Source organism: Natator depressus, chromosome 6 (assembly GCF_965152275.1).
Source record: "Natator depressus isolate rNatDep1 chromosome 6, rNatDep2.hap1, whole genome shotgun sequence".
NCBI lineage: Eukaryota > Metazoa > Chordata > Testudines > Cheloniidae > Natator > Natator depressus.
The window spans coordinates 39,786,005-40,257,229 of NC_134239.1; the positions used below are offsets into that span (position 1 = coordinate 39,786,005).

Below are 471,225 nucleotides of genomic sequence, written 5' to 3' on the forward strand. Positions count from 1 at the left end.
TCCATACTAACATTGAGATACTGGCTTGGCTTATACAAAGTTTCTCCATGAGCTGGTGCACAATTAGAGAATACTGTACATCTCTTCCTGATCCTCAAAATAGAGACTTATTTAAAGTGAAAAAACCCACAGTCTCAGATCTTATATAGCTAGAGCTTTTATTTTACTCATTTAGTCCTAATTTCCACTTGTATCTCAGACTCTTTAGCTACTTTTACACTTCAATTAAAGGTTCATCTTTTTAAACTGCTTTTAATTAGCTTTGCTTTTAACTAGTATAATTTTTAATTAGTTCCTTGCTGTTGATTTTAAGTTCACTGGCACTGTGCTTTGAGAATCCAAACAGCTACATGCACACTGGTTTGCATTGTTAGCACGCGTATATGCACACACACCCTTTGTGGGGGAAGGACTAGGCCCGTTTTTAAAAATCGGTTTCAGGTACAAATCCATGTGTCCATAAACCCAAGTCAGTATTTACTCAAAAGAGATGCAAAGTATGATTTATGCCACAGTCATATGTATATTGGTAGTATAGGAGGCAGAAACAATACATTGTTATTCCTACTAAGCATTCATATTATGGTAATGCCCAAAGGCCCCAGTGAGGATTGAGTCCCACTGTGCTAGATGCTGTACATACACAGAACCTGAGAATCCCTGCCTGCAAGGGCTTACAATCTTCAAGACACAAACAAACGGAGGATTGGAGATGAGGATATAAACACAAAGGTGACGACTGGCATAGTTTAGTTAGTTACATTTATGGCTAGGTTTTATTTTTAATTGGAAGTAGAGACAGGATGGGAATGGCAGGAACATGGGAGTTAGTAAAATTGAGGAGTAGGAAAAGGAAGGGAGGAAAAGTCACAGCTCTTTACCTGCCCACCCTTGGTCAGCAGGCAGTGTTTTGTAGGCACCAGCGCAGAGGTAAGTCTTACAGTGGGATTTGAGAGAGAGTAAGGCAGCGGCGGTATAGATTTTTTTGAGGAGCTTTTCCTATGCATAAGGGGGTGCATAGGAGGCAGCACAGGAACACTTGAAGGAGACGCGGACTGACGGGCAGCGAGCACTAGGAACTTTGGCACAGCAAAGGCAGAGGTTGACATAAGTGTAAGTTACTAGATCAGCTGGAAGCGTTCGTGATAAGTTGCTAAATGAGATAGGTAAGGCAAGGTTAAGTTCTGAATGGCCTGAATGGAAAAAGAGAAGTTTGTATTGGATGCAGAAGTGAAGGGGGAGCTGGTAGTGGGTTGATGTGGTAATCGCAGTGAGACAGAAAGATGACCTTAGCAGGAGCATTTTGAATTGATTGGAGGAAGGGCGAGGGTGCAGTAATCAAGAGGTAAAATTAAGCCTTGGGTGAGATTTTTGTTGGTGTAGACGGAGAAAAGGCTAGACAACTGGAGGAGATGCCAGAATGTCTATAAGGAGATTGATGAAAGACCAGACAGAGATATAGGGTTGAACAGAAGGAAACAGGTCTTGAGCAGAGAGAGATTTTTTTTGAGTCATCAGTATATGTTTTAAATGATATGTTCCATAAAACCATTGCCTGAATTTTATTTACACATGGGTTTTCAGGTTCACATATAATTAAGAGAAAAGTGTGGAATTTCTGTTACAATCCTTTACACCGCCACACTAGATTTTAGTGTGACTATCTATCACGGGTTCTAGCCCATTAAAGCTTATGCCCAAATAAATTTGTTAGTCTCTAAGGTGCCACAAGGATTCTTTATTGTTTTTGCTGATACAGACTAACATGGCTACCACTCTGAAACCTATCTATGCGCGCACACACACACACACACACGTTGCTTTTTTGATTACTGATTATTTTAATTGGGTATACTGTTGGGGACTGTAATTTTCAAACTATAAAATCAGTTAAAATATCAGTGTCGGTGCTACTCTCTGGGAGATGCTTCTCTTGTAATCTGCAATTAGCTTTATAAAGTGGGTCCTTATATAACGGACATAATAAAAAGTCATCGTAGATTAGATCCTGAGGCCGACAGTGACAGCACAATTGTGTTTACCACAAGCAATTGCTTATTTGAAATATCAGCAGTCCTACTGAGGCTGTGGGCCAGATTCTTAGCCACATCTAAAGTGCACACCGCACAACTGAGAAGTAGGCAGGGATGTATGCATGCTTGTGCAATGATGCCTTATAGTTCACCTACACCCTCATCTGCTACTGATATAGTTGGTCCTTCTGTGCGGTAATAGGGTTCTCAGAAGCTGCTCTCACATTGGAGTTCTAGAGCACTTTTTCTGCCAGTGATTGTGATGCTTGGTCACAATGTAATTTTTTTTTTGTTCTGTGGGGATATATCCTATAGCAATGATTCTCAAACTGTGGGTCAGTATCCCATTTTAATGGGGTTCCCAGGGCTGGTGTTAGACTTGCTGGGGCCCGGGGCTGAAACCAAAGCCCAAACCCCACCGTCCAGGGCCAAAACATGAGATTGTCTTAACTACACGAGTCAGCTTCACACCTTGCAGATAATGGACTTGTTCCCTTTGAAATTGATGACAGTTTTGCCACGGAGCAGAATTGGGTCCAATCCAATCCATTTATTGTGTCAATATAGTAGAACTGAGTAAAAAAATTTGTCTGAAACTTTTCAGTGAAAAACATGTAAATTTGGCAACAAAACATTTCACAAATTCGTGTCAATTTCAACAAATTGTTCATGTAAAAAAAAATATGAAAGTCAGAACATTTTGATTTTCAGTTTGAAATGACTTGTTTGAAAATTTCTCATTTTAGAAAATTTAAAAAGTTAAAAATTAACACTCAAAATCCAAGTGAAACATTTTACTTAGAGATGAACAAAGAAAGTTGTTCAACCTGAGACAATTTTTAAAAATTTTCATTCGCTAAAAATTTCAAACAACAACAAAAGTGGTTTTGGTTCAAGCCAATAAAATTTTTTGTGTTTCAGTTTTTTGGAATTGCCAGTGAAGCAAAACAAGTCAGTTACTCTCATAGCTCTATATGAAACACCCGCTGATTAAGGGGATAGGCCAACAAAAAACTGAAATACAGGTGGATGCTAAGAAGTGAAGAGTTCTGTATGGGTTTAAAATAACATAGCTAAGTGTTAAAAATGATACTAGGTAATGGGATAACTACAGAATCAGAGAGTCAAAGAAGAAACAGAAGGAAAAAGGTCTGTTAGGTCATGCTGCCCATCACCCTGCCTGTAAGATTGTCCTTTGAAGCATATTTTCTAATGATTTGTCCAGTCAGCATTTTAGCTCCCAAGAAGCCACTGGTTTGAGTCAAACAATTTGATTGATCAATAAACCAAGCCACATTCTTTCCCCAGAAATGTCCACAATTTATAATGTTAAGATACTTTCTTTATTGAATTATTTCCCTTGTATTATTTAAAAATATTTGTCACCTTTAGACATAAGTTTGAATCCAGATTGTGGCAGGTTTCTAATGTCGGATGTTGGAAATCAAGTCTCCAAAGGGAAAGGCAACTATACTAAGTCACTGCATCACCCTCACCAATAGAAAATTCAATTTAATGAGGAAACTGACAATAGTCAAATGGCTGAATTTCTTGGTCATCAACTGCTGTGTTGCCATTTATTTGGACAATTAGAGAAGCTACATACCAAATAGAGGAAACATTCCATATGATCACACAACATACAGATTGTGTAAGCAGGCACTGTTTTGTTTCATAATGGCAATATATCTAACCACCTTCCTTCTAACTGCATTGATTTGGCCTTTCCACTTCCAGTTGGCAGAAATTGCCACTCCAAGGAGTGTGATTAAAGTAACATGCTAAATGTCTGTTAAAAACAAAGGCAGATGACCAGAAAAGCCATCATAAAGTCTTGATATACAATTATTACATTTATCTTGACAGCATTAAAAAAGTATGCCTAACCACTTTATACCAAGTAAAATTTATGAGTTCATAAGTAAAGTCCATTTAATGGAGATATTTCATCATTAATTTCTGATTAACTGAAAAGCTTTGCAGAAATCACAAGATATTTTATAGACATTGATATTGGATATAGTCCTAGAATAATGCAAGCAGCCATAAATGATTTATAGGAAGAGAAAAGTGCTGGTATCCAACACTTTGACAAGTGCCTTTTAAAAAGGAGCAATGTAGAAGAAAAAAAAACACAACAGGGGAACTCCAAATTAAGAAACAGGATATTTTATAGGTCCACAAAAAAGTGGGCAACAAATCATCATATATGCTCCAATAGCAACAAATACTTAACTTCATCAAGGAAAACATTTTAAAGAGATTAAAGTAAAAAAAAAAAAAAGACGTATAAATCACATTCTATAAGGAGAAAAATTGCATACATATGAATGTCCAAGTGTCATAATAATATTTGTTCACTGAACAAGTTATGTATTTAAGGACAGATCCTCAGCTGGTGAAATCAATACAACTCTCTTTATGCTGTTTTATACCTGCTGAGGAACTGGCTACAAATATATACAAAATATGAAAAAATAGAGGACCCTGAGGACATATATTGGGATATGGCATGTCTGAGAAAATATGAGGGTTCTCTTTAATAGTTAAGACTGTACCTTGGCCTGCCACTGGCTATAGTGTTTTCTGTACCATAGAAAGGACTGGATATTTCACTTAGGGTTTGTCTACACCATGCAGCTTTTAGCGACAAGGCTGTGTCGACATAGCCTTGTCGCTAAAAGTCAGTATGTGTAAATGCTCTTTTTCTGTAGTTTGTTGGCACTTTTGCCGACAAAATACTTCCAGCCCCGCGAGCAGCGTGAGCTTTGTTGGCAGGAGAGTGCTTCTGCCGACAAAACTGCGTTCACACTTCCACTTGTGTCAGCAAAACTTGTGTCTTTCCTGAAGGGGGCTTTTTTAAGTACCTGTGAAAGACAAAAGTTTTGTCGACAACTTCCCAGTATAGACAAGCCCTTAGGAAAACAGGAGCTGGCAGGAGAGTGCTCCTGCCAACAACACACTGTTCACACTGGTGCTTGTCGCGGCAAAACTTTTGTCCTTTGGCAGGAGGGGGAAGTTAACATCTCTGAAAGACAAAAGTTTTGTCATTCAATTGCCAGTGTAGACATAGCCTAACAGTAGCTTAACAGTTTACACTTAAGGGTCGTTAAGACAATGCAAGAGCAAATAGACTTAACTGCTGTTGCGTCCTCTTGTGGGGAGCCCAAAACCACTTTAAATGGCATCAGGTCAGACGGAGGCTTTGTCTACACTGGCAAGTGAAAGACAAAACTTTTATCCTTCAGAGGTGTTAAAAAGCACGCCCCGAAAGACACATGTTTTGTCAATGACAACCATTATTGAGAACAGCACTTTATCGGCAGGAAAGCTCTCTCTGCTGGCAAACAGCAGCTGCACTGTGTGCCTGTTAGAGACGCAGCTGTAACGGCACAGCCGTGTCACTAAAAGGTGTGTCCGGTAGACATAGCCTGAGCCTGTCTTCAATGGTTGGGGTTTTGTTTATTTGTTTTTTAAAGCAAGGAAACAAAAAGCAATAATTATCTCACTGTGAAATCCCAAGCCACTTGTACAGTCTAGCAGGAGGTAGATAGCAGAGGTCAGCACTATACCACCCACTAGTAGTTAACCTTGTAGTTTGCACTGTTGTCGCTGTGTTGGTCCCATGGTATGAGTCTCAAGGTGAGTGAGGTAATATTTTTTATTGGACCAACTTCTATTGCTGAAAGACAAACTTTCCAGCTATATAGACCTGAAGAAGTGCTCAGAAGTTGGTCCAATAAAAAATATTACCTCATTCACCTTGTCTCTCTAGTTTACCTTGTAGCAAAACTGAAGTGCCTTGTCTCTATTGTGTTTTTACAAGAATACCCCACACACATTAGTTATCCCACAGTTAAAACACATTTTGTCAGTGAAGACAGCCTGAGAGAACCAGATTAAGAATCACAGACATAGAAGGAGCTGGGGTGGCTAGGAGAATATGTAGTTCTCTTCTGTTCCTGAAATTTAAGAGGAAAGCCTGTCTAACTTAGCTTGTAGTGAAGCATAAGATTGGATCTGACTAAATATGCATATAGACTGTTTATTGTTTTAAAATCCTTTTTCTCTAGTGGTTTGTTCCACCTGCTAAATATAAAGACTATTTTAAGAAGACTGTTGATCAAGATCATTGGTCCTGAAAGGAGGAAAGGCAGATTCCTGAAACCTCCTCATGCCTGCAGGTCAATAAGCAATTGGTTTTGAAAGGTTAGCACACCTGGCTCCTGCTCTAAGAGTGGAAGAATTGCAAGAATCCACCTAAGCCAGGTAAGAATAAGAGGCCCAAGACTAGAGGTGGGTGCACTCTGAGGGTATGTCTACACTGCAACTAGACACCTGACCGTCTGCTCCTGGGGGGATTCTGAGCCACTGTGCATATGCAGAATTCATGTCCCCCCGCAGATTTCTTTGCTTCCCTGCAGAAAATGAGAGGAAGCAAAGGAAAGCTGCAAGAACGGTCACGTGCCCCTCCCCAGCAGCATGGGTGCATTGCTTCAGGTGCCTGGAACAGCCAGCAGAGAGGTAAATCACCATGGGGGAGCATGGGACTAGGAATGCCCCAGCTGGTGGCTCCTACCCTGTGCTGGGCTCAGCTGCTAGTCCCAGCTGGCCTGGGGAGGACAGAACTTCCTCTTCCCCTGCAAGAAGCAGACAGGGATGGGTCAGACCCACCCCCAGAGACTCCCCTGGCTGCAGGAAGCGCTGCACCCCCTGCTACTTCCTGCCCCCATCACTCCACAGTGGGAGGGGACACCATACAGGAAGTTGCTCCCTCATCCACCCAGCCTCCACGTATCCAGACCCTCCTGTACCCAAACCCCCACCCCAACAAGCCCCAGCCCCCCCTACACCTGGGGGAATTCTGCACCACTGCACACATGCAGAATTAATGTCCCCCACAGATTTCTTTGCTTCCTTGTCAGAAAGTCATTTTTCTACAGGGAAGCAAAGGGAAGCTGCAAGAACAGTCACGCACCACTCCATAGCTGTGCAGGTACATTGTCTCAAGAACCCAGAGTAGGCAGCAGAGAGTAAATCACCGCAGGGCTGGGAATATCCCAGCCAGTGGCTCCTACCCTGAGCTGTAATCAGCTGCTAGTCTTGGCAGGGCTGGAGGCAGAAGAAGATAGGACTTCCTCTTACCCTGAAAGGAGTGGCTGGGGGCTGTGTCAGACCCACCTCCAGTAACATTCCCCAGCTGCAGGAAGCTCAGCATCCTCTCCTGCTTCCTGCCCTCATCACTCCTCAGCTGTGTGGGGAGGGGTCACTGTACACCCCACCCCACGCGTCTGAACCTCCCATACCCATACACCCCCAACAAGCCTCACCCCATGCATGTATCCAACAAAGTGGGTATTCACCCACGAAAGCTTATGCGCCAATATGTCTGTTAGTCTATAAGGTGCCACAGGACTCTGCTGCTTTTACAGATCCAGACTAACACAGTCTGGGTGTGGGCAGCCCAGTGGGGGATTCAGAAGTGTGTGTGTGTGTGTGGGGGGGGGGAATCTGGATACACAGGTGCTTGTTGGGGGTTCTGGGTGCAATGGTAATGGGACTCTACAAGGGGGTCGAGGTGAAGGTGGTTGGGGCTCAACGGGGGAGTCTGGGGGGGAAGAAAATAGAGCTCGGCAGGGGGGTCAGGGTATGTGGGAGTCTAGATGTTGGAGGAGCAGGGCTTGATGGGGTCGGGATCCAGGTGGCTAATCAGGGTGGTCCAGTTGCAGGGGGAGCGGGGCTCGGCAGGAGGGCCTGGATTCCCCACAGAAAAAACCAGATGCCTCCCCTTCCTGCTCTCTCTTCATATAAAATGTCACCTTCCCACCTTCAGGGTAGGGCTTCCCGTCTCAATCCCACTAGTGGGATTCTCTTTTTGTGAGTCCCTTCTGCTCACAGGCATGGCACTCTCATCTTCTGGCCTCCTGGTACCAGAACAATTTTTTCATTTCCCACCTCTGTGACTCCTGCTCACTTCCCAGAGGAGCATAAGTAAATATTACTGTTCAGCTAACTTTGCCAAATAACTGTGTAGGTATACCCCCATTGTCTCTGCTGGTCTCCCAGGATCTGCATAAATAGGGCCTGGATCTCTCTTTGTCATCTGTCAGCACCCTTCAGTGGAAGTGGCAACTCTGGGCCCAGCTCAGGAAGCTAAATCTGCCTTCTGCAAAGAAGGAGTCTATACACGGCAGATCTATAGTCCACTTTCCCTACAATGGGCCTTCACCTTCCCTTTGTATCGGGGTGACTGTCATGCCCACATTCTCCACCAAATTGTCACAGGGTTTCACTCACCACTGGGACACCTCCTTGAGGCTGTATCTGGGGAATGGTTCAGATTCCCTCTTCCATCACTCACTCAGACCACAGCCTTTCTTGTCTGTCAGTGTCACAGTGCTTCTTCTTTATGGCTTAGCTCTTTGCCCAGGTCACTATACAGTTTTCCCCATTCCAGGGCACCAAAGTCTCACCAGACCGGCTATCTGTGTGTCATTCCAGGCAGTCTTCTGATTCAAGCCTCTGCCATTTCCCCAGTGGCTGATAGAGGGACCAAAGGCCTGGGACCTGAAAATCAGCAGCCAAAGTCTGCACCATCTCAATCCTTGGTGTCATTTCCCTAGGCTTCTTATTACCTATCCTGTGCAGGTTTTTTTCTCCACTCTCCCCACCCCATTTTGGGTAAACCATTTCCCTCAGGGAAAGACTCTCAAGGCTTCTGCTTTCCCCATGGGCTTGCTCCTTTCCTTTCTAGGCCCAGAGCGTGATGGCAAATCTCCACACTACAGCCCTCTACTCCTTTTCAGATGGGTTCCATCTTCAATTAGTGCTGGTCAGTCAAGCCTAAGTCTCCCCCCAGGTGCATCTTACTAGGTTAATTAACCCCTTCTGAGCCACCTTAGCCCCTTCAGGGGTGGTGTGGGGTAAACACTCCATCATAGTCCCTCCATAGATACTTCACAAGACACTGCATATCCTCCCATCATGTTCAGCCAGCTTGGCTGGGAGGCATGCACGAGAGGTGCCTATTCCCCACCTACTGCACTTACTCACAGGAGGGAGGGTCCAAAACACATCCCTGCTCAACCCATACACCAAGCCTCAATCTACATACGGTGCCACATGTGAAAGGCTTACTCCCCTGTGCAGCTGCGTAGGACAAGAACATCACACAGACCTTAGTGAACTTCTAGAAAGCTTACTTTTGTTCCTGTTAGTTATACCAAACAGCAGCGCTTTTTCTCTGATACCAATGTCTTTTATCTTATTTTGTAGAAGAAGGGCCATACTGGGTCAGACCAAAGGTCCATCTCGCCCAGTATCCTGTCTTCCAACAGTGGCCAATGCCAGGTGCCCCAGAGGGAATGAACAGAACAGGTAATCATCAAGTGATCCATTCCTTGTTGCCCATTCCCAGCTTCTGGCAAACAGAGGCTAGAGACACCATCTCTGCCCATCCTGGCCAACAGCCATTGATGGACCTATCCTCCATGTATATTTGGTTTTCTGAATGCTCTGCTCTAAAAGACATCAAAACAACAACGTATCCAACTTAATAACCTCCTATAAAAGTAATCTCAGTATTTTTGCCATTTAGCTTGACCCCAGACATGACTATTAACATACATTAATAGTCACACATGTAACTGACTACAGAAATACCAAATTACACCAAAAGCATCTTGACTAATAGCCACAGTCCCAAGAAATGACTAGATAGCAATTTGAAAGCTGTTATCCTCATTTCAGAATATCAGGAGTAGGAGCTTTTACTTGCCATCCAGGCAAGCTTGCTGTCAGTGATTACACATGAAATCAAGCAGAGAATCACGCAAGTTATGAGTATCAGGAGAGCTTTAAAATCCATGGTATGCCATAGTGAATTATATCTGACAGCCTTTCCTTGTTACAGCTGTCCCATGCTCAGTGTCACTCTTCTGCCCTGTATCTGATCCCTAATTCTTTTTATAGGTTTCAAAACTTTTTTGTGCTAAAGACGTTACCAGCATATTGACTGTCACATGGAAATTAAGCACCCTTTAATACAATGCCAGAAATAAACACTAGATGGCACTAAAGACAGCAAAATCCATTTTATTAGCACTAGTAGCATATGCTCCCCATTTATTTTTTGTCAAGATAAGAAAATTCTTGTGGTACAAGATTCTTTTTAACTATGTAGAACCCATTTATTTTGGGGAAATGCAACTAATCACTTTTATATTGCCTATCTTTGTAGTATCTAATCATGGGAAAGGAGACTAGCAAAGGAAAAACTGCGTGCTATAACTACCTGTATTACGTTATCTTCTCTCAAACTTCCCTCTTGAATGGTTCCTCATACCTTCCTCCTACTCTTGCCTTCACATCTTCTTCCATGTTGTCCTTTACAGTTGAAATTCCCTCCTCTTGCTACAAGAGTTTCCTCTTCACTATTCTCTCTCCCAGGAGCACAGGATTTGCAAAACTGCATCAGTGCCAACGTCCATCTCATCCAGTGTCCTGCCCTCTGATAGTGGCCAGTACCAGATGCTTTAGAGAAATGTGTAAGAACCACACATTATGCAGATGTCAGATATCTGCCCCCACATTATTTCTCATCCTGATCCCTAATACTTGGAGATTGGCTTAAGCCCTGAAGCACAAGGTTAATATCCCTTACAAAAATTTTATCAGTAATTATGATAGCTCTGGATGGTCTTGATATCCATATAATTAATCATATTAAAACATATTTCCTCCATGAGGGCTTTCGATAATACATCAGAGACAGAGGGATTTAATAAAAAAAAATCTGTGTATCATATTGACAGGTTTCAGAGAAGCAGCTGTGTTAGTCTGTATTTGCAAAAAGAAAAAGGAGTACTTGTGGCACCTTAGAGACTAAAATTTATTTGAGCATAAGCTTTCGTGAGCTACAGCTCACTTCATCGGATGCTCACGAAAGCTTATGCTCAAATAAATTTGTTAGTCTCTAAGGTGCCACAAGTACTCCTTTTCTTTGTGTGTATCATATGTACATGTATCCTCTGTGTCAGATTTACAGTAAATTCCTTAGAATACTTTTATGACGTACAGAGCCAAACACACAAATAGTGATAAAAGGGACTCTCTTATTTAATTTCATCATCCGGAAACACAGTAAGTGTATTGAGGACCACTGCACCAGCCAGAGTGGCCACAGTTGATGGCTTCACCCCAGGCATTGTGGAGTTCCCAAATCCGGCACAGTCCTGCAAATCCACATATCTCTGGGGCTGCCTCATGGATGGCATCAGGTTGGCTCAACATGCACCTTTTTATGCACTGACGGAGAGACTGAGAGCACGGTGTCCTGGGGTGTTTTTGTCCAACCTAGCAATGTGGATGAAATGCATACAATGCCACTTTTGAATATGAGTGAATGAAGGAAGGCCAGATGTCTAACAGACTGACATTTTGTTTAAAATCAAACCATTTTATGGTCAGGATTTGTCGCTGTGTATATGAAATGCCTCTAACCACTCCAAGTCTGCCTGTAAGAGGTTTCATGTTTCTGACCCATTTAGCAAAAGAGGTAGTATACAGATTTGATAGATTCTGAACTTTGTCTCAGAGCAAAGATGTTTTTACATCCATAAGTGAAGAGGAGCCAGCGAGATCTATTTGTCCAAGAACGACAATTTGGTGCAACCATTTGAGCTTCTGCATGCCACCAATCCAATGTTCCTCCAATCTAACTGGGAATAACCATCTCTAGAGAAAAGGGTAGTTTTTACTCTATGTCCATTCAATGCTCAGCATCTCTACTGACATTGCCAATCAGTGACAAGTGATGTGGTGGTTCCCAAGATGCTGATACCTGCCCAGTAGGAAATGGGCTAAAACTGACGACTCATTTCACATAAGCCACTCAAGAACGAACATACAGAAATTATTTTTGGTCACTACTAACATGAACTGGACTGAAATCTGTAAAGATTATCTCGTTACCGAGACTTCTGAACCATCCAGTACTCCTCTAAAATCGAGTTATAAAGATGGGTTCAGTTCCTCAAGAACATGAGTGGTGTTAATATTTTAGTGTCACACTTGCGGAAGAATAAAGAGTTTTACTAGCTGAAGCACCTTTCATATACCACCATAATACATCTGTTCTTACTATCCATTTAAATTAAATATATTCCATAAATAATACAAAGGGAAATAAAGTTATGGCATAAACCCAGCCTTTTATCTTTCAGCTTCTAATCGTATTCAAAGGCACCGTCAGTTGCTTTTATATTTAGTGTCTGTATCTGCAAAATTTAAAGCAGTACCCACTCATATATTAGCCAGCAACACAGAATATTACAACTAGAAGAAAGCTGCCTGTTTCTAGCAAGATAATACCAAAATATTCATTTTTAGTGCCCTGCAAATCCAGATATCTGCTTTATATCTGCAGATAGTGGACACAAATTTTGTATCTATTCAGGGCTCTGACGGTAAGAGGGGGGCGGGCAGCTGGAGGATCCGTTCCGCGGTTCCTCACACCTGCCCTGGAGGGGGGGGGGCAGGGTGCTGCTTGGGCCCCACGCCCAAGGCAGGTGGAGGGTACACCGCGGCTCCCCACAGCTGCCTGCCCAGCTTTTACTGTGACTAGGCTGCAACTCTGAGCCACCCCCCTCCCCAGCCAGAGGCGGGTCGGGGACAGCTGCGCTGGCAGCTGTGGGGAGCCTGGGTCTCTCCACCTGCCCTGGGCGGAGGGGCTGGGGGGCAGGGACACTGGGCTGGGGGCTACTCGTGTCCCTGCCCCCCAGGGCAGGTGGAGGGTCTGTTGCAACTCCACCCAGCTGCCCGCCTGGCTCTTACCATGGTTGGGCTGCGGCTCCGAGCCACTCCCCTCCCTGGCCACAGATGGGTCCAAGAGAGCTGCGCTGGCAGCTGTGGAGAGCCTGGGTCTCTACACCTGCCCTGGGCGGGGGGCTGGGACACTGCGGGGGCTACTTGGGCCCCCGCCCAGGGCAGGTGGAGGGTCCGCCATGGCTCCCCACAGCTGCCAGTGCAACTTTCCCTGACCCTGCTCCGGCCGGGGAGGGGGCGTCTTGGAGCCACAGCCCAGCGATGATAAGAGCCGGACGGGCAACTGTGGGGAGCTGCAGTGGACCCGCCACCTGCCCTGGGCAGGGGGCCCCGAGTAGCATCCCGGGTAGCTCCACAGGTCTCCCCTCCCCACTGGCCCGTTGTGCGTGGGGAGAGGAGGGGCTGAGAGCAGCCCCCCCCCCAGCCATGTCCCTGCCCCCAAGGTTCCCTGGCCGGCCGAGGGCAGGTGGAGAGTCCGCAACTCCGTGCGGGCTCCCCACAGCTGCCTGCAGCTCTCCCCGACTGAGCTCTGGTGGGGGCGATGCCTCAGAGCCTCAGTGTCGCCCCCAGTGCAGAGCCCTTCAAATCCGCAGATATCTGCATCCACAGATGAGGATATCTGCAGATAATTTCTGCGGATAGCGGATCGGATGCGGATATACATTTGTGAATCCGCACAGGGCTCTATTCATTTTATTCAAGAAAAGAATGAAAAAATATGATGGGTTGAATTCACCTCAATGCAACACTTAAGCTTACATCAGCAGTTCAGTGGGGCTTGTGCCAGCTCAGTGCACTGTGGTTAGCTTCACCCATGTGAATTTACTAACCGTGATATGGCCACAAGCCCTAAAGACCTTTCACCCACAGAACAGATACAACACTAAAATTTTCAGGCTCCCTATCCCATGGAAAAGGTTCGCCTCTCAGTATAGATTATCACCAAGACTGCCAATTACTGCCACATGATATGTGGAGTTTTGTTATGGGAACACCTGTTTACTGAGTTCAGGACTGAGATCACCAGACTGATTTCACACAGACCACCAACTAGCCATCTCATGTTAATGACATAATGACTCCAGATCTTGGAGTCCTTGAACTCCCAAAATTCCCACTGAAATCAATGGGAGATTTATTTGCAGAAGAAATGCAATCTTGGGCCCACAGACACGTTCAACCTGGGCTCAATTTGAACAAGCAATCTAAAAGCAAATGCCACTATAATGTCATTACTAACTCCCTCCTGGTCCTCCCCCACCCCCAAAAATCCATTTCCCCCTATTCATGGGTGGGCCTTGGGATAGACAGCTAAAAGACTATTCTTTTAAGGCACTATACTGTTCAATAAGTAATTGCAAAAACGCTGCTTTCTGAGTCTATCATGCATCCTTGACAGGCAACATCACATTTTCAATAAAGGAAGTGTGCAGAAGATTCCTTTGTCTCACTACATGCACAGTTCTCAGGAGGCATGGAAGTTGTAGCAGGATTTCCTCCATATGCATTTGAGCGATTTTTAGTAAAGTTAGGTGCTACTGGTAACAATAAAGGATAAAAAGTAATTTTTAAGTTAACAGTGTCCTTTAAAGTACACTTTTACTAGGCATCCAGATGTTCTTGGGGCACTTGGTTGGCTGCTCAAAGACAGAAATAGGTCTCTTCTACTGACTAATTTCTTTAACTTATTTCTGACACAAAGTGATCTGTAACAGTAGTGACTATCTATGGCCATTCCCTTCCAGAATTTAAATCAATATACACCAGAATCGTTTCTGTGAGCATTATCCCTTTCAAGTTACTCTCCTCAGCATCAGGCTGTGGCCTTGGAGGGACACACACAACGTCTCTGTGAGGAAGTGATATTGGATGAAACACAGAATCTCATACCCATCAAATTTCTGTCAATATTGTTGATACTGATAGCGATAAATGGCCTACAACAAAACAACAACAAATGAGTAACTAAGTTCCATGGATATAGGGGCACCGTGGTTCCCAGCCAATGGGAGCTGTGGACCTGGCATTCGGGGTGGGGGCAGTACGCTTGATCCCTGTGGCTGCCCCCGAGCCAGAGGGGCATGCCAGCCACTTCCAGGAGCTGCACAGGGCAGGGAGCCTGCCAGCCCCACTACGCTGCCAATCAGACTTTTAACAGCCCGGCCAGTGAGCCGCCAGGGTCCCTTTTCAAACGGGCATTCTGGTCAAAAAACGGACACCTGGCAACCCTACCAGCAGGTCACTGAGAAAGCAGCGCTCTTGGCACCTGCTCCTTGACCCAGAGTTAGACTTCGCTAAACAGAGGAGCCCTGTGCCAGACTGAGCTTCGCGGTTTCGGCCAGGGCAGGGGCAGGGAACAGCTTCAATGTCCCCCCTGGAACGAAGCCTCCCCTCTCACAGCACAGTCAGAACGGGGCTCCACCCCCACGCAGGTGCCGCTGGCACCTCTGTGTCCAGTGCCTTTCTCCCCACAGTTGCCCCCACCCCGGAATCCCTCTTCCCGGCTGGTGCCCTCACCCCATGCCCCACCACCTGGTGCCCCTTCCCCCTAGGCCTCCCACCCAGGGTTGCCAATTTTGGTTGGACGCATTCCTGGAGATTTCATCACGAGGTAATTCCAGGAGTGGCCGGGAGTCTCCAGGAGAGTTGGCAACCCGACTCCCATCCCATCGCCCTCAGCTACTCTGCCCCTCCCCCTTGCCCCCCATCACCCTCCCCCGCACCACTCTCCCCTCGCCCCCCCGGCTCCACCGCCGTTCCACCGTCGCCAGGGCAGCGGCGGTTGGCCGGGATCGGCGGCGCCATGAACCAGCAGCCGCAGCAGCGGGCGCCGCGGCCCCTGTACTTCCCGTCCCTCTACGACCGCGCCGCGCCCAGCGCCGCCCCGCTGGCGGACTGCGGCCTCTGGCGGAAGCTCTTCGTGCCCCTGCGGGGGGGCGCGGCCGGGCCCCAGCGGCCCCCTCCCGGCCTGGGCCCCCCTCCTGCCGCCGCCCGCAGCTGCCCGCGCCCCTGGCCGGCCGGGCTGGCCCCCATCCCCTACGAGCCGCTGCGCTTCTTCTGCCCCGCCGCCGACAGCGGCGCCGCCCCGCGGGGCCCCGGGCAGCAGCCGCCGCCGCCGCCGCCGGACGGGGAGATCTGCGAGCTGGGCATCCGCCTCAAGGAGCTGGAGCTGCTGGCACTGACCGGGGACGGCTCCGACCCGCAGCAGTGTGCGTGTGCGGGCAGGGCCGGCCCGGAGCGGGGCTGCTACCCCCGGCCCGGCCCGGCCCCGCTAAGCCACCCACAAGCTACCCTCGCCTCCTGCCCAGAGCACGAGCACACGCCCCCGCCCCCGCCGGGCCTGGCCCCCAGTGCCCCGCCCAAATCCTCTGGATCAGGGCGGGTCCTGGGCTGCAGCGGTCCCTACCCACTAGCTGAGGCATGGGCACCGTCCCCAGCCCTAAGCAGCCCTCATTCACTCCCTTAGTCCCCACATGAGGACCCCCCGGCGCAGGGGCCTGGACCTTCCGCCCTTTCCCCTCACCCCCCATCCTTTGGGCAGGAGCATTCGCATCTCTGCATCCGTGCCCTTAAAGGAGCTGTCTCCTGGGGGCTACCCCTATGTCCTTAGTCAGGCCAGCATCTTGTGAACAGACTGCCTGCAACTTCCCAGCCTCACAGCATTAGATGGTTTGAGAGGTGCTCAGGATTGCTCCCACCTCTGAAAATGCTCATGCTGGCCAGAAAAACGGAGTAGAGGCAGAAACAAAACGGTGACTTTTTTCCCTCCTGTGAAAAATGGCATTTCCCTTTATTGAATGTAGAGGGACAGATGGAAGGAAAGTTACCTTGCTCTTACAGGTTTCAGAGGGGTAGTAGTGTTAGTGTGGATCAGCAAACAACAACAAGTCGTCCTTGTGGCACCTTAGAGACTAACAAATGTATTTGGGCATGAAGAACTGAACAGGCCCTAGCATTGGTACTGGGATATAGAAGCACTCAGCAGATCACTACTGAAACCAGCATAGGTCAGTAGTGACCTGATGTTGAAGGCTAGTGGTGAAATGCCTTTGGCGTTTTCATTTCAGTTCCAAGTGAGCAAAATGTCCACAGGAAAGGAATAAAACAGAAACATTGCCGATATCCATTTTTGGCAGTCTCAGCAGAGAAGCCAATCATTGATTGGACATGAAGATTCTCATCTCTTCCCCCAAGCAGAATCACATTGGCAGGAAAATCTGAAATCTTTCAGGAGAGCTAAAGTCACACAAAAATTAAAAAGAAAATTTAAATCTATAAGATACAAAACCTCTAATATATCTAAAAGAAATTGAATTAAAGTTACATGTTACAATTACTTTACCTAAGAACAAATTAATGGATTGTGTGTGTCAAAATAGTGGATACCTTTTTCCACTTTAGTATCTGATTATCTTCAGTGAGTTGCAGTGGTTTACTGAGTTTCACATGAAAGTGAGAGTTCTTTTATGAAAATATTTTGTATTTACATTTTTAAATAGTAGAGACAAATTAATGTTCTGTTCCATTCCTTTCTAGATAAGCTTTTGAAGGCACTAAAAGATGAAAAAGTTCAAGGCATAAAGACAAGACAGAATCTGAAAAAACAGACACCTACATCATCATAAGGATTATTTCAGTTAGCTGTTCTATCATTATGTTATCTTACAGCTTTGTAATGGACTCCGTGTGATATATTATTTTACTGATTATATGCTATTCAGTTATATTGCCAAGTTAGAAATTTACAGTATATATTCTCTACTTGGCTTTTTGTACTTTATTTGTCCAATACTGAATGTGTCAAATACACAATACTCCTTTTTGGGTATTAGTCTTTATAAAATAACTTGAATATTAATATATGTTTGGTTTACCCTAATAGCAGTGAGGAAAAAAAAAAAAGAGAAAGTGACATCTTGCTTATGTTTCAGGATGAGAGCTGATCTTGATCACCTGGTTACAGCTTTACAAAATTAACAAGGTATATTACTGAAGACAAAGGGGATGGATATTGCCTTCCTCAGAAATATCAGGAATTTAACACTGCTGGAGGCAGGATACTAGTCCAGTGACCCAGCATGGTAAAATTGTATGTTCTTATGACAGAGAAAGCACAATAATTCTAAGATACCATGCAGTTCCCCAAAATATATTAAAATACATACTAAGAACAAGAACTTTTCCCCAGTGTCTCTCTGATGTACAATATGATGCAATAGCTGAGCTTATCTAACTCCCCACAAAAATATCACCACCTCCTTCCATCCTAGCCTGTTTTGTTCCCCAGCATGACCCATTTCTCACTAACTGGTTCATGGGCCTATGAACAACAGACAGCAATGTAAGGATTTCAGGGTGCAGGTAGATGGGGGTTCGCATTAGAAGGAAGACAGCACCCCATTTTCCACACAGTGATTACCCTAAAGCAGTGGTTCCCAAATTAGGGGCACCACTTGTTCAGGGAAATCCCCTGGTGGGCCAGGCTGGTTTGTTTACCTGCCGCATCCGCAGGTTTGGCCAATCGCAGCTCCCAGTGGCTGCGGTTCACTGTTCTCGACCAATGGGAGCTGCAGGAAGTGGCGCGGGCCGAGGGACATGCTGGCCGCCACTTCCCACAGCCCCCATTGGCCTGGAGTGGCAAACCACAGCCACCAGGAGCTGCGATTGGCCGAACCTGCGGATGTGGCCAGTAAACAAACTGGCCTGGCCCGCTAGGGGCTTTCCCTGAACAAGCGGCACCCCTGGTTTGGGAACCACTGTCCTAAAGCCTAGGAATTTGGTCAATTCCTAGATGGCTTATAATAGCAGGTTTTTCTTTTCCTGAAAAGCCAGTCCTCTTGGATCTAATATGGGACAGGGTTTTTTTTATACTAATTTCAGTATTGCGTTCCATCTGCACTCAAAATATATCTTTCATATAGTGTGGAGCATAATGTTATCCATAAGGGGAGGGAGAAGAAAATAAATCTATGACTAATTTGTTCTAGCTATTTTGAATCATTAGATTTGTAGTGGTAGAGCACAGAACAGATGTAATCTATAAACAATGGATCATATTTTCCAAAAATCATTTTAAAACAACATGATGTAGTGAATGGCACAATGGAAAAAGAGGATATTGTTGAACTAAATATATTACCCTGACTGCAGTTTAGATGAAAATGATTCATGGGTCTCTGGCTACAGAAGCCGCTATTGCCTCAGAAAAATATAAATGAGTTTTATCAAAAGGAAGAAATGAATTTACTATAGGCATTGTTGACCATGCAGCTGTATCGCAGACCACAGGTCTTAGGACTTGAGCTTGTTATGGCAAAACAAAAATATACTTTCAGAGCTGCACTTACACGGAGGACTTGTACTGCTTGACTAAAGAATGCACTTCTCTCTCATACTTTCATCATGCCACACACGACTGACTACAATGGTGGGAGACTTAAGAAAAAGCTCATTGTAGACCAGGCCAGTTTGATAATTACATTGCAGCAGAGGAAGGATGGTCTTGTAATTAAAGCATAAAACTGAGTCAGGAGATCTCAATTTTATTCCTAACTCTGCCACAGACTTCCTATTTGTTCTTGGTCAAGTCACAGCCACATTTTCAAAAGTTTCAGAGTAGCAGCCGTGTTAGTCTGTATTCACAAAAAGAAAAAAGGAGTACTTGTGGCACCTTAGAGACTAACAAATTTATTTGAGCATAAGCTTTCGTGAGCTACAGCTCACTTCATCGGATGCATTCAGTGGAAAAAAAATGCATCCGATGAAGTGAACTGTAGCTCACGAAAGCTTATGCTCAAATAAATTTGTTAGTCCCTAAGGTGCCACAAGTACTCCTTTTCTATTTTCAAAAGTGGATCTCGAACGTTGAGTGCCTTCCTTTTTGGCTGCCCAGCTTCAGTCTCCCAATATCTGCACACCTGCAGTTGCATTAGAAGTCAATGGGAGTTGTGACTGCTCAGCATCTGAAAGTCAGGCCATATTTGTCTAAAGCTGGGCACCCAAAATTAGAGGCCATTAACTGAAGATTTTGACCATGATCTCTGCCTGTGTCCCAATCTACCTCAGGTAACTGCAAGGCTCAGTTAATTAAATGTTAGTAAAACAGAGCTTCTCACATATAACTACAAAGGTAATTTTTTTCTTAATAAATTATTTGATTAAGTTCATGTTTTATGACTTTTTGTGTTTGATTGGGTTTTGTATTGCTGGGGCCATAATAGATTTTATTGTTGTTTAGAGGTATGTAGCATTTTCGGAGCGATAAATGTCCTGGTGCACCTGAGAGGACTAACTGTCAATTGAAAACGGTGTTCAAAAGGAATGTCATTTCACAAGCAAAAACAGAAGCAACAATGGTAGGGAGATTGAAGGCCAAGAGAATAGCTACAATAAGTGCATAGAGCTGCTTACTGTGAATCCAAGAAGAGCACAAGGAAGGAAGCAAGAAGGAAACATGATTATCTAGAATTATATGACTTCTTGTAGGAAATAACAGATTTTTTTTTAACCTTGGTGCATGTCCACTAGATGGCGGTATGAACCAATATTTACAGCAGCTCAAGGAGGGACTTTCGAGTGTAACAAGGTAATTAATATATCAAAACCAATCCCATCATCATTCCACCCTGGGACTAACAAAGTGAACAAACTATTCAGCCCAGCTTTGGGACAGGAGACTATCTGAACTCTGGGATGGACGCAAACAGCATATTAACACCACCTTGTTGCCAGTCTTCCCTTAGATTTAAGCTGCACCATATATCTGGTTAGCACCAACTGTGCCAAAACAAATTCTGTGATATTGTCTAGTCAGGTTTCAGTGATACATGCAATGGCAAGGGTCTCATCCTTCATACAAATACGGAGTTGAACTTTAGTAACCAAGACCTTGTATTAATCAGTATGAGCCAAAGGTTAGGATATTTATCCCCCAAGAAACGATTACAGGTGAAGCCAATGGAATCAAGATTAAACATAATTCAGGTTTATGCTTTACAGTCCTGTCACACCCATTACCACAGAATTCAAGGCACCTAAGTCTTAACAACCAAATCCTCCAGGTTTAATATATCCCTGGACATATGATCCAGTAGCTGGGACACTAGCCTGCAACTTGGAAGACAACTCCTGCTCCACCACAGTCTTCCTGGGTGACCTTGGACAATACAGTTAGGCCCACATTGTTAAAGATATTTAGGCATTGTTCTGCTCAGTGTTGCAAGGCCAAAGTGATCCCGATGGCTAACTCCCATTTTCAAAAGTGACTTAAGCCCTCAGGAGTCCCACGGTCTCAGTGAGGATTAGGCCACTTCTCCTTAGCATATGTGCAACTGGCCGCAGGTGACACGTGACCAGGATTCATCACCAAATTTGGTCTGCCGGTGGGATCATTAGCTTCCCTGGTTTGGGCCAAATACTGATGGGGAGTGCAATGTAAATTCGGATCCTTCCCCCCCATTAAGCTACTGAGTGCCTTACAATGATGAGCAGAGCAATACCTAAACACTTTTACAAATCTGGACCTTAGTTTCTCTGGGCCTTAGTTCTCTATTTGAAGAATAGGTATAAAAGTACCTTTCAGAGGGGTGCTGAGGATAAAGACAAAGACACATTATGAGCACAGGCACTCACTTTTCAAAGGATTAGGTTACTCTGTCAACCTTCCTTCCCTCAAATGAGTGCTCCTATGAGACTATGAAAGTTACAACTTTATTAAACATAGCAGGACACATTGCTGTAGTGCAATGACTTCTATGGAGTCTATGTTGTTCACTAAAAGGTGAACTTGGCCCAGTATGTATAAATTATCAATTACAAAGTCAAGCAACTACATAAGGGAAATGGCGGATATTTTATTAAATATCTGTCACCGGGTTACAGTTTGTATGGTAACACCCATTGTTTCATGTTCTCTATGTATATAAATCTCCCCACTGTATTTTCCACTGAATGCATCCGATAAAGTGAGCTGTAGCTCACAAAAGCTTATGCTCAAATAAATGTGTTAGTCTCTAAGGTGTCACAAGTCCTCGTTTTCTTTTTGCAAATACAGACTAACACGGCTGCTACTCTGAAAAGGGTTCAGGATGCAATCCAGCCCAGTGAGGGGTTGTGTCAACACTTGTCCTGCAACCCTGGGTGCCTTACAATGCTTTGCTACTGTAGCTCCCAGCCTGGGATGCTCACAACCAGCCTGCAAGTCACATGCTGAAATGTCTGTGTGCTAGATACAGCCCCTCAGGTTCAGCCACTCTGACCCCAGCAGCCTCTCTACACCTTCACAGCCCCACTCTGGCTTCCAACCAGCAAGGTGACCCCAACACATGTCCTGTTCCAAACTTCCCCAAAATGGTGTGCTCTATAGCGTCTAGCACTCTCCAGGACAGCTCAGAGAAATAATAGGGTTCATTTATTCCTCTGAAGACACAAAAGCATATCATAACTTATTAACTCAGCTGAGGTGAATACACCCTTACATTCAAACTCCAGCATTGAGAGTTGGTTTACAGTTAAAATAATACAAGTTTATTAAGAGGACATAATGAGGTAAATGATTATGCCCAGTAAAAGGAATAAAGTTAGAAAGGGTTACATGCAAATAAAAGTGAAAACATATCTAGAAGACGAGAACTTAATCTAGCAAAATACAGACTTTGTTCAAGATGGTTTCTTACCTATATTCAGTTTTCAGGGACTTCAAACACCCCCGCCTTGGTTGAAGGGCCCATCTTTCTCAGCTTACAAGAGCTGTTCCCTTGTGTCTGTGTAGCGAGGGACATCAAAGATGGTTTTTCTCTTTGCTTGTATCTTCCAAAGGTCAATAACTTTTGTTTCAAGAGGCAGGATGAAGGTGTCCTATCACCCTGTATGTAAATGAGACTTCCATTGTTTTGTTTCCACAATTCTTAATTTACATAGGAGATAGGTAAAGAGCTACCTTATCTCCTGTCTGGGAGTGTGCAGGAGTGAACTCCCCACACTATCCCAGCAAGCACTAGATTAGACTGCAAGCAAGGGAGCTTTAGGCTGGAGGCAACTAATTAGAAACAGGATCACCTGTGCAAAGCCAGGTAGCTGGCTGTAGTAGGGGCAGCTGGGGAAGGCTTCAGAAAAACAGGCAGCAGTCACTCCCTGAGAAAAGGGAGATGGGTTGTGGTGAGAGAGATGGAAGGAGGGAAGGGGAACCAAGCGTGTTAAGAAGCAGTCCAGGGAAGGAACAGTGAGCAAAGAGGAAAGCCCCCCAACTGCTGAGCTGAGGGTCCCGGACTGGAACCCAGAGTAGAGGGTGGGCCTGGGCTCCCCTACCAGCCACTGGAGAGTGGCAAGGGTGTTGTAGGTGCCAGCCAGCAGGTCTGGAAAGACTGAATTTCCCTGGAAGGGGAGGACTTTAGTGACCTGGCTGGAGCGCCAAGCCACAGAGAGGAAGCTGCAGACCCAGGAGTGAGCAGGGTAAGACAAAATGGGAGAAGACCTCCCCGGAGAGAATGCAAGCTGGCAGAGCTAATCCCCAGAACAGCCAGCAGGAGGTACTGCTCATGGTGAGTGGACCCTGTGACAGGGAGGAAACCTGTTTCTCCCTGTTTGGCCACAGACCTTAAAGCATACCAGCACTGTGTTATTTCCTTATAGTGTTAATCACTGGTGTATTATTGGCTTTCAAAAAAAGACCTCATTATATACACTTCTATAATGCAGTAATATTGCATACAATCAGTTGATTCAACTACCTATCACTTTAAGTTCAGGTCCCTCAGCTGCCCCCCGACTTTATAGTAAACCTTTGCAATGTATTCTTTGAAAAGTAAGTCGGACTAAGCTTCTCTCTCATGCTTTTGTCTCCTCTCCCACTTGGGTTGAATTGTTTACCTAATATGTAAAAATGGATTTTCATTGTTGTTGCCTGAAGACTGGTTGGTCAAAGACTCAAATACACATGAGACCTTGTCCAAGACAGACTGTGCCTTTGCCTGGCTTGTCAAATATATTTTAAAAATATAATTCTAGCATATTCATAAGTTTTTGTACACCCTGGGCATACATCATGCAAGAATATGAATGGTCAGCGAGTTATTGGTTTTCCAATGATACAGATTATAACCATAGTGAATTGAGGTACACTGAACCCGTCAGACCAGCTGAAACTTGTTACCTGATAACAGTGAGCCTCTGGCACTGGGATGCTCTTAGGGTCACACCTTTCTCCCCTATACAGCTGCAGGAAGGTTAGCCACTGGCTGACACGAAGGCAGCCAATCAGAGCCCCCTTTCCTGTATGGGCAGCTGCCACCATATTTTCTTTCCCCTTCATATGGAAGAAACCTGGTTTTTCACCTTTGTCTGTTTACAATCTTCAGGACATAATGTCAGAGTATCCATAATTTCACCTACCAAGCTGTTACAAACATTTCTTAGTGTCATTAATGACCAGTGTGGTGTTAGATTTTAAATGATATTACATATCACCTTTTAAATAAATATCATGACACCAATGTGTGAGGTGTAAAGAGCATGCAAGGCCTGACAAGAGTTGCTGGATATGGAGTAGTGAACCACAAATGGGCCTCTGCCACAATCTCCCACTGAAATGAAGCATAATTGTTAATCGAACTTGGAAATATAAGGATGTTTGCAGAACTGTAGGCATGCACTTGCCTGCAATGTGTGTGTGCACATAAACTGCATATGCTATTCCTACAGTTTGAATACAATTGCATTAATGACCCATGGAAACAAAACAACCAACATTAATGACATCAAAATGGTTATTTGTACATGCAAAATTTTTCTATTTTTCTTTCCTGTTTTCCTTGGATTTTGTTACAAATAATTTCTCAACTATGGCAGCATATAGCGCATTCTTTCTTTATACTAGTTAGTGCATCTGCAAACCTTATGTTTATTGATTTCCTTTATAGATATCATAAAAATATACAAACTGGGAAGAGAATACCAACTTACTATTCACAATGTTTAAATTGTTTTTGCCTGATGCAGACACTAGTTAGGAAAAGGTAACTAGACATTTAAAGGTTTGTGCCTCTCAGACCAATTTTGTAAAGCACTCTGGTGAATCAACCAATCCATCTGCACTGCACTCAGGAAAGCAACAATTTGATTTACGGGCAAAGTTTTCAAAATGTCAGCAAGGTGTCCCCTTTCATTCCCAGCTTTTTAACAAGGAAGGCTTCTCAAAGAGCAGCTTGTGACATCTCCACAGCCAACATCAGGGTTGATCAATGATACCCATTGCTCTGAAAGCAGTGTGTGTCCATAGTGATACCCATTGTTTCCTCCATGGAATGCAGTTAATTATTTCACTTCAGAAATCTGAAGCGGTTTTGGCTGCTTTGTGGTGGGAACAGTTAGATACTAAGACTTCAGAGACAAGAAAACATTTGAGCTGTATTTTAAAGTACTTTGCAACAAGCAACGATGTCCACCAGCTTTCAAATCTCTTCCTCCTCTGAGCTCACTATGACAAAATGTTCCAAACATCGGCTTGACCTCACCATAAGGGATCATTAGAGAGTAAAATAGTCTTAAACTAGAACTACTCTAATTTACCCTGGAACAGCTGATATACGAAATCCAAAAACAGTATGTTACGATACCAGTACCACTTCTATTTTCAAAGAGGTGTGCAGAGTTTTAGTCACCTGACTTTTGAAAATTTTGGGCTAAGGGCCTAGCATCCATACTTAAAAGCAAGGAAATTAAGAGCTATCCCTTAACTCTAGGAAAACTGGCCATTTTGAAGGTGGTTGATAACTGGAGACTGGGCTTGATAGCAAATAGGAGTCACTAATCAATAGATCAAGCATGATTTCTAGGAGCTGGTAGATAGGACCGGTTGAGATCTTGAAGCAAGTCATGAATAAGACTAGTCAGTTGTTTAGTACCACAGATTTACATAAGGAGATATATGCTACACCACTACATGGGCTGAAAAAATAACATAGCATAAAAATAGAGCAACCCCAGGGGTCATTTAATTTTTTACAGCAGCCTCCCAAAGTCTGACCTACAGTCCAGAAACATTGTAGTGGTGTCCACTACTGGGACTCCATTAATGGCCCTATTCTGTGTCTGTCCTGGAGGGAAATTCCCTCCTGGGTCTTTCTGGCACAGTTCCAGCCTCTATATGCCACCAAGGTGAATGGTCCCTTGAAATGTGTGTTAACTGCTTGTACTAAGCAGTGACACTTTGAGTTAGTTTCCCAAACCCGAAGAAGAGCTCTGTGTAAGCTCAAAAGCTTGTGTGTGTCTCTCTCTCTGATAGAAGTTGGTCCAATAAAAGCAATTATCAGTCCCCCCCTTGTCTCTCTAACATGCTGGGACAACATGGCTATAACAGCTGCATAGAACAACGTCAAGAGTCCCAGAAAACGAGTGGGAAGGGAATATTATCAGGCAACAGCCCCTCTTCATTGCATGCTCCCTTCAAGAAAAGAAATCCATGCAAGAGTAAATTACTTTCCCTTGCAGACTTCTGGCCCTGCCTGAAAGGGATAATGTGCACAGATATAAGGGAAGTAGCCAATTGCAACAAAGATCCCAAGTTGAGAGGGAAACTCCAAAAAGGAGACTCGGGGTCTACACGCCATCCCTATATTCTGTGATGCTTGGCCGTTCTGCTCCTGCCCCACTTCAAGGCTGCACACACCTCCTCCTTGGAGGGAAGAGCAAAACTCCAACATGTGGCTCTTTTAGCCTTATTTTCTCCCTCACTCAAGTTTTTACATGTGAGGGGAGCATCAGGGCCTAAGGAGGTCACTCCATGCCCTTGGAAGCTCTAGCGATTCCAAGAGAGCTGCATAATCACCATTAAACTTTAGGGCAGCATATTTCAAAAGATCATATAAAATGCTGCAAATAACTGTTTCGGTTACATGCTTTACTTTGGGGGTGAGACAGAAAGGGAAATAGTAATCAAAAGGAGAAAAATGAGGCATGCTCCATGATAATGATGATAATATACAATCTCCAGCAGGCAGCCAGAGCATCTCGTCTGTTGGAAAGGACACATCAGGAACAACCACCAGTTAGCAAAGCATGTTTTAAGATGTTTTATTTAATTTGCCAAAATTGCCAAGAAAGAACATGTACAACTTCAGCCTAGCGAAATCAACTAACATTAAAAACAAATTCTATGAAACCATATGCTTCTATTCTGTAATCACGCTACAATTCAGAATTAAAGCAAATCCATTTGTAATGACCCAAACATGTTAACTGGTTATTTGTCAATGATATGTATAATTGTAGCATTAGTATATGTCATGTTTTTAATCAAAAAGGATACAATTCCTGGATATTTCATTTTAATTGCATAGTATAGTATTAATATTCATTATTCTCTTTCAATTTAGTCTCTAGACTTTGTCTAACAAATTGCTACCCAAACTCTTAATTATGCAACTTTTCTTGATTTCAGAAATCTAAAATGGGCAAATTGGCTTGAGAAGTTATGAACAATTTTCATTTACACAACCTTTTACAGTGAAGAGCAATCATGCTGTGAACAAGATAAAATGACTATTTTCATCATATGCAGGACTAGTCCTTTTGATAACTCAAAGATGCAAAAAATACATTTTAATTGAAAAGTGGGCTGATTTGCATGGAACAGGAAGCAATTTATGTAGTTAATAATTTATCTTAGGAAAATCTTCTAAAATGTAGAAGCTAATACTGGAAAGCCTTCCTAGCATATATGAGTACAGCCTCAGGTGGAGTTTTTCCCTTTAAATAACTGCATTTTCCAATGTTTTTAAAACATCTGGTAATTTGGAGACTCCTGTACAGTTGAAAAAAATCCACAACAATAAACATTTTGTACTATTATAACAGCTTCCATCCAGGGATCTCAAAATATCTAACCAATATTAGTGAATTACGCCTCACAACCCACCTGAGAGGAAAGGCAATATTATCACACCCCTCCCCTCTCTTTACAGATTGAGAAGCTGATGCTTAGCAAGAAATGATTCATTGTCACACAGGAAGGCTGTAGAAAAGACAGGAACAGACCTCAGATCTCCCAGCTCCCAAACCTGTGTTTTAACCACAGGACCATCCAGCCTAAACAGATGGAAACAAGGGCTCACGCCTGCTCCCTTGAAAAATCGGGGGAATTTTGACAATGGCTTCAATGAAGGAAGAGAATTGTATTTGTCTTTTAATGCATTTTCTACCACAACATCAGCAAGCTTCAGCAAACAAGACACTGATCTATGGAATATCACAGCAGTTAATTAATATATACATTACCTTTGGGGCCTGATTCTCCTGTCACACCAGTTTTATACCAGTGTTTTAAATGAAGTTACTTTTGATTTACACTGGTGTGAAAGCAGAATCATAAAATATATGTCTACAGCAGGTAAAGTGTTATATCAAGCAAAAAGTTGAAGAACCTTTGATGCTGTATCCATTTTCTTTTTTTAGGAGATCAATACAACCATAGCGAAAATGTTACTTGAAGTTGGGCTAATGGTGCTGCGTTGTTGAATTCTGATCTATCATTCACATCCAAAGGCTAGCTCCATCTTGGTTTTGAGTTTTTGGACACTACTGTTATTCTCAATGATGCTACTGTGTTTCTGGTACTATACTAGCTAAGGGCTGAATGAACAAGTCAGAGGAAAAAAAACTAAATATTTGCAGACTCTGTGGCATGCAGAGTTCTATGGAAACTAACTTTGGGTGGTTTCTTGCACTTTTCACAGTTCAGAATGTAGACAAGGCCAAAGACAGCGTGTACACCCAGAATTTACCTATGCTCAGATTTTTCCTGTTTCTGAGGGGGGGGGGGTTAAACAAAAAGAAGAAAGGAACAAATGCTCCACTAAAAAAAAGTACATAAAACTGACTTTAAACAGCTCTATTCAAACCAATAGAGCTGCCACTTTCCAATGTATGTTAACCCACATTTCCTGTGAGCCCATGCACTACAAGAATCAAGAGATCCTGCCACTTGCTGTTTTACAGTGGTGACAGGCTTCTTAGGTCCTGGTCAATCAGCTGGCATAAGCTGCATTATTTTGCTGGTCCATGTGATCTATGCTAAAATATCCATTTTTTGAAAATTTAAGTCATTTAATTGAGCCTAAGAGCATATGTCAGAAGGAGCTGTTTAAAAGAAATCATGTACACAGCACTCTTCACGTTGTCCCATTGGAGTCTGCTAAATCCAGTGCTCCATGCCACAGGTGTGTGACTTTAAATGATGACATTGTATGCCATAGTGTTTTGAGAACAGTTTACAGGGCATAGAAATGCATTCAGCTACAGCAAACTAAGGCATATCCTTGAATTTGATCTCCTTTGTAAATGTGTCACTCAGTGGAGACAATTTTCTGTATCATTTACACTCCTTTGGAGCCTTTATTATCTACTATGTAAATGCATATTTATTAATTATTTACAGACTATAATAGATTGAAACTGTTTCTTGGGAACTGACAGTTGAGTGTTAAACTATATTCAGGCACTTTTAAAAACAAACATTATTTTGACCTAATGTAAGGTTTCTTACAATATCTCTGTATTGTATTTAAACCATAGTCAAACCACAGATTATTATATACTTGATAAACTAGCAGCTCAGGGCCTGATTCTTTCAGCAGCTTTACTCAAGTGTAACTGCTTGGGGCTAAATCCTTTGCCGTGCCTGCGGAGAGCTTGATGTAGCAAAGATGGCTTTAAGGATCAGATTTTTAAAGGTATTTAGGGGCCTAAAGCTGCAGATAGGCACCTAGTGGGATTTCAGAAACACCTAGGTGCTTCAGTGGGGATTAGGCACTTACTGACTTTTGAAAATCCCACTGGGCACCTATCTCCTTCTAAATACTAAATTTAGGTGCCTAAATACTTCTAAAAATCTGGTGCTAAACTACATTTCTGCCCCATGATTATGAGGCAGGCTGGCTGGCTGGTGGCCTAAGGGTTGCTTTAATTCACATCTGCTTATAATGGCTGTATAATGATAAGCAGCTGTAACAGAGCACACTCCAGTCCACCCAGTCTAGGCCCCGTCAGCACCTGTCCCACCACCACCAAGGCATCTATGCTACACTGGCTTTATACTGTACGAGGATTCCCTATACAAGGGACCTCACTAGCTGCGTCTTTAGGGTAGTTTTCTAACTACTTGGCACTGCCTCACCATTACAAAGCCACTATACTGGGGCGGGGGAGAAGGATCCGACCTATTAATTTCTGTGGAGTTACTCGTGCAAGTGAGAACAGCATTAAGCCCAGAATCAGTTTTGTGTCATTTCCCAGCAGAGCTATTGTAGTGATAGCTAGGGATGATTTTCAAAAACCAATTACTTGGTCATCTTTGTTAAAATTCATTTTTTAAAATAGCAAATGAGCACCCAGTACATATGCTAAGCTAAAAACTTATAAATGTCATTTCACAAGCAAGGCTTTGTATTGTTTGGTCAGATTAGATATGTAGTGTTCAAAAAAGCATTCAAATCAAGGAAATCTATTGTTCTGTTTTTGCACTCCTACAATTTAAAAAAAAAATGGAAAAACAACTTCGTACTTCTATAAATTGGCAAAACAAATATCTCACTCTTGGGCTCACAGTTCAAGAATCAAGCTTCAGCCGAGAGCAAAGGTTTATTTTGACCATGGGTTATACCCCTGAAAGAGAGAGTTTGGCAGATAAATTGTGATTGACCGTTAGCTATATTGGCAGTGTTTGGCACTGCTATGACATTTACACACAAAATACTACCTGTAAATAACATTATACTCCTAACACAAATGCTGATATACATTTCACCTTGAACTCTCACCCATTTGAGAAAATTGCTCAACACACCAATAATTTTCTTTGGAGCCATTGCAGAGGATTGGTTACAAACGATCTGGTTCCACACACATTTTGAATAGTGTGTATCATTTACTCCAAAAGCTGTACTTTGGCACAAACGTTAAAAAAAAGAAAAGGCATGCGGAGTAGTGGGAATAGTCTTTGATCTGACAGGTTGGAGCCAGGGTAGTATACTGGGTACAAATATATTGGAATGCTTAGAATACATGGTATTTCTGTGTGAGTGATTTTTTCCCCCATTGTATTTTGGACCCATTGCACTCTACTCCAACAGTTCTTCAGGCCCAGAAATGCAGTCCCTATCAAGGCAAAAATCCTGGTGCAGACAATGTGCCTGATTCCTCCTACAGTTTTGTCCATGCTGCCCTCGGGATTCTTTAGGGTTCCATGGTGTAAATAAAGGCTGTTACCCTGTGAACACTTAGACGAACACAACACTGAACACAATGAACCTACCCCGCCACTGCCTTGTGCATCTATACCAGTGCAGTGTGACTACAATGAGTGTGAAATGCCACCATCCCTATAATAAGGCTACAGTATATCAGTGTACGAGTGGGTTAAAATCCATTTGATTGCGACCATATTACAACAAGTGCATTGTATGATACTGCTTTTTAAATTTTACATTAGGATACATTCAAAATATATTAGAGTGACATGTAACATGCTGGTACACATTATACATGTCATGTCATGCACACTCTTGGTAACTAGAAGCCATTCTGCCAAACAGAAGCCTGATGTAATTCCATTGCCTTACATGGAGTTGCTCCAAGAATAAATATGGCTCATTGTGGCCATAGAGAATAGTGGTAGTTGGAGGTTTTAATTCACAGGCTATTTTGGGATAGTATGAGGTATAACGGATATCATTTCCCTACGTTAATTGGATGTTCAGTGATCCTCAGCAACAAAAAGCAGTGAAGCTGCTGTAACCCCAGAATTTTCTGATCTTCAGGAATCACCATGCCCAAAGGGACCTATAGATCCCGGAGTGCATAGATACTCTTATTTTTGATATTATATTGAACATGTTCTCTCCCTAACCATTCTGTGGCCACGGCTACTCTGAAGCTGTGTCATATGCACAAGGACACTCTGGTTCTTTAGGATCCATTCCCCATTTTTACAGAGTAGATAGGATTTCCATTCAATGCTACAGCGACATGCTGAGACACAAATACTGTTCACATTTCTGCTGTGTTCAGACTTCTTGCAAAACCCAGATAAATTAGTTCCTTCAGAAAAAACCCCACTATTTAACAAATCACACACACCCCCTTATCCACCTCAAGTTACTGTTCTACAGTTAATGACAAAGAACACATATTAGAGACAGATTATTGAGTGTTGTAGCACATATACTGAAATGTAGTTCAGTATTATTTTTCAATTTGAAGAGGTTGTTTTTTTTTTTAACTAATGATTTACACATCTGAAGACAAGACATTGATCAGGATATCACCATTTCTTATAAACAAAATCCTAAAATGTTAACATGGAAATGCTATTTAAAAGAATGTTAAAGATTTGTGGGCAGATCTGAGAAGTCACTTTCAGGCTAGGTCTCTTCCAGTAAAAATTGCATCAACATACTTCTGATGAGACTGCAGCTCTAACTGGTAGATGAAGTCTATTTCCTTCTTTTACATCACTGTTGGAAAAACTATATTGCAACTGCTGGCATACAAAATGTTTATTATATTACAAATTATTTGTACACTGTATTTTAACTGTGGCATTGCATTGTGCTCAGATAGCATAATTATAACATGATTTCTCTTTCCACAAATGTCCTTACTGTCTTCATAACCTTTTCCTGTAGTTCTTTTAAAAACTGCGAAATGTTATAAACAAGATAAAAAGCCATTATGAATGAAGAGATTAAAATGTATCTGTGAATAAAGTGCACCACATTGTTTTTTGAAGTAAATCATGGAATTTTTCAACAGATGGCACATCATCAATACAATCCCAAACAGAATTAACTTTGGATATCTAACCGTTCTTCCCCAGGTGGGTGGGGCTGGGGTGGGGGAGGGGGAGGAGTTGATTTAACTTTGCCATCATAGTTTTTTCTCTCTAGGAGGATGCTAAGCTAAAATTTAAATGAAAATTATACTGGTGAAACTTGCGTGTAGATAAGGCCTAACAGACAAATTCAGCCCTGGTGTGAGAGTGTGCAGTTCCTGCTGAAGCCAATGGGAAATAGTCCTGCTTACGGCAAACCCAATATCTATAAGCCTTCACTTTCAAATGCAATATTTTCAGGGAGACAGCAATTAACACAAGAAGACATTTGGATGCATTGTGTTATGCTCATGAGATTAGTATTAGTTGGTTGATAGGGAACTGAGACACCAGTCTGTCTTCATTAGACTCATATTTGTATGAAAGGCTGAGTTTCTTTGGTGCTTTGTTCACTCAAGTTATCCAACTGCCTATTTGTGTACCCTAGGCATCAGGTATCAATCTTCATCAATAAGTTGCTCAAGATTTTTCCCTTTTTTGCAATTGGTTTATGGTAATTTTCTGTCCATAATTGGTCAAGTGTATAAATATACAGCATATTTACATAGAGATTACAAAAATACATTTCATTTATATCTAATTAAGTAACAAAAATGAAATTTCACATTTGTTTAAAGATCAACTAGCATTCCAAAATCTTTGAATAGTTAAGGTCTTTAGAGCAAGAGACATCTGTTTTTTCCAGGGTAGCTATGCATCACTATCTGGAATGAGTTTTTTTAATTTTAATTTTTTGAAAAAATAGCTCTGTTTTAAAAGTTTGTGCTTCAACAATTTCAACGTCTCATTCCAATCTTTTCTTTTCCTGTCCAGTCAGGTTTTTTTCAAATGGCCATAAAGCTAAACCAAGCTCCCTTTCTCACCTCAGTAAAGACCAAAGAAACTCATTACAAAAATGGAATGACCAGATAAAATAGCATATGCATCTGAAGCTGAATAAATTAACAGGATGAACATTACCTTTAACTTCACTAGCCAAACATGCCCAGAACACAGCATCCCATAAGCAACTTCAGTTCCCAAAGCTAAATTATTACTGAAGGAACTGGAAGTATTTTGCATCATCTCCTAACTATTTTGTGAGACTGCAAAAGATGAATACTGTCAAATTCAGCTGTTTAGGTTTTTGTGGCGGTTGGACTCATATAACAGTTCAGTATAATCTTTATCTTGAGCAGTCTACAGTCATCATAGGTTCAGCAAATACCCCCCTTTTTCACAGAACAATAATATTTTGTTAAATCCACATACTTGTTTACTTATTTACACTTTAATGTAATCAACAGGTCCTCTACATTCAGAATTTCCTACAGAGACTGAGAATTCTAGAGTTCGTGTATTCATTGCTCCAGTGTAATCAAAGTCAGTCACAGCTTCAGGTAGCATTCTCTGGCATCACTTTACTAGATGTCATTGTTCAAGAAAGAGTACAAAACACTATGTTAAATAGAGGTTTTCTTGTCAAAGCAGGTGTATTCATTATTCCAGGCTGGATAGATTTGCTCAAGGTTCTCAAATTTACCAGCTTCACAATGCATTCAGAATGAATACCTCTTGAATGTAGGGCAAAACTCAAATAACTATTTTTCATTTGTGGGTTTCTGAAAGCTTTTAGCACCCACTTCCTTTGTTAATCTTTCTTACCATCATGTAGCATAAGCTCTCTTAATATTGCAAACACATTCTCTGTAACTCAACAGTGGCATTAATGAACACTGAAGCCACCAGTTACCCCAATACAATTAACTCTCTTCACAGTCTTCTCTTGTTTCTGGCCTTTGTACTCATAATAGCATGAGAGCTGGGACTATTTACAGGGTACATTGTTCATATTACTTATTCACATCAAATTCTTGTGGTTTGAATGTGATCTCTAGAAGGAAAAGACTGACGTTGCTTTGTTGCATTCAGCCCTGCTTATTCTGTAATGAACTATTAATATTATCTCTACCATAGAAGATTTATGGCCTTTAGTTTACTCAGTACTACCGTATTTTCTTCTTTAATCACAGAAATAAAATTGACATGCAGAAGTTATTTTAGACAGTTCTACTTTTGTGCCTCTTGTGATTCTTAATAGACTGTAGTATTACACAGACATATGTTTAATAGCATCCTAGTGAAAAAGGGCTCATAGGACAAGAGCTAAGTGACAAACAATTGCATATCATAAATAGAACTTATCAGTATTAAAGAGTTGCCTGGCAGCATATCCTTATCCAGCAAACAAACAGAGTGCGTATCTTCAAGTCCTCTTGTTCTATTTCATTCCATTTCACAATAACCTAGTGTTGACCTTTCAGGAGAAAACTTCCATCACTTTGGCACAAGTTGCAGCAAGTTTTTAACTGAAAATTAAGACTTACTTCCTTGGCTACAACAAGGTATGTGATACAAACACTGTGCACAAAGGTATTAGACCTGGAACTCAAACATGTCTGTCTGTTTCTTGGCCAGTTTAGCAACCTCCTCTCTTATTGCCTTCACTAGAGCAGCTGTAGAAATGTTGGTAAGAGGTGCGTCAGAAGGGTCGTTTTCTGAGAGGCTCTGCTGAGAAGCTGCAGTAGAAGGCAACGGAGCCTGTTCCAGACTAGGATGCATGTTTGTTGGCTGACTGTACTGGCGGGGAAGTCTTGAAGGAGAGTTATGTTGATAGCGTGATCGTGGATAAGCCTCTATGTAACCAGGGAGCGGAACCTATAGAAGAGAGCAATTACACAAAATAGCTGGCCTTCAGGTCACCTATTACTTAATCTAACACTCCAGAGAACTCCATGCAGTCGGATCCAAATGAACATACGCCTCTTGGGCCCAAGTTAACAGAAAGCAGACTTCATACTCATAGTGCCACTTCATTGTGTACATTTTTGTATGTGCTGTTTGTAAGCAACAATCAGTGTTAAGTTCCCAGCTATTCAAATTGTGTGAACAAATTCTCCTTGCAGAGGAAAAAAACCTGTACATGCTAAACTGATCACCACTACAAGGGGAGATGGATGCATTGTTGAAAGAGTGTCCCTTTATTATTTTGTATGATGCTTTGCTTTCCTATAGCTGATTTCAATACATAGATATTTTTCAGAATACTGTGATAAATCTAAGGCATAAATTATACTTAAAAAGCCAAGAAAAGAAGAAAGGAGCTTGCTGGCTTGAAGCACTACTGTCTAATGCACATCAAGCAAGCAGCCAGGTTCTGAGTCTTAATGCTCCCAATAAAAACTGACAGTGGACATAGCATTAGAGACAGGCTATCTGGGTTTTTTTCACCTTCCCCTGCAGCATAAAGCATGGGTCACTTGCAGGTTTAAACTAGTGTAAATGGTGGATTCTCTGTAACTTAAAGTCTTTAAATCATAATTTGAGGACTTCAGTGACTCAGCCAGAGGTTATGGGTCTATTACAGGAGTGGGTGGGTAAGGTTCTGTGGCCTGCAATGTGCAGGAGGTCAGACTAGATGATCATGATGGTCCCTTCTGACCTTAAAGACTATGAGTTTATGAGTTCAACGCTAAGGAGCTGCCTCACCATTTACTAAGGGGAAAACGAAGTGTTCAACCTGTCTGCTAAAATTGGGAAGAAAATCCTCTCTCTATATATCCCCGAAACCCATCATTACACAGCTGGCTATGTGCTTTATTGGACAAGGAGATTTGACTTCTCTGAAACCTCAGGTTTTATGGCCAAATTCAACGCCGGTGGAGCTCTTAACTCAAATGCAATTATACCAGAGATGAATATGGTCCATCGTGTCAATCATAAATAATGGTAATTGGAAGATTTTATTCCCACATTGGACCAGATATGCCACAGTTACATTTCAGTTTTACTTTGCCCTAACTCTGTAGATTTCAGTGGAGTTGCAGTGGCTTAAACTAGAGTAGCAGTGAGGAATCAGGCCCTTCGTCCCTACAGGATACTAAATGTTGCTGGTGCAACACAATGATCCACAATGGCAAGCTCTAAATTCTTATCAAAAACTGAATTTGAGGACGTTTTAGAACCCAGCTTCTAACTAATTTTATTTGTTTTGCAAACTGCCTAGCAAATTGGTAAAGAAACAACAGTGCTTAGTTTTAAGGGATGTTTTAAGCCACTGTATTTAAAGTTCTGGTTCATTTTCTTAATTAGACAAAGTAATTTTACCTAAGAGTTTACTGATACAGAGTAACCATTTTAAATCCAATTAGAAAAAATGAAAAAGAATCTCACTGATTTTTAGATTTGAAGAAGTGATTGGCACAGAATCCTATGGTCATCATAAATCAATAGAAAAGCCATTAAAATGCATAAGCATAGAAATTCTTTTACTTTTAAATAGATAATTCTTTTACTTTTAAATAGAAAAGGACACGGGGCCAGATATTCAAATGAATTTAGTTCCCATTTAGGCATCTAAACGAAGTTGCCAGATTTTCCAAAGTGTTCAGTACTGAGCAGCTTCCACTGAGAGCAATCATCGCTGTTGGGTAAACTGTTGATGGCCAAATTTCCAAAGGTGCTCAGCTATTTTATTTAGGTGATAAATGGGAGGTCTTGGGTACTGAACTTCTGAAAATCTGGTCACTAAGGGATGGATTTTCAAAGATATGAGGTGTCTAAAGTTCCAAATAGGCGCCCAGTGCAATTTTGAAAAGCACCTAAACAGGTGGGGAGGGGTGACAAACTTCTATTGAAACCAATAGGAGTTAGGCGCCTAACTGCTTAGGGCCGGAGGGGGGACAAACTTCTATTGAAACCAATAGGAGTTAGGCGCCTAACTGCTTAGGGCCTTTTGGAAATCCCATCAGATGCCTATTTGCATCTTTAGGCACCTATCTTTGAAAATCTGGTCCTTCATATTACATATGTGCTGCACGATTCAGGGTATTTCCATTCACTTGATGCACAAAATATAAAATCCACCAGGCATAGTATTTGCCTGAGTACTAGATGAAAGTTGTATTTAAATACAGCCAGGAGGCTGCACCCCTGTTTAGTACAGAATTGGACTGATCACATAGGAAGCATTCCTATTGAACAATATATAAAAACCACTAGAGGTCACTATTTTATGGCTTTTACTCAGCAACAACTGAAGATTTGCTTGGACGATCATAACCCCGCCAGATACATTTCCCTTCCTCCACCAAATATAAAGTTTCAAATCTTTGCTTTTCTTTGAGAAAGAAGTGCATTAAAGTAAATGAAGCTTAAAGTGAATTCTCACAATTTCACCATATTTGGTGTTTTTTAAAGCCCCAGCTCCAGGAGGCATGCGATTAGTGGAGAATCTCAGTTTTCATTTTTTTAAAAAGTAAGGTTCTAGCCCTCGTGGTTTCAAAAAGAAAGCATGAAACCAAGACTCAAGTGCATTCAAAAACTCACAAACCAGAAGACAGAGAAAAAACTCCAAATGTTTTATTTTTAATTTCATGATTTTGAGGACCAATTCATGAGGACCAATGTTTTTGAACATATTGAATTGGCAATACTGTGATTCTATTCCATAGTGACAATTTTCAGATTCAGGAGGTCCCTGGGCATGATATAAATCATTTGGGGGCAGAATCTTGGTTTAAAAAAAAGGGGGTGGATTTTTTTCCACATTGTTTCTTTTCTTTCTCTTGCCTACTAAGTAACCCCACTTTCTGGCTGTGGGCTCATAAGGATATGCCAGCCCCCTGTTTACGAGGAGGTAGGGGCTAAAAGCTCTGAAGGGTAAATGTAGCTGAAGGAAATCTGCTGCCTTCTCCTCTGGGAGAGGGATTCATACCCCCTCCTGCCACAATGATCTTTTGGGAGCCCTCCCTCCCCCAATGCTTCCTCTTTGCCTCCTCATATACAAAGTTGGGGACTACTGCCTGTAGCAGCTGCCCCAGTACCGCTCCTGTGACCCTCTCTCCACCCCCCAGGCTCTCTGGCCTTACCAGAGTGTATCCCCTTCCAAAGGAAGGAATAGCAGGCTGGAGTTTCCCTCCAGCTCCATTCACCTTCTTCAGAGCCGCCAGTTCCCACTTCTTGGCAAATAAGATCTGGCCATCACTTCCTTAGGCTATAGACAGAAAGTAGGACCATAGGAAGGAAAGAGGTAAAAATTAAATACTTCACCTATGTTTTTCAAAGTAGAAGTCTAAACTCATTGATATGGTTCCAAGGGGCCTCCTGAATTTGAAAGAATCAGTAGGGTTACAAACCAGGCTTACTACAATTTAATAACTGAAATTCTCCTCTGAAAAGGGACTTAAAAATGACACCATAGGGCACCATATCCCCAGGACTCTTCAAAAGATACTTTTTCTAATGGCCCGTGCTACAAATTCAACCTGGAATCAGAGTCCAGCTTGGTTCTTTCCTTCTCATGTGGCAGTAATAAAGGTCTGATAGGCCAAATGGGGTCCTCAGCAATACCTCATTGTTTCCAGTGGAGTTGCATGGGGTAACTTATTGGCCCTGTAATGGCAATTTACTAAACAGTTCTATTGATCTACATGGAGAAATTGAACCCATCTCCCTTTCTGTTTAGCTGAGTTGGTTCTGCAGTAACAGGAGTAAACTGAATCCACCAAGGGAGCAGATTTGTTGAGTAAGAAGTTACCATTTTTTAAAAGGTCACTTTACAGGAAAGTGGGAAAACAAAGTCTAATTGTGAGAAATGGTTTCAAATATGAAAAACGACTCAAGTTCACCTTAATATCTTTGTATTTCTACAAAGCTACTTAGATTATGGACTGTCACGCTAAATATTATGATAAATTTGTGCTCACATATCTAGAGCATGCGTTAACCCTGTAATGACCATAGCCTACAGTACAAACAGCTAATAATAAAACAATTTATTTTACTTTTACTGAACACTATCTATTCTGATTTTAAGTATCATTCAGCTACTTACTCTCAGGCTCAACTGGGCTTAACTGAGCAACAGAAAGCCTAGTCTTTTTTTAGTCTGTTTTATAAAAACGTTGTACTGTTTACCATTAAGGGAAATTAAAACTTCTCTCATGCTCCATTTTTGCATCCTCTTCCCAGTCTCATCTTCACACTCTCTCCCATGCTACTCCTTAGCTGTGGAACATTACCATCTTTTCATGAGCCAACCTCTTGCTCCTCTTCAAATCTCTCCCCAAAATACAATTCTTCCACGAAGCTTTTTAAAAAGTGCGAAATTCTTATACCACATCTGTCTCATGATAGTATAAATGCCTTCAATCCCAGGCAATGCCCTGGCTGTTTTGTGCCATTCCTCTTGCCCGGGGGGATACTAAGGAAGTAAGGATCATAGCAGCTCCTATGCCACATCCCGTGTCTATGACTGGAACAAAGGGCATGGGCATGGCCAAGGCTTCCCTTGAACCTTTGCAATACACATCTTTTGTAAAAAGCCCTTTGGGGCAGGTTGCCCCACATAAATGGAATGGTGGCTTTTTGCTGAATTGATCCCAATACAGTTTGATGTAAGACAGTCAGTTAGCTATTTGCATGTTGTCTGTAAAGTTAACAGTCGCAGTTCTCCACTGCCTCTGAGCTACAATCGGACATAGTGGGGAATGGTGGCTGTAGAGAGCCAGTTGTGGCTTCCCAATCCCTCAGATGCCCTATTCAAGCAGAAGTTAGAGCAGCCAGTGAGGGATCAGGTGCAGTGGAGCTTGGCTCCCCTTCCCACCCTGTCTCGGGCATTTCCCCAGCCTGTCCCCTCTTTCCCATTCCTATGGCATCTCTACTACGTCTTTACATTGCTGAAGATTCTCCGTACACTGGGAGAATTCTCCCGTCCAAATTTCTAGCCTCTTTAAGTTCACTTTGCACCGCTTATGCCCTCTATGTGTAAACCATATGACATATTATTATAATAGAGAAAAACAAGAACACTTACCGAGTCTGCCCATTGCCCTGGTAATTCATTATCTCCAGCATAGGGCATCCAGGCTTGGTTCCTGTATGCTGTGGGTGGTGTTGGGATGAAATAGCCTGTGAATCCAGGTCGGTTTGCTGCTGGTATGGCAAACACTGCTGGTACTGTATTTCCTATGAAGCAATGGGGTAGAGATGATTAATAGTTGATAATCTTAGCTATCAACCTAGAGGATCATTTCAAAGTGTACCTCAAGCAGCCTAGGGAGACACTGAGTGTTTGTGAGAATGTTGATAACAACAAACTAGAATATGATTGCTCCCATCAGCTGCACAGAGCCCCTTTCTAAAAAGGCAGAGCATATTAGAGAAGCTAAGGACTGTATGTTGCAGATCAGGAGTGAGGTGTAATTTGTAAAGTTGTCTCAAGAAGTATGTACAATAGTTGTGTCAGAAGGAGGAGAGCTCAGTGATATGTAGCAGATATGGCTGGCTTCTCCCTTCCTACATGGGCTGGTGGTCATGCCCCTCATACACTCATTATCTCATGACCAGCCTCCAATATCTATCTACAACATTCATAGAATCATAGCATTGTAGACTCGAAAGGTCATCTAGTCCAATCCCCTGCACTCATGGCAGGACTAAGTATTCATGAGAGAGCAGAGGTCTTTTTGTGCTGGATTTTCACTACTTTTGCCCCTTCTCCCAACTGACACACATATTTTGTCTTTGTAGGCTCAAAGAAGACCTCACTGGGATCAGACCCATTCTCAAATAACTGATTTCTATTCAAGCTGAAAGTCATTACAAAAGACTAGCGTAACAGGGCACACAAGCCTCCACACAAGACAGGAAATTAGCTAAAAATAACCCCAGCGAGGGGTTTAAGAAGAAGAACCCTGCTAAGCTGGAGAGGAGCAGGCAAAGGTAGCAGATGTAGAGTTCTTTCTGTGGGAGAGAAACTGGCCAAGGCCAAGACGGTGCTTAGCACATCTCCCAGAGGAAAATACACTTCACCTAGTGTATTGTTTTGTCTGAGAATAACTGGCAGCAGCTAGTTCCACCTATTTTGTTGGCATAAAAAAAACCCAGTCATCCAGAGGGTCGATCGCAACGATGGCATACAATCTCTTCTGATGTCCCACCTCAGCCTCTGTTTTTAAACAGACTTGTAAAGAATGTTAAGCTGCCAGGGCTGACAGATGCTTGGAGTACTGCAGATGTGGTATGCTTAGAAATGGGAAGACTAAGGCAGTGCACTTCAGCCTCTAGGGGAGTGCCCTAGGGCACACTCAACACAACTCTACAACCCAGTTAAGGAGAGGAGTAGATAAGCTCCCAGCGGAACTTAATGCAGCCCTAGGCCGGAAGGATTGTGAATGCAATTCAGGGCTCATAAAGAGGGGAAAGATACGTTTTACTGCTAACTTCCCTCTCTAGGACCATTATTGTTAGGAAAGATTTATAGGGAGCTGTACCTTTACATTGCTCTTTCTAGTCACAGGGCTAGATTGTGGCAGGTAGGCACAAGCCCCCAGCAAGGAGTGGTGTGGAACTGCACCACAGCAGGAAAAGCATTGGGGATACTGTCTTAGGCAAGTACAGTCATCTTGGTGCTGGTCCCTGGACAGGGAGGTGTGCAATTTATACCAGTCATTATGACTGGCACAGAATGCTACCTGCAGTTTGCCGGCCCCTTTCCAGGAGCAAATAGTGAAGTATTGGGCCATTAACCCACCTCTTCCCGGCTCCCTTTTCAGAGCACCTGCTCCAGGAGTTGCCAGGGTGGAGGGAGGAAGAGGGACAAGTGCCTCTGTGCATCCCAGAGCATAGAGCACATGATGACTGGTATTGTAAGACGATGTGCATGGCTGGGGGAGAAGCTTCCTGCTCAACCATGCACAGTCAAGGGGGTGGCCATCCTGCACTAAAACATGCCTTCTGCCCAAAAAGCTTACCATCTAATTAAGAAAAGGCAAACAAACATACATACTAAGTGTACAATGATAATCCTGTGTGATACCTTATTGTAATTCTTACTGCAATATAATCTGTAGTTTCAAATTAACGGGCAGGATTTTCACCTAAATTAGGGCAACTTTGTGCTGCTCCAGGCAGAATCAGGATCTGGGGCAAAATATAGATATATTTAAAGCTGGTGCTTATCTAATCAGAGCAGTAGAATCTCTTTGACCCTAAATCATCCCATTGACTACTCTCACACTGAAGGACAACTCAAGCATTCTCAGCTGTCCAAGTACTTATGATACTTTAATATTTCATCCAAGGAGCCCATTTTATACAAACTTAAACCAAATATACACAGATCATTTTATCCTCTACTGAAGTGCAGCATCTCTGAAGAAAAATATGTGATTTTCCTTTTAATATAGCACAGCAATAAATCTCCAGAGTACAGGAGAAGAAGTGAAGAATGTTATCCAGTTAAAACTGCAGGACACATATCCTACCGAAGGCACAGTATATAGAAGGGGCATTCTAAAATGTGGGATATTGTATACTTCAAAATGTTTTAAAATTATAGGGTTTAGCCTCAATGCTTCCTTTTAGATACTTATGTTCCACAGAAGTTACAGGCAACAGATTACAGTTTAGGGTATCCAAATTTTTATACTCAGTAGTACATGGTGAATATGATGCAGATAACTAATACTTCTTAGGAGGTTGCAAGACAAACTGTTCAGAAACATTAAAGAAGCGATGTCTAATAAGCCTGTCAATTTCAAGACCCAAAGTCTCAGTCTTTAGAATTTAGAAAGCCAAATTTTTGTAGCTTTTCATTAATAGTTATATTTTGTCATTGGAAAGCCATTTTCTCAGGCAGATGTTAGCCAGCTAAATAGTGTCAAAACAATATGGCCCCTTGGTCTCTGCACTATTGTGCCTCAGTCAGGCACTATGCCCCAAAACACACAGAAGGAGCAAAGCCATTGCATTACCCACTGACCGCATGCAATCTGGTGTGCTGGGAGTGGGATCACTTCTTCCTATCCCTTCTGGGAGGCTCTTGGCTCATGGGTTGAGATTTTGGAAGCCAACTAGGGGATTTAGCTCTCTCAATTAGAGTTGTGTGATTAAATCTCAGTCAACCTTGAAAATGTCAACCATGTGCTCCGGTGCGTGCAAGGACTGTCATTGTGCCCAGATCCTTGCACCCTTCTCTTCCCCTACCTTACACACCTGTTCAGGGCCAAGCACCGTAAAGCCTACAATGGAGATGTTTCTGTGGTGCTACCTATGGCCTTGATCCAGCAAAACACTTAAACACATGCTTATCTCTATGTACTTGGATAGCATCAATGGAACTATCCACATGCTTAAAGTCACAATGAGAGTATCCATGTGATTAAAGTTAAGTGTAGTTTAAATGTTTTGCTGAGTCAGGGCCTGGCCTACACTTGACTGGATTTGCTGGTTTTGCCAGATCACCAAACCCCATAGTGGAGATGCAAAATTATACCTGTAAATGATCTCTCTCTCTCTCTCTTTTTTTTTTTTTTTTTTTTTTGGTATAGCTTAGACAAGTTCCTTGAATGTAGTTAGCTATCCTGCCAAAAGGCCTTTTGTATTGGTATAACTATATCTACACTCGGGCTTTTGCAAGCACAGCCATGTCAAATGGGGTGGAAAAAAAATCACACGCGTGAGCAATAGAGCTATGTCAGCAAAACTTTTAAGGGTAGGCCTAGGGCCAAAGGCATTTAAGTGAAGTGTAAAGGAGCCCTTCCTGTTGGGCACAGTACAGCTATTTATTTGTTAGTTATTCTTTTGTGAGTAGTCTTGTTAATATCAACATATGATCCCATACCAGTATGTCATAAGGGTGGTTCGTGATTTATCAGAGAGCAGACCAACAAACTAACGCCCTGAAGATCGGTGATTCAAAACCTCTTTATTTCAGATCCTCATAGCTAGACTCAGGCTTAGTGCAAGCAGCAAACAAAATTAACTACGTAAGGTATTTTATTTCAAAGATTGGAAGTTTTTATAGTACCAAATTCAGAGAAATCCCCACCCTAACTAAAGTCTATCTTCTGATGAGGTCTTCACTCATGGTGTGGAGTGTAAGTGTGTGTGTGTAGATGGGGGGGATTAGTGAGGTCAATACACAAGTGGAGAAGGTGTTTAGATTTGTTTTATTAAACAGACAGCTAGGCTGGCTGACTGACTGGTGTTACAATATTATGGGGGGGGGGTGAATCTCAGACTTTGCTTGAAGGGCCTGAGGCTGCAAAGAGCCGCAACTCTCACTGTGAGGGGAGTGAGCAGAGCTAGTGAGTGGACCACAGGAATTGCATTAAACTAGTGAGAACATGGGAGTAAAATAAATGCAATGAGTGCTGGAGAAGAGAGAGGGAGAGAAAGTCTCTCTTTTGGGCCTGATTTCCTCAAACATATTTCACCCTTTTATTCATGGTTTTCTTTTCCTCTGTTTCCAAGTAGAACAATGAGAAACTTAGTGTTTTGTTTTGCAAGCAGCTCCTTTCTGGGGTCAAAGTGCAAAAGACTCAGCTCCCATTAACTCTTGTTTGTTTTGATCACTACAGACAAGGATGCTTGTACTCTGCTGCACTCTATACCTACATTAGGTGGCAAGGTCCCCCCAGTTTATGATGGAACAGGGCTAAATTATGCAGCAAGGTTAACTGACTACTGAGTCATTCAAGAATCTTCTCTCTTAGTGCATCACACAGTGAAACACTAATTAATCCAGGCTCTGACTTGCACTGTAGCAAAGGATACTAACAGTTTTGGTATTTCCACAATGGCAAAGCTTTGGAAACAAAAACAATCAATCAAAAAGACATTTTAAGTCACTTTTTCTTCCTGTCCTGCTGGGTGTGAAGTTAATCAGGAATAGGTGGTACAGACTCTGACACGAGAAGTCTGTGAGGAGGTGGGGAAATGTTATCACAGTAGAACCTATAAGCCCCAGCTGAGATTGGAGCCCCGTTGCAGTGGGCACTGTACAAACACATCATAAGAAACAGTCACTTCCCCAAGGAGTTTACAATCAAAATAAAAAAGCCAGATAAAGCATAGCAGAGGAAACAGAGGTAGAGAGGTGACATGACTCATTCAAGGTCACCCAGCAGGTTAGTAGTGGAACCAGGAACAGAACCCTGGTCTCCTAGTCCTGTGCTCTCTCTACCTGACCACACTACCTCCCTTGAATGGGACTCCAGCTGCTCTAGCCTCTACTGTCAGAAATTAATTCATCTGACTTCAGAAAGTCATAATTCATTCCAGTGAATAGGGGGAAGGGGCAGTTGATATTTGCTGCTGGGGATTTAAAACATATTGAAACAGGACAGTGAGCTCTCACTGCACAAGCCAGGGAGGAAGGGGAGCTCTTGCTATACTTTTAGCAGCACTGGACAAGGAGGCAGGAGAGCTCTGTGTTTAGGAGATGGGTAGAAGCTGCATTTTCCCCTGCTTTCCCCTTATTTTAACCCTGGGTTGCTGCTATTGTTTGTTCAGAGACGGTGTTCAATCATGCAAGGCTAGGAGAGTGGCAGGCGGATTGTCGTTCTAGCAAGGTTCAGAAGCTTTGCATGGCAACTGCCTCCTACAAAGCAGGACTCAACAAGTAGTGTGGCCATACTTGCTTCTGATGAACTCCCAGGCCCTTAACCAAGCCACACAATCTCCACTCCATAAATTCCACCGGTTTCCTGGTAAATATGAATTATTTGACGTGCATGTGACAAGTGGGGCAAGACAGAGTACCCCGTGTTGACCCTCAAGCCACCAAGAAAAGCATTTAATAAATCCTTCTCCATAACCACAAATAACAATGTGTACTTGCAATATCCCATACACTCATCTGTACACAACACAGATTGGGGAGGTGATTTCTGTTTGTACTACACTCGTTTTCACCTGAGTAGTTCAATGCTGACTGATCCAATGGACCCACAGATACTGGAGCTCTTGAACCTGGGGCAAAGGATGCAGGATCATGCTGTTGGCCCTGCTCTGCCCCACTGGATTCAGATATTCTTGTCTTGCTGCCAATATCTGATGTTGACCTGCGCATTATAAAAAACAGCAAGAAACTTTGATAATTCTGACTGATAGGCAATATCCTCAACAAGGGTGGCAGGAGTTCCAAGCAGAAAACAGTAGGGAACTATTTGCTTTTTCTGTGGCATCCCTGGTTGCAGGAATATCAATAGAAAGCAACTTTCTTTGTCCTTGGCCTCTATCTTCTACAGTATTTTTTTACAATTCTACAGCCCATTCACTCAAAACTCCAAAATGGATCCAATAATAAGATACAACAGACAATGCTGGATAATTACCACTTGGTGTGGTGTTATAAAGCAGAAATGATTTTAGCTATGTGTAGAGCACTGTTGTCCCTAAGAAATGCCATGTGTCAATTGTCTCCTATCATGAAATTTAACTGACAAAAATAAGCCAAGCAATGAGAACTAAGCATTTCCTGAGGTTATGATATCACTGGCAGCCAATCAGAAGAGCTCCATTAGTGTTTGGCATCCTGACGGAATTTCACAGTAACAGCCAGCAGGCACACATGTCCTTTAGGATCATAGTTTGCCCCAGGTGGTGTTATACAGCACATGGCTGAAGGCCAAGTGACTTCATCCACCTGAAAAGGGCAATAATTGCTCAGAAATGCCTTATTGCTATGGTGAAACAAAATGTATATATTAAAAGTAAAGAAAACAGACATGCATTTATTAGTCCTGAGGAACATGGGAAAGAAATATCCAGCAGTCAGTCAGCAATCCGTGACTGAGTCCAGAGTTCCAAAAGCCATTTTATTATTTATCCGTATCATTTTCTATTCTATAGGGCTGGACGACTTAGAAAAAAAAAGCAGAGAGGATGTGAGTGTGAAATATCCACTACTTTATGCAATATATGCCATTTTGTCTTTTTAAAGTCGAGTTAAACTATGGCTTGAGAGATATCAGAGCATAGATTTGCTAAATTTATTAGACAACTCACTAGCTAATAGTGGAATATGGGATCCTTTGGTGTTTATTTTCTTCTACCATGTTGAAATTTAAGCACCGGAAATGAAAAGAGAGAGTTCTTAACTTCATTAACATCTCTTCATTACGAGGAAGATGGCTACTAAATGCCACTACAAGTTATAGGTTTCAGAGTAGCAGCTGTGTTAGTCTGTATCCGCAAAAGAAAAGGAGTACTTGTGGTGCCTTAGAGACTAACAAAATAGCTCACCAAAGCTTATGCTCAAATAAATGTGTTAGTCTCTAAGGTGGCACAGGTCCTCCTTTTCTTTTTACTAAAAGTTATAGTTATGGAGTCATTCTCATTAGAGCAATAGAGATTTACAGTTCTTGGCTGTAACAAAATAACAATGAATTACCTCCTGAGAGATGCCACAGCCACAGGACCTGTTCTGGGAGGAACCGGGGGTGGGGGAGAGCCCATTACCATTTCAGGAAGCTGAGAAAACCTGTACGCCTGTGAAAGAGAAAAATGAATATTTTCTAAAACATCAATTAACCTTATTTTAAAAAACAACAACATGAGAACCTAAAAAGTGAAGGTATTTGTTTAAATTCATTCCAACAGCCCTTAAAATTGTATGAACAGTTCTATAATCGCTGGCTGCTAGGAAGTTAACTTTTGATGGTGCATATCGTAGTAGGTATTTTATTTCAGATTTTATAACAGGCCGAGTGGTTTTAGAATAATGCAGAAAGCATACACACGGATGGTATCACAGAGCTACAGCTGAGCAATTAAAAAAGAAGAAATAAGAAAATAATGCCTCAGACACTGTAATCCAACCTGAGAGGTAAATCCTTCACAATTTTGGAAGACTCATCCCTTCCTGAAAACCCCCAGAGAGTGAGATCACAGTACTTTTTGCCCCTCTGAAAGTTAAGTGTTTTTAAGTCAGTATATCTGGAAGCATCCTCAAAGCAACATATACTGAAATGAAACTGCCTGCAAGCAATTACTTGATATTTGAACTTCTTTTTTCTGGCCTTTCAGGGGATTTTTTTCCCCATTTTCTCCTAGGCAAGAAAACCAAGGTTCTTAAACCACAACACTCTAAAGCAATGAAAGTCCCAAATAAATCCACAAAACAAGGTAATTCAGAGAAACCCAGGATCAGACTGTTGAGTCATGAAATCGAGCATCCAGCCTCCAGCAAGGCTGGATTTCATCTCTAGTACATCTAGAGACTGTGCAATGCTTACTGTATGTCAACAGAAACATCTTCCTGACCCTCATGGCCATCAGCTCATGGTCCAAAGAATGACGTATCACCTTTATCCATACTGTTGCTACAAATATTATTTGTCAGAACTTCATCTAATCTGCTTGGAAATACAAGTGATCGTGTATAATTCTGCTTAGCAGTAGATTGAACCTCTTTTCAGACACTCCCTGATTTACTTTCCCAGACAAGTCTAGGTACTGAAGACATCTTAGAGCAATGCGTGGGATTACAGTTAATGCAACTGAACCACAACTAAGATGATGCAACATGACAAGGTATTAGGAGACTGTCTAATCTCCTCAAACCTATGAAATCAGAGGCTGAAGTCCAAATGTCTTCAACCAGCAGCATCCTACAGTGATTATCAATAAAAACTTAATCTTTTTGGTCCCACACAGTTATTTTCTGTTTTAAATATCTGCAAAAATGTGGTATCACAGATACCTTGTGAAAAACTGACTTCTGATGCAGACAACTGTAGATATAATAGCATTAAAAACTATTCTCCCTCTAATCTACTGTTCAGGTCCCTGAGTAGAAATGTCAATGGCACTCACTTTGGTATTCAATCTAAACTAATTCAGACTGGAAATAAGGTGGAACTTTTTAACAATGAGAATAGTTAACCACTGGAACAATTTAAAGGGTTGTGGGAGATTCTCCATCACTGGCAATTCATATATTAAGATTGGATGTCTGTCTAAGAGATATGCTAGTTCAAGCAGGAATTTATTCAGGGAAGTCCTGATTATGTGTTTGTTTCTTAATCTTACTTTTGTGTTTTAGCAGATTGCATGTATTTTCCTTTATCATACCAATTCCAAAAATGAGTTGCAAAGATAAAATAAGTTTCAGAGTAGCAGCCGTGTTAGTCTGTATCCGCAAAAAGAAAAGGAGTACTTGTGGCGCCTTAGAGACTAACCAATTTATTTGAGCATAAGCTTTCGTGAGCTACAGCTCACTTCATTGGATGCCGATGAAGTGAGCTGTAGCTCACGAAAGCTTATGCTCAAATAAATTTGTTAGTCTCTAAGATGCCATAAGTCCTTTTTTTTTTAAGATAAAATAGAGACTCTTGCCCTTGTGACAGATTTGTCTATATCTATATTGAACTATAAAGCCCATGGTGTTCACAAACAAAATTTTTATCAGAAACAGTAAGGTGCCTTCACTGTTGCTTTAACCTCCATATTGAACTGGGATTCCTGGATGTGTTACCAGAGACTATGTGCTCCCAGCAGAGGCTAACAGAGGGCAATCGAGTGTTGTTGACTGGAAGACCATTTAGATTAAACAGAAACACCCTAGAACAATGAACTGACTGCAGGCCAGAGGAACCAGTTCTCCCAGGTGGGCTCTTAACCAAGCAATGAATCACCTGATGAGGCACTTGAAGCCACTCAGAGGAGTCACTTGACAGAGGGTACTGAAACCTTATAAAAGGACTCTCCTCTCTCCACCAAATGTGGGGAGACCAGAATAAGAACACAGAGCTGGGCAGGTGGAAAAAGAGGAATCCTAACTGCCCTGGAAGGACATTAAAATCCTAAGGGCCCTCAGGTGAGGTGAAGAAACTGAGGCAGGGACTTATATGCAGGTTTTGTTATTTTTCTATAGCTATGTATATTTCTTGTGCTGTGTCTAGGAATAAAGCTGGTTCAGCAATTCCTTTGCAAAGTCTGTGTTACTGCTTTGACCCTCACAAAGCCCCCAAAGAGGGGAAACCAGTCATTCAGAGGATCCCCAGCTGTGGTGGGACCCTGGGGAGTGTGCGAGAATGAGTGGGGAGGCTGAGTACAGCTGGCACTAAAGAGGAAGGCTTGTAATTGGCTCTAATGTGGTTCAGACATTAGATAATTTGATTTCAGTATTAATATTTAATCAGCTTCAGGTTATCGATTCAATTGAGCTGGGTGCCATTTTTGAGTTGAGGGTTATAACCCAGTTAGTAGCTGAAAGCCTGTATTGTTGCATTGCTATAGTTCATAAGCCCATGTGCTTTAAAGAAGAAGGCCAAAAAATGGCTGAGAATTAAAAAATTGGCCAGTAACAAACTACGCATCTCAGTAATGATTGAACCTGTGATATTCCAAGCTCTCGACCATGCTTGTAGCTGTTTCTTTCACTTCACACTGACTCTGACATTCTAGGCTTCAGAGTGATGTTTGGAGTTATTCCCCATGTGGGGTGGGGTGGGCTGGGCTGTGAAAGCTGGGTGGATTTGTGAAGGTGGCAAATGAGAGGTATGTGCTGCAGAGAGGGCTTATGAGTTTGGGGTTATCATGTGTGCTGGTGATTGTGTTGATTTCTGTCTAAGGGGGTTTGTGCTGGGACATTTGTGTTGATTTGTGAGATGGCAGTAGGTATATGGGTGTGGACATTGGGTCAAGTAATGCAGTCTCACTCACACAACCAATGAAACTGTTGCATGCAGATAAGCTGCAGAGTAAGGGTAGTGATTGGCTGAGTTATCTCTGATATCGTCATGATCTAGGATTCTTGGCCTGGCATACGGAGATGCCTTATTACAGCATGGGTGTAATGCATAAAGTCAAAATAGCTGAAAACTTAAATTGGATGGTAACAGACCACAAAACCCAGTGATGATTCAACCTGGTGATATTCTGAACAAAGAGAAGGTCTCAACCATGCTTGTAGCTGCTTTCATCACTTTACACTGACTCGGATATCTTAGGCTTCAGAGTTACAATCCTAGAATCTTATATATATATATATATATATATATATATATATATGAACAGCCACCTCTTTATATCCCTTCTTAGGGTTTCCTATGTATTAATCTGACACTTTAACTAAATTGATTCCAATCCAATATTGATACTAACTTGTTGATTTGACCTTGATTTGATTTTGGTTTAATAGTTCAGTTTATTATTATTTTATTATTATTATTAATGGTAGCTTAGCTGTGGGGATATGTTTCCTTGATTTTAATTTTAATAGCTGTAAAAGTTTACAAAACTGATATTAATTCACATTTGCTTCAATAAGCAGCATGGGTCTAGAATCTTTGAGACGCTGGCTGAATATCAGCTAGTCAAAGCCGGACCAGTTCCCCCTGATTAGTCTTAGTTCTCACATCAGAATCAGGCCCCCTTTATCATTATCTTCCCTCTTTGCAGAGCACTCAAAAGAGGAGAGAGATGGTAGCTTGCCCAGAATCCAAACTAACAAGGCTCTGTTATTCTGTGGTTTTCAGTTCTGGTCTCCAGGAAAATAATTGCCATTTTTCAGACTACAGTTCTCAGAGTGGTTCAGGCAGCTGTCAGGATTTTTGAAGTGGCAACTACAATGTTAGTATCCTTAAATGAATGCTTGAAGGGGTCTTAAAAAAAACAAAAAACCACCAACCCAAACTACAGATGTTGGGCCCCATAGCTAAACACTTAAAGATAGGCTCCAGCTGACCCTTGCAGCTGCGTGAAGTGCCTGAAAAACCTTATAAAGCCCCTACCATGATTCTTATTGGAGTCACGCAGCTAAACACTACAACCTACTTAGAAAAACAAAAATGGCATTTTAATGTCATTTTCCCAGTTTTTATTTAGAGATACATTGGAGAAATTTCAACTTCAAATCTTAGTGAAAATCCTGTAGATCCCCTTTATAAAGCATTAACACTAAGATGCAGAGAACAGAATGACTAGTCTCTCTTCAAAACTACATAGCCATATAACTTTTATTTCACTTCAGAAAGACCTACTTTACTATAAAAGTAATTTGACTGGACACCTAATGACCAACACAACTGCTAATCTGATTCCGACCATAAAAAATGATCAAATGCAGTATGAACTGCAGTAGAGGAATTTCAAAGTGCCAGGAGTACTTTTATTGTGATTTAAATAGTATTTCCCTGAACGTGAGCATTTAATACCACTGGCTTCAAGTTATCCATGAAGGATTGTTCAGAAAAAGCATCCGTTATTGTACATTCTTCTGACCATTGAAGGTAAACGTATCAATGATGATTCTGAGTTGTAACAATTTCTCTCTAACAGTAATAGATTACTCAAATATAGACAGAGTCAAGAATCTTTATTTCTATTATAACTTTAGAAATGCCTTCTTTCAGAATAATATGTATTCCTGGCAAAAAAAACCCTGCATAACAACTTTACCTTTTGATTTTTCTCTTTCTGAAGCAAATTTCCAGGTGTTTTCAGTAATTTCACATTCTTACAGGGCCTATTTTTCAGTTTCATTGCCAGTAGTCTGACTGCTGTTCTGTTTACTTCACCAGACAAAACTAATCCCAGGTTTAGCTTTGCTTATGATACTTGTGAAAGAAAATGTTTTGTTTTGTAATGTTCATATACAGTACAGTAGAACCTCATAGTTACAAACACCAGAGTTACAAACTGACTGAACAACCACACACCTCATTTGGAACCAGAAGTACACAATCAGGCAGCAGCAGAGATAAACAAAAAAAGCAAATATAGTACAGTACGGTGTTAAACTACTAAACAATAAGGAGAAAGCAGCATTTTTCTTCCGCATAGTAAAGTTTCAAAGCTGTACTAAGTCAATATTCAATTGTAAACTCTTGAAAGAACATCCATAATGTTTTGTTTGGAGTTACAAATATTGCAGAGTTACAACCAACCTCCATTCCCGAGGTGCTCATAACTCTGAGGTTCTAATGTATCGGGGAGTTTAAAACAGTGATTTCCAACCAGGATCATGGACAGCTGTTCTGATACCACTATCTACATACTTTTCAAACTTCATCATTGCAGTGTCTGAGCACTCCAGTCATTCACCTATTTATCCTCTCAATACTTGAGATGCAGGAAATATCTACATTACAGATGAGAAAAATGAGGCACAGATTGACTTGCCCAAGGTTGCACAGGAAATCAATGGCAGAGACCGGAACTAAACCTAGCTCGAGTCCCAAACCAGTGGCTTAAGCACAAGACTATCCTTTCTAGACCACACTTTGCGGTCCTTGCAACTGGTACACTAGGCCCTCCTGCCAAGATAACCCTCCGTGTATCCTAAGTATAGCTGCTGTCAGCTCCCTGTCCAGCTGTGTATTCTCCAGCCATCTATGAACATGAGCTTCTCCAAATCTGACTTTCCTAGTCATTAACTGATGTGCTAGTGTGTGAACAATGAATAAGAAAAAGCAGGTAAATGAGGCCTTGGTCTGATAAACTGCTACAGTTGCCCCCATAACGTTGAGAACCACCATTTTAAAAAACAAGAAGCCACTTACTGTACTTGTGTTGAATGTGTGGGATGAAATTCAATGTTAATAAATGCAAAGTAATGTGCTTTGGAAAACATAATCCCAACTATACATACAAAATGATGGGGTCTAAATTAGCTGTTACCACACAAAGAGATGTAGAGTCATCATGGATAGTTCTCAGAAAACATGCACTCAGTGTGCAGCAGCAGTCAAAATAAAGCCAACAGAACATTAGGAACCATTAGGAAAGGATAGATAAGACAAAACATGTCGTAATGCCACTGTATATATTCATGGTACACCCACCCCTTGAATACTGTGTGCAGTTCTGGTCACCCCCCCATCTCAAAATAAATATTAGAATTGGAAAAGGTACAGAGAACAACAACAAAAATGATTAGGGGTATGGAATGGCTTTCATACAAGGAAAGATTAAAAAGACTGGACTGTTCAGTTTATAAAAGAGATGGAGGGGGGTACGATAAAGGTCTATAAAATCACGAATGCTGTGGAGAAAGTGACTAAGGAAGGGTTATTTTACCTCTTCACATAAACGCAAGAACCAGGGGTCACCCAATGAAATTATTAGGCAGCAGGTTTAAAACAAATGTAAGGAAGTATTACTTCACACTATTATGTAAACAGCCCAGGTGAGGGGCCCATTATTAAAACTGGAAATTAGGAGTCTTCTTTTAAGTGTGTGTGCACGCACACATCTACAAATGTGCATATAGTTACCAGAAGTGAAAGTGCCTGTGTGTTTCATGCACATGTACACAGGGCTCTAGCTTTTAAAAACATAGCCCAGTACACCAGTATCCCCATGATAGTACAGTGTAGTAAGTAATATTTGAACTTACTGGTCTTGGTAAGCTGTACTGATACATTTCTGGTCTATATGTTGGCACCCACTGTACTCCCCCTCTGGGTCGGGTCATGGTACCAGGAGCACTGGTCACAACTTCAGAGTATGGTAAGTGTTGTGCTGAACTGTGAGCATCTTGTCTGTTCTGCCCTCCATGGCCTGCAGATGCCAGACTAAATGCCTCTTCCAAGAGCATATGCATCTGTTGTCTAACTTCATCAATGGAAGGCTGAGAACTTAAAGTTGATGTCTCAGAATGGCCTTTAGCCTGACGGGATCTGGTATAACTTCGAGGTTCATTGACACGGTCAATATTTGTTTCTTCTATCACTTCAGGTTCGGTCTGTTGGATAAAATAAAAGCATTTGATATACACACATACTTATAAGAACAGTGGTCTTTGCTGCTTCTTTACATATTTTCTCCAATACAGGTACACCAGAAGTATCTCATGCCCAGGCACAAAATGGTATAAGTCATGAGACCATATAAACCATATAGTACAATTTTTATGTCAGTTGCAGCTGAGAGAGCCCAGAATTTCTGCATCTCAGATCCGGGGTCTCAAGTCAAGCAACTAAAAAAATGAGGAGCACACAATTAGCGACCACCTGTAAAAAGTTTGGTTTAAGTGATATTCCCAGCATGTTACAGGAACTCTGACAAAAGCAGGGATAGAATTCAGATCTCTAGGACAGCTTTCAACTGCCTTAACCATGAGACCATCCTTTCTCTTCCTGCAATTCTCTGCCTCATTCTCTACAGCCTTCCAGCTTCTGCAACAAATGAGGCCAGGGTCCAAGAGACAGTCTTCTTCACTACACAGTTCTGATTCATCCCTAGAGCATGTCCATTCTGTGCACTAAATAAGGCAGGGGGAGTCTTGTGGAAAAAATAGTATGACCATATAACTAAAGACTATCATAATGCACATGACAAAAGGCCCTATTTCTGGCACGTCCTAACTTTTGAGTGTTTGACTTTGCAACCATAAAAACTTTATTTTAAAATGTGTGTGTGTATGGGTAATTATTGGGAAAGCTTTAATTCTTCCTCTCTTTCACATTTAAAGGGACATCGTTAACTTTAAAAATCACACACCTATTAGAATGTTTTTTCCTTCCAATGTAAGAAGGAACATCTAAGAGATGAGAGAGAAATACTGCTATTTTCATCTTTCTCATTTCATTTACTTTGTGCATTCATGGGACATCATTTCCTCCCTTTAGGTTAGTCAGTTTCCTTTGTTTGTGTGGGTCTTCCACCTGCCACACATGAAGGAGAAAATCTTCTTAAAAAATAGGTAAATATAATTGTAAAGCCAAGAAAACTGCCAGGGAGACTCAGAGGCAGGTGAAATTATTTAACTAATTTTTAAAAATTAGAGTTCAAGTTGACAATGTTCCTTTAATTCTTAGTATTAATGAGTCCAGTGTGTACCAAAAGAGAGACTAGCCCCACAAATGTTACAAAAACCATACATGATCACTTGCGAAGGGCGTGTGTGTGTGTGTGAGAGAGAGAGAGAATAGCTGGCCAATTGTGTGCATTCCCTGGCTCTCCCAGTCTTTAAAACTCTCTGGTTTGTGATTTGGGATAAGATCTGGATTATTTGCAATGGGTGTCAGTGGTGAGTGGAAAAAAATGATCTTCTCTAGTTCTATTCCAAATCCATAGAGTAGCCTTTGCGAAAGGATGTGTATACATTTATAGAGGTGGGTTGTTGTTTTTTAAATCCATCCATGGTGTTATGGACCAGAATGTAATCGGTGGGGCTTATTAGAGCAGGAGTCAAGTCTAGTGGGTGGAACAGGTATCCAGTTTAGAGAACAACACCAAGGGTCAGCACCAGAGTCAACTGCCAACTACCAGAGCCAGGGGTCAAAACTGAGGGTCAGAGCCGAGGTCAGATACCAAATGCCAGAGCCAAGGGTCAAGCCAGACTCAGGGTCAGAAGTCTGAGGCCAGGGTTGGAGCCAGGACTGGTAACTGATGATTGGAGGCGAGGTGTAAGGGTAGGAACTGGAGGAGAGGCAAGGATCAAGCATGGAACAGGAGCACAGTATAGGGGTGAACAGGGGGGTGATGCAGTAATCAGGAAACAGGATTTGGTGCAGGAGACAGGCACAGAATGCAATGGTGAAAAACAGGAACCTACAGTTGTTTCTAAGAGGTTCCAAATTCCAGCCTTGCTTTGCCATAGCTTATTTTTGAGAAAAAAAAAGTCAATGCACTTTGGAATTAAACAAATCACTACATAGAATCAATTCTCACAAACACTAAATATCAAAAGTCTGATTTCTATTTAATTGCCTGCAGTTAATGTGACACTGCACCAGAAATCATTTGTACAAATATATTTCCTCCCTGATTGTTCTATTTATGTAGAGGATGAACAAACAGGGAAATTCCAGTATAGTAACTATAAAATATGGAGGGTTTTTGTGTATACACATAGCTAATAAAGCTTCAGAGGTCACAGTGCTCCCTCTTTCAAGATTAATAGGTATAATCCTGACCTATTTCCTCAAGCCCGTAAAAGTGTCAGTGACTAGAAACCCACAAGAGATCTATTAATACCTAATGCTGAAATAAATCAGGTGCCCAACTACAGCCCTGTAGTTAAGCCATTACACTTCTAGAGGCTTTGATCCGTTCTTGAAAATGAAGAAAATAGTGCTAAAATATACCATAAGAATAATGATTCCTTACTAGAACTTCATGCTACAACCTGACTCAACAGTAATATTAGATGACCAGGCAGATTTTGGAGGGGGTTGTTGTGAAGGATGAACATTTATTCAAGTTTTAAAATCTAGTTGCATTAATTCATCATATATGCTGGGCTTGTGTTATTTACTGTTTATTTTCATTTCACACGGAAAAACATTAGAATTATAAATATTCAGGAATAAGTGTGAATGTTAAATTGTGAAGAACCTGAAGAAGAGCTCTGTTTAAGCTCAGAAACTTATTTTTCACCAACAGAAGTTGGTCCAATAAGAGATATTACCTCACCAACCTTGTCTTTTTAATATCCTGGGAATAAGAACATAAGAATGGCCATACTGGGTCAGACCAAAGGTCCATCTAGCCCAGTATCCCATCTTCTGACAGTGGCCAATGCCAGGTCATGAATGAACAGAACAGGTAATCATCAAGTGATCCATAACATAGCTACAACACCATGGACAACTACTGAAGATATTACAATGCCATTATATAAATCAATGGTATGCCCTCACCTGAAAAACTGTATTCAGTTCCAGTCACCCAGTTTTAAGAAGAAGGAGATGGCAAACATAGCAGTCCAGAGAAATCCATGGAAAAGGGTTATAAGGAAAGAAAGACTTTCATACAGGCCAAACTCAAAAATTTTGGACTGTTCAGTTAAGAGAGCAAAAAGATAAGAGGGGACGTGATAGAGCAGTAGTTCCCAAACTTTAACGGCCCGCAAACCCCTTTCACTAAATTGTGAAATCTCGTGAACCCCCTCCTAAAAATGAATATTTCCAGGGATTTAAGTTTAAATTTCCTCTGCACTCCACGGGGCTCCTGCTGCTGGACCCCGTTGACTGCCCCAGTCAACTGAGCCCAGGCTGCAGGTCCCACTGACTGGGGCAGGGCTCAGGCTGCCAGCCCCACTGCCGTGCCCCGTTCTCCCTGGGGCTTGGGCTGCCAGCCCTGCGCAGAGCGCTGGGGTCCGGGCGGCTGGCTCCCCCGCTCACGGGGGCAGGGCTCGGGCTGCCAGCCCCAACTGCCCTGCCCCGCTCTCCCTGGGGCTTGGGCTGTCTGCCCTGCAACAGAGTGCCACCTGCTGCTTCCAATGCCTGGGGTCCTCTGGCCGCCATTAGTGAAATTTTTCTGGCGAACCCCCAGTAACGTTCTGCGAACCCCCAGGGGTTCATGAACCACAGTTTGGGACAAGTGATTATGTAAGTGATTGATTATGTAAGAATTCTCAGCTTACATTTAAAAAAAAAAGAGTAAGTTTCTAGCCCTCATGGTGGAGAGAATAGCAAGAAAGTGTGATCCGAGTGATCCTAATTGCTCAAAAAAACAGAAGGCAGTTAGAAAAAACCCTAATTAACAATCTCATGATTTTTAAGTCAATTTCATTATTTGGGGTAGCCTGATTCATTTTTTTGAATGGTTGGGGTTGGCAAGACTACATACATATACCTAATAATTAATCTGTGGAATTAATTCCCACAAGAAGTGGATTCTAAAAAAGAAGGATTAGACTTTTATTGGTCTGAAAACATTGGCAGTTACATCAGAGAGGATGCACTTGAGGTCTTCAGGCAGAACTAATTTTATGCAAATTACCACTATATAGCCATAGCCAACTGTAACGTGAGAGGAAGAGGAACAGCAAAGGCATGCTTGATGTACATAAAACATGGATTTTGAGATTAGGGCCTTTTGGAATATGAATGAATTAGTTATATTACTTATAGCTTTTTTAAAGACTCGCGCTACTCCCCCCCCCCCCCGCTGCCGCCGCCCAAAAATAGCTTAAATTCAGCACCATAAAATCCTTACTCTTGTATTTTTGAGTTAATGACAGGAATCCATGTATGCCTACAGAAAGTTTTCAACTATTGATATTCCAGAGCTGTGTTACCTACAACCCTACCCAAATCTATTATTCATTAGCACATAATACAGATCTGCTTTTCTTCAGTCATTCAATCTTTTGATTACCTGGGGAGGCTGGACTTGAAAATGTTTGCTACCTAAATGTTTCCTTTTAGAGAAGCTTGCATAAGTAAAAGATACTGAAAATACTTTATACAATCCAATAGGAAGTGTCAACATGCAAGAAACATTTAAGAAATCTGATGTGTATAACATGTTTAGATCGGGGTGGATAAAAATTGATGAATTTTAAATCAAATATTTTTGATTTTGTAAATTTAAATTAAATAAATGTTTATCTATAAAAATATTTAGAATTCAATTTGAAATAATGACAACCTATGTGGAGACCTAAACTGAGTATCATCTATTAAAATAAATTTAATTTAAATAAAAAATATTCAAGCAATATGTTTGCTGCCAAAGTTTTAAAGAAAGTTAGGCCACCAAACTGGTGGAACTCACTGGCTAAGCACCTGGAGCCTGAGTTTACTGATGTGCTAAACCAGCTTTTGGCTGTATTAGTCTCTGCTGCAGGTGCAGAAAGTGTATTTTCTTCATTTCAGTTTATTTATCTGCCTCAATTCAATGCGTAGTTCATTCAAAATTAAGAAACAGATTAGAGTTAAAAGCAGGAAAGGTTATTTTTCTCTTCCAATCTAACTAAAAACTAACTGTGAGAAGATAAAGTCTACTAGTTCTAAAACCATGAAGAACATGGTGACTAGAAACAATTTATTCAGTTCACTAACTATAGATAATGCTTTCTTTGTTTAATAAATCTCTTAGTTTTAAATGCAAAACATGTTTTGATATACTTACTTTGGCATTTATATTAGGTTTATTTAACTAACTGAAAACAATTTTAAAATGCTGTTTTTGTGCATTCTTAATTAATTCCAATATCCATCCAGCTTGACACAAATAATGAGTAAAACAATTGTATAGTAAGAAAGAAATACATCTGTCAGTTACTGGGCTAACTGTACCTTCTCCGGGTCTCTCTGAGTGCACCTCACACAGGTGTCAGGACTTGGACCTTTACATCTCCTGGGGTGGAATTCAACTCTTCATCTACTCTCACACCAGGACCTAGGTTACAGCCGCTTGGGTATCATGCATGACTAATTAAATAGGTCCAACTAGAGTTGGATCCTCTGATAGCATGTTTGTAGTGATAAACAGAAACACTTTTTCAGAACAAAGAATGACTTATTTTGCCCCAAAGATACACAGTGCTTGGAGAAATAGATTTAAAATAGACAAAGAGGCCTATATGCATATTCACTTATCTAAACTTAATCTCTCTATCTGCAGCTCAGACAGGTCTGGCTCATTCAGCATCTGATCTAGGAGGAACAGCCTACATTGCTTGAAGTGTCCTCCCTGTCTCTGTGACTCAGTCTGTCAGCCTTTCCACTGCCACATCCTGGCCAGCCTCTCAGCTCACCCCAAGCCAAACCCCTCTTTCTTTTATAACGTCATTGAGGAGTTAGGTCTCCTTTTAATCCCAGTCTTAGACTTGGGAAGAGTAAAAACATCCTAGGCCTGAATGGAGCCAGCTAGGTGAATTCTCTCACCAATTGTTGGCCCAGCCACTGTTACCTTAACGCCTTTGAAGCTGTGTACCTGACCTCTGTCATTTTTTTTGCCTTTCCTGCAAGGTTCCATAACGAGCCTTTTTCAGCCTCCTTTGATTTAACTTTTGGCATTCAGCTAATAGCACCAAACTGAACAGCAATAGGAGTCACACAATATCTATAAAAAATACAGACATGTTGCCAGTTCAGCAAGATGTCACTCACCATTTTCTAACATAATAAAAAAAGTAAAATTAAGAATCTGAATAAATATATGCTAAACTGTATAAATGCTTAAATAAATACATACACATATAATGTATCCTCCCGGGAAAAAAACAAGTACCAAATTGAGCGTAAAGGCTATATTGGGTTGCAAATCAAGATGTTTTAATGGCTACCAACCAATGAGCATTAACTTTTGTTTCGGAAAATAACTTAAAAGTACAAATATAAAACAAGATTAAAATGATTATTTAAATCAAGGTTTCTGGCTTGCTGATTTAAATTATTATTAAAATTGGTGATTTAAATTACTGATTTAAATCAATCCACCCTGGTTTAGATTTTGCTGAACATATTCCCTCACATTGCCAAATTCCTTCACTTATCTAAAAACCAGTGCTTGACAGTTGGAGTGAATTAAGTCACATGCAAAATGTCAGTCTCTCCAGAGGTTAAAGGATACCCCTTACCCAGAAGCACTCCCTTATTTTTCCAAAACTTCCTCTCCATCTTTTACTTCATCTCTAAGACCAGATCCTCTGGTATGGCTGAGCTGCAGGATTTGAGATGAGGTTGCAAATATTGAATTATGACACTGTTTTACTCTTTTGCTTCCTTGATTCAGGAGGCCTGCAGGGGCAGGACAGCACAGAGGCAATACTTAATGCAACTAATGGTGGCTAAAATAGCCTTTTGGGGCCATTTACCAGTCCAGGATTAATGGAGCACAACTTGCTCTGAATATGCAGCCTCTTGCCCCTGAAACAAGAGTGTAGTCAAGATCTGACTACACTGGCTTTGTGCCAGCTGGGAATTCCTCTACTCAGGTGGAATCCCTCAATGGCTATGTAACCCAGTTTTCCATCTCTTTTGCATCACCCAGGGTGTGGAGCAGGGTTGAGGATCTGGATCCTAATTTCAGGCAACAAAACAAGGGGTAAAAAATAAAATTGCCAGTCGGTTATAAATGGTTGTAGACTTAGTACAATTATTAAAATAAAATAAGATTTAGAAATCAATGGTTTAATTTAGTACTGATTTTCAAGGAGGAAGTTTTGTTAACTATTCTTACACTGCAAAACAAGCTGCAAGTAGAAAGTACATTAAATGTTTTGCATTTGATTTCAGTAATTTGGGGCATTGAGGAGATATAATGTACCTTAAGGTTAAATGCATAAATGCACTCTGGTTAGCTTACCCTATGCTTTTTCTCTTTTCTTTTTTTAAAGACTGAATTAAGGATTTACTGAGCAAACTTCATTGAATGCATCTGATAAACTTACATCATATCCACTGTTGCGGATCCCACGCCTTGGTCTCTCCCGGGTAACTAGAAGATCCATCTCAGTTTCTCCTGGGCTAGGGCTGTTCAGAGACTGTCTGCTTCTGTACACAGAGTTCTTTGTCTGCTGCCTGGAGAGAATCCAATGAGAAAATATTAAAATGAAGGCAAAGCACAAAAATAAATGACAGACAGTATTCTGCAATTATAACCTTTATTCTAACATTATCTTAGTTATTACAAAAGAGCCACTTTAATAGGATACCCTTTCTATACACACACAAGTGCTGGAAGAAGGCAAAATTACAGAAGAGATCATTATACATTTTGTTTTCCGTTATTAAAACACAAGAATAAAGGGCTAAAGGGCACAGGAACCATAAACTGGAGCTGCCCAGAGGAGCTAAGCTCCAAGTGACTACCAGGATCCTTTGTGGTTTATAGCTGATAGGATTTAAAATAATTAGTTATAACTAACATTAGTTTGTCAGTTCAATGGGTGCTGCAAGTGCTGAGAAACTTTGAAATTCAGGTCATTTTATTTAGATGCCCGAGTGGGTTTAAGTGCTTAGCTTTAAACACCTACATTTGAAAACTGTGATTTGGGGCAAGTAATTTAGGAACACCGAATATCACCAGCAAAACCAGGATTAGAACTCAGGAGAAGTGAAGCAAATTATCATTGGGCCTGATCCTCAGCCCTTCCTCCCTTTCCAAATGCTTGCTGCACTAGCAGGACATCTTGAGGATTTCCTGGAGTAGAGGAATCTACATGTGGAGGAAAGCCCATGCACAACTTCTGTGCCACCTGCTCCCAGCCCACCTGGTATAGTTATGTTCCAGGGAAGAGATGAAGTTTAAGCAGCTTTTTCTGCCACTTCTGTGGTCTAACTGGGTAGCTATGTCTGCTTTACACCACCCCATTTTCAACCCCTCAGGCTGGAGAGAGCAGGGGGCTCCGCACTCAAGCTGATCCCTGACTGGGTGAGTCCCTTAGGTGCCATTATGATATGAGGCTGCTCCAAGTTGCACTGGGGACCAAGCCAACACCATGATCAGTATAGTGCAAAGCTCCCCGCCCTCAGAGAATGGATAACTAAGTACACAAACTATTCTGTAGTCACAGAGTTTAAGGCCAGAAGTAACCTAGATCATCTAGTCTGACCTTCTGTATATCACAGGCCACCAACATCACCTACCTCCCACACACTGAACCCAACAACTGACACTAAACCAAAGTATCACAGTCCACAGAAGCCTAAACTATTACGTACCACAGAGAGCGAACAGGAGAGACCAAGTGTAACAATGCCTGAGGCCCTTGCAATGGTAGGGAACTGAGATATATTCAGATAATCCCAGCAAATGACCCACTCCCACACACTGTAGAGGAAGGGGAAAAACCTGCAAAGTCACTGCCAATCAGACCAGGGTGGGAAATTCTTTCTGACCCATATGGCAGTCGGTTACACTATGAGCACATGAGCAAGAACTAGCCAGCAATGCACCTGAGAAAGAGAGAGAATGCTTGGTCTAACCTCAGAACCCTGGCCCACCCCATCCAGTGAGAGAGAGACACACACAATTATAAATGTAATAATCAGCAGTCAAAGCACTTCAGCTGCCTAGCCATTGTCATGTGTTTCGAGGGCATCAGAGGAGATTTGAGTTTTGACAGATCTGAAGGAGGTTACTGGAATGAAGGGGATCTCCTCCCAATAAATAAGGGATGGCATGGTAGAAAGTGTAAAGGTTTTTGTGGTGAGATTTGACTAACGGGCAAAAAAGGCTGGCTTCATAGATGGAGCTGAGGGCTTTATGCCAGACAACAGATTTTAGTATGGTAAAGATAAACCATGAATGACCTTAAAAGTTTTGTCTTAAAAATAACTGCCTTGACTTGAAAATAGCTATATATGAAAAAATCATCAAAAATTAGAGGCATGGAAAGACTTCGATATTAGAGAGATTGAAAAGATCAGAACTACTTCAGATACAGCCACACAAGAGAGAGCTGTGAAATAGAGAGTGGCACAGAGTGCAAGCAAGTACTGCTATTTACCCTTTTAGATGATACAAGAACAAGGGGACAGTCAATGAAACTAAGAGACAACACATTTAAAAGACATACTTGATAGAAGGATACACTGATTTACACAATGAGGAATTAGTCCATGGAACTTACCACCACAAAGTATACTTGAATCAAATAGATTAGGAGAATTCAAAAAGCACTGGACATTTGCATGAGTAATAAGAATATCACACAGTTACACTAGCTAGGATAAAATATTTAAAGTATATTAACCATCAAGCCTAAGGGCCCTGAATCAACAAAGCGCTGAAACACCTATGACTTAGGGGAAGTTTCTTCCTAACCCACTGTTGAGTCCTGATTCCGCAAAGCTCTTGGAATTTTCAGAAGTGCCTGTGATATATAAAGGGGGCCGATAGCTCCCTTTGACGGACACCCAGCCAGCCAGTTAGCTGTAAAATCCCTCTTGGTAGCTGTTCTTTACTTGCTTTACCTATAAAGGGTTAAAAAGTCCCCCAGGTAAAGAAAAAAAGTGGGCACCTGACCAAAAGAGCTAATGGGAAGGTAGAACTTTTTAAAATTGGGAAAGAAACTTTCTCTTTGTCTGTTGTTCTCTGGGCTGGAGGGACAGAGCAGCCATGCTCTAAGCAACGTAAGCCAGGTATGATCATAAATCATCAGATCATGCCTAGAACTACTTATCTGAACTCCAATGTGTAAGTAGATCAGAATATTTAACTAGATGCAATTAAGGTTATTTCTTTTATTTCTTATTGGCTTGTGGATTCCTCTGTGCTAACCCCAGATGCTTTTGTTTGCTTGTAACCTGTAAGCCACAAGAAAACTATTTTGGGTGCTTGATTTTGGGAATTGCTCTTTTAAAATCTAACAAAAGCCTAAGTTCCAGATGTATTTTCTTTCTTTCTTTCTTTCTTTTTGTTTTTAATAAAATTTACCTTTTTTAAGAACAGGTGTGGATTTTTGGTGTTCTCAGAGGTTTGTGCATGTTGTTTGATTAGCTGGCAGCCATTCCCCGGGGGGCGGGGGTTAAAGGACTTCAGGGTACCCCAGAGAGAGGAATTCCCAAGTGCTCCTTCCTGGGTTCAAAGGGGTTTTTTTTTTGCATTTGGGTGGTGGCAGCGTTTACCAAGCCAAGGTCAGAGAAAAGCTGTAACCTTGGGAGTTTAATACAAGCCTGGAATGGCAAGTATTAATTTTTAAAATCCTTGCAGCCCCACTTCTGCACTCGGAGTGACAGAGCTGGGATTCAGTCCTGACAGTGCCCAAGGGATTCAGGAACACAAGTCCCACTGAAAGTGGATTAGGAAGAAACTTTTCCTCAAGAGTGGATTAGGTAGAAACTTTCCCGATAGAGATATTATTCGACCGTTGTTTATTATGGGGATTTATCCACCTTCTTCTGAAGGCTCTGGTGCTGGCCACAGCCAGAGACAGGATATGGGACCAGATGGACCATGGATCTGATCTAATATGGCAAATCTTATGCTCCTAAATTAAAGGCATTTAGAATTACATGCGTTTCTTTCAAAAGGACAACAAACATTTTCTCCTGCTTATATAGTTAGGGACACATTTCCTAAAAGGTTCACACATTTAGTGCTCTAATAAATGCACACCCTTGACCTGATTACATACCACGCAGGGAAAAACTGAGAACAGTGCATGCCATCAGCAAGGTTTTTAAAAATTGCCCTGAGATTGCCAATTAGCTGATTTAAGGAAGATTCACTAATGAGAAGGGAGGTATCAACATTAACAACTGGCAATCACGTGGTGTGTGTCTTCTGCAGCATTTTGAAGCATGAATTATATGCACGGAATGCTCAAAGCAACTGAAAGCACGGGGTGTTGGTTCTTGTACAAACCAAATTATTTCGTGATGGTGTTTTGTAAACAATTTTTAAAATGCTGTTTTCCACAAATCTGAATATATAAAGGTCAGCCTGAATAATGCATTTAATTTATTTTTTTTCCTCCCATAATGTTTTGGAAGTCACATACATACAATTAATATTAATGGTAGCTATACCAGTGAAACAAGAGGGTAACATGCCATTTTTTCCAGGAACTCTGAAATCTTTATTCTTTTACCTACTTCTACAGTATGTTATCTTTAAAAATGTGAACTATTTAAAATATAGGTTTTTAACTGCGTATCAATATCTGGACAATGACACAAAGCAAGCTGTATTAGTCTTATGCTAAACTAGACTGCTGTAAGAGTGATGGTTTTTATTATAGAAATTGGATTATATCAGTTCATCTCTCAGAGAGTTGCACTAGGCTGCAATATCATGTTACTGTATTCATCCAATAAACTTATATTCTGTAAAAAAAAAAGAAAAAAAGAAAAAAAAGAAAAGCTTGAAGCTGGGAAATGTCCTGCAGCATATCAAGTTAGGTATCTAAAGCAAATCTGTCATTCTAGATGTTGGTGTGGGGACCATAAAAGTGGTTGTTTTCAAGAAACGGTCAATTTTTCTGTGGCAAGAAACATTCCCAAATTTTGAAAATGCCTGACATCTTTACAGAAAGTGCATCAGGGAATGATACCTTTGTTTTTAGTTCCTGTAGCCCAGCTCTATTCAGCAAGCATCTCTAGTGTTTGTACAATTAACATTTAATGGCTCGGCCCCAGAAGGCAGAGAGATCATTCCTTGACAGTTCAGAGTACTTGCCTAGATGCAGTTTTTTGTAACAATGAACTTTGTCTAAAATAGCTTACCCATTGGTTTACACAATACATTAGGTTTCAGAGTAACAGTCGTGTTAGTCTGTATTCGCAAAAAGAAAAGGAGTACTTGTGGCACCTTAGAGACTAACCAATTTATTTGAGCATGAGCTTTCGTGAGCTACAGCTCACTTCGTCGGATGCGTACTGTGGAAATTGCAGAAGACATTATATACACAGACACCATGAAACAATACCTCCTCCCACCCCACTCTCCTGCTGGTAATAGCTTATCTAAAGTGATCATCAAGTTGGGCCATTTCCAGCACAAAGCCCACCTTGATTATCATACACATTGTGAAGAGAGTGGTCACTTTGGATGGGCTATTACCAGCAAGAGAGTGAGTCTGTCTGTGGGGGGGCGGAGGGTGAGAAAACCTGGATTTGTGCTGGAAATGGCCCAACTTGATGATCACTTTAGATAAGCTATTACCAGCAGGAGAGTGGGGTGGGAGGAGGTATTGTTTCATGGTGTCTGTGTATATAATGTCTTCTGCAATTTGCACAGTATGCATCCGATGAAGTGAGCTGTAGCTCACGAAAGCTCATGCTCAAATAAATTGGTTAGTCTATAAGGTGCCACAAGTCCTCCTTTTCTTTTTGACAATACATTAGAAAGCACTCTTAGAAAAACAAAAGTATTCCAGGATCTGTCAGCATACTGGTGCATAAACAAACAAATATTGGTATATCTAACAAAGAGCAGATGGTTAATATTAAAGCTTCATGTATAATGTTCTAAACGTTTCCCCACACCACTTAGGGTACATAATAAATATCCAAAATATGGCTTCAGTACTGCATTGTTTGTATTGTACACATTAATATTCATGTTTCTACAGGCCTCATTCATATTCTCAGGACAGATTGTGCTAATAAAAATAGGATTACTGTAAAATACTAATATTCACGTTTAATATCTTACCTTTTCTACGCATATGTAACAATGTATTCCTCCCTCACTGAATTCCTATTCAAGGAACTGATGCCCCAGACCCTTCAGCAAGGACACTAGATACAATTTAATCAGAATCTTTTTTCTTCATTAATCTACCGGTAAAACCCTGGGACAAGGCTTCTCAAACTCCACTTCCCACTCTCTCCAGGCCCTCACATAAACAAGCTCATTTGTCTGCAGCTATTGCTTATATTCCAAGACCAGCGCTTTTAGAATCCTGGCAACAATCTCTCTCACCTGTGAAATGAGGGAGCGTGCCGACTGTGCTGCCACTCCCAACAAGGCTGGCTCTACTAGTTGTTGAGGGGAGATCTTGGCGTGACCTCCTCGCTTTGTAAGGCAACTTGTGCTCGAGGTACACTACTGGGGGAACTTAGTGCAGATCAGAGCCTGCAAGGATGGCCAGCCCCGGTGCAATGCATATAGTTGGGGCTTCTGGCCCTCTCCTCCACTAGTACATCTCTGTATCTGAAAATGAATGCTCTCCATTTGTATATTGCCTCCAAGGGCTATAAAGTGCCACACAAACATTGATGATGTCTCACAATATCCTTACTCGTTTTAGAGATGAGTAAATTATGTCAGAGATTAAATGACCTATCCAAGATCCCAGAGCAATGAAGTGAAGAAAGCACCGTAGCAAGTGGTTACCATTAACTGCTGAAGGAGATACTGAAATCAACAGACATAATGGTGGCATGTTCTAATTTGCTGGGTCTAAGTTACCTATATCTTAGATCCAGCTCTGGAAATAATTACAGGTGTGCCTAGAACAAAATGATAGATTGGATCACTGTTGCACTTTGCAGAAGATCGGAGTCAAATGCAAATTCCTGGCTCAAATCCATTTCTAGAATAATCAGTCTTTTGAATAATAACCTGAGCACATTTTCAGCTTAGATCACTTTAAAAATGGCTCACAAAAGACCTGGAACCATGCAACCTTCAAGTAATTTTGTTCTCTTTCCACTTCTTCTTCTGTAACCATGTTATGGTTTTACTAAATGTGAAACATTCAGAAATAATCTTGGGCAATATCAATTTTCTTCATGAAATAGGAGGCACGGAACAGATTAAACATTAATATGTAATACACCTTTTCATCATCAGTGATGGATGTTTGCACTTCAGATGAGTCTTCTGCCCTACAGCCCTGAGGCAGTGCCTACTTTCTAGATGTATATGAAAAACAAAAATATCTCACCTGTTTTTAGGCTCTGCAAATGGAGAAGATACATCTGCCTCTGGTTCCAAAACATGGTCTATTTCCTTTTGTGCTTTCTCATATATCTTTTTTCTTTCTGTCAGCCCCTTGCTGTTGTCAATCTGGGGGAAATCATAGTATCCTTTCCTCTTGGCTTTCAAGCGCAGCTTGTTGCGATAGTGCTCTATATCGGACTTCTGCTTCAAGGCTTTGTTTACCTAATGGAAGGTGAACAAATTTCAGATGACTATGCCATGCTGATGATTTCTCAACTACATTTTAAAAGTGTATTTGATATGCAACGCTTTGCTTTGCAGAGTGCCTCTTGCACCACACCAGGCCATCTGTCAGCACTAGGGAAATGCAAGGGACAGAGTCGTATTTTGTACGACTTGCAGATGGTTAAATAAATTTTAATCTCCTGGAACTAAGTACATCATAACAGTGACTCAATCCACAGCCACAGAAGAAGAGAGCTGATGTCAGCCAACCATCTTCTTGACCCAAACAATGTTTATTTTTAGGGAGGCCTGGGGGCAGTATTCTGTATATTTGAACAAATTTCACTTTTGCCCAAAGTTGACTGTGTAAAAAAATGTCTGCTTTATTTAGGGTTTGTAACTAAAAAGTCAAATTCTACGATCTCCTTAAGAACTCCATCATATCTATGAGTATGTGAGGGAATATCATTTGTATGTTCCTAGGTCTTACTCTGATGATACACAGCCCACAATTCTTGGAAGAAAAATAGGCATTGAATATTGTGCATGCCATGACGCCGGATATAAAATGACAATTGTGACGTGTTAGAGCTTAAAATACAAGCACAAAAGTAGAACATGATATAATGCCCTAATCTGGTCTCACATGGGTAGCTTGACTACACTGTCTTTTATTGTATTTCTAACTGGCTAGCAGTTTGATTTTGTCCAATGAAGAGTTAGCCTTTACATAAGTGTGCAGCATGGAGGAGCAAATAAGAAGCCTTCCCTCCACATTAGGTATATAAATTCCCCCATTCCGCATAAAAGCAGTTTGTTCTAGAACAAAATCTAAATAAAAATATTTACAATATTATTTATAAAATAATACAAGTCTCAGAGCCAAGCTGTGGCATTTGGTCAATGGCCCCATTAGATCCCAGTGCAGACCCACAAGATTCTATGGGGACCTCAGGAGCAATTGTACCTAATATGCAAGCCAGCACACAAACAGAGTGAAGGCATGGCCCTGCTTTCTCCCCATCCCACTGTGAGCAGGAAGGATAGTCTAGTTAGCAACAGGGCACTAAAATGGGACTTATGAGATCTAGGTTCAATTCCCAGTTCAGGCACGGACTTCCTCTGTGAACCTGAAAAAGTATGTCTTAATCTACCCTTTGCCTCAGTTCCCTTTTTCCTAAAACGTGGTGCTGGGAAGATAAAATCCCTTAATGATTGTCAGATGTTCAAATACAACAGGGATGAGGGCTGTAAAAGTACCTAGATAGGCTTTCTCCTTCAGGGCACCATACATCTATAGGTGTGTAAGGAAAGAGTGGGTCCTGAGCACAGAGACTGCATTTGTGACAGGATTTTACATAGGCCACACAAAGGGTGAAAGGCTTCTAACATTTCTCCTCTCTCTCTGCAATGCACCAACCTAAGGTCCTATCACAATGTGTGCCTCCAGATATAATCAGGAAACCAGCAGGTGAAACCCTGTCAGATTACTCTTACCTCGCCATTAATGATAGCAGATTCCTGGCTCCTGTCTGATGCAGGGTGAGCGGGAGGCAATGCTACAGGTTTGATAGCAATCAGCTGTACAGATCCAGAAGATGTGTCGAAGGGATCAATGGCAGACTTGGCGATGTTCTCAAAGAGAATGCCTCCCTCCTCTTCATCACTTAGGGGCACTAAAGCATATTACGTTTACTGAGCATATGCTCTCAATAGGTTTAATACAGGTTCACGTGACAACTAAGTGAACACACGCAATAGACTAATACTGAGGTGCTCAATAAACTAGACCCTGAAGACTTCCACATTGGAAGAACTCCAGTTAGATTTTAGATGGATGAGAAACTTTCTTCTAGGGGATTGTTTCTTTACATGCTTTCCCAAAAGGGGAAGACTGATTTTCATCTATGGCATGGAAGGAAAATTAGAAAAAAGATTGATGTAGGAAAATGATAATGGAAGACAAAAAGCACATTCTTCCATATACTTTATACAAAAGAAGATTGCCTGTGAGTTTTCAAATGCCACGACACGTATAGAAGTATCCAGCAGAATCCCACATTAGCACTTTATGTCAATCTGAAAATAAAGCCACTGATTTTAGCAAGGACTGTAAAGACGATTACTACTGAAGCTGTTAAAATGAAGCTCAGTGTTGAGTGTGCAAGTATGCTCAAGTAACTGCTAGTTCCCCAGCTGATGTAATCTTTTGCTTTAGAAAAACAGCACCTCCAGTCATTTCATAAAGTTTGTCAGAATTTGTGACCAGAAAGGAAAAGACTACTAATGTAAAAAAAACTCTGAATGTTTACAATTAAAAGGCACAGTCAATCCTCTATTTGTAAATCTCTGCTTAAAAGGGGAGCCTTCAAAAAAATCAAATTAGCCATTTCCCCCAAATTTATGTTGGAAAGAGGGCATCATATTATCAGTTGTTGAAGCCTACTTTATCTTTGTTTTGAAAAAAGTTAACTGTAAGGCATAAGGGCAAATTCTGCAGAGATCCCTCCTTAAATAATTGTGCTATGAAAGAAAAAATGTATTCCATCTGTTTGAGACAGAAGTAGAAATCAGCTTCCATTAAAGAGCAGAGTGGTATGCTCTATATTACTTCCTCTGAAAATATATTCTGTTTTAATCTTTAATCACTGCAAGAATGATAATACACTGAAGGCAGCTCAGCAAGAGATAGATTAGCCCTGGTTAAACAACTAAGATAGATAGTTTGGTAAAAATGTTTGATAGAAGTTACATAAAATATGAACCCACTGTATAAGCTTATTCATCTTTCTCTGTGTATTCACAGTAGGCTGAGTTGACATCATTTGAACTGTTGAAAAATACAGGTTATATCATGCTGTCACTAAATAATGTCCCTCAGGATTTGTGAAATTGCTCAGATAAAATGGTCTTTATTTTAGTCTACTGGGAACTCCTCTCAGACTTTTACAGAGGGTAGTAAAGCACATGAATTCTGAAGACTCTTATTATTAAATGGGGTGAAAACCTGGCTCAGTGATGCCAACGGCAAAATTCCCACTGGTTTCAATAGGGACATAATTTTACAGTAGGAGTATTAGATGAACAATCTAAAGCTTACATACTATACTGTACTACTTAATAGGAGAACATTTAAAAATTATTATTAAGTCCAGACATTTTTTCCCCCCAGGTATTTTTAATTGCTTAATGCTTGTGAAAGGCATGCAATTAAACAGCTTTGGACCATGGGCTTTTTAGCTAAATAGCTATATAAACTGCTGTTTAGTCAAAGAACAGTTACAAATACAAGCAGTTGGACTGCAAGCTTCCTACATGCTGCCATAACAAGGTGCTTCAATTGTGGAGGGACTGCCTCTAAGGGAGAAAAATGAGTTTATTAGCTTTTTGATGGTGTTTTTTGTGAAATGGATAGCTGTACCAAATATTGTACCAAGACCAGAGTTTTATTTTACATACACAATTAAAAGGTTGTCAAGATGGTCATGACTGACCTGAACTTGGATAGTATCTAACCAGTAACCTAAATGCAAAAAGATACAAAATCTGGTACTAACTCCCTCACCCGCATCATATAGGCCTTGTCTGTACTGGGCCATGAACAGTGTGTGAAAACCAAGTTTGAACTTTATTTAAACACTATTCCTGCTAAACAAGTTTTAGACATGGATTGATGGCCAGCACTGACTGGACCAAACTGTTTTGAAACCATTTTCAAAAGTTAGTCCCAACCAGGCTCAAATATGATTTTTGTAATGGCTGCTTTTTAACAGTGTGGTCCAGTCTACACTGTTCAGGCCAATCACAGAGGAAAATGACTTAGCTGGAAGTGTTCAGTTTAGTTCAGATTCAAATTTCACACCTAGCTCAAAGCCCAGCAAAAACGTGACCCCAGGCCGCAATGTCTTTTTTTTCTAATCTTCAATTCCAGAACAAGAATGTTTTCAAACAATCCCTGCCCATCACATTGCTTGCAGAGAGCGCAGGGGAGCACAACTGTGTTACTGTCATCAAATATTTCAAGAGTATTGTACTTGTTAATTAAGGTCTCAATCCTGTAATGAAGTCCATGCAGACAAAGTCCCGCACCCACACAGACTACTACTGGCTTGAAAATGGCTCAGCATCGGCATTCATCTGGCTGCCCAGAACTAGGGTGACCAGATAGCAAGTGTGAAAAACTGGGACAGGCGGTGGGGGGTAATAGGCACATATATAAGAAAAAGCCCCCAAAATTGGGACTGTCCCTATAAAACCGGGACATCTGGTCACCCTACCCAGAACGCATTGCAGGATCTGGACTTAAGAGTGCTTATTTACCCACTATTTCTTTGCGTATTGGACACATACTTATTCAATTAAAAGAGAAAGGATGAGTACAGAGAATCAATGGTCAGCTACTTTTGTTGTTTTGCATTAGCACAAAGCAAAAATACCATCACCACCTCTAAGAGTAGGAAAGTACATCTTCAGCATCTAACATAGTGCTATTTGTATGAATAAATTAACTCTAGGGCTGTCAAGCAATAAAAAAATTAATCGTGATTAATCGTGCAATTAAAAAAATTAACTGTGAGATCAATTGCACTGTTAAACAATAAAAGAATATCATTTATTTAAATATTTTTTGATGTTTTCTACATTTTCAAATATATTTATTTCAATTACAACACAGAACACAAAGCGGACAGTGCTCACTTTATATTTATTCTTTATTACAAATATTTGCACTGTAAAACAACAAAAGAAATAGTGTTTATCAATTCACCTAATACAAGTACTGTGGTGCAATCTCTTCATCATGAAAGTTGAACTTACGAATGTAGAATTATGTACAAAAAAAAACCGCGTTCAAAAATAAAACAATGTAAAACTTTAGAGCCTACAAAGTCCAATCAGTCCTACTTCTTTTTCAGCCAATCGTTCACACAAACAAGTTTGTTTACATTTGTAGGAGATAATGCTGCCCAATTCTTGTACATAATGTCACCTGAAAGTGAGAAAAGACGGTTACCTTTTCCGTAACTGGTGTTCTTCGAGATGTGTTGCTCATGTCTATTCCACAATAGGTGTGCATGCTAGCCACATGCACGGGTGCTGGAAGTTTTTTCCCTAGCAGTACCTGTAGGTAAACTGGAGGGTGTAACCCTGGGTGATGGTGTTGAGGACCCATTGGTCCAAGGTTAGCTGCAACCATTCTGGGAGGAAAGCACACAACCAGTTGGAGAAGGGAAGCTCTATTGAGGGTGGATCCCTGATGAGGACTGGTGGGGTGCCCCCAAGCGTCCTGTCAAAAACGCCTTTTCCCCGCCTACTTGCCCTTGGAGGACTCAGGCTGGGGGGCAGGCCGAGGCTGCCTCTGAGGGCGTCTCTTATAGTCCTGCTGCTTCTTATGGGCGGCCTCGTACTTCGGGAGGGCAGCCTGGGTGGGAGTCTGCTGCAGCTTGAACTTAGGTTTTGCTGGAGCCGGGACATAGAGGCCCAGAGTCTGGAGGGTCATGCGGGAGTCTTTCATGCCATGCAGCCTTGTATCTGTTTCCTCCGCAAACAGAGCTTGCCCATCAAATGGGAGATCCTGCATGGAAGACTGCGCCTCGCTGGACAGCCCAGAGAGCAGGAGCCACGACGCCCATCTCATGGACACCGCGGAGGCCATTGATCGTGTGGTCGTGTCCGCAGCCCTTCCTCCTAGCAGCCGCTGGCCCTTCCTCCATTAGCGCCTTGAGCTCCTTCCTATCACGCTCCTGAAGGGACTCTTCAAACTTGGGCAGGGAGCCCCACAGATTGAATTCGTACTGGCCCAGGAGAGCCTGATGGTTTGCCACTTGTAACTGGAAGCTCGAAGATGAATAAACTTTCCTTCTGTCAAGGTTCCTTCCCCACTCTGAACTCTAGGGTACAGATGTGGGGACCTGCATGAAAGACCCCCTAAGCTTATTCTTACCAGCTTAAGTTAAAAGCTGCCACCACCAAAGTGTTACACAAAGAACAGGGGAAGTGCCCACTTGGAAACGTCTCCCCCCCAAAATATCCCCCAACCACTACACCCCCTTTCCTGGGAAGGCTTGATAAAAATCCTCACCAATTTGCACAGGTGAACACAGACCCAAACCCTTGGATCTTAAGAACAATGAAAAAAGCAATCAGGTTCTTAAAAGAAGAATTTTAATTAAAGAAAAAGTGAAAGAATCAACTCTGTAAAATCAGGATGGTAAATACCTTACAGGGTAATCAGATTCAACACATAGAGAATCCCTCTAGGCAAAACCTTAAGTTACAAAAAGACACAAAAACAGGAATATACATTCCATTCAGCACAACTTATTTTATCAGCCATTTAAACAAAACAGAATCTAATGCATATCTAACTAGATTGCTTACTAACTCTTTACAGGAGTTCTGACCTGCATTCCTGCTTTGGTCCTGGCAAAAGCATCCCACAGACAGAGAAGACCCTTTGTTTTTTCCCCCCTCCAGCTTTGAAGGTATCTTGTCTCCTCATTGATCATTTTGGTCAGGTGCCAGCGAGGTTATCCTAGCTTCTTAGCCCTTTACAGGTGAAAGGGTTTTTCCTCTGGCCAGGAGGGATTTAAGGGATTTCCCTTTACATTTATGACACCTTCCGAAAGAGTCCAGTCTCCAAGAGTCTTTCTTTGTTCTTTGGGGTCAGGGCTGGCTGACCCTGACGTTCCCTGTGGTTGACCAACTCGACCACCAGGGAGTTGGGCACCGGGTGGGTATACAAGTACTCATGCCCCTTAGTGTGTACAAAGTACTTGTGTCCCACCTTTTTAGAGCTGGGGGCCAATGAGCATTTGAAATCTTAGCCACCCCTTCATGGACAGGCAAGACCACCCTACCCAGTGCCGATGGGGACAACACGTTGAACAGAGAGTCTGAGGGCTCCTCCATCTCCTCTGCCTGGAGGTGGAGTCTTGCTGCCACCCTCTAAGAGTTCTTGGTGGGCCCTGAAGTCCTCCTGCGAGACGGAGTGGGGTGGGGCTGCAATCGTCTCCTCCAGGTGGTGCGAAGAAGCCAATGTGGTGCTCTGGGTGTCGGCCGGCACCGGAGGGTCCACCACCTGGTCAGACTCCGGGCATGGTGCCGAGGACGCATGTCCCACCGCCTTTCTCAGGAGTCTGGAGAGGGAGGCCGACGGTGCCTCCGAAGCTCCGGCCACAGAGCGAGCTCCCACCAAGGGCTGCACTGAAGGCCACAGTGCCCACTGGTACCATTGGGCCGGCCACGATGCTTGGTGCCACTGCACCTGCTGTGGCACCGGCTGTTCAGGTTGGCTGGCCTGGCCCATCAAAGAATGGCTATGAATGGAGACCAGGCTGACATAAGATCTGCTGCTGTCTCTGGACCAGGAGGAGCAGCGGTGCCGGGATCTACGACGGCCACAGGACCGCGATCTCGATGTGGAGGACCAGTACCGGCGGTGACAGCTGCTCTGCGAACGGCCTCGATGGGCAGACCCGCGACAGCGAAATGTCGGCGATTGACGCCCGGGGCTGCGATGTCTTGGTGGAGACTTGAAGTGGGAGTCTGAGTGGGAATGGCATCGGACAACTGTGCCGTGATCGACTGCGGTACCCTCTCCAAGACGAGGACCGATGGTGATGCCCGCCGCAGTCCTGCCGATATTCGCTCCTTGAGGATGAGCAGTGCTGCGAGTCCCGGCCGGCCGGAACCCAGCCGGACAGTCTGGTCCGTCTCAAGGGCGATCCACCTGGACTCTGCCCCGAGCGATCACTGGGCAGTGATTGGTGTCGGGAACATTCCCTCGACCGAGACCAGTACCGGGCCAGAGGCGACTGTGGAGATCCCAGCGGCGGCTTGCCTCTGGAGCACGGGGCCGACATCGGCGCTGCTCCAGGCACCGGCATGGACATAACGTCCTGAGCCGCCTGGAGAGCTTCAGGCGTGGATGGCTTCTGGACATCCGGAGAGTCCTGTTCTGAAGGGGCCGGGCTAATCTGTTCAACATGAGTGGGAGGCCTGGGGCCCAGTGGGGATCGAGGACTGCCAAACATGGGCCTAGCCTCTGTCCCAGACTTCCCTCAGTGCCACTGCAAAGAGGGAGTCTTCCTGGCCCCCTTGGCATGCCCCGTGGATAGGGAGCAGTGCTGACTGGTCAATGGCACCAGAGGGTCACCCCATACTGACGCCGCAGTGCCAGGTACCGGTTTGGAGTGGCATGCCAGGGTTGGGGTCAGCACTGACTCCATCAGGATGGCCTGGAGCCTAATGTCCCTTTCTCTTTTGGTCCGAGGCTTAAACGACTTGCAAATCTTGCACCTTTTGCTGATATGGGTTTCTCCCAAGCAGCGCAAACAGTCTACCTGCAGATCACTTCCTGGCATAGAACGCCTACAAGAGCTGCACGACTTAAACCCCAGGGCGCGGGGTATGCCCCGGCCTGGGCTCACTGACTAACTAAACAGCTAACTAACTACAGATACTAACGCTGAACGAACAAACAGTTCTGGGGACGAGCTACAGCAAAGCTGACACACCTTCACTGGTGGCAAGAAGGAACTGAGGGTGGGGGGAGCGCACAGTTCCCCTTATACCGCGCCAGGCGGGCACCACTCCAGGGGTCATGGGGGGCGCTCCCCCATGGGTACTGCTAGGGGAAAAACTTCCGGCACCGGTGCACATGGGGAGCATGCACACCTACTGTGGAATACACTTGAGCAATCACTCAAAGAAGAACAGGTGTTCTTATGGCACTGTTGTAACAAGTGTCGTGAGATATTTACTTGCCAGATGCGCTAAAGATTCATGCTTCAACCACCATTCCAGAAGACATGCGTCCATGCTGATGACAGGTTCTGCTCAATAACAATCCAAAGCAGTGCGGTCCGACACATGTTCATTTTCATCATCTGGGTCCAATGCCATCAGCAGAAGGTTAATTTTCTTTTTTGGTGGTTCGGGTTCTGCATCGGTTTCCACATCGGAGTGTTGCTCTTTTAAGACTTCTGAAAGCATGCTCCAGACCTCATCCCTCTCATATTTTGGAAGGCACTTCAGATTCTTAAACCTTGGGTCGAGTGCTGTAGCTACCTTTGGAAATCTCACATTGGTGCCTTCTTTATGTTTTGTCAAATCTGCAGCGAAAGTGTTCTTAAAATGAACATGTTCTGGGTCATCATCCGAGAGTATTATAACATGAAATACATGGCAGAATGCGGTAGAACAGAGGAGGGGACATACAATTCTCCCCCAAGGAGTTCAGTCACAAATTTAATTAACGCATTGTTTTTTTAATGAGCGTCATCAGCATGGAAGCATGTCGTCTGGAATGGTGGCCGAAGCATGAAGGGGCATATGAATATTTAGCGTACCTGGCATGTAAATACCTTGCAATGCCAGCTACAAAAGTGCCATGCAAATGCTTGTTCTTACTTTCTGGTGACATTGCAAATAAGTGGGCAGCATTATCTCCCGTAAATGTAAACAAACTTGTTTGTCTTAGCAGTTAGCTGAACGAGAAGTAGGACTGAGTGGATTGTAGGCTCTAAAGTTTTGCATTGTTTTGTTTTTGAGTGCAGTTATATAACCAAAAAAAAAAATCTACATTTGTAAGTTGCACTTTCACAATAAAGAGATTGCACTACAGTACTTGTATGGGGTGAACTGAAAAATACTGTTTCTTTTATCATTTTTACAGTGCAAATATTTGTAATCAAAAATAATACACAGTGAGCAGTGTTATAATTGAAATCAATATATTTGAAAACATAGATAAACATCCAAAAATATTTAATAAATGTCAATTGGTATTCTATTGTTTAACAATGCGATTAAAACTGCGATTAATCATGATTATTTTTGTTATCGCGATAATTTTTTTGAGTTAATCACGTGAGTTAAATGCAATAAATTGACCGCCCTAATTAACTCTAATCAAATGGGACCAGAAACTGAATGTTTATTCCACACTAACTTAACATTTGTCTGTTAAGTGTCATTTGAATCATGAATGTGGCTTTTTCTATTGCACTTCTTTTCATTGCCGGGTGAGTGATAAAATGGGGATGAGATCTATAGATTTGAGCAAGCTGGTGTAATTTAGATAGGCAGTGAACTGCCAGCAAGCACTTTCACATTTGCTCTCTTTTGTCTTTCCCTGTGAATTCAAGAAGAGTGCTCAGAATCTGATTAACCACAACTCACCAAGTCACTATCAGTAAACCAACCAATGGAAGATCATATAGAAAACTACAAGTCCTTGAGGGCTACTTCATCTGCATCTATACAACATGGTTCAGCGCATTCATTTTGTCTCTGAACATGTGGTTGAGGGGAGAGGATGTGAGATTACAGAACACTTAAAGAACATTTGGATTATATTTTAATCTTAATAGTCACTCAAAAGGGGGACTTTAATTATAATTAGTGCCTGAAAGGGAGGAAACTTGCAACAACCCACACCTAAAACAATACTTTTAGTTTGTTGTTTTTAACCAGTTGAACATGAATAAAAGAAAGTTATGGATAATTCCATCCCTCTTTCTGGATTAAAACAAATACTGACCAGTGCAAGTTTGTGGGGGCAGAAAGAAAGGTTACATATACTTACCTATCTGTAATTTTTCCTTCTCTGAAGTTGGCACCTGGTGCTTCATGACCCATTACAACTGGGTTCTTCCTTCTCATCTTCCAAGCACGGAAGCTCTCTTTTTTAAAAAACCCTTTCACTCTAGTTTCAAAGTGCAGCACCAGCAGATGGAGCTAACCCATCATCTCTGTAGTAGAACTGTGAGTCTGGCCCCACCCCATGAACAGCTGATTCCTCCTGCATTTTTGGTCAAACTGAACTGTTCGCAAATCTTGGTCAAATCTGGCAAATAGTTTCAGCTGAATAAAAATGAAGACAGACAAATTCCAAAAAGTCAAAACACTTGATTTTGATATTTTCAAAATGAAACATTTTGACTTTTCATTTCAAAATGAAATTGTTATATTTTTAAAAACCCAGCATGAATAAAAGGGTAAAAGCCACCACAAAATGAAACAACATGAGATTTTCATTTCACCAAGAAAAATAAAATCATTGTTGTCTTCAGGTCAACTCAAAGCTACAGGGTTTTTTTAGCATTTTTTTTTAGCTAGTTCAAGATGGCCTCAGCATATTGCCACTTGTGGACTTTCACTAGCAATACAACTCTCAGAAAAGTGGGCAAAGTTCTACGAAGGATGTCCCCACTTAGGCGCTGGTCAGAGAGCAGACAGGCTGTGTCCAGAGCTCTCAATGCTCCCCCTGCTGGAACCCAGGAAGTATAACTCAAACACGGAGGTAACTAGAGCTGAAATGGATGGGGGAGACAGCAGAGGGAGTAGGTTGGGGTCAGGAGCCTGGAGGCGTGCAGCAGGAGACTAACTGGGAGTCACGGAGACAGACTGGATGAGGAATTTGCGGGGAGGGAGTAGAAAACTGAACTGGCAGAGCATGGAATTTGGGACAAGGAGCCACTGGGAAAAGGGGGAAACAGACAAGGGACAGAGATCAGATGAGAAGCCTGGGGATGGGGCACAGTCGTGGCTGGGCAAATAGCCTGTGCGGGGGAAGAAAGAAGACTGGCATGAGAGGAAGAGAAGGAAGGCTGGTAAACAGCAGGGGAAAATTGGGACTGGCTAGGGAAGGAGACTGTAACTGGGATGAGAAGTTGGGAGGAGGAGAAGAGAGGACTGGGACAAGGCACAAAGGATCAGTTCTGAAGGATGAGGGGGTGGAAACAGGGGCAGAAGGGTCTGTGCCTAGTGTCTCATTCTGCTCTAATGCTGGTCCACATGATTAGCATTGATAGAATGATAACCTACTACTTCTATTTTTCTCCATTAGCTCAAGTGGCAGGTGATCTAAAGGTTCCAACCTGTTGGTGTTCTATGTTGGTGTAAATATTATTCCACATGATGGAATTTATATTTTTTCAATTTGCTTTTGTAAAAAACTAGGAAGGAAACACACAAGGAAACCTATATTATATGAGCACTACGACTGCAAAAATCAAGCACTCATACGTTAGGAAAATGCCAGAATTAAGGTTCTCCATGTCACCTTAATTGGCTGGTGTATGATGAGCCAGCGAACAGCTCAGCTGATCTGGATGTGAGTGTAGGGATTCGCTCCCCACCGTCCCAAGCCATAGCCGGTCTCTCTGGTAGAGAAGACAGGGGAGTACTTCCATTCCCATGTCTTCTCCTGCACTCCTGCCCCTCCCAACCTTGCTTGCTCACCTATGTGGATTCTCTTCTCAATTCTTATTCCTCCTATGAAAATATGTAGGCACTTTTTCTTAAGTCTCCTGATCTGTATGGAGTGTCATATTTACTAATTCAGCTGTGACAAATTAGAGCAAAGGCTATTAAACGTTATTTTCAGTCTCAATAGCTAGACTACGTCCAAGAGATTGTAAAGATGATTTGCTGGGTGAAGTCTGAAGCCTGTGCAACTTTTTTTTAAGTGAGAAGAACTCAAAGTAAATAGAATAAAGTTCAAAATTTCAAAAAGGGTCATTTTAAAAATAATTTTTCAGCAAAGAGTGACTGAAAAAATTCAGTTTTCCTACAAACAGTTGAGTTTGATCATTAAAGTCCAACATAGAGGGATTTTAGCCCAGTTTTCTATAGAAACTGCAACACAACCTCAGCTATAGAGTCTTTGCTGAAGCCTCCGTAATATCAGTTCCTTCAATCAAGACTTTTTATATATCCTGATTTCGTATTTGCTGTTTATTCACTTGGAGTGCTGAAATACTGTAGGCATGAATTACGGGTAGGTTTTGAAAGAAGACAAATAGAGTTTATCTATTAAATAAACAACCAGTGCTGTCATTTTCATGTACAACTGAGTTTCAGTGAGGAACAGAATCTAAAATTGGTTTGTTACTATGGAAACTAATGAGCCAATCAAACGTGGAGTTCCCAAATCAACCATGTGACTAGCAAGGGATTCATTCCAATTTTAAGATGCTGATTTTCAGGGGAGAAAATATGCTGCTCCTTTTCCTAACATGGACATTTGGAATGTCAGGCTACAATTGTGCTGAATAGCTTGAGCAGTCGAAGGCAAACATCTAAAAGAAAAACAGGCTCTTTGTTAACCTGGAAGGACAAATAGCTGACACATTATCCCTATGCTAATTATCTTGGATAAAGATAAAGTCCTGCAATAAAAACACCACTACAGATGACAGCAATGTCTGAAATCATAGCAAAGGGAAATACGACAAACATTACATGAAGAATATGATGGCTTATTGCTTTGCTTTTTTTAATTGAAAAAATAATATGCCTGTAATATCAATAACCCAAACCTGGCATTTTAAAGCATGATCTTCCCCTCCTGAGGGGCTAAGTTGGAAGGAATCTTAGATATCCATGAAGAAAATCTTTCTGTCTTCAACTGTTCTATCAGAAGGGGAAGATTTCCCCCCTAAAAAAAAAAAAGCACTGTAGGGCGGGCCCACAAACTCTGCAGGACTGCAAGTGATGAGTGGGAGGCCCTGTACCTCCCATGCCTGACCTATGACCCCCAACATCTTTCCTCTTTGGAACTGTGCTGTTGGGGTGGCATCAGGGAGCCCTATTAAAAGGGTATGTCCCCTACAGAGCTGGTGGGAGAATGATGTGTGTACCTCTGTCTGCCCACTCCCCACCTCCTCCTCCTGCAATGTGTGCATCCTGGAGACCCCTGGAGTACTCTCTGCAATGTCCAGGGAAGTGGGGGAGATCATCCTCTGAAGATTGCTGAAGCCCTCTTCCATTCCGGAAGGGTGTGATCTGAGCACTGGCAGAGCGGGGGATACAATCTGGCCCTTCATTAATAATTTATCATTTCTGACCAACAGAATTATTTTACATAGGGGGAAATCATGCCCCTGCTCCCCAAATACAGACTGCCCAAGACACAGTGGAAGTAGTTCAATACCAGCATGCAAGGGCCTGCATGCAATGTGGTTTCCCTGTGCCAAGAAAGTTGTTAGGGCAGTTACAGGCAGTAGATCCTCTGCTACATAGATCCACTAGCCAATGGCCTCTCAGCGGAGGGTGCAGGGGCATACAAGCAGCAATGGCTATTGCAACTTTAGCATGGCAGTAATAGTGGCTATAAATTAGTATATACTAGTTTATACTATAATTTTCACTAGTATAAATAGTATATATTAGTATAATATATACTAACATAAATAGTGGCTATAAATCCATTGCTACTCTGCACCCTAATGGAAAAAGATTCAGCCCTAGACAGTTCCCTTGCATCAACTTAGCTAGCTGAGCTTGGTGTTGGAAGGACAGGAGAAAGGAGTGTCAAATACACAAGAGAATACAGCAGCTATTAGTTTTCCAGTACAGTTTGAAAAGCACAAAGTCATTGTTTGCTAATAATGGTTAAACTAAAATTCACCTAAATGGAGATTTTAAATAAAAGGCATGTATTGTCTTATACAGTATGGTAGGTTTCTTTTAGACAGCTATTACGCCTATTCTGCAGATGCACTAGAATTCTGATCAGTAGAGATTATGTTAAGTATTAGTCAAATGTTTAAGAAAGAACTGAAAGTTCTTACCAATTTTCTTTGATGATTTAAAACCTAACATTCTAAAGAAAACCAAAATATAATACCCCCACTACAATATTTTTGACCAGATAAATGAACAATAAATGAAGTTGTGTTTGACTGAATGGTCTCTCATGTAGAAAAAAATCATAGCCTGGAAATACAATATTTACCTCTGGAAACCACTAACATTTTTGTACTATAAAACAAGCAATATTTGAAACATTAGGAAAATGATTAGGACATTAAGAAAAATTGATAGATTGTTGTCTAACACAGCTTGTTTTATATGGGCTGTAAAAGATTTTGGTTCTGCTCCTGCACATTACTCCTGGGGGAAATCCGTGCAACACTGCACATGCAGAATTCATGTCCCCTGTAGATTTTTTTTATTTCTCCTCAGAATATAGATTCTGCTGGAGAGGTTCTGCAATTACACCATTTGCCCACCAGAGGCTGCCTTGGCACCAGAAGAGAGGGAAGCCAGCCGGCAGAGAGAGAGAGGGGAAGAGACTGCGTTCCTCACAGCGGGGGAAGATGAGGAGCCATGGCACGGACAGAGTGGAGCACACGGGGCTGTGGGGGGGGGAGGGTGTCACAGACTGGAGTTCAGAAAGACTCGTGGGGGGACAGACTGTGGCACGGGCACAGGAGATAATGAGGTAACAGCATTGAGCCAGGGTCTCAATGGGAGGGGGGCTGCAGGGCCACAAGGGAACGGGGGAAGGAGAGTGCAGAGATACATGGGGACAAGGGGTAGGAGTCTGCAGGGACACATGGGGACAAGGGCAGATGTGCCTCACTGAATGGGAGAGGCTAAGGGTCCTCCAGGGTCTGCATGGGAGAGGCTCCCCAACTCTCAAACAATCTTTCCCCTGCCACCAAAAAAACCTGTTCCACACTTCTCCCACCCAACAACCATCCAGGTTCACTTCCAGGTTCCTTCCCTCTACCTCAGGCTCCTCCATTATCCCTGACTCCCCCAAGCCTTTTAACTGCTTCTGAGGGGTGCAGGAAATACATTTCTGTATTGTAGTTTAAATGAATTACTCAATGTTCTGTATTAATACGCCCAGAAGGGAATCTATTTGTCAAAAAAAGTCGTTTCCTGAATCTTTTTGTTTTGTCCGTATTGTTACAGACATACTTGTTGACAGGTATTTTGAAATAAATTACCCAAATTATTGAAACTGGCATGATTATATTGTGTTCTTTTGACAAATAAAATATGCAGAATTTTAAATTTTTTGGCTCAGAATTTCCCCAGGAGTATGCAAGTAGAGGACCTCATTGCCTTTAATGGAGCAACATACAGGTGCAGGAGTCCATTAGAATGGGTGTGTAACTGGGTTTACAAATCCCAGACTGAGCATGGGCAGAAGGGAGAGGAGAGTCTTCTCTGCTTGCAGGCTGACCACACCCCCACGCACCTGCCAGAACTGCCAATCATGAAGACACGCACCCACAGCTGTGACCAATAAAGAAAACAAGTCCAGTTATAAAAGAGGGATAACAGAGAGGGAAGGGGAGGCAGAAAGGCCTTGGATAGCAGTGGGGCAACAGACCCATTCCAGGCTGTCTCTGAGAAACTGACAGAGAGACAAAAGGAGACTGGAAGCCCTGGAGTTTAAGGCCTGATAGACTCAGTTTAAGTTAAGAGGTTATAGCGTGGTCTCATCTTGATGAACTGAAGGGGGACCAGTTAGGAGAAAGCTAGGACCCCTAGAGAGACTTCCCCAAGAGCAGTTGACAAGGTGTCATTGCTGGATTGGGGATCTTATTAGTAAAATCACAGCTTTGTCAGCAGAAAATAATACAAACAGTATGAGCATGCAACACAAAGAAAAGGAATGTGTTCTATACATTAATTTCTAACATGCATAATAAAGTCATTTTAAAAGAGAACATTTCAATTGTATCAATACTATATTCCCTATAGAATGCACTGCTACTAAATATACAGAAACTGCAGAAGGAATAAGAAAATGTAGTGCAGTTTTGCCAAACAGACCATTGAGTTTTCCTGTTATTCTGTGTATCTGTGTATATGGTATTATGTTTTTGTTAAACAGGTGGTATTTAAGCCACACCGCATTTTGTATCACATATAAGGATCACCACAGGGAGATGTTATGATTGTATGCCATTTGTATCATAAGCACCAAAGAAATTACACTACTGATGTACTGAAGTAGGAAGGGGTTAAAGATTTGTATTAAGATTTTCTGTTTGCTTCAGCTTCCCATTCCCTCCCTGAAATATCTTGAACAAAGCAGGAATTATCCTCTTGTGCCTGTGACAGAACCTTAGCAGGTCATGTGTATATTAATTCTCCCCCTCTAGAAGCAATCGTTATGTCTCACTCAGAGTCTGGCTTCACAAGGCTGTGAACACAGGGCTAAAACTGAAGAGGAAGAAGGAAACAAGCAAAAACAAAAGCAAAAAGAGAAGGGAATTAAAATCCAACACTTATTAGATACACCTTATACACTTTAAATCACAAGATCGGCATCATCACAAAGGACTGGTAAACAAAGTCTAGTGCAGTATCAGACTCTTAGTACCAGGAAGAGCTGTCACTGAGGCCATTAGCAAAGAGATGGCAAAAAGGAGGAGGGTAATAGAGAGCATCGAACCCTCATACCTTTTCACAAAAAACAGTTACCTGATGAATGTACTTTATCAGATCTGGGCCAGCTGAGAGGTAGCAGCAATTGAAATGAGTGTCCTAGGGCATACACAGAGACACACCAAACCCAGTCTATCCCACCAAAAAGGACTACATTTCATTTAATTGGTTTGCTGCTAAAATCAGTAAAGGCTTAAGAAGGCCCGGAAAACTGTGCAAACATCAACCGGTTCCATGTCAGATTTAGGGAAGGCACAGCATATTATGGCTCAGAAGAAAAAGAGAAGCTATAAACAAGAATAGATGCATGAAGGACTAGTAAATGTAGGACAAAGGTGGAGGAGAATTTCAACATGGCATATCTCTGTGTTGCTATCTCTATGGAAGTAACTGCAGGCATACAGTAGGTCTTTCATCAGGAAATACTTCTCACCATTTCTCTTTCTTCCTTCATCTTTTGTCATTTTCTGCTGGACCACTACTTTCTGTGAAGAGCTTCTGCCTGAACTGGGCTTTCCTGATTCGTTGCTGATGACAGAACCATTCTGACTAGGCGACCTGCTGTAAGTAACCATAGCAACAAGGAAGACTAAGTTTCATCTGTATAAACCTAATTTCAAGGTTATTTCATTTGCACAGTTTGCATCATTGGCTTTTCAAGTCTTTGATTTTGTACACAAAAGAGATAGGAAATAAGCCACACAACAGAAACACAATGAAAGCAGAAATGCACTTACAATATTAAAAAATTACTTTTATGTAGGCTCAGTCCTGAGGAGGATTTCAGTGAAATCAGAACTGATTATTTCTCCTGCACGAACCCAAAAAGACACAGGAAAATAATGCAAAAGGTAAAAGAAGACATCATTTGTTTGGTATCCATTAAGCAGTTCAAATAAAGCAGATGGTTTTTAATGCCAATTATTTCATGAACATGGCTAAACAGATTCATTGCAAGCACTTTCCCCCGATTTAGTCTGCATCTGGGTTCACAGGTTTTGTCAGATGAAGCTGAAATTGGTTCCTTATTCCCAGTTCCTTAATCGTGGTACCAGCACTTTAATCGTGGCTCCCTGTTCCTTATTCAAAGGGCAAAATTATTTAAAAATAAATCAGTGTAAGATTAGATGTTTAGAAAATTCATCATATTAAATTTTTTATCATATTCAATATTACTAATTATTTAATTCTTTATTAAAGAAATCATCAGATAAGGAGCCGGGGTTGGACTGGTTGCTGTCACATCTCCACTTCCATATAGTATACAGGGCTTGACTAAGAAGTTGGGTTCTGATTGGCTGTTTGTACCAAAGTGCATCTTGGGTCACCCGAAGTGATACAGCCCTGCGACTGTCAGCTTGCTCTGAATGATCTGAAATAAGTCTCTCCTCTAATGAAAGCTTTTGTTCCTGCATGTTGTGCTGCCAAATGCCACCCCTCTCTCCCATCTTCCATTTTGAATACGGAGTTTGAATAAGGAGCTGGAGTTTGGCAAGCTACATGTGATAAAGTAAGTCTCAGATCACCCCAAGTGACCTGTCCCAACAACCATGAAGCTGTGATGTACCGGAGGCGTGGAACTTCCTGACTTGAAACTTATTCTTTGAGAAAAATTGTGGCCCATGTCACCAGCCCTTCTCCCCTCCCCTCCCCATAGACCCCATCCCTGCCCCCGACACCCTTTAGCAGAGCAACAGGAGTGGCAAACGGGTGTTTTGGAGTGTGAAGGTATGGGTCTATGCTTGCAGATAGAAGGACTTGGCGGCAGGTGTTGTATTTGTACCATCTGTTGGTTGGTTGTTCTGCATGAGTGTTGTGTGGCTGAGCTTTGGACTCCTGAACTGGCCAGCTGAGAAAGGTCTGTTTGTCTCTCAGTGAGGGCCTTGTCAGTTGGACCCTTACGGCTTTGAATCAAACCAGTGTTTGAAGTCTGAGTGGTAATTCCCTCCCTGTGTGCTAGGGAAGAGGCTGAGCAGTGATATTAGTCAATTGTCAGGTGAACAAGAACAGCAGCAAACTGGATCAGTTTCAGTGAGACTTTGGAGAGGTAGTGAGATTCCTGTTTTAGGTACGGCTCAACACTACACCAGGTAGCAGATATGGATGGTAAAAGAACAATTGCTGTGACCTGCCTTGGATGTACTATGTTTTCCTTTCTGCAGGAAGACCAAATAGATTTCTAGAGTATGAAATGAAAGCTGGTGGTGGAGAAGATACATGGACTGGAAGCACAGGTTGTAACATTGTGCAGCATCTGAGAACTGAAAGACTTCTTGGACTACCAGATTTGGAAATCATTCTCACAGATGCCACAAGGGGACAGATCATCAATAAGGAAACTGGAGAGAGTAGAAACCAAAAAAGTGGACAGACAATTTGTAACCAAGAGGGGAAAGAGAGGCAAGATGCATTCAACTCAACTTCAAGTATGAAAACATTTTCAGATACTGAGTAAGTCAACTCCAGAACAGCTTGTCTCTGTAGGAATGAAACAGAAAGCTATATAGGACATACCTGAGGGGGATCCTTGCAGTATGAAATAAGCAGCAACTAAGAGGTTCTTCAAACCTTCTAAGAATGCAAACAATCAGCACTAGTGGCTCCATATTAAGAAGAGCCAACAGAGTTCAGCAAGGGACACAAAGACAATAGGATGATGTGCTGTCTCCCTGGAATGAGGATATGATTTTAACTGTGATACTAGACAGAATTATGAAGTTGTTTGGCAAGTCTCCACCGATGATGATGATGATGATATGGCATCACATGGAACTATGCAGATTATAGAAGATTAAAGCATCTTGGATGGGAAAGGAAGAAAAGGGAAGTGCAATCTTCTCAGAGACCCTACTGCTCCAATGAGCAGGCAAGAGAGAAGATATTGTTGGCTGCATGACATGTGTGAGGTGGAAGGTTTTGCTTTGTTGAACATTGGGCCACATTTCAATGGACGAAGAAGCTGTACAAATGGAATGGCCTACATCTCATAGTAGGGGCTAACCTTTTTGGCTGGAGACCAGCTGAAGCAGCTACGAGGACATTAAACTACCAACTCAAGAGGAGCGTGATAAGGAGGCAAATGTGGTATAAATCTCAAATTCAAGATGCCATGAACAAATTGAACTGATGTGGCAAAGAATGAGCAAAGAATAAATTTTTCAGCTGCTTATATACCAATGCGAGAAGTCTGGATAGCAAGTAAGAAGAATTAGAAATTTTCATCGATGAAGAAAAAATACTTACATAACTGACCTACTGAAACCTGGTGGCACAAATCACATAAGTTATGAAGTGTAGGAAATCGCTACGGGTAGCTAAAGACAAAGCATGGCTGGCAGGGCTAAGGACAATAACGAATTTTTAAAGAAAGAAATCCTAGCAATGGCACAAGGCTATAGGCATTTTACTAGATGGAGAGGGTAAATTTGTTAATGATGATGTAGAAATTGTTCAATAAATATTTCTGTTCTCTATTTGTATCACATGAGGCTGCCAAACTACTTTCCAGCCCATCAGCTAGCCCTAATAACATGCTCCCACGTGTACTCAGAGTTGGCTAAGGATGTCAGACATCAGGGCCTGCAGCAGAGGTAGTCTCCAGGCAACCTAACGAGCACAGCTGACCTGTAGTAGTCAACCTAATTGACTGTACCACCTTATTGGTTGGCATAGTCAACAATGGGCAAATGCTTTAAGTAGCAGTTCAGCGGCTGCTTAAAGCATTTGCCCATGGCTGCAATAGCTTCTGCACCTGCTTGATCCCAGCCTTGCGCCTGCATTGGACCCAGCCTTGCCTCACTCCTGGAAACCTGGTTTTGACCCTCAGCTCCAATTCCTGACTTCTCCTCTGACTCTTGGCTCTGGCATCTGGCCTCTGACTCCGCTTCTGATCCTGGACTCTGACTCTGGCCGATTGATGCCTACCCCAACCACTAGGCACAACTGCCCACACACCAGTCACTGACAAAGGAGAGCTGGGGCCCACCACTGTTAATTTTTAATAAATTTTTGAATCTCAGGAAATTCCAGAAGATTGGAAGAGTACTGATCTTGTGCCAATATTCAAAATGTGGAAGTGGTATGAGCTAGCTATCCAAAGTCCAGTTAGCCTGACATCAATCCCAGGCAAAATAATAGAAGAGCTGATATGGGATTCAGTTACTAATGAGTTAAAGACAGGAATATAATGAATTCCTGTCAAAATGGTTTTATGGAAAACAGGTCTTATCAAGCAAACTTGATTTCTTTCTTTGACACTGCAAGTTTGGTTGATAAAGATAAAGCATTCGCATCCACCGTGCAGTCTCCTGTGTTGATGGTACATATCTGCAATTGGCCAATTAGAGTCGTAGCCTAGGAGTGCTCTACAGAGTCCTCACTGGCACTAAGCTCTCACATAGCAGCAAGTGCAAATAATGCTTTCTGCCATCTTTGGTTGGCTAGAAGACTCCATCCCATCCTAGTGGAAAATGACATGGTCTTATTTATACGTGCTTCGTCACCTCTTGTCTGGACCATAACAATGCGATACACCTAGGCATGAAGCCTTCAGCAATTAGGAAACTCCAACTAGTATAGAATATCGCAGGACATCTCCTCAGCCATGCAGGCTTCCACTGACACGTCGCTCCTGTCTTCCACTCCCTACCCTGGCTTCCCATAGAATTTTGAATTGAGTTCAAGGTTTTGGTCCCTACCTGGAAGGAGCTCAGTGGCCTGGGCCCAGGATATCTAAAAGATTTTCTAAGCTCCAGAATGAAGACTGGGTGTAGTTAACAACTCTGCTCCCCAGGCACAATGGCATTATCTACAATAAGGGTAAAGCTTGTCTGTGCAGCAGAAAGAACTTTCTTTGGGGCCAGTCCCTGACTGTAGAATGAATTCCTCCATCACAAACCTCACCACCTTCTGCTCCAAGGCTCTTTTCTTTGACCTTGCCTTCTAACACATAGCACAGGGCTGGGCAAACTTTTTGGCCCCGGGCCACATATAGGAATAGAAATTGTATGGCGGGCCATGAATGCTCACAAAATTGGGGTTGGGGTCCTGGAGGGGGTGAGGGCTCTGGTTGGGGGTGCGGGCTCTGTGGTGGGGAATGAAATTAGGAATTCAGGGTGTGGGAATTTCAACATGGCATATCTCTGTGTTGGTATCTCTATGGAAGTAACTGCAGGCATACAGTAGGTCTTTCATCAGGAAATACTTCTCACCATTTCTCTTTCTGCTGGACCACTACTTTCTGTGAAGAGCTTCTGCCTGAACTGGGCTTTCCTAATTCGTTGCTGATGAATTCCAGGAATTCCAGGCTGGGGAGTGGGGTGTGGCTGGGCTGAGGGCTCTGGCTGGGGGTGCAGACTCTGGGGTGGGGCTGGGGATGAGGAATTTGGGGTGTAGGACGGTGCTCTGGGCTGGGACCGAGGGGTTCAGAGGGCGGATCAGGGCTGGGGAGGGGATTGGGATGTGGGAAGGGGTGCAGGCTCCAGCTGGGCGTGCGGGCTTTGGGGTGGGGCTGGGGTACAGGAGGGTGCTCCGGGCTGGGATTGAGGGGTTCAGAGGGAGGGAGGAGGATGAGGGCTGGGGCAGGGGGTTGGCTCAGGGGTGCAGGCTCCGGGCGGCGCTTACCTCAAGCGGCTCCCGGAAGCAGTGGCATATCTCTTCTCCGGCTCCTACATGGAGGCGCAGCCAAGCGGCTCTGCATGCTGCCCCATCCTCAGGCACCCCCCCTGCAGCTCCCATTGGAGCGCTGGACGGGGCCACTGGAGCACCTAGGAGCCGGAGGGGGCCATGCTACTGCTTCCGGGAACTGTGTGGAGAGGCCCCCGACCCTGCTCCCTGGCTGGAGCGCTGGAAGCCCCTGACCCCACTCCCCAGAGTGAGCTTGAGGGCCAGCTTAAAACAGCTGGCGGGCTGGATCCGGCCCACAGGCCATAGTTTGCCTACCCCTGACATAGCAACTTGTGGTTTTTATTATTTAAATATAAATGTTAAACCCTGCAAAAACAAGACACTAGACTGCATATGCTTCTATCCCTGGGGAGAGGATGAGAGAACAAACGACATATGACATGTATAGTCACGGTGTTTAATGCACTACTGGAAAGCGCTCAGATACTGTGGTGTGAGCATGATAAAAGAACCACTATAGAATAGATATAATATAGTTAGACTGAGTACCACATGACATTTAAAAATACATCAATGCAAGGTTAGTTTTAGAAATGTCATCACATTAATGACTGAATATGATAAAAAATTAAATTACTAATTTATCTATTAAATAATCAAATGGGGATGAATACTGATTTTTTGATGATTTTTACATGCATATTGTATGTTTACTTAAAAAAACACAAAATAAGAGTTGGCTAATATATTTGTAAGACCAGAAATAAATGGCATATCCTTATCTCTTCATAAATTATCAGTCACAGGCATATGTCACTTGGGATGACCCAATATATATTTTGCCACAAACAGCCAATCACAGCCCAACTCTTCATTCGGCCTCCATGTACAATATGGAAGTGGGGTGGGGGCGAGATGTTGCAGCATATTGGGCAAGAACAAAGCTTTGGGCTATTTCAGCTCCTTCAGAACAGTAGGACAGTCACAGGTATGTGTCACTGGGGGTAACTTATTTTGTCATGTACAGCAGTCAAAACCCAGCTCCTTATTTGATTATTTAATTAAAGAACTAAGTAATTAGTAATTTGTTAACACATTCAGTAACATTAATCTGATAAAGTTCAATCTTACATTAATGCATTTTTAAATAATTCTGGCCTTTGAATAAGGAACCGGGAATAAGGAACCCACTTCAGCCTTGCTTTTGACAGCCATAATTCACAAACACAAACAGACTCCTTTTCTCCCTCCGAACACCACCCTATCAAGTCAGTGCCACTTTTTCCTGACACTCCCAATGAAACATCATTTACATGACCATCTTCTTTGTCACTGTACGGATTGCTTAATGCGCTGAAGCTGCTACTGCAGCAACCATGGACATGGGTGCAAGGGTGCTGGAACAATTTGTATAGGGAGGTGCTGAGAGCCACTGAACCAAACTATAAACCCTGCATATGATGGAGACCACTTCAAGCCAGGGGGTGCTGCCGCACCCCCAGTACCCCTAATTCCAGCACCTATGCTGGGGTGGGGTCAGAAGTGTTGAGAAGGGGTATTCTCAGAAAGCAATCTCCCTACAGAGGGCACAAGAATGCAGAATAAATCTGGGGCATTCTGACAATTTGGGTATCTGCCCTCACACAGAGTTCATAAATTGTGCAATTATGAACTCTCTGTATCTCTAGGAAGCTGCAAACTTCATTTTGAAGGTGGGGGCTTGTTGCCTTCCCTATAGTCTCTGCCCCCAGGCTGGACCACGATTTCGAAGTGTAGTGATACAGCACTGACAACGGCTGATTGTTCAAGACCCACAGAGGCCTTACCTGTGGAGAACAAAAGTGTAACTGCATCCTAAGGAAAAAGTGTTCTTTTCAGCTTCCCTCAACAGCGAGCTGGTGGATTTAGAGAGTGGAAATTCCCCAAGAAGCACATAGCATGTCTACACTACAGACCTCACTGTGACACAGCTGGGCTGCTGTAAGGTCTCCTGTGTAGCCGCAATATGCCAGCGGAAGAGAGCTCTCCTGCTGGCATAATTAAACCACCCCCAACGAGCGGCGGTAGCTATGTTGGCAGGAGAGTGTCTCCCACTGACATAGCGCTGTGCACACCGGCACTTCTGCCAGTGAAACTTTTGTCGGTCAGAGGGGTGTTTTTTTCACACCCCTGAACAACAAAAGTTTTACCGACAAAACTGCTGGTGTAGACATAGCCTAAGTAGGAGCTTTTAAAGAGGACTCATAGGGGGAAGACAGGAAGGAAGCATACAGGAAGTTAGGACAGGAGAAGGTTTGAAGGAACCATGCTGCCAGTGGGAAGGGGGTAGGATCCAGAGAAACAAATAAAGGGCAGCTGTCCTTGCAGGATCACTGCCACCACAGAGCTTCTAAGTGTTCCCCTTTTAAAAAAGAAACTCATGTTTATTAAGCTGAAATTTCAAAGTTTCTTTCAAAGTTCAATTATAACAAAAAAGTGTCTGCTCTGATCAGATAACAGCCACTTCATGAAAATCTGATACAACATGACCTTTCCAGGTTGTGAACTGACCTGGAAGGAAATTGCAAGTATCTCAGATGGTCATGTATTATTTTTCATTTTCACAAGTCAATAGGCAAGGGACACCATCATAGGACCTAACCACATCAGCCACACCATCAGGGACTCATTCACCTGCACATCTACGAATGTGATACTTTCCATTTGCCCAGAAAGGCATCACAGCAGTACTGTACTATATGTTCAACCCACCTGACAGTGGGAACCGTTTTCCAGTGAATTCCTGAATCAGTAAAAACTTACTGATCAGAATTGGTTTAGGAATGCAGAGATTTATTACAAAAGGATTTTGGAGAGACAGGGTGGGTGAGTGAATACCTTCGATTGGACCAACATCTGTTGCTGATAGAGACAAGCTTTGAGCTTACACAGAGCTCTGCTTCAAGAGGATTTTGCATATACCCAAAGCAATTAATGGATTTTTTTTCTATTAATGGGGAGAGTTAAACTCTGTGTGTGTGTTTACACAAGCGTGAGAGTCAGGAATCAAAGAGGCTTGAAAAACATCTTTAAAGAACAGCTCCTGATGAGACTTATCTTTTAGGAGCATAGCACCAGCACCTACAGCTGTTACAGTGATAATTTCCTGTGTGGCATTGTGTCAGAGAATTGAAGACTTTAAAAAGGACAAGTACCATTGAGTTCATCTGAACTGGATAACCTGACTCCTGTGCTCCTCAACAAACATAATGATCTGTACATAGTGTACCTAATACATCACTGACTTTAAAAGCTGGAAGGATTTTAGATGAGAACAGCAAACTAATCCTAGGAACCAAGAAGGGCTTTTTAAACTAGTTTTTTCTGTTTCCTATGTATACTATCTCTGAGTAGCCTCCTCCTAGATAATCTATTATATAGGAGACAATTACCAAAGCGAACATGTTAACATACCTTTTTCTCTGTATGTAAAAGACAGAAACTTCTAAGTTTTCTAAGTCATGCTAAGTTTTCTAGGTGTTTCTGACAAAGCAAATCTGGTAGAGTGCATTGGCAAGTATAAAATAAGACGAATAAACTGAGATTTACTTTCCTACAAAGCTTCTCTGCACAGACCAAATAACCTCCCTTTAAGCAAACAGTCTAAAAAGCAAAGATTTTATAACTCCAGTGAAACTGACATTAACTCTAGCCTTCATTCTCACCACTAAAATAACAGATCTATATTTACTCTATTCCCTTCAGCAGAAAATTTCAACATCAAAAATTCTCATGTTCTTCACTTGTAAAATGAATTTAAGTGACCCCACTCATTCACTGTGAAGGAATACGAGAAATATCTAATTTTACATAGTTTTTCAAGCACCCCAATCCATTGGATTGGAGCACTGGATACTCATTGTGTTGTTGTTGCATGTGCTCTGGACTCTGACATTTAATATTATTTAAGCGTTGTTTGGGGTTCTGTTCAGCCTTTAATAAAGATATGGGAGCAGATCCTTAGGTGGTATAAATTGTCAGTGTAGCTATGCCAATTTACATGAACCGAGCATCTGTCCTATTGTCCATTTGCAAAATTCAGATCCAGGTTCAGATTGAGCCTTTCCAAACTTCAGATCCAGGGTTTTGGTTCTGACCCATCACTAGCTAATATGTTGTCCATTTTCCACTCATCTCTTTAACTAGTTACACATATGAAAATGTCTGCTAAAGCTTCACTTCATATTATCCTACTTTCTTTAGCAATCTCACACATATGGTGAAAAACATCATCATATGCCAGACACTTTTCCTGAGGATTCAGATGCTGCGGGCACTGCATGGGTGCCAACCTCACTGTTGTTTCATTAACAGCCAGCAGCATCCAGCCCATTCCTGCCTTCAGCTGAAGTTTGTTCAGTGCATACCTTTTTCTTGTTTCATTGGACTTGGCAGTTTTAGTGGTGCTCCCATCCTGAGCAATTTCTCTCTCCTGGGAGGCAGAAGCATCTCTAGCTGGCAGTGGTAGCACTACAGTCTCCTGAGTCACAGGTAAAACCTCATCTTCAGCTCCCTGCTGACCTAAATGCTGTTTGGCATAGTCAAAACCTTGTACTGGCTGCAGAGAAGGAAAAAACAAAACTGTGGGATTCCAACATGCATTATATGTTCAGACAATATCTTTTGCTGTTACCTATGAGCATGCTGCATCACTGCCAATTATCTATATTATGGTTACGGTTGCAACTTTTAACTGTAGCACATACCCTTAATTATATGCGCTACAGTTAAAAGTTGCAACCATAACCGTAATTTAGATAATTGGCAGTGAAGCAGCATGCTAATCAGACTTTTATTCAATGTGTTTTAAACCATTAATGGATATTAAATTGTCCTTGTTTTTAGTAAGATAATTGAGAAGTCAGAACTGAATGTAAAAAAGAAAGAGGAAAAGAGGGACAAAGATAACAGAGGTTTCATATCCATTATAGATTGAATTAAGTTACCAAAATAAAGATGTCATTTTTTCTTGGATACATGTAGTTGACACAATGCTATAAACATATATGAAAGCACATTGAATGAGGAGATGATGGTGGTGCTCTTTTTGTTCCCAGAGCAATTCAATTTTACCCTCACTGTACCCCTAAAACATGCCCAGTAACATTCCAGTAAATAACACGTCAAAATTATAAGCCTAGTGCTTGAAAAGGCTCCTTCAGGCTCTTCTGACATTACTGAACATTTGAGTTACTCTGGAAAAATAGCCATCCAGATTTGAACTTTACAGTTGGGCCAAAATAGTGAGTTATCCACAGTATCTTCTGCTTTGTATAAACATTTGTTCCACTTCTGTCCCTTCATGACAATAGTCAGAGACATATTTTATGGGTATCTGAGTCTGAAAATTTTGCCATCTCTAAGAAAAGATCACTTTCATTCTGTTGAAAGTGGCTTGTCACATTTTCAGTCTCCTACTTAACACTAATGCTGATTTTTAAAGATGCATTGACAGTGATATTCATCTGATAAGCAGCTCCAGCAGAAGTGCACTAAGCAGATACTAAATGGACTAGCATTGATTTGGACCAACAAAGCCTTAGCACATTATAGCAGTGAAGCTTACACCATATCAGAAATGCTGGCCCCATTAACAACCATTACTCGCAAAGGACAATGCTATCTGCCCCGTTGGGAGCTTTATATCTTCCCAATACTCTGAAGGGAAAACACCAAAAAAGATGCCATTAGATCAACTTCAAGGGGAAAGGGAATAAAAAAAGGACAAGAAAGTCATATGAAGGACAGCTAGGGAGAAATACCATAAGCCATCCTAGACGCTAATAAAATGAGTAAAATTAATGGTTTAAAGTATTCATTATATATGTTAATTGTGAGCAGAGAGCATCCTAGTTATTCTGTAAAAGGGGTATTAAAACAGAAAACCTGTTACCAGACTGCTTAACAGACATTACCATCCCCCCTCTAAAAATGGATCAATATGTTACAAAGTATACTTCAGTCTTTAAAAAAAAAAAAAAAAAGGCAAGAATCAGCAAACAAATATTTTGACTTAACTCAAGAGTGGTGTAACCATGATCTGATTCCAACAATGCTATATCTAATTATTTTGAGTTTTTACTTACTCCTCTCCCCCAATGACAAAACTGTGTTAAAGGAAGAGCTGGAGAAAACATTCTCATTAGCTGACATACTGTACTAAACAACAACATTTGATCTTGGAACTCTGCTCTGTAGAAGCCCCCATGAGCAGGGGGCTTTAGCATCCCAAACTAAATTGGCAAGACTAAGATCTGTTATCATGATTTACTCTGCACTGCAAGGAAAAAGATATCATCTGGCAAGATTTCTGAGAAAGATTTAATGAGTGGGATTTGAGTAAGGCTGTTGAAATGATATTTGAACACAACTGCTCAAGTAATTTCTTACATTGGCTGGATGAGACTAGAACAGATGGTATGGGTTGATGCTGACATTTGTTTCTTTGGAATTAGAGCTGTCTGGAAAATGGAAATCTCTTCCTGTGAAAAAATTTCACATTTTTGAATATTTTTATACTGAATCAGTACAAAAATAATTTAAAATTTGAAAATTTTTCCACAGGAAAGGATTTTCAGAAAGATTCTATTTGGGGAGAACCGAAACCAAATTTTTCAGCTTGCCCACTACCCACCTGAAGGCTCTTGTAAATTTCACTTTCTCCTGCTGGAGGCTGAGTGTCTAGGCTCTATGCCTTCCTCCTAGCCCAGCTGCAGCTCCCCAGATGCATGTACATAAGTCATCATTTCAATTTTCCCAGTGAAAAAAAATCAATGTTTATAGCACAACTGAAGTCTTCTCATAGAAAAATTTTATTTTGTAAAAAGGACACTTTTGGTCAGAAAATCATTGTTGGAAGATTCCTGGCCAGCTCTATTTGGAATGGTGATGTAAAAGCTGATAAATACCAGAATGACCATGTATACTCTCAAAAAGAAAAGGAGTACTTGTGGCACCTTAGAGACTAACCAATTTATTTGAGCATAAGCTTTCGTGAGCTACAGCTCACTTCATCGGATGCATACTGTGGAAAGCGTAGAAGATCTTTTTATATACACACAAAGCATGAAAAAAAAATTTTCATGCTTTGTGTGTATATAAAAAGATCTTCTACGCTTTCCACAGTATGCATCCGATGAAGTGAGCTGTAGCTCACGAAAGCTTATGCTCAAATAAATTGGTTAGTCTCTAAGGTGCCACAAGTACTCCTTTTCTTTTTGCGAATACAGACTAACACGGCTGTTACTCTGAAACATGTATACTCTGTGTCAGGCGATTTTTTTTCCCCTTGTATGCTCTCTACAAATAAACGGTGGCTCTCTCTCAGGGCCTGCAGTATTTACTTTTGCTTGAGGGACTTAAACTGTGGATGTTATCTATATTTATCTAATAGCTTATTCGTCCTTTAAAAAAATAAAGAGGGGGAAAAAAGGTGACAGACTATACAATAAGATTATGGCTTTTAAAGGCATGCTATGAATTAGAACTGAAGAGATGCAGAAAAAGAAGTTAATATCTGCCCAAAAAATCCCCCATATACAAACGTAACATTTAAAGACTATTAAAAAAATTCCCATCCATTCATTTACTCACTGCTCCAAAAGTTTCACATTCCTCAGTTTATACTCTTTATTTTGGAACTAATACTTTATCTGAAACAAATGGTAATGGTACCTTTTCCCTGAAGCTCAGCACACACATTGCCAGCTATTAAATCAATCCAGACTGGCAACAGGATTTAACACAACTCCAAAGAAGGCTGCTATAAACTATACTGTTTATGAGCAGCTAATCTTTTCTAACTTCATTTATTTATTCATCCTTCAATAAGTTACGATAAGGGTGGTTCCTATATTACCATGCTGAAGCAGGAATCCTGCTTTTACAGCAAATACCGGTGTAACAGGCTGTCTGTCTGATAAATGTCTCCTCATGGCGGGGGGGTGGGGGAAGACAACACTCTGCAGGCAAACTGCCACACTTTCCCTCTCATGGGACTCCTCAATCGCTCACACAATCATGTTGTTTTAAAGCATTCCCCTTACAAAGGGGATCCAGTTTATTCAGTCCATACACACATGAATATTCCATGCCAGCTTCGCTCACCTGGCCACTGGTTCCACAGTTCAAACAAACTGTTTTCTCCCCTTGCATCAGGAATCCCCAAGCCCTCCTTCCTGGAGCTGGGTTATAATCCCAATGGTCTTGCTCTCTGGGAACCAAGACTCCTCAGGCCTCCTTCCCACAGCTGGGTTCAGTTCAGTCTCCCTCATTCCCTGCAAGAACCAGTCTTGCTTCCATCAGCTGCTTCCTCAAACCAGTTACAGCTTCCCAGACTTCTGTCCTACCAGGGCCTCTCAGCACCCTAACCTGAGCGTTACCAGCTCTCACTTGAGCTCCCTCAGCCCTCTCCTTTATATAAGGCCTGACTAAAGATCATGTGACCAGTGAGTCAGATGACTCATTCTCGCCTCCTGAAGAGGTGAATTTAGCTTGTCATAGGTGGACAGACTACTATCTCCCCTTAAAGTGCCAACCACCCAGTGACACTTAGCCTATAAAATGATATCTAAATGCTAAAGGTTTTATTACCCTTCCACCCTTTGTTCACTAATTTAATTCCATTCACACAGGAAGGGTTCTGTGAAATGATGTAATAGGCAGCTCTATCTGAAGAACTGCAGGGCCCCGTTAACAGTAGGAATAGGACGGCAGCAATGAATAGGCAGCTCCACTCTGCTAGTTTTCTTTGACATAAGGCTTCTGAAATCAGATCACATAAAACTGCACCACTAAAAAACAAAATAAGATGAATACGAAGGAGGGTTCTCCTCACAGAATTTTAATTTCTTTTATTTTAACGCAGAACAGCCAAAAAGTACCAGAAACCCTGACTCTGATAAACAGATTTCAAACACAAAATATACAGAAGTGAGTTTTCAAAACTGTTTCTTAAACTGGAAATATCTACTGCAACTCCATTTTTTGAACTGATTTTGGCCTGGAAGGTTTGCAATAATCAAGTGGTTTCAAGCACTTTTGTAATGGATGAAATTGTACATGTTTACTTTAAAATATTCTATACATGTTACCATCAATCATTTATGATTCTGTAGTAATTATAGCACTGGTACTTATTGTTATGCCTAATAGGCTCAAACTCTAAGTAGGTTAAGATGAAAATATATTGTTCTTCTTGAGATATTCTTATTTCATTATCTTCCAAAAAATATATTTCTCAGACCACTTTAAGCAGAAACATCAACATCAGAGATGAGAAAGACCTATTTAACCATCCAGTCCATCTCCCTGCCAGTGCAGAATTGTTACCTCTATCATCTTTCAATCTACACCTTCCAACTGGAGCTGACGGAAATGTTTCTGACAAAAGAGTTTTCCATCAGAAAATTTTTTCAAGAACGTGTCATTTAGATAAAATATCCTTTGGAAAAAAATCAAAATGAAGCACTTTGATAAGGTTGAAACATTCTATTTTGACCTTATCAAAACGCTCAGAAAGCAAGCAGGTTTTTTATGATTCAGTCCCCTACCTGCGAAAAGAGGGAAGCCAACAGGGAGAGTGAAGGGACAGTGATGTGCACACATGCTCATTAGCCTAAAAACACCTCACCCAGTCCTGGCTTTGGTGGGTTGCCTAGCCTAGAAGCTGAGATTTTAGTAATGTTGGGTAGGTTGGCAGCTTTTTTCACTATGGGGAGATACAGTACTTTAAAACAGAATATGTGATTTTCTAGAGGGAGATTCAAATGGGGGACTTATCTGTCAGTGTCCCTATAATTTACATGGCTCATTAAGTAAAGGGGAAGTATAATTTCCTTAATTCACTATAATCTATATTTGCAAGTAAAAGAAAAGAGTGGTGGTGAGGGAAATGGTTGCCATTTCTGCATTACTAATTGGCTGGAACAGTTCTAATTTAGTACTAGATTCTCAGCTTCTGTCAAAGCAAAGAACTTTAACTATTGAACTCTTATTAGTGCTAAAGGGAACTGCTTAGCAGAAATTCTGTGCATAGAATTGAGAACATCTCTGTCACAGGGCAAGGCTTCTCCCCAACTTCTAAACTCACTGCCAGGCTCAGTCTCCTTTAAGAAGGTTTATTCTCTTAACAGAGGCAGGTGAACAAAGTGAAAACAGTCTTTTATGTCACTCCTTTCTCTGCACAGCAACTAGACACCCATGTCTGGCCCATGCCAGCCAACCCGGGCTCGTGTGACTTGGGCTGTGTCATTGTTACACAGACTTCCCAGCTCAGGCTGGGGCCTGGGCTCTAGAACCCTACAACATGGGAGGGTTCCAGGGCTCTGCACAGGAGTTCACTCTGCTCCACTCCACTCCACCATGGCTTGGCTTGGCTTCCCTAGGCACAGCCTCTCTAATCACTCTATCTCCCATTTTCTGCCCTATGGCAGTCCAAGGGTAGCCCAGCCCCCTTTCCCTTTATTGGCTAGATTGGGCTCACCTCTTCTTCCACAGGTAGGTGGCCTCAGTTCTACTGGCAGGGACCAGCTACACTGTGACAACCTACCTTAGAAACAGATCAAGGTTTGATTTTCCATTTTTATCTTTTGCTCCCCAATTGACAGAAGAGACAAATGCCATGGGTGAAGCATGCTTAGTCCTGTGGGAGGGAATAACCATCTTTTGTATGATTAGACAGAAGTTGTTATGGGGTCCAAGGAGAGTCCTATGGACTCTAGCCCTTCTAGGGTGGAAGGGTGATTGCTTTGGCAGAAGGTCTCAAGTGGGGGGCATAAACACAAAGCTAGGAGAAACTGAGGCATAGATCTTTCATCTCACTCCAGGAAAAAGCAAACAGGTTCTGTAACAGCTGAGAAAGTCCTAGCCTGAGTGTACTGACCAGTTAAACTCTCAAATGTCCTTTAAATGTGTTTAGGAAAGGATTTGAAGAATGAACACTCTGGAAAAATTAATGAATGTGCTGAGACTAGACATCTCCTGATTGAACAGACACTTACTTTAGCTCTCTGAGGCAGGTTCATCATGGGATCTGGTTTGAAATCATTCTTGTTCTTCCTGCACAGAACTGCTGTGATGATGATGATGATAACCGTAACCACAGCAATGGGAGCCAGTACTGCTGCAATGATCCACAGGTTGTTTGGTGGGTTTTTCACCACAGCTGCATAAAATCGCAAGCAAGAGAGAGTCAATGCTCCACCATCAGTTGTTATGTAAAAGCAACAGAAGAACTAGCTGGGCACTTCCTTAAATGGTCTTCACATAACAATTAGTACAAAAGATTTACTTATTCATTTATTTCAAGTTGGATGAGATCTCACTCAAATGGCTCTTTCACAATATAAGTAAAATAACATTGAATGAAACAAGCCATCGGTGTTTTCCTAAGATAAAACGCCAGCAGAGCTTGGACTCAGATAGTTTGTGTGTGAAAAATGTGCACACTGTGCCCAGTCCTGCTCCTACAGAAGACATTGGTGCAGACTCACAGCTGCTATAAATTTGCATAGCTCCTTTGAAGCCAATGAACTTAAGACAACTCACACCAGCTAAGGATCTGGTTCACTGAGCATTTTGCCATTGACATCAGCAAAATGGTCCCTTTGTAGGGCTGCTGTTGTGCTATAGCTTTTTTGGCAGTCACGGGATGGGTGTCGCAAGAGGACAAAATATGGCACTTGGGGTGGGGATAAATATAGAGGCTGGGAAAAATCATTTTCAGAAATATTGATAATTGCACCGGAATACAAATTATTTCCATGTATTACCATAGTGCCTAGGACAAACCCCACTATGCTTGATGCTGTACATCACAGCACTAATGCATATCTCACCTTGTATTACTTGTTAGAACATCTTTACCTAGAGGGCACTCTAAGATTTTAGATTCCATTTTATTTGAGTAAATTGCCCCTTACATCTCTCAGCATATACATCTAATTAGTGTATATATTAAATATCCTGCTGTGAAATAAATGCAAAGTTTTCTCATTTCATTTCTTTTTGCAAATGCTTATGCTAATCACCACATTTTGTTTCTTAATTTTGTTTGACTATTAAATGATTAGGCTTAACCTGTATTCTGTATTTATTTTCCTATCTTACTGGCTCCTAGCATGGAAAAGGCGATTATGAAAATACTAGTGTGACATTTCTAACAGTCTTACTCCACTTTCTATTTGACTTAACAGACTATACCAAGGACCAGATTCTGCGAAGTGACGCATGCCCTCAACTGCCACTGACTCCACTAGCTGTCAAAGGCACTTTGCACCTGGTAGCACAAAGCCCTAAATGCCATAGTACAACTACCTAAAAGCGTGTCCGGGGCTTGATCCTGTCATCCTTGGACACTCAGACCTCCTTGGAAATCAGTTGTAATTTTGATGTGCTGGGATAACACAATCGGGTGTTCATATTTTTGCACAGAATCTAAACTGGAATAATATGTTTCATTAGATCTCAAAAGAGGCAGTGTAGACTCTGAATTTTAATCAACAGTGTCCCTCTTAATAAGCAATGTTCACCACTTAATGACCTTAGGTCATTAAATTAATATCTTACTATGGGCTATTTTTTGGTTTGGGGTGTTTTAAACAAAGGCTTCAGTCCAAATTTTACCTAACATCCACTTTAATAACTAACTACCCCTGTAAGCAGCAAGCAATTGTAGAAGAGGTTTATATTATGAGCACTGGAAAATATGCTGTTCTTCCAGAAGAGTGTAGCGAGAAAGGGATGATCTTGTGCTTCATACAAAGGACTGAGACTCAAGAGATCTGGGTAAGTCACTTGCGACCTAATTCAATGCCCAATCAACAGGAGTCTTTCCACTGACTTCAGTGGGCTTTGGCTCAGTTCCCTAATCTCTCTGTCTCAGTCCCTTGGTCTGTCTTGTCTACTCAGATTGTAAACTCTTTAGGGCAGGGATTCTCTTTCGCCATGTATCAGTGCAGCACCTATCACACTGGGACTCATCCAGGCACTACTGTAAAACAAATAAAAATGCATCAGAACGAAAAATGTGTAAAATATCTTTCTTGTAATTACAAGGAAATACTTGTACTATGTCCAAAATGAGGCAATGGAATATTTTATTTTACGAGCAAGGTACTGGGATGCTTTGTCTCCTCCATTCAAATAATCAAATCTGAGAGTCTTAGCTATCCAAGTTCATAATTTCATTTAATGATGCTCTGTAAACTCTTGACTTCACCTTGTACGGAACCGGAATACGTACACCTACAGATGAGCAAGGCCTCCTTATAACACCATGCAAGTACAAGGTCAGGTCAGCTCAAATCTTGCAAATGCAATATAGTCACTCAAACATCCATTTCAAGAGCATAAAAGCATGTACAGAGGATAAGAGGACAGTATGTTCTTCTAATTTACATCCATTTTAGCAGGAAAGGCACTTTGAAGCATTTTTATGAGAAACAATGTAATTTAGAATTTGAGGGAACGTAATTTATGCAAACAGGTCAAAAATCTCTGTTGTCTGAAGAACAACAAAGAGTGAAAATCAATAATACAGTGTGATCAAATCTAGGACCAAACACTGGATGTACTGTACTCACTGGAATTGATATTGCACCTTTTGAGCCATTTTTCTGACTTCATCTCATGCTTATAGCCAATAGTTTAATCATTTGTCAAAATCATTTCTCCTTTTTCTATCACTGTTCTTTGTAGCTTCTCTAATGTCAGTTCTTCATCCAAACAGACGGAATTACTATGCTTTCGTACGCAGGAAGTGCCACCTGACTGAAGATTTTACTAAAACAAGTTCATTTGAAATTATAGAGTGTGGTTAATGAGCACGTCCCGTAATGAATGTTGCATTTTGAATATTCGTTCTGAGAAATGACAATAAATGTGATTAAAACTGGGGATTGAAAACTTAAGAAAAGAATTCTTACGATCAGCTTGTACTTGGATGACATAACCTAACGTCAAGGCCATCCTTTGAGAATCAACAGTACTCAACATTTTGGCAGCTGCAGTTCCCAGCAGAGGTCTCCCGTTGTATAATGTATAGTAAGTCAGTTCAGCAGGCTCCTTGGGTCCTGGAATACGCTGCATTTTTACCATCTTATAATAAAAGGAGAGAGAAAGAGACAGATGCTATGCTTATATTGTACATCACTTAGATCCTGATCCTGCACAGAGCCACCTCCAGGCAGACCTCTGCATCTGTCAAGAACCCCATTGAAGTTAATGGGATGCCACACAAGTAAAAGCTCAATGCAAAACTTCTCATAGAATTTCAGGGCCTTACATTGTTTCATAGTATTGCTTTGTTTACCCAGCATACAGCAGTCCTTCCTGACAACCTTTATAAGGATCTTTTAAAAATATTTATAACTTGAAATCCCTAGATGAGAAAACAGAGGCAATGAAAAAATATAAGTAAAATAGCAAACAAAATGTCAACTCTTTTTGGGGTCTCTACAGCGTAGCCCTGGTGTCAGCTTGCTTCTGCGCCACGAAAAAGCAATTAAACTGAGAGAAATTTAAATGTGCTTTTATTTAAAATTACATTTCGCTGGTATTCTATGGGTAACAAATCCTTGCACCCACTACCCACAAGCAAACAAAAAGACTCTTTTGGTTTTGTTCTGTCATATTGGTAGAGGTTTGAAAGTGCACCTCTTTATTTTTCCTGTGTTAAGTGGAGTTGTACTAATTATTTATAATCACATGAAAAAGAAAGGGATTTTTCTTTTTTGCATTTTGTTATGGACTCAATGTTTTCCTGTAACATTTTTCTAAGATTCATGATTATATCAAATAAAAATGCCCTCCCTTTTAATTGTTTCATGTTGAGAACACAGAGAATTGTGGGGAAGATGTTTGCAATGCAAATACTAGAAAATAGTCCTTTTTTAAAATATTTCACAGTAAATGAAGTTTGGAGAAAGGTGCAGAGAACTGACCACTTAGCTTGTGAAATTTTGCAGGCAGAAAATTTTGAATTACATGAAAGTAGGGCAGCTGGCTAACTCTGGTGTAGAAACAAAATAAGCTCTGGTGGAAAACACTGACTGGGAATTGAAAGCTCACCAAAAAAAAGACAAAGGTCATTTCACAATGCAGTATTCTGTCTGAATCAGTCGTAAAATGTTCAGGTTTCAGACCCTCATTTCAGAATGTGATCTGTGTCCCTGCACAGAACAAGGCCATATTAAAAAATAAATAAAATTTAATTTTAAAAAATCCCTGACTGCTTTGCACAGGATCTCATCACAATGCAGAAATCAGATACAACTTTTACTTATTGTGTCAGCCATATGAAAGAAGACCTATAGAAATTCTCTTCACTCTTGAGAATATAGCAAAGCTCTTACTGAAGTTAATTTCACTACTAGATTCTTTCTACTAAATTTTGCATGCTACATAAACATATATAGTAAGCAGAGAGCAAAATATTTCCTACTGCAGAGCAACCACTGTCTATTTCCAAAGAGAAAAGAAACATGAAAACGTGCCTGACTTTGGAAACAGAAACTCCTTTGAGATGACCTGCACAACTCTCACGCTGGTTTGGTATTCATGAATAAGAATGTCCAAACTCATTCCAATTAACTATTTTGCATAGCAATCCATGCAGTATCTATGCACCAAAAGCCTTTTAGAAATAGTATCTGGATACAACTTGTATCCTATTGATCACCTGCACAGTGTAGCTGCCCACTGTAGTAGCACGTTTAAATCGCCTTCCTTGTTGGTGGGACATCACGAACAGTGGGGCCAGCCGCTGCTCCATTAGTCTTGCAAAGCTTTGGTTGTTAAGTCCCAGTAACGTAATGTCGACCCCTTGTATAACTGTGGCAATGGAGAAAATCTCATATCAGCATGGATGGATTAAATAATACATGGCTGCAACTGTATGTGATAAAGATGCACAAGCTAGTTTAGAAGATAAACAACTGGATAACAAATTTACACACTCTAAATAATTTCCATTGTGGGTATAACATGACTTTCTGTTTCCAGCCACTATACAGTTTTTCCTCAGATAATCTATCAGCTACATTTCTACACACAGAGAATAAAATCCTCCAACAGTTGTTCTCAGCTTTTCGGTTTACCAATAGGTCTTTGAGTATCTCTACATCTACACCAAGCTTCAATGCAAAATAAAAGCAAACCCTTAAATGAAAAACATAAGAACAGACAAGCCTCAAGAAGGTTATCAAAGGACAATTATATGCATTTGTCAGGTAAGGGGACAGTTTTTCATCCAAGGGTCTGTAAATCTGAAATTGAAATTCTACAGGATTCAGTTTGACAAAACATTCTGTGTTCTAGGGCATTGAATGATTTGTGAATACACGTTTGATTTAATAAAGTCCAATAAACTGTAAAGCATATACAGTATACTTTACACAATTCATACATGTTCACTGTATTTTTGAAGTCATTTCAAAACTTTAAAGGGCTTACCCTTGCAGTTGGAGTTATATTTTAAAAAACTAGAATATCTGTAGTATCCCACTGAAGTCAATAGGAGTTTTGTGTCTGCAAGAACTGGAGCATCAGGCTCATTGAATCTGATCCAAAGCCCTCTAAGGTCAGTGGGAGTCTTTCCACTGATTTCAATGGGCTTTGGATCAGGGCCGTGATGAATTGCAATAATCTTTTACATAAGGGGAAGTCTTCATCTCAAAAACATCACAACATAACATAAATAAGCAGAACAAGGATACCAAATCACAGGGGGTATACAATAGAATTTGATCCATTTCATGTAAGGTTTCATTTTATTTTCGCTTTTGAATTAATAGTAAGGATTCCAAGTACTGACACAATGATATTGTGAAATTTAGTTTTCTATTGGATCAAAGATGCCAAAAAAACTTTACTGGCCCACCTATGACTTCTAAGCGTAAAAAAGATTCTCAGTAGGAGTGTGATATAGTGAATATGATTACACTGTAAATACAGTATTGTGAAGATCCATTAGCATTCTCTGCTGATGTACTAAAGTTATATAAAGTTCAGATTCAGAAACTCTTGGATCCAGAGACAGCAAGTGAGTCATCACAAACTTTGTTACATTCTACAATATTCATTTTTTTTCTGGGCTTGAGTCAAACCTCTTTGAATTTTAGATTTAAATCCAAGACCTACATAAAAACCAGAAATCCTGAGACAAGTACTAGACACAGGAGACTGCCACCACTGAAGCTAGAAAAAAATCACAGCTGTGCCTGCCCGGGAGTAGCTATAAATAGGTGAGTAGTCCTGCTATATGCAAGGGGACGTGTTCAGTGTGACTACTGTTCATTTTCGTGTGAAGTCACTCACTGGTATGCTTGAAGGACTGATTTCTAACAATAGAAAAAAGTACCTGTAATCACCCAGTAGTCTCTAGTAGTTTCTGAGACATCAAGGTTTGGATACTCCAAAGCTTAAAAAAAATTAAAAATTATTTCATCATATTCCAACATCCAACACATTATACAGCTCAAAAAATATAAAATTAACCAAGCACTAGGAAATAAGGCTAAAGTGTGGCTTTGCCACAAGCCCCACGTAGGGGGCAAAACATTAGTGTGCTGTCCCGGAGCAGACCTGGAGACACAACAAAACTCCAAGAGTCACCATCTGTTTCCCAGTTTGTCCCTTGCTTTGTGGGAGTGGGGCAGCGGTCAAAAGTACACTGTGCCAAGTCCATTCCTAGCACAACATACATGCCCTGGTGCAGCTATGCCAGCTGGCATATTGGGAGGGGATGGAGCCAAGGCACCTTCCATTCCAGAGACACCATCCTTGCTCAGACTTTTAGGCACATTTATGAAAAAAATTAGGGACGAATTAGGGAGGCTGCTTGGAGCAGCAGCAAATGCCAAAGGTGTGAAGCCAAATATACAAAGGTGGCCTGGGGTACTGCCTTGAACGCTTGTGGTGCATTTTAGATGCACTTCTGTGCATGGTAGAGTAATAACAGCGGTAAGCTGAAGTAACATTTAGTAACATCAACTTCTGTGACCAGGAGTGACCATGATATTGGCCATATACTCACTCCTTTGCAAGCACTTCTGACACCATTTTGCATGGTTTTTTGTTTGTTTGTTTTTTGGAGTTTTTGGCTGATTTTGTCCCTGGGTTGGGGCGCTGATAAGAGGCAAGCTGTGGCAAGTTTAAATGGGTTGGGGCACAGGATTCACTGCCCAAGCCATGGGCTGCATGTTGTGCTCTAACTACCTTTTGTGGACCTGCTGTCATGCTCTAGATACCTATAGCGTGTTAACGTTGTCCAGCAGGTCCATATGATTATGGAAAATTAGGGTGGGCTGGCACCTCTGCCATTCTCTACTTCCTCCTGCTCACAAATGCAGAGGCTCTACATAGGCTGCTCTTCCTACATGGGGAGCCTGTGTCAGGGCGTAAGGGGACATTTAGTGCCTCCTTATTCCCCTGTGCAGCTTTACAAGCCAGGGCATAATTTGGTGCTAAATAAATAATAAAATAAACCAGAGTCTGATTCTACTAGCCCTACTCAAATACACATTGAATAGAGCCCCACGCATCACGTAGTCCTATTGAAACCAATGATTTCAGTAGGACTGCTCATGGAGTAAGGTACTATTTAATGTAAGGCTAGCAGAAGCTTATCCTAAATAAACAATATATAAAAATAATGTATTTAATATAGGTATCAAATATATCTGTTTGTGTGTGAATTATAGATGAAACAAACAAAACTGACCCTATTTCACATTGCCAAACTATATGGCATCAAACATTCAGTGTATGAGGTTAATATGCCACCATTCATAGTATTATATATGCTGAAATTTACTAGATGGCTGTGAGAAACTCATGTTTTACATTTTGACCCACTTGCACTTTTACATCTCAAAAGTGCTTTATAATGTGGAATTCACGAGCAATTAATTCACAATCTAGATCTGCAGCTTTTTCATTAAAAAGGAAAATGTGGAAAGGATTTAATCTATGGCATACAGCAGCTTTAGTTACTGTAGAATTTTAGAAAACAAAATAAAGTGATTTGAAATATTAAACTTTGCAAAGCATCTGACTATACACAGTAATTACTTTTTATAAGGAATTGTATCACTGCTTACTTTAACTGTCGCCTTCTTCTTTGTACGGCTGATGTAAACGTAGAGCAACAACTATAATTTTACATTCAGACGGTTGAGCCAGATAATCGCGTCAGGAGTAGTGGAGTGTATAGCTCTAATGCCTCCTATTTATGAATCAGGCATTGAGTCGTTATATGTTCCATGGTCTGTTCTGGGTGACCACATTCGCACACTGGAGAGTTCTTAATTTGTCATTTGTGCAGCAAGTATCCACATCTGCCATGATTTGTACAGATGCTGTTCAGGGTTCCTTGACCTGTGCATGTGTATGATAACTCCTGAAGGCTCTGAAGGAACCACTACAGCCTTCTGGGAAATAATGAGTTCTCACAAAGATAGGAATAGTTACCTGGTAGACTGATACCATTACGGTGTCAAGTTAATAAGCACAACACAATTTCCTAAGTAAATATTTACAGAACAGTCAGTATCAGGCTGAGGCTATATATTTTGCACGCATAGCAGGTTCATCAGTCAGCTGCATACCTGCTGTGGGGTGAATTTAACCAAGACCTGCAACTACTCTTTGAAGCCACTACATGGCGTGCTACAGTAGCACTAGCTAAGGACTTTATCATGCCTACTAGGCACAGACCTGTGCTGGGGGCAGTGAGGAACTGCATTACCCCATGGGGAGCTCTGGCAGGGATTCTGCCTCAGTGAGAGAATGCTTTTCAGAAGTCCCTTGCACATGAGGAGCATGCCTGCTGCTATACTACCTTTGTGGAAGGCAGCATACTCCTCTCCCTTGCACACCAATCCTGCTGCGGAGGCTGGTTTGAAGAGAGGGCCAGGGCCTTCGTCCCAACCCCTCTGGGAGCTCTCTGTGCACCAGAAGTAGCCCTGAATCTGCAACAAGCATGTGGAGTTGTGTCAGCCATGCAAAGAAAAAAGACTCCTTGTGCATGACTCCCCTTTCACCTGCATAAATTTCATAATCTGGAACTGATAAACATGTGAGCAGGCCGATGCTGTGAAATTGTCCCAAGATAGAATTGTCTCAGGCAGTCAGAGATGCAGTATAGTTAGTGATGCAAAACTGTACAGTTTCAACCACAGTAATTCAGTTCCCTGCACTGCAATTGGTTGTGCTGGGCTAATTTGCACAATCACAATATGGTTATTTCTCAATGGTAATCCACTATGTGAATCCCTGTACTCTGATTTCAGAGTAGCAGCCGTGTTAGTCGGGTTAGGCTACTTCTCCTGGCCTACTCGCATTGGTGAGTGAGCAGTTACTCATGCAAATGACTTCAGGGGGATTATTTGGAAGAGTAACTCATCATCAGTGTGAGAAAGGGGGTCAAAATATGGCTCTTTTTGGTTATTTCTCAAGAAGGAAGAAAGGACCAAAAAGGTGATTTAACATTTCCCTGACTTCTCAAGTGTGACAACACTGTTTCATTAGGCCAGAAAATGTATTACAGTTTTAACGATTTTATTTTAAGATACAAACTCCAATAATTCAGAGGTAGGAGCAAAAAGCTGTGCTTAGCCCTACTCTATTAGGGCTAGTTATTGCAACACATACGGAATGGAAAATAACACTCTGAGAATCCCATGAAATAAATAGGTCTGATAGGCTGGGTCTAAGACAGTGTTTGAGCCTTATCATTGAATTTCTTGGCTACTGTAGGCTTAAGCCAGACCTTTATTGTTATTCCAACACAGTCTTTAATATTTGAGAAGTGTATCATGAAGACTTATGCATAATAAGATCAACTGGAACCTGCCCTCTTAACTCAAGACCATTATTACATATTAATGTCCCCCCATTGTGTCTTTGTCTCCATTTACACTGATCTTTTCCTGTGAATAGCAAACTTGTAATTATACTGAGCCTAATTTCACAGGCTGAATTTAAATGATCAAGCAAAAATCCCCATAGCCACCAATATTCTTCTGTCTTCACTCATTTTATGGAAATCAGAATATTACATGGGTCAAAGAAAATACATTCTGTGCGTACCGCCCTGAGGCATGATTTTCATCAATTCACAGCATCCTTGCCTCCTCATAATACAGGGAAATAAGAGGCTGCATAGTATGAAATGAATACTTCATCCTGAAATATTTAAACCTTGTTTGTGATTTAAAGAAATGTCTTGCAAAGTTAGCATAAGACACTCAGAAATTGCACCAAGAGTTGTTTCAAATAGGTTTTCAAACACAGTTCCTCTGCTCTTCACTTCAAGGCCTTCACCCATTCATCACTCTATTGGTTTCAAGAGCACCTGGATCTGTTGACATTCAGAGCACTACAAAGTCCATCTATTTCAACAGGCATTTGGGCTCTAATTCTGCTCCTGCTAAAGTTAATGTCGAAACTCCCATTGATATAATGGTGCAAAATCAGGCCATTGCTGAGGGCTGATGCTTGTGGGGTAGAGAGAGAGCGAGGGATGTCTTGTTATGTTTTCTTGATTCAGTGCTGGCTTTATACTTGTGTGAGATCTGCCGCTGTTTTGTCACTGGGAGACGGGTGTGGGGAGGAAGAAGTTTTATGCATTCTTAAATATTTACCAGGGTTCCTAGAGGCTGGGATAGGTGTCTATTTAATAGGTTAAACTGAAATAAATAAATAAATAAATAAATAAATAAATAAAATAAAATAAAATGCCTTTTAAATTTCCATTTGTTACATTTCAAAGCACTTCAAGCAGGATCAGCAAATCAGAACACTATAATGTAAGAGCTTACATTCTGCAATGGTCAGTGGCGGGTAGGTAAGGTAGAATCCCACCAGCTCAGCTGAAAGCTGATTAAGAAGGTAGCTGGAGATGGTGCCATTTAGGGCTGTACTTTGATTGCTCACCACATAAAACAGAGTGACCGCTTGGGAGACATTTGACGTGTTCAAAATCTGAAACAAAACAAAAGTAAAGAAATGGTGGGAGGCTACATTTCAACTCGTTAGTTCACACATTTTATATAATCAGTCCTAATAACAAATCAGAGAAATGTTGACTGTGATCATCATTTTCTGTAAAAAGGATGTGCTCTGTTTAGCACATGTAGCTTCATTGCCGAACAGAGGCAGGTGGAACAGGAGTGGCCCTGAGTGAGGACCAGAAATTCTATTCCTGATTTTCAATGGAAAAATGGCAAAAATACAAGGAGGGTGAGACTGATTATTTGACAGATAAAATATTAAAAAGGCTTTACTCAGGGAAAGTGTTGTCACGTCCCCATCCCCCCCACCCATGCGATCCTCAAGGTGCATCAGTCCCTTCTCTATCATCCTACTGAGGTGGCACAAATCTCCTCCTCTCTCTTCCACCTTCATGGGAAAAAGGTCCTCCCCTTTCTTTCTGATCTTACTGCTCTGTTGAATGGCTGTCTGCTCCCTTCCTCACCCCCATCTCTGAGCCTGCCTCTATCCATACTGTGACTGGCATCTACTAAGGAGTACAGGAAGGGAAAAGGGGTGCTGAGAGAAGCTCCGTTGTACCTCCCTTCTCCTCCTATATTGCCACACATACCAGCCACAAACTAGGAGCTTATTGAGGTATAAAAGAAAAAAATGTTAACTTCACTGTTTTTATGTAGGTTTTGCTTTATGCTTATTCATATAAATCATCATTTAATTTAACTGCCTCTTTTTAGGGTTACAGAGTAACAGCCGTGTTAGTCTGTATTCGCAAAAAGAAAAGGAGTACTTGTGGCACCTTAGAGACTAACCAATTTATTTGAGCATAAGCTTTTGTGAGCTACAGCTCACTTCATCGGATGCATACTGTGGGAAGTATAGAAGATCTTTTTATACACACAAAGCATGAAAAAATGGGTGTTTACCACTACAAAAGGTTTTCTCTCCCCCTACCCCACTCTCCTGCTGGTAATAGCTTATCTAAAGTGACCACTCTCCTTACAATGTGTATGATAATCAAAGTGGGCCATTTCCAGCACAAATCCAGGTTTTCTCACCCCCCCCCTTCCCACACACACACAAACTCACTCTCCTGCTGGTAATAGCTTATCCAAAGTGACCACTCTCCTTACATTGTGTATGATAATCAAGGTGGGCCATTTCCAGCACAAATCCAGGGTTTAACAAGAATGTCTGGGGGGGAGGGTAGGAAAAAACAAGGGGAAATAGGCTACCTTGCATAATGACTAAGCCACTCCCAGTCTCTATTCAAGCCTAAGTTAATTGTATCCAATTTGCAAATGAATTCCAATTCAGCAGTTTCTCGCTGGAGTCTGGATTTGAAGTTTTTTTGTTGTAAAATAGCGACTTTTATCTCTGTAATTGCGTGACCAGAGAGATTGAAGTGTTCTCCAACTGGTTTATGAATGTTATAATTCTTGACATCTGATTTGTGTCCATTTACTCTTTTACGTAGAGACTGTCCAGTTTGACCAATGTACATGGCAGAGGGGCATTGCTGGCACATGATGGCATATATCACATTGGTGGATGTCATAAATAGAAAGGGAAGGGTAAACCCCTTTAAAATCCCTCCTGGCCAGAGGAAATCTCCTCTCACCTGTAAAGGGTTAAGAAGCTAAAGGTAACCTCGCTGGCACCTGACCAAAATGACCAATGAGGAGACAAGATACTTTCAAAAGCTGGTAGGAGGGAGAGAAACAAAGGGTTTGTGTGTCTGTCTACATTTTGTCTTTGCCGGGGATAGACCAGGAATGAAGCCTTAGAACTTTTAGTAAGTAATCTAGCTAGGTATGTGTTAGATTATGATTTCTTTAAATGGCTGAGAAAAGAATTGTGCTGAATAGAATAACTATTTCTGTCTGTGTATCTTTTTTGTAACTTAAGGTTTTTGCCTAGAGGGGTTCTCTATGTTTTGAATCTAATTACCCTGTAAGGTATTTACCATCCTGATTTTATAGGGGGGATTTCTTATTTCTAATTCTATTTTTATTAAAAGTCTTCTTGTAAGAAAACTGAATGCTTTTTCATTGTTCTCAGATCCAGGGGTTTGGGTCTGTGGTCACCTATGCAAATTGGTGAGGCTTTTTATCCAACATTTCCCAGGAAAGGGAGGGTGCAAGTGTTGGGAGGATTGTTCATTGTTCTTAAGATCCAAGGGTCTGGGTCTGTAGTCACCTAGGCAAATTGGTGAGGCTTTTTACCAAACCTTGTCCAGGAAGTAGGGTGCAAGGTTTTTGGGAAGTATTTTGGGGGGAAAGACGTGTCCAAACAGCTCTTCCCCAGTAACCAGTATTTGTTTGGTGGTGGTAGCGGCCAATCCAAGGACAAAAGGGTGGAATATTTTGTACCTTGGGGAAGTTTTGACCTAAGCTGGTAAAGATAAGCTTAGGAGGTTTTTCATGCAGGTCCCCACATCTGTACCCTAGAGTTCAGAGTGGGGGAGGAACCTTGACAGTGGATGTGCAGGTGAACGAGCCTCTGATAGTGTGGCTGATGTTATTAGGCCCTGTGATGGTGTCCCCTGAATAGATATGTGGGCACAGTTGGCAACGGGCTTTGTTGCAAGGATAGGTTCCTGGGTTAGTGGTTCTGTTGGGTGGTAAGTGGTTGCTGATGAGTATTTGCTTCAGGTTGGGGGGCTGTCTGTAGGCAAGGACTGGCCTGTCTCCCAAGATTTGTGAGAGTGTTGGGTCATCCTTCAGGATAGGTTGTAGATCCTTAATAATGCATTGGAGGGGTTTTAGTTGGGGGCTGAAGGTGACGGCTAGTGGCGTTCTGTTATTTTCTTTGTTAGGCCTGTCCTATAGTAGGTGACTTCTGGGAACTCTTCTGGCTCTATCAATCTGTTTCTTCACTTCCGCAGGTGGGTATTGTAGTTGTAAGAATGCTTGATAGAGATCTTGTAGGTGTTAGTCTCTGTCTGAGGGGTTGGAGCAAGTGTGGCTGTATCGCAGAGCTTGGCTGTAGACAATGGATCGTGTGGTGTGGTCAGGTGAAAGCTGGAGGCATGTAGGTAGGAATAGCGGTCAGTAGGTTTCCGGTATAGGGTGGTGTTTATGTGACCATTGTTTATTAGCACTGTAGTGTCCAGGAAGTGGATCTCTTGTGTGGACTGGACCAGGCTGAGGTTGATGGTGGGATGGAAATTGTTGAAATCATGGTGGAATTCCTCAAGGGCTTCTTTTCCATGGGTCCAGATGATGAAGATGTCATCAATATACCTCAAGTAGAGTAGGGGCGTCAGGTGACGAGAGCTGAGGAAGCGTTGTTCTAAGTCAGCCATAAAAATATTGGCATACTGTGGGGCCATGCGGGTACCCATAGCAGTGCCGCTGATTTGAAGGTATACATTGTCCCCAAATGTAAAATAGTTATGGGTAAGGACAAAGTCACAAAGTTCAGCCACCAGGTTAGCCGTGACATTATCGGGGATAGTGTTCTTGATGGCTTGTAGTCCATCTTTGTGTGGAATGTTGGTGTAGAGGGCTTCTACATCCATAGTGGCCAGGATGGTGTTATCAGGAAGATCACCGATGGATTGTAGTTTCCTCAGGAAGTCAGTGGTGTCTCAAAGGTAGCTGGGAGTGCTGGTAGTGTAGGGCCTGAGGAGGGAGTCTACATAGCCAGACAATCCTGCTGTCAGGGTGCCAATGCCTGAGATGATGGGGCGCCCAGGATTTCCAGGTTTATGGATCTTGGGTAGTAGACAGAATATCCCAGGTCGGGGTTCCAGGGGTGTGTGTGTGCGGATTTGATCTTGTGCTTTTTCAGGGAGTTTCTTGAGCAAATGCTGTAGTTTCTTTTGTAACTCTCAGTGGGATCAGAGGGTAATGGCTTGTAGAAAGTGGTGTTGGAGAGCTACCGAGCAGCCTCTTGTTCATATTCCGACCTATTCATGATGACAACAGCACCTCCTTTGTCAGCCTTTTTGATTATGATGTCAGAGTTGTTTCTGAGGCTGTGGATGGCATTGTGTTCAGCACGGCTGAGGTTGTGGGGCAAGTGATGCTGCTTTTCCACAATTTCAGCCCGTGCACATCGGCGGAAGCACTCTATGTAGAAGTCCAGTCTGCTGTCTCGACCTTCAGGAGGAGTCCACCTAGAATCCTTCTTTTTGTAGTGTTGGTAGGGAGGTCTCTGTGGATTAGTATGTTGTTCAGAGGTGTGTTGGAAATATTCCTTGAGTCGGAGATGTCGAAAATAGGATTCTAGGTCACCACAGAACTGTATCATGTTCGTGGGGGTGGAGGGGCAGAAGGAGAAGCCCCGAGATAGGACAGCTGCTTCTGCTGGGCTAAGAGTATAGTTGGACAGGTTAACAATATTGCTGGGTGGGTTGAGGGAACCATTGCTGTGGCCCCTTGTGACATGTAGTAGTTTAGAAAGTTTAGTGTCCTTTTTCTTTTGTAGAGAAGCAAAGTCTGTGTTGTAAATGGCTTGTCTAGTTTTAGTAAAGTCCAGCCACGAGGAAGTTTGTGTGGAAGGTTGGTTTTTTATGAGAGTATCCACTTTTGAGAGCTCATTCTTTATCTTTCCCTGTTTGCTGTAGAGGATGTTGATCAGGTGGTTCCGCAGTTTCTTTGAGAGCGTGTGGCACAAGCTGTCAGCATAGTCTGTGTGGTATGTAGATTGTAATGGATATTTTACCTTCAGTCCTTTTGTTATGATGTCCATCTGTTTGCATTTGGAAAGGAAGATGATGTCTGTCTGTATCTGTACAAGTTTTTTCATGCAGTTGATAGTTCCACCATGATTTCAACAATTTCCATCCCACCATCAACCTCAGCCTGGTCCAGTCCACACAAGAGATCCACTTCCTGGACACTACAGTGCTAATAAACAATGGTCACATAAACACCACCCTATACCGGAAACCTACTGACCGCTATTCCTACCTACATGCCTCCAGCTTTCACCCTGACCACACCACACGATCCATTGTCTACAGCCAAGCTCTGCCATACAACCGCATTTGCTCCAACCCCTCAGACAGTGACTAACACCTACAAGATCTCTATCAAGCATTCTTACAACTACAATACCCACCTGCGGAAGTGAAGAAACAGATTGATAGAGCCAGAAGAGTTCCCAGAAGTCACCTACTACAGGACAGGCCTAACAAAGAAAATAACAGAACGCCACTAGCCGTCACCTTCAGCCCCCAACTAAAACCCCTCCAATGCATTATTAAGGATCTACAACCTATCCTGAAGGATGACCCAACACTCTCACAAATCTTGGGAGACAGGCCAGTCCTTGCCTACAGACAGCCCCCCAACCTGAAGCAAATACTCACCAGCAACCACTTACCACCCAACAGAACCACTAACCCAGGAACCTATCCTTGCAACAAAGCCCGTTGCCAACTGTGCCCACATATCTATTCAGGGGACACCATCACAGCGCCTAATAACATCAGCCACGCTATCAGAGGCTCGTTCACCTGCACATCCACCAATATGATATACGCCATCACATGCCAGCAATGCCCCTCTGCCATGTACATTGGTCAAACTGGACAGTCTCTACGTAAAAGAATAAATGGACACAAATCAGATGTCAAGAATTATAACATTCATAAACCAGTTGGAGAACACTTCAATCTCTCTGGTCACGCGATTACAGACATGAAAGTTGCGATATTACAACAAAAAAACTTCAAAACCAGATTCCAGCGAGAGACTGTTGAATTGGAATTCATTTGCAAATTGGATACAATTAACTTAGGCTTGAATAGAGACTGGGAGTGGCTAAGTCATTATGCAAGGTAACCTATTTCCCCTTGTTTTTTCCTACCCCCCCCCCCTTCAGACATTCTTGTTAAACCCTGGATTTGTGCTGGAAATGGCCCACTTTGATTATCATACACATTGAAAGGAGAGTGATCACTTTAGATAAGCTATTACCAACAGGAGAGTGGGTTTCTGTGTGTGGGGGGTGGGGTGGGGTGAGAAAACCTGGATTTGTGCTGGAAATGGCCCACTTTGATTATCATACACATTGTAAGGAGAGTGATCACTTTAGATAAGCTATTACCAGCAGGAGAGTGGGGGGGGGGAGAGAAAACCTTTTGTAGTGGTAAACACCCAATTTTTCATGCTTTGTATAAAAAGATCTTCTATACTTTCCACAGTATGCATCCGATGAAGTGAGCTGTAGCTCACGAAAGCTTATGCTCAAATAAATTGGTTAGTCCCTAAGGTGCCACAAGTACTCCTTTTCTTTTTAGGGCTATAGTCAACACACAAAATATGTCACAGTATAGTCACTCAATAGAATTCTCTGCTCTGATCATCACTGGTGATTCTACAGGATATCAAACACACACAGGACTGTAATCAATAAACCCAACATTTAATGTATTTGTCACTAACGCAGGCTTTATAAGGATATGAGTACACTGCAACATAAGCCTGAGCTTGAGCTCAGCTTAAGGCTAACTCCCCCTTGCATCTACATTGCAATTGCTCAGACCCGAAGGCTGGAGGGTCTGAGCTCGAGTTAAGCCAGGACCCAGGGTCCAAGCCCTATTGTTTGGCAGCATAGATGCAGCCCTGCTTGACTCAGGTCCCAGGAGTCAGTCAGAAGTATCCCACAGTTCCTTGGGACAATTTCCATAGTCCTTTCTATCCCAACAATCTGCAATCCACTCTATTGAAAACAGAAGCCAGCCCCCACCACCCACCTCATGCGAATGGCAGAGTTAACCCATTCTTCTCTGATCACCAATCTGCAAGCACACTATCAGAGAGCCTCCTGGGTTTGCAATGGAAAGTGAACCTATCAAGCCTTTTGTAAAGCGAACTGCTTCTGGGTCACAGGAGCACAGCCAGATTTTGGTGAATCTCTGGGGCAAGGCCAGTAAAATTGTGGAAAAGCAAAAGCACCAGGAATGACCACGCGTACCAGCAGACGGATAAAAAGCTGGCAGCTCTGCAGATTCTCCAGACAGGTTATCATTTCAGGGAGCATATTAAGAGGCTGAAGAGTGAATACCAGAAGACCAGGGACAAGAACTGCACTTTGGGCAACCTGCCAATTACATGCTCGTTTTATGATTACTTTGACTGGGTCCGGGGCTCTGCGCCCAGCATGGAGCCATCCATGTTTCATGAGGACCTGGTGAGCTGGGATGGTGCCCTGCTGGCCCCTGAAGTCAGCATGGGAACTGATGGGAGCCCAGCACCAGGCTCCCAGTCAGGAGCATGAAGTGACTCTTTTAATAGAACTAATCACAGAGGAGTAACTACATGAGTAACTTTAGGCATGTGAGGACTCTCCTCTCCCATAAATCTTTGTACAATCTTTGCAGGATCAAGCCCATGGTGCACAGGACAGATTTACAAACATGGAGCATATAGGACACAAAGAAAGGCGATTCATTCCCTTGGTTCTGATCCTGCAAACACTTGCACATCTTTAACATTACACACATGAATAGACCCACGGGGTCTTAGTAAGAGTGCTAGATATGACATGTTCTACACCTCAAAGTTCAGTAAACATATAGAGAAAAGTATCTTACACTTGATTATCAGAAGGAGTTTTGTTGGAGCTGACTTGTAATAAATATAAATAGTATTAGAATGATGACTCTGCTTAAACCTGAAACTCAGTAAATTTTCAGTTCAGAAAAGTGACATGAATAATGGTTATTCAAATAATAAAACAGCTTTTCGTGCAACTGTGCTTCATTATCTTTTTTCAAAAATGTTGCATCCATAAGATCTTAGCAAAATGTAAAACAGCATAACTTAATATGAAAATATAAAAACATTTCCAAAGGAACTATCAAGTTTATTATGATGACATTAACATAATGTCTACAAGCTCTCTTAACAGCAGGGAATAATCATATGTGATTTAAAGATTGGCTAAAGAGGTTGAATTTTACCTGAACTGTTAAGTTGTTGCTAGTGTGTAAGACCTTTCTTTCAGCATCCTCGAATGCTTTTTGTAACCGTTGCTCCATGGTCTGAATAAACTTGCATGACTGTATGTTGTCTGTTTGACCAACAAACTGCAGCTCTAGAACAGGAATAGTATGTGTGCGTTTTAGTGAAAATATATTCTAGTCTGCATAACTCCTATAATGAGTGACACCAAAATGATCGATTTAAGAAATTAAACAAGTGATAGTAATATCATGCGAGGGTTGCATATGTTTTTAAGTAGCATTATAAACAGTTCATCATTAAGATAGAATACAAGAATTAAAACCTGTGATTAAAAGCATAAATAAAAGTGATATGTATGATTGTATGTTCTCGTTCAAAGGCTAAGGGACAAACGAAAAGCATTTTAAAACATGAATGATATCTTTACAATCTTTAAGTCATGGATTCCTCATAGGAAAGAAAAAATCATCATACAGATTCTCATTCTTTTTTCTCTGGATAATAGCATGTGCAACAAGATATTTGTAATATTTTTTATATATTTATGAAATCTCTTCCCCTCCCCAAGCCCAGTCAGTGAAATTCAAAATGTATCCTTACAGGCTGACCTGCTAGTGCAACACTTCACCTAGTATATGGGGAATCAGTCTGGAGACACAAGGTAAGTATGGACCAATTCCCCCACATTCTCCTGTTACTCTGCACTGAGCACTGCAGTAGTATTACAGAGAGGGTAAAATGATAAAACCAGGTTTAGAATGTTTGGAATCCAAGACCCCAGTGGTCCAGCCAGACCTTATATGCATACATGGGGCTCTTGGCATCATAGGAAATACATAATATGCTTCAGAATACATTTCACACATTTAGTTCAAGGTCTGAGGATTTCAAAAATGTAAATGTATTGGGCCCAATTCATCCCAGGTGTAACTCCACTGTTTTCACTGTTCTCACATTTAAAGAGACAGCATGGACAATGGGTACTCCTGGAGGAATTCTGTGCCACTGCGCAATGCAGAATTTTGCAGAAATTAACGTTGTGCATGCAGAATTTCCTTTCCCCCATGGAAATGGGCTGCAGTGCTGCTAGCCGCCACTAGGGGCCACTGGACCCAGCACAGCCCAGCTTGCACATAGAAGACACTGCTGGGGGGAGGGAGAGGGAGATAGAGGGTTCCTGGCAGCTGCAGTTCCCAGCATGCCCTGAGGGAAGGAAAGGGCGGCTTGCAGGAAACTCTATGCAAGCCTGGGACCGAGCATCAGTCTGTTTCTCCCTCTGTATCGCTGGGCTCTGGGAGGGAGGGGGATGGGTGAATGGGCAAGGGGCCCTGCAGCTGGGCTCTGGGGAAGAGAGTGTTCGGGTGCATTGGCTGGGAGCGTGGCACAGATGGTCTCTGAGGGAGACGGATTGTGGGTGTCTGGCCCCCTGACTGGGCTTGGGGAGGGGAAGAGGCAGGAAGAGGGCAGAAAAACAGGAACTGGGTTGTCATAGGGGTTTCTTTAACTCTCTACTCCTGGGGGAAAATGTGTGTGTGTCCGTACTGTTACAGACATACTTGCTGACAGGTATTTTGAAATAAATTACCAAAATAATTGAAACTGACATGATTATGTAGTGTTATTTTGACAAATAAAATTTGCAGAATTTTAAAATATTGTCTGCAGAATGCCCCCAGGAATAAATGGGACTGCACACATCGAACTGGGTACCAAATTTAGAGCACTGTTTTCTCTGAGGGGAACTGATGGCTGAACTGACAGTAAGTTGTGTACTAGGAAGAGAGCCTGAGACATAAGCCCTTGTATCAGAGGCCTGGTATGAGGCAGGACCTGCTCACATAATCTGGCAAGAACAGGGCTGATATTGCAGAAATACACATTCCTAAGAAATGCTAAGTGCAGAGTACTCACGCAAACACATCCCGATATTAAGGATGGTACAAAAACATTCCCCAAGGATAACAGAAACACACTGACCCCTCCTAAAAGATAAGGTCAGGATGACAGTACGTAACTTGTTTGTACTGGTATATAAAGATGTATCTCAGAGGGAGTGTCTTTGGCCAGCCTTGGAGGCAGTAGAAAGTCCCGCCACTGACTGAGCTGCATCCACTGTCATAGGCATACATGTCTTAGTATCCTCTTAGAGTGCCAGGTGCTATTACTGTGCTTCATCGACAATAAACCTGGCTGGGTGCCTTCGTACTTTGAAAGATCTTGTGATCATTGGGCGGTTCATTCGAGGTCTGCTGTGCCAACGGTCTGCGCAGAGCTGGGACAGCACACAGGGAGAACATACATATGCACCAAATATCTAACCACAAGTTGTGCAACTGTTGCACCAGATATGTGATTGTGTTACTTGCCTGTTTTCAGCTGGAAGTGGTATGCAGGTAATGGATTCCATGGCAAGGCCAGTACAGCAACAGACTGAAGATTTGGCACATGCTGCTTTATGTCCGCTGTGGTGTTGCTAATACCATAAGCAATGAGCATTTCAGTAACAACAGCAGGTATAAAAACCAACCCCCTCTTCGTAACGTAGTAACCAACTGTCACATTGTTTGATTGTTCCAGAATTTCAACCTAAAACACACAGGGAAAATGTCTTTTTAATTTCCATTTTAACTACTATGCTATTGGTTTTTTTCATTCTGAATGGGATTTCCTAGAGGTTTTAAATGCAATCTCCTTTAGGGCAGGAGGGAAGCAGGTGGTGCAATATACAGTAATTTTAATTTTGAATCTAAAATCTAAAGTTCCCATCCTGAAAACCCTGATACACAAGTAACTTCACACACAAAAAGTTCCACTAAGTTCTCATGTGTGTGTCAATGTTTGCAGGCTCAGGACCAAAAGAGTGTAAGGGTAAAATTCTTTACTGCCTGACCCCCCCTTAACTTCACTTGGGGCTCTGTTCTGTGTACTCAGAGCTCTCTCAACAGGCAAAGCTATCATTGTGATCACCAGAAGTTCTGGGCATAGATCAACTACAGAATGAGCACAACAGTAAGCCACAGCAAAGAACAGGAATAGAGAGAAAAATTTTGCCCCAAGAACATACAATTTCTTGGGTTGTTAGGCTCAAAACTTGTCCTTAGCACTACATCAAGTTGGGATCCTCCATTAAAGGGGAGAGGAACACAACCCAGAAGGAGAGGAGTAACGTACAGCTGCTCTGCAGCCTGTATAGCCATCATGGGGTACAAGCTCACTACTGCCATCTTCCCCTGCTGACTTAGCATGAGAAAGGGAAAGGAGAAATTTGTAGAGTTATAGCTCAACAACAAAACTGGACTTTCCACAATTTATTCAAATAGGATCATTTTTGTCCTTCCTCCATCATTTTTATCAATGTTCCCTTTTTGTGTCTTTACTCACAGCCAATATGCCGTAAGCAGAGCTGTGCAAAGAACCCCTGTTTACAGCAATGGGAGCTCCGTCCCTCACTTTATACAGAATATGGCTCTAGCAATCTATTTCATTCTGGGCTTACATTCCAGATAACCCAGAATTTCATGTCATTTAGATGGAAAGTAATGAACATGCCACTCATTTATTTTAGTAGAAATTGTTTTCTCCCAACTGCAGGGTTTTTTTGTCACTGTAGAAGCGAATGTATCAAGTACTAGGCTTCCAAACTGGATGGATTGACGGCAGTGATAACCCATTTACTGGTCTTGCTGTTGTAGCTGATCCGTATTAAGCTGTGGAAGCACTTGGCTCACTACATGGCTATACTCATTCCTGGCTTTCAAGAGGAAGAAGCTGCTGCTGTCAGTAGCCATCTCCCACAATGTGCCAAAGAGACAACTGCCTCTCTTCCCCCTTTTTACCTTTTAAAATAAAATGACAGCCACCATAAAAGTGACCCTAAAATTGTTAGAGCCCACATAGTGTTTGGGCCACCCCTGCCTTTCTTCCATGGGAAAGCTACAAAAAGCCCTGCACTTTCCTCCAAGACAGATTGCCACCTCTGCAATGCACCCAATTTCTGCAAATAAAATTCCCCACCTTGACTTGCCCACAAAGCAGTCCAATAAAGCTGCAGCCAATTTATAAAAAATAAATACTGGTAAGTCAGGGGCTTTCGTAGAAAAGACAGTTTTATTTCTGGTTTAAAGAAGATTAATAGAAATGTTGTATCTTCAGAACAAGAAAAACCTGACTGAAAATGACAAAGAAATACTATTTAAAGTTAGCCTGCTAAACTCAGCCACAGAGTTATACAACAAGCCGTTACATCAGCCTTATAGAAAAACAAGTTAAATAAATTCTAACCATAAAAAGGAGAAATACGTGCTAAAGTATAACTTTGTCCCTTGAAATGCTGAATTGCCATTTGGAGTTAAACATATCAGTGAAGTTCTCAGATACTTGGAGAACTGTATTATTTAAAGACCAAAATAAATTCTCCAAAACATAACAGTTTGCCTTTAACTGGATGCACAGTCAAAACAATCTGTTGTTATTAAACAGTAATGATGTTATGAAAGTTTTTGGAGAAAAATGTTTCCTTCTCTATCTGTCACTGGCAATAAAATTTAAAAGCCTCAGAATGTGTAATTCTAAATCCCACCCCCCCCCTTTTTTTTTAAAGCAAACACCAGTTTTCTGGTTTTTTATTTTTGTGCGGGGGCAGGCCTTGATGAGGTGAAAGAGAAGGAAAAAAAATTGGGTAAACTATGGGGTTAAATATGCTCACTACTGCATAGCCAAAAACAAGCCTGCCATGTGCCATGCATCTTGTCTCTCCCACATTTGGCAGCCCTGAGATTTCTCACATCCAGCAGGGTTGCAGGAAGGGCCTGCTGGCCATCAAGGGCCATTGCAGCACCTGCTGAGCAACCAGTCAGACAGCCTCTACTTCACATCACACTGCTCCCTCTGCTAGAGCCAAGTGGATAAGGAACAGTTGGGAAGAGAAGGCGATTACTCCCTCAATCTTCCAGTAGTTAATACCATCCTTAGAATATCTAGAACCAGTTCATGGACTGAATTCCATTCAGTACACAATTCCATCAAAAGGTACCTGGCTCTGCGTATCACAAATGCAAACTACTCAGTTTTGTGGGTCTTGGAGGCCTTATTCCTTTTTGTTTGAATTGGTTCTAATGGAAATGAGATGAGATACAGGAGTTAGAAACTAGGATGCCCTTAATTCATATTATTAAAAACACACAAAAACCCCACAAAAACAACATCTTTCACAAACTACTAATATTCAGTACAAAAGTTCTTTTGGGGGGGTAGGGGGGAAGACTTATTTTACTATATATGCTAACTAAGCTTGCTTACTTGAGCATTGACATTTTGGTTGAAAGCTTGTCTCAATGCCTGGGTGAGTCCTTTTGTCACGTTCTCTTTTAAGGAACTGCTGATCAGCAGCCTTCTTGTGTTCAGGAACAGAACTGTTGAACAACACCAAGTTAAACATTAGTTTGAAACATCAATGTGCTGTTTGCTTGAGGGTTGGTTTATTTTTTCTTCTAATTTTGATCACAGTCATTTGGAACTCAAAGACTATCCATAAGAAGCTATGCCGTGCATCAGGTACACGGAAGTTCAGTACTGCAGGGGCTAGACACGGCCCGAGTTCTCAAGTCCTCAGTGTACAAGGCCTATTTGGGGGGATCACGGACTAACAGTTGCAGTAATATTTTAAAACACTGAGTTACCAGCATGCTGCTGTTTTGAGGAGAGTACTCTATAACCAGACTATCTGAAGACAGACTGATGAAGCATTCTAACACAGCTGATGTGGCATTGCCTCACAGGGCTCATGGTACAGGAAGGTTCAGGGAGGACTGTGTGGAAGAATATGCACTGCACATTTTCATAAAGAGAACAAATTAATATTTTTACTTCTCAAAAGTGGAAACAAACAAATAAAAATGGCATTTCATATCCACTGTTACTTTCATTATAGAAATTGTCCGAACTTTTGTTTTTTGCTCTGGGGCAAAGACTGGGTCATTTACCCGTGGAATTTTTGTAGCATAATTTGCAGACAGACTAAGGGCTAGTCTACACTAGAAGCGCTACATCGATGCAGCTACTCCAGTGCAGCTGCGCCACTTTAGCACGTCTGGTGAAGATGCTGTATGCTGACGGGAGAGTATATGCATATCTTTAGAGGGGAGATGGCATCAAAGGCTGATAACAGAGGACGTTCATTAGCATCCGCACTCCCTCCTAGAGAAGGTACATACAATGCCGCAAAAGCACATACACAATTGTATTTTAATACATTGTGTCCCTAAAGTATCAAATCTACTTCAATAAGGTTTAGCTTAATTCAATAAAATTTATCTAATTTCCATAAGATTGTTCAAGATATTACAGGATATTGTCAGTCTGTCACAGCTGCTGCCCATGTCGTGTTAGTGCAGCAGATATTTAGGGGCCTCAGACATAGGAATAAGGATATAATATATCCAAGAGAGGATCAATTCCAGATTTCACTCTCCCAAGCCCCTCCCTGTATAAACTGACATATCCTTTTATCTATACCTCCCCCTTCCTTTTGTAACTCTCAAAGCTAAGTATCTAATGTGGTGATACACTATGCCAGTGGTTCTCAACCAGGGGTACACAGAGGTCTTCCAGGGGTACATCAACTCATCTATATATATTTATCTAGTTTTACAACAGGCTACATAAAAAGCACTAGCAAAGTCAGTACAAACTAAAATTTCATACAATGACTTGTTTATACTGCTCTATATACACTGAAATGTAAATATTTATATTCTAATCAATTTATTTTATAATTATATGGAAAAAATTAGAAAGTAAGCAATTTTTCAGTAATAGCGTGTGGTGAAACTGTTGTATTTTTATGTCTGAGTTGGTAAAAAAGTAGTTTTTAAGTGAGGTGAAACTTGGGGTACACAAGACAAATCAGACTCCTGAAAGGGGTACAGGAGTCTGGAAAGGTTAAGAACTACTGCACTACACCACCAGCATAAGTCCCTTATACTGGCAAAAAATTATTTCTAAAGACCCATTCAATTGACTGTTCTTAGGAGTGGCCTTACCTTAAGTTTAAGAAACCAAGATTAGAGCAATGACAAGTGGTGCTATTATCAAAAATTTAGTATGTCAACATGTGACAATAAAATATTTTGAAAATGTATGATATGAAATGCTTTTTTGAGGCACTGTTATGATATAAACATTGCTTTGAAATTTTTCTGTACATAGGAGTTTACAGAATGACATGCCATTCCATATCAGAACAAAAGTCTATCTAGTATATTAACCTGCTTCAATCTGTTACCTCTGCCTGTCACTGCAGAGGAAGGAACAAACTATCATAATGTGCTTGACCACCGTGCAGCTCATGCCCTGGAGCATGGGATTTGGTTACCTCCTTTTAGCATGTATACGGTAGAATGTAAAAGTATATATATAAATCTATTATCTATATTTACTAACCTCACCATAACCTATCTATTTGGCTTGTTAGTGTAGTCATCCCCATGGTATCTAATCCCCACATTAATCATTATAGCCCATAAGTTATTTAGTAAACTAACCAGTATTTAAACAACTTTTCTATTTATGATGAACTATACTTCATACAAAACGGATGTATTTCTAATCAAACAAGCTGAATATAGAGCCATACCTGATTTAACCATAAGGTTACTGGACAGCTGGCATTCCGGAGGGGGAACTGTTGTCACATTAGCAAAAGTTGCAATTGCAGTTGTAGGAGCAGCAGAATTGTTTTCCACTGGAGCAGGGGGGAGCCTAGTTGTTTTCGCTGATGCTGTAATAGATGTCAAAGCTGCTGTAATTGTCAGTGGATATGCAGTTGATGTTTTGGTGATTTCTGAGCTTGTAAATTTCTTGGTGTCAGGTACTGTGGTTTCTATCTGTCTTTGTGTGTGTGTTGTGGATGTCAGTGTGGAAGCTGTGACTGTGCTAACTTTATTGGTTAGAAACATAACGGTGTGGGGGCGTGATGTAGGTGTGTTTCTTGGTGCAAACGGAAAGTTTGTACGTGTTTCTACTGTTGATGTCATTTTTGAGGCACTGTTATTTTTTGCTAGTGTTGATATCAATGTGCTTAATGCTGTCACAGACAGCAAGGGTGCATTTTCACTGCCTAGAGAAAACAAGGATGAAGTTGGCGCAGATTTTCCTGTTACTGATTTTGCTTCTGAAGTTGCTACTGTAGGTATTGCACCTGCCGACACTGAAGGTAGCACTGTAATGACAGAATGGGTAAAGTTGGTTGTTGGCAAAAAAGCAGAGGTTATATGTGTTGGTGATGCATGGACAGAAGTTATGATGACTGACTGCAAAGCATTGGTGGTATGTGTTTGCGATGGGGTGCCATTGGTAGATTCATTAGGTACAGCAACTGTAATTAGAATATCACCTGTACCATTTGCATGCCACCTTTCTGTACTAAACGTAGCTTGTTTTTGAACAACACTAGTCAAGTGACTCGGTGGTTCTGAAACAGAGCTGTTTGTAAAGTCTGTCACATTTCCAGAAGTCAAGTATTTTTCTGGAGTTAGAATAGATATCAGTGTTGAGCTTGAAGATTGTTTGGCTATTGGAAAGGAAGAAATTGTTGGTTGTGTACCACTGATAGAACTAATTTCATTATTAGCTGAGACAATCAAATTGTCAGTGAATTGAGAAGCCAATGGTAGCTCAGATGGTGTTGTGTATAAGGCTTTTGTTGATGAAGAGACATTGTCACCATGAATTGTCTGAGATTTCAGAGTGCTAGAAGCAGTACTTGTATCATCAGTTGCAAAATCCTTCACTGTAGGCAAATACAGATGGGGGGATATTTCAAAGTTTGCAGTGAAGTTAGTGTCCCTGAGAGTGAAGAATTCAGTAACATTTTGAGTTGTGTCAGTATCTTTTTTTGACTGGGCTGCAGGTAGTGCTGTAGTGGTAGCATGGGGCAAATACTGAACACTAGACCTTTCCAGGGCAGATGAACGTATGTTAAATTGTGTGAAATTAGGAGACTTAATTTCAGTCAAAGGTGAAGTTGAAACATTTTGATTAGATTTTGCAGATGTAGATGTTTCTAAAGTTACAGAGACAGAAGCAGTTTGTTTGTTTGTAACATCATTTATTTGCTGTTGCAGACCTGAAATTGTTGAATATGGGGCGTGATACCCAGTTTCTAATGAAGAAGTGCTTGGAGAAACTTCCATTATTGGAATGTTGGTTGTTTCTTTTACTGACAGAACACTAACACCAGCTGAAGTAAGCACGGCTGTAGTAGTCCATTCAGAAGCTGAAGCACTGATTATAGGTATAGGTATCTTTGTGGTATCTAAACGGCTTTCAGAGGCAGCATTTGAAATATTAGAGAAAGCTGACGCTGGGCTGTGTGGGGCTTCTGTTGCTGGAACAAATGATGGCAATGCATATAATTCTGAAGGCACAATAGTGGTCCATGGTTTTGTATCATCTGTGGTTGAAACTTGATCAGTGGTAAGATCAGGTTTATTTAAAGCTTGTAGAGGGGCATATTCTATATGTGGAGTGACAATGGTGAATGTTTCTGTATTTGTTTCTTCATTTTCTGTTAAGTCTACAGCGGGACTTTCTCCATTAATAGCTGAAAGCTGTGAAGTTGTAGAATTATGAATAGCAGGTGTATCTTTAATAGTGAGCACAGATTTTGAAAGGCCTGTATTGGGAGTGGGTAATGATACTGCAGATGTAATAACAGAACTGATGACTTCTGTTTTCAAAATACTTTCAGGCAGCACCGTTCCTGTTGTGTGCTTGCTGGGTCGAGTTTCTGGAGAAACTCTGGAACGCTGAGATGCGTAAAAAAGGACATTGTTAGCATCTATGTTGGCGTATACTTTGGCTGTACTACCTGTTTCGAAAGACTGATGGGGTGCCTCTCTAACTGAAGAGCCATCAGAAGGTTGCAAAGTATGTTCAAAATCACTTGATAATACCACTGTATTGGCCTCAAAAACTGTATCAGTCACCTCTTTTCCAACAGTTTGACTGATTGACACTGCTGAGCGAAGGGACGAAATATTTATTAGAGGGAACGTAGAAGTGTTCTCATAGGCTGGTGTTGAGTTTGTTGCATTGTTAGTATGTGCTATAATATTAAAGGTATGATTTGTCACAGTTATGAAGGAAGATTCTTTATCTGTTGAATAAGGAAGTGTGTTTTTTCTGAAAAGAAAGTCTGATATACTTGTAGGTGCTGGTGGTGGAACTACTGCATTGCTGGTGCTTATTGCATCTGGAATAAATGTTCTTGGCGCAGTAAAGGAAGACCTATTTTCTGTTGAATGGGAGAGTCCCATTGGATTATTAGAAGCTGGTGATAAAAATATTGCCTTGGTAGAACCCGACATGTCATTAGTTGATGTTGAAGACTGATGACTCGTCACTTTTGGTAATGCAGATATAGTGCCCACGGTATGAAAGAATGAAGTACTAACCACTGGAATCTCTGATTTACTATCAAAAGCTGGTGACGATGCATCTGGGCTGACGTCATTCTCTCTGTCAGTCACCACTGCCTTGAATGGCAGATTGGTGGGTATTGCTCCAGAAGAAGACACGTTATCTGTTGAGTGAGACAATGAAGTTCTTTCAGTAGGAAGCCATGACACAGTTTCAGAAGCTATTGGTAGGAAAGACTGAGAGGAAATTACTGACAGAGAAGTTGGAGAGTGTGCAGAAAGTAGGGAGGTACTTTCTGAGGGTGACACTCTTCCCATTGTCTTTGTGGAATGTATCATTGTTGATCCAAAGCTATTAAGTGATGTGGTACCCGTGACCTCTTTGGGACCCCTTCTGGATAATGTGTGATTCAATGTACTGGAATTTACAGCAGTGACTGTGCTTGGTGGATTATATCTGCTTGCACTAAAATGAGAGTCAGTTGAATCTATGTGGAAGGAACTTTCAGTATCTGTGGATAAAGGCACTTTGGTGGGTAGTACAGTCAACTTAGAAAAGATAATGGTATGAGGTGATTGTATTACCAATGAAGAAAATGATGGTGATGGAACAGTTGCAAGAATGTCTGATCCTGATGGGCTTTCTTTTGAAATGGAGGGTGTTTCTAATGATGTTAGCTGAGATGGTACAGCAGTACTTGAATGTGTCATTGATGGTTTTGTGGACAATGTGGCAAACATACTGATTTGAGGCAAACCTGATACAACAGCTGTTTCATCTACATCTTGAGAGGATGACCTCACTGGTGATTCAGCTGAAACCTCGGAAGGCTCCTGGGATGCACTATTTCCACTGCCTTGGTAAAGAGTGGGCGAAAAATTAGTTTGATCCATAGTTCTGGCGCCAGTCAGTGTTGCTTTTATTTTCTGAAGCAAGTTTGCATTCTCCAATGTCTGTCTCATTGACATGTCAGCCACTGAGGAAGACTTAATTTCTGTTGAAGGCCATGTTGGTGAAAATATAGATCTCCAGTGAGCAGGAGACTCTGTAGAAAGGGCAACATTTATTTGGTGTTGTTTGGTACCTGTAAAAAATAATTAAAATGAATATTTTGCAAAAAATGTGTTATCTTGATACACTACACCAGTGAATCTGAACAGAAAATGTTTAATCCTAGGTAAATGACTTATTTCTCTGTGTTGGAAGGACATAATGAATAAACAATCAGAGAAAGTTAAAAAATATGAACATGAGAAGTGCAATGTGAGTAAAACATAACTCTCTAATTGTTTCAGTATACAGAAAAATTAAAGATAACGCCAAGCTTTACTCACAGTGATAATACAAAATAATTACTGATATTGCTCATAAATTAGGATGGCTTAACCTAATAGGAAGTTAAGTTGTTGCACCCGAGACAACTTCTGATGTTATTATCTTCATATTGTGTCAAAATATTATATGCAATGTAGTTGTAACCATGTTGGTCCCAGAATATTAGAGACACAAGGTGGGTGAGATAATATCTTTTAATGGACTGGCTTCTGCTGGTGAGAGAGAAGCTCAAATGCTTGTCTCTCTCACCAACAAAAGCTGGTCCAATAAAAGATATTATCTCAACCACCTTGCCGCTCAAAATATTAGGGATTAGAAGCAGATATACAGAGGGAATGGATTCTGACAACCAAACATCACTGACTTAGCATACTGTACATTATGGGAATAGAGTCAAAATTGGTTGGGTTCCTCTATGAAGCATCTGTACGTGGTCATCTTGCCAGCTGTAATAACGTGTGTAATTATAGGCAGAAAGGCAAGAAAATATAACAGGAATGAAATTGATTGAGGGGGGATTAAAAACAAATGAGGAAATTAAACTCCTTATTTGATATGTGCAGATGTATAAAACATCTCCAGCACCAATTTATTTAGCATTCTACACCTTATTGTTCCTAAGCTTTGTTTTCTTGAAATGATTACACAGTAAGCTTAAAAATCACAATTCAGAAAACCTTACATTCTTTTTATTTTAATTATGACTCAATCAAGATTAAAATTAACATTTTGTTGTTGTTTTTCATGAGATAATCAATCAACTAAAGCTTATCATTGTCCTTTTCCATTTCACTGTGAGCCAGATTGTGGCCCAGCCTATGTACCCAGTCCATAAGAGGAAGCAGACCCCTCCCCTGTAATGGGCGTGGGTAATTATACTACAGATGTAACAAAACTGATGCTTTCCCTGCACATACATACACATTGCTATGCGACTTCAACCAATGTTGGAGTAGATGCTACAGACCTCCTACTCCCCCTTGAAACCACTTATAAACTTGAAGTGATAGCTTGTAATTTTAACAGTATTCAATACTTTGCACCACTCAGTCAAGTGGGTAGGAAGTAGGCAGGGCATTGGTTCAGCCCCCCAATTAGCCTGTCAGTGCAGCTGAGCCAGCCTGGGAAGAGGTAACCTACTACCAGTAGGGGCCAGGGCAGATCATGACTCCACTGGAATAAGCAAGGAACATGGAAGATATCATGCCTGTCTGAGGCCACTTACTGGGGATTGATGCTGCTGCGATTGATGCAGTGAGGGTCAATTTAGCAGGTCTAGCGAAGACCCACTAAATCTACCTCAGAGTGCTCTCTGGTCAATTCCAATACTCCACCAGAAGAAGAGTAAGGTAAGTCAACAGGAGAGCATCTCCCGTCAACACAGCACGGTGCAAACACTGCAGTAAGTTGACCTAAGCTACATCGACTCCAACTATGTTATTCACGTAACTGGAATAGCATAACATAGGTCGATTTTCCCCTGTAGCGTAGACAAGGCCTTAGGCTCAATTCCTTCTCTGTGCAGCATCTGTGCTACACATTGTTCTGTACACATACACACAGGTCAGAATAGATGATCAAAGTGGTTCCTACTGGTCTTAAATCTGTGATTCTATTACTCTAGTCCTCTATTTGGGCTCCAACCCACCATATACACAGATTTTCCATTCAAAACACTGACTACAGATAAGCACAAGTGGCTGCCAAAGTACTGCAGAGTGAAAGGTAGTTCAGATTAGTTTATTACTAACTCAATATTATTGTTTACCATATAGCAAACATCTTAATGTGAAAATTAAATGCAGAGTCCAAACTATTTTGAAACAAGTATTTTCATTTAGCATTAACACACTGTAGTTAAGCTAATATCAAGTCCAACTAGCATTTTCACATTACAGGGATTAAAGACCTTTCCTCTTACTATATTGTTTAAGAACTGTATTGGATCATGATGAGAAATGGCTTTGTTGCAACATATGCTGAGAATAAAGCATCCAGATACAAATTATTTTAGGGAAGGAGCATACTTAATTGGAATGAAAGAAAGAGGAGAATATTATGCACCAATATGAAATCCTCAGATATTTCCTAAATATAGGCAGCAAAATATTATATAGGGGGAAATTAGTTTAAATTATTGTACTTACAGTGGGCTAGATTGTGCTCTTCAGTACAGTCCTGTATCGGAGGTATTATATAAACCACACTACTTCCCAGGGGGAGCCCTGAGAAGCAATGTGACTCACACAACCCTATGTCTACAATACAGATGTTACACCCATTGTTCTCCCCTCAATTGATTGAAAAATACCTTGCATCCACACATAAAAGGGCTTCCACCAACTATCGGGGAAGCAACAATCACAAGGCACAAGACTGAAATGCCTGCAAGTTGCATGGAAACTTTTAAAAAACACCATAATAGAGGCTCAAATTAAACGTATATCCCAAATTAAAGAGACTAATAAGAGGACTAAAAAATTGGCACCATGCCTAAACAACGGAGTAAAAGAAGTGGTTAGAGGCAAAAAGACATCCTTTAAAAAAAAAAAAAAAGCATGAACTCTGGCAAGTCAAGTGTAGGAGTACAATTAGGCAGGCCAAAAAAAAATTTGAAGAGCAAATACCAAAAGACTCAAAAACTAACAGAAAAAATATTTTAAGTATATCAGAAGAAGGAAGCCTGCCAAACAATCAGTGGGGCTCCTGGAAGATTGAGGTGCTAAAGGAGCACTCAAGGAAGACAAGGCCGTTTCAGAGAAGCTAAGGGCTTGTCTAAACTGGCACTTTACAGCGATGCAACTTTCTTGCTCAGGAGTGTGAACCCCCCCGCCCCAAGTGCTGCAAGTTTCAGCGCTGTAAAGTGCCAGTATAGACAGTGCACCAGGGCTGGTAGCTACGCCCCTTGTGGAGGTGGCTTTTTTAGAGCAGTGGGAGAGCTCCCTCATCAAAAGCTCTTAAGCAAAATAAGCAATCATGAGATAAGAGAGAAGGTCCTTTCTTGGATCAGTAACTGGCTAAAAGTCAGGAAACAAAGGGTAGGAATAAATGGTCAGTTTTCGTAGTGGGGAGAGATAAATAGAGGTGTCCCCAGAGATTTGTACTGGGACCAGTGCTGCTCAATATATTCATAAATGATCTGGAAAAAGAGGTAAATAGTGAGATGGCAAATGAGGATACAAAATTACACAAGATAGTTAGGTCCAAAGCAGACTGCAAAGAGTTTCAAGGGGATCTCACAAGACTAGGTCACTGGGCAACAAAATGACAGCTGAAATTCAATGTTCATAAATGCAAAGTAGTGCATATTGGAAAACATAATTCCAACTGTACATGCAAAATGATGGGGTCTAAATTAGCTGTTACCACTCAAGAAAGAGGTCTTGGAGTCACTGTGGACAGTTCTCTGAAAACATCCACTCAATGCACAACAGTAATCAAAAAAGCGAACAGAATGTTAGGAATCATCAGGAAAGGGATAGATAATAAGACAGAAATATATCATATTGCCTTTATATAAATCCATGGTACACCCATACCTTTACTACTATGTGCAGTTCTGGTTGTCCCATCTCAAAAAAAAAACCATTAGAAATGGAAAAGGTACAGAGAAGGGCAACAAAAATGATTAAGGGTCTGGAACAACATCCATATGAGGAGAAATTAAAAAGACTGGGACTATTCAGCTTGGAAAAGAGGCAACTAAGGGGGGAGATATATGATAGAGGTCTATAAAATCATGGTGTGGAGAAAGTGAATAAGGAAGTGTTATTTACCCCTTCACAACACAAGAACTAGGGGTTGCCCAATGAAATTAATAGGCAGCAGGTTTAACACAAACATTAGGAAGTACTTCTTCACACTATGCACAGTCAACCTGTAGAACTCATGCCACCCTTAGCCATGCAATACAACCAAGTAAATCAAATCAATTCAGGGCTCTAATGCCTAATGCTCTAAGACCCCACAAACAAAAACACAGGGGAAAAACACTTGCACATTTACAATAGTTGGGGCAGGGGTTTCACCTGGTTCTGAAGCACTAATTATAAGTCAATAGCAAAGTACATGGTTCTGTACAATACATCCCTACAAAATTAGCATCTGGATTAGTTTAGCACCACCAAAGTGAAGTTTCATTTATATAGGATTGCTATTGTATGAAGAAAACACAAAATTAATTGCCAAATGTTAATCATAGAACTAGGAACTGAAGGGAATTGCTACACAAACCACTGAGGTCCTACATAAGTAACATACATTTACATCAAATTTTTGCAATCTACCATTTCTGCTCTTACACATGATTACCCAGCCACATTTATTAGCATTCGGTAATATTCTTTGACTAGATCATTAGAGGAAGGAAGAAACTTGAAGGACTGAGCTGTCTAGTTTTCAGGATTAGCTTCTAGTAATTCCTATGATAAACAGGATTATTCAGTTAATAACACCATTCACAGCACCAATAAGGTACCCAGGACTGAACTCTGGGCCAAAAATCATAATCAGGCTTTCCGCATTAACCGATAAGGTCCAGGAGCCTTGCACCTATGATGGAGTGATTTTAGCAGTGTCATTTCTGAGTCAGAGGCAAGTAGATGGGGGAGCAGTAGTAGCAAGAGGAGCTAGGCAAACAGAGGAATCGTGATCAGCTAGAATATGGCTATGCCAGCCAACCTCGGGGTGGAACTACCTCTGGATGCTGACCACACCCAGTGAATGAGATGCTATTTTATAGGGGAAAGAATGGAGTGGTGGGCTGGAAATGACGTTGCAGAGCCAGCTCAGGAGTATCAGCTTGCATGAAAAGGCTTGCAGCACAATAGGTACTGTCAAGGCCAGGTTGTGGGAAGCCAGATTTAGTGGTCAGACCACACTAAGGAGTTGAGAGTCAGCTGGGTCAGGATACCAAGAGATCTGAAGCAGGAGACAAACTGGAGATCAGAACCACAAGCTGATAACCAGAGTCAGGCGGAGTCAGGATACCAGGGGGTCAGAGGCAAAAGACAAACTAGAGCTCAGAATCACAAGTCAGAGTGCAGGAGCCAATCTGGGACAGGATGCTGGGAAGTCAAGCTGGGGGAGCAGGAGTAGGAGCAGGAAGTACAACACTGTCCAGAGCAGGGTGGATCCCAGTTCTTTGGACAGCTTCCTGTTCCCTTTGCTGGCTTAAGTACGGGCAGCAGGCCTATTGGCTACCCTGGGACTCCCCCAATAGGATATCAGGGATGGAGCCTCAAACTGGGGCTGGGTTCATGGATCCTGGGTCAGCGGTTGTCAGCAGGCTGCCAACTGGAGGATTGAAGTGAGGTTGTTTCTGTGGACCGAGGTTCAAGGCCCGTGTTTCATGACAAGTACACTGCAACACTTTGGTCTCTATGCTGCTGTTCCTGTTGTTTATGGCTCAACGAGTTACATGTCTTGAACATTACTAGCCGCTGTGACAAAGTTCCTGCTCTACCTTGGTGGGTCTTGCGCTTATTGGCGGATTTGCTCGCCTTGGAGCCCTCAGCTTGGCCGTTTTTCTGAACCCACAGTCCAGGTTGACTCCTCTTTTGTCTGACCAGGAGTTGGGAGGATTTGGTGGGAATCCGGGCCTGCCCTCTACTCCGGGTTCCAGCCCAGGGACCTGTGGAATGCAGCTGTCTAGAGTGCCTCCTGGAACAGCTGTGCGACAGCTACAACTCCCTGGGCTACTTCCCCATGGCCTCCTCCCAACACCTTCTTTATCCTCACCATAGGACCTTCCTCCTGGTGTCTGATAATGCTTGTACACCTCAGTCCTCCAACAGTCCGCGTTCTCACTCTCAGCTCCTAGTGCCTCTTGCTCCCAGCTCTTTATACGCACACCACAAACTGAAGTGAGCTCCTTTTTAAAACCCAGGTGCCCTGATTAGCCTGCCTTAATTGATTCTAGCAGCTTCTTGATTGGCTGCAGGTGTTCTAATCAGCCTGTCTTAATTGTCTCCAGAAGGTTCCTGATTGTTCTGGAACCTTCCCTGTTACCTTACCCAGGGAAAAGGGACCTACTTAGCATGGGGCTAATATATCTGCCTTCTATTACTCTCCTGTACCCATCTGGCCCGACCCTGTCACACCACCAAAACAGTTTCAGTGGCTGTGTGACGTACAGAGTGTGTTCTTTAATGGTATATCCTGTACAATACAGAAACTGTTGTCTGACATTAGAAATACATTTAGGAGACCTTAAAAAGCAACTATGGGGTGCCTCCTTTCCAAACCTTTAGCTCCAGTTCAGCAAACCACTTAAGCATGTAATTAACTTGAAGTCCCATTGACTTCAATGGAATTTTAGCATGCACTTTGCTGAATAAGGATGGACTCAAACACATGTTTAAAATTAAGCATGTGTTTAAGTGCTTTGCTGAATCAGGGCTTTAGCCAGTCTGTGGTTTAAAATTGCTTTAAATGACCTCAAAATTCATCATTGCCCAGTCTGTTACACCACTAACAAATTGTACTAACTGACTATTGGTACACATACTGTAACAGAACCCAGAGCCAAAGCCTTCTGCATGGTTTACATTATACAAGACTCACCTACTGCTTTCTGAAGTGAGTCCTAGAGGGAGACATGGAGAGAGAGATTTATTTTTTTTCTGCAGGCTTTGCTTTCTAGAACATCAGAATGCATCAACATCAATCCACGTATGATCTGTAACATTCTCTCTCTCGTCCTCTGTTCCTTCACACTTGAAGGTCATCATTCTCATCAGCACCATACTGATGATATGTAGAGATACTGTAGACTCAAGATAGTGTCAAACTGACATTATCACAGTTTGACACATAGAGGAAAGCATGGCATAACTTAGAGTAGCAAAAAACAAATAAGAATGTCATCTGCTATGGAGTCATCTGCTGTTTCTCTTCCACAACTCACAGCTACCCAGCTCCAGTCCTTTTCTCCTCACTTTAAAGTAAAGTATTTTTCTATGCCAGCTGATAATTTTTCTTTTACATCCTTTGGTGAACAAAATCCCCCAGGCATCCACACTCATTCTGTGAGGTTTACAGAACTACTTACCAGGTGTTCTTTAGGCAGATTCAAAAGACTGTCACATTGCTGCTGTGAAATTTCTTATGATTCCATCTGGCTACCAGTACATTTCTAGAAACATCTCCCACTCTCACATAACTCGCCATCTTCCATTAGCGAGCAGCTGGGGTACTTGGAAAGTGAGAGAATCCTCCCAATGTGTGAAGTTTAATCTCAAATTCATGTACATTTGGGCAATCCCTTTCCTAGTTGAGAATGGATGGATTAACATAAGCACCTACCGTTCTGAGATCAAATAATAAAAAAGATATAAAATGTGTATGTGAGTGGTGGGCAGAACAGACCAAAATGGGACACAAAGAAACAGCTGCAGAGATGAGGAAGGAGAAGCAAAGAAGCAAAAATGAGGTGAGACCAACAAATAAAAATGCATACAGGTTGCAGCAACACTTCCTTTGGAGGCCCCTGCCGTATGTTTAGTAGCAATTGGAGAGGAGAGGACCAAATCCCATCTTTGTCTATAACATAACTACACCTATAACCGGCCTTGGGGGAACCTGGAATACTTGTTATCACTGCAGATATAGAAGGAGCATAAATGACTATACTTCTTGAAGTATAGTACGACACATATATCAAAGCTGTGTGAAAAGTTTGGAAGACTTGTGTGTAAGGGGACAGAGTTATGGAAGGCTAAGAAAGCATGCAGGAAAAGCTTGAACCTAATACTCAGGAGATCAGTGCACACATTTGGAGACAGAGCACTGGGAAAGAAAGATAACCTTAGCTGTAGCCTTTTTTAATGGAGAAGATTTGGAAAAAATAGGTGACAAGGGGACCAATAAAAATGTGGTTGCGGGAGAGCAGACAGGAAATTACTGGAGCATGGCTAAGATTTTGGCAGTGGGGACAGATAGGAAATGAAGAAACAATGTGGCAGGATTTCGCAAGGGCCTAGATGTGAGGGAAATGGAGTGGAAGAGTGTCAGCAATGGCAGAGAAAGTGGGAGAGTAGAGGATTTGGAGGTGGAGCTGATAAACTCAGTTGTAGCCATGTTGAATTCAATGTGGTGAGAAGACATCCAGGCAGAGATATAAGAAGTGGGTGGAGAAGAGGGACTAGACAGAGGGTGAAAGCTCATGAAGAGGACAGGTAAAATAGAGAGTGTAATGCAGCTGAACCCTTAGGTGGTCTTGCTCTCTCCTAGAAGGAGAGACTAGAGAAAGAGTGGAGAGGGCTAAGGAATAAATCCCTGCAGCACCACAGCAGACAAAGAGATGGGAAAAAGAGATGGAGCTATTGGAACAAATGTTCAAAGATTGGCGAAAAAGCAAACAGGAAAACCAAGAAAAAATAGCATCTCAGAAGCTCGGGGAAGACATTTTGAATAGGAGTGAATATTCAACACTATCAAAGAGAAGCAGAGATATAAAAATTATTAATTGGGCAGAATGTATTTAGTAGCAGGGTGAGAGGAGGCATAATGACTATCAACATGCATTTGATATTAAAATGCAGATAAATAACAGCCAGAAAAGTATAAGTACATGGTGAGGTTTAAGTAAGATCCTAATGAGGCAAAGGCATTGAGTTGTAGCATGAACACACAAGTTGTGGTGTGCTGCCTACTGGAACATTAAATCTTTCGCAGGCTATCCCAGGAAGCAAGGAGACCAGAACCAAGACACATGAAGGAACAGACATGGCCTGACGGGACATGCATGCATGAGTTGCAGTAGTAGCAACTGGAGACAGCTTTAGTAAATTCACTGAAACTAAAATTCCTTCCACATTTACTACTTCTGTTTCAGATTAACAGCTTCTGAAAATGCAGATTAGCATAACTAATTACAGTGGTAAAGTGTCTGCCCAGGAGAGAATGTGACCTTTACAATCTACCAGCAACTCTAGCATTTGGCAAAAGCAGCCAAAGAGCAAATTGAACTGAATATGAAATTAAAAACTCTGTCCTGAGAACTCTGTACTCACTTAAATTACACACCGAGCCATAGTTTGTACATTTCATTAGTTACTTATCCTATTTAGGATGACCTTTTGTTCTACCATACTTCAGGCTATTGACTTACTGCCTTCTTCTTAGGGCTAAAACCCACTTAGCAGTGAACTCATTAAAACAATCATTATTGATTAATAAACTTTTTCATTTCGGGTAACAGGAAATATTTCAAAATATGCCAAGGCAGGAAAGAGAGAAAGCAATCAATTCCAGAGGAAGTTATGCATTTTCACCTATACAAACAAACGCAGGGCTCAATCATGAGCCCTCCTGTGACCTGCATAGAGAAGTAAGAGCTCATAAGGAGCCTCCTTACCTTAGGTCCCCACCCAGACCATGAGTGGCCACTCTCTCTTCTGCACAGGTGGTTTGGCAGGGTTGGGAAGTGTGCGAAGCTTTGACTCTGCCCCCTACTGCACCAGCTCCTATACCACAGCTGATGCAGACAGGAAAGTAACCTGGGTCATCAAAAAGGATGTTGAGATTATGTCTCCCTGGAAAAAGGGGGAAACCCCAGGACCACAGTCTGGTTCCTGCCCCGCTCCTGAGGCAGTGCATGTAAGCACTGCCCCTTATACAGACTGGATTCTAAGGTTTCAGTCCAACCCACAGTAAAGGTGACTATATTGAAAAAAGGTTACAACCAACAAAAATGCATGTGTCTGCCATGTCCATAAAACCTTGTATTTCTGTACAGCGTTTAGATCAAGCCACCACATATGCAAACTGCACACTTACAGAGCTGAGGTTTGAAAACTTGGCCCTATTTGCTTTATGATGTTAGAAGCCAGGGAATATGAAAAAAACTAGTTGCGGTGCACATGTTCTACACTAGATCAGGTAAGGAATGGCTTAAGTCCCTGCTCCACGCTAGAGAACCTACCTATTCACGCTAGAGAACCTACCTATTCAGTCTGTCAATTAGAGAGAGACTCCGTCTCCCATAAACTCATCAGAGCAGGCTTTTAAGCAAGAGGAGGAAATAGCTTGGGGTCTCTCATAAAGAACATTTTCTCTTTTCTTCCAGTCTAGGACAGAACTGAGCCTGGAGACTCTCAGAACCAGCCAGACTGAGAGGTCGGGAGAAACTGGGGAATACACTGCTTCATCCCTGCCAGAGTACTGCACCCCTCAGAAAAGACTGTTTGCATTTTCTATTGATTTACAATGACTGACAGGATCCTGCCAGGCTCCTTGGCAGTAGATTCTACACAATGATCCAGTTCTGAGGATAGTTTTACCACTCTGGAAACCAAATGGAACAGAGAGGTTCCATGCCGGGAGGCTGCTGCATGAAATGGTGTTATAGTTTTTCTTTTGTGCCATTTTTTCCTTTTATTCTATGGCTGAACACCACAGCCCCAGGATGGCCTTTTACAAGTCCCTGTAAGAAAACTACCAAATACAGTACGCAGGTTCAATATCTGACACCCCATGTGTCAAATTTAAAAAACCCCAAAACACCAATTCTTCATTGGGTAGACATATCTATTAATAAGACAAGGAACAGCTCAGTGTTTCAGTCATTTGGAGTCTGGACTTCTTCAGGGGGTGTGATAATCCTGGAATAAACTTAAATGACTTAAACCAGATTTCCACTTTTATTGCAGAGAGTTACTTTCCAACGTATATTCAGGTCATCAAGATTTATTTATTCATCTTTACTTACTATATCTACTTGAAGCTCTAAATGCAATACAAAATATATTTAAAGTAGCTTTTAATAAAATATCAATCATACATATCAAAATAAGGCACTAAAATAAGGACTTTCGCCCACAGATCATAAAAGAAAAAAACCTCAGCTCTCCTACAATATCTTTTGAACCTAAGACAACTTCCCTATGCAAGCCTCTTCTATCCACCAATCAGCCCTTCTCTTCCCTTTCCCAAGAAAAGCCTAGGAGATCAAGTAGGTGTTCCAGCATGTCCTGAAGGTCACCATATCCCAGCTCTGGTTAACTACGGAAGGCAGTGAACACAAAACCAAGGACCCCTCTCAGAGAATGCCAGTTCTGTCCTATTTATACAAGGAGAGGCCTGTTTGCTTGAATGCCTCAGATGATCTCAACTGTCACGGTAACACACAAAAACAATCAGTGTCTCAGCTCTGGTCTATATTACGGGGTCTACACTACGGGGTTAGGTCAAATTTAGCCGCGTTAGGTTGATTTTAAAATGAATGTGTCTACACAACCAACCCCATTCCATCGACCTAAAGGGCTCTTAAAATTGACTTCTGTACTTCTCCCCGGCGAGGGGAGTAGCGCTAAAATCGACCTTGCTGGGTCGAATTTGGGGTAGTGCAAATGCAATTCGACAGTATTGGCCTCCGGGAGCTATCCCAGAGTGCTCCAATGTGACTGCTCTGGACAGCACTTTGAACTCCGATGCACTAGCCAGTTCACAGGAAAAGCCCCACCAGGAAATTCTGAATTTCATTTCCTGTTTGGTCAGCGTGGCGAGCTCAGCAGCACAGGTGACCATGCAGTCCCCCCATAATCGCAAACGAGCTTCAGCATGGACCAAAAGGGAGACACAGGATCCGATTGCTGTATGGGGAGAAGGATCTGTGCAGGCAGAACTCTGATCAAAAAGAAGAAATGCTAATATATAATGCCAAAATTGCACAGGGCATGGTAGAGAGAGGCTACAACAGGGACACACAGCGGTGCCGCGTGAAAGTTAAGTTGCTCAGGCGAACCTACCAAAAGACAAAGGAGGCAAACGGTCACTCTAGGTCAGAGCCCCATACATGCCGCTTCTATGATCAGGAGCATGGCATTCTGTGGGGGGGACACCCTACCACTACCCCACCACTGTCCATGGACACCTGCAAGGGGCAAGTCTCACGCAACAGGGAAGATGATTCTGCGGATGAGGAAGAGGAGGAGGAGGAGAATGCGCAGCAGGCAAGCGGTGAATCCGTTCTCCCCAGCAGCCAGGACCTTTTCATCACCCTGGAGCCAATACCTTCCCAAGGTGGGATCCCTGACCCTGAAGCCGGAGAAGGCACCTCTGGTGAGTGCATATTTGTAACTACAGTACAGGGTTTAAAAGCAATAGTGTTTAATGTTTGATTTGCCCTGAAGAATTGGGATGCATTCGCAGCCAGTACAGCTACTGGCAAAGTCTGTTAACGTGTCTGAGGATGGAGTGGGAATCCTCCAGGGACATAAAATCATAGAATATCAGGGTTGGAAGGGACCTCAGGAGGTCATCTAGTCCAACCCCCTGCTCAAAGCAGGACCAATCCCCAACTAAAACATCCCAGCCAGGGCTTTGTCAAACCTGACCTTAAAAACTTCTAAGGAAGGAGATTCCACCACCTCCCTAGGTAACGCATTCCAGTGTTTCACCACCCTCCTAGTGAAGCTCTCCTAGAGGTACTCTGAAAGCCTTTGCAGAAGGTTTCTGGGGAGGGCTGCCTTATTTCATCCTGCACGGTAGGACACTTTACCACGCCAAGCCAGTAGCAAGTCATCTGGAATAATTGCAGCAAAAAGCATAGCATCGAATGGTCCTGGGTTTTGGTCTCATTCAAGCAACATTCGGTCTTTATCTTTCTGTGTTAGCCTCAGGAGAGTGATATCATTCATAATCACCTGGTTGAAACAGGGGAATTTTTGTAAGGGAACAGTAAAAGGACCCCATTCATGCTGGGCTGTTTGCGCTTGGCTAAAAGGGATCATTCCAGAGAATAGCCACGTGGCAGAGGGAGGGGTGAAAGGATCATCCCAGAGAATAGCCACGCGGCGGGGGGAGGGGTGAAGGGATCATCCCAGAGAATAGCCAGGTGGAGGGGTGGGGGGAAATGTGTGCTGCATATCCACCCGAAAACCACAGCCCCTCTTTTTAAATGTGAAACCCAACTGGCATTGCTTGCGATGGGAAACGATGGTGCTGCAGTTTGAAACCATTCCCACATGTTATGAAGGCAGAAGAAACCAACCCCATGTACCAAAAGGCTTACCATGGCTGCCTGGAAACCGAATTCTGTTGCCCAGCCATGTGTGATGTGTCACCATACTGGCAGGCGCTCAATATAAAAGGCAAAATGCGACCTTGTACCTAAAGCACATGTGCTGTCCGCTGTGAATTGCTTGATTCACTGTGAAACAGTGTCCCTTTTGTTCTCAGAAATGTATCATCTTAAATTTTACTCTCCCTTTTTATCTTCCCCCAGGTGCAAATATTTCTATGCTCCCCCTATCATCTCCGTCCCTGAGGTTATCGCAGATTAGAAGGCGAAAAAAACGCACTTGCGATGACATGTTTTCCAAGCTCCTGCAGTCCTCCTGCACTGATAGGGCACAGCTTAATGCATGGAGGCATTCAGTGGCAGAGGCCAGGAAAGCATTAAGTGAGCATGAAGAGCAGAGGCAGGAGGCGATGCTGAGGCTAATGGGGGAGCAAATGGACATGATGAAGCATCTGTTGGAGCTGCAGGAAAGCCAGCAAGAGCACAGACCCCCGCTGCATCCATTGCATAACTGCCTGCCCTCCTCCCCAAGTTCTATATTCTCCTCACCCAGTCACCCAAGAACATGGGGCGGGGGGAGGTGCCAGGCACTAGCCACTCCACTCCAGAGGATGGCCCAAGCAACAGAAGGCTGTCATTCAAACAGTTTTGATTTGTAGTGTGACTACAATAAGCAATGTGGCCTTGGCCTTCCCTCTTCCCGCACCCCACCCCACCCGGGCTACCTTGTCAGTTTTCTCACTTTTTTTTTTAATTAATAAAGAAAGAATGCATGGCTTCAAAACAAAAGTTACTTTATTTCCTTTTCCAGCTGTGATCGAAGGGGGGGAGGGTGGTTGGCTTACAGGGAATTAAAATCAACAAATGGGGCAGGTTTGCAGCTAGAAGAAACACACACAGCTGTCACACCGTAGCCTGGCCACTCATGAAACTGGTTTTCAAAGCCTCTCAGATGTGCAGCGTGCCTAGCTGTGCTCTTCTAATCGCCCTGCTGTCTAGCTGCTCAAAATTGGCCGCCAGGCGATTTGCCTCAATCTCCCACCCCGCCATAAACGTCTCTCACAGATATTATGGAGCACACAGCAAGCAGCAATAACAATCGGAATGTTAGTTGCACTGAGGTCTGACCTAGTCAGCAAACAGCGCCAGCAAGCTTTTAAACATCCAAAGGCACATTCTACCACCATTCTGCACTTGCTCAGCCTATAGTTGAACTGCTCCTTACTACTGTCCAGGCTGCCTGTGTAAGGCTTCATGAGCCATGGGAGCAAGGGGTAGACTGGTTAACTATTGGCATTTCAACATTCCCAATGGTAATTTTCTGGTCTGGGAAGTAAGTCCCTTCTTGCAACTGCTCAAACAGCCCGGAGTTCCTAAAGATGCGAGTGTCATGCACCTTTCCCGGCCATCCCACATTGATGTCGGTGAAACATCCCTTGTGATCCACGAGTGCTTGCAGCACATTGAGAAGTACCCCTGGCGGTTTATGTACTGGTTGGCAAGGTGGTCCAGTGCCATGATAGGGATATGTGTTCCGTCTATTGCCCCACCACAGTTAGGGAACCCCACTGCAGCAAAGCCATCCAGTATGACCTGCACATTTCCCAGAGTCACTACCCTTGATAGCAGAACATCAGTGATTGCATTGGCTACTTGGATCACAGCAGTCCCCACAGTAGACTTGCCCACTCCAAATTGATTCCCAACTGACCAGTAGCGGTCAGGCGTTGCAAGCTTCCACAGGTCTATCGTCACATGCTTCTCAACTGTCAGGGCAGCTCTCATCTTGGTATTCCTGTGCTTCAGGGCAGGGGGAAGCAACTCACAAAGTTCAAGGAAAGTGGCCTTACGCATGCGAAAGTTCTGCAGCCACTGTGAATCATCTCATACCTGCAACACTATGCAGTCCCACCAGTCTGTGCTTGTTTGCTGGGCCCAGAATCAGCGTTCCACTGTATCAACCAGCCCCACTGCCACCATGATGTCCCAATTGCCAGAGCTCATGTTTTCAGGAATGTCTGTGTCCACGTCCTCATCACAATCGTCCTCGTGCTGGTGTCTCTGAGCCCAGTTCTGCACAGACTCCAGGATAATGCGTGAGGTGTTTACAATGCTCACAACAGTAGCAGTGAGCTGAGCGGGCTCCATGCTTGCCATGGTATGGCATCTGCACGGGTAACCCAGGAAAAAAGGTGCAAAACGATTGTCTTCCGTTGCTTTCATGGAGGGAGGGAGGAGGAAGGAAGGGAGAGAGGAAGGGGCGACTGACGACATGTCCCCAAAACCACCCTCGACAATGTTTTTGCCCCATCAGGCATTGGGAGCTTAACCCAGAATTCCTATGGGCTGCGGAGACTGCGGGAACTGTGGGATAGCTACCCACAGTGCACTGCTCCATAAGTCGATGCTAGCCACAGTATTGAGGACACACTCCACCGACTTAATGCGCTTAGTGGGAACATACATAATTGACTGTATAAAATCGATTTCTAAAAATTGACTTCTATAAAATCAACCTAATTTCATAGTGTAGACATACCCTCAGATAGCTAAGACCCAAACTATAGAGTGCTCTAAAGGTCTAAATCAACACCACAGATTGACTGGAAATCAGTTGGTAACCAGTGCAGACCATGGAGCAGATGTAACGTGGTCTCTTTAAACCTGTTTTACATGGGAAGCACTGCATTCTGCACAAGCTGTAATTTCTGAATGGTTTGAAGATACACTCCCCATGCAGAGCACATTGCAATGATCTAATTTTGAGCTGACAAAGGCATAGATAATGGTGTGGAGCTCTCTGCATGTGAAGGGAAGAGATGCAACCTCTTTTGACACATTCCACCTATAGGAAGTGCTCCTGACAGCTTCTCCTTACTTGGGAGTCCAGCAAGATGCCCAGGCAATGAATTATGGAAACAGAGGATGGAAATATCCTGTTAACCATGAGTGCCGATATAATTTCGGCTATTTTCTCCATTTGCTCAAATCCTACAAGTTTATCTCAGTCATGTTTAGGTACAGCCTCTGCCACACAGCCAATTCAATTACATTTTATTAACTCACATATGACATATATCTTTTGCTAATACAAAAAGAAAAACATACACAATCTAAAACAGCAGCAACAGCAATATAATACTCAGAATGTCACTCAGAACCTAATAAAATCTCCCTCCTTTGGCACAACGCAGAAAAGGGCAAAAATTGCCACCAATGTGCTTATTACCAAGGATTGAGAAAAAACTAAAAACCTTATTATTTTGTATACAAAAGAGGTAAAATCTAGCATTCTCAGAAGCTGGAAAATTCTACAATGCAAATGATAATGAGGTAGATCTTCCAATGCTCCAGATTTACATGGGCAAAAATGAAGATGTGAAGGAACTTTTGCATATCTACCTTTAAGGATAGCAGTTTCCATGATTTGGAGTCTTAACTGAATATATGCCTGACATAAAAAAAATGATTTGATTACTCATTCAAATGTGGTTCAAAAACATGAGCCCTCTTCAAAGTAGAAAACCAAAAGGCAAACGTAGAATCATAGCTAGATGTTCTTGCTGGATAGTATTACTCGCTCTCTGTTTGAGTAATTGGTTATGTTGATTAGAAGATATCAACAATAATGAGTAATAGAAAAAACCATCCTAGTTATAACAAACAGAAGGGTCTTATACAATGGAAATAAGGAGTACATGGATTGTTCCTCCATCTCCTGGAGGTAAAGAGGGGGCAATGAATAATCTGGAAGAGTACAGATCTTAAACCAAAATTTAAGAAAAGAACTACAACAAGCTCTGCTACTTACAGAAGGAACACCCACCTTTGCATGTAAAAATAAGGCAGGGGGGGAATTTGGAAGAATTAAAAGTCCCCTCAAATATTATTTTGAACAATCTCTTAGGCTGAAATTTGGCCACTAAACCAAACTTCAGCCCCATAGAGTGTCTGCACTATTATTTTAGCATTAAAAACTCTTAGCACTGGAGCAACTCTGTTCCCACCATAGAAGTGGGTAAAATAGGACACCCCTGGAGCAGAGCTAAGGGCCTTTTATTTAAAATCTTAATACAGGGACCAGCAGCCTGAATGATGAAACTTTATCCCTAGTTAAGTAAAAGCACACACTTGTTCTACAGAGTGGCCTTCTACCTGCCACACAATTTGTGGAGAGTTCTTTCCAAAGGTCATGACCTGGTCTTGAACGTTACAATAAGAGGAAAAAATGGGAAGTGACGGTGGCCTCTTGGAGTTTGCGATAAAACAACCAGATCATTGGTGTATAACACCACCACAATAAATCTACCCCGAATTTGCAGCAGAGAAAAATTATCTTCCTTTAAAACATCCACCACATTATTAATAAATAGATTAACAAGAAGGCATCCCTGGCATGCTCCCGTAGAAACAGGAAAACCTTAGCGCATTCTCCATTGTCTTTACTTCTTACCCTAGCCATATTACCCTAGTGTAGAGTCTCCAAAATGTACAAGTCTTAGCTCAATACCCATCCTTCTTGATTTCACCCAAAGTTTATCTCAGTTAATAGAATCAAATGCTATTTTTAAATCTATGAAACAAGCAATCTAGTACCCTTAACCACAGTATATTTATAAACCATATAGAATAAAATAAAACAAGTATCAGTTGTAACTCTACCAGCCTAAAGCTGGATTGTTCTTTATGTAACAAATTAGCTTCTGAAACCCGTATTTCAAGTTTAGAAATCGGAAATAAATTCCCTGTCACATCTAACAGACTACTAGGTCTATATGATGCAAGATTCTTTCTATTCCCCTTTTTAAAAATAGGAACTATTATACTGGACTTCCAGACAGATTGAATCCATCCAATATGATTAATGACAGTAAATAATTAAGGCCAAGATTAAGATACTGCTGAAAAACTTCAATGGGGAGAAAATCTTCCTCTGGAGATTTTTCCTTCATTGGGCTAAAATAAAGGATTATATGTCACTGTCTGTTACTGAAGGTCAGAGTGGTAAATCAAAGAGAGGCTTCCTGATTGCATCAACTATGGTAGAATTAGATTTTAAAAAACTGTTTGGGGGAAATCAGTAATGATCGGGCCAAAATGTACTATCCAGGCTTCATTAATATGGGGTTCCTCAACTGGAGTATATATACCAGAGCAGAAGGCTACCATCTTCCAAAACACAGAAGAATTTTTTGCGTTAGCTGCTGCTTCAAAATCCTTCCACAAGGATCTAAGATAGTCTTGGTTTTTGTGATATAATAAACCTTTATATCTTTTTCTGACAGCTACTAAATTCTGAAGACAATTAGGCGGGGGATTGCATCTTACCCTAACAGCTATATACACGAGAGCAGATTTCTCCTTCACACTGTCCACATCAAATTGTCAGATAATTCTCACCATGTCCCAGTCGCCATCAGACACTCGATAAATTATTCTGCAACACCTTAAAGATCAGAGAAGACTGAAATATACAGCTGGGTGACATTTTGCAGACACTGCAACTCCTACTTCCTCACCAACCCCCATTAGCAATACCAAATACACAGTGAAGAAGACAAGGAAAGATGGAATCCTGTGGAACCCCTAGTTAGGAATACCTTCAGAACTGATGAGTACTTGCTCACTCCTACCCTTTTCAGATTTCTGAGGAAAGGAACAGACAATCAAAAGTGAATCCTCCATTCATAACTAGTTTCTGTGGTTGTGTCAAAAATACTTCTATAGTAATGGTAGCAAGATGCTGACAGGTCTAAAAAGAATTAGCAGATACCTGATCTTCATCCATCATCAGGCTGAAATCATCAACACCAGCAATCTAGTTTCTGTAGAACATTCAGGTCTAAAACCTAACTGGCTGGAGTGAAACCATTTTCATAATCCTCACCAAATTTATTACAAGGCAAAGATTGCATATGTTGAACAAGGTTTTAACAATTACTTTTTTATGAGAACCTAAAACCTCGCCTTTGCTTAGGAAGGCACTGAGAATCACTTCCATCAATGACCCAAATTACTTCCCATTGGCTGTTATCAGCTGCTTCATATATACCCAGCAAAACCCAGAGAAGACTGAATTTGTCCTTCTAGAAATGAACTCCACTTCTACTGAGGCAGTAAGCACAGTCCGGTTCTAAGTTATCTTACCCACAAAATAGTTAGAAAACTCATCACCGTGAGAATTTCAACAGAATACCAGGTTCAGACAGTCACAGTTAATCGAGTTGTCTATCACAGGAAACAGCTCCACTGATCAGAACTTTGCAGATGCTATGGTGGAGGCACAGGAATACTTCTTGGCCTCCTGCAGAGCCATGGCATAAGATTCTGATAATGTTTAAGACCCAGCCAATCCAATTCAGACTTGCGCCACAAGTACTCAGGCTGTTTTCCCACTTACTTCGTTAGTCACAGGTCATCTGGATATCCAAGTGGCACAAGTGTGAAGCCGAGAAAGAGAATATTTAGGAGCTGCTATATCAATGGCCATCGAAAAAGTTTTCTAATAGATACCGCTGTCAGAGATGTACTATATGACTTCAGGAATTTTAACCCACATTCTTCAACCAAGTTTTTATTTTCAAGTTTGGTTGATTAAATTATTAACATAACTTCTAAGGAGCACCAACACATGAATGAAAAATATTAATTATGTTAATGTTAACTGCTGTGAAGGCTCAAATTTACTTCCAAAGGTACTTTAACTTACAGCATTCTAAATTACACACAGACAGACCGTATAATGGTGACATCCACAGGATAAATAGCGTTATCATGCATCTTTGACCACCTCATCTTGATTCTGCCCTTCTAATCATACTGCTCTCGGACTACTGCTAACATTCCAAACCTGTGAAATGATCCAAAGAGCCACTAGTTAAAAATAAAAACATCCATAAAGCTATTTCTCTTTCTCTCCCCACCCCCCCCACCCCCAATATTAAATTTCCTCTCTGATTTCCAGTAGTACGAGGTGCAGGCTGATCAATATTCACTCTTGGACTAGTTGATAATATAAGGTCTAATATATCATCAGCAGTCAGAATTAGAAAAAGAAAGTTCATACCAGTGGAAGGAAGAGATCCCCGGCTTTCCAAAGGAATGCACAGAACTTGCGTCTAGCCTTGAAATGTCCTGAGATATTGAACCTTAACATCATGACATTATTATAAATGTACAAGCTATTTGAGGTCATCTTAGAGGTTGCTAAAATGTATTAGTTATATTTTTTTATCCCAGTACAGTTGTACTCATGGTGTTAAGGGAACACAGACTTTATGGATGGAGGGATATGAAAAATGCTACCAACAGAAATCATAAATATTCTCTAAGGCATTTTAAAAATAGGTTTTCTGCAAAAATATGTGGCATATCCAGAATACATGACAATGTGATACAAAGATTTTAGTGGCACTTGCTTTGGTGAGCTGCATAACTTACTTACTGGCGTCAGCACTTGTGAGTAATGCTGCCATTCCAGATGCATGTTGATGACCATTACGCATCTGTCTGTGGCCCGCATCTGGCAGAGACTTATACATAAGCTTAACTTTACACACTGTGCATACAGCTAAACAAATGCACCGTTGTTGTTGTTTTTTTTTTGTAGGATCAGGGCCTACTTATGCCAATAAATACACACACACACACACACACACACACACCACGCCATATGCTCACATCCTCAGCTGAAATCCACAATTCTCTGTTAACTTGAGCATAAACGGATAGTGAAGGGTTTGAAAAACTGACTTCATTAGAGCAACACCAATTTACACTAGCTCAAAATCTAGCCGAGCGTGAGTGAGAGAGAGAGAGAGATCTAAAGGAGCTATCAAAATATACCCTATTTTGTAGTTTTCTTAATATAATTTATTTGTTGGAACTCACAAAAAAGTTTACATTAATTCAAGGTATTGAATTATGTACTTTAGGGAGAGTTAAAAAACAAAATAATTAGATTTTAGAAAAGAGATGAGATCTCCTGAAAGCAGAATTCAGATGCAGTATGGTATATTAAAATGGGTCATTATGATCAAGTGGAACTGCACTCACCTTGGAGATTTTCTTTGATTACAACTGTCACTAGCTACAGAAACTGTTGGAAAATAGGGTTTCCCTCTATGTAAAATGTTGACTATTCATTGAAAAGATTAAAACTTGAAAACTAACAATTCTTTTGTTCTCACTAACGAAAAATCTAAAAATTTGGCCATAAATTACCAAAAAATAAATAAATAAATTTTGACCAAAACCTACCAAAATCTGAAAAAGGTTTTGGCTGAAAAAAAATCAGTTTTCTGACCAAAAAACCCCCAAATTGCTGAGGAAACAGACACTTTCTGCAAAAATTTTCATTTAGTGAAAAACCCAATTTTCCATGGAAAATATGTTTTGATGGAAAATTTTGATGGAAAACCTATCTTATAAGCTATGTTGCATTGTCACATTTTTCTGCATGCAATGATCAGTGCAGTGTTATAGTGTGTTATGTGTATTTTTTACATTTTTTCTCTCACACATACTGTTTTCCATTTCAATAAGTATAAAGAACGAGGAACTGCCAATGAGACTACATTTGCAGCCAAATACGCAATATGAGCAGTATTTCATTTAAATTTTCACCTGTACCACCGGCCACCTATTAGCTGTGGTTGACAGAAGTGTCAATTGAAACCAGCTAACAGTTCTCTTCAGGTTTTCCTTCACCCTGTCATCATCTCTTATTTAGCCCAGACACAAGGTGGATAATATTCAGGAGAGCACAACATGCATGCAAATCCTTCAGGGCTGTCATCAATGACACTTCAGGAACTGACAGGCTCACGTGGGTTATACAAAATGCCATCCTTCCCTAGGGGTTAAATATGTTTCTTTTGTGACACACTGAGTTCCAGTAGGATACTACAATAGTATCCAGAAACTGGGTGTGGAGAGAAAGATAGAGGATAAACTAGAGGATAAAAGACAATACACAGAGCCAGAGTGAAACTCCATACCCTTGAAGTTGAGGAAATAGTTTTGCCACTAGCAATTACAGCTGCATCATCTGCATAAATGCTTGTTATGTTCAGAGAGCAGATGTTCAGTGGGATCATTAGTAAATATAGGAAGTAAATGTGGGTTGAAAGCAGAGCTTCATTTAACATAATATTTTAGGGTAATAGCAGCTAACCATATTGAATGCAGAATCTTCAATAATGGCTATTATCTTTGCGCCCTCTAAATATATATGTGTGTTTCCACCACCCGATTTTTACTTGGGTGTCAAATTATTCTGAGAAGATAAGGGAAATGGCTAACTTCAAAAGTGTGATTTTTTTTGCTTCTCTAAAGTGCAGCATTTTTTTTAGGGGCAATGCTCCTCTGACCCAGATATTTTGCCTTAGCATTTTACTTATCCATTAACATTTGTAACCAAACATTTACATGGGCTTTTAAAAAACATGTTGTACTAACCTTTGCTAAATAAACATCAGTTCAGAAATCAAAAGGATACATAAAGAGGCTTCATTTGTATGATTTTGAGTGTTGCTAATTCTCATTATTTTATCCCAAGTCTTGTCTTTGGTGTTTTTCATGTTTTTTTTTTTTTTAACGTTTGGGGTTGGTAAGACTAGAAGTAGTCCCAAAGTGTGAATGTACATTAAAGGATTTTTTGTTGCTACCTATAATAAGTACTTAGACACCTTAGGAACTGAAAATGTGGCATCTACTTGATTTTTCACAAGTAGTTTCAAATCCCAGATGGTGCAGCCTTTAATTTATATGCAGAGAAGAAATGGGTTTTCTTGAACAAAGCTCCTGAAGCATCGTACTGTTTGCATAAAGCAGGCACAGTTAACACACAGCAATCAAGTACAAGACCAAGCAGAAGCCACTGAAATAATCCCTCCTAAAATCACACACATTATCCTTGTACTGAACCAAAATAAAATTGTGCTCTCTTTTGAGCTTGCTAAAACAGCTTTCAAAAGGATGAACCAGCTGTAAAATCAGTTTTAATTTCAATCATGTTTTCCAACAAACTCCAAAATAAAAATCTGACTTTAAAAAGTCACTTCTGACTATTTAAACTAAATGAGTTTTAATTAAAATTCCAAAAAAGAAGCAAAAAGGTTTAGAATTGACTAGCCCTTCAAAGTTCTGTTGAATATTTTTAAGACTTTGTAACCCAAATGCATGGTTAGATTTCTTCTACAGAGCTACATTAAAATGGCTGTTTTAAATGAGGTTTTGAGATAATCAAGAGAGCAGTGAATTCTCCCTTTGGAAAGGGCATGATTGCAGCGCTATCATGTAATATACATGGAGGTGGTACGTGTATGAGGGAAGAGGGAGTGACACCTCCCATATGGCCCTTAGGTGTATATATGGCACCTTTTCCAGCATATTATGCAAATGACAAAATGAGGTGTACAAACACAAATTTTCACACGGGGCTGGAGGATGAGCCTGTCCCACACTCAGCAGTGGTGGCTACTGTCCCACAGGGCTGGGCCCAGGTGTTGTGTGGCGCTCCAGGTGTTGTGTGGCGCTGCAGCTCCATGCATGATGGTTGCAACACCACTCACTCAAATTTGGCCTGTCCAGGCCTCCTTCATGACAGAGGGTAGGCCAGGCCAAACCTGAATGATGCTGTAACCGTGTGCACAAGGTCATAACACCTGGAGAGGGGAGCTGAGTCAGTGAGAAGTGGGCTCACTCTCCAGCCCATCACCAATAAACTCATCTCCCCACTAGTTGCAAAATCTGGCTCCACTTTTGAATGCACAGAGTGAATATTTGACTCTGTAATAAAGCCCATCTGTCACATGTACAGTATCTATACATGGGAAAGGGATTTCCCTGTGCCTTATGCTGTCCTGTGTTCTTTACTGAGAATGTCCACATTTTGTAGATTCTATCTGCAATCAAGGACAAAACAGTGAAGACTGAAGGAATACATTGTTTATTCTGTACAGTGCTTCCTGCCATGTATTCTAGTAGTGCCCTACTGGTAATGCTTTGTAAGCATAAAAGCCACCCTTCTAAAAATCAAAGGCATCTCAGATTATCTCATTAATAGAAAACTTGTTCTTCTGGAGAAAATGTCAGCATACTCTACATAATTCATTTTATTTCCTATTTGAACTGCTTCTGTAAGGGTGCATTTCAAATAAAGACAACTAAGTTACAATCTGAATTGAACCTAATTCAGTCTGAAATCCTATTCTGGGGTTCAGTTTTGTGCTATGGTACCTGTCTTTAACCATCTTGGACTCAGAATTTACTAAATCTAAAGAAATTTGCTGCTTAACTCCAAAATACATTAAGGTTAAGGTAGCAGATTCATAGGTCTGCCAGCATCAAAGAGGTAACAAACATAAAATAAACAGAAATGTGGAACTCTTTCCACATGAATGAAAGGGTCTAAGTACATGAGCAACCTTTAAAGAAAGAATCCTTGAAACCTGTGTGATTCTTAGGTTACAAAGATTCTTTCCTGAACTGGCTTGATCGGACAAGTGGGTAAGTAATGGGTACAGTTCAAGGAGCTGCTTTTTCATTTCCTGATTTTTTAAACTATTCTTATTATTTTAGGGCAGAAATCATAAACTGAATGGAAGACCGGCTGATATGCTGTTTTAGCTTCTTCTCTAATTCATATATACCAACTTGTGACAAGCTGCCATTTTAAATCACATCTTTTCCAAAAATCTTTTTGTTTATTTAATACTACCCTTTGAATTCTGCTTCTTACACATACTGAAGCAAAGAAGTGAATCCTCCAGAGAAAAGAAACCACTGCTTTGAGGGGCAACTCCAATTTCAGAGGACAACAAAAGATATTACTGAGGTCAAACCAGTGTGACAAAGCAATGACTAAATTCCTCCTGAGCACAAATCAAACTGCAGTTTTGTTATAACCTGAAGTAGCCATTTAAGATGAAGTGGAATATATTCTACAATTAAAAATGACATCTTAATGAACTATGCATATTAACTAGGCTAATTGTAAAGCTCATTGTCTGCATCATTACAGTAATAACTATAGACCAAGCTAGAAAGTGGTGTGCAAATGTTTGGAAATGTTTTTCATTTCCTTTGACTTTCACTGTGCTTTGTATGGCAGTGAAATAGATTATTAACCTTCACTTTTAGGTCTTCTCTCGGCAGCCCAAAAGAGGTAATAGCTTGCCTTTATAGTAGTGTGTCAGCTCTTTCACCTTCTCACTTCTTGAAAACTCACTGTAAATGCTATCTGACATGACACCATTACCATCAGTAATAAAATCAGCAATCCCTATTAACAGAGCAGGAGAGGCTAAAAGCAAACAGGGGAAATCCGGTCAATGTAAGTTAAATAACTGCCCAATCAAATGGAAATTAACATATTAGCAGTCTCCAATTAAAACCTGCCTGGAAAAGACGAATATATGCAAATATATGACATTTGTTTCTATATGTGTGAAAGAAATGGTAAGCATTGGTGAATTGGTAGCTCAGAAGGTTGGTAATGAGTTATGAAGCTTGTGACTTTATCATTAAAAGTCTGAATCCAGCCTGGGTTAATAGTGACTAAAATTAATTATCTGATGAGTATTTAAAGGCCTATATGGAGGATGGACTCAGTCCATGCCTAGCAAGCAAGCATCTAGATTGCAAAAATCACTACATAAATCACTACATGACACCCTACTTGGCAGTTTCAAGAAATAGGTCAAGACTGAATGGACGTGGGGATTAACCTAACTTCACATCACTAGAGGTCTTCCATTTCATTTTTGGGGCATTTTATGATGAAAGGACACATGGCAGGCAAGTTAATGCTATGTTAAGGAGAGATTTTAGAGGAAAGACCTATTTCCCCAAATATTACTACAGTACTAGGCAAGATAACTAGAATTCAAACAAGTGTACAAGCATTTTCTATGGGACCAATTGGTATTGTTTAGCATCTCATTGTACAAAAATATAGTTTGTAAAATATGTATGTATGTAAGCAACTGAACAATTCCGAATATAAACACTTTCCCATGTATTTATAAACCAGGCATTTCCCTTCTTTGGTTGCATTTCTCATGCTTTGGGAATACCACCTTGACAAAGAATTTGGGATTGAAGCTGAAGATCCATACAACATAATCCTGCAGTCAAGAACTTTAAGTGTTGTGTATACACTGAGGTGCACAAAGGATATAAAGCGAGAGGCCAAATTTAAGCTAATATTCCCAAAACTGTTATAGACTAAAGAACTTTACAATCATTTGTGACTTCAAAAGAAAGAATATAAATGAGTGGCTCTGAACTGCTAACTGGACTTGTCAACACTTGTGAAAACTGCTGCATAGGCCAAATCTCAGTGAAAGGAGAGGGACTGGGAATGAAGGAAGCTTACTGAGATCTGGAGATAGAGCTCAGATAATTGTTTCTGCTTTTTTGTTCTTTTTCCTATTTTGCGGGTTTGGCTCTTCTTTCACCTCCAGATTACTTATTCTTATTGTGGTGAATGATCTGAGAGACACTAACTAAGGGGGCTTTGGATCAAGCCCTAAACTGAGAAAGTTTGCACCCATGTATTTCTAAGAACCCTGCCCAATCAAGGAAATTAAGGCAGCATTTTTAAATTAGGTAGCCTAAAGTTTGGTACCTAAATCCATATGTAGGCTCCTAAATAAAAGTGGCCTTATTTTCACATGCTGAGTAAGGCTAAGATTTTGTCATGGTTATTTTTAGTAAAAGTCACAGACAGGTCATGAGCAATAAACAAAAATTAATGGAAGCCATGACCTGTCCGTGACTTTTGCTGCTGCAGCTCCATGGTTTCCCCCACCACCGTGGTGGCTGGGAGCGAGGTCCACCCTCCTCCCGTGGCAGCTGGAAGCTGCAGGGGGTTCCCCTTCCGCCCACGGCGGCTGGGAGCTGCAGGGTGACCATATTTCTTAAAGAGAAAATGGGACATCCCCAGCCACTTGTCTGAGCCCCCTCCCACCCCGCCCCTGTGTGAGGCTGTCGCCCATCACTGGAACCCTGAGGAGGGCCCCCTGCGGAGGCTGTCGACCTTCGCTGAAACCCTGATGGGGCCCTGCTGGCTGCCAGCTCCAGCCCCACAGTCCCTGGGGCTTCCGTGAGTTCCTTGATCTCCATGACATAAATGTAGCCTGAGTGCTGAGCATCTGCAACGCTGACTGAATTCAGTGAAGGCTGTGGGTCACACATGAAAAATCAGGCTACTTTGATTCTGATGTCTAAACAGGGTGCTAACTATAGATAACCAAGTTTAACTATTTTGGTGTGACACTTTAACATGAAGGAGAGATAATAAGTGTAGACCAGTAGTGTTTCCAAATATCTATTTAGCTGGTGTATCTGAGAAAAGGAGCATTCTATTTGGGAGAGGACTGCCTCTTTTGACTATTAATCAGTTCAGGGTTGGCACCCACATAAAGACTCCCTCATAACACATTAGTAAACTAGAGAAATAGAATTTTTCTGGTGACAACAGGACATTTTCCTATGTGCTGGGTGAAAGTTATGCTCTTGTTTGTGGTTGGATGTTGTCCTTAGTGCCACAAGTAGTTTTACCTGAAATAATGGTATATGCTAGGACATGGATGGGAGTAAAATCTGATATTTATAATGGGACCTTAAAAGAGCAATTTTATTATAGTGAATTTCACATGCATTGATAGCAGAATTTTATTTTAAACATACAATGGCTATTAACTATGCAGAATAATATACCCGAACCAAAAATAAATAAGTGTAAGTAAATAATTAAATCAGGGGTGGTCAACCTGAACCTGAGAAGGAGCCAGAATTTACCAATGTACATTGCCAAAGAGCCACAGTAATAAGTCAGCAGCCCTCCATCAGCTCCCAGCCCCCCGCTCCCAGTGCCTCCCACCACCAGCAGCCAAGACGATCAGCACCTTCCCCCTCCCTCCCTGCACCTCCCGATCAGCTGTTTCATGGCGTGTAGGAGGCTCGGGGAGGAGCGGGGGCACAATAGGCTCACGGGAGGGGGTGGGAAGGGGTAGAGTGGGGGCAGGGCTTGGGGCAGAGCCAGGGGGTTGAGCAGTGAGCACCCTCCGGCACATTGGAAAGTTGGTGCCTGTAGCTCCAGCACCAGAGTCGGTGCCTATCCAAGGAGCCGCATATTAACTTCTGAGCCACAGGTCAGCCACCCCTGAATTAAAAAGTTACAATAATAGAGTCAGGTGGAAATAAAGATTTAGATCCACATAGAGGTTATCCTTGCAGTTCACTGATCTCATCCCAGCTGTATCACTACACGAAGGAGAAACCTTAAAACAATGTAGCTAGTCTCAATAACAGGACTACTATCAGTAATAAAAATAACTGACCATTCTGAGATTTGGCTTGTATCAGGTAAGGCAATCCATAAAATCAGTCTCCAAAAGTCAGAGATACAGCATATTGGATATTCATATTTGGGCAAACTCAAAACTATCTGTAACACAGAGTTTTATATTTTACATTTTTTAGATTTCATAATTTACTCTGATACCTGGGGATATAAATTGCTCCAGAAGATGAACCAGGAGAGAAATATTAAACTGGTTGGACTACCAGACAACTTAACACAAGGCTTATGAAGACTTCATTGCTATCCAGTAAAAATGTTCATAGAAATCAAAGCAGGAATATAAATTACTGACTTTAAATTTAGCAACCTCGAAACTCACAAAGATCTACACTCAGAGATAAGACATAGAGATGTAATTTTAGATTGCTGTGCTGTCACAACCACCAGCTTGATATTGCCCCAAAAAAGAAAAAAAAAATCTGCAAAACATCAGCTTTGAGTCAGAAGAGACAGTTCTAGTGACATACTTGAGTATGAATGAATCAGTTGATTTCCCCACCCCATTGTGACGGTATAGACTTTCCCTGTTCTGAGAGAGGCAACAGTAGGCATGTGACATGAGCAAATGAAGAGGAGTCTTCAGTCACAGAATACAGTTAATAATGACAACAGTCTGCCTACACGGAACAATTGCTTATGAGAGCAAGCTGAAGTCATTCTTGAATGTAAGCTCAGTAAATTGTTAATGGTTACTAAAGAGAGCAGCTGGTTGCACAAAAATCCCACAAAAATAAGATTCACTGCCAAGAGCAAGGGGCAGCATTACAACAAAAAGATGGTGCTTTTTCCAGATGATGTTGTGAACAGTGCTACTCAACTTAGTGACTTTCCAAATTAAAGCTTCCGATTCCAAAAGAAATTACTAGGATCCTTGACAGAAAACCAAATCAAATACTCCCTAAGAAGGCTTTAAAAACATGCAACAGGCCAAAGGGGACATGTTTTTCCTTTACAGGAACTATCTTTTTTCCAGTACAGTAATTCAATGTAGACGATATATTTCTGACTGCTAACATGCTCTCTCTCATACATATAACAGAAAGATAGAAATGGATCTAATCCAAAACTCCTCTCATCCCAAATCCCCAGCTGAATCTAGCCTTGTAATTTTGAGTGCAGGTCAGACCTAAAAAGCCAGAAAGAGCCTGGCTTTTTGATCCCGTTTGGATGCAACCATGTCAACCAATTTCACATGATTCTGCCATTTTGCTAAAATGTCATGAGCTTTTAGTGCTCTCTGAACAATCCTGAAGCCTAGCACGGGCTGAGCCTCAAGCCTAAAGTCCAAACATGAGTCAAATCCTGTTCCAATCACTGCCTTCTGACTCCATCTCGAGAGACACCTATGGGCTATATATTCACATATGAAAGAAAGAGAACAGAGATAGAGAGAAATTACGCCTTGTCTAAATAGGCCTTTTCTTTGTCTCTAGACTCTGTGAATGTGTTTGTGTTTTTATGGAAAAACCAAGGACTTGATTGTTTCATATCTGTCCCAATTATCAGGTTGAACAGAACCCAAGGAGCACCTTTACCTCACATAAGGTATTTCTACTGAGATAAGACCTCCTAGGAAATTTAGAACTGAGGTAGGAATTACTTGGGAGAAAATTAAAGGCAATAGGTTTAAAAAGTTAGAGTCTTAAGAGAAGCAAAGACATAAAAGTAAAGTGTATTAGGACTGCCAAATCACCTGAAAATTCACTACTCATACAATTAAATGACAGCTGTCTCAAAGCACAAATGATTTGAAGTTGAAAGGAAAGATCTCCTGTGATTATATCATATTGTTAAACAGAACCCTAAGGAGGTCAGAGGTTCTTCTCCTGATGCAAGCAATAACATAAGCAGAAGGCATTTTCTCTGTGAACTAGAACTGGGTATATAGTGCACAAAAAGGACCATTCAGTTGAGTTTTTAAATGAATTTGTTTAAGTCAGATACTTGCCCTTTCTGGATTTGTTTTTTTGTTTGTTGTGTGTTGTTGTTTTTTACCAACATCCATGCTGTTAAGTTTACTAGCATGAATGTTCACAGAAAGTGTACCTCAGAGTCATAGGCACAAACATAATCAGAGACATCAAAGTTCACATTTGCAGGCACAAATATTTGCTCTGGGTGTGCTCCTGTGTTCCTCCATCAACCAGGGTGAAGAAACAAGACCATTGTGACTTCTCTGACCAATCACTATTAACCAACATAGCTGGGATAGCAAGCAATACTCATAGAAAACTATTCCTGGTCAAGCCATAAAGTAAAAAAATAATGGTGCAAAAACTGCATTGAATAATTCTGAACCAATACATATGAGGAAAACTCAATCTGCTCATAGATCTTCCACAAGCAGGAAGAGGCTGCATATTGTCAAATAATGTATTGTTCCTATTATTCACATGGCTCGGTGGTATCTAAACCATGACCCTCAAGGCTCTAAACTGTAGCCCTGGAGCATGACTGGGTGACAATGAAAATGGTCTGTTTGTCTGTGAATTGAAACTTTGTCCCAGGACCTGTAAGTTTTACACTAGTGTTTGAATCAACACCACACTTAAGGGGAGGATGCGGAGGGCACTGCCTCCCCAAATGACACCCACTGATTCCCTTGCAGCCCCAGGAGCAGCTATGGTGTGAGCTGGGAGTCCTCGAAGTCCCTTCCCTGCTGCAGCTGTTCAGCAGCTTCCCCTACTATCCAGCTGCTGCATTGCAGGGAAGCCTGGCAAGTAGCTCTGACTGCTCCATTGCCTGCTTCCCTGCTGGGCTGAGGGAAAGCACACAGCCAACCAGCACAACTCAGAAGAGGAGGGAAAAAAGAGGAGCGCTGAGAACCAGCCAGAAGTTGTGGCTCCATGATTGTCTGCAGATTAGAGCGCTCTAAAGTGCGCCAATAGGCTATGGTCTCCAAGGGACCATGAAGCAGCTGGGGATAGCCAGAGCACAGTCTATTCCAACCATACCCCTTCCCTGCAGGCTGTGGATAAAGAAAGGGAGAGATGTAAGGGCTGGTGATTCCTGTTCTATACCCCCTAGGGATTTCTCTGCAAGGGATCTGTGGCTTTTGGAAATAATACATCTGGCCCTGACACTGCAAGTATTGCACACCACTGATCCAGTAATACTGAGGATTACATTTCTCATTCCCTGGAGGAAGGCTATACCAGCTGAAAGGCAGGTTCCATTTTCACTTGACTTGAAATTAAGACAAATTATATAAATATTTGAAGCTTTTTACTTGTAAGAATGCAGAGTGGAGATGTCTATTTAATACTGGATAAGTATTTTGCCTCACTGACTAACATTTATTTCATTTTCACATTTGATCAAAATTAAAACTATATGAATCTAAATAAAGATTAATTACTTTCTTCATTCCTCATTGAACAATGCTGTATTCACTGACATGTGATACTTAATACCATCCATAGGATGTATTCAGAAATGTGATGAAAATCTAAATGACCAGAATTTTCAGTGGGAATTAAAGGATATAAAGCATCTTTTAGTCTCAAAAATTAAAACTTTAAAGTGAAAATTGTTCTTCAGTCATTTTTCATTTCTTATGAACCATCCAGCTTTACAATTCCCAACAGTGAGCTTCTTTTACTACAATAAATATTTCAAACAATATATAAACACATAAAAATGTTGACAATGGCAAAAATCTATTTTGGTGACTGAACACAATGCACTAACAAAGTCATTTAATAACAGCAGCCATGGGATCTAAGCATTCTAAAGTGATATAACGAGACTGTGTTGCTATAAAGGGTAATTTACAGGTATAACACTTAGCTAGAAGCCAAATTACTTTTAATATCACATATGCATATGTGTAAGAAAGAGAATGTTACAGGAATTAAAAAGAAAGGCATTAGTACTGACAGAACAATCCAGGCTTTATTGAAATTCTTTTCAATTGTGGGGGGGAGGGGAGGAGTTGTGTTCTTTCTTGGTAGTATAATTTTCTTGTCATCTATGTATGGTTTTGCACATCATGGGTGCAAAGACACTAGTTGACCTAAGCAGATAATTCAATTAGGTTAGTGAAAGTGGCTTCACTTAACAGATGACCTGCTTTCTTCTTGCTCAACCTTTTAAAAAAAAAAAATACATAAGCACATGCCAACCTGCTGTAAACACTGCGAACATAATTCCTTGCTGCCTTGCACCACATGGTATCATTTACACCTCTATGAAGCGACTGTAACATACTACAAGTCTGGTTCTCCTTTACACTCAGGCCATTTTACATCAGTCTAGTCATGTGAAGGGGCTTTAAAGTGTATGACTCCCACTTCAGAGCCCTTTTATAATGCCAGAGCCACTTAAAGTGGCCCTTGTACAAATGAGAATTGGGCTCTGCCATTCTGATCTGGTGGCCTTTTAAACTGACTTTGCACAGGTGTAAATGATTACATAAGGAGCAAGAGTGGAGACTCAAGCTCACTGTGAGTGATCAGAGTGGAGCTCTGTAGCCTCACATTTCTCTGCAATTTCACTGCAACCTAGCTAATATTAGAGGGATTTGACATTATATTTAAAAAACTCAAACACTACCACCGGCAGACACAAAACTCACTTGTTCTGCCTGCCAACCATCTAATGAAAGCAGGCAAACCCCCTCAACCCCATAGTTGAAGTAGACAAGTGGGCAACATACCCCCTTTATCATAACAGAAACTAACATTCTCATGAATTTCCCCAGTCACTGACCTAGATTTTCAAAAGTGACTACTGATGTTGAGAGCCTCAATATTTGAGGGCACAACTCCAGGTGCCTTAAAAGGGAATGATTTTCAGCAAGTCCTGAGCACTTACCCTCTGGAAATCAGACCCCTTTAAGGTATCTCAAGTTGGGCATCCAAAATCACTAACCACTTTTGAAAATTTTGGCCATCAGCTTTCCACAGTGGAATAAATCTAAATAAGAATTCTATGGAGGTTCAAAGAAACCCAGCTGGTACCATCTGCAAGAGCTATGGAAGGAAGTCTCTTGAGTACCAGCAAAGAGATAACTTAGATTTCTGGATTCAGGGAGGGTAAAGTAATTTTAAAAAATCTAATTTGGAAGGTCGTCTTGACTGCAAGCTTTTTCTTACCCCTGTTAGCTAGTGGGAGGGTCACCTCAACCCTCCGTTTGTGACTGTCAAGTGGAAAGGGATACGCAAAAGCTAATAACGAAAAATATTACAAGCACATATTCACAGATTGCCGAGGCTGGAAAAATCCATGATGAAGATTTTGTATTCATCAGATGAAAGTACTGCAGATGGACAAAGTAATGAATAGATTACGCAGAACAGTTTTCTGATCGGAAACATTGTACCAATGCCTAGCACAACACAATAAATCCAATCTCAGTGAGAAGACAGAACTAACACTGTAATGTATGCAGTACAATGATTGTGACTGTCAACATCAGAATGTCTGAGATACCTCAGTGCAATTACACAAAGTGCCAAGGAACTCCTTCAGAAATGTTAATTAGTTGTACGTGCACACCATATATTCAGGCAAACTATGTTCAGTACGGCACAGCATAGACACAAACAAAGACATTAGTTATGATGAGCTAGAACCAGAACCAGCCTTATGGTTGCTATGAAGCTCAACGACATAGGTCCCCTGATTAGCAGGTAACTGGAACTGTAAATAAGAATCTTAGTTTGTCTGCTTTTCTTTATTCCCTTCTGAATATACTGTATCTTCAAAAGCATAAACCAATATAAACCGATTGCTACAGGTTAAAGGATTGCCACTCATTTTTCAAAATGATCTCAGGTTATTCACTCTTTCCCCAATAGTCCCTCACGCCTGCCTTTGCAATATATGAAAAACCTGGTTTTTTTGGAAGCATCTCAGATAAGTTTGCAGTATGGCCTACCTCAACTATTCAAAAAGCACGCGTCCAGTCCCCAACAATCCGGAGATTGGCTTAAAAATGAGATTTAAAACATAAGTGTTTTATTTGCCTTCTGTTTTGTAGAACTTTTAGAGTTCATGTTTTAAAGCTTTCCTTCACAACCATGAGGGCTAGAAACTTTTTTTTAAATTAATTAAAATTGCAATTTTTCCCATGATCACTCAGGGGCTGGGGTTTTAAGTAAAAATACCCAACATAGTGAGAGTTGCAATAATATTCTGAGAGGTGTAAGGTGAGGTTGGGAATAGGGGGTCGGCGTGCAGGGCATGCTTGGGGCAAAGGGCTGCGGTCAGGGGAAGAGGCCCCTCTCCCCTTGTCCTGGCCCTGCTGCAGTGGGGAGAGGGCTGGAGAGAGTCCTCTCTCCCCACTGCAATCCTGGGGCAGCCTGCACCCCAAACCCCTCATTTCCGGCCCCACTCCAGAGCCCACACCCCCAGATGGAGTCCTCACCCCCACACACCCAATCCTCTGCCCCAGCCCTGAGCCCCCTCCCACACTCCGAACCCCTTGGGCCCACCCCTGCCACACATCACCTCCATATTGGTGTACATAGAATCATAGAATATCAGGATTGGAAGGGACCTCAGGAAGTCATCTAGTCCAACCCCCTGCTCAAAGCAGGACCAATCCCCAATTTTTGGCCCAGATCCCTAAATGGCTCCCTCAAGGATTGAACTCACAATCCTGGGTTTAGCAGGCCAATGCTCAAACCACTGAGCTATCCCTCCCCCCCATAACAAAGTTTATTCTGCACCTGGATGAAAAAATTAGAGGGAACATTGGTGGTGAGCTCTTGCAGCTGCCACTGATTTCACTGTGAGCTGTGGCTGCTCAGTGCTTCTGAAAGGAAAGCAACTTCTATGTAGGTGGCTAATGACGAAATTTGCAGTATAAAGTTTAAGTGCCACATTTGTAAATTTTGGTCATATTGCCCAAAAGTATACTGGTTGCTTTAAATGTTTATACATCTAAATAATTGAAAACTTCAACAGCAGAAACCCAGAACTTAGTATGTTGCATCCCTGTGCATACCCCTAGAAAATATTTAGGTCAGCAGACTGTGATTTCAACTTTTTTGTATGTATGCAGTATTAAAGATTTATCAAGTACCTTGCTCTTTGACTTCTGAAACACACACATTCTCAAAGGAAAAGTTTAGTTCTGTAAGCTACTTCGGAAGATAATTTTATAAACGTCTAATAGGTCCTTGGCATTTACAAGCTGTTAGACATGCAACCAGGAGTCTTTTCCGTAAGAGTATGGATTATTTGTCCTTTGTGAGCCAACCCAGAAGAAAAAAAGACAGCTCTGGAACTGATAATATTATGCAGCTTTTGTCAAAGATTGACCTGTATGTTTTTCATAAAACATAGCCCTGAACATTTTGCTATTTATCTTGAGCAAAGTAAAATTAAGCATAGAAGTATCATTGATATTTGGAGGAAATACAAAAGTGAAAACCCACACGACCCTACTGAATAAAGATAGCACCATCTTAAGAGATCTGCTTTCCATGTGTACTGAAAATCATATCTGTCTTCCATAGTAATAAAAAGGTTTTACTACCTTTATTTTTACTCTGGTTTGGCCCTACAGATTCAACACAGCTGTGGAAGAGGGAGATGGAGTCCATTTTTGCAGGTGCAGTCTCAACCAAATTCTTAATGAAATTCTAACTAAAGGGCCAAATTCTGCCTCATGGAAAGGGATTAAGAAACAAATACTTCTTGATAAATATAGACTAAATATAACTCGTGGGGCAGGAGAACTGGTTAAAAAAAATTTGTGAACTAGATCCCTATTAGAATGTCAAGATTTTGAGCAGTGCACAGTTTCATCTATACCCGTCTTTGCATGAAGCTAGAGAACGCATCAGTCTTTACAGTAATGCTTTAAATTGATTTACTGCCAGCTGAAGCATTAATAAAAGCACACACATTGAAAGATGTAGCTGGTTTTCAACATACATATGTTAAGAGTTGTTTCTAGTACTTCTTCCCTACAATGGAGTCTTACAATAAACTCACAATAGGCTAGATTGTGACATTACAATCTGCCTAATGCAGTCCAGGAGGGAGTTTGTGACTCAACCTTCTCTGAGGAGGGAATAAACTATATCCAGCAGCACATAGGCTCCCCAATACTTTGGCAGAGCTATGGTGCTGGGTGCACTGGGGGGAAGGGGAGTGATGACAAGGCTGCATTCCTGCACACACCTGGGCGGGGGTGGGGGGGGAGAAGTAGCAGCAGCTCTGCAGAGTTTACTTCCCCTCTTGTGCTACTAATGCACCCCTAATATTGCTGCACCACTGCACTAGCCAAGTCATGATTCAGATCAAACAAGGCAACCACTGAGCTGAGAAGAGCATTAAGAAAATCGAAAGCTCCTCAATTCCCACCAAGCCCATTATTGAAAATGTTCCTCCTCACTCCCCTGGCTGTGTGTATATTATTTGTGAGTGTCTTCATACAGTGCCAACCACAGCCCTGACTGTCCCACAGCCACTACTGCAGAACGTCACTATTTCTTCTTCCTACTGTTACCCAGCTGTATCAATGGGAGACAGGAGAACATTACTTTTGAATTCCTTTCTTCTTGTTCCCAACCGAATCACTTCAAAACTCCACATGTGAAGATCACACCATGCCTATGGATGCATGATTCATTATAACTGTAAAACTTCTGCCTTTGATTTTCTATCTAAAGCATTGACATGAACAAGCTTTTCAGGGAGCTTCCATTGTTCCCCCACTGAAAGCACATACCACACAGTATCATAATTGTTAAATGCAACCTCCACAAACAAACCTATGTCTTTGTTCCCTGTCAGAGTGGCAACTTCTAGCAAACAATACACCAATGTCCTATTTTTTGTAATTGCAATTTCTAGAGAGGTGGCAGACACCTCTCTTTTCAATATTGTGGTTGCTCTGTTCAGCAAATTCTTCCATTTTCCTCAGCAGAACAGAATTAAATAAGGTAATTTATCATCATATTTCAATGTAAAACATCTCCAATTTGTATGGTCATTTCAGATACAATGCACTTTATAAAGGAGGGCGGTATCATTATATCCATTTGACAAACAGGGACACAGAGGCATTCAGAAGTGAAGTCGTTTGCTCAGGATCACACAGATGACCAGTGGCATAGTCACAAATAGATCCCAGGTCTTTTGAGTCACAGTCTAGTACTCTAGCTGCTAGAAGCTCCCTGGTTCTCCTCACACTTGCTTATCACAAATACTGTACATTCAGGCAGGCATGAGGAGTTAAAACTCAGAAGAAAGACAAAAAAAAAGTTTTAATCTTTTATGTTTTAAATCTTACATTTTGGAATGTTCATGATTTGGGAGTAGGATGGGTCTGATGAGTTTTGTACTTTTTGAGGTTGTCAGTATTGTTTCAACTCAAACATTCTTATAAAAGATGAGGAGGGCAACTTAATAAAAGTGCAAGTGAAGCATATGGAAACTCAGCATTTTGGATTACGTTTGATTATACCAGATCCAGCTTTGTGCAAGAGTCTGGTTGATCAAGCTTTCTGGTACACGCACATGTTATTTCCATCCACTAGTTATAGAGAAATCAGGAGAGTGAAAGGCTTGCTTGACTTTCTGAAGTGACTGAATTGCTAAGTAAGGGCAGTAAGAGCCTGAATGGTGGATGCTACCTACTGAATGGCAAGTAAAGCTCAGGATAGCAGTTTTAGCCAAGCATTCACTGTTTTACCTTCCCTTCGCAAACATTAGTATGCGGGTAGAACTGCTAAGCGGGACAGTGGAGTGCATGTACTGTAAATCCCAGCAAGGTGTGATGCTGTTTCACAAAGGGATCCCTTATCTTTATGCTCGTTAGAATGGAACACACCAAAACCCCACCACCACCTCACGGACATTTAACATGATTTCCAAAAGGTTATATGAGGATGCATTTTTGGTTTACTATGTAATACAGCATGAACACATTCAAGATAATCTTGATTTTTAGTCCTCTGTATTGCTTATAGTGATGTGCCCGGCCCTATGTGATGTGTAGAAATAAATACTGTGCCTTATCCTTGACTTGTCCATCTAAAGGCACTAACAGGAGTCCAGTATAGTATGAAGTAATACAGCGCACATAATGTAGAGTGCAACCTTTAGAGGTGGACTATTTCCAGGAACAACTATTTTGAGAAGTATTTGAAGGAGGGCACTTAGGGCCCAACCCAAAGTCCATCAGAGTCAATGGAAATTAGATCAGACCCTTAGCAGACAATAATTGGTAAGCTGCCCCAAAGATGTGGGAATGGCATGAAAAGGGAATGAAATTGTGCTGCCTAGAGAGCAGGAGAGAGCCTAGTGATAAGAAAAGAGATTTAGACAGGGTTATGGCACGTAGAGTCTTGAAAATGAGTATAAGTGTCTCGAACTTGGTGCCAAGGAAATTTGAAGCCGCTGTAGGCATTTGAGTAAGTGTGGGAGGATAGCAGGTAGGGGTAGCTGATCTTGGCACCACAGAGCTAGATCTTTAGCCTGTGAAAATAGTTCTAGCACCATCAACTTGAGTGGAGCTGTGTTGTTTTACACCAATTGGAGATCTGGCCCCCAGACTTTTAAAGGACATTTGATAGCTTGCACTTGGAGTTACTGGCATGGCATTTCAGACTAGAGAAATACTCGGTTCACAGTAGAAATTTGTTGTGCAGCGTGAGCTGTTCAGAGAGACAAAGAAATGTGTATGAAATGAAAGTTGTGAGGGAGTAAGCTGCTGGCTGTGTGTGGAAACTGATTGATTAATGAGAGCAGGTGTAGATGAAAAGAATACTGAAATCCTTTGTCTCTAGAGCCAGGCAAATTGCCTGACCTTGATTTCATTGATGACATTCTATTGATTTTAACACCAACAGAAAATTTTCAGCAGAGAATAGATGAATAAAATAATGCCAAGAAAACCAACACAACAAATGTTATCTTTGTATTAGTAGTAAGCATGGAAGTAGCAGGTGGGGCGGGGGGGGAAGGAATTATCTATCAGGTGCCAACTCACCTGTGAAAGGAAACTCTAATAGGACAAAATTGGATGAAGGGAGGGAGAGCGAACTGGTGTAGTGGACCCCAATCAGCCAGCATATCCCAGGGCATAGGCTCCTGCGGGCAGAAAGCTGACCAAAAGTATCAGTCTTTCACTATGAGGTATGTTTTCCCATCCTTTAATCATTCTTATGGCTCTTTGTTGAACTCTCTCCTGTTTATCAACATCCTTCTTGAACTGGACACAGTATTCCAACAGCAGTCTCACCAGTGCCAAATACAGAGTCACTGCTTTCCAGGTTGCGGTCTGAGAGGCCATACAGAATTAAGATGCTAAAATAACATAATTGATGATTTCACGGAATTAGGAAAGATCATGGAGGCCCAATCCTGCTCTCACTGAAGTCAATACAAGCTTATGGACTGAACCTGTAAGCATTTACATAGGTGAGTTTCTTTACCCACATGAATAGTTCCATCAAAGTAAATGGGGTCACTCTCATGAGTACAGTTATTCATATAGGGTCTGATCCAAAGACCATTTAAGTCCATGGGTAGCTCTCCATTGACTTCAGTGAGAAATGGCCCATAGTTACAAACATATAATTAACAAATCTGTGCCAATCAACACCTTAATCACTTGCTTGTGTATTATAGCCCCCACCCAGACACTTTATCTGTTTTTATGTCTTTTAAATTGTACGTTCCTCAGAGCAGTGATTGTCTAGGTCTGTACAGCTCCCAGCAAAACTGGGCCCCAATCTAGCACAAAACTGTCTGCACGCAGTTTACCAGTCATTCTCACAGATGTCCCTAAAGGTGGATGTGATGTAGACGTGAAAGGTCACAGTGCAAAATGATAAAATGCACATTGACCATATTTTCCCTCAAATAAAAACTGTCATTTTTTTAAATCAACTTTTAACAATATATGATACTTCATGCATATACCAGTACAAATGCATTCACAGACATTTTACAGATAGTTAGACCTTGGGACAAACACCTCTAAGCAAACCCCTTAGATGAACGAGGAAATACAACAGACAGGGAAAAAAAAGAACTTGTTACAAGTGAAAAACTACGAGTCAAAATCCATGGATCCTTCCCCTAAACCAATCAAGCATAATAAATGGTGATGGGCTATTCTCTATGCCAGGGGTTCTCAAACTGTGGGTTGGGACCCCAAAGTGGGTTGTGACTCCATTTTAATGGGGTTGTCAGGGCTGGTGTTAGACATGCTGGGTCCGGGACCAAAGCCTGAGCCCCACTGCCCGGGGCCAAAGCCCAATAGCTTCAGCTGTGGGTGGCAGGGCTCAGATTAGAGGCTCCTCTCCTAGGGCTGAAGCCCTGGGGCTTTGGGACCCGCCCCCCATCTGGGGCGATGCAGCTCAGACTTTGGCTTTGGCCCTCCCCACGAGGGTGGTGGGACTCGGATTTTGGCCCCCCCAGCCCGGGGCGGTGGGCTCTGATGGGCTCAGGCTTTGGTCCCCACTCCTGGGGTTGTATAGTAATTTTTGTTGTCAAAAGGGGGTCATGGTGCAATGAAGTTTGAGAACCCCTGCTCTATACCACACTAAACTGCCTGGTATTGTTCTGGTGTGTGCAAGATGACTTGGCAAAATAAAATGGATTAAAAACTACCTACAATACCTCTCAGGAATGCCAGGAAATATTAAATATTTTGTTGATGGAAGCTGTGCTTTTCTAGGGGGGAAAAAAAACACTGTTTGGGCATGTGATTGATTATTGTGCATCTTCACATTTCTCTGTGAAGCCACAAAGACGCACTGACAATGTTTTGCATTTTCTCTCCTTAAAATTCTGAGAAACTCAAGGACAAACTAACCTAGATAACACAGACTTAACTGTTCCTATCATGATGTCACTGCATTTGTCTATTGCACACTGAACTAAAAAAACAGTAGCAATTACCAAGTAGAAAATCCATTAGGATGGTTAAGGAGTAGAGATGCATTTTTTTACAATGAGTCTAGATATGACACTCGTAATGCTAGATATCAGAACAAAGGGGAATGTGGACATTTATGTTCTTTACTTAGGCAGGGGTAGGAGTGCAGTGACTTGCAAGCTTCACTAGTCCAAACAGTCCTGAAATGGTCCACATTTCATTAATGAGACGACCAAAGCTCCCCTTCATCACTGCATCATACAGCAACCTTTCTGGAGAGATGGCATTGCAGCTACATCTCCCTTTAAAGGGGGGAGGAGTCCCTATCACAGATGGAGTTTCATGGGAAAGCATCTCTGTGGGACTGATGAGGGGACAATGAGCATCTCCACCCAATATGAGGCCAATCACTCCCCATGTCCAAGCCTGCCCTATCTGCACACTAACTGTGTGGGATGGGTGAAGGAGTGTAGGGACAATGTCATGGAAGCAATTGAGACCTTATTCCATATGGATTTTGGGAACACACTCTGGGCCATGATATGATAAATAACTAGACACTAATTTCAGCAAGCTATTTTCTCCAGTGGCCAAGTCCTGGAGTCCCTACTTAATCCTTATTCAGGCCATAGTCCCACAGATGTTAAGAAAGATTTTACTTGAGTGTGACCCAGTTAATGATTTAGGGATTTGGCCCATTGTATTTAGTCCAGAATCTACTGTTGTCTATGGCCCATTGTATTTAGTCCAGAATCTACTGTTGTCTATGACAGTGTTGCTCAACCTTCTCAAACTACTGTACCCCTTGTAGGAGTCTGATTTGTCTTGCATCCCCCCAAGTTTCACCTCACTTAAAAACTACTTACAAAATCAGACATAAAAATACAAAAGTGTCACAGCACATTATTATTGAAAAATTGCTTACATTCTCATTTTTACCATATAATTATAAACCAATTGGAATATAAATATTGTACTCACATTTCAGTGTATAGTATACAGCAGTATAAACAAGCCATTGTATGAAATTTTAGTTTGTACTGAGTTCGCTAGTGCTTTTTATGTAGCCTGTGTAAAACTAGGCAAATGTCTAGTTGAGTTGATGTACCCCCTGGAAGACCTCTAAGTATCCCCAGGGGTATACGTATGCCTGGTTGAGAACCATGTATGAGAAGGAAAGCAGCCTATGAAAGAATCTGAATCCTAAGAAGTGTTCCACAATGTGAAAAAGATTATGAACCCGAGGAACAGGCCACAGGCATTAAAAGGTTTGTAATGACCGTGCAAAGCTTAATCAAAACAGAAGCCAATGTGAGCAAACTTGAGCCAGCATTGCCGAGGTTTCACTCGGCTTTAAAACATTCTGACAAAGGGAAAGGTCGTGGCATACAGGAGTAAATGTTAAAAATATACACTGCACAGGAAATCTGATTTGTATCCACTCTTGATATCCTGCCGATTGTTTTAAATACTCCCCCTTCCTACACCCATCTTGCCCCTGGTCATTAATTCCCTTCAGGGAAAGATGCTTTTTCTACGCACAGACCTAAAGTATATTATATTTCTATTGTACCTGTCATCTGATGATCTGGAAGTTTTTCAAATATGAGTTATCCTAACAAAAACCGCAGAAGGTAATGTACTATTATTAACCCTTTTTTAAAGATGAGGAAGGAAACTGAGACACAGAAGATAAATGACTTGTCCAAGGACACACAGCAAGACAGTAGCAGAGTTGAGAACGGAAGTCAAAACTCTTGACTCACAGCCCTGTGCTTGAGCAACTACACAGTGCTTTCTCCCTTTCATGTGTTCAGACACTTACATATACAAGTGTTTTGCTCATTATTATTTAATATATCACATTTTTAAGAAACTATATTAACATGCTCTTGCAAAGTTAAACCCTCTAAAGTTAGGAAATGGACCCTTGGCATATGCATTATAATACAATCTTTAATTACATGATCACGTACTATTTTTCCCCAGATCCCGTGCCGCATTCAGTGCACAGGATGGACAGTAATCAGGGAATGAGATAGCTGTTCAATTTCTTTTTTATCATCCTCATTCAATGTGTGACCCCTATTAGTATTTATTAATGAGGTTTTGTATTGTGCTCATCACTAGTATCTGAGATTAACATACGTTCATGAATTTGTCTTCACACACCTGTGTCAGAAAAGGAAAGTTTTCAAAGACAGGGAGCTCAGGCACAACAAAATTAAGACTAAAATTTGCAAAAGTCTCCACTTATTTTGGATACTGAACGTGAGCCTCCGCTGGCCTGATTTTTAGAGTACATAACATTATATAGCACTTTATATGTTCTAAATCGGTATACATGGAGATTAGCTAATTTTTACAACACCCCTGTGAAACAGGTGGGTAAGTATTAAGACCCCATTTTATAGATGGAAAAACTGAAACGGAAAGGGAAAATGTCTTGCCCAAAGTGACAGGATTCAAATATAGGACCAGAGTAGCAGCCACATTAGTCTGTATCCGCAAAAAGAACAGGAGTACTTTGTTATGTTATTATGTACTTATGTTATTTGTTATGCTCAAATAAATTTGTTAGTCTCTAAGGTGCCACAGGTACTCCTGTTCTTTTTGCAAATATAGGACCAACACTGTACTCATTCCTCCTGACCATGCTTCCTTAGTTGCAGAGGTATTGAACATCCACAGAGCCTACTGAATTAGCTGCAGCTGTGAACTCCTGCATATCAAACCCCCAGTGTCTGAAGTCAGGCACTGAGAAAATTAGGAAGACAGTTAGTGGCCACCTATAAACATTTTGGTTTAAATGACTTGCTCAGCATCACATAAGAACTCTTATGGTGGAACCAGGAATGAAATCCACTTCTCCAGGAAAGCATTCTATTGCATGAAACCATGAGATCATAGTTTCTCTTCCTGCAATCCCTGCCTTATTCACTACATGCCTTCCAAATTCTGCAACAAATGAGGCAGGGGTCCTGTGGGGGAAAAAAATAGTATAATCATTTAATTAAAGACTATCACAATACATATGCACAAGGGGTCAATTTAAGGCTGCACAAGCAATCTTAATTATGCCATTTCCTAACTTTTCAGTGCTTGATTTTTCAAGCTAAGTAATATATTTTTATGTATATTTCTATATGCAATTTCCTAAGTTGTTTTCTTTTTAAAACCCAGCAAATTCTATGATGTGCAACTGTAATACCACCTTCTGCCCCATCGTCTGCAGGGTTTGAATCCTGGACTTTCAGCATGGTAGCTCAGACCTCTACCACTTGAGCGAAACAATTAATTAGAATAGCCGATTCTAGGAACAGGCTCTTGACAGCCATTAGCAGAAGATCTCTAACACTGTGTAAAGGAACTTCATTTTAAAGGGAGCATAGCTGAGTATTTAGATTAGGCCTGTTCTTCCTAAGAAGCAGTGTAACAAAGTGGTAGAAAGCGGAGTCTGCCATATTAGAGAGCGGGGTTCTATTCAGCTTTTGTAACTTTTCAGTGACACAAGAGGACCTGCTCAGCCATATAGGATGATGGAAAGGCACAATTATAACAACAGTCAGCACAGCAGAAGAAGTGAGTCTCACATACATGGCCTCCTGGTTCCCAAACGGGATACATTTGGTCTCTTCCCTTCCAGAGGTACTGGGGGAGTGGGGGGCACTAACAGAATGTCAAGGGTTTTGGCAACTAGCCAATAACTTTAATGAGCAAGACCACCTTAAGAAATAATAATTTTCAATAGCTCACAATTTAGTCAAATCTAAATGGACTTACATGGAGCTGTGACCCTCAGACAACCTCCCTGCCAAATTTTAAATTCCTACTGTAAATCATTGAGGTGCTAGAGTTCTTCCAAAAAAAGTCTTAAGAATTACTATCATGGAGAGTGTCAGGCAGCCTAAATATGGGGGTTGCTGCCACTCCCCTATAATTAAAATTGTTAATAGTATTTTTCCCCCATCTTACTGTTAGAATGAGTAGAGGCAATCCTTTATTTTCTGTAACAGCAGTTACTGACTGGCCTTGAATAGCTGAAATAAATCCATTTAAAAAAATCAGAATTTGTGTTTTCCTTTGTTCTTGTTCAGTGACATAAATTTGTTGTTGAGCAAAGATCTAAACAGCTAAGAGAGGATTTTAGTCCAGAGGAAAATCAGACAAATAATATTTTGGGGTTTTTAACAGATTGATAGGCTTTAACACACACAAACGAGCTTTAATGCGCCTCAGATAATCTGTTTCTAGTCTGGTCCCAGTTAGAGAAAAATCAGAACTTTCTAAAGAAGCTTGGTTTGATATGCAGACTTTAGACTTTTTAATATCAAATTAGGAGGTGTGGTTGTAATTCTTCACTTCCAAGACCATATTCTGTCCTTGGATGGAAGTGCAGAGTTTCCAATGCAATACTAGCGTACAAAGTAAATATTAGACAACTTGTTTATAAAGCGCCACTGGGACCTGAAAAGCTATTATGGATCCTATCCTGCAAGTCCATTATGTAACTGGTACAGCTAAATTCTAATTTAGATCTCTCACTGGTTTTACACTGCTATAACTAACACCTTCGATTTCAGTGGAGTTACTCTGGTTTTCATGGTGAAAACAAGACCAGAGTTTATGGGAGAAGAAATTCTGCTTTCACATACTTGAGCATGGTTCTCATTGTATTCAAATGAGTCAGATTCTCAGATGGAGTAAATCAGTGTGGCTCCATTGAAGTCAATGCCAATTTACACCACGTGAAGGATCTTGATTTATGCATTTGATTCTATTCCAAGGAGAATTAGAAAATTAGTTGTAAAATGATGTCTCCTTCCCAACAAACTGGGCACAAGTAACAAAATCATTAAAGTGCTAAATAGCAGGTGACCATTAAGCATTTTGGTTCTGTTATGGTGCTTCATGCACTGAGGACAGCTACTACATTACCAAGTGGCGGGGAGGGATAGCTCAGTGGTTTGACCATTGGCCTGCTAAACCCAGGGTTGTGAGTTCAATCCTTGAGGGGGCCATTTAGGGATCTGGGGCAAAAACTGGGGATTGGTCCTGCTTTGAGCAGGGGGTTAGACTAGATGACCTCCTGAGGTCCGTTCCAACCCTGATATTCTATTCTATAATTTGAGTATTAATGGCTAATTTGCAAATTCTCCTTGGAATAGAATCAAATGCTTAAATCAAGGAAAGTAAACCACTAGGATTAAGTACTAATGGTAGTATTTAAGTGATACAGCTTGGTGTCCAATGCAGTCATGGTCACTTACAGCTAAGAAGCACGGAAAAGAGTAATTTCCACAAAAAAGGAAGCAGCTCATTTTCACAGGAGAAGGAAGCAGTTATGGGCTGGAACAGAGGGAGAGGAGGCAGAACAGATGGAGCTGGATGGAACGTAGGTGGTTTGTACCAACAGGATTTTTTTTAAGTGATTTGTTGCGATTACTAGGAGTCAGAACTATGTATCCACACATTTCATGTAAGTTGTTTCTCATTTTTTAAAGTAACAAGTTGAAGTATTACCAACATGACAGATAGATCCCTAAAACAAATCTTATTAGGTGGATGACAGTAAAATATGGGGAAAGTTCTGGACTTAGATTAATAAGCTGACAAAAGGGCCATATTGTTAGCTGACATCTGACGACAGATCTAATAGCTGAAAGACTCAAAATGAATGTCACTTGAAAAGAAGTTGACACATGATGGTTGAAAAAGACCAGAGATACCAGGAATATATTTTTAAGAGTATCTCAGAGATACTCCGTAAAACCTCTAAACATATGTGAAAATATTGCTTATAAAACTATTAAAATATTTACCATAAAATTGTAAATGTAATGAGCAAAATCAAATTTTGAAGGAGCCTGGTCTCTAAAATCAAGGTTCCAATTTTACATGTGCAGTTTTTTAGGGCTACAAAGTGGGCTGCATTTGTGTATGCAGAGTGAGTAGATATTTACCCGATTTTTTGCCTGATAAATTGAAGTATGCCCAAATTGTACTCCAATGTTAGAGGCCATTTTTAAAAATAAACTTCAAAAATCTCATTTAAACCCACAAATATCAAGACACTCTTACCTCAGGTTTTTCATAGCATGCCTTGTGCTCAAGATGCAGTAATGTATAACCCACTAACATTTTCATATTAGGATTGTATAAACCTGAGATTCAATCATAAAAATGCTGTCAATTCCTTGACTATAGAGGCAAGGACAGTGTCACAACCATCATTGCTTGATTCCAAATAATATCAATTTAAGCATGTAATGGTTGTCTGAGGGTTTGTCTACATGGGGTGTTGTTGTTTTTTTGGCCCTACGCTATTTAACATTTTAATGATCTGGAAGAAAACATAAAATAATCACTAATACAGTTTGAAGATGACACAAAAATTGAGGGAGGGGTGAATAATGAAGAGGACGGGTTGTTGATACAGAACAATTTAGATTGCTTAGTAAACTGGGCACCAGCAAATAATATGTGTTTTAATACCGCTAAATGTAAATTTATACATTTGGGAAAAAAGAATGTAGGCCATACTTACAAGATGGGGGCCTTTAACCTGGGAAGCAGTGACTCTGAAAGAGCTCTGGAAATCATGGTGGATAATTTGCTGAACGTGAGCCCCCAATGTGACTCTGTGGCCAAAGAGCTACTGTTCTCCTGGAATGCATTAACAGGGGAATCTCAAATAGAACTATCGGGGTTATTTTACCTCTATATTTGGCACTGGTGTGACCGCTGCTGGAATATTGTATCCATTTCTGGTGCCCATAATTCAAGAAGGATGTTGATGAATTTGAGAGGGTTCTGAGAAGAGCAATGAGAATCATTAGAAAACATGCCCTATGGTAATAGACTCAAGGAGCTCAATCTATTTAGCTTAACAAAGAGAAGGTTAAGGGGTGACCTGATTACAGTCTATAACTATTTACATGGGGAACAAATATTTAATAATGGGGCTCTTCAATCGAGCTGAGAAATGTATAACATGATCCTATGGCTAGAAGTTGAAGTTAGACAAATTCAGACTGGAAATAAGGTATAAATAGTTAGCAGTGAGAGTAACTAACCATTGGAACAATTTACCAAGGGTTGTGGTGGATTCTCCATCACTGACCATTTTAAATCAAGACTGGATGTTTTTCTAAAAGATCTGCTCTAGGAATTATTTTGGGGAAGTTCTAGGGCCTGTGTTATAGAAGCAATCAGAGTAGATGATCACAATGGTCCCTTCTGGCCTTTGAATCTCTGAACCTATGAAACTGGATCAAATTGATTTAATCAGTTTTGAAAATGCTTGCATATACATGATGCTTGGGAGCTCTAGAGTCTTCCAAAGTGGACCAGGTTTGCTTCTAATTCAGTTAGTTTGGTCTTCTGTTTGTGTGCACACAATTGCTGTGCACTAATTTTTGCATGCTACCAAAAGCTATCCCAGTGCTTTGCAGGCTGACCTTTACTGACCTGTCCATTTACTCGTGTGTCCTCCCAGCCCCATTATCAATTTTGCAGGATGACCCTTCCCCCTTTAAAAGATGGCACAGAGCCAGATTTTTCCCCTGTGCTCCTAGCTCCCAGTGTGTCATTATTCTGGCAATATAACTGTGATAACACTTCAGAAGCCCCACAACATGCCTCACACAGTTGCTTGGAAATGCACTGAAACCCTGGATCTCTTGCCATCTGAGGAAAAGTACCAGTTCAGGAAACTCCTGTGGCTAGCCACAGGAGTAAGGACCTTTCTGTGGACATTGCAAAGCAGTGCCAGATAAAGCACAAGCAGCTCAGGGGAAAGTATATTGAAATGAGGGACAAAAGGAGACAATCCGATAGGGGACATTCATGGGTATACAGATCATAAGACCAGAGGGACCATTGTGATCATCTAGTCTGACCTCCTGTGTAACACAGTAGACCACAGAACTTCCCCAAAATAAATCGTAGAGCACATCTTTTAGACAGACTGTCAAATCTTGTTTTTAAAATTGTCAATGAACTGGAAAGGATTCTCCAGAACTATAGTATGACCCGTCCCAGACACCGTTCAGAGCCTGCTGCTCCTCTCCAAACCACCACCGACTGGCGAGACCCCTGGAGGATGAGCAGGAGGATGCCTGAGAGGAGCTGTCCTCTAACAGCCAGAATCTTACTGGGACTCGGGAACGTGGCTTCGGCCAACTGGAAAGCCAGCCCCAGTCCTGCCTTGCTATAATGGACCCCAATTCTTACCCTGAACTGGCTAAGCTTGAGTCCCAGCCAGAAACCCAATCTCAGACTGAAGAGTCAAATCATCTGGAAAGAATTCAGGCATGTAAGGACCTATCTTTACAATTTATTATTATTGTTGGCAGATGTGAGCTAGGAGTTGCCTCCTCACTCCCCACGCCGCTTCATGCAGCTTCAAAATGGCGCCCATGAGCATGGCACAGTCACAGTCTTAACCCTGCCCACTTCTGCTCCAGATTCAAATAATAAAAACATTCATTTGTGCTAAATTCAACAGTTTGAGACAGTGCTTACAGGATAATAAATGTTAGTTTTTGTAGTTTACAAGGTATAAGGACATTACTGCTCCCTGCTGAGGTACAAATGCCCTGTAACATGCATTGTAGCTGACAATCATTGTCGGATGCTATCTGTTTTTCTCTGCACTTTCTCCATGCCTGCAGAGGAGATATAGCAGAACATAAGCCTAAGAAATAGCTTGATTTTGTTTTGCACCTTATAGGAATAGCTGCATGCCCGGTATTGCAGCCCTTTCTGCTCCTGAAGCACTTCTTGTGGAGGAACATCCTGGTGAATAACTTCACAGCCTATCTGCTGATCTGCCTTTTGCCTTTTTGAATAACACCATTCTCTTCCTCCTAGTCAGCTGCTTCAACATAACGTCACTGAGAGTGAGGACAGTGTCGACGGGATGTAGCGGTGATTACTATCCATGCCCCTCATAACCTCCAATACCATAGAAATGCCTCCAGCACACAAACAAAACTGCAAAAACAAAACCTAGGGGTGGTGTAGTTGGAGCTAACAGCATGAAAGCAGACACAGTAGACTGAAATCCAAATGCAGCCAGGACTATCTCTGGGATATGAACAATAAACAACTACTTTTCTCCCTTACTCCCATAGCCACAGCACTTGCAACAGCCAAACCATCAAGGACAGGGTCTGTATCTACTGAAGACAGGCTGATCAACCATATAGGGAGAAAAACAAAGACTCAGGACAAGATGTTTGCAGAACTCATGGCAAAGTCAGAAAGGAAAACCAGGCTGGCTGAAAAATGGAGGCTGTACATGAGGATCCAGAGGGAGAAAGAAATGCAGCTCTCCCAGGAGATTTTGGCTGTGGCCAAGGACAGCATTACTATGGCAAAGGAGAGCATGGAAAAAAAGAGAGACGCAGAGGCAACTCATGGACACTATCATGAGTCTGAATGCCCTCCTGCAAAACATGTTCCTGATAGGTCTGCAGGCCCTGCAGTCTTGTAATTTGGGACCCAGCCATGTCCTTCAGCTCCTTGACAATGCTGGCTGCTGAGACTGGCAACCATTCCTTCCCCATAGAAGTACTCTCAGCGGCTCCCATTCACCTCTCAACTCCGACCTCTGGGCACAGAGAACACTTGCACCTTGGAATCAAGCTCTTTTGAGCCCTCCAATGCCTGTGAGAATTCTGAACTGCAGCACTCAACCCCAAAACCCATGTGGACAAGAAGAGACCAGGCATATACTCACCTTTAACTTTATGCTCCACTTCCCCTCCACAAATTATTGTATTTGCAATGTTCTTATTGTTGCACTTTGAGTTTTCTTTGCACTGTTGCAGTAACTAAAGGTTTGTGAATAGATGGTTACTTAAGAAGACTGGAAATTTATTTCACTAACCAAATACAAAATTATTATTTTTCTATTCATTTCATTAAAATATTATTGTTTTTATTGTTCTTTCATAATAAACTTACAATACAATAATTTACAATACATCTATTATGAGTCATCACTGCATTTAACACAGCAAATCCCTTTTAGATAAAATAAAAGCTGAAATAATTCACTGGATTTTACAAAAGCATATAGGGAAAGTTCAACTTCAACCACCCCCATGGTCCCAATGTCTGCATCCCAATGCTCATGGGCTAACGTGTTCAGGCATGAGGCTCAAAATACAAACAACAGGCATCCCTGACAGCAGTCCCCCAGTATTTGCTTTCTCTAAGGGGTGCCTTGCGGGCTGCTCGAACCACCAAACAAGTCTCCGCACTCCAGCCTCCCACCCATCGGTAAGGCTTTCCCCCTTGCTCTCACAAATATTGCACAAATACAACGTGCAGTTATAACGGTTGGAACATTTTTTCCTGCTACTTCCAACCTATTCCATAAGCAGCAGCATCTGCCTTTCAAACAGCCCAGATACACACTTGACTATCACTCTGCAACTACTCAGGCGATAGGTCAAATGTTCCTTCCTTCTGTCCATGCCTTCATTAACCAGGGCATCAGGTGATAAGCCAGATCTCCCAGAGTAACCAGACCAACCTTCACACCAATAATGTCCACATTATTTCTCCACTAATTTAAACAATACTGAGTTTGGAAAGATCCTAGCGTCAGGGACCCTTCCAGACCACCCTGCATGTATGTCCGTAAACCTGCCACAGGGGCCCACCAGTCCTTGGAGCGCCATGGAGAAATCTTCCTTCCTGTGTATAAATTCTGCACCCTGGCCAGGTTTGGGGGAGAAAAATGGGAAATCATAGGCACATGGGTTCCACCAACAGCTCCAATACAGTTTGGGCACCCCATGCATGCAAACCCATCAATAATCTCCTGAGCATGACCCAGTTCAACAGCACTTTATCAATGGCAGAGCAGACTTGCATGGAAATGGCCTCAACAGTTGAACTCCCCACACCAAATTGGTTGGCTACAGACCAGTAACATTCTGGGGTGGCCAGCTTCCAGATGGCAATGGTAACTCATTTCTCCATGGGTATGGGTTAGTATTTGTTGGCATACTGTTGCTGAAGCTCCAGGGTCAGTTCTGCACAGATGATAAAAAAAGGTAGCCTTTCCCATCCTGAAGCACTCTCACCATTGCTGGCTGTCCCAGCTCTGCAGCACGATCCTCTCCTATCAATCCATGCTGGTTTCCTGGGCCCAGAAACAGTGCTGAATGCTGCTCTGACCCAGGAACTGTTTGTCTTGTTACAACAGCTCGGCATCCTTCACCTCATCCTGCTGCCATGGCTGCAGAGTATGCTCCTGCTACCAGAGGAGCAGCTGCTGCTGCCATAGACTAGTCTCCTGTTTCCATGTCATCTGTTTGGTGGTGAGATGGGCAAAATCCAATGCCAAATTCATCCAGCTATGAGTGCCATAATACAAGCAACCCATGCATAGTCTCACTTGTCACCATAGCAATGCGGAGCATTGTTGGGTCCATGCTGGCCAACAGCCTTTGGAAAATGGCATGAGCCAGCCCCAAAAAGGGTGAGGAAACGTGGGGTTTTTTTAAGAAAATTGAACCCACCTGGTTTCCCACAATTCACAGTAAAAACAATTGCAGGATGCACGCTGCTCAGCAGGAAAAGGACCATGGGATACCTCTGGAGACTCAGCAGACTGCCTTCACATATTCACACCATGTGAACTGAAAATGCCCTGGGGCTGGCGATTTAAAGGGGCCCAGGGCTCCGGACACCGCTGCCGTGGTCTGGAGTCCCAGACCCTTTAAATCGCCACTGGAGCCCCAGGCGGTGTGGGCCAGGTGGCCTGGAAGGGTTGGCTAGGGGATGCTGATGCCCCAGTCCAGCCCCTTCTGCCCAAGGCCCCGCCCCTTCCAGGGGCCGGAGCCAGAGCCAGCCCCAGCTCCGTACCGGTAAGTGACTGGAGTTATTTTCACCCCTACTAACAACTGAGCTAAAATTAATAAAGAAGGTCTTTGTATACTGGTGCTTTAATCTCTGTGCCTCTGTTGTCAGATTTGTAAAATGGGTATAATAATGGTCCTTTACCATGCAGGGTTCTTGTTAGAATTAATTTAATATTTGTAAAGGTTCATTGAGTTCCTTAGATACACATGACCTGCATGTGTCCCTGAGAAAGCTCTGCTAGAATAGATAGAAGAGTTAAATATTTCACATATAAAAAATAATGCATCCATTGGGTATTAAAGACGGTTTGTCAAATAGGTCGGCTGCCCTATGGCTTTGAAGACCTTCCCTGGGTTTGTTAATAATAAAATACACATAGTGGCAGAGAAAAAAGAAAAACCTACATCTGAAGGATATTCAGCTTGGGATTTGATCACAGAGAAAGCTGAGAAAATTTTACCAGCACAGAATTCAGTTCAATCATGATTTAATTTTCCTAGAGGGGTTTCTGTATGTCTCCCTGACCCAGGTGACCAATTAATCAGTAAATGCTTCAATACAGTTTCCTGGTAAACAATTTAAGGCAATGAGTAAGCCAATAAACAAACACATCCCTTACAAAATTCAGCTGCATGAGATACAGTTTTACAGCCGCTACTAAAGGTCTGATCCAAACAATCAAAACTCCTGTCAGCCTATGAGACCAAAAAAAACAAAACAAAAAAATCTAGACTGTGCAGGAGGGCTCTGAGAGATCTCTAGTGCTGCTGGCCACCTGGGGTTAACAAGCAGGATCTTTCCTTTGGGATTTTTACACATGATCATCTGTATACCCAAAAAACAAGCCCATGTGTAAATCAGCTCTTTGAAGTGCCTTATTACAACCAACCTCACTGGTCTTTAACCAAAGGCTGTAGAAACCATCAACCAAGTGAAGCTTTTCAAACATCCGTTTTCAGTTATGCCCTTGATGCTGCGAATGAAGCGGTGGCGTTCATTGCTTTGGGTGGAAAAAAAAAAGGCAAAAATGTTACCGTGAAAGGCCCAGAATAATTCACTTCACAGCATTTGGGACAGATCTTAGCCAAGCTGCAGTCATTTGTTTTAAGAACTGAAATCATTACTAAATAAAAGCATAGGTTGAAATTGAATTTTCAAAGCAGTTTTGAAAGGGAAATGTTTCCCTTCTCCCGTAATGGGATTTTCTTCGTGAGAGCTGCTACGCGATTGACGGGTCTGCTCAGAAGGAGCAGGCTCACGGCACAGATTAAGCAGCGGGGAATATGACTCCCATTAAAGTAAGTAACGGAAAGGCGATGTTCTGTTTCCATGTACCAGGAGAGCTGAGAAATCTCCACCCTCACTGCAGAAAGCTCCCTATGCTTCCAGGGATCTGCTGAAAGCTGCTGCCTGCTCTCTATCCTCAGCTGTGGCTGCACTAGGGGCTGCTGACTTTAGGAGCACGGAGTGGAGGAAGAGACACCCACCTGCCCAGCTGGAGTTGAGCAGGCAGAAGTGGTATCTTTTGCCAATCATCAGCACGGGTAATAAATGGACACAGGCACTGGAAAAGGAGGTAGGGGGAGGGTAAGAGACACCAGGGGATTGATGGGGAAACAGGATGCAACACCGGTGATTTGGGAGGCATGAGGAGATGGGCAGGGACACCAGAGACTTGGGAGTAGAGGTGTGTGAAATTCAGAATTTCCATCCCATGGGAAAGTCAGATATTTCAACATTTGCATTTGTCCCAACTTGGGACGAAAAGTTGAAATACTGAACTCTTCTGCAGAATGAAATAATCAAAAAATGTCAATTTGGAAATGTCAAAATGAAATGTTTTGAATCAGTTCAACATTAAACAGCATTTTTCTATCGTGGCATATTGTAGCATAGGAGTTGTAGGTTGCGAGTCTGATGCTCCCATTCTCTCTTATGGGCCAGACACCCTAGCCCGACTACATCTCCAGTCATATGACTCCCATGATAAACCACAAAAAATGGTCAGAGAGTCCATGCTGCATCATAGGAGATGTAGTCCTCCAGAGGCCATATTGCATCATAGATGTAGTCTTCCAGGGGTCCCAGCCCAGGGGAATGGGACTCTGAACCACAACTCCCATGAGGCAATGCATCACAATAGGGAAATGCCATTTAATGTTGAACTGACTCAAAATGTGTTGGGTCAGCTCAACAATCTGAGATAGTCCAATTCAGGTCAAACCCATGTGAAACAAAATATTTCAATTTGATTTTCCCAATGGAAAACTGAAAATTTTACGGAAAATTGACATTCTCCTGAAAAATTTCAATTTTGCAGAAACTGTATTTTCTGTCAAAATAATTCCAATGGAAAAATTCCCAACCAGCTCTACTTGGGAGTACGTAGCTGTAAAGAAAAAATGGGTGTGGGTTAGGGTGGTCATTTTGGGTGGGTGGCAAAAGCATGTTTGAATTTGTGTGAGGACTCATCCAAAGATTGTTAAACTCCTGGGCAATGCTGGACGTCAGTATGCAGAGGAGCTCAAATCACTGAGCTGCCTTCTCAGCAATGCAACCTGCTTACCTAATCACTCTCATAATAATTTCCTGAATCCCTCTGACCTTTATCCATATTCTTTTAAACAAGCTCAAACAGAACAAATACCAATAGTGGCACAATAATATAATTATACTGACTCCGAATAAGACTAGAATGGCAGAAAGACGCTATTTCAAAATACAGCTTAAAGAAACCCCTTCCCTTTAAAAAAAAAAACTTCAAGTACCAACATGATGCCAAAAGGAACAGGAAAACAAACAGGTATGAAATATACTTGTAAACATTTACTGAAAGACAAATCCCAAAAGTTTTCCCCTAAAATAAAAGTAAATAATTTAAGAACTGGGTACCAATTCATTGCTGTACATTAAAATATGAAAAGGTCACGTCTTCAGTTGAAACAATGATGTTTTAGCTAAAATCCTAGTTTATATTTACAGCTCAGAATGAAATAATATACTTCTTTCAATAGTCTTTTTTAAATGTCCTCAGAATGGTCAAATGGAAATAATGCAACTTTAATTTCTATGATAGTAACATATGAAGCAGAACTAAAAAAGCAACTGTTTATATAAAAACTTCTTTTGGAATTGTGCAGAATTGAAATTCCCATCTATTTCTAATAGTTTATGTTATGTCTTTCTATTTTGTACTGCTCTGTTATCGAGGTTTGCCAAGGCCAGTGATAGCAAAGTTATTACGATGTGTCAGTAAATGTTAATGAGCAGTACAGTTTTAATAAAATGGTCTTTATCTGGGGGAAGTATGCAATTTCTTGGTTGGGAAGAATAGCCACAGTCAAAATGAATATGCTGCCAAGGATATACTTCTTCTTTCAAAATCATTCTGTGATTATCCCAGATAAAACCCTAGCAGACGTACAGAGGATGTTGTTAAAATTTATATGAAATAGGAACAGACTGAGAGTGAGAACAGATACTTTGTACAGACCTGTTAAATAATCCAGATATTAACTCAAATCACAAACCAGAGATCTTCAAAGATTGTTAAAGCCATGGAATAAACACGGTTGGTCAGCAATTCAGTAGAGACATTTTCTAAATTATTTAGAGACCTAAACTAACCTTAACTGGCCCACTCTTCCCTAGTATCAAGACTTCCAAGTCAGACATTATGCTTCTCAACTTTCTAGAAAAATTGTTTTATGAAGAAAGCTACCATTAATAGACGCAATGGTCAATTAGGTTAATCAACATCTGGTCAATTAGGAAACAATAAAATTATAAATAATTTATATCAATCTTTGCAGACAGCTTTCCTAATAAAAAAGCATCCATATATAACATACTGGGGAAAGGATGTGAATTGACAAATTACCCCACTGGATTGTGGTTTGACCTAGAAAAGAGAACCAGCAACCTCAGTCTGTACATTGACAGAAGAAAATTTACTATTTCAGTGAACCTCACACCAGTCAGGTTATACTTTATAATGTTGGAGAAACTGTGGTGAAAGAGATTTTATGCATATATGGTGGACATGTCCAATCATTAAAGTAGTGGGATGAATCCATACCCAAATATCACAAATTATTGGAAATAATGATCCTTCGGTAATCCTCCTGGGGCTTCCTAGTGTTCCGAGTTCCTAGTATCCACAGTACCCCAAATTCGAGCCGGCAAGGCCGATTTAAGCGCTAATCCACTTATCGGGGTGGAGTAAGGAAATCGATTTTAAGAGGCCTTTAAGTCGAAATAAAGGGCTTCATCGTGTGGACGGGTACAGGTTTACATCAATTTAACGCTGCTAAATTCAACCTAAAGTCCTAGTGTAGACCAGGGCAAAGAGAGTATGGTTCAGCTTCATCTGTGAATTTCCAGCTTTGTACTTCCCCTCTTCCCCACCCCCAATCTTTCCAACATTGGATTTTATGCAGTATATGTACAAAGGAGAATCTTTTAGGTTTCCCAAGCTCTTCTAGAAATGCATTGCAATTTTGTGCTGTGCTGTTCCATTGATCGTTTGAATGCATCAGACTTCCTTAGGTAATTATTATTCAAATTCATAACAAAAATAAAAGCATTTTGCATACTGGAACACAAATGTACCTAAGATGACTGGAAAGGTTTCCCTAAAGGCTTTAAAGTGGTATTGTATTGTTAATGTTTAGGATTCACTTTGCTGATAGACATCTTCAGTGTTATCTGCAACTTATCCTAACGTGCCCTGACAGAACAGACATTGAAAAAGACTCCTGGGCACAGTAAATTTCATTAAAGCAAAGAGAGAATCAATTATTTCTGTTTCTCCTTTTTTGCTAGATGGGGGAGGAAAAATTAAAGGATTCCTAATTCTATACAAAGGAAATCAATTAATTCAGAAGGGAGTGTGACCAGAATTTTGTTTTTGTATTCCCTCTTGCCAGAACAAAATCACTTCAGTTGTATTAAAAATATAAATGATAAAAGAAGAAACAACCATATGTTAAACAAATGATATCAGTGAAATAAGCATCCAGATTCATGCATATACAAATAAATATAGCAGGCCAGGGGTGGAGTTCGTTGTATTTTTGGGAGGTCTTTCTGACAAATGGGAGGTAGGGAACAGAGGACAGAAACATTAACCTACTGAGTGGGATTACCTCCAGTCTTGAGCTAAGGGTGGGTAAATCCTTTCAGAGTTTATATAGGATGAACTGGAATGTGGTGGGTTGCAGCATTTGTGTTTCCTAAATCTCCTCACAAATTGCTGCAAAGGAGAGTTTGACCCTCTTTACTGATCCACATTCAATTAATCTGAATATTCACAATTCCAATTAGGAAAGATTTTGCACCAGAGTTGAGGGTGGTGCCAACTCTAGGGTTTCTAATGCTTTAGGAAAGCTGGAAAATGTACACCCCTCATAACTACTCTCATAGTAAACATTCCCCAAGTATTTTGCTGACCTAAGCAAATGCCTGTTCTGCTGATATGAAAGAGGGGCAGCTCTGACTCCAGTGTGTCAAATGCTGTGCAGATAGATGTCATTGCATGTTTCCATTTTTACAATGATGCATTTTGTAAATGCTGACAAACAGCTCTTATTTAATTGTTGATAATATCTATTACACAACAGAACTTCCAAATAAAGGGTCTATCGGAATTTTGCCATTGATTTCACAGGTAGCAAGAGTAGGCCCTAAAACCAGTAAATCAAAGGACGTCAAAGTCTTGAGTGAACAAGAACTTATGTCACTTGATCCATAACAGCATCCTGGACAGAATGGGATTCAGACATTACACAAAAGATGTCAAGGAAGCCCTGTAGTTCTGTAGCACTACATTTATTGGACACCACAAGTGAATTGACTACCTCTCCTTCTTGACAGCATCTTCTGGCAGAAAAGTGCTCCCCAAATAAATTAACTCTAGGTCAACTTACTTCTACGGGGAAGGGCCAAAATTATCTTCTGATCTGAATTACTTCTCTTCCCTTTCCCTGCTCTGCACTGTACCCCTCACTACTTCCATCAGTCACAGATTGGGGCTGAAGTTGTGTAATTGATTACTTTATTTCTGGGATTATCATCTCCCCAATCTGATCCATCCCAGTAGTTTCTCAATTTGGAAGCAGGGCATGATTTTATTTCTCATTATCTGCCCCGATGGGAGAGAGGTGAAGCACTGAAACAGCAAATACATACAGCTTGGGATTTTTCATCTAAGAATTGTACACTTTTGGAAGAACTCCTTTGGTGGATGAAAGAGAAGGGTGTGGCTTGGCCCTTGAGTTCCTCAAACCATCTCCAGTATTGACACGAACCAAAGCAGCAGTTACAGATTCAAGGGAGATTTTAAGAAATTAAAGTTAGTGTAATGGTCTCAGCATAGTTCCTAAGGAATGTCTATCCCAATCGAAGAGCCACTATTTGGCTCAGTTATGCCTAATTAGACTATTTGGCACAGTTATGTCTAATTCAGCATTGGACCTAGAGCAGCAAGGGCTATTGTTTGTCGGGGACTCAGTGGAAATGATTACAGTATGTGGAAACTACTGTGCATGGCTGTATTATACTCAGTTCTGGCCAGTGATAATTCCATCAACTCTCATTTTCAAGAGCTTTTTTTTTTTTTTTTAAACCTACAGTAAAATTAGAAACCCTTCAGAGGCCTATTTAAGGAGAAGCCTCAATTGGAACTGAAAGAGGAGAAAGATGAATTTTAAGCGACACGAGAGTCTAGAGTATTCTGTCCTCATGTCAAAGTAAATATAGTTTGAGAGACTCTGGGTGCAAATAAAAAGGCATCTGGATCGGATTCCAGGATTTTATGTGCATGGTCAGCATCAGCTGTAATTTTCTCTATTAATGCCTACAGTTGTTCTGACACATAGTACATGTAATTTTGATGCAGCGAACAAACTCAGCCAGCACTTCAGTTGGCATTAAGTGTTGTGTTGGCATCATTTGTAAAGAGCTGCTATCTCCTGAGGAAAGAAAAAAACTGGAAGCAGGAGACTAGAGGGAGACTATTTCAAAGTGTTTGGATCAATATCTGGCAAGGAAGTCTGCAGGGTACATATCCACTGCTACAAGTGGATGTCTTTATGGACACTAGCATTTCTGCACTAATAGAAAAGAGAAAGAGAGAAGAATGCAGAAGACGGGAGAAGTAATCCTAATGAAAGAGCAGATCTTAAATTAGCCTGAATGTACAGTATCAATAAAGAACAATATTTGGCTAAACTAACAAATATTTAGCACCAAAGCAGATGCTGTACTTATAACAGGGTTAATATTCAGTGGTACTGAGAGACAACATAAAATGTCACTTCCTGCTGCCAATGGAAATAATGGCTTCAGGTTACTATAGCATGCCAACAAAATCATATGCCATGCCCACAGGGAAGATTATCCATGTTAACACTATAGTAAGAAAGCATGATTAAATCATCAAGGAACAAGTACATGAGTGATATTACGGAGAAAGTTTATGCTAGTGACTGCAGTGCTCTTGAATATATTTTAACCTCACAATAACTCACGTCCTAATGATTAAATTGCACTACAGGGAGAAATCAGCAGGTGCTTTGACAGAAAGGTTAGAGAAGCAACTCTGCTGGCAGCACTAGTTGGTGTATTATTCATAATTCTTTACTTCACCCCTCAGATAAACCAGAGTTTGACTTTATACACAGATGGTTATGATGACACCAGCCAAGGCCCATATAGTGCTCACACACACATTGCAGAGGCAGCCGTGCACACTTTAACCCATCACACAAACCGACTGCAACTATCTGAAGAGCGAAGTCAGGGGTTGAAGCAAAACCTGGCTGCTCCAGATGAGGGACCAGACAGACAGCTAAGCTAAAAGAGCAACTCTGCTAACTCCAGCTACCAAAGATTATTGAAACACAGGGCAAGTTTACACTACGGTGCTACCTTGGCGCCGCTGCACCAATACAGCTGCGCTGCGGTAGTGCGTCTGGTGAAGACTCGCTATGCCAACAGGAGAGCGTTCACCTGTTGACATAATTACTTCACCTCCACGAGAGGGGGAACCTATGTCGGCAGGAGAGCGTCTTCCACTGACTTAGCAACGGTGTGGACAGCGCTTAAGTCAATGTAACTTGCGTCACTTGGGGGGAGGGGTCTTTTTCACACCCCTGAATGACATAAGTTACATTGATTTAAGTGGCAGTGTAGACCTACCCACAAACTGAGTCCTCCAGGTCCTAGTCTTGGTTTTGTATTGTAATTACAAGATTAAAACTGTCTCCTTCATTTATTATCCAAATCGAAGATTAAATCCTGATTGGTACTGCTCAGCAGGGCTAGACAAGGTGTAGATACCAGATCCACGCCTAGAGCTCTGGTTCCTAAAGTCCTGCGATTACATCAGTCTCAGCTTTCAATTAAAAACAATTAATCATAAAAATAATTCTAGCCCTCATGCTGGAAAGGAAAATCTTGAAAACATGAACTGAGAGTAATCACTGCAGCAATCATATGCCTGAGTCAGCAGATTGTCTGAAACACCAGCTTACAGATTGGTGAACTGCCTTATTCATCTCTATGGAGTACTGACTCCAAGACCCATTGGTCTGGAATCCCAAGCAGAGAACTCTCTAAGAAGAGTGTGATTGGACAAAGAGGAAAGGAGTTCCTGTTGCTAGCTGCCACCACCTCTTCTGGACTGGGGGTGGAGGGGCTGTATTTAAGCATGGGGCCGCAGGGGCAGAGCCACAAGGGGCTGTGGGTTGTGGCATACCTGGGGCTCCAGATTGCCTTATCCATTCCTGCTAACCACCTGCAACTTCTATTGGCAACTGCTCAGAACCTCTCAGAGTTTGTCCTGTAGCCTTCAAGGATGTCCCAGAAGCCCCTTCATTTTTAGAAGATATATCAACGCTTTTCTCAGTGAGCTCTTTGCTATATTTAAATCTAAACTGTTACAGTCTGTAGAATGAAGGCTTCAAGCAGAGGTGGAAAGAATTTTCTGTGACAAAGTGCTACAGCCATCTCAGGCAGAAAGGATCTACTGCTGAGAAACGTGTTGCAAGATAGCAATAACTTGGTTTTTTTTCCTCACTCTTGATTTTGCTGATAGTGGTTTCTATGTGCTCTTGGTTCATTTTATGTAACGACCAATGCTGAAAATCATTAGGGAACAATTCAGTTGTGCTACATTAATGACGGACGTGATAAACAAGGTCTTATTTTATTGCTCCACTACAGTAGCTTATAAACATAACCTTCTAGAGTTAAATTGCCTTTCCCTTTAGTAACCTTAGCCAAATCAGGAAGTGCTGCCTTCCTCCAATACAATAAAAGTTTAATGGTTGATGCTGTGCAATGATACTTAAATGCACAAGGGACTAGGACTCTGCAGATACAGGGCCAAATTCTATCCTAGTGCACCTGCTGAGGGATTATGAACATTCCAATTAAATTAATGGGAGCTGTGCACATGCAATTAAGCGCTGAATTTGTGTGCTTCCCCTATTCATTAATTTGGCTGGCAGTCTAGAAAAAGCTATCCTTCTCGGGGCTAATCATCGATAACAGCTGTGTCCACTAGAGTAACATGGCACATTAGTATATGTGAGCCAGTGTTGCCATCCCCTCTTTCTCCTTCTCTACAACTCCCCTCTTCACCTCCGTGCACAAAATATACCATCCAGGGAAGTTTGTGCTCATAGTTCAGCAGCTGAATGTTTCAGCACTGCCAGTCATGCTAGGTTGGGAGTAGGTGGGGAGATGAGAAACCATTGGGGTACCACTGGTAACAATGGACAAGCTCACCCCTCCCACAGTAAGCCATTGGGAGAAGGGTTAAAGTGGAATCTCTTTAAGGGTCCCCCCTTATACAATCCCTCACCTGTTATTCCATTGGGGGCAGGCTTGGACAATCCACACACAACAAATCACAGGGCTTCCCCAAAACCTAGTGTATCCACAGGGACATATGTGGGACCTTCAGCGAGCCATCCCTGCCAGCTCTGTGCCTTATGTACCCCCCCCCACTTCACACTTGCTCCCTTGCAGTGTGCCTCCAGTGGAGCTCCACTACCAAGGACTCCTACTGTCCAGAGGTGCACCAGGGATCCCCTCTTATACGCGTTCAGGATAGGCAATACAGACCCAGGCCTGACATTGTATGGTTTTTTCCAAGGAGTCCTCATGCAGTCCTCGGGGTGGGTTGGTGTGGAACCTCAGGCTTCACCCCACAAAGCATAGGGCTGCCCATTCCCCACCCCAGCCTGCTCCCGTGATAACCTCCATGCAGATCTCCCTCCTGCAGAGTGGGGTCCTAGGAAGGGATAATGATGCCATGGTCTGATGGGAAAGATCCACATGTGGAGGATTCCATCTGCAGGTAGATCTTGGGGTGCAATCTGGTCCAATACACATTTTATGATTAGTAGGTGACATGCTTTAAAAATGAGAGAGGTACTATAATTGTATTGTAATTCTTACTCATAAGGGGGCAGCATTAAGGCTTTGCATGCAACCCAAATTGTAGCAGTGTGTGACTCCAGAGTGCTTAGCCATGCTAATGTAATGTTCTCTGAACACAGTTTTAGTATGGAACAGAAACTCAAGTGGAGCTACACTGTTATAAGTTTTCTTCCAACTGCCTCAGATTTTCCACTTCACTGTAATTCTGTGCCGTCACCCTGCAGAGAATCTGAAGTAGAAATGCACAAAACTCCTTCAAATAATTTTCACACAAATGTTTTTCTGTTTGTTTTTTATCTATTTCTAGCCAAATCAACCATTACACTTCCATCTGGATTTAAGGAAGAAGAGACAATGCTTAAAAATAGAGAGAAAGAGGAAGGAAGGGGAGAAAAAATAGGAACTTTCAACTATAACATATTAATAATACTAGTTTTTAATCGAGAGTTTTGTCTACAGAAGGCTGCATCTGCCAGCAAGGAACAATGTAGCTAGCAATATTTCAGGAATATATGGACCATGTTTCTGATTTCATATTTATCTCCTTTTCTCCCAGGATCTGGTCTCTGCCTTATACAAGTAAACTCTGGACTTTTTGGAAGTCAGGCACCAGCTGCCATGTATGTTGTTGAACAGAAGCAAATCCATCCCTAGCTGGAGACCTGAAATTTCTAAAGTACTCTTTTTCTAAGTGCCAGACACTAACCTTTCCAGAGGAGGCTCAAGAAAATCCACGGAGAAATGGGGATAATAAAAAGGAAGAGTTCACCATTGACAGAAGGGAACTGTGGGAGAGCCAGGTTTGGCACCAGTTATTTAGTATGACAGAGCCAAAATGTGCCGATTCTTTGTTTTAGAGTAATATCAAATGAGGTTCAGGATTGAATGCCTGTTTATAGCATGGACAGCCATCACCCTTGGGATGGGAAAAAGGTGAAGTATTAAATGATTTAATTAAATTTTAAAGACACGCTAATTAAGAGCATTGGTTCGTTTCAGATCTGGATTTACAATTATGTCACTTTAAAAGCATGGCAGACTTGCTGGTCACCCACAAAGTCCCACGTAACACGTGAGGACTGCCACCACAAAATTTCTACAGTGAGAGCAAGTAGTCCCCGCTAACTACTGACGTCATCCTAAAATGGCTGCTTAAGGATTGCCTTATTAGAAGAAAGTAGTCTTTAGTCCTTGCATCAATGCAAAGAATGCCTGTAGCTGATTTTACAGTGTCAAATGTTTATCTGGTTGTTTTAAAATCCCTAGGAGGGAGAGACTACAAATAAGTGATCACAACCTGGAGAGTCCCGTGGGAGATTGCTGCACTTTCCCCACAACAGAAAGGATGTGGACAAATTGGAGAGAGCCCAGTGGAGGGCAACGAAAATGATCAGGGGGCTGGGGCACATGACTTACAAGGAGAGGCTGAGGGAACTGGGCTTGTTTATTCTGCAGAAGAGTGAGGGGGGGATTTGATAGCAGCCTTCAACTACCTGAAGGGGGGTTCCAAAGAGGATGGAGATCGGTTGTTCTCCATGGTGGCAGATGACAGAACAAGGAGCAATGGTCTCAAGTTGCAGTGGGGGAGGTCTAGGATGGATATTAGGAAACACTATTTCACAAGGAGGGTGGTGAAGCAATGGAATGGTTACCTAGGGAGGTGGTGGAATCTCCATCCTTTTAAGGCCCGGCTTGACAAAGCCCTGGCTGGGGTCATTTAGTTGGTGTTGGTCCTACTTTGAGCAGGGGGTTGGACTACATGATTTCCTGAGGTCTCTTCAACCCTAATATTCTATGATTCTAATACCCTCTTTTCCTCAGACCTGCCATTCCCTCACTACATATCCCTGTAAATTGTCATGAACCAGAGGCAATAGAAAAATTGTTTACATTAAAGAAATTGATCCCATATCAAACAACGTACACCTGAGCAGGCTTCATCTCTCCACACAACTCAGAAGGGTGTTTCTGATTGCTGAGCCCCGTCTGTGGATGTTACAGCTGTGCATTCACTGGAACAAGGCAAGGAATGTTCTGAGGCATAATTATGAGCAGTCAGACTTTGTGAGATGGCTATTTAGGCATTATAAGCCATGCTTGGATATTTCAGTAATCTGTCCATAGGCCAAGAATCATCATTAACCTCTGACGGAAAAGACACATGAGATCAAGATGCAAAATTTAGCCTATGAATATCCACAAAACAACAAGTACAACTGCATTTCTTCACCTGTAAAACAACTATCAGTAACAATCAAATTATCCCACATTTCTTTCCTTTGGAGACTTCTGCTAAGAGGCACTGACAGGAATAGCTGCCTTCATCCAAATTAACAGCATGCATTTTCACCACTCCCTGAGGCCAGCTGTCCTCCTCACCAGCATCCAAATCAGGTCTTGAACTTCTAGCATTGAAATACAAAAGGTCAGTGCACTAACAGCCAGAACATTAGCATACTGAGTTAGCCAACCAGCTTCAGTTCTGTTTCTTACTGAAGAAGCCAAGGAAACACCATGTACATTTTAAAATTAGATAATATGTGATGTTGCACCCCATAATGCTTTATGGGAATATGCTTATAGAATGTATATATGACATAACTGGAATATGTTTTATGCTACATATGCCATGTAACATATCTCTGTTAAGGTTACGATCTGCTGAATATATTCATCCTATTTGTATGCATGTATCATATTTGTATTTGAAGTTATGAATATTGGCTATGTACTTGTTTAATTTTAAGTAGCCTCAGTGAAGCAGTTGGTCAGTTTCCTGAGAAAAGACTATTCTCAGTAAGTGCCCAATCAAGAAACACTTAAGCCAACAATGAACTTGGAGATGCCAATCCACATCTGAGCTTTCCCAGGAATGTGGCCTGGCTGGTAAGGAACTCAGTCATGCATGGGCATGTGACTTGCCCATGTGACTCCAAAACTCCATCTTGGAGCTGAATTCTGGATAGGAGAGAGGAGGGGGTCTCCACCCACAAGAGAAAGTCTATTTAAGCCCCTGGGAGACCCCTCCATTTTGTCTTTAGCTGGCTCAAGAGATAGCCTCTCCATCCCCAAAGGATACCTGAAAGAAACTGGAACAAAAGACAGTAACCACAGGGGTGTGAGTAATTGCTGGACCCAGACTAGAAGGAGGCTAGTCTGTAAAAAAAACAAAAAACAAAAAAAACCCACATCTCTGAGGGTGAGATTTCATCTGTAATCACTTTCTTACCGTATTAGGTTTAGACTTGCATGTTTTATTTTATTTTGCTTGGTAATTCACTTTGTTCTGTCTGTTATTACTTGGAACCACTTAAATCCTACTTTTTGTATTTAATAAATTCACTTTTTACTTATTAATTAATCCAGAGTATGTATTAATACTGGGGGGGGGGCAAACAGCTGTGCATACCTCTCTATCAGTGTTATAGAGGGCGATCAATATATGAGTTTATCCTGTATAAGCTTTATACAGGGTAAAACGGATTTATTTAGCGTTTGGACCCCACGGGGAGCTGGGCATCTGAATGTGGGAGACAGGAACACTTCTTAAGCTGTTTTCAGTTAAGCCTGCAGTTTGTGGGATATTGTTCAGATCTGGGTCTGGGTTTGTACAGGCTAGCGTGTCTGGCACAAACCAGGCAGGGTTCTGAAGTCCCAAGCTGCCAGGGAAAACAGGGTCAGAAGTAGTTTCAGCACATCAGTTGACAGTCCCAAGAGGGTTTCTCTGATCCAACCCGTCACAAGAAGCATAAAACAATAACAGCTATAAATAAAAAGTACCATACATTCCTGCTACTGACTGTAAAATCTTATAAAGTATGCAAAATTCATTAATGTAAAATTCTACAGTTCTCAAAAGCATTTGCTCCTGCAGGTGAGACTAATGGAACTTCTCATTCTCACATTCCTGAGAAATAAAATGGATACAGTGATTTACCATAACATTCTGTTGTCCCTTCATCTCTAAAAGTCAGTCATAGATTGCACATAAATCTGTCCTTTCAACTAAAATAATGAACACATTACCTTATGGCCATTTGGTTTTAGTAAAAAGGTTTGGCACTTAAAAAAAAAAAGTTAAGCAACAGCCTACTTGCAAAAAGTTGATGACAGAGGATATTTTTGTTTCATTTAGTTTTTAAGGAAAAGAGCTCTCTAGGGATCTATATGGTGCCCTGGTGCAGCAGAATTGCAATGACTATTCTTAACTTGAAAGGATTTTAATTTAGAAGTTTAACAGGACTGCATAAGATGAGACAATTCTTGTAATATGATGGACTTGGATAGACATTTCATATTGAAACAATTTATAACTGTACATTTAAATCACTTGCACAATATCAGTTATACAATTATTTGAGTGTGATACACTCTATTTAGATCTCATATGGTTTGCAGAGATGAAGCATAATATCTCATGTGTAGTCACCACTGACAGTAGAAACACGTGTTACAACAAGCAGGGAAAAAATGATCTGAGAATGACATCTTTGATAGGAGTCCATGTTCAGAGGCTAATGGAAAGTGTATTGATTTACTCACCAAAACTACACAACAATTATGTTTAAATTCAAGAATTGTTTTGCCTATTTGGGAAGAGCACTAGACAATAATGAGCCAAATGCATGCATATCCTCACTCCATTGACTGTAGAGGAGTGACACCAGGGATGAACTTGTTCCAGAAAACTAGATTGCAAGTCAATGCTCTTATGATCTCTTTTCTATAGAATTCCTAAACTAATCTGTAGAATTCTATAGCTGGGGTGTAATTCTCTATTAAATTCTATGAGGTTTTAAGATCAATTTCCATATAACACCTTTGAATTGCTATAGATATAAATAAATTTGTTAGTCTCTAAGGTGCCACAGGTACTCCTTTTCTTTTTATAGAACCCCAGTGATTCTATTCTTATAAAATTCTATAGGACTGCTCCATAAGGGCTGAATTTTTCCCCAAAATTGTAGCTCAAAAGCAGCAGTTTCCTACTTCTGACATTAAACATCAAAATTAAGTGCATTATTTTATCTATGTTTAGTGTTAACTAATTTCAGTCTTCTACACTAACTGCCCTGCTGTTGGGCACAAGTTCTGGTCTGCATTAGCATTAGTACAAGCTATAAGAAAATGTAGATGCCATTCAGATCAACATAACATTATGTTTTGTTTAAATTATTAGCCTAAACAATCTGAGCATACACATAACAAATCTTGATTGTTACCGTATTCTTAGTTACATACTAGACATTTTCAACCTAAAACTAAACATCTATTGGACTATTAATATCCAGCAAAAAAATTCTTCTTAATGGCTGATCAGAGCTTGTGCTTTGCTTTTGACACACTGACAAGCTTGATCAGTCAGGAACAATTAAGATCACAGCTGCAATTGCAGTGCTAACTCAGTAAAGACACAAAACCTCAGGAGAAGCATTTCCCTAACAAGGAAGGAGAGTGGTTTTATTGCAATGTTCATTATACCAGTGGATCAATCAATATCTCCTCATCACATATTCTTTAGTTATAAGTCATTTATATTAACAAAGCCAGAGATCTCTAATGAGAGACTCAGTTGTAAATATCATTTCAGGTTTAACTGTTTTTTGCCATATTCTCCCTTGACATAGTTTTCCTGCTCAGCAATTTTTATTCCCCTCTAAAAGGGCAACTCATCGTGTAAAGCTGTTTTTGTAAATCCATATTTTTGCCTATAATCCAAACTTTAAAATTAATGAAAGAGGAAGGATAGTCTTGCGGTTAAGCTACTGGACTGGGACTCAGAAGATCTGGGTTGAATTCCTAGATCTTCTGGGAATATATAAGCCTCTGAAATATGACAATTCGCAAATGTTCAGTAAAGGCAGGTTAGAGTTTGGCAGCATTATTCTCCTAAGATTCCTTCTCCTCTGAAAATGCTGATCTTTCTGTAAATCTGGTCCCAGGAGCCTCCAGAAAGGCTTCCAAAAAACAAGGAACATGCAATTAGTGACCACCTGTGAAAAGTTGGTTTAAATGATTTGCCTATGCCTTGCATAGGAAATATTTGGCAGAGGCAGAGATAGAATCTAGTTTTCCAGGGCAGCATTCAACTGCCTTAACCATGAGACCATTCTTTCTTTGCCTGCAATCCCCGGCCTCATCCCACACCTCATTCCACCTTTCCACACCTTTCAACGTCTGCAATAAAGGAAGTAAGGGGCCACACAGACAACAGACTCCTTCCCTATGCAACCCTGATTTATTCCCAGAGCAAGTCCATCCTCTGCACTAAATGAGGCAGGGTTCCCGTGGGAAAACCAGTATGTGATCACGTCATTAAAGACTGCATATTCATAATGAAGGCACACAAGGTGGCTGAATTAAGGCTGCACAGGCAATCTTTATTATGGCATTTCCTAACTTTTGAATAGTTGACTTTGAAAGCTCAATAATATATTTTCATGTATATTTCTAAATGTAATTTCCCAGGTTTCTTTAAAAAGACAAAACATTTCTATGATGTGCAACTATAATACCACCCTTCTTTCTCCCCATTGTCTGCAAGGTTTGAGTCCTGAACTTTCAGCACTGTGGCTCAGAACTCTACCAATTGAGCTAAAGGATTAATTACAATAGCTGCTATTAGTTGACAGCCATAATACATAATACACAGTCTAAAGTAGCCATTTTAAAAGCAGCATAGCTAAGTTCTTAAATCTGGCATACTCTTTCTAAGAGGAAGTGCAACAAAGTGGTGGAGAGTTAGGTTTGCCATATTAGAGAGCTAAGTTCTAGTCCCAGCTTTTGTATTGAATTTCAGCCCCAATCTTATTCCTTGCATACCCTAAATTCTTATAAAATACTAATTGAAATGAAAAACTAGAAAACAGTTCTGTTAAAATAATATTTCTATGCAACAAAGGTATTCACTTGAAATGGTTTCTGATACCACAATTATGAAACAGGTGAGAGAAAATGATTGATCTGATTGACTAATAAGATTTCCAAACCATGAGTGCAATCAGTGCAATTTACCACCAGCAGTAAATTGCACTGCGTATATTTATGGCTCAAAATTCAATAACCTCATCACTTAATTACCAACATAAATAATTTTAAAATATTTTATTTTCACTTCTATAATGGAGAGTTTTATTTAAACAACATAACAGAGTGTAAATAGTGCTCTTTTGATGTAATGTTAGGTATGTAAGTCCAAGGTGGACACAACCAGCATTCTAGACATAAAATAATTAAATACAATACATGTACTGGATTACTTTATTGTAATTAACTGTATTAATAGAAGGTTTAATAATTGCAATGAGACCAGCACAAGAATTGTATTCTATTAATTCATGCCTAATGGTGTTTGTAGCACCCAGCCTTGGGCCTCAATCCAAACATGTTAAGCCTTAATATAAAATCATTCCATCCTGGTTGTCACACAGAAACTCTACATTATGCATGCATGTATTTTACCTGGTGGGGAGGTTCTAGGCAAGGCTCTTCATTAAACTTAAGCCCTATATTCACCCTCTACAGGGGAGAAAGCTGTGAATGGTTTACTAAGGGTCAGCTCTGCAGGCCAGTGCAAAAGTTGTTGTCACTGAGAATAAGGCAGGCAGGAGTCCCTGGGCCCATGGTTAAACAGATCCAGTGCCCTAACACATCATGTCTTCCATCCTGTAAACATTAATAAAGGGTTTTAAAGATTAATGAAATAAAGGCTACCACTATATTCGAGTCATGAGTGTAACCAGTACGTATTGCAATTTACATTAATACTTCACTGAACACAGTGAAGATTAGAAAAAGAGATCACACTGACACTTTTGACAGTTACATCATCAAGCTCAAAGGGAATGCAACCACTTTACAACAGACATGACTTGCGTGATGCTGTGTATAATCTTCCATTTTGATTTGGAATGTTAAATCTTTATCAGCTTATTACACCAGGCTTAAACTATTCACACACCAATCTTTAAGTCCAAATCTTCAACAGCAGTTTGATGTAATGTTGAGTATAGATTTTTTCCCCCCTGTTAGTTTAATTAAATTGTATAGTCTTGAAACGTAAATAGAAATATAGGGCTAAAGCATTTTCCGAATCACCATATTATTGATGATACTCTGTTCAAATGTGTTTTGGAACCCCTACTTCTGACAGAAACTGAATTATTTTTAAATGTAGTTGTCTGACACCATCAACTTAAAAGTATGCATTCCATAGCTTCAAAGCACTGAAAGAAACAACCCAGCAGAAGTGACTAAGCTTCTTCATGATAATCTGCAACCATCTGACCTTTACTATGTTTGTAATCTCTGTTCAGAATTCAGAAGGATCCCAAGAACTGGGTACACAGAAAAAAAAATTGATTCATTGAAAAAAATTCATTGAATACAATTCTAATAGGCCTGATAAAAGGTTATTAGCTTGGTAGATAGAACACAGCCCCTTAAGGTACATTGGATCTGCCTACCATGTGTCAGGTGTGTTCCTAAAGAACCTCTCCTTAGGATGTTCCTATTATGTTTGCATGATAATTAGAGAAGGGCCCAAAGTCACCAGTTTGGATCCAATGGCCCCAATAATGTGATGCAAAAATTTTAACTAGAAGTTCAATGGTTCTGTTTAACAACGTTCCTGCTTAAAATCAGGAGTGTCTCCACTTGCAGAAAGGAAGGGGCGAGGAACTGAGAAATATATTTATTTCCTTACTTAAAGAAAATTGCTCTGATAACAAAGGACGGAAGCAACACTGCTTAGAAAACAAACTGGTGTTATGGTAAGTGCACTCACTGGATACCTTGTAATTTTAAAATATATATATAAGTGAATATATTAACCCTGTAGCACATTGTTCCAGTACAGTCATTTGGAGAGCTGAAGTGGAGAGACCTAGGGAAGCTATTATTCCAAATGGTAGGCAATGCAATAGAGAAGCATAACAGCGGCAGATAGAATGAAAGGACAGAGACATTAATTGTAAGCTCTTTGGGCAGGGACTGTCTTTTTGTTCTCTGTTTGTACAGCATGTAGCACAATGGGTCCTGGTCCACAACTAGGGCTCCTAGACACTGCCAGGAAATATATAATCAACATCATGTGCTAGGTTACTGTATACAGAGGTAGAGAGAGACAGGGAGGCTGCAGCAAATCCAAGGCTTCTTGTTCTTGGTTTCGTGTTTGTAATGTCCCAGTGGCCCTGGATAATGTAAGAGCAAAAAGGAGGATAAATGGAGGTTGCTGGGTACAAACACAAACGCCTTCAACCATTATCAACACAATCAACCAAGGAATCTGTTTTTAAAAAAACCCATAACACCACACATAAGAAACCTTGATTATGAATTATTGGGACATTTCCCCCTAGTGTGAAAGGCACTCACCAAGCAGGGAACCATGAGCCACAACGCTGACATGCCCCGAAGAATTTTGTAAGGAAGATTCAACTAATTCCTTGACAAAAAGAAGTCGACCGTTGGCTCACCCATCCATTCCACAAAAACAACCAAAACACAGAAATGAACACTGCACTATACCCTACCAAAAAGGGACACAATTGCCTTGACAGTGAAGTGTTTAAAAAGCTCCACAGGCCCTCTGCCACGCTCATTGCCCAAAATGCGCTGACACTTCCAGGTTTGAGTTCAGCAGCAAGACACCCACGTTTTCAAACTGGCAAGACACGATGATGACACTGTAAGGCTTTAGTGTACAGCACCATTACCTCCTCAGTGATAGGTCAAATCACTGAGCCATGAGATTCATGAAATGAAGTTGATGTTACTGGTGCATATTTTTCCAACTGTTTCAAATTTTACTAAAACATTTTTTGCAGGGGCAGAATGAGGGGGTGGAATCCTCTGGGACCTCCCAATCTCCTTCATAAAGGTTCCACAATGCACTGGAAATCTTTAAGGAGCAGATGCTGAAGAGGTACTTCATGGAGGTGTATATGTGAAGTAAATCAGTGGCAATGTGGCTGTGAGACAATGATGGGAGAAATGAAGGGGCAATATGGTGGAAATGCACTTGAAGTAGATGGAAACCCTACAGCTCCATCAGTTCAATCTAATATCCTGAATCACCACCTTGACATGATGTAACCTCGTGGCCATACATTTCCAACTGAGGGTGGGAGGATAATCTTCCCTGGAAGCCCCTCAGTGAGAGATAAAACGCTTACATGCAGGAAAAAAAGAAGGAAAATTATATTCTACTGTGTGGTTTCTACACATTCATCCTGATTTACAAAGGCAATCAGCGGTAAAACTAACCTGCCTGTAGTGGCATGGGTGGCTTTCAAGTTGCATTCACATCAGGAGTGAATATAGTTTTGGGGACAGGAAGGAGGAAGGGGAGGAGGAGGGAGACTTGGTATTAGTTTCTCCCATATATTCTGAACCTACAGTAATAGTTAATCAATAAACACATAAATGATGGAACAAGGAATCTTGTATATGATAAAATATTCATAAAAACAGCAGATTGAAAGCTACCACTTTCAGATAAACATCTGCCAGCCTTGCAGAACCACAGGAAAGGGAAGGGGGAGAAATTACCTCCTTAAAAATATATATTTATTTAATACACTGGGGCCTACAGCAATTATAATAGCATTCAATTCTATATGTACAAGCAGACAACATGCATGTGAAAGGATTCTTCTGAACCATAAAAGATCATTTAGGCTGCCACTTGGAATTCATGCAAGGCTTAGGTCTGAGATACAGAAATAAGCAACAGTTTTTTTGCTCACGGGCAGTGCTGAATGAGCCAAACAGATTAGGTCAGCATTGCTAAACTAATGCAAAATGAAAGTGGTGTCATGTCAGCTATTTTTCACTGTTTTGTATTAGCATCATAATGTGTTAGTGAATTTGGTGTTTAGTTATAGAAGACAAATATTGATGATTTGATGTGAGCAAAAACTAATAGGATAACCTAAACTATGCTATCATTCAAACAGGACCACAGAGGTTAGTGCCTGAATACATCACATATGAAATATTAAAAAGATACAACACTTGGGGTGAGCGTTGAAACATCTAACTTTTAGGCACCCAGAAAATCACTGGAATCCATAAAGCCTGAGTTAGGCACCTAGCCTCCCTGTGCATGCATAGGTGCCTGAGAATGGGATCCACAAAAGCCAGCACACTAGGAAAGGAGCCAGCTAAGCTAACCAATGGGAGAAGCTGATGAGAGGGGCATATCCTAAGCCCCACACCTCTCACGGAGTTCAGCACCTATCTCAGCTTGCAAATCAGAGCAGGAACCCTCTCCTGGAGTCAGATAGCTAAGCAGCTCTTGCAACTCTGCACAAAATGGTCGAGGAAGGGAGACTCTGAGCACACCTACCAGATTGGACCTTACAGGTGAGATAGGCAAGGAGAGGCCCATCTTCCCCTGGTTTGAGGGTCACACTGGGCCATAGGCAGGAGACAGCTGTCCTTGCACCTACCTGAGGCAGCAGTGCACATGCTAAAAAGCAGAAACATCGGCCCCAAGGGAATTTTTACAGCAAAAATTTAGGCACAGAGTGATCTTAGGTCCCTACAGGGTTGAGCAGCAACTGAGGAGGGTTTTGTGGATTGCAGTGGTGCCTAAAACTCTGGGGTTTTGTCCCTTTGTGAATCTGGCCCTAAGTGCCTAAATTACTTTTGAAAATGGGACTTGGGCACTTTTGACAATTTTATTCTTGATCTTTAGCCAAAAAGCTAAGAAGAAGAAAAGGGGATAGGAATAGGAAGGTGTAAAACTTCATCCAATGGACCATAAAAGCTGATTCAAGCCTCAGCTGTAATAGCATGCAACACATGCACACACACAGTGCCCAGGGGTAGGGTACCCCCGTTGATTAAATCCCTGTAATGTCTGGCACAACAGTACCACAGTGGCATAATGTAATAGTCAATCACCTCCAGCTAACTAGAGTTAAATCCTAGTTTAGCTCAGAACGGAATGAGAGCTTATAGGCATCTTCTTACTCCTCACTTGTACCATAAGAAAACCAGCACACAGTCTCAGTGACTGCCAGTCTCTGTTGAGTAGAAGCCTATGAGGGAAATAAAAAGGGGACATGGGCAGAGAGGGATGAAGACGTTTGTAAAGTACTTGCCCGACTGTTCTATGAGTCTGATACAACTCCCACTGATGTCATCTCATGGATTTCTGTGACAGCTGCCGGGTGCTTAGCACTTCTGAAAATCAAGTCACTTGTTTAGGTGCCTAAATGTGGATTTATGAGCTCAACTCTAGACCTCCAGCTTTTAAAATCTGATTTTAATAAATGGCATAGACAAGCTGCACCATCATCTATTTCTTCACAACTCTCAAATTTTTCGAGCAGATTTTTCTGTCTCAGCCATGCCTATTTTTTCCTAGTTGCTATTGGCTTACAGCTATCAAATTAAAACCCATTGTATAACCTTATAAAAGTCCAGAAGTACCAAAACAACAGAGAAACTGCTATCCTGCCAATCTGCTGACACAGAGCCTGCTCCTGAAGTCCTTTTGCAAGCAAAATGCCAAATAAATTAGTGGAAATTTTGCCTGAGTGTGGATTGCAGGACTGTGTTCACAGAACCTGGTCCTGAAAATGGATCCAGCGACAGACCCTTCCATCCAATTAGTGAGGTTCCAGTGGGCGCAGGGGTCCACCTGGGTGGATTCAGTTGCAGATTAGGCCCATGGTTTATGAACATTATATGGTTTCCAACCCTCCAAGATTGTCCTGGGGGTCTCCGGGAATTAAAGATTAATCTTTAATTAAAGATAATGTCATGTGATGAAATGTCCAGGAACTCGTCCAACACAAGTTGGCAATCCTAATGAACAAGGAAGTGCTGCTCAGCACGAGAAGGTATGAGAAAATCAGGGGACTTTCACAGTTAGTCTTCTGCTAAACATGGTTAAGTATATTTGGGTAATTTCAAATTGCTTTAATATAAATATTTAAATATCGTCCTAGTCACACCCTTCACCATAATAGAAATTATTTACCTTAAAGTTACACTGTATTAGGCCATGTCTACACTACAAAATTATGTCGACCTAACTTATGTCGGCATACAGCCACCAGTTATTAAATCTCTAGTGTGCGCTCCCACTTGGCTCCTAGTGTCGGCAATGTGTGTCCTCACCAGGAGCGCTTGTACTGTCAGTGTGGGGCATTGTGGGATGTCTCCTGAAAGCTAGTAACAGTCGACGTAAGAAATGCAGAGTCTTTATGACTTGTAGGCTCTAAAGTTTTACACTGTTTTATTTTTGAATGCAGGGGTTTTTTTGTACCTATTTCTACATTTGTAAGTTCAACTGTCAAGATAAAGAGATTGCACTACAGTACTTGTATTAGGTGACTTGAAAAATACTATTTCTTTTGTTTTTTACAGTCCAAATATTTGTAATAAAAATAATGTAAAGTGAGCACTATACACTTTGTATTCTGTGTCGTGACTGAAATCAATATATTTGAAAATGTAGAAAACATCCAAAAATATTTAAATAAATGGTATTCTATTATTGTTTAACAGTGCAATTAATTGTGCGATTAATTTTTTTAATCGCTTGACAGCCCTACTTTGAAGAGGTAACCAGTGCCTGCAGATATGCTATGTTTGCAGAGATTATCAGAATTATATTCATAATCACAATTTCATTATAACTAACATATCAAAAAGATATTAAGTAATGTTTTTACGACAGTCATTTGAAACTTTTGTTGTGCATTGATAAATTACTTACTTAAGGCCAGTAATATTAAGATTCGGTACTTATAAAGAGCCAGTTTTCTATAAAGATTATTGTTATGATCATTTCATAAAGAGACTGATTAAGGGAAGATACACATAACCTGTATAAGATCACTTTAAAGGGCTTCTGGGATTCACCACTGCTACAGGAGATAGAAGCTTTTGGATAGTACATCCAGGATGGTTTGGATTGTTCTGAATATCCCTCCCATAGGCTCTAAACTCATGCTCAAAACTCCCACTGACTTCAAATGGAATTTTGGGTTCATAAGGACCAGAGGGGGCTAGCCCCAAATGTATTCCTTATCTCTGGGTAATCTCATCTGCAAACACAAATTACACTACCATCTTTATGCTGATGACCCACAGTTCTCTACTCCAGGTCCATCTCCTGTTGAAACTAAAACCACAGCTTGTATCTCCAACATCTCCCCTTGGATGTTTAGCCAACGATCAGCGCAATCTCAGTAAGGCTAAAACAGAACTCTTAATCCTCTCTCTCTCCATTCCCACCCTCTCCACTACCTCCTTTCTTGATCAGTGTGGACAAACCACTATCCTGCCTGACCTGCAGGCCGGTAACCATTGTCTTTGACTTGGACCTCTCTCTAGCTCCTCACACCCAACTTATGTCTAAATCTTGCCAATTCTTTCTGCATAACATCTCTAAGATATGGCCTTTCCTATCCATTCACACAGCTAAAACTCTTGTCCAGGCTCTCATCATCTTCCATCTTGATTACTACAACATCCTTGTCTGCGGCTTTGACAAATACAATCTTGCCCCGCTCAGATACATTCAGAACGATACTGCAAAAATAATTTCCCGAGCCCAGTGGTTCTCAACCAGGGGTACGTGTACCCCTAGGGATATGCAGAAGTCTTTCAAGGAGTTCATCAACTCATCTAGACATTTGCCTAGTTTTACAACAGGCTACATAAAAAGAACTAGCGAAGTGAGTGAAAACTAAAATTTAATACAAACAATGGCTTGTTTATACTGCTCTATATACTATACGCTGAAATGTAAGTATGATATTTATAATCCAATTGATTTATTTTATAATTAGATGGTTAAAAATGAGAAAATAAGCAATTTTTCAGTAATAGCGTGCTGTGACTTTTTATGTCTGATTTGGTAAGCAAATGGTTTTTAAGGGAGGTGAAACTTGGGAGTACGCATGACAACTCAGACTCTGAAAGGGCTACAGTAGTCTGGAAAGGTTGAGAGCCACTGCCCTTGCCCATTGTCTTGACCATGTCATCCCTCTCTTTGAATCGCTCCACTGGCTCCCCCTTCTCTGTCGTATCAAACACAAACTGCTTATTTTCACTTTCAAGGCCTTTCACATTCAGTCCCCACCCAACCTATCATCTCTCATTTCCTATTGAGCTGTCAATACACAGTACTGGTTGGCCTATGATGCCAGCCTTCATCGGCCAGTTGTTAAGTTTCAAACAAGCACCTTCATGCTGTCTGCCATGCTGCCCTTCACACTTGGAAGGCAATCCCCATAAATAGCTGCAAAGCTACCTCATTATCCACCTTCAAATCCCTCCTTTTCCATCCTGCCTACAAAATCTTGACAATGGTTAGACTGCAGATGTGCTGTGGCCACTGCCTATCATGCTGACCAATATTGTCTCATTGTATCTCTATACACACCCATCAGTCGATATCCATCTGATGTCTCCTGTCTTCTACTTAGGCTATGTCTACACTGTACACCTTACCACGGCGCAGCTGTGCCACTGTAAGGTGCACAGTGTAGCTGCTCTTTGTTGCCGGGAGAGCTCTAAAACTTTTGTCATTCGGGGGGGTATTTTTCACACCCCTGAGCAACAAAAGTTTTAATGACGAAAGTAGACAAAGCCTTAGATTGTAAGCTTCTTGGGGCAAAGATGATCTATTTGTTATCTGTTTGAACAGTATCTAGCACAATGTAGGTCCTGATCCGTGACTTGGACTCCTAAGTGCTAATAAATAATAATTCAATAAAATGCTACATTTATGTTGATTGTATTAAATTCAGAATGAGCTATTAAAATAACTTGTAACAGATGACTATACTCTGATAGGCCACAGGCACTGAATTCACATGGCAATTTTGTTTCATAACTTGAGCCCTACTTACCATTTACCATGGCTATTCTAATTATTCCCTGATACAGAACTAATGTAAAACTCAAATTAATGTTCTGAAAACTGTGACTCAACCAGCCTAAAGAGAACTATTAAATACTATTAGATAAACCTGTCAATTTATAAAGCCTTTCAAACATGTAATATACAACAAATTAGGTAAATGTATAAACAGGAAGCCATCAAAATGTGAATTCTTGACACTATAGAAAACAGCAGCTTCTTAGGGCCACAGTAGTCTAGCATAGTGTTGTACCTTTTCGATCCAAGTGGATAGTCAAAGTTTGGGACCTCGGGAATGATGCAACTCAGAGTAGAAATTGATGATAAAGAAAACACCAGACTCTGATGCAATCTTGTTTATTTACAAGGAATGTACAAAGTTCTGCTTCTCCAAATGCAGGAGGGAACCAAAAACAGAGGCTAGCTTCTCTTCTTACACCGTCAAGAATTTTAGCCAGCACCAGAGCCAAAAGCATTCTCTTGACTTCTCACAGGGTCACACTGGGCTAACAGTCTTCTGCTTGGCTTTCTTTCTCTGCTTCTCTCTTTCTATGCCAGTTTCTTGTCTGCCCCCACTCCCCATCAGATTCTTTCACACCCACAGAGAGACACTCACCCACCTGGTCAGAACAATACCCAGAGGAACCCTCCAACACCTGGACATAGTTTCCGGTCAGACTCCATTGTGCCTTGTTTTATGTGTGGCCCCTTAACTGTCCCTTACAGCAATTTTAAATGAAGGGCACGTTCACGCATCAGTTTCAACAAGGTTTTAACTCAATGAATAATAAGTTTTAACCCAGCTCATTACAATATTAATATCCTTATAGAGACTTCTCAATGAAACGGTGCCTTGATAGAACATAACTGTTTCAGGCCAGATCACTGTTTACTAAATGGAATTCAGAACTATTGGGCATTTCTTCCAAACAAGAAAAGGTGTGTGTTCACATTCAAATACCTAACTGGATGTAAAATCCTAATAGGCACAAACCACACAAGGCGAGGTGTACAGTGCCAAATTCGTCTCGCTGCCTCATGATAAACTGTACAAGTGCCTGGTCTCCACTACAGATTTTACAGCAAACTAACTATCTTGTGTAACTTACCTCACTGCAAAAAAATAACCACCTCCTTTGTGCTAGTGAAAACAATTGAGAACTGTAGTGTTGTGGGTCTTTGAACAAACAGATTGTAAAGGTGTATTACTAAGTTATCATTGGTGGACCAATTCTGTGCACCATAAATCATTATGAAATTTTAGAGGCAAAGTGTGCAATAATGTGGTTTTTAAAGCTCTAGTTTACTGAGTGTAAATATTGCTTTCAACCCAGTGGGGATAAATGTTTATTAAAAATAAATTAATTCTTTATCATTAAAGCTACGGATAAGCAAATCTATTTTTATCTCATAAACAGAAGTCATGTTTACTGTCAGATAAGAGAAAATAGGAACAACGCTTCTCACATACTTACATGGCCCAGTAAGAATAACAATGCATTTGATTACACGTTGATATGGTATTAGAACAATAGGTAGTCAGTCAATAGCAACCAAACTCTAAGCAGTAACAGCCCACGAATATATATACCCATAGCGTATGTGGCATACTTTTAGACACAGAAATATTACCAGCCAGCCAAAAGGCCTTGAATATATCAACAATTTGCTAGATATGAGTAATACATTTCCACTAGATGCACATTTCCTCCTCAATTGCACTGTTCACTAGTGAACAGTCACAGCTCACATTTCCTTCAATGGGAGCGGAGGACCCTGGAAAAATCAGGACACTAAACTTCTGTATGACTCAGTTTACCCATCTCTTGAAATGGTAAGAATGTTTATGTAGGCTTCATTAGTGTTTGCAAAGTACTTTGAGATCCTCAGATGGAAAGTATTACAAAAGTGCAAATTACCATTATTACCGTTGAACTAGATGATTATTTCTACAAGCACTCAACATGAATGCTGCCATAGCTTCCTTATTTAGTCAGTTTACACTCACTTTACAGGGGTACACTCAGAGAGACAAGGACATAAATTCTCTGTCTGCTAATTTGCATAAACCACTATAAATGTTTAACTGTGGCTTATTGACTTACTCCAGCTCTCATAGCAACCATGCTTGCTTGGTTACATATCTATACAGTTAGTGCCGTGCAAAAAGAAAATCTGGGAATTCAAGCATTAATGGCAGCTTTAAATGTGACTCCCAACATCAAAATGAGATGTCACCCTGACAATTTTTCATGTACTAACTTCGTTTACTGTAAAATATTAATAGCAACCAAATCTCAGGGAAGCTAAAGACAATGCATGGTCTTATTGCTAAGAGAACATGTAATCCTTCAGCAGAGCGCTGACGAGGATTCCTGGAGGACCATTGCTAAAATCCCACTACCAAAGTGAAGGGATACGTGATTGCTCTACATCTGATGGAATTCAACTCCCTTCTTGGATATTGCTACATTTTTCCTGCTGGAGATGGCTTACCCCTGGAGCTCATAAAAGTACTGCTAAGAGCAATTTTTTGCCTTTATAATGGACCACACTGCACTTATTTAAAAAAAAAAATCCCCAAGGGATGTTCTCCTCCCCCGACACCGTGATCTACTTAGGGTTGCCAACTTTCTACTTGCACAAAACTGAACATCCTTACCCCGCCCCTGCCCCATCCCTCCTCAGAGGCCCTGCCCATGCACAGCCCCTTCTCTGAGGCCCCACCCCCTGCTCACTCCAACTCCCCCACCCTCACTCATTTTCTCATTTTTACCGGGCTGGCTCAGGGGGCTGAGGTGCAGGAAGGGGTGAGGGCTCTGGCTGGGGGTATGGGCTCTGGGGTGGGACCAGGGATGAGAGGTTTGGGGTGCAGGATGGGGCTCCAGACTGGGGCTGAGGGGTCTGGAGTGCGGGAGGGGGCTCCGGGCTGGGGCAGAGGTTGGGGTGCGGGTGGGGGTGCAGGCTCCAGATGGCGCTTACCTCAAGCACCTCCCAGAACCAGTGGCGTGTCTCCCCTCCAGCTCCTATGCGGAGGCGTGGCCAGGTGGCTCTGCACGCTGCCCCGTCCACAGGTGCCGCCTCAGCAGCTCCCACTGCCCACAGTTCCTGGCCAATGGGAGCTGCAGGGGTGGCACTTGGGGCGGAAGCAGCATGCAGAGCCCCCGGCTGCCCCTACATGTAGGAGCCGGAAGTGGGACATGCCAGCTTTTTTCCGGGAGCTGCAAAGCGTGGAGGCTAGCAGGGAGCTTGCCAACCAAGCTGCGTGGAGCTGCCAACTGGACAGTCAACGGGCTCCATTGTTGACTGGAGCTACCAGGATCCCTTTTCTACCGGGTGTTCTGGTCAAAAACCGGACACCTTGTGACCCTAGTACACACACACACACACACCATTTCAAGTGATACACATTCAACCCTGTGCTACACTAGCAATATTCTCAGTATGTATTTCTAGAATCAAGTATAAACAATTCTAGTGAAGTGCCCTCAATATATGTTCTGCATGATATTTCTCCTACCTTGGTTATAACAATCCAGTTTTATTTAAATGGAGAAGCAAATAAATACATTCTCCTGTCACTCACCCATTCCTCTGAGTGCATGTGCTCCCCTGAGAGACAGAATTTATCACAGATGAAGTGGGACCATTTTTGTGGGAGCCCATGCTATAATATTGACAGCACATCACTGCCTTTCTTCATTTCAAATAATCACCTTAGCTGACGATTGTGCTAGTATGACACCAGCAAAAAAATGGCAAACCTGCTATTGGGCATGAGAACAGGCCTCTGAAAATGCACAAATTATTATAAATCAGAGTATCAGTACATTATGCCCACAGGAACAATGACATCCTATTAAGATGTTATTTAATATGGGAATAGGATAATGAAAGTGCATTTATTTTTCTTTATATGATTTCTGGGTTGTATTTTCTTCTTTTTTTAAAAAAAATCACATAATAGCATTGCAGAGAACCAATGCACAGCGTGAAAGAGGGAAGTTTCCTGGACGCTAAGTAGACATCAAATGAGGAAGTTGGCAAATAATGGATAAATCATTATTTTTAAAGCATTAACCTTGTGTTTAAAAGACAATATAGTGGCATTAATATTTAACACACATGGGAATGCTCAGGCATATACACTACTAGGAGTTAAGTTTAACTTCTTCAGCAGGTCAAATTTTGCTGTTCAGGGTAAGGTTCAGACACCAAGTGAAATTAAAGCAATCCGATCATTTAACCACAAGCCACACCAAAGGACCAATAGTAAAAAGTAGACAGACTTGAAAAAAGAGAGATGTATTGAAAAGAAAGTGGCTTAATGTGGCCAAAACTATCAGCCAAAGTTGTGGTTTGCTACTGGATGAAGGAAAATGAGATAAGAAGCATGCTTTTTACACCAATTATTTTCCTGTGAAGACCACAGGAAAAGTGGTTACAAACAGACCATCAGTCAGAATTTTCATTAAAGAAGAAGCATGAATCATTTTATTTGATTCTCTTCACTTTAAGTCAAAGAGCATCTGGATGGAAGATCTAAGAGATATGAGTCTAAAGGCGCGACCCCTTGAAGACCCATCAAACACAGGCACTTATTCATGGTATTTTTCCTTCTTCTAATAAGAAAAGTCCATGACATTAAAATTGTAATTACATAGCACTTTGACTGAAAAAGTTCCAGCTACTCCTCAAGCTGACAGCTCCAACCAGAGTGGAGACATGGACATCTGAACAACGCATCAGTAAGTGTTATGTAATATAAATAATGATAAGTAATAAAGCTGACTTTTGTATACTGCTTTCTGGATGACAGTCTATCTAGTCTATTGAAATAATTGACCATTTCTTAGAAAATGCATACCTGGCTGTAAAGAGATCTGAATGACTCGTGTATAACAGTTACTCAACATTCTGACTAATATTTACTGTATGCTACTTACCCAGTTCTCTTAATACCGAGACCTTGAAGACTCATTATTTGAATAATGATTGTATACAACACTTGTAAGCACCTTAGAAATACATACATCTATATTATATTTATATATGCATGTATGCCCGCCCTTTGGGATAGGGATGGTCTTCCATTATATCTAAATAATTCCACCCAGTACGTTTTCAACTGAATGGGTCCCTAATGCAGCACTCTAAACCCTATCATCATCGAAAACGATAAATTCTTTGTATTTAGAGTAAAATTAATCCCCATGCAACAACTGCATCAATTTCACGCTGGTGCTGCTCTTGCTGGCAGGAGCATTGTGGTTAGAAACGGATGCACAAGTGTGAGCATCCCTGAAGGACGGTCTTGGGAAAGAATTTTTAAAAGGAAAGTGAAGTGAGTGTGGAGGAAGAAGTGGGAGAGTACTGAGGCCTGGTCTACACTACAAAGTTAGGTAAAGTTGTGCATGCACCTATACTTAAAATCGTCTCCCATCAGTTTAAGCACCCTGTTACAGCAACACCATCTCCCAAGTGGCACTGAGCCATGGTCAACACATGGAGATTGACACAATGCAAGTATAGACACTGCGTGACCTATATCAAGCCTAACAGTCCACCAGCAGCTGTCCCACAATGCTCGACACTGACAGCTCTGGTCACAATTGTGAATTCCATGGACTGTGGGTCACATAGACAGGAAGCCACACACCCCTTTAAAAACCCTGCAAATTTTTGAAATGCCTTTTCCCTGAGTGGCCAGTGTGGCAAGTATACCCAGCAACACTCCCCTGTTGTGTGCAGCTGCCCAACCGACCATGCTGGCAATACGCTCCAGAGGTGCTCTGGCCTGGAGTAGACAGGAGATATTGGATCTCCTGGGCATGTGGGGAGAAGTGACTGTGTAGGCACAGCTATGGACCAGCTGTAGAACACTGACATGTATGAGCAGATTGCACTGGGGAAGGACACAACAGGAATCAGCAGCAGTACCATCTGAAAGCAAAGGAACTACTCCAGGCAAAGGGTGAGGGAGACCAACAGGCAACCTGGTGCCGAACCACAGACCTGCCACTTTTACAACCAGCTGCATGTCACACTTGGTGGAGACACCACCAACACCCTGCTGCCCACAGTGGATCCCTCCAAGGGGCCCAAGACACAGACCCCTGCCATGAACAGCAAGGAGGAAGAGGAAAAGGAGTAGGATAGGGGACATGTAATGGGGGTTCAGCTATACCGCAAGCCATGTCCTGTCTGAGACTCCACCACAGTCCTATCAGTCCCAGCAGCTCAATACAGGGGAAGGAACCCTGGATAAGTGTGTGAACACATTTCCCATTACAGTGTTTAAATTTAGGGACGGCGCCCAACCCCAGCATAGCAGGACACAGCTATCAACTTTTCATTAATTTACTCATAGTGGAAGAGGTAGCGGCACAACAAGGAGAGGCAGAGCTGTTGTTTGCTTTCCATTCCCGTGTAGCGTGGAGCGGGGGGGGGGGGGGGGCGGGCATGCAGAGCAGTTTGTGATGAACACAGGGAGGTCCCATGAATCCTCCTGAGAGATCTCAATGAAATTTTCATGGAAACACTCTGCAATCCTCTCCTGAAGGTTTCTAGGGATGGCTGCCTTATTTCTTCTTCCATGGTAGGGCACTTTCCTATACCACTCAGCAGCAGGCACCATTGCAGTACACAGGCTAGCAGCATACGGGCCCGGGTGGCTTTGGGACACCACAGCAGCTGTGCTCTCCTGTGCCTTTGTTACCTTCAGCAGCAAAATATCAACTAAAAACACCACCGCCTGTGGAAAATAGTATCAGTGCTCAGTGCCACTATCCAGCACTCAGACCCATGGAAACAGAGGCCAAAATTGTATTGTTTCATGCAATTTCTGCCTCATTTCCCTTCCACCTAAGCCCCTTTTGGGTAGTACTCACCATGGCTGGAACTGGAGAGTGGTGCTGTGCAAAAGTGCTCCAAGGCTGCAGTGTCAATAAGCGTGTCATGTTTAAAACTATAGGGAAGCAAGGAAAGGGAGTTTTGAATCTTAACTTTCGCTTTCCATTGTGACTATACTGACAATGATGCCTCCCCTGTGTTTTTTCTGTAGCTGCTGCTGTGGCCTGGACGAGTTCCCCCCCTCCACAGTTGCAGAACACCTGACCAGATAAGGAGGAAAAAGATGAGGACTCAAGATGACATGTTCAGCGAGATCTGGAAAGCCAGCGCCGCAATAGACCACGAACAGAGGGCCTGGAGGGTAAATATTTCAGAGAGAATGGAGAAGGAAAGAGCGGACAGATGAAAGGCCCAGGAATTCCAGCAGGCAAAAGAGAGGGAGATGCACCAGGACATAATGGGGCTTCTCTGGCAGTAAACACAAATGCTGCAGACTCTTGTGGACTTACAGGTTGAACAAGCATGGACTCATCTCCCTTTTCAGTCAATCGAGAACTCCATTCTAGCACCTCCCTACAGCCCCACAACATCCCATGTGGCATCACGGGCTGCATCCCTTCACCTATCAATCCACCCCCGGGCCGGGGCAGTATGGACAACCACAGCTTCACATACACTGACCTGTGAGAGCCACAGTTGCTGTATGTGCAGCCAAAATGGACTGAAATGGACAGGAATGTTCTTTTCCCTTGTTTAGTTCTGTTCCATTAACTATTTCAGAAGTTCTTATTGTATTTGTTTTTTTAACTGCACATAATTTCTATGCACTGGTTTTGGTGTGCAATAAAAATCTATTTTTGGGAACATAGTTTATCTTTATTATTTCACAGCATGATACAGAATGCCTAGCACTACTGAAAGCACACACAACTTGTTATTGTACAGGGCAACAGAGCTCATGGGATCAGTGACACTGTAATAATTATAAAAGTACAGCAAGCACCGCATAACTGATAGGTGCATTAACAAACAGTGTGATACTCATACATGTGTAGCAAGCATCATACAATTCCTAACAGTCCCCAAAACTTAAGAGCAGGCTCAGTATAGTTCACCAAACTGGGTGACTGGTTAAGTGACCTTTCAAGGCTTCCCTGAGCTGTATAGCTCTGTGATGAGCTCTTCTAATAGTCCTTGTGTCTGGCTATTCAAACTCAGCAGACAGTTGCTCCACCTCTGCCATGGTGCGAGTTGTGCCCCTTTGCCTCACAGATATTATGCAGTACACAACAAGCAGCTGTAACCATTGGAATATTTTTCTCACTGAGATCCAATCTCATGAGTAAACAATGCCAGCATGCCTTTGGTCTGCCAAAAACACATTCAACTGTCATTCTGCACCTCCTGAGCTGGTGGGTGAATCTTTCTTTGGTGACATTGAGGTCGCTGGTGTACGGCTTCATGAGCCGGGAAAACAACAGCTAGGTTGGGTCGCCCAGGATCATAACTGGCATTTCACAACTTCACCAATTGTAGTCTGCCAGTTGGTAAAGAATATCCCTGCTTGTCATGATATACTAACTGTGACAACTTTATGCCAACATAACTTGCATTAACCAAAGTTTGTTGTATAGATATAGCCTCAATGGCACCTACAGAACAAACCCACATGTTCACAGAAAAGGTATTAACTTTCCCACTCTTGCTACACGGAGGATGAGAGCTACCTGCTCTGAATGCAAGGATTTGCAGCGTAGAAGGGCTAGGACGGTCATTGTAGGAAATTAGTTAATTTCCACAGCACACCATAAAGAGTGATGTGTTGTGGGGAGACAGGAATCAAATCTGGCAGAACGTGTCAAAAAAAATAGTCTCCAGAAAGAGGACTGGGGCTGAAGGCAGAACATGACGGGATTCTCTCTTCCCTTCTGGAGTCTGGCTGATGTGAGCCATCCCTTTACCTTGGGTTAAAGAAGTTCTGCCGTATTTGGGTTTGGCCCTGAAAGGAGCAGGATACTTTTTACATCTACCTGATTAGGAATTGCCATACTGGATCAGACCAGTGGCCCATCCAGGCCAGTAGCCTGCCAGTGACCATGGCCAGCACCAGATGTTTCAGAGTACGATGGAAGAAACCCTGCTTTAGGCAGTTATGAGATAATCTGCCCCCAGGAAAAGATTGGCTTACGCCCTGACTAAGGGGGTTTATATCCCTCATATATCTTATATCCCTTTTAGTATTTATTCTGGTTATCCATATAGGAATGTAGAAATTGCCAGACTGGATCAGACCTGAGGGTAGGGTTGCCAACCTTCTACACGCACAAAAGCGAACACCCTTGCCCCGCCCCTCCTCCAAGACCCCACCCTCACTCACTCGCTCAGGGGGTTGAGGTGTGGGAGGGGGTCGGAGTGTGGGAGGGGGTCAGGGCTCCGGCTGGGGGTGCAGACTCTAGAGTGGGGCCAGGGATGAGGGGTTTGGGGTGGAGGAGGGGATTCCAGGCTGGGGGGGTGAAGCTGAGGGGTTTGGAGTATGGGAGGGGGCGCAGGGCTGAGGCTGCGGGTTCTGGGGTGGGGCCAGAAATGGGGGGTTCAGGATGTGGATGGGGACTCTGGGCTGGGGCAAGGGGTTGGGGTGCAGGGGGGGTGAGGGCTGTGGTGTGGGGCCAGGGATGAGGGATTTGGGGTACAGGAGGGGGCTCTGAACTGGGGCTGAGGGGTTCGAAGTGCAGGAGGCGGCTCCAGGCTGGGGGTTGGGATGTGGGGATGTGTGAGGGCTCCGGTTGGGGATGAGAGCTTTGGGTTGCAGGAGGGTGCTCTGGGCTGGGAACAAGGGGTTCGGAGAATGGGAGGGGATCAGGGCTTGGGAAAGGGGTTGGGGTGCAGGGGGAGGGCTCCAGGGTGGGGCTCAGGATGAGGGATTTGGGGTTCAGGGTGGTGCTCTGGGCCAGGGCCGGGGTTCAGAGGGCAGGAGGGGGTCAGGGCTGGGGGAGGGGGTGCAGGCTCTGGGGTAGGGCTGGGGATGAGAAGCTTGGGATCCAGAAGAGTGCTCCGGGCTGGGATCGAGGGGTTCAGAGTGCAGGAGGGGGATCAGGGCTGGGTCAGGGGGTTGGGGTACAGGAGCGGGGTCGGGATTGCAGGCTCCGGGCAGTGCTTACCTCAAGAAGCTCCCAGAAGCAGCAGCATGTCCCCCTCTGGTTCCTTCATGGAGGCACAGCCAGGCAATTCTGCACACTGCCCCGTCCACAGGTGCCACCCCCGCAGCTTCCATTGGCTGCGGTTCCAGGCCAATGGGAGCTGCAAAGCCAGTGCCTGGGGCAGGGGCAGCGTGCAGAGACCCCTGGCTGCTCCTACGCATAGGAACCAGAGTGGGGACATGCCGCTGCTTCTGGGAGCCACACGGAGCCACAGCAAGCAGGGAGCCTGCCTTAGCCCCGCTCTGCCACCGACCGGACTTTCAGCGGCCCAGTCAGCAATGCTGACCGGAGCAGCCAGGGTCCATTTTCGACCAGGCATTCCAGTCAAAAATTGGACACCTGGTAACCCTACCTGAGGGCTGTCTAGCCCAGTGGTTCTCAACCAGGAGTCCAGGGCCACCTGGGGGGCCGCAAGCAAGTTTCAGGGGGTCCGCCAAGCATGGCTGGCATTAGATTCGCTAGGGCCCAGTGCAGAAAGCCGAAGTCCCACCATGCGGGATTGCAGCCTGGGGCCCCGAGCCCTGCCACCTGGGGCTGGAGCCAAAGCCTGAGTAACTTAGCTTCGTGTTGCCTCCTATGGTGTGGGGCCCCGGACAGTTGCCCTCCTTGATAACCCCTAACACCAGCCCTGGCTTTTATATGCAGAAAACAGTTGTAGTGACACAGCTGAGCCGTGGAATTTTTATAGCATATTCGGGGGGCCTCCGAAAGAAAAAGGTTGAGAACCCCTGTTCGAACCCACTTTCCTGTCTCTGATGATGGCCAGTACCAGACACTGCAGAGGAGGGTGTAAGAACTCCGCAGTAGCCAGATCTAAACCCCCCACCTCCTCCAATAAATCTCATCCTGATCTGTAATAGCTAGAGACTGGTTTAAGCCCTGAAACATGAGATTTAATATCCCCCAAAATTTTATCATTAATTATGGGAACACTGGATATGCTTGTTATCCATATAAATGTCTAATACCTTTCTCAATCTTGTTATATACGTCGTTTGATAGAGTTTTTGAAGAGGGCTTCCCAAAATTATGAGAGCGTGGAACAGAGCTTTGCTTTTCTTTTCTTTCTTTTTTTTTTAAAAGTAGGTGGCAGGCTAGCAGAATAATATCAGAAAAATTATTTAATGCTGCTGGGTGATTGTATTCAGGCACCTAAGGCTTTGCATAGGTGCATTTTTTATTTTTCAAATAAAAATAACTGAGGGCAATTATTATTATTAATATTGCAGCAGCACCCAAATGCCCCAATAAGAATCATTGTATGGATATGGAGTTAAGCATTGTACAAATATGTACAAGGATACAATCCCTGCCCCCCAAAAAACTTGCCTTCTGCTTTCCAGTATAGCATCCCATACTATGTCTACACTCCACTGAGTAACGCCAAATCTCTTCTTTCTCCAACTGGTGTGTCAGAGATAACCCTACCCCACACTCTTTGTAAAAACCCAGGTGTCTACCTGGTTCCCACTCTCTGTGCTGAATAGGAAGGCTGATACAAAATTTTAAACTCTTTTCTCCACTGAGTACATTTTTGTTTGTAAAACAGCAATGAGTTTAGTTCTCGTCAGTAGTTAATGGGTTCATGAACAATATTTGTACTAAGGTATTTATGCAGTGTGGCGATTCAATGATACAACCATGACAGCCAGAATAAGAGATTCTGGGTCATTCAGATTTAGTTACATTTACATTATTTTGGACAGTTGAACCCTGAATAGATTCCCTGTGTGTAATGGTGGCATTAGCTGAGCTGGCTCCAGCTTTGAAAACACCTCTGCTGGTACGTATTTTGTACATATCCTGAGTTATGGAAGCTTGTACATTGATTGTCACTCATTGGTGTTTTTTAACATCTATTACTTATGTTACTGTCATTATACACTTCAGATATCATTGGGGAAAAGACTGTTTGATTTTCAGAGGTGCTGGGCATCTACAACTCCAGCTGAAATCTGCTGTGGACTCTCAACAGCTCTGAAAATCAGCCTTTAACCATTTACTACAAGCAGAAAAACCTCTCATCCAAAATGTTTCTGATATTGGATCAAAGAAATACACTGAAACCTACAGTAGCACAGAAGCATAATCAGACTGCAATATGCTAAAATTAAATTAAATTTAAACAGACCACTGTTTGCTAAAAACCAAAATGAAAAGGAGAGTTTTGAGGATTCCCTCATACTGCCTCTGGAATCTCCAGTTTAAAGACCACAGTTCTTAGAACATCCTGCAATCATGGAAAGTGATAAAGCTGTGCATCACTCCATTTTCTAACTAGCCATGACTCTTATAAAAATTCAGTCCTATACTAGCGATACATCCATCTGCCCCAGCAGTTCATTAGATTAAAAGGAAACTATACAAAGAAAGGACCAGTTAAATTTATAATGGTTTCTTTTAAATCAGCTTCTCAGCACTTCAGTGACATATAAAATAACAATCTAGCTCCTTTTGTTCTTTTCAAAACAAAGAACCACTATTTGATAATTAACTGTTCAAGGATAAACTAGTTTTTCCAGCTCTTTTCTTACCATTTTTGCTTTAGCAGCCTTTACATTTATTTTAGAAGACCCTGTTCAAAAAAGTACTTATTTCATTGTTTTAAAGAAACTGTGAAAAAGTAATACATCTTATTTTTCCATGACTTTGCTAGAAACGTAAACATTTTTCATTTTAATTTCATATAAATATATAAATTAATTTGTAATGAGCCACTGCCTTTTAAAAATTTGTTCTACACTATTCACAATTTGCACTTCATAACAAAACAACTTCCCTGTGCTACTTTTAGCAAATGACCATCAAAGGGTTTCGTTTCATGAATACAGATCCTTTGAAGCCATTTAAATTAGCTAGCTAAAGATTTTTCATTTATTTCCATACAAACAAGCATTGTAATGACAGTATAGGTTCTCTATAAGGTGGAACACCGCCAAATAATCCTGCTAGATTTTGCTAACTGACCTTCAGATGGATTTTTTTGGTTTGTTTTAGAAATTTTACATTTCATTGTACAGGTACATTGTTTCCAGGTGTGCGGCCTGTAAATAAAGTGGCAGGCAATCTTACGTTCAGTCATCCTGAAAGAAAATGCACATGTGTATAAGGAAGGCAGTGAAGATTTTCAGCAGCAGGACTAATCAATGAGTCATAACCCAGTCACCAAACTACAAATAACAGCACACACGAACAGGCCAGACACTGGATCTCTGAAAATTTATACTGTGACAACGAATACACTTTTTCCACCATATTCTCAGATACAGAAATAGGACACACTGATTAAAAAGTAGTGGGGAAATGTCGCACCTCTGTAAAAACATTCACTGAATAGGGTTGCCAGGCGTCATTTTCGACCGGAATGCCTGGTCGAAAAGGGACCCTGGCGGCTCCAGTCAGCATTGCTGACCGGGCCGCTAAAAGTCCGGTCGGTGGTGGAGCGGGGCTGGCAGGCTCCCTGCCTGTCCTGGCTCCGTATGGCTCCCAGAAGTGGCAGCATGTCCGGCTCCTAGGCGCAGGGGCGGCCACAAGCGCTCTGTGCGCTGTTCCCACCCGAGCACCAGCTCTGCAACTTCCATTGGCCGGGAACTGTGGCCAATGGGAGCTGCGGGGGCAGCACCTGTGGGTGCGGGCAGCATGCAGAGCCCCTTGGCCCCTCCATCTAGGAGCCAGAGGGGGGGACATGCCTCCACTTCGGTGAGCCATGTAGAGCCAGGGAGCCTGCCTTAGCCCCGCTGCACCGCAGACCGGGAACCGCCTGAGGTAAGCACCACCCGGCCACAGCTCACGCCCCAAAACCTTTCCTGCACCCCAAACCCCTGCCCAGGTTGGAACCCCCTCCCACACCTGAATGCCCTCCCGGAGCCCACACCCTGAACCCCCTCCTGCACCCCAACCCCCTGCCCCAGGTCAGAACCCCCTTCCACACGCCAAACACCTGCCCAGGGTTGGAACCCCCTCCTACACCCAAACTCCGTCCTGGAGCCCACATCCCCAACCTCCTCTCCCAGCCCTGAGCCCCCTCCTCCACCCCACACCCCTCATCCCTGGCCCCACCCCAGAGCCCACACCCCCAGCCGGAGCCCTCACCCCCTCCTGCACCCCCAGCCCGGTGAAAGTGAGTGAGGGTGGGGGGACAGCAAGCGACAGAGGGAGGAGGGGATGGAGTGAGCAGGGGGAAGGGCAAGGGTGTTCTCTTTTGTGTTATTAGAAAGTTGGCAACCCTATCACTGAAGCATTAGCAGATACAAATGCTCATTCTATTACACCGAATGTATAAACAAGTGAGTTAGAGAGAGCAGGTGGGTGAGGTAATATCTTTTACTAGACCACATTCTGTTGGTAAAAAAGAGAAGCTTCTGAGCTTACACAGAGTTCTTCTTCGGGTGACCTAAACTTCAGGTTTTTCAGATCTGAAGAGCAGCTCTGTGTAAGATCAAAAGCTTGTCTCTCTCACCAACAGAAAGTGGTCCAGTAAAAGATATTATTTCACGCACCTGGTCTCTCTAATATCCTGGGACCAACATGGCTACATCGACACTGCATAAACAGGCGAGTGGTGAGTAGGAGTAGGGAGGTGTTTTTTACCTCTGTATATGGCACTGGTGAGACCAATATTGGAACAGTGCATACAGTTTTGGTGTCCATATTTTACAAAGGATGTTGAAAACTGGAGAAGGGGCAAAAAACAACCATACAAATAATTCGTTGGCTGGAGAAAATATTTTACAGTGACAGACTTAAAGAGCTCAATCTATTTAGTTTATCAAAAAGAAGATTGAGAGGTAACTTGATTACAATATAGAAGTACCTCCACGAGGAGAAAACAACAGGTACTAAAGGGCTCTTTAATGTAGTGGTGAAAGGCATAACAAGAACAAGTGGCTGGAAGCTGAAGCCAAATAAATTCAACTTAGAAATCAGGCACAACTTTTTGACAGTGAGGGTGATTAACTGCTGAAATAAACTACCAGTGAAAGAGGTGAATTCTATATCTCTTTCTGTCTTCAGATCAAGACTGGACACCTTTCTAGAGGACATGCTTCAATCAAACACAAGTTATTGGGCTTAATACAGCGGTAATTAGGTGAAATGTAATGGTTTGTGACAGACAAGAGATCAAACTAGATGATTTAATGATGTCTTCAGGCTTTAAACTCTACAAATGTCTAAATATTTACTAACGCAGAATAATAGATGTTCCCATAATTATACTTATGGGTACATTTAAGCTAAATAAAAACACACATGAAAAAAATAATTAATTAATATTCTAAATTTCTCTTCCTCCCTCTTGCACTTTGGTAGACTAGACTTATGTGAAGCTGCTTTGCATTCTGCTTACCTCTGGTGTACACATTCATTTAGGGCCTTCACCAAAGTCTACTGAAATCAACAGGAGGTTTCCCTTAGAAAACAACACTGGTATATTGAAGATGGGTGAAGAAATAATGGACAAGATATTATACACGGCTTCCCCAGAGCTATAATAATATGTGTATGAAAAAGTCTGGAAATAGTTTGCAGCTGCTAAGAGTTGAGGGGATTTTTTAGTCTAGCTCCAAGTCTTCTTTCATTTGTCCCCACCACCCTCCGGCTCCCACAATCCCGGAGGGAATTTCACTGGTTTGACTATAAGGAATATAAAAACTATGTGTTTGTTCCATTTTTCTATACACACTGTTATAACTCATTTCTAGCACAAAGTCCAAAGAACACACCATAAGCAGACTTTCATCTTTAGTTTCTGAAATAGCTCTCCAGTTTAGGAGAAGAAAGTGAAACTGACGCTCATTGGGCTAGTGCTAATGGGTCATCTAAAAGCATGATCTGTGTTCATGGATATACTTCAGATACCTACCAGCATGTTACTTACATCTCAGATTTTAAGAGCATTCAGTTCTTCAACTGTAAAAGAAGGATAATACTCCCACCTCATAAGGGTGTTGTGAGGATACAATCCATTAATGATTGTAAGATGCTCAAATAATACAGCGTTGAGGGCCCTATGAGTAGGTACAGCTGGCTCAGACACTGGCTGCTGGAACGTGGGTGTAGATGAAGTAGTGTTCCAACATTCAGAATCAGCAGCACGCTCTTCTAAGGGAAGATGAGAAGTGAGGGCCCCAACTCATGGTGGCAGCACCAACTGCTCCCCTCAGGTGCATACATAGCAGTCTTTGAGCTTTAAGAAGGAGAAATGTCTATCTGCTAAGTTGTCTTTTTACTCAAGCAGGTGGTATTACTTCAGTAGAATTCTACTACTTCTGTCCTAGCCAAGTCTATTTAACACAGACTGTTTGGTTAAGTGGAAATTAGTTTGGAGTTCTTTTGTACTTCCTCCTCCTCTGAGAAAAGGCCTGCAAAAACTTCTACTCAGTATGAAAATATTATTTACTCAACTTTTTGAAAAACTATTTATGGAAGAACCAGCTGTCTTATCCTTGGAAAGTGTCCCTTAATAATTCCAGAGACATTCTGTAAGACCCATTGTTCCAAGGACACAACCCCTTAACACACAGGAACCGAGAAAACTAACCATGGCTTTAGACTACAGAAATTGCTCTATCTCCCATCTATTGCCTTAATGAATATCTGAATATGGAATTTTTCCTCTGAGTTGTATTAGCTGAGGAGACCAAGATGTGTGTCCATCCACAGCCTGTTAGAGATGCGCCTTCCTCTTGCCAGAGAGCAAGTGTCAATGAGAGCAATAGGAAGTGTTTCCAGTATGTGGTCAAACTGAGCCACTATAGGTGCTTATGACTGCAAGCAAAATGTGGATTAGTCCAACCAGTGCAGTGTTTCCTCCCTGAGTAACTCTAAAACAACAGCTCTCAGAAGATTGCAATGTCCCCATTCATTTCAGTGATATGTTGACTCTGAAGCCTAACATAGAATTATAGAGTTTAGGGCCAGACAATAAGGTAAATGTTGGCACTGTTAACTGTTTCAGTTCTCATCATTTCAACAGAAACATCCAGCTACTGAGGGAATAGAATGAGTAGACAGCATTCTCTGCCACCATCAGTCTGACCCCAAGTATATGATAATGGGGGCTTTCAAACCACAGCACTGTGGAAAATTAAGAGAATTCAGAATACTAAGTCCAGCATATTACTGGAGGTCCCAAAAAAGCACTACCCCAAAGTCAGTTAGAAGTAGAGGCATTAATAAAGTAAACATCGACATACCTTAAACATGTAACCCTAGTTTACAATATAATTCACTTGTCCTACCTGACATAGGATGTGGTATCATACAACCTATTTAGATATTAATTTATTTGAGATATCTCAAATCCTCCATCCCCACACAAACATCAAGAGTAAACTAGCTTTGCACCAATTAATATGTGTTCATTTCGGACAGGCAGTGATTACAAATGGCTACACAAATGCTATGACAACCGACAGGGCTCTCAATCTACAAGGACCAGGTTTACGTACTATGTATACATCAATCGTGCCTTCTAATGCACCCACATAAAGCAGCACAATTCCCAGAGATGTATAGACCCTTCCGCATGCTCTCCATGCCCTACTTCCTCCATCCCATGCAGCAGAACCACAGTGGTTCTACTGTGTTTTGGCTAAAATGAGCCAAGATTTGAGACTTTGCAAATAACATTTCATTGGTTAATTTCCAACTTCCTTTGTCTTGTTTATTTTCCGAGGGCAAGCATTTACATACATTTTGTTCTATCTGAATTATCAAAACCATTAAACATCATCCATCAGGAAAAGAAATTAGTAGTTTAATGCTCATGAAAAATGCTGGATTGATACGTCTACAGAACGAAGAGAAAAAGGATAGTATGGCCAGTGACACTGCAAGCTTTTCATAGTACCTCATTAACGTGTGTCAGCTCTGCACTGGAAAAACCACCTTAGCATTTAGAAAGTAGCTCATTCACCATGCACATGAAATCCTTGGCTTGCTCACTGAGGCTAGCAGCAAAGGTGCCATTTTTGATGGCAGTTTTTGTGATGTGAACACCTGTCTCCCAGAACTTTGACTGAGATATACTTACAGATATGCCACTTTGGGCAGTGATCTCATAAGTTACTCAGTACTCAGACAGGAGACATGCATAGAAAACCCCAGATCTATGGAGAATAGTGCTGGCAATTCACCAGGTGACACCGTGCTCTCCGAGTCATTGAACAAAAGCTCCAGCTAGTATTAAGGGGCACTGCACTGAACGTGCCATTATTATTTATGCAATTATTGTTACTTATGGTAGGGCCCCATTGGGCTAATGCTCTGCAAACACAAGAGAAGATATGGCCTTTCCCATGACAAGCTCACCATCTAAACTGAACGGACTAACTATCAGCAAAATGTAAAAGGCAACACTTTTTAGTTTCCATTTTTTTCATGTCCCCCAAGCGCACCAGCTGCAACCCCTCTATCCAAAGGCTCCAGCCAATGTGCTCTACCACTGCAGACCAATAGGTCCTTCTTTCAGCCTAGATCGCTCCAGCTGTTCTTCCTTGCCACCTCACACTGCAGAGTAGGTGGTGAAGCCCCTTCCCTGCAGTGGGTGCCCTGGGTTGGAAGCTGGCCTGTGGTCTCTCCTGTCCCTCTGCAGTCCTTGCAAACAGCTCCAGATGCTCTCCCACCTGAGCTTACCTACACACAAGAGAGTTCTGGATCTGCTGCTTTCTCTAAGGCTTTGTATCTGGCTGATGAATCTTTCCCATATGCTCAGGGTTTAGCTGATCGCCATATCTGGGGTCGGGAAGGAATTTTCCTCCAGGGCAGATTGGAAGAGGCCCTGGAGGTTTTTCGCCTTCCTCTGTAGCATGGGGCACGGGCCACTTGCTGGAGGATTCTCTGCTCCTTGAAGTCTTCAAACCACGATTTGAGGACTTCAATAGCACAGACATAGGTGAGAGGTTTATTGCAGGAGTGGTGGGTGAAATTCGGTGGCCTACGTTGTGCAGGAGGTCAGACTAGATGATCATAATGGTCCCTTCTGACCTAAATATCTATGGGAAAAAAAAAACAAAACACTGGGGCCCGGTTGTGTTTGGCTCTGTAAAGCACAGAGGTAGAAAGACTGATCCTGTAAGGAGCTCCTTGCAGGAGAATTAGTTCATGTCACATTTTCTACCAAGGTCAGTGGACACATGTATTTTTGGTAGCTATAATCCCCCATCACCAACCTTCAGGACATAACCACTATTTAAAAATCAACTCCACTTTCACAAAAGTTCTTCTTTATGAATTGCTCAGGACCTCAGGGCAACCATAGACCATATTCTCTTTCCCCTCCATGAACAAAGCACACTTTTTTGCCTTCACACACAATAGGCCATACACAAACCATACATTAAAACAACAACCACAACATATGTGCAAATTCCCCGCCGCGGAGAAGCTTGGAGAAGGAATAACACGTAACAAATAACAGTTACATTGCTTACTGCACCATTGGAAGTCACTCAGATAACACAGTGATGGGGCTAATATAAGAACCGGTACAACCACTGAAGTCAATGGAGCCAAGCCAGATACAGCAGCAGATAATTTGGCTGCACATATTTACAGTAGATTCAATCTGTTTCACACCCTATATCTAAATGGAAAGCAGAAGCTTTTATGCTGATGAAAATTCAAATTCAACACCATGACAATAAAATAAATTAATCATAAGTCCATATAAATATAAGGATGCTGTATTTGTAACTTCAGTCAAAGCTCTACATGAATGTTACTAACTACAATAGGTTTAATTATGTTCCAACTGCTTCATTTCAAAATTATGTATCATTCCTATTTACACTAGATAAAAAATTGGTCGGCATTTTTCACTTCCTGTATTATGCTGCTGTTAGGTAGTTTTGCTATATGCTATTTAGCAAATTATCAGCTTTTTATTCCACTATTGGCAATGTGATTCATATATAGTTTTGCAAATGTTTTGGTAGTCTTCTGAATGAAATACTATACATAAAGCTAAGCTCATTATCATTTCACAAAGGTGATCAAGGAGCAAGCATATTGTAAATACTTTTGTTCACTACTAACCAGAATAAATGATGTAGAGACCTTAAGAAGAAAAATGCATTATATCCCATTGCCTTCCCCAAATTAAAAATTCAGTTATGAAAGTGGATCTATTTCATTTTATAATTTTGACTTAATATGAGAGTTAATATGAAACGTAGACTGAGTTGTCAAGTACGATGCTTACAGATTAAAAGAAAAATGTCTAGTCCCCTGACCCTGTGCCACAAAGAATAATTTATCTTATATAAATAAATCAAACTATAGTATTTATAAATTCAGAGCAAGTAAAGTACGAAGCATTGGTTTTTTTTAAACTCACAATTTGTAAATTAGAATCTGAATTACATTATAGCCAGACCCTACATCAATTGCACACAATTACCGTACATTCATTCTAAAAGCATCTAGATATGAGAGCTCTCTATCAAAGAAACTGAATTACCTCTTAGTTAGCCAACTACAGTATTCATTTTACCATTTATCTGCAAACATGAAACAGCAATAGAAATTACAATAAGTAACAAGAGATTTGTCAAAAATAGGGCAGTGTATACATTTGTGTTTTTTTTAAAGCTCGGGCACTAATTTAGCCTTATATTGGTACTAGTCTATTTCTATTGTATTAGCATAGCCTTAGATTTACACTTCTTGGCATCTAAAATGTTAGTATGATACATCTAATTACCACTCAATACACATGCCCACTGCTCTTTCCAAACAGTAACTATTCTTGCATTGAGGTCAACTAGTAAAATTATTACTATCAAAACTAAAGACAATATAGAATGGACTTCCAAAACAGTCAAGGAAATAAGAAAAATATAACCTAGATATACTTAGAATTCTAAACTGCATTTGAGATTTTACACTCAGATCTCATAAGAACCTGCCCTCCCCCGCAAAAAAAAAAAAAATCCCCACAAAGGAAATGATCCTGTAGTTTAACAAAAGCCTCTTGCAGTCTCTCTTTCCCTGCCAGGTACAAGAGCTAATAGAAGCAGACTGTCCCGCAGGAAAAGAGGATGATATTAGTCTTGTGTTGGCCAAAAAGGACCAGAGAGCTCCTTATGTTGTAAGACTTCTACAAAAAAGAAGAAAAACAGCTAGAATGCCTCTCTTCCATTATATTTAACCTCTGCTGGATGGGGAGAAAGTCTGGATTTTACACGCTAACACATTACAAAGCATATGTTGGACTTCAGTTATCAGTTTATCTCACCATTACCAAACAATTTATTATAGACATATACCAAATATAACACACCCCTTTGCCATTGCAGTGAAGTGCGGCGAACATGCAGGTAGCTGTAACTTTTATTTAATCAAACCCGAACCGCCCTGCAAACCCATCCCCTCCCAATGAATGGTACTGTCTTCCGAAGGCAGGTTTCTGACACTGCAGTAGCTTGTAACAAAAATATGGATATGCACCCTGCAGCCATCTCCGTGTAAGAAACCAGCCCCCCGGCCCCCCTGGAAAGAGAGTGGTCCCTGCTCAGTGCATTCACCACTCCGGAGAGGACTCAAAGATCACTGCGTGTGCCTTACCCTGCTCAGCCTGGACACTCTGGAAAAGGGCTAGGATCACCCCAATCAGCATGACAGCCCTGGAGATGGCCCCGTGGCTGGTAGGTGGCTGGGAGCTCCGCCGATCAGGGCATCCTAGGGCTCTGCCAGCTGCCCAAGGCAGAGAGGCGGCAAACAGGTCCCCCCGCTGCCCGGCATGCTCACACCTCTGATCGGCCCCCTCCGCACCGAGAGCCATTTGTGGGGCTCACACATCAATGCCGCTCCCTGCTTCCAGAAGCGCCCGGGAGTCCCCCGCTCCACGGCTCACGGCGCTCCGCTGGCCATGGCCCCCCGGCCCCGGGGGAGGGCGCAGGAGAGGGCGCCGCCGCCGCCGCCACCGCCACCACCTTACAGCCGGCGCAGGGACTGCGAGGAGCGGCTGAGGCTGGGGGACCCCATGGCGCCCGCGCCTCTCCCCGGCCGCCGCCGGGGGACGCGCTGCCGCTGGCCGCCCACGCTGGGCTCCGGGGGGCGCGGCGCCGGTGCCCCCTCGCCGGCTGCTCCGCTCCGGCTCGCGCTCCGGGGCTGAGGCGCGCGTGCAGCTGAGCCAGGCAAGGGCGCCGCAGCGACAAAGGAATCGCGTAGCAAGCAACCGCCTCCCCCCTCCCTCCACTCCAGCCCCGCTCCCGAGCGCGGGGAGCTGAGCCGCGGAGGCGGCGCTGCCGGGGCGAGGGGGACCCCTTCTGGGCGCCTCAGCCACCGGGAACCCGGCCCCGGGGGTGTCTCCTGCCCCGCCCCGCTGTGCAGCGTGGAGCACCGGGGCCCCGCCCTGGCAAGGATTATTCGGGCCCAGCGCGCTCTGGCCCGCCAGCGTATTTCCCCTGACGCCCAGGACCAGTTCCCTCGGAGCGGGTCCCCCTTTTTCTGTGCGGCCTCAGAGCCCTTGCCCAAGGGGGGCGGGGGGCACAGCACGCTGGGGTGAATCAGCCAAGGGCCTCCCATAGCTCTATGCTGAGAAGAGGTCTGTGTGCTATTGCCCAAGCAGAGGCCCTGGCGTTACAAACTTCGGGGAGGGTTAGCAGTGCGGCGAGCCTGCTGTGGTGTCCTCCGCTTCATCATGGAGAGTGGTGCTAAGGGTGGCCGGTAAACTCAGAGGCCAGCGAGCCAAGTCTGTGAAGTTTGTGGATGGCCTGATGATCCACAGTGGAGACCCTGTAAACGACTCTGTCGATACAGCTGTGCGCCACCTCCTCCTCAGGCAGGGTATGCGGGGTATTAAAGTAAAGATTATGGTGCCTTGAGCCCCAAGTGGGAAGCCTGGACCCAAGAAACCCCTGCCAGACCATGTCAGCATTGTGGAGCCCAAGGAAGAGATCTTACCCACCACACCCATCTCGGAGCAGAAAGGTGGCAAACCAGAACAGCCAGCCATGCCTCAGCCAGTTCCCACTGCATAATGGGATTTTTCAATACTTGGAAGGAGAAGGTGGACTGTGGCCCATGAGAGGATCTTAATAAAATCATAGAAGACACAGCTTCTCCTCCACCCTGCTGGAACTGTTGAGCTGTGACTATCCCCCTCCCGCCTCATTAGTTTTGGGGTATTGTCCTACAGGCAGCAATGCTACTTCAACCTCTCTCTTCAATGAGTGGCCATTTTAAATTAAAACAGCACAAAGAAATGAGTCAGAGATTGTTAGTATACTTGCAACCATGCCCTGCCCTATAACTTAAGGGGGGCATAAGGAAGAGGTTACAGCTGACCGTCTCAGCAAAGCCCACGGCCTGTTAAAGCCCAAATGTGAGAGAGTAGCCCTTAATACAACAAACTCACTTAAGGAGCCTTGTACTTCAGACTGCAAAATCTGCTATTCTCTATCCAGGCCAGGAAGAACTGGGTGTGCTGAGAAGTCAGGACTCAAAACCTGAAGGTGAGAGAGCACCTCAAATCACTATGACAGACACCAACGTATCTGAAGCAAGAAGAAGCAGCAGCATAAAAATGAGAAAAGTGTAAGGAAGCAAACACATATAGCAGGGCTGACTTACAGCGCAGCATGGCAGACACATTCCTCCCCGCACTGCTGTAAACAAAGGGAGGATGACTCCTGGTTCTACAGCTCTTTGCTCTGTGAGGCTAGGGAATTCCTTTCCCCTCTCTTCCGCCCCCGTCCCCCCCAATCAGTAGCCCCTTTCCCTCAGCCACCTGCTAAGCCTCCTCCCCCAGAGCATTTTCTCCCCATTCAGTGGCTAAAGTTGGAAATTGAAAAGCCTAAATATTTCATCTGGGCTGCTTAGGGTTCAAGCTTTCTCTTTAGCACGACCAAAAGAAAAAAATAGGAAAAAAAAAAACTAAGAAGAAATGTTTTTCTTGAAATCTGTAAAATAATATATTCCTGGACAGAAGGGACTTCAGACAACAGTGGGGTGCAGAAATTCCAGAACCATCTTCTTACAGCATAACTAAACAGAACCGCTCATTATTCCTCCTCTCCTCAGTTCCACTTCACCCCACAACTGAGCCTGGAGCATCCCACAAACACTAGAGCAGCGTTACTCAGACTGAGACTCAGGAACACTGTCTCCTGGGCGGTGGCCTCCAATGCCAGGAAGAAGATGACTTTCACATACCTCTTGGAGGCCACCATTCTGGCCAGGGGCCCTACCACCTGTGCCACTGCCCGCACATCAGTTTTGACGTGGGGCAAGGTGACCACCAGGTAGGGTGACCCAGATGTCCCGATTTTATAGCAACAGTTCCAATATTCGGGATTTTTTTATATATAGGCACCTATTACCCCACACACCCCCTGTCCTGATTTTTCACATTTTCTGTCTGGTCTCCCTACCACCAGGAGGCAACAGACACAGTGCTTCCTGGTCAGGTTGGTGAAGGGACCCTGGCCACCATTGATATTGGAAGAGGAGGCAGCAGCAGTAGGGGGAGGGGTTGTGGCAGATAGCGATGAGGCAGTAAGTGGGGCCGTGACCACCTGGGCATAAACTCTAGTGGCTGAAGAGTGAGCACCCCTAGAAGGGAAGGATGCTCACTGATAGAAGAGACATCAAGGGGAGGGGGAGCTGCAGTGGTAGCAGCTGTCACCACAAAAGGAGCCTTCTGGGCAGAGCACTAGCCCTTTTTTCTGCCCCCCTTTCTGCCAGCCGGGGGGTCCCTTGGTGATGGCAGGAGTTTTGGCAGCAAAGACCAGTCCTGTGCCTTCTGTGCCAGCCCACTGGGGGTGCTGGTAGTACCAGAAGTGGTGATAGTGGTGGTAGCTGCAGGGACAGATGGGGGAGAAAGCGGACGTGGCAGCAATGGCAGGGATTCTCCCTCCTTCAGTCTCCCCGTCTCCCAGACAAAGCTGTGGGAGTGGAAGGCTCACCTGGTATGGCCAAGTCAGGGTCTGCCACCGAGTGCAGGTGACGGGACTAGACCCTGGAGGGGAGGGTAGAAATGTTAAAGGGAAGGGTGAAGGTAGGGAAAATGGAGGCTGATCCCTCCTCCCTACTAGGCTATATATGGGGGAGAAAGAGGCAAACAAAATAAAGCAAGGAGGGTGTGGGGCATAATAGGCAGTGTTCAAGGGGGTGGGGGGCACTGACTGCTCTGGCTGCACTTGGTGAGAGGCAGCTGTAAGTGTGAGAGGGATGCAGGGAATAGAGAATGACACAATATGGTGAGGGGAGATCACAAGTGCTGGGAAGCTCAGGTGTATGGAGGAAACGGGACAGGACTGGGCACAGCAGAGAACAAACAGCCAGGGAAGGGGGCAGTGAACAAACAGCAAAAAGTGCGGGGACTGGGAAAGAGAGTACAAAACAATGAGGGGAGAGTCTGGGAGGGGCAGGTACTAGAGAGCAAGAGGAGGGGGCCCCAGGAAGAGCAGGTAACCAAATATTAAGGGGGGACGGGACTCAGGCAGGGCCAGTACCAAGCAGCATATGGAGAAGGTGGCCCAGGCGGGGCAGGTAACAATGTGGCAAGGGGAGGACTGCTCCCCAGGGCAGGAAACAATAAGGAGGAAACCCTGGGTGGGGCAAGGGAAGCAGCTAACAACAAAGAGAGGGCAGAGGAGACAGGTAGCCAGTTGGGGAGAAGCCAGAAGAAAGTGGGGGAGGATTGCAAACAGCAAGGGGTAGGGCAGGTGGGCAATCAGAAGCAGGTGGGACACCAGTTTACTGCAAACTGGGAGGAAGGGAAGGAGGAAGGAAGGGAAAGCCCAAGGTTGAGTACATTCAACCATGTATGCTTGCAATAACGTCTCCATTGCAAGAGTTCCAGGGTAGGCAGGTGGAGGCAAGCCAGCTGGCTAACAGGTCAGCAAGCAGATGGTCTTTAGGGGCAGTAGGCAGAATGGGCCTCATTCCATGGGGGAGAGGACTCCACACCACTCCCCTTTTCCCCAGCAACAGTAACATCAGTAGGGGTAGCTCAGCTAGTAGCAGCCACAGCAGCAATGGCTAGCCCTCTCCTTCAGGCTGTGTGGAGGGGAATGCAGTTTCCTGGGTACCAGCCTGCTTCTTTGGCTGCTGTAGACCAGCTCTCTCCTCAGCTTATTGGCCCACTGAGCCTTATAATTAAATCTGTCCCTGACACAGAGGGGAACAAGCAGTGCTGTCAGCAGGTAGTGTGAGTGAATGGTAAGGAGGCTAGAGCAGTGATTCTCAATAGAGGTACGCAGAGGTCTTCCGTAGGGTATGGCAACACATCTTTATTTGCCTAGTTTTACAACAGGCTACATAAAAAGCACTAGTGCAGTCAGTACAAAAAACTAAAATTTCATACAATTTGTTTATACTGCCCTATACGCTATACACTGAAATGTAAGTACAATGTTTATATTCCAATTGAATTTTTTATAATTATATGGTAAAAAATGAGTAAGCAATTTTTCAGTAATGACATGCTGTGAAATTTTTATATTTTTTGTTTGTTGTAAGCAAGTCATTTTTAAGTGAGGTGAAACTTGGGGTACATAAGACAAAGAAGCTTCTTGAAAGGAGTACAATAGTTTAGAAAGGTTGAGAGCCACTGGGCTACAGGCTAAGAGGCCTGCCCTAATACAGTGGTATCTATGGTGAGCGTGGAACAAGATGAAAGATACTTTGGGGGGAAATTGTGACCATTCTTCTTCCAAGGTCCTGGAAGTAGAATTGCGTCCTAAATGGGGAAAACAGTACTTGAAGTAAAGGAAAGTACTATTTTCTCCTTGTTACAATAATATGTTTAAAAAACAGAAGGAAAGAGGAGTTCTCTTTGTTAAATGTTCACAAGGGAGGGAAAATAGATCCCAGCTATGGGAACCTGCAGCTGCAAATCCCCAGATCCTTGCAATACTGATAAGTGAAATTACATATTTGTTTTACTAATTTGGTACAGTTGAAGTGGTAGGGTATGTCTACACTGAGAAGTTGTCAACAAAACTTTTGTCTTTCATGGGTACTCAAAAAAGCCCCTCCGGGAAAGACAGTTTTGCTGACGCAAGTGGCAGCGCTCTCCTGCCGACAAAGCTAATGCCGCTTGGGGGGGCTGGAAGTATTTTGTCGACAAAAATGCCAACAAAGAGCATTTGCACACGCTGACTTTTAGTGACAAGGCTGTGTCGACACAGCCTTGTCGCTAAAAGCTGCGTGGTGTAGATAAGCCCTTAGTTGTATTAAGCAATAGCTAATGTGTCCCATTTGTGCTATTTTACTCAATTTTTCCTCAAATCACTAATTCATCTTATCCAGAATTAGCTTCCATCTGGTGACTATTAGTAATTATCCACACAGAAAAGATGAAAGTTGAATGGTTCTTACAGGTATGTATGTTGTAATGGCTAGTTCACTCATTACTGCAGGGGTTAGCTCTAGCAGATGTATTTAGTGCAGTGCCCTCTAGTGGTACCCTGTGTATAGTGCCTTCTACTAGATAACTTGCCTAGTTTGCTCTTTATGTTAATTTGATTATTTCTAACTTTTGCTAATGAAAATCTGCAATAAAATGTATATGAGGCACATGTGCACCTGAAGTGGAGCACCCATAAAAAACCTCAAGAAGAAGAGTTAGTACCATACAATAGAACCTCACGGTTACCAACACCTCGGGAATGGAGGTTGTTCATAACTCTGACATGTTCGTAACTCTGAACAAAATGTTATGGTTGGTCTTTCAAAAGTTTACTGAACACTGACTTAATACAGCTTTGAAACTTTAGTATGCAGAAGAAAAATGCTGTTTTTGATCATCTTAATTTAAATGAAACAAGCACAAAACCAGTTTCCTTACCTTGTCAAATCTATTTTTTTAAACTTTTCCTTTATTTTTTAGTAGTTTGCATTTAACACAGTACTGTATTTGCTTTTTTTTCCGGTCTCTAGTGCTGCCTGATTGCATACTTCTGGTTCCAAATGAGGTGTGTGGTTGACCAGTCAGTTCGTAACTCTGGTGTTTGTACCTCTGAGGTTCCACTGTAAACCAGTAACAGGTAAGAACTTTGCAATTTTAGCTGTGTACATCTCTCTCCCATTGTGGACTCAGAAACAAGGCCAAAGTCCTAACATCCTAATTTAGAATAACTAGAGTGGGTCAGATTGGGGTAAAATGTTACTTCCATAACAGAAATGATCAGGTAACAGATTTTTCATTCTGGATCATATCCCACCCAAACTGTGATTTATAGGAAGTAGTGAGCAGTAAAGACCAGGATTATTGAAGGGGAAAATGATCACTAAAAAGCAAAAACAGATACCCTCCTTCCTCAAAAAATAAAAAACCAGCTATTTGGAGACTACTATATGCAACACCTTCTTACCAAAGGACATATTTGCAGAGGACAGGAATTCTAATTTGTAGTGTTTGGCTGCTCTACAAATTTCTTATATTGTAGCTGCTGCATTTTCCATGCCTTGCCATTGATTGCTTATTCCTTCTGGGATTCATTTGTTAGGCCTGGTTTACACTAGGAAATTAGGTATAACTGTTGCTCAGGTATGTGAAAAATCCACCCCCCTTGAATGATGCACCTCCGGTGTAGACAACAATAGGGAGACAGGAGAATTCTCCCATCATCCTAGCTACCGCCTCTGGGGGAGGTGGATTACCTACACTGATGGGAGAAGTCCATCCATTGTCAGAGGTAGTGTCTTCATGGAACCACTACAGCAGTACCACTGCAGCATTTTAAGTGTAGACAAGCCTTCAGATTCCTTTTATGCTTCAGTCACACTGCACTTCATCTAGCTATGGACAATGTGGATACCCTAGGAACTGAATGCTTCAGGTGAAAGGATACAAACTTGGAAGTTAAACATTTCATTGATTGCATTCATTTGAGGTATATTTTCAGTGTGCTGCATCTATCTAGATTGTGCCATAGCTTCTCTTTAGGGAGCTGAGAAGGACTACCTAAAACGAATGGGTGGTGGCAGAGAGCTGCTCTTCACGTTGATTACAAAGCTGTGGGACTGCAGCATGTCCAGATGTTGACCTCGTTGTTTCTCAGGATGATGTCCCTATGAGAGTTTTAGCAGGAAAGGGCTATAGGTGTGCTGCCAGGAATATGAACCTTATATTACTACATGTTTATGAAAACCCTGAGATCTTGTACTGGAAATGGGAGTTCCATATACAGACCTCAGCAGACAGTGGTGATATGAGCATATGGAAATATGACAAAAAGCATCTGGTAGGTCCAAAATGTTAGCAAGTGCCTCTGGAGATATTACTGCTACAAATTTGTACTATAGCTTTCATCCTGAATTTTGTTCTCCTCATCCAGCTGTTTAATCATTTGAACTCTAGTACTTTAATCGTGCAGTTCCTTTCTGTATGATGAATAATATAAAATACAGATCCTGAAAATATTTCTTCTTGGGGATTGAGTTTTGTTATCTGGAAGGATAAAAGATATACAGTTGCCAGCATGATAACTTGGGGAGGAGGGATAGCTCAGTGGTTTGAGCATTGGCCTGCTAAACCCAGGGTTGTGAGTTCAATCCTTGAGGGGGCCATTTAGGGATCTGGGGCAAAAATTGGGGATCGGTCCTTCTCTGAGCAGGGGGTTGGACTAGATGACCTCCTGAGGTCCCTTCCAACCCTGATATTCTATGACTTCATGATAAGATCCCTCACCCTTAGGGAGGAGCAGCAAGTAACTGTAAAGAACTGTTTCCTGAACCCACTTGTCCTGGGTCTATTTGACTTCATTGTTGGGGAAAAAGAGATTCAGCCTCCTAGACATCTCCGTTGCTGCAGGCACATTTGTCTATTCTTTGGTTCCATGGCCTCTCTTTGCCATCTCTGGCTGCTAAGGACTGAAAAAGCCCTTCTGTTGGGGGTGATGGCTTATCTCTTCTGGAGTCCTTGGAAGGAGATGGGAGGGAGTGTTATAACTTAGGCACACACACAAAGAGCTGCTCTGACTGTCAGACTGTATTTGAATTCTGATTTCAAAGAGGAGGGATATCCATACTTCTTGTTTCATCCTGGAAAGGGCTTTGCAAGCCCACCCTGAGGGCGGAGAGGGTTTGGAGTCTTAGTTGTCTTAACAGGCAAAATAACCAAATAAGTCCATGGGGCTGATACATGGGGACTCTTGGGCTGACAGCCTTTGTGCATATTGTCAAGCTCTAACTACAATTAGTTCCATTTGGCTAAAGATTGTTATAGTAAAATAAATGTTTTTCATGGAAATCAGCACATAGTCTTAATACAGTCTTGCATTAGATCCTATCTGGAGCCCTAGCACACCACAACATGGGGGTGGGGATCCTGTGGCTCCAGCCCTGTGGCACCGACTCCTCCCCTTTAGTGATGGCTGGGGACCCACTCTTCTCCCAGAGAGGCAGGGGTAGTGGCCTGAAGCCCCATTTTGCCTCTCATGCAGCAGGAGGAATATGGGGAGGAAGGGGGGGCAGAAAAGAAATTTAGCACTTACCCCAGTAGGTGGAGTATATCTGCTTGAGTGGGTATGAGGGCCAGGCTCAATGCACTCTTCTGCTGCCACATGCAGATATCTCTGTTGGGGTGGTGGTGGTGGGCCACCCCCAAAACAACGGATCTTGGAGTTAATACTCTCTCGAGATGCTTGGAAGTGCCCACATCTTTCATAGTTAATGTCTCTGGCTGTCTGCACATGCAGGCATTGGTCGTATTTGGTTCACATTTTCAGACTTTCCCCTCACAACCACAAGAGTCAGAAACATACTGTTTTTTAAATAAAGCAAAGCTTTGACATGTGAATATATCAGAATCTAAGAGCTAGAGCCCTACACACTGGTTTTATCGTGTCTTAATCTGGCCTTGAAATGATGTCGTGAAAAATAAAAGCTGCCAACAATTTATTTGCTGCAATATATATTTTAATCCAAAGTGAATCTCAACAGTAATACACCATAAATTCTTATTTTGACACTCACCAAAATAGTCACCTGGAAAACCCGCTTTTTGTGACAAAGTACAGAAGGCTTGGTCACATTTAAATCACTGAGAACTAGAGAGAAATACTATCGCAAACTGTAAGAGACATTACATCCATAAAAATTTTTCCCAGTCCTCGTATTGTAATATTGCACAGTGCAATTGCTACATGGCGAACTAGTGTAGCATAGAAACCAAAAGCAAAAAACAAAACAAACAAAAAAAAAACAAAAAACAAAAAGCCACAAGTCTACAAATTGTTAAACAGTAACAATTCAAACTTAATAATCAAGTCTATATCCTTGGGTATTTCTAAAACAATCTTCCTACAGCTTGCAGTGTGATTTAACTTTTACTTAACACAAACCAAGTTAAAATTAGAAATGCAGAAAATTTAAAAATTTAAACCAAAAGAATTAGTTAATACAGTAGCATATCTGATTAATAAAAACACTCTGAATTAAAGTTAAAAACTGAATACAAGAAATTCATATAAAATAATTCACAAATTAAAATAGTATGCAAATATGCAATTCTGTAGTCATGCAGTGTTTTATTTAAAAAAGGCATTAAAACAATCTGATGTGTATATGCTTCACTGATGAGGGATGACTGTTTCCACAGATTTAGGCTCCAATCCTGAAAGCAGTTCTATACAGATGGACCTTGGACACCTGCACAAAATCCCACTGAAGTCAACTGGACTCCACATGGGTGCAGAAGCTTATTGCAGGATCGGTACCACACAAACATTTCATTATTCAGAATTTAGGTTGTGGCAGAATCCCAAATATTTAGTTCTTTGAAATTCAAACACATTTCTATTCTTACAATATATAAAGAGCAGCAGGCTTAATTTGGGGCACATTTACAGTACATTTTTCTTGTGAATTTATAGGATAATATTGTGCCATACAGGTAAACGTGTCAATTTAACAAGCATATTAGCTTTACATCCTAAGTACAGTAAAAAGTACAGTAAATATATTAAAGCAATGGAGATTCCCATGGCCCCAAATAAAGAGAACACTGTAATTTTTGTTATCATAATACAAAAGTAAATGAATCCTTTTGTGCTGGTGGTTCTTGGTGTGTCCACTGCCTGCAATGGAGGTAACACCAAGAGAACTCAATTCCCAACACCAAGGTGTTAACTGAGGATAGGAATCTGCTAGAACAGATAGTACAAGTTTGAAGTGTTAAGGTGTATGACGAATTTACTTGAATATTTTCTTGACTCCATATATTTAGGCTTTATATATGTGCTGATAAGATTTCAAATTAATCAGGCTACTCTTAGTTTCTAATGTATACTTTACATATACATTTATATTTGTAAAAAAGGCATAGAGTTGGTTACTAAAAACACTGAATCTTGTGGGAAAAGTTAGGTTTCTTTTGCAGTGTGATTAAAAATGTACTGCTGGTATTGGTTTATGATATAACACTGTTGTATTTCAGTTTTTGTTATTTTTTAAAAAACAACATCAAATATAGGCACAGTTATTTCATTTGGACATTCATTAAATAAAACACTGCTTGTATTAATGGAGTAAAGAAAAAATCTACCAGTTATTAGCTTATTGACAGAGTTAAACAAATACTTTGCACTCTTATTCCAGTCAATGCTGCAAATATTGTATTCCAGAATATTTTTTGTTTAAAAAAAAGTTAAGTCAAGCCTGCAAGTTACAGCTTCTTAAGTGTCTACATAATGCAATATGAAAACATAAAAAATTAAGTTACATCCATCCATCCACTTATATGCAGTGATGAGCCCAAAGTTAATGGAGATAAAATACTGATGCAAATAACACCCCAAAATAACATATTCAATTAAACTTCCATCATTTACAATATAGTAGTTACGACACTCCAAACGTAAAAGCAAAATAAAAATCAAAACCCCCACTTCTATTTCATGTAATTAGACTTATACAGAAATTAGAAGGCTAAGAAAGAACTAGTTAATCAACTAATTTCACAGCTATCTGAAGTGGCAATCATGATATAGCAGCTTATCTATGATACATTCAAGATAATGATACAATTTATTACTTACCCATAAGCTAACACACAGCCTGTTTAATACCTTCTTTAAATCCCATCTCTACACTACAGTATACTTGAGGTCTATGAAAAAAGTAGCTACCTTTTATAGAAAATGGATGATTAAGTCTTTGGTGCTGCAAAAGCAACTTCATTTGAACAAAAACAAAAAACAAAAAAGACAAAACTTTCTAGGAAAGAAACTGCAAAAAGCATGTAATTTACGTCCCTGACGGAATGTATTAAATAAGCAAACACCCCAACAAGTTAAAACAAATACTATAATGAAAAAGGCTAAAATCTCTCCCATGCATAAATGAAAATTGCACACAAAGAACTCACATCTTTTCAAGCTTCAATAGTAAATATTCTGCTACTACTTATTAAATACTGCATGGTTTGCTCAAGCTAAGATGAAATCACATCATGAATCAATGAGCATTTTGCTTTTTCTTTCATAATCTAGTCAAAGTCAGCCTACTGCACCTCTAAACATATTAAATCCAATTTGACAAACACTTTGAAAATATACTACTTAGATTGTATTGCAGTTCCATTTAACAGTATAAAATACTGTTTTGTGTTTATCACTACAAGCTACTGAATTGACTTTTCTTAAGCACTACTAAATTCTTCTCTTGAAGCTAGATCATTCTGAAAAAATCAGACAGCAGAATTCAGCTACAGCAAAACATGCTGCCTCCTTGACAATGAAAAACACCCAATACTAAAATCATACCACACAAAACCCCAAATGAGCATTACTCTATCAAAAAATCAGAATATCTGAATTTTAAGTGCTGCAGTCTTCAACATGTATATATAAGTAATAACATTAACAACCTCAAATATTTAAGGCACTATGTGTGGGAACAGTTTACAATGCAGATGAGATTATTAGGACAACAACATTTAAGAGCAATGTCTAGGCAACTCTTCTTTGCCCATGCAAAAGACACATGCAATGTGAAGAACAGCTCAACTTTTTAGATAAGTGACTCAACATTTAAACACCAAGATACACAATACAAACATTTTACTTGTACACTGTACTGCTGACATATGTGCATCTGTTGCTCTAAATCTGTACACTGAATGGCTTCCCAAATGTAGACGTGTCTTGCACTAGTTAGAAGGCAATTTTATAAAAAATAGAAGGAGCAAAACTGGAATTCTGCTCCGGTAAGTCACCTGTCTGGAGTTACTATATAAGAAGATAATATGACCAAAGATACAAGTTATACCAAATGTGCAAAACACATTAAAAGTGAGTTTTGTTTTGTTATTTAAAGCTCAAGGTTGTTTAAATTGCACCCAAGTCTACATGATTCAAAAAATAATTCTCTTGTTGTGCCATGGCTAATATTTATTAAATACCATGTTTCTTCTTAAATCAAACATTTATCATTGAGCTTCCTATACATACTGTACTCGAGTTCTCACATAAATGGATACTGGCTGAGTTTTGTTGGACTTAGTGGAAATCCTGTGTAAGCAGGTGATGCTGCAATGTAAGAATGTGGTGGAAAAATAGGTTTGTACTGAGTCTGATGAATGGTGGGGGAAGGTAAAAGACGGGGATTTATGCCCACTGGGACTTGGTGAACAATGCCACTGGGATGAGATATATTGTAGGTTGGATGCTGCAATATAGGTCTTGAGGTACATGATGAGGCTAGGAGGTGGGCTACAGGTGCCGCAGTATTAAGGGGTGCAGATGATGGATACGGAAGAATAGCAGGCTGTCCTCCAAGGTGTGTACTTCCAGCTAAATGTGCATGCACCGTACTGTGATTTGGACTTCCATGTGGAAGGGAGAACGGATGACTGGCAACACCAGCTGGAATGTATGTCTGCTGTCTTCGATGACTGTAGTTTCCATTCCACTCCTGAGGCCCAGATCCAAAGTGCTGAACCTATCCACAAAGAGAAATTGCTATGTGTTAATTTTGCAGTACAGCTAGAGTATGAACTCAAACTGGAGAAATGTTTAAAATTAATAAACTTAAATTCTGTAAAGAAATATAAAGGAATAATCAAATGAACAAATACAGAAAGTGGAAAATACTAGCTATTGAAATAGTACCACAAACAGGAAATTTGAAGGGAATAGTAGATGTATAAACTGAACACAAGTCAATGCAGTCCTCTTGCAAGAAAAGGACAAAATGGTATGCTGTTTTAACACAAGAACCATATATCACACAAGCAAGGTGATTATTCCACTCTGCTCAGTTGTGGCTTGCACACCTGGCAAACTGCACTCATTATGGGCACCACAATAAAGGCACAACTAGTGGAAACAGGAGAGAAAATTTAGAGGAGAGCAGGAAAAAAATGAGGAATGGTTTGAAAAGTATGTGACACACACAACTAGGTCTAGACTAGTGACCCATAGAAAATGTGCTAATTGTTTACAACTATTAGAGAGAGACTATTAGTCTCATTAAATAAAAAGGATAGAACAAGTAGTAGTGGGCTTCAACTACAGCAGGGAAAATTCAGAGAAAGTTTAGTCATCATAGTAAAGCCCTGCAGTGGAACTGTGTCTGTCAAAAAGGTGGAGGAATTTGCAATCTTTGGCAGTGGTCAAAGTTAGAATAAGCTGATCATATTAGGGTTAGTTTAGGATTAATTAAATCAATCCTTCCACGATGATGCAGGAGGATGTACTAGATGACCCAGAGATCCTTTCCAATCTGAATTATTCTAAGTAATAATCAATAAGCCTCCTATCTGTATATGGCAGACTTTAACATTTTGTTTTAATATTTACTATAAACAGATAAGCAGGGTTTTGTTTTTAAATGCACTGCCCCTCCAAATAGCTAGATGTTATTTAAAAAGAGTTTTGTTAATGTAGCTACTGCCCAGAATCTGGGGATGAGCGACGGGATGGATCACTTGATGATTACCTGTTCTGTTCATTCCCTCTGAACCACCTGGCATTGGCCACAGTCAGAAAACAGGATACTCGGCTAGATGGACAATTGGTCTGACCCAGTATGGCTGTTCTTATGCCCAAAGTAAAATAATTAAAATAACTTAAATTTAGTAAATGTAGTTTTCTATATTATCTATGGGCTAGATCCTGGGCTGCAGCAGAGAGATACTTGGTGTAGCACTAAGGAGGTAGTAAATTGGCTTTGCAGCTCTTGATCCTTGGACCAACCTCAAGGCTGTTGTAAATTACACCCACTACCCAGGACCACACAAAGTGTTTCTGGCTGCTGAAGAACTGCTGGAGAAATGGAGATTAGTTACCTGTAACTGGAGGTTCTTTGAGATGTGTGATCCCTAGCTTTATTCCACATGTGGTGCACGTGCACCATGTGCATAAGTCCACAGATTTTTAGTAAGGAGTGTCCGTTGGTCCACACATGTACAGTTTGTTCTCTTCTGAACTGAGTGCATAAGGGGTCATGCAGACTGATGCCTCTCCAGTTCCTTCTCATCACAAATCCAGATATAATCTGCAGCAGAGGGGATGGAGGGCAGACAATGGAATACAGCTAGGGATCACACATCTCAAAGAACTAACCTCCATTTCTTCTTGGAGTGATGGTTCCTATGTGTAGTCCACAGGTGGGATATTAGCAAGCAGTAGTCAAAATGGAGATGGGTACAGGGACACAGAAGTGATGGCTGATTGTAACATTGCTGTCCCAACAGCTGTATCTGTAGTAGAAGACTGAACCAAAGCATGAACTTTTGTGAAGGTGTGCAAGGAGCTCCAGCTGCTCTACATATCTCCAGCAGATACAGCAGAAGTTGCCTCCACGCTGGTGGAATGAACCCTCATCCGCTCCGGGGAAGGAATGTGGGCTAGTTGGTAGCTAAGAATAATGCAACCAGAGATCCATTTAGAAAGTTTCTGCAGAGGTATAGCTTGACCCCTTGATCTCTCTGCTATGAAAACAAATAGTTTAGGTATCTTTCTAATAGCTTTTGTTCTTTGTAGATAAAAGGCCAGTGCCCTTCGGACACCCAAAGAACATATATTCCTCTCTTCATCAGAAGCTTGTGGTTTGAAGAAAAAAGAAAAAAAAAAACCCACCAATGGTAAATGGATGGTTTGACTCCTGGGAAACTCTGAATTTACTTTAGGGATGAATTTCGGGTGGTGGCACAGTGAGACCTTTTCTTTATGGAGGGTAGTATATGGCGGGTCTGCTATGTGTGCTCCCAGCTTTACTGACTCTTCTGGCTGATATTAGGGCGACTAGGAAGGGAACTTTCATTGAGAGACGGGACATAAAACCTGAGGCTAAAGGTTCAAAGTTAGGTCTGGTGAGAGATGAAAGAATGAAGTTGAGGTCCCACTAGAGTGTGAGCTTCACCATTGATGGGAAGGATCGAAGAAGCCCCTGCAAAAATTTAGTGGTTGTAGGATGAGTGAAGATAGTATGGCTGTCAACAGCAAAATGAAAAGCATTGATTGCTGCCAAATGAAACCAAAGGGAACTAAAACAGATACCCAGTGTCTTATGGGTAAGTAGATACTCAAAAATAGCAGGGATTCCAGCAGATTCTGGAGATTGGCATTGTTAAGCCCAAGAAGAGAAATGCTTCTATTTAGCTAAACAACATCTTCTGCTAAAATCTTTCCTGCTTTGATTGAGAATGGATTGCACCCTTTCAGAACATGAATGCTCTACATCCGATGCCCATCCAAATACCAGGCCTTGAGTTACAGCAGTTTCGGGTTGTGGTGCCTGCAGATGCCTTTGTGTTGCATTAGCAGGTCTGGAAATGGGGAGATGATTATGGGCAGATGAGCTGAGAGTTTCAGAAGATCCATGAATCAGAACCGTCTTAGTTGGGAGCAATATGGATGACTCAAGCACTGTCATGATGAATTTTCCATAGCACCTGTGATTTTAATGGGATGGGAGGGAAGGCAAATCTGAGGTGAACCCTCCAAAGTAACAGATAGGTGTCTGCCTTTGAGCCCGTGCTTAGTGCTCCTATAAAGCAATACAGGGGAAATTTCCTGTTAACGTGTAAAGCAAAGACGGCATTCCCCACTGGATGAAGACCTTGTTCAGGACCAAACTGTGAATCTCCCATTCACGGTCTGCAGCAGAACGCCTGCTGAGAATGTCTGCTAGGGAGTTCTGCTCACCTAGTGAACGTGCTGCTGAAAGGGTTATGTGATGGCTGTTGCATCAGTTCCAGAGGTTCACTGGATATACACACACAAGGAGTAATATCATTCCCGCCTGCTTGTTTATTCAGAGGACAGACCCATTATTTGGATATGCCCGGATTGGATGAGTGGGAGGAAGGCACTGAAGTTCTGACGGACTGCTCTCAATTCTAGTAAATTGATGTGAATCCTGGACTCCTGAAGATTCCAGGTCCTTGTGCAGTATGATCATCCATATGAGTTCCCCAACCTAAAAGGGCGTATCAATAATGATAATTGCATTGAGTGTCAGTGTGAGGAAAGAGATCCCCATCCATACTTTCTCCACCAGATGAGAGTCCGGGAACTTGGACACAACAGTCACTTTGGCACAGATATTGCGCCTCTCTGGTGAGTAAATGGACAGAAGCCAGCTTTGCAGACAATGAAGATAGATGGCATCATGTGTGCATAAGGTCATGTGGCTGAGGAGGGAACAGGCAAGTTTTGACTGAAGTCTGTGGCCTGAAGGTGACCTGGTTTATGAGAGTGCCCAAGGCATGCAATCTCTCAATAGATAGATACGCTCTTGCTGTGGTCAAGTCCAAGGTCGCTCCTATGAAGTTTATGGACCTTGTGGGGGTTAATGTGGACTTCTCATGGTTGACACAAACACCTAGAAAAGGAAGTAGATGAAGCAGGAAATGGACTGCCAATGAGACTTCCTCATATGACTTGCCTGTTGGAGCCAGATATTGAGGTATGGAAAGACGATGAACCCATTTCTTCTCATTCAAGCTGTCACCACTGAAAATTTTTTTGTAAAGACCCTGGGTGCTGTGGCTAGCCCAAATGGAATGACCCTGAACTGGCAGTGATCTTGACTGAAGAGGAACCTCCTGTGGGATGGGTGAACGTACGAGTTTTTCATGTCGAGATCTGTGCAATCTCTTCCAGAAATGAAATTGACACCAACGTGACCATGCAGAATTTTAATTTTGGGGGTAAATATAGTTAGTTGGTGTAGTTTGAGAATGGGTCTCCATCTCCTGTTCTTTTTGGAACTAAAAAGTATGGAGAGTACAATCCTTTCCCCTAATGCTGAGGTGGAACTTTTTCTATAGCTCTCCGATGGAGAAGGGAATCCCCTTCTTACAAAGAATTTCCTCATGAGACTGATCCCTCAAAAGGAACTTGGAAGGAGGTTTGTGGGTAGGAGTTGACGTACCCAATCACATAGTTGCAATGAGTAATTTCCAGTACCCATTTTTTTTGCTATTAGAGCCCTCCAGCTGCAGGCAAATTGGGTAAGGTGGCCTCCAAAACACTGAGTGGGGGTGGGATGATGTGGCATCAATAAAGGGACATGGGTCTCACCAGATCTGTCTGAAGAAATTCCTTAGTTGAGGGTTAGAGGGAGGTGTGGCAGTGGATGTTGCAGGAAACTGTGGATCCTGTATGATATATTTGGTGAATCCCAGGGACGTTGATAGCAAAAAGGCTGAGAAGATGGTCTTGCTCTGTAACCCTGCCTAAGATGCTTTCTCTTACAAACAGGTATAGATGCCCAGTGAACAAAGAGTTGTCCTTGGGTTTTTGAGGGAGTGGAGAGACTCATCTGTCTCATGGAACAGATTAACTGTATCGAAGGGCAGATCCTGAATGGTGTACACTGCACCTCCCTATGAAAATCTGAGCATTGTAACCAAGAATCTTTCAACAAGGGCCGTAGCCATCCCCCTGGGCACAGTATCTGCAGCATCTAGTGCAGCTTAGAGGGAAGTCTTGGTCACCAATTTGCCATGATCAATTAAGGACTGGAGTGGGCTCCGTTTTCCTGAGGAAGCTTGTCTTTAAAATCTAAAAGCTTTGTATAAATGGTGAAATTGTGTTTAGCCAGAACAACCCGGTAATTTGAAATCCTGAATTAAAGAGAGGTGGAGATGAAGATCTTTCTTCCCAGGAGATCGAGCCATTTGCCATCCTTGTCTGAGGAAGTAGTTTTTAGGAATTGCAGCCTGGATCTCTTGGTAGCCACTTGTACCACCAAGGAGTTAGGCAGTGGGAGTGAGAATAGAAACTCTCCTGCCTTGGATGGAACAAAGTAGTGATTCTCAGCCCTCTTTGGGGTGGTAGCACAAGAAGCAGGAACAGGCCACACCCTTTTTGCTGCATCCATGATGGTCTTCTTGATCAGGAGGGCCACACACCTGGGGCCCAAGGGCTACAAAATCTCCAGTAATCTACAGTGGGGCTCCTGAACTTCTTCAAGATGTATCTGCAGCTCATACACCACTCTCTGCAGGAGTTTCTGATATTGCATGACATAGCCAGGCAGAGAGAGCAAAGATGGGATAACTGCTTGATCTGGGGAAGACAATGAAATTGCTCCCAGAATCATCAGATCTCATTCGCCTTCCTCCTCCCAATACTCGGATGGAGACTAGTTGGGGTTGGCTAGGAGATGGTAAATAAGGCTCATGTACTGATCCTGGGTGCCAAGGGTAAGGATCCCAAGGGCCCCAGATGTGCCGGGACAAGGGATCAACCAGTAGGGGAGGACCCCATGGCACTGCTCTGTCTCTTAGCCAGTCATGTCTGGCTGGAGGGTGGAACCCCAATCTCCTAGTGCTTCTGTCCCAGGCCATCCTCTGTCTGGTAAAGTAGAGACCCCTGTGGAGCTTCTGATCCATTGGATTACCAGTGGAACCGAGGGTACCAATGGTCAGGCTCACTAGTGGGAGAGGAGGGCAGCCCTGCAACCTCAGACTAGCTTTGGCCTCTGGGGTAACTATGTCTCTGAGTAAAGGCAGACCAGAGAGGAGGGATGAGTGAGGGTAGTGGAGAGCGAAAGTGTCCTCCGGGGAGACATAGGTCGCTGACTGCCCTTGGGTGCAAGGTGAGCTCATTGGTGGAGCGGTCAGCTCTAGTGCTTCTCTGGTCGCAGTGGAAGTCGGGTCCCTCCAGGGCTGTGATAGTTTTGGCACTGAGTCTGATCTGAATATTGAAGGGAGTGGCCATGGAAGTTTGTTGTACATTTTAGATGTACGAACCAGTACCAGAATCAACAGATCTGTGCCTCTTTGTGCCACTTTCTCTTGCCAACAGAGTTTTACTCGGGTCTATAGCCTTAGTATCCATGGCAAGGGCTCTCTTACCTTTGAAGGGGTCAGGGAAGGATCTTTGCTCTTGAGAGTAGGCTTGGATAAAGGAGGTCTGTCTCAATACTTATGAGAGTGCCCCTTACTCTCACAAAAAGAAAAGGAGGACTTGTGGCACCTTAGAGACTAACAAATTTATTTGAGCATAAGCTTTTGTGAGCTACAGCTCACTTCATCGGATGTAGCTCATGAAAGCTTATGCTCAAATAAATTTGTTAGTCTCTAAGGTGCCACAAGTCCTCCTTTTCTTTTTGCGGATACAGACTAACATGGCTGCTACTCTGAAACCTGTCATTACTCTCACAAGAATCCTTCTCCTTAGGCTTGAAAGTCTTAGCCTCAACTCTGGAGCTCATGCTCAGAGGGGTGCAGCCTGCTGGAGGCCAACATACTGGGTGATCTCCCCGGTCCACATCTGATTGGGGTCTCATGGCCTGCTCCATCCGATTTTTAAGTCTTAGCTCCTAACCCTCATGAGTTCTGGGAGGGAAGAAGGAGTGGCAAACGCTGCATTTGGCTCAGATGTGAACCTTGCCTAGCCAGTAGAGGCAATGCTGGTGTTCGTCACTCACAGAAAATGAGCAGGGGCAGGAAAAACAATTCTTGAACCCTGGGACTATGGGCATAATCCTAGCCTTCTGGGAGAATTTCCCCAGAGTGAGATTAAAAACAATTAAGTACAGGCCATACTAAAAGATTAAAATACCAAAAACTATTTATAATATATTTACAGAATGACGCAGTTGGGGAAGAAGCCAGACACACAGAAGATTCTTACTCAGGCGATGCCGCAGTAAGAAGGAACTGGAGAAACCCCACTATTTACCCTCAGTTCAGAGCATGAAGAGATCAACTGTGCATGTCCAGACCAATGGACACTGCTTACTAAAAATCTCTGAACTCATGTGCATGGTGCCAGTGTATACCATGTGTGAAATACAGGTAAGGACCTCACATCTTTAAGAACCATATACACGTGTGGAATACACATAGGGACCATCACTCGAAGAACATGTCCCTTTTTTCTCAGCCATGCTCACAACATACCAGGGAAATAGTGAATTACAACTGGATGCATCATCTCTACTACATTCTGGGATTCCCCTCAACTAACAGAATTCTCAGCTGGACAGATACGCTGGGTTTCCAGTTCCAGTTCAACAAGGCTGAAAATATGGCCCTACACTTAACTCCATAGTACAAATATTTTATCATTTGGAAGGAGGAAAAGTGGTCAAATATATATGATCATGTCTCGGGCTTTCTACTAAACTTAATGTAGATTGTAACAATTTTCCCAGTGCTGTTTTTCCGTCATCTTTACAAACTCATCTGTTCAATCACTACCATGGCTGCTAATTTAGGGACAAAGTAGAAGATATTTCTGACTTGCACAATAGGCTAGAGAAGCCCATTTTTCAGGACTTCAGCAGCTTGACTGCAGACGTTGGGCATATTTTTTACTGACTTGAGACCTGATTTTTCAAACATGTGGAGTAGCCACAGCTCCCATTTAGTTCAGTGTTGCGGGTGTCCAGCATTTTTTAAAATCAGACCCTCAAACCTTAAGACAGTGAAACAGTTTTGAGCTGTGAATGAATGCACATACCTGACTGAAATTTATAGGTTGCTGATGGAATGCTGATGTAAATTTTTGCTGACGGTTACCCACAGCAGGAGGCTGGTTTACTCTTCCAGGGATAGATCGGCCTTTTATCAGTGGCTGGCATGTGTTATCTGGCAAGATATAAACAGGACATAGTTTTGCCTGTGGACAAATAAAGTCAAATACTAGTACCAAGGCAAAACTTCAATTCTTTCAACTATTCAAATAGGCAATAGTTGTAAAGCAATAAACCAAGAAACTTTGAAAACATTTTAAAAATTAATTTATGATTAAGATTTAATAATTTAGGTAAAATACATGATTAAATAAGAGAGAGGTAGCTTAAATCTTATGTTTGGTGCGTATACCTATTGAATAGACTGCTCAAATTTCTGACTTACCCATTATTATAAAAGAGAAGACCAACTAAATTAGTTTACCTGTATTCACCATCTGCTCATCTAAATTTAATCTGTTTTCTATTCTTATTGGTGGCACCACAACAGCGCAGACAGCGGGTTTGGTTTCTGCGTTAACCGAGTTTCTGGTCTCTGTATTTTGATTGGTGTTGTCTACAAAACTGCTTTCTACAAATGGACTGCCATGTCCTGAAGAGTCTGAGGTTGGGGAACCATCCACAGTATCACAGCCACTCTCTTGTTCGTCATCTGACATACTATTAAAAAAATAAATATTGCATAATAAGCAGAGTGTTCTTCCATTAGCGTTCTTGTAATGTATGACAAAAAGATATTTACACAAAATGTTTAAAAATAAAAAAAAGCCCCAGAAAAAAAAATTTACATTTTAGTTATGTTAAGTGTCTAAAGTTAAAACCACACAAGCTGGGAATTCAGATGGAAGCTAAAAGTCTAAACTCATCTTCCAGCCTTAAATGACAAGTTGTGGAAAGGATATGGTCACAGTTACTTTGCTAAAAGAAATTAGTGAGAGTTATGGTGAGTTGCACATTAACCTTGCTCTAATAAATCACCCTAATCCATATTAAGTTTTAAATTGTATTCCCACAACACATATGCACACTAATTACCTCATTTTCTTCCTAATTCAAAGAATAAAAGCCTCGCCATGGTTATCATGCCATAAGCAGAGGAGGAAATACTTTATGCATCTAAAAACAAGACACAGGCCTAGGGAGATTGTATAAGTGTCTACCTAGCACAAAGAGACGCATAATTACATGTGAGGCATCAGGAGAACATTGCTGGCACAGTAGCTAGTTATTGTTGGATTAGCCACTAGATATAGGTGGTTACATATACAGGTGTAGCCAAGCACATAGGTTTGACAGATTATTTCTGACAGTATTTAGGGTAAGAGGAAAAGCAAAGCCCCATTCTCAAACGACAGTCTATAGAACAGAGGTTCTCAAACTGTGGTCCGTGGACCACCAGTGGTCTGCGAGCTCCATTCAGGTGGTCCGCAGATAGTTCCCTCTAAGGTGCACACCGGGTGGCCGCACACGAGAGAATGAAGGGCCACCCACCTAATTAGTGGAGATGCGCAGGCGTGGCTCCACTAATTAGGTACCTGGACCCTGGAGAAGACGCACATGTAAGGTGAGTGGTGGCCTTGGGGAGACGAGAGGCAGTGGGGTAAGAAGAGGGGGTGGGGGGAATTTGGGATGTGCAGGGCTGCGGCCGCCAGAGAAAGAGGTGACTTTCCCCAGCTTTTGGGTTGCGGCTGCTGGGGAGAGACAGCCCTCCTTCCCAGCCTCATCTCTGTGGCTGCTGTGGTGAGGGAGAAACCCCCTCCTCCTTCCCAGCCCCAGCTCAGGGGCTGCCGCAGCAGGGGAGAGAGGGCAAATCCATCGCATTAGAAAGGTAAGATTACTGATATGAAAATATGAGTTGTGTGCTTTTATTTGTAGAACAAAAAAAGTTTATAATTTTTTTTTTATATAGTGCTTTTATCCAAAGCACTTTACAATAGTTAGCTAATGGTTCAAACAACATTTGGAAAGATCATTAAGTGGTCCGCTGAGACCCTCAGCAATTTTCAAGTGGTCCGTGAAAAAAAAAGTTTGAGAACCACTGCCACAGAACATTTGCTGGTGGGCCATGGAGTATATGCTGATCAACTGATGCATACCCCTCGTCTTTAAAAAATGTTCCTCTTGAAGCAGCTGGTAAGGAGAAGAGGTGGAAATGCCAACCTCTATAATGGTGGGTGAAAAGGGGTTAGAGGAGCTTGTAGATGCCAATCAGAGAAGAAGTGTCAGTAGGACAAGACCCAGGAATGGCTAAGCAAGACCACAACCAACAGTGGAATCAAAGCCAGGTACTTCATGGAGAGTAGGGGAGATTAAGCAGTGAGGCACTGGGGAAAGGAAACTAACTTTGTTTTAAATGTTAACTGTAAATGTAAAAATTCACACAAATATTTGTACTACAATGGTGCCTGGAGTCCCCAAATGCATTTGGGACCCACTGTGCAAGGTACTGTGCCAACACATGGTAGGAGACATTCCCTGCCTCAAAGAGCTTTACAATCTAAATAAGTCATAAGGGTTTGTGAGTAAATTAATCTAGGTGCTCATATAGCACCCATCTGCATGGTAGCTGGATGTGTTCATCACTGAGAGGAGATGTGCCCAAGATCATTTCTTTTTAAGAAGTCGTCTAGGAAAACATGAGAATGCTGATCTACACAATAAGGCACTTATCCGGCAAAGCACTTAAATACATGCTTAACTTTAAACACCTGAGCAATTCCTAACCTTAAGTCTGTTCCCTTGTGTGTGTGCATTATGATATATTTTTTAATTACATGATCACTCCTCCCCCTGCTCCCCGCCATGTCTTCCCCCAGAGCACCCGGCTCACTCAGCACACAGGATGGAGCACACTCCAGGAGTGCATCAGAGTTGCACAGTGAGGCTCTGCAGGCCCCCTGTATCATTTGTTATGGAAGTCAGAAGGTGTATATAAGTGAAATGAGGTGTGGGATGAGGCAGGGGATTGCAGGAAAAAAAGAATGGTCTCATGGTTAAGGCTGTTGAATGCTGCCCTAGAAAACTGGATTCTATCCCTGCCTCTACTACATAAGTTCCTACACAAGGATAGGCAAGTCACTTAAACCAAACTTTTAACAGGTGGTCACTAATTGCATGTTTCTTGTTTTCTGGGTACCTGACTGGAAGACCCTGGGGTCTGATTTGCAGAACTGCTGAGCACCACTCACAGCTGCAGCTAAATCAGTGAGAACTGTGCTTTGAACATATAAAGTGCTCTATAATGCTAAGTACTTTGAAAAAATCAGGACCTAGTTGTCAATCCAGGCACCCAAGATCAGTGGAAACTTTTGACCTTGTATATCATCTCCTTACCTCATAAGGGTGTTATGAAGATAAACTAATGTTTGTGAAACATTCAGATACTATAATGATGAGTGTGTCACATAAGGGGCCATGAAAAAATTAATAATTTTGTCTTCAGAGCAGGGTTTAAATAGTGAAGTAAGGAAGGCATGTGGCCAAACACTGAAGGAGAAAACAAAATATTCAATAGCTGCTCACTAATTGAGCACCATCCATTCTGTGCACTGCATGAAGCAGGTACTATGGAAAAAATTATATGTGATCATGTAATTAAAGACTGTACTATAACGGATGTGCACAAAGGGCTGAATTAAGGTTGTTTAATTCTGGCATTTCCCAACTTTTTAGTGTGTGACTTTGCAATCAATGTTCTTCTAATGGAGTTTTTTGTGTGTATTTTTTTTCTTTTTTTTACACACTGTATGAATTATTGCCATTCAGTTTAACACTATGAAACCATTCAATGAGATGAACACAATTTATCAGGAACAATTAATAAACTAGCTATGATATATAAATAATATATATCATTAACATACATATAAATCTCTTAGAATGACATAATTTTTTCAAAACATAAGTTAGCCTGTGAAAGAGAGAAATCTGGTAATGTAAAATACAATGAACTAAAAATGTCAGGAGTTTCACTAAAAGCAGACTTCCACTGTATCCTGGAAATAACATAACTTTGTACCTGTCGGGTCTCTTGCAAGGCGATGGACTAGACTGGCCAGAGGAGCTGGTGCTCAAAGTGCTGTCAGGGCTGCTTAACGAACATACACGATCAATATTCATAGTGCTCTGGCAGGCTTCACAATCTAGGCTACCTTTACATCTGAAGCAAAGAAAAATAATTAAGACAAAAAATAAATACTGCCTGTCATTTGGCAGGTCATTCATTCCTTCTACACATAGCTAACCTTAAAGTAATACAGACAGATCTTTAATATGTTATTTAGTACTACACTGGAAAGGGAATGGGGCCTATCACCCAAAAGATAAAAAGCAATGATTCTTATTCCTGTTTAGTGTTCCATTCGTACACAATCTAAAGTTTTTTGGGGTCCCTTTGGAAATTTTGACCTAAATTTTTAAACTCTGAAGCCTAAAGTAAGGCTCCTGAATCCACAGTTAGGCATTTAAGTTCAAAAAATTAAAAGTTCGGAATCTATGAATACCCATTCAGGTATTCCTGCAGGTATACAACACCTTTGAAAAATTAGGTCGTTTTTATTTTGGTGCCTAAATGTGAATTAGGAACCTTAGGCACTCAAAGTAAAAAAAAATTGGCCATAGCCCAGACCAAATCTTGCAGTCTTTACTCAAGTAAGTCTTCGGCTGGCTCCACTGATTTGATTTACGAAGAACTGTAGGCTATGGCCCTAAATAATTTATATATATATTTAAAAAAAAACCCAAAACCTCTGTACCATCTCTGCCATAGAAGTAGCTGATTCTTCTCACACTCCCCACAACATGCAATGAAAATGAAATGTGGCATAAATGGGGAAAGTGTGGGTGCAAGCATGAAAAAGATTTTTAAAGCAGTCCCGGATATTTAGACACACATCTTCTATTAGAATTAATTTAAGCTGTGTGGCACCCTGGACTGCCTTGAAAAACATCAACCAAATGTGTGTGTATGTAAACCAACACACACACACGAGTGCCTACATATTCTATTTGTTGTACACTACCACTAGGTTTGGCAGGATTTGATTTAAACAGATGTTAGTAAACATCAATTTCAGCTAACACTGAAATCAATAACAAAAAATATCCATTGGTAAGGATTGGGTGTCACTGGCCCTGCGGTAGCGCACAGAGCCATCTGCAACCCTGCTGTTGCAGGAGTGAGCAAGTGGGCCCATGACAGCAGAACTGCAGAGGGCTTCTTGGACAGCCAAGGGTCTGGCAACATCAGATCCTGGCAGGCACAATGTGTAAGGAAGGCTGTGGACCTGATGGGTCAGAGCAAAGACCCTCTCCCCAGCCAGGGTTGCGAGCAGGAGGACAAGTCCCCAGCCATGGGGGAGGTCACCCTGCTGCTGCATCTCTCTGTCCCTGGATAGGAGCCATTCAGTAATGGGGTGGCCTTCCCCATGGCCGCGGGCTCGTCCTTCTTGCATCCCTTGCTGGAGGTCTCTGCTTTGACCCACCAGGGCCACAGACTTCCCCTGACCTTGTGCCTGCATGAATCTGGTGTTGCCAGCCCTGCGACTGTGCAGTAATCCTCTACAGCTCCACTATCACAGCCCTACTCGCTCACCAGCCAGGAGTGCAGGGGCCCTCCCTGGGCAGGAATGGTCAGGAACAAGGTGGCCTTCCCCAAAGCCAGAGGCTCATTGTCCAACTTGCAGCACTGGATGGGAGCAGTCTCTACTCTGCCAGTCCAAGACTGCAGCCTCCATGCACCTTGCACCTGGGTGTCTCTAGCCCCTTGGCCACGCAGAGAGCTCCTTGCAGTCCCACTGTCAGTTCTGCACTAACCCCAATCCTACTCCCCCCTTAACTCCCCGCAACTGTAAATATAAAAATAGTTAATATAGATTTTTATCATTTCCCCCTACCCCAATTTTTGACAAAACTTGCAAAAAAAACCCCAAAACCCAAATAGTGCCAAGCCTAACTACCGCTACTGAACATAAATGCTGATATACATACAAACCTTATTTGCACTCAATTTACACATGGAAGTATTTTATATGTTGAATTTATGGTTTGCATGCACAAGCAATGTGCAAAAATTATATGAATTAATTTTACATAAACTGTACACACACTACAATCATATTTTGAAGATATGGCTCTAAATTTTTATCTTCTCCTTGCCTGTTTACCAGTTTCAGATTCACAGCCTGAACAATCAGATGACATTAGGCTTCCTCAAACTTATGTTTAAGGAAAAGCCATAATTCACAGCCATATGGAATGTAAGTGCATTCAAACAAAACTGACCTCTTTTCTTTGATTCACAGTAATTTAATATGGAATAATTTATTTCATAACTTATAGAAAAATCATTTTAGGATGGAATTTCTATTGCCTATACTCAACTTCCAATTTCATACACAGATACATGTAATGCTACAGAGGTGGGTACGTATGAAAAGTGCAAGGCAATATTAAGAAATAAAATCAATAAACATGCTATACCTAAGAGTAGTCAATTTTCAAACTTTAACAACTCATCTACTGTTATAACAAGAATTCTAAACATTAAGTCCCTGTTATGAATGCACTGCTTGCATAGCTATGCAAAGCAGAACTTTACAAGTAGCCTTCAGTTTCCAAATAAGATACTGCCATGGAGTTGCCTTTTGTACCAAAAAGTTGGAAGCACATTGACTGCCATTGTGTCCAAAATCAAATATTGACTACACACAATAGCTGAACTAGAGGATATTGCTGGAATCACTGCATGTTTCTTAGTATAGGTAACAGTTTAATAAAACTAGACTTATTTAAGCTCTTACTCTCTTAATGAATGCCTTTGTCCTGTATCGTCTTCATCTGTGTCACTACTGATGGTGATCACACTGACTGCTGGACTTGGAGAATCTGCAATGATGATAGCCTGGCGCTGTTTGTTTGAAATAGATGAATCAGGGTCCTGCCTGACAGATGTTTTGCAACAGTTCCTCTCCTGTCCTTCTGAGTTATGATTGTCCTGTGCTTCTATACAACTTACTCTCTTGACAGACTTCACATTAATTATCTTTGGAGATATAAATGCTGAATTTTGGATATTGGTATTTTGTAACACATTACTCCTGTGAAGAAGACACCTCGTTAGACAGTTAGTAGAATCTTTGTAACATACTTGGAAACTTAATTCTATTCTCCTCCCCACAACTTAAAAAAGCCAAGTAGATTAAAACATCATTGTTATACATCCATGAATAAAAATAAACAGTAAAACATAAAGCAGTGAAGATACAGGTAAATATATTGCATATATGGTAATTCATAACAATGATGGCAAATTTTCCAGGTAAGTATTGCAAATAGCAAGCAGGGTTGTTCTGGATGTTGCAATGTAAGGTCTAAGGCTGGATTTACCAGTGAAATGTAATACAATATGCTGAAAGCATCATTCTCTTATAAAGGAAAGAAGGAATGAAGAAATGCTAGCTTGGACACTACAGACATTTCAGTCCTTATTCATTGGAAAGATTCTCACTGACATCAATGGGCTTTGAATGACACCTTGCCTTAGCAAACACTAGAAAAGGAGTCCAGTAGTATAACCACTACCATAATTGTTCTTCATAGCCTTGGCTTCTCCATTACTAAAACATCCCATACCTTTGCAAACCACTTCTGTAGTGATGGGGCATATTTTCTACAGTGAGCAGCTAAAGAGTTTCTCGCTGCCAGCAAAAGACAGACTATTCTTAATACTAGTCTAGCCATATTATGACCACTATTATATAACTTCTATTCATTTTTAATTCTTTGACGAATCCTCATTCATACAGAATTAGGAGCATCTAATTAGGACTCTCTCGATATATTTTTAAACCCTTGCCAAAGGCCATTTAAGCACATATGTAGACAAAGCTGCTACTATCCCAGGCAGAGACTAGATCAAAGGTAAAAAAAAAAAAAAAGTTTATTTCCATTTCATGTCTCCCATCCTGTTTACCAAAATGCTTCAGAGAAATTGATAAAGCAGCTAGCTAGGTGTTTATTTTCAAAAGGGGCAACAGAACAGTTTGAGCACAGTCACTGACCTTAGTGAGCATGCATTATTCATATATCTCTCTCATCCACTGAACAAAGGTTGTGAAACTATGACCTCACAATCTACACCAAATTAAAAAAAAAAAAAAAAAAACTATTTCACCAACCTGTTCTGGCACAGTTTATTTCTTTTGGTAGCTGCAGGCTGTGGCCAGACAACATGTGCAATGCCCACACTAATTGGCTGAGTGGCAGACAAAGTTATTTGATTTAAGAGAGGCTGTGGCATCACTGAATTGTAATGGCTGCCATGAGGAATCACTTTCCTAAGGAGAGAAGAGAGGAGTTATTAGCTGTAAACTTTTCAACTCAAATCCATATTCTTTGTTACGCAAAAGTCCTAAAAAAAGGTGTACAAAATTGTTTGGACCTACCCCCAGTCTCCAAATCTTTGTGGACCAGCCACAGGATCAGAGGCTAGAGTTGCAGTAGAAGGAGCCACAGGTGTTATTTGTTGCCAAGCAGGAATCAATATTTGCTGAGTTTGATTAGACCATGGCTGTTGTGAAGTAAAGCAGATTTCATTAAGTGGTAAATGACCAGTATTTATATTAGCTTCTTAAAACTCAGCATAAATCCAAAAAAGTGATTGAAATGGGATACTTTAAGGACATATCAAACGCAATCTTTACAAATATAAGATTTCTTAAGTGCCTAGTAATATAAAATTTTTAATAGCCATTTTTAAAATACACAATTCCAAATGAACCAACCTGAGAAAGGACTCCTGCTCGTATCTGTAGTGGCTGTATAGTAGGGGCCTGTGTCACCAATGGAACGGTATTATCTACCCTTAATGAGTAACCAGTAGGCTTACCATGGTTTGTAGGAATTCCTAATGGGAAAAGGAAAAACAAATGAATCATACAAGCTTTAAACAAAATATTATTATGATATAACTAGAGCAAAATAAAAACACTGGTGAGGAGAATTTTAATCAGACAACTCATTTTTCTTGCTATGCTTATAATTTAGTCGTACCACTGATTTAGACTTTTCAAACTGGATTAATCAATGTGAATTATCTTAGGCCTGGTCTACACTACGAGTTTATGTCGGATTTAGCAGCATTAAATCCGAATTAACCCTGCACCCGTGCACACAACGAAGCCATTTTTTCAACATAAAGGGCTCTTAAAATCGATTTCTGTACTCCTCCCCAACGAGGGGATTAATGCTGAAATCGACAACGCCATTTCAAATTAGGGTTAGTGTGGACGCAATTCAAAGGTATTGGCCTCCGGGAGCTATCCCACAGTGCACCATTGCGACCGCTCTGGACAGCACTCTGAACTCGGATGCACTGGCCAGGTGTACAGGAAAAGCCCTGGGAACTTTTGAATCTCATTTCCTGTTTGGCCAGGCAAGCTCATCAGCACAGGTGACCATGCAGTCCCAGAATCGAAAAAGAGCTCCCGCACGGACCGAACAGGAGGTACTGGATCTGATCGCTTTATAGGGAGAGGAATCCGTGCTATCAGAACTACGTTCCAAAAGACGAAATGTCAAAACATTTCAAAAATCTCAGAGGCCACGAGGGACAGAGTCTATATCAGGGACAACACAGTGCCACGTGAAACTTAAGGAGCTCAGACAAGCATACCAGAAAACCGAAGAATCAAACGGACGCTCCGGGACAGAGCCCCAGACATGCCACTTCTACGCTGAGCTGCATGCAATTCTAGGGGGGGCCGGCCACCACTACCCCACCCCTGTCCGTGGACTCCGATAATGGGGTACTCTCCGCCATGGCTGAGGATTTTGCAGATGGGGAAGATGAGGAGGACGACGAGCTTGGGGAGAGTACACAGCACACCGTTCTCCCTGACAGCCAGGATCTTTTTATCACCCTGACTGAAATACCCTCCCAACCCAACGAAGCCAGAGAAGGGACCTCTGGTGAGTGTATCTTTTTAAATATAATACATGTTATAAAAGCAAGTGTTTTTTAATGATTAAGTAGCCCTGAGGACTTGGGATGCATTCGTGGCCAGTACAGCTACTGGAAAAGTCTGTTAACGTGTCTGGGGATGGAGCTGAAATCCTCCAGGGACATCTCCATGAAGCTCTCCTGGAGGTACTCTAAAAGCCAGAGCAGAAGGTTTCTGGGGAGAGCAGCCTTATTCCGTCCTCCATGGTAGGACACTTTACCACGCCATGCTAGTAGCAAGTAATCTGGTATCATTGTATGACAAAGCCTGGCAGTGTATGGTCCCGGTGTTTGCTGGCATTCAAGCAACATCCGTTCTTTATCTCTCTGTGTTATCCTCAGGAGAGTGATATCGTTCATGGTAACCTGGTTGAAATAGGGGAATTTGATTAAGGGGACATTCAGAGGTGCCCATTCCTACTGGGCTGTTTGCCTGTGGCTGAAAAGAAATCCTCCCTGCAGTTAGCCACATGGTGGGAGGGGGGATATTGGCGCTGAGCTGTTCGCGTTTGGCTAGCAGGGATCTTCCCTGATACCAGCCAGGCAGTGGGGGGAGGGGAAAAGTGATCATCCCAGAAAATTGGATGGGGGGGGAGAGGGTTAGTTTGGTTTCTGCTGCTGCACATTAACAGGAAAACTGCAGCAGTAAATGGCCAATTCAACGGGCTTTGCTTGGTATGGGAAAGGAGGGGGCTGCTGTTATGAAGGTTGCAGAAGCCGAAAGACTATGGCTTACCATGGCCGCCTGCAAGCCGAATTCTGTTGCCTGGCCCTGTGTGTGTGACCTTTAACACCAAAGCCGCAGGCACTCAATATAAGATGCAAAATGCGACCTTGTACCAAAATCAAATGTGCTATGTAATGTGAATAGTGTTGTTCACTGTGAAAGAGTATAGCCATTGTTCTGTAAAATTTATCTTTTTAAATACTTCACTCCCTTTTTTTCCTCCAGCAGCTGCAAATGTTTCAAGCCTCCCTCCTCCGTCCCAAAGGCTCTCTCAGATAAGGCGGAGAAAAAAACGCACGCGCGATGAAATGTTCTCTGAGCTCATGCAGTCGACCGGCACTGACAGAGCTGTGTGGAGGGACACAATAGCAGAGTACAGGATGGTGGCCGATGAACATGAGGAGAGGTGGCGGCAGAAAGATCAGAGGAGGCATGAGGAAACGCTGGGGCTACTGCGGGATCAAACGGACATGCTCCGGCGTCTGGTGGAGGTTCATGAACGGCAGCAGGATCACAGACTGCCGCTGCAGCCCCTGCCCTCCCTCCTCCCCAAGTTCCATAGCCGCCTCACCCAGATGCCCAAGAACGTGGCGGGGGGAGGCTCCGGGCACCCAACCACTCCACCCCAGTGGACAGCCCAAGCAACAGAAGGCTGGCATTCAACAAGTTTTGAAGTAGCCTTTTCCTTCCCTCCTACCCTCCTCCCACACCCCACCCGGGCTACCTTGTGAGTTATCTCCCTATTTTTATAATCAATTAATAAAGAATACATGTTTTTTAAACTATAGTGACTTTATTTCCTTTGCAAGCAAGCGGTGATCGAAGGCGGGAGGGCGGGTGGCTTACAGGGAATTAGAGTCAACCAAGGGGGCGGGTTTTCATCAAGGAGAAACAAACAGAAGTGTCACACTGTACCCTGGCCAGTCATGAAACTGGTTTTCAAAGCTTCTCTGATGTGCACCGCTTCCTGCTGTGCTGTTCTAACTGCCTTGGTGTCTGGCTGCGTTTATTCAGCGGCCAGGCGATTTGCATCAACCTCCCACCCCGCCATAAAGTCTCCCCCTAACTCTCACAGAGGTTGTGGAGCACAGAACAAGCAGCAATAACAAAGGGAATGTTGGTTTCGCTGAGGTCTGAGCGAGTCAGTAAACTGCGCCAGTGATCCTTTAAACGTCCAAATGCACACTCTACCACCATTCTGCACTTGCTCAGCCTATAGTTGAACAGCTCCTGACTACTGTCCAGGCTGCCTGTGTACGGCTTCATGAGCCAGGGCATTAAGGGGTAGGCTGGGTCCCCAAGGATAACTATAGGCATTTCAACACCCCAACAGTTATTTTCTGGACTGGGAAGTAAATCCCTTCCTGCAGCCGTTTAAACAGACCAGAGTTCCTGAAGACACGAGCATCATGAACCTTTCCCGGCCATCCCACGTTGATGTTGGTGAAATGTCCCTTGTGATCCACCAGTGCTTGCAGCACCATTGAAAAGTACCTCTTGCGGTTTATGTACTGGCTGCCCTGGTGGTCCGGCCCCAAGATAGGGATATGCATTCCGTCTATCGCCCCACCACAGTTAGGGAATCTCATTGCAGCAAAGCCATCTAGTATGACCTGCACATTTCTCAGAGTCACTACCTTTGATAGCAGCAGCTCAGTGATTGCGTTGGCTACTTGCATCACAACAACCCCCACAGTAGATTTGCCCACTCCAAATTGATTACCGACTGACAGGTAGCTGTCTGATGTTGCAAGCTTCCACAGGGCTATTGCCACTCGCTTGTGAACTGTGAGGGCTGCTCTCATCTTGGTATTCTTGCGCTTCAGGGCAGGGGAAAGCAAGTCACAAAGTTCCATGAAAGTGCCCTTACGCATGCGAAAGTTTTGGAGCCACTGGGAATCATCCCAGACCTGCAACACTATGCGGTCCCACCACTCTCTGCTTGTTTCCTGGGCCCAGAATCGGTGTTCCACGGCATAAGCCTGCCCCACTAACACCATGATCTCCAAATTGCGGGGGAACGTGGTTTTAGAGAAAAGTGTGTTCATGTCCTCAACACTGCGCTGCCGTCGCCTCCTTGCCTGGTTTTTCAGGTGCTGGTTCTGCATACACTGCACGATAATGTGCAAGGTGTTTACAGGTTTCAGAGTAGCAGCCGTGTTAGTCTGTATTCGCAAAAAGAAAAGGAGTACTTGTGGCACCTTAGAGACTAACCAATTTATATGAGCATAAGCTTTCATGAGCTACAGCTCACTTCATAACTGCTGTGGTGAGCTGAACGGGCTCTATGGTTGCTGTGCTATGGCGTCTGCTCCTGCTCGGGCAATCCAGGGAAAACGGCGTGAAACGATTGTTTGCCATTGCTCTGGTAGAGGGAAGGGCAACTGAAAACATGGCTTACAAGGTTGGCTTACAGGGAATTAAAATCAACAAAGGGGGTGGCTTTGCAAGAAACAGAATGGCCCCCTCAAGGATAGAACTCAAAACCTCAAGGATAGAACTCAAAACTGGGTTTAGCAGGCCATCGATTTCATGGAGGGAGGGAGGAGAAAATGAATACAAAACAAATCTGGTCTATTTCTTGTTTTGATCCACTTCATCTATCTTTATACATCTTGCTCGCAGCAGACTGTGCAGTACGACCGCTAGCCATCGTCATCTCCTGGGTGCTCGGCAGAAGACGGTGCAGTAGGACTGCTGGCCATCGTCTTCTGCTGGCTGCAGATTAAAAGACAGTGCACTGCCGGTAGGACTGAATCGCCACGAGACGAAACTTAAAAGGGAAATGACCTGGCTGAGTCACTCCCATGTTTGCCCAGGCACCCCTGACCTCATCGAGGTTGGTTAAAAGAGCACCCTGGACTACGTCGACAACGGCTACCAGTCATACTGCACTGTCTGCTGCCAAAAGGCAATGAACTGTTGCTGTGTAGCAATGCAGTACTACGTCTGCCAGCACCCAGGAGACATACGGTGACGGTTAGCTGAGCGGGCTCCATGCTTGCCGTGGTATAGCGTCTGCACAGGTAACTCAAGAAAAAAGGCACAAAATGATTGTCTGCCCTTGCTTTCATGGAGGGAGGGAGGGAGGGAGGGAAGGGGGGGCCTAACGATATGTACCCAGAACCACCTGCGACAATGTTTTAGCCCCAGAATTCAAATGGACGGTGGAGACTGCAGGAACTGTGAGATAGCCACACACAGTGCAACGCTCTGGAAGTCGACGGTTGCCTCGGTACTGTGGACACACTCCGCCGACTACATGCACTTAGAGCATTTGTGTGGGGACTCATACAATCGACTGTATAAAAACGCTTTCTACAAAACCGACTTCTATAAAATCGACCTAATTTCGTAGTGTAGACAAGGCCTTAGGAGATTTTGTTTCAGTACCTATCTGTTCAAGTGTGTGTTACTGTAATTTGTGTAATCACTATGAGAACACATTCTATAGAAAGAACCAATTATATTTTATCCTCAGCAGAATGACTCATGCTAAAAGCTTTCTACAATGCTGAGAGTTTTACTATCTATTACAAATTTCCTCGGTTGCAGGGCAGCCAAGGAAAAACAACATTGGGGGGGTCAATGGCTAACTTCACTGCTCCCCACAGAGTCCTATGGAACTCAATCACTTCCTACCTACTAACATTTTCTTTCCACAAGGTGTCCTTATCAATTCCTCTAGCTCTTAACAGCGATGCCTGTAAGGAAACCACATACATGGACCCCTTCTGTCCATAGGTGGCGTATGAGTCTTTCGTTTGGGAAGGCTACTCCAGGATCACTGGAAGTACCCTAAAAGTGGGGGGCCACCGGTATGCAGACTGTGGCCCCGCCCCCTGCTCTGCCCCTCCGCCCTGAGGCTCCACCCCACCCCACCTCTTCCCACCCCACTCCACTTCTTCCCCCCGAGGCCCTGCCCTCTTCCAGCCCCTAATCTACCTCTTCCCCCAAGGTCCCGCCCACCGCTCACTCCCCTCACCTCCTCCCACATCACTTGCCTTGAAGGCAGGAAAAACAGTGGAGGTGACCCACATCCAGCATTTGCCCCCTGCATGGCCAGCCTTTTTTATTTTGGGGAGGGTAAGTCTCCTCAAGTCTCTTATACATGCCACCCATGCGTCTGTCTGGTTTTAGGATCTTCTGTGGGGAACCAATATTTGAGTCTCCCTACAATCCATAAAATCTTTCCAGCAGAGCCCATGACAGCCAACCCACAACCTGCTTCTCTTGTGTGTGTTCTGGCACTGTGAACTGACACACACCTGAAATATTACAGCAAGAGCAGTCCAGGAAAGACACCCTCTCTAATGTTCTATGAGTGTTTTAATGGCTTGTCATCCCTACTGGGCTTTACCAGACTCAGACAGTCACAGATAAAAAATGGTGCAATGTTTAAGCCACTCAATAATTTTCAGATGACCTAACAATATAAATAGGGAGGGGGGCAGTAGTTTTTTATTTTTTCAACAGCATTTTCTAATAGAACTGTTTTCTTTCACTGCAAGTTCTACTGTCAATGAGAATATACTAATTTTGACTTCTGGTCTTGCCTTTTACATGACACATACTGCAGTCAATTACTAAGCCATACACATATGGGTGACAGGAAACTACTGCCTAAGATTATACATTCATTTATGCATTAGGAGGTTGTTTTTATCTTTTATTTCAATCGACTGAACATCTTTGAACATGCCACATTGCTATACTAAGTTGTAACTGTTTGACGAAAGGCTTGGAATTTAAAAAACTTTGTTGAGTAATTTCTTCCATCCAACCATATAGAGCAGCAGCACCTTAATTCTGCCAAGAGCAGCAAGACTCAGCACTTAGGATATTCTACACAGAAGCCAAACAGGGAATGATGAACAGCACCAAATATTGTTAACATTTTTCTCCCATCACCTCCCCACCAAAAACTCAGCTTGTCACAGAGGTGCTGAAACCAGTATGTTTGTTCTCCCCCATTCAAGCTATGACTAAATTAGGACTCTAATTCAGCAGTTCAGCACACTACTAAGAGCAGGCAATGGAATCCAAAGACAACTATTTTTTCCTGTACTGTCTCCTTTTCAATATCCTATTTATTAGGTATTACTAAAATAGTAACATGCATCTTAAAAAAAAAAGGTACCATTAGCAGAGAATAAATTACTTACCTATAATTAGTATCCTCAGAAGGAAATAATCTGTGCATAAAGTTATATGTTTGGCTCAAATAGTCTATAACATTTTGGGCTGGTGTACTCAAAGCTTTCAGAAAGTTCTGAAACCCAGGTTAGAGGCAACAGCTATGAATAACATAGTTGGTAACACCTGCTGGCTCTATCTTTATCTTAAGAAAGGGTAAGTTTTCTTGGGTTCTGAATTTAAGCAGAAAGGCTTTTCCTCAGCCTATGTCTATCAGGGTCTCTCTGACTTCCAGTTGGTGAGAGAGAATTAAGCGGGATTTAGCATAATTTACAAAGAACTCCTTAACACCTGCAGCTCTCAATGATTTCATTTTCCCTTTCAAAGACTGGCCATTTTCCAACAAGAACACATGCCCTCTCAATACAGGTGCATTGCAGCAATGGGTAACCTCTTCAGAGAAAAAAAAAAGATGAAAGAATACAACCAGACTGAAATCCAACACCCAAGTGTCACCTAAACTGTCTTGTCTTCTCCATAGTTGACAGTGACTTGAGATGAGAAAGACAGTTCTTGTCAAAACAGTTTATATCTGATGGGTTGATTTTAAAAAATACAAACAGCAAAAACTAGAGTCTCTTCCCATAAATATCTACTGTCAGATTCCAGATACTGTCCGATACAAGTCCTTCAAACAATAAAACCTCTGTTTACATGATGTGCATGTGCTTGTTTAGGGGAATAAAGCCTAATCTATGTTCTTATATACATGTAGAAAGGTACACATCCCTGTGGTATCCCAGTTATTTTCTAGTCTGCCTCAGAGGAAGTACTTGTATGCTAACATTGTCACCTCATCGGCTACCAATCATTTCCAATAACTGGGTATTAGGCATTATCTGAAGATTTCTTTTCAGGAATTCCAAAACATCTATCTCAAAGGGATGTTACAGAATTATTGTAAGGAAAGGTTCTGCCAACTTATCATCTCCTTCCCTTAAGGACAGTGCAATTTAACCAATATCCCCAAAGGTAAGGTGGAATAAATTTTATTGATGGTGCTGCCTGTAGGTGCATATCAAATGCTTAATTTTGGTGTTCATGTGATAACTGTAAATGGTGTTTTAGCTAAAGATAAGAATAAATTACTAAACTTAAAACTGATTGTTTCCTCTTCATCTCCCACTTTTATATTTTTTCTCTATAAAAATCCATTTTCCTTTTTATGTCCTGTTTGATTTTCCCTCCCCCTTCCTTTTTGTTGTTTTCTGTCCTCTTCTTCTGTATCTCTCTTGCCCGTCCCCTTCAGCTTTCTCCTATTCCTTTCCTTCCAGGACCCATCGTACTACACTGTTCTAAGACCCCTATCCATTGCTCACACTTACAGAGAAATGCCTCAGAGCATGAAGTTTCCACAAGGTCCACTACCCCAATTCCACTGCTACTCCATGCTCCCAAAGATAGATTCCTGGAGAGCATAAGGAATCTTCTGGGATAGCCAGTTTCCTTTACCAGGCCCTGCATGGGCTGCAGGATTTTCTGGCCTGAAAAACCATAAGCCTTAAGAGTCTGGAATTGCACATGCCAAAATATCATGCAGATGCATGAATCATTTGGGACTTGGACTCTCAGACTCCTGTGGGCTACAGTCATAATTCAGCTTTTAAAACATTGTTGGAGTATTTGGCTAAAGATGAATATCAGAATTATGATAAAATTCTGACCTAAAGCTGAAATTTAGAACCATCATAAAGCTAATACAGAAGAAATCAAGGAATCAGTTATGTGCTCTAGACCCAAACTTAAGGTTCTCATAGTAAAAGAAAAATTCATTCTCATGGGGAACTGGACACAGATCCTTACATCTAAGTCACTGGCTCAGATCAGGCTTAGAGTGACTGTTCCTACCATTTTTCAGACTATTTTGCCAAAAAGTAAAGCATTCTGCACTGAATATTTTGGTTTCATACTTGTTTGGGCGGCTACCAAGTACAGTGGTGTCCAACATTTGACTCAAGAGTCCAAGTTGCCCTGAGGGCAACTCTGTTAAGATTTGTATTTAATTATGAATTAAAAATATATTCTGTGAATTGTAATTTTTAATCTGAAATATTTGAATTAGCCATAGGAAGATCTAGATGGGTTCCCTACCAAGCTGTGGAAGCCCCTAAGCAGCAGGATAGGTGCTCAGCTGGCTTTGCCAGAGTCTAAGGAAGCACCAGCAAAGGACGGCCCCCTTCTCCTCCACAATTACCCAATGATAGCCTAAAAGAGGAGAATCAACCACCAATTTTAACTCACTGATCCTATTATCCAGCCCAGGTTAGAGCTAGAGGTTGCTCAACTTGTGCAAGCTGGCTATTATCCCCAAGAGACCATGAGCCAGAGAGTAGCATGCTCAAGGTACTCTTCTTCTCCACCTGACCCATCCTATGTGCCAGGAGCGATGGGGGAGGCATAGGAGCTCTATGCACACTGGAGATTCCCCCACAGTCGGAATTCCTTGCAAGGAGACTTGGGGGTGGGCTTCTACTGTGTCTGTGCTGCCCGAGTAGCATAATGGGAACACAACAGGGCAGAGAACCTGCCACAAAGCATAGTTGTGGCCACCTGACCTTTTTGAAACAGTATGTTCAGGCTGCAATGGTCAGATGCAACTGTCCTAGTTCATCATAATGACACACAGTAATTGTAGGATCCTGCAGAGCGGTAATTACTCAGGGTAATTATACATGCTGTCTCCATGGATCTGCAACATTCCTAACTGAAACCCCAAGAGGTTTCTCCCTATTTTGCCCAAACTTTAAACCTATTTCACACATGCACAGCCTTAAGATCCCATGCTGTGATCATCCTCATTTAAGATGGGGACTGCACAGGACTGCTTTGGATCTAGACCCTGTCATTCTTTTCAACTGGTAAGCAGGTTGCTGTTTGACATAAACAACACTCTACCCACACCAAAAGTACAGTGTTCATGTTAGATTGGGGACAGAAATCAAATCTTGTTCTCTGACATTATAGAGCACAGTATCACATTATTATTTACATCTATGCAGACATATCTAAAAACAAGAAAGTATTTCAGATTTGTGCTAGAAGCATAGCAGTTCCAGTTCATAGCAATACCTTTTGGCCTGGTGCTAGGATCTCTAGTTTTAAGAAGACAACATCTGCCCTGGAATCCCACAGGTAAAATGAGTGAATGAGCTCCTAAACTGCTGTAAGGAGAAAAAACTGACAATTGGATGTTAGGATATGGTATACAGACCTTCCTTTGGGCTGCCTTAATAAGTGGTTTCTGCAACTTTTGAAAGCTTTGAGAGAACTCTAAATCATGTATGCTTAGAGTCACATATAACCAAAGTTGAGTATATGTAACAACATTTACCTTCACAAAAATGAACTTTATGAACTACACTATATTTTATGTCTTAACATCTGCTATCCCACCAAACATGAAGGCATAAATGTAAAAGATCAGAAAATTTAGCAGGTCTCTCTCAAATAAGATGTATGTGCTTTGCACTATAACGGTCTCAGTCAAATCTAGTCTGAACAGAGACCATGCTCTGCTAGTCTTTCTCACATCATGAGTTAAAATATCTCAGCTTGATCTATTCTACATATTACACTTCAAAAGTACAACAGGGCAGTGGCAGAAAGCTAGCAAAACATTTTGGAGAGGCTAATAAATTCCTGTTTTAGCATTCAATTTCATTCAGAGGGCTGTGGATTAAAATATGAGGAAAATTCACCTAGAAATGCAATGGTAGGACTTCATTATTATCCAGATAGATTTATTTAATCAAAATATTTCCAGTTTCAGTCTGGGGAGTTTTTTTTTTATAGCAGAACTGTAAATTTCTCAGATAAAGTTTATAGTAAAATACAGACAATTAACGACTCCAGTAACAGCTGCTGCTTTTCAAAATTCAGAAAATGAAACAATTTCAGTTAATCCTACCTTGGATAGTTGGAGGGCATATAATCAGTGCCTGCTGAAAAGCATCATTGCAACCAAACTGAGCAGTTCCTGCCTGCAGTGGTATTCCATGATGTAAAACTGAATGGGCAGATGCAGTTAATGCCTGAAACAATAAATTTAGCATGGATGAGCACACTAAATTAATGTATATTTTATCATCTCCTCTCTCTCTCTCTCTCTCTCACACACACAAACACACACACACACACACACACACACACACACACACACACACAGAGCAAATAATTATTAATTAATTCCACTGAAATTGAAAAAAGAAAAGGAGTACTTGTGGCACCTTAGAGACTAACCAATTTATTTGAGGATAAGCTTTCGTGAGCTACAGCTCACTTCATCGGAAAGCTTATGCTCAAATAAATTGGTTAGTCTCTAAGGTGCCACAAGTACTCCTTTTCTTTTTGCGAATACAGACTAACACGGCTGCTACTCTGAAAACTGAAATTGAAGTTTCAAAACATTTCAGATGAAGAAATACCATTTGACCACTCGAGGGCACTGTAATAAAGCAAACCATTTTCAGGATGACAAGTCAAAACCTAAACGTTTTTGAAATCAGGCTTAGAAAACTAACTTTTTCAAACTGAACAAAAAGTGAACAACTCTAGAAAGGGGAAATAAAATGTACATAAGATTTTGCAGCTACTGTCAAATATGATGATTCCTGGATCGTATTTTGAAATCAAAATGAGAAACTAAATTAATAGAGTTAATAGCCAAAAGTTCTTACCTGACTCCTCACTGTGCCAATTTTGGTGAAGTTTGCAGTCAGATTAATAGCTCTGCCTGAGGCAACTGGTCTTATAAGTGGCGTTTTATTGCAATTACTTATGTCATATGAGTTTGATCTGTATTTGCAGACATCCATGATATGGAAACAAGATTTCACTCTGTTAAAAGAAGAGAATTTTTTTATTTAAAATTTCCATTTTAAAAAGTATAAATTAATTAATTCCACTGGAGGAAGGAGAAATGGTTCGGAAAACACAATTTCACGATTAACATAATCCTGCATCTTTGAAGGAAGTTAGACTAGATGACCCTTGCGATCCCTTTTAACCCTATGATTTTACGATTCTGTAAGGCAAGATACAGCTAGAATTATGCTTATGAGCATCTCTTCTCTAAAAGCCCAAAATTCTTACAATTAATGGTAAACCTATTGAATCTATGGTTTAATATCAAGAAAGATAAACTGTAACTATTTTCTGCTTCTCGTGTCTAACAGTATTGCTGAGTATCTGCTAATAATTGGGGTATGTACCAAAAGAAGGTGATGGATTAAACCAGGGTTTCCTCAAACTTCATTGCACCGCGACCCCCTTCTGACAGCAAAAATTACTACAAGACCCCAGGAAGGGGGGACCAAAGCCTGAGCCCACCTGCCCTGGGGAGGGTGCCAAAGTTTGAGGGCTTCAGCCCTGGGCAGTGGGGTTTGGGCTTTGGCTTCAGCCCCAGGCCCCAGCAAGTTTAACGACAGCCCTGGTGACCCGTGACCTACTTTGGGGTCCCACCCATAGTTTGAGAACCGCTGGATTAGACATATGAAAAGTTCTCTCCTTTGTTAGACTTCTGTGTATCTATTTTATTTATCTATTTATTTATTGTTCAAGTATCTATTTCTAGCATTTTAAAAATACTTTAATTGGGCTTGGGAATTAGGGCCTGATTCTATTAAATTCTGAATACCAATTCTATGAGAATGGAGGGTACTCAGTTCTTTTTAGAATCAGGCCCTAAGACTACTGGTGCCTCAGCATGGGGAATTTTGTATTCTAGGCATCTCAACACTATACATACTTAGCATTCTATAAATTTTAAGCAACAGAATATATATATATATATATATATATATATATATATATATATATATATATATACATATATATATATATATATATACACACACACACAATCACCCCACACACATCAATTTGACTGTAAAGCACTGTTGTAGGTCTAACACAACATTGCTTTATTATTACTGTATATAACATACTGGTTGCTATGTGGAAAATCTAGGAGATGCTTCATGGTAACAAAGGGATGGTTCAGTGTCTCAGCTGGAGTAATTCTTAAATCAGCATCAATCAGCAACATTTTCTTCAACAGACTGACAAATTCTCTTCTATCTGCCTTCTCTGCCAATAGGTCACTTCCTTCCAGATCCATCACCATGTTCACCTGGCATGGAACAATTTTTTAAAAAGTCAGATAAAACAAACATGCATACTGATAATACTTCCTTTGGTTCCTTTCATTAAATTTGTCCACTTCAAACATGTATTGCTTTTAAAAAGTAGGGCCAAGTGAAATATTTGGAATTTATTAGCTTGTCCAAACATGTTTATCTTGGCGCTAATGAATCTGACCCAACAAACACCTTTCAAGATTTTACTGTATAAATAACTGCTCTTCTGACAGTACCTGTGCACCTAACATCTATTGAAAGCCTTATACCACCTGTCATTCCAAATTTGGGATTTGAAATTTAACAGTCTGTTTAGGAGGTGGAGATTAGAATCCTTGAAAAAGAAACCCAGTTATCAGTAGTACTGGTGCCCGCACCTGCCTCAAATCATCATCCCTGGAAGTGTTTTCTTTCAACTGATACATTTTCAATCAGTGATGCTCACTCAGATTAGGGAACCCATGTGCCTGACATACAAGACAGATGAGATTCTCTGTCTGCTTCCATGTCACTGGAAGTCTCTCAGAACTAAGTGGAAGATTTTGCCAACCTCTGAAAATAGAGGAATAAAAGATTCAAAGTAACAAAAACCACCAGATCCTCTTACTTATTTTTGCCTTGAAAGTGGAAAATACTAAATAAATGTTAAGTATTACTCATTTTTTTTTAAGGTTGAGCTGTGAGAACAGAGCTAGTACATGAAGAAGACAATTTCAAATGTGTATAGTAACACCAGTCCTGAAATGGAATTGAGTATTTTCTCAGGATGTCAAAGAAGAAAGAGGGGGAGGAGATTTCCTTTTATTAGTGATTAAGGCATATAAAGCAGTGGAAGTATAAGGATGCAGTTTAGTTAAAAACAAAAGGGTTTGGGAAGCTGTCAGTGTCTCTAGAAAAAGGATGAAGACAAATGATACTTTTACTATAGACAAAAACCTAGATATAAGAATCATTTTACCTAGATTGGTAGATGTTACAGTAGAATATGGAATATACTGCACACTATTTAAGATCTTTTTCACCAGGACAAATGTAACTGCACAACAATCACACAACAACAAAAGAAGACGAGATCTATGCACCAAGGAACTTAGACAGGCATAGATGGACTATTTCCACAGAAGCACACTAGGCAGGTATGGATGAATGGAAAATATTCCCAGAATGTACTCTAATTCACAAAATCTAACTGATAAAAGTTTAAAAATAAATCATTGTGCATCTCTCAGCTGTATTGCTTGCAAAGGAAAAATACTTGAGAACTCACATGCACTATATCATCCAAACTGTTGAAAATATACTTTCTGGCCTCTTTAGACTTCATCCCTGTCTCTGTCTCATGCTCTTCCAGTGTCTTAAAAGGGAAAAAAACAAACATTCCGTCAATTAAAAGGACACTGTTAGTATAAAATATTTACTGTTAGTAATCACACTTTAGACAATTGAGAGACTTTAATTTGACATTTATTTTACTGTTATGCTTTTTGCTGACTTTTTGTATTTCAGTCAGTTTAGACAACAAAAATAGCCAATTTCACTTCCTGGCTCTTCTGAATAATCACAATGCTATACTACAGTATCTGGTTTGCAAACAACTCAGGAAATAGCGAACATCTAACAAAAACATGCTTTATGAAAACTTTTTTTATTGGTATTTGGTTTCTTACAGAAAAGGTTTTTGTTTGTTTGTTGTTGGTTTATTTTACACATTCATCTACCTCTAACTTTTGGAACTAAACGAGGTGACAGTATCACTTTAAATAGAATCATGCCCCTTTCAATTTCTCTCTTCTTACAGGGTTGTTGTTTCTGTTTTGTTTTCAAGTACATTTTATTTGTTCAGAGCTACAGTGACAGAGAAAGTATCTGAAATATTAAAACATCATAAACAAATAAGGCTTAAAGGACAAGTATATACACCAAGACAGTAGCATAATGAAACTAAATACCTTGCTCCTCACTTTCTGTTATAATTTCCTCAAAAGAAGTAAAGAAAACAAAGCACCACCCGAGTCCCACCCTCATCCTGCAGTAGGGACTCTTGCATGATCCCAAAAGAAAAAACCACCACTATTTAAAAGTACATTAAAGAGAAGCTTCCTCAGCATTTTATCTAGACTAGATTCAGCAATGTTTTTCTTACTATCTGGAAAATAGTTCAGCTGTGCTCTCCATACATCAAAACAATTTCCCTTTCCTCTCCCTCCAAAGAGTAGATTGTTTAGTCTGGTATGGGAGATTTAACAATCTTAATAACCAGAGACAGAAGGGTGACTTGTCTTGTATCCAACATAAAAAGATACATTCTCTAGCCAATAAAAGCCCCATTCACATCCATTCATACTGAAAGAGATCAGATGGAAGTTAAAGTGAGATCCAACAGAAATATCAAAGTTGGAGACCAGGAATAACCACACTGAAGCACTTAGAAAGCTCTAACATAACCTGGGCCCAAAAAGGCATTAATTTGTGGACAGTTGCACCAACAGTACACCCAGTTAGCAATCCTCACTTTTCATTTTAAACATACTAAGCAAAATAAACCAAACAACTTACTATGGAATGATATTTTATTTTGCTACTATTGCTTCAGAATTTCATGACCATTCACCAAGATTTAACTCCATTGGTTATCTGTACTTGGCTCTTTACTCAATACTGCCTAAGCCTTTGTGGGTCCCACTCCAGAGATAACATGGGAGCTACTTAATTCTTTATACAGCAGAGAAATTAAACCACATAGGTCTGGGTGGTTGTCTTCACATACAGCGCTACAGTGCAGCTACACCGATAGAGTACTTTAGTAAAGACGCTACTATGCTGAAGGGAGAGCTTCTCCCATTGGGGAGGAGGATTAGCTATGCCGACAGGTAGTAGCTATGTTGAAGGGAGAAGATCTCTCGTTGACATAACCCTGCTTATGACATCACCTATAGGTGTGGATTTTTCACACCCCAGAGCAACGCAGTTATACCAATATAGGTTTGTAGAATAGGGCTGGCCTAACATTACTTAGATAGAAGACATAATTCTATCTTAGTTTTGCAAATTTTGAATAAGATCGCCATGTTGTAAATAAGAAACCTTAATTTGGCCTATGTGGCGTATGTATGCATTATACTATTTTTTCAATTATTTAATACTATTTACCTTTAACCTCCAACCAGAATATGGTGCATCTGTTTCTCTACAGAAAAATCTTGCAGTTTTCGTTCCCATGTTCAACAACTGCTCTCCTGGCAAACCTTGAGTCTGTGAAATGTAACGAATCTGGAGGAGGAAAAAGTAGAAGGAACTTAACTTTTTCTTTTCAAATCATGATCTACAAAGATAGAAACTTGCACTTCATCATTTCCCACACTAAAAAATGAAAAGAGGACTGAGAGTGGGCAAACAACTCTTACGCAGGAGAGAATCGGTACTTTAAAAAGTTGTGTATTGCTCTCTCCATGTATTAGCAGGAGAAAACCCTAAATATCCAAGGTTTCAGAGTAGCAGCCGTGTTAGTCTGTGTCCACAAAAAGAACAGGAGTACTTGTGGAACATATAGTAAGAAGATATATATATACATACAGAGAAGGTGGAAGTTGCCATACAAACTGTAAGAGGCTAATTAATTAAGACGAGCTATTATCAGCAGGAGGAAAAAAAAACACTTTTGTAGTGATAATCAAGATGGCCCATTTGTCAACTGTTCCATTCTGTGCAGCCGATGAAGTGGGCTGTAGCCCAAGAAAGCTTATGCTCAAATAAATTTGTTAGTCTCTAAGGTGCCACAAGTACTCCTGTTCTTTTTGCTAAATATCCAAGCATCTAAACTACTATAGTTAAACAAGGACATAATTTTGGTCAGCAATGAGTCTTTTATTTACATTACTTACTGGTTCAAAACTACTGCAAACTCCGCAATAATCATGACTCCATATGTATGGAATGCTCTCCGGGAGCAGTTTCACAAAGTCACCATCCTCCCCTCATTCAAATCCTTATTAAGAGCTGAACTGAGGCCTTACAGATAAGCTCAGGAAAGATGTTTGTTCCATTCAGAAGAGGACAGAATGACATGAATACTCAATTTTCCCCTTAGAATGAACATACAAGGCACTATTCTTCTAATAATTCAAAAATCATATTTGAAACCAAGTGATGCATGGGGTCCCAGCACAAGTAACATTTTACAGTGGGATGGGTTAGGTGTATGCCACAGTTCTTTCAAAAGGTATTAAAAGAATTTCCACACTGTTTAATGACAAGACCATATATATCCACAGTGAAAAGAAGAGTTAATTTTTTGTTCCATTTTCTCCGAACATTCTGATGATTGCCATTTTGCAAAATTTTGCTATATAAAAATGTTAGACCCCTTTTGATACAGGTATTAACTCCCCACATTCCAGCCAAATTTAATTTGGCTACTCAGATTCTACCCACCTAAAATTGTCCCTGTGTTTTCAGTTAGATACAGTATTCTTTGGAAGTTTTTCACTTCCTTTATACGTTGTTGTGCTCTGTTACATAGTGAATATGTGTTTCACTCCAAACAAGGCTGCATTTCAGCAGTGAGTGAAATTTCAGGATATTGTTTGTCAAGTACTTTGGAATCCTTCACTATATAGGGCCTGATCCAACATCCATTTAGAACAATGGGAGTATCTCTGCTGACTTCAGTGGACATTGTATCAGGTCTATAACTAACTGTCTACACCAAGATGTTTTACTATAACAAGCCATTTACAACACACACTTTGTTTCTCTACAAAAGAAAAAGGACACTAAACTTTCTAAACTACTACATGCCACAAGGGGCCACAGCAATCCCTCAACCCACCCAGCAATATTGTTAACCTATCCAACTATACTCTTAGCCCAGCAGAAGCAGCTGTCCTATCTCGGGGCCTCTCCTTCTGCCCCTCCACCCCCACGAACATGATACAGTTCTGTGGTGACCTAGAATCCTATTTTCGACCTCTCCGACTCAAGGAATATTTCCAACACACCTCTGAACAACATACTAATCCACAGAGACCTCCCTACCAACACTACAAAAAGAAGGATTCTAGGTGGACTCCTCCTGAAGGTCGAGACAGCAGACTGGACTTCTACATAGAGCGTTTCCGCCGACGTGCACGGGCTGAAATTGTGGAAAAGCAGCATCACTTGCCCCACAACCTCAGCCGTGCAGAACACAATGCCATCCACAGCCTCAGAAACAACTCTGACATCATAATCAAAAAGGCTGACAAAGGAGGTGCTGTTGTCATCATGAATAGGTCGGAATATGAACAAGAGGCTGCTCGGCAGCTCTCGAACACCACTTTCTACAAGCCATTACCCTCTGATCCCACTGAGAGTTACCAAAAGAAACTACAGCATTTGCTCAAGAAACTCCCTGAAAAAGCACAAGATCAAATCCGCACAGACACACCCCTGGAACCTCGACCAGGGATATTCTATCTACTACTCAAGATCCATAAACCTGGAAATCCTGGGCACCCCATCATCTCAGGCATTGGCATCCTGACAGCAGGACTGTCTGGCTATGTAGACTCCCTCCTCAGGCCCTACGCTACCAGCACTCCCAGCTACCTTCGAGACACCACTGACTTCCTGAGGAAACTACAATCCATCGTTGATCTTCCTGATAACACCATCCTGGCCACTATGGATGTAGAAGCCCTCTACACCAACATTCCACACAAAGATGGACTACAAGCCGTCAAGAACACTATCCCCGATAACGTCACGGCTAACCTGGTGGCTGAACTTTGTGACTTTGTCCTTACCCATAACTATTTTACATTTGGGGACAATGTATACCTTCAAATCAGCGGCACTGCTATGGGTACCCGCATGGCCCCACAGTATGCCAACATTTGTATGGCTGACTTAGAACAACGCTTCCTCTGCTCTCATCCCCTAATGCCCCTACTCTACTTGAGCTATATTGATGACATCTTCATCATCTGGACCCATGGAAAAGAAGCCCTTGAGGAATTCCACCATGATTTCAACAATTTCCATCCCACCATCAACCTCAGCCTGGTCCAGTCCACACAAGAGATCCACTTCCTGGACACTACAGTGCTAATAAACGATGGTCACATAAACACCACCCTATACCGGAAACCTACTGACCACTATTCCTACCTACATGCCTCCAGCTTTCACCCTGACCACACCACACGATCCATTGTCTACAGCCAAGCTCTGCCATACAACCGCATTTGCTCCAACCCCTCAGACAGAGACAAACACCTACAAGATCTCTATCAAGCATTCTTACAACTACAATACCCACCTGCGGAAGTGAAGAAACAGATTGATAGAGCCAGAAGAGTTCCCAGAAGTCACCTACTAAGGACAGGCCTAACAAAGAAAATAACAGAACGCCACTAGCCGTCACCTTCAGCCCCCAACTAAAACCCCTCCAATGCATTATTAAGGATCTACAACCTATCCTGAAGGATGACTCAACACTCTCACAAATCTTGGGAGACAGTCCTTGCCTACAGACAGCCCCCCAACCTGAAGCGAATACTCACCAGCAACCACATACCACACAACAGAACCACTAACCTAGGAACCTATCCTTGCAACAAAGCCCGTTGCCAACTGTGCCCACATATCTATTCAGGGGACACCATCACAGGGCCTAAGAACATCAGCCACACTATCAGTGGCTCCAGAGTAACAGCTGTGTTAGTCTGTATTCGCAAAAAGAAAAGGAGTACTTGTGGCATCTTAGAGACTAACCAATTTATTTGAGCATAAGCTTTCGTGAGCTACAGGCTCGTTCACCTGCACATCTACCAATGTGATATATGCCATCATGTGCCAGCAATGTCCCTCTGCCATGTACATTGGTCAAACTGGACAGTCTCTACGTAAAAGAATAAATGGACACAGATCAGATGTCAAGAATTATAACATTCATAAACCAGTCGGAGAACACTTCAATCTCTCTGGTCACGCGATTACAGACATGAAAGTTGCGATATTACAACAGAAAAACTTCAAAACCAGACTCCAGCGAGAGACTGTTGAATTGGAATTCATTTGCAAATTGGATACAATTAACTTAGGCTTGAATAGAGACTGGGAGTGGCTAAGTCATTATGCAAGGTAACCTATTTCCCCTTGTTTTTTCCTACCTCCTCTCCCCCCTTCCTCAGACGTTCTTGTTAAACCCTGGATTTGTGCTGGAAATGGCCCACCTTGATTATCATACACATTGTAAGGAGAGTGATCACTTTAGATAAGCTATTACCAACAGGAGAGTGGGTTTGTGTGTATGGAAAAAAAAAAGGGGGGGGGGGAGAAAATCTGGATTTATGCTGGAAATGGCCCACCTTGATTATCATACACATTGTAAGGAGAGTGATCACTTTAGATAAGCTATTACCAGCAGGAGAGTGGGGTGGGGGGAGAGAAAACCTTTTGTAGTGGTAAACACCCGTTTTTTCATGGTTTGTATGTATAAGAACATCTTCTGTATTTTCCACAGTACACATCCGATGAAGTGAGCTGTAGCTCACGAAAGCTTATGCTCAAATAAATTGGTTAGTCTCTAAGGTGCCACAAGTACTCCTTTTCTTTTTGCGAATACAGACTAACACGGCTGTTACTCTGAAACCTATCCATAAATTACCATTAGTGTAGAACAGTGGTTCCCAGACTTGTTCTCCCGCTTGTGCAGGGAAAGCCCCTGGCAGGCCAGGCCAGGCCAGGCCGGTTTGTTACCTACTGCATCTGCAGGTTCGGCCGATAGCGGCTCCCAGTGGCTGAGGTTCACTGCTCCAGGCCAATGGGAGCTGCTGGAAGCGGTGTGGGCCGAGGGACGTACTGGCCACCACTTCCAGCAGCTTCCATTGGCCTGGAGCAGCGAACCACTGCCACTGGGAGCCGCGATCGGCTGAACCTGCGGACGCAGCAGGTAAACAAACTGGCCCGGCCCGCCACGGGCTTTGCCTGCACAAGTGGCGGAACAAGTTTGAGAACCACTGGTGTAGAAGGTATGATAGGTGTTTTTTATATATATATATATATATATATATATATATATATATATCTTTTCAAAACAGTGAATATTATTAACAAGCCACACCATCATACTATAATCATATCACCTCACAACCATTTGTTTCTTTTTAGGTACTGCAATTTTAAAATGTTGGATCATCAGAAATATTAAAAAGTGTCAAAGATTTGACTTAAATCCTTAAAAACATGACAGAGTAACCAAAGCTAAGACTGATATTTTTACCTTAACTCACATTGTTATGCATGAGTATTGTAGGGATCTAAGAACATCATATGATGTTCAATAAGTGAATACATGTTACAGCCTTCTCTTTACATTTTCTTTCTGTTGTGAGTTTAAATCAGATCTTTGAAGTTAGCTGAACCTGAATTTTCTGTGTGGCAAATTATAAAAGAGGAAATATGATTTTGAAACCACAGCCAGGTACTTCTCCACATTTTGTACATTTCTCATTAACTTTAAAACAGTGCATACACAGAGGGCAACTGACTGATTCATTCCCCACTCAAGCAGCCTTGTAACCCACTGTTAACTCTATAGGGACACAGATGAAGTTCTCCAGAATATAAACTGTAAAAGATAAGATTAAGAATTTCAGGTTAATTGGAGTCTGTATTATAGAAAGAGATGAGCTGCCAAAAAATCCCAAAAGACCATTATATTTTTTCATTTTTTTTAATTTGCAAAACTATATCAACAAACAGCAATAATTTTGGCTGACATCCTTGAGACCATGCAATGATCTGTCAGTAAAAGTGAAGTTCTGGAATGTGTTTATACTAGCAACATTCTGTGAAAGTGAGATTGCCATATTGGTATTTAAATCTTCCCTGTTACCTTTGTCAGATTTCTACTTATTTTGGGCCAATTTTATTTTGCAAAAAATATTTACAAATGTTTTGGGGGAGTGGGTATATATAAAACAATGACAGTAGTATCTAGAAGAGCTCTTTAGGGGATTTTCACTATTCAGTTCTAGAATGCCCTAAATAGTACCTCTCGTCAGCTAAATATTGGGTGAAAAATAAGATCCACTTCAATTTAGGCTTAAACAGTTTCTTTTAGCCTTTATTTTGTAAATTTTAAGATAAATGTATTATCCCCTATGAATTACTTATATATGCAAAAACAGATAAGGCAAGAAAGATAATCAAACTACCATCCTCAGGGACAGGACGACTCTCTTTAAATCCCTGGTTTCTATGTTTGATTAGTCTTTCCCTGTGTCTCCTCCACTCTTTTTTGTCAATCACCAATCTTTTACCCCTTGTTCCATAACTTTACCAGGTTACCTCAATTGTGTACCTATCTATTCTAAACTCCTAATTAAAACATTCTCATGCATAAATTACAACTAACCTAAACTAATATTTTTGCTTATCCTGTTAAAACTTCCTTTTATCTGTCAATTTCTATCATCTATTCTCTGCTCTCAATTCCTCTGGTTCCATCCAGTTGCTTTTATCTTACTGGCCTATTTTTGTGGCCTTGGGTTTTTATTTATTAGCTGTCTTGCTGGGGGGAGAGGGTGGGTGTGGGAGGAGCTCACAATTCTCTCATACTACTTTGCTTCATTCCGATATTTGCATAGATAGAGGATTTTACAGATAAGAGAGACAAACCAGGTTTCCTGGTTTACACAACCATGAAGCCTTTTCAGCTAAGTTTTGAACAGCTGCATCAGCGAAGAGAAATACAAAAAGCAAAAATTCCTTTATTTTTTATAATACTATATGTGAATATTCGTTTCTCTAACATTATTTAATATAGATATTTGACTAAAATTAATAACATGGTTTTCTAACATTTCCCTGCCTTCAGGCATCTGACCCTTGGGCAAGTGCCTCACTCTACTTACGACTGTGTTGTAAGGTTATATAATCCAACATTTGTTTGTTTTTTCATTGTGTGTTTAGCAAGTCTCCAAGCATGCATTTAACTTTATGACACATAAGCATTATTACAATGATTGTTTCTTGTACTAGTAGCAAGAAGCAATAAGTAGCAACACCTTGAAGCTTAAATCAATAACTGGATGTTGTTTTGTAGATATTTCTCTCCCCAGTTAGTGGTAGGGAAAGTGAGAAGTAAACCTGCATGTCCCCTCTAAGAGGGCTGCAGTATAATGGTCAATATGAGTTCCCCAGCTTAAGAGTGAAGCATCAGTAATGATAGTTGCCTCGGGTGTAGGTATGAGGAAAGGAGTCCCCACTCAAACTTTCTGTGGCTTTGTCCACCAGACAAGAGATGCTAGAACCTCGGTCAGAGTTGTTATTTTAGCAATTATGTTGACTTTTTTTTTTAGCGAACATATGGAATGAAGCCAGGTTTGGAGGCAATGGAGATGAAGCCTGACAAAGGGCGGCACGTGTGCGCATAAGGACATGTGGCTAAGGAGGAAAGGCAAGTTTTGACTGAAGTCCAAGGGAATAGGGAACTAAGAGGCCCTGAGCCTTAACATGCTGACATTGCCACAAATCCCAATGACATAAACATTTTATTCCCCCTTCCCCCACCCCCAAAAAAACTATAAAATGAAGTACCAAGAACGTACAAAAACCCTTCAGATTTGAGACAGAAAACTGCAGTACAGGTTGAGCCATAAGTCCTTTAACAGTCAGAAGGAAATATGGAGGTTATAGCATGTGCTGTGTCTCTCCTGCGGAGATGGCACTCAAAAACAGGGCATAACCCAGAAGTCTAGAGTTTTGCAGTAGGAACACAGATCCCCACAGTGGAACAGAGATTTCAACATGTATCTTTAAAGAAAGGATCTGTATGAAGACTAGAATTTAATTCCAAGTAACAGATTGCGGGTTACAAAAATGAGAAAAATTTACAGTATTTGATGAGGGATGTACACCTATTTGTCTCCATATCAACAATATTTATCTAGAATGTTGCAGAGTACAAATAGGGTCAAATTATCAGCTGCTTTAAATAGGCATAACTCCGTTAATGGGTCAATGGGGCTACACCAATTTACAGAAGCTGAGAATCTGACACACAATGCCTAGCATAGTACCTCAATACTTTGAACGTTTAGTATTTTCCTTCAGAAAATTTTAATAAAATCAAATGTAAATTATTTAAGTGGACTCTTTCACGTAATCTAATTCCATTAAACAATGTAGTACAGGTTTATCTTTCACATGAGAAAAATCACAGCACATGAATTTAGCCTAGAATAAAGAAATGATGCATTCTTTTAAAATACAAAGTCATTCATAAAGCTATTCTACTACCTGGTCATATTCCAGGGCTCCTGGATACAGCGGCCACCCAAGGAACAGCTCTGCAATCACACACCCCAGCGACCACATGTCTATGGCTTCACAAAACGGCAACCCCAGTATAATCTCTGGTGCTCTGCAAATTAAATAAATACAGTTATTACATTTTTGCCTTTAAAAAAATTAAAAATACAAGTAGGTAAAAAGTTTATCATTTGAAAATGTGCTATTTATGTCTTAAAAGTAAAACCTTAGGGTTTTGTTTTTTCTTTTCAAGATAATCCACATTAGAATATTACAGTAGCATTGAAGAGACAATTTTTCCATGCCAGACCTATATATTATGCTTAGGTTATTATATTCCTGCATTTTCTACTGTGTACTACCGTGTCTTAACTTGCTGAGATTCTTTTCACAGTCTAAAATCTTCATTAAATGTGAAAGCAATCACAGAATTCGCTTAGAAATTATTATTCCTGAATTATTTACTACTTTAACATTTCTATTTTTCCTCCAACATCTCCCCACCCCCAATCCAAACTTCCTACCACTGTAAGTACTGTATTCTGGGACAGAAGCTTGATATAAATATTTTCTATATAAAATATTCCCTCTGGCAATACACATTTAGCCCTTGCATGCTACCAAAATGCATTAAAATCAATTTAGTTACATAGCTGCAAACCTCTAATGCAGACACACTTTATCTTGATCACCTTAACCTTGCTTGCACCCACTTAACTTGATCAATTTTTATATCAATTTAGCTAAACCAATACACTTTTCTAGCGTAGACCAGGCCTTCTTTGTTACCTAATACAAATCTATGTATGTGGACAACTACTGTAATCACAGAATCAGGGTTGCCAAGCCTCCAGGATTGTCCTGGAGTCTCCAGGAATTAAAGAGTAATCTTTAAATAAAGATGGTCATGTGATGAAACCTCCAGGAACATGTCCAACCAAAACTGGCAACTCTACACAGAATGTAGAAAAAGTTGTTGTAATAAAGCTGCAAAAGTTATGGGGCTGTCAACATTTCTATTTTCAGGAAACACGACTTAGTATTCTACATTTATCCTGAAGCATGTATTTTAACCTGTTTCATTTTTTAAAAAGTCAGTTCATGCAAGTTATAAGAGGAAGTGAAAATATATTTACACACAAACACACAAAAGAGCCCAGAGACAGTAAATACGTTAAACTATTTCACCCCAACATGGTCTAAATTAAAAAGAGCCAAGGATATTAAAAAGGTGATCTGCAAATTTAAAATTAAGATCCACAAAATATGTAATAAAAGTATTCAAAAGTAAAAAATGCTTTTCAGCAAATTAGTAACAATGTTTTTGGAAATAAAGTTAACTATTAGTAATACGCTAAATACCCAGTTACCTTTTTATCTACTAAATAATGCTAACTTATTTTGCTTTTCCTTTTTAATCTGCAGGTTGCTTTAAACATTAAAAAAAACAAAAACACAGAAGCTGCACACAAAACCTGCCCAAAGTGCATATGCTAGAATTTCTTCCCCTCCCCACAACCATCAAAGATTTTTTTTCCTGTTTATTATAAGGAGAACAATAACCTCTATTTAGATAGCCTAACACTTTCCCTTATTAAAAAAAAAAAAAAAAAAAAAAAAAAGATGGTTCCATATTCATGGTCTGCAGCAGGACTGTCAAATGTAACAAGGGGGTAGTCCTAAGGTCAGGGGCAGTCTCTTGCTAGCCTCATGAAAATCCATCCAGATATGGCTGAGTTAAGACTTTTGGGGGGGGATGGTGGAGGGAGGTCACTATTTCCTATCCTGTAAAACTGACCCTGTTGCATCACTGCAGCAATCAGCACATGGAGTGGAAGCTCTGAACAGTAGGGGCAACCAGGAGATCATGTGTTCTAGATTCACTTCTTTTACTAAATGGTAGTAATAATTCTGTAATTTTCACAATCCTTATTGAGCACGTTGGAAATACAATCCACATCTCTTATTTGGGAGACCCACTTAGCAACAACATCTTTCAGAAAGTCTCCCAAACATTTACCCCTGACTATGCTTCCTATAAAACAGGACTGCTCCTACATATGTAACTCTCTGTTTCTGTCTGTTACATTTTGTCATAAAATTTGTAGTCCACAGAGGAAAACAATATTCTCTTGAGGCAGGTAGAGCAAGGATGTTCTTGTAGTTAAGGCAGTTGAATGCTTTACAGCAGAACTACACTTTATCTGTGTCTTTGTCACAGACTTCTCTGGGATGCTGGAAGTCAACCTACTTCCATGGGATGTTGTGAGGATCAATTAGTTAATGCTGATATAGCACTTTGTACATGTAAGTACTATAAAAATATTTACTCTGACACAACAGGCCATAAGAGTATGGGGTGCTATCAGGAAACAAAACTAGGAGACTTTTACAAATGTTGGCCTTAAAAAAAAATAATCTGTGCCTCAGTTTCCCTACTCTCAAATAGGGATAATAGTCTGCTATCTAACATGGGAACTGTGAAGATAAACTCATTGATTTTCCTATGCTGTGCACTGAAAGAGGCAGATATCCTGTGAGAAAAACAGCATGTGATTATGTATCACTGCATCACTCAATAGTAGGATTACACTATTGCAGTTTTACACTAAAAACTGCATACACACCAGGTGAGTGGGAGGGAGGAATTAAAATTATACAAGCAACCTTAAATTCAGAATTTCCTAACTTTTGAACATTCAACTTTGCACCATAACCAACACTGATTTAGTAGTTCTTCGTGTGTAATAACATATGTATTGTCTGAAATAAATACATATCAAGTAAGTAAAAACACTTTAAATATGTTAAATACATTTAACAGCCATTTCTATAGTCAATTTAAATATGCCATTAGCATCCATCAAGTAAACAATTATAAAAGTTGTCACATTTGCACAACAGACAAAGTGGCTCTGTTTCTTTAAACCCTGGTCTATTCTGAGGAGAAAGAAAGGTGAACTCAGCAAAAGTCATTCTATCAGAGCTTGACAAATCCGCTCACAGGAAACTTTCATGTCAAGGAGAGTTGTACTGATTACTTTCTGAAGAAGGTAAGTTTTCATTCATTCAAAAAAAATCTAGCACTTACTGTTACAAAGAAAACCTATTAGATGCAAACTGACACGGTGTTACCTTGCTGAATCTGCAGAGAGCCAGCCTTTCACAACGGAGATATGGACTGTCTGAAGCCCAAATCCTGATTTCATTGTCTAATGCCAACAGACCCTGGCGGGCAGGACTGAACCGAGGACCTCTTGAACTTAGTGCATGAGCCTCTTGTGACGATGTGACGCAGCAGGGAGGGGGGAGTGTTGACCTGGGAATGTGCCCTGGGGACGGGAGACCTGAGAGCCTGTCACCTGAGCCAGGAGGGGAAGGGGGAGGTAACACCTCTGCCCAGGAATGTGGATGGAGGCTGCAGCAGGGAACCTGCTCGGTGGGTTTAGTTTCAGTTTGGGGCTGGGTGGAGGAACACAGGGAACCCCAGGGCTGGGGTCTAAGCTCCCTGCTCCCCCAGAAGGACTTCACTGAGGGGTCCTGGGTGTCCCCACAAGCTCTGTTTTGGACTGTGTTCCTGTTGTCCAATAAACCTTCGGTTTTACTGGCTGGCTGAGAGTCTCAGTGAATCCCAGGAAGAGGGGTGCAGGGCCTGGACTCCCCCACACTCCGTGACAACTGGTGGCAGCGGTGGGATCTACTGCACCCCGTGAACGGCGCTTCCTGCAGTAAGTGACTGGGGAACAGTAAAACGAAGGGGGATTGACGGGGACCAGGCGTGCTGAAGATTCAGAGAGAGACGGTTTCAGGGGGCGGTTAACCCCTGGGAGTGTGTCACCAGAGAGAAGGACTTTTGCAGTAACAGGGTCCCCCAGGGGATTGCAGCGAGCGGTCCCAGGGGCGGAGGAGTCTGCAGCTCGACCCTGGCAAAGAGGTGGTGACCTCAAGAAGGACTGGCACACTAGGGGCTTTTCCTGGAAACCGTGGACAGCTGCCCGGCCTGCAAGTGGCCAGCCGGGAGATGTACGCTAAACGCCTTAAGAGCGACCTGGTGGAGCTGTGCAGGCAGAGGGGGCTGCGCGTCGGGAGGTCCACCAAGGAACAGCTGATTGCCCAGCTGGAGGAGAGGGATCGCTTGGATGACCCGATCCCTGTCCCTGAGGGAAGCCGCCCAGCGGACGCAGCGTGGGCCCTGGGGCCTGACCAGGCTGGGAGGGGTCAGACTGCTGCCCAGGACACCCCGAGACCCTTCCTACCTATGCCTGGGGGAGGGGTTGTGGGAAGCCCAGCGAATACCGAGGGCCCCCTGACCCCAGCAGCCAGCAGGGGATCCTCCCAGCGGAGCTCCCCATCCCTGGAGCGGATGCGGCTGGAATGGGAGAGGGAGAGGAAAATGAGGGAGCTGGAGGATCATGAAAAACAACGTCAACATGAGGAGAAACAACGTCAACATGAGCAGGAGGAGAAGGAGAAACAACGTCAACATGAGCAGGAGGAGGAGGAGAGGGAGCGTCAGGAGAAGGAGAGGGAACGTCAACATGAGCAGCAGGAGAAGGAGAAACAAAGACAGCATGAACTGGAGCTGGCCAGGCTGAGGAGCAGTGGGGCCCCGGCTGCGGTGAGTGAGGGGGGACCCAAGACTGCAAGGAGCTTTGATAAGTGCTTCCTGGCCCAGCGGAAGGAGGGGGAGGACATAGATAGCTTCCTGACGGCCTTTGAGAATGCCTGCGAGCTGCACAGGGTTGACCCTGCAGACAGGCTCCAGTTCCTCACCCCCTTACTGGACCCCAAAGCCGTGGAGGTCTACAGCCGGATGACAGGGGCAGAGGCAGGGGACTATGAACTGTTCAAACAGGCCCTGCTCCGTGAGTTTGGGCTGACCCCCGAGATGTACCGGAGAAGGTTCCGGAGTCAGCGTAAAACGCCTGAGGTCACCTACCTACAACTGGTCAACAGGATGCAGGGATATGCCCGCAAGTGGACAGCGGGGGCCCAAACTAAAGAGGACCTGCTTGACCTGTTTGTACTGGAGCACCTGTATGAACAGTGCCCTTCCGACCTGAGGCTGTGGCTGGTGGACAAAAAGCTCGCGAACCCCCAGCATGCAGGGCAGCTGGCCGACGAGTTTGTGAACAGTCGGTCAGGGGGTAGCCGGGAGGAGTCCCAAAAGAACAGGCCCCCCCCGATGCAGAGAGAGAGTCACCATGGGGCCTCCCAGCGGGGAAATAGGGAGAACCCCCTCCAAAGGGGAACGCCTGGTGTCGGGCCCCTCCGACCCGTTCGAGGGGACCAACGTGACCTGAGCTGCTATCACTGTGGCCAGAGAGGCCACGTACGGGCCCAGTGCCCCGGGCTCAGGGACAAACTGAGCAGACCCAACCTACCCAGGGTTAACTGGGTAGGGACTCAGCTGGACGAGGGGCAGGCGACCCAGGAAAGGGGGGCTACCAGTTTGCCACCTGCTCAGGAGGGAAGAGTACCCCCAGCCAGCCCCGCCAGAGGGCTGGAGGCTCTGGACTCCGGGTGCTCGGTTTACAGGGTGGGTGCGGGGCTGTCCCTCCGGAGAGAGTGCCTTGTTCCCCTGGAGGTGGATGGGAGGAAGGTCAATGGATACTGGGATACGGGCGCGGAGGTGACGCTGGCCCGGCCCGAGGTGGTGGCCCCAGATCGGGTGGTGCCCAACACCTACCTGACCCTGACGGGGGTGGGCGGGACCCCATTTAAGGTGCCCGTGGCAAGGGTACACCTGAAATGGGGGACCAAGGAGGGCCCCAAGGATGTGGGGGTACACCACCATTTGCCCACTGAAGTTTTGATGGGGGGAGACCTAGAGGACTGGCCAAGCGACCCCCAGACCGCCCTGGTTGTGACCCGTAGCCAGAGCCGGCGAGGGGCACTGCGACCTGACCCTGGGGAGGGTACCACACTGGAGGCGCGAGACCCTACTCGGGTGGGGAGGGAGCGCCGAGGGGCACGGCTCAGAGAGGCTGCGGCCTCAGACCTGGCCACGGAGGGGGAACCGGGCCCCATCCCTTCCCCAGCCGCTGAGTTCCAGGCCGAGTTGAGGAAAGATCCCTCCTTGCAGAAGCTCAGGGACCTGGCCGACCTCAGTGAGGGACGGACCATGAGGAGAGGCTGCCAGGAGAGGTTCCTGTGGGAGAAGGGGTTCCTGTACCGAGAATGGGCTCCCCCAGGGGAAGGGGAGTCCTGTGGGATCAGGAGGCAGCTGGTGGTCCCCCAGAAGTACCGCCGCAAGCTCCTGTCCCTGGCCCATGACATCCCCCTCGCAGGGCACCAGGGAATCCGGCGCACCCGGCAGAGGTTGCTACAGAACTTTTACTGGCCCGGGGTCTTTACCACCGTCCGGCAGTATTGCCGATCCTGTGACCCCTGTCAGAGGGTGGGGAAGGCCCGGGACAAGGGGAAAGCGGCGTTGAGACCTTTGCCCATCATAGAGGAGCCTTTCCAGAAGGTGGCCATGGACATCGTGGGGCCTCTCAGCAAGACGACCCGGTCGGGGAAGAAATACATTCTGGTGGTGGTAGATTTCGCCACCCGCTACCCCGAGGCAGTGCCCTTAGCTTCCATTGAAGCAGACACCGTGGCAGATGCGCTCCTGACCATTTTCAGCCGAGTGGGGTTCCCCAGGGAAGTCTTGACAGACCAAGGCTCCAACTTCATGTCGGCCCTGCTCCGGTGCTTGTGGGAGAAATGTGGGGTCCGGCATGACTGGGCCTCAGCGTATCACCCCCAGTCCAATGGGCTGGTGGAGAGGTTTAACGGGACGCTAAAGATGATGCTGAAAACCTTTATGAACCAGCACCCGCAGGATTGGGACAAGTACTTACCTCACCTGCTGTTCGCGTACAGGGAGGTGGCCCAGGAGTCTACCGGATTTTCGCCTTTCGAACTGTTATATGGAAGGAGGGTGAGGGGCCCCCTGGACCTGATGAGAGACGAGTGGGAGGGGAAGGCCACTCCCGATGGAGAGTCAGTGGTGGAGTATGTCCTGACCTTCCGAGAGAGACTGGCTGAACTCATGGGCCTGGCCAGGGAGAATCTGGCCAGAGCCCAGAGGAAGCAGAAGGTCTGGTATGACCGCACGGCGTGGGCCCGTGCCTACGCCACCGGGGATCAGGTGATGGTTCTCATCCCCGTGAGAAAGAACAAACTACAGGCCGCCTGGGAGGGCCCGTTCAAGGTCGTCAAGCAGCTCAATGAGGTAAACTATGTGGTGGAGCTGTCGAACCGGGCCCACCACCGCCGGGTGTACCATGTGAATATGATGAAGCCATATTATGCCAGGGGGAATGTGGTGTTAGCTGTGTGTGGTCAGTGGGAGGAGCAGGGAGATGACCCTTTAGTAGATCTATTCCCTGGGACCAGAGCTGGTTCCCCCCTGGAAACAATCCCCCTCTCGGATCAGCTCACCCCTGCCCAGCAAGCTGAGGTCAGGGGGGTGCTGCATCCGTACCGACAGCTGTTTTCCAACCAGCCTGGACGCACTAATCTGACTGTCCACCGGGTGCAGACAGGGTCGCACCCGCCGATAAGATGCTCCCCCTTCCGAGTCACAGGGAAAACTGCTCAGGACCTGGAAAGAGAGGTCCGGGACATGCTGGCTTTGGGGGTGATCCAGCCATCAGCCAGCCCTTGGGCCTCGCCGGTGGTGCTGGTCCCCAAAAAGGATGGGTCAGTCCGGTTCTGTGTGGACTATCGGAAGCTCAATGCCATCACTATATCGGATGCCTACCCCATGCCCAGGCCGGACGAGCTCCTAGACAAGCTGGGAGGAGCTCGGTACCTTACCACCATGGACCTTACAAAGGGCTACTGGCAAGTGCCGCTGGATGCAGATGCCCGGCTGAAATCGGCCTTTATCACCCCTCTGGGGCTCTATGAGTTTCTGACCCTGCCTTTCGGCCTCAAGGGAGCGCCGGCCACCTTCCAGCGCCTGGTGGACCAGCTCCTGAGGGGGATGGAGAGTTTTGCCGTGGCGTATATTGACGACATCTGTGTCTTTAGCCAGACCTGGGAGGACCACGTGTCCCACGTTAGACAAGTGCTGGACCGACTCCAGGGGGCTGGGCTGACTGTCAAAGCGGAGAAGTGCAAGGTGGGGATGGCTGAAGTATCTTACCTGGGCCATCGGGTGGGGAGCGGCCGCCTAAAGCCGGAACCGGCCAAGGTGGAGGTGATCAGAGACTGGCCCGCTCCCCACACCAAAAAGCAGGTCCAAGCCTTTATTGGGATGGCAGGATACTACCGAAGATTTGTGCCCCACTTTAGCGCCATAGCCACCCCCATCACTGAGCTATGCAAGAAGGGGAAGCCAGACAAGGTGGTCTGGACCGAGCAGTGCCAGGAGGCTTTCCGGGCGCTGAAGGAGGCTCTGGTCAGTGGCCCAGTTCTAGCAAACCCAGACTTTGACAAGCCCTTTGTGGTGTTCACCGACGCCTCCGACACGGGACTGGGGGCGGTGTTAATGCAGGAGGATGAAAAGGGGGAGAGACACCCCATCGTGTACCTGAGCAAGAAGTTGCTACCCCGGGAGCAACACTACGCGGCCATCGAGAAGGAGTGCCTGGCCATGGTGTGGGCCCTCAAGAAACTAGAGCCCTATCTCTTCGGGCGACACTTCACCGTCTACACCGACCACTCTCCCCTGACCTGGCTGCACCAGATGAAAGGAGCCAACGCCAAGCTCCTGAGGTGGAGCCTGCTCCTGCAGGATTACGACATGGACGTGGTCCACGTGAAGGGAAGTGCCAACCTGATAGCGGATGCGCTGTCCCGGAGAGGGGGCCCCGAACTTCCCCAGGTCACTGGTCACAGTGACCCCGCTCAGTTCAGTCTCGAAGGGGGGAGAGATGTGACGATGTGACGCAGCAGGGAGGGGGGGGTGTTGACCTGGGAATGTGCCCTGGGGACGGGAGACCTGAGAGCCTGTCACCTGAGCCAGGAGGGGGAGGGGGAGGTAACACCTCTGCCCAGGAATGTGGATGGAGGCTGCAGCAGGGAACCTGCTCGGTGGGTTTAGTTTCAGTTTGGGGCTGGGTGGAGGAACACAGGGAACCCCAGGGCTGGGGTCTAAGCTCCCTGCTCCCCCAGAAGGACTTCACTGAGGGGTCCTGGGTGTCCCCACAAGCTCTGTTTTGGACTGTGTTCCTGTTGTCCAATAAACCTTCAGTTTTACTGGCTGGCTGAGAGTCTCAGTGAATCCCAGGAAGAGGGGTGCAGGGCCTGGACTCCCCCACACTCCGTGACACCTCTACCGCAGGAGCTAAAAGCCCACTGGCTGTCAGCTAAGACTGTAGGGCAGACTCATTTAACTCTAAGTGGTCTTGGTGCCACTAGATGGGACAAAACATCACACCCAGAAGGTGTGTGGATTACAATTGCACACCTTGAGTGGCATCCTGTGTGCTGAGGATTGCCTCTGAAAACAGGAAGGGAAAGGGAAAGCCCTCCCCCTCAGGTTATTCTGTGGTAACACAGTCACTAGTTTGTCCTTACATTCAAGAGTCAGGGCATGGGTAGCCTCTGCCCTTTTTGTGTACCCATTCATTCCATGAGGGGCGAGTAGAAATGAATAGCAGATTCTGCATAGAGCTGAATCCACCACTCAGACACTAAATCCCTGCTTTGAATTTGCTTAAAGCCTTCCAATAATATGGGGTACACATTCCCTGGAAAGATTCCCCAAATTCTACCCCACCCTTGAACAATGGAACTACACTCCTAAGAGGGCCTCTGTGGCTACAGAATCATAGAAATACAGGGCTGGAAGGGACCTCAAGAGGTCATCTTGTCCAGCCTCCTGAGTTGGGGCAGAATCAAGTAAACCTAGACCCTCCCTGACAGGTGTTTGTCTAACCTATTCTTAAACACCTCTAATTATGGGGATTCCACAACTCCACTCGGAAGCCTCTCCCAGTGCTTAACTGAGTTAGAAAGATTTTAGAAAGATTTAGAGTTAGAAAGATTTTCCTAATATCTAACCTTAATCTCCCTTGCTGCAGATTAAGCCCATTACTTCTTGTCCTATCTACGATGGAGAACAACTGATCACCATTCCCACCCCTTAACATATTTGAATGCAGTTATCAGGTTCCCCTCAGTTTTTTTTTTTTCAAGACATAATATGCCCAGTTTTTTTAACCTTTCCACATAGGTCAGGTTAGGTTTTCTAAATCTTTTATTATTTTTGTTACTCTCCTTTGGACTCTCTCCAAGTTGTTGACTTCTTTCTTAAAGTCTGGCACCTAGAACTGGACACGACTCCAGGTGATGTCTCACCAGAGTGGAGCAGAACAGGACAATTACCGCCTGTGCTTATATACGTCACTCCTGATAATACACCCCAGGATGATATTAACCTAACCAGTTACTCCCTATTTTGTAGCTGTGCATTTGATTTTTCCTTCTTAAATGTAGTACTTTGCATTTTTCTTTATTGAATTTCACCTTGTTGATTTCAGATTAATTCTTCAATTTGTCAAAGTCTTTTTGAATTCTACTCCCATCCTCCAAAGTGCTTGCAACCACTCCCAGCTGGGTGTCATCTGCAAATTTCCACCAAGTTTTTAATGAAAATACTGACTACTGCCAGTATTGATAACTACTTTTTGAGTATAGTCTTTGAACCAATTATGCACCCATCGTATAATAATTTCATTTAGACCACATTTCCCTAGTTTGCTTAAAAGAATATCACGTGGTAGTGTGTCAAAAGCTTTACTGAAATCAAGATAGATCACATCTACAACTTCTCCCATATCCACAAGGCCAGTAACCTCGTCAAAGATAGAAATTAGATTGGTTTGGCATAATTTATTCTTGACAAATCCATGTTTGCTATTACTTATTACCCTCTTATCCTCTACGTGCTTACAAACTGATAGTTTAATAATTCGTTCCAGTATTTTCCCAGGGATTCAAGTTAGGTTGAATTGTCTACAGTTCTCCAGGTCCGATTTGTTCCCCTTCTTAAAGACAGATACTATTTGCCCTTCTCTAGTCCTCTGGGACCTCCCCCATCCTCCAGAAGTTCTCCAAAATTACTTCAGATATATTCAAATTGGCAGGGCCAATAAGGAACTATAACTTATCTAAATATTCTGTTCTTTCCCTATTTTGGTTTGTGTTCCTTCCCTCTTTCTGTTAATATTAATTTTTTAAGTATCTACTCACAATTAACCTCTTAGTGAAGACTGAAGCAAAACAGGTATTAAACACCTCAGTCTCCTCGATGTCATCCATTATTAGCTCTTCTTCCTCATTAAGTAGTGACCAACACACTCCTTTCTCTTGCTCCTAATGTATTTAAAGCACCTCTTCATATTACCTTTTACACCATTTGCTAGGTGTAACTCATTTTGTGCCTAGGCCTTGCTTGCGCTATTCTTTTGTACTTGTCCTTTTTGATTTTTAGGTAATAAAAGAGCTTCTTATGCAACCATATTGGACTCTTATTAGTCTTCCTACCCCTCCTTTCCATTGGGATAATTTGTTAGTGTGTGTTTACTATTGTCTTTCTTTCAGAAACTGTCAGCTCTCCTGAACTCCTTTATCCCTTAGATTTTCATCTCCATGCGACCTTACCTACAGTTCTCTGAATTTGCTGAAGTGCTTTTTTGAATTCCATTGACCTTATTCTGCTGTTCTTATTCTTTCCTTTCCTTAAAACATGCAATCTATCATTTCAAGATCACTTTCACCCAAATTGCCTTAAACCTTCAGATTCACAGCCAATTCTTTCCTGTTAGTCAGAATCAAGTCTAAAATGGTTGTCTCCCTGGGTAATTCCTCCACATTCTAAAACAAAAATTTGTCCCCAATACATTGCAAGAATTTATTGCAAATGTTGTTTTGCCATTATACTTTTCCAACAAATGTCAGGGTAGCTAAAATTCCCCCATACTACCAAGTCTTGTGTTTTGGATATTATTTGTTCTAAAAATGTCTCTCCACTCCTGATGATTTAGTGGTATAATAGACCCCTCCCATGATGCCAAACCTGTCTTTTCCCATTTTATTGTCACCCACAGCATTTCAACTGCTCTGCCTCCCACCTCCTTCTGGACCTCAGAACAACTGTGTATATTCTTTATGTACAATGCAACACCTCTCCCCTTTTTCCCTGCCTGTCCTTCCTGAACAAACTATGACCCCGTCTACAACATTAGATTTATCCATCAAGTGTCAATGATGCCAATTAAGACAATTTAGCTTACGTTCCAGTGCTTCCAGATTTTTCCTTTTTATCCCCATACTTCTTGCATTTGTGAATAGACATCTCAGATGCTGAGCAGATTTCCCCATTGATTTCCTTCTTGTTGCTCCTATGACCCTACTGTAATTTTCCATCCCCGCTCCACCCCTCCCACACCACTCTTTCAAGGTTGCCTTTTTGTTATACCTTCCTGTGGGTTTTGTCACTTGTCTCCTTGAAACCTAGTTTAAAGCCCTCCTCACTAAATTGGCAAGTCAGTGTCCAAAGATGCTCTTCCCCTTCTTGGTCAAATGAATCCCCTCTCTTCCCAGAATAGCATCCTGTGGTCAAGGAAACCGAAGCCCTCCTGTTGACACAATATGCAGAGCAATGCATTCATCTCCAGGATGTGTTCCTCTGCCTGGCCCCTTACTGTTTATCCTCCCGGTTGAGGGTACTTGCTACAAAAGAATAGTTAACTACCTCCACTCATTTCAATGGTTTTAGTTTTGTGCATTTTCACCACAAACCCTATGCACACTTTCAGCACTGGCAGCCCGTAGGATAAGCTTCTGGGTAGTGGCCTACTGGATTATTTCTCGAAGGCTGTCTTCTACTGCATTCAAAGATTTGACCATGCTGAATGTCTCGAGGTGCAACCTATGGAATGTTTTTCTGTAATACGTTAGGTTATGACATTGTAATAAACATTGGTGGTTTTGGCAGCTGAGTAATAAAATTAAAAATACCTACATGCCACAAGACTAGAAATAGTGATAGAAATGTCTACATCCCCAAATGGTGGATGGACAACACCCCATGTATTGCTGTTTATCTTTATTAAAATAATTTTGTATTATATCAGGTTACAAATCTGAACTGTCATAATGACTACAGAGCTTATGAATACAGTGAATTTAACAAATGCATCTGTTGAAACTATATTAAAATATGTTTTATTTAATCTTTCATAGTATCTTCACTAAAATAGCCACCAGTCAGTCAGTCTGTAGGTCCTTCCTCTGAGGACAAGTACAGGAAGAGAGGAGAGGTGCTGAGGTACAGCAGAGAAAGGGAGCTCACTCTAAGGTCCCAAATGTACCAATCTGTGAGTTTTTCCACAGGTGCCAACTACTTTTATACTATATATAAAAATGCTAATAAATCATAGTGGGGGCATAATCAAACAGAAAAGGGGAATGTAAAATCCTTCACTTGTCAGCATTTGTTACTAGAAGAATAGAAAATAAACGTGTTCCCAAAATGGGCTGCCTGACAGGCTAGTAGGGTACCAAAGCAAAAACTAATCTCCAAACAGCTGAAGGCCAGGAAGATGAACATAGTCAGCTGTTATTCCACAATACTTTAAAGTCTGCTGTCTCACTAAATTGTCTGCTAAAATGACTTGACTGTCACATGCTCAGTATGTTGCTAGGAAGACAAAAATGGAGGTAGAAAATTTATTTTTAATTGAGCTATTTTTTATGTGTTAATTTTAAATAGCTCCAGGACTTTCAAAAGGAACAAATGTCTGTTTACACAATTATACTCTGAAGCACACAATAATTTTCATTATTAGCCATTTAAAAAAATCAATTTGGTCTAAAACTGGCTTCCCTCTTTAAAATGAGAAAAATAAAGTGCTCTAAAATGGTTTAAAGAGTTCCATAGTTTGAAAAATGAAACTGTAAACTACATGTGATATAAAAAATTCCTACGAAGAGCAAAATCCTGCACTTACCAATTACCTGTGGAAATTTGGTTAGGAGATAAAGGTGCCAGCTCTCCTAGCACCATCAGGTTGAAAGCAGAATGACTTATGCAGAAGAGGGGAGAGGAGACACATAATAGGGGACCATATCTTTAGTACTCGTGAGACAAATAAGACAAATGATCATTAACTAGAGGCCTTGAAGACTATAATCTGAATTTGGACTTCAAAATTTTATATTTATATGTATATAAATACGTGTGTATATATCTACATATACACAAACACAAGTCAATGGACATACTAAAACTGAACTGTATACACAAGTAATAACAACTCTCAAGGAATTACTAATGTTATGAAAAATTCTGCCTGAGTCACCAACAGTTGGGTCATAGTGGTTTTTCTTCCCATCTCAATAAATAATTAAGTACAGATTAAGGGACAGATTCTGATTCACACTTAAGGCGCCTTTTACTGCCAGAGACAAAGTCTCTTTTGTCCACTCTGTGTTATTGTTTCTCCATGCCTTCAAGTTAGAATTCCAAGTGTTGTAATCAATTGAATATAGTCACTACCTTTCAGATGGGTGAAAACCTGCTAATGCATCTATACCTTAGGCCCAAGAAATTACCATCCACCTACAGAAGGTAAATTCAGTAACAAATATACATACCCCTGTGCAAAGCACAGTTAGTTAGTTACTTCTTTGCACTCTGTTCTTCAATATAGGCTCTTGGACACAGGCAAATATTAGGCTTCTTACTAGAGTGCTATGTCCTGGCACCCATCCTTGATATTCGCCATTGCTAGATGTATAGAAAATTGTGAGCCTCCTATTCACTCTTTCCTTTTCTCTCCCCAAATGTTGTAAAGAAGAAACAGTACATCTCCCACCTTCACTATAAAGGTCCATTCTGATAGAGGGCAGCCAGGTATGATGTGGAGGTGGGAGAGGGGAGAAGGGCATTTTTTCCCTAAAGTGAAAGGACGTTGACACCTATAAGCAAGACCTAGAGGTATGATACTTATGAGAAAAGCTCATCAAATACAACACCAACTACCTTCCAATTTAGTAGTGAATTTTCATGATAGCATATATTTTGTTGGTAACTCAGCTATTCTATTCCCACTTCATTCTTAAGCTCCTTCCAAATTCTTCTATGAATACCATCCAGTACTGATGATCTTCTTGCAATGTGTTCCAATACGTACTCTTTGAACATTTTGACCTGTGATAATGCCTCATCTTTGCAAAGTCTAGCTCCGTACCTCCTACTGTACTCTAGTTAAGACATGCAAAAAGTTTTTTAACTCATTTACATTGTCCTTATCCTCTTTGATTGCTCCTGTCATAAGCCCAGGCCCTGAGCCATACCTCAGTTTCCCCTCTTGATTATACAAATCAGTCCCAAGTCAGACTTTACCTTCATTAATCCCTTGTTTAGGGGTGCCTTTATTTATTAATAACCAGTAAACTAACAAAGAAATAATCCCAGAATTCAGTTTCCTCCTCACTAGCGTCTTCTTCTCACCACTGTCAATAAATTGCCAGAAGCATCACTTGCTTTCCATACTCAGTCCCCATCCATGATAGGGTTCAGTCTCTTGTTCTGCTATTCCTTCTTGGAGAGCATCTTTCTTAGTTACTTGCTCCCTCTCCAGTGTCTCTCCCTCTTTGCCAGCACACACTTCATCTTCCTACTCTCTTTCCCAGAGTCAGGCTCAAACTGTAAGCCTCAGGAGTTCCCCATGGTCTCCCTTTCCCAGGGACTCGGACAGTTCTCTTAGGGATCTTAGTGTCACATCTAAGCCATTATTCAGGGCTTGTCCCCACAGAAACCTATTCTACCTCCTGTGGGTTCCTCCAGCCTGCAAGAGCTGCAGGGCTTCTCCAGAGAGAGCTTTCCCCTCCCCATGGCAAGTTCCTCTTTATACTGTTCTCCCAATCTCCTCCTAGCTCAGCTGCTCCGTTTCTAATTGGCTACAGGGTAGCCACTTGGAGCACCTCATTGCTCCCAGGTACTCCCCACAAGGTCATCACAGGTCCTGATCCTTACTGAAGGGCCACTAGCCCATTACAGCTCCTTTTATTCCTTAATTGTCTTGCAGACCAATGGACTCTTGCAGGCTTCCTCCTTCTAATTAACTTAAATAATATTTTGTTTGTTTGATTTTCTATTTCTGACTAGTTGCTTTTTAAGTCCCCTCTTAACTCTGCAAATTCCCATTGTTGTCGGGGATTATACTTTTTGTGTGAGCTGTGCACATCTTCCCCTGATGAATCAATGGAACTTGTGTAAATACATCCGGTTTGACTTCAGAACCAAAATCACCCGCAAAGATTTCAGACTGTTTTGGGCTGTTATTACAATTGCAACAAGAACATACAGCTTGTCAAAGAGCAGCCACTAGAAGCTGGGTAATGGTCACCAGAGACACTCAAATGACTCCAAAGACCAGGCTCTTTCCCTGAGCAGATGGGAGGGTGAAGAATAGAAGGCAGATTAGAGGCAGCAAAAAAATTAGTAAGAGTTGGTCATGGGAGCTTCAGCAGAATGAATTTCATCCTCCGCAAGCACCAGTCAGTATTTTTGACACAAGGGATCTCAGACCCTCTAAATTACATTGGGAGGACTTTGGCAAATATTCCAGGCCAGAGACCAGATCCCAAAGCAAAAGAAGTGACCCCCTTTATCAAGGGATATAGATTACTTGACCCTGTCCTCCTCAGAAGCACTTGAATCTTTGCCCCACCTGGGCAAAGCGAGGGGACTTGGATAATGACAAACAATGGTTTAATTAGGGCAAGATCCAATCCCACAGGAAGAGAGAGACTTAACTGCTTCTGGAAAGCACTTCACCTCCAACTACATCATGCATCCTCTCATATACCCCTATCACTGAAGTCCCTTACGTGTGGCAATAGGTGCCACTGTCTACAAACCAACATTTATGTACTCAAGAATGAGGTTTTTTGTTACTGAGTACTCATTAGTTTTAGTCAATATATTGGCTTGTGTGTGAAGTGGGTCCATTCACTTGGAGCGTTAGGGAAAAATTGAACTGTAGGGTTTTATATCATTAGCCCATTTGCAACGTCTTTGTTTATCCAGCCTTTGTTACAGTTTTATATTTTCAGTATCTTTCTGTTTTTTAAATAAAGCTGTTCAGGATGGACTGTCCATCTTCTATGTTTTAGTGAGTCCCTAGATTGCAAACATTGTTCTCATAGCATAAGTAGGTTATCATAGGTTTCCATGATAAAGTTTCTTGGGGAAATAAAACCTGCAATCACAATGTGAAAATTGTCTTCCCACATGGACGTACTGTGTGTTAGTCCATATGGGATTGTGTTTATCTGCCTGAAGAACCCTCACAAGATTCTAACCACTGTTTCCAGCTTAAAGCTGGAGGACTGCTGCCCAGAAGGTGGCACCCTTCCCAGAAACAAGCAAATGTGAAGCCTGGGAGAGGCACTGCATTATGTTCTAGCTGCCATAGTTTGTTCTTTTCAACAGACATTGCTTGAGGGATTCCCACTTTTTAAAATATTTTTTGTTTGCTTCTATAAATCCTTGCTACACTTTTGATATATTGTAGATATTTAAATTTATGACATTAGATTTAACTTTGGTAGATATACATTTACTTGGAATTTCCAAAAGCATCTGATCACACTAAGAGTTTACAGGGTAAAAGGTAAAATTATGGCTCAAAAATTGTTAACAGATGAAAAACAGCAGCAATAAAATGATCAGTATTTAACATAGAACACACTTCAAATTATTTGAAAGGGGGTGAACTGCATGGTGGCAAAATTTGTAGATGATGCAAAATCTTTGAAGTCTAAAGACTATGAGGAACTTAAGAATGACCTAACAAAGCTAGGCTATTAAGCAACATGATAGTAGGTTACACACTGTAGATAAGTACACAATAACGCATATTGCGAGAAATAATTTGGATTACTCATACACACTGACGGGTTCTAAATAAACTAACTTCCCAAGGAGAAGACCTAGACTTCTTTGTGGACACTTCAATAAAAGCATCTGCTCAAAAGAGCAGTAAGAATTTAAAATGCAAACAAGATATTAGCATGTATTAAGAAAAAGATAAGAATAAAACTGAAATTCTTATGCTTTACATAAAAACTGTTGGTATTCCCTCACCTTGAATAGAGTGCTCACTTTTGAATTCTGTGTTCAGTTTTGGTGACCCCATCTGAAAAAGGATACAGCAAATAGAAAAGGCCCAGAGAAGGATAATAAAATATATTAAAAGGCTTAGAAAGATTTCAACATGAGAAGAAATGTGATTAGGACTATTTAGTTTAAAGAGAACAGGAATGACAGGTAAAATATTAGAATGATATAAAATAATAAAAGCTAGCAAGAAAGTCAATCAGGGGCTTCTATTGCCCTCCCTTGATGATACAAGACCAAGAGAATATCCTTTGAAATTAAGGCAAACTTAAAACTGATAAAAGCACATGGTTTTCTAACTCAAAACATTATCATCCTCTGGAATCCATTGACAGTATTTGAAGTAAATAGGTTGGTAGGATTAAAAAAATATTAGAGATGTATATGGATAAAAATATACACAGTTCTTCTAGGTAGGATAAAAAATAATACAATCCAGTTCATAACCATGAACAATTCAGATAAGTAACCCTTCACTACCTGGGGTTAAGAAGAAACTTCCATAATAGGAATATTACAAAATAATTTTACATTATGGGGGATTTATAGATCCTTTGAAGAATTTGGTTTTGGCTCTTGCTGGAGAAAAGATACCAAAATACGTGAACCACTGGCCTGACACAGTATGCATCTCCTTTTTTCCTTTATCATATTAAAATTTACAAAGTTACACATGAAGACAGGTTATGCAAGCCCACCTCCTCTTTGCTCCAAGCTAAAAATACATTATTTTAATTTTTCTTTCCTGTCTGAGATAGTCATTTAGCTTCCTTCTGCCATTTTATTTGATCAAGATAAGTAATACCCAAAATATTGGGTCTTAAACAGCACATTTCAGTGAACATGAAAAATCATGGTATTTCTGCAACTGAGTAAATGTTTCTTCTTCAGAAAGTCTGGCAGGTTAGTTGTCTCTTGCTTTTAAGTGTATTTGGGCACTAGAATCCAGACTAATGTCACATATTCCCTGCACGTTTGCTCTTTGAAATGTAACAACACTATGAAACATTATGAAAAGCCAGACAGCTAAACCAGTTTTTCCCTGGTCATGTGGGGAGGACTATTATCTTGATCCTACAGAGTCACTACAACTAACTACTTGCACATCCTGGGTTTCTTATAAGGTGAACAATAACAGATCAATTTAGTAATAATTTTACATTAAAAATGATGAACCATTGTCTTGTATTTTGTTTGTCATTTCTAAACCAAAAACTAGTAATACAAAGTGAGAGATTTTGGTCTAAAAGCAAATTGGTTTCAAGGTCCTAACCTGAAGGAAAATCAATACAGTGGGCAAGGACATCTGTGTGTGAGGTTTCAGGAAGGAACCTGAGTCACTGCTCTACAATTTAGGGCTATACACACCCTACAGCCCAATCCTTAGAAGGAACTGAAATCCAGGGGCTCTCCGCTTGAGGGGGCACGAAAAGCCCCTTCCTCTGCAGGTGCACAGAAGGGTGCAAGATTTAGGTGGAGAAAAACGGTGAGGAAGGGAAGACGGGCAGAGGAGGCATCATATCGCCAGGAAATCCACAGGATATGTGTGGGTAAGTTAATATTGTGATATTGTCTTAAATCTTGTACACAATGACTTTTTCATTAAACCTGATGATGCTAAAGGGTTAGAACAAACTGTTAATCATCACAATTCTCAATTTTCATATACACTCTGACAAGACTATGTCAGTATCTGCCACTTTGCCAACTTTGAATCCTGACCCAGATCTGACCTAAAAAGAAATAAAATGTTTCTGATATAACAAAACATAATGAGGAAATCATCCAAAATCTGGATCATTAAGAGAAGCAGTATCTGCAATAAATACATTTTAAAAGTTGGGCTCAATTTTACAACTAAACAAAGTGGAAAATTCTGATTTGGAAATCAAAATAGATTATTAGAGTACTGCAATGGCTGGTTTAGCTAAGGAAAACAAAGTAAAGAAGGAAGATCATCCCCATCCCAAGGCTACCACAACTCACTTATAGTACTGGCAGGGAGGAATTCATGTGGAAATGGCTACTGGAAGCCAAATCTATAATTATCCTGCTACTGTTAAGAGAATTACTGAGGACCAGAAATCTCTATTTACAATTTTGCTTGCCAGCACCTCAGTTTGCAACAGAAAATGAATTGAGAATGACAAGACATGTTGGAGAAATAATTTAAAATGACTTCTGTGAGATTCACTCCTAATTACTCACCATACCTGGTGAAAAGAAACATTTCATTGATAGCACAAAGTGTCTACGCTTTGGGTTTTGATTCTGCTTTTACTGGTCTCAGCAAAGGTGTAACTTATCAGGGGATTTATTTATATGCTGCTACCCTGAGGATGCAGTTTTGGAAAGCATCACAGCAGGCAACGACATGGAAACTTAACCAGTAAATGCTGATGTGGCAAATTAATGAAGGAATAGCATGCATAAACAAGACTAGTCAAATAGTCTATTCCCCAGGGAACTTTTGTAACTTGTTACTGATACAAAAAGATGAGTTCTTATATTTGAATACTGTTACCATATTCTAAATTTTGGTTCTGAATATTCAAAATGTAAAGAGAGGTTACTTACAAGTAACTGTTCTTATAGACTCACAATCATGGGATATGGCAAGCTGAAAAACTATCTTGAAAAGCCATGTCTCTTTTGGGGGTACATGAGAGATCTTGTGCATGGGCAACATCATTGCCTACTCTATTAAAGAGAGTGCATCTCCCTTCCCCATACAGCCTCAGTTCCTCTCCCTAACTGCAGAGTTCCAAGGCTACACAGAACTCTGAGGTAAAGGAAAAGGTGGGCAAACAACATGAATGAACAGAGGTGACACTCGATGAATAGCAATTACTGGTAAATAATCTCTGGGAGATCAGCACCAAGGATGATGGTGGGTGAATACTTAACTAAATATGAATTGTAGCACCACTCTCCTATGCTGGGCGTTAGTGCACGATGTTAAATCAAAGGAGCATCTGGTGAATGTGTGTATGAATTCCAAGTTACTTCTTTGCATATCTCTACCAGCAGAATTTGACAAAGGCACATCATTTATGCCGTTGTGGTTCTTGTGGTATTGTTTCCTAGATAAAATCGAACAATGTTCTATACATCCCCCATCCAGTGAGAAAGTATCTATTTGGTAATGTGGCATCAAATTACCTACTGGTCTTTTACAGGTAAAAAGAGCGCCCTCTAAGTTATGAAGAAGAGTTTCTTCTGGATAGGAATAAGGGCTGAGGAAGAATACAGGCAGGGAAGTACATTGAGACATGGAAATGGGGAGACTTCTTTAGGCATAATGCTGGGATAGAGCCTCATGGTGGCTTTGTTTTTGTTCACAGTCACAGCAAAAGTTCCATTGCAGAAGGAGCGCTCATGCTCCAAGTTCCCTCTAAACTGTGCAGCCCGGCAGTCGCCCAGCAAGCTATCAAGTGACGCACACTTCAGGTGTCCCTTTGCCCACTGCCACGCTGTTCCTGCCCTCTGCCTTGGAGCTGCTCCCGGGAGCCTCCTGCTTGTTATGCAGAGCAGGGGAAAAGGGGGATCGCTGATGTCAGTGTGTCCTCCTGCCCCCACCCCGTACCACATCTTTGCAGAGCTTGCGGGAGCACAACAGGGCTCAGGAGTGGGACAAGGGAGCTTGCTAGTGGCTGCTGCTCTTGCTGTGTCTGCTTTGAGTGCCAATCTACTTAAAAGGGCAAAGTACAGCAGCAAATCATAGGGCTGAAAAGAAACAGTAGCACTCAGGATTTTAGTGAGGCTCCACCATTTGGGCTGCATTTTGCCATCATATGAAATTCTGCACTTTAAAAACAATCCCTGATTTTCTATATTTTTCCATTGTGAATATAGAGTCATAACACTGTAAATTGATGTGTAAAGACTAGAAGGACAGTAACCTCCACAGAGCTACCTATGGTGGAGAGAGGGGGCTAGGTCCTCCATAGAATAAGAACAAAAAAGGGCCCCTTTCAGTGAGGAATACAGTCTGGGAGATATGTTCTCCCACCCTGGATCCATGTTGCCTGGGACTGGGGCAATGGCCTGACTTCTCTATCGGCACACAGCTCCATGTCAGAGCGGTCAGCCAGGACTCCACACTTCTGGCGTAGGAATACTTTAAGTTTTAGTCCACTGACTATAACTCAGAATGGGAAGAAGCCACTGCACTTCTCCCAGAACTCAAGGGGATGATGTATATACACACTTCTTCCTCAAGATCATCCTGGTGTGCCCATGTATAGACACTGGGGCTTGAAGGAAAAGCACAAAATAGCATGAGAGGTAGCAATATTGATTACCTGAAGGATGCCCCAGGGCCACTACAGTCCACTAGGGCCAGGCTGTGAATGTACTTAAAGGGACAATGCATCTCTCTCTCTCTCTCTCTCTCTCTCTCTCTCACACACACACACACACATAGTGTCTCTCTCTCTCTAACGCACACACTCTCTTTCACACTCACCTCCCAACACATACTTGTACTGTTGTTGTTACTTCTTGGTACTTCCTGCAATATACATATATTCTCTGTAATTTTATTCCTTCAAAGTGCTGTTTGAGTTTTTTTGACTGGTCCGTGCATTTCATTATTTTTATTTCTCTATTGCGTTTAAATTTAATTCTTTGAGTAGTGAGTTCTAAAATGCCTAACCTGTCCTGGCTGAAGTAATTACCCCTATGGTAACTTTTAAAAATATATATTATATCTAGGTTTTTTGTTTCTAATGGTGGTGCACATTCGCACATTACCTCGATAATTTGGTCACATAACAAAATTCATTCCACACATGGATGGAAAAAATTAGAGGGAACATTGCTCATGCTAAGGTCAATGCTGGAGCTGACCTCCAGTGCAGGTTTCACAGAGTCCCATATGTATAGCCACATGAGGAGATGAAGAGGGCCCTGTATACGGTCCATCCACAGTGTCTGGCTTTAAGGCAAAGGAAGTGCACTGGATCTTGAGGTCGAGTCAGGAACCCTCCAGGCTCGTCTCTAAAGGAGTTAAAGGTAACCCAGGGAAGTTCCAGGTCACATCCAAAGAAATCAAAACAGGCATGGAGCCAAGCAGTGGAAAAGGATGTGGTGGGGTGGCTAATAGCACTGACGGTGAACTCACTCAGGCATGGAGAGAGAGAAGGTATTAGAGAGATCCAAACTGGTGAGAAGTCCAGGTTAGTCAGTGCTGACATACAGCTGTGGAAAAGCTTGGAAAAGAGGTGACAGCAGAGCTATTTGAGAGTTAGAAGCCCCCATGGGTCAAAGTGTACAAAGGAGGAGAAGCATGGTGCTTCTTTTTCTTATATTCATCTTGTGAGATTTGCTTCTTCTTCTCTCTTTAACCCTGATAAGTATCTGCATGGACCTTTGGTGACAAGACAGATGTGTTACCACCAGAGGATAGGTCCAGAGTTGGTGCCAAGAGTAATGGTGCTAAATGAGGAGGAGCAAGCACAGAGGTGGGTGCTTTCAATGTCATCACCAAGGCTACCGAGGCCTTAACAGGCAATGCCAGTTTGGTCTTTGTTGCTGCTTTTGATTGAGCTAGTGCCAGCGATGCTAAATCAGAGATTAGTTTCCAGAATAACATCATTTACCTTATTCTGTTCGACTATTCTGTATTACACAAACCGGGGTGGAATTTACATTATATATTTTTCTGGTATTAGTATTCTGTGTTAATTGTATTAAGAGTAAGAATGACATCATCCAGAATAACAATCCCTTCAGTAAACTGAAGTTTGTTGACCACAAGTTAGTCTTTCTCTCAAAGAAATATTTGTCAGAAGTTTTCATGATACCTTAAAAGAAAAAGCACTAATTTTAGAAAGCAAAGAATTAAATGCTTTTATTACACAGCACTCACAATTTTACACAGTAGTGTTGTATTAATTCTTGTGCTATTTGTTGTATTCAGTGGCATACAAGACACAAAAATTAGAGATAGAACCACTCCTAATAAGCTTGCAGTCCAAAAAGATATAGAACAAGGGACCCATAGGAGGGAGCTAACTTAGAGATTTTTAAAAAAATATCGGGGTGGAGATGGCATTTGTATTGTAAGTATTCAAAATCAATTAAAATATTTTTTTAAAATAGTGAAATACTGTTACCATAGTTCTCCATATAAAGTTAATGCTCTGTTCACTGAACTAATGAAAAAAGGGATCCATTTCAAGGTAGCTCACTTGCATGTCCACCAATGTAAAGTTTTAACTAGAGCAGTGCTGCATAAACTTTTCCAGTTGCTCCCCCCATTACCACTAATGGAATCTGTCTGCACCCTCCCTCCATTACTGCACAGTTGGCTCAGCAGAGGAGCTTGGACTGAAGGCAGAGCTGGAAACAGAACTGGGGATGGGGGCAGAAAGGGAATGAGGGCAAGGCTGACCTGGGTGTGGAGCAGAAAGCAGAACCTGTGACTGTGGCTAGGGAGCAGGGGGCCACAGCTGGTGCCCAAAGGAAGAACTAGAGGCCGGGGTCCAAGAGCAGAGCCGGAGGCCCGAGAGTGGAGCCGGGGGCTGGGCAGCTCTCCCTCCCTTCCCCCCACTGGGGCTGACCTGGGCCCTGCCATGCCCCCTCCCCATGTTTTCTGTGCCCCCTAGGGGGGCACACCCAACAGTTTGGGGATCACTTAACTAGAGAAACAAGGAGAGTGAAGTAATATCTTTTATTGGACCAACTTCTGTTGGTGACAGAGAGAATTTTTCGATCCATACAGAGCTCTTCTTCATTCTGGGAAAGGAATTCCCAGCAGGAAAATGCAAGGTGGATCAGATTGTTTAGCATAAGCAGGTCAGTGCATATTGTAAGGGACCAGTTGGTCCAATAAAAGATAGTACCTCACCCATCTTGTGTCTCTAATATCTTGGGACCAACACGGCTACAACTACACTGCATACAAGTTTTAACTAGTCATTTAATAGGTATGTCAGCTGTTACACGGGATGAAAATGAACAGACATAAGTACCTGATGAGGGAGTATCCACAATAACTTGATGGGCTAACTACAAACAAAAAGCATCTGCCTATTTAATATCCATGTGATACAATGACCAGTGTTCCACAGTTATTGTGGACACTCCCTCATCAGGTACTTACGATGCTTCTGTTCATTTGTGCAGTAAAACAATTAAAACATTTAAAAACCTTTTGAGCTAGATTTAAATCTGCTGCTTTTTAACAATTACAAGCATATCTGGCACACCTAGTTGGGGCTATGGTCCCAATTCAGAAAAAACAAAACAAAACAAAAACATATGCTTAACTCTGAATATTTGCTTAGTTCCAATGAATTCAAACAGGACTCAAGCACATGCTTAAAGATTAGGTGTGGGCTTAAGTGCTCTGCTGAAATGGGGCCCGTACCCTGCACCAGCAAGTGAATGGAATGGATGATCCAGGAAAACTTTTCCATCTCTAATTTTAATTATTAGAAGTTTGTCTCTGCAAAATTACCATCATTAGGTAAAAAACAAAATAAAAAAAATAAAAAAAACCCGAACACCCAACCTGTTACTAGTATTGTCTTTCCACTAATATCATCACTTAAAATTGCCCTTCTAAGACTAAACATTTAAGCACTTTTGAAAACAGATTTTTACATTTTTTACATTTGAGAATTAAAGAAAACACTGCTTTTACGTCCCCTGATATTTTTTGTCAAAATGAAGAAACTCCATGAGACAGATGAACATCCTTTGAAGTTAAACCTACAGACTGTTTGTAAGGAAAATCATTTACCATAAAATTCAAGTCTGTTTTGGCAGCCTAAAATTTAAGGCTTCAACTTTCCAGTCTGTGATATCATGTTTGTCAACATACTGTGTAGTTTGCTTACAGAATCCATAACTAACAGCCATCCCTTCATGCATTTCCCCACTACCTCCACCCCCCTACCACTTTAAATTTATTTTAATTTTTCTCCCCTCATGTTTCTTACTTACATGTTTTTTCCTATCTGCTTTTCTCCATTTTTCCTTTTTTGGTTTCATGTTTTAATTTATCTTTCCTTTCCCCTTGAAAGAAGAGCTACTCTATTCTTAGAGCAGTTTTAGATCCCAAAATAAACTGCTTAACTATGTATCTATTACAACTGGATTGATGTAATATCAGAATCTGACCACAACATGCTGCAACAGGAATGTGACTACAGTAAAGAAACTGAATATTTCTGCAAGTTCTGTTTTGCAAATATTTTTAAAATTAGTAGTTCATGCAAATAAAATATAGCTTAATTCTTCCTTTGTATCTGTTTGTAAAGTTTATATAATGCATGTGTTGTGTGGATCTTTTTTTAAATGCTTAATTTTTTAAAAAAGTATTTGCCAGACATCCACAACTCAAGAGCAGCTCAGCAACAAATGAATATAATTGCATTGTCGTGGGAAAATTTTGCTAAAAAAAATTTATAAATTTTTGATTGCTATTATAAAAAATAAAAGTTAGAAGTTGACAGACTGGTGTAATGAAAGACTGATAATGGGTCTGAGGGGTTTTCAACTCTGAGTAAATCCTCTGAGTCAAGCCAAAGCCAGTAATAATTGGAGGTGGTTACTATTTGATAGCTATGATCTCCATCCAGTTCCTAATATAGTTAGATAGTCACATCACAAAAACCACCCCCTATGACACCCTTGTTGATAGTCTTAACAGAGGCACCAAGGATCAAATGGTCATGAAGACTGAGCTATCCTCTATCCACTTTCAAAATAAGGCTCCGATACATTGACAGAACAACAGCTTATGGAGGTGTTTTATTATGATTCATTCATCCAAAAGAACAGGAATGGAACTTCAGCACCAGTGCATAACTTTATTTTAAAATATAGGGAAACCATTATAAAAAAATACTTTCACAATGTCTTGTGAAACAAAAAATAAAACAAAAAAACATTGTTGGCACCCTAAAGTATACATAGAAACTTCAAAAATCTACTGGGTTTAAAAGAGCAGACACTTGCAAAAACAGAAAACCAGTTACCGAAATAAATACACTTTATAAAATATGGCAGATTAGACAGATTTTTGTTGTTTTTAAAACTGATACTGATATAATTTTGATAACTTAAGGAACTCACACATGCACATTAAGGACCAAAAAATCCAAATCACATATTCTATACTTCCAAGGATATGTTCAATTTTAAACTGTTTATAGCAAAGTACACCTTACAAAATTTATCAGCTGAACTCTGGACTTCATCTTGATTTACTAAAAATACCAACTGCAGAAGAATTACAGAAATGACAGCAATGTTAGGTCCTCAGCCAATTTTGTACACAGTCTGTATCCCTATGGCCAAAGCCTAAACTCTGTTCTAAATGCTAAATCCTTCTGGAAGCCTAAGTAGTGGAATTTTAGAACTACTGTTCTTTGATTATAGAGGGAGCAGATAGCAACTTCAGTATTTAAGTTGCCTGACACTTTGTTATAAAAGATTCTGGTGATCTTTGTTAGAGAAGTCTAACACCCCTACAATTTTCAGCGAGTCTGCTGTAGCTCACGAAAGCTTATGCTCAAATACATTTGTTAGTCTCTAAGGTGCCACAAGTACTCCTTTTCTTTTTGTTTCCCTTCTGTCACTTGATTTACTCAGGGATGCCCTAATATTGTGCTAGGGGGCACTGTGCTGCAGAAAATGCCATCTTTTGGGTCAGAAATAAAGCAAAGAGGTGTTTACCAATTTGGTAATTAAAGATCACAAACAACTTTTTAAAAATAAATAATAAAAGTGAACCTCAGTGTCTGGCCACATTCCAACTCAGATTATTATATTCTACCTACCATGCCACATTCTCCCAGCAGTTTCATAGACTCAGACTTTAAGGCCAAAAGGGACCATTGTGATCATCTACTGAGATCTCCTGCACATTGAAGGCCACAGAACCTCACCCACGCCTTCTTATAACAGACCCATAACCTCTGGCATGGTTGCTGAAGTCCTCAAATCATGATTTAAAGACTTCAGGTTTCAATTTAATATGGTAGGGGTTCACCTTCTAGATTAAAAACATTATGTGGTGACACTGCACTGTTAAACAGTTACTAAATTCCCCTACCCTCAAGATGACTAGATTTCTGTGGGGTTCAAAGTGACTTGTATATAACAAGCATCTTTGTTATGGACATGGTCTTGCAAAAACTGATTTAAACTTAAAATCACTGGGATTATTCCAGCTACGTAAAATTATGTACACGTGTAGATCTTTGCAGGATCAGGGGCTATGTTTCTAAAGTCCTTTTATTCTTTTAAGTGTCATGAAAATATTTTAGTATGACCAAAGATCTGCATATCTTGTCTGAGTTCCTGGATGTGTTCACAACAGATATTTACAATTATAGCTACAAAAATAAGAATTTTTTTAGAAAGTGTAAAAATTAGTGCTTTAAATGTATTTTCAGATATCAATTCTGAGATCAGCTAGCGGTCACAGAACTACAACTAATCTGCTTTTATTTTGATATTGTACCATATTTCATATATTACATAAAAAATACATTAAAAGAAGTTTAAGATTGCAAAGCAAAATCAAGCACTCAAGTTAGGAAACTCCCAAATTAAAGTTGCCAATTCAATCTTAATTCAGCCTCCTTGTGCATATGCATTATGAAAGTCTTTAATTACATGATCGCATACTATTTTTTACCCACAGTGTCCGTGCCTCAGTTCAGTAAAAGGATACTTAGAAATATTTCTATTTATCCTCTTCTTTCACTGTGTGCTCCCAGAGCTTATTTAAACACACACAAACCAAGCCTTACACTAAATGCAAATATTAATTTCCTCATGAACATTTCTATGCAATTCTCATCATAATATCTGAGTACTTCATAAACATAAATGAATTTATATTAACAATACTTCTGAAGAGACTATACTCTAATGGTTATAAACCTTGGTGCCACTGTGACCTCAGCCTGTTTCTGACCCTCTCTGCTCCTATCCACTTCCTTCTCTCACCCTATCCACACACATCCATCCCCAGGCTCCTGCCCTCCTCCCCCCTCTGCACTCAGATCTCCTCCCCACCAGCTCCTGTCACCCTCTATTGGCCCCATGAATTCCTGCCCTCCTTCCTTTCTCCTCTGCTCCTTTCCTCTCAACTCACTCCTCCTATTCATCAGCCCTCTGCATTCTATTCAGGCTACTTCCTCCTCCTTGCTGCCTGGATGACAACAATGAAAACATTAAGAGCACAGGAGGGTGAGTGTGTCTGCTCTCAATTCCCATGCGCAACACTACAATGGCCTCTGGCAGTCAAAAAGAGCAACTGTAGGAAAAGTCCTGCTGAGTCCCTGGCACCTCTGGGCTGAAGCATGACTGGTGCAGATGGAATTTCCAGAGAATTTAGCTGCCAAACTCTAACAAGTTTCTAGGGTGCAGAGGTCAACTGTAATTTTTCAGAGGTTCATAACCTAACCAAGTTTTGGCAAATTTTCATGGGGAAGCCAAAAGTCACATGCCTCACACCAGACTGACCACCCCCATTGCCCAATTTCAAGCCCATCTTCCAAATCATAAGGGTTCTAGAACTTCCCGAAACAGTTGTAAGGATTTTGCTTTAATGTGGGAAAGAATTTTCCCTCCTCTCTCTCTCCCTCTCAGATACAGCTAAACCATTTCAGATGAAACGTTCAAAAATAACTGAATATGAGGCGGATATATTCAGTATGGAAAATTGCAATCCAACTGGTTAAGTTTAATAAAGTTATATGCAAATTATGAGTGTCTTATAATGAAAAGTGTTAGGCAACTTTAACTATAGGTAGTACTACCAACTCCACCTGTAAAAACCCAGAAAAAGCCATCTCAAAAACAGGTTTTGTTTTACAGAATAAGGACAGATTCTTATTGCAATACACATCTTCATCTTTGACTGACATTATTACACTAATTCAAAACAGATAGATATTAAACTGAAAGGGTGCATCTCAGATGTTAAAAGGAAGATTTTATCCACACTTGTTATAAATCTCTATATTCAGAGGTTTATACTACAAAAATTAACTCAATTGAAATCATCACACAGGCTCTGAGTCTGGAAACTCTCTTTTCCTATTAAACAGTTTCAAAACAACTTGAGGAGAGAGAAATTAATAACTGAATTCCTATGTTTAGCCTTTGTGGGGGGAAAAGCACCTCTGGAAGGCTGCTATTAAATGGCAAAAAAAATAATTAATTAGCGCAGAGTTAAGGTTAACTCCTGGTGGTATATCTTGTGTTCTTCCAGAATGTCCTTCAGCAAAACTCAAACCTGTGAAAACCAGGAAATACAAAGTTAAGGTGAATGCCCATGCAACCTTAACTGTACCCCCCTGGAACTGGCAATAATTATTGGGAATTATCTGCATGTACTCCAGCTGCATGCCCTGTGTTGAATGGTGAAGGAATTAGTTGGAGTAGCTTGGAAAAGCTGTGATTGTGTTAAGAAAAAATCAGGGGGGCAGAGCGTTGTGGCCCTCTGAGGCATATATGTGAATCCCTGTCCCTGACCCTTTTGTGTGATCAACTGAAAGAGGTTCATCTCAGCCACGAGAGATCCAGTATGTCTCATTTCAGCAGTGAGTTGTGTCACTAGCAGGACACAGAGGTCTTCTTGCCACAGGGATTGTCATCAGATTGGTGGCAGATGAGTGTGGTTTAATAAAAGGTAAGTGAAAGAATAGCGTTAGATGGCATTGTATGCATCTAAGGGTGTAGGCTTTGTAAAACGGGCTGAAGAGGATGTAAAATGTAGCAGATGTGGTTTTCCTGGGGACTCAGCTAAGTGTTTGAGTGTAGGGTGGGTGTAGGTAGCTCCAGTGCAGTACAGAGCAAAGGTTGTCAGTCTGGTTTATGGGCAAACTGGGGCATCACTCAAAGAGGGCAGACATGAGAAACACCATCTTGCTACCTTAACACTGCATTAGTGAAGTTTTTTTTGCCATTTAATTTCCTCATTTTTGAACAGAACGGAAAATGTTGTTGGTAGGAGTTAGTGGTCATTTAGACAGTCGTAATTATGTAGCTGTGCAGCTCAGGTGGTACTGTGGCCAGGTAAAGATACTAATACCTAGCTCTTACATAGCGCTTTTCATCAGTAGATCTCATGGAGGGAAACATCATTAACCATATAGGACAGATGGGGAAACTGAGGCACAAAGATTTAAATGAGTTGGCCAAAGTCATTTCACAGGACAGTGACACAGCCAAGAATAGACCCCTGGTTTTCTGAATCCCAGTCCACTGCTATCTCCAGTGGACCAGACAGATGCTATGTGATTGCTAAGTGTCATCTGTGTTCTCCATGGCATACACTTTGTTACAATGGAATGTGCATAGTGGTCGTGCTTTTAAATGTTTGCTATGTGTAGTTGTTATCATGGATCAATGAGACAGTCTATATGTCCCAAGAACTTGACAATTTTATAACAGGTTGGTTACAGGAATTTTAAGCTTGTGAAAGAAGACTGTGTGTCTTTCTTCGCTGCCTGCAAATTCCCTACAAGATATAGCCCCCATCCCCACCACCCTCACCTTCTAGCTCACCCTCCCCTTTCTATCCCATTAAGCCATTAGCATTTTAGAAGGTATGTACAAAAAAAGGTGGTAGAAACTGTGAACTTTATTAATTGATATTTTCCCCCAAGGAGACTGTAACTTGGGAACCCCTTGACCAAATTACCCCAAAAAGCATTCAGAGTAATTGTGCAGATTTTAGAGCACTAAGAAGAGTCAAGCTTTAATCAGAAAGCTGGTCCAGACATTAACTATAGTAGACCTGCCCCTTACCTGAGGGGATGGCTAAGCAGAAGGATTTTCAAGGGTATATAATACAAACACAACACAGGAAGAAATAGCTCAGCTGCAGAAAGGAAAACAAAACAAACTCCACTCAAAACTTGAACCATACTGAAGTCCACTAGCCTCTTAAGATCCAAAATCATCTTGCTGAATCCAAAAGGGAAAGAAACGAAATTTTACTCCAACTTTAAATAGCCACACTGAACCAATCCGTGAAATTGACAGGATTTAAAATAAATAAAAGTGAGCAGGCTGGCCAATTGTGTCTCCACTCATCTTTTAAAAAAAATAATTGCAGCCCATTTGCTGTGTCAGGCAGGAGTGAGGGTGGCATTAGAGTGTGATGTGGGGATGGGAGGGTGTAGTTCGTCAGTCACTCCAGATAGGACACAGCAGAAGCACCAAAATAAAAAATAAAGGAGGCCCAGAAAAATGGGACCCGTAAGAGTTAAGCAGAAAAACCCATGGGCATCAACTTGTTTAAAACATAAATTAAAGACAAAAGTCACTTTTGGGGGGATACCTTGGCAACCACAACCATTTGTATCAAGGAGATGTTCTCAACTGAAGAACACCACCCCATGGAGATTAACACAGTCTGCAACAATAGCTCTGGAGATGTCTGAACTGCTCCATTTATGTCAATGGGTATTTCCCATCCCCACTCCCCAACATTTGGACAGAGCCTGTGATATGCAAGCAAACAAACCTGTTCAACTCCTCACGTCAGTGTCAGCAGTGTGATCTTGGGGTGTGCTCCTAGAAAACTGTTCTCAGTTTCACACCCAGAGGGGCAGGGTTCCCCCATATCCTGGCTCACATGGGGCAAAGGTGAAGGAAGAAGGGTTCCGACTCTCTCCCAGAGGGACACAGCCCCATATCTCAGCTCACATGAGGGGAATAGCAGCAGGTCAGACACATGCCCCCCCCCAAAAAAATCTGGCATCCCCCAGATCCTGGCACACACATGAAGGTAGGGGCAGGGACTCAACCCCCACATTTGGCACATCAGCCTTAGAACTGCTTGGCACACACCTATCTGGAGAACCGAACTTTGCTAATAATGTTGTGATTTGATTTCCCCTCAAAGGGCAAGTGGGTGGCATGCACTCTGTTGGAGTAACTCTTGATTGTTTGAGAACCTGGTGTGAGGACCTCGGCCCCGGACTGTAGAGGTCTGCTCAGGACTAATTTTTAGGCCTTCCCCAGACCCAACTCAAGTGGGTCTAGTCTTTTTGCAACCCAACACTTCTTCTTACTCTGAACCTGAATGGACACTGCCACTGCTCCTGCTGCCTCCTGTCTATGGGGTCAGAGCGGTAGCTACTGGTGTCCGGCTCCTGTTGTCCACCACCCCCTCCTGCTCTGGGTGTATGCTGGGGAGTGTGCAACTCCTTGGCGCACTCAATCTGCAGCTCACACAGTGCAGTAGGGGACAGTGGAGAGCAGGGGCAAGGCATGCAGCTGCCCCCATACTGACCCCACAGGCAGGACACGGAGAACTGACCTGACACAAACTAGATAGGGTCCAGTTCTTTTCCCACCCAAACTGGAGCGGACGTGTAGTAAAGTCCCACTTGGCTGCAGGGCTCTACTGGTTTAATCCCTATCTGAGCAAAAAATAAAAGGTGCCAAAATGTGTCAGCCTTTAGAAAAGCTGAGCGTTTGTTTGTTTTGTTTGGGGGAAGGGAGCAGCTGTATCTTGGGAATCCTGTGGTCAAATGGCCCCAAATTTGGAACAACTAAACCCCATGAGACACACCAAATATAAAGGCAAGCTGAGTAACCATTCAGCTTTTAGAGCACTTAGAAAAGTCAAGCTTTAAACAAAAGCAGACCTTAGCCTGAAGTATAGTAGTAGACGTGGTGCTCTGCTAGAATGTCGAAGACACTGATACTTAAAGAATTTTATAATCTATGGAACATGGGAAACCACCTTCTAAACTTCTTCAACCGACTCAGTTAATGTGCCCCAATACTAGTTGATTTAGTTGGGGATTGTTCCTGCTTTGAGCAGGGGGTTGGACTAAACCTCCTGAGGTCTCTTCCAACCCTGATATTCTATGATTCTAGGCTTTAGGGAAATCTAAAGGGCAAAGAGTCTATCTGATTTATCCTGTTAATTACAAATATATGTGAATGCAATTAAACTTAAAAAAACAAACAAAAAAAACCACTTAAACATGACAAAAACTAGGAAATTTTAAATTAAATTTTGATACGGCCTTTGTTCTCTCCACGTGGCCTCAGAATAAACCAGTGTACAGTTTTAACTCAGAAACTGACAAAAGCCAGATAATTCTATTACCACGTCTACATTTTAGATTTCTGTATTACTGACATTGTCAATACATTTTTATCTGATAACCATGTCAAAGAAAAAAGACACACTCTGATACAATGTTTACAAGTTCTATGGTTACTTTTAAAGGCAATTTTACTGGAGCATGTGACTATCAATTTGCCTATTTCCCTATGAAAGGTTTTCTACTTAGGTGGATTATCGTGCTATTGATAGCTAAATTCTGCTGATACAGGCTACTGTCAAGTCATCGTTTCTGGAACAAACCTATAAAGCTATTTCTTTATTCAGGATGTCTATTAGAACTAGCTCACCATGAATTTGCTCCAAAAATGCATTTTAAAACAGTTGTACAGAATATTCAAGAGATGCATGACATGGGATTAGACATTTCAATGAAATCAGACAGTACAATTTAAAGGGTTTAAATATAATTTGCAGAAAGCAAGAGATTAACACCTCATTTTCCAATACTTATTCTTTATGTTACAGAAAAGACTGTCCTGTTTTCACACTGCAGAAATAGACTGTAGGCCAAAAGACAACAAACCCTAGATGTTTTAGACCAAAAATTTAAAAACTGTATTTTACAAATTTCATGAGCATCATTACAATTTCTCATTTTTTAGCTCTTTTATGTTTTTATTCTGAAACCTCAAGTCCACTATGGGTGAAATTTACTCACATCCCCACAATCCCTCTGTCCACTACCCCACACGCAGAGCACTCAAGTAATCTGTTTTTATACCGGGCAGTCAGAAAGGTTGAAAGTATAGAATCCACACACCCTAACTCACAGGAAGGTCTCAGAATGGTACTCCCTCTGTATACTGCATATGGACATTTAGGCGTATAGCATAAGCACTGTTATAGTAGCTCAGCCCCAGCAGCAGCATCCATGCATGGCCACTCTGTCTGCACCCATCCACTCCTCCAGAATAGTAATGTGGAGCTTAAATGATACAAAAGACCTTTAGTTAGATCTCCTCAGTTAGGTGTAATTGCTAAGAGTGAAATTTATCCAAAATTTATTCTAGCTCTCAATCTCTCCGGAGCTCTTTCAATTTCTTGTTGATTTATTCTCCAGATAGAAGCAGAGATAGATGGCTTCATATGGTTTAATCACTATTATCCTTGACAAATATATATATTAGAAACTTATCATACTCATTTATAAATGAACCAAGGAAATAATTCATTGTAAATTTTTTTTAATCACAGTAAAGAAACTTGTTCCAGCTAAATGAGGATTTTGGAGGACTACTCTCCCTCTCCCCCAGCCTCCAACTGCACTGTATATCTGCAAACCTGAAAAACGCTGTTTAAGCTCAAAAGTTTCTCTCTCCCACCAATAGAAATTGGTCCAATAAAAGATATTACCTCAGCCACCTTGTCTATCTAATATCCTGGGACCAATAAGGCTACACTACTGCTTATAACATTATTAAAGTAAAAAGAAAAGGAGTACTTGTGGCACCTTAGAGGCTAACACATTTATTTGAGCATAAGAGCTTATGCTCAAATAAATGTGTTAGTCTCTAAGGTGCCACAAGTACTCCTTTTCGTTTTGCGAATACAGACTAACACGGCTGCTACTCAGAAACCTGTCATTATTAAAGTAACAATTCTCATCTCTAGATACAGGCCTCTACAAACACATGATGAGGGAAAACAGTGTATTAACATTCTCTATCTAGAGGTCTGTTTGTACCAAGAAGAAGTCTCTGCACTCCCTTTTTAATTTGTAGACAATAACCAAATCCTTTTAATCACAAATTGGAACTTACAATGAACATTTTCTAAGAAACATTCTATATGAATTGTTGGGAAATGAAGTTTAATCTTTCATATAACTTTTGCACTATATTGGTCAATAAAATGAAACAATACAAAGAAACTAAATGAAAATCATTAGTATGTGAAAATCATTTATTTCTTTACAGCACAAACTTCCTCTTCAACTATGTTAGGAATGTATTTTATCTTTAATTTAAACAAAATTATTTGTAGAATCATCTAGTACAGATGTTAGTTTCAAGGCATAAAGACTAGTAATTACATTGGTTTACTGTTTACAGTTACTTTCATGACTCCAGACAGCAGACTGTTAACTCATTGTGCTGAGCAATTATGGATAGTTCTCTAAATCCTGTTAAAAGGTTATCATATTACTGAAGATCAGATGGTGACCGAACAAGAAAGCGGTTTCCTCCAGTTACAATCTACATGCTTAGAGTTTCTTAGAGAATGATGCAATGTGATCATTTAGTCCTTTATAATATCATGGGACATGTAATGGAGAGGTACCTCATATTATACGGTTTCCATCCCTTTTTAAAAAAACATTTATACACTTCAGGAGAGCTGGACAAAAAAAATAGTCTGTTTGCCAAAATATTCAGTTTTGATCAACTTGAAACTATTCATAAATTCATGTTGCGTTCACTGAATAGTTTTAGTTTTAACCAAACTAAGAAACCAAAATGTTTTGGTAATGTCAAAAAAAAAAATTGACATTTTTCAAGCTGAAGTCATGAAATGGCCAGAGGAGGTAGTGATGGTAATGGAGAACGAGGAGATGCTCTCCTTACAACCTTTAGCCTGATGTTTAGGGAACTCACCTGCTCATGCAAAGAAGGGCACTGAACCTGGGTCTCCTCCATTGCAGGACTGTGCCCTAGCCACTGGGCTATGGGATATTCTGGTTTGGGTCTTTCCCAATCTCTCCTGTTGAAGTTGTTCCACTTTATATAACAGGCAGTCAGTCACCACAGCGGGGACTTGCAACTGGGTTTCCCATCTCCTTAGTGAACGCCCTAGCTACCTGCTGTCAGTCTCTTTCCCTGGCCCAGTAACTATTCATCCTCCTTGTTCTGTGAAATCTGTCTTCCTTTACTTCTCTTAAAATGTCCAAAATTGAAATGAAAAATTTGAGTCAGGTTGAATGAAACATTTCATTCCATCTAACTCAAAATCTTTTTACTTCAAGTCACCAAAAATTTTGTTTTCTGTTTGACCTGGCACTAGACTTTTTTCAATTTTTCAAAACTGCCAGTGAACCAACAAAACCTGCCCAGCTCTACCCTTCAGTTTTAAAAAAATGGCCTTTGATTGTTTATGATATATATTCACATGCATTAAAATGGTTAAGCTTGAGCTGGACTGGAAAGGCCACCTCCTCCATCCCCACTGACATACATGGTGCAATCAGTTTTGTTGTATATGCAATGAGGCATTCATTTGTCTCAGTTTTCCAAACCATGAGCGACATGGTTGGCAAAAGCTGAATTTTTTCACAGGGTTACAGTTTAAAACAGAAAAGTTAGTTTCTCTCTGAGACCTCCTCTGAAGAAGTTACACAGCCAGCTTTAATGAAACCTGGATTCTTCATTTGTACCCTTTTAGATCATCAAAATTGAAAACAGTATCAGTGCAGTGCATGTGGCACTAGCTGATAAAATTGATTGCTTTTTGTTCTCCAACTATTCGGGCTCACCACTCCTACACTGGGGTTTTCCTTTGCTCTGCAACTTCCAGAAGCAGGCCTGAACTCAGTCACCAGAGAGGGATGCAAGAATTAATCGTAAGTGCATGGGCCTAAAGGAATTTAACTGTAAAAATTGTGTCCTATTCTGCCTCCTACCACAAGTGCACTCTTAATCTGATGTCAGTCAAGAAGGGATAGCTTTGAATCCCTGCCTGAGTTTCATCAATAAATCAACACCTTAATTACCTACACTTGATGAGGCCCAAGAGTAGGACCCCTTGAGACACATCTAGGTCATATAAAACTTGAGAATTAGTTGTTGTAACAGTCTGAACAGGATGTACAGGAAAGTTCCCTAAGGTCAGAAGAAGAAATTGCTACACAAAAATGATTGCCAAGGTGAACTTTGAAAGTTGATGTTTTTACTGACCTGGGGAGGTTGTTCAATCCAAATAGCTCAGGTACCGCCAACACATTTGAGAGAAAAAAGAATATAGTATTGGTCCTCCAAGAGCCTCTCTAGCCTTGGTACTGTTTCAATAGCCAGCAAGTAAGAAAATAGTCTCTATCTGCCTCTACCTCAACAGGTTCTGAGGTACAGCGGGGGGAGGGGGGGACACAACAGACCATCAGCTGCAAAGGAATCTCTGGAATTCTATTGTGCAGCTCTTACTGACTAGACCACTTCCATTGCCTATCAATCCAGGACAGCGCACTGGGCTAAGAAGTCTACTCCCCAACCTCCAGGGATCCCATTCTCCTCAGAACACACACAAAGAAAAAGAACCAAGCATTCTTGTTGCTGATAGAAGATTGTATGGAAATGTCACTTTTGGACAGCTGCTGGTCACTGATGAACATCTGGAGACTGCTGGCTGCAATAGCGCTGGACTGCTGTCTGTGCTGTTGCAAGGAGCTCCTGATGAAATGTTACTCCCCAGGCTGCCAGTTTCCCTTCAGTTTGGAGACAAGCTACTAGAAGTTGTTGCTGCATCTGGGGATGCTAGTTGGAACACCACTTTTTCCTCACTTCATAGAGCTCTTTACTCTCACTGGGGAAGGGTTTTTCTTGGTTTTAAAATTTCTTCCACTGGACATAGAGGCAGACACGAGGCACTTCTGTCTTTGTCTCTGCTGCTGTATATTACAAATCAAACATCCTTTGCCCTGAGGAGAGAGGCTGCTGGAGAGTACAGAATGGGTCTCAGCTGGACCAAACAGAAGACGAAATCTTGAGTCAAATTAGAATTAGATATTTCTTATGTCAAGAAGCTCAGGGAAAGCAGGAAGCCTGGAGACCATCTGTTGCTTCTGCCAGGAGGCAGAGTACACTGGGGAATTTTCCAGAAAGCCCCTCTCTGGTGACTGACAGGCCTGATCCTGTCTCCTAAAGAATGGTGAGCCTGTATATGAAAGATACCCTTTCTTGTGACAATACAACACTCAAAGATAAGACTGACAAAAACTGAAGGAATCTACTTGTACTATTTCTACTCCCCATTTTAAAACACAAACCTTTAGGTACCATCTTAGTCAATTTAACACAAAAATACATCTCCCTAAAATATATCAATTCTTTCCGCACCACCACCAAAAAGAAAGAATCCTTCTCATATAACCCACTTCTTCAGAAAAACCTTGAAATCAGCACAGTGTCATGACCAGAAGATCAACAAGTTTTGCTTTTGTCAGAGGGAAGCTAATTTCAGAGTTGAGTGCCCTTCATTGGAAACACCTTGTCAGTCAAGCATTCCATCATCCCATTGAAATCTGACACACACAAGGTGGGTGAGGTAATCTCTTTTATTAGACCCATAAAGGAACCAATACAATAGATTATCAAACCCACCTTGTCTCTCTGACATCCTGAGACCAATACAGCTATAACAACACTGCAAACATTCAAATCTGGGCAGTCATCTTGAACTCCTCTGCTGATCTCAACTCTTGGAGAAGAATATGAGGAAAGATGCAATTTCTAAAGTAGCTAGGACTTAACCCCCCAGAGACTTTATAAGTCAAAACCAAGGTTTAGAAATACTCTCAGAACTGAATTTGAAAGCCTGTGTCTGGCAGACAATTATATTATACTTCATGTGTCAAATGTCCCTTTGCTTTCTGCAGTATTATACGCTAGCTGAAACTATCGAATAGTCATCAGATTTAGAGTTTGGTATAACTCATTGCAATAACCCACTTATACATAAAACTGAAGATAATTTAACACCTCAATGCACTGAGGATTTTGATACATTAAAATGTATGTAGTTTGTTTTTCTTCAAGAAAATGCACAAGTGATTATGGATTTGGGTCATTAAGGAAAAATATTCCTATTAGGTCTAAGACCTCATTCCAGACCCCTGTGTCGGAGTGGGGCCAAAGACAGAAGGAAGTTGAGTGGGAGGAAGAGAATTTTGTGTATCAGTGAGTCACATCATCTGCACCCAGAAGTTTTTAAATGCTCACAAAAGGAACTACAGAATCAACACAACATGGAGCCTTTGAAGGATTCTTTTATTTTTACTATTTTTAAAAATATTTGATTTTAATACATGAAAAAGTATCTTTTTGTTCTGAAGTGCAGAAGCATTCACACTCTTGGAGATTAAAGATCAGTCCAGGCTTACAGACGTTTTTTGTAAATTCCATTACAATCATATCAGATGTGTTTCCAGTGCAAAGGCATTTTGGCTTTCATAGAAAGAAAGCCAAGGTATGTACATTTCCAATTTTAGTGATAGAACAAACCTGTTTTCCTTGCATATCCGAAGTTCTACTTCAAAAGGTAGTTTTGGGTGTACAATGAATGTGGGACTATAGTGTAGGCCCCCAACTGGATAATGTAGGTTTTGCTGCAGGGTCTTTTTTAAAGTCAACAAATTATCCTTCAATTACGTAATTATGTAAGGTATTTAAATCCTCCCAAAATAATTATATAGATGAGTGAACAATTACCAAAACTCTTCCCTTTCATGAAATTTAGCTGGTTTCTAAAAGCAGCTGAATTCACTGCAAATTTAAAAAATGGTTTGCAAATGCAAGCAGTTTCTTGGCAGCATAGAGAAAACACCCATTAATTAGAGAGTAAAATGATGAAGCAGCACTGCAAATTACTATTTTTTTTTAATTTTTAAAGCAGTTTCTGTAATGAGATTTACATAAAATATGCTGCATCACAAAGAAAATTTCCTCTACAAAATATTAAACTCATAAAAGCTGCTATAACAGCAGTTATATAAAATGTAATATTAACTTAAAAATATTTTGCTCAGGTAACAAAACAGATACTATTTCTCCAAATATTGCCAGTCAAAAAGTTTAAACAGTCTTTTCTAAATAATCTTGGAACTTGGAACTTATCTACTAGCTGGACAACACTGGCCAGAATACACATCCATTAAATTCAGTCTATGCGAAAAGCTAAAAATATAACACTTAAAAATACACTCAGTGCAAGGCTGTGTAATCTTTTGAGTATGGCTGGGAATAAGCCCAATAATGCAAAATAAATCCTTTACACTGAATAGCACAGAAGTACCATTTTAAGTATAAACACAGTACGATGGGATCCCTGCGGTGCAACTTGAACTGTGGCACCGCTGAGCCCTCTGTCCCTCCAACTTGGGGTATCCCTCTCATATAGGATGATCAGATAGCAAGTGTGAAAAATCTGGGCATGGGGGTTAATAGATGCCTATGTAAGAAAAAGCCGCAAATATCAGGACTGTCCCTATAAAATCGGGACATCTGTTCACCCTACTCTCATATTATGATGCTGTATCAATCCACAAACCTCTGGCAGATACTGCATTTGCACAGACAACCACAGGCAAGGGACACAGCCAATTGAGTTACATTAATGATCTCTCAGCCACTCATGAACCCTCAATAGGGAGGCTCCAGCCAATTCCCCCCAGCTCAGACCCCCAGAACTATACCGTCTTGCACCGGTCAGAAGTCTGATCAATGTACGTTCAGTAAGTTCGCCCCTCCCTCGATGTGGAGAGGAGACACACTAGTCTTCGTAAACTGAGCTGAAATTTCCCAAGCCCTTCAACCAAAACACACTGTTTTAGGTAAAATATAAAACAGAATTATTAACTACAGAAAGATAGATTTTAAGTGATTATAAGTAGCAAGCATAGAGATCAAAGTTGGTTACCTAAGAAATAAAATAAAATAGTCTAAGTTCTATAAACTAAACAGGATTTGAATCAAGCAGTGTATCACCCTGGCAGATGGTACAAGCAGGTTGCAGATCTTCCATACACAGGCTGAGACTACCATCCCCCAGTTCAAAGTCTTTGTCCTCCAGACATGTTTTCAGGTGTTGAGTTGTGGGGGAAGTGAGGCCAAGTCATGATGTCAATTCCCCTCTTTTACAATTTATGATTTAGGCTGTGACATGGGGGTCCGCCCCCAATGGTCAAGCATTCTCCATTTTCTACATGCTCTCTCTGAGAAGTCTTCTGGGACGGCCTTTGGGAGAGTGGATTCCAATTACTGGGCCATCAGCACATCTGACTATTCCATTGTTGTACCTGAAAGGCTGGTCGTGGGTGTTCCAACCTCGCAACATATTTCAGTAACACACTGTCATAAATATAAAGGGAAGGGTAAACCCCTTTAAAATCCCTCCTGGCCAGAGGAAAAATCCTCTCACCTGTAAAGGGTTAACAAGCTAAAGGTAACCTCGCTGGCACCTGACCAAAATGACCAATGAGGAGACAAGATACTTTCAAAAGCTGGGAAGAGGGAGAGAAACAAAGGGTCTGTGTCTGTCGGTATGCTTTTTTTGCCAGGGATAGAACAGGAATGGAGTCTTAGAACTTTTAGTAAGTAATCTAGCTAGGTATGTGTTAGATTATGATTTCTTTAAATGGCTGAGAAAAGAACTGTGCTGAATAGAATGACTATCCCTGTCTGTGTGTCTTTTTTGTAACTTAAGGTTTTGCCAAGAGAGATTCTCTATGTTTTGAATCTAATTACCCTGTAAGGTGTCTACCATCCTGACTTTACAGAGGTGATTCCTTTACTTCTATTTACTTCTATTTCTATTAAAAGTCTTCTTGTAAGAAAACTGAATGCTTTTTTCATTGTTCTCAGATCCAAGGGTTTGGGTCTGTGGTCACCTATGCAAATTGGTGAGGATTTTTACCAAACCTTTCCCAGGAAGTGGGGTGCAAGGGTTGGGAGGATTTTGGGGGGAAAGACGTGTCCAAACTACGTTTCCCAGTAAACCCAGTTAGAGTTTGGTGGTGGCAGTGGATATCCCAAGGACAAAAGGATAAAACTGATTTGTACCTTGGGGAAGTTTTAACCTAAGCTGGTAAAAGTAAGCTTAGGAGGTTTTCATGCAGGTCCCCACATCTGTACCCTAGAGTTCAGAGTTGGGGAAGAACCTTGACACACACATATAGCAAAACTTCATAACTTCACATACAATGATAGCACATACAATCCAACACGGTATTAATGTTCAACAGACCAAGACTTTTAAAATGATACCTCATAAGGCATACTTTGAACAAAACATATCATAATTATATGACAGTGGTGAATATGGGGATTCAAGGGTGCTATTCTGGAGGAACAGTGTCAGACACAAGGAACATCTAGACGCGACTCAACCCATTTTTAGCAAACCCAACTCTTTCTGCTATACTTATCTACTGGTATATAGAGATAGAGACTACATTGGCATCTGCAAGTAAAATGTATACAATTTATCAATATTCATCAAACACCAGCAATGCAAGTCACTACTACAAATCACACTGTTTCCCCTGTATTAAATCTATTCTTGGACGCTGAAGTAAGTTGAAACGTTTACTTCATGAAACACTGGATCTTGAAACTAAACAATGAAGTAGTCTGTCTAAGTTTAAAAGAAGCTGAAACTTTTCAACAGCATTTTCACCTTATCTGTATGCGGTAATGAAATACGAACATAGGGGAAACAATATTTTAGAACAATATGAGCTAGCCATGTTTCTATACACCTTCTCACACACCCAGACTACAGGAACTAAGGAACAAGCCAGCCAAGTCCTGGCTGTCATAAATGGGTCAGCCTTCAGGAAATGCTTGCTCCGGAAAAGAAGAGATGAGTATAGTTCTCAAAACAATTGCCAAAAGTAGAAAACAATCTTCAGCAACACACTGCTCTTAGTAGAATCCATCGGTCTTCAAGTAAAACTGATGAGATTATGGAAACTAAATATGGGTAACTGATTATAGGATAAAAGAGCCAAAAAGATAGCGAAGAAAGGAGACGGCAGCTGCTAAAGCTAAAGCTATGGAAGGTTTATATGCCCATCTTGAAATGAAGGAGGGTGAGAAAAAAATATACAGACTAGCAGTGACTTGCAATAAGAGAATTAAAAACACTGGTGAGAGCAAAGTCATTAAAGATGAATGTGAAAATATATTAATCAATTGGAACAAGATTAAGGAAGGGTGGAGAAACTAATCTGAAAGGTTTATGAATGAAAAGAATCCAAGAGAACTGTGCCGTAATATGAAACCAAAGCAGGGTCTGGTGGCATCAGTCATAGATGTAGTAGTTGCAGAAGCATTAAGCAACATGAAAAATAAGAAAGCTCTTAGCCCTGATGGCATACCAGCAGAAATATGGAAGTACCTGGAGCAAGTATGCATGAACATATTGACAACTCTTTAAATTTCATTATGAGGACTCAGAAGATACCTGATGCTTGGAGAAAGAGCACATTAGTACCAAATATTAAGAGAAAAGGAGACGTACATGATTGCAATTACTACAACTGCATTACATTTATGAGCCACACAATGAAGATCAGGGTGAAAGTTATGGATAAAAGACTATGAAGAGAAGTAAAGGTCAGTGGCAAGCACTTCGGATTCATACCAAGCAAGTCAAGCCAATGATTTAAGATTGCTATGGAAAAATATAGAGAAATACAGAAAAGGCGCCTATTAGTCCTAAAAGTTCCCTTTAAAAAACAAAAACAAAAAAAACAACTCTAACCACTGCACTAGATCTCAAGATTTACCTCTGCCAGGTAAATCAGCCAGGTAAATGCCAGCTTTACAAGCTGCGATCATACAAGACAACACAAAACAGAAAAAAGAAAGCTAAATTTTGTAAAGTAATCTATATTTTAATGCAAGCTAATTATGAGGCATACTTGAAAATTCATTCACTACTCAAATAGTAAGTGCTGTAATTTTGAGGAAGATACAGCATTCTTATATAACAACATGCTTGAATTCCTTCTTCAAAAAGCACAAAACTCTACTCAGTCATAACTCTGGAGCCACAAATGACATCCCATGGTGGATGGTTGGTGTAGTAGTTTGGTGCATTTGGAGTGAGACTGGTAAAGAAAGGGCTAGAAAGATGGCATTCCTAAGGGAACAGAAATAAAGTCGTGCTGTACCACAGTTGTAAGGAGTATACTTGTCAGTGCAGAAGTAGACAGTATGTGTTGTTAAGTAACATAATTTTTCATTTCTCTACTTGTGTGAGCAGTGTTACAATCTGACCCAGTGCCACTCTGTGCAGACACCGATCTATTGCAAGTGGATCCAAGCGCTGGCTTCTATATGCTTCTAAGCCAACAGGGTTCTTGGTAGGGTTCAGTTACTCTTTCTAGCTCTGGGATTCTAGGTTGCATTCCCAGGCTCAAGCCTCTTGTCCCAAGGAAGGGCTCCAAGAAGGGACCTGGCAAGTCCAGCTGCCCTAGTCCCTGAAACCAGTGTCCCAAACCTCCCAGTTGCTTACACACAATATGCATGAGTTCCACCCCTAGCTGTGGGAACTCTGACTTCTCGTTTAACATCTCAGAGGACAATAGAGCAAGGAACTCAGGCTTAGCAAAGGAATTACTTATCCACAATTACTTTAAAAAGCACTAGATAATTACTGATCTTTGCAAAAGCCCAAAAGTCCTGTCTCCCCTTCCCAGATTTGAACTTACCCCTTTGAGAATTCAAAATATTGTCAGTGTTTCACGCTAGGCAAAGCCCTTCCTGCCCCTTCCCTCTTTCCCCGCAGCCTGATGATCTCGCATATCGTGATGGGTGGCCCCTTCTAAATAGTCTTGCTCACTTTGACCATGTGCCCAGGCTGAGAACCTGCAGATCCACCAGCCATGCTGGTGCCCCTGTGTAGAATATCTACTGTTACAAGGGACTGAGCCAGCATCTGAGAAACAATCCAAACTGAGGATTCCAGATTGCTCTGTGATGGCTTCTCAGTCACAGTACTTCAACTGGATGTCAAGTATCTTTCCTGGGCTCGAAGCTGCCAAGTATACATCATAGCTACCCTGGCCTTGGGCAAGGTGAGAAATGTGTTCAACACACAGCAGTAAGTGGGGGTTGCAATATACAATGGAGCTCATAATTTGACCCAGACACATCGCATTCGGTTATGAAATGTTGTGCATAGAGCAACTTAACTGTCACAACAAAGTTGTTTTGCCTAGTCCTTTCCAGTTTAAAGTGTAAACACAATAATGTTACATTCACATGCAAATTCACACAATCTCTGCTTCTCGTTTCTCCCAACCTCAGAAGGGAAGCTAGTAGCAGTCTCAAGTAAATACATTTCCTGCATTTTGCCATAGGGGAAGTCCTCCTGCAGCAAACTATGGGAAGCTTGTCAAAAGACTGGCTAGTCAAGCCCTGAGCTCTGCTTTTAGAGGAGTTTGCCTACCAGTCTCCCCTAGCCCTTCATCTTTTACGGGGTGGGACAAATCAGGGAGAAAAGAGAAGTGGGGATTGTAATGGAGGAGAATAAGGGAGGGTGAAAGTAGTACTGCCAAATACAATTTTTCAAAAATCACAAGATTTAAAATGTCACTTATTTCCAGTTCTTCTGGTTTGAGTATTTAGGGCAAAGCTGCCAACTCTGTTCACTGCTTGGAGGAAGTTGCCTAACTGCTATTCTAGCATTCTTCCTCTCAATCCTTCCCCTATCACTAACCTGCCTCCTTGACCCAACTAGTGTTTTATCTCATTCATTTTCTCCATCCACACCCCTCCCGTGTCTCTTGTTTTAATACTTCCCTCGGTCTCATTCCCCTCACATTCTCCCTCCTATTTCCCTCTGTGACACAGGCCCACTGGTCCCTAGCCTCTGTTTGCCAGAAGCTGGGAATGAGCGACAGGGGATGGATCACTTGATGATTACCTGTTCTGTTCATTCCCTCTGGGGCACCTGACACTGGCCACTGTCGGAAGACAGGATACTGGGATAGATGGACCTTTGGCCTGACCCAGTAGGGCCATTCTTATGTTCTTATGGTGGTTTACTATTCTGTCTCAAGAAAAAGAAAAAAGAAAAGGAGTACTTGTGGCACCTTAGAGACTAACCAGTTTATTTGAGCATGAGCTTTCGTGAGCTACAGCTCACTTCATCGGATGCATAGCATATCCGATGAAGTGAGCTGTAGCTCACGAAAGCTCATGCTCAAATAAACTGGTTAGTCTCTAAGGTGCCACAAGTACTCCTTTTCTTTTTTCTTTTTACGAATACAGACTAACACGGCTGTTACTCTGAAACCTATTCTGTCTCAGTAACACGGCCTGAGATACTCACTACACCTAACCACTATTGAAAAGGTGGCATGTAATATATAATTGGAAAACAAATAAATCACTGATCATTAATATTCTTGTGTGATGTGTGTACAGGATGTGTACAAAGGGCTGTGGACAAGAGCTAGAATTATGTTATTAAAATGTGTTTGGCAAGCAACACATAAGCACAGTTTGCCCTAGACAAAAAGATGTGTATTTATTTTTCTGACCAGACTGGTCATCTGGCAGATACAAAGAAGGTAACATTTACATAATAGGTAAACTAAACTACCAATCTATAGAGCAGGAAAAAGTCTCTCACAGAGATCTGAATAGCAAATGATAAATAATCAACTGATTGTATACAATATTACCATATTATACAAGTATCAAAGTAAGGTCTTTTCTGAAGGCTACGACACATTGTTGATTAATATTATTGTGAAATGTATATATTAGCATTATATGAGGAAATATGTGTACTTAATGATAGTATGCTTTAAAGTCTGTTGCCAAATACAGGGAGAAACAGGTTTTCTCCCAGACAGGAGGGAAGGAAGCTATCTACCTGTCTCCAATGAAGTTAAGTAAGATGTGATCAAGAACAATGGAAGTCCTATTTACATATGAATGAGCAAGGGGACAGAAAGTCCACAGGCAGGGAAGAACAGTATGAGGTCATGCTGAGTCTGAGGACAAAACAGTGAGTTTGGAAAGATATACAGAAAGAGAAGTCCATCTTGGTATTCATCACAAGGTGCGAGAGCACTCACAAGCTGAAAAAGATGGGTCCTTCAACAAGGGAGGTGAAGTCTTTGGAAACTGAACTGAACATAAGTGAAAAACCTGCTTAGGTAAAGATCTTTCACCTAGGAAGACAAGGGAAACCAGTACCATGTGTATTTCTGTGCAAGGTCCTGAGAGAAAGTCTGGAAAGAAAAAGATTGGTAAGACATCTGCCCTGAACCAAGGCTGTAGGTTGCTCAGTTATGTCTTAGCCACTAAAATACATATTTTTTACTTTTGTATGTTTGTAACCCTTTTAACTTTATTCCTGCTACTTGGTATCATTTAATCTATGTCCTTTTGTAAATAACTTTCTATTTTTTTACAATAAACCAACTCAGTGCTATGGCTGAAGGGAAGGGTTTATTTACCCCAGTTAAATTAATAAACTGCATGCTTTTGTCTCTTTAAAGGAGCAATGGACCTTATTACTCCTCTGAACGTTCCAGGAGAGGGCTGGACATTTCAGGGCAGACAATTTTGGGGAAATTTGGGACTGGAGGTGTGCTGGGGCCACTTGGCTAGTAGTAACTAAGGCTAGTGGAGACCAGAGTGTGGCTGAGGTGTTGTAAGCAGGCTGCTGGAGTCAGAGTTTCTGAACTATGCTGCTTAACACACAGACATTCAGTGCATGCTTGTAGGCTGGTTGGGATCACCCAGACAGGGAGCTAACACAGCAGAGCACTCAAGGTTACAAGACAAGTGGTGACAAACTCTCACTGGTCTGGGTTGCACTTCAGAACATGACACTCTCCTCCATCCCTTACATCTCTGAGCAAATGAGTTTCCCATCCTGCTCTACACATTATTTTGTACATGTACCTCTCCCCCATTTCCATCTCCTGCCCTTTCTATCTCCCACATGTTCATCTGTTTCTTCCAGTGCCCCCTCTGAATCCAAACAGAATAAGGAGTCACCATCTTCCCTGAAAGAAGATACCTTCCCAACGGGAGTGAAGTCAATTAGCCGTACTTGCTTAGAGCAGTCTAAATGTCCTTCAGCACAATCTGTAGGGAAAAGGTGAATAACTTAGCTGAGTGCAGCCTGAGCTCTCAGCCCCAGTGATAACAATGGGAGATAACCGCCATTTTGAAAGAGGGAAATTCCTGGCAAGTTTCTCTGGAGATTGTGTGCGCCAGTCTCTGCTCAAGGATAAACTTTAGTTATGGAAAATAACAGCAAAAAATGTACATTTAATCCTGAAAATGTATTGTCAAGAACTACCTGTTTACCGGATCTACTCAAGATTTACCACTTCACTGTTTTGGGTTGATACATAATGTATTTTTTAGAAGTGCAGAAAAATGTTCTTATTGCATAACCCTCAAAAGAAAAAAAAAAAAACCAGTGACAATGCACAAATCTGTTTGGATAACTCTAAAGTAAGGTGAAGTCAACAAGGTGACGTTGCTGCAGCAGACAAAATATTTTTTAAAAAATCTGCGTACAGATCCCGCTACCCATGCAATTCACAAATCTCAAGCACAGGGACAAAAAGAAAGACTTGAGCAAAAGTTTAAAGATTTTAGCAAATTAACAATTACTCCCTAGCCAGCTCCACATGAATCAGAATATAAGAACGATTGAACACAAAAATACCGTCATCATCTAAATGGCTAAATATTAAAGGGACAATATATTCTTAAAAATGCAGTACTCCGCAAAGTAACATTTTTGTTATGTAGAGCATTGCTTCTTTACGAACGGATATTCTTTCCTATTCTTCTGAGGAGTCATTAACACACCCACCTGTAGAGGATGGTTGAAGTTCAAAACAAGACTCAGATACAAATACAAAATGGAAAATTGTGGCAATTTCATCCAAAAATGGGAGTGTTTTAAAGGAAGTTTTTTATTTCTTTTTTTCACACAGAGCACTAAGTAGAACACTCAGATTTCATGGGTAAAGTCTAATAAATGCTTCACACTAATTTGATCAGTAAGGTGAAAAACTGAAAACCCCAATTTATCAAGTCTTCATTCTCTTTTTGTGACAAGGTCACGTACAGCCAATACACAATATCTGTTCCGGGTAATACAATCTAGACACCGGTTGATTCCTGAATTATTTACTGGCCACTGCACTGGCATCATTCCACATAGACCTGCAGAACTTGCCCTGCCAATGGCATCATGGGAGCTAGAATCTGTGCCAGTATCAAATGAAAATGCTGAAGTGTCAGGAAACACACACACAAATACACAATTGCGTAAGGGCATGAACTCAATCCAAACTCTGGTGTCAACTGCAAATCTGTTTTGCTAAAATGCCAGACTGGTTTTTATTTTATATTAGAGTGGATAGACCACTTTTCTAGAACAGAGGGGAACAAGTCATTTGATATGGTTTAGAGAACATACTAAAAGCGTCTCCATGGATATAAATATAACTTCAACAAAACTGAGTTTGTCATTTGTTTGTAGCTACTTTACCAGTATAAGCAATCAAAAAATTTCTCAGGTCAAGCATACTAATGAAATAAAATTAGCATTTGCATGGCTTAAACAGTTCTACATTTGCTATGCATTTACAGCAAGAGAACAGATAATTTGATAACTATAAAATAACTTGGCAGCAAAATAAATCTTTCAAGTATGTGTTACACCACCTTCAGTAATTGTTACGTCAGTGGAACACTCGAAGTGACTATTTTTCCCAGCCCCTTTGACTCTGTTAGCTGGTGTTTATTCCTCTGTGTCTTAAAATACAGAAGTGTTATATTTTTTTCTACAGTTAATTATCTTTCAATTGTCTAACATCCTTCCATAGCACTTTGGCCCACAGCTGTTTAAAAAGATTGGTATGAAACTACTAAGTAAACAATAAGGGGCCAAGCTCAATGGTAAATAGTGGTGTAAGTTACATTCACAAATGGTGTAAAGGGTAAGATAAGGTAAAAACTGGACTGAGAATACAAAAGTAGTACAGCTTAACACTGGCTAAAGTGGAGGATAGAAGGTAGAAAGAATTAGTCATGGATATCAATAGATGTTATCTAACAGTGACATCTATTAGGGCTTGTCACCACAGAGTTCATCACCATAATTATACTGCTATAACTCCTCATGTGGACACAATTATTCTGAAATAAGAGTGTCCATACAGGGAGTTACACCAGTTTAACCACAGCAATATAATTATACCAGTAAATTTTACCAAGTAGACAAGCCCTTAGACTGAGCAATAGTGCCCCAACAAAAGTTGCTGAAACCTCATAGCTTGGAATAATTTAAAACTAAACTTAACAAGAGACCATTAAATGTACAATATAGAATGGGTTAGTAAGTAGAGAAGAAAAGGATAATCAAAGAGGTTTTTCCCTACCTATTTCTAACATCTATGATTCTATTAACAAAAGGGTAGATCTTGGCCCCTGCTCCAGCAAAGTGAAGGAGGTGACAATTGATTGCATCTCTGCAGCTGAGAATTCCCCCACCATGAAGGAGACCCTCTTGAGCACAGAACTAACATTGCTAGATCCCAAACTATTCCCCTGTAGTCCCTAGTGTAGGGGCAGGTAAGGGGTATGGATGGAGCATGCTGCACTTCAGCTACCCTCAGCTGGAAAAGGCCTCGTTGAGAGCAGTCATCATCTGACAGTGTAGAGCAGGACTGCTCTAATCTCCACCAGGGCTGACATTTCCAAACAAGTTATTGGGGAGAAGGGGGAGGGGTCCCAAAATCCTTGCATGGCCAATAAATTGCTTTATCTGATGCAACATTTCTCAACCAGTAGGTCGCAACCCAAAACTGGGTCACCAGAATGTGTCACAGGACTAGCTGGGCTCAGCTGCCCGTTCCGGGAGTTAAAAGCTGGTTCGTGGGGTCACAGCGTCACTCAAGTTTGGCCCAACTACCCCTCCATCATAATGAGGGGGAGATTGACAGGCCAAACTTGAGTGGCATTGCGCCTCCATGTGGCAGGTCACAATGCCACTCACACTAATTTGGCATGGCCAGTCCCCCTTCAAGGGAGCCATGGGAAACCTGAACAGTGCTTCTGCCTAAGAGATCACAACATCCAGAGCAGGGAGCCGAATCCAATCAGCCTTGTGGGACAGGAACAGGGAGGGAGCATTTGGTGTCTCTTTGCATTAGATGCAGCAGGTCACCCTGGGATATTGGGGGGGTGGGGGAAGCCAGGGATTTTGGGGGGGGGGGGGGATGGAGCTGCTCCCATACCCTGCCCCTTCTTTCCGGAAGGGGGGAAAGAGCAGATTTCTGCTTTGCTTCATAGATAACGCGTTCTCCAACCAGATCCCTGATGTAGCACTTGCCCTGCAGCCAAGCAATGCCCCTTCTTCCATTCCCGTCCTGCCCTCCAACCCCATCGAAAACAGGCCCCCTAGTATACTCCCTCCCCCACAGCCAGGCAACTCTCCCTCTGTCAAACTACCCATCCTGGCACCCACATCTTCCCCAAATGCACACCCAGACCCTTCTGCCCCCAAATCCCCATCACTTTACTCCAAGGAACCAATTCCCAACCCTACCCCCTTTTTACTCTCTGCCTCTCCTGGGCCATGGGGGGTAGGGGAGCTGTCTCTACTGACTGCCCCTCCCCTTTGTTGGCAGTGGGGGCAGTTTACATCCGGACAAAGCATCTGGAATCTTAGTACTGAAGCCCCCGCAACAGACCCCAGCAGGAATGGGGGAGCATGGGGTTAGGAGGTGTCTCTGGGTTACAACAGGACATCAGGGTTTACAAATGGGTCCTGAGCCCAAGAAGGCTGAGAACCACTGAGCTAATATGTGAAAATAACAAAGCTAGACATTAGACAGAGAGGGGAGTGGGATGTCGAACAGAAAGGGATTGCTTAAGTATGAAAACATAGGTTAGAAATTCATTTCAAAATACAGTAATGGCAATATTATCAATGATCCAACAGAAGTACTGGTTGTAGTACACAGTGCTCTACTAGTAAGAGCAATACAAGTATTTGAGCCCATTAGTCATAAAAGAAATCCATTGACAAGTATAGTCAAGTGAGCTGTAGCTCACAAAAGCTTATGCTCAAATAAAATTGTTAGTCACAAAGGTGCCACAAGTCCTCCTTTTCTTTTTGCGGATACAGACTAACACGGCTGTTACTCTGAAACTTAATGCTTGATTATCTATAACTTATTCAAATCCTCAATGTTTCATATACAAGTAGATTAAAAAAGTCAAATGTGTCCAATTTGCTGATAAAAAACTATAGTGACATTCATCTGAAAATTGCTACCTACATTGAAAATATATGGAGAGGTTAAAAAAGTATGTAGCTTTAGAACCACTTGTACATAAGGGTTGTAAATGCATGTAAAGTACACGCATTCTTTCAATTAAACTATGGAATACAATTTAAGATGTCAAAATATGACATTTACTTTTCAAACAACATTTAAAAGAAAGCGTGATACGGTCAATACTGAAAACTTTATTCCTATTTCAATGTTAGGACCAACTAGTTTATGTATTTAGAAAGTGGAATCAATTTAAATTCCATACCTCATCTTGTAAGATCATTTCAAAAGCCATCCTCAGTTGTTAGGTCAGTTCGTAAGTTTATTCCATAAAACTGGTAGGATTTCTTAAGTACTCATATACAAGTACTTAAATGTTAAAAATATTTAATCTATTCATAACCACCAACCATCAGGTAGAGCAACGTACAATGCTCTTTGAAAACAATATTTTTTGCTGTTTTCAAACAAGTCAATCAATCAAAGTGCAGTTCTGAATAGGCTCACCGTGTTTTGACTGTCAAATTCACAATTGTAATGGCTATTGTTTTATTAATAATGTGCTGTTCTTACTCAGAGTTGCATACTCCCTCATTTGCATTAAATACAAGTTAGGTGTTTTTTCTGTTTCACAGAAGCTCTTATACTGCACTTATTGCCATAGTATCAAAGTGCCTTCCATTACTTCATTAAGTAACGTAACTGAAGTGTCATGTGTGGTTTGTTCACTGCCCTCCTCTCGCACCCCCAAAAGGGGAGGAGGAACTGTGCATGCAGTGTCATGTTATGTGATGGTAGGGATGTGGGAGTTGTTTTTTAAATGTACATGCTGCTAAATGTCTCTTAGATAAGACAAGGTTAAAAAAAAAAGCAGCATGCTCTGCACTTGGAATGGAAGGTGATGAGATTTGTTATGGCCCCTCATTCCTGTGGGAATTCATCCCATAGTCTTGGACATGTCTCTTGGACAGATAAGCTTTAACTATGTGGTAAAGCTCCACTATGCTGGAGAAAGACAGTTGTCTACCATGATCTTCATCTCAGAGTTTTACTAATATTTTAGATATGGTGGGCCAGGCCATCTAACTCCTTGAAGATAAGGGCCAAAACTTTGAACCTGATTCAATACATATTCTATGGGAAGCCAGTGCAGAGAGTGGAGGACAGACCTGATGTGCTCACAGTAGCTTACGCTGTGCTAAGGAGATGCACTACAGGATTTTGTAGCGATTAAAGTTTCCTGAGAGCTCATGGCTTCACTCCCAAGTATACAGTATTGCTGTAGTCCAGAAGGCACAGTACACTGCTCTCCAGAATATATACCTCCAAAATTACCTGATTTTGAAATTATCTTTAACAGAGATAAGTTTTTGAAGAAACAAGCTTTTTTCCCCTAAATACTGGGTCCTTTGGGGGGGGGGGGGGGGGGGCGGAAACCCAACCAAACAAGTAATTCTGCAGTAATTGAATAGTTCTCCTGTTTATTGTTAGTAAAAGAACTCAGACTTTTGGGAAACACAGAAAAATGTAATGAAGCCTAGCGAAAGGCAGAAGAGCTGGTGCAGTTTGACTGAAAAATGTTATATAAAACTAAGCTATTTCTCTATTGCTTTATTACCTATGGGCTAGATTGTGCTAGTCAGGGGAAATGTGGAGATATAGTTTTTGCATAGGAATGTTAGAAGGCATTCTACATCAGACACAAAATGTTTTCCACAGCTCATCCTTTGTGGAATGCAGCTCACTATTCCTCTGTGCTGCTGGCAAAAGCTTTACCGATCAGGATACGGTAGATATTACTATGGCCTTTTCCTCTTCCTTGCCCCTTTCGGGACATTGTGTCCCGCAGGGAAGCAGGGATAGTCCCTCAATTTTCCCTTGAGGGCAGGGATCGTACTCACCAATTTCGGAGTCAAGTATAATATGGCTCTATATCTATTTTCCCTCAATGCAGCTGCAGAAGAAGGTCTCGTGGTATTTTCAGCTTGCATTTGAAGATGAACCCTTGTTTCACATCTACCCTGCATACTCTAATTCCATTTGTAACCATGTACTTTGTTTGTACACATGCTACACTAATCTGATAATCTACAAACATAATTTGCATAATTTGAATATTTTAATAATCATAATGAGAGGGGGAAGAAACAGTTAACTTTTCTGAAATCAATTTTAACTATAAAAAATGTTTCTCACTTCATTTGTCAGAAGGTACATAAGAACAAAGCCCCAAAAAATTAAAATACGTTAGTGTGGTGAAGTCAAGGAACCGCTATATTAGAAGTGTGCACACTTAGGACAATTTATTTTCATATAAAATTCTATAACTGTATCATTACTTACCAGTTTACTTTTATGCCAGGCAGAATGATCATCACTTTTGACAGTTTTGTGTGTTTTAATTCTAATAAAGAATATATATTATGAAGTTTTCACATCTTTATCGCATTTTTATTCATATTTTAGGTTATTGGTTTAGATCAATAAAAGTAAGCATTAATCCAGTCTAAGTGTGTATACATGAATAGTTTACACTGGTTCATCAGTTTTTAGATCTATTTAAATTGATACACTTCTCTAGCATAGATAAGGTTATAAGACAAAAATACAGAGCTAGATTTCCAAAAGAACTCAGCATTGGAAGCAGCTGGGCCCTGTGCATTTTTGAAAATCTGACCCTTAGCATTTACTACACCTCTACCCCAATGTCACGCAGGCCTCGGAAGCCAAAAAATCTTACCGCGTTATAGGTGAAACCGTGTTACATTGAACTTGCTTTGGCCTCAAACATTTCCATTATTAACAGTCACTTCCCACTCCCTGACTGACCCCTCAGAACCCCTGACTCATCTAACCCCCCCCCCGCTCCGTGTCCCCTGACTGCTCCAACACCTACCCACACCCCCGCCCCGACAGGCCCTCTCCCCTCCCCCGCCAGGACTCCCACGCCCTATCCAACACCCCTGTTCCCCATCCCCTGACCGCCCTGCCCTCAGAACCTCCAAACCATCCAACCCCCACCTGCTCCCTGTCTCCTGACTGCCCCCTCGAGACCCTCTGCCCCTTATCCAACCCCTCGGCCCCAGCCCAGCACCCTTAACCAGACACGCTGACACCCCGCCCTCCAGAGCGCTGCTTTACCGCGTTATATCCGAATTCATGTTATATCGGGTCACGTTATATCGGGGTAGAGGTGTATTTAACATTTTTCTAAAATGAATTCTAAAACAAGATTTCATGACATAGTAACAGAACATTTAAATTGGTATATAGCTCAAATTACATTCCATTTAAACTGTTCTTATTCTCTTGTTTTTCTGAACAATACCCAAAACCTACTTCCCATCACTTTTCCGGTGACCAGATGAGTACATAAATCATGGCCAGCCTAGCAACGATGTATATGCAGAACAAAGAGCTCCTACCCTCCTCCAAAGTCAAAGGAAATGCATTCCGCTACATTTTCAAACTGTATCGCTCTAAAAACCAAGAAAATCCTCCCATGAATTCTGATTCACGTATCTAATCCCAATAACACTAGTAATTCAGAATCTATGGTGCCATTCATTGAAACCCCCAGCAGATGGGCAGTAGCAGCCATGAAGGAAACAGCATAAGTTAATGTTCCTTGAAGCATCTAAATTCCATTTGGAAATCCACTGGATCGGAAAGAGACAATGCCACAGAATGAAAGCTTGGGCCCTGTGTCATCCACTCATCCGGGACAGGGAAGATTACTGTGCCATCTCAGACAGGGGAAGAAACACTACAGACTTGTAACTTCCTCCCCTTTCCACATCACACAAGAAAGATCTATTGCATTTATTCCTCTATACATACAAAAACAGAGAGGATGGAGCCCACCCTTAGATTTGGCAGAGACTTTATGACATTGGGCTGAAAACTGATAAATGAACTGAATTGCTTTAGCTGTGATGAATTAAGGTTCCTCATGCTGGGGACAGCTAAAGACTTTGCTTATGACCTGCCAACTGTGAAATAAAAATTTAAATTATAGAGCCAGTTAAAACAGATTGCTGAACAAAGCACAAGAAGCAAAGAAAGAAGACTGCCAGGCAATGACAGAAATTTGTTCAGTAGTTAAAGGTTACAGCAGTTTCTTATGATAAAGCAATTTGTTTACATCTATACTTCCAGCCCCAACATTTGCAACTTTAGAGAAAAAATTCTTAGAACTGTGAACCTTTCTTTTCAAACTCATGTTACCAGTACCCTGTATTCATACAGAAGCCCTATATATTCCTGACAGTAACCATGCTCACAAGTATAACAGCTGACTTTGAGCACGCTGACCTTGAGCAAATGAACGCCCTTAGCAGTATGTACTTCTGGCTTATTTCACTGCAACAGCGAAACAGCCTCACCATCTATAGTAGTCAACAGTCTCTGGCCACCACTCCTGACTATTTTAAGATATCCCCACTACATTTCAGTGATGCACAGTTCAAAGTGATAGAATAACATCTGCTACCATGTTCAAATGCAAGTTGTTTACAGTGGAATTTTGGGTTTGTTCTCATACTGTGCTTCCCTTACTTATAAAAAGCAAAACCTGATTTATGAACAGAACTTCACTTCCTGTTTACATTTGTAAAATCCAAAAATTACTTTTTGTTCACAGAATACAGGAGACCATGAAATGTGAATAATCAAGCATAGAAAGTTTTCACATAAGGCATATTTGGTATATAACATTGTATGGCACGATATCTGGATTTTAAAAGGTAGTAACTTCCTGATGTTCACATTGAAAGCTTATGGCCATCATGTACAAGGCTGGAAGTATATTACTGCCAAGCAGTGGCAGATTAGCCACTGGGCCAAAAGGGCCCGTGCCCAGGGGCCCCAGTCAATTGGGGGGCCCTGGAAAAATTGGCACCCCCGTGCCCCGCCTGCCTGCAGTCCCTAGCAGGAGCGCTAGGCGGGCAGAGCAGGGAAAGCCCCCGCGCCCCGACCCCACTCCCCAGCAGGAGCGCCAGGCAGGTAGAGCGGGGCAGGCCTCCGCACCCTGACCCCATTTCCCCAGCAAGAGCGCTGGGGGGGGGGGGGGGCGCAGCAGGGCAAGCCCCCGCACCCAGACGTCATTTCCCCAGCTGGAGAGCCAGGAGAGGGCGGGGGAGACTGCAGGTGGAAGGGGCCCCCACTTATTCTTGCCCAGGGCCCCACAAAACCGTAATCTCCTCTGCTGCCAAGATATCATTTTTTCATTATTTATTTTTCTTTTCAGTTAACATCTATTGTATTCATTTGTCATGAGTATTTTATTATTTATGTCAATGGAAGAATCATTTTTATATCTTTATACATTACATTCTTAAACTGTAGTAGAAAACTGAGTCTAGCTGAAATATGTTTGTCTACTGTATTGTTACAGTAACATTTTCAAACAGCTCAGTACAATTATTATAGAGCATTTTTTCCCATTAACATCTTATGGAGCATGCTGATTGTCATGAAAGGTGGGAAAGGAAGTCCTCTGTACCTACAACAGGTACAGTATTGGCAGTGGCAGAGCAAGTTTCCACATACTATTCTGCCAGGCCTGACCAGGAAGAGAGACAAGTGAGAGAGTAGCTCCAACACCCTGCCCATTCAATCTTTGGCCTCTCTACCGAGAACACCAACAATGTTGCTTTATTTTGAGATTTGTAAGAGCTGTCCAACAGACAACCTTTAGGCATATTTAAACTACACATTAACAAAAAAGGCAGACTCCACCTTCAGAAAAGGTGACATTTACTTGATCATAATTTTATCTTTTCTAAAGTGGGCACCTGTTGCCCCATGATTCAGTACAATTGGTTCTCCCCAATCTTCCAAGCACTAAGGTGCCTCCCTATTTTCTTTCCTCTCACTTCCTTAATATTGTGCTAGCAGGTGGAGCTGCTCAGAATACTGCGTGCATCACCAACGCCCCAACCAACTGCCATAGCTGGAAAGATACACTGTAAATTCTGATTAACTGACTTGTGAAAGATTATTCATTTCTAGGCAGAATCCCTTGTTCTTTTCTATTTTCTTTTCAGTAAGAGCAAATCCTTGGATTTCTTCCTCTCTACAATAAATGTTCCTTAAGGGGTTGGAGGAAGAGAAAGAAAGTGATTAAGATATCTCACCCCTCTCTGTAATTCTGAACCCCTGACCTGAAATAAAAACAAATTAGGCAAAACTGAATAGAATCTCAGAGAACAAGAGGCGTCCATTTGAAAAAGGATAAAATCATAGTAAAAAAAATTAATTTTACCTTTCTCCTCCTGGGCAAGGAAACAAACTTTAAAGAAACAGAGCGAGAGAGAAAGAAAGAGAAAGAGAAACAGACAGACAGACATCTTTGAAGGTTTTTATGCAGGAAAAAAGTATTAAAAGACTGACAGACCTTTCATCTGATGAGACAGTGATCTATTTTATAGTGCTTGGTGAAAGAATGCACTGAAAACCAGTTTATGCTGTAAACTTCCTTAAATTAAGCCCTGTACAACATTGCTCAAAGAATGGTCATGTGCCTTGCTGAATCAGTCCTCAGTGAACAAGGGAGACTTATTTGAACTTCTCGCCAATTATTTATCCCTACTTTATCTGTGTGGAAATAGCAGGTGTGGAAGCTTTGCACCCTTCTTAGGTCTTCTTTCTAGTCCTAAAATATCAGATTTTCTACAAGGCTGCTTTTTGTATAAACAGAATCTTTTCTGCTCAGTCAAATTCTAAGCGTGAAACTTTCTCCTGGATGTGGAAGGGCTTAGAACACCAAATAAACTGACCGATTAAAATAAAAAGCTATGTAAGTTTTGTAGGGCAGTAATTCTGGTGTGGGCCTGAGAATCATCTAACCTGCATATAAGCTGCATATAAGCAGTCTGGACAGCTAAATCTCCCAAGTTTATTAAGCCTCTTTGCCAGCGTGACTGCTAACTGTATATCAATTTAATGGAATGCCACCATTGGATAGACTTTGTATATTCAGAAGGAAGTTTTGTCCGACCCTGTGCTACAGGATGTTGCCAACTTTTTGGCCTGAGGGCTGCACTGGGTTTCAGAAATTGTATGGAGGGCCGGTTGGGGGGGGGGGGGGGGGAGCTGTGCCTCCCCAAACAGCCAGGCGTAGTCCGGTCCCCACCCCCAATGGCCCCCTCCCCTGAGTCCCCAGGACTCCTGCCCCATTCACCAGCCCCTGCTCCCTGTCCCCTGACTGCCCCCGGAACCCCCACCCCAACTGCCCGCTGCCACCCCATCCAACCCCCCCCTCATTCCTGACTGCGCCCCAGGACCCTTGCCCCATCCAAACATCCCTTCTCCCTGACTGCCCCTGGAACCCCTGCCCCTGACTGCCCCCCCCATCCAACTCCAGGGGCCAGGCAAGAGGGTCCCATTGACCGGATGTGGCCCGCAGGCTGTTGTTTGCCCACCTCTGCTGTAGCATCTAAATATTCTTCTACTCTTATGACCAGGAGTTTCTACAGGGACGGAGCTTTAAGGAACTAGGAAACATAAGGATGCAGCAAAAATGAAGGGACCAAAAGTGGAAGGGAAAGCCATAGTTCTCCTTACACTAAAATTTGGACCATCATGAAACTAGCTCTCAGATCCAAATACAGCCCACCTAGAAGGAAATTCAATACGTCACCTTGGTCAGGAAAAATAAGATTCTTGCACTTTCAAGTTCTCAAAATCTCTTGAAACTCCCAGATAAGCAAACTATTTCTAAAATTTTGAGCAAAAAGTCCATGAGCTCTCCTGAATATCCATCCTATTGGAAGCAATCCCTCATGTCCCTGGACTAAAAGGTCCCACTGAATTGGAAGGGTCCAAGGATGTAGACCAGAAATCTGTAAGAGTCTGGAGAAACACAGTTGACTACTCATTCTCCTGCAACTACCTGTCATCTGCCTGCCCAGTCAACCTGTAGACTGCTCCTTGTAAGTGGCTTTGATCAACATGGTACAAGACCATGCAAATTTCTTGTTTCATTCAGGATTGTGGTGGGGTTTTGTTTGTTTGTTTACACTTTTGCTCCATTCTGGTAATTCCATTTACATGCAATTGTCACTTTTCATATGAACGGCTGTTAAATCCAGCAGGAGTTTTAGGAGTAGAATGAGAACATCCTCCCGTGAACTGCAGCTCCAGAAAGCAGTTGTGATGAGATCCCTGGGTATTCTTGACCCAGTATTCTTGTCAGCAAGTTAAAGAAGTATGGGCTGGATGAATGCACTATAAGGTGGGTAGGAAGTTGGCTAGATTGTCGGGCTCAACAGGTAGTGATCAATGCCTCCATGTCTAGTTGGCAGCCGGTGTCAAGTGGAGTGCCCCAGGGGTCGGTCCTGGGGCCGGTTTTGTTCAATATCTTCATAAATGATCTGGAGGATGGTGTGGATTGCACTCTCAGCAAATTTGCGGATGATACTAAACTAGGAGGAGTGGTAGATACGCTGGAGGGGAGGGATAGGATACAGAGGGACCTAGACAAATTGGAGGATTGGGCCAAAAGAAATCTGATGAGGTTCAATAAGGATAAGTGCAGGGTCCTGCACTTAGGACGGAAGAACCCAATGCACAGCTACAGACTAGGGACCGAATGGCTAGGCAGCAGTTCTGCAGAAAAGGACCTAGGGGTTACAGTGGACGAGAAGCTGGATATGAGTCAACAGTGTGCCCTTGTTGCCAAGAAGGCCAATGGCATTTTGGGATGTATAAGTAGGGGCATAGCAAGCAGATCGAGGGACGTGATCGTTCCCCTCTATTCGACATTGGTGAGGCCTCATCTGGAGTACTGTGTCCAGTTTTGGGCCCCACACTACAAGAAGGATGTGGATAAACTGGAGAGAGTCCAGCGAAGGGCAACAAAAATGATTAGGGGTCTGGAACACATGACTTATGAGGAGAGGCTGAGGGAACTGGGATTGTTTAGTCTGTGGAAGAGAAGAATGAGGGGGGATTTGATAGCTGCTTTCAACTACCTGAGAGGTGGTTCCAGAGAGGATGGTTCTAGACTATTCTCAGTGGTAGAAGAGGACAGGACAAGGAGTAATGGTCTCAAGTTGCAGTGGGGGAGGTTTAGGTTGGATATTAGGAAAAACTTTTTCACTAGGAGGGTGGTGAAACACTGGAATGCGTTACCTAGGGAGGTGGTAGAATCTCCTTCCTTAGAAGTTTTTAAGGTCAGGCTTGACAAAGCCCTGGCTGGGATGATTTGATTGGGGATTGGTCCTGCTTTGAGCAGGGGGTTGGACTAGATAACCTCCTGAGGTCCCTTCCAACCCTGATATTCTATGATTCTATGACTAATTTCCCTGAGATGAATGGGGGCCCATCTCAGCTCTCTCAGAAATGCAGAAAACAACATGGTTCTTGATTCAGTAAATTTGATTTAGTAAATTTAACTGATGAATCATGAAAATTTAGAGTACGGGGTGCAGAATTACCATGAACCTGTTTCCACATAGGTCATCATCAGCCCAATTAAATGAAGACACTGGAGGTCAGATACCTGACGAGTTCCCTGATGAAATGCCAGATTTTGTGAAATCTTTCCTTCAGCAATTGGCTTACAACCATGTTTGTTTGATAAGAACTGGTGTACCACCAAGTATTCTGGGAGGGCTTCTCTGAAAATGGATGAAGCAGCCTGGGACTTGACCAATTAAAAAGCCCAAGTCGTTACAGAAAGATATAATTCCTATACAAATAGTGAGACTATATAAATGGATTTCTGTCTTAGACTGGGAATCAGAACTACCATCAGCTTCATGAAAACCAGAGGAGCAGAAGAGAGGCCAGTGGGCAACACCAGGAATTAGTAAAAAGTCTAGTATTGTTGCTAAGTTGAGATAGCTTTGGTGGCATAGGCAAATCAGGACAACGGAAAGAAAATCCTGAGGAGAAAACTCTTAATTAGAAGTGCCTGGGACTCCATGCAGAAAAGAGGGGCTACTCACTGGGAACTGTTCTGCAATGATTGCCTCTGTGCATTCACACTAATTGGTCATGGAGCCTCTCGTGTCAAGCTGCAGAACTCTATGAAAAAAACCGTATCTGCTGGGGTGTGCAGGAACACTTGCGTTTGGTTGATAAGATCAGCTCCATCTGTGTACCCCCTGCCCACCTCAATTCCCTCTCCTTAAAGAGTTCTGAAATAGAAAGAACTCCAAAGCAGAGGAGAAGGCAGGTTGTTGTGAGACTGCAGAGAAGCAACTCTCAAAGAACAGTTAGCCATACAAGACCCCTCTTTCTTCTTTGAGGACCTCTGTGCATTCCTAGTAATGGGAGATTAGCAAGCTTTGCCACCATCACAGAACAGAAGGCAAGGCAAGGCATTCTAGGTAAAAATGGACTGTAGCACCACTTTATCAATTCGAGTATCAGAACAGAATGCCCAGTCTAAAGATAGTGCTTAGTGAAACTATGAATACTGATGCTGATGCTTTCCAAATCTTTATCAGGGGAACTTGTCTTAGACAAGCTAGGAATGTAGCTTGTGGAGTTTCTCTAGAGGAGTATGTCTTGAACCACCTGTGTCCTGGCCTCTTGGCTAAAGAGGAGCAGTGTTAAATACATCTCTTAATCCAGTGGGCTAGCGATTACTTACAACTAAATTCCCCTCTACATCTCTCCCTATAATCCACAGACTGATTTCCCACAGGGTTTGAACCTTTGTAAGCAAGAACACAGAGCTCTTTTAACATTCAGTGAGTGCAAATGGGACTCCTGTGGGTGAGCATAGGGTCTGGGGAAGCAAATGGGGAGGGAGATACATTGCAATGAGAAAACTGGAAACAACCTTAGGCAAAAGCTAAAGTGAGGTATCATGACAATTTTTTTTCCTGTGTACAACCACATAGGGTGGAGTGGCCATTAAGACACTAAAGCTCACTAACCCTCTTTGCAGAGGTGATGGCTGTTAAGAACACTGTTTTGATAGACATATATAAAGACTGTCTGAGCCAGGTGCTGATAGGGTGGACCCATAAGCATTGTCAGGACTAGATTAAGTCTCAGGTAGGTGAGGTTCTACTAAAGTGTTTACACGTTACTCGATCCCTTAAGGAAATGTGGAACTGTGGGGTGAGAGAATATAGGTTTATCCTGACCAAGCTGTGGAAAGCCAAGATAGCTGCCAAATGAACCGTAAGGAAAGTTACCACTAGCCCCTGTGATTTCTAATACAACAGACATTCTAAATTGCAGGGATACCCACCCATGACACCGTTAACCCTTTAGTCTTCACCCAACACAAACTGTGTCCATTTCAGTGTGTAGTACTTCAGGGCAGAGTTCTTGCTGGATTGCAATAGTTCTGACTGGACCCTTTGTCAGAACATACCCTACCTGAAACAATCTCAGAAGGCAAACAGCAATTCCCTCCAGTAGAAAATCTGTGGACCCGTTCTGTTTGGGCCACAATGCTTCTGTGCTGTCTGATTTTCCTTATGACTGATGATCAGAGGGTGTGAGGGGCAGAGAGGCGTAGGGGAGATAACTGCTCCAGTCCAACAGAAATGCTGATTGTGATTTTCTGTCCCTGTGAGCTCTGTTCAATTAGTGATTTCTCCCACCTGAGGAAGAATAAGGATGTCACAGACTGGTTTAGCACTATTCATGTTGATCATACAACTTCCCGTTTAGTGCATGCGCCTGCACATTCTCTTCCTATTATCACGTAAATATGATGGCAGATACTTTGCCTCTGCAGACAGGATTTGAATGTGCTCCTCAAATTATATATATAATACAGACATAGTATTGTCTGTGGGCATCTATACCATGTGATTTTGTACGGAGGATCAGAAGACCTTTAGGGCCCATCTCAACACTCTGAGTTCCAGGACACTAATGCGGAGTTTGAACTCCCAGGTATTTCACCGGCAATGTACACAGAAGTCCTAGCAATGAGCACTCTAACCTAGATTGGAAGAGTCTGGCATCGTCATAATAGTAGGGGATGGATAATTGAATGACACTCCCCAGAGCACACAGTCTCTGATCTCTCACCAGTGAAGCTACTGAAGCATGGGGGGTGGGGGGAGGGGGGGGCGGCAGAGTTTGAAGTAAAGAAAGAAGATGATTACCTTCCTTTTCAGGCTAAGCATGTAATGTGATGCTACTCACTGCTGAAGGGGCCTCACTGTTAAGCAGGAAAAACATTTTACGTAAGTTGATGAGGCCATGATATGCAGAAGCCTCAGGAAAAACTACGGTGTTTACAAACAGACTGATCCTTGAGAGTTTGGGGAATCTCTTATTTTCAGAAATCTGTCTTCTGGGAGGAAGACTCTGGCTTGAGTGAAATCCAGGACTGCCCCAATAAAGGAGATTTCCTGAGCGGGTTGAAGTGAGGATTTCTGCCAATTAATGAGGAGCCTAAGAGACCACAGAAATATTTGGTGGCAAGCTGGCCTTTAGTAGCCAATAGTCCAATTAAGGGTAAATGAATATTTCCTTGTCTGAGGTGTACTACAGATAAGAAGTATTTTGTGAATACTCTTGGCACTGTGGACAATCGAATGGGGGGAGAAGGGGAAGGACATGGATTTTGAGGTGACTTGCTCCCACACAGAAACAAAAGGTACCTGATGTGGACACATTTTATTACGACACAGAAGTATATGTCTTTTAAGTGAAGAGTGCACAGAGATGGGATATCATCTCCCCGCTGTTAGCACCCTGAACTTCAAAGGTTTTATATCAATGGTTCTCAAAACTTTTGTATCAGTGACCCCTTTCACGCAACAAGTCTCTAAGTGTGACACCTCTTATAAATTAAAACTATTTTTATATAGAACACTATGATAAATGCTGGAGGCGAAGCAAGGTTTGAGGTGGAGGCTAACAGCTCATGACCCCCTGACGGGTCACGACCCCCCGTTTGAGAACCCCTCTTTTATATTCTGTTGAGGTTTCCAAGGTCCAGGGTGGGTCTCAGATTGTCTCCCTCCTTGGGTATTTGGAAAAATATGGAGTCAAACCTATTTCCATTGTGTTGCACAGGAACCTCCTCTATTTCATCCTTTTGAAAGGAAGGTAGCTAGTCCAGTACGAGTTTCTTGTGAGAAGGGCTCCCAAAGGGGAGGGGGAAGAGAGCGAGATCTGGTTTGAAATTGGATTGTATAATAGTCTGGAGGTATCTAAAACCCAGTGATAGGAAGTACTCACACCAGGCTAAAGAGAATGGGGGAAAAGGTCAAAACTACAGAAGGAGAAGTGTGTGGCTCTCTAGCTCCTGTCAAAAGTAATGGCTGGGAGGGGAGCTGGTAGTGAAGACAAGCAGGATGAAGATACTGCTTCTGTATTGCATTCTTTTTACAGGAGCCATTGTAGAAGAGGCTAGAGACTGCTAATGCCTCTGAGATTGGGTACTCTGTTGATGTTGAACAAGAGGAGACCGTCTTTGAAATTGAAAGTGTGTATAATATAGCTCTTTTTTAGCAGTAGATGCAGACTGAAGGAGTCCCAGAGGCTAGGCTATCGCTCCCAGTTTTCAACTTTTCTAGACTGTCATCCACCTTATTACTAAAAAAGTAGGAACGCTCAAAGGGCAAATCTTCAATCAACTTCTCGGTCTGGGGCCAGTCTGATGTTCAAACCACGAGTATAGTCTCCAAACTATATCAGTGGCCACAGCCCTCGTTGTTGAATCTGAGGTGTTATAAGTGGCCCTCAGAGCATGCCTGGCTGATGTTCTCCCATCAGCAACCGAGTTCTGAAATTTCCTCAAGTAACAAAACCAGGATGAAGTTAGAATTCTATAAGGAGGTGGTGGTCTGTCAAGAGGAAAAAAACCTTGTAATTTGCCACATGCAAATCCAGGGCAGTGGAGGAGTACATCTTTCTTCCAATTGCATCCAACGTATGCCCATCCCTATCTGAGGAAGTCCTAGTACAGAACACTGCAACACCTTCAACTTCTTGCTATACTGAAAATAGTCCATTTAACTCCTGTTTTTTTTTCCTCTCTTATCTAGTTTCTGGAAATTTCACAGAGAAGAAGAAAAATTCCATTTTAAGAAAATGTAACAACTCTCGTGGTCTAAAAACGCTTTGATTTTGAAATACATACACACATGCTTAAATATTAAAGCATGTGCGTACGTATTACACGATCATACAATCTATGATTCTATAATCCTGAAATACATATGCACATACTTAAATAAGCAAGTGACAAGTACCATTTACTTCAATACTTCAAATTTAGCTTGTGTAATGTCTGAAGAATCAGGGCCTATATTCATAACATATGATAGAATCATAGAATATCAGGGTTGGAAGGGACCTCAGGAGGTCATCTAGTCCAACCCCCTGCTCAAAGCAGGACCAATCCCCAACTAAATCATCCCAGCCAGCGCTTTGTCAAGTCTGACCTTAAAAACTTCTACCTCCCTAGGTAACGCATTCCAGTGTTTCACCACCCTCCTAGTGAAAAAGTTTTTCCTAATATCCAACCTAAACCTTCCCCACTGCAACTTGAGACCATTACTCCTCATTCTGTCATCTGCTACCACTGAGAACAGTCTAGAGCCATCCTCTTTGGAACCCCCTTTCAGGTAGTTGAAAGCAGCAATCAAATCCCCCCTCATTCTTCTCTTCCACAGACTAAACAATCCCAGTTCCCTCAGCCTCTCCTCATAAGTCATGTATTTTAGTCCCCTAATCATTTTTGTTGCCCTCCGCTGGACTCTTTCCAATTTTTCCACATCCTTCTTGTAGTGTGGGGCCCAAAACTGGACACAGTACTCCAGATGAGGCTTCACCAATGTCAAATAGAGGGGAACGATCACGTCCCTCGATCTGCTGGCAATGCCCCTACTTATACATCCCAAAATGCCATTGGCCTTCTTGGCAACAAGGGCACACTGTTGACTCATATCCAGCTTCTCGTCCACTGTAACCCCTAGGTCCTTTTCTGCAGAACTGCTGCCTAGCCATTCGGTCCCTAGTCTTGTCGCGGTGCATGAGATTCTTCCGTCCTAAGTGCAGGACTCTGCACTTATCCTTGTTGAATCTCATCAGTTTCTTTTGGCCCAATCCTCTAAATTTGTCTAGGGCACTCTGTATCCTATCCCTACCCTCCACCGTATCTACCTCTCCTCCCAGTTTAGTGTCATCTGCAAACTTGCTGAGGGTGCAATCCACACCATCCTCCAGATCATTTATGCAGATATTGAACAAAACCGGCCCCAGGACCGACCCTTGGGGCACTCCACTTGATACCGGCTGCCAACTAGACATGGAGCCATTGATCACTACCCGTTGAGCCCAACAATCTAGCCAACTTTCTATCCACCGTATAGTCCATTCATCCAGCCCATACTTTTTTAACTTGCTGGCAAGAATACCGTGGGAGACGGTGTCAAAAGCTTTGCTAAAGTCAAGGAACAACACGTCCACCGATTTCCCCTCATCCACAAAGCCAGTTATCTCGTCATAGAAGGCAATTAGATTAGTCAGGCATGACTTGCCCTTGGTGAATCCATGCTGACTGTTCCTGATCACTTTCCTCTCCTCTAAGTGCTTCAGAATTGATTCCTTGAGGACCTGCTCCATGATTTTTCCAGGGACTGAGGTGAGGCTGACTGGCCTGTAGTTCCCAGGATCCTCCTTCTTCCCTTTTTTAAAGATGGGCACTACATTAGCCTTTTTCCTGTCATCTGGGACCTCCCCCGAGCGCCATGAGTTTTTAAAGATAATGGCCAATGGCTCTGCAATCACATCTGCCAACTCCTTTAGCACTCTCGGATGCAGCACATCCGGCCCCATGGACTTGTGCTCGTCCAGCTTTTCTAAATAGTCCTGAACCACTTCTTTCTCCACAGAGGGCTGGTCACCTCCTCCCCATGCTGTGCTGCCCAGTGCAGTAGTCTGGGAACTGACCTTGTTCGTGAAGATAAAGGTAAAAAAAGCATTGAGTACATTAGCTTTTTCCGCATCCTCTGTCACAAGGTTGCTTCCCTCATTCAGTAAGGGGCCCACACTTTCCTTGACTTGCTTCTTGTTGCTAACATACCTGAAGAAACCCTCCTTGTTACTCTTAACATCTCTTGCTAGCTGCAACTCCAGGTGTGATTTGGCCTTGCTGATTTCACTCCTGCAGGGTCCGTATTCTGCTGCTCTCCTTTCTTCCTTGTGTCAGGATCCTGAACTCGACCATCTCATGGTCACTGCCTCCCAGGTTCCCATCCACTTTTGCTTCCCCTACTAATTCTTCACGGTTTGTGAGCAGCAGGTCAAGAAGAGCTCTGCCCCTAGTTGGTTCCTCCAGCACTTGCACCAAGAAATTGTCCCCTACACTTTCCAAAAACTTCCTGGATTGCCTGTGCACCGCTGTATTGCTCTCCCAGCAGATATCAGGGTGATTGAAGTCTCCCATGAGAACCAGGGCCTGTGATCTAGTAACTTCCGTTAGTTGCCGGAAGAAAGCCTCGTCCACCTCATCTCCCTGGTCCGATGGTCTATAGCAGACTCCCACCACGACATCACCCTTGTTGCTCACGCTTCTAAACTTAATCCAGAGACTCTCAGGTTTTTCTGCAGTTTCATACCGGAGCTCTGAGCAGTCATACTGCTCTCTTACATAAAATGCAACTCCCCCACCTTTTCTGCCCTGCCTGTCCTTCCTGAACAGTTTATATCCACCCAGGACAGTACTCCAGTCATGTGAGTTATCCCACCAAGTCTCTGTTATTCCAATCACATCATAATTCCTTGACTGTGCCAGGACTTCCAGTTCTCCCTGCTTGTTTCCCAGGCTTCTTGCATTTGTGTATAGGCACTTGAGATAACTTGCTGTTTGTCCTGCTCTCTTTGTATGAGGCAGGAGCCCTCCCCTCTCGCGCTCTCCTGCTCATGCTTCCTCCCGGTATCCCACTTCCCCACTTACCTCAGGGCTTTTGGTCTCCTTCCCCCACTTCAATTTGAGAATAACCCAAGGAATGAGTGGGACTGGGGAAAAAGCATACATCAAAATGAGACGGAAGGTTTAGGAGCTGGTACTGAGATCCACTTGAGAGCAAAACTGAGGTCACTTCTTGCTGTCTTTTCTGACAAAAAGATTGATGGTCAGAATGCTCCCATCTACAGAGATGGAGCTTAGCATACTGTTCTTCATAGACCACTCATGATTCTGGAAAAAATTCCTGCTGAGGTGATTGACCAAATGATTCTGGAGCAGCTGTGGGAATTACATTCTCCTTGATAGAAAACTGCCAAAACTTTGCCTCCTGACAAAGCTGCTTGGAGCAACTCCTCCTTGCTTGTTCACTTAATACACTGCAGTGGTGTAGCTGGTGATCATATGAACTGCTGTGTCTTCAATCTACATCCAAATAATTCTGCATTCATTGTAAATGGTGTGAAGCTCCAGGACATTGACATGAAGGAAAGATTCCTGCTCTATCCACAAACCTTGGACCTTCATTGTCCCCAGGTGCACTCCGCAACCTATTATGTGCTGGACCACGAAAGTACATGCCACCAGATCACTTAGTAACTTCAGGCATACACAAATTCTAGCTGAAGGGTGAGAGCAGACAGGCAGGCACAGGCAACAAATTGTTTGAAATCGTTCACTCTGTAGAAATGCCCTCAAAACTTGAAGAGAGTCTAGTAGGGCCGAAATGAACTCAATTTTTTGTGTTGCCATTACCGTTGAATTTTCTCTGTTCAAAATCGGACCCAGATGATTGAAGAGATCAAGTGTGAATTGGAGTTTACTTGGTTTTTTACTTGCCCCTCACTAACCAATTGTCCAGGTGTGGAAACACATGAATTCCTCTTTTTCTGAAATATGCTGCTACAGTCACACATTTGGTAAATACCTGCTGAGCCAAGAACAAAGGGAAGCACAGTGTTCCGATAATGCTGACCTGCCACTACAAATCTCAGACGCCTCTTATGACTCAGGAAAATCATCACATGGAAGCAAGCATCTTTAAGATTGAGTGTAGCAAACCAGTTGTGATTCAAAGTGGGAAGAATAGTAGCTACGGTAACTATGTGGACTCATGTATTTGTTCAGACCGTGGTACATCAAGAATAGGTCTCATCTCTCCTTGGAATATGGGGATGACGAAGTACCATGAGTAAAATCCATTTCCCTGATGCCACAGGGGACCTTTCTCTATGGCCCCAGAAGCCCAAAGAGCCTGAACTTATCTGTAAATGTTGCCATAGCCTCACAATTTATAAAGTGCTTTGGTAAAAGCACTTGCTGATTGGCAACGCACATTTGTAAGGATGAGGTAGAATAAAGTTTGCTTTCCAACACGTCCAGTCTTTTAGAATCTTTGTCTTTTGGAGTGGACTTGTATTTCCCATTTTAACCTCTCATTACCTGACATTACAACAAGAGAGTTAGGCACCAGATGCAAGAAAAGGTATTCAAAACACTGCATAGGTATATATCTGTCATCCATATACTTCGCTGTGGGTGGTAAGGATGCCAGGGTGTACCATAAACTTTTTGCAGGTTCCACGACAGTTTCATTTATGAGGAAAGCCACTCTTCCTGGAGCAGAGGACTGAAGAATACCCAGCAACTTATGGGTGTTCTGAACAAATTCAACCTGAATTCCCAAGTTTGAAGCCATGTGCCTCCGGAGGCTGTGTTACAATTTAAAATCCTCATGTACAGGAGAGGAGGAATTTGGCTCCCCAGAATTGTCTGGTGATGAAAAGGAAGGAATTGGAGCCAATGGAATCTCCTGTGGCGTCTGTAACAACAGTCAGCAGGAGCAGGAGCAACCCCAGTCTGTGGCTGCAGTACCAGAGATTGAGGAGGGGATGCTATCAGAATAGGTGACCTTGTCCTGGATTGAACCAAGCATCAGGATATTACAGACTACACAATATCCCTGGGGTTCCAAGGAGGCCACTGTGGGTAGAGGTACAGCACTGGTGGCCAGTAGGAGCTGGGCCAAGACCCTATAATGCAAGTGGTGCCAAACTCTATACTGATGGTGATCCCCAGAAGATCTCGATGACTTTCGAGAGCAGTATTGCAAAGGGAAGAGGACAAAGAGGGAAGAGGACAAAGATGCCTCTGAGCCTGAGCCTGACCCTGAAGAACCTTCCAAACAGTCCTCAGGCAATGGAGAAGCCACCCCCAGAGGGACCAGTAAACATCCTGCCTTATCTGAAGCCCAGATAAGCAGGCGGCATCAGTACTAACAAAGATAAAGAAATCAGCAATTTCAGTACTGATAGGGGTCTTGCAATCACACACTGTACGAGAGCAGACGTCAGTACCGAAGTCCAAACTGGCACTGGTCCCATAGATGTAGTGTGCACAAGAATTGTTGTCAGCACCGAAGCTAATACCTCCAAGCAATAAACCACTCAGTATGGAAAAGGATGGCGACCTCGACTCTTCACCCTGAATTGGAAGTAGTGCAGAAGACTGCCAACAGCAGCAGCAGGTGTGCAATCAGGCCCAACAGGGCCAAGGACATTGATGAAGAGGTCACCACAGCTAAATGATCCTGAATTAATGAAGAGTCATGAAAGACAGGCAAAGCAAGTCCACTGGGTGGAAACGATCGGTGATGACACTGACTTCACTGGTACCAGATTCAACCAATGCCCCATGAATGGTGCAGAAGTCAATGGTATGGAGTCCAATTGCTCTCGCTTCAGGACAGGAGAACAGGTAGACAGTCCTGCTCTATCCCATGTACTGGAGGAACCGCACTCCCCTTAGAAGGGAAGGAATCTCTCCTAGCTCCGGAATGGCCCCAGTCTGTTTTATGAGTCCTTTTCCTAGGAGAACCAGAGGAAGGAGAATGATCTCTCCCCCTCCTGGGAGAGGAATCCAAATCTGGTTAAACAACAGCCCATGCTGGTTCAGACACTCTCTGGGGGGCCGGACAATCAGTGGATGTGTCTGGTGAGAATACAGGCCTCATGGCCTACTCGAGAAAGTGCTGAATCAAGCTCAAGTCTCTGGCCACCTGCATCCTCTTCTTGAACGAATTATTGATGGAACACCTTTCTTTAACGTGCCCTTCCCCAGGGCACAAACATACATCAAGTACGGAGGTCACTTACAGGAATAGCCACGCCACACAAATGGCCATGTATTAAACCTGGTCAAGGCATCAGAAGAGGCTAAATTCTACTAAGCTAATTCTACTACTACTACTTTAACTTTACACACAAAAGCATAGAAAATAATGACAGAGAACTGTGAAGTAAAATACCACAAAAATGCTCCAATTCAAGCATTGCGGTGGGGGAGAAGAAACTGAAGGTGACTGGGATGGCACCACCCTTAAATAGCTATGGGAGGAGCTAAAGTCACCACTCCTATCAGTACAACTAGGCAAAGTTTTACGGCTTTGGTGTGCTGGGAACACACATAGTGTGTGTCTGCACCCACTCAAAGCAGCGGCATAAATCCCTACATTGGTTGCACTGTTGCTTCTAAAAGGCTGAGCAAGCAAACTAAAGAATTCAAGCAGGCACAGTTCCTAGTACACGGGCAAAATGTAGAAACAGATTAGCCCCACTTTCATCGGTAAAGCACACGTATAGGATTAAAAAGGATTAATTAGTTTAGCTTGGCTAAGAAAATATACGTGCTTTGTACCTTATATAATATGTAGGTGGTTAGCAAAATGTAACAAGGCCTTGAAAATAATATGCTCAAGAACTAGGAGAAATGTGGCATCTAACAACCAAAGTTTTGGGAAGGATGCTAAGCTTGGAATGTGGTGTGTGGAATCAGTAGTGACCCCCAACATACCAATGTTTGCTTGGAGAAAAAGGCACAGTTGTAAAAATCTTGTCTTCTCCAGGCTTAAGGAGGGGGTCAACTCCAAACTGCAAAAACAGTCAATCTTTTAGCTAGGATAACAGTCAATGAGACATCATTTATTTGTTGCATTGTATAAAAGAACCAAGCTCTCGGGGGAGGAGGGGGGGGGTATTTAGCAGATCCTACCTGACTATACTGGAGCTAGCCAGGGTGAGGGGATTATCCCTGGGAATGATCCTTTTGTGAGTATTCTAATCTAAGGTTTATAAATGTTTGTTACTGTATGGGTGTAAAAACTGCTTATTGCTTAAGCTTTTAGATATGTTAAGAACAATTATACAAATATCATTCAGACTTTAGATTTAATAAAGGGGTGTAGATGAATTGGTGTCGTGGTAATAACCTGTATTCTTATCATCATTATTAATAATACCAATTCCAAAACCATACAACTTTAAAAATAGTATATGGGCGAAGTTTTCACAAATGTGTAAGTGACTTGGGATCTTAAGTCCTATTTTCAAAAATAACTATGAACCAAGATTGTGTGTGCTTTGGTGAGAAAGTGGGGCAAGTCTGTTCCTACATTTATATCCTAAAGCTCTTATAGTACAGACTGCATCTATAGTTCAAAATATACTTAAAAAAAACACCATTCTCACTACACTAATATTTGTACAGTTATTTTCTTGGTAAAATATGTTTGTGAGAAAAGTATCTGGGTTGAATCCAGAATCTCTCTTACCCTGCTTGCCCTGTTGGGCAGCTGTATGAAAATTCTCCCCAGTGAGAATTAAACATACAACTCACGACAGCAAATGAAAGGATTAGCAAGTGACGAAGGCTTTGCACCAATGTATAATCAACATGATCACAGTAAACACAGCAAATGAGAATGAGAATGTGAGGAGAGAAGACGGATTAAACTATTAAACAAAATCTCTATTTTCAAATTACTCTTGATGGACATTTCATTAAATAGAACCTCTTATAAAAAGAGAGCTAATCTCTATCTAAACCAATTACATCTCTATTAAAATTGAATATATTATGTTTTTCTATGTAAATTCAACAGTGCTATAAATTTGATGAAGAAAATAAAGGACTAACATTTAGAGAAGGCCACACTATTCATTTATTTATTTTTTAAAGATGCAGATCTTGGCCTGGATGGCAAGAGGCACTGTTTATTGTGAAATAAATTGTGTCTCTATCCCCCCCCCACCCCCTCCCTGTTTATGTGCTCTCTTATGCTATGTAATCTCTGAACAGCATGCCTCTCCCCTCTACTTCCTTGCTGTTTTCCGCTCCAAATTCTTTATTCGAGCTCAGTTCTGTGAGGTGATGAGCACACTTGGTTGCCATTCAAGTCAGTGGCAGTTGAGGGTGCTCAGCAACTTACAAGATCAAGCCATTATCATCTAACATTAGTAACATTATCTAAGTGCTTGTATAGCATTAAGGGTTATAGCTGTGCTATTAGCTTTAGACAGCATGCCAAGCTACCCAAAAGGCATTTGAATTGCTCAGTGTCTGCAGTGCTATGCACCCGCAATGCAATCCAACGTGCTGAAATGAAACTGCAGTTACCAGAAACAGACAGAAAATTCCAAGTAATAAATTGCAAGTCTCTTTCCAAAGGTTAGGTTTCCGGTTGGAGGATTAACACAAGAGTTTTAGAATAGTATCAGCATTAACACGTTTGGGGGTCCCCTCTCCACCGCAAAAAAATAAAATAAGTCCAATTCTCAATATATTTCAAATATAGATATAGTTATGAGATACAATACAGTATAGATACCTTATAATTCATTTTGACCCCAATCCTGCAAGCTGCTCCATATGGGTGGATCTGTATCAGCAGTGTGAAGGCTGCAAGATCAGTAACCTAATTCACACTTATTATCTCTGAATAAAAAATTATTTTTAAAAATGTTTTTAAACATAACTTTACAAGATTATAAATCTCTGGGAAGTAAATAATATAATCTTCTACCAGACTGTTTACAAGGCACCTTATAATTAAATTACAACAATTGAAATTTTATACTTTCTTAGCATGTGCACCTACATGCATCTGTCCGTCAATCCTTAGATATAAGGCTAACGCCTTCTCTCTGCGAGAAATTCTTAAAGTGACATGACACTGTAGGCACACAAAAATCATGCAGCTACAAAATTTGAGCGCTCTTAATTTAGAGATATTACCTTTTTCATACACAGAAATACTTTTTAAATGTATGTATTCAACAAGCACTATACATGCAAGGTACAGTGCGATACAACGGAACTAATATCTAAATTATACCTTGGATAATAGATTACATGTTGGTTTTCCAGCATACAGACCTGCTCCACTTGATGAATGCGTCCAAATTCTATGCCATGAAAATAAATATTTATGACAGTCTTACCTTTCTTTGTTTTACATTCTGTAATTCTTTCATATTCAAAGAAAGCTAGAAAAAAATGCTATTCTGATAAGAACTTTCCATAGTCCACATTCTCTCTATGGTGAGAGCACAGTGAGTAAATTTCAGTGGGTCCACAAAAATTATAAAAACACTGACTGTCAACTGGCTAATGTAACCACAAAGAATAAATACAAGACTAAAATGTTTAATAGGGAGCAGAATAATTGTGTCAATACAATAATGCGATACAACTATCAGTGCCTGGTGTACAATCTGAATCAGAAGCAGAAAAATGACATAGTAGTAGTATACCTATGCAAGTTTCAGTAGGGTCATCCAGTCTGGGTCCATCACTTTTCAAAGCACAAAAAATAATACATCAATAACCAAAACGATAATATTCTAGCCAACATCAGAGGTAGTAAAATCTCTATGTAGGGAGCTATTCAACACCTTGCAGTATCAGACAACCCCTATTGAATTGTGGTCTTAGCTATGCTAGACATCTAAATGTTAACAGCTTGAGCCCCAGTCATGCCACCTGGGGACTGGCACTCCTGGCAGGAAGTTACAGGTGACTGGCACCTTTACCCTCTTCCAATCCTGTTCCAATTGGGGAACAATAATGTGCATGCTTAGGTCACTTAATTTTTCATTTCCTCTCTTTTATGAGTTTGTGTCAGGCGCATTGTGTATGTAGCAACTCTTAACTGCTTCCCAGTGAAGCTGTGTGTGTATACATTTGTGGTTTTTTTTAGTGCTTAACTTGGGTCAAAGATTAAGCAATGGGGGAACTGGGAGGCAGAAGTGGAACTGCTAAAGGAGAACAGCAGCTGTGCATGAGCCTCTCTTTGTTGTAGGATCCTCATTGAGAAGATTTTGGGTATGTCTGTGCTTCAATAAAACACCTGCGGCTGGCCTACGTCAACTGACTCGGGTTCACAGGGCACAGATTGTAGGGCTGTAAAATAGCAGTGTAGATGTTCAGGTTCAGGCTGGAGGCCAGGCGCTGGGACCTCTACGAGCCATAAGTACAGGATTCACTTCACGAGTCCCTGAAGTTCACTGAAACTGATTGGAGTTGAGGGCACATAGCATCTAGCATAAGTGTACATACATGGTAGAAAAAATATAAAGAAAGTATATATATAATCTCTTCTATAGAAGATACCACTACAAATGCCACATTATTTCCAGCTGCTTAAAGAGAGAAATTTGTATATTAGGTGAGACAAGGAAAAAGGCACTCTGCATAGGAAGTTGCATGTAATTGATACAAAGGGCTTCTGTTTTAATGGCTTTCAATCTAACAAAAAATATATACCATGAAGTTTAAAAAAAAAAAAAAAGCTCTCTTTTAGAAAGTCTGCTTGACAAATCAGAGGTATTTGCATGGTGCATTAGGAGAGAATGCAACATTCAAAACATAATTCTGGAGGGAACTCACTGTAGGTAGTAATGTAAAGAGCAAACCTACTGCCAGTGCAGTAAATACTCTTCAAGTCAGCAAATTGTATCTAAAATCATGATCAACTATTTTATTTTAGAATTAAGGAAATGAATACATGGTCCATTTGAATCAAATTACTATTTACTGTCTGAAAAACTGTAGTTTCAAAACCCTTTGGTGTTATTTTTCATGGAGGAGAATTTTAATATTCATTAAAAAGAAAAAACAAAGCAAAAAAATAGAATAAGCACCTACCTGTAATACCGAGACTGTAAATAAGTTGAACAAACAGTCTTTGACACGTGGCTGGCAGACCCAAAGTCTATTACTTTAACCCGGTATGGCTGCCGGACAGGATCCACCAACATAATGTTCTCCGGTTTGAGGTCAGCATGGATTAAACCAAGACTTTTTAGTTTTTTCAGTGCAGTGGCCACTTGTTGCAGAATTGGCCGTATTACTTTTAGCTGTAGAGGGCTGAATTTGTTTTGCTTCAGAAAGTCATATAAATTCTGTTCTAACATCTCAAACACCAAGCAAGTATGGTTACGATGCTGAAAGCATTCATAAGCTCTCACAAAATTAAACTCATCCGCATTTTCAGTACTTAGTCTTGCTAATATGCTCACTTCTATTTGTCCTTGACGTGCATAAGAAGGATGATTCTTCAAAATTTTGATTGCGACAATCTCATTTGTCCCTCTTGTCCAACATTTTACTACTTGTCCAAAGGTCCCTCGCCCAAGGAAATCCAGGACCTCATAAGTATTTTTCACAGAGCACAACACCTCATGCTGTACTAACTGATAATCTCCATCTCCACTGGTACCACTCTGTTTTGAAGTTGCAGTAGTTGTCACAACCGTCACCGGGTTTCCCATATTTGCTTGCAACATCGCAGGTAATATAGACAGTTCATCAACGATCTGCATTGCGCTACTTTGATTATTCAACTCTTCGCTCTTACGCTTCAATCCACATCGCTGGGATCCATCCAGTAAATCTAACCTGGTTCCCTGTGTACCAGTCTGAGGTGCCTCAACTTGAAGTTGTTGCGCCTGCACTGCTAACACATTTGTAGCACCTACAGTATTTTTTAAAGCAACAGCACTTGTCTGCAACAAAAAGTTCTGTCCTCGAGGTCTGTCAAATGGGTTCTTAGTCTGAAAGTAAGTACTAACCCTGTTGGGAGAATGAGCAATTCCAAAGTTTTTACCATTCACATAGATCCGTGGGTAGATTCTTTCGTGGTACACACAACTGCTTGGCTCTACTTTGAGTTTCTTCACACTACAAAAGGCACTTGACTGGGTTTGATAAACATATGGTGGATAGACCAAGACTTGTGAGGCCATACCTGAAGAAGGAAGTTGGGGGGGGGAAAAGAACAAACCACAATTTAAAATTTGTAGCAATTTCTTCCCCTGAGAAATTAGAACACTCAAATTACCCACTTCAGTTTGCCGTTAAATGGTTTGATATTTAAATTACCCAAGCCAGTGGTTCCCAATTTTTTTTAAACCAAGGCGACCTACCAACTCCATTTTGTCTTTTTTGGCAACCCACCCAGAGTCCAAATTCATCATAGGCCAGCATCCTCTCCTCCTCTGCTGCTCCTGCTCACCCCTCTGCAGGGACACTGACCACGTGTAGCAGCATGCTCTGTCCTGGCACTGCAACCCTAATCCCAATCCAGTCTGGAACAAGGTTGGAGAATGAGCCCGCCTCGCATACACCCTGCAGCAACAGCTCCTGTCCCAAGAAGCTTGGCCCTGTTCACCAGTGTATGGGATGGCAGCGCCATTAAGGTTTAGCCTTGCCAAGTCACACTGCCTCCATTCTCCTCCAATGTATGAAATTGGACCATTAAAATTTCAGGAGTTTAGAGTTGTGGCTATTGTACATTTTGGACTGGTTGTATAGGGTGGTGCTGGGATGGTTTGCAGCAGCTCAGTAACGCCATCCTTTTTTGGGAAGGAGAAGCTAACTTTCTTTCGCTCCAGAACCTACGCTTTAATTAAAAGAACTTTCTAGCTCTCATGGCTGTGAAGCTAACCTTCAAGTTATGAGCAGAGAACAACCTGATGCAGTGATGTCCGCCTGTGTCTACGGATACCCTGCAACAATAGCCCTGGGTGTGAGCATATCCTAATATCCTGAAGTATTAACTCAGAAACAGGTTAATTTAAAATGTCAACATTGCTACCATTTCACTATGATAAAAGCATATATGAAAGAGGGATGAGCATCAGCTGACATCACTGCTATCAGAGCACACAAGAGGAGAATGCTATTATGAAGACCTGCGCAATTTGCTGTAAATGGTATCTTATTTTGATGTGTCTAGTAAGAGAGACATGGGTTTTGTGCCAAGGGCTGAGATATATAAAATATATATACACACACATACACACGCAAATTAAATATTCCCAAACCAACATATAATTCATAAATTTACCATCTAACCCTATTACAAAATGTTAGATGCTTACTGTACTTCTGAATGGTACACAAAAATGTTATTGTATAGCCAACAGAAAATCCCAGATATTTGTTGTGTAGATAAATCGTATATTTTATCTTACAGTACTATCTATTTACATGTACCCTAAAAATACAGAGGCATGTAAAACGTTTAAATGTACTTTATAAGCCAACATTCCTGAGAAATTCTATGGGAGGTAGCTTTACACAGGCACAAAGGTACTGTATAATGAAAAAAAGATCTGATTTTACATATACGCTGCATCAAGTTAAATCTGTCCTGTTTTCAAGGCCCTAAATAATACCATCCTAGTCCCTATCTCTAGTTTCATCTCTTATTACTTTCCGGAACTCCATACCCTCTCCTCTGTAAAGAATACCAGCCTCAATGCCTCATTCATCTGTTTCTTCCACAACAGGGTGGATACAAATAAATGTGGGGTTTTAAATAACATTTTTAAAATGTAAATTCTGTGTCTTTTCTTTCAAAAATAAACCTAATTTAAAATTAAATTTTCAAGTATGACAACCTATATGTTCAGGTTTAAACTTACTATAAATTATTAAATTTAAATTAAATTTAAATATTAAGCAGTACACATTTGCTGCAAAAGTTATAAAGAAAGTCAACTGATGGAAGTCAAGGTCTAAGCACACAGAAGCAGAATTTGCTGAAGTGCTACACCAGCTTTACACAACTGTACTTCTGTGCAGGTGCAGAGGGACTATTTCCTTCAATTGAGTTTATTCAACTAATTCAATTCAATGATTAGTTCATTCAAAGTTGAGAAACTGATTAGAAGTTGAAAAAAACCAGGAAATCTTATTTTCGTTTTCCAATATGTGAACAAAAACTAAGTGTGAGACGATGAGATCTACTATTCTAATATCTTGAACATGATGACCTGAAGCAATCAGTTTAATTCGCTAACTACAGAGGGTACTACCTTTGTATAATAAATCTGTTTTAACTGAAAAACTTGTTTTGATACACTTTTTTCCTTATATCTCTGGCATAGTTAAGGTAGTTTTATGTAACTATTAAAAAAACTGAAATGCTGGTTTTGTACATTTTTAACTGAATTCTAATTTCCATGGAAATAGAGCTGGATACAAATCACAAGTAAAAATTAATCTAGTAAATAAAAAAAATGCATCATTCACTATTTGCTAATAAAAAAAAATGTAAAAATTAAGAATCTGAATCAATGTAAAGTAAGTGATAGAATTGCTTAAACCAATGTGAACAGATATAGTGTATCCTCCTAGACAGCAAAGGGAAGCAACAGATTTAGTGTAACAATTGTATTTAATTTCAAATTAACATGTTTTAATGGTTACCAACCAATGCAAAAATCAACCTCTCTTTAGGAAACTACCTAAAAAGTACAAATGCAAAACAAAATTAAAATTGATTATTTGAATCAATGCTTCCTGCTTGCTGATTTAAATCTTGATTAAAACCGATAATTTAAATGAATCCATCCTGTCCCAAAGTCCATCAAGCCACCAGCCTCTCCATTCAATTCCCTCCTAAAGACTCACTTCAATGATACTTGCAAATAGTGAGTCAACCAGAACTCATAGCCACTCCCTCTTTAGGGTTTTCCAGCATCTCATCCACTCCAGGTTTGCATTGTACAAACTCATCAGGGCACAGACTGTATATATTTTATCTTGTACAGCAGTGGTTCTCAACCAGGTTCTCAACTAGACCATAACTTCAAAGTTTGTGTATTGATATGCCAGAATCCTATGGTCAAATAAAACATGTATTTCTACCAGTTTCAGCATATCAGATCAAAACCATCATTGTTTTTGTATTACAGTCCTGCCGAGAGGCCCCATTCAAGATCAGGACTCCATTTTGCCTAAGCAATGTACTGAAACATGTATTAAGAGACAACCTCTTCCCCAGAGAGCTTACAAATTAATATATTACTGTGTATGTCAGTAGCATGTTTGGTGCTGTACAATAGTCATTCTCAACCGTTCCAGAATACTGTATCCCTTTCAGGAGTCTGAGGTCTTCCAGGGGGTACATCAATTCATCTAAATATTTGCCTAGGTTTACAACAGGCTACATGAAAAGCACTAGCAAAGTCAGTACAAACTACAATTTCATACAGACAGTGACTTGTTTATAATGCTCTATATACTGTATCAGTTTTCTCAACCTCGGTGTTGTGATTTATTTTATAATTATATAGGAAAATTAAGTAAGTAATTTTTCAGTAATAGTGTGCTGTGACACTTTTGTATTTTTATATCTGATTTTGTAAGCTAGTGGGTAAGTGAGGTGAAACTTGTCATATGCAAGACAAATCAGCCTCCTGAAAGGGGTACATAACCGCACTCAAAAACTAAACAAAATGCAAAACTTTAGAGCCTACAAGTTCACTCAGTCCTACTTCTTGTTCAGCCAATCACTAAGACAAGCAAGTTTGTTTACATTTACAGGAGATAATGCTGCCTACTTCTTGTTTACAATGTCACCTGAAAGTGAGAACAGGCTTTCGCATGCGACCTTTGTAGCCGGCATTGCAAGATATTATGTGCCAGATACTATAAACATTCTTATGCCCCTTCATGCTTCAGCCACCATTCCAGAGGATATGCTTCCATACTGATGACACTCGTTAAAAAATAATGTGTTAATTAAATTTGTGACTGAACTCCTTGGGAGAGAACTGTATGTCTCCTGCTCAGTGTTTTACCTGCATTCTGCCATGTATTTCATGTTACAGTAGTCTCAGATGATGACTCAGCACATGTTGTTCATTTAAAGTACACTTTCGCTGCAGATTTGACAAAACACAAAGAAAGTGTGAGATTTCTGAGATTTCTAAACATAGCTACAGCACTCCACCCAAGGTTTGAAAATCTGAACTGCCTTCCAAAATCGGAGAGGGACGAGGTGTGGAACACCTGTGAAGTCTTAAAAGAGCAACACTCCAATGCAGAAACTGCAGAAACTACAGAACCTGAACCATCCAAAAAGAGAAACAACCTTCTGTTGGTGGCATCTGACTCGGATGATGAAAATGAACATTTGTCAGTCTGCACTGCTTTTGGACTGTTATCGAGCAGAACCTGTCATCAGCATGTCCTCTGGAATGGAGGTTGAAGCATGAAGGGACATATGAATCTTTAGCGCATCTGGCATGCAAATATCTTGCAACGCCGGCTACAACAGTGCCATGAGAACAACCGTTTTCACTTTCAGGTGACATTGTGAACAAGAAGCAGGCAGCATTATCTCCTGCTAATGTAAACAAACTTATCAGTCTTATCGACTGGCTGAACAAGAAATAGGATTGAGTAGACTTGTAGGCTTTAAAGTTTTACATTTTTTTATTTTTGAATGCAGTTTTTTTTGTACATAATTCTACATTTGTAAGTTCAAATTTCAAGATAAAGAGATTGCACTACAGTACTTGCATTAGGTGAATTGAAAAATACTATTTCTTCTATTTTTTACAGTGCAAATATTGGTAATCAAAAATAAATATTAAGTGAGCACTGTACACTTTGTATTGTGTGTTATAATTGAAATCAATATATTTGAAAATATAAAAAGTAATTAAATGGTATTCTATTATTGTTTAATCATGCAACAGCCCTAATATTTAGTCACATCTCTCACTTTACTTCACTTGATGGGGGATGGCCTCCAAGAAGCTGACAAAATATCTTCCCCCTCTGAGAAGACTGTGCTCAGTATATAATTGTAGAAGTACTGTATATGTGCCTTCTCTACTCCGAAAAGCTCATTTTATAGTCAAATAAATTCCCATAGTCTGGGATCGCTGAAGTGATTGTTTCTTTTTTAATCAGGAGTTGTACACACTATATGATCACACTATATGGCTACTAATCAAGGGAGAAAGAAGATTCTAATTTAGGTTCCGATTTTAAAACTAAAAATTCTGGATTATTAGTGTTCCTATTCCTAAACTCATGACTATAGTGACGAGAAGTCATGAGAGAGCAAAAATTGCTTTCTTCCACTCCTTCATTGCTCTGGCAACATACCACTATTTCCTACATCAGACAAGGACCCCAATGTCTCCATTTTTTCACCTCCAGGATAAACAACAGCTTCCTAATTATTAACACAAATTGACCTGGATATGATCGATTGCAAGGGCAGTTCGCATTAACAATTTTTGTCCCTTATGCTCAGTCCTGCTTGTGAAGAATTAAAATTGGATTAGAAAGAAGGTAAATATTAGTAGCAGGATTCAAAACTGACTGCAGTATGCAGAAAAAAGAAGTGTAAGGCAAAAAACCTTACAGGAGACACAATAATTCTAGCAGGCACAACAATCTGTTGGCAGAGATCATGTCTATCTTACTGTAAAGGTAAAAGCCCTTGAGGAACTCATATGTGAAGCCCTTTTTGTAAATGATTGTGCTCTACTTTGTCAAGTGACCTTCAGATTATCCTTCACAGGTTCTGAGAGGCAACTAAACAGTTTGGACTCACCAGTAGCCTGAAAAAAACTGAAGCCCTCATCCATACAGCCCCATCAACGAAACTAAAGAACATCAGTAACTTTACACACTTTGGCAGTGCCATCTGAAGTGATGGTTACCTGGATGAAGAAATAAATATGAAAGGCAAGCCAGGCTTTTGGAAGACTTTGCCAAAGGATACTCAACCAGCATGCTATCAAACTGTCAACAAAAGTGATATACGATGTAGTAGTGAAATCATCCCTTTCACATGAATGTGAAACATGGGCAGTTTACCTTTAGACATATCAACTACTTGTACTGTCTTTGCTCTATTCTGAAGGTCCACTAGCAAGATAAAGTGTTAAATGTTAATATCCTTAAAAGAGAAAATACAACCAGCATCAAGGCAATGATTACCAAAGCTCAGCTTCGATGGACAGGTCACTGTATCAGAATGGATGATTACAGACTCCTGAAAAAAGTCCTCTATGGTGCGCTGAAACTCAGAAAGCGCAGTAAGGGCAGGCAATGTAAATGCTTCTAAGACACTCGTAAGCCAAATCTTAACTCATGAGGCATAAATATTGATCATTTCTAAAACAGAGCAAAAAGACAGACCTGAGTGGACAGCAACTGCCTCAAGAAGTTTACAACCTTTACTGAAAGACAGGCATGAAAAACTGATTGATAAAATGGCAGAGCATAATGCCAAGTCTTCAGTGAGAGCCTACACATTCCTACATAAGATCCGTTCACAACCTTGCTCCTCGCAGATTGGTTTAGACAGCCACAAGAGAAGACACAAACTGTTGTCATACCATCATTGGATACAATGGACTGCGATACATATCTATCAAGGTGAAACAAGAGTAACTCATTCTTCTGAAGTGGTATACTGAAAGTTCGTAAGAACGGCCATACTGGGTCAGACCCATGGTCCATCTAGCCCTGTATACTGTCTTCCGACAGTGGCCAATGCCAGATGCTTCAGAGGTAATGAACAGAACAGGTAATGATCAAGTGATCCATCCTGGCGCCCATTGCCAGCATCTGAAAAAGAGAGGCTAGGGACACTTCAGAGCATGGTTTTGCATCCCTGCCCATCCAGGCTAATAGCCATTGATGGACCTATCCTCCACGAACGTTAATTCTTTTTTGAACCCTGTTATAGTCTTGGCCTTCACAACATCTTCTGGCAAAGAGTTCTACAGATTGATTGTGCGTTGTGTGAAGAAATACTTCCTTTTGTTTTAAACCTGCTGCCTATTCATTTCATTTGGTAACCCTTAGTTCTTGTGTTATGAGAAGGAGTAAACAACACTTCCTTATCTACTTTCTCCACACCAGTCAAGATTGTATAGACCTCTACCATATCACCCGTTGGTCATCTCTTTTCCAAGCTGAAAAGTCCCAGTCTTATTAATCTCGCCTCATACAGAAGCTGTTCCATAGCCCTAATCATTTTTGTTGCCCTTTTCTAATTCCAATATATATTTTTTGAGACCAGATCTGCACTCAGTATTCAGGATGTGGGATACCATAGATTTATATAAAGGCAATATTATATTTTCTGTCCTATTATCTATCCCTTTCCTAATGAGTCCCAACATTCTGTTAGCTTTTTTGACTGCTGCTGCACATTGAACAGATGATTTCAGAGAACTATCCACAATGACTCTAAGATCTCTTTTTTGAGTGGTAACAGCTAATTTAGATTCCATTATTTTATATGTAGAGTTGGGATTATGTTTTTCCAATATGCATTACTTTGCATTTATCAACATTGAATTTCATCTGCCATTTTGTTTCCCATTTATGAATATGTTGAACAGTACTCGTCCCGGTACAGACCCTTGGCGGATACTACTATTTATCTCTCTCCATTCTGAAAACTGACCATTTATTCCTACCCTTTGTGTCCTATCTTTTAACCAGATACTGATCCATGAGAGGACCTACCCTTTTATCCAACAGCAGCTTTCTTTGCTTAAAAGTCTTTGGTGATGGACCGTGTCAAAGACTTTCTGAAAACGTAAGTACACTGTAGAAACTGGATCACCCTTGCCCATGTGCTTGTTGACCCCCCCAAAGAATTCTAGTGGATTGGTGAGACATGATTTCCCTTTACAAAAAACAAGTTGACTCTTCCCCAATAAATCATGTTCATCTAGGTGTCTGATAATTCTGTTCTTTGCTATAGTTTCAACCAATTTGACTAGTACTGAAGTTAGGCTTTCTGGCCTGTAATTGCTGGGATAGCCACTGGAACCTTTTTTAAAAATTGGCATCACATTAGCTATCCTCCAGTCATCTGGAACAGAAGTGGATTTAAATGATAGGTTACATACCACACTTAGTAGTTCTGCAATTTCACATTTGAGTTCCTTCAGAACTCTTGGGTGAATACCATCTGGTCCTGGTCACTTATTACTGTTTAATGTATCAATGTGTTCCAAAATATCCTCTAATGACACCTCATTCTGGGACAGTTCCTCTAATTTGTCACCCAGAAAGAATGGGTCGAGTTTGGGAATCTCCCTCACATCCTCAGCTGTGAAGACCGATGCAAATAATTCATTTAGTTTCTCTGCAATAGCCTTGTCCTCTTTGAGTGCTCCTTTAGCATTTCAATCATCCAGTGGCCCCACTGGTTTGTTTGGCAGGCTTCCTGCTTCTGATATACTTAAAAAAAATTGTTGTTGTTACTTTGAGTCTTTGGCTAGCTGTTTTTCAAATTCTTTTTTTGGCCTTCCTAATTATATTTTTATACTTAACTTGCCAGAGTTTATGCTCCTTTCTATTTTCCTCACTAGGATTTAACTTCCACTTTTTAAAGGATGTCTTTTTGCCTCCAACTCCTTACTTTACTTTATTGTTGGCACTTTTTTGGTGTTCTATGTTTTTTAATTTGGGTTATACATTTAAATTGAGCTTCTATTATGATGTCTTTAAAAAGTTTCCATGCAGCTTGCAGGGATTTCACTTTTGGCACTGTACCTTTTAATTTCTGTTTAACTAACTTCCTCATTTTTGTTCAGACGTATTCTTATTTGCACCATTCATTCTGACTGTATACATACTCCGTTTCTGAAGCCAGCAGAAATGAGAAATAGCAATGTTTTATTTTATGAATTGTAAAATTGACAGCAACTCTAAAGTTATGCTTTGATTTATGAAAATCATCATGTGTTTACTGTAAGAAAATGCTTATTTTAATAATTATTACAGTGGAATACAACTGTTCAGATATTAAAAATTGTATACAGAATTTTCAATGTATCAGGAAGTTTCACTCTTGACAATATACTTAGTTCTTAAAAAGGGACAGTAGTATCTTACTTGTTATCTAGTACACAGCTGCAACAAGAAATCATCTCCAAGTCTTTAATTTATAAGGGTTTTTAGCACCCCAGACATATTTGACGAAGTTGAAGTTGGTATTTTGAGACAATTTTTCTAAAGTGCTCTACAAAATGCCACACATGACCATGCAGCTTTTGCAGGTTCTGAGTATGCAAATTGCTGCCCCTATTAAATCTACAGATCCATATTGGAGGCCATTTTGTAATTGCTGACCTTTATATTACCACTGGCAAATGGGAAAACATCCCTTTTCTGTAATTTATTTCAACAGGTACCTTAAATAAAATCGGTCCACTCAAAACCTGTGCCTTTACCAGTAGAAAGCACAGACATACAGATGAAAGTTCATACAGGACAAAAGAACGTAATACAACACTATCAGAAGCAAGATAGTAACAGCCTTTAGCCCAGTGTATTTGTTTTAAAGGGTCACCGAGCAACTGTTTCTAATACACAATGATGAGAGTAAAGATACAAATACGTGGAACAGAAAAGTAAACCATCCTTTTAAACCCCTACACATTTCCCTACTTTGGACCAATAGTTAACCAAAAAAATCCAACCGCTCTCCTTCAAAAAAGTTAGCCTACCACCTCACGTCATTTATTTGAAAGGAGGCTCTCCTACAATGTAACACTGCATTAGACAGAGATCAGAAATGTATACTTTTAATATGACCATGGTACCTTTTGAATTTTTATGTTTACTATCTTTTTTTTTTAGCCTTTAAATTCCATTAAAAAAATGTTTAAAGTTCTACTGAAAGTCTCAAAAAGAAAAAAAAGTGAAAAGCAGAGATTTGCTTCTTTTCAGCTATAACTGAACATAAGAAAGTTACAACTTGATTGTTGGATTCTATTAAAATAACCATATATTCATGTAAAAATTACACTACCTTAATTTAAATATTGGAAAGCTACAGTTTGATACAATACTGTAATCCTATCACAATACACAAACTCAAAATTGTGAAACTGATCAAATTCTCTTTGTGTTTCAATATATTACTTAGGAAGTGTAAAATATTAATAAAAATACACAAATTCTTTATTTTATATAAGCCATTCACTCCTTTCACAACAGGTTTTAAGTGTACCATGGCTATGAAACTTTCTTCACTTGTAGGAAACCTTCCTTGCCCAACCTTGTGGTGTTGAGCAAGGGAACGAACACAACAGCATACTGTGAAAATACTCAGAAGACAGAACACTGTCACCACCATAAAACTGATTCATCAAGCTTCTTGAGAACACAGGACTATGCACATGCTTAAAATACTTTGCTGATTCAAGGCCTAGATCAGGGGTGAGCAAACTATGGCCCGGGGGCAGCTCCCACCAGGGAGCAGGGTCCAGGGCTTGCCCAGCTCCAGCCAGGGAGCGGGGTCGGGGTCTTGCCCTGCTTTGCGCGAGCCGTGGCTCTGCGTGGCTCCCTGAAGCAGAGGCATGTCCCCCCTCCAGCTCCTAAGCATAGGGGCAGCCAGGGGTCTCCACACACTGCCCCCACCCCAAGTGCCACCCCTGCAGCTCCCATTGGCCTGGAACCGCAACCAACGGGAGCTGCAGGGGCAACACTTACGGACAGGGCAGCATGCAGAGCCACCTGGCTGCCCCTCTGGTGGGGAGAGGGGACATGCCTCTGCTTCTGGGAGCTGCTTAAGGTAAGTACCACTCAGAGCCTGCATCCCTGATCTCTCTCCCACCCTCCAATCCCTCAATCCCAGCCCAGAGCACCCTCCTGTACCCCAACCCTCTCATCCCCAGCCCCACTCCTGAGCCCGCACCCCAACCCCCAATTTTGTGAGCATTCATGGGCCACCATACAATTTCCATACCCAGATGTGGCCCTTGGGTCAAAAATTTTGCCCACCCCAGCCTAGATCCATAAGCACTCAGAGGTAATCAAGAAAAGTGTTCTATGTAACAGCTGTGTTTGTTTTGCAATCCACCATAAATGGACAGGATATTTTGGCTTTGACCATCCACCAATTAGGTGGTGATGCTGCTTTGTTAATTTATTTCTTTAAAATGTTAGGAGAGAATCTATTCTCCCATGAGTATTAGTGTTAATTCCAGCAAAAAGTGAGAGCCGTGTGTACTACCCATTCCAATTTAAGCATATACTTAGTGTTTTGCTGAATCAGGGCCTATGTCTTTGTTATACTACAGCTTTATTTTTTCATTAAGTTCTCATTTTATCCTTTGTGGAGTAGCTAGAGCTCCAAAACTGGCTCCCATTAAGCATCTGATAATGTACATATATTTCTATGTATTCAGCTAATTATGGAGGTTTCAGTAGTGACAACTGCCATAGAGCAAATCTAAAATCCCTGTATCACAATTTAGAGATTTAATTTCGTCTGCAAATTCAGCACACTAATTCCCACGACCACAGAATTTTCTGGGTAGTTTTACTACAATATTTATTAAGTTTTGCAAATTATATATTTTAAAGGCGTTCCCTTTTTTAATGTTTCCCTTATATTTCTTTGGTTCCTCTAGCTAAACAACTGGAGTCCTCACAAACTCGAAACTTCTCTCTCTCTCACCCAGATTGCTAATATCACAAACCAGTCGTCATAGTTCAGGGCAACTGCACTTGTATTTCACCTCGGTGGCCAAGCAAGGGAATCCACTCTCAGGCTTCCAGATCCTCAGCTCTTGCCTCTCTCGGGTGTAGACATGCATCTCTCCCCCATCTGACAAGGTTATTTCTGTGCTGCACAGTTCCCTGCTTTCACTGTGTATTTCCCAGCATAGAGAGGTTGCCTTAGGACACCTGCTTTCTTTCTCTTCAGAGGCAGTTAACAGGTGTAATTGCTAGTTATAAAAGTAAAACCACACAGCATGCCCTATGCAAGCCTACTTTATTCTTAAGGGGGAAAAAAAAAAAAAGAGAAAACATATTAAAAACAATAAAAACCTACACGCATGCTAATAAACTTACCAGAATTAACCCCCACTCTAACATGGATTCTGGCAGGAAGAGTGCTTCAATGACCCACTGAAGTGGATTCCTTTGCAGTCACAAGTTCATCACAGCTCCAGCTCAGAACAAGGATTGGAGTCCTCCAGATACCAGAGGTCCTGTCCATTTGCTGGATCCGGAAAAAAGCCACCAGCCAGTTTAAAACCAGATTATTTATCTAAAAACCCTTTCTTTGTCTTTTGGTCTCTGGAAAATCCAGTTTGAAATAAAAGGAGTACTTGTGGCACCTTGGAGACTAACAAATTAATTTGAGCATAAGCTTTCATGAGCTACAGCTCACTTCATCGGATGCATTCAGTGGAAAATACAGTGGGGAGATTTATATACATAGAGAACATGAAACAATGGGTGTTACCATACACACTGTAAAGAGAGTGATCACTTAAGGTGAGCTATTACCAGTGGGGGGGGGGGGGGGGACCTTTTGTAGTGATAATCAAGGTGGGCCATTTCCAGCAGTTGACAAGAACATCTGAGGAACAGTGGGGGGGGGGGGGGTTGAGGGGCAGAATAAACAAGGGGAAATAGTTTTACTTTGTGTAATGATCCATCCACTCCCAGTCTCTATTCAAGCCTAAGTTAATTGTATCCAGTTCGCAAATTAATTCCAATTCAGCAGTCTCTCGTTGGAGTCTGGTTTTGAAGGTTTTTTGTTGAAGAATTGCCACTTTTAGGTCTGTAATCAAGTGACCAAAGAGATTGAAGTGTTCTCCAACTGGTGTTTGAATGTTATAATTCTTGACGTCTGATTTGTGTCCATTTATTCTTTTACGTAGAGACTGTCCAGTTTGACCAATGTACACAGCAGAGGGGCATTGCTGGCACATATCACATTGGTAGATGTGCAGGTGAATGAGCTTCTGATAGTGTGGCTGATGTGATTAGGCCCTATGATGGTGTCCCCTGAATAGATATGTGGACACAGTTGGCAACGGGCTTTGTTGCAAGGATAGGTTCCTGGGTTAATGCTTCTGTTGTGTGGTGTGTGGTTGCTGGTGAGTATTTGCTTCAGGTTGGAGGTCTGTCTGTAAGCAAGGACTGGCCTGTCTCCCAGGATCTGTGAGAGCGATGGGTCGTCCTTCAGGATAGGTTGTAGATCCTTGATGATGCGTTGGAGAGGTTTTAGTGGGGGGCTGAAATCCTGGACACCCCATCATCTCAGGCATTGGCACCCTGACAGCAGGATTGTCTGGATATGTAGACTCCCTCGTCAGGCCCTACGCTACCAGCACTCCCAGCTATCTTCGAGACACCACTGACTTCCTGAGGAAACTACAATCCATCAGTGATCTTCCTGATAACACCATCCTGGCCACTATGGATGTAGAAGCCCTCTACACCAACATTCCACACAAAGATGGACTACAAGCCGTCAAGAACACTATCCCCGATAATGTCACGGCAAACCTGGTGCCTGAACTTTGTCCTCACCCATAACTATTTCACATTTGGGGACAAGGTATACCTTCAAATCAGCGGCACTGCAATGGGTACCCGCATGGCCCCACAGTATGCCAACATTTGTATGGCTGACTTAGAACAACGCTTGCTCAGCTCTCGTCCCCTAACGCCCCTACTCTACTTGCGCTACATTGATGACATCTTCATCATCTGGACCCATGGAAAAGAAGCCCTTGAGGAATTCCACCATGATTTCAACAATTTCCATCCCACCATCAACCTCAGCCTGGACCAGTCCACACAAGAGATCCACTTCCTGGACACTACGGTGCTAATAAACAATGGTCACATAAACGCCACCCTATACCGGAAACCTACTGACCGCTATGCCTACCTACATGCCTCCAGCTTTCATCCAGACCACACCACATGATCCATTGTCTATAGCCAAGCTCTACAATACAATCGCATTTGCTCCAACCCCTCAGACAGAGACAAACACCTACAAGATCTCTATCAAGCATTCTTACAACTACAATACCACCTGCTGAAGTGAAGAAACAGATTGACAGAGCCAGAAGAGTACCCAGAAGTCACCTACTACAGGAGAAAGTACAGAACGCCACTAGCCGTCACCTTCAGCCCCCAACTAAAACCTCTCCAACGCATCATCAAGGATCTACAACCTATCCTGAAGGACGACCCATCGCTCTCACAGATCCTGGGAGACAGGCCAGTCCTTGCTTACAGACAGACCTCCAACCTGAAGCAAATACTCACCAGCAACCACACACCACACAACAGAAGCACTAACCCAGGAACCTATCCTTGCAACAAAGCCCGTTGCCAACTGTGTCCACATATCTATTCAGGGGACACCATCATAGGCCTAATCACATCAGCCACACTATCAGAAGCTCATTCACCTGCACATCTACCAATGTGATATGTGCCAGCAATGCCCCTCTGCTGTGTACATTGGTCAAACTGGACAGTCTCTACGTAAAAGAATAAATGGACACAAATCAGACGTCAAGAATTATAACATTCAAAAACCAGTTGGAGAACACCTCAATCTCTTTGGTCACTTGATTACAGACCTAAAAGTGGCAATTCTTCAACAAAAAACCTTCAAAACCAGACTCCAACGAGAGACTGCTGAATTGGAATTAATTTGCAAACTGGATACAATTAACTTAGGCTTGAATAGAGACGGAGTGGATGGGTCATTTCCCCTTGTTTATTCTGCCCCTCACCCCCCCCTCCACTGTTCCTCAGATGTTCTTGTCAACTGCTGGAAATGGCCCACCTTGATTATCACTATAAAAGGTCCCCCCCCCCCCCCCACTGGTAATAGCTCACCTTAAGTGATCACTCTCTTTACAGTGTGTATGGTAACACCCATTGTTTCATGTTCTCTGTGTATATAAATCTCCCCACTGTATTTTCCACTGAATGCATCCGATGAAGTGAGCTGTAGCTCACGAAAGCTTATGCTCAAATAAATTGGTTAGTCTCTAAGGTGCCAGAATTACTCCTTTTCTTTTTGTGAATACAGACCAACACGGCTGCTACTCTGAAAACAGTCTGAAATAGTATATGCTTGCCTCTCCAGTGGGGTGGCTTCAAGGGGATGATAACGGAAGTAGTACATTAGCATTCCACTTTTCTACAAACAATGCCACAATAACATATACACAGTTGCATTTGATACAATATACCACAAAGGTACTAACCCTACTTCAATAGGGTTCAACAATTCAATAAAGTTCATTCAAGGTATCGCAGGACATTGACAGTCTGTCACACCAGCCACTTTGAAGTGTTGAAATTAAGCACAAAAGTTGTCCTCCTAATTCAGGATAACCTGAGTTTCACTAAGATGTGCTCGCAGACCTGCTCAGATTCAACACTCTATGTCTTACTAGCTCACCAGCTGTGCTCTGCACATAACTTGTTGAGCCATACTGGGATACGAGGGGGAGTCTGAAGGATGTGGGGGCCCTAGGCTGGGAATGAGACAAAGCTGGTGTAGAATGGGATCTCTGTCTCTTATGCACTGACAAATCAGTACTGCTGCCTTGGCTCCTTAGCAAACTCAGGCAGTAGCACCTGGGAACAAAGTACCTCAGCATAAAGCACTGGTGCTTGAAAGACTTCTCCACATGAGAAGCTAGGAGCCACAGATGGCTATGAAGACTTTAGACTCCCCTAATGTATCTCCTCTCCTCTTGTCACCAGACACTTTTTACCACTGGTGAACAACCTGTGGATTACATGTGAAGAGGATGAATACCTCTTCCAGAGCTGTAAGGGGGAGGAGCATGGATGGATCCCTGCCTCCATACATCCCCACTTTCTGTCCCTGTCCTCCACACCCACAGTAACCCCACCCACCAAGACCACAGCTGCCCAATCCCCAGAAACACCATAGGGAGTCAAAGCAGATAGGATGAGCAGCCATGTACAGTAAACCTGGGGACCTGAGGAGTGGATGGGAGAGAATGTTGAAGGTATACACGTACGGGCTAGGGGAAGCCTCCAGTTGAAGTAGAACTCCATTCCAGTTCATCACACCAGCAGAGATCATTAGTGAACCACCTCAGGTTCATAAGGACAGAGCTCCTCTCTGCTTCTCTCAGTGTAGGTCCTCAGTGCACCCTCACTTCATTTCCACATGCTCTCTCATATAACTCAGCTCCATTTCCTTACTATACCACTTCTCAACATGAACCCACCACCCACATCCCTGCTCTGCCTTTAGATACATCTAAAAGGTGTTTCGTGTTGGAAGAATTTGAGCATCCCTCAAGGTAGAATATGTTCTGTAATACTGATATCAAACCTGGATTCTTGCTTGGATTACTAATCTAAGCAATAATGCTTTATAAACATGTACAGAAACAACCATGAAGCTGCTTTGCTAATCTCCTGGATAGAAACAGTCCTGATTCGCCACTCAAGCTGCTCTGCCCCAAATGGGATGAGCCTTGACATGACATTCAAGCTACAGACCTGTCAAACTGTAACAGTGAGAGACAGAGACAAGTAGTCACTTAGACAAGATTCGCTCATTAATAGCGGAAACTACTGCATTGGCTTGAAGTGAAAGAGAGCAGGGAGGAGGACAATCTAAGGACTCTAATACACTCCAGATAAAAACTTATAAACCTTGTCACATCAAGCTTGTGGAAAAGCAATTTGCCAACATAGGCATGCTGGTGGGGGAAAAAAACAATGGCATGGCAATTAGCTTACTACGATGCAAGTTTATTGCCAACTTTGGAAGAAATGAAGGGCAACATTTTCTGGCATATTAGGGCAAAGATCCAGCCAGTGGAGGACTCCCCTAACACAGTGGAATCTTTGATTAGTCTAGAGCTGATATAGCTACACACATACTGCATCCCAACACAGAGAATGTTTCTAGAGAAACCCAAATGCTTGTCAAATCTCTACAGTCACGCTGGTTTCTAGGATCCACTGGCACCCAGCACAATTCTGAGCAACATGAGCTGCTATAAATTGCAACAGGAAACCAGCCCAGGAGTATCAAGGGGACACAAACTCACTCTTTCCACTTCCCTTTCAGTCTAGTGTCAAACAGCTCAGTTGGAGAAGCCAGCCCTTCAAAACAAGTCTGCAGCATCATCTTAACCTTGTGGACAATAGTGCAAGGTGGACCAGTCATTACAGCCTGAAGTTCACCACTTTGTGGACTCAAAACAGTGCCTCTAGAAAAAAATCGAGATGTACAAAACTTAATCTCTCAAACTGGCTCAAAAAGTATTGTGTCGTACAATATCTGTGGGGATTTTTTTAAAAATGTTTAATGCGTCAAGCCCTACACAAAGCATGTTACAAGGGACCGCAGATAATCTGATATACTTTTGATGCATTCATGAGAGACTGAAATAGCTACTAACTGTCTATAAAGAAAATGTCATGTTTATCTTAGAAGAGCGAAGGTGGTAGTTAAGCAGTTTCTGTGCATGCGGTATTTAAAAAAATCCACACAAATCTTTTTGCACCAAAACACAAGCTTCTCCCACCCAAACTAAGTCTGACGGTCTTCTTTTGAGACACTAAAATGACTTCATATATCTCCTCAAACACTATGCCTCTAATGTTCTATCTACCAAAAAGACATGCCAGTAGGAAGAGGGATTCCCGACGGCAATGCCCTAGGTCTGAGTGATCATCTGTGGCCAGACTCCCAGATTGCTAACAAGCAGCCATGCTCCAGCCATTTGAGGCTATTATCATCAACTTTTTGACTCGAGTTAGAGTTTGATTTTTGTTACCAAAGTACAGTAACTCCTTGCTTAACGTTGTAGTTATGTTCCTGAAAAATGTGACTTCAGGCAAAATGATGTTAAGCGAATCCAATTTCCCTATAAAAATTAAGGTAAAGGGGGGATTAGGTTCCAGGGAAATTTTTTTTTGCCAGAGAATTCATATATATAGGTCAAAATCAGTCAGAAGAAACCCGTGTCTCAAATCTGCATCCAAGGAAGACAGTATTTCAGCAAATGTTGGCGATATGTAATTCCTCATGTGAAGTTCTGTTCTTCTCAGCCTATATCAACTCCAAAGCTGTTGAGATAAGTGTCTTTTTCAGCAGTCCACCTAACAGTGTATTGGATTTTAGTAGCAATTCAGGGTTGCTGTACGGTTTTGCAGATGCTACAACATGTTCCAAAATTGTTTAAATAATAAAAGTAGAGGAATTGTTCCAGAAAGTAGATTTACTGGTGAAATTATGCTAAACCATAAGATTTTAAATATATCTTTGGCCCCAGTCCAAACACAGGCATAAATGTTTGCAGGAGTGATGGTGTCCCTAGTCTGTTTGCCAGAAGCTGGGAATGAGCGACAGGGAATGGATCACTTGATGATTACCTGTTCATTCCCTCTGGGGCACCTGCCATTGGCCACTCTTGGAAGACAGGATACTGGGCTAGATGGACCTTTGGTCTGACCCAGTATGGCCCTTCTTATGAGTGGGACTTCAGTGGTGGCCTTTGTGACTCTTTTCATCAATCCATTAATAGTTACTAAAATTCTCAGTATTCCCTGTATGCAAGTGTGCATATTTTAAAAAACTCAGTATAGTAACTCCCCACTTAACGGCCTCTCGCTTAAAGTTGTTTCGATCTTACGTCCCTGCTCAAATACAGAACATGCTCCATATAAAGTTGTGCAATGCTTCGCTATAATATCATTTGGCTGCCTGCTTTGTCCACAGCTGGCAGCCCCCCTATCAGCTCCCCTACGGCCCCCGCACAGTGCCTCCCACCTGCCAGCAGACCCCACAGATGAGCGCCTTCCCCCACGGCAATCAGCTGGCTTGCAGCATTCTGGAGGGAGGGGGAGCCTGCATGCTGTGTCCTCGCTCCTCCACACTCCCTCCAGAAAGCCGCAAGCCAGCTGATTGCCGTGGACAGGAGGCAAGGGAGGGAGGGAGGAGGAGTGAGGATGCCGCATGCGGAGTAAAGGGGGAGGGGGGAAAGAAGAGGTGAGTTAAGGTTGGGGGCTTGGGGGAAGGAGTGGAGTGGGTGGGCCGAGGGTTGAGCCCCCTGTCCTGGTGCTTGCAGAATAGGGGAAGCTGCCGCTGCTGCGCAACGTGCTTCTCCTAACCTTCAGCCTCCTTGCCGGCCTCATTGTCTCCAGTGCCAGTAGGCTGTGCCTGTGTGGGGTAAGGTGGGGGCACCTCCCAACTATAGTACTGTACTGTATGGCAAAAAAAAAAAAAAAAATCCTGGAACCTAACCCTCCCATTTACATTCATTCTTATGGGGAAACTGGATTCGCTTAACATAGTTTCACTTAGTCGCATTTTTCAGGAACATAACCACAACGTTAAGTGAGGAGTTACTGTATAAAATTTACTAACTTGACTTCTTTCATTAGGTTTAGCTGTCACCCTCTTATATGCATGAAAGAGTATTTCATCTTGAATTCCAAGGTCTGTTCAACTTTCCAGCTGTACTGTAACAAAGAATCTAGAGAATATACTGACTAAACATATCAGCATGGCTCACTGTTAAATAGATTCATGTAACTTAGAAAACTATTTCAAAGTTTGAACAGTAAATAAGATACTGATTTTTTTGTTGCAGTTGCTGGAATGTGTAATGCAATCAGTACAAAATATCAGTCAGAAAACAGTATTATAAATTCAACTTATTTTTCCACAAATATTTTACACAATAAAGGCTGACTTAAATAGGTAGCATGACCATGAGGTTAATTAAGTATAAAGTGGAGAAAATTTAACTTCATAATTTAAAAAAATGTTAAATACCATAATCTTTTAAAAAGAGCATTCTAGAAATAATTGAGATTTTTCATAAATGCAACTATTCAAGCATACTAATAAACTAGAAATTGAAAGGTGCCCTGTGAAGGAAAGAGAAAAATTATTTGTTCTATTCTCCCCCACTCCCCATACACACCTTTCTTTGTTATGTATAAAGAAAGTCTGAAAGTTTTAAGTTTTTTTTAACCTGAAAATCCTCAAGAATGTCAAGTCCTGTCTCTAGGATAAAAGTCAAGCAAAAAAAAAAAAAAGTTTTTAAACATGTTAGGCCTTCTTTATACATCAAAAAGCAAAAACAAAATATATATATATATAGGCATGCAGCATAAACCCGTGTTTCTTCCTGCAAGTCATCTTTATGCTGTCAGTATAGAACAGAATTTAGTTTTCATTACAAGCTTCCATCATAACATTTATTCAGCACCTTCCTTACAAACATATCAAGTAATTATTTAATTATAAACCTCAATACTTACATAATGTCTTCCATTTTCAAAACACTGTATAAACACTAACTAATCACATCCAAGGATCCCCGAACTGCTTCACAAAGCAGCAGATTAGAGAGTGGTATTGCAGCAACAGCAGGGTGAGTAAAAATTGGATTTTTATTGTTAAATTATAAGTTTTTCTTTTTAAAAATCAACTTATTTAAAATGGAATCTGAATTTAATATTATTTATGTATGGCCTAAAATTTATTATAATCTCTTAGAACATTTAAGTAAAAAATAAATATGCTGAATTCATTAGCCTCTATCAAAAACTTTAGAGTCAAAGGCTGCTTTTCTATAGATAGAAAAAAATCAGGAGAAAAACCATCTAAATTTGAAGGTCAACCTTTATAAATATGGCACAATAGTATAAATAAGAATTATATCATTCACCATTTTCTAACATATTAAAAATGTACAATTAATATTTATCTGAAAATAGTAAACTATATAATTGCTTAAATAAATGTATGTAGTGATAGGGTACCCTCCTAAGTAACAAAAAAGATGTACCATCTCTGGCGTAAAGGCTCTGTTTAGTTGTAAATCCTTATGTTTTAATGGTTATCTCAACCATTGAGAATGCACCTTTCCTTAGAAAACAAGTAAAGTACAAATGGAAAAGTTGATTAAAATTGATTATTTAAATTGAGGCTTTTCACTTGGCAGTTTAAATCTATCCACACTGAGAAACTCTAGACTAACGTGGGAGCCATTAAGCACTCAGCAATAACTCAACCACAGCCTTTGTTGTTCTATTTTATCAAGGAAAAGTAATGTCAACCAAAACACAAGGCTGGGAGCAAACTGCTTTGAAAACTGTAGCACTACTTGAAATCTTGAACCGTAACCTAGATAGTCAGTAGAGTATGGTAAAAAAACGAATTTGGTTCAGATTCTGACCAAAAAGGCCATACCTATGCACCTGTGGACAAGACAGGGTAAGGGGAAGAAAGGAAATGTCTATACACTATTGTTAGTAGAATTGCGTACAATGCCCACATCAGCCTGTTGCAGGACTCCACGCAGAAACCTTGCAGGACTCAGACTCACGTTCATGTGGACCTTCTTGCTGAGACTACTAACAGGAGCAATGACTTGTTTGTTTCTTCTCTAAACACTAGAATGCACTTCCTCCTACATGCAGTTAGTGTCCATTTTTTATGCTCTTTTTAGACAAGTTTCACTGAACCTTTACACATCTCGTCCCTCACAGTTACTTAAACTAGCATCCACCCTTTTTTAGAACCCCTTCCCTTGCTCAGATACCCTCATCAGCCACCCAGTGTTTCAGGTTACTAGAGAAGCTGTCCACATCACTCTCAAACCCAACACTTCTCATTAACTGTCACTAAGCCAAAAGAACTGCTTCTGTTCTCAGTCTGTTTGCCCCTTCCCTCCTGTTTTTATTACTCTTCCTTCTGTCTGTATGCCCCATTCACCTCTGCTCTCTCACATTTGTATAGTCTTCTTCCCCTGCAAAACGAAGAGAATCATACCTATATTCCAGCACACAGATCATCTCTTGTAGCATTGGCATGCACAAATTGAATTAATCTCCACAGTTCATCCTCAGGTTCAAATATAATAGCGTAGGACAAGTCCACACTGGAGCAAGGCAGAAAAGAGTTAATGATCTCTCCTGGAAACAGGAGCTAACATTTACCCTGTCCCACAACACCTGCCAGAAACAATAAGTCGGGAGGGAGGGCCTCTAACTGAAGGAAATAAAACAAAAGAAAGCAGGCTTCAGAACTGGGTCTCCCTGACAGAAGGATTTGGAGTATGAAGCAGAGAGGTGCCGGCTGAGCAGCCAAACTGAGAGGAAAGGATTGGACTGGCCATTCTACTAAACAAATAGTCAAACCACAGGAAGGCAGAGAGTTTTGACCATACAAAACACAGTCTACATGTTCAGTGTAACAAATGAACTGGGAGAGTCACATGTTCACATATGTTCTGTTCAGGAGCACAAGAGGAATTCTCTCCAGGTTTACAAATTAACAAAAAGACAGAAACAGGAGATAGAATAGTACACAGTTCTCACAACTTCACACCAAGTTTAAAATTCTACAGAAACTTCACATGCAACTCTCAAACTTTTTACACTATGAAATGGAATACATTATATTGTCAGTTTCTGTACTAGTTGTTGTAGGGAAGCTCAGAGGATCCCAAAGTCTATTACAATTATTTTTGCAGTCTTCCAAAAGGCTTAGAAAGTTTGTAAGAACGGTAAACTTGGCAGTCTTTGTGACAACCTTGAAAAGCATGGACTGTTCCAAGTTTTACAACACTAATTATTAACTTCTTAATGACATTTGATTTCCCCATCCCAGAAAAAAAGAAAAACTTATATTGCTGAATATTATGCACTAATGTTCAAGAAACTCTTCACACTATTTTAGAAATGCATTGACTAAAGTATAAACAGTTACTTAATATACAGTTACAGTAATAATCAGGTACAAGTTACTGTTGCTGTGGCAGAAACCATGATAATATGCAAAGCTTAACCACATGCTACAAAGCTAAAACAGTAGCTATACTTTAACAAAAACTTGTTTTCTAACGTCTTTCAGACAATTTTTTTTTATTAGTGAGCATCTAATTCTAAATCATAATTGTTAAAACCATTTTGTTGTGCAATATTACTAAATACCTAAACAGATTTTTCCCAGATACTATATTTGCTAACAAATACAAGGTTCCAATTACCATCAATTACAGACAGCTTACTGTTACACTATATTTTAAAACACCGTACAAGACACCAGCTTAGTATGTTATCCCCTATCTTAAACTCACTTCCAATTTTCTAAAGGCATAATTCAGTTCTATCTTTTATTATGAGTGGTTTCCAAATAGTTATTGTATCAATTTAATTATAAAACAGATAGTTAAATCAGTGTGATCCCTAGCATAGACATAGTTATACTGGTAGAAAGGTGCTGATAGAAGTATTGCCTATTTCACAAGTTTATGAAAATAAGCCATACCGACATGAGCCGCTACATAGTGGTATAACTGTCTACACTAAAGGATTGCACTGATTTAACTTGATGCTGTTTCTAAACTGACAGAATTAAATTGATACAAAAACAAAATGTGACAAATCCTAAAAGATCTCTGGACACAGCAAGAAAAATTTGTCTCTGGACATCAAGCAATCATGACAACCTGACCAAAAGGTCAGAGAGCAGATTGCTTTCAAGAGATGTACGTTATCCACTTTTCTTTTCTCTCTGTAACTATCTTAAAAATGCCTTATTTAAGTTTAGCTTCTGGAAGATGTAAACCCAGATAGTAGGTAAATAGCTATTTCTTGTTTTAAATCAATCTTATTTTTAAGATTACTGTTGTATGGGTAATTTCATTGAGAGGTCCCCAAAAAGAAGAGAACCTTGTAACCTGTAAGGAGAAGTACTGAAGAGTAAACACTGTCCGGAAACTACACCATCCTCTCATTCTTGGTCAAGGGGCATAAACAGATGTATCATCTCACAGATGTGTTCACTTGCTACAGCCAGATGGTAACACAAGGGGGGAAGCAAGAAAGACCAAGCAAGACATTGAGTTGGGGTGGTATTGGTCACAATGTTATATAAAGCAGAGTTTCTCAAACTGGGGTCTACGGACTACTCTGGGGGTTCGCAAGTCATGTCCTGGGCCGCCAGCCCCGCTGATCAACTCCTCCCCCTCCCAGTGCCTCCTGCACGCCATGGAACAGCTGTTCAGCGGCATGTGGGAGGCACTGGGAGGGAGGGGAGGAGCGGGGAGGAGGTGCGCTTGAGGGAGGGGTGGAAAGAAGCAGGGAAGAGGAGGGGCAGGGGTGGAGTGAGGGCAGAGCCTGGGGCTGAGTGGGAGGCTTGGGGGACCGCAAAAAATTTTATATCAAAATGTGAGTCCTCAGGTTGAGAACCACTGATATAAAAGTATATTTTTAAACTGAAGAAATACCAGGCTTCTGGATACATCCTCCTCTGCATGCAAGCCTGCTGGCTATTCAAGATAACAGTAGTTATGCAAATGAATAGAGGGGATTATATTCACTTATACTTCTACCGTACTTTAAATTTTCTTAAGTTTTTACTCTAATAAAATTATGCAGCTTCTGCCCCAAATTGAAAGAACAGGTACATGAAGGTGAATTCCCACACTCATGAAAGAAAGATGGATGGAAGAATCCTGAGACACTGTAAAACAAATGGACCACATTATACCCTCCATTTCCATTGGTGGAAGGGTAAAGGACACAATAGATCCCATCCCACAGAGATCTGCCTTTGTGCTGTCATTTATCCAACCCTATCATTCCTCTAACTCCATAAAGGCACTTTGAGCTTCTGAGACAAGAGCAAATAAATATCTAGAGTAAAATCAAAGGCTATAGAGTCTAGTTTCCTCCCAAATCCATGGAGGCCTGTATCTTAGTGGTGCTGAACCAGAAGAGCCTGAAAAAGCTCCAGGGTCAGGAAATACTTGAACACATACTCCTACCTGACTGGAATGCAGGGAGAGACATAAAAGGATACTCAATGCAGGATAAGCACTGAGCAGGTAAAAGAGCCAGAACAGCAGGTGAAGAGATGAAGCTCCTACATAAAGCTCATTCATTGAAAGAACTGACTGGAAGATAATAAGGAGGGCAAGCTAAGAATGAGAGGAGGTGGCATGCAACCACGAGTTGGGGGCGGGGAGGAGAGGGGTATTGGAAGGGACCAACATCATTTCAAGTTCAAGAGTAGTACTACACAGATGATATACTGCACTTATCTCAATATAAAATTCTAATAATTGGAAGGCAAAAACTGATAAGCAAATAATCAGGAGAAGGCACAGAATGAGAATAGGGAAATTTGGGCTCTGTTCCCAACTTTGCAACAGACTTGTTATGGGGAAATGGACAAGATGCAACCTCAGTTTCCCCACTTAGTAAGTAAGTATAGTAATACTTTCCCACCTCAAAGGAGCGTTACAGGATTTTGTATCTGTACAGCCCTTTAAGGTCCTTAGATAGAAGGCTTAGACAGACTTCTTTATTAACAGAATTAGAATTCAAAACAATTAGGTGAGGAGAATGATTTGAGCCATTCCTATCATGCGATTTCAGTTCATAGGAAAAGATTAGTCTACATTCAATATAAATATTTAAAGTATTTCAATTACTGACAATGTAAGTTCAAATGAAATTGGTCAGAACTCCATTGTCTCAATACATAAAAATTATTTTTTTTAAACGTAAGAAGTGTTAAACTAATAAAATGTAAAAAGGAAATTCAGGACTTAGTGGTGTCCTAAATTATATCTGAAAGTCAATTATACCAACAGTAATAAAGAAAGCACAAAGGCATAATCATTATATTCATACTGTACACACGTCAAAAGCTAAACCTTGTGATCCCAATATGACTTTAGTCACAAACACAAATGGGATGAACAAACTTATTTTTTCCTCCTTTGCTTGCAAGCAATAAACTAGGATGCACAGGGAGAAAAATGAAACATCTGCCACCGGCTCTGAATCAGCATAGGCTATCCTCAACACAAACAGTAGATCTGAACTAGCTTGAGCATCTATACGCAGACCTATCAGTCTGATCTCTTTTTTTAAAAATTAATTTATCCTTCATTCACCTAAAACAGCAGATCTACTGAAATAAAAAATTCTCAAATGACTGGATAGAACTTTGTGTGGGCCCCTCTCCTATATGGGTGAATTTCATCTTAAGAAAATAGCTTATATGGTCAAGAACGAGGCTTGAAAAACCTCAATCAAAACAAATAGAAAATGTGGACAAGCAAGTGGTCTGGAGAACTACTGACTCTTTCACAGGAGAAAAGGGAGACAGGGAGCAGAGTGATAGGAGAGAGAAGGGCAGAAAGTTGTAGAGGATCCAGGAGCAGTAGAGAAACTGACAAGCAGAAAAACCTGTCCAAGCCATGGAGAGAAGCAGTAGTAACTTTTCAGTCAGGGAAAAAGTAAGACCTGCAAAGAGGTTTCTGAAGGGTGTGTATGGAGGGTGTACTCCTGGGGGAATTCTGCACCACTGCACAATGCAGAATCTTCCAGAAATTAATGTTGTGTACGCAGAATTTCCCTTCCCCCACAGAAATGGGCTGTAGTGCTGCTGGTCACCAGTAGAGGCTGCTGGGCCTGGCAGAGCCCAGCTCACACCTGGTAGACACTGCCGAGGGCGGGGGAGGAGGAGCTGGAAGGCTCCCAGCATCTGTAGTTCCCTGCACCCCCTGAGGGAAGGAGACAGCAGCATGCACGAAACTCCACGCAAGCCTGGGACCAAGCATCAGGCTGTTTCTCCCTCTGGATCCCTGGGCTCTGAGAGGTAGGGGGACAGGTGTTTGGGCTGGTGGGGGGGGGGGGGGGGGAAGGGCTCTGCAGCTGGGCTCCGGGGGAAGAGGGTGCAGGTATCTGGGCAAGAGGGGGCCCCATAGTTGGGCTCGGGGGGGGGGGGGGTTGTGATATCTGGCCCTCAGCTGGCCTCTACGGGAAGTGGGAGCAGAAAAACAGAAACTGGATTGCCATAAGGGTTTCTTTAACTCTCTACTCCTGGGGGAATTTGTGTGTGTGTCTGTATTGTTACAGACATACTGGCTGACAGGTATTTTGAAATAAATTACCAAAATAATTGAAACTGGCATGATTATGTAGTGTTATTTTGACAAACAAAATTTGCAGAATTTTAAAATATTGTGCACAGAATTTTTATTTTTTTGGTGCAGAATTCCCCCAAGAGTAAAGGTGGAGAAGTTTGAATAGAAGTTAAATATGCATACCATGAAGGGAGAGGGAAATGGCACACATTTTTAGGCTAGCAGGCTCAATCCTTAAAATAATAGGTGTTGGGTAAATTTAAATTCTAATCAAGAACTAAGATTAAAATCTATATAATACAGACTACGTAGGACACTGAAAGGTGTTCGTAAATTTCTGCTTAGATTTAATGATGGTTTAATTGTTTTGAGATTTTAGGGTATAACTTTATAATAAACTGTATCTGGTCTATTTTCATTGATTTCCGTAGCTAATGGTTATTGTGGTCCTACAACGGGGAATTTTTTTTAATTCATTGTGGATTTAAAATGTTGATATGTATTACTTTTCCTATAACTACAACTTATTTTACATCTTTATTTGCATTTGTTGAGTCAAATTTCAAAGTTAAATTCCTCATTACAACTGTTGCATTTTACATGATAACATACTCATTTTAGGCCCAGATCCTGTTAGCTCCTATGTATGTACAGATACCTGTTCTCCTGCAGAGCATCACTGGCTTCGATAGAGCTCTGTGTAGGAATTCTAGCACATTCTGTCTAAGTGCATGAGTTTGTAGGATCAAGGCCTTAGTGATTTCTCTGATTCTAATATAAAACATCTCTGCAATAAAAAGATTCCACCAAGTGTGAAGCATAGCTATTTGTCACAATAAACGTTTTAAAACTTTAGTTTCTCTATTCTTTGTTCTATGTCAAGTTTTTTCAATACTGGAACCTAGACATTAATTGCAAGAGTTTATTTATCATCCCTCATAATGAGCACTGTACAAATGAAATCAGCACTTATTTTACAGTTCATGTTCTTTTCAATATTGCCACCAAGATAAAAACCCTTGTGACAACACAAGACAAGTCTGTAAAACACCAAGTTCCATACTTCGTTTGCCTCAAAACCACGAACACTTCAGAGACTCTTCAGTTCCATGACAATAACATTTCTACTATATATTTTGGATAACTTCACTGCTTTCATGTGTGTACCCAGTAAGTTATATTCATGGAAACATGTATCTTATCTATTCTCTAACAAGTAGTCTACATTCTATGGAAAAGACATAAATCAAAATAGAAAATTAAGTTAAACCACGCATTAAATTAAAAGTAATTTAAGAGGTATTAAATGGGAAATCATTCCACAGTGGCACATTAATTGTTTGAAAGCTGTGACACCACACAATGAATATCTTCTTTTCCAAAACTATTGATTTATTTTATCACTAATTGGATGAGAGACTGAAATGTGATCAGTTTTAAAAGATTACATTTTAAATTAAGAATTGTTTCATGGAGAGGGGTTTAGCAATATATCCAATTTTCAATGAGTAGTCTATAGGTTACCCATTGCAGAGAAATTTACCATTTAGGAACCATTCTACCTCATTCTTTTTACTTTTAAAAAGGGCATTCATACTTTTACAGATCTGATACTAATAAGTAATATTTTCCCCTACTAATTTTTTTCTAATCCATTTTACCAGCACCCATTTTATCTCTGTGTTTTGAACGAAGCCAAAATTAAAATAACTGTTTTGTTTAGCCCCAACTACAACTTACACAACATCTTATTTTTGGACACCATGGAATTGTGGGAGTTGGGAGCCAAAGTGAGTCCCTCAATTGTGGAGCAAATTTTAATAGCAATACTAATCATAGCCATATTTTTAAAAGGCTATTTTTCTAATCCTTTTATTTGCTAAAATAGCCTTAAATATGGAAAATGTTCACTAAGTTTGGAAGTATGTCATGGTAATTTTTCCTAACAATCACTGGTTAATCAGTCTCACCAGACATACAAACACAGAGTTTATTTTTGATGTCCGTGGATTCTGCAGCTATACATTGCCCAGTTTTGGGGAGCCTTAAAGAATCATTTCTATGCCACCCCAAAAAATATATATATACACACACATTCAGTCAAGGCAGAAAGGGAGCATAATACACTATGGTGGCACGCCGCGCCTCAAAGCAGCACCCTGGAACCTTCATATTCACCACTGTCATATAATTATGATATGTTATGTATAAAGTATGCCTTGTGATGTACCATTTTTAAGTCCATCTGTTGAACATTAATATTCCGTTGGATTGTATGTGCTACCATTGTATGCAAAGTTATGAAGTTTTTCTATGTGTGTGCTACTGAAATATGTTGTAAGGCTGGGAAAACCCACAACCAGCCTTTCAGGTACAACAAAGGAGTAGCCAGACAGGCTGATGGGCCAGTAAAGGGAATCCACTTTCCCAACAGCCATCGCAGAAGACTTCTGAGAGAGCATGCAGACAATGGAGAATGCCTGACCAATGGGGGGGACCCCCCACATCACGAGCTTAGATCTTCCCAGAAAGCTGGAAGAAACTATAAAGAGGGGAAGTGACATCATGACTTGGCCTCACTCCCCCCACAACTCAACACGTAGAACCATATCTGGAGGACAAAGACTAAACTATGGGAAGGTGGTCCCAGGCTTGAGGAAAGTCTCTGCCTATATACTGAAGGACTATACCATCTGCCAGGGTAAGACACTGCTTGATTAAATCCTGTTTAGTTTATAGAACTTAGACTGACATTTTATTTTATTTCTTAGGTAACCAACTTTGATCTCTACACTTGCTACTTACAATCACTTAAAATCTATCTTTCTGTAGTTAATAAATCTGTTTTATATTTTACCTCAAACAGTGTGTTTTGGTTGAATTGATTGGGAAATCTCAGCTCAGTTTACAAAGGCTAGTGTGCAGGGCCATCCCTATCCATATGCAAAGTATGCAGCTGCGTGGGGCACCAAATTTCCTGGTGCCCTGCACAGCTGCATGCTGCTCCAGCCCCTGCTCCACCCCAGCCCCGCCCCTACTCCACTCCCTCCCCCAGCCCCGCCACCACTCCACCCCCTCCCCCAGCCCCCTGCCCTGCTCCTCCCCTGCCCCTGCTTCACCCCAGCCCTGACCCCACACCCCTGAGGACTGCTGCAGGGCCAGACTGGTGAGTGCTGGGGGGCAGTTCCCCCCAACCCCCAAGCCAGCCCACAGAGGCCTGGGGCCAGCCACCCCCACCCCCCTGGAAGCCTGGGGCCCCACACACACACACCCCGCGGAGGGACTGCACACGGCCTCAGAATAGCTAGGGATGGTCCTGCTAGTGCGCGTCCTCTCCACATCGAGGGAGGGACAGACTGGGTAATGAACTTACACTGGTCAGGTTTCTGACCAAGGCAAGATGGTACAGCTCTGGGGTGCAAAGCTGGGGCGAAATGGCTGGAGCCTCTCTATTGCTGGTTCATGATTGGCTGGGAGAAGCACTCATGTAACTCAATTGTGTGTGTTCCTGCCTGTGGATGTCTGTGTAAGTACAGTACCTGCCAGAGGTTTATAGCTTGCCAACAGCACCGAAGAAGGGATACTCCAGGTTGATGGGATGGGACAGAGGGTTCTGTGGTCCCACAGTTCAGGTTGCACCCTGGAAACCCTGTCACAACTATATTTTAGTAGATCACATAACAGTAAGTCATTTTAAATAATCTCTGAAATAGAGAGGTTTTATATATGTATATACACATACACTCACGATTATGGGTGTACTAGAAATATGTAGTTCTAATTAAGAAATTAGAGAATGTTCCACATAAGTTTTCAACACTGTAGAAGTCAGGTCAAATATTTAAATCTAAAAGTCTTAAATAGCCAGAAATATTTCATCATGAAATTGCTGACTGATTTAAGGTTTTGTTTTTAAAAAATAATTGTTTTCTCTTCCAGTTTTAAAGCAAAACAGTAAATTAGAAATTAACTGTTAGAGCTAGAGAGTGCAGCACACAAGACATGACAAGTCACAAAACGTAATTTGCTGGGCTTGTCTACACTTCAAACACTGCAGCAATGCAGCTGCGCCCCTGTAGCGCTTCAGTGAAGACACTACCTACATTGACTGGAGGGGTTTCTCAACCACCATAGGTATTCCACCTTCCCGAGATGTGATAGCCAGTTCTACAGGAGAATTCTCCCATAGATCTAAGTGCTGTCTACACCAGGGTTGGAGGGTTTAACTGCATCGCTCAGGGTTGTGGATTTTTCACACTCTTGAGCAAGAGAGTTATACTGACCTAATTTCCTAATGTAGAACAGGCCCTCCTATTCCCAGAGTAGGGTTTAACATGATTTGGCTTTATACAGAAAGATGAATTACTTCAGATTACTGTGACCCTTCAGAAGAGTAGTATAAAACATAACTATAAATGTTCCCTACCTGCCCTCAACCTCAAGCTGAGAGGTCACATCTTCAGAAATTTCTGCAAGATGACAAAAAGCAAATCCCCATTCAATTTGACTGTATTTTCTCAATAAATTGTACAATAGCCTTGTTAGAGAAACACTTTTAAAAGAACGAGATTAAAATCTATGTAAAAATAAAAGCTTTTTCAAATGAACACCCGGAAGATAGGACTAAGCTTTTAAAAAACAAACTGCACCCACACAAGATGACATAAAAGATAATGAGCAGATTAGCCAGGAATATGAGAACATGCACTTTGAGCTCCATCTTTATATTTTTCTTATTTGCTTCTGAAAAGTTAATGCCCCAAAAGGAAAGTACAGCATCAATGTCATAAAGACTAAGATAAAAAACAGGTTTTAAATTAAGATTTGTCTATAGACAAATGAGCAGTAGGATTTTTCAAACCACATGCTCCAGTCCAGGTCTGCTTTGTCTGCCTCCTCTTATGCTACAGAGAAAGCAGTTCAAGACATGTTAAAGCTGATAAATTACCAACAAAAAAAACATTCAAATTTCATTATCTTCCTGTGGGGAAAAAAAACGGAGGGTATCTCTAACATGTTGTGCTAGCTACAGAAATAGCAAGAAAAAGCTTGAAAATACAGATATGCAAACTGAAGTCCAGTAACATATAATGGAATACTAAACTGTTAAAAACTGCTTTAACTATTGTTACCAAGTATATACGGCCTACTCATCTTCTCTCTAAAACTGCCCAAAATTCGTTCCTACAACACTGCACCACTTGTTTTCTTGAACTTTGGTCTCATGTGCAACCAGCTAATTTCAGCCACTGAACACACACTTCCTATTTTCTTCTCTTTCCAGTTCACCTTCTACTACTTCTTGCCCAAAAGTGCACATACTGGAATAAAACGTGGTCTCTAATCCTTTCTACTTTAGAATATCTTTCATCAATGTAGAAATGGTATTCCCCCCACTCAGCCCCCAAGTAACATAAATCCTTTAGGTGTTAGTGAAGGCTCCCTTAATTAATTGCATCTTCCTAGTTTTCAATACAAAAGTTTTTTTAGAAGTAAAAATTATACTTAAATTTGTTTTGGAAACAAGTGCATTTGCTTCCACATAAAAATAGTTAAGTTTTAAAAATACTGGAGTGCCAAGTGCAATCTACAGCTGTTTCCACATTTTTAAAATAGCAGTAGAGTTAATATTTAGAACAGTCAGAAATGAGTAGCCTGACCTGCTGCAGACCACTTTACCCATTTAAATGGCCATCATAATCCAAGTTGAAGAAATAGTACATGTCAGAACACATTCTTCAATAAATTAACATTAGGGCAATAATCTTAAATTCTCTTGTAACTGTGCAGCAGGGGTTGCAAAGATACAGATGACTAGAAGCTCTTTCTTACACTGAGATATGGGTGTAATTTCATCAATGACTGAAGAAGATTAATAGTCATTACCATGTTTCATTTTTTCTCATTAGACTATTCTACCTATCTTTACTACATTTACTGTAGGAGTATAAACACACATCAGAAAAAGTAGGGTTGATAAACAACAAGCAATTTAGTGCTAATTCTCTCTCACACACACACCCCGTAACTTGTAGACTGTTTAACAGTGCAGATTAAAATGTAGAGGACTTCTAAGTTTATACAATTTAACTTTATTTTGTGTTTGGTGGTATTTTTCATCCAAACTGCATTACGCCCCACCCCCCCATGCCGTATGGAGTGTGCACACACACATACAGCCTACCAATAGTTACAGTTATTAATCAATATATTAGCTGAAAGTTAAATAGTACCAGATTTCTAAAATTGAAGTTTTTCCTCTGCATTTGACATTACTTCTGAAGTTCAGAAAAAATAAGCCCAGCCATGTGTAATCACATCATTGTCCATGCAAAAAGACTCATCAACTGAGAACTTTGCAAGTGAGGGCAAACTTGTAATTTTTTTTTAAACGTCAAAAGTTTGTCACAATAAACGAGAACATCTTATAATTTATCAGTATAGTGGTAGCGTGAAAAAAGAAAATTGTATTTTGATTTTTATTCTCTACACTAACATATTGAGGCCCCAAACCCACAAGCTCATACATGCAGGTGGACCCCATGAACATGAGCCTGCAGAATCAGGTCCTAAATTCACAATACATCTGGGTGGGATTTTCAGAACCCCTCAGTGTTGGCCTAACTGGTAAAACTCCTATAGACTTTAATGAGAGCAGTATCAAGTCCACACACTAAGCACTTTAAATATATATCTATATCTATATCTCATCACACCTCTAAATCATCACACGTTGTTCCTTTAAAGCAGTCTAGTAAAACACACTTGTCGAAAAAAACTCTCTCTAGTACTGTTATAACTATGATTTCTCCCCCTCAATTTCTTTACTTTGTATATTTGATATCACTTTGTTTTCCCTGTTTGTGTCTAGGGGTCTCCCACAAAAGAAAGATGACAGAAGACATCCAAATACAGTAACTCCCCACTTAACATCCTCTCGCTTAACATTGTTCCGATCTTACGTCCCTGCTCCATTTCAGAACATGCTCGTTTAAAGTTGTGCAATGCTCTAAAGTCATTTGGCCGCCTGCTAGGTCCACGGTTGGCAGCCCCCCATCAGCTCCCTATGCCCCCCCCGAGCACCTCCCACCCGCCGGCAGACCCCGCGGATCAGTGCCTTCCTCCTGCTCCCTCTGCCTCCTGCCCGCGGCAATCAGCTGGTTTGCGGCGTTCAGGAGGCAGGAGGGGAGGACGCGGCCCACAGGCTCCCCCTCCCACCCCTGCCCCCGATTGCGGCAATCAGCTAGTTTGCGGCATTCAGGAGGCAGGAGAGGGAGGGAGGAGACTGCGTGCCGTGTCCTCGCTCCTCCCCCCAGCCTCCTGAATGCCGCAAGACAACTGATTGCCGCGGGCAGGAGGCAGGCGCGGGGGTAGGAGAGCTGATAGGGAGGCTGCCAGCCTGTTTAATACCTATATTAAATTCCTTGTTTAAAATTGTTTTAATACACATAAGTTTTAACTGCTTGTTTAAAATTGTTTTAAATATAATACCTTTTGTCTGGCAAAAAAAAATCCCCTGGAACCTAAACCCCCCCCCCCCCCCATTTACATTAATTCTTATGGGGAAATTGGATTTGCTTAACATCATTTCGCTTAAAGTCTCATTTTTCAGGAACATAACTACAACATTAAGTGAGGAGTTACTGTATAAGAAACCACAGAAGTTGGCAGAGGGGCTCAAAGCAGACGTAGCTCCTTAAACCACTTTAATTTTTTTTTCAAACTAACCAGATTTCAAGGTGATGGAGTCTGTCTAATTCTAAAATGTTTGCAAATACAGAATCATATTAATACCACAAAAGCACCAGTCATAACTTCTACGCAAATAAATCTATGAAGAAATAATTTACAAACATTAATACCACGCCATGGATGGGAAGCAAAATAGCATTACAATTGAAGTCTCCAACATTTAGCGCAGTAAAGAAGCATAACTAGTCTAGCAAATTCTTCTACATGATTAGATAAATCTAGTTTACCATATACTCATTGGCATGTTTAAAATATGCTGAGATAATGTAGTCATCAATATCATATCAATTTTCTCCAATTAAGTCACCTACAAAAAATTTACACATTGCTGTACTCTTTATTTGCAACCTCATCGTGCCACTTCAGAATACAATCCTGACCTATTTTTCAGCTGCTTAATTACTCTCCTTGCTGGCTGACACGCTTGTTAAAGTTAAGACAGTTTTTAGTTACAGTGTGTATTTCAAACATAGTTCCTCCTGTAACAATATTAATTTGTCAAAGGTTTCTACAAACCAAACCTCTGGAGACTAGCCAATATTTTTATTTTGCTCTCAAATCAGCTGCTCTGTTTGAACAGATACTTTGTGCAACTGCTATAATGGTATGTGAAAGTAATATTGAGAGAATACAAAACTATATTTAACTCTAAGTCTTGTTATTAGTGAACTGCGGCTTTAACATCTGTTACCTCCACACTAACAATGTACTTGACCTGCATTTAAAGATAGTGATCAAAGCAAAAACACATTTTAAAAATGGCATTTAAAAAACATTTAAGATCTTTTAAGTAAATTCAGAAGTCTTAGAACATTATGATTTAATACAATAGCTAGGAATAACCTGCTGACCATAGGATGGAAGTGATATACGTTAGTTTCTGTCTTTCTCATTTTAAAAATTAGACATTTAGCATCTAATATCAACAGAACCTCTACAAAAATCATTTTAAAATACTACCTATATCATTTCTAGCTCATTTATGGCTTGATATAAAAAGAGTTATCAATATTTATCTTACAAAGTTAACTAATGCGTATGCAGTAGCTGATTATTTTATGGTACAAGGGTGATAAGACACTCAGCGCCTAAAACCAAAATGGTGCTGGGATACAGAAATGACTCCATGGGGGGGGAAAAGTTATAAAAAGTAACTGTGGAGTCTGCTCAAACTTTTATGCAAACAAGAAACTGTTGTTTTTTTAAATAGTCAAATTATAAATACCAGAAGACATTACCTACTTTAAAGCTAATGACTGGCAAATATTCCCCTTTAAAAATAAGTGCCTTTGTGATAGGTCAACATAAAAAAAAAAAAAGCATCTTAAACCGTGAGAAGAGTTAGTTTTGGCCACTCTCTAATCAGTGTTTCAAGTACAAAGCAGCAGCTTATTCTATCTAATTTTTTTAAGCTCTAATTTCGACTGATTTAGAACAGCCAAGTTATAGATATTTGAAAACAAAACTGCCAAAACAACAACAAATAAGCATTTTCTAAACGAGCTCTTCGTAATAAACAGACTAAATATACCGTCACCTGGGAACAACAGCAGCATTTCACAGAGTTTGAGAACACCATACAAGGACTAAACTAACACTTATTACTAAATCATGGTGGGAGGGGGGGAAGAAGAGAGGGGGAGGAAGAAACCGCAGCAACGTAAGTTCCAAAGGAGCTCCACTGAATTGTCATCAGTCCCACGTACCATTTTAAGCTATTCGTTTCCCCCTCTGAAATGGAAATAGACATACTCCTTCCCAAACTACATTTGCAAATTACCTCTGTATCCCAAAAGGAAGCAATAACGGCTGTAACAAGAGACGCTCGGCAGCCACGCCTTCCTGCTGGCCTGACAAGTTGCAAACGGAGGGTATCACATTTCTTCGATCACAACAACAATCACACATAGATCCTCAGGTTAGTTTTACACGTCAAACAAACCCCTCCAAAGGGAAATTGCAGAATGCACGGGAGAATGGGGCAAAGACAGGGAAAAGAATAAAAGAAGGGGAAGCTTAGGGGCGCACGAGAAAGGGAAGGGATAACAGTGGAACGGGAAAACAGAAGGGACACTCGGTGTGGGACCAGCCTGCTTGTTTACCACTAGATTTTTCGTGGGAGCGTCACCTCCCTGTGCAAACTTCAGTGCCAGGGGAGCTGGAAGGGGAACTGCGCAGTGTGTGTGCGAGGTGGGGCACCGCCTGCCCCCCCGCCCAAGGGCTGGGAAAGAAGCTAGAAGGGGCAGGGGCGGCCCAACCCATGACTCAAAGTTTGTTAGCGCCAACGTCGTCGCCCCCTCCCCGCCACCCCGCACCCTGACTTGCCTGGTCCCCGGCAGGAGGCGCCTGCGGGAGCTGCGGGCTCCGAGCTGCTACCACTCCCCAGAGACGGGGCAAGAAGCGCCCGAGTCTACTCCCGCCCGGACTCTCAGCGGCCACAGCCCCACCCCCAGCGGGGCATTTTGCGGGCGGCCTCGGCCTCAGCCCCAGGCAGAGAACAGGAGCCGGGTCCCCCCCTTCGGCAGGCAGGACCGCCCCCTCACCTTCACAGGTCGGGCAGCGCGAGTGTCCGAGCCGCCGCCGCCGCCCTGGGCATGTCCGGGAGAGTCACGGGGAGGCGCCTCCCAGGCCGGGCTTAGCTCTTTGCGGCTGCTGCCGGCGCCTCGGACGCTGCCATCTTGTCCTGGCGACTGAGAGGAAGGCACCCCAGCTCAGCCTGCTCTGTTCCCCAGGCCTCCGCCTCATCTTCCCGGGGAGGGACCCGGCCCTCCCCCGGCCTCCTGCTCCCGCTGCCGCTCCTCTCTCCACCGGCGGCCTAGGCGCTGGTGCCCATGGTGCACGCGGAGGGGCTCGCGGGACTCGCTGCACTTCAGCCCCGCTTGGACATGGCTCGGCTCGGTTCCTAGCTTTGGGGCCCTCCCTAGCGGAGACTGGGCGAGCTCGAGGCCTCCGCCGCGGCGGCAGCGCCACCGCCCGGGCCCTGCCTGCGGCGCTGCCGCCGCAATCGGAACTGCAGCTCAGGGCCCCGGCCCTGACGCCCCGCTCAGCCCCGCTGAGGGATCAGCCTCCCCGCCTGCTGCCCCGGTTCCCTTCTTCCGCGCCAACCCCTCTGCCAGGCTCCTCGCTGGAGCCCAGGGAAGAGGCCCTGGCTCCCGCCCCTAGGAGGTGGTTGGATCTCTCCCTTTCCCCCACCCAAACCTGTTCTTTCCCCGCTTCGGGAGCCCCGAAAGCCCCTTGCTCCCTGCAGCCGCGGGTGAGCCCCTGGCCTGCCGGGGAAGTGCAAAGTCAAACTCCCTGCTTCAGCTAGGGCCCTCCCCCTGGCGCAGTAACGCCTAAGTCTTCTACAGCAGTTTCTAGCCCTGGAGCTATTATACTCCTTCACAAAGGGGAGTAAGCATCATTGGCCCCATTTTACAGCTGAGGAAACTGAGGCACGAAAAAGTGAAATGACTTTCCTGAACTTATGTGTCCGGTCAGTGGTGGAGCCAGGATTAGCATAGGAGTCTCCTGGTACTAGTCCAGTGCTCTTTGAAGTAGGTCACAGGGGACAGGCTGAAGTGCTAGTGTGATATCTACTGTTCATGCCCAGACTGCTGTGGGGTGGAGGAGGACAGCTTTGTGCTGCCTGTGAACTCTTTAGGGAGCCCCTGACAAATCTGGATACCTTCCCCTTTACCACCATCCTCTGAAACCTAACTGTGGCACCTTTCCCATTCCCACTCCTCTGGCTCACAGAAATAGAGCTGGTGGGAGGAACCCACTGATTTTTGGCTGGGGGAAAAGTTTTTTGTTATAACTTCGTTTACATGAAAATGATACATTTGGTCAAAGCAGGAAGCATCAGTAGAATTACTTAATGGCTGGTCCATACACACAGACCGTGGCAGGACACCTAACAGGCATGGCCGTACAGGTGGTGGTAAGGACAAGGGATGGATTCTCGCAACTTACGAGCTCAGACAGGAAGAAGACACAATTAACAGAAGGGAGTTCCTGATTTGTGTAAACCAGCACTGCTGCTTTATAACCTGCAAGCGTTCATGTTCTGTCAAGTACTGCCCCTAGAAAGCAGCTCTCAGCAGCCATGAGGGTCCACTGCCAATCACCAACTGCCTTGGAACCTTCTGGCTGCACTATTCCATCCCTTCCTGGTTAAATAGATCCCTGATGGCTAGAGAAAGAGAAGTGACTTACATTGTAGCATCTAGAGTTCTCTAAGATGTGTGGTCGCTGTCTGTGTTCCGCTGGTGGATGTGCATGTGCTTTAGGCACCTGAGACTGGAAGATTCTTACTAGCAGTGTCTATTAGCCTGCCCCTACACCCTTCTCATGTTGCACGCCAAGAGTATAAGGGGCAGCATGGACAGATTGCTTCTCCAATTCCTTCACCACCACGGATCAAGGCAGAGGGGAAGGAGGACAGGTAGCAGAATACAGATAGGGACTACACACCTCAAACTACTTCAGTTACTATAAGGTAAGGAACTTCTTTTTCTTCTTTTAGTGTAGGTGCCTATGTTGATTCCACTATGGGTGACTGACAAGCACAAAGGATGTCCACTGTGGAGGCTTGTACTATAGCAGAGTGTCTCGTGAAGGTCTGAATGGAACTCCATGTAGCCACTTGGCTTATATCAAGGAGTGATGCTTCTTGAAGCAATGCAACTGAAGGTGCTTGTGCTCTGGTAGAATGGGTTCTCACCCCTTCTGCAGGAGGAAGATGTGTCAACTGATATCAGAGCAGGATATAACCTGAAATCCACTTAGAAAGTCTGTGACAGGAGATTGCTTGACCTCTCGTTCATTCCACTAGGGAAACAAATAGTCCATGTGACTTCCAGATAGATTTTGTTCTTTGCTGGTAAAAGGCTGATGCACAGCAAGGAATAGAGTCTCTTATTCTCAACATTGGTATGAGGCCTTGTGGAGAGGAGGGGAAGGAGGTACTTGTATTATCTGATTTTCAAGAAATTATTTTAGTTTCTGATGAATAACAGGGCCCCTGCTTCCTGAGCAGTTTCCCATGGCCAGAGTTCCCTTTGCAGCTACCTCCTTCTGTTCTCTCTCTCTCTCTCTTCAGGGCCCCTTAGGGTATGTCTATACTGCAATTAAAAATCCACAGCTGGCCCATGCCAGCTGACTCAGACTCAGGCTATGGGGCTGTTTAACTGCAGCATAGACATTCAGGCTCAGGCTGGAGCCTAGACTCTGGGACCCTGTGAGGAGGAGGGTCCCAGAGCTTGGGATCCAGCCCAAATCCACATGACTACCCTGCAATTAAACAGCCTCACAAGCCCAAGTCAGCTTGTATGCCCCAGCTGCCGGTGTTTAATTGCACTGTAGACATACCTTTAGAGATTCTCCACAGTCTCTTTTAGAAGTCCTATCGCCCTTCCCTCAGGGCTGGTTTAGTGCCCACAAACTGTTCCAAACAGTCCCACCAATTAAGTCCATTACTGCCATCCAAAGGTTCATACTGATTTCTGGAGGTTCTGCCAACCATACTGAGCTCCTCTACCAGCCTTGTCTTCGCAGGGTCATGTTTCATAGCCATGTCTCCCTGGTTTAGCCTTCTAGCCTCTAACTTCCTTCTCTTGCCAGTGTATCCCCTGTTCTGAGCGAAAAGGCAGTCTATATACTGCCTTCCTCCAGAGAGCTCCTCCTAATCGGCTGGAAGACAGGGGAGATCCTGTCCCATCCTATGCGACACGGCTCCTGATCCTGAGCCTTTAAAGGAACAATGCCCTGGTGTTCTTCCCCATCTGACCACTTTCTCTCTTCCACTACCAGGGCATTTCCTGGGACCTTGTTCATTCAAACACCCCGGAACAGTGTGACCCTTCCACTCTTAACAGTATACCCTGTTACAGGGTCCAATTGCTATGAGATCTTCTCCTTATGCAATACAGTATACAATGGGTCACCCATCAGAGGTCCAAGTTTCTCTATGCTTCTGGCAGAAGTGATGGCTACTAGAATTGGCGATTGTCATCAGTAAATGAGACAAACACATCCATAATGGTTCAAACAGCGTTCTAGTTAATGTTAAGAATACCAAGATAAGATCCCAGGTTGGAGTTGATTTGCTTATTGGTGAAAAGGTTCTAACTACACCTTTGAGAAAACATACCATCACCATGCGGGTGAAGATAGTGTGGTTGTTAATTGAAGGGTGTCAGACACTGATTGCTGCCATCTGAACTTGCAACAAGCTAAGAGAAAGGCCAGCAGACTTGAGGGTGAGGAGATAATGAAAGATAGCAGAAATCCCCACTTTCTCTGGGGACATGTGATGATGCTGAGCTCAAATGGAGAATCTCTTCCACTTTGCTATATAGCATTTTCTGGTGGATTCTTTCCTTCTATGGTGAGGATGGCTTGTCTTCTGAACTTCTCTGGTCTAGGTTTGATGTCCATCTGAATACCAGCTGTGAAATGGAGAGTGTAGATTGGGATGTTGGACCTTGCCATGTCCGGGGTCAAGGACTCTGGAAAGAATTGGAGGCTGACGGATGGACAGATTGACAGGTGAAGAAGGCTGGAAAATGGGAGTCACAAGAATGATTATTGCTGTATCCTGTTGGATCTTCTATAGGACTTGAGGTAAGAGTGGAATGAGTTGAAAGGCATCCATAAGATTAGCAGGGCAATGCCTCTAAAGCCCTGACCCAGAGTCCTTCTGGAGCAATACATTTTGCATTTCTTGATCACTTGGGATGCAAAGAGGTCCTAATACAGGGCTTTCCACTAAATTGTGTAACATTCACTCATGGTCGGTGAAGCAATGAGCCTGTCTGCTGAGAACTGTGTTTTCCAAGAAGTGAACTGCTGATAGGGTAATCTCATGTTGAATGCCCCAGGTTCACAGACTGACTGCTTCTGTGTAGAGGGGAGTGGATCTTGCCCCTCCCTGCTGCTTGATGTAGAACACTGTAGTCCTGTTATTCAGCATCACTAGAATATGATGGGATCATATAACTGTAAAAAAGCTTTGCAGGCTTCCTGGACAGCTCTCACTTCTAGTAGGTTTATATACATTCTAGCCTCCTGAGAAGTCCATATGCCTTGTCCTATATCCAGGTCGGCACCCTAAAAAGTAGGAATTCATCTGTGTTCAGCATTCTCTCGAGTGTGGGAGGGAGGAAGAGGACTTTCCCCACACATATTCCTTGTTCATCTACCACTTTAGAGAATCCTTCAGTCTGGAATGGAACATTACTACTGTGTCCATACTGTGTTTTCTTGGCACACAATCTGTTTGAAGCTAAGTTTATAGTCAAGAGAGATGAAACCTTGCAAAAGATGTCACATGGGTGCATGACACTATGTGACCCAAGAGGATAAGGCAGAAACAAACTGATGTCTGTGGACTCTTCTTGGTTGATTAAATTGTTCATTGACGGGAAGCTGTCTAAGGGAAGATAAGCTTTTGCCCTGATAGAGTCCAGAGTTGCTCCGATGAATTCTATAGTTTGTGTTGCAGACAGGATAGACTTTTCTAAATTCACACAGATCCCCAGTGATGCCAGAAGATTCAGCAGAGATTAAGTTGATGTCAGAACTTTCGACCAGAACTTGTGTATAAAGAATCAATTTCCTAGGTAAGGAAAGACTGTCGAGCTGTTGCAATGGACACGTGCTGCCTCTACTGAGAATATCTTTGTAAACATTCGGGACTGCTTGTGATATTTCCACCTCAATGCTGATATACATACCCAAGGAACAGGAGGGTTGCTGTTGAGTCTTTTATGCTGTGTCCACACTACTAGCTACAGGTTTCAGGTTCAGGCAGGTACATAGTCAGCTAAGCCATGTTTCCGCTACCCATGCTACCATCCCCACACTACTCGTGCTAGTTGAATGTCAGGCACATGGAATGCATGTGTAACACACAGTGAAATACACATAGGGACCAGCACTCAAAGAACCTACTGATCCCACTGTTAAAGTAACATCACCAAAATATTCACAGGGGAGAGCAAAGGTAATATTTGTCCCACACGACAATGGCAGCACTTTCCCTTGCTCTCACAGTTCCTGACACAATCACAGGAATGCACGCAGGAGGACATTTTACCCCTCATACCACAATTACCTTGAAAATATCAGTGGCTGGCTGCAGGACTAGCCAACTGCTGAAAATTGGATTCTTGACTCTGGTAGTAGTCAGCTTTGGAGTCAAAATCTGGATTTTAAATTTAAATACTCGAAGAGAAGGAAGGAACTCAGGATTATAAACCTCTCGGTTTACCTTTGAATTTTGGATCAGTCATTTTAGCTAAGTAATGGAAAGTTTCCAAAGCATTGTTTTTCAATGTTGTCCTTATGTTGTTCCAGATTTTTGTTAATTAGATCACACCAGATTTCCACTCAAACTGCAACAGTATAATCATGAATAAGTAATCTGTCAAGTCCCTCTGAAACTTCCTTCAATGGTTTTTTTAAAACATAATGCCTCTCTGTAGAGTCCTTTATTGTGTAAAGTATGTGCTGTGTTATGACTAACGGCCTCCTTGTGTACAGTGCAAATTTCATCAGACTTGGGACAGCTGAACATAAATTCAAGACTACAGTCCTCCTGAGAGTTCTCTTGAGCATTATTGGGAAGGCTTATCTGTTCTGGGCTTCCCTAAAAGAGGTAGGTAGAGACTTGGAGTGATTGTTACAGGGGATTATTTATGGTGGGATTTTAATTAATTGTTATAGTGGCTTACTGTGTGGTTACATGGGCTAAAGTATTTTGTGTCTAGGATATGTATCCTCTAGTGCTTTCAGAATTGTTACAGGTATTTAGAGTTATGTGAGATGCCTTAATATATTTAAATAAAGAAATTCCAATGAACAAAACTTTGTGAGATTTTCAGAAGTGCTTAGCACTGGCCTAACTCTGCCTTAAAGTATGGAAAGTCTGACTTAAAGTATGGAAAGTTAATCTGCAATGAGATGCACTTAGAATTAAATTTTATAAGGGCCTAATTCCTACTGAAATCTAACTTCAAAGGGAGCTGAGTTGGGCCAACAGTAATAACTTTTGAAAATCCCTCCCTTCATTATGATGAAATTGAGGTTGCAGACGCATCAGTGTATTGACTATATATTACTGTACCATTCAGGAATGGTAAAACAAATAAATAGAAAAGCAGGACATTTTAAAGTAAGGTTGCACTTCCAAAGTAAACCACAGTCATTCTCAGATAACTGCAACCTTAAGTCTGCACCACGGAGACAACTAAAATCAGTCATCCTCAAAACTTACAGAAATAGCATTCCATTACATTGAACAGCCACCGGTGAGTGCAAGTAAGATGGGCATAAGGTTGCATTATGAGTTGGGCCCTACTAAACTTACTTCAAAGTGCACTGCATTGCAGATTCATTTTCCATACACATCCAGTATTCTAGCTGTATACATTCTGTTGCTATGCACATAGGGAAAACTACTTTCAAATTCAAAGCAAATGTGCTTTTCATCTCTTTCAAGAGTTAAAAGTTCAAACTCAGAGCACTGCATTCTTAATTAAGAAATGACACAATTTATTTTCTTAAGGTATCTTAGCATTAAAGTTGTTTGGAAAATACAAGGCTGCATACATTAGTATGTCCCATTACTGTAGTGTCTACACTGGAGATACTTGCTAGGAAGGTTGGTAAATAAACAGTACATCAGAAAATAACCTTGAAGATCTCACACGGTGGTGTTTATCTATTGGAAAGGAAAACATACTGGGAATTACTGATGTTTCCTTGTTTTCAAAAACAGCATTATGGAAAGACAACACAATTGTAGTCTATAATGTTTTTGTCATAGTTGTCTATCAAGCAACAGAAAGCATTGCAGAAAATGAGAGGAACTTGAATGAAGTATTAAGCATTGATGTCAAAGATTTCTTTTGTATTACAAAAACAATCACTACTAAAATAACTTCCTCAGATGTGTATTTCTTAGACATTTGCCTTTTCAAATCCCTATTCTTTTAATTATTGAGGATCACAGTTGTTGAAAATGCCCAGTGGGACATCTAAATTGCAAACAGATAATTGGCACCTTGCCAAATGGTACAGAATATTTCATACTGTAATATTGTAGAAATGTTATTTCTATGCATCTGTATCTTGTGTTAATGTCATGACAGTGAGTACTGACTTTGCATGTTTTGTTTTTTACTGTGTTTTAAAATTGATTTTTATGTGATCTGAGCACACATACATTGGGGCTGTTGAAAATTACAAGCCACTCAGAGTGACACAGAATTATTTAGAGCCGCTTAAATGCTTTGACTCGACCAAGTATAAACTGATTTTCTCATTTTGTAACTTGCTACTGTAAACTTTTTTGTTTAAAGCCTTTTTGTGGTATCTATGTATCTAGATTTTTAAGATCCAGAGCCCACTGAGGTCAGTGAACCCTGCATCAGGCCCTTAATCTATGTCTGTTGACCAGCTGTACGTGGAGATAACACTTACCTACCTTACACTGGTATTGTGAAGCTAAATCCGTAAATACTTGTGAGGCATTCAGATACTATGGTAATGGGGGCCATAAGGAGAAGATAGAAAGACTTTCTAAGTATTACCATTCCTTTTTATTGTTTTTACTTTGCTAAACTACACAGACAAAAATGTTTTAGTACAAAAATAAATGGGGATGACCAAACATTGTCTCTGTCACCAACAGAAGTTGGTCCCATAAAAAATATTACCTTACCTATCTTATCTCTCTAATATCGTGGGACCGACACAGCTACAGCACCACAGCATAAAACACTCAAATAACATTTTGAACAAAAATAGTCCATTTCCTACTGTGACCAGAGTCCCGGGGAGCCAACTGAGGTCACTCAATTAGGGTGAACTGCAAAGAATGGGGCAGACAATCCCCAAAACTGGTGGATATTCCAATACTTAGATTTACCAAGCCAGCACAAAGCAGCTTCTATAATACCTCACTGGTTACCCAGAAGCCAACAACACAGTTCCCTTAAAGTAACCCAGCCTTAGGCCTCTACCCAGACAACCAAGTCAAATATGATGAGGATTACTGAAAATCTTATTCATCATATATGAACATTCTACCAATCCCAAAGGATCGGACACATTACCTCACAGGTTAATGAATATTCCAGATCTTACCCAAATACATGCTTATGCCAATTCTTATTGACTAAACTAAATTTATTAAAAAAGAAAAGAGAGAGTGAGTATTGGTTAAAAGACATAAGTACAGTTCTTGAGATTAGATTCATAGTAGAGATGGCGCACTCTGTAGTTGCAAAGAGTTCTTTTAGAAATACGCCATAGGTTATAGTTCAATGTTCATATTCAGGGAGATCCAGTCAAGACTGGAGATGTCAGCCTTATAGCTTTAGCTTCTCCTGCATGAAGCATCAAGAAGGTCTGAGATAAAAAGGATCAGGACTCAATGGTCTTTTATACAGCTCCAGGCCTTCTTTGACAGATCGGAGTCCTTAGGGGAACAATAGGCAATTATGGGGATTTCGAAGTAGACCTGTTTCCTAAGCATCACTAGTAATTAGCTACACAGATTAACATAAGGCAATTTATCCATTAGGCAGTCTATCACAAACTTTAAAGAGACATATAGACAATGACATTATTTCACGTAAGATTCATCTAAATGTTAATATTCCCTTTTGATCTTTGAATCAATAGCTATAGTGACAGACAAAAACAGTTTGTTTACATGGCTAACATTTAACAAGATATGAGTACACACACACAATTAGTATCATCTTTAATTTCTAACAACGTAGGCTAGAACTTTGAAATGCAAACCTATCTACCATGGAATGGCCCTAATTACCATTCGCATACTTTTCTAATATATCTCTAAAGATTGAATCTGGGTCATTTATCCTGCAGAATACTTAGCCCTTTCAGGGCACATGTCACATTTTGTATAAGATTTGTTGCAATTATACAACGGTAGCAACAATGATTTGCATAGTCATATTTTAATTTGACGTCACACCTACTATGTTCACGTTACAATAAAGCCAAACAGTTGGCACTAAAGTGTACTTTTCTGGTAGTTAAAGCAAAGAGAAATAAGGACAAAGTAATGGAGCTTGAACTACACTATCACCCTGACGGTGGTGCCTCCAGAACAGAATTGAGGCTCATTGATGGGACAATGTGGGAATGCCTACACTGTTATTTCTTTAGTAGAAAAAAGTACAGAAAAGATAAGCTCATGAGCATTCAGCTAACTCAAAACAATTCAAAAATTAATGTAAGAAAAAAATTAGAAAGCACCTCAGATATGAACGAGTTTAAATACTACTACTCAGCACTTGTACAGTATTTTGCAACTTCAGAGTACTGTACAAACACGTAGTCTTACAACACAGCTGTGATGTTGGTAAACATGAATTATGCCTATTTTGTATATAGGGAAACTGAGACAGAAAGGAGAAGTAACCCAAGGCTGTCCAATGAGAGAGCCAGGATTAGAACTCAGGTTCTGTAGACTATACTGCCACTTTAAAAAACAAAAAATGCAGCTATTTACCTACAGGTATGAAATATGGGACTTAGTGTGTAAAACAAACAAGTATGGAGTTTGTTGTTAAAAATAATCACTAAGAAAATCAACTCAGAAATATTACAAAGTTGGATGAAAATATTCCTACCTCAAAAAGCAAACTAGAAAAGTACATGAGACTTTTTTCTAAGCAGGAGAGAAAACTGAATGATTAAATCAAAAGTAAATAAATTTCGGTATAACATCATTGTTGCTTTTACAATTCTTTTGTGTAGAAATAATTGTAATTAATGCTATCTGGAAGTGTCTTCTGCATGTCACACAAAGCGTGACTATAAATAGGAGTGCTGTCCAGTAATATTACTGACCCTCTTTTTTTACTTGTTGACTGATCACATTCTTTTTTTAGTTACTGATCCACAGCAAGATCCAGACCAGGAGACAGGTGAACACCACAACTGTTCCAACTGACCTCACTTTCCTAAATGTATTGTTCCTGAATGTGACTGTCATTAAAGTAGCTGGCATAGGCCAGTCATATTTTTCAATTAGAGCCTGATCATAGAAAATGTTACTCACGTGAGTAGTTTTTAGTGAGTAGTCCTGACTACTAGTGAGTAGGTTTCAGAGTAGCAGCCGTGTTAGTCTGTATTCGCAAAAAGAAAAGGAGTACTAGTGGCACCTTAGAGACTAACCAATTTATTTGAGCATAAGCTTTCGTGAGCTACAGCATCCGATGAAGTGAGCTGTAGCTCACGAAAGATTATGCTCAAATAAATTGGTTAGTCTCTAAGGTGCCACTAGTACTCCTTTTCTTTTTACTAGTGAGTAGTTTCACTGACTTCAGTGGCACTACTCATGTGAGTAACAGTTTGCAAGAGTGGGCTCTTAGGCCTGATCCAAAGCCCACTGAAGTAAAAGGGAATCAGGTACTTAGGGAGCACTGTCCTTTTCCATGTGGGAGTCCTAGTTTGGGCAGATCTTGTAATCTGTTGGTCTGGTAGCGAAACACTGATGTAAGGCACTTAATCTTCAAGGGGTATGAGTCACTCTTCAGTGCCCCTTGGTAACTGGTTTTACAATATAAGCACATTACAGCATTAGAATAGATAATAGAATAGTGAGGATTCCAGGCACATAGGTCATGTAAATTTATTTTTGCGGGGAAATGGGGCTAAATAGATACATTGCAAACTGAAATTTGTAACATCTCTGTGAACCTATCTCTAAGGTTACATTTGAGAATGGGGAAATATATACTTTCTTACCTCAGAACATTTTAGGAACAGGAAATGGCATCTGGTCTAACATTCTCTGTTCCTTTTTCTTTTATTCTGACCTTTTTATTTTATCATCAGTCCCCTCATTCTCATGTGTTTCTTAGCATTTGGATCTGCCTGCACAGCAAAGTTTTCCATGTTGAGGCCCCGTGCTTTTAATATGATAGGGTCTTATCCATTTTACGACATATTTGGGGCATGCCAAACTGTTATTGCCTTTACATGTATAGAGTAGGAATCAAATCCAAAAGGGGCAGTTGAAGGATTCTCCCTGTGGAGGTGAATCTCTGGGTGGTATAAAGAGAGCCAGCTCTAAACAATCTGCTCCCGCCCCACCAAACAGCCGGAGCATTCTGTGTTCCAGTGATACAAGGCCTTTGCTCTTGGGACAAGTTAGATTACTTCTGAGGTTGTTTAACTTCTGCCAGGGGACGGGATTGAACCAAACCCAAGCCACCCACTGGATTGAGAAAACCCCCATTTCCCTTTCCCTCCTAATGTATGCCCTGAGAGTAACTGAGGATCTGGTGCTATAACATGGTTACAATAATTCAATACCATTCCCACACGCAAAAAAACACTGCTATATGTTAGGGCCCTGACAGTAAATTTTGCTGTGTTGACACAGGCCCTTCCTGTGCAGCAGTTCTGTCTGAGACTACTTACACCAAGTTTTCTAATGTACTTGATGTTTCCGAGATGCTGAACTCCTTACTATTGGTAAAATATATTACTATTGTATTTATGGACTTGTTTTTATAATTTTGAAAAGCTATGTAAAAGCTACCTCAAAGTCACCCACCTTTTTTCCAATGAGATGTCATTCATGAAATATTAGTTACATTATAATTCTATAGACTCTCCTTTTGGCAGAAGCAAAAACAGGAAAGATTTAATCACACAAGTTATGAAGCCAGGAGACTGACTTGCAAATGCTTAAAAGAAAAACATTTCTATTTATAGTAAAGAGCATATTTTGCTCTAAATTCTTGTTTATTCTGAGTTACAAATATTTTTAAAATACATTTTTCCGATATGTTACAAGATACCAGACAAGATTCACAGAATGGGCTTGTGTTTATGTTTTGTTAATAATTTTCATGTTCCAAACCAACAAGAGTCTGATTCCATTCCAAGGGGAAACGTGATGTTCAACTGCAGTTTACAGAATTGGTTTGACAGAATGAAATAAACCATGTCCTCTCTTAGTAATGAGACATTTGGCAAAAAGTATCACATCAGAAGAACAATAGCAGCAGATTGTCATTACGGTCCACAAAATTCTTTAACCTCTATGCAATATCCCTTTAAACAATGGAGGGGAAGCTAGGATTACATTTCTTCCTTGGCTAACTGATTTTTTCCCAAACATTTCAGGTTTATAGAGTTTTGAGGGATTTCACTACTTTTGGGGAAGAATTAATTTAAGTCGTATTTTTGAAGTTGGTGATCTTTTTTTACATCCTGCTAATAGTAACACTTAAATGCTTAGCTGATTTTTTTTACATAGATTTAGATGTACAGAAACACTTTCTGGACTAAACAACTAATTTTTAAAATATATTAGAAGATCATAACATCATTTAGTGGTATCTGTGAAAGCAATGTTTTATCTATGTAACATGACCTAAATTTTTATGGCAGAGTCAGGAAATATGGTTGGGTGCCTTTCTTTTTTATATTTTGATTTAATTAGTGCTCTCTGGCATTTATAGAGTCTATGCCACATCATATGTACACTGTGTGGTGTTTGACTCTAAAGCAAGATAGCGAAGCAGCAGCGGAAAGGAAAATGGCAAATTTGTATTCATAAGTAACTATTTAGTTATATGTTACTTAATGCTCAATGCTAAAATAAATGAGAATAGGTTACAATAGGTGAGGAAATGAACGGATCAGGACTGTGTATTATCTAACATGGATACACTGGATACAACAGTGAAGGCTATGTAAGAGGTTATAGTGGGATTTTAATTAAATTGTCCATGCAACAACTTTGATGATCTCTCTCAACACTCCACAATAACAATCAAATCATCCTCTTGCTGTTTCTTTTGAGAGGGGATGGGAAAAAACTGGGAAATTAATGTCAGAAGACAAGCACAAGAGCAGCCCTCTAAAATCACCTTCAGTTTCTATGTGATATAGAGTTCTGATTTTGAAAAAAACAGAAGAAATTGGGATTCTTGCAAAGGTACTATTTAAAGCCACAAATGTTGCCAAATTGACCTTCAAATATTTATGCTTCGACATCAGACCAGATACAGCTCTCTCCTCAAAAAAGATTGCTTCCATAATAATACAACAATGTAAGCTATTACAAAAATAATGTAGCTCTCCTGGACTAAGAGGGGAAACATGGACTGCCACTCAGTAATTGAAAACTAATTTTTTCCTCTACCAACTTAAATAACAAACATGCACTTTCAGATTTACAGATTTCTCTCTAAACCAGATTCTAAATCAGTAACAAAAATACACATCCAAGAGTCAAAGGTCTGGAACATGAAGTTGCTTTGGCATTCAGTACAATTTCACAAATGTTAAACACTGTATATAGTATACCAGGTCCTTCACACAGCATGTATACCATTTCTCATAAAATAGCATTTTACACGTCTGGATATTTCTTCAAAATGCCCCTGTTGTCCGATGGAAAAGGTTATGTATGATATCAAGAGAGAAGAGGTCAAAAGAACACATGATATATTAACAGCCATGTATGTAAAATACACTGGAACGTCTTAAGTAACTCAAAGGAATAGTTTCAGAGAACAGCTTCAAATCCTTTGGTCTTCCCTGCACACGCATTTGGACAAGAGAGAAAAAAACATTAACAACTCAATAGTTGTGGACTTTCCAATCTATTGCTTCTTATACATTTAAAGTAACATTGAATCATCTGCTTGAAGATTTTAAACTATTATTAATTTGTTTTGGAGCATTACAAACACTTGGTATACATGTACATAAGGTTTTAATATTGAGTTTATTAGTTTGTTTTATATGTTCCATTAATATATTAAAAATTGATACAACACATTTTTTTTAAAAGGCAGGGTCTTGCGAGGAGGCTTTACTGAATTTAGTTAGTAAGTGGAAACATCACTTGGATAGTGGCCTCAATGGGAGATTTGCATCTGAAAGTACTGAAGGTTTCCTTATACTACAGATGTTCCACCTTGATACAATGGGTCAGTTTTCAGCAGTTTCCATGGCAACAACTATGAGAAATGCACACATAATTTTACATACAGTAGAGAGTTGTGAATGTGCCCAATATGTAACACAGGGAATCCTTTTTCTTATTTGCCATTTCTCCTCTTCTCTTTACACTTCTCATACAATCACTCTAAACATCCTGCTTCCTGATAGGTTTTTAATGATGCAACAAGGATTACTGTTCTATTTAACTACATTATTAGCCATTAACTGTAGAAGATTTGGGAATGAGACAGTGGATTAACAGTAATGTGGTTTGAGCTAAGTTCAGGTATAACTTATATCTTGATTTTAGTAAGGCTTTTCACACAGTCCCACATAACATTCCCATAAGCAAACCAGGGAAATGTGGGCTAGATGAAATAACTATAAGGTGGGTGAAAAACTGGTTCAGAGACCTACTCAGAGTAGTTATCAATGATTTTCAGTTAAACTGGGGGAACCTCACAAAGGTCTCTTCTGGGTCTGGTACTATTCAATATTTTCATTAATGACTGGGATAATGGAGTGGAGAGCATGCTTATAAAATCTCAAATCTCTTACTTTCTGAGATGAGACAGTAACATTATCTGTCTACAAAAGGGGATTAGTAGATAGCTGTTCACCATATAAACAACCTGGCAATATTAATTATATGTTTATTATTATTATTATTAATTTGTGTAAGCATAGCACTTAGGAATCCCAGTCATGGACAAGGACTCTATGGTGCTAGGTGCTGTACAAAAATATGGTCCCTACCCCCCAAAAGCTTACAATTTAAGTAAAAGACAAGAGATGGATATAGGAAGACAGATGGGGGAGTACAAGGAATGAATCGATGAGACAATACTGGTCAGCATAATAGGTAGTTGTGGTATCAGCACACCAGAGCCCTAACTGTCTCACAAGTCCTTAAGACCAGAAGGTAGAGTGTTTGCCTGCTCCAGGGTTATTTAGTATTTTATGGATCCCTCAATTTTTTCCTTCCCTGAACGATGAAATAAAAACACTGAGAACCTTAGAGAAATGTGCAACACAGTATAAAACACTGTGGGTAAAATCTTGCACTGACATCAATGGGAGTTTTGCCATTGACTTCAATGGGGTCAGGATTTCACCTGTTGCCTCCTTTTTTCTCCATAAACAGACTTTCCATTCTGACACTGATCATAGGTAAATGCTTGAAAAATGTACCAGATACCCACAACCCTGAGAACTAAACCTACTAACCAAAGTATGAAATGATGGTCCCTAACAGCCACCCTCCACCTACAAGTGGGCGGGTGGATTTTTCAAGCCCTGATCATGACTATTATTAACGCCAACAGTTTCATACACGTTCAGATGGTTGGCAGAAGCACTAAGTTGGCAGTCACTAGGCAGCAATTCTGCAGACCTACAAAAGAAATAAGAAAAAATAATTTAAACATACACGTTTCCTGAAATTGCAACTACAAATACCTGTTTGGGATCGCATCTGCATTTAATAGGGTAAACTCAACATTTCCATTCACCTTTAGCAGTCACAAAAAGCATGAAGCTCTCTCCAAATTGGCATTATGACAACTACTGACTTGTGAGTTTAGAAAGAGGATAAAAGATTTTTCTTTTAAAATACAAAAATCTTTGTCAATAATTACTCACACTTACCAATCTAATCAAATGTTATTCTGAGTATTTAATTGCATTTCTTCAATACTCACAGAGAGAATTCATCTACTGTATTAGGAAACTAATAACTACTTCACAGCAGGGCATGTGTCTCTTCATCCATCTTTTATGAAATAGTTGTATCTATTACATACTGTGTGAAAGGTTGATTTATCTGCTAATTAACAGGTTTTTAAATTAGAATAGCATACTGCTGAGGGGATGACGTTGAAGAGTTCAAGCTAATGTTTAGCAGTAGCTACTTTAACACCTTTCTACTTCAATTGCAACCTCAAAATACTATGTTTTAATTAAAATATAGTGGGGAAATGCATACTTAATGCTTACAAATGTGTACTTTTTAGTTATGTTCCTGGTACTTTAAAAATAATTTTATTAGTGTCAGGGTAGTTGTTTGCACATACATTCTTATTGTTCGAGGGATGTGATCATTCCCCTTTATTTGACGTTGGTGAGGCCTCATCTGGAGTACTGTGTCCAGTTCTAGGCCCCACACTACAAGAAGGATGTGAAAAAATTGGAAAGAGTCCAGCAGAGGGCAACAAAAATGATTAGGGGATTGGAGCACATGACTTATGAGGAGAGGCTGAGGGAACTGGGATTGTTTAGTCTGCGGAAGAAAAGAGTGAGGGGAGATTTGATAGCTGCTTTCAGCTACCTGAAAGGGGGTTCCAAAGAGGATGAATCTAGACTGTTCTCAGTGGTGGCAGATGACAGAACAAGGAGTAATGGTCTCAAGTTGCAGTGGGGGAGGTTTAGGTTGGATATTAGGAAAAACTTTTTCACTAGGAGGGTGGTGAAGCACTGGAATGGGTTACCTAGGAAGGTGGTGGAATCTCCTTCCTTAGAGGTTTTCAAGATCAGGCTTGACAAAGCCCTGGCTGGGATGATTTAGTTGGAGATTGGTCCTGCTTTGAGCAGGGGGTTGGACTAGATGACCTTCTGAGGTCCCTTTCAACCCTGATATTCTATGATTCTGTGATTGTTAATGAATATTACTGCTCCCCTGTTGCCTCATAAATTTAAGCTGCTACCTAGATATAAGTACTTGTCTCCTTGTTTTAAAAATATTTTCAGCATAAGGTCCTGATCTAGCAAAGAGATCCACAGAGTGGCATTTCCGAACTTTTGTGTGCTTGATTTTGCAATCTTAGTAATGTTACTGTAGATTTTCTGTGTGTAGTTATAATAATATAACTCTAGTATTTACACTCATTGAATGATTCCAGAATTGAAATTATTAGCTTCCATTATGGGGCTATTTTTGACACACTCTCCCCTCTGACTTTCTGAAAAAGCTAACTTTCCATAATATTTCTTATGTAGTTTCTTCCCTGGTAGCATTTTTTTTTTAATTTTGGGTTAATTGGATAAACCATTTTGGGGTTATGAAATTTCAAAAGGGATTTGTTTTCACTTTTTGAACATTTTTCTACCTTTTTCGTTTAACTCAACACAAAATTGATTTAGCTTAACAAAGTTAACCTTGTTTTTCACACTAATCCTCAATGGTGCACAGAGGACAAATCGGAGTGCAAAAGCTTATGGTTATTAGAAGCAATCTGTGTGGGGATTATAACTTGAGCTAGTCAAAACTTGGACTTTCTGTTCTGTGTTAGGGGGCTTATTCCTTCACCCACTTACTTCCCTGGTCCTTCTCGCATGAACAGAGAGCAACAATACCCAAAGTCCAAAGAGCAAACAATTCGATGTTTATTGGGGTGAACTTCCAGCAAGCATGATTCCAGTTTCCTTCCTTAGTATCCTCCTTCCCAGCTCTGACACCACAGAGCCTTACACCTGTGTCCCTGTTCCCATTCCTGCCCTTAGCAAAACATGATTCCAATTTCCCCACTCCCATTCCTTGTTCCCATTTCCCCCTTTAGCAAAACATGATTTCAGTTTCCCCACTCCCATTCCCTGTTCCCATTTCCCCCACCCACACACCCACCCCCTCACTTCTGATTGACTGCAGACTATATAGTAAAACTTGAGTTCTGCTTAGCTACACCTTAACCAATCATTTTCCTGAAATTTAACGAACAATACAGAAGTGAGGATTTCACATCCCAGCTATTGATAAGTAAGTTCTTGCCAGACAGGAGGCTATCAAACTAAGTTTCCTTTTACATTTTATAGGCACTTCCCTTTCTCTGGAGGTGATAGGCACTATCAGGACAGGATTGTATTCCTAACAGCCCAATAGCACCTTATTTCAATGTGACTAGTTTGGAATGTGAGGATGTGACCGTTGGCTTCCCAGCTTATGGCTGCCTCTGCTGCTTAGCCAAAGGCCTTAGCCTAAGAACAGGGCCTCAGACTGTCACAGTAAGAGAAGGAGCTTACACCGGCAGACAGTGATTTTGATTCTTTCTTTTATACCTCTATAACTAGCCAAGTGATAAGAATACACCTAAATTCTTCGAGTACAGGCCTTTACCGACAGGCCTGAATATCTATATCCTAATATTCTATGGGAAATTCTAATATTTCAAAACTTCCTCTTATCCAGAATTGGAATGGAAAGTAAAAATTTTGAATTTCCCCACAAAAAAAGTTTGAAAATTTTTGTTTTGGAAATTTGGAACATTTCCAACCAGCTCTACTTATAACTTCTCTGAGAAAGTTGGAAAGTGTTACAAACTTTGTTTTACCTAATCTATGCTTTCATTTAAAAAAAGAAAGTGTGCCAGAGAGGCCAAGGAATGAGACAGTGCTGCACCCCTTTCAGAACAAGGTAAGCTGAAGGGCACACAGGTCCAGTATGGTTGGACCCAACCACAGCAACCTAGCAAGTGTTCAACTCCAGCTCAGGGAGCTCTCCCAAGGCTGAGACACATATTGGAAAAAGGTGGGAGGCAGTTTGTTGACCAGTCATTGGTATTATTACTACAATGACAGCTAGACGTGGATTGCCCTCTTTTAGGAACTCTGGTCCAGATCCTTTGTCTCCTAACTTCCACTTAAATCAATGGAAGTAGGAAGCCTAAATACCATTGAGTCTCTAGGCCTCTCTTCCCTGCATTCCTTTGTGGGCCTAACCCTTTAAATTTTGCAGAGCCAAGCAGCTGCAATCTTAATGTGGTTATTTTGCAAAAGGTTGCTTAACCTCTCGCTATTTCTGCTCATATGTATTTTCACCTTGAGTTATGTTTTCCCCGTCTTCTCGAGTACAATGTAAGTAAAATCCATTTATTCATGTCTGAATACTGTGACATCATAGCAGAATTTTCAGAAGCCTTCTCAATCCATTGCTAACTTCCCACACTCAGCAGCTGACCTCCCAGTGATCTGTCACAAACCAGGTATCCATCTTCTTGCTGATCATTCCCTTCTGTGATAATCCACCACCATTCCTTCCATGATAACTTCTGAGTTTATTCCCATGTACACCTGAAGTGATCATATTCTCAAGTAAGGAAGAGGAATTTAAGACAGAAGAGGGCTTTATTGAATCAGACTTAAAAACATATACTTTAAATTTTAAAAGTATATGCTATATATTAGCTAAACAAAATCCAGAATAGATTAATTGGATTCATCACTTTGCAGTAGATACATCACAAAACTAATTTTACTAAAATTCAGTAGTAATATTCATCTCTGACATACTGCTTTTCATCCATATATCTCAAAGCAGTTGCAAAGGAAGGTAAAATTCTGATTCCTGTTTTCACATGGGGAATCTGAGGACCAGAGTAATAAAATGATTTGCCAGAAGTCACACAGCAGGTCAGAGGGTTACTGAGAATAGAACACAACTTTCTACTTCCCTGCCTGATGCCCTCTATACCGTCTCAGTTGAACCAGGGCCGGATTAAGACCTTTAGAGGCCCTATGCACTGAAAAGATTATGGAGCCCCCCCATATGTAATTCAAAATAAAAACAATACTATTCCGTAAAATAAAATTTCATTTTTCGAAATGACACAAAACTTACATGTATGCTGAAATTAAAATAGCTTCTTTCTAGATTTTCTGATTGCAAAATCTGATCGCAAAATTCTGGATAAGTTCATCCAAGCTGACTCAATGAAGCATGTCCACTTCCATACACAATAGGGAAAGTGAATCAAGTCTGTCCTGACACATTGTTGTTCTCTGAGGGTCTTTTATTCTTTTCAGCTGAGAAAAAGAGCATTCTGTGGAGCAGTTAGTAATCATCAATGTTAGAAAAATATGTAGTGCTATCTCTACATTTGGAAATACATATTGTATTTCAATATTGTGTCATGAAGATCAATGTGACTGAATTTCATTTCTCCTGTTTCCTTAAACTTTGTGCACATATAACAGTGGAACTGCCATACTTCGCCACAGAGATTCATGTTCAAGTCAACAGGGTATGAGTCAACTAGCTTTTGGGAACCTTGTGAATATTGTTCATCAGATAAGTCCATATCGTGTAGAAAAGAAAATCTCCTTGATACTTCTTTGTAGACTTCACCTCTCCTCTTCATATGAGCTTCAAGTGTATCAATTATAGAGTAGTAAGTAGATATGCGAAAGTTGTCTGTTTCTGTTGCACTGCTATCATTTGCTTGTTTTTTCCTGATTTCGCTTGCGGGACTGGGCTTCTTTGTAGTTAGTATCAGGCAAGATATCTTTTGATATGTCTTCAAATCTTTCAAAATCATTCCTCAAAGTGTTTAAGTGGTCTGCTAATGATTGACAGAGGTCTCCACATGTTTTCAAATCCTATGCTTTTTCTTGGAGAGCTTGACTTGTGTGATAAAAGTGTTGTAAAATTTCATTCCACATGGTCAACATGAATACAAACTCTAGTTCTTGCATCTTGTTTGCAATGTTTTCTGCCTCTCTTATAGTTTCTCCCTTTTACAAAAAGAAAAGGAGGACTTGTGGCACCTTAGAGACTAACCAATTTATTTGAGCATGAGCTTTCGTGAGCTACAGCTCAAAGCTCATGCTCAAATAAATTGGTTAGTCTCTAAGGTGCCACAAGTCCTCCTTTTCTTTTTGCGAATACAGACTAACACGGCTGTTACTCTGAAACCTTTCTCCCTTTTGTGATTGGTCTTCACCTATACTTTCTAATGCATCCACAATCTTTGAGTTGGACTCCAGAATTGCACTTGTTGCCACTGCATGTGCCTCCCAGCGAGTATTAGAGATTTCAACACACAATCATTGCCCAAATATGTTTTAAGAACTGCCCATCGGTGTGTTGAGGCAGAGAAAAATATATAAAGTAACTGGACTGTTGAGAAAAGCTTACTGCGACCAGACAACAATCAACAGCACTGCAGCCAACAAGATTGAGAGAATGTGCAGCATATGATATGAATATGGCATATTTGTTCTGTTCTAAAAGCTTCTTCTGCATTCCTTGATAACTCCCTGACATGTTGGCAGCGTTGTCATAAGATCGACTTCTGCACTTTGAGAAATCTGTTTTGCAAACTTGGCACAGATAATGCAGTACTTGATTTGCCATTTCTTCACCAGTGTGGCTTTTCAAATTGAGGAATGTTATAAATCGTTCAACTGGTTTTCCATCTGTGGGAGACACATATCTTCGTACAATACTCAGTTGATCAATATGTGAAAGATCAGGTGTAGAGTCGACAGATAAACTGAAGTACCCAGCAGTACTTATTTCATCCACAATGGCTGAACGAACTTTGTCACTCATTAGACCAATGAGTTCATCACATATTGTCTTGGATAAGTATGATGGGTTACCTTTGCCAGCATTCTCATATTTTGAGATATGGCCTGCTAAAAATGGGTCAAACTGAGCCACAAGCTCCAACAATCCCAAGAAATTTCCATTCTGCAATGATCCAAATGTGTCATTTGATCCCCAGAAAGGCAGACCACGTTCAGCTAATATTTGAATAACAGCTATAACACGCTGCAAGACATGTTGCCTGTATTCTCGCTCCCCTTTAATTTGTTCTTCCAATTTTTGTGTCAATCCAAAGCCCTGTCTTCAATTTAAATATGTCAACATTGAATCTCTTTGAGTATTGCTATTTACTTGTTGTTCAATTAAAACAGTATTCTGCCAGTCACTAAATCCATCTGCAGCAAACCGGGATGTTGAAGGTTTATATGCAAAAAATTTGCAAACAAAACAGTACACAGACCCTGTTGATGGTGAATACAGTAGCCATTCTTAAGTGTATTTCTCACCATTCTCTTTCATGCCGAAAAATATTTTTTGTGGACAATATCTTGTTTGTTTTCCATTGGTAAAAGTCCGACGTGATTTCTCAAATGGCCCAGTGTGGTGTTGACAGTCATTTGGTCCACGATCTATCCAGTAAGCTACATCATCGGTACTGAAATCAACCTACATACCAGGATCTTTTCTCCTATTATTTACAGCATGAGCAGGTTGAGTCTCTGACACATCCACACCTTCTAGAACAATGTTTGTTTTACCACCAGGAGTAGGATGATCAGTTACAGTCTCGGACACATCCACATGTTCTGGAATGGTGTTTGTTTCACCAATAGAAGAAGGGTCAGTCTCTGAAACACCTACAGGTTTTGGAACGATGTCTGTGCTACTGAGAGAAGATGTTGCTTCTGTTGGATTTGCTTTGAAAAATTATGTCAGCTTTGGAAGATTTTGGAAAATTTCACTAGTTTTTTGTTTCTTTTCTTTCGCCAGTTTACTGTTCTGTGCTCCACTCAGTTGGTTACATTTCATCCTGCCCCTTATCTCAGTTATCTGAACTTAAAAAAAAAACAAATTACACAAGTACACTATTTTTATGTATATATATAATATATATATAAGAAAGAAAAAACAAATCAAGTACGTATAACTCAGAAGAATATATCAATAATAAAATATAAATTTATTGCAGTACATGAAAGGATCTGATTTCCTCGCATTATTTCGATCTACATTAGTAGGACACCCCCGTGGTTTAGGTGGGGATAAGTAATAAAAAGAGAACAGAAAAACGGGGGAAGAGTGTGTAGTGGAGTGTAAGGAAGTCTAACAAAGTTCTGACTTTTCCCATGATGACTACTTCAATGCTTTTTTTGAAATATCAAATATCAAATTTTTCAAAATAAAATCTCTTTTTTTTTTTGGTGCCCCCTGCCTTGCTGGTGCCCTAAGCACATGCTTAGTCTACCTATTGGATAATCCAGCCCTGCTCAGTTGAATGGAAACTAGGGGGAAATGAACAAAGGTTACCAAAAATACAATACATACTTTATAAACAGTGTACTGTGGAAGTGATCTTATTTCCATGGATGGTGATTTACCCATCTTTGTTAGCAGATAGGTATCCAAATCCCCACACCATGAGAAGACTATATATCCTTGTACTGTTACTTTGTATTCATGCTCAAAATCCAGAAAATGCAATACTTCTTTTATCTTAAAACTTATACGTTCAAAAATCCCCTTGTTAGATGAAAAAGAGCTAATATTGAGTGCAAGTAATATTAGTTGGATGTATTATTGTTCTTTGCTTTGAGAGGATGTACATTTAATCTATTGTGCTTCATTTTGATGCAGAAAAAGCAATGATGCAGAACTGAAACCAGAGTAATCAACTCTGACAGGAAAATACATTAATAGGAGCAAGTAAAATAAACTGAAGATCTAAGTAATGGCTAATCAACCTAAGAGGATTTACCTAATTAATCCTGTGTTGCAGAGCTATCCAGATTGCTTCTCAGTCTACTCCCTATGTAACTATTTATTACTTACTGTTAGCTTTCTAGAAAGAAGTAAAACATCTTGTAACAAGGAAGACTACATTACCTATTTTTGAACTGCTTTATTGTTCTAATGCACAGGTAGTCCCCAATACTGCTACTGTACAGTGAAAATATTTCCAGAATTTCAAACATTTTGCAATCATTCTTAATCATAGTCCAACTGAAAAGTCAAGAAAAATAATAATTTTGAAAGTCATATTTTTTATAATATTTCCTGTTTTCTGTAAAGAAATTGTGAAGGAAAACAATTGTTAACTACCAGAAGGCTAGATTGCCTGGGATAGATACAGTTGCAAAATCTAGCCCTTATAAAAGAAATTTAAACTGTGGTCATTTTTTTTGTTTTGCTTTGTTTTTTTCCTTTACATAGTTACATCATTTGCTGAAGACAATCTCACAAAAAGTATTTTGTAAGAAAAAAAAAGCAAATGGTTAATGTTTAAAGAACATTATTTTTGGATAAATTTTAAATATCTTACAAAGAGGTTTCAGAATGTGGTAGATATGTGTCATGTATACATTTAGTCTAAGTAAAGCAACCATATGAAGAGATTTTAAAAAATAGATTAAGTGTTTTATAATCTTGCCTACACGAGCCAGCTGAAGGCTTTAAATAATTTAATCCCTACAGCAACTGCCAGTCCCTACTGGAATACTGAAACAAGGCCTGAATTCAGTTTGAAACCCAACAGGTGCAGTCTAATAGTGCTTCCTTAATTCAGCTACTGATCTGAGTTTATGCTCATGGAGGACACTATATTCTTAAATTCACTAGGGCATTAATTAAATTAGTCTAAGTGCCTCATGTTTTGTCCGATCTTCCACTATCAAATTTACCTCAAATGTTACCTCTATTTTCTTCCCCTCCCTCCTAGAAATTCTTGGTTTTCATGCCAGATGCAATACAAATAGCTTTTAAAAGCTTTTTAATGTAAATATCTTATAATTCTATGCTATTATGATGAATTCGGGCTATATCTGTACAATTTATGAATTCTGGTTGATACTGTGAAAAACTGCTGTGTCGTGAATGCCTATATGTATGTGGCTCCACTGTTGCGGTCCTGTACAGTACACAAAGAGAGAAACACTGGAGTGGTGTTTAGGACTCATAAACAATGGGTGAGCTCCATCCTTACAAAACCAGCTTTAACTTAACTCCTCTGAAGGGGTGGAAAAGGCAGGAATGGTGGAAAGTTATCTAAAAGACAGAACAAAGGAAGCTGGGGCAGGGGAGTTGGGGGAGGATGTTAAATAGTAAGTAAACACATGCTCTCAGCGCAGCCTGCAAGTGGGCTCTTGTCTCAATTTCCCTCAGTTCCTTGCATGAACTCAGAACAGCCTTCAGAGTACATGAACAGCCCTTTTGTGAGAAGCCTTTTTTTACCAAAACTACCACTACCATAAACCAGAACCCTTCCCCTCACCCCAGTACAATCCAAACAGAACATTCATCCCCACATCCAACATCTCTCACCAAACCCCATCTTGGGTACAGTTCTGGCATCTCTCTCACCATGGCTCAGCTCAGCTGAGGTATCTCTGTCCACGGCTCACCCCAACTCCTATATCTGGGATCTTTCACCACCCTGTTTCCTTCCCAGTTATGGTTCCAGGCAGCTCTTGCCTGGAGACATCTGCCAGCTCAGCCTTCCATCATTCCCAGCCTTCAACCGTCTCTAGTCCTCCAACTTCAGGTCTCTAGCTCAGATAGCCTGCAAGCATCTCCCTCTCCAGCTCTCAGCCTTCAGCCCTCTCCAGCCCAGCTGTGATGTTCTAGCATGGGCTGCCACTTGGGTGGACAGCACTTGGTGGTGGGCGCACAGTCCTTTTGTAACCTCCCGTTGCCGGGCGAATTATTACAAGTCATGTGACTATTTCCTGCTACAAGTTCCCACCAAACTTCAAAAAGAGCGCCAACTGGGCGATAAAGAAAGGGGACTAACATGGAGGGCAAACAGCAACTCAGGCAAAAAAAAAAAAAAAAATGGCGAAACCAGCCAAAAGAGTGAAATTGCCCCTACTGAGAGAGAGGAAATCCTCTGGCCGCAGTGGGCCTGCCCACGGCTGGCTCTAGGTTTTTTGCCACCCCAAGCTCCGAGAGCGCAACTGCCCAAGCTAAAAAAAAAGAAAAAAAGAAAGGATGGCCGGAATGCGGCCCCTGGAATTGTGCCGCCCCAAGCATGTGCTTGCTTTGCTGGTGCCTTGACTGGTCATGGGCCTGCCATATGACTGGGAAGCTGATCCACTAACAGGTGTTCTTTATCATAATAGTATTCAGTTTAGCTGGAAAGAAAATAGCCTGATGCATGACTGAAGTGTGTTGTGCCCCCTGCAAGAGTCTAACATCAATTTCCAGCTGGGAGAACCACCATCCTTTTGCAAGGTGCCTGTTGCTGAGTCATTGGCCCATCTACCTTGGGGAGAAATTTATTTTACCTGAACCTGTTTTAACTCTAGTTCCCCACTGAGTTCCTTCCCTGCTGAGCAGCAGGAGCTCTGTGCCATTGAAGGAGCCTGCTATCAAGTCAAGGTGAGAAGTACAAGGTAGGATTTCATCATGGGCAGCGCGTGAACCGCCGGCTGGGGGAGGCTAGCCCCAGCCCTCCCCTTCTGTCTGAGGCCTCACCCCTTCTACCCTCCAGCCCAGAGCCCTCCTCACCGCTGCTACCAGCCTCAAGCCCCACCCCAGGCTAGCCCCCGCCCCGGAGCATCGGGAAGGCGGGCAGGCAGTGCTGTTGCAGCACCCACAGCCCTGGCTGGAGCATAGGGAAACTGGAGGTCGGCGCCACATGCAGGCAAAGCAGTGGTAAGCAGGAGCGGGGGGACCTGGGCATGGCAGAGCATGGGTGGGGCCACACCCGGCTGTTTGGGGAGGCACAGCCTCCTCCAGCCTATGGGACCCACCGCCCATGGATTTCATTATTTCCATGAGTCAAGTGGCAGACAAAGCCAGGCAAAATCTGTGCTTAAGAATAACTTAATGGAGCGCTGCATGGCCCAGAGAATATATGAAGGGATACAAAATTATCTCTTTCAGGTCACCAAGTCAGCTCTGACCCAGGTTAGTAGCTACCAAAAATCATGCTTGCAAGATTTATTGTATGAAATTAGTTGGTGGTCTCAGTCCAGTTCTCAGTGGATAGGGTCATATCTGTCTCAGCAGCAAGGCCAAAAAGTAAATGGAGGCTTGTGACAAAGTGTGGATTTTCCCTTGTTATGTTGTTTGTGAGTCTTACTGTTGAGCCTATGTGAATTTTACTGTTTTGCATGAATACAATGTGTGCCTCAGTTTCCCTGTGTGCTGCACCAATACCTCAATGGTGGGAATAGGGGTGTGTGACTTTGGCTGAGACCTCTGGGGCAGGTGAAGCTGCTCCAGCTGCCCGCACATATTCTATGACTGGTACCCTTCGTAACCTGAGACCCAGGAGGGGGATGTAACCAAGTGACAACCAGGTGACTCTTTGCCCATGAAGCGAGACAAAGAGAAGGAGGAGGAGCAACAGGGGTATCTGAGGTCGAGTTGCTGGAAGTTGGCAGTCTGCTTGGGGGGACTGGAAAAGGGGGAGTCCAGGTCACCTGGTCCAGGACTCCCCAAGATAGACTTGGCTGAAAGTCATTGAGTTCTGTGCTAACAAGTTCTGTTCTATGCTGTGTTCCTGTCAACTAATAAATTTTCCATTTTACACTGGCTGAGAATCACATCTGACTGCAGAGCTGGGGTGCAGGGCACTCTGGATTCTCCAGGAGCCCTGCCTGGGTGGACTCACTGCGGGAAGTGCATGGTGTGGAAGGGGATGCTAAATGCTTCAAGGTCAGACCCAGGAAGGTTGAAGCTGTGTAAGCTTCTTCCCATGGTGACAGTATGCTCAGAGAGACGAGACATGCTCCCCCAGAGTCCTAGCTGGCTTCATAGGGAGTAGTTCCAGAGCATCGCTCCAGTGACTCTGTGACAAGGCTGAACCACCAATCCACAGATTCCTGCAAATCAGGGTGAGGTACTAAAATAGAGCAAGTTGGTGCACCAGCTATTCATGTTATAATATGAACAGAATAGCTGCAGCGACACTGTAGGATTATCAAGAATCCAAACGCCAAAAGTATAGGCTTCTATCAGCTTAAAGTAAAACTATTTTTCAGGACAAACCACTCCATAGGCAACCTTAAGAAGAAAGTAAGTTTTGTTCCTAGCAGCTAGGATGCAAAGGTATCTGGCTTCTTCAAGTTTTCTCAAACCCCTTTCCACGGGGCTTCTGTTATGAAGAGTCCAGAACTTCCCATCAGGGTTTGTGTGGGTGTAACCTCAACTGGGTAAAGAGGTTGGCCTAAAAAAATTGCTTTCAAGGCAAAATAGTTGAAGGCTTTTCTCTGCATCTTTATTCAGGATCTTCTTCTTACATCCCTCTGCTCCCATGTCATCTCCCCAGAATCTCCATTAGCCAAGTTCTAACAATGTAAAACAGACTTTGTGGATGAGCACTGCTTTTTTTATGCTTACTGTCCTCCAATATTCTGTTGTCATTTGGTATTGGTGTAAGTGATTTAAATGGACTGTCCAGTATGTAAAGGTGTATTATCTAATCATATGCACAGGGAATGAAACACCAGAAGAACCAGCCCTGGCTTTTCTGAGAAATGTATCTTGTATTTAAGGTCAGAACATTATTAATGGATTGAGTAGCAAGTGCGTGACTGTAGTTTATTTTAGTTAAAAAGGAGGAATCAGACTTCTTTTCGTTCAGCTGTCTGTGTACCTAACGAAGGGACACTACTAACTATTCTCTGGTTAACGTGCGGTATGTTGCCACAATTTAAATTACCTGAGATTGCTAGATGATGCACTAAACACATGAGGAGATATGAAGGAAGGCACAAATGTGCGAGTCGGTTAGGATTACCAACATAAATAATAGCAGTAATCACGTATTGTTTGCACATCCCAAAAGTGTCTAGCTGCTTGTATAAACTGAATGTTTTGTTGGGGGTTAGCCAGCTAGTTAGGATAAAATAAGAACTGCCTTATTGCTGTGTTATGACCCCAATATTTTAATAAGAGATTATGACTTTACCCAGAGTACAGTCTGGACTGTTGAATGGCTGTATCCCCTCAATCCTCCAGCCTGGGTGCCTTTTACCCTGCTTTGCTGTGAGAGCAACCACTCCTGGTTTGCTCATACACAGCCTCCGGCAGGTAAATCATTCCCAAATATACTGTATGAGTGCTATGGCCAGCCACTGTTGAGTTACACAGCAGAGTAACACCAGCAAATTCCCAGTCCCACCCTTGCCCCCAGAAAAATGAGTCTTGTACTATCCAGCACCCTCCTGCACAACACAAGCTCATATAAAGTCCATCATTTTATTCATAGAAAATTGTATGGACAAATCCTGTTATCCCAAATGGAGTTTCCCAAACACTTCAGTCCAAGCACATTGGTGCTCATAAAACAATAAAACAAGTTTATTAAGTACAGAATGATAGATTTTAAGTGATTACAAGTAGTGAGGTATAAAAGTCAGAATTGGTTACTAGGAAATAAAACATAAAATGCAACTAACACCTGACTGAACAAGCTAAGTGAATTCAAAGAAAAGTCTCCCTCACCACATGTTCCTCAGGAAGGCCTGAGTCAGTTTAAACACAGCCTTTTGATATCAAACCCCCTTGTCTGTTGACCTCTGGAAAATCCACTATATGCAAGCCTACCCGGGGCTGCCACTCTGGAGGTGCTTACAACACTGAGTGATTCTTCTTACTCAGCCCTCCTCACCATTTATAGGTCATGGAGGAACTGTGGAAATCTTCCCCATGGCCCACAGTGATACATAAACCATTCATAACCTTAATGCAGTATACTTCCCCTAAAAAGCCTGCATGTGGGTGCACCCCCAATGCAGAAGCCCTCCCATCGGCATAGGGAGTGTCTTCACTGAAATGCTACAGCAGTGCAGCTGCACCATTGCAGTGTTTTAAGTGTAGACAAGCCCTAGTGTAGTTTTAAGTGTAGACAAGTTGCCAACTTTCTAATGGCACAAAACTGAACACCTCTGTCCTGCCTCCTGCCCCTTACCAAGGCCCTACCCCAGCCCCACCCCTTCTCTGAGGCCCCACCCCTGCTCACTCCATCTCCCCTCCCCCCTCACTCACTTTCACCAGGCTGGGGCAGGGGGTTGGGATGTGGGAGGAAGTGAGGGCTCCAGTTTGGGGTGTGGGCTATGGGATGGGGCCAGGGATGAGGAGTTTGGGGTGTGGGAGGGGGCTCAGGGACGGGGCAGTGGGTTGGAATGCAGGGGCGCATGAGGGCTCCAGCTGGGGGTGGAGGCTCTGGGGTGGGGCTGAGGATGAGGGGTTTAGGGTGCAGAAGGGAGCTCCAGGCTGGGACCAAGGGGTTTGGAGTGCGGGAGGGGGTGCAGATGTTGGAGGGGGCTCAGGACTGGGGCAGGGGGTTAGGGTGTGTGAGGGGGAGGTGAGGGCTCCAGATGGGGTGTGGACACTGGTGTGGGGTCAGGGATGAGGGATTTGGGGTACAGGAGGGGCTCCGGGCTGGGGCAGAGGGGTTCGGGGTACGAGAAGGAGTGAGTCCTTCTCGGGGTCCAGGCGGCGCTTACCTAGGGCAGCTCCCAGGAAGCAGCTGGCAGGTCCCTGCGGCCCCTAGGCATACGGGGGGGGGGGGGCAGGGAGGCTCCAGACACTGCCTGCCCCCACGGGCACCGCCCCTACAGCCCCCATTGGCCACAGTTTGGAAAGAATGATGGCCAGAAAGGTAGGCTTGAAATTGTGATCAAGAAAACTGTCTCCTGCTTCATCCTACTGCATGCAGTGAACCAGGCTTTTGGGCACATTCTTTGTAAGTGAACAGGTCTGCAGCGCAGACATACCTGACATTTTTATTCTAACAGAAATAAACCATAAAACCTGAATACTCGCTAAATGCAAAAAAGGGTAAAACTATGGAGCTCAGCCATCCCTTTGGGGAAAAAACCCTTCGGCAGAGAGAGGTATTGTGAATGTTCCTGAGAAAAAATGAGACAGTTCCAGCAAATCAATGAACTATACAACTTAGGGAAAGTTACATCCTGGCCCCGTAGCAGGTCTGCATCCACTGTGTACCAAGGCATACTGGACTGGCACTAAACCGCAAAATCTAGCCTGAGGTGCTAAGTAGCAAATAGGAATGAAGCAGGAACCTGGTGTCCTAGTGCAACAGACGCTTCAGCTGTTACATTAAATAGTGTCCATAGCACAGGTCTCTGCACAGAGCACATAAATGTTGACTGATGCCCAGGAGAGGGTGGAGTGTGGTATGCTGCATGCTTTGGCAATATAGAAGAGTGGTGAGGTGTTATGTGCAAGGAGGCAAGCAGTGAGGAGGCATGTGGTATTGGTCCTTGTGTTGTCTTGTGGAGTTGTAAGAAGGAAGCACAGTCTGGACTCTTAGAAGTGAGGCTCTTTTACAGCCAAAACATAGTTACATAGGAGAGCTATGTACTCCTAGCTGTGTATCTGATCAAGCTGCCGCTAGACTGCTTTCAACCAGTTCTCATTAAAATATACTCTGCTCTTAAAGGCAAGGTACATACTTCGAACACCAGTGCCCGGGAACTGGTAGGTCACTGATTACAACAGGGAAACCACATGTGGTAGGGTGACCACCTTTTCAAAAGGCAAAAGGGGCCCCCTGGCCCTGCCCCCTGCTCCTCCTCTTCCCCCGAAGCCTCGCTCCCTACTCCTCCTCTCCCCTCCAAGGCCCTGCACCCTGGCCAGGCCGGAAGGCAGAGTCGGGCCCTGGTAAAAACCACCCAGGGAGCTTGGGCCACTGTGGGGAGCCCCAGACCCTCCCTTGGGCCACTGTGGGGAGCAAAGGTCAGGTGGAGGGTCCAAGGCTGCCCACAGTAGCTTGGGCTACCTGGGCAACTCTTACTACTTCCTGGCTCTGGTTGGCTTCCAGCCTGGCCAGGGGGCCAGGCCTCAGCAGGAAGAGAAGGAGCAGGGGGTGGGGCCTCATGGTGATGCGGGGCTAAAACACACCTCAGCCTCCCCCACCAGGAAGAAGCTGGTGCCGTCCCTGAGCCTCAAGCAGGCGCAGAGTGGCACCGCAGGGAATCCGGGAATCCCAGTCAGCATGGGACTGGGACTTTAAATCTGCATTTCAGGACGGTTCCACCCTAACATGGGGGGATATCTGGTTTTTGATTTGGAGAGATGCAGTTTATTTGATGTGATTGGTGCAGGAGCATCTGGTATTTAATAGGGGAATACAGAAGAGAGCTATGATTGTCACAGGAGATGTCTGGCTTTTCAATGTTTCCTGCAAATTGCTTAGTGTTCTGCAGGCCATGAAACAATGAATTCATTGCGGAGGAAGCCCTCTTTCTATTTAATAAAAAGGGGGGTTACTTTGCAAACTTAGCCTTGCATTGCCCTGATGATCATGCAGCCAACCCCCTGAGCTTCACAGGAAGCATAACCTTGGGCTGGGCAAAGCCTTTGTGGGCCTCTGTCCTTGAGGGGAATTCGCAGACTCCAGCCTGTCTCTTTCCAAGCAGGCTCAAAGATTGACTCAAGGCACCACTTTCTGATAAACAGCTTGATTCCTGAAAATGCTGCCTCAGCCCACAAGGAACACCAAACTTAAAACTAACTTTCACTTTCTCTTTTTGACTTTCAGCTGGACTCTCTCCTTTTCTAAATTCTAAACTCTCCCACTAATCTCTGTCTCAGGATTCGGGCCTCTGGGTTCTAAACTCAGTCTTGCCAACTTCAAGAGATCAAAAATCATGAGTCAGACCCCCCAAAATCATGACAGTTTAAAACAAGATCATAGTGTGTGTTTTAGGTGAGTCTCCTGATTTTTGAACTCCCCATGCCCATACCCAGGGTGTGTGCATGTGACAATTTGTGTTGCCCACTCTCCCATGTACTAGATAAGGTCATTTTGGCCCCCGCTGCAGGAGCTCTCACCCCTACATCCGTCCATCTCCTGCCCAGCAAATAATCCTATCCCCCAGTCTCCCATCAGTTCTGTCCCCATCCAACCTCCATCAATTCAGCCCCCCCCAGTTCAGTCCCCTCAACCCCATCAGTTCAGCCCCCCTACCTCAGCAACTCCCATCACCCTCAATTCACCCTCCCAGCACTCATCCCACCTGCTCAGAACCCACCATCATACAGCCCCCCATCCCATCAGTCCCTACCCTCTTCACTTCAGTCCCCCTGCAGTTCCTAGGCCATAGTTCAGCTCTCCCAGCCTCACCTCTGCTCCTTAGCATTCTTCATCCTCCCCAGGCCGGGGGGTCTGCAGTGGGGTCCCCTCTCCCACTTCCCAGGCTAGTATGGGAGCAGCCACCCGGGCTGACAGTGGGAGCCCTTGCTGCCCCGCACCTGGGGCTTGACAGTGGGAGCCTGGCCCTGTTGCCCTGGCAGCTGAGAGCAGGATCAACGACCAGGGCTGGCTGACAGCCGGAGCCTCTCCTTGCTGTAGCAGGAGCTCCCGCAGTCAGCCTGCACTGTGAGGAGGGGATCCTGCTCTCAGCCCCTGCTGGCTGACAGCGGAAGCGTGGACCGGGGCTGACTGACAGTGGGAGCCCTGGCCGTCCAGGGCTGACTGACAGTGGGAGCCCGGTGGACCAGAGCTGGATGACAGCAGGAGCCCCTAGTGATTTGCATGTAAAATTAAAATGAATCATGTTCTGGGGATAGAATTCTCAAATATCAGTATAAAAACAAAACAATCCTGACCTTTGAGAGCTCTATCGCGAGATCATGAGTCAGACTTACTCTTACTTAGAAATCGCATCACTCAGAAGAAATTCGCAAGAGTTGTAAATTCCCCTTTCAGCCTTTTGAACTCTTATAACTTCCAGGGGCAAGCTCACCCTCCTGATTACACTAAACTAGTGCACACCTCCACTGGAACAGGAGAGCAGTCTGAGCCCTATTTCCTTTAATGGGTCAGCTACCCTTTATAAAGCTATATGGGAACAGAATTCCCAGACAAGCAGAGAAAGCATTAGGCCGGAGAGAGAGAGAGGTTTCCCAGCATATAGCAGCCTAAGGGGGGAGGGAGGGGTCCTGCTTGCCTTTTTTTATCCCAAATTGCTCTAAAAATTCTAGAAAACTCAAGAAATTCAGACTCCAACTCAAAAAGTGCCCTGCAGTGGTAAGGAAACTGAGGCAGGGACATATAAAAGTACATTAATGTATTAGACTCTGCAAAGTGTGTTATATGCTTCACAACTGCTGTGGGTCCCTGAGGAAATTAAACTATAAACCAGAGGCTTCACCTCTTTTTGGGGCAGAGTTTTCAGAGGGGTGTCTAAGTAACTGTGATATCTTGAAGGTTAGTGCTGGGCTTGGGAGGGTGTAATATAGGTGGATTGAGAAGCTCCATTTCAAAGAAACAGTAATAGACTAAGGTTATGTCTACACTACCACTTATGTTTTCAGGGGTGTGAATAAGCCACCTTCCTGAGTGACATAAATTACACCAATCTAAGCACCAGTGTGGACAACGCTGTGTCATCAGGGGAGCTTCTCCTGCCAACATAGCTCCACCACTTGTGGGTGGATTAAATAAGTCAACTGGAGGGGGAGAGCCAAACGGCTGAAGACATTTAAAAGTGACTAAAGATACAAAGGCTCTGATCTGTGAGGGAAACCTCATGATTACAAAAAGAAGAATAAACAGAATCCTGATCAGTTGGCGTAGTCTTGACCCCAGAAACAGTCTGCAGTAGCCACCTCTGCTCTTCAGGTAGCATAAACTAAAAATACCCTGAAACCTGGTGGGAAAAGATTATTTACACAGCAGTGTAAAAAGGAAAAGAATCTTTAAAAATTGAGCTACTGCTGTTCTGTTGACTATGTGAAGAGAGTTTTGTACTCTCAGTCCATTTCCCACTTCACAGTTAAATATCTTGAGTCATACATGTTTGTCACTGTTTTTCATGATTCATGTTAATGCTCATTTAATCTAGTTTTATCTTTTGCAAAGCGTTTGTTGATCTTACTTGGAGAGTATTTTACAGGTGCCACATGAATGAATTATTGAAGCACAGATGGTAACCTGGAGAGGATCCAAGGTTGGTGGTACAACTTTACCAACCAGGTAATAGGAACCTGAAATTAAAATTCAGATTAAAAAATGCCTATTGCATGATCATGGATTTTGAAAGCAGGAAAATAAGAACTGTCATGCAACAAGAAAACAGCAGAGAAGATAGGAGGCCTGCTCTGGGAGAGGCCAGTAAATGATAAACACACTATATCAACAATTAAGATAACTTTGAAAGCTTTATTGCAGAAATCCATGGCTTTCAAAAAATGTATAGTAAGTGGGCATATCATCTAGGGCCCAACCATAAAAACACTGACAAGAATAATCCTTACGTGAGTATTCCTGTTTAAGTGAGATGTGAGTAAGGGATTGTGGCATCAGGTCTATATTGTGTGATAGCCATTCTTGGCTTGATTATTCAGGGTGGATTTGATTTAAATGGATTTCTACAAAAAAGTGCATTCTTGTTGGTTGCTATACCCTTAATACATATTCTTCACAACTCAGAGATAGATGTAGGTTTCATTTTTAGAAGATACACACTATACATTTTTAAGTGATTTATTTTGAAAACTTTTCAGATTAGTTTTACAGCTATATCAGAAAATGAATGATTGTTTGGTTATTTCATTTACCAAAGGTAATTGAAGCAGATATTTATGAAATCATTGGGAGGTAAACTATGTCCAATTCAACAGGTTAATCATTAATATTTGGAGGATTTTCTTGCCATGTTCTGTTAGAAGGAGAACATCGCCAGACAGACATTTAAATTGTTTTATTTAACTAAAACAACAAAGTTATGTATTCTGGATTTTTTTCTTCAACAGCAGACATATAATATTTTAACAAAGCATATGAATTTTTGAATTTAGTTAAACATTCAAGTTTTTTAAAATCAGGTTTGTTTTTGTTAAAATTGTTTTTAACTAAAATAGTTAAATGAAATATTTAAAAAACAAAAACAAAATTAAATCAACTATGTCAGACAGGTCAACATGAGAAACTTAAAATATTGGCTTCTGCAGCTAACTCAGTCATCTTCACCTTCATTTTCCTGTTTGTTCATAATCTGGAAAAGAAAAACAAGTTTTCCTGCTCCTTCAGGTCCCAAATGATTTCTCAATTTGGAATGAATTAGTCCAAAGGAAGAAGATATTCCTTCTACAGTGGCAGAAGAAGCTACTGCTGTTAAAAGTGAGATTATCACTTCAACAGTCTCTGAATCCAAGTGCTTAAGTGACTTCCACCCAGTTCACTGGTGTGACTTTTTTTAAAACATCATCAGCAAACATATATTTCTTGAATGATTCACCCTTAGCTCTGAAGTTTATTGTAGTTGGCATTATGGAGGGATGATTGCTGGATGTCCATGTCATACCCAACTCCTCTTCTTCAGCAGTTAAGGTTTGACCCTGGTACCGAGTATAGAGAATATTTGCAAGAAAATGAGCTGGAGACAGTGTTTGTCCCATTCGCTTTTTTAATGCTTGTAGTTTAACTCTGTCATTGCATATTTCTCTTTTTAAGATCTCACTCAGTTCCTTCCAAATTTCAACAGCGTCAGCAATAAAACAGCTATTTCCCTGCATTTTGTTCAAGGCTACAGAAATAGGCTTCGGGGTACTCAGCATGTGTTCAGCATTTCTCTTAAGCCCAATGTTGAGAACTTTGGCTGTGACAGTGCCATCTATTTTTTCACAGTTTTGTTCACAAACTGTCATCAGAGTAGGCCAGTTCTTGATACAGTGCTCAAAACAGTCTACTACTGAGTTCCATCGCACGTCTTGTGGGAGAGTTAGCTTGGTTCCTCCCACTTTTTTCAGAGCAGCTGCTGCAATGTGGTTGTTAGGGAAGTATTTTGCAATTTCAACAACATAAGCCTTTATTTCTGAAACACTGAAATCTTTTGCTAGGAGGTGCATCAAATGAGCACTGCAACTGTATGTTATTAGCTTGGGACTCTCTTCATTCTCTTCTAAATTTCTTCTCATCTTGGATACATTTGCAGCATTGTCTGTGACCAAGCTGCGCACTAGACATTTGAAATTTTTTTCAGTTTGTTATAGCTTTTACTGTTACTTCTTGTAAGTATTCTGCTGAGTGTGCATTTCCTGTATCAATTGTTTCTGTAAGGAAGACATTCCCTTCTTCTGTTGTCACACAAACACATACAACAGGATCATTGTGAACATTGCTCCACCCAGGAAGACTCAGGTTAACAATTTCACCCACTAGACCTCTTGCCCACTGCTCAATTTCTCTTTCATACACTTTATCCAGCAATTTGCCTGTGACATCTGCTCTGTTGGGTGGACTGTATCCTGGTCTTAATGACTGAACCATGTTAATGGAATGTGGGTTCTCAATTATACGGAAAGGAGAGTTATTTGCATAAACAAACCGGGCAATTTTTTCATCAATTACCTCTTTTTGTAATCTCCTGGTTCTTATCACAGACTTATCTATGGCTGTTTCTGGATGATGGAGGGTTTTTTTTCTTTTTGCTACAGGTGATATACTGTGGCCATGTGACATACATAATGTGACTGAAACACTATCATTGGCAGATAACTCTGAAACTATAGAAAATGATGGTGATCTTGAGGGTGAATAGTCTTCAGAATCCTGTACGTTGAGGATCTCCTAAACAAAATAAGTCAATGCAGTTATTTAATTATTATTACCACACTGCTTATTTAGTATTACTCATTGCATTCACTGACACTCAGTACTACTTTAATGGTGAAATTCTACAAGGAAGATCTGCCTATTTCAGCTATTTATTTTTTATCACAACTGCATTTAAAATGCAGTTGTGATAAAAGTACCATAGAGTAAGAACTATATTTTTTGCTCAAACATGAAAATTCAAGAATAGTCCAGAAGGAAGACAGGCAGTCCTTAAGAAAGAAGTATGAAATAAAAAAGTTTACCAACCTGAAGATCCTGCATGTTCAGACATGTTCCTTTCATCATCTTCAACGCAGCTTCCTCCAGAGAAGGAACACTTTTCATGATGTTGTTTCATTCGGGCGACCAGGCTTGTATTTCTTTGTTGCACTGTTTGCATTTTGCACACAGGCCTGTCTTACCCACAGGCAGAGGAACTTCATTAAAATATTCCCAAACTGGGTCTCTTTTATGGCTTGCTGCCATTATAGGTTTTCCCTTCTAGTGACGGAATGGTATGGTAGATCTCAAATCAATGAAAGCTACACTCAGAAAGACCTCAAGACTTCTGGAATATGCTTCTCAAACAGTTTCACTTTTGTTTCTACTACCTGTCTCTCCCTTCTCACATTTATCTCCAGACTTTTTCTCCTTGTCCAGATCTATTCCACCCCCAACAATCTTCTATTCATTGAACTTTTTGAAACTTTGCACTTTTAGAGAGAGGTAAGGGATTGACTCTGTGCACAAATTTGCAGAGGGACAATAGGGTTGAGGTCTGTTATTTCTCACCTCTATATATTATTTATTTATTTTAAACCATTTTTGCTGTTAACAAGCATGTTATCTCTGGAGACACACATCCATAGTTTGAGAACTGCAAAACTAAGCACCTCTGATGGTGTCTTCTAGACTGAGCACTGAGTCCCATTGGGTAGATAGAAAGATTAACCTAAATAATCTATATAGAAGCCCCTGGAATCACATAAGGTTGAATCCCTAATCCATGAACTGTTGGAACTCATTTACAAAACTTTTCTTAAACATTACATTACATCTCATACTATAGAATTAGAATTTATAATCCCTATTCCATCATGAAATATCTTTGAGCTATGATGTATCTTAATTAAAACTATCTTTAGATAGGCATTTTCCTCAAAAAGCATTTTATCAAAAAAATCCAATTTAAATTAAAAATATCTGATTTTTTAAAAAAAAATCATTGATTTTTATCCACCCTGATTATCATTTACACAGAGGTCCCTTTACACTGCAGCAGTGAGTCCTTTCCTGAGTCCCTGAGTATGTGAAAGTTGCACTATCAATAGTGCCCATACCAAAAAAATCATAACAATCACTTAAACCTCACTAAATTAAAATAATCAGTTGTGGGTTCCTTTTACTTGGCTCCTGGGTTTCAAGCCTTTAGAGCAGGAGTGGGCAAACTACGGCCCGCAAGCTGAATCCGGCCTGCAAGCTGCTTTAAACTGGCCCACGAGCTCCCCCTGGGGAGCAGGGTCTGGGGCATTACTCACTCCAGCAGTCCAGCCAGGGCACAGGGTGAGGGGCCACACCACGTGGCTCCCGGAAGCTGTGGCATGGCCCCACTCTGGCTCCTATATGCTCCAGTGGCCCCCTCCGGTGCTCCAATGGGAACTGCAGGGGCGGTGCCTGCGCATGGTGCAGCGTGCAGAGCCACCTGTCCATGCCTCCGCGTAGGACCTGGAGAAGGGACATGCTGCTGCTTCCGGGAGCTGCTTGAGGTAAGTGCCACTTGGAGCCTGAACCCCAGAGCCTCTCCCCATGCCCCAACCCCCTGCCCCACCTCTGATCCCCCTCCCTCCCTCTGAACTCCTCAATCCCAGCCTGGAGCACCCTTCAGCACCCCAAACCACTCATCCCCAGCCCCACCCCAGAGCCTGCACCCCCAGCTGGAGCCTACACCCCTTCCTGCACCCCAACCCTCTGCCCCAGCCTGGAGTCCCCTCCCGCACTCTGAACTCCTCATTTATGGCCCCACCCTGGAGTCCGCACTCCCAGCCAGAGCCCTCACCCCCTCCCACACCCCAACACCAATTTTGTGAGCATTCATGGACCACCATACAATTTCTATTCCCAGATATGGCCCTCAGGCCAAAATGTTTGCCCACCCCTGCTTTAGAGGATAGGACAAGAAGCAATGGGCTTAAACTGCAGCAAGGGCATTAGGAAAAACTCCTTACTGTCAGGGTGGTTAAGCACTGGAATAAATTGCCCAGGGAGTGGTGAAATCTCCATCATTTGAGATTTTTAAGAGCAGATTAGATAAACACCTGTCAGAGATGGTCTAGACCAGAGGTTCTCAAACTCTGGTACGTGGACTACCAGTGGTCTGTGAGCTCCATTCAGGTGGTCCGCAGATAGTTCCCTCTAAGTTGCATGCCTGGGCAGCCGCACATGAGAGAATGAAGGGCCACCCACATAAAGCAGGCATGGCTCCACTAATTAGGTGCCTGGAGCCTGGAGAAGATGCACATGTAAGGTGAGGTGGCAGCCTTGGGGGGAATAGGGATGGGGCAGTGGGGTGAGAAGAGGAGGTGTGGGGAATTTGGGACATGAAGGGCTGCGGTTGCCAGAGAAAGAGGCAACTTTCCCCAGCTCCAGGACTGCGGCTGCCGGGGAGAGACAGCCCTCCTTCCCAGACTCAGCTCTGTGGCTGCTGTGGTGGGGGAGAGACCCCCTCGTCCTTCCTAGCCTCATCTTGGGGGCTGCAGCAGTGGGGGACAGAGGGAGAGACACCCCCCCTTCCCAGCCCCATCTTGGGTGCTGCCACGGTGGGGGAGAACACCCCTCCTTCCCAGCCCCAGCTTGGGGACTGCTGCAGTGGGGGAAGAGAGGGAGAGACCCCACCCTCCTTCCCAGCCCCAGCTCAGGGGCTCCCACACCAGGGGACAGAGGGAGAGACCCCTCTCCTTCCCAGCCTCAGCTCGGGGGCTGCCACGGCAGGGGAGAGAGGGCACATCCATTGCATTAAAAAGGTAAGACTACTGATATTAAAATATGAGTTGTGTGCTTTTATTTGTAGAACAAACAAACTTTACTTGTTATTAAGGTTTTTTTATATCGCGCTTTTATCCAAAGCACTTTACAATAGTTAACTAATGGTACAAACAGCATTTGGAAAGATCATTAAGTGGTCCGCCAAGACCCTCAGCAATTTTCAAGTGGTCCACAAAAAAGAAAGTTTGAGAACCACTGGTCTAGATAACACTTAGTCCTGCCTTGAGAGCAGGGGACTGGACTAGATGACCTCTCAAGGTCCCTTCCAGCTGTACAATTCTATGATTCTGTATCCCCACCTCCTTTGTAGCAGTGTTTGTCCTTTGAGGTCAGTGGAGGGAGAAGCTCTGCTCTTCCCCATGAGCAGAACTGTGGTTGTCTGGCCTAGAGTGGAGCACACAATTGGTGGGGTATGCTCTCTGTGCCCTCTTCCCCTTGTACGTTCACACAAGAGCCAGGCACAAACTAACCTTAAATTGGGGAGCAAGGTACTAACTCACTTTTATGTATCCATTAAACTATTTCTTTTTGATTTTGCTATTAATTTGAATGAAAGATAGCACTGATGCAAGTGAGAAAATAACACCAATTGCTAGAGCCAGGCATGATGTGAAGAGACACCATGTAGCTTCCCTTCAAAGTTCTGCCAATCCACAGCATTACTGAATCGTCTAGTCGTGGGAACTTCCTGAACAGAGACTGCCAAACAGTGGTGATTCAGCAACCTAGGGTAAATGTCCAAAACTCCTGCCATCCAAGCTACTCTGCTACTCTGCAGAATTATTATTAATGCTGTAATCTTCCTTTTACTCTTTCAGGTTTGTTTGAAGAGCACAGCCATTGCCTTATCTAATCGGTGATCAGTTTTAATGAACAGAAAGGACCTTGCCCTTCCAATTCCTCAGCTGAACCACAATTATGTATGTGTTATTTTTGAGAGGGTTTTGTATGTTTATCTTTTATTCATTCCTGAGCCTTCATTATTGTAAAAGGCTATACAGATACGTGTTGCACATCATGCAGTGAAAACAGTCAGCCCAATTTAAACTGTTCTCCAGTTGAAGGCCCATCAGGTAGAATGCTTTGCCCACTCTATTGTATTGTCTTTCTTGCAATGTTTTAATGGTTTATGGCCCAACCTGCAGGGTCCTGAGTGTCCTCAACTCCCACTGAAGTCAGTGGGAAATGAGGCTGCTTAGCCTCTCATAGAACCAACCCTAGAATATTTTAATCTACTTATGGGTTTTTTTTAATATTCATTATGTTCTTGCTGTAATTTGTATATATGTCAGAAAGATTAACAGATCATTTGAAGTAACAGTGCTTGTACCTCTGTTACTAGTTATAAAAGCTACATCAATGTATTTTAAATACTGTAAGTACAATATGAAATGGCAATAAAAACTACATCACAGTCAATTCCCTGTCCATTTTTCTGGCTATGACAGCACATATGGAACCAGATGATTCCTCCCCAGGGGTTTCCAGATTTGGTGACAGGTAGTTTTCCACAACCCAAAGGGCTGTGCCTAATCTGCATATAATAAGGATACTTTATACTTGTAAGGCATTTTTTCCCAAGTATTTCAAAGCATTTTACAAATATGAATATATGTATTATAAGTATTTTTAGTATGGCTGTCGATTAATTGCAGTTAACTCATGCAATTAACTTTAAAAAAATTAACTGTGATTTAAAAAAATAATTGTGATTTAATCACTCTGTTAAACAATAGAATACCAATTGAAATTTATTAAATATTTTGGATATTTTTCTACATTTTCAAATATATTGATTTCTGTTACAACACAGAATACAAAGTGTACAGTGATCACTTTATATTATTATTTTTATTACAAATATTTGCACTGTAAAAAGGATAAACAAAAGAAATAGTATTTTTAAATTCACCTCATACACGTACCGTAGTGCAATCTCTTTATTGTGAAAGGTTTCAGAGTAACAGCCGTGTTAGTCTCTATTCGCAAAAAGAAAAGGAGTACTTGTGGCACCTTAGAGACTAACCAATTTATTTGAGCATAAGCTTTCGTGAGCCCGATGAGCTGTAGCTCACGAAAGTTTATGCTCAAATAAATTGGTTACTCTCTAAGGTGCCACAAGTACTCCTTTTCTTTTATTGTGAAAGTGTAACTTACAAATGTAGATTTTTTTGTTACATAACTGCATTCAAAAACAATGTAAAACTTTAGAGCCTACAAGTCCACTCAGTCCTACTCTCTTATTCAGCCAATTGCTAAGACAAACAAGTTTATTTACGTTTACGGGAGATACTGCTGACTGCTTCTTATTTACAATGTCACCTGAAAGTGAAAACAGGCGTTCAGATGGCACTTTTGTAGCCGGCGTTGCAAGGTATTTACGTGCCAGATACGCTAAACATTCATATGCCCCTTCATGCTTCAGCCACCATTCCAGGGGACATGCTTCCCTGCTGATGATGCTTGTTAAAAAAATAATGAGTTAATTAAATTTGTGACTGAACTCCTTGGGGGAGAATTGTATATCTCCTGTTCTGTTTTACCTGCATTCTGCCATATATTTCATGTTATAGCAGTCTCGGATGATGACCCAGCACATGTTCGTTTTAAGAACATTTTCACAGCAGATTTGACAAAACGCAAAGAAGGTACCAATATGAGATTTCTAAGGATAGGTACAGCGCTCGACCCAAGGTTTAAGAATCTGAAGTGCCTTCCAAAATCTGAGAGGGACGAGGTGTGGAGAATGCTTTCAGATGTCTTACAAGAGTAGCCCTCCGAAGGGAAAACTACAGAACCCGAACCACTAAAAAAGAAAATCAGCCTTCTGACTCAGATGATGAAAATGAACATGTGTCGGCCCGCTCTGCTTTGGATCATTACCGAGCAGAACCCATCATCAGCATGGACACATATATTCTGTAATGGTGGTTGAAGCATGAAGGGACATATGAATCTTTAGCGCATCTGGCACGTAAATATCTTGTGATGCCAGCTACAACAGTGCCATGCGAACGCCTGTTCTCACTTTCTGGTGACAAGACGTGGGCAGCATTATCTCCTGCAAATTTTAACTAAACTTGTTTGTCTGAGTGATTGGCTGAAGTAGGACTGAATGGACTTGTAGGTTCTAAAGTTTTACATTGTTTTATTTTTGGATGTAAGGGGTTTTTTTTTGGTACATAATTCTACATTTGTAAGTTCAACTTTCATGATAAGGAGATTGCACTACAGTACTTGTATTAGGTGAGTTGAAAAATACTATTTCTTTTGTTTTTTTACAGTGCAAATAATTGTAATAAAAAATAAATATAAAGTGAGCACAGTACACTTTGTATTCCATGTTATAATTGAAATCAATATATTTGAAAATGTGGAAAACATCCAAAAATACTTAAATAAATGGTATTCTATTATTGTTTAACAGTGCGATTAATTGCGATTAATTTTTTGAATTGCACAATTAATCGTGATTAATTTTTTTAATCACTTGACAGCCCTAATTTATAGAGAACCTGTAGATGGTAGTGTCCGATACTGGCCCACTGAGGTCAATAGGAACTTTACCATTGACTTCAGTGGGTTCAGGATCAAGGATCAAGTGCTCAGAGGAACCCTGTGAAGAAACAGAGGTATTATTATGCACATTTTACAGACATGGGGACTAAGATTAAGTGATCTTTTATTATATTTTGGATCTTATACTACTTTCATCACCACAGTATCTGGGTGCCTTCCAGTAGTGCATTAAGTGATGTGACTAACATCTGTCACATGTGGTTTATTCTCCCATCCTATTTCCAGGAGGAGAATTTTGTGTGCAGTGGAGTATTTGTTTTGGTAGGTTTGGGAGTTTGTTTTGTTTGGGTTTTTTTGTTTTGTTTTAGTCTTGTTTTTTTTGGTTAATGCACAGGCTGCTGTGTGTTCAGAGAAGGCAAAGGCAAAGAAGTGCACCTTGCTCTTAGAGCGGAGAAGTGCACCTGGCACCTAGTGCAGGAGCTGGTGAGGTTTGTGATAGGATGGCCTGGACTACTCTGGGAGTTTGTTCCAAAGTCTTGAACCATTCTCCAAGTGGCTAAAATCACATAGCGAATTTGTGGGACACAGAATCTCAGGCCTGGTTTAACTAAAGGTATGACTTTTGAACTGATTTAGTTAAACCAGTGCAACTTTCTTGTGCAGAGAAGTCCTGGGAATCTAGACTCACACTCCCCACTCTAAACATTAGAACAATTTTTTTTTGCAGAATGCATAGAAACATATTTGCTTGTGCTTCAATCTACCTTGAGAAATAAACATTACTAGTTGTTTGAGTTAAAATGGAAAACATACAGAGACGGGCATCGAAAATTATTAGGGGTATGGATTGTGACAGACCCAAACCAGTGGGGTACAGGAGTTTGATCGAAGGCAAATATACTGGCCACTGGATGAATAGTTTTCTGTTCCCTGAGTGACCACAGCAGGGGCTGCACTAGAGCAATCAGGAACCTGCTAGAACCAATTAAGACAGGCAAGCTAATTAAGACAATTGGAGCCAATTAAGAACATACTAGAATCAATTGTGGCAGGCAGACGAATCAGGACACCTGATTTAAAAAGGATCTCCCATCAGTTAGTGGAGGGCATGCAAGGAGCAGGGAGTGAGAAGGTGGGCTGCTGGAGGACTGAGGAGTACAAGTGTGATCAGGCTTCAGGAAGAAGATCCTGCGGTGAGGATAAAGAAGGTGCTGGGGGGGAAGCCATGGGGAAATAACCCAGGGAGTTGTAGCTGTCCCGCAGCTGATACAGGAGACATTGTAGACAGCTACTATCCACAGGGCCCTGGGCTGGAACCCAGTGTAGAGGGCGGGCCCAGGTTCCCCCATTCCCCCAGCTCCTGATCGGTCACAGGAGGAGTTGACCTGCTCTGTGAGCAACACCTGAATAGAAGATCTAATTTGGAAAGGGATCTGGTCTATCCCTGACACACTAGGTGGGACAACAGAGACAGCGGAGATTGTTCTACGTTTCCCCCATGCTGGCCAGTGATGAGGTTAGCTGAGTGAACGGCAGGTTTGAGCCTCTAACAGAAGCAGCCAAACTGAGGGCTGCCGTGAATCTCTAAGGTGAGCAAATCCACCAAAAAGCGCAGGATCCACCAAGGCAGAGGATGAACTTTGTCACAGGATCAGCTTCTATTTGAAGAGAGATTAAAAAGACTGGGACAGTTCAGTTTAGCAAAGCTACAACTAAGGGGGGATATGTTAGACATCTATAAAACCATGAATGGAGTGGAAAAAGTGAATAAGGAAGTGTTATTTATCCCTTCACAAACACAAGAACCAGGGTCACCCAATGAAATTCATAGGCAGCAAGGTTAAAACAAACATCGGGAAGTACTTCTTCACACAGCCAACATGTGGAACTTTTTGTCAGGGGATGTTGTGAAAGCCAAAAGTATAACTGGGTTCAAAAAAGAAACACATAAGTTCATTGAAGACAGGTCCATCAATGGCTGTTAGCTGATATGGTCAGGGATGGAACCCCATGCTCTGGGTGTCCTAAGCCTCTGACTGCGAGAAGCTGGAACTGGAGGACAGGGCATGGATCACTCAATAAATTGCCCTGTTCTGTTAATTCCGTCTCAAGCATCTGGCACCAGCCCCTGCAGAAGAAAGGATACTGGGTTAGATGGACCATTGGTCTGACCCAGTATGGTCATTCTTATATTCCAAAAAGGTCTCAGGCTGGTGATTAGTCCTTCAAACCCCACACAGGAGTTGTTCTTATGGTCAGAAGTTCAACACAACTTTAGCTCAGAACAAGCACCAAGTTTTATTGGTATTCAGTAGGCCAAAGACCTTCAAACCTTCCCTAAGGGTGGGGGCCCCCTTTGACCAGAGGACCTGTCCATTTGCTGCATCAGAGAGAAGGCCCTGCGACAGTTTAAACTCAGGCTATTTAACAGAAGTCCTTGCTTTTTTTGTTGGTTCCTTGAAAATCTAGTTTGAACCAGTATATGTGAGCCTTTCCAGGTGGTGGTAGCTCTCTGGAGGTGTTACAACCTCAGTGAACGGTTTCAGAGTAACAGCCGTGTTAGTCTGTGTTCGCAAAAAGAAAAGGAGTACTTGTGGCACCTTAGAGACTAACCAATTTATTTGAGCATAAGCTTTCATGAGCTACAGCTCACTTCATCGGATGCATACTGTGGAAAATATAGAAGATCTTTTTATACACACAAACCATGAAAAAATGGGTGTTTACCACTACAAAAGGTTTTCTCTGCCCCCACCCCACTCTCCTGCTGGTAATAGCTTATCTAAAGTGATCACTCTCCTTACAATGTGTATGATAATCAAGTTGGGCCATTTCCAGCACAAATCCAGGGTTTAACAAGAATGTCTGGGGGGGGGGGGGTAGGAAAAAACAAGGGGAAATAGGTTACCTTGCATAATGACTTAGCCACTCCCAGTCTCTATTCAAGCCTAAGTTTTTTGTATCCAATTTGAAAATGAATTCCAATTCAACAGTCTCTCGCTGGAGTCTGGTTTTGAAGTTTTTTTTGTTGTAATATCGCAACTTTCATGTCTGTAATCGCGTGACCAGAGAGATTGAAGTGTTCTCCGACTGGTTTATGAATGTTATAATTCTTGACATCTGATTTGTGTCCATTTATTCTTTTACGTAGAGACTGTCCAGTTTGACCAATGTACATGGCAGAGGGGCATTGCTGGCACATGATGGCATATATCACATTGATAGATGTGCAGGTGAACGAGCCTCTGATAGTGTGGCTGATGTTATTAGGCCCTGTGATGGTGTCCCCTGAATAGATATGTGCGCACAGTTGGCGACGGGCTTTGTTGCAAGGATAGGTTCCTGGGTTAGTGGTTCTGTTGTGTGGTATATGGTTGCTGGTGAGTATTTGCTTCAGGTTGGGGGGCTGTCTGTAGGCAAGGACTGGCCTGTCTCCCAAGATTTGTGGGAGTGTTGGGTCATCCTTCAGGATAGGTTGTAGATCCTTAATAATGCATTGGAGGGGTTTTAGTTGGGGGCTGAAGGTGACGGCTAGTGGTGTTCTGTTATTTTCTTTGTTAGGCCTGTCCTGTAGTAGGTGACTTCTGGGAACTCTTCTGGCTCTATCAATCTGTTTCTTCACTTCCGCAGGTGGTATTGTAGTTGTAAGAATGCTTGATAGAGATCTTGTAGGTGTTTGTCTCTGTCTGAGGGGTTGGAGCAAATGCGGTTGTATCGCAGAGCTTGGCGGTAGACAATGGATCGTGTGGTGTGGTCAGGGTGAAAGCTGGAGGCATGTAGGTAGGAATAGAGGTCAGTAGGTTTCCGGTATAGGGTGGTGTTTATGTGACCATCGTTTATTAGCACTGTAGTGTCCAGGAAGTGGATCTCTTGTGTGGACTGGACCAGGCTGAGGTTGATGGTGGGATGGAAATTGTTGAAATCATGGTGGAATTCCTCAAGGGCTTCTTTTCCATGGGTCCAGATGATGAAGATGTCATCAATGTAGCACAAGTAGAGTAGGGACGTTAGGGGACGAGAGCTGAGGAGGCGTTGTTCTAAGTCAGCCATAAAAATGTTGGCATACTGTGGGGCCATGCGGGTACCCATAGCAGTGCCGCTGATTTGAAGGTATACATTGTCCCCAAATGTAAAATAGTTATGGGTAAGGACAAAGTCACAAAGTTCAGCCACCAGTTTAGCCGTGACATTATCGGGGATAGTGTTCTTGACGGCTTGTAGTCCATCTTTGTGTGGAATGTTGGTGTAGAGGGCTTCTACATCCATAGTGGCCAGGATGGTGTTATCAGGAAGATCACCGATGGATTGTAGCTTCCTCAGGAAGTCAGTGGTGTCTCGAAGGTAGCTGGGAGTGCTGGCAGCGTAGGGCCTGAGGAGGGAGTCTACATAGCCAGACAATCCTGCTGTCAGGGTGCCAATGCCTGAGATGATGGGGCGCCCAGGATTTCCAGGTTTATGGATCTTGGGTAGTAGATAGAATATCCCAGGTTGGAGTTCCAGGGGTGTGTCTGTGCGGATTTGATCTTGTGCTTTTTCAGGGAGTTTCTTGAGCAAATGCTGTAGTTTCTTTTGGTAACTCTCAGTGGGATCAGAACACCACTAGCCGTCACCTTCAGCCCCCAACTAAAACCCCTCCAACGCATTATTAAGGATCTACAACCTATCCTGAAGGATGACCCAACACTCCCACAAATCTTGGGAGACAGGCCAGTCCTTGCCTACAGACAGCCCCCCAACCTGAAGCAAATACTCACCAGCAACCATATACCACACAACAGAACCACTAACCCAGGAACCTATCCTTGCAACAAAGCCCGTCGCCAACTGTGCGCACATATCTATTCAGGGGACACCATCACAGGGCCTAATAACATCAGCCACACTATCAGAGGCTCGTTCACCTGCGCATCCATCAATGTGATATATGCCATCATGTGCCAGCAATGCCCCTCTGCCATGTACATTGGTCAAACTGGACAGTCTCTACGTAAAAGAATAAGTGGACACAAATCAGATGTCAAGAATTATAACATTCATAAACCAGTCGGAGAACACTTCAATCTCTCTGGTCACGCGATTACAGACATGAAAGTTGCGATATTACAACAAAAAAACTTCAAAACCAGACTCCAGCGAGAGACTGTTGAATTGGAATTCATTTTCAAATTGGATACAATTAACTTAGGCTTGAATAGAGACTGGGAGTGGCTAAGTTATTATGCAAGGTAACCTATTTCCCCTTGTTTTTTCCTACCCCCCCCTCCATCCTCAGACATTCTTGTTAAACCCTGGATTTGTGCTGGAAATGGCCCAACTTGATTATCATACACATTGTAAGGAGAGTGATCACTTTAGATAAGCTATTACCAGCAGGAGAGTGGGGTGGGGGGAGAGAAAACCTTTTGTATTGGTAAACACCCATTTTTTCATACTTTGTGTGTATAAAAAGATCTTCTATACTTTCCACAGTATGCATCCGATGAAGTGAGCTGTAGCTCACGAAAGCTTATGCTCAGATAAATTGGTTAGTCTCTAAGGTGCCACAAGTACTCCTTTTCTTTTTGCGAACCTCAGTGAATTTGCCTAACCACCCCACCACTGTTCTTAGTTCCTGGAGATCTGTGGCTCCCCTTCCCCATGGAATTACATACAATCCCACAATAGTACATAAACATTGCATTTGCCGTATATACTCATTCATAAGTCAAATATTTCTGGCAAAAAAGTGACGCATCAAAGAGCAGGGGTTGGCTTATATACGGGTCTACACCACAATTTGATTATTTTAAACTCTATGAAATCATTGAATTGAATATCTAATAGATTGCCATTTTGTTTAGCTGGAGTGTCTGCAGACATGGAGCCCCTCAATTCCCTGTGGCCGCGGTTCGCCATTCCCAGCCAATGGGAGCTGAGGGGCTCCGTGCCTGTGAACGCTCCAGGTAAACAAAACGTCCCGACCCACCAGCAGCTTACCCTGACAGGCCTGGAGCCAAAGTTTGCCAACCCCTGAAATATAGGGTCGGCTTATGAAAGGGTCATACAGTTTTTACTATTTTTACCTATCCATCTTGGGGGGTCGGCTTATAAACGAATGGGCTAATGAACAAGTATATACGGTATATTTTTAATACAATGAACTCCTAAAGTACCTATGCTTAATTCAGAAAGGTTTCCCCAGGATATTGTCTTTTCTGTCACAAACAGGAACTTGGTACTTATTTTTCAGGCCACAGTCTCCACCTCTTCATGCGTGTTGATATACTAAAACCTGCATATACAGGTAATTGGGTCTCACAACTGTTTGTGCAAAAAATACTGGATAGAGAAGGAGGTCATTTTGATGCCCCATGTAAAATCTGGCCCTCTTTATACACAACCTACAGAAAGGGGAAAAACATGAGGATTATGTTCTGAGCTTTTGGGATCATATGTACACATCATAGCACACAGTGAGGCGTTTTCTTTTCTTGATGCACTGACCTCTTATTTATTTTAAACATGCAGTTACATACATATCTAGAGGAGAGGACTAGATTCCTGCAAGGAGTTTGGAGGCTCAACAGGGCCTCTGCAGATCAAGAACTTTGCGTCCCCCAAAACAGACACCTCCCTCTGCCAAACTATGGTTAACACCTGTCAAGTTTCCTTCCCCACTCTGAACTTTAGGGTACAGATGTGGGGACCTGCATGAAAACCCCCTAAGCTTATTTTTACCAGCTTAGGTTAAAACTTCCACAAGGTACAAACTATTTTACCTTTTGCCCTTGGACTTTATTGCTGCCAGCACCAAGCATCTAACAGGGAAAGAGCCCGCTTGGAAACATCTTTTCCCCTCAAAATCCTCCCAAGCCCTACATCCCCTTTCCTGGGGAAGGCTTGATAAAAATCCTCACCAATTTGCATAGGTGAACACAGACCCAAACCCTTGGATCTTAAGAACAAGTAAAAAGCAATCAGGTTCTTAAAAGAAGAATTTTTAATTGAAGAAAAAGTAAAAGAATCACCTCTGTAAAATCAGGATGGTAAATACCTTACAGGGTAATCAGATTCAAAACATAGAGAATCCCTCTCGGCAAAACCTTAAGTTACAAAAATTCACAAAAAACAGGAATATACATTCCATTCAGCACAACTTATTTTATCAGCCATTTAAACAAAACAGAATCTAACCCATATCTAACTAGATTGCTTACTAAGTTCTAAGATTCCATTCCTTTTCTGTTCCCAGCAAAAGCATCACACAGACAGAGAGAACCTTTGTTTCTCCCACCCCCCCTCCAGCTTTGAAAGTATCTTGTCTCCTCATTGGTCATTTTGGTCAGGTGCCAGCGAGGTTATCCTAGCTTCTTAACCCTTTACAGGTGAAAGGGTTTTTCCTCTGGCCAGGAGGGATTTAAAGGTGTTTACCCTTCCCTTTATATTTATGACAACACCCCTCTGCCCCCACCTCTGTTTAGTATAGTCATCTATAATTCATTTAGTACAAAAATCTGGGTTATTGTGGTGAAAATAGTGTTTCAAGCCTTGGTTCAGGAACCAATCCCCCCCTTTATACCCTTGATTCCTATGGGAAAAGCGGTTTTGATTTACAATGTTTCGACTTACAATGCAATTCTGAGGAACGAATTGTGTCGTAAGTCAGAGGACTCCCTATAATTTTTAAAAACAGGCAGATCTCAAAAAATATTCTCTCTGGTTCAGGGCTGGACTTGTATCTTACACAGACACCCTATATATGCTCTTTTAAAAAGGCTTACACACACATCCCATTTTCACTGCTGCTGTCATGTGCTATGTGGCCTCTTAAAAATGTACTAAATATAAAAACAGAATGAAAGCAATACAGCTAGAAAAGTGTGCAGATGCACACTTGAGATAGCTATATGGATGAATGCATGCATTTTAAAAAATTAGTTATAATGCATCCAGTTGGTTGTCTCACTCAGTGTTTTGATTTTAGTATTAGTGATGTATGATAAAACTTTTAATTGTCAGTGCAAAGCTGAAACCAGCCGTAGCAGCCCTTGAATCAGAAGTCCTGGCTTTTGAGTTTGACTAGAAGATTAAGGAAATATTTTGTTATGATTAATAATAATCATTGCTCACCATATTTAATGCCAATGTCCATTTCCCCCCCCCTTTTTTTTTTTGGTATTAAATTACTTTCTTATTCAGAGTTCTCACTTCACTGACATGGTAGAGCAATGTTTTCCCACCAGACTCAGAAGTGTTTGGAAATGGAGATACATAAAGTAATGTTGTATATGTCCTCAGTACATCTTTTCTCTTGATGATATTGTATTTTGCATTAGTAACTTGCATACAAAAATGCAGAACCTGGTAGGGCTGGAAAACGTAAGAAGTCCCAAAGTTTGTAAATATATGCATAATCCAGCCCAGAAATTCTCAGGGCACATCTTCACTAGCAACGTTAAAGCAGCAGCGCTTTAACATGGCTTGTGTAGTTGCAGCATAGTGATGGGAGAGAGCTCTCCCAGCTGTATTTAAAAAAATCACCTCCGCAAAGAGAATAGCTCCCAGCTATTTTTTCCACACCCTGAGCGAGAAAGTTGCAGCACTGTAAAGTGCCAGTGTAGACAAGCCCTCAATGAACTTGTGAATGACAGTAGCCAAAAGAAGGCAATAGGACCCACTGTAGAAAATAGGGGGCAATACCTTATGTGTAGTAGTAAAAGACAGTATTGTATAGAAACACTGTTAAGGTTCTGTGAAATGCTGCATGAATCAGACAGGAATACAGGATAAACGGCTCATTTCTGGAGGCACAAGAGGGCAGATCACAGAACCACCTGGGAAAAAGATTTTGAGTCAGATTAGATACCAGAATCTTTTAACTGTGATGTATTGCACAACCCCTCCCCCTACAAACCCATTATCTTTCACTTATTTAAACACAACTGCCTCCTTTCTTTGTTGATCAAGTAATTAACCTTGACACCATTATAGGCTCTGTTCTTCTGCCCATCACATACCACTTGTACCATCATCAATTATTTACTGCTCTCTCTATAAAAGTTTAGGATCTTTTTTCATGTACTTCAGATGTTTTGCATTAAAGTTTTTTGCGGTTGTTGCTTGAAAGAGGCCCAATCCACATCATAACTTCTATGTCATCATTACCCTTGTTGTGCTATTTAAATAATATGCCTTTTTCAGTGCAAATACTTTCCTGTTTAATTTTTTTGTTAAAAGCAGCTCAAAACAAAATAAATTGTACTTTGTGCTGTACTGACTGAGTTAAACCCTGTCATGACTTAAGTTTTAGAAGGTGTTCGATTGAGCTAGCTAACATGATCTAGCATCATACCTTTAAATCTGTGACTATTTGTATACTAGGCAAAAAGGTGTACATCTAACACACCTTTTTGAGTGAACACAAGGCCCTAGTCAAGACAAAGCCTGAGTTCCTATGAAAAAAAGGCTATAACACACTTTTAGATGACATTGGGTGTGCACTTGTCTTTCTGTCTGATCTAATTACTGCATCTATGCTATGCTCATCATGATGGGATCTGAATGCTTCAGAGGCAAATATAAAGACACAATCCCTGATTCAAAGAGTTTACAAACTAATGCCCCAAACCTGCAAGTTCTTACATACATGAGTAACTTTACACAAGTGAGTGAACTCAGTGGGACTACTCATACGCATTGTTACTCCAAGCTGCAAGTGCAGGATAGGGGCCTAAATTTAGACTAAAGATTTAAGAAGTGAAGGTTATTTAAGAAGGTTATTGCCAACCTCCAGTGTTCAAAAATCATGAGCCCCCAAAAATCATGAGGTCTAGAAACTTTCTTAAGATTTTTTTGTTTAAATGAAAGCACTAGTTTCCAGGAGCTGGGGCTTTAAGTAAAATATTAAACATCCCAGTTCCAAAGCAGCCCCACTCCCCCATTACCAGGTTGGGTGATTGTTCAATTTCACTTCCCCCAGCTCTCTGGACGCCACACACAGGGAGCCAGAATCATCAGATTTTATGTCCGGGGTGTGAATTTCATCTTGTGAGTGTAGAACTTCCATCTAAGAAAAGAAGTGTTCTACACAAAGCAGGTACAGAATTGAACCTATATGACACACAGGTGTTGGTGTAGTAATATGTTATGAAAACACATAGCAGTCAATGGTCGTTAAACTCACTCTTCCACTCATGCCATGTGGTGCTTAAATGTTATTCAACTATACTAGAAAACATGTAGAACAGTGCAGGCAAGACTGACTAAGTGTTTTGTCTGCAGTGTCTACTTTTCCTTTTCAATAAGCACTGGCATTTTTTTAGAAACAAACAGATCTAAAAATTATTCATCATCATCCTGATGACCATTAACTTGTGTACAGTTCACCCAAAAATATAAATTAAAAAAATTTTACATTTAAAAAGTTTTGCATGTATGTTTATAGCCAAAGCCTGCACGAGAGACAAGGTGGGTGAGGTAATATCTTTTATTGGACCAATTTCTGTTGGTGAAAGAGACAAGCTTTCAAGCCACACAGAGCTCTTCTTCAGGTCGAGGAAAGATACTACAAGCCTCAGAGCTCAATGTAAGATAGAACAGATTGTATAGCATAAGTTGTTAGCACATATTCTAAGGGACCATTCAAGGCAGATACTTAATACCCAAACATGTGACACACAAAATACAAATATGCTCTGCCCCACCTTGAGCTTTATTTTATTTTTTAATTATTGGATACTAATCACTGCTTAAACTATTCTAAGGCTATGTTTACACTGGCAACAGAACGACAAAACTTTTGTCTTTCAGAGGTGTTAAAAAATTTTTTTTTGCCACAACAAGCGCCAGTGTGAACAGTGCATTGTCGGCAGGAGCCCTCTCCTGCCGACAACGCAAATGCCACTCATTGGGGGGAAGTGTTTTGTTGGCAGGAACGCTGACAAACAGCGGCTACACTGCACAACATTTTGCGGCACGGCTGTAGCAACACACCCATGTCACTAAAAGCTGTGTAGTATAGACAGCCTCAATATTAGGAGCTGTTCCCCCCCCCCAATGACATTCAGCTTTTAACATCTGCTTCCTCCCTCCCACATCCCCTTGTTTGCTACTTTTATCTCTACCTTGAGTGCAAACAGCTTTAGAACTATCCTTCTGAAATAAGGCATAGTTTGAATACTTAAAAAGTGACCCATCATTGCAGGACGAGTGTCCTGGAGGGGAGTCATAGAAAGCCACATTCGCTGTGACATAGGAATGTGAGAGGGTAGAGTTCTGGAATCTAGATATAAAACCACCAGAAATAACAGAGATTCCATTTTCCCTGTTGGACTGTTGCCAGGAATGAGCTGCGCCTCATGACTACATGCTTTCCAGAACTGAACTAAAGAGTTTTTTTGCTGGAGTTGTATTAGTCTGCCATCTAGCGAATTAGTGATAACACTGAAACAAACACTTGCCAGAATTCGAAGGGATGTGAGAAAGAAAAATTTGGTTATCACTTGGTGGTGGTAAAGATATGTTTTAATTAGACACAAAAAAGACTTTGTTAAAAGAATGTTATTTAGGTTGCAAAGTCTAGCACTCAAAAGTTTGCAAATGCCAAAACTAAGGTTGTCTGTGCAACCTTAATTATGTACCTCTGTGAGTATATGTAGTTCTTATTACATGTTCACATACTATTCCCTTCATTCGGTTCACAAGTAAGACAGTGTTGATCAATATTTCGTTTTACTTCCATCTCATTTACTGCACACCATCCAAAGCTTTCACGGAATACAGATATACTTTACAGACATTAATTTCCTCATGGCCTTTTCTAGTATGTTCATAATGCCTCACAAATGTTAATTTTATCTTTACAACCCCACTAAGAGCTAGGAAGATATTTTATCCCCATTTTATAAGTGGGTAACTGAATCACAGCGAGATTAAAGCCAACATTGTCAAAAGTATCCACACATTTTGGGTGCCCAGTTTGAGACATGCAGAGCTTGGTTTTTCAGAGATGCTGAGCTGCATCTCCGGCTTCAGTGGTGAGTGCTCAGCTCCTCTGAAAAGGAGGCCCTAGGTGTCTCAGGTTGAACCTAGAAAATGTGGGGCACACAATTAGGCCCCAATCTTCCAAACATATATGTCTATGCTTAACTTCAAGATTGTGACCATTTCCACTGAGGCAAATGAGACTACTCACTGGCTTAAAGGTAGGGACAAGCATAAGCATTCACAGGATTGCGCCTTAAATTACTACTGCAAAAGAGGATTGCTCTCTGCCCTCAAATTAGCTGAAAACCATTATATAATTCTCTTCTGTATAGACACCATTTCACTCCTGAAGATTTCCAGCAGTTGAGAGCCAGAATACCCCTAATTGTTGGCTTAATGTGGATGTCATGCTGTTCCTGATGTTTAGCAGTCCATCTTCAGTTAAAAAGTGAACCCTGAAAATAAAATGCTAATAGAAAGACATGCAGCCCTAGATTCCAGCTTGTTAAGTTTCCAAAAGGGTTTACAAGAAAAATGTAAATAAATTATTAAATAATAAAAGTTGACTAATATTTGTATAAGAAAGAAAAAGAACTGATTGAGTGGAGAAGAGTATTCAAGTAAAAAAGGAACAGGAATTAGGAAGAGAGAAATCTAAATACAGGTGAATTATATATACTTCCTGGAAAGGTCACCCAAATATTTCTAAGGATGTTTATTTTTATTTCAGTATTGTGCTAAAACACACAACCAGGGTGAAATCCTAGACCCACTGAAGTCAATGACAAAACTCCCACTGGCTTCAATAAGGATGGGATTTCACCCTTAATATTTGTTTATGCCACATTTATGGTAATATCAATAAATTCCTTAGTTTATATTATTGTGCTAAACTGAAGCAAATACTCACCAGCAACCACATACCACACAACAGAACCACTCCCAGTCTCTATTCAAGCCTAAGTTAATTGTATCCAATTTGCAAATGAATTCCAATTCAGCAGTTTCTCGCTGGAGTCTGGATTTGAAATTTTTTTGTTGTAAAATAGTGACTTTCATGTCTGTAATAGCGTGACCAGAGAGATTGAAGTGTTCACCGACTGGTTTATGAATGTTATAATTCTTGACATCTGATTTGTGTCCATTTACTCTTTTACGTAGAGACTGTCCAGTTTGACCAATGTACATGGCAGAGGGGCATTGCTGGCACATGATGGCATATATCACATTGGTGGATGTGCAGGTGAACGAGCCTCTGATAGTGTGGCTGATGTTATTAGGCCCTATGATGGTGTCCCCTGAATAGATATGTGGACACAGCTGGCAATGGGCTTTGTTGCAAGAATAGGTTCCTGGGTTAGTGGTTCTGTTGTGCAGTGTGTGGTTGCTGGTGAGTATTTGCTTCAGGTTGGGGGGCTGTCTGTCAGCAAGGACTGGCCTGTCTCCCAAGATCTGTGAGAGTGATGGGTCGTCCTTCAGGATTGGTTGTAGATCCTTGATGATGCGTTGGAGAGGTTTTAGTTGGGGGCTGAAGGTGATGGCTAGTGGCATTCTGTTACTTTCTTTGTTGGGCCTGTCCTGTAGTAGGTGACTTCTGGGTACTCTTCTGGCTCTGTCAGTCTGTTTCGTCACTTCAGCAGATGGGTATTGTAGTTGTAAGAATGCTTGATAGAGATCTTGTAGGTGTTTGTCTCTGTCTGAGGGGTTGGAGCAAATGCGGTTGTATCGCAGAGCCTGGCTGTAGACAATGGATCGTGTGGTTTGGTCTGGATGAAAGCTGGAGGCATGAAGGTAGGAAAAGCGGTCAGTAAGTTTCCGGTATAGGTGTTCATGTGACCATCGCTTATTAGCACCGCAGTGTCCAGGAAGTGGATCTCTTGTGTGTACTGGTCCAGGCTGAGGTTGATGGTGGGATGGAAATTGTTGAAATCATGGTGGAATTCCTCAAGGGCTTCTTTTCCATGGGTCCAGATGATGAAGATGTCATCAATGTAGCACAAGTAGAGTAGGGGCATTAGGGGACGAGAGCTGAGGAAGCGTTGTTCTAAGTCAGCCATACAAATGTTGGCATACTGTGGGGCCATGCAGTGCCGCTGATTTGAAGGTATACATTGTCCCCAAATGTGAAATAGTTATGGGCAAGGACAAAGTTACAAAGTTCAGCCACCAGGTTAGCCGTGACATTATCGGGGATAGTGTTCTTGATGGCTTGTAGTCCATCTTTGTGTGGAATGTTGGTGTAGAGGGCTTCTACATCCATAGTGGCCAGGATGGTGTTATCAGGAAGATCACTGATGGATTGTAGTTTCCTCAGGAAGTCAGTGGTGTCTCGAAGATAGCTGGGAGTGCTGGTAGCGTAGGGCCTGACGAGGGAGTCTACATAGCCAGACAATCCTGCTGTCAGGGTGCCAATGCCTGAGATGATGGGGCGTCCAGGATTTTCAGGTTTATGGATCTTGGGTAGCAGATAGAATACCCCAGGTTGCGGTTCCAGGAGTGTGTCTGTGCGGATTTGTTCTTGTGGTTTTTCAGGGAGTTTCTTGAGCAAATGCTGTAGTTTCTTTTGGTAACCCTCAGTTGGATCAGAGAGTAATGGCTTGTAGAAAGTGGTGTTGGAGAGCTGCCTAGCAGCCTCTTGTTCATATTCTGAACCTATTCATGATGACGACAGCACCTCCTTTGTCAGCCTTTTTGATTATTATGTCAGAGTTGTTTCTGAGGCTGTGGATGGCATTGTGTTCTCTGCATTTACAGTGTAGACTGGAGTGTCAGATGAATTCCATTTTTTAATTTGGGTCTGTGGAGATGAGGTATACATTTTGGACTACATTCTTCCTTCAAACCAAAGAACACCCATTGTAATCAATGGGAAGATTGTACAAACTTCAAGGGTAGAATATGGCCTTTATGTAGTAATGGGGCCACCCACACAAGAGCCATCTGCTGAGCCGATGGTGGGGCCCACCACCACTCTTCCCTAGGTAGACTTCATCCCCCACAACTCCCAACCAACGCTTCCTCGTCTTCAGGCAAGCAACAGTCCATCCTACCCAGCAAAGGACTCTGTGTGGTATTCCCTGCCAGCACTACCCCAGAAGAACTATGATGGAGTGGGAACAGTGAAGGCTTCCCACAAAGCCCTCTGATGGGGTGAAAAGCTCTGGGTTTCAGAGGTAACCCCTAATAATTGAACAGGACAGTTCACACCTCTTAGAGACATTTGTTTCAGGCATGGTCTATGTTTAAAACTTAGGTTGACCTAGCTACATCACTCAAGGATGTGAAAAATTCACACTTCTGAGGTACATAGTTAAGCCAGCCTAAGCCTTAGGTCTGTTCTATACTACGGGCGGGGGGATCGATCTAAGTTACGCAACTTCAGCTACATGAATAACGTAGCGGTGTCTTTACTGCGGTGAGTCGACTGCTGACATTCACCCGTCAACTCCGCCTCTCACTACGGTGGAGTACCGAAGTCGATGGGAGAGCACTTGGTGGTCGATTTATCGCGTCTAGACTAGGCACGATAAATCGACCCCCGCTGGATCGATCGCTGCCTGTCGATCACTGCCCATCGATCCAGCGGTAATGTAGACAAGCCCTAACTGTAGACAGCATTAGGTTGATAGAAGAATTCTTCCATTAATCTATTTTCCACCTCTCAGGGTGGTGGATTTGCTGCTGATGAAAGAACCTCTTCCATTGCTATAGGGTCTACACTACAGTGCTACAGCAGCACAGCAGCAACTATGCTACTGTATCACCATTTCTAGTGAGGACCTAGCCTCAGGATGTCTCTAGACTCAGGAAGACATAGTTATCCACTACACTCAGTTCACATTTAGTAGGTTTTCTTCAAAATGTAGAAGAATTCTGACAATTGGAATATGTCATGAGGGCCAAATACATGAAGTGGGTTGAATGTTTGACAGCAAGAAATTTCTGAATAGCTTGAGATTCAGTTATTTGAAAAACTACCTCTTACCCTATACTCTGTGGTAGCAGTTAAATAGCATCTGGGCAACCAATGATTTGGCTATCTCTGAGAGCAGTTGCCTTTGAAATCTGCTCCACTCTGTGGTCTGCCAGGGTTTGAATTTCACAACCTTCAGGGTGTAATGTAAAGTCCATTTATCTTGTTTAGCATTTGATTGACTGATTCTACTTTAATTGTTTCTTCAAGTAGCATGTAATTTGTATCTTTAATTTTTGTAATTGAAGCACCTAAGGTGCCACAGTAACAGCTGCTATAAATATTGGTACCATACATAAACTCCTTTGTGTTCGTCCACTGATGCATAACTCCTACCATAGTCAGTTATTGAGCAGTGGAGTCCACAGAGAATTACTCAAATAATTCACACTTAGTTGTGTATTTGCCCTTCAGCTTCATGCCTATTACTGAACAAAGCATGAATCACTACAGTGTAGTTCAAATTAGAAATTGTCTTGTTGCTTTAACTATGTGAGCCTTTCAAAAAAAATTCAGAGAAGCTCTGTTTAACAAGCAAGCTCAGATCTATAAACTGTATTTCATGTTATTTCCAAACACAATCTATAATTTAAACAACACAGCCCTTGCAAATGCATTTGGGCTGACTCTTGTTAGGTGACAGACTTCACCTCCCACAAATAAAATAAAAAAATAAAATGCCTTTGTAATCACACTACTGTGAAAGCCAATAAATGTAATTGAAAAAAACATTCAAAACTTCAACCAGAGTTTGCAACAACCAAAACATCTACAGGGATTTTTCTAAAGGAATTTTATTTCTGTAACTTAGGTGCCTCTTTTAATTCTCTCATGTTGGGCTGTAAAAGAAATAAGATGATGGGGCATGCCCACAGTTGGTGTAAATTGTCCTGGTTCCATTGACCTTCACTAATTTTAATGAAGCAACAGTTTACACCACCAGAGAATCTGCTCCCATATTTCATACTGGCTTACTTTGTGCCTGGATTGTAGTAAGAAAGTAATTCTGTTTTTAAAGGATGGAGTATTATTTATTACCAATAAATAAACATACCAGTCAGTGAATAAAGAAGAAGGGCCCTGAAGAGTTTACAGTCCAAAGACAGGAAAATAAACAGACAGCAGATAGAGAAAAGAAGAACAAAAAATATAGAGCTATTAGGGCTGTCAAGCGATTAATCGTGTGATTAAAAAAATTAACCGTGCGATTAATCGCCCTGTTAATAATAGAATGTCATTTATTTAAATATTTTTGGATGTTTTCTCCATTTTAAAATATATTGATTTCAATTACAACACAAAATACAAAGTGTACAGTGCTTACTCTTTATTTATTTTTGATTACAAGTCTTTGCACTGTAAAAAACCAAAAGAAATAGTATTTTTCAATTCACCTAATACAAATACTGTAATGCAATCTCTTCATCATGAAAATTTAATTTACAAATATAGAATTATGTACAAAAAACTGCATTCAAAAATAAAACAATGTAAAATTTTAGAGCCTGCAAGTCCATTCAGTCCTACTTCTTGTTCAGCCAATCGCTCAGACAAACAAGTTTGTTTACATTTGCAGGAGATAATGCTGCTGCTTCTTGTTTACAATGTCACCTGAAAGTGAGAACAGGCATTTGCATGACACTTTTGAAGGAGCATACGAATATTTAGCATATCTTGCAAATTTCAATTGGTATTCTATTGTTTGAGTATGATTAAAACTGAGATTAATCACAATTAATTTTTTGGAGTTAATTGGGTGAGTTCACTGCAATTAATTGACAGCCCTAATAGTTATATTCCTCTAACAGCTATTGTGTGAGTGATATAAGAAATACTAAGCTTATTTTTCTTCCATTAACTTGTAAATTGGTAGGGGTTATTTTTATTTTGTTTTGCATTCTCTATGCTAGAAAATTATCAGAATACTGAGAGACCAGTGTGAGACTTAAAATATTCACAATCTCAGTCTTGTTATCTTCATAATTATTTGAAAGTGATCTTTAAAATGCTATTTAGCTAATATAAGGATATGGAGAAGAAAAAATTGTTTTCAAAGCCACCAACAAGGCTCAAATGGCGATAATTTTGAAGGCCCAGAATACAGTATGTGTGGTTTTAAGATGTAAATGGTTGTGAGAGTCTCTATGGGCCATGCTCTGAATAGTTCCTTTTATACCAGTAATTGAGTAGGATGAAAAACTGGGAAGGGCATTACACTACTGAATCAGAAATCGAGCTACTTTAAAACAAGATTGTATTTATAACCAAAAATCTATTGCACTGAAAGTCATTGCGGAGAGGAGGAAATTAATAACCTACACCTCTACCCTGATATAACGCGACCCAATATAACACGAATTCGGATATAACACGGTAAAGCAGCGCTCTGGGGGGCGGGGCTGCACGCTCCGGCGGATCAGCACGTCAGCATGTCTGTCTCTGACACGCTGCTCTGAGCGGCCTGTTAAGGGTGCCGGGCCAGGGCCGAGGGATTGGATAAGGGGCAGAAGGTCTCGGGGGGCAGTCAGGGGACAGGGAGCAGGGGGGGTTGGATGGTTCAGAGGTTCTGGGGGCAGGGTGGTCAGGGGACGGGAAACAGGGGTGTTGGATAGGGCATGGGAGTTCCAGGGGGCCTGTCAGGGGGTGGGAGTGTGGATGGGTGCAGGGCAGTCAGGGAACAGGAAGCCGGGGGGTTGGGTAGGGGGTGGGGTTCTGGGGGTGATTAGGGACGGGGGGGGTCTCTGGAGGGGGCGGTCGGGGACAAGGAGAAGGGGGGGTTAGATAGGGGGTGGGGTCTTGGTTGGGGTGGGTGATCTCTGGAGGGGGTAGTCAGGAGACAAGGAGCAGGGGGGGTTGCATGGGTCGGGGGTTCTGAGGGTTCAGTCAGGGGTGGGGAGTGACTATTAATAACGGAAATGCTTGAGGCCAAAGCAAGTTCGATATAATGCGGTTTCACCTTTAACGCGGTAAGATTTTTTGGCTCCAGCATACCACGTTATATCGGGGTAGAGGTGTATATGTTAGGTACATCAGGCAGGATGAAGTGGTGCAGACCCCAGTGAAGTATTAAAGTCATGTAACTAATTACATTCTTGATTTAGCAATTAGGGTGAGCAGTTGAAAATTAGACCAGTGTCATAAAACCCACCATCATCTCCAGAATTCTGAGGTTGCGGCACTTTACCCGTCGGAGTATTTTGATAGTTTGTCTTCGAAGGCAAATGGAACCAGAACTCTTTATGAAGACCCAGAAGGAAGATACTGTTCTTCCCACAGGCTGCTCTACTGTGAGTTGATTAGGATGCTATATTAATCCTTTATCCTCAGTCAAGTACCCAGTGGGCACTTCTTCTTTCTTTGCCCTCAGACTTCCATGGTTTAACAGATGATATGTGAAAGATGTGGCAGGAGAGAAGCTGACTAGAATGTCAGTATCAGAAGTCTTTAACCAAAGCTGAGTGACTGTATCATACAGAGAGATTCAGAATTCTTACGTCATTGCTGTGCAGGAGGCAAAGAAAGTTTTGGCTTTCACCTCAGCTGGGGTTCCTAGGCAGTGGCACTGTGATAATGCAAATAATTAAAAATAATAATAATAAATAGTGCATTTGTTTCACAAAGCAGACAGGTGGGTTAATCTAAATTTCTTCCTGTTGTGGAGAAGTTTCTGATTATTTTGCAGATTTAGGGTGAGCTGTCTGGTTCTGTGGCTGCAAAGCAGTATAAATGCTTTCTTCTTTGGATGAGTTTGGGGTAATACTCACTGAGGTACTAGAGGTGCTGGGAGCTCTTCATCCTATAACCTGTCCTTTTAACAGGAGTCCCTTTTGGCTGATGTGGGCCTCCTAGAGATAAAAATTGATCCACTGCTGGTGAACATTGTTGACGCTTTCCTTATGGAGGGTAGCATGCCAGCTTATCTTAAGTAAGCTGTTGTGCAGAAGACAAACCCACATGATTCTAACAAGCTAGTTAATTATTGCACAATATCTAATCTTCTAGTTCTGGATAAGACTAGAACACCTATACATCTGAGGTCTTCAAACAAACAGCACTTCTGGTAGATCTCCTCTTACTGAGGACGATTGGGTTTCCATACTGATAGATTTAATGCTATCAGTTGTTTTTGATATTATTGACTTTGAGGAGTTACTGATTCACCTGAAAACTGTGGCAGAAATTGACAGGGCTGCTCTTGGTGGCCCCATTCCTTTTTTGCTGAGCATTTACAGAAAGTGATTTTGGGCAATTGCTTTCATTCTTAAGAGTGTTGTCTTGTGCGAGCTCCAGAGGCTTCCATCTTGTCTCCCCTCTTGCTGAATATGTATACAGGTATGTTGAGAGGATTAAAGAGGAGACATAGGCTGCTGTGCTGATGCTCTGTATCTCACCAGACCCTGCCACTGCAGTTAGATGCTTGGCCCCGTGATCCAGGCCTGCATGAGATGCGAGTGGCTGAAGCTCACTCTATATAAAATGTGGGTGATGTTGGTGCATTGGGGAACTCAGCCAGATAATGGTGGGAGAGGTGGGAGATGATGGATGGTGTTTCTACCACTTGTCGGGGTCCTCAGCCAGGGGTGCTGTTGGCTCTCCCGTTAGAATGAAACAATCAGAGGGAAGCGGGGCCCCAAGGAGGCTTTCTCCCATCTCCCTCGGGCTAGGGGGCTGCAGCTACTTCTTGTAGGTGTGATCCTGGTTCCTCTGACTCGCACC

At 41.8% G+C, this 471,225-nt stretch overlaps 3 protein-coding genes and 2 long non-coding RNA genes across 11 annotated transcripts; 3 read left to right on the top strand and 2 right to left on the bottom strand.

Annotated features, from left to right (window-relative positions):
- Nucleotides 1-15,660: 15,660 nt before the first annotated feature.
- Nucleotides 15,661-18,170, top strand: C6H11orf91 (chromosome 6 C11orf91 homolog). Its single transcript, XM_074956667.1, has 2 exons — nt 15,661-16,066; nt 17,394-18,170. The coding sequence occupies exons 1-2, from the start codon at nt 15,661-15,663 to the stop codon at nt 17,480-17,482; spliced, it is 495 nt and encodes a 164-aa protein (XP_074812768.1). The 3' UTR covers nt 17,483-18,170.
- Nucleotides 18,171-26,973: 8,803 nt separating this feature from the next.
- On the bottom strand, nt 26,974-235,696 carry KIAA1549L (KIAA1549 like). 2 transcript variants are annotated; one of them, XM_074955099.1, is made up of 21 exons: nt 235,428-235,685; nt 133,768-134,094; nt 130,225-130,809; nt 127,890-128,002; nt 124,958-125,177; nt 122,588-122,721; nt 114,501-114,663; nt 110,039-110,098; nt 108,359-108,510; nt 106,605-106,776; nt 103,680-103,843; nt 97,047-97,237; nt 87,449-87,576; nt 71,311-71,489; nt 69,593-69,810; nt 62,645-62,774; nt 54,911-55,258; nt 47,960-48,057; nt 46,480-46,628; nt 40,595-40,746; nt 26,974-35,436 (listed from the first exon to the last, which is right to left on the bottom strand). In XM_074955099.1, exons 1-21 carry the CDS (start codon nt 235,642-235,644, stop codon nt 35,155-35,157), a joined length of 4,182 nt encoding a protein of 1,393 aa, XP_074811200.1. In that variant the 5' UTR covers nt 235,645-235,685; the 3' UTR covers nt 26,974-35,154. The 2 variants fall into 2 exon arrangements, with proteins under 2 accessions (XP_074811200.1, XP_074811199.1); XM_074955098.1 differs by having other exon boundaries at nt 130,225-134,094; nt 235,428-235,696.
- On the top strand, nt 235,368-257,584 carry LOC141988953 (uncharacterized). Of its 4 annotated transcripts, none has more exons than XR_012639876.1 (5): nt 235,368-235,507; nt 241,752-241,858; nt 250,513-250,722; nt 250,802-250,902; nt 255,863-257,584. It is a non-coding gene; the product is annotated as an uncharacterized LOC141988953 (long non-coding RNA). The 4 variants fall into 4 exon arrangements; XR_012639875.1 differs by lacking the exon at nt 235,368-235,507 and adding an exon at nt 236,193-238,108; XR_012639877.1 differs by lacking the exon at nt 250,513-250,722.
- HIPK3 (homeodomain interacting protein kinase 3) lies at nt 244,722-406,841 on the bottom strand. Of its 3 annotated transcripts, none has more exons than XM_074955100.1 (17): nt 406,455-406,841; nt 368,291-369,392; nt 290,098-290,221; nt 281,962-282,081; nt 280,079-280,165; nt 278,620-278,804; nt 277,351-277,510; nt 276,582-276,705; nt 275,744-275,851; nt 265,535-265,656; nt 265,196-265,320; nt 264,929-265,087; nt 263,552-263,848; nt 260,770-260,910; nt 257,176-257,411; nt 256,739-256,866; nt 244,722-248,756 (listed from the first exon to the last, which is right to left on the bottom strand). In XM_074955100.1, exons 2-17 carry the CDS (start codon nt 369,388-369,390, stop codon nt 248,280-248,282), a joined length of 3,693 nt encoding a protein of 1,230 aa, XP_074811201.1. In that variant the 5' UTR covers nt 369,391-369,392; nt 406,455-406,841; the 3' UTR covers nt 244,722-248,279. The 3 variants fall into 3 exon arrangements, with proteins under 3 accessions (XP_074811201.1, XP_074811203.1, XP_074811204.1); XM_074955102.1 differs by lacking the exon at nt 406,455-406,841 and adding an exon at nt 405,692-405,732; XM_074955103.1 differs by lacking the exon at nt 275,744-275,851 and having other exon boundaries at nt 406,455-406,840.
- Nucleotides 406,842-407,242: 401 nt separating this feature from the next.
- LOC141990009 (uncharacterized) lies at nt 407,243-447,870 on the top strand. Its single transcript, XR_012640044.1, has 6 exons — nt 407,243-408,388; nt 410,316-410,514; nt 411,424-411,512; nt 412,435-412,549; nt 441,310-441,389; nt 447,610-447,870. It is a non-coding gene; the product is annotated as an uncharacterized LOC141990009 (long non-coding RNA).
- Nucleotides 447,871-471,225: the final 23,355 nt, after the last annotated feature.

Bases quoted from the DNA above. Each gene is read 5' to 3' on its own strand.
- C6H11orf91 (XM_074956667.1), top strand. From the start codon at position 15,661: ATGAACCAGCAGCCGCAGCAGCGGGCGCCGCGGCCCCTGTACTTCCCG. The intron at 16,067-17,393 runs GTGCGTGTGCGG...ATTCCTTTCTAG, and splicing joins CGGCTCCGACCCGCAGCAGT to ATAAGCTTTTGAAGGCACTA.
- KIAA1549L (XM_074955098.1), bottom strand. From the start codon at position 235,644: ATGGCTCTCGGTGCGGAGGGGGCCGATCAGAGGTGTGAGCATGCCGGG. The intron at 48,058-54,910 runs GTAAGTTCAAAT...TCTCTTTCACAG, and splicing joins AGTACAGCTTACCAAGACCA to GCGTACAGGTTTTCTCAGCT. The intron at 35,437-40,594 runs GTAAGTGTTCTT...TCTCTTCTATAG, and splicing joins CAGGGCAATGGGCAGACTCG to GTTCCGCTCCCTGGTTACAT.
- HIPK3 (XM_074955100.1), bottom strand. From the start codon at position 369,390: ATGGCCTCACAAGTCTTGGTCTATCCACCATATGTTTATCAAACCCAG. The intron at 275,852-276,581 runs GTAGGATTAACT...TCCAATTGTCAG, and splicing joins ATGCCCTCCAACTATCCAAG to TTTTTTCTCCTTACAGCAGT. The intron at 248,757-256,738 runs GTATGTGCATTC...CTTTGTGGATAG, and splicing joins AACCTATAAATTTCAGTCAG to GTTCAGCACTTTGGATCTGG.